We start from the raw sequence: 576,716 nt of genomic DNA, 5'->3' as shown, positions 1-576,716 counted from the left end.
TACTCCAGGAAATTGGGCCCGGGAACCTTACACAGGGCTTTACAATTGAGAAGGCACATAGGGCACTAGTCAGATGCCCACCGCCAGGAACGCCTCCAAGACTGATCATCGCTAATGTCCTGAATTATAAAGACAGGGAGAAAATACTTGCCTAGCCCGTGCAAGGTGGAGAGCTGAAGAGATCCTCCGCAGACCTGGCCTGGCAGTCTACCCTGATTATACGTTTCAAGTGCAGAGGAACAGGGCACAGTTTTCAGTGGCTAAGACTAGGCTCTGTGTAGCTGGACTGAAATGTATGCTGATCTACCCAGCAAGGCTTAAAATTATATACAAAAATAAGACCTGGTTCTTCGACCTTCCGGGGGAGGCGCTGACATGGCTGGACAGGGAGAGGATAGGATCCTGCGGAAAAGATTGGGAGGACAACCAAAGAAAACGTGAAGGAAGTTCTACCCAACCTGAGGCTAAGAATAATTGAGGTACTTTGAACTGCAGGCACTGTACAGCTGGGTGTTCGGACGGAACTGCAATTAAACAAACACTCTGTGACCAAGTGGGCCTTTGTAGGGGCACAGACCTCCCTGCCTCACAGATTATAGATGCTTGGAATTGTTTGTGTTTTTTCTTTTTCTCACATATGGCCGGTTTAAGCAATGGTTAATGCTTTACGACAAAGAAGAGAAAGTCGTGCCTATGGCTGCAAGCGCCACACCCTTCAAATCTTTTTTCTTAAGGGCACTTGTTTTTGTGCCCAACCGCTGTGCACTGGCCCCAGGCAGGACTGCTTGGGGCAAATGCAAGAAGCAGACAAGCCTGAGCAACGATAACAAGGCTGGGCAGTTGTTTCTAGTTGGGGAAGGTATGGATGTTCAGTAGGAGGGGGGTTGGCCTGTAAGTATGTGCGTAGGTTTGGTTTTGGACAAGCGCATATCAAGTGGGTCCAGTTAGTGTACACCAAACCGATGGCAAGGGTCAAGTGCGGTAGGTGCATTTCTGAAGCATGGGAATTGGGAAATGGTACTAGACAAGGATGACCATTGTCACCGCTGCTTTACATTCTTGCCATGGAACCGATTGCACAATACCTTAGAACGGAAAACATTGAAGCAGGTATAGAAATAGATGGAGTTAGACATTTGATATCCCTACACGCAGATGAAACACTCATACATTCAGAACCCCGAGGATAATCTAGAGCTGTTACTTGAAGCTATGGCGCTTTTTGCAAAACTGTCGGGGATCAGAATCAGTATGGATAAGTCTGTATAATTCCTGATAGCGGGACTGCGCAAGATAGAGCGAAATGCGTTGCCTGTGCTAGCTCTGCGGTGGTAAGTCGGCACGTTCAGTTTTTTTGGGGGTTAATGTGTACCATGCCTCAGCGGAGGAACACATACATAATATGCTGTGCGCCCTAGAGGGCATCAAGGGCTCTATGAAGTTCTGGATGAAATGACCTCTCTCAATGATGGGGAGGGCATCCTTGCTGAAGATGGTGGTATTGCTCAGGCTGCTACACTTCTTTGTGAACGTCCCCTTTTACATATCTAGGCCTTTCTTCAGGACCCTGCAGGGTATCTGTAGAGGCTCCTGTGGCTGTGTGGGCAGAATAGAATAGCGTTATCAACCCTACACAGGCCATACACTGAGGGGGGCATTAGGGTTCTACATTTTGAATTATATTACATAGCTGGGCAGCTACAATTTGTAGTAAATTGGCACACAGATGACCCTACCCCGGACACACTGATGTTGCAATCCACTGAGCAGCGCTATTATCTGTAGGAGTTATTGTGGTTCAGGAAGTCTCGCAGTGGACGATGATCGCACCTGGTGTCCCTGGGAATGAAGGTGTGGGACAGGGCCATGACAGCGATGGGGCTGACAGACCCAATTTTGACACAGATTCCTTTGGTCTCGTTAGTGTCATCCTCGGCTCAGGCAACGATGGGTATATGCACGTACTGGGAAGTCTGCATCGTGGCCGCCATAGGGGACTTATTGCAGGACACTGTTTACATGCCCTTCCCAGAGCTAGTAGGATGGATGGGCAGGCATCCACACGGCCAATATATGTTACATAGTACTATCAAGAGAGAGATCACACGCAGGTGGCCTGCATACAGTGAGCTAATGGAGAGACATTTGATAGTAGATGTCCTATTTGATGTGTCGGGGGGGGGGAACGCTATATCACAAATATACGACCTGCTACTGTCTAATGGGCCTGCCTCCCCTCTGGTGATAAGGAGTAAGTAGGAAGAAGATTTGGGGGCAGCCTTTACTTAAGCACCATGGGAGGGGATACTGCGATACGATACCACAAGAAAGTGTCATGAGATGCACGGTTGCAGCTAGTACAACTGCTATTGATGCGCAGGGCATATATGACGCCTCTGCAGATTTTGCAGTTTCCGGGTGCAGCGGTACAAGGCTGTCCCAGATGTAAGGCGATAGACGCTGGGATGCTACATATGTTCTGGACATGCCCAGTGGCTGGGTTATACTGGCAGGAGGTGGCGAAGAGACTACAAAAAGGGGGGGAGGGGTTGAATTGGATGTGCCTTCCCCAGGTACGTGCCTGCTTGGTCGTTTATCACATCCCAAAGGCCAGAACCATGTCACAAAAATGAAAGATCTGGCATGTAGCCTGGCCAAACATAGAATTGCTATGGCATGGAAATTGCCCAAAGGCCCGGGAGTGGAAGAGTGGTTGAGGGACCTGTACAAGTGGGGAGTGGCTGAAACAGCGGCATGGAAAGGGGCGTCGGGAGGGTCCATGAGGAGGCTTCAAAGGCAATTATGAAATGGGAAGTGTTGCTGCAAACCTTGTTTGCCACAGCAGTTGTGGAAGAGACGGAGGCATATTGACCTCAACGAGAATGTAAGGTGCTCCTAACTAAACAAAGTGAAGTGCGCTCAAAAACATAGTAGCGAAGCAGGCACGACCATGGGGTGAGATCTGGGAGGGTGGTGGAAACAGATGGGGAATGTTAGAATAGAGTTTGCGGTATGATACAATGTGAGACTGTTGATATTGCATATATTTTATATTGTGTAATGTTTTCACCTATGCATCTTTGGAAAAATCAATAAAACAAATTAAAAAAAATAAAAAATAAACAATGCCACTGTCTTTTCCCACAGCTCGCGAGTTTCAAGCTGCCATTTCTCCTAAATATCTTGAATATAAGCAATAGGGTCTTCATCTTCCTTCATTTTACGTGTCATTATTGCACCCATATCTGATGTGTCAGGATTCTATACCGAGAGCCCTCCAAACATCTGCCCTACAATTATTGAATGGTGCTCCACCATGCACTGTGTTTTGTGCAGTCACACTTGAATATCCCGCTCTTCTCCATATGTCATCAGCCCTCCCTCCAAGAATGGCTGCCAGGAGACCTTTTATGTCCCCTATGGCCAGCGTATTTCCTCCTGTCATTTTCTCTAATTCGTATATCCATTTCCCAGCCTCGAAGTCAAACTAGGGAGCTTACATTTTAAGTTATGCTTGTCCATCTGTGACCATGGGATATATTGCGGTCTTTTTCCCCCTTCTCTAACAAGGGAACTGCATGAACCCCATCCCATAGTTGGATCCCACTCTTAGTCTATCGATGGTAGGGATAATTGTCCCTGTCTGTCTTCTTGTTGGTAATTACATTAACCTGCTTACATATGGTGGAGACTCTCCCTTCTCACTACACAATCTTCCTCTGGGACACTAAGGATGTGCTATGGGATCTGGTGTTCTATTCTTAGGCTGTTCCAGATGTGACCATCTTACTTCCTTATCCATTTGCAGGCTTCCTACAGGGGCGCACACGCTCCCTTCTTCTGTCCTAAGACCAAACTCTCTTTCCTTGTCTGACATATTTAGGGCCCAACTAGTATGACTAACATCCTCCTCACCTTTGTCTAGGTTCAATCTACTCAAAGACAGTGCTCAATGTTCATCACTAAACAGGTTTTCTTCCTCACTCCATGATCGAGTTGCTGGGGATTGATCATCGTTCTCTCGAGTTCCATACTCGCTATCTCGTCTAATTGTTGATACTCCTTATCAATTCTTTCTTCAATGCTTCCCGCATCATCTCTGTCTTCGTTTAGCACTACTCTAGATGCTGCTGGTATTACTTCCTTTATTGGAAGAATCTCTTCCACTCTATCCCATCGTATTTCTGGGCTGGGTCTCATTTGTTCTTTATGAATAAGACTGGGATCCAAACCTCGCTGCCTCTTTTTTCACTCCATTTCTTCATCTACTTCCTTTCGCTTTCTCGCATCTCTTCGAACTCTTTCTTCCTCCTGCTTTCATTCTTCCCTCCTTACTTCTTCCCTTCTTCCTCTTCTTCCCTTCGTCTCTGTAATCTTTCGTCCCTTAATCTTTGTGCTTCTCCCTCCTCACTCTTTCCTTTGTGTACTCTTTTCTATCGTTCTTTGTCTATTGTAGTACTTTCTTTGTTCCTCTGCTTGTTTTTCCTTATGATATATCTGTTCTCACCACTCTCTGCCTTTCCTTCTTTGCTCATCTTCCTTTAAGCTTCTCTCTCGTTCCTTATCCTTCCTTTCTTGTTCGTCCTTATCTTCTCTTTGCCTAACTTCCTCGATACTTTTCCCATCTATCTTGAGTAATATCTGTCCTCCCATCCGTTCGTTTTGCACGAGTGCTACCTCGTCAGCCCTATCTTTTTCTTCTTTCCATCTCTTCATTTCTCTGCCTATATCTGTTGACTAATTCAACCGTTCACTTCTTTCTTGCTTGTCTTGAATGAATTTATAAAAATCCTTCTTTCTTTTATTCTCTTCCGGACTATCATCACTACTGTAAACGGGGGTTCATATATCGGATTACTATACCCCATTGCCGCTTTCAATTCCTTTAAAGGATATACTGCTATCTCTTCCAAAGCAACACTCTTTGCTTTAGGCACCGTAAGGGGAGCTGACGGCCCGACGCCTTCCCCCTCATGCTGATTAAGCATCCACTCCTCAGGTGGCGGGTCTTCTTTTTCCTCTTGGTACATCTTCCAAAGTTCTAAAATTGCTAATCTAATTTCTTCCCTGTGTACGCGGCGTGCAAAAATGTGGTCATGTGTTTCAATACCGCTCTTGACAATGATCCCCCATGTGGCTATGGCACGAACATTGTATCTGCTGTGCTCTTTACCCATTCTGCACTGTACTGTTTGAGCGTGGGCACGTGTTTTGGCAGTGTCTTGCATGGGTGCATGAGAGGAGTGTTTCCCATAATGAGAAGTCTCAATTGACTGTCAATACTTACCAGACCATTGAATAAACCTTTTATTTCAACTTAAATCACCACTTTTAATGTTTTAAAACAACAAATATGAGCACGCACCATCAATCACTGCTCAATCCTCTTATTTCAATGACCTACCTATTCTTTTGATTGGTGCCAATCGTTTCACTACACTTTTGTCTTTAATCGCTGTTTCTTCTTCACAATTCTATCACTCCTCAATACTTTATTCAACAAACAACATTTAGATTAGACAGACATTTACACATTTATAAAACACTGTGATCACCTTCCCACTTAGCCATGTCTCATTCATAAATATGGGGTACTTCTTCTCTCACCTTTACTTTACCCTGTACAGGGTTTGAGACATCACCTTACATGGTACGGACCTGTGCGTTTTTCTCTATCGCTACTCCCGTTGGAGTTTGAAATGTCTCCTTCTAATTCCCTTGAATTAGGACTCCTACACTGCATCTCTTACCTTCACAATATTTCCTGTTGCTCAAAATGATCACAATCTCGTCCCCGTATTTGCCATTCTGCTTTCTACTTAGCATTCGTTAATCGGCTCAAGGCTTTCGATATCGACTCCTCCAATCAGACCACTTTGCTTTCCGCTTACCAGCGGTGCCCTCCCCTATCATGTGTAGCTGACACCTGACAGCCGTGGGTATAGCAAAAGCCTTTGGCCATGGGCTGCCATGGGCAGCATAATTAGAATTTCAAGGCCCCATGGATTTGCATCTCCATTGTCAAACCTTGCTGGTGGCAGTGAATACTGAAGAATGTTAATTAGCAGGCCTCAGCGAAGGCTTGGGTGCAGGAAGTGACAATGCAGACCAGACCCCAACACCTCCTTGCAATGCAATGTGTCAACTTGGTACTAACACTCCTCCTTGGTACGAAAGGGCAGTGAATGTCCTGTCTGGAGCCACTTCTTTCAGAACAGAGAAGTATGTGAATTGTAGGAGACGAATGTCTGCCTGCAACCCCCTACTTCAAAGGAGGTTCATGTTGTGATCAAGCGCTGCACAGGGCTCTGTTAATTAGGGAGACACTTTGATGTACAGCAGACAGAAAGATGGGTGGGACTTAGAAGTATATGTTGTCATCATTCCCCTGTCTGTTGCTAAGCGCCCTGGTTCTGACATGAAGCATCACTGAAGATTGTTGGTGGAGACCCAGGATTGGCTCACTTATGTTAGGCTTGTCCTACACCAATCCCTGGGCCTTGTTGGGCTTTAAAAGAGGGCTGAGCCCCTCAATGATGAGATCATCTGAAGACTTTGCAAGGAGTAAGACGAAGGACTCATTTGGACCCAAGCTGAAGGTACAGTCTACCTTACATCTTCCGCCAGTGAAGGAAGGAAAGAGGGAAGCAATATCCCTTCCGTAAACATCTCCCAGGAAACAGAAGGAGATACCAGACGCATAGGGACCCGTCCAGCAGCTCCAGAACCAGTACCCAGCCAGCACACAGTGTATTCTGCTAGGTTCTGACAGCAAGCTTCCTAGGTGGGAAGTGCCGGAGAGTCTCTGGACAAAGGACAGGCCGTTGCCTGCTAACACCCTCCTGAGCTTTGGGCCATCCGTCTTGAAAAGACACGAGCCCTGCGAAGAAGCTAAGAGGAGTGCCAGACAAGTATCATCCAGCGTCCATCTTTTTAAGGACAATTTCGAGACAGTCGAGTCCTCAAACCACATCCAACTGCACCGCTGACTGTTGTCACGCCGCAGTTGCTAGAGCCGTCCAAGACGCCTCGACCAGCATTCCAGATCCGCCAACCAGCACAGAGACAATGGGCCTCATTATGAGGAAGGTGGCCATGGAATGAACGGTGCCGGTAAGGGACCGGCACTGTTTATTCCGGCCTGCCCTATTACAAGGTCTGCAGCGGGTCTTGCTCTGGATGTCTGGCCAGACCAGAGGTGCAGAGCGGGACCCGCTAGCAGTCCAGGATGCTAACAATGGGCCCGTCATTAACAGGCCCGTTGTTAGCATCCTCCTCATTCCCATTGAGCCCTATGGGGGCTCAAATGGGAATGGGGATGTACCGGGTCTGGGTCCTGCGAAAGGGAATTACGGGGCCATCCAAGGTCGTAATGGCCCGGTAAGTCCCCTTTTGCGGGACCTGGACCCGGTACCCGGGTAGCCATACTGCTAAAAAAGGCATGGCTATCTCCAAACTCGTAATGAGGCCCAATGATTCTTGGCACTGAGCCGCCACATCAGACTGCCTGCAGACGTCCATCCAGCCTCGCTTGCTGAACTGCCTACCACCTGGTCCCACAGCTGTCTCCCGCCACTAACTCTGTCTCAAGGGCTGCAAAGCACCCTGGAACTGCCTTGACACTGTCAAGCACCAGGAACTTCTTCAGCAGTAGGTACACTGCGGTTCTGCCCCCCTGGTCCTTCTCCGAAGGCCCATAGAGACAGTTACAACCCTTTGCCCCTTTGGTGCTGGAACCGAATAATCTTGAAATATAAGACTGATTACTTTACCAACTACCCTCCTGTCAGTATCCAGAGTAAATTGCTTTCCTTTGTGAAACTGTTTGTCCTCTATGATCCTTTACAGTGTGGGTTGTAATTGTAGTGTGCTAGAACTGTCAGTTGTAGTAATAATAAAGTAGATATTTTTATACAACCTTGACTGGACAGTGCCTTTTATCATTGCTATCGCAACCTTGGATTTTCAGTTCTTTAGCAGCACATACATGAAACTAAACTTAGGTCTTTGAATCCCATCAGACTACTCCCCGTTTTCCCAATTAGTCCATCATCTCTCATCATTCAGCCATAAGCCAAAGTCTTATGTCTGTAGTTGACCTTGTCGTTGCTCACTATCCAGGAACATTCAAAGGAGTGTGAGCACACCACTATCTTCATCTGAGGCTCTAATATATAGCCCTTGTCTTCGATTTCTGAGTCACATTTGAAGAGACCAAAAATGTGGCAATTTTAGCCTCTTATTTAGTGTTATTTTATTCAATTATGCAGGGTGCTGTTGCTCCTCTTGGCCTCCAGAGACTTGCTCACTCTACCTTGCATAGATTTCACACACTTTTAATTGTCCAATACTTTGGCCATTGCAGGTGTTTTCTTCTTCTTTATCTAGCTGATCCTCATTAACCCCCTTCTGCCTTGCAATTATTCCTTAAAATAACATCCTTGATCTTAGGCCAACATAGCCTTCCTGTTGTTCTGCACACAGAGCTTTCCAGCCTCTCCTGATTCTGCAACCTTGGTTTGTCTCTGAGGTAGCTTGGTTGAATTTGACGTGAGCCAGCGTCCATTTTCTTATCATGGCTGTCCTTGACACGTTATATATTCCTCTATACTATAGCAAACCTCTATATGTTTCCTTTCTACCTTGTGTTACTGCATATTTACAGTTATTGACCAGTAAGTTACTTCATCTTCTTTGTATTCACAATTGCTTTAGCCTTAGGTACATGTTTCTCTTGATGCTTCAGTTACATTGTTACTCTTAAGTATGTTCATATCGTTTCAATATAAGTTTAGATATCTTCTTCATCACATCACTCTGCCCCTGTCAGGTTTCATATTAACGTTCTATGATGTCCATTGGTGCGTTCTGACATCCTTCCTTGCGGTACCCTTCCGCAATTTTAGTGCAAGGGTACATTCTGTATGGCTGTCTGAGTGCACAACGTCTCTCATACACTCGATGCGGTGTAGGCATAACACATGGTGTCCCACATATAGCCCTTCATCTGCTGTCCCAGTATGGTGGCGGTGAGGGGGCAGGAGCTAGTGTGAAAGCGTCCACCTGCTCCTCTAAAGCAGGAAACCCTTAAGTCAAGCTTGAGAGTCGAGGAGTGCAGAGAGCGTCAGGTGCAGAAAACGATAAAATCAAAGCCTGAGATTCTAAGGGGGTCATTAAATAGTGCTGGCGACACATGAGCCTGATTTCTGACCTTAATAGAGACCTTGGGAACTGGCCACCAGGGGGCGCACAGATGAGGAACACCTCCATGTGAGCTCTCGTCCCACGGGCCCAAGAAGTGAGCTGAGCCCCCACTTCTGACCCCACCCCACACATATCAACTGATGGACCGCTGTAAGAAGGGACCCCCCCTTACTGAGCGAAAACTCGAGCAAAAACTGAGAAGTTTTCACTGTGAAAGGACTGCCTATCTGCTTCTCCCCCTCCGAGACGCACGCAGGAACGGGACACGAGCTGCACACCGAGTGAACACTGAGGAGCCTGGTTCCTGGCCACCAGCCTTCGCAATTTGTACTGGTTCCCCAGCAGCTCCGCAAGCGGGCTATCCGCCACGCCTCACCCTGCAGCCCCGACAAGAGAGGAGGACGGAGCATGCGGGAGGCCACCGGAAGTGAACAAGCCTGTGCAGACCGTGCAAAGGCAAAGGAACACTACGTGCCACAAACCCCCAAAAGCCACAAAAGGAAACAACATTATCCGGTGCCACCTACACACCAGGTACCTCTAATAAATTCGCCGACCCCCCCCCAGGCCTCGGCATAAAGTGCCAGCAGTGAATCGACACCCTCGCAATTTTTTAAGGGCACCAGAACACTCGAGCTCATAGAAACTCCCTCTCTACCCACCGGGGTGGATGCTTTGCCACCGGAACACTCCACAGCGATGTCAGTCCTCGGCTACCCAGCCTAAACACTACCACTGACAGCCCTGACCCCGGCACATACAGCCAGTGGACTACCAATACAGCCCCTCGCAAAGCATGCTACCGAGGCCCAAGGGGAACCAGGCAGAGATACCGGTATGGCACTGAAGGCAGTTTAGAGGGTTGGGCCCCCAAACACGGGGTTTGTGCTCTCCTCTGAATGAACGACAGTGTTGGGTTCCCCGTGGTAGAAAGGTAGTCCATTAACCCCCGGCTGGACCAGGACGGGCACCGGTGGCCGGCAGTAAAATAGAGCACTAGAGCAACCACGTGCCCCCCGCAAAATTGAGACTATGCTGTATGCCAAAAAAGGATATTGGTCACATGTGAACCCACCTGTGGCCCAGCACAGGACACTCCAAACATTGGTGCACTCCCAGAATCACACTGGACCCACCAACAGATGACTAATCAAACTGAGGGTAGGGCCCCTGGACCCAGGGCAAGTGCCTCCTCCTGTCCCATGGATGCAGCAAGCCCAGCGGGCTACGTTATGGATAACGGCCTGGAATCGTCCTAAAGACACCTTAGGGGCGTGTGCCTCCTCTGACACAGCAACCGCTCCATGAACACTAAAATCAGGCTAGCCAAATACGCATACACCTCACCCCCCTCGAGCTCCGACCTCAGAACCACGATGTCGACGGAAGACTTGGAGACGGGAGCGGCGGCTACCAAGGGCGACAACGCTGCCCTTCTGAGCGAAATTAAAAACATGGGCGCCAGCCTCGGTGGCAAAATTAATAAGATTACACTGAGAATGGACAACATCGTAGAGAGGCTAGAAGGGGTTGAGAACAACCAAGCCTCAATAGATACCCTTGAAACCCAAATGGACCTCAGGATACGTAATATAGAGAATAGGGAAGAAGAAATTCACCTGAAGATGGACACAGAAGAAAATCTCAAAACAAAATACACAACATCATCAAAATCTTGACAGTGGGCGAGGACATCTATGAGTCCAAAACCAAGAGAATACATAAAGCTGGAGGCCCACCAGGCGGCCTGAGGTCAGTCCTCGCAAGATTTCACCGATATCAGGACAGAACGAGGATACTTACGAAAGCTAGGTCCGGGGGCCCCCTCACACTGGGAAGGGCGCAGATCACCATATTCCAAGACCTATCTTCACTCACCCTAGCCCTGAGACGCCTCTGCAGTCCCTTAACGAAATGGCTCAAAGAGCAAGGCACGAGATACAGGTGGTGATACCCCTTCTCCCTCACTTTCAAGCACGGAAGAGCTGCGATCTGAGGAAGAGATCCGAGATTGTATTTCGGACCTTCTTGGGACAGGCCCAAAAGAAGGAGACCAAGAAGAACCTGAGCAGAATAGAACATGATGGGAGCTTCAGGGCCCGAGGAGGAAAGGAGTCAAGGGGTCATGGAAGTACAGGCGGCCCAACGACACACCAGACAGCGACAAAAGACAGCCCATCCCAGGGTCCCGCATGTTGAAAATGGCCATCGGGTCAACACTGCATGGTTACTTGTTAAGACCCCGGCGAAACACACACACCTCCGATACGTGACCCGACTCGTAGAAGGGCCTCCTCCTTGAGGGCGGGATGGACCAGTCGGCCGATGAAGAACCTTGGAACCGCATGTATTACTACATTTTTCACATATAACAGTTATTGTTGAGTATTAAAGTGTTTGGGGGGGGCGGGAAGGGGGCTCAATATGTTATATTGATAGTAGCTGCGACAAGGACCATGAGGTAATGGTCCCCATCGGTGGTCTGACATTGGACTGGCAGCATTCACTCAGTCCAATCCGGACGCCACCAAACCAAGATGCAGGCCCTCCTTGAAAAGGTGAAAGATGAAGAAAGTGAACAGAGGGCAAGGGGTATCACGTTGAATACCTCTAGGGAGAGGGAGGGGGGAGGGCAAACGAAAACAGCACATCTCCAGGCGGCCATGGGCACCTGTCAGCCCACTTCCACCACGGCGGCACCCGGTGATGGAAGACGGGACTCGATGCGCAAACCAAGAAGGCATACAAATGATCGACAGACATGATACAACAAGTGACAGGCTTGGCGCAATCTAAATTGGCATGTTAAACGTCAAGGGACTCAATTCCCCCACCAAAAGGTCACTGGTATCCAGAGAGTTTAAGAGAGCGAAGCTCCATATACTTTTCTTACAGGAAACCAGATACAGCAGTGGAGAAGAGAGGAAGGTCCTGTACGCTAAAACAGGTTCCGAACATTGGGGCTCTGGCCCACTCAAGAAGGCCGGCATTGGCATCTTAATCAGCAAAGAGCTCCAGTTTGAAATCTTGAAAACCTGTGCTGACGTAAGCGGCAGAGCACTCGTATTGGTCAGCAAAATACAGGGCACCACCATTATGCTTGCATCCATATATGCCCCCAACTCTGGACAGTCCAGGTTCTTACAACACACAGTCCCCAAAGTCATGACCGAAGCAGAAGGCAAAGTGATCTTGGGAGGGGACCATAACACGTAGATAAACCCAGAATGGGACAGACAAGCTGGCAACCCACTAGCGGCCACCCCACCGGAATCAGGACGCTCCCAGATTACAGACATGATGGACGCCTACAAACTCACAGACGCATGGCGACCCGTAAACCCACGGCAGACAGGCTACACGTTCTACTCTGTGCTGCACACCACATACACCAGAATAGACTATATATATCTCACCCCAGACCTCACTGAGGCAATGTCCACATCCAGTATATCCCAAGTGACATGGTCGGACCACGATATGGTCACGGCCTCCATCAATCGGATGGCGCTTCCCCACAGAACCTCGAAATGGCGTTGCAACAAGACACTCTGGAAGGATCCGATATTGCAAGACCAATTTAGGCAGGACATTGATCAGTACTTCGAACAGAACAATGTAGGCAAAACTCCAGTGAATACAGTATGGGAAGCGGGCAAAGCTACGTGGAGAGGGATACTCATCAAAGAAGGAGCAGCAAAGAAAAGAGAACGCCAACTCATAGAAAACAAGCTCTGAAACAAAATAACCCAACTAGATCTCAGTGCCCAATCAGGTGGCCCCGATAGAATTCAAAAAATTGAGGAAACCACCGACAAGAGGGAGGAACTGCGGCAATTAGAAACCGACTGCATCGTGAGCAAGCTTCAATACCTAAAACAGAAACAATATGAAAAAGGGAATAAGGCAGACAACCTACTCGTCGCGAGACTCCGAGGACAACCTAAGGAAAGATGGGTGTCAACAATACAAAGAGATGAAGTGTCCGACGGAGACCACCCTTCCAGTATCCCAGAGACCTTTGCCAGCTTCTACGAGAAACTATACACCTCAGATGCCACCCCACACTCAGAGGCGATTACAGAATATATGAACAAGGTATCCCTCCCAAGCTTACCCCCGGACATAGCACAAGCCATTGATGGCCCCATCACAGGTGAGGAGATAGAAGAAGCGATTAAAAGACTCTCAACAGGGAAAGCCTCTGGAAACGATGGCTATACAGCAGGGTTCTACCAGACCTTCAGGGACACCCTCCTTCCATTCTTGGTTGATCTCTTCAACAACATCCTTCAATCAGGCTCTGCCCCAGAATCCTTCTCCGAGGTGCTCATAATGGTTATCCCCAAGGAAGGCAAGGACTCCAATTTCTGTGCATCATATTGCCCGATTTCCCTTCTAAATACCGACACCAAAATCTACATAGGGGTCCTCACCGCGTGGCTGGAGTCACGCATGCCCGCCATAATCCAAAACGACCAGATGGGATTCATCCTCGGCAGACAAGGAGCGGACTCCACCCGGAAGACCCTTCACCTCATACATGAAGCCAAGAAAATGCCAAATACACCTGCACTATTTTCAATCGACGCAGAGAAGGCGTTCGATAGAGTCGAATGGCACTTCCTGGAAGCCACGTTACAGAAAATAGGCTTTGACCCTGCACTCCGACGAGGAATCAAGGATGTCTACACAGTGCCCCGAACATCTGTGGTAGTGAACTCCCAGTACTCACGCTGGTTCCCCTTGAGTAGAGGAACAAGACAGGGCTGCCCCCTCTCAGGCAAAACTATTTGCACTGTCGCTGGAACCGCTGGCACAAACACTTAGAACAAACAACGGTGTTGAGGGGATGCAGGTGAATGGCAGAGAATACAAGCTAGACTTATATGCAGACGACATCCTGCTCCACGTGCAGAATCCGATGACATCGATCCCCCAAGCGATCCGTCTCATCGAAGAATACGGCACACTGTCGGTCTTCAAAATGAACAAAACCAAATCCATCCTCTTCCCGCTCCACGAACCCACCCCGCACCAAAGAATAGAGCTCGAGCGCCTGGGACTCATCATCGGAGGCCCAACACTAAGATACCTAGGGGTCAACCTAACGAGGGATATCGCAGATCTGTACGAGGCAAACTTTCCCCAACTCCTCGCCGCCCTCAAAGCAGACCTCAAGAAATGGAGACCCCTAACGATCTCCTGGATGGGACGCCTGAACGCCATCAAGATGGTGAGCCTCCCACGCTTCCTATATCCCTTCAAAGTAATTCCTGTGACAATCCCAGAACACTTCTTGAAACAACGGAAAAGGGCAATAACCGAATTACTATGGGATGGAAAGAAATCAAGGATACCGTATGAAACTCTGATACTACCCAAAGAGCAAGGAGGGGTCGCCCCTCCCGACATTGAGCAATACCACCAGGCCGCCCAACTAAGAGTCCTCATTCCGCATCTACGAGACAGAAAGGACCTGCAATGGGTCCAATTGGACAACGACAATCTAACCCCCGCAACTCTTGCAGAATGGCTATAGGTCCAAAGACCAAAGCTTACAAGAAGACTACGCAATTACCCAATATTGGGAACAATATGGAACATATGGAAGGAAGGGAAGGGGATGACCGGCGCCACCACATGGCCTTCCCCCCTGAGCCATCTCTGGTCCCCCGGGATCAGAGAGGAAATCCCTGAACACTCCAGTTACCAAGCTTGGCTCAATGCCGTACTTGAAAGGGTCGGCCAACTGTCGAGAGAGGACAAATTCATATCAATTACGGAACTAGAAGAAGCCCTCCATCTGCATCCAATCCCGGTCTTCCTGTACTTACGACTGAAAGGCGTCCTATCCAAAAGGGAATGGAAAGACAAAACGCGAAGAGAACTCACGCCCTTTGAAAAAATCCTAGGCATGACCACCACAAAGGCCTGATAGCCCACATGTACAGTCCTTGATCTGTAAAGATCGAGTCCCAAGCCTCCGCCTCAAAGAAAAATGGGAAAAAGACTTCGCCAGAGAATTCGATGAGCAAATTGGACATCATTTGTGAAACACCATCCCGAATATCCATCGCAGCACATTATAAGATGCACGCAATAAAGCTACTTCACAGATGGCAGTACGACACATATAGACTTTCGAAAATGTATCAGACCAACAGCCTGAAATGCTGGCGACAATGTGGAATGGACGCCAACTATTGGCACATGTGGTGGGGCTGCCCCAAGGCCCGCATATATTGGAACGAAGTCCTGGGATGGATCAAACAGATAGACGGCATCGAGCGGGCGCCATCCCCCCTCCTGACTCTATTTGGCTTGGAAGAGGAAGATGAGGAGCTAATCAGGATAAAGGGACTGGCGTCCCCATCATTACTGGATGCGAGAGTGGGCCTGGTCATTAAATGGAAATCCCCATACCTCCCAGTTAAAAAGGAATGGATTAGGATTGCAACGAACATGTAAACAATAGAGAAAATTACGGCAGCACTCCACGACAAGGCCGCACGACACGAGGAAACTTGGTGTGACTTCGCTAATCAACATATCACACGCACAGAAGAGAACACTCCAACACGTCAAGGATCCTGGGAAGCTACACTCCCCGCAGGAAACAAACAACACTCGACACACTACGAGTTAACCAAGCCTGTCACAAACTCTGTCACACACTCTGAACCTAAAGAGACCAACTGTGATAAACGGCCCGTCTTGCGCTAAACACGAGCAGTACTTTTGCCACCGAACAGGAATAATCATATAAGCCGCCCTGGGGAGGGAGCGGGGAGGGAGAGGGAGAGAGATAAATTAACTCAATTGGAGGGACAAAAATAGACCTCATGAAAGTGCCCTTTTTCTAAAAAAAAAATATTATGTAACATTGATGTAACAATGTGAATAGAACATGCACGTATTAGTATGTACCACCCTCATGTTTAAAAACCAATAAAACTCGAATAAAAAAAAAATTAGAGACCTTGGGTGAGCGACAGGGTTTTAAGCCCAGTTTTCTTTGCGTATTAGTTTTTCCAATAGCCAAGCAGGAGTCAAAATCTTACGTTACCTAACAATCTTGCCAAATATTGCTTTCAGCCATCCAAGAATTACACTCCAATAACGAAGAATTCTGTAATTTGGGCCTGTGTTCTTGACCCGTGTCGCATTCGCAACAGCCCAAAATCCGTTTCTATAGGGGTGCTTTACCCTGCGCTGAACTCATTTTCTGCCTCCCGAATGGTCACATTCTTCTGGCTGGCGTCATTGGCATTTTCCCACTCAGAAACCTTCGTCCTCTGCGCGGGATAATTCTCTGCAAACATCTCAACATGCCTCTCAATAGGAAGCGAGGCACGGGGGTGTTTGGTGTCCATGTCCCACCCGCTCGGTGTTGCATCCTGCCCAGGGCTTTCCCTCATTTAATGTTGCCCCGACCACCGACCCACCGTGCTCCCTAACCATCCGAGCCGTCGGTGTCTTCCATTATGCATTTAAACGGAGAGGTTACGCTTCTGCTGCCATATTTCAGCTTTATTTATTTATTTGTTTGTTTGTTTGTTTGTTTATTTATTTATCTATTTATTTATTTATTTCATAAAATAACCACGTACACAAAACACAAGCATATTTAAAAAAAAAAAAACAGCATAATGCACTGCAGTGTCAAATGGCCGGTGAGAACTGGCAATCCTATGGTATAAATAAGGGCACGAATTCAGCAGACAGCAAGTAAACTTTACCCAGGATAAGTGGTCGAATTATTTTGGAGAAAGCACAGGTGACTAGGCTTAATCTGGAAAATATATACAGACGTTTGATTGCTACTTGCCCTGACATTTCTGAGGTTGGGACTCCTGTCCGGGTGGCTTAAGAACCTCACCGAAAACAGGTCTTTAGTAAAACCCTACTCTGGCAAAGCAGCAGGGTGGCAGAGTTAATGTGCCAACACCTGTGCTTAAAGTCACTGCCCCACCTAGCGATGCTGGCTTAAGATGGCGAGTGTAACAGAAGACCTCTACGCTTGCAGGGTGCCCTTTAGACGAAGAAATGGAAACGTTTGTCTCGGGGTATCCCAGGAAGTGCGGGTGGGTTGAATGGCAGCAGAGTACACAAACCAATGAAAACCATCACCTGTAACAAAAATCATGCAGATACATATGTGTGACTTCACGAAACAGGTAGGCAACCAAGCAATATATGGATCTTGTGATCCGTATTAAGTCCCACACGTAGGGCCATTGTCCATTGTCCATGTGGCCTCCCTAGCAAGCCTGTAAACTTTGAATCGCCAAATAATTCAAGTTGACCAGAAAGAAAGACTGATGTTCTTCAAAGTGCATCGCAACAGATGACTTCCATCTACATTACAACTGTGCACCAGTTTCCACAGATCCGTTCCGTAAGGGGGCGAATTGCACAGTCGATATAAATAAGTCGGCACTTGCATTGCAATGTATAAAACGATATAGGCCAAAGACCAGTTCATGAACTACCTTATGTCCGTGAGGGCCACTCACGAGTTACGTACTCATCTTTGGCCTGGGGCTAGCCTACCAGTCCCAGGTCCAGGCCCTGGAAGGACCCTTCTTCCTTACGAGTTTGATGAATTGGGCACTATTAAATTGAGTCAAAATAGCAGATGTTATTACAGCACTTAGAAGCGGGATGAGTCCAGCTTGAAGCACTATAAAAAACTGACACTATTAGTATAACTAACATGGACATTGAATGCAACCATTTAGCCTTGTCCATGGCAAAATGAAACAATTCTTCTTGACTGTACGCATGCCTAATACAAAGAAATTATCTGTAATAGTGTTTGCTGCACCAAGATTGATTAGATGTGAGCTAGTGGTGTGTGAATCCAGATTAGTCGCAATGGGCCTTGTTTACTGCTGAATGTATAGAAATCAACACCGTAAAGCAAATGTTGCGCCTGCTTTTAATTATCGTGAATCCTGTAGCCTTGCCATATCAAAATAATGTTTATTTTGCAGTTATTGTATTTTGTTGTTTAAAATGATGACCTAGCTAGAGAGCGGCAGGGCTCCATACAGCGTGTGGGTAGCCAGCATTTGGGCTGGCATCATTTACCAGGAGCGCAGTACTGTGAGGCCTGTGCATCATCATTTGCGTCCATTGGAATTAGTCCTTGGCCAGGGATTGTTAAAAAGAGCCATGTAAACAAATCTACGTAGAGCGCAAGCTTTGCGCTATGCCATCTCTACTATTGTATTCGTCACGCTCACTTTCGAACCAAACCTCCAAGTCATTTATATGAAAAGAAGCAAACTTGACACCGACTGCGTATCGCACTTCTGGCTGTGAAATCACCATTCTACAAGAACACATTGCACAATAGTGTGCCATCTTTTAGTCATTGGGAATCCTGTAGCCTGGGCTGATCAAACTAATGTCAACATATCTGTACGAGAGAGCAAGCCCTGGACTCTGTCGGTCTCGCCACACCTCTGCGTCATTTACATAAAGAGAAGCAAACTTGACACCCATTGCGTACCTCACTTCTGCATGTAAAAGGCACCAGCAAACAAGAACAGACTGAATGAGCTTGAGCAGAAGCATTTCTGTAAGTGTATAAGTGTATGATCAAGGAAGCTCCACTTTGTTTGTACCTTTTTAGGATTTCCTGTTTTAATATATACATGCTACTTCTAGTTGTTCTCTGTGCCATTATTTTTGGTCCTCTGTTTTTGATCACAAGTGCCCAGTTTGACTTTCTGACATTAGCAGTGGATTGATTTTTTTTGTCTATCTGCATAGTTTATGTTTTTGGAAACTGCAGTTCGTTCAACCAAGTATTTAAGCCTGTTTTTTTTTTATCTAGAAACGACTTAACAGGTTTTGCATTTCTATGATTCCTGAGTACTTTTTGTATGTTTACATAATAAAAAAGAAGAACAAAGTGTTTCATTTTGTGTTTATGTTTTGTATGTCTGCAGGTCCTGAATTACAAGGGTTGTAATTCCATATAGCACTGTTTCCCCATCCTACCTGTAGAACAATCTGACAGTCTAAACCCCCCTTTCCGAACCCGAATACCTTTTGGCCCCACGAAAGACAACAGACTCATAGAGCTGTTTACTTGGCATGTCCCGACACAAGGGCCAGGCACAGTCAGGCAATTAACCAGAATCACACAAACCTGACGTCTCTTTACTTTCCCCACAGAGATAAAAGGTGGCGCAAGAGAGCACTGTACCAGCAAGGCTGACCGCACAACGAGACAGCTAATCAAGCCCGGCAGTTCAGGAGAAAGGCAGCGAGAATCGAGAGAGTGCCAAGGAGAGAAACAACCTTGCCCTTCCCGACCCAAACCTGCAAAACCTTCAAGGAAAAACCAATAGCTCTACATTCTTGTAGCAGATGTCAACAGTACACAGGGCATGCCTACGTCGATAAGCCGGAGCGAGGGAGACTCCTGCTACTGTGGTACTGGCCTTGACTCCAGATAGAAGGAAAGCCAAGTGGTTCACCACAGCCGGTGAGTTGAAGGGAGAACCGATAAGAACCGGGCTGTGTAGAATGAAAGTCGCAAAGTGACATATTGAGAAAAGCTCATAGAACTGTAAAAATGTTAAAGGAAGACCAGCTGCAGAGGGGACCGGTACCACATGGGTGCTGTCTCGAGAAACCCTCGTTTATCCCATATTGATGAAACTACACATACCCGAAGGCCGTAGGAGAGGCGTCACACAGGTCAAAGTGGTCATACAGGAGGTCTAGCAAAATCGCCATACAGTCGAAAGCCTTTTACCTAAGAACTGTAGAGAAAGCAAGGGAAGTGAATCCTGCAGACATTGAAAGCAAATGTGACTGTGAAGTTGGCAAGAGTGAACCCGGTGGAGGGATGCTAACGAAAAGGGACGAAGTCAAAAAGTCCCATAGTGAATTGTGTGGTAAAGGTTGGCTAGAGTGAACTGGGCGGAGGGATGCTGACAAAAAGGGGGCAAAGTCTTAAGTCCCAAGAAACAGAGTGTTGACAAAGGTGAACCCGGCAGAGGGATGTCCACTGGAACTGTTTAAAAAGACATTGAGATTCGTGAACGAGAAAAGCCATAGTGAACCTGGTGGAGGGAGGCTGAGAATTGAGAGGGGTCTGCGCCCAGAAGAGGGGGACCCAGGTGTAAAACCTTCACACAAAGTAAAGAACCAACGGTCCTGATATTGCTAAGGACTTTTGCGGATCTAAGTCCAACAGAAGGGGGTACAAGGGTGGAAAGCCATTGCCCTAACGTGGTAGAGGAAAACCATAGTGAACCCGGCAGAAGGACGTTAAGATTCGAGACAGGTCAGCACCCAGAAGAGGGAGATACAGGGGTGAGGAACCCTCATCCTAAGTGTCATAAGAATACAAACTATTATTTGTTAAAGGAACTTTCATTTTGTTATTGTGAATACATTGGGTCCTTGAAGGCAAGAGACTTTCAGGAGAAATGAGACTTGGCCATTGACGGCCCTGATAGCTGAAAGCGGAACTGTCTTCTCGTGCTGGACAAGCTCAAGCGTGTACTGGGCACCAAGATCCCGCCTGCCCCGTGCTCAAACGTTGGGAAGGGAGACCCAGGTTACCACATCCTGACATATTATTTGTGAACACTTCTTTCTTTTCTTGAAAACTATCCCACACCCTTTATGTATTCATTGTAAATGATTGGCAATAGGTTTTTCTTAGTATAGGCCCTTTTATTTGACATGACACCACAAGGACTGCCTTATTTTTCATTTGATGGTCGACGCTTGCCCCCATCTTAGATTTAGGTTTAGATTTATTGTTTTTCCACCCTGCATTTACAGGTTTAAAAAACACCCTTGAACTGTGATCACTTGTGTCTGTCTTTACTTACTGTTGCCACCATGAGTTCCTTACACTGCGCAGTAGTTACTCCGTCACCTAATAGAGTACCATAATCAGTCTCATCAGACTCTTGTCATTTTATGACTCACTGTTGTTTAATGTTCGCCCCACCAGACGGGCATCTCCTCATTTGATATAACAAACCTGGAGCGTGGGGGGCAAAAAGCTCCTTCCTAGCAGCTGAAGAAGCTGATGAGCCCCTCCCATTGTCGAAGAAGAGCATCCTGCAGTCCAGTCACATGACAAAGGTGGCCTTGAGAGATGTTTTCAGCCAAGTCTGGTTATTAAGCTGAAATGTGTGAGGTCAGAAATGTACACTCTGAAAGGGGGGGAGTATCATACCCAAAGGGTGAGCCGGCCAGCCTCTTGAGCTAATGTATGCCAGCTTCCCGCAGCCATGTGGGGGCTAGGAGTGCATTCCACAATAACAGATCATTAAAGGGCCATGCATTTTTAAATGGACAGAACAAAATAAATGCAAGTGTGACAGAAGTAGTTTATACTGTTGCTGTTCTGCTGTTCCACTTTTCATTAAAAAAAGACACATTTAGAGGGTCAAGAATGAGTCTGCCGTGCAGGGCACATCCCCCGGTGCCTGTTTCAAGGAGTTGCAGGGGAATGTCTTTGTTTTCAGTGCATTTTAAAGCACATCCCATTTCTGGACGTGGCGTGCTTAAAGTGCGCGCCTTCAAATGCCCTTGGTGAATCAGGAGCATCTTTTTTTTGCTTTTGCGCATGCCATGCTATGCCATGCCATGCCATGCTCTAGCGCATCTCATTTGAGAATCTGTGTCAATGGGCCTCATCACAAGTTTGGCAGCGTGGTAAAGCAGTGGCAGTAATTCAATGGTTTGGATACTCATTGGCTACGCACAGGGCAGGATTTCTTTTGTGAATCGCGGGCGCGGCTTTTACAAGTGAATCTTTGAGACATTAGGCTGCGCCTGCCTGACTTTGCTCCCGAGGCCACTGACACTGCACACTTGTTTACTGGGATTTCACTGCGTGTGCTGCATGAAGGCCCAGACTCCTCCACCCCTTCCTGCGACACTTAATTAAGCCGCTTTGTTTTTCCTTGACGGGATGTGGTGGAAGCACGAGAGGAATGCGCCGACCCAGCCAACGCAGTTACACAAAAAATGACATTGTTGGCCTTTCAGTCCAGGAATGTATGCTCCAACCACAAAGATGTCAGACTATAGTGCGCTGATGAGCCCTAATAAGGGTGAAACCAGTATGCAGTTGCAGCCTGGAGACCTGCCTGACTTGGGGTGAAGTAGCTATGTATAAAATAGCCCTGCCCTGCAAGACAAACATCATTTTCAGGGGCTACATGCTTGCATTTGGGCTACTTTGGATACCCATAATGCTTTGCTCTTGCGGCTCTGAACTGCAGGTGAACTTCCAGTGACTGGTACTGGGTGGCGCTGTGACATGTGTGGCTTGGCTCCAATGGCTTATTCTACTTTCGCCTTCCAAATATGCCGAAGGCACTGAAAGCACGCCAGTTCAGATGCGCGTTGGTACGAACGCTCCGTCGCCGCGTTTGGTGCAATACTCCAATGAAAACAAGGTGCCGTGAAAGCGACTGCATGATGAAAACTGAACCCTGAGTTATCTACATTACGCTGAATAAATACAATTATATTTGTTTTCCTATTGTATAATGCAAGAGCTTTTATGTGAGCAGTGCAGGGCAACCCCCCCCCCTCTAAAACTAATATGGGGTCATTGTATAAGAACTGTAATTTGCATGCAGGGCACCGCCTGCGTTAGCACTTATGTGTTGTTGGGTCCTGTGCATGCAACTGTAAACATTTACAAAGCAAAGTTTAAAAACAGGCAACATCACCTTCATGCTTCAGTTTAACACTGTGTTTCTAAAAAGTCGAACAAAAAAATAGTTAAATGCTGCCTGCAAATTGCACCTTCCAGGCCCTCATTTTCAATTGATTTCTGTGGAATCTGTCTGTTTTTAGAGGTGCCAAATGGAGGTGGATTCCATAGGAGTCCATTTGTTTTGTGCCTGAATGGAAATGCCAAGCAAGCGTAAACCGACGTGCACTTAGACGATGGAGGAGCAAATCAGGGCAGAAACGATCTTTCAAGCTTCATGGCCCTATGTTGCCATTACAGGGAATGAACATTTGCAAGGGTGGTAAAACAAAGTGTAAACTCTTTGCGCCTTGATTTTACGTCTTTTTTCACTGCTCTGCCCAATATAAGATTTACTAACTGGGCCATTTATGAACAGGTGGAGCACAAAATGAACGTGTAAAGCTATGGGGAATGTTTTTATGCATTCATTGCCCCCCGCCTGACCACCCAGCTCATTTCCGTTCACTTGCAAGTCGTAGGAGGGCCAAAGTGGAACTTGCCTCTCCAATGTGCTTTCCACCTCCATCCTGGAAGAGCACCATATTTTGCACCTGCGTGCGATTGCGGGGGTAAAACACCTGGATTCCTATGGAATCCGCCTCAGATTAGCACCTGCTAATGAGCAGGCAGAGGGAGTCCTTAAGAATCTGTTAGTAAAAGCTGCCTACAAAGCGTAATTTGCAGGCGGAAGGCTATCGGAAGGCTGCTTTTTTTTACAAAGCGGAGAGTAAAATTGTAGAGTGAAGGGGATTTTGCCTGGTTATTACTCTTGGGTTTTACACTCTGCTTTGTAAATGTTTAAAATTGCATGCATTGGACCCAACAGAATGCAAGTGCTAATGTTGGAGGCCTGCTGCATACAATTAGCATGTTTTTTTTATAAAAAGGACCCCATGAGCGTTTGCACCTGGCAAAATGCAGTTTGCATGTTGGATGTCCAAGATGGAGGGCAAAACCTGCCCTTTCTATTTCTACAGGCAGAGCGGATTTAGGGGGGCAAGGAACAGGAAGTAATGGGAAAGTCATTCATACAGTTAAGGTATGGCATAAGAGGGGCTCCTGCCACCAAACCCGGTCAGAGCATAGACAAGTTAAACCAAAAAACACGTGGGGGCTCATTGTTTAACTCCCCAGAGCACAAAAGGTGGTGTCAAAGTGTTCTGACTGTTTCAAATTGTGTTATAGATACTATTTCGCGCCCACTAGGTTGCATAAGATGCTCCTGGGGTATTTACCCGATTGCTGGTGGGGTTGTGGTGAGACGGGAGATTATGATCACCTGTGGTGGTCCTGTCTGAGAATGCATCATTATTGGCAGGAGATATTAGAGACGTTGAAAGCTATAACGGGATTGAGTCTCCTGATGGGCCCATGTGTAGTATTACTTGGGGGGTGTGGGTGACTTGGTGTAGTACGGGGAGAATGGCTTGTCTGCTTACGCATTTGCTATTGGTGGCCAGGATCACAGTGGCAAAATGTTGGAAATCTAGGAAGGGCCGGTGCTTCCCATATGGTGCATTAAGGGATGAGAGGTGTTTGCGGCTGAAAAAATCATGGTTACATTGGAAGATCGCTTGGACGTATATCTTAAGGTTTGGCTGCCTTTGATAGAGTATTGCAATGATTACCCCCAGTGGTGTATAAACCAATTTGGCTGCATAATTTCACATTGACATAAGAGGGATTATACTTTTGGGGTTTACGGGTGGTGTTGCGGGATATCGTGCGGGTGGGGTTATGGAATGTGTTATTCTACTGCTAAATAATGTTGGACTGTCCGAGATGCTGTGTATCTTAGTACATGATTTTTTATTTGAATAATGCTGTGTACCACGACCACACATTTGTTGAAAATAAAATTGTTTTTATGTCTGTTTTAACAGGATTCAAGTGGACATTGGCCCTTCCCTTGATCTGAACTCTACTTAGTAAGTGTGATTAGCTGGATGGCCGCAAAGAGGATGACGCACAGGAACTCGGGCCAGGGTTCCAAAATAATATAATGACACAAACAGCGCTAGTCACTCTCAACCTGCGCCAACAGGATTAACAGACAGCGTCACATCTGTCGGCGTGTGATAGGATTTATTGCGCTGTATCGGCCTACACATGTTTCGACCCAATATGGTCCTTCCTCAGGACTTTCAAAGGTGGTTAACCATTCCAGATTCATGAAAAAAGGCATGCAGCATTGCCCAAGCATTGGATTTCTATCCTTAACGTTGTAATTAATTGCGAGATGCAGCACTTTGCCAAATGTCTATATCGCGGCCTCGTGTTGCGACTGCAGTGTCTCCTCTTGCAGCGTCTACTTGCCTCGTGATGCGACCACCTTGTGTCGCTTACAGACGCTGCAAGAAGACACACTGTAGTCGCTGCGCAATGCCATAATATAGACATTTATGCAAAATGCCACATCTCACAATTAAGGAACACCCCATTTGGTCGAAACTCGTGTAGGCTGATACTGCACAATAAATCCTAACACACACAATTAGATGTGACATTTTTTGCTGGGGAATCTAGGGCATGGAAAGTCTGTGTCCGCCTGCCCTCTTCGCTCTGCTTGCAAACACAAAATGTATTTATGCCAGCACCTAAATGGGTTGGTTTCCTATGAAATTCTTTTGGTTTTAGAACCTGCTAAAAGCAAGCGCATTCTGTAGGACTCCACTGTAAATGCCTCCCGCAAGCCTAAATTGGGGGGGTGCCTTTACCGTTTGTGCAAGACGAACTGCAAAATAAGCGCTAAGGCGATGTTGCTTGCTTTAACACTTATCTTTTTGCACTTTGTTGTGAAAATGACTGTTTTGCACTTTGCACTTTGTGGGAGCATCATAACCTGGACACCCAGCCCCTGAGTTTGGGAGACCTATTTTGCAGCACACCCTCAAACATCTTAGCTGAACCTTTTCCTTTGGGATCACCCTGTTCAGTCCACTGCTCTTTGCGATCACGCAGTCGCTGCACTCACGACACGGAATCTAAATGTGTGCGTGGAACTGCACGATGGTGCCCATTTAATGATGGGGGCCCTTAATCCATGCATGACCAGTCGAGCGGTGTGAAATTCGTCTGAGCAATATCAGGTTGGAATTTCAGTTCCAAAACATCATCCTGGCATCCCTGGCTTTTACTGGCAATGCCCTCCTTTGGACGATCAGATCATTAGTTCAGAATCACACGTAGCATTTCAAACCGGCTCTGCAGAAAAGTATTTTCTTTAGTGTAAGGTCACTGCAGCCAAAAGCGGCGACATAATAAAACTATATGGAAATAACCATACTTGTATTTAAATCTACACCACCTTGTAGCTGCAGGGGAGGGTGGCATGAGAAAGATTGTGCTGCCAAGGCATATGCACACAGCAGAACGTTGTGCTAAACTGGGCGTGTGCATTTTATGACATCAAGAGCAATCACCAAAATGCAATCCTTACACTCCGTGTGATTGCCAGCATGTGGACCAAAAGCAAAGAATGCAAATTAAACTATATCGGAGATTAGAACTGAGGTTTAATCCGCCTCACGTGTATTTCCGCCCTCTGTGAAGGAAGGGCGGGTGAAATGTGGTGGTGTGGCGTTGTTACATTACCTGCATGTTTCCCATGAGTTTTCTGCTAAAGCTTTTTCAACAAAAAACTCATCAAAAAACATAGGGAGGGAATACGGGGATATAAGGGATAGGGGTGGGGAATAGGGAATAAATAATAGTGGAGAGGGGGCATTGGGGAGAACTCCCATATTTAAAAAAAATGTCAATGAGATTTTTTCGGGAAAAGAAATTCGGCAAAAAACGAATCGAATAAAATGACTGGCGATGTAACAACATAGAACCACATATTGCAGCTCTGCAGTGTCCTGCGGTGCTGGCCTTGGTCCGACTGCTTGGGGCCCCGCTGAGATGTTGCAGTAACGTATTGCTATCCTGCCTAGATTGTTTATAGTAACAATGTATTGTTTGTGTATCACACTTCATGTCAGGCTACCTCAGCTTCTAAGCGCTGTAAAAACAGGTGTTGTGATTATGACCCCATTTTGTGTTATCTATCTATCTATCTATCTATCTATCTATCTATCTATCTATCTATCTATCTATCTATCTATCTATCTATCTATCTATCTATTTATCTGTCTATCTATCTATCTGTCTATCTGTCTATCTATCTATTTATCTGTCTATCTATCTATCTGTCTATCTGTCTATCTATCTATTTTTGCTTATAAAGCGCCAAAGCCCTCAGTTATCCAGGTGCTAAAACAGAAATACGGATGAAGACAAGAAACAAAACAGAAACTCCGAGATCCATCCTAAGCAAACAACCTGCTCTTCAGAGATTTCCTGAAAGTGGAGTGATTTTCTTCCTTCCGAAGTGATTCAGGAAGCTCGCTCCAAGCCTGCACCATCCGAACAGGAAAGGAATGACCATTACCCCAGACTCGTTTAAATCGACTGATCCTCAGAGTACAGGCCTTCACTGAACGTAGGCTCCTACTGGGGCTGTATAACCCAAGTTTCTCTTTTAGATATTGGGGTGCAGATCCAAAGAGACACTTATGACCCAACGTCAGCAACTTAAAAAGAATTCTAGCTGCCACCGGGAGCCAATGAAGCTCCGTGCGGGCCGCTGTTACTAGTTCTCTACGCACAATATGATAGACGATGCACACTACTTCATTTTGCACTTTCTACAATTTATGAATGCAGTCCTTACTGGCTCCCCCCAACAGTGAGTTACAGTAATGGAGCCGCGGTAAAATGATGGCTCGTACCAATTTAGCAGGATTTTCCTTCGTGACCATGGGACCAACCAATCTCAGAACTCTGAGATAGTAAATGGAGTTCCTAACTATACAGTCCACATGGGCATCCCCATTAAGCCCAGCCTCCACAAAGGTGCCAAGGGTTTTGACCTTCCCAGCTACCGGGAGAGGACCTCCATCAATGTGACAATTATAGAATTCCTGTCCTAAACTCTCGCTTGAGACTGCTTGGACCCATAAATCATAAGCTCGGCTTTCCCAGCATTAAGGCATAGCCAATTTGTGGACATCCAGTTTTTAATAACCATGTACATATTATTTAGCCTCTCCTGGTCATCCGAATGGTTTCCACTAAGTTTCATGCTCAGCTGGGAATCATCTGCATAGCCCACAAAGAACACCCCCAATCTCTCCAGTTCTAGGCACAATGGCTGGATATAGATATTGAAGAGAGAGGGGGACTGCATAGCCCACAAAGAACACCCCCAATCGCTCCAGTTCTAGGCACAATGGCTGGATATAGATATTGAAGAGAGAGGGGGACTGCATAGCCCACAAAGAACACCCCCAATCTCTCCAGTTCTAGGCACAATGGCTGGATATAGATATTGAAGAGAGAGGGGGACTGCATAGCCCACAAAGAACACCCCCAATCTCTCCAGTTCTAGGCACAATGGCTGGATATAGATATTGAAGAGAGAGGGGGACTGCATAGCCCACAAAGAACACCCCAATCTCTCCAGTTCTAGGCACAATGGCTGGATATAGATATTGAAGAGAGAGGGGGACTGCATAGCCCACAAAGAACAGAACACCCCCAATCTCTCCAGTTCTAGGCACAATGGCTGGATACAGATATTGAAGAGAGAGGGGGACTGCATAGCCCAAAAAGAACACCCCCAATCTCTCCAGTTCTAGGCACAATGGCTGGATATAGATATTGAAGAGAGAGGGGGACTGCATAGCCCACAAATAACACCCCCAATCTCTCCAGTTCTAGGCACAATGGCTGGATACAGATATTGAAGAGAGAGGGGGACTGCATAGCCCACAAAGAACACCCCCAATCTCTCCAGTTCTAGGCACAATGGCTGGAAATAGGGTATTGAAGAGAGAGGGGGACAAACAGGCCCCCTGCGGCACACCACAAATGATAGGTTCAGTGTCGGCATCTCCCCAATGGACCGTGGACCTGCGCCCCTCCAGAAAGGACTTCATCCATACAACAGCTTCCCTACAAAACAAACCTATAACAGCCAATCTCTCCAACTGATTTGTATGGTCTAGTAGATCGAAGGCTGCTGATAAGTCAGGCAGAATCAGCAGTCCCGATCCACTCTTATCCAATACTGTTAGAATCTGAGTTTGGAGATCGACCAGGGCACTTTCCGTGCTATGGGCACGACGAAAGCCAGACAGTTCCTTATACAACACACCTGTAACTTCCAGATGAGATTGTATTTGTGTGGTGGCCACCTTGTCAACTAACTTAAGGAAGGGGGCATTTGTTAGAGGCCTCAAGTTAGAAGCATCTTTAGGATCTAACTCCTGCTTCTTCAAGAGAGGCGTCACCCCAACAAGTATTACAGCCCTGCTGAGATGTCCTGCTAAAGTATTGTACTCATGCAGTGAACTAAGAGCTAGTCGAGGATTCAAGACCTTCTGGAAGTTGGCAATAAGGTATTGCACCCCTGCTGAACAGTCAGGAGCGGTGTTCCACTGCTTTTATTTTTTCCTGTTTACAATTCCTATACTTTTTACAACCATATTCACCATTCTATACAGAGGAATCGTCCATTCACATCTTTGTGCAAGTGTAAAGGTGTAATAGGAGCCTTAGTTACAAGTCACTTAGCTATTGCAATGCCCCGGCCGCAACACCTGGCCACATGTTGCACTAGGCTTCCACCTACCCTCTCCCCTGTCGAGACCACAGTTCCACTACTTTTTCCGGTACACTTCTACCACTGCTGAAATGTATCAGGGCCCATATGAGAATTGAGAGTAAAGTAGGGCAGCGCTGAAAAAAGTGTTGGTACAGTATTGAAGCCCTGCTGAGAAGTGCTGGTAACATATTGCCGTCCAGCTGAAATGTGCTTGGAAAGAACCTCTGCCTCCTGAAAAGAGCTGGTGAAGTAATATGGTTGTTAAGATGGATTTCTGAACTCTGGCCTTGTGGGCAAGGCCATCCTAGTTTCTTGGAACAGAGTAACCTTCTGGACAAGCCAGACCAATCAAGGTAGCATTGGCCGCGGTCAAGACTAGGTCTCAGGAGGGGTGAGGGTGACCGAAAGACCTCAATGAGCACACACAGCAAACAACACCACAAATTACTCTCAGTCAGGTTTATATATCAAAAATACATATACATTTCTTAAAGGCCTTTTAGCTCAAACACAAAATGAAACTCAGCAATATTAACAAAACTAACACAACACTTTACTGGGATATATATATATATATATATATATAGTAACTCTTAGTCTAAAGTAATATTCAACAAGTAGAGATCCACAACCTGCAACAGAAAAGAGTCATACAGTGCAAATATACTTTAGGCAGTCCTTCAACAACTCAAACCCTAACTAATAGGCAGTCCAGTCCCTACGAAGTGTGAAGCCTTGTGCTCAAAAGTACATTCAGTGCCGGAGCACTCGATTGTGCTGTTAAGTACAAAATGAGTCTCTTCAAGGGGCTGTAGTGGCTCTGGAAGGTGGGCGAGGTGATGAAGAATAAAGTTCCACTATTCAAGGAGGGTCTCCACAATAGGGCAGAGCAATTTCCAGGAATCGTGAATAGGATGGTAGCACACGCTGCCTTAACAAAGGAGAGTGGCCCTGTGGGACACTCGTGCGTAAAAGTCTATGGATGCACCAGGGGCCACCGGTAAGGGTTGCAAGTACTTACTGATCCTCGCCGCAGTCCAGACCAAACTTCTAGTCCAGTTCACTCGCAGGTTCGAATCCTGCAGTTGTTCGTCTCTCTGCGTTCCAGGCCCTCAGTCTGTGGTGGGACATTGGCGATTTTTCCGCTTCTGGTGAAGGGATCAGGCCAGTTCCACATCAGATCGTCTCAGGGCACAGGGGGCACAGCAACAAGGCACCCACGAAGTTCGTCACCACAGCGGGGCGACATGGGAACTGCATGGGCTTGGGTTCAGGCAGACTCTCCTAGTTCAAGACCTAGGAATGCTAGGTGTACGAAACTCAGCAGGAGTGTGCCTTTGACCAAGAGCTTACAGTTCCCAAAGGCTCAAGTCAAAACTCGAGAAGGCGGCGGTTCCAGGACAAAGGTCCCGTACGAGCTGGTCAGTTCACTGGACAGTCCAGGAACACTTCCGAAGGCGATCGTTTGCAGGTTAAGCAGGAGGTGCCGAGAGTAGTTAGTCCCACTACTCCAACGGGTCGAAGCGCCCTTGCAGGCCTTCGGAGATCTATGAGAAACAGGGCATCCAACAGGACAACCGCAGGGTCAGGGTGCCAATCCTTCCAGTGGGTCACCAGCGGTTACACAAATCTGCTTCTTTGGTTCAGGATACTTGACTCCTTTACTAAGTTCAGTGTGAACTCAGAAGATCGAACTGGAATAGGTTTAGAGTGCCTTCTCTTATCCCGAATCTCCTTCTCACCAAAACGCAGAGAAATAAATAGGCGATCTGCTCACATTCAACCATCCCAGACGTGGACCAATCATGGACCACAGTGGTCCCAGTCATCACCGCACATCAGACATCCTGGCATCCAGGATGTGTATTGGAATTAGACAGTTCCAGCCCACATCCTGGGCGGGCACACACAGGGCATGCAGAAACTCACGAAATAATTGGTTTGCGTGGGGGGTCTGCATGACCAAATAAGGAATTTCCCGGGTCTGCTCAACCTGGAGAAGGTCTGCTCAACCTGGGGAAGGCAAAGGGACAAAATGGCCAAAGGACAGAACAAAGGAACTTGTGGCATGGCCATTTTAGGCACTGGCCACAGTCCTGGGCCAAACGCGGTAAACACGGTTTGGACAAAAGAAAAGAGTCAAAAATGCTTTAAAAGTAACTGTTGCACAAGCTCTGTCGTGGACACACTTGTTCATTCATCAACAATCCTTTGAGGGTGTCTAGGGCCTTAAAAATGAAAAAGAGACCCCAGCGCACTGTACTAGAAGGTACATTGTGCACTGATAAAGTGTTGCTAAGAAATAGTAACAAAGTGAAAGACTAAGGGAAACAAAGCCTCCCAGTAATGATAGTCTGAAGGGCATGTCACTTTCCCCTTAACGAGCTACAGCCCAGCGGAGTACAGCAGAAGGCTGGGCTGCACTGGTATAAATCAGGCTAGGATGGTCAGACAAAAGCAAAAACTTGGGAGGTTCACAACTGAAGGGAAAGTTACCCATAAATGGACACATTTCCTAACAATGGCCAATCTGAGAATTTCCAGTAAAGTAGGGCAGTCCTGCAGAAAAGTGTTGGTACAGTATTGCAGCCCTCATGAGAAGTGTTGGTAACCTATTGCCGTCCAGCAGTAAAGTTTTTGGAAAGAGGTTCTGCCTCCTGAAAAGTGCTGGTGAAGTAATATGGCCCACCTGAGAATTTCAAGTCAAGTAGGGCAGTCATGCAGAAAAGTGTTTGCACAATATTGCAGCACTGCTGGGAAGTGCTGGTCTGCACTGTTGGAATCTTTATTCCAGCCAATTCACTTCACACTTGGGAAATGGCAAACTGAGCCCAGGATGTTACAGTGGACAAAAGAAAACATTAAAGGAACAGGAAGTGACAGGAAAGGGTGTGGCCACGAGAGCGGAAGTCAAGGTGTCTGTGTTGTCCTTCTACTGCATCGGGACTACTCTTAGATGTATTCATGCATATTCATTAGTTCTCAGTGTTAGCTGGTGTCTGAGTGCCTCATCATGTTAGCATTACATCTAGGGTTCTTTCCATTAAGTAAGGTGTGCGCTGTTGAACAGGTAGGCACCGAGTTACATCACCTTTTTTACTTTCCATGCCCTTCCTGTGACTCGCCGGTCGGCAGTATTTCATCGGAATCTTAGGGAAGACAAAAACTACACAGACACGACAGGAAGTGGCATCACATATCCTCTGACCCGGATGAAATCAAAGGAAATAGATTTTAAAGACCTACATTGAGCATCAAATTATAAACAACGGCAAAATAATACAGAAAACAGGGTTTTATGTGAGTTGCTAAGGGTATCATAGCAGCTGCAACCCCTCCAATCTCACTGATGGCTCCGCTGTTATCAGGTACTCGCCAAAGGTTCCTTGCTGATTCCTGCAGTGTGGCGCAGGGCGCGGGGAGGGTGACAGCATTCCGGCTGGCTATACTCACAGGATGTGTGCCACTGCACGCGTCTGTCTCTTCAATGCACTAGGGCCAGATATTTGATGATTTTATGACCACTCTGGCTACGGAGACCAGATTTTCAAAATAAAAAACCAGGGCAGGCCACTGACATAAAGGTAGGACTACCAGTTGAGAGTGGGTACCATGTCTACTGTACAGTAGTGCTAAAAGGTGTGTGCGGGGTGAGACTCCTGGCATCTCCTGGATAGATTTGGCTTTCACTATAAGCATGTTAAAAACAAAGGGGTTTTTGATCATCTGATTCCCGCCAGGGCCGGCGCTAGGTGTGTGCAGCTGCACTTGGCCCCGCGCAGAAGGTGCCGTTGACTCCTTCTTCTTGCAAGCGGCAGCGTGGGCCGTGTGCTCAGAGTCCCTATGCTTGCTGCAGGAGGCACATGCTGCAGCCTGCATGATGAAGGGGGAAACGTATCTTTTGTTGCGGGGCAACCTACTGCTGCGACGCTGGCGAGACTAATGCCCCCAACCCAGCGGCCCAATAGGCGCTGCAGCTCTCTTAAGCACTGCTGATCAATTTGGTTGCGATTTACTAGTGATAGCCTATTTAAGAGACCATTGTTGTGTTAAGAACTGCAAAGGGGCATTTTTTATTTTGAAAGCACATGCAAAGCAGCAGTTAGCTGCCTAAAATCTGTGTCTTCCTCCAGCACAATTAAACATATCACACAAAACCGTTTCTAGCGATTTGCCCAGCCCTATTTCCACATGTTTATACTTACCAAGCCAAAAAGCGTTTAAGTAGAATGTAATATTTTCTTCACATTATCTATAAAGCCTGCAAGTCAGCCATGAGAGGTTGTCATCCTGGAGATTGGAGGGGATATTTTCTCTGGTTCTGCCCCTGGACTGATTTTCAGGGCTCAAGTCGATACATATGGGTGAACTGTGTCCGCCCACTTTTTTCAACGGGTGGACGCTACACCGGTTCTATTTTTTTAGGCCAGCATTAAAAAAAAGTTTTGCTTGCTCAAGTGTTCAGCTACTAGAATTTCACACCAGGTGGTCTTGTCTCGATTGCAGACGCTTACCCACAAGAACACGTAAAGGTGCCATATAAGCGCATGTCTCATGCTTGGATTTTGTTTTCTTTGAAATATTTAATTGTTAGTTGTTGGGCTTAAAAGGTGGGCACCTTTTATGCTTTGCTAGTGTAGTAATTGAACTTTTCCTTACGGATTATTTATATATTTATTTGTTTTTTACCATGTTTTCGCTCCTACCTACATACGTAGTGGTCATTATCTTGTGATGTCACTTCCTGTGATGTTATAAAATGCAAATTAAGGGGCATGCATTTAATTTGCCGCATTTGGCCCCACAAATCCTAGGGCCGGCCCTGATTGCCATTAGAGACCTCGCTATGTAAACATGTTCTAAGCCGTCTCTATGGCCCAATCAGTAAACCCATGTGGCTGTTAACTGACAGGTTGGGGGGTCCCAGCCCGTCACAGGGATGTTAAGTGATCCTGTAAAATTAACAAGCTACTATGTTTAGTTGGTCTATAACTTATGTTGAATTGTTGCTAAACAAGGCCACGCCTGGGATCCTGCCAGAGGGCACTCTCTCTTTCCCCAAAACTTTGGCAAGCTTTTAAAAATTAAAACAAAACTCAGTTTGGAGACAAGAGGGCCCCATTCTGGCAAAACCTGGACCTCTAGTCAGCCTAACTCTTGTGCCCCATGGTGCCACCTGAAATTGCCTGACTTTATCACCGGCCCTCTCTGGAAGACAGCAGCTCAAAGCTGCAAGCCACAGCAGCACAGGGGTGAGAAGAGCACCCTTGCTACAGCAGCACAGGGTCAGAAGAGCACCCTTGCCACATCAGCAAAGGGGTCAACAGTGTATCCTTGCTACAGCAGCACAGTGGTCAAAAGGGCACCCTTGCCACCGCAGCAAAGGGGTCAGAAGAGCACCCTTGCCACAGTAGCACAGGGGTCAGAAGAGCACCCTTGCCACCTCAGCAGAAGGGTCAAAAGAGACCCCTTGGTACAGCAGCACAGGGGTCAAAAGAGAACCCTTGCCACATCAGCAAAGGGGTCAACAGTGTACAATTGCCACAGCAGCACAGTGGTCAAAAGGGCACCCTTGCCACCGCAGCAAAGGGGTCAGAAGAGCACCCTTGCCACAGTAGCACAGGGGTCAGAAGAGCACCCTTGCCACCTCAGCAGACGGGTCAAAAGAGACCCCTTGGAACAGCAGCACAGGGGTCAACGTTGTACCCTTGCCACAACAGCACAGGGGTCAAAAGGGCACCCTTGCCGCCACAGCAGCACAGGGGTCAGAAGAGCACCCTGTGTACTCGAGTGTGAGTGACCCCTGACCGGCCCACAGAGTAAGAGCTCGCTCTGTCGTACTTCTAAGACAAGATAGCTGCACCTTGAGGTGGAAGGGGTGCAGGATTTCTTACTCCAACACCAATCAATAAGGACAACTCAATGGTTTGGCAAAGGGGAGTCCGTTTAATGACAAGTACAAAAAAACGGGGAAACATGGAAATCAACAGTGATGCAATAGCCCGTCTGGCTTCAACTCCCAACAATCTTCATTCAAACAGTTATACCCAAAATTCGTAATCATTGACGTGTAACGCTCATAAATTTGTCATTTAATTCTATTGATTGGAAAAGGTAACTTAAGTATAGTTGTTATATCAGTATATGGTAACGGAGTGAGAGGATTGGTTAACCCTCATCAGGTGGGCGTCTACGTCCTTCCCCCTAACATTACTCATGTAGACGTCACTAAAAATACGACGTCCCATTGGTTCTACTATCTATAGGACCCTAGATTATTTGGCCCATTGTGATTGGGTTGGCTCCAACCCCAAGCATAAATCTCCACTTTAATTAGCAGCACGCAGAATGGTCAACCAGGTGCAGGATGTCCCAAGATTAACCCAGCCTCCCTTCCATCAATCAGTACTCGAATGCTATGTGTCAATTAGTTGGCTGTGGTCGGCCTCGAAACTGTAGCTTCTTGTCGGGAAAAGTTATGGTATCTCCTGTTTTGGGTGACATCAGACGTTGGTGCCTCTTCGCGCTTGGCTGGTCACGTGTTAGCACACCGTGAATCTGCTTCGTTTTCCTTCTATTTGTGCATTTAATTCTCATTTCGGCCTGCCACCTGCCTGGGCCTTCTTATCTCAACCTTCACGGGTCAAGCTGCTCTGCTCTTAAGTTTCGATTCTCTGAAGCTACTGTCCACCTCCCTCTCTTGGTTTGACCTCGATTTCCCAGGCACAGAATGCCCTTTATTGAGTTTCGATTCCGCCGTCTCTTCTTGTTCTAGCTGGAATACGAATCCTGTCCTGTTTGACCCCTAGTAACCTGGGTTAATTCTGCTTTTGTACAAAGTGGACTCGCACTTACATAGTGTGCTTCGTTGAGGTAGATATATAGTTGGCGCTTGCCGCTATATTCTTCTACTAAGCATAGCAAGCTGCACTGTTTTCTTAGCTTCTTGCGGTTACAAGCATATATACAGGTGCTAGCTGGTTGAATATCTTTATCCTGCTTTACAGTTTGAGTTTCTTCATTCAACATTGTCTCTCCTTCCAAGTTCATGATGTTCTTATTCATGACGTTTCGTCTTTGTGTGTCATGTTTTGGTTGTCCTTTCTTTCATCTGTGAGTGTCCGGGCCCTTGTGTTGTCACCATTCCTCTTCAATTAAGGCCTTTTGAGTTTCTTCTTGGACAGTGTTTAAACATTCTTCGTTTCGTGTCATTTGTTGGTAGGGTTGTCTCAATGGATACCTTACTGTCCATGGTTGTCTGGTTATTGGCACTTCAATAGGTATTGCTCTTCTGATGGGCACTGGGCAGAGCCCTAGCGCGGCTCTCTGATGGTTTATTTGCTCATCATACGTCACATATCTCGGTGTGAACGTTCCTGGTACTTCAAAATGGGTGGCTGGAGTGCAGGCTATATTTGGGACCTCCTCTACACCTTGCCACAGTAGCACAGGGGTCAGAAGAGCATCCTTGCCACAGTAGCACATGGGTCAGAAGATCACCCTTGCCACAGCAGCACATGGGTCAAAAGGGCACCCTTGCCACAGCAGCAAAGGGGTCAGAAGAGCACCCTTACCACAGCTGCACAGGGGTCAGGAGAGCACCCTTGGCACAGTAGCACAGGGTCAGAAGAGCACCCTCGGCACCGCAGCAGAGGGGTCAAGAGGGCACCATTGCCACAGTAGCAGAGGGGTCAAAAGATAACCCTTGGCACAGCAGCACAGGGGTCAGAAGAGCACCCTGGCCACAGTAGCACAGGCGTCAAAAGATCACCCCTGGTACATCAGCACAGGGGTCAAAAGAGCAGCCTTGCCACAGTAGCACAGGGGTCAGAAGATCACCCTTGCCACAACAGCACAGGGGTCAGAAAGAGCACCCTTGCCACAGCAGCATAGGGGTCAAAAGAACACCCATGGCACAGCAGCACAGAGGTCAGAAGAGCACCCTTGCCACAGTAGCACAGGGGTCAGAAGAGCACCCTTGCCACAGCAGCACAGGGGTCAGAAAGAGCACCCTTGCCACAGCAGCATAGGGGTCAAAAGAGCACCCATGGCACATAAGCACAGAGGTCAGAAGAGCACCCTTGCCACAGTAGCACAGGGGTCAAAAGAGCACCGTTGGCACAGCAGCACAAGGGGCAGACAAGCATCCTTGCCACAGTAGCACATGGGCAGAAGAAAACCCTTGGAAACAACAGCACAGGGATCAAAATAGCACCCTCGTGATTGGGGGTGTGGCCTGGAGCGCCGATGATGCGGACGCTCTTCTGATGGCCTTCGTGGGATGCCTGCTGCTTCCATGCTTAAATGCGGCTGTAACACACCGCTGCATGAAGAAAACCTCTACGAACACGCATGAAACCTGGGGGCATCTGCTGACCGACTTTCATGCGCCTCTGACCTGATTAGGGTGAAACTCAGGTGAGATTCTCCCGCAGCTCCTTCACCCGCCATCCCGAGGGTTCCAAGATGGCGAACGGGACTGCAGGGCTTGAGGACATCTGGAGGAGGAGTGAGGAGATGAGGGGTGTCTGCTTGCTCTGAGCCCTTCGGCGGCGCCCTACCATCAGGGGGCCCCCATATACGGCCGCGGACACCCCGCCTGGCAGACTGCCCCATATACTTACCTGGGAAAGAGCCGTGGAGCAGCTACTCTCCTCATCGGTTCCGCAGAGGAATTAACTGGCTTTCCCCTAAATCCACGAAAGTTCCGGCTGGCTCCTGCCGTGTCACCGTGGGGGATAAAGATGCCTCTTGCCATCTCTCTCCACGGCGGACCTGTGGGAACCGGTGCTGCCCTTGGACCTGATCCCACCGCTGGTGGCGCGGCCGGCCTCGTCCCTGCACCTCCATTTGGGGACCTCACAACACAAGGCCCGTGCTCTCAGCAACCGTGGTGGCCCGCGGAACCCCCTCTACAGCTGGGCCTGACGGGGGAGAACTGGGAGGCCGCACTGAAGGGAGAGCAAGGAAAGCCTTCCACCCATCCTTGATCATCGAACTTGGCATAAGCTCCGTTTCAGGTGACCGTGAGCTCCTCACTCCACAGAGGGACCCTGCCTGAACTCCATCAAGGGACCCTACACCCCACACTGGAACACCTAGCCTGTGACAAGAACGGGGCAAGCCCCATTTGACATTGATATCACTCCTTAGCTTTGCCTACACAGTCCCTCTGCCCCCCCACCCCTTCCTGAACGTTTCCTGGGGCACCCCGGCCCACATCTCGACCTCTTCCCCCCCCCCGTGGGCCAAACGGATCCTCCTGCCGTCGCCTACCTCCTGGGGGAACGGAGAACCCTCCCCCACAAGTAAGCTCAGCATCCACACCAGCAATACGCCTTTACCCATCGTGGCGCTAGTTCCACAAAAGTGCCCCCCCCTCAGTTAAATCTTGGCCCTCCCGTTGGAGGTCTGAGCAAATACTTCAGAGGCAGGTTAATGAGCGGCTACAGACCTTACGAAATGCCGTCTGATCCATCCACATCTCACTCACCCCTTCCGAACCCACCAGCCACCCCACATCCCATTCCTGAACCCCATACCTTGAGGTTTGTTTCCCTGACTATTGAAGGGCTAAGCTCTCCTGCCAAACACAAATTAATTCTGCAAAAACTCCAAGACGACAATGCAGCGGTGGCCATGCTTCAGGAAACACACCTTTTGCCAGCAGACTTTGGGCATCTACGCTCCCAGTACTTTCCAAAGCAACTCTTTGCCACGGGAAATGCCAAAAAAGGGGGCAAAGCAATCCTCTTCAGGAAAGGTTTAAACCCCCAGATATTGGAAACAAAACTTTGCCCGGATGGCCGATTTACAGTCGTAAAGTGTCTACTGCTGGGACAGCTATATTCCTTCGTTTCAGTATGCGCCCCAAATACAGGCCAAGCTGCCTTCTATGAGACTTTGAGCTCCACTCTCTCCCCCTTTCTAGAGGGCCAGATAGTAATCGGCGGCGACTTCAATGGAGTTCCGGACCCCACAAAGGATAAATCACATCCACCCTCCTCTGGAGACTTTGCCTCTGCACTGGCACTTTTACATCTATTCAGGACCCTAGAGGTGGTGGACTCATGGAGGATACTTCGTCCCTCGGAAAGAGATTTCTCTTTCTATTCCTACGTTCATAGGACATTTTCCAGAATAGACCTCCTCCTGGTATCCCCGCAAATACTCACATTCGCCAATGACGTAACCATAGGATCAAGGATCCTGTCTGATTATGCCCCGGTGACCCTGGAAATTCGAGTGCACGAGCCATCCCCCACCGTGCAAGGCAGATGGACGCTGTACGACCCAATACTTAACGAGATGCCGCTCAGAGTCTCACAGGGGTCAAAAGAGCACCCATGGCACAGCAGCACAGAGGTCAGAAGAGCACCCTTGCCACAGTAGCACAGGGGTCAAAAGTGCACTCTTACCACAGCAGCAAAGGGGTCAGACACGCACCCTTGGCAAACAGCACATGGATCAGAAGGGCACCCTTACCAGAGCAGCACAGGGGTCAAAAGAACACCCTTGCCACAGCAGCATAGGGGTCAAAAGAGCACCATTGCCACAGCAGCAAAGTGGTCAGAAGAGCACCCCTGGCACAGTAGCACAGGGGTCAGAAGATCAGCCTTGCCACAGCAGCACAGGGGTCAAAAGCACACCCTTGCCACAGCAGCACAGGGGTCAGAAGAGCACCCTTGCCACGGGAGCATAGGGGTCTGAAGAGCACCCTTGGCGCAGCAGCACAAGGGTCAGAAGGGCACCCTTGCCACAGGGGTCAAACGAGCATCCTTAGCACAGCAGCACAGGGGTCAGAAGAGCACCCTTGCCACAGCAGCACAGGGGTCAAACGAGCGCCCTGTCCACAGGAGCATATGGGTCAAAAGAGCACCCTTGGTCCTATAATTGATAAACCGAAATGACCTGCGCCTTTTCCAGCTTTCACCATTTCTGCTCTGCGCGTGGCTGGGTTCGCACCACATTCTTTTTGACCCGACTTCTTCAATTCCCACATTGCCACACGCTTGATCCAGGCGGAAGATAAGAAAGGGTGAATTTGGGGAACGCGCTGACCAATGGCCACCAAGCCCAAGATCTGCAAATACTTGTGGTGGGGGATCCCTCAAGGTCCGGGTGGGGGCAGAGTTTGAGGGGGCGGTGCCTTAGGAGGCGGGGTTGGGGGCAGAGCTGGCAGTTGACCTCCGAGGAAATGTCCAAAATAATAGTTTAAAACAGCGCAATTTCTTTATATATGAATTTCCACTTTAAACCACTTCTATGGCACTGGTGATGAGTTACTTCACTGTGCGGATAATAGTTTTGACTAGTGTTGCTGGGTAAATATGAGTTAAAATACACAATTTGCATCCTATTGTATTAAAAAAAAATCCCCCTTGGGTACTATTCAAAGCAACGTTTTCTTTTACTTGAACCGCATCTGCACAGCTCCTGCAGCTCCACTCAGAGCAGTTGGGTGGCTGCATCGTGTGTCATTGTTCCAATGGTAACAGGGCTATTTATTTATTCATGCAAGGTTTGTGGATTTCGACAATCATTACATAAATAAATAAATAAACCGGGTCGTGGCCGAGGACTGTAACTTCCACTGGTGACCCCTCGCACGAGGTCACCAGAGGAAGTTACAGTTTGCTTGTCCTGCTGCTGTGACCTGGATCAAAGTCATGTAGGGGGCGGAGCAGCTCAGCAACTCATTGCTACCATGAGCGCTCTGTAGTCGCAGGTGCGTTTATTTTTCTCCAATTTTTTTTTCTCCATGTAACCCAGCGCAGAGCATGGGTTTAGGGTTTGTGGTGGCTGACTCATGCCGGAGCCCAAGATCCGGCTACACATCTGGTGCCAGATCTCGGATCTGGCGAGAGCTGGCCCAATGACCAGCACTGCTTTTTTGCACATCTTTCGAACGGCGCAAAAGAATATTAAGGACACAAAATTTGCCTGGCCAGGCTTTAAGATCTTTAGACTGACATCTGTTATTGGCTGGTTTCAGGATGTGAGAACCGACCCTGCCCTGGAACACAGTGGAGCTGAGTGGTGTGCTTCTGAAGAGCCAGAGTGCCCACTGCCAAGGCAGCAGACTTGCAACATACAGGACTCTGGCCTTGCTCTCTTCACTGAACCTGAGCAAGGGCTGTTGATAGACTTCTTGGGAAGCAGGGCAGGCCTCCACTGTCCTTTGAACCCCTGAGCTGTCTGGGTATTCATTTACTTGAACGCGTTTCTGGAGAAACTGTATTGCATGTGCCAAAGTAGCATTTACATGCATAGGCCCAGTCAAAGGTCGCATGCAAGGTATCACTCTCCGCTCCTGACCCGTTACCGCTTCACGCAAAAGTGAAGTGCGATGGATGGAGTGCTTGATATGAATCATAACCACTGGCATTAGACAATCCTGCAAAACGTCATTTTTCATACCCTACTATGGTATGATAGGTTATTTATGACACGCTTAATACCCAGAAGTTTCTAGGCGCAGACCCAGGGATCGAACCTGCGTTGTTCCATGTTGTTTTGCTTCCCAGGCGAGCACGTTGCCCCTGAGCTATCCTCCGAATACAACAGGAGAAAGAACATATGTAAATCAGGCTTCGTTTCACTAAAAAAGTGTCAGTCCAGCCCAACATGCCATGTCACATCCCTTCTGCACGAGATCCCAAGCAACCCCAAACATGCTCCGCCTTCCTTACCTAGCACTGAGACGTAGTTCGGGTCTCTAGGCAGAGCAAGTTTGCTACCAATGTCTGGGCAAAGTCATAGGTCACATCCTTTCTGCAAGAGGCCAGATCCAACCCCAGACGTGTTTCATCCTCATTGGCTTCTTCAGTGAGGTGTTGCTTGGACCTCTAGACACTAGAAGCCCGGGACCCAAGCCAGTGTATATCCATCCAAATGAGGGTGACTTCCAACTAAAGGGTGATGGATGGAAGATTTTCAATTCATCATAACCACTGGCATTGCTCAGTGCAACACTCAATCCAGATCATGCATTGTAGTTCCATGATCGTTATGCATTGCTGTACTGTTAGAAAGGTGACAGTTCATTTAAGTGAAGGGTAGAATGTTTGTTTTCACATGAGGTATGTTGTAGTGTATGTAAAAAGTCATGGCATGTGAACCGTGGTATCCATCTATTTATTTATTTATTGTTCGCTTGTTAGGCGCTTATACAGCAAGTACATACTGTTTCAAAGTGCCCAAAGTGTGAGGGAGGGAGCCAAGGGAGTGATACATATTTCTACACAACAAAGGAGGGGAAAGGAAAAAGGATGAACCTACTGTGCCCTGTGAGTATTCAGAGCGTGCAAGTGCAGCAAGGAAAAGGGCAGATCGGGTAGGTGCTGGAGTGTCCGTGCTCGTGAGTGAGCAACAGATGAAGTGCAGGGTGAGGTTAAGTGCTACACGCCAGGAGCCATGTTGGGTGTAAGTGCGAGCCACCCGGGCAGAGGGAGTGCCAAAGCAAGTGCTGAGAGTAGACAGACGCTGGGGCGATTGGGTGTGGGAGGTCAGATGCCCGAGGATGCATAAGCGCCCAGGACACCAATCACAGCAACTGTGAGATTAGTAGAGGAGAGAAGATGGGAAGGAGGAGGTAAAGAGGAAGGTCTTGAGAAGCTATCAGAATTTAAGGAAGTCCTGCTCAAGGAGTAGGGGGAGGAGGAGGCTGTTGCACAGTAGGGAGCCAGCTGGCGAAATCGATCAACCTCCTGCCCCCTGTGTTTAGCAAAGCGCTTTTCACACAAAGAGTTGGTGCCAGAGGAACATAGAAGTCCCGAGGGGGAGTATTTAGTGAGATAAAGTTGAAGATAGTAAGGACCCTGGGCCCAGACAACCTTGTGAATGATGCAGAGGGATTTGAATTTAATCCATGCAGCAACCAGGAGCCAGTGAAGACTTTTTAGGGCAGGAGAGATGCGGTCGCTGGGCTTAAGGCCAAGGATAAGTCTTGCTGCCCTATTCTGGATTAGCTGGAGAGGTCACAGAGTGGAAGAAGGTAAATTTAGGAGGAGGCTATTACAATAGTGAAGTCTAGAGAAGACCAAGGCTCGAGTCACATTGAGCCTCTGGGGGAAAGGGAGAATTCCTTTGAGAAGGGATAGCTAAAAATGAGACTTCTTAGAAAAGTCCTGAGTGTGAGGGAGAAAGGAAAGAGAGGAGTCGAAGATGGGTCCAAGGTTTCTGGCTTCATAGGAAAGAGCAGGGGATAGCCCATGGAGGAAGGCCAGAGTGAAAGGAAGAAAGAGGGTGCAAGGGTCCCGATGGGAAGGATCTCAGTTTTACAGGTGTTGAGGCAGAGATTGTTGGAGGTGCACCAGGACTGGATGGCAGATAGACAGTCAGGGATGAGCAAGGGGGTAAGAGGGAAGTTTGAGAAAGAGTTATGTGTCATCTGCATAACACTGGAAGTTGGGGGAAACAAAGAGATGAGGCGTGCCAACAGAGCAAGGTAGATGTTAAAGAGTCAAGTGGAGAGGATAGGATCTTGGGGGACACAACAGGTGGGGGAGGAACTAGGAGAGGAAATTTAGTCCAGGATGACTTTGGATGAATAGTCAGTTAGGAAGGATGCTAGTCAGTCCAGTGCCCGATCCGAGCTACTCAGGATTTCGTGGAGTCTTTGTGTGAGGATGGAATGGTTGACCATGTCAAAAGCAGAGGAGAGATCGAGTAGGATGAAGATAGATGGGGAGTTGGAATCTAGAAATGCGAGCAGTTCTTCACAGGTGTTCAGAAGAGCAGTTTCCGTGCCTCTGGATGCTCGGAATCCAGATTGATGATCGTGGAGACCACCTACATGATCGATGTGTGAGTTGAGTTGGGGTAAATCCATCTTCTCCAGTAGTTTCCCCAGGAAGGGGGTGATGGAGATAGGGCAGTAGTTGGCAGGACAGATGCGGTCTGCTGAAGGTTTTTTCAGGAGGGGGAATACAAGGGAGTGCTTAAGGGAGGAGGGGAAAGATCCAGTGATGAAAGAGTGATTGGCTCCCAAATGTTGCTGGCAGATTTACTGTTACTGTATCCACTTGTTGTGCAGCACATCGTTACTTTACGGCTAAATTTGCGCTGTTTATAAACCAGCCCATAAAGAGGGTGTACGAGCTAGGGCGGGAAAGACTTCCACTCACTGCACCAAGGTACTGATTCAGGCTATTATTCGAGGGTACCAGTGAGTACTGTTTTCTCACTATCCAAATTCTTTGTATTCTCTCCTAACAGTTTTGGATGGTGATTGGTTCACATCACTGTTCCTAGCAATGAAGGCCACTGTTTCTAGCAATGAAGGCCACTGTTCCTAGCAATGTACAAACATTTCGCCAACAGGGGAGAAACATTGTAGGTGTCACTCAGGCCATAGTTTCATCTTCAAGGGTTTACAAGAACCTGTACAATCTTCCACCATATTTCTGTAAAAAGAGGACTATTTCCCCTCTCGGGAGGCCCGCTCAATGTTTTAACGACCTAATGTTTTCCATTTCTTATATTTCATTGGCCTTGGTAGCCCATTCCCTTTCAGTCGGTGGATAACCCCTTTTCCAGGTAGTTACTAAGCAAGCTCTGACGGCTAACAGCGTGAAATGGGCAATGTGCGGGAGAGACCCCCAACTGCCCTCGTCCTCTTCCAACCCAAGTAAGACCAGGATGTAGTGTCTTGCTTCCTGTCAATCCCTTCTATCCTCTAATCCATCCCAAGACTTCCTTCCAATAATTCTGTACCTTTCCCAAGCCCACCACATATGCCAGTACATAGCTCTTTGCCCACATTTCCTCCAACACTGCGGGCTCACTGCTAGGAACATGTTTAAAATTCTTACCGGGTTGTATTGTATATAAAAGCCTAATTATTATTATTATTGCCACCTGTGTAACAATTTGGCCCCATGCCACTTGTATTGGCACACTATTGATGTCTTACAAGCCCTCCTACACATTCTGGTCTACGAACGGAATGAGGTGTGCAGTGTCTTCTAAAGTGATTTTAAACACATTTGCAGATACTTTCAGTAGTTCTGTTAACGTGTCATTGAACTAGCAGCATTTCTATACGAGGCTCAAGTGCTGCGTTGTTAAGATGGTGTCATTGTCAGCACGTCTGACATATGATATGGCATTTATAACGCGCCTATACACAAGTGTTTCAAGGCGCGATGAGGCAAGGGAGGGGAACCAAGGGAGGACGGACAACGATCCTACTAGGCCAGGTGTCATTCAGATCGTGCAAGTGCATTGGAAGGGGGAAGGGGAAAAAGTGCAGGGGGGAAGGGGAGGGGACAGTGCAGTACATGGGATAATAGAATAAATAAACAATAAGTAAAAAGTGCGGCCAGCTGGTGGCAAGTACAAGGGTAAGTGCAGACATCAGGTGTTAATTGCTGGTAGTGGGGTAAGGTCTGATCCACTTCCCTACCCAGGTCCCTTTCCCATATGGTTTTTAAGTCCTCTGTGTCCTTCCCCCCTAAGGTGATATACAATCTCGATATCAGTCCCTTTGCTTCTGAGTATACGTCTAGCATTTTCTCCATTGGGTGAGATCCCGTTGGATCTCAGACTTCCATTTCTCTGCATCAGTATTCCCTTCAGCTGCAAGTAAGAGAGCACTGAAAGCTTGCCAATATGCAGTGAAGCTTCCAGGTCCTGTATAGATATATATTTTCCCTTCACCCATAACTGACAAGTTCTCTCCAGACCTGCCTCGAACGATTGTTGAAATCTCAAAGGATCTGGGAGTTCATCCTGCACTGGAGGGGCCCATGGCTGACTCAATGGGGACGGCCACATGGTGACTCCTTTCATCCCCGTTGCTTACTCCAAATGTCCAATATCAGCCCCAAAATGCCATGTTCCTTGACCCTCGTTGGGAGGTTTCTTTACAGAACCCAAAGCAATTCCCCCAAACCGTGACAGGTTGCAGCCGGAATTGCACCAAATACACCCATGGCTTGTAACGATCCATCTGGAAATGGGGAACCAATGCCCTCAACTGCGCTGCCTTATAAAGGCCCAGAAATCCTACCCCACCCTTTTTCCTTGGAAAGAGCCAGTGTATCATAAGGAATTCTCTGCTTCTTAGCCTGCCAGAGGAAACGCACCATCCGCCCTATCGCCTCCCGTGACATCAGCTCTGGTACTCTAATCGACAACATCTGGAACAACTAAAGGACCCTATGTAGGAGGTTCATTTTCCACACAGTAAACCATCCATCCATGAAAGAGCATGCCTACCACAGTAGTCCATATCCCTATACAGTTTCGCAAAGAAGCATAACTCTTCCAGTTACCTGGTCACCATCACACATAAATATTTAAGGTGATCCACGTGGACCTCCAGAGCGAAGAATTCTAAGGAGGCGACATCCCTCTCTGAATACCTATCAATGGGAAAAATAAACACCATATTCCTCTATGGTCTTGAACACTGCCGGGTTTGAAGTGTGGGGATTCCTTAAGAGGAGAAGGATATAATCCACAGACACCCCTGGTTGAAATTCCTACCTGCATACCCTCTATCTAGAGGGAGTTCCTTATCTTCTCCGCAAACAGTTCCAATGATAAGTCAAACAGCCAGGGGGACCAGTGGCAACCCCTCCCTGCAACCAAGACTGCTTCAAGATCTTCCCATTTACTGCCACTCTCGCCCTCGGTTCCGTGTATAGAGCTCTAATCCCATAGAGAACCATACTATCAAAACCAAATTTCCCAAGAACTGCATATAGAAACTCCCACTGCACCCTATCAAACTTCTTCTCTGCATCTAAACATTGTGTTCTCCCGTTCCTTGTCGCCAAGTCCATAAGATTCAATGTTTTCCTCAACGTGTCTGCTCCCTGCCTACTCGGGATAAACCCGACCTGATCCGAATGGATCAATAGAGGCATAATATATTCAAACCTGGCGGCAATCGTCCTAGTAAACATCTTTGTGTCCACATTAAGCAGTGAGATCTGCCTACAGGACATACAACATTTCCCTCCTTGTGAAAAAAAGAAATCTGAGCCTGACCGAACTTTCTGCGGGCCCTGTTATTTCCTTCACCCATCTCTCCAGCCCCAAATCCGCCTTATCCCCTTCTTCGTAAAATTTCAGTTTTAAAAACTGTCATTTCCTGACAACAGCTCCGGCCCCCAGCAGTTTAACCTCCTGTCTGTTTTCTTTAATTTGTACAAAAAAGACCTTCCTCTGCAGCCCTCGAGGCCTGAATCCTTACTGCCAACTCATTACTCTCCCTGCGCCACCTATCTCCCCTCAAGGGCTCTCCCTCTTCTTACTCGCCCCTTCTCTTTTGAAAATCCCCTCCAAGTTTCCTTTGCTGCCTCCCTCAGCGTGCAGAAATCCACTTCGGCCGGGTTTCATTGGTCTTCAAATAATATTCCTCAATTTCACGTTGCAGCTCATCCACAAACACGGCGTCGCTCCAGAGGGAACAATTCCATCTCCAGAGAGAGTCACGTGTATGTAGTCCACACAATATCACATCCATAGGGACCAAATCAAGATCTGACCATCAAATCAGGACCACCGCGCAGGAGTCCACCCTACCCATCATCTCCCAATTCAAGGGCAAGTAGTCAATCCTAGTGCATGTACCGTGTTTGTTTGTTTATTTATTTATTGTGCGCGCCGGACCCTGAGGTAGCAGGGTGCAGGTGAAAAGAGGGCTTGCGGCTTAGTTACAGGAGTTACAGGTTTACAAAGCAAAGGTAAAAACACATTTCTTAGGCTCAACAGGATGAGGGTAAGGCAGTAAAGTACATGTACAACGGTATGTAGACAACATGTCATCATAGAGCTGGCGTTTACATATTGGCAAATCTACATCAGGTACATTACATGCAGGTATACTAGGTTGGTACGTGGGGAGAATGCGGGTTACATATCATTCTCAGTGAGCCATTTTATTGTGTTCTTTCTGAATTTGTTGAACGTTTGGTCAGATCTCAGTGCGTGAGGTAGGCCTTTCCACAATTGAGCTGCCCTAACTCGGAAGCTGGACCCTCCAATAGTGGTCAGTTTAAATCTGGGCACTAGAAGGCAGTTGGGGCTGACTATTCTTGTTGGTCTAATGGAGTTTTTTCTGATGAATCGTTCTGTTAGATACCGAGGGGCTTTGTTGTTTAAGCATTTGTAGATGAGGGAGGCTGATTTGAGGTTGATTTTTTCCTGGGTGGAGAGCCGTTTGTGTTTCTGTCTTATTTCAGAAATATGTGCTCTTCTGGGAATGCTTAGGGCAGCCCTAAGCACATTATTTTGGAGCACTTGTATTCTATTGATGATTTGTTTGTTTGCCCCTATGTAGAGGGCATTACAATAATCGAGTTTTGATAGGATGAGGGCTCTAGAAAGGATTAAGCAACTGTCAGCTGATAGGAATTGTTTCCCGGCTCGTATTAATTTACATGTGTAGGCCGTAGATGAGGCCAGTGAGTTTACCTGTTTGGTAAGGGATAGTGATAGTGTTCCCATCAATAATAAATGCCGAGTAATTCGGGTTGAGTTTTGAGATGCGAGCTGCGGTGCCCAGGATGATGAGCTCCGTATTGTCATCGTTCAAACATAGGCCATGGTTGGCCATCCATGCCTGAACGACGCTATAGACTCTGTTCACAGAGCCAGATCTTCCCCATAATCCCCAGTAAGTGGTAGGAGAATCTGGGTATCGTCTGCGTAGTTGGTATAGGTGATACCCAGATTTTCAAGATCGTCAAAGAGTGGCTTGGTGAAGATATTGTAGAGTGTTGGCGAGACGCATGATCCCTGGGGCACACCACAAGTAATAGGTATCGGGTCTGCTTCCGCCGAGAGGGAGAACACCCTCATAGTCCTGTTACTAAGGAAGGACTGTATCCAGACTATAGCTTCCCTTGAGAAGTGGGCCGCAGAGTCCAAGTGATTACACAGGACTTTATGGTCCACCAGGTCAAAGGCGGCTGAGAGGTCTAGTAGGAGGAGTGCTAATTTTCCCTCGTGAATCTATTTGGGCCTTTAAATCGATAAGGGCAGTCTCTGTGCCACGTTGAGGTCGGAAACCAGATTGGCGAGCGCCAAGGAGATGGTTCACCTCAAGGAAGTTCTGAATTTGGGTTTATGCTACCTTATCTAGTATTTTTAGTAGGAATGGCACCGTGGTGATGGGCCTGTAATTTGTGGGAATGTTGGGGTCCAGTGTTTTTTCAGAAGGGGGAGTACCCAAGATTCCTTTAGGTTGCGCGGGATGGTGCCAGTAGTGAAGGAGGCATTGATAAGTTTGGTGATGAAGGGAGCTAGATCTCTAGCAGCGTCCTTGATCAGTTGTGCTGGGCATTGGTCGCCTTTGCAATTGGATGGTTTAAGCGCAAGAATAGTTTTCTCTACCTCGATCACTGAGACCTTAGAGAAGTTAAATTGGGTGAATTCTTTGGGTTTAGATGTTGGTGTTTTGTTCAGGGGAATTTGGGTTTGGGCTGATAGTGAAGCTTTCTTTAGAGCAATTTTAGTTTGGAGGTTGCCCACTTTGTTGGTTAGTGCCAACTAAATGTCAGTACACCAGGTTTTGTCTTTAATAGAGTCATCCTGTACTGCAATTGGCGTTTCCAATTCTTTTAGAATAGAGAAGAACTCCTTCATGCTGGAGTTGGCTTGTGTAATCCTGTTGTTATACGTTTCTTGTTTGGCCAGGATGATATCCTTTTTGTATTACGTTGAGATACTTATTAGATTGGTTTTATTTTCTGCGGTAGGATGTAGGTTCCATACCGTTTCGCATTTTCTTTTCTGTAATCTTAGGTTTTTTAGGTGGGGTGTAAACCAAGAGTTAAGATGCTTTTTCGGTTTACTGTTCCTAAGTTTAAGCGGAGCAATGCTGTCGAGAGCAGTGGTCAAAGCATTATAAAATTCCTCCACTAGAGAGCCTGGGTCAGTATGGTCTGGTAAAGAGTTAAGATTAGGTAGGATATGGGGCAAGATATTGTCCTCTGATATTTTTCTTGTTTCTAGTTAGTGTAGGTACGGCGAGAGGGGGTGTTGGTGCAGTAGGTCTTTTAGTATTGAGAGTAAAGGAGATTAGGTGGTGGTCAGACCATATTTGGGGGGAGATGGATGTAATGGAGAGGTTGCAGTTGTGACTGGCAATCCAATCTAGTGTTCTCCATTTGGTATGGGTGGATATAGTCTCTTTCTGCGTGAAACCTAATTCTGTCAGGATGTTGGCTACGGAGATAGCCTGGTGATCGTTGATATCATTGTACCCTAGGTTAAAATCTCCTATCACTAGGGTTTGTGAGGAGTTTGTTTAGCTTCTCTGAGATAACAGTGGTAATATCTTCATTGAAGGTGCTGATTGGGCCTGGGGGTCTGTAGAGGAGATGGATATTTAATGTTTGAGAGTTGGTGGTGGGTAGTTTAATGGAAAGTGACTCGCAGGGTTTAAGGTTAGGTGTTGAGGCGATTCTCATGGAGAGATTAGTTTTGGCGATGATCGCTATTCCTCCACCTCGTGCATCTAGTCTGTCAGCTCTAAGGATAGTGTAGTTGTCTGGGACTGCTAACGTTAGTGCTGGACCTGCTGCCTCATGGAGCCAGGATTCTGTCATGGTGATGAAGTCAAGGTCATTTTACAGGATAGTGTCTGCTATGTCTGTAGCATGAGCGACTAAAGATCTAGCATTGATTAATGCTGTGGGGGAGAAAAGAAGGTATAGCCTCTACCACTAGGGTACATCAGTATCCATACATCCATCAGCCCCTGCGAGTCCACAATGTCCTTAAAGCAGACCCTCCCGTGGGACAGCCCCCTGTGGTCCCCATCACAGCGGGTCAATCTGTCCAATTCTGGGTCGGCCCACATGTTAAAGTCCCCACCAATTATCAGAGGATCCTGCGCCTTCTTCAGTTGCAAATCCGGAGTACTTCTGCAGAAGGCCACCTGCCCCTGATTTGGGCAGTAGACTGTCACCACCTCCATTATGAATTCCCCTATCCTATAAAAACATTCACTATTAGGATGCATCCTTCCATTGCCCTCCTTACCTGGGGGTCACCCACAAACAACTTTTTATGGAACATGATACCTACTCCACCCTTTCTCAACTCCCCAGATACCCAATAAGCCTGCCCTATTTGCGCACACAGAATGCGCCATTCTTCCCCTGCTCTCAGGCTTGATTCCTGTAACATCACACTCGGATTCGAGTTACATTTATTCTGTTATTGCTTCTCTTTTGGGTTTTTGCTCCATTGTTAAAGATTCCTGAGTTTTGCCTTCAGGGTTCCACACAATTTGGGGTTTATTTTCAACGTTGTTTTCCAAATGAACAATGACTTTTTTATTCGCTTTTTTTGGATTTTACAACTAATTAAAATTATAGAGTGTTAAGCCTCGACTATAGCTAATCAGAGCTGGCTAGTAGACAGAGGTAACTCCTATTTGTTTAGGGGGAAGATTTCGGAGATCTGCTTTTTTAAAAAAATATTATATATATGTGAGCTCCGTTCCCCTATCGGTAAAAGTCAGAGATCCCTTCTTGGTGTTGGGAACAGAAGAGGAGATCTGATGTAGGGATCTTCCTGATCCGTGTTGGTCTACTCAGATCACACGAAAAGCCAGTCCACTCTGCTGCGTAAATCTGTTGATTTCCTGTAAAATGCCTTGGACATCTTCCTTGGTGGCCGGAGTCTTTAATTCACCACCCATGCCTTCCACCTATGACGTGTCCTTCCCACCACTTGCCATCACTTGATCCCACTTAAATGTCTTCAGGGCCGGGATACTCTGTGTGAACTTCTCTCCTCCATTGCAACAAGTCAACCACGCTGACTCCTCTACTCAATACCCTCTAGGGAAATCGTGGGACACAGCATCAGTGCCCCCCCTCTCTTGGGGCATGGCGCAGACCTACTTCAGTGCACACACCTTTGTGCACGTCACCACCACTGTGTGTTCCGCATCTCACACGTGCTGCGGGGACTCCAAAAGCACAGGCAACCTGGCCTCTCCTTACACCAATCTTGGTGTGAGCTTCCGCCCAAGGTCCTGTCACTGTCACTGTGCCTCGCCTTGCCTCATGCCGAATCAATGGGGCACCGCGCAGGGGGCCAAGGTGGCATCCATTCTGTTCCCTTCATGGGTCCAGCTCTTGTATGCGTCTTAGCCCTTCATCGACAACACAGGGAAACACTGCAGCAAGACCCTCAGTATCTGCCTCCGGGCCAGAACTCCACTCTCCTTCGAGGGCACAATGTACCAAATCAATCCTTATCCTTATAAATGCCATATCATATCCTTGATGCACTGTGAACAGGGCCATAGCGGCATGTGGCCCGCTCTACCTTGGAAGTCCCATTGCGGCCTCCACTCCGGTACTTCCAGGACAATTTTCCACTTCCCTTCCCTTTGTCCTCAGGCTCCATAAACACTCCTGTGCACCCGCAATCGTTTGGGGGTCTGGATGGAACAAATGGAGGTGATGGACGGGGGTCTGTGCCTTAAAATCAACTTGCCAGAGCTGGGGTTTTGCAGAGCTCAGCTACAAGCAGCCATTTAGGTCTGCACCCCCTAGCGGTCGTTTTGATTCTTTTTTGTTTTCCAAATATAGTTGATTGGTGAATTTGCAAGGTTACAACATGCTTGGGCAATATCCTGTTTACAATCATACATTCACCATATAGATTTTCTGTTCCCCCCACAACAACATTAAACTTAAAACTCCCCTCCCCTATCCACCCCCACCCCCCCGTTCTCTGCACCTTTTGCATATATGTCTTGTGTGGCTCCAGGATTACCACATCAGAGATACCTTCGGAACCTAGGTTCCAATTTTTTCAGAAGCTCACTTCTACCTCTGCCAAGTACTTCCCTACCATGTTCACCATTGGGGTCCACTTTTCTTCTTCAGGGTCTCAATTGGGGCACACCAGTTGCACTCATCCCCTCTTCCCCTGGAAACATACGTAGGTTGCTCGTCTGTGTCATTGCTTCCCCTGTTTGCAACTGGGATATTCTGGTAATTCTCTCCCCATTGTGCCCCCCCCAACCCCTGTGTCCTCCCTTCTTCCACCTGAGGCCTTTCCGGGTCATATTTTCCAAGGAAGGCCGCCCATTCAATAGCCCTTGTCGGGGTCTGATCGTGTATCTGTCTAGTTAATTCCTCCATTCTATATAGGTCCAACGATTTCGAGGCCCATTCTCTTTCATTGGGGAGCCCCTCTCTCTTCCATCCCGCAGCGAAACATGCCCGGGCTGCCAGTAGGAGATAGTGAGGCATATTTGGAAGTTTCACCCAGTCCCCCTCCACTATCTCCATACCAAACAACACCAATAGGGGGTCCAGATGTCGGTCTATTCCCTCCAGGCCCTTTATTCACCCCAGGATTTCCTTCCAGTACTTCTGCACCTTTTTCGCACCCCCACCACATGTGCCAATAGTCAGCCATTTGCCCGCATTGCCTCCAGCAGTGAGGATCTGTCCCCGGGAACATCTTCGATATCCTCTCTGGGTCCCACTGCCACCTGTATAGGAGCTTGATCCCGTGCAATTTATATTGACAGGCCACTGATGTAGGTAAGCAATCACACATAATCTCCTCCACTGTTCCATTTCCATCCCCATATCTCAATCCCACTTTTTTTTTAGTCTGTTAGTTTCTCCCCCTTGCGCCTCCAACAATGCCCGCTGCATTCTAGATATGGGGCCCCTCGTGCCCCTTTCTGTGTTCAGTAATCTCTCTCTGCGTGTTGATCCTTTTGAATGGTCTTGAGAAATGACGCTGGTATTTGTGTCCAACCGAAACTGTTTTGGGGGTTTCAGATGCGAAAGCCCCAACCAGCTCTTATTACTCAGATATTAAGGTTAATTTCGGGAGACTTGTTGCCATTCACAACTGACAAAGGATTTCCCCCTCAAATGTATGGAGGCATGCCAAGGGATTGTGAGGCCCGAATGCCAGGTGCTGAGGGAGTGGTTTTCTGGGCACATCTCCCTACTTGCCGTTTGCGAGGGACAGCAAGGCCCCTGAGGAGTCAGGCTCCGGGCAGCTACTCAGGCAGCCCATGCTGTGAGCTGTCCCTGAGGTCTTGGGGGGACGCCAGGATGCAGTAAACTAATTCTCAGGGGCCTGATCATCCTGGGGTGTTTGGGCTGAGCCAGCCAGGACAAGCCGGGGGGTGGGTGGGTGGATAGGGGCGTGGGGGGTACCTTCAGGAAACGATACTCAGTCTAGTGCATGAGTGGTCATAGACTCGTTCCCAGGTGCAGTAGGGTGCTTTTCACAGCAGGTCTTGGGAGGATAGCTCAGCGGCAACGTGCTCACCTTGGAAGCAAGACGACGTGGAGCAACACAGGTCGATTCCTGGATCCGCGCTTAGAAACCTCTGGGTATTGAGCGCGTTATAAATAACCTATCATATCATATCTACTTTGCTTTACAAATACATTAGGTTATAGATTTATTGAGCCTTTAATTTAACCCACTTATAAAAGTTTCACCAAATTATCTGTGCACCTGTATATGGCACAGACTCTTTGCTGAGATTGTGGGTATCACCCCTTTACTATGAAAAGAAAATGCTGAAAGGGCATTTACTGCACATTCGGCAGAAAAAAAAGACTGAATCCCATAATAGCGAACAAGGGGAGTGGGTGTTGCGGGGGTGCCCCCCACTCCCGTTGTATGGTACAATGAGTTCAGGGGCTGCAGGGGTGTCCCCCACATGTATTAGATGGATGCCGGCAAAAAGTTAAGTTTGGAAGAAAAAAAAGGAAAAAAGTACCCTGCAACGGAAGTCCCTACCCACTTTTGGGATAGGAAACTTCTGTCGCAGGACTGAAGGGCGAGTCGCGGCACCAGAGAGAAGGTAAGTAAGCAGACAAAAGGTAAGTATGGCTAGAAGAGCTGCGGGTACGGGGAATGCAGGAAAGTGTATCTCTGCGCCACTGTTTTCAGATTCGACAGGTAAGTATGGTTAGAAGGGTTGCGGGTAGGGGGACTGCGGGAAAGTGTATCTCTGCGCTGCCTTTTTCAGATTCGACAGGTAACTATGGTTAGAAGGGTTGCAGGTCGGGGGACTGCGGGAAAGTGTATCTCTGCGCTGCCTTTTTCAGATTCGACAGGTAAGTATGGTTAGAAGGGTTACGGGTAGGGGGACTGCGGGAAAGTGTATCTCTGCGTCGCCGTTTTCAGATTCAACAGGTAAGTATGGTTAGAAGAGTTACGGGTAAGGGGACTGCAGGAAAGTGTATCTCTGCGTCGCCGTTTTCAGATTCAACAGGTAAGTATGGTTAGAAGAGTTATGGGTAAGGGGACTGCAGGGAAAGTGTATCTCTGCGTCGCCGTTTTCAGATTCAACAGGTAAGTATGGTTAGAAGGGTTGCGGGTAGGGGGACTGCGGGAAAGTGTATCTCTGCGCTGCCTTTTTCAGATTCGACAGGTAACTATGGTTAGAAGGGTTGCAGGTCGGGGGACTGCGGGAAAGTGTATCTCTGCGCTGCCTTTTTCAGATTCGACAGGTAAGTATGGTTAGAAGGGTTACGGGTAGGGGGACTGCGGGAAAGTGTATCTCTGCGTCGCCGTTTTCAGATTCAACAGGTAAGTATGGTTAGAAGAGTTACGGGTAAGGGGACTGCAGGAAAGTGTATCTCTGCGTCGCCGTTTTCAGATTCAACAGGTAAGTATGGTTAGAAGAGTTATGGGTAAGGGGACTGCAGGAAAGTGTATCTCTGCGCCGCCGTTTTCAGATTCAACAGGGGACTGCAGGAAAGTGTATCTCTGCGCCGCCGTTTTCAGATTCAACAGGTAAGTATGGTGTGAAGGGTTACGGGTAGGGGGACTGCAGGAAAGTGTATCTCTGCGCCGCCGTTTTCAGATTCGACAGTTAAGTATGGTTAGAATGGTTACGGGTAGGGGGACTGCGGGAAAGTGTATCTCTGCGCCGCCGTTTTCAGATTCGACAGGTAAGTATGGTTAGAAGGGTTACGGGTCGGGGGACTGCGGGGAAAGTGTATCTCTGCGCCGCCGTTTTCAGATTCAACAGGTAAGTATAGTAAGAAGGGTTACTGGTAGGGGGACTGCGGGAAAGTGTATCTCTGCGCCACCGTTTTCCGATTCGACAGGTAAGTATGGTTAGAAGGGTTACGGGTAGGGGGACTGCGGGAAAGTGTATCTCTGCGCCGCCGTTTTCCGATTCGACAGGTAAGTATGGTTAGAAGGGTTACGGGTAGGCGGACTGCGGGAAAGTGAATCTCTGCGCCGCCGTTTTCAGATTCAACAGGTAAGTATGGTTAGAAGGGTTGCGGGTAGGCGGGCTGTGGGAAAGTGTATCTCTGTGGCACCATTCTCAGATTCAACATGTTCATTTTTGAAATTACGGGGCGCGCAGTGATCACATAGATCCCGATCGTGTTGCTCCCTCACCCGGATGGGATGTGCTCCACAGCTGAGAGGCCAAGAGTCGGACAGTCCCAGTTTCTGCCTGCTGGATCTCGCTGCCAACGACTGGTCTGTGGGCATTATAAAGGGCCAGTCAATTCCATCATACCAAGACAGATGCTTTTCCCACAATTTTTAGCACTACTGGCACCCATGGCTCTGGCTATGGGAGGAGCGGGAAACAACCGGATTAGCTGTCCCTAGTGGTTCAGCCAGTCATGCATCGAGCCCCTGGCGGAAGCCTACTAAAAATAATCTAGAGGTATCCAGAGCGAATGCCCTACCGTGGAAATAGAAAGCGATGGCCAAATATTTAAGAGTGTGTGCGTGCGCGCGGGCGGGCGGTAAGGTAGGAAATAGGCCGAAACAAAACGGATCAGTACACTGGCACAGTGTGTTTTACCGAGCGCTGTTCTGTCCCGCTGGCCAAACCGCCGGGGGTGGGCTAGCACGCCAGGCCCCAAGGGAGCCCTGCGCTCTCACGCATAAGCAAGCTTCAGAAGACTTGTGGGACTGAGGGCCTAATTCTCAGAAGCGTTTTATAATGGCAAAACCCCACTGTAAAACGCTCTGTGAGCCAGGCCTGACATTTTAACATAAGCGGTCAATGGCAAAACAGTGCAAACTTCACATATGGTGGACACAAGCTTAGACAGGCCGATAGGGCAATAGGCTCATGGCCGAACCAAAAACGCAAAATGCTTGTGTGGGCCCGTTTTTTGGGTTAAAGTGGGACACTTTTTTGGACAATGTGGGCTAGTTTGATGTGTTACTTCAATATGCGACTAATAGTTTTGACCAGTGTTGCTGAGTAAATATTCATTAAAATGCACAATTTGCATCACATTTTTATCAAATAACTCCCCCCTGGGGTACTACTCAAACAGTGTGACAAAAGGAATGAATTCCCATTTGCCACTGTGGCCCACTTTTTCACTGGTGCCAGAGACAATGTTATGCCCCAGTCGGACCCTGGGTGGACATGCTCCTCTCTTCTTGTTGAGGGTTCTTGGGGTGCCTATGTCACACATGGCGATTTGTGCCCCCTTAGATTGGCTCTTCAAACGGTTACGTATTCCTTGTGATTTACAGACATGTTTCTGTTAGGGTGAGTATTGAGACAAACGATAAGTGCAGAAACGTGCATTACTTGCTCAAAAGGAGTTCGTGCTAAATTAGTATCACAGACATATTTTAAATGCAAAATTTGGTCTTTTTTGTGTTCCCAGAATGCTCTTTGATTTTAAGCAAATCACCAGGATTGTGTTCCTTGAAGAGCCAGGGGTCTGCTTGACTTGCAGACCCACACAAATAATCCTCCCCCACCCCCTCTTTCTTGGTAGAGGTTCCCAGAGTACATGCTTTCCATTTCCAGCCCGGTATGCATGGTGGTGTGGGGGTGTGGGTGGGTGTGTGTGTGCGTGTGTGGGTGTGTGGGTGTGTGTGTGCGTGTGGGGGTGTGTGGTTCCCAGGGAACAGCTTTTAGCCCAGTGGGATATGCCACATCTCCAGAGTCTTTGGGCCCGATTGACAGAAAGGTTTCATAATGGTGCAACCCATTGGAAAACGCTCTGTGAATCCGGCCGACTGTCTCCTGGTTCTCACACCACTAAGGGTCCCCAGCCTGGCCCTAGGCCTGTCAGGACCACGTTAGGCATCGGTGAGTGCCAGCTCTCTTCCTGTACTCGCACGCTACGCCTCGCTTTGCGTGACGGTTGTGCGTCGCCAGCGCAGTTGCGCCTGGGGGGGGGTTTCTGCCTACGCCTCGTCAGCTGGGAATGCAATTCTCTCAGCATAAGTGCTGTTACCGAGACGTGCTGAGGTCCAGCTAATGGGGCATGCACTTTGCCTGTGGCTGTAAGGAAAGAATGTACATTTATCACAGGTCTTATAAAAACATGAAGAAATCCCAGTTGAGCTGAACTACTTGTTGTCGCAACGCTCTAACAGCGATGAGTGTGCCGGCTGGTTCCAAAACATCGATACTAAAAAGTGTGACAGCTCAAACCATTGAGCAGAAAATAAAATACGTCGAAATAAAGAGTGCAACATATCCAAGGAGCCATGATGAACACTCCAGAAATAATTGGATGCAAAAAATAAAGTATTGGGTGAGAGCTGGAGGGTCAGAGGCACCCTAGGTACATGGTGGGTAAGCGTGGTCTGCAACTTGGGACTCCCCAGACGTTTTGGACTACGGCTCCCATGATCCTTCATCACTGACTGTGCTGGTGAGGGCTGATTGGAGCTGTAGTCCAAAACATCTTGACAGCCAAAGATTGCAGACCCCTGTTCTGCTCTAATGCTGCACCAACTAACTTTATGAGGACAAAACATTGGATCAAAGTGAACACAATACGGTACATACAAAAGCCCATGCGTTGAATGGAGTGTTGAGATTCTTCAGTATTTTGATTAATATATGGTCGATACTATGGTAAACGTTATTTTACTCCACAAAACCCAAAACAGGTTCAGGTTTTGAATCTTGCAGAATGATCTCCCAAATCCAGCCTTGTCTATTGAACCTAAAATAATCAGCAAAATGGATGATCAAATATTGATGTAGTCGCAAATTCAGATAACTTGAATCCCAAAAGTCGCACCATGCTTGGTTTAGATTCCAAATTAGAATTTGGACAGCGGTTTCTGAGTGCTACAGGGCCAAAGTGAAAGGGTGATTGGTTAGTTAGAATCTTGACTAAACAATGGACTTGACAAACTCATTACTCCACAAGTCAGTAGCCATTCGGTATTGGCCAACCTGAATTGCGAGGCTTATTGGCTAGCATTGAAATGTAAGCCACCGTTCAGTCATAGACAGGAATTGAGAATCAAAATGCAGAGAGTATGTTATCGTCAGATATTGGCAAAGGCGGCCATATTATGCTAGTATCAGTGCCACACTTAAGCAATAGCCCGACATTGTGAGTATAGTTAATACGACTGATTACGGCTAAAGCAATGGTTGCAGGTCGTTATCTCTCAATAGTGCTCGAGGAGGGGGGGTATTACGGTTATTAGAAGGCCGGCAAACTGCCAAGATGCTAAGGGCATGTAAAACTAGAACACAGAGGCAAGCTTGTGGGCAGTGGAATCTGTGAATGAAATAAAAATAAACAAACCTGGCCTTCAAGCAGAGCCCCTCTTCCATTTCCATGGCCCTACGAAGAAGCTGCCGGAAGGCTGGGCGAGGCCAGAGTGGTGAGTGGAGACCTGAAGAGTGGCATCACTTGAGTAGTGACACACAAGGGGAGGGGATCAGTGGCAGCGGGAGGGAGAGGTTTGGGTGGGGAGGGTCGTCCAGGAAGAAGGCCACCGCACAGCGCCAACCCACAGCATGGAGCACGGGCTTAGATCTGTACATAAAGCCTGCAAATAAAGTCCACTGCACTATGCCCGTGGCACAGACCACTTAGAAACAGACTCCTCACAGTACCCGGATTCTTCTGCATTGCACGCACACTGCAACACAGAGCAAAACTGACATTCATTTCCCCTCCCCCCATTAATCTAACCCCAGCCCCTCTCTTTCAGAGCTGCCAGAGTACCCGGCACCCGGAGACCATGCAAATAACAGCAGTGCACAGTAAAAATCCCCGTAGCATAACTTTCCTCCGCAGCTGATTGGGTGCCCACCAATCCCCGGTGGCGGCACTTAGACTATTGTGTGGTACGCATCCTCGTTCCTGAAACCGAGGGAAAGGGCTGCTTTTTGAAGTGTAAAACACTGAGGCTTGCCTCTGTGAAATCCTGATAAAGGGTTGGAATCTTTGCATATTTCTTTCACATCAAATCTTTTTATTACTGGGCTGGGGAGACACAGGTGTGAAATGGAGAATCCTAATGGCCCCTTGCCCTGGCAATTCACTGCGAAGAAGCCATTAGCATTCCAAAGCCCCCCATTCTGTGTGTATGTGCCACAGTAAAGGCCTGCACCCCATAAGCCTGATGTGCTTCCAGCTAGTCTGTGATGTGTCTAAATTGACATGAAAGCAGCGAGGGAATAGTGCAGACACACGTGCACATTTCATTTACAAGATGCTTGTGTGAAACAATCCTGGGATGTGAAGGCAAGCAGGACAATACACCGATGTCTGGTTGTCTTGGGCAGGTTAGAAAGTTTCAAGCATCAGGGTGTTATCATTTGTGTATGTACTCCTTGATTTCAGGAATAAGGGGTGTTTAAAATTAATGGTGGAAAGGGGGTGTTTTAACGAAATGGAGAGGAGCGTGGGTACAACTTTAGACTGAGAGTGCCACCACCATGCACCTATCCCCGGGTGCTGCTAGGTGCATTTAAGGCTGTTCTCTCTCAGTATCGTATTGTGATGTACTGCCTCCTCCCCAATACAGGTCCATATCATTGTTTTTGCTCCTCATTTCATCTTTCCCAATTGAGTCCCGTTGATCGTCCGACTCGCATGATCGTAAATACGGGTCGACTCTAGAGCGAATATCTTTCTATGGATTGGAGTTGACTTGCTCCACACTGACAGCACCCCTTTTTTTTTTCAATTTTCAGGATATTTGCGTGAGTTGGAGTTGTGATTTGGCGTGTTGATTCGCGCCAGCGGTGGCTGAATTATTTCAGTGGCGGTTGTGAACTTTTCCAGTACACAAGCGGCTGAGGGCCTGATTCATGGAAGTGTTTTATAATGGCGCAATCCCATAGGAACACGTTCCATGAATCACGCCAAGAGTAGTGGGGTAGCCCCAACCAAACCAAGGAGACTCCAGGCAGAGTTCTGTCCCCAAGAAATGCTTTTAAAGAACGTTCTAAAATGGTGCATTTCAAATGTTTCTGTAAGGAATTGGGCAAAATGCCATACTATTTAAAAACATCTTTGTAGGGTAAACATGAACCAATCCAATAGATGCCAGGCTACCAAGAGTGCACATGGGCATTTTTAGCGAATTTCTATCATGCTTTTGGCCACAATATATGCCAGCATTCTGTCAGTGGAAAAACATTCTAATGCTGGCTGCGCCCCCCACTCATTATGCACTAGCCCCTCTCGAAGCTCACTTACAACATAATACATGACTGTTATGGCCCAGTCCCGTAGGGCAAAACAGGAAGAGCAGGGTTGGGGTCAAGGCAGCCCTACACCCCGCTGCTCGTAGTGATTTCACAATTGCTAAAAATGCCACGAAATCAGACGTTTTTATTAAAGAAAGCAAAATCATCCGTTTTTGCAAAAAACACAAAATTTGCATTTTTGAAAAAATAGTTACCATATGAGGAGGAAAAGAGAGAAGGACCAATGGGCCAGATGGGTGTGATGGGCAAGAGCACAGAGGGTAAGCAGTGGGCATGAAAACGGAGAGGGAGCAGTGGGCCAGAGGAGGGAGCGGTGGGATAGAGGAGGGAGCGGTGGAATAGAGGAGGGAGCGGTGGGCCAGAGGAGGGAGCGGTGGGATAGAGGAGGGAGCGGTGGGATAGAGGAGGGAGCGGTGGGCCAGAGGAGGGGGCGGTGGGATACAGGAGGGAGCGGTGGGATAGAGGAGGGAGCGGTGGGATAGAGGAGGGAGCGGTGGGATAGAGGAGGCAGCGGTGGGATAGAGGAGGCAGCGGTGGGATAGAGGAGGGAGCGGTGGGCCAGAGGAGGGGGCGATGGGATAGAGGAGGGGGCGATGGGATAGAGGAGGGAGCGGTGGGATAGAGGAGGGAGCGGTGGGACAGAGGAGGGAGCGGTGGGACAGAGGAGGGAGCGGTGGGATAGAGGAGGGCCAGAGGAGGGAGCGGTGGGCCAGAGGAGGGAGCGGTGGGATAGTGAAGGGAGCGGAGGGCCAGAGGAGGGAGCGGTGGGTCAGAGGAGGGAGCGGTGGGATAGAGGAGGGAGCGGTGGGATAGAGGAGGGAGCGGTGGGATAGTGGAGGGAGTGGAGGGCCAGAGGAGGGAGCGGTGGGATAGAGGAGGGAGCGGTGGGATAGAGGAGGGAGCGGTGGGCCAGAGGAGGGCGCGGTGGGCCAGAGGAGGGAGCGGTGGGACAGAGGAGGGAGCGGTGGGATAGAGGAGGGCCAGAGGAGGGAGCGGTGGGCCAGAGGAGGGAGCGGTGGGATAGTGGAGGGAGTGGAGGGCCAGAGGAGGGAGTGGTGGGATAGAGGAGGGAGCGGTGGGATATAGGAGGGAGCGGTGGGCCAGAGGAGGGAGCGGTGGGATAGAGGAGGGAGCGGTGGGATAGAGGAGAGAGCAGTGGGATAGAGGTGGGAGCGGTGGGCTAGAGAAGGGAGCGGTGGGATAGAGGAGGGAGTGGTGGGATAGAGGAGGGAGCGGTGGGTCGGAGGAGGGAGCGGTGGAATAGAGGAGGGAGCGGTGGAATAGAGGAGGGAGCGGTGGGCCAGAGGAGGGGACGGTGGGATAGAGGAGGCAGCGGTGGGATATAGGAGGGGGTGGTGGGCCAGAGGAGGGGGCGGTGGGATAGAGGAGGGAGCGGTGGGATAGAGGAGGGAGCGGTGGGCCAGAGGAGGGAGCGGTGGGATAGAGGAGGGAGCGGCGGGACAGAGGAGGGAGCGGTGGGATAGAGGAGGGCGTGGTGGGCCAGAGGAGGGAGCGGTGGGATAGTGGAGGGAGTGGAGGGCCAGAGGAGGGAGCGGTGGGCCAGAGGAGGGAGCGGTGGGATAGAGGAGGGAGTGGTGGGATAGAGGAGGGAGCGGTGGGCCAGAGGAGGGAGCGGTGGGATAGAGGAGGGAGCGGTGGGATAGAGGAGGGAGCGGTGGGCTAGAGGAGGGAGCGGTGGTATAGAGGAGGGAGCGGTGGGCCAGAGGAGGGAGCGGTGGGATAGAGGAGGGAGCGGTGGGAAAGAGGAGGGAGCGGTGGGCCTGAGGAGGGGGCGGTGGGATAGAGGAGGGAGCGGTGGGATAGAGGAGGGAGCGGTGGGATAGAGGAGGGCCAGAGGAGGGAGCAGTGGGCCAGAGGAGGGAGCGGTGGGATAGTGGAGGGAGTGGAGGGCCAGAGGAGGGAGCGGTGGGCCAGAGGAGGGAGCGGTGGGATAGAGGAGGGAGCGGTGGGATAGAGGAGGGAGTGGTGGGCCAGAGGAGGGAGCGGTGGGATAGAGGAGGGAGCAGTCGGGTAGAAGAGGGAGCGGTGGGCCAGAGGAGGGAGTGGTGGGCCAGAGGAGGGAGCGGTGGGCCAGAGGAGGGAGCGGTGGGATAGAGGAGGGAGCAGTGAGCCAGAGGAGGGAGCGGTGGGCCAGAGGAGGGAGCGGTGGGCTAGAGGAGGAAGCGGTGGGCCAGAGGAAGGAGTGGTAGGCTAGAGGAGGAAGTGGAGGGCCAAAGGAGGGAGCGGTAAGCGAGAAATAGATTGGTGGATCAGAAAGCAGAGAGGGAGTGGTGGGGCACAGAGAGATCAGTGGGCCAGAAAGCAGACAGGGTGCGGTCAAGCAGCGAGGGATCGTTGGGCCAGGAAACAGACACAGAGCAGTAGCCAGAATGCAGAGAGGGATTGGTGGGCCAGAAAGCAGAGAGGAAGCAGTGGGCTAGAAAGCAGCGATGGAGCAGTGGGCCAGAAAGCAGAGAAGGAGAATTAGGCCAGAAAGCAGAGAAGAATCAGTGGGCTAGAAAGCAGAGAAGAAGCAGTGGGCTAGAAAGCAGCAGAGGATTGGAGCAGAAAGCAGAGAAGGAGTGGTAGGCCAGAAAGCAGAGAAGAAGCAGTGGGCTAGAAAGCAGCGACGGAGCAGTGGCCCAGAAAGCAGAGAAGGAGCGGTAGGCTAGAAAGCAGAGAAGAATTGGTGGACTAGAAAGCAGCAGAGTATTGGGGCAGAAAGCAGAGAAGAGCTGTAGGCCAGAACGAGGGAGCAGGCTGCAGATTAGGAGAAAGAATGGGGGTAGAGCACTTAACACAGAAAGAAAAGATGCGACATGCAGAAGGAGTGAGAAAGATTGAAGGACTGTGGATTGCAGGAAGAACTGGGGAGCATACATTGCGAGTTGGGAGTGTGGCAGTGGCTTGGGAGTGTCAGTTGTGACTTGCAGGTGTGATAGAGGGAATGAGTATTCAAAAAGACTGTCATGGTGAGAGGTTTGGGAGTGCAAGTTGTGATGAAGAATTAGTGAGTTTAAGAGTTATTGGTGAGTGGGAGGGATGTTTTTTTTTAGAGCATTACAAAAGGGGAATATTTGCATCATTACAACTGATACTGATCAAGAAAATTAATTATATAAAATAGGCACACACGGCACACCCAACATGTAGATCAAAACATGCTGCGAGCCATGCTGAGGCCCCCCCCCCACAACTCAGCAACAAATCAAGGGTCGCGCCACACTCTGGGCCGGCCTAGATTATCACACTTGCGTAATACGCACGAACGTGCTGCTAAAGGGGTATGCCGCACACTGCACTAGGAGAAAGATATAAATATGTGTTTTAATATAATATACAGCACACTTTCTGAGCAAAATTGGCTAAAAAGCCAGAGTGTTTGCAATTGTTTTATAGGCTAACACCAATCCAATAGATGCAAGTCATCAACAATGCACACAAACATTAATGCTTTGCTATTAAAAATGCCATGCCACAACATGTCCAACTGGCTGCACAATGTAGACCAGTGTAGACACGTAATAACAATATAGTAAAGCTTGCCAGGTCACATTTAGACATATCTAGACTAGTTGCATCAAAATACCAGTCGAAGCAATAACACTCATCAAGAAGAGTACACACATTCAAGCCCGTGTCTCTGTGGCAACTAACAACACGGCCAAAGTCTTTAAAATCTGAAAAGAACTGGTAAATCCTGTTGCGGTCTTTACCTCTCCTGTTCCCTCCAAGGCCCTCTGCATGGCTCTGCCATCTCACTTCTTCGCTAAAACTCAGGACATCCTGTCCTCCATCTCCTCTTCTCCCCCTTCTTCCTCTCTCGGCCCCCCTTTGGCCATCTCTAGCTCTCTTCCTCCTTTCTCCTCTTTCTGTCTGACAACACCTGACGAGGTTTCTAGACAAGTCCGATCTATGAAAGTGTCTTCCAAACCGGTGCTCTCCTGCTGCACCAGAACCATCAAGAACCACAATGACACCCTCGCTCCATCCTTGACAGATTTCTGTAATCACTCTTTCGCCACTGGAACGTTCCCCTCTACCGTTAAGCCATCACTTATGCACCCACTCCTCAAGAAGCGGTCTGCCGATCCTGCCTGCCTGGCAAACTATCGCCCAATCTCCATCACCCCTCTCCTGGGCAAACTGTTGGAAAAGCTGGCCATCCCCCAGTTTACACTCCACACGGAATCGGTTGGTTGTCTCCATGACCATCAGTCTGGCTTCAGAGCTGCCAGAGGCACGGAAACTGCTGTCCTGAACACCTGTGAAGATTTGCTCTCTAACCTTGATTCCAGCATTCCTTATGTGCTAATCCTCCTTGATCTTTCCTCTGCTTTCGACACGGTCAACCATGCCATCCCGATCAATCGACTCCATGAGAACCCGGGCATCACAAATCAGGCCCTCGAGTGGCTGACCTCCTTCCTCTTGGACTGCCCCTCCCAGGTCCAACTTGGTCCCTTTCTCTCAGCTCCATCCTCTCACTCTGGTTTATCAACCTTTAAATGGCCCCTTTGGCCCACCTGATTTCTACATTCTCCTCTAACTTTCAGTGTTACTACAACAGCCTCTTTCTCAAACTGCCTTCCTCTACTCTCCAGACTCTGCAACTAATCCAGAACAGGACTGCGAGACTTATCCTTGGCCTCAAGCCCAGGGACCGTATTTCTCCAGCCCTGAAATCTCTCCACTGGCTCCCAGTTGATGCAAGTATCAAGTTCAAGACCCTTTGCATTGTGCACAAGGCTTTCTGGGCCCGGGGCTCGCACTACATCCAACGCTCTCTTCCAAAGTATCTTTCTTTTCAAGCCCTTCGCTCAGCTACCTACAACTCTCTAAGGGTTAGACGCTTCTACAGGCAGAGAGTGTGGGGTAGGTGGGGTAGGTGGGTAGATCTCTCCTCTGCGGGTGCCTCCCTCTGGAATAGTCTCCCTGCCCCCCTCAAACTTTAGCCGGACCACCTGAAGTCCCGGAAGCAGCTCAAAACCTTCCTCTTCTCCTCTGCTTTCTCACTCTCCCTCCCCTGCTGTCCTACCTGACCTACCTGTCTGCTGTACCGACTGGTTGCTTGGTTACCCTCCGAGTCTCACTGAGTCGAGACTCTTTCTTGATCAGTCACCCTTGCACTGCCTCTGGGCCTACCATGCACTCAGGGGCTGTAACTGTAACCCTACAGTCCCTTGTTCTCCTTGCACTACCCAGAGTCGCGCTGCCCTGGCTGCACTTACTCAGAGCATTGCTGCCCTGTTTTTCCCTTACCTCTCCCTTGCACTTCCCCCTCCCTTTCCCCTTGCACTTCTTGTTCTCGCACTTGTACGATCTGAATGACACAAGGCCTAGTAAGATCGTTTGTCTTGTCCTCCCTCTATCTTCCCTCCCTTGTTTTGTTGCGCCTAGAAACACTTGTGTGCAGGCGCGTTACAAATGACTTATATCATATAATTTGATCAGAGATGCCCAGAAAAATATACAATGCCGCGGTAAGAAACGGCTAGACTGGCAGCACCAAAATGGCAGTCTAGCCAGGTAATTCACTTAGCAGGACTGCTTTATCAGAAATGCTCAGTTAAAAAAAAGTCATACCAATCTGAGGAATTACTAGACTGGGTGCACCAAAATGCCTCTCTAGCCACTAACATCACATATCATGATTGCTTAGCCTGGACATGGACAGGTATTATGATTTGTCGTACAATCCTGCCCCCCCACACATCCCCTCTCCCTCCCACCCCAACCTCCAAAATCAGCTCCTTGGCCCAGAATTGCCTCTGCGTCCCTCTTCCTTGCCCCAGAGCTTACGGTTGAGGCACCTTGCCTCATAGGTAAGAACTGGGATGAGGAAGAGTGGGACTAGGAGTAATGCAGATTACAGGTAGCTAAGTCAGGTATTATCTCCATGTACCTCTACCTCATCCCAGTACTTGTGTATGAGGCAGAGTGCCTTATACACATGTACTGTCTCATGCACACTGGGACGAGGAAGAATAGGGCTAGGAGTAAAGAAGATTACCAATAAGTAATCCAGGCATTAAACATTAAGTAAGTTTACCGGCACTGTTGTTTCCGGGCCGGCATATTACAGCTCTGCGGCCGGTTGCCGTCCTGCCCGGCAGGTCACACCTGCCGGGGAGAACGGCACCCACCAGCATAGTTTTCACGGAAGCACTGGCACCGTTATTAACGGTGCCGGTACTTCTGTGGTCCCCATTCCCAAAGAGTCTGATAGGGCTTTATGGAAATGGGAACTTAGAATGTGCCGCCACCTGACTTCGCAGACCGCCAGGGTTGTTTCCCCCGGTGTTACCAGGAAGTCGGGTGCCAGTAAATCATTACGGGTCTGGCGGCAACCTGCTGATAGCACCGGCCGGTTACCGCCAAACCCGTAATGAGGCCCATCATTTCTTTTTGAAGTCACTCTGGCTTCATAAAGAAATTATTTCCGTTAAGGACCGAACCATAACAGAAATAATTTCTTTGTGAAGGCAGAGTGACTTCAAAAATAACTATTTCTTTTTGAAGTCATAGGGCTCCCCCACCCCATGACATGGAGGCCTTCAGCCTAGGGTCTTCCATGCCATAAGAAGGGCGCGGCCCTCAGACTTAAAAAAGAAAGTTTCTTTTTGTAGTCACTCTGCCTTCATAAAGAAATTATTTCTGTTACAGAAATTATTTCTTCATGAATGCAGAGTGAATTCAAAAAGAAAAAAAATATTTATTTTTTTCTACAGTGGGGGCCCCTCCCAGGACATGTGCTGGCGGGGCCCCCTGCAATTCGGGGGCTGTGGGGCCCCTGTTACACCAGTGTACATTTAGAACAAATAAAAGTAGCTGTTGAGAGGGCAGAGCCCTGTAACCAGCGTCTAGTTGTCCCAGGGATTTGCACGCTTTACAAATGACAAAATAAATAAATAAATAAACCTGCCTGGTTTCTATCATGAAGGAAGAGTATGCTGCAGTGAGTGCCCGTGAGACTGGTGATGAAGAGCAAAAGCCAAAGGTTAAAAAGGGAAGTGGCCGAGAGGTGCAGGCGTGTCAGTTGGAGGAGTGCTGGCTGAGGCGAGTCGAGGATGGGCCAGTGGGACTGTCTACCTCATGACTCCTGATTTCTTTTTTCTTGTATTTACCTGTAATTAAGAAGAAGACAGTAAGTCTTTCCTTTTGCAACATGGACTCTGGGAGTGTTCGTTCAAAATCTGCTTCACAGGGCAATGTTCTGGATGGTGGACGGGCCTTCAAATCCAAAGGTAGGGCTGGCCATTGCATCAGGCAACCCATGCTGTTGCCTGGGGCGGCCCTGCTAATGGGCATGTTGACCATGGGTAAATAGGGTCATGTTGGTAAACGGGGTCCGTTGAAACTATAGGCCAAGTAAGTTAAGTCCGAACTATAAGAGAAGCTGCACTCTGCTCTCAGCCTGGTGATAGTGGCGCAGGCCCAGTGCCTTGTTTCAGGTGTACTTGCTTTGCTGCTGCATGTGCTAACGCAGCATTTGGATACCAACAAGACAAGTCCATGGCAACGCTGGCAGCCATGCGGTAGAACATGGACATGCTCGGATGCAGATGTTTAGGAAAGCATTATACCTTTCAAAAGAATGTCTGTGTGTTTTATCTATGGAAAATATCTGCGTGCTTCGGTTAGATTCTTTGAGATGGGGTGTGTGGTGGGAGGGGCGCAGCATGTGCATGCCTTTCCAGTAGTACTGGATAAGCTGGGAGGTGCCTGCTCGGGGAGTCAGTGGAACCCTTTAGGATGCATCCCTTTTGGGGTTGGAGGGTGTTCCAACTAGCAACGCGCGTCTGTGTGTGTGTGTGTTAATGTTTATTTGTAAAGCACCTATACACAAGGCAAGTGTTTCAAAGCGCTCAAGGAGAGTGGGAACATGGGGGAAAAACAACAGTCGTTCAGAGCCCTTGAAATTCTGAGCGTTAGTAGTCTGCACAGGCAGAGTAAATGTAAATAATACGGTTAACAGTTGAGAACAGCAAATAGGTCTGACGACGATTCTGCAGTTTTTACAAGTGCAATTAGGAGTGAAGACAGGGGGAACAGACAGAACGATCTTCAGGCAAGATGCATTCTGATTGCGCAAGTGCACAGACGGTTACAGGGGAGGGGGGACAAGTCCTGGGGTGTCCAAGTGCACTGAGTCGTTGGAGACTGGGCTAAGTGCAGAGAGACCAACTCTCTTGGGTCTTTGCTCAGTGCAGTGCTGATGAGGCGGGTGCAGGGCCCGGAGGCAAGTGCGAGGGGACTGGCAGTGGTGCCAGGCACCTGTGAGACCCTGAGGTACACCAGGCAGCCAGTCAGTAAACTGTATGGAAAAGGAGGGAGAGAGGGAGAAGCAGAGAGATAGGTTAGCAGGATAGCGGGAGAGAGAGGGAAGAGGAGAAGAGGAAAGTCTGGAGGAGTTTCTGGAATTTAAGGAGATCAGGATAAAGACACAGGGCGGCAGGGAGGCTATTCCAGAGGGAAGTCCCTGTTGGGGATAAGGATCTCCCTCCAAATCTCTGCTTGGAGAACCGGCTCACTCGCAGAAGGTTGGAGTTAGATGAGCGAAGGGCTTGGGAGGGCCAGTATTTAGGTAGGCAACATTGCAGATAGGTAGGGATTATTTAGGTGTGTGCAGCGTTATATGTTCATAAATCCAACCTTTTGTTTGCAGACATTCAAGCCAATAGCACGTCTTGCATGAGTGTTTGTGCAATTCCTAACCATCGGTGCATGACTACATAGCTCTATGCTTTTGATGAGTCACCCACCATTGCAAAAGGTCATTCACACGCCAAGGCCCTTACCCGCCCATATGTTTCAATGGCCTCTCACCCACCAAAAACAAATTCATCTTTTTGCACCTGCCAAGGACTCAAAAGATAGAATGTATGTGATCACTGCACCGCCCCGTAATTCCGCCGACTCAAATGTCGACTCCAATTACGGCGCGGCGCAGTGATCAGATAGATCACTTTTGCCTGCATGCCCCGCAATCCTCCAACCCACACCCCCCCACTTACCTTTACTGCGGCGCACCTCTGTGCGTGCCGCCGACTGCCTTGTACCCCTGCGGCATCTGTTCCTCCCTCTTATGTGGGTGGTGCTGATGCCGCTGGGTCCTTTTTAGTTTTTATTTTTTTAATTTCCTATCCCCGCTTTCAGGTAATGGTAAGCGGGGGACACCCCTACAACTCCCGAGCCCCATTACACCGACTAAGGGGAGCAGGGGACACCCCCGCAATCCCAACTCACCTTAGTCAGTACAATGGGGGTCAGGATTTTTGTACTGCACTCAGGCGCAGTATTAGTAAGGTCGCCACAATCGTGGCGACATTTTGGTATGATTCCAAAAGATATGGGTTTGGGAGCATTTGCTGGTAAAACTGTACAGTTGTGCGTGTGTATATTTGATTGTGTGTATGTTCGTTACAGGGACTTCTCTAGGCGTAGGGCACATGTGAGCACATGTCAGATGGAGGTGGCCCATGCAGGGCCAGTCCTACTCTTTGTCCTATGCAGTTAACAAGAACTTGGTGGGACAGCGATACTTTGGACTGGCTAGCAAGGGGTGGAGTTTCTTGGGATTAACAGGCAGGATGTGGATTTTGGGAGCATTCTTGCTGTTTCTACCAAAATTGGCGGGAACAAGCGCAAGAGCGGAAGTGGAAAAAGAGGAAGCATCGTTGAGGGGGGCGTGTTTTGAAGATGAAGGACCCTAGGGATTGGTGGATTGGACAATCAAACACTTGAGATGTGTTTATGGGATTTGTAGTGTTGGAGAACAAGTTGACTTTTGTTTTTCTCTTCTTGCTGCTGTTGGACAATTAAAAGAATAGAGAAATGCGCAATATTCACCTGCATGCCGTTAATAGAATCCTAAAGTTCCGTGGTAAATTGAAACAGACATAGTGAACTGCATGCCTTCCCGCAGGTCAGTGGAGACGGGCTTGTGCCTTTCTAATAAAACATGTTCTAGGCCTGTTGTATACAGACAGCATCCCTGGACGCCTTTGGCCCCATCTACCAGACCCCATATTGGGCTCCGCTGTGTTTCAACCAGTCTAGAACATGTACATATACAAAGCGTGACAATAGTGCACTGCAAGGTTGTGCTGTTTGTGCGACTATACTTACTGCAGGGAAATTGTTGTGGTCAAAGGGATCACTCAACCTTTTTTGTTGCACAGTATGTTCACATAGATTAACCATTTTACTGTCTATGTATGTATATATATATATATATATATATATATTTCAGTTTTCTTGTACCTTGTTAGCCAGTGGGAATATAAATAGTGTTGCTCCGAAAAAGACAAGATGATACCTTAATTAGGCTAGCAAAATCATTTATTTGCAAGCTTTCGCAAATTTTCAAATTACTTCATCAGGGATAGGAATAGAATCTGAAAATGAGGTTGCCAGACTATAGTTAAGGTGAGCATCAAACTTCCATAGGAAACTCGAAATATGAATTGCAAATAACTTTTGATTCAAATGATGGATTTGGTTGAAATTGTGCAAACAAATTTGTACTTGGTGGCCCCCTCCAGACTGGAAATTTTGGGAAGATCCATTAAAAAAGGAAAGAAGTTATTAAGAAAACAATAAACTGCAGTTTCAGCCTAGTCCCCGCTCATTTTCCCATAGAGAAAAAGTCCAATGTTTGCTCAAGCACACCGTGAAAATTGCTGGATGGAATTGAGCCAGGTACGAAACAACTTGGGCATGAAGCAGTGACCCGATTTCTAGGGGGTGGTGGGATCTGGGGTTATTGCATCCAGTAGTTTACAAACTATTTTACGGGAAAGGGTCCCCCCTGCTACCAACATTATAAGGATATCTCCCATGGAGCATTGCAGCAGAGAGGCTGACAGGATTTTCAGAAATGAAAAAGCAGCAATTTTTCACAAAAATTCTATTGCTACTAACTTTTGACTTGCGTGATGGATTTGGATGACGTTTTCAAAATGAAATGTTTGTCAAGGGCCCGCCAAACTGCACATTTTGGGAACAATATGTTATGAAATAAAAAGGTTATTAAGAAAACAAAACGCTACAGTTTTCAGCCCATTCATTTCCATCTTGGCAGGCCTGGGGCTCCTCTCAGCCTGCCTTTCTTCTCCAGCTGATGGGACCTCGAGGCGGCAAGGTAAGTCCACTTATGCTCGTACTCCACTCGTGCAACCATGGGCACATCAATATGGCCGTCGCCTTTGTTGGAGGCAGTGAAGTACCTCATCTCTAAGCCCGGAGCCCACCTGCAGCCATGATTGGCTGTGTTTCACATCTTGAGGCTAATCAAGGGAGCTGGCGAGGCGAAGTCATCCCCCTACTCAATGCCCACACACGACCCCTATCTGGCCTGTCTGGCCGTGGCCCCCAAGCTGCGTGTCATTTTGCTGCTGTGCCTTGCTTTATTTTGGGCTGCCCTCAACTTCAATCTGAAGCTCATAACACTGAAGGTAAGTCTTCCCCCCCCCCCCGACCCCCCGTGCTTTGTGTATGATCCACCGCACGTTTGCAGCTCCAACCCTCTGTTGCAAGGTTTTTGTTGCGCTGTTGCGGATCCGCCTCTGATGTGCACATGAGTATCCACCAGTTCATCCACTAATCAACACATTCTAATCTGCTATTTCATCTACTGGCACTCCTCGTGCATGCGTTCTGCCTGGACCTGGTCCACTCCATTGCACTCTGGCCTGCGCTGATCCTCATCTGTACCAGACACTCGACTCTGATCTCCCTGCATTCTAAGACGAAGACTGAACTCCTCATTCTTCTCAATGTACCAGACTGTTCAGAATCCTGTTGCCCTTAACTAATTGTTGTCACTTTCCAGGTCTTCTAAAACTCCATGTTGGGTGCTCTAATTTCTGCTGCCGTGATTAATTGCTGCCATTTTTCCTTACTTATGAATTTCAAATCTGGGTTTTCTTACATCGAATGCTCTTGCTGTAATGTTACTATTTCCTGTACTTTTGAATTTAAAATGTGGCTCTCCTTACATTTGCTGCCCTTGCTGTATTGTTTAAATTTCTCTGTACATTTGAATTTCGAATCAGGGTGTTTTTACATCTGATACCCTTGCTGTATTGTTGATATTTCCTGTGCCTTTGAATTTCAAATCTGGGTTTTCTAACATCTGCTGCTCTTGCTGAATTGTTGATGTTTCCCTGTACATTTGAATTTTAAATCTGGGCATTTTTACATCTGCTGCCCTTGCTGAAATGTTAATATTTCCCTGTACTTTTGAATTTCAAATCTGGTGTTCTTAAATCTGCTGTCCTTGTTTAAACTCTGCTCAATTGACCTAATTTATCTGTGCCTGTTTGGCTGCTAGGCCGCCTGGTGAGTTCTTTCGTGCACAGTGCAGTTCTCTGCATCTCTTCCACCTGGGTATCCTACTTTACCCACCACCTATGGTGCTCTCCATCTCCCCATCTACTCTAATTGCTACTCTATTACATATCCTCCCTCTCTTTCGAAGCCTGGAAGGAAAATGTTTAAGAAGGGTCTCCTGGTCTCTAACCCGGGTCTGCCCATTGCTGACACCTATGTTAAAGCTTCCTCCAGGCAGACTATTGCTGATATTCTCTTTGTCGTTACCTGTCCAGACGTACCGACTCCCTATCTGGTCTATGTCCTCTCACCTTTCTCTTCTTCTCACATTAATGGTGGAACCAGATGGGAAGTGCTCTTGGCTCACTTCCCATCTTCCAGGTGCATTATTAACCTCTACTGGAATAGCACTATAATGGCACAGGGCTCTCAGCCCAACCTGCTCCTTCTTGACAGGCAGTCTTCTGTCTCTCGTTAACTTCCTCCCTTCTCCTCCGGATGCCACACCGCTGGCCTCCTTGCCCCCACTGATGGGAGTACCTTGCACCTGTACCCTGCCTTGGAAGACCTTTAAAAGTGGCAACCAGCTTCATCTAGCTACCCTCGATTCTCGCTCTGCTGTCAAACACTCTCATCTGTCACCTCCTTGAAGACTTTGACCTCGACTTCCTCGCTCTCACTGAGACATGGTGCAATGCCAGCTCTGTCACTGATTTTAAAACTCTCGTGACTGAGGGCTACAAGATTCTCTCCAAGCCCAGGTCTAACCGGTCTGGAGGAGGAGTGGCCCTTGTCTACCCTGAATGGGCCCCATCTTCCATCATACCCACTCAATCCTACTCCTCCTTTGAATGTCTTGTCTGCAAGCTTTGCATCTCTCCTACCCTCTCGCTCACCCTTACTACCATCTACAGGCCTCCTGGGCCAATCCCCTCCCTTCCTTTCGGAGTGGGCCGACCTTGCCTCCTCGCTGCTGACCTCTTCATCGAAGTTTCTCCTCATTGGAGACTTCCCGATGCAGCCATGCCACACTTTTGCAACCTCTGTGACTCTCTCTCATCATTCTTCCCTCCAGCCTCTAACCCTCTCACTACTCCTCTCTCCTGGTCTGACCATTCTCTCCTTTCCTCCTATCAGGAGCTCCTGAGCTCCCTGGCTAAGCCTCTTCCCGCACTGCCAGTCTCCTTCTCCGTCACTCGAATGATGAGTGAGGCACAGTACTTGCTTTTGCTGCCTCCTTCACTCCCCCACTCCTATTATTCACTCTCACACTGACTCAGCTCTTGCTAACCTTCACCTCTCCTTCTCCAACACTCTTGACATCATTGCCCCTGCCATGAGGATCCATATGAAGCCTGCTTCCAAGTACACCAGTTGGTATGATTCTGACTTAGCCTGCAAAGTTGCAGAAAGGAAGTGGCTGGCTTCTAGCACATCCCCTGACAAACTGGCCTGTTGCCTGCTTCAAACGAAATACAGACTTTGTATCGGCTCCAAGAGACAGGTCCATATCCAATCCTGCATCTTTAGGGCCACGAACAACACGGCTGACCTTTTGAAAATCTGCAAGGAACTTGCCAATCCTACTGCAGTCTCCACTTCCCCTCTTCCCTCTCAGGCCCTCTGCACAGCGCTGCCCACCCATTTCACAACCAAAACTCAGGTCGTCCTGTCCTCTCTCTCTCTCTATGCCCCTCTCTCCCCCATCTCCCCTCAGGTCTCCCCCTGCTCCCCCTCTCCCTCTCCTCTCTTCTATTCCTTCTTACCCATAGCACCGGATGAGATCACCAGGACAGTCTGCTCTATGAAAGACTCCTCCAAACAGGTGCTTCCCTGCTCCTCTAGAACTATCAAGGACAGCATTGCCTCTCGCTCCCTCCTTGACTGAGTTCTGTAACCATTCTTTTGCCATTGGCTCCTTCCCTTCACACATCAATCACTCCCTTGTTCACCCCCACCTAAAAAGCTGTCTGCAGACCCTTCCTGCCCAGCTAACTACCACTCTATCACCACTACCTCCTTCTTGGGCAAACTTCTGGTGGAGTTTTTTTTATTTAAGTAATCTCCCAACTAATCCATCATGAAGTACCTGTTGGTTCAGCAGTCTGCTTTAGAGTAGCCAGAGGCACAGAAACTGCTCTCCTGAATACCTATGAATACCTATGATGACGTGCTCTCAAATCTCAACTCCAACTCTTCTTCCGCCCTTATTCTCTTCGATCGGTACTCTGCCTTTGACATGATCAACCATTCCATTCTCATAAATCATCTCTGTGATACTCTGGGCATCACAGACCGGGCACTGAATCGGTTAACCGTTGTCCTCACAAACTGGCCTTCCCAAGTTCAACTGGGCCATTTTCTCAACTCTTCCTCACTCTTAACTTGCGGCGTCCCCCAGGGCTCTATCCTCTCGTTGGGGCTTTTCAACATTTACCTTGCCCCTCATGCCCACTTGATCTCCACCTTCTCTCATCATTTCCAGTGCTATGCTGTTGACACACAGCTCTCCATTAGCTTCCCTCCTCTTCCTTCTCTCCTTCCTCTCTGATTCCCGAGTGTCTGACTGCTATTCAGGCATGGTGTGCTGCTAATGATCTCTGCCTTAACACCAGTAAGACTGAGATCCTTCTCATTGGGACTCCTACTCCCTCCTTCCCTCCTACACTCTGGCTGCCCTTCTTGGGCCCCCTTCCCTCAGCCTTGTGTGAGGCTAAAAAGGTGGGTGTCATCTTCAACTCCTCTCTCCGTCTCACCTCATATTGCTGACCTTGCAAGAAGGCCTACATTCAGCTTCACCTTCTCAGCTCAGAGGCATTCTTCCTTTCCTCACCTTGCCCCAGAAACTCCAAGTCTCCAGAGGCGTGGTTCTTCCATGGCTTGATTACTGCAACAGCCTCTACCTTAGTATCTCTTTCCTCTCAGCCCTCTTCAACTAATCCAGAATAGGACTGCAAGATTTATCCTTGGCCTCAAATCCAGGGACCGCATCTCTCCAGCCCTAAAATCTCCCCACTCGCCCCCAGTGCAAGGATCAAATTCAAGACTGTCTGCATCATCCACAAGGTTTTCTGGGGCCTGGGTCCTCGCTACATTCAACTCTCTCTCCCTAAATACCTCCCGGCTAGAGTCCTTCGGTCCTCTAACTCCAACTCTCTGCAGATCAGACGTTTCTCCAAGCAGAGAGTGAGCGGTAGATCTCTCTCTTTGGCAGGAGCCTTCTTCTGGTATTGCCTCCCTGCGCCTCTCTGACTTGAGCCGGACTTCCTTAAGTTCTGGAAGCTTCCTTTTCTCCTTCTCCTCCTCCCCCCTCCCCTGCTAGTCTCCTCCTGCCACAATGACTGGATGCCTGTGTCCCTAAGGAGTCTCTCTGGATCAGACCCTCCTTCATCCAGTCTTCCCCTCTCACCCCTTCCTACCAACACTTGCCCTTGGGCACCCTTCCCGGGCTAGCCTTCCTATGCTCATCATTCCCCTCTCACCTTGACCCCTACCCCTTGCTCTCCCTGGCACTTGCCCTCCTGGGCACCCCCACTTAGCACTTGCTGTGCCCCTGGGGATACCTCCCTCCAGCACTTCTCCCTCCCTCACCATCTCCATATCCCATCCCTTGTCTTCTTCTGTCCCCCCCGCACTTCTTGATAATGCACATGCACGATCCGAATGTCACAAGGCCTAGTAGGACCGTTATTGTTGTTTCGCCTCTGCCCCCCCTGACTGGTTTGGGGTAAATCCATTTAGTAGTTTTAAAAATATTTGACAGAGAAGGGGGTGCCCCCTGCTCCTTAAAACCTTTGCAAAAGCCTTGGTGCTTTTTCTAGCAGAGAGGCTGAGCGAGGCTCATAACTTTCGACTTGCTGGATGGATTTGGATAACATATTCCAAACAGTTTATCAAGGGGCCAACAAAGTTTTGTGAACGATTCAATAAAAACATAAATACGCGGTTTTCAGCCTACTCGCATTATTTTTCCCATAGATGAAAGGGGCCGTTTGTGAACAGCTGTAATGTGAAAACTGCTTTGCAGATGTGGACCAAATAAGAAATAATTTGGGCTCAAAGCATTCACTTAATTTCCATGACTGGTTTGGGGTAAATTCATCCAGTAGTTTTTAAAATATTCCACAGAGAACAGGGTGCCCCATGCACCTTAAAACCTTTATATATTGTTTTTTTTTTGCAGCAGACAGGCTGAGAGAGGCGAATAGCTTTTGACTTTCTGGATGGATTTGAATAACATCTTCTAAACCAAGTGATTGTCAAGGGGTCCCCCAAACTAGAAATGGTGGGAACAATTCGTCAAGAAATGGTGGGAACAATTCGTCAAAAAATGAAAAAGTTATTAAGAATGGTGTGAATAGTGTATAGTGGCTACAGCATGTATAGGGGGAACATGTACAGTGGACACGGCCAAAGAAGTGGCCTGGTGGTGTTTTGAAATATACAGTGGGCGTGGCCAAAGGCCGTTCTCACGGCTAGTGGGCCTAAAGGATATGTATAGTGGCCACGGCTGAAGACCCTGGCCACCTAGTGGGTGTAAAAGAAACATATTAGGGGAACATATACAGTGGACACAGCCAAAGGCCGTGTCCACTGGCCATGGCCAAAGGCCATGACTCGTGGGCTGTAAAAAAACAATGGTATAACAAAACTCTTGATATTCACTTGAAAAACTTAAACTAAAGGGCAGCTAAGTTGATCAGATTTAACGCAAAACAAAACCCTAAAAATTCACTGGAAAAACTTTAGTTAAAGTACAGTTAGGTTGAGCAGATTTAACGCAACAAAACTCTTGAAATTCAGCGGATGTAGGAAGTCATGACCAGCGTAACTCGGCGCGCTGCTGTTGCAAAGCCCATGAGCACATACATATCATAAGAGAAGGGATTCACAATGACATACACAATGGCATTATGGGGGACATCAACAGGAGTGCGCCGAGTTAAGCTGGTCATGACTTCCCACAGACGCTGAATTTCAAGGGATTTGTTTAATTAAATCTGGTCAAATTACCTGCACTTTAACTGAAGTCTTTTCAGTGAATATAAATATATATATACATTCAAATTCCCATAGGCAATCAATAAAGTCCTGGCAGTGAAAGGGTTAGGGTAAAAAATATTGTGCAACATTTTCGCACATCCAATTATTACACTTTCTTAGTAAAAACAGTCCTTTAGTCTTCCTGATTTCCAGGGAGAGATATACCTGTTGGAAGCCTTAGATATTAGCAAGTACATGGTTATGCAAATGGTTCCCAATATAAGCATGTTGTGGAGTCAAAGAAGTGTGCCCTGTAGTGTCATTTTATGCATCCCACCCACCTTGTTGTTTCTCTTTTTCTCAGAAAATAATGGCAAAGGAGATGAGAAAGGAGCTTGGATACCCCTCTGTAATGTCCCATTTCTACTGTTATTATTATTGTGAGGAGTCAAGTCTCCTTTCTGTTGTTCTGTTCCAGTGGGCTGCGACCCACGTGTTACATGTGGGCGGGGCTACCGCCCGCGGTTTAGTTTGCGCCTAATTGAGTAAAGAGTTGCAAGCTACGAATACCGGCTCTGTGTCTCATTAAAAGTTTGATTTATTACAGTGTCCTTAACTGCATGCTTTTCATATTTAACAATGGCGACGAGGCTACTACCATAACAAACAATCTGCTGTGAACCTGCGTGCCGTTAATATGACTCCACCCGGAGCTGCAGCCTGGAGGCTCTTGCGGCTGGCAACCCAGACCGTCCCAAGGGCTAGGACAACACGCAGCTGCATGCTCCACACGCCACGGATGGTGAGCGTACCCGATCAACGTTGTACTGCCAAGACAGACAGCCCCAACGGCACAGGCTGCACGTGTCAACTGAAACTATCACTGATCGTGTATCTAGGTGCACCCTTCTATGTGCAGTGCACGACACGTGGCACTTCACAAGAGGGCCCCGGTCTCCTGCGTTCCAGTAAACCATCTCAGAAACGCTCCTAAACAGATCCCGGCCACAAGCGTGTACGTCGCATTGACCTGAAAGAGACGTTCATCAAAGAACTCGACACATTTCATTTGCAATTCCACTACCAGTACACCGTCACAACATACCTTCAATCTACATGCCCAAAGGAGACGCTCTCAAGCCCATTTCAGAGTTGCACTTCTTTACAGCAGCAGGGAGCACCGAGACCTTTGTTCACCCAAGCATTAAGGTGAGAACCTGCGCATTTCAAACCTGCCATCATGTCAACTAATGAAGCAGACAGCACTCTGCAGAGTCCCCAATCCAGCTCTACCCCTGCCACCCTGAGTACAGAGCAGAGAGTGGCACAGAGTCACTACAGCTTCAGGCCATGCCACAATTTGACATTTCAGACACTAGTACCTTGGCACCCAGATCGGCCAGATGGCTTAAAGAATTGCAGAGATATATTGACGCATCAGGGGTTCGCGAAGAACGCTGCCTAAGGGGAATCCTAATGCACTTGCTTGGCCCGGTGGTAAGAGACATTGTATTTGAGCTGCCAGAAAGCAACACAGACATGTTCCAAGGCGCCATAGACTACCTGAACAATCATTTTGCACCATTGAGAAATGTAGACTACGAAAGACATATTGTTCACACCACCACCCAAGAAAGAGGTGAAAACATGGACAACTTCGTAATGAGACTGAGAAAACGGGCAAAATATTGTGATTTCGATCGATACTCGACAGCTGAAGCGCTCAAATCACAGGCAATAGCTGGCTGCAAATCCCCTGAATTCCGCAAGAAACTTCTTCAGAAAAGCAGAACGCTAGAAGAAATCTTAGAGCTAGCAAGAGCTGATTCTGCCTTAGCTCTGCAAACAGAGTCGCTCTGCAACATTAAAATCACACAGTCCGCCTCAGCAGCAACGGTGTGCCCCATTTGCATGCCAGGAGACACAGCAGAACAGAAGAAATGCTATAGATGCGGATTCAAATTCCCTCATATTGGCAAAAGGTCATCACTGTGACAAATGCAGTGGCGAAAACCACTTCCAGTCTGTTTGCAGGAACATTAAATTCTTTCAACCAGCTGAAACCGGCAGAGACTCCAGGAGACAAGATGGCCACCACTCAAGGCGGGAAAGTCCACGACCCCACATGAGGCGATCACCGACTACCAGCAGGCGCCGCTCTCACAGCACATCACAGGAGCCATCACGCAATGACAGATGGCGAGAGGAAAAGAGAGACAGCTCCAGTCGCTATAGGAGCAGGCATGACTCCCAACGAAGGAAACCGAGAAGAAAATTAGATATCTGGAAGAATCGCCATGATGGAGACGTGACTCACATTCATCCTCATCCAGTGGGGACCGCAAGATAGGATACATCCATGCCATTGGCAACAGCATAGCCGCAGAATATAGTCCAGCATTACTGCTTCAATTAAATGGACAAAATCAAGAATTCTTAATCAACACCGGAGCCATGGTAAATGTAATTAATGATTACACCTACAAGTCTCTCACCACAAAAAAGAGTTACTTGAAGCAGACACCCTGATTTACCCCTACGGGTCAAACAAACCCCTCAATTGCTAAGGCATGTTCACGACCACATGCCATTACAAAGATAAAAGCCAAAGAGTCAAGATCTACGTTATAAAAGGGGAAGTACCAGGAGGAAGCATACTGAGCTTCATGTCAGCCATTCAAATGGGCCTCATTCACATTATGTATCAAATTATGTCTGCATGCACCACCAGTCCAAAGGATATGCTACAGAAAATGTTCCCGGCGCTTTTCAAGGGTCTGGGAAAGCTAAAGAACAAACAGATCAAGCTACAGATAAACTCGCACATTTCACTGAAGGCCCAACACTACAGGGGCATCCCTCTCAACATTCAGAGGCACGTTGAAGATGAAATTCAATCCCTGCTACAGCAAGTCATTATTGAACTGGCATCAGATCCCACACCCTGGGTATCCCCTATTGTAACCATGCCCAAAAAGGAGAACAGGACCAGAATCCACATTTGCGTAGACATGAGCGCCCCAAATGTAGCCATATAAAGAGAACGTCACCTCACCCCCTGGATGACAGACATGATGCATCTGCTTCATGGGGCAAAAGTATTCTCGAAATTGGATTTAAACAAGGGTTACCACCAGCTTGAACTGCATCCAGCATCGAGATACATCACCACATTCTCGACACACTTGGGATTATTTAGATACAAAAGGCTCCATTTTGGCCTGTCATCAGCGGCCTAAATCTTTCAACCAGCTGAAACTGAAATTCACCAAGTGATCAAGCACATCCCGAATTGCTTAAATTATAGTGATGACATTTTAATATGCGGCACCACCCAAGAAATACACAACGACACCCTTAGAAGAGTGTGCATGGCCCTTGAAAACGCCCATCTCACGCTCAACCCAGACAAGTGTGAAATCAGCAAATAAACATTAACATATTTTGGACACATATTTTTGAGCAATGGCCTACAACCTGACCCTGAAAAGGTGCAAGCACTGGTGGAGGCTCCCACACCCACTTCCGTGTCAGCAGTGCGCTCATTCCTGGGAAAGGTTTGTTACTGTATGCGCTACATTCAAGACTTTGTGTCAGTTAGCACGCCTCTCAGATTACTCACGGGGAAACATCAAGAATTCCACTGGTCAAGTGCTTGCCTGGAAGCCTTCCAGGAAATTAAGAAGTGCATTGCATCAGCCTCCTGCATGGCCTACTATGATCCTGACCTTGACACTGAACTCATAGTAGATGCCAGCCCAGTGGGGTTCGGAGCGATACTGGCGCAATCCAAGCCAGGAACATCACTAGACTCCCCGAGACGCATTGTAGTTTATGCAAGCCGCAGTCTTTCAGCAACTGAATGTGCATACTCACAACCCGAGAAGGAAAGCCTAGCGGTTTTATGGGCCTTTGAACACTACCACCTGTTCTTGTATGGACGCCCAGTCACAATCATCACTGACCACCAGGCCCTCACCACCATATATGGCAAACCAACCGCCAAGATGTTGCCACGCATCGCCATGTGGGAACTAAGGCTACAAGGGTACGCTTTCAAAATAATACATCACCCGGGAAAGGACAACAGCCCGGCGGGTTTCCTGTCCAGGTACCCGCTTCCAGCTCACGATGAACGTCAGTCTACCAAAGCGAATCAATACATCCATTATTTGATAAACAATGCTCTCCCCAGAGCCATCACGATGCTTCAACTAATAAAAGCCATACAGAAGGACCAACTACTCCAAACAATACAAGGGTGCCCGAGGTCTGGTCAGTGGCACAACAGACTCAACCACGGACGAATCCTATCGCCAAGTGAAGAAAGACATTTTCGCACATTCAAACTCATCAGACACATGCTATCAACATCGCCGGAAGGCCTTCTGTTAAAAGAAAACAGAATTGTCACCCAAGCTAGCCTGCAGGAACAAGTGCTAGCCTAGCAAACTCGGTACACAGAGGTATAGTGTCGACCAAACGGCAACTCAGAACCAAAGTGTGGTTTCCTCAGATGGCCGAGAAGGTGGAACTACTGGGTAAGTGCCTCGCATGTCAGGCAGTTGCCCCACGCACATTCCCAGAACCACTCAAAACATCATCAATGCCTCTGCAAGTATGGGACGAAGTGGCCATAGACATGTTTGGGCACCTGGCAAATGGCAAGTATGTGCTAGTGATCGTCAATGAAATTTCTTGATTCCCCGAAGTGCACCTCATCCACTCCACAAGCGTCCAAGCAGTAATACCAGCCCTAGACAAAACTTTTGCGGACTATGGGATCCCATCCATAGTAAAGTCAGACAACGGCCCACCATTCAGCGGACATGACTTTGCCATGTTTGCGGAACATCTTGGCTTCCAGTATCCCAAGATCACGCCACTTTGGCCACAAGCGAATGGAACGGTGGAGGAATTCATGAGCAACTTAAAACATGCGCTCCAAGTTTGTTCCATTACCAACGGATCGTTAATGCAGGCTGTCTGCACACTTCTACGAGAATACAGGAACGCACCTCACAGTTCAACAGGGGATTGTCCGTCCGCCCTGATGTTTGGACGAGTAGTAAGAACTATGCTACCACACAACCCCTGTGCCACTCTTCCCAACACCTATGTGGATGCTGCAAGAGCGAAAGACAAGGAAAGCAAAACAAAGATGAAAGAATATGCGGACCTCTGGAGACATGCAAGACCAAGCTCCATCCAAATAGGTGACCAGGTCCTGGTTTGACAAAATCAAAACGTCAAAGACACCCCAGCCTTCAAGCCAGAGCCAATGACATTGACTCCCATACACGGGTCAATGATAACCGCTGCAAGCCCACAAGGCACCATCACACAGAACTCCTCGTTCTACTGGACTTCTGAGGGCGACCGAGAACCAGCAAGTACCAAATTGACAAAGACAGACGAGTCATCAGACATAGACTCTGAATACAGAGAAGACAGAGACGCTGATGACAGTGACTGCATAAACACAAGTGAGCATCCACCTGCACGCAGCCAATCGCAGGGGACAATAAGCAAGCCAACAAGATGGATAGAGGAGATGAACTAACCACCCCATTTCATATGCTAAGGAAGGGGGAAATGTAGTCCCATTTCTACTGTTATTATTATTGTGAGGAGTCAAGTCTCCTTTCTGTTGTTCTGTTCCAGTGGGCTGCGACCCACAGGTTAGTTTGCGCCTAATTGAGTAAAGAGTTGCAAGCTACGAATACCGGCTCCACGTCTCATTTAAAGTATGATTTATTTCAGTGTCCTTAACTGTATGCATTTCACATTTAACACCCTCTATGTCTTAGTATGGATGTCGCGCTGCCTTGCCTTTTCCTGGTCCTATTTTGACGGGAGGTACTAGAGTTGCTTTGTTGTTTCCGAGCGTCAAGGAAGAAGAAGAACGACGATATACAAGGCTTATTTGTACTGGGACCTACTGCGATTGGTTCTTCTGGGGTCATGACTGTTGTGATCTACCTGAGCTTGGGTTTATGTAGAATGTTATGATGCAAGGCTCCTGGGGATTCGACCGGAGTCAGTTGGGATCTGGCGTTTGAGTAGAGAGGGATCAGTGGATGCTTCTCCCTATATAAGTACAAACTTGACCTAAATGTGCTGTACTTACTTCCTACTGTGCTTACCTGAATCTGTGAACCCAAGTAAAGTTGTTCCTGTCACTTGAGGCTCCAGAGTAATCTGTCTTACCCAAAAGGCCCATCTCAACACTGGCGACGAGGATCTTGAAAAGTGAAGGGACATTCAGGAAAAGAGGAAAAAGAAGTAAGCTTAGACCAAAAGGCAAGAGGTTGGAAAGCAAAAGGCCTGGAAGAGGACATCCACCGGAGAGGCGTGGAAACAGAGGCATCCACTGGTCCCTCCCCAGCTCTGAGGGGTCCTTCCCTAGCCCTAAGGTGAGCATGCCTCGTGCCCCGCATGACTGAGCTAGTAAGCAGGGACCTGAAGATTTTTGGGGGGCAGCGCTGCGCACCTTAATTAGCTGCCTGGATAAAGCAAGTGCCTTCTGCTTAGCGGGCCGTTATGGAAAAGGTCACTGAAGTATTAGAATGTTCCAGGTCAAAGTAATAATGTTTTGGAAAATCAGTGCATTTGGCAGTGAGGTCAAGAAAAGGTGTACACTGGGGCTGGGGAGCAGGCGAATGCATTTTGACTGTAAGCTGATCCAATTGCAGCAATAAGTTGTTTTATCGTATACCATTGAAATGCACCCTATTGAACTTTAACGCTGTTCAAGAGCCTTACCGTTGTGTGGGTCTTGGTATCAGTGAAGCGTGCTGATGGGGCAGCAGTTGATGACAGTACGGATCGCAGCTGGTGGTGGCCGGATGACGGTTGGTGCCGGGAGCTTTGTGCAGCTCAGGGCTCCATGCAGGAATGGTGACATCATTATGCTCCGTGGGGTATTGGTGATGGCTGCTGCGAACGAATGTTGATACCAATGTTTCCAAGGACTGTACTAGTCAGTGGTACGTCACGGCAAGGGATGAAAAGTTCAGAGTAAAGAACCGTCCAACGTGTTTCCAACGTGCTTACGCGATCTGGGACTATCGGAACTGCACATCTGCATACTACGAAGATTTCAAAGGAAAGTACATCAAGTTGTTTCCATTGTCAGCGTCGGGATTTCGTATCATCGGGTAGTGAGGATGTAACGTGTTAGTGCTTTCAGATCTTTGGGAAGTGGACTACGATGTGACCCGAATGACAAAAACAACTGACTTTCTTTGTTGGTAACGTTTGGTTTACGATCGGGTCACCGGTGTTTGGTGAGAAAAGCGGATCTGTGCACATGTTAAGCAATTTATTGAAACGACCCGCATTACTGCAATGCTTTTTTTTTGTTTTTGGTCTCACAAATTGTGCAGCTTTCATGTGGCTTCACTGAGGTCACCAGTAGACCTATATGGTTGGCCTTGTAACTACTGCTAATGGTTGTTTTGCAATGTTAGTTACTGTGACTTATGAGTGACTAGTAACAACAAAAGGGAGACTATGGGCTAGTTTAAAGACACAGAGGTTCAACCCTTTAGAACAACCCAATCAAAAACCAAGGAACCAATGCGTCAGTCTTCCTTAATCAAATTATTCCTCAATCTCCTCTCCTCACTCCCACTCAGCAAAACAAGAACACCCAGACCATGAACCAAATAGGCACTGGGTAACACGCAGGTAAAGTCTTAAAACACATGTTTTACTATAAATATATTTTTCACAATCATCCTAATTCACGTATAAAGTTCTAAAACACAATTATTAAACACAGCCTGGCAATTTAAAAACAATCATCAATAAACATAAAAAATCATCTTCATCGCTGTACTAAAGGTCTATATTTCACTTTGATTGATGTAACCTTAGTGGACAATTGTCCACTAATAGACCAAACGGCCTTAAAGTACAAAAGTGCAAAGCCTGCAAAAAGTGCAAAAAGTGCAAAAAAGTGCAAACTTTCCACATTGATAACTCAATTCAAAAACAATTTAAACAATAACAAATACAATTGTAGAATAAACACTGCGTTGGCTTTTTTATATACAATTTATTCTGATGTATAAAGGAACCCTTGACCAAAAGCAAACGACCTATTGAACCCTTGTGTTAGGATATTTTCATAAACTCCTTTCTTCCGAAAGGTATGTCGTATTTAATAACGCTTTTAGTTATAACACTGTTGTAAATTCACAGTGTAATGTGCCCAACATGTTTCGTCCTATGGGAGCAGTTATTAATGCTTACTAAAAGGACTTCTTCAGGGCAACCAACGTGATCAAACCACAAATTCTACAATATATAATCACAATGAATATTAGTGTGATAAAAACCAGAACCTTAGCCAAAAATGTATTCTGCCTCCTTCGATCCTGTTTACAAGTATCTTTCTTCCGTCAATTCACATTGGATCCTTGGGAGGAGGTATATGGCAACCGTCATGCTGAGAGGGAAAAATTGAGGAGAGGAGAGAGGGTAAAAAGAGAAAAGAAGAGAATAGTAGCAATTAACACTAAATGTTATAACTAGCAGCTACTAAAAAAGCTTCAAAAGCATGTCATTATGCTTTCTACACACTTACCAAGCGAAAATTAATTTAGTATTTCAGTGCTTGGGAATAAACAGGTGTCCACAACTTGGACTGCACCCTATGGACAACACCTAAAAAGAAAGAGAGACCCTATTAACACCACACCACGTCCAGCAACTAGCTGCTGAACACAGAATTCAGCGTATCTACATGCAGGGTTAATGTAGTAGCTTACTACACATGTTAACATCTTTACAAAACAGCATGAAAGAAGGCATTCATTGGTTGTAAGCTGTAGAGCCCAACGTCATAAGTCATATATTATTGGAACGTTGGATCAACATCCAAGGATAATATAATTACCTTGTGTCGAACAAATGTTGTCACCCAAAGGTGAGGAGGTATGGTCCTAATTTGATACTTGCGGCGCCCACCTCATCTGCGGCCATGTGAGGGTTAAAGCGTCCAATGCAGCTGAAAACGAACCGGAGCCTAGTTATATATAAATATATACAAGTATCTATAGCTATGGGCTCACATACTTCAAGTCTCTAGATAACAGGAACAATACGTCCCTACAGTGACAAACAGCCTTAACTAAATCGTTCCTAGATCGATCCACTCACTGCAGACATCTTCCTGGCAGTCACACTGCTACGAGTCGCGGAGCTGGTTCTTCCTATGTACTAGGTCGCGGTTAAATGGAGTATTTCTTGTATCACGTGATACGATGTTTCCTGTGACGCGAGTGTGACCTCCAGCGTCCACCCCCATGTAAACATCCAATCACATGCGGACGGTGACTCAACACGTTCACACCGCGTGAATGCGCTCACCGCAACCAACAGCCACTCGCCGTACCGAAAAACTAAACGAGCCGTGGATGAAGATAAGCGCTACCCGACTCTGTGCACTCCGTTCAGTAAGTCGTTCACACTCATTGGAAGAGCACCACATGTTTCACAAATATGTATGTTATTGGGTTTGTGTCAGGAACGTAAATGGCAACATCCATTGACTGCGTAAGGTAGCACTACCTGCCTTCTAATCACAGGCACACATTCTCCAAAACATATAAATGTGACCTCTACCAGGTGACTCAGAAAATATCACATGGTTAGTGCTATTACTGTGCCTACGCAAGACCCATAAGATAAGACCATACGACCTCAAATGGTATGTTGGTTTCATATTTGGTGTGTGTATTGCCATTGACAAATAATGCCAACACTCTAAGCGATGCAGTATATGCACATGGATAATAATCTACAGGTGTAACCCAGAGACAGACAAAGTAATACAACACCGAGTGTATCAAACATAAACTATTAACCGCATTTGGACCAATCAACCTGCTCATTGAGGCCTACCTCTGACGAATTGGTTAAAAAAATCAACCATTGTTCTTTCGTGAAAAGTTTCTTACTCGCTAAATGAGCAGAGGTGGTATTTTTCACTTGAATCAACACCGTCCAATGCAAAGTATCGTGCCCATGATCCTTTGAGATAAAATGTCCAACCATAGGTGCTGTGATCACCTTATTTTTGATATTGCTACAGTGTTCACTAATCCTAATCTTCACTTTGCGCTCTGCCATTCCTATAGAGATCTTAGAATAAGGACACCAAATAGCATATACTACGTGTGATGAATTACAATTAGTGAACTGTTTTTGTGACCATGGTTTGGCCAAACCAATATCTACCTCCTTGCTCCTACTCGTAAATCTGCAGCTCACACAACTCCCACAAGGTGAGTGTCCTTTGGTCTAGGCCCCAACTTTCCGTGATCTTTTGTTGCCTAGGTGGTTGTATAGAGATGTCATTTTCCATCATTAGTTCTCTCAAATTGGAGGTACGCTTGAAGCAACAAAGCAGTCTTTCAAGGGGACATTCTCCTCTTTGTAAGATGTGCCAATTTCTTTTGATGATTCCTGTTATTTTATTGGACTTAGGAGAAAAGTGCTCACAAAAACCAACTTAGAATTACTTGATTCTTTGTTAGTATATTCCAAAAGTCCTTCATGGTTGTTCAGTGCTCTCTTCACTATTTTTTTAGGGTATTTGCAGGCAAGCAGTTTGGTACGCAGTGTGTCAGCTTCAGACAAAAACGTGCTGGTCTCTGTACTATTACGTTTAAGGCGTAGAAATTGCCCAAATGGCAAATTTTCCCTCGTGTGACGGGGATGAAAACTATTGTAACATAACAAAGCATTTCTGTCTATGGGTTTATGGAAAGGCTGAACTTGAAGTACCTTCTTTTCTACATTCACACTGATGGTAATGTCCAAATAGTTAACCTCATTATTATCACAAGTGGACGTGAATTTCAAAAATGGATTCTGTATGTTGATCCACTCCATAAATGATGAAAATGAAGCCTTTGTTCCATCCCAAATTATTAGGATGTCGTCTATGAACCTTCTCCATAAGGAGATCTGGTCAAAAAAAGGATTGGTTCCCTGATAGATGATCTGGGTTTCGAAGTAGTCTACATATAGGTTAGCTGCAGTAGGCGCCACCGGTGAACCCATAGCTGCTCCATGGATTTGATGATACAGATCTTGATTGAACATGAAGTAATTCTCAGTCAACGCCATCTCTGCGCACCACAAAATAAAACTATTTGGAGTCGTACCTGTGTCGGAATTGAAACAATGTTATGCCTCCTATCGCAACAATTGTATGTGTATTGGCCTACACCAAGTTGTCTAAACATCACATGCGAACAAACTCCGCGGCAAGGTCTTGACCTTAGAGAAAGTAATGTAAGTCGCCATCTTGGATTAAGCCGCCATTTTAGGTTCTCTTGTTATATGGAAGTCACCCTGAACATCAAAATGGAGGCCGAATGACATTCTGAGTAAAATTCTGGCCGTTGTGACCTCCGTACACACGAATAATTAATATGCCTGCAGGCCACTTGTCGGGGTCGCGAACTGAGACCTTGTCCTACTGTTGACCTATGTGTAAATGTATAACTATATCAGCGAAACTAATCAAAATGCATATATTATAGGATTGACCTGGCAAGGAACCCATAGGCCCGACTCCTAGAAGGGTTAACCCGCGAGAGGGTTGGCCAAGGGCTGGATAAAGAGTATAAAAGACCCAAGTATTCCAATGTACGGTCTCTCTCACTAACGCATTGAACTCTCGTTGAAGTTCGTTATGTTACTCTGAGAGTCGAATAGCTATCCGTTTGTCAATTGACTTTGGTAACTGTTGTAGCTTTTAAATAAAGCACTTGTATGTTCTTTGTAACCTGTGTTGGTGTGTTTCTTTCTGGGCTTCCCGGCCTCATATTATTTTTATGTTTTCACACCTGTAGTCCTCTTAGTTAGTAATGTCTCTTCAAGTACAGCTAGCGTGTCTATTTGTGGTATACACATATACAAGGAGACAATATCGAGACTGATTAATAGCCGTTTATCTTTATCAAATGCGAGACCTTCTATCAGATTTATCACTTCTGTTGTGTCTTGAATATATGAAAACATTGTTGTCACAAAAGGTTTCAAGAATTTGTCTGCATATTTCGACAGTGGTTCTAATAAGGAACCACTACCTGAGACAATTGGGCGACCTGGAGGGTTGCTCAAAGATTTATGTATTTTAGGAAGGGTGTAAAATTTAGGTGTAACAGGCTTATCAACCCTCAAAAATTCATATTCTTTTCGGCAAATCCATTCTCTTTCTAATGCTTTCCTCAATTTGTCATTAATCAGACTCTGCAAACGCTCGGTCGGATTGACAGTGATCAACTGGTAGAAAGTTTTATCTCCTAGCTGCCTGGTACATTCTTCAACATAAGTAGTTCTATTTTGGATCACCACGGCTCCACCCTTGTCCGCTTTTCTTATGACAATGTTTGAATTCTGGGCAAGACTTGCCACTGCCTTCTTTTCTAGATTGCTAAAAATCTAAAAGGTGCCTATATTGCTTTCTTGCTCTAATCTATGGAGATCTTCCCATACGCGTCTCGCGAACACCGTAGCCTTGGGAGTGTGACTATTGGTAGGGGGTCAAATGTAGATTTCACCTTCAGACCACTTTCATTAATCTTTTCGTTAAAGGTTTTATCCTGAAAATATTGGCGTAAATGGATCTTCCTTAAGAATTGGCTAATTTCAATCCGAGTTTGAAATTTGTCATATTTGGTAGTAGGAACAAATCCCAATCCTTTATTGATCACACTCACTTCTTGTTCGTTGGGAGCATAATCAGAGAGATTCACTAATAGGGATGATTGCTCCTTGTTCTCCGTTGATCGTATTCCCACTCGTCCATATTGAGATGTTGGTCTAAAAAAGATGCCGATACAGCAGAAGGAACCGAAGGGGCAGAAGTCAATTGTCCTTGCTGTTGTTGTTGGGGTGGGCCATTGTAAAATTGACTCCGATTGCCCCCATTTCTTCTTTGTTGTCTATTCCTATTTCCACCTCTGTTGGATCTACCGCGGCCTCTATAGTGTCTCTGTCCTCTGTTGTTGTTATAGCTCCCACTACTGGAGCTTCCAGAGCTAAATGAGGTATTACTGAATCTTACTTCAGGTTGTTGATTCGGTATGAGAGTCTGCGCAAATGGAACATAACCATCCTTTGTATACTGGAACGCCCTTTCATGAGAAAATTCGACCAGATCTTTTTTCATTCGAGTAATACGATCTTTTGTGCAAAAAGTTTTGAACTCTGTTATTTCCAAGGTAATCTCGTCTAGTCGTTTTTTGAATGTCTCTAAAGGGACTAATTTCTTGATGTCTTCATCCATTTTGTCCAATTCAGTAGTAATATTGATTGACATCTTACGCGCGGTGTCAATTATAAGAATGACCCAATCGCATCCGCATTTATTTGCGATATAACGCCACTGGAGCACAAACTCTTTATCGTCTAGGAATAGCCTTGGTTCATTTCTTACTATAGGTCCTTGTGGCAAAGACCCTGAGTGTAGATATTCCATCATGATTACCCATGAAGCTCAGTACGTACTAGCCACTTTCTTCATTGTAATAACTCGTCCCAATTACTCAAATTGGTAATCAAAGGACCCTCTCCTTCATCTGTAAACAGAGAGGATTGGGCCAGCAACTCAGCTACATATTTATCATCATAGCTCTTAGTCCTCTCTATTGCCACGATGCTCTTCTGAATTCCTGCTAAATAGAGAATAAATCTATGCCATACACTATGGTGTGTGAAGTATAGGGTCTCTGTGTTGTCATAGAGGCCCTGCATTCTACTAAAATATTGTCTCGCGGGACGAACCTGTGCTAAATATCAACAACAACAAAAGGGAGACTATGGGCTAGTTTAAAGACACAGAGGTTCAACCCTTTAGAACAACCCAATCAAAAACCAAGGAACCAATGCGTCAGTCTTCCTTAATCAAATTATTCCTCAATCTCCTCTCCTCACTCCCACTCAGCAAAACAAGAACACCCAGCCCATGAACCAAATAGGCACTGGGTAACACACAGGTAAAGTCTTAAAACACATTTTTTATTATAAATATATTTTTCACAATCATCCTCATTCACGTATAAAGTTCTAAAACACAATTATTAAAGACAGCCTGGCAATTTAAGAACAATCATCAATAAACATAAAAATTCATCTTCATCGCTGTACTAAAGGTCTATATTTCACTTTGATTGATGTAACCTTAGTGGACAATTGTCCACTAATGGACCAAACCGCCTTAAAGTACAAAAGTGCAAAGCCTGCAAAAAGTGCAAAAAAGTGCAAACTTCCCACATTGATAATTCAAAAACAATTTAAACAACAACAAATACAATTGTAGTATAAACACTGCGTTGGCTTTTTTTATATACAATTTATTCTGATGTATAAAGGAACCCTTGACCAAAAGCAAAGGACCTATTGAACCCTTGTGTTAGGATATTTTCATAAACTCCTTTCTTCCGAAAGGTATGTCGTATTTAATAACGCTTTTAGTTATAACACTGTTGTAAATTCACAGTGTAATGTGCCCAACATGTTTCGTCCTATGGGAGCAGTTATTAATGCTTACTAAAAGGACTTCTTCAGGGGAACCAACGTGATCAAACCACAAATTCTACAATATATAATCACAATTAATATTAGTGTGATAAAAACCAGAACTCCAGCCAAAAATGTATTCTGCCTCCTTCGATCCTGTTTACAAGTATCTTTCTTCTGTCAATTCACATTGGATCCTTGGGAGGAGGTATATGGCAACCGTCATGCTGAGAGGGAAAAATTGAGGAGAGGAGAGAGGGAAAAAAGAGAAAAGAAGAGAATAGTAGCAATTAACACTAAATGTTATAACTAGCAGCTACTAAAAAAGCTTCAAAAGCATGTCATTATGCTTTCTACACACTTACCAAGCGAAATATTATTTAGTATTTCAGTGCTTGGGAATAAACAGGTGTCCACAACTTGGACTGCACCCTATGGACAACACCTAAAAAGAAAGAGAGACCCTATTAACACCACACCACGTCCAGCAACTAGCTGCTGAACACAGAATTCAGCGTATCTACATGCAGGGTTAATGTAGTAGCTTACTACACATGTTAACAGCTTTACAAAAGAGCATGAAAGAAGGCATTCATTAGTTGTAAGCTGTAGAGCCCAACGTCATAAATCATATATTATTTGGAAGGTTGGATCAACATCCAAGGATAATGTAATTACCTTGTGTCCAACAAATGTTGTCACCCAAAGGTGAGGAGGTATGGTCCTAATTTGATACTTGCGGAGCCCACCTCATCTGCGGCCATGTGAGGGTTAAAGCGTTCAATGCAGCTGAAAACGAACCGGAGCCTAGTTATATATAAATATATACAAGTATCTATAGCTACGGGCTCACATACTTCATGTCTCTAGATAACAGGAACAATACGTCCCTACAGTGACAAACATCCTTATCTAAATCGTTCCTAGATCGATCCACTCACTGCAGACATCTTCCTGGCAGTCACACTGCTACGAGTCGCGGAGCTGGTTCTTCCTATGTACTAGGTTGCGGTTAAATGGAGTATTTCCTGTATCACGTGATACGATGTTTCCTGTGACGCGAGCGTGACCTCCAGCGTCCACCCCCATGTAAACATCCAATCACACGCGGACAGTGACTCAACACTTTCACACCGTGCGAACGCGCTCACCGCAACCAACAGCCACTCGCCGTACCGAAAAACTAAACGAGCCGTGGATGAAGATAAGCGCTACCCGACTCTGTGCACTCCGTTCAGTAAGTGATGACTAGTGCCATCTGTTTTGTGGTGTGTTGTGAAAGCATGTTGGTTTCAATTTGGTATGCAGCTTATGGAGGTGCAGGTTATGATGTCCATATGGCATTCTAATGGCATCTTTTGTCGGGGATGTATTTCCCAGGGTTTTGTGGTGCCAAAAGAGGTGGCGTGTGTTTTGCAAAATTGGTGGCGTGTTGTCAGGCCAAATTTTTGTGGTGATGTGCGGTGCCAAAGGGTGAGCTAATGGTGTGTTCTGATGACTAGGTGAAGTGCTGAATTTCGAAGGTATTTGAGTTGTGTTTGTTTTGCACAGTTTATTAACAACATTTTCTTCCTCAGGATAATGCCTATAAAGGACTTTGCAAGCTTAAATGTTGGACTCAAGTGTGGTGTATAATCCTTGTTTACCATATTTTAATGCCCAATTTGCCTAGCTGGCGTGTGTGTGGGGGGAATGTGTGGTGGTGCAAGTGTGTGTGGGGCATGTGGTTGCCCAAGGTAGTGGCAATTGGTGTGCGGGTTGTGGATGCCAGGTTTTGTGGTGCCAATAGGTGAGGGGGTTGTGGATGCCCGGTTTTGTGGTGCCAATTGGTGAGCCGGTTGTGGATGCCTGGTTTTGTGGTGCCAATTGGTGAGTGGGTTGTGGATGCCCGGTTTTATGGTGCCAATTGGTGAGTGGGTTGTGGATGCCTGGTGATGTGGTGCCAATTGGTGAGCCAGTTGTGGATGCCCGGTTTTGTGGTGCCAATTGGTGAGTGGGTTGTGGATGCCCGGTTTTATCGTGCCAATTAGTGAGTGGGTTGTAGATGCCCGGTGTTGTGGTGCCAATTGGTGAGCCGGTTGTGGATGCCCGGTTTTGTAGTGCCAATTGGTGAGCGGGTTGTGGATGCCCAGTTTTTGTGGTGCCAATTGGTGAGCGGGTTGTGGATGCCCGGTGTTGTGGTGCCAATTGGTGAGCGGGTTGTGGATGCCCGGTTTTGTTGTGCCTATGGTGAGTTGGATGTGTAGGCCCGACTATTGTGGTACCAAATTGTGAGAGGGTTTTAGATGCCCAGATATTCTGGTGCCATGTGCTGAGCAGGATGCACATGCCCGCATTTGGGTGCCAATTGGTTAGCAGGGTGTAGATGCCCAGCGTTTTTGGTTGGTGCCAAATGTGGAGTGGAGCTGTGTGGTTTGCTTCAGGCTGTTAGTGGGGTTGGAACCCTGTTTTGTGTTGTGGCACAATTAGTTGATGGTGGACAGAGAACGATGGGTATAGGTGTGCGTTTGGTTTGTTTTGGGATTTGCGTTGGATTGCGGGCTGGTTCCCTTGTGCGAGTTCTATAGTAAGCCAGCTATAGGATTGTTGATTGTTCTGGTGGTGGCCTAGCTAAGTGGTTAGCTACTTTAAGGTTCTCTGGGGAGGGAGAGCTTTGTTGCTCGGAGTGGTTTGCTTGGTAGGTGGCTTTAGAAAGATAGTCAAATGTTTGTGGTTGTTACAAATTTCATTGGCGAATTTTCCTTCTGTTTCTTCCTCTGGGTGTGTATTGTTATATAGGGGGGGATGTGTTGTGATCTACCTGAGCTGGTGTAACCTGTGTGTGTCAGAGTATGGAGTGTTGGATTTATGTAGAATGTTATGATGCAAGGCTCCTGGGGATTCCACCAGAGTCAGTTGGGATCTGACGTTTGAGTAGAGAGGGATCAGTAGATGCTTCTCTCTATATACAAACTTGACCTAAATGTGCTGTACTTACTAACTACCGTACTCATCTGAATCTGTGAAGCAAGTAAAGTTGTTCCTGTCACTGGAGGCTCCAGAGTAATCTGTTTTACCCAAAAGGCCCATCTCAACATTGACCCCAGTTTATTACGAAGCAGCTTCATGTTTCTTTATGAAAACTTTTAATATTCTTTAACTTTTTTTTTTTAGTAGATTTGCTGCTGTGTGCAGTGATGAAGAAGAAATAGATACTAGGAAGCCTCCGTTCTTGGTCAGCTGTGCCGGGATTGCCTCTTGCCTACAGGCCGCGGTGTGGCAGTTAATCAGCAGCTTTTGAAACACCTGTTGAAAATACCAGCGCGCTTCCCTGGAGCGGTGGGTCACGTGACACGGGGGGGTCACAACGGCAGCCTCGTGCCCCGTTGCAACGGACTTTGATAGACAGTGGTTTGCTTGGGGGTGGGCCAGGGGCCGCGCGCCTCAGCCCCACTACAAACGCTTAACAGGCCCTGGCCCCATGCGGGCGCTTAATCTTGTGAGGCAAGGGCCGGCTCTGACCGCAGACGAGGCAGGAAGCTCCCACCGATGTGGGGGAACTGCCTGTGGGCCATTCTTTCTTTATAGGGTATGAAATGCTGACAAATAAATGACCCCGCGTCGCACAGGGAGCCATTGTGGCATGAAGCTATTATTGGCAAATTAGCTGTCGAGCAGGGCTCCACAGAAAAGCTTCGGGGATGTTCTTTCGGCGCTTTCTGCTGGGCCGCCATCAGAGACGGGTTCTCCATGGCAACCCCCTCGGAAATACAAACACACATGCGCCCGTCTTCTCACGGCCGCCAAGGGCCTTCAGATGTGGTGGTTTCAAGTTGGCTTGGTTTCAAAAAGTCTATACATTTTCTCTTTCCCCCCGAAACTAACTTCTGGGCCAAAAATTCCCCACGTCTGTTCTTTTCTAGGCGCCAGTTTCTGTACGCGGAGCCCTTCTTTTGTCACACACACATCACCTGTAAAGGTAGAAAGGGGACTCTTATCTCTGAGATGTAAAGCAAATACGTAAAAAGTACACAGCTGCATCAAACAGTGAACTTATATTCCCCGCTAGGAGTGACGAAATAACGACTTCTCTGCATGAGTATGGCATACATGCCAACACTCCCGATTTAGGCAGTAGACACACGATTTTTTTTTTTTAACAAAAACATAGATTTTTTTTTTTTTTTACATCCTCGCTCCTAAAATAATTCCAACCCCAATGTAACCCAATGGGAAAATGTAATTCTCCCGCTTTCCGCAGGCAGGTCGGACTGAGGCATAAAATTGTCTCGGGCAAAGTGGCCCACAGTTGCAAATGGCAATTCATTCCTTTTGTGACAGACTGTTTGAATAGGTGGATAAAACAAAAAATGTTTTGCAAATTATGCATTTTAAAGAATATGTATTCAGCAACACTGTTCAAAACTACTAGCCGCATGATGAAGTAACTCATCAAACTGGCCCACATTGGCCAAAAAAGTGGGCCACTTGTACTGAAAAATCTGGCCCACACTAGCATGGTTTGGTTTGGGCGTTGCCCTATAGGCCAGTCCGAGCCTGCTCCCAGTTGCTGAAAAATAGTGGCATGTATGATATAGAGACAGTGCTTTAAGTGGGCCGGGGAGAACCAGGGCCGAGCCCCGGCAATCTCCAAAAAGTGGGGCTGAGCCACATCATTTGCCAGATGCCATGATGAAGACAGTGTTGGGAAGGAGATGGTCCTATCCCACCCCCCTTGCCTTTCCCGCAGTAAATACATTACGTGTAGACAAAGGGGAGAGAGACACCCACCCCAAGGTACGTCCCTTTATGATACAACATACAGACTTATACAAATAATATATCTCCTACCCACAAGAACTGACACCATTTTGTGTTAGAGCAGACGTCATCTTTTTGCTAGGCCCAAAAAACCTTACCTCAGCAGCTCGCAGCCCTCGCCTCCCCAGTATGTCTCACAGAAGGCCCAAGCCATCGCCACCCCAGACCTGCTCAGCACAAGCCTTGTTCTCACGGAAGTCCAGTCATTTACTGTTGCAATTGTTTAGTATCCTTTTCACAGAATGTGCTCTCTGCAGAACGTGAGCCGAAGCAGGCCCCAGCACAAGTGCCCATACATCTCCACTAAACTGCCTGTGCCCTCTCAGCCCCACCCCACTAGGCCAGGGTCCTCCAGCCCGGACCCCCAATCACTTTCATGGCGATACACATCTGACCCCTTGCCTTGACCATTCCAGGACACCCACCACAACTCTAATCCCGTACAGCAGTATATTCTCACCAAAACCACAAACATCTGTTCTTATCATGAGGCACCAGGGAAAGTAAACTGTAGATCAAACCCCCAGGTCGAGACACCTGGGAGCGGGATCCCCCGGTATCAATGAAGCCCTGAATACAGAGGTCAGAATGCCAATATATTAGTCCATTTTCTCCAAGTACCCCCATCGATGCATGAATCTGATGTTCGCCATTATTCTTGTATTATCAGTTCCTGGTGTTTAGCTTAGATAGTTTGCTATGTATCGCCTGTTTCACCCTCACCGCAGAGAGGAGCCCAGATGACCCACGTGCACCAAGACCGACTGGGAAGCAGCAGCCTTTAAGCGCCTGACATCCCCTATAGAGCAGGCTGCGCCATACGGTCCCTCCAATACGCACTGTGATTTTTTACTCTATGTAAATGACGTCATTTATGACGAAATTGTTTCTTATAATGTGCTGCCCGTGTCATTTTTGGCAGAGCGCTCTCAGGCAGCAGAGTTCTTTGCTGGCATTTTTATTATATAAACTTGGTCATACTGGCAACTTGCAACTCATCTCTTGATCTCATTCCCTGACGGGGCGTATTATCTTTACTTTTGCATTTTATGAGGACACGTGTATGACTGGGTGCCTTCAAAAGGTATCTCTGACTGCCACACAGCGTACCTCAAGCAAACTGTAACTTCCTCTTGTGAGGAGTCACAAGAGGACATTACAGTCCCTGGCTGTTACGCTCACCTTATCTCTGCGGGGACGTCTGGAACTTCGGCACGGGTACTTGTTGAACATGCACTGGATGCCTGGTCTGCCCTTAGATCAGCACTCACTATGGGTCAATTCCTACAACTAGGGAATAGGGGTTAACGATTGTCCGCTTCCTCGTCCTCTCTATTCCCCCCAGTGTCTCTTGTCCCTTCTCCTCCCCCCACCCTTCTTGGATTCTGCTCACCTTGTGATATTTGCAGGCAAGCACTCCGTCCTGCTTCTTCTCAGCAGGGGCGCAATGTCTGTGTTCCTTCATTTGGTTGAACCAAGTTACGTCACTGGTTCATAAGATTTTGAAAGGCCAAGCCCAGTCCCGCTGCAGCGTTGGCTGTAGAAATGTCCCTCTTGCCTACCCCTTGTTTGGGTTTGGTAATCCCTCTTTGTGTTATTTCTGGCTTCTGCAGTGCCGGTGCCGACATAGCACAGTGTGGCAGATAATGTAGTGGCCGCCACTTTTGTCTGCCAGTCTTTCCCTCACTCTGATGCTGTCAGCTGACGTTTGTTATGCAGGCTGCTATTGTAACCTTGACTCGCGCTGCCTTTGATGCGCGGTACTTATATGTCCAATTTACGCACTAAGTATCTTGTTTCTGCAGGTCTCGATCGATTTATACACTGCAGTCCGGACGTGGCTGCCGCAAAGAGGAGGAGCTGACCATGTGCTGTGGATGACAAGGAGAATTCCGAGAATGCTCGAGCCGGGATGACAGAGAGGAATTTCAGGCAAGTGCAATGCTGATACATTGGAGTTGTTTGCGTTGATTCCGGATCTGACGGTTTCTTCTTCTTTGTATTTCAGGTCGCTGGAACACGGTGAGCATCACGCTGCATAAAGCAGAGCAACGCGAAGCGAATTTCAATGCAAGGGTGTGGCTTATATAGTCAGCCACACCCAAACACTGGAGCATGTGTGGAAAAAGACCATGGCCCATCACCCAGCCATGTTGAAGGAACAGGAAGTTACTAGTTCCTTTTGTCAGTGACCATGCACACTATGAGCTTGGTGCCAGAGGCGCAAGGACAGAGTCCAAGAGGCCTTTCTCTACATCCCACGGGGGTTGGCCGGGGTGGCGCCACAAGAATGCTTTCTGGGTGGCAGACCCACAGCATTATGGGAGCAGCAGGCCCGTGATTGAGTGTGTGTGGGTGAGACTGGACTGATGACACAGGCAGCCAGGCCAGCCCTGATAAAAAAAGTGCCTATTTTAGTCTGCCACCCACCAAGACGGAGAAGCCAATGTAAGACACTTGTGGAGGGCGGGTACCTTTGCATGCCCAAGCAAGCCCTGCCTGGGTTTTTCGCTGCACAAGTGGGCTTTAAAAAATCTCATTGTGAGGGGGTGAAAAAATGGGAGCGTGTCCCGAGATGGGGTTTTAATGAATATTGATTTGATTTGAATGAACACAAGTGGGGCAAGCAATTTTTGGATTAAGACCGAATTACTGTAATACGCATCCAAGTAAAAAATGGTAGCGTTGTGCTTTCAGTTATAATTGTTCCTTTATAATGCGCTTAATACCGGGGACCAGTTTTTAAGCACGATCCCGGTATTCAAAACTGTGTTGTTTCCAAGACAAACGCGTTGCCCCGGAGCTATCCTCCCAGCCTGTAATTCATTTGATGTTTAGTTCATCGAACTGTGCTGACAGAGAGCAACGATGCGAACCCGGATCATCTTGTTTTGAGGCCACACACTTCCTCACCAGATCCTCTTTGGCTCTCGAAACATTGTCTCCTGGCTTCAGCTCCTCTCTGTTTCAGGGCCCCTCCATGCAGTGACTTATAGAACTTTTCCGAATACTTCTGCCGAAGGGCGCAGAAATTGAGTGTGCACGCCACACTCTTTATTTATTTTATTTGTGTCAGAGTACTTTCTTATAAAATTGTACTTTTCAGAGGGCCTTTATGAAACAGAGTATTGTAGAAATCCAAAGAGTGAGGAAGGGAAAGGAGCGGGCAAGTCGGTCATGGTGAATCACCCGGTGGGATGTGGGTAGAGAGGTTGCTGGTCTGGAGCAGTTGTTTTCCTCGATTCAGGCCCTGTGTTGGGAGTTTTGTTTAATTTCAAAGCCCAATCCAACTGCACATGGTTTTGAAGAGTTACTAGTGTACCTCCCCTCCTAACCTCTTGCCAATGTCCTTAGTTAAAGGTCCAATAACTAATGCTTCGGAACTTAAATGTGTTGTACTTTAAGTGAGGCTATACTCAAGTAGGGATTTACCAATCGGTGTCGGGATATGTGCCTAGTTTATCTAAGCCAAACCACTCCTGAGCATTCAGGCCATGTTCTTTTTAGGCTATGCCTATCAATTGTTAAGCCCCTGCCCCTCAACTAAGACACGCCCCAAACGAGAGCCCCTCCTCAATTTAACACCCCACGTACAGCACTGTACAGGGCTGAGTATTGGCTAAACGGCCCACACAGCCCCACATTTCTACTAAATCAGCAGTGATCCCAATCTTAAAGGTAAAACATGCAGAGCTCAAAAGCTACATCTCCTTCACCTCTTTTAGTTATGCGGGCTTACGGTTATCTCTTCAGGAGGGGTGCGGGCTGACAACAGTTCAACCCAAACAACTTAAGTGCAATGGTTTCAAAATAAAAGAATGGCCAATCAAGGGTCTATAAAAAAATATAGACTTTTGATCAAACAATAAAATGCATTCGGTATGCAGTGTTAATAACGAGAAAAAAAAATAAACAAATTTTAAACGACACCTCAACAACGACAAAAAGTCCAATTCTTTAGTAAAAGTATGTATGGGGGGGTTAGGGAATAAAAGAGGTGGTGGTAGTTGGGGGAAGGGTAAAAAGTTTGTAGAAACAGGGAGCTTTTGGGGGACCCCCCAAATAAAAAAAAAAAGAAAGTGCAACTTTTTTCGGTATTCAGGTGTCGTTTAAAACGTATGTCGTTATTTAGGGTATCGTTATAAAGACATGGAACCAGTGCATTCAACTAACTATAGCAAATACATATGTGTTGCAGGAACAAGTTTGCTTGTCTGTGGATAATGTCACATATGTAGAAAGAGAGAGTATAGGCGAATATGAGATGACAGCCGGTCTTGATGCATTCAGACGACCTGTGCCTTCACTGGTTCTGTCTGAGTCTGATTGGTGCTATGAAGTTAGTGCACACAAACCTGCTCACCTAGCGCTACAGACCGAGGGACGGCTTTATAGTGGATGTAACTTGTACCATTGAGAGATAGTCTACCATTTCTTTTGTATGTTTGTGCATGGATGCTGACTTACTATTAGCCCTACCGCCAAACCGCCTGGCACTATTAGCGCCGGATCACAGGTTTGGAAGAACGGTAAGTCCCCATTCCCCATTGGGCCCATTCGGGAATTTCCCATTCCGCTGGTGGTAATAGCGCCAGAAATCATCAAAATCGCAGCAGAGTTGCCCCCAGCTCAGAGCTGGGGGAAAATCCGCCATGCCCATGATTTGGCGGACCCTTAAATGGAGCGGTAATAGCGTTACCACCTCATTTAAGGGTTGGCCGACAAACTCGCGATGAGGCCCTTAGTCTGTCATAGTGACCCAGCAGCAAGAAGTCTGGGTTGCCGGGTTGAGTTGCACGTGCAACCGAGGCTGGCCATGGGGAATACTTGAGCACGGTTATCCTGTACCATGTGGTTCTCTAAGAAATAGGGGACAGTGCAAGCAACTACGTCTATGGAAGGTGACGGGCTAGAAACTATGGACCAAGAGGCGCAAGGGCTTTTCTTATCGAAACTGCTGAACAAGAAGTGAGAGGAATGACTGTAAACTGCTGGCCTAAGGGATGACGGATGTTTTGGAGGATTACGCTGGATGATCATAGAAGGTTACGTTGAAAAATTGACCACAAAAGGTAGATAAATTACCCAGAAGTACATACTGTGCAGGGACATTTCTTGGGGCAGGCAACTACCCGGTGCGCAAGTCAATTAGGGTGCACAATCTGCTGTTCCCATCCTTACCAGAACTTACAAACCAGGGGCAAGCCACCCTAAACACTTGTTTGGGTGTTGAGGGGGCGCTTAATGGTAGTTTTGAAAGCTGGCAGTGAATGGGGCCCTTAAAACTATTGTGCTGTTGACACCCACTCCCCCGCCCATGAGGCTGTAAAAATATCACCTCTTCCTTTGACTCATTAATTGCATCTTTCACCCCAATGTACAGGCCATTTAGTCGAATAAAGCAGTGGTAATTATTGGAGGCCTGTGCCATCTAAAAGCTCGGCCCAGCACTAAAGCCTTTGGTGTTGTCATAGAGGGAAGGTCTATTGATATTGCCTGTGCAGGGTTTTGTTTAAAAGTAAGTAAATATACCGCTCTTTGTGGTGAGAGGTTTGAGAGCCTCTTCCTATCGCCGCCCAGGCTGAGATGCCTCGTGCCTGCCAGCCTTCACAAGCCCTAGGATGGAGCCATGCATGGAGCTTGCACAGACGAGCTCTGCTTCCGTTTTCCTTTCTTTCTTGCTTTGCATTTCGAGCACATAAAAACAGTGGCACAGGTCTCAGCCTGTAAAACATGTTTTAAGCATATACCTTTGTTATCAGCAGCACACTTCAAAAGGGAAGTGATTAGTGGTTGATGGCTGCAGGCATAGAAGTCAGTGGTAGATGGCAGCAGATCCAGCAGCGAGTGGGTCATTGGGAGTGCTTATCGGCTGTGACATCTTCCCAAAGAAGTGCTAATGGGTGATTAGAAAGGTGAGAGATACATACCATGTAGAACAATCAATGCAAGCATGAGATGCTTAACACGTGACCGTATCGTCCAGAGCTGGGATGATATGTAGTCAAGTACCTACATTGCAGACTGAGATCAAATCCTAGCTTCTTCAGTTAACCTAAGTGTGTGATCCTGGACAAACCATTTAATCTTCTTACAGTGCTTGCTCGGCACAACCTTGGAGTCCCTAGAAGTGATTCTGTTCACAGCATACACGATTGAACTAAAATCGCACCCATGGTTTACTAGACTAGCAAAGCCAGCCATTACCTATTACCTGTGTGTGAGGAATTAGACCATCCACAGGGTGGGCATGCCCTCGCCTGGGTTTTTTTGAAATTGTAAAAGAAATTGAATGATGGTAGATGGGCTAATTCACACACATTTTCCTATGCTCACCGCACGACATATACATAAGACCTGTGTACTCTGGGGGACACAGCCTATAGGCGCCTTCCCCCTGTCATATTTAGTTGGAATATGACAGCCAAGAGTACACTATGGCATCTCAGAAGGGGGAGGGCAAAACCTTCGACCTGCCATGGCCAGCTTAATTAACTTACGAAGGCTCCATGAATCCGCCCTATCCTTTGATGGCTCTGCAGATGGTGGCAACAATTAACATACCAATAGAGTATACCGCAAACAGGCCCATGTGGGGCCTGGCTGCAGGACTAACAAAAGAGACACGAAAACCCCAACAACCTTTTTTTGTTTTTTTAACAGTGTTTTAATTAATTTTCATTGGTAACAGTAACAACAAAGAAATTATGTAAGGAGAAAATGACCAACCTCGCCTCCCTCCCTCCTGCCGATCCAGAACTGGCCTCTGATCAAGTTTACCCTATTTTCATTATGCAAAGGCCATGCGGTCAGAGGCCCTTTCTGTAGTATTCATTCAAAAAAGCCATCAATTCCTCCCAGTCTGTCGCAAATTTCGTTTGATTTCCTTGTAATGTATAGGTCCATCCACTCAAGTGCTGTGAAATGCCAGATTTTCAGGAACCAGTCATGTGCCGTTGGTGGGTCTTTCGCCTTCCATTTCTGCGCTATGACTATGAGTGCCGGGAGTGACAGGATCACATATGATTTCTTGGTAAGCTTTGCCCATTCGTTCCACCCTGGTGCATGCAGGCCTAGGATCCCCTCCCTCGGCCCTCCATGGGGATCTGCTTGAAAGATCAAGTGCAGGTGTTGATCTATTTTATTCCAATAGTCTTGAAGTTTGCTGCACCCCAGCCATATGTGGAGCTAATCCCCTACCCTTCCGCAGTCCTGCCAGCACATCCCGTTACATCTTTTTCAGTTTTGCTGGGGTGTAGTGCCACTGTGTCATCAGCTTGTACCGATCTGTATTGCCTGGGTGAGTTTTGGGATGTCGTGCCAAAGTCCTTCACAGTCTTCCTCCGCCATGGGTTCCCTAAGGGTCTCCTCCCATGCCCTCATGTATTTGGTGCAGGTAGTGGTTGTAGTGCGTTTCGCATCAAGGCTTATTTTGTAGATGTTGGATACGAGGCGTTTGTCCCCATAGTCTGTTGTAAGACATTTTTCGAATGGGGTTAGGGATCTAGTTGCCCCCGCCCTTATCTGGGGATCCATTAGCCCGTGACGCAATTGAAGGTATTGCATTCTATCTCTTTCCGCTAAGCCCAGTTAACCTTTGCACTGAGGGAAAGATTTTATGTCAGGGCCTTGGAACATATCCCCGATTTTGGTAAAGTCTGCATCCTTGCATTTCCTAAAAGAACTTTCGGGAATCCCTGGAGATAACTGGCGGTTACCCCAAATCGGCATGCACGGGGAGGTGAAGGTGGTGAATTGTTTGCCCGTGCTAGCCAGTCCCAATGTTGCTGCGCTCATTTGGTGATGTCTGATTTGTGCATGTTGGGTGGGCAGAGGTCTTTATGTAGCCATAGGACTTCCTCCCCAGTGGGGCACCCACTACTACCTGATCCATCTGTCGCCAAATCTTCCCGGATTCCCTGGATAGCCAGTCTTTAATTACTCTAGTTTGAGCAGCCTTGTAGTATGGTCGAATATCTGGCATACCTAGCCCTCCATCCTTGGTCGCCAGCTGAAGTGTTTTCATTGGTACCCTGGGAGGCTTCTTCTTCCATATATATGCTCTGATATGTTTGTATATGGCGCGGAAAAACGATTCCGGCACCGCGATCGGAAGTGCTTGGAAGAGGTATAATAACTTAGGGAGTACTATCATTTTGATTACGTTGATTTTGCCTAGCCAGGAAGTGGACAGGGGCCCCCAAGAGTGGAATTGTTTTTTAAGTTGTTCTATCTGCGGGGGGGTAGTTGGCATTGTAGAGGCCCTAATAGATGGCGTCAGGTGAATTCCCAATATCTTGACTTGTGTGCACCCATCTAAATCCGTAGGATTGTTGGTCCTGCGCTAATTTATCCCCCTTCAGGGTCAGGTTCAAGATCTCTGATTTAGCCAGAAGTGAGGAGCATGTCATCGGCATGTGCCGAAACTTTGTACTCCGCCCTTCCGAATGGTATGCCCCTGATGTTGTTATTCTGGCGAATAGTAGCTAAGAATGGTTCCAGATATAGTGCAAAGAGAAGGAGCGACAGGGGCCACCCCTGTTTGGTGCCTTTTGCTAATTCTATCTGGGGTGATAGATCCCTGTTTACCAGCATACGAGCCGACGGATTGCTGTCATTCGCTCTGACCATGGCCATGAATTTCGGCCCCAGGTGCTGTTTTCGCATTGTGTTGAATAGAAAGGACCTCTCCATCCTGTCAAACACTTTTTCAGCATCCAAGGAGAGGAGGACCGTGGGGGTTGCCCTCTTCTGCATTTTTTCCAGGATGTGGCAGACGCTCCTGATATTGTTGTGCGTTTGTCTCTGTCTAATAAACCCGGATTGGTCTGGGTGGATTAGTTGTGGTAATAGACCCTCAAGTCTGCTCGCCAGGACTCTGGCATAGATTTTAGCATCAATGTTTATTAGTGCAATTGGGCCTGTATGAGCCACATTGGGTGGGGTATTTTTCTGGCTTGGGGAATAGGAGGATCTTAGCTTCTTCCATGGAGGGGGTAATTTTTCCTGCGGCAGCGAAAGTGTTAAATAGCGTCACCAGCCTGGGGGCAAGGATATGCTGGGAGGTTTTGTAAAACCCTGGGGTGTACCTGTCCGGTCGTGTGGCTCTTCCCGCGGGGAGGTGTTTAATCGCTCGGCAGACTTCCTCTAGAGTGATATCTGCCTCCAGGGCCGTGCTGTCTGCTCTCGGTATCTGGGGGAGGGTGATCGATCGGAGGTAGTCCTTTTGGTCTTTCTCGCCTGGATGGTCAGACCTATATAAGTTCTCATAGAAAGTGGCAAATTGGGCTGCTATTTTGAGGGTGGCGTGAACCTTCTCGCCTTGTGGAGTGGTAATCCGTTTAATCCTATGGGAAGTAGACTTCTGCTTAAGCTGCCTGGCCAACAGCCGATCCGCTTTATTGGCATGCACATAATATTTGTGTTTCAGTGCAAGCAGGCCCCATTCCGCTTTTTTAGGTTGGAGCATATTGAGTTGCCCACTGACATGCTGAAGTTCTCTTCGTAGAGCTCTAATGGGATTGCATGTCATCCTCTGCATAATGTCCTGTAGGGCTTGACCTAGTTGGGTTTCGACGTTGCACTTCTGATTCTGCCAGCAAGCAAGCTGGGCAATGAGTTCCCCTCTGAGAGTAGCCTTAAAGGCATCCCGGATTGTCACTTCTGCTACCCCAGTGTCCCCATTTAATTCAAAGTATTCCCTGATCTTTGCTTCTATGTCTGCTCGTAGAGCCACGTCAGACAGGGCTATTCTCGGGAACATCCATCGCCATAGGCCCTGCCGGTGAGACTGATTTTTGTATTGATACTATTAATGGAGCGTGATCTGATAGGGTGATGGGAAGCATGTGTATAGTTTGGGTCTTGCCTAATAAGGTGGTGGATCCCCAGATGTAATCGATTCGGGGAAAGAATTGGTGTACATGGGAGAAGAATGTGAACCCTGGGTCGGCCCCTTGCAGTGCAACCCATAGGTCCAGAAGTGCCAGGTGTTCAATCCTCTTCATGAGGGGCGGAGTCGGTATTGCTTGTGGGCACTGGGAGGTGGTGCTTCTATCCCTTTGGGGGTCCCACGCTAGATTAAATTCACCTGATAAAATAATCTCCCCTTGTGCAAAGCCCTCCATATCCGACAGGACAGTCCTTAGGAACCCGTCTTGGCCAGAGTTTGGGGCATAGACCATGGCCAGTGTTAGTGTCATGTTATCCACTACCAGTGTAACAAATGTGTATCTGCCTTTCCGGTCTGCTTTGGTGGCCACAATTTGGGCTGGGAGTCCGGTTTTGATTCCTATTAGCAACCCCCTACACCTGACTTTGGACTTTGTGTTCGCCTGGGCGATGATGCAGAACCTTCCTACTTTTAAGCGGTTTGCATCTGCTTTCCTGATGTGCGTTTCTTGCAGTGTGATGATGGCTGGTGTGTGTTGTGTAAGGAATCTTTCAAATGTTTCCGCTTTACCGGGGTGTTTAGCCCCCGTATGTTCATCAAGAGGACTTTAGTCATCTCTGCGGCTGGGTTCTTGTGTGTGTGTGCGGTGGTTTCCCTGGATCGACGTGCCCTCGGGCTCTACCCCAACTTGAGCCTTTATCCCCCCAACTGGTTCTAACTTCCCCTCCCCCTGACCCCTGGGCGTCGTCCTGGAGGTTTGTAAAATCTGGGGCCCTTGGAGGGGGCCTGGCATGGCCCAGAGATACCTGCAACCATTCCCAGGGTCTTGGGCATCGGGATCGCCTTGATGACCGCCCCTTTCTGTTGCACCCTCCTCTTCCTCCATGTTGAGAAGCCGTAGTTCTTCTTGCAGCAACATGACCCTGTGCCGTTTGCCCTCCCATTGGAATAGCAGCCGAAGGGGAAGGTCCAGTGATATCTTATTTGCTTTTCTTGTAGGACTCCGAGGATTGTCCTATTTCTTTCCTTTTGAGGATCGGGGCGTGGGCAAGGTCCTGGTACAAGTGAACTTCCGCCCCATTATAGTGAATTGGTTCCGCTGACCTGGCCGTCCTTAGGATTGAATCCTTCTGTGGGAATCTAGCCAATGCTGCTACTACATCCCACGGTCTTGCGCCTGGTTCTTGACGCTTTGGACTGATTATGTGGACCCTGTCAATAGGGATGTCGCCTGGGTGGTCGGATTCTAGGAGAGACTCGAATATCCGGGTTACCGTATTTCTCAGGTCCTGGTCTGATACCGACTCTGGCAGATTTCTTATTCTGAAGTTTGATCTGCGTGAGCGATTTTCCAGATCTTCACACTGTTGCTCAATGTTATGGGTGGCCCTCGCCAACTCTTCCAGGGCAATGTCCATTTGTTGGTTTTGGGGCTCTCTCCGTGGTGTCTGTGCGATCCCCCAGCTCTGTTATGTCCCGCCTCAGTTCTGTGAAGGACTGTTTCCTATCCCCCATGAAGGGTTGAATTGGGCTTGGGAAGCAAGGGCCATTTTGTTAGAGAATTCTTGAAAGCAGGCTTCCATGTCGTCTTTGGTGGCTGCGTTCGATGGGGGCGGGGGGCAGTGTGCTGGCCCTCCGCCCGTGATTGTGTTTGGTCCTGTGGGGTCGAGAGACGGTTCTCTTCTTCTGTTTCTCTGGACCAACATCGCTGCAGTGTACCCTTTTTGGGGTGTTGGCAGGAGGTTTTTTGTGTCCAGGCGTCTTGCCTCTGTTTCCTGACGTTATGGGCAGGTGCCCGCTCTTCCTGAGTCATAAGCCAGTATGGTTAGCCCTGTCACTCCCCCTTTCGCCGCCGCTTTGTTTTACGTCCTTCTGCCGTTACTGGGCTTTGGCATTGCCTGCCCGGGGCCTACCCCTTAATTGTAGAGAGTGTCCGGGTCCGTTGCTTGCTCCTAGGGATCCCGTTGCATAGTTGTCTGCTGCAGGTAGAATGTAGAGCCTGGCCTTAGTCCTGGAGGTGCGGGTCGTGTTTTTGGGGACCTGCCCTGCTGGTTCCTATGCCTCTGATGTTTGTCCGCCCCTAGTGGCCGTAGACTGCTGGCGCCTGGGGTAGGCCCCCTATGGGCGCCTGATGGGCTCTGAGGGTTCCACCTGCTGCCAAGTTGATATGCGGGGGGGGGCAGGGCAGGCCTCTCTGTGCTGTTGCGGGTGGTCTACTTTAGTGCAGTCCTGCTCCGTGTCTCTCAGGGTGAGTCGGGGCGGGGAGCACCCATGTTGTTGGCTGGCTGGAATGCTTGGACTGTGGCCGGTCTGTGGTCCGCCTCACCACCTGCAGGGGGGGGGGGGGTAGTAGCCTGCACCTCTGCAGGGGTTGTAGCCCTGTGTCACTTGCTGCTCCCCTCCTCCTTTCTGTTGCGTTAATATTCTGTCAGGCCCACTCTGGGAATGGGGACCCTGTCCACCCACACCGTAGGTCCACTGTCTCATGTGGGCACAGTTGCCTTATATGCCGTGGGGGCCTGTTTTGACTTCTCCATGGCACGATCGTCCACGATGTAATGTTCGTGTGCGGCCCCCAAACCCCTGGACTGCGGGCAGGCCGCTCCTCTGGGCCGCAAGTATCCCCACCAACTCGCTCCGGGCCATCACCCCGTCGCACCACTCCCCTTAGCTAGCCGGGGTGCAGGCTCTTGTGCGGGAGGATCTGCAACCCTTCTCCGGCTGCTGTTCCTGGTCTGTGGTGCTGGCCCACCACGTCCGTCCCCACTGTCCCACTCTCTGTGTGGGTGTGGGCGGGACGGGCCATCTGGTTCTCTGCTCCTCCTCTGCCGAGGTCTCAGAGCTGGCAAGTGTAACAGTCACACGCTGCTGTCTTCGTGGGGGGGGGCCTCAGGCAGGCTGGCCTACTCACTCCTGTCGCCTGGAGCCCCTCACCTGGCCGAGGCACCGCCATGGCTCTTCTGGATGCGGCTCCTGCTTTTCCTGGGATTCTTCGGGGTTGGAGATTTCCCTTGTAGTGAATGCCTCCCCGATATCCCGCAGAGGGTAGGCTGCTCTCTCCCCTGAGCGCAATGCGGGGCCCCTTCTTGGTCCGGTCCTGCTGCTGGTGCCAATGGCTGCTGCAGGGGGACGGAGCGCACCGTCACAGGTCTACCTCAGCACGCCGGCATCTTGGAATACACCGCAACAACCTTTGAAATGCATCTGTGTCTACCTGAAGCCAGCTCCTGCCCTTTAGTAACAAGGGAGGTCAACTATCATGTCTGGGACAGCTGTTTACAGTAGTCATTCCCGGAGGGGGACCCCATTCAGAAGGTACGAGTATGTGGATTGATGGAACCACAGAGAGATCCTTTAATCCACAAGAGACAGGAAGATGGGTGGGACTTAGTATTGCATGTTTTCACCCCTTTACCTTTTCTGTTGCAAAGCACTCTGGTTATGACCTTAGGCATACAGGAGATTGTTGGTGGGGACCCAGGATTGGTTCATTAAGATAGGATTAGCCTACACCAATCACTGTGTCTCATTTGGCTTTAAAAGAGGGGTGAGCCCCTCTTTTGGGCAGATCATTTGAAGACTGTGCAAGGAGTAACAACAAGAACTCATTTGGACACTGGCTGAAGGTACAGTCTGCCTTACAGCTTCCACCAGTGAAGAAAAGCCAGGATTTCCAAAGAGGCAAGCAAGATCACCACCCTTAAACATCTCCCAGGGAAACAGAGGGAGATACTGAATCCAGGTGACATTCCAGCAGCTCCAGAACCGGTACCCAGCCAGCACACACGGTACACTGCTAGGCTCTGTAAGCAAGCTTCCTAGGCGGGAAGTGCCAGAGAGTCTCTGAACCAAACCAAGGACAAGGCCGCTGCCTGCAACACTCTACTTAGCTTTGGGCCGTCCACCTTAAAAGGACAACACAGCCCAGTGAAGAAGCTAGGAGGAATGCACCCACAAGCATCAACCAGCATCCGCCCTAAAGGACATTTTCGAGCCAGTTGAGCGCCTCGAGCGGAAACTGACTGCACCAGTGTCACGCTGCAGTCGCTAACGACATCCGAGATGCCTAAACCAGTGCTTCAGACCCACCAACCAGCACCGAGACACGGATTCCTGGCCACGATCCGCCGTGTAGGCCAGCCTGCAGATGTCTGTCCAGCCTTGCTCGCCAAACAGCCTGCCGCCTGATACCCACAGCTGTCTCCCGCCTTGAACTCTGTCACAGGAGCTGCAAAGCGCCATGAAACCAACCCAACCCTGTCGAGCACCAACAACTTCTACAAGCACGAGGTACATTCTGGTTCAGTCACCCTGGACCTTCGCCCTGGGCCTTCTCCAAAGGTCCCTAGTGACATGTTACGGCCCATTGCTCCCTTTGTGTTGAAACCACATATCCTTTTACTATTGTAATGATTTACTTTACCGGCTACGCTCCTGTCAGTATCGAGAGTGCATCCCTTCTTGAAACGGTCTGTCCTCTGCATTCCTTTACATGGTGGGTTGTATTTTGTAGTGTGCTAGAACTGTCTGTTGTGATAATAAAGTAGATATTTTTATACAAACTTCATTGGACAGTCCCTTTTATCATTGGGTAATAATATTTTTGCTGTTTTGCAACTAACCAACGATCGACCACCTTGCAGAGATAAGCCTGCGGTTCCGTCCACGTTGCCAAAATTGAAGAAGGAGGTTTATAATTTACTTGTGTTTCCAATCTGTTTGCATCCCGTCTCGTGTACTAGAGGTGTGGGGCTGCTTGATGGTTTAGTAACCGATATTCATCCCTGGACCACTGGTGCCACGGAAGTTGATTCGGTTTACAAAGAAATTTTCCCAAAATGTGTAGGTCAACCGGATGATGTTGGGTACATTTCTAGTAGCTGTTAATTGTTCAGGGGCGCTTCCGTAAATTATACATGCGTGCATACATTATGGCTGATGAGCTTTGAATTGCGATCAAAAATGTTTGAGAAATGGTCCAATCCAAATGCAGTTAAGAAAAAGCTCCTACAACTTGGTTGGATTGAAACTGTAGAAAAAAAGAACAAAACATAAATGTATGTACAATTCGCCCGCTGAAGCCAAAGGTTTACATACTATCCCCAAATACATGTTCTTGTGTCCGTGTAAACGTCTGAGCAAGTTATATGTAAAATTCAGACTAAATCTCTTTGAAACCAAAGAAATCCTGAATCAGAGAAGAACGATATCTGATGGAAATACCAATTGCAGATTCTGCAATAACAAAAATGAAAATCTAAAACATCTGGTCATTTATTTCTCAGGGTCAAGCAATCAACAAACTTTCTACTTGGCAAAAGAGATGGACAAATACTCGATTTACAGCACAGAAGAATGGTGGTGCCAGTTGCATAACAGCAATAGTAAAAAGCTGACATTAGCATGAACGAGGTTCTTAGGAAAGCTCCAAATGAAGATGGAGACGGAGTATCTTAAATGAAATGAACTGGTTTGATAATTTTAATTAAGAACAGGATCAACAGTGCTTTAAGCAAATTGTTTGTCAGTGTATAGTTTTGTTTTTCGTTTTCCTGTCTGTGATTTTAGTTTACTTTGCTCTATTATCGTTTAAGGTATGTAAGATTTTTTTTTTTCTATTTCAAAAGTTTGTTCAGACTATATGAAATTAAAATAAAAAAAGAAACTAGATTATGCCGCAGCAACAAATGCTTTTGCGGCAGCAAAATCAAGGAGAGTGTGCTTCATTTAGATATTCAACATAAACATGAGACAATGAAAATTAAGACCTTTTTTACAATATTCTGGTCTACTTTGGTGTGTTTTCTTAATACTTTTTAAGTACTTTAAGTATAAATTAATAAAACCAATGCTGGTTTATTTTGCTATGATTTCATAATGTTTAGGTGTGTTTTGCAGTGTGGGGGGCGGCTTTACGGGGAGCTACATTGTCTAGGCACTACCATGGGCAGATCGTTATGGTCCACTTAGCCAACACCGAGTTGTGCCCAGCACTGAAGAAAGAGTGGAGGAAGTGTGTTTAGAAAAAGCACATTTTACCCGGCGATGGAAAGAGTGGTTACAGTTGGAGAAATAGTCTGTAGCGGAATGGGGATGACGAACATGGTGATGGCATGAACAGGGTTTTCATTTGCCGGGAAGGAGGAGTCGCAGCATGTGCGTCAATCAGTCAACTGAGAATGGGTCCTGAGAAACAGATCATGCTCGTGGGTTCAGGTTCCCCGGTCACTTTATCCCACTTGGGCTCGCGTGAGTTTTGTGTTGTGCAGTAAATAAATGGGGCAAATGAGAACTGCACCTTTTCCCTATTTGCCCCAACTTCCTTACTAAATTAAATCACCCCACTCCTACCACACAAAAGTCATTATGAGAGTAAAAGGCGGCTTTAGATTGGGATTTGAAAGCCTTACAGCCCTCTGCAGTAAGACAGAGTTCATACGGTGATCTGCCAATAGGAGATCCAGATTATGCTCCGATTTGATGACCTTGAGCAAAATGGTTGGGAGCATTCATGTTGCTGAAAAGGGGTGCCAGAAGTGCTATACAGACAGGAGTGGGAGTTGGGAAGTGTTGAATGCTGACGAAGAAATAACTCAAGGCAATGGGCATTATCACAAGTTGGGTGTTGAGGTAAAAAGTGGCGGTGATTCCGTCACTGCTATTTTGACTGCACCGCCGAATTCCAAGTTTTTTTTTAAAAACACTTTTTATTGGCATTTTTAAATTTCACCAACAGTCCAACAATAACAACAGCCCCTTCCCTCCCCAGTCCCACTTTACCCATAATTCTCCTTTGTGGTTGACCAAGTGTCTCTCTACCTATGTGCCTCCTCCTCCCCTCCCGTTCGCCTCTCCACCGTGCACCCCCCCATCCATCTTCCTCAATACTCACTAAGCAGATCGGCCATCCTTGACTCTCTGGAGCTCTCTCTGTTAACCTTTCCCGCCCCCTCTCCTCTCCCTTTACCCCTCCCCACCTTCCGCCTCCTCACTCCCCCCCACCAAATGTCTCATGGTGATTGCACATCTTCTGTTATGCACAGGTCATTTAACAGTTGACCCCAATCTGCTGTTACCTCGTCCTTATCCACCAAGTCCCCCTTAGCCACCAGTATCTCCAGGTCATCTCCGGGGATTCACCCGCCATAGCGTCACTGACGGGCCCTGTGGGTGTTTCAAGGCTATAGCCATTCAACGTTTAGCTAGGATCAGTAGGAATGTAACCAGTTTATTCCGTGACTTATATCTCTTCCACCACAATAGTATTCCCCACAAACATACCCTTGGGTCACACTCCAGCCACGTCCCTAGCAGTTCGTTTATCCCCTTAATGACAGTTTCCCAGTATCTCGCTATAATTCTGCGTTCACAGACCATGTGAAAGTGACCTGCCCGACCTATCCCGCACCTCGGACATTCATCACTGAGAGTCTTCTTCATCGCTCAGAGCCTAGTTGGGGTCACATACACTCTGTGCAACAGGTTAAACTGAATCAGTTGGAATCTAGCATTCCGTGACACCTTCCGGACCTGTTCCCAGATCCTAATCCATTCTTTTTCAGATATCTGAAACCCGCTATAGGCTTCCCATTTACCCTTCATCTCCTTCCGGGGTACCTCCTCCTGTAGTGCCCTATTAATGCGGGCGATTTTCGCCTTCCCCCCAGTCTGATCTAGTAGCAATTGCATTAATGGGCTGACAGTCGGTTTGTCAGGTATTCCCTCCCATATATCTGACAGTCTCTTATCTACCCCTCCGTATGACAGGAAGAAACCCTTGGGAAGTCTTTTCACAGAGCCTCTGTGCTCCAATCCTATTGATAGCCTGCCTTAACTTCGGGTCCGAACTCCAGGGTAGGTTCCGACTAATCATACCGTCGCCACTGGTACGCTCCATATTGCTTAAGGAGGCAGGGAGTCTGCAAAAGTGGGGCTACGACATTACCTGTTTTAGAGATCCAATTTTGATTCGAAAGAACCACGAGTTTCCTAGCACTGTGCCTTCGGGTGGTGGGTCTACCAACAGGGGGTGAAGGACAGCAATTGCACAGGGACGAGGTTACATCAGTAGAAGGCCTGAATCGGAGGTTGCTGGTGCTCTTGCTCAAAGATTCTATAGCTCAATTGAACACACTGAGCCAACCAATTTGGCTCCCAGGGGAACTTGAGTACGGTGTCATGGAACTGAAGGGGAAATTCACAACTAATCTCCAATGAACATTTTATTCAGGATTTACTGTTTTATGACTTGGTACTTTTGCAAGAGACTTGGGCATAGGGGAACCTCGTTTGGGATGGGTATGACGTCACCAGCCTGTTTGCGACGCAAGGTATGAAGGGACGCCCTAAGGGGCGCCTACTTACAGCTTATAAGCAGGGATGTAATATAAACAAGGTGCGCGATTGGCAAATTCAGGACACTTTCTTGCTTACTCCACTCTGTGTAGAGTCGTCTGAGGGTCTCATTGATCTGTTGATAATCAATGTCTATTGGAATGCTCTCGAGAGGCTACCCAGTTGGAAATTGCCTTAGATAACATGAGCACGGTGATTGATGAGTCCTTATATAGGGCTCAAGGTGGTGTCATCATATTAGCTGGTGATTTAAATGGCAACTGTAATATGGCTGTCATGGACATTGGGGAGCTACTCGCCCGCTTGGGAAAATACAATTCTCCGAACGGGAAGAAATCAGTTCGGGTGGTGTTATGGCTCATCTTTGCAGAATCATGGGGTCTGGAACTTGTTGCGATTGCTTCACCTACTTGCCAGGCTAGAGGGGCTTGTTCTTTAATAGACTATATATTTCTTTAGCCCCAGTTGATTGAGAGAATGATCAACTTTGAGCTTCGCTCCTTCTTACTTAGTGATCACTCAATGCTTTGCCTAAATCTGCAATGGCTACCCAGATCCTCTCATCGGGTATAACAACTGGGAAGTCAATGTGAGAGGGAACAGGTTAAAATGGTCCATGAGTAAGACTCATAAATTGATTAGTATTATGCTGCATGATTTTAACTCTATCACACTGGAAAAAAAGATAGTAAATTATTCAATCTGTAATTTTCCTGGGTATCTGGAGAACCGGATGACCGAGATTGCAAGGTCTCCCCTATTCCCAAAGGACCCATTAGTTAAACACAAGCATGCTCCAGATCCGATGGTGTATGAACATAAAGCCGCCTTACAAAAAAGTAAGATCAATCTTTAAAAAAGGAGGAGCAAAGCCGACTCTAAAAATCCAGATAAGGGAAATAAAGCAAACCTATAAGAATTGGCTGAAAGACCATAGGTCTAGGCTTTACTAAAGGGTCATAATACCCACAAATTCTGGTCATTGGTTAATAGTACAGAGGTTCAACAGGTACAGTTAGTGATTAATCCTACTGCGGAGTACATATGGATAGAACACTTCAAGGTCCTATATAGAGCATCTGAGCTGTTGATTGAAACACCTGCAATGGGGAGTTGTGAATGGACCTTCAATATCTCCATCGAAGATATATCGAGATTCATCATCAAATGTAAAGCCTCTACAGCAGCAGGTCCTAATAACCTGACCTCTACTATCCTGGAGCAGGATGGAGCCCTGTGCTCTAAACTGCTGAATATATTATTTCGGGGATAGGATTCTGAGAAGGATTGTACCTACATACATTCTTATATCTCTGCATCCATTGTATTAGAGTTGGTGCGACTGCAATAATATCCTAGACTACAGACAGATAGGCTTTAGAAGAAACGTGGATACGGATTGTGGGGGTCTTCTGCTAACATGTCTACAGAGGAACACTTGGTCCTGTAAGGGACCGCCTGTTTTTGTTGCATCCATGGATTTATCCATGTCCTTTGACACGGTCAATAGAGCTCTTCTGTGGCGAAGGCTAATGGATCTTGCTATCTCCAGGGGTTTGTCGAGTATACTTATTCATCTTCACGCGAATACCAAGATGAAGGTCAGACTGAATTCTGACGGAGTAATGTCAAAATGCATCCTTACACAGAATGGGCTTCGCCAGGGATACATCTAAGCACCCACATTGTTTAATTTGCATGTCACGGGGGCAGGCAAAGCCGAGGACTCCTGTGGACTAATCTCTCCCAAATTGGGCGCTCTGAGAATACAGTGGGTAGCTTATGCCGATGACTTTCTCTTGATGGAATGTACTCCAATTGGGCTGTAGAGATTGATAAACGCGTTTGGTACTTTTATGAAGGGGCTTGAGCTGAAGATCAGTCCATCCAAAACAGTTATCCTCCAGCTTGGTAAGGATATTAGGTGCCAATCCAAGTTTAGATGGAATTGGGAGAATAAGGTCCTTATTAGTAAAAGGAGCCCGCATTACCTTGGGTATTCAATTTCTGGCACACATTCTAAAATATTCTATAAGAACTGCTTGAAAGTAAAAGCTATCTCTGCCGCCAGACAGATGAGTATGATAGAATGGAAATTCAGCAAATTTACTATGATCCCATGTAGGGAGTTCGATCGTATGTATGAAAGTTGTACCAAGATTATGTTACGGTTTGGAATTGTATCCCCTTTGGATCCTCCCTCACTTGAAAGTTGTGGAAGGTCTTGTTTGGAGATGGGGCACTCTTTTACATACCTAAATGTGTTCTGTTTCAAGTCACACTGTACGAAATGGGATTCCAATCCTTAAGAAGCATTATGTAGTGTAAAAGGCTTTCGCTATTAAGGAAATGTGATATGTCTGCAAAGGAGAGTCTGTATAGTTTGTTAGGAGAAAATGATTCGGAGGCCTTCGTGAATGAACTCCGCAATGATGGGGCTGCTACTCTGCTTCAATTAGGATCTTCTATGCAGATGTTTTTGCAGAATCCCATCAAAATAAAGAAGTTCATTATAGCAAATGATTGGTTTGTAAATAATACTGAAATTATGGATTTCAAATTAAACTCACAGGTTGTTTCACCATTTAAATGGTATCTAGTGCTTGAGTTCTATCTGACAAAATACCCAAGCAGAATTCTGCGCAACAACATAATGGGCCGCATTATGATATTGGCAGTAGCCATGCCGGTAATACAGGCACGGCTGCCGCCGGCATCATTTTTTCCCAGCACCCAGGAATGGGCAATTACCAGGTCATTACGGCCTTGCCGGACCAAGTAATCAGCCATTCCCGGGAATCGGAAAATATTCTTCCCCATTCCCATTTGAGCTCCATGGGGCTCAATGAGAATGGGAAAGCCGGATGCACCGGCACCATACGTGAACGGTACCAGTGCATCCGACATGCTCTGCTCGCAGGTGCCGGTCAGCCCGCCATGTCAGACCTGGCGGGTGGGAAGGCACCCGCCAGCAGAACTCTTAGTTTGCCGGTCCGGGAACTACAGTACCGGCAAGCTTACCGGTACCGTAGTTCCCGGACCAGCAAATTTTTAATGACCCCCCAATGTTTTACTGCTTTAATGTCCTTAGTACCCAGGACATTTTGAATAATCGGCAGCATGGGGAAAGGGGTTGGAAATACTGTTGGTTTTGTTTGACTATTGGGGTGGATGAATCCCTATTCCATTTGTTACTTGTATGTCCTACTTTGGTTTCTGAAATGCTGCTTTACTTTGCATAATTTGTCCATAATGCACAAGTGGTCAGAGATCACCCTTGCCTGTCAATGTTGCACGGAGATTCAAATTGTACTAAAAGTAAGAGTGGATTTGTTTTAAAAAAAATGTATGTGATCTAAATTGATCGTGGGTAAAATAATTGATTGTTCTTTCCTCCCCAGTGCCAGGGACGAGAGATAGCTCGTCCTTGGCGCTTAAGGGGTTAATGAAGGAGAAAATGTTGGAAGGCTTTGCTTGGTGAAATACTGAAATCACCAAGAAATGCCTTGGCACTGAGGGGGAAAACCCATGGCAGTTAGGTTAATGTTAGGCCAGTGACATTTCATCTTTTTCACCTTATATCTTTTTGTATATTTTTTAGAGATGTATTTTGCTCATGTGGATTTTTTTTGTTATGAGTTCTAAGTTTGTGAAATTGTAAATTGTTTTACGATTTGTGTTTTATAGATGTGGTCAATGTGTAATGTGTGTAAATGTGTTTAAGGAAATGTTGTATGCTAGTAAAAATGTTTGTAAAGGTTAAACCAAAACAAATCATTTAAAAAAAGTTTTAAAAATTGCTATAAGTACCCCGGCATATTGTACCAGGGTACCGATAGGGTTTTTATCTCAATTTGAGAAAAGGGAGATAAAACTACAAATCAAGACGACCGCCATTGATCGGGCAGGAGTAAACTACATGTATTCCCTTCTCCCTTTCCATGGTGGCCATTGCCGTGATAGGGATGCACCAGGAAGAGTAGTATTCCAAGCGTTGGTGAGGGATCAGGCAGCGCAAGTAAGTGGGGCGGGGTGGGGAGGATTTCATATGCGGAAAAGGGGAGGGGGAAGGGAACACAAGGAGCGCACTTACCTCATTCCTGGTGAGGGAAGATGGCAGCCTCTCACTCTGAGGAGGCAGCAGAGTCTATAGTGTGTTGGTAAAGACCCTGTTCTGAGCCTCCTCATTGGCTACAGGACGCCACACACCCCCCCCTCCGGGGACTAGTGTAGTTTAAGGCATTAGGCTGCATATATATATATATATATAAAATCCTATAAGAAAGTACTAAAGTCCCAGCAGAGAAGGGGTTAAACAATATATATTTTGAGTGAAGTGCTGGATTGGTTGCACAGAATAGTAGCATAGTGAAAAGTGACGTAAATGCGTGTTTGGTCATTCCTGACATGTACAGGATTGAAACTGACATTCCCTTTATTTCTATCACATCACCTCAAAAGGATTTTGAAATGAAAACTGTGCATTCCAGTTACACTTTCTTTTCTCGAGTAACATTTTGAAGAAAATAAGACCAGTTATAAATAATCCCGAATACACACAATAAAAAACAATATTTACTTTGGAAGCAAGCAAACATATCCGAGAGCCTTTGTGGTGGTGCGTGTTTTTTTTTATCAACAATATTTACCAATAACACTGAAATCTGTTCATCGGACAATCTGTTTAGGTCAAAGAACCATCATTCTGACCACATGTGCTACATACAAATATTTACCTGCAAGCAGAGTACACATTATGTGAGATCCATTCATGCCATAAAGCACGGGTCTGCAACCTGTAGCTCTCCAGATGTTTTGAACTACGCTTCCCATAATCCCTAACCACTGAATATGCTGGTTAGGGCTGATGGGAGTTGTAGTGTAAACATCTGGGTTGCACACCTCCAGCCATAGAGACTATGGGCTGGCATTACGTTTTTGGGGGCCCTACAATGTGTCAAGTGGGCCATAGCAAGAGAACACCCGTTTCTCTTTTCATGTGATCAACACCTCAACAACCTGTGCCTAGACCCCAAACTAGACTCCCAAAAAGCAAGCCTACCTCGGTTTCTTCACACCTTTCCCATAGACCCCAAAGTACACTCCCCAAAAGCAAGCCTGTGTCTTTACACCTGTCCCAACCTTCTGGCAGCCTTTAACCAATCCTGCCATGAGCATTCATTGCGTGTCCAGATTTGCTCTGGCTGAAACGGGAATTTAAGCAACAATTGGGTCTGAGGCACGAGGTGTCTTCCATCCGCCCCCGTGGGTAGAGCCCAGGAACTCTGCTATCATCTACTGAGATTTCTGGGAGGTTGCCCGTTTGGGATTGCTGGGAGGTTGCCTGTGTGGGATTGCTGGGAGGTTGCCTGCTTGAGATTGCTGGGAGGTTGCCCGCTTGGGATTGCTGGGAGGTTGCCTGTGTGGGGGGGTTGCCCGTTTGGTAAATGATTCTCTGCTGTGGCTCCAATGTCCACAAATGATGGAGAATTTGGATCAGGTCTAGAGATTCGGAGCTTTCTTCTGTGGCTTTTATCTCATAAGAATAAAGAAAGGGTGGTAGGGAAAAGCTAGAAGCCACGTTTTCTCATCTAACTCTTATGTTCATGAGTTCTAGGGTTAATTCTAGAGAATTAGGCTGATCTAGACAAGAAAATCAGGACAGAACCCAAGAGGTCTCTTAGGAACTGGCCTTTTTGCACTATGCCATTTATTCTAGTGATTAGACCTTCTGTCCAGACATGTTCTTATATGTCATACCTAATCATTTGGAATAATGTTCTTCCGGAGTATTGAAATATTGCATATGTTATTTCGTGATGCGTCGGTATGTTTTACCATATTCTAGGTTCCAAAACATCTGGAGAGCCAGAGGTTGCCGACCCTTGTTCTAGAGGAAGAATACAAAGCCTGGTTATCGCTGGAAGCTGTCTGTAAGGGGTCGGGGCTCATACACATATGCCATCCTTTGCGGTTCAAATCGGGCCGGAAGGGCGGTTTAGCGTATGGGAGTGAACCGCATTGAGATCAGAAATTATCAGGAGCTTTAGGTGCACTGAGTGGTTAAGAGGGTGGGTGGGAAAGGATGCGAAGGCACTCGGTGGACTACCAGAATGGACAGTGGAGGTGGGTTCACAGGGGTCTTCCCCATTCTGGCTCCTCGCAGGGCTAATTGGACAAGGAACACAACGCGGGAAGGCTGTTCGCTCCCGGTGTTTCTACATGCAATGCCATGTCTGCAAACTTGCCGAAGGAATCCAATCACATTGCAAGCTCTTAGAGCCAGCGTTCAAGTGGTGGTGGGCGCATCTGTGTGCAATTAAGTCTTTGCTTGATAACTTTTCTTTGTGAGGGCTATGCCACCCCCACGGCAGACCAACAGTCATTTAATAACAGCCATGGAAGTTCGACTAGGTTTCCTGTGGTAAATTGTCAAATCATAGGTTTTGGCGATACATTGTTGCCTCTGGCGGTAGGAAAAGCTTGCGCTTGGTTCGCCGCCTGCTATTTGGACTCCGATGACCGACCTACTACATTGGATGCCAGCATTTGCCATCACTCGTTGCTACCGAAGTTTCCAAATATGCAAAACAGCTTGGTACAAGGTGTGCTGCGTGCACGTTTTTTGTGATGGAGTGCTCGCCAGTGGGTATCGGTGGCAAAAATCGCCATTATGCCAGTCCTAGTTTTTAGAAGCTAATCTTAGAATTCACCCCTTTTTTGTATTTGGGTGCTGTACATATTTATAGGCAAAAAAGGCTCAATTGTCTGGAACGTGGTATGTGGTTGGGCATGCTAGGTCACAAAGCATTCTCTGCAGGGGTAAAACAATGCCAGCCTCATGTTTGCAGCAGGAGTCACACATAATACAATAAGCAGAATACTGTACATTCATAATATAAATCATCGCTCAACTACGCCATTGTACTGTGAGCTGTGGTGGGAACACTACGTGCCGGGCAGGAGCCAATTCAAATCCATCACAGGGCCTCCTTCTCTTCGGGCGACAAGCGGAACGTTAAATGGACGATCCAATAAGGTACAACTCAGTCTGGGAGGCAGAACAGGAAACCAAACAGTTCAGTGTGTGTGTGTGTGTGTGAACGTACATCAAGCGTCAGTGAATAAAGCGTCTAGCATGTTAACTTTGCAAAGCATACATGTGTGAGGAACATGAGCAATAAACTGATTCCATACTCAGTCTGGGAGGCAGAACAGGAAACCAAACAGTTCAGTGTGTGTGTGTGTGTGTGTGTGTGTGTGTGAACGTACATCAAGCGTCAGTGAATAAAGCGTCTAGCATGTTAACTTTGCAAAGCATACATGTGTGAGGGTCATGAGCAATAAACTGATTCCATACTCAGTCTGGGAGGCAGAACAGGAAACCAAACAGTTCAGTGTGTGTGTGTGTGAACGTACATCAAGCGTCAGTGAATAAAGCGTCTAGCATGTTAACTTTGCAAAGCATACATGTGTGAGGAACATGAGCAATAAACTGATTCCATAAAAGTATAAGAAAACTAGAACGGTAATGGCCTCCCAGTTTCATAGGCACATGGTCGCCATCTTGGAATGGGTTATTTCCAGTGCCTGAAATGAGAATGTTACTGGAAAAACTGAGGTGATTCCATTGAACATATCCAATGATATCTACTAATTACCTAAATGTGTGTGTATTTTTCAATGTGTATTTTACAGCTGTGTGACACATAGTACGCTTGTTAAATACTTAAGGATCACACCTTCATTTTAACCACAGGTTTTCTTTGACCAGTATTATTTGCATATACTCTCCATGTTTTATGGCGAGGTCTCAGAGCACCCCCTAATTGCCAATGCTTCTGTGAATGCGCTCTAAATCATCTAGCAGTTCCCACATGCTGATAACAAAGGTGCTCAAAATATTAGGTGGCTTGATTGGCAGAGAATGCCCTCTTTCAATAATTGGCCATTCCGGTCAGTTAGCTGCCATTCGAATCCACATGACTACCACCACTAACTGGCTACCATTCGAGGAGAGGGAGGTTATAATATTTACCTGTTTGCGTGTGGGTGTGAATGTGCGCACCGCCGCCCGCGTGCGTGCTTGTGCTGGATATCCAAGAATCAAGTGAAACCCAAACCTTGCCTTGGTTTCCTAGCTTTGGGGTCCCTATCGATTTGCTAAGTTAGAAAAGCCTAGCCCGCATAGAACTGCATATGAACCACCCCCACAGCTTCATTGTACCTCTTTTCAAACTGGGTTGAACTGAATTGGGTAGCAAGCCTTCCCAGCACTACATGTCTTGGATCACGCCATCTCACAGCCTGAAGAAAAAGGACTCCAAACTTCGATCGATGCCCATCAGGTTTTCGGATTGCTGTTAGGAATACCAGGAATTTCTTTTTGCTCTACACCAAAGACCAACAGCAAGCACAACAGTCGTAGACTAATCCAGTCCTTGCACAATAAAAAAGGAAGATAATGGACAACTATTCTTTTTTCTTTAACTTTTGGCCAAGTTCTACAAGCTATCAGAATGCAATCCATTCTTCGGTTGGAGACAAGCCGGGGAAAGCTACTTCACGTCTACGGGCTGCGGCGGTGTAGTGAAAAGGTACAGAGAGATACTCTTGCTGGCCGAGGTGTTGGAGTTCCTCCAGTGCCTTTGAATGAAAAAAGTGAAAGCCTTCTTCCTAGGGCTGTGCTTTGGTGTCGGGCTCCTTGTCGTAGATGTAACTGCCGACTGCTCCAGTGTTTACTCCTAGTGGGAATACAGAAGAGAGTTACCAACCAAGATACACAACACCATCTATCCCACTTGCTGCACAGTTTTAAGTTATTAATCGGCAACATAGGAGCTCTGGCCAATGCGCAACAAGGTCCCAGGTTTGCAAAGGGCATTGTAACATTGGAATGTGGGTGGGCCTTTGTAGACGATGGGTAGGCAGAGGGCTTGTACCAGTTACAAAGGTTGATGTTTCTCTCCCCGCATGAAGGCTCACTGTCTGCTATAGTCAACCTTCCACCAGAGCAATGCTCACTGCAGCATTCCAAGCACCTCTTTATTTACTATATTATACTGGAATTACAACTCTTTTGCGGCAGGCCGTGACAGGTGTTAATGGCCTTTACCCTTGTTCTGCGCACTCTGCTTCGCCTCATGTCCATAACTCAGTTGTGGGCCTAAATTAAGTTACGAAGGTTTCATGCCGCACCAAATCACCACCATAGAGGTACCAGAGTGAACGGCGTGTCTGGGAAGCAAGAGTATAGTTTCCCCACCATGGATGAGCAAAAATTAGTCTAGAGAAGAGGTGTGGAGACAAGAAAAGGGGAGAGGAAAGCGACTACAGCTTTTGATAGACATTGGCTGGGATGATGTAGCAAGGAAGAGGTATGTTTGTGATAGTGTGGGTGCGTGTGGGCCAACAGGAGGGCTGCATGTCAACTCTTGAGGAGGGTAGTGTATATCACTTGTTACAGCCCTATACACCAGGGCTGTAAGACCTCAGACAGTGCTGTGTCTATTTGTTATGATTTCCTTCATTCCCTCCATCTCGCCCAATGGACTCTACCAACCACAACGCCATTTTGACACGTGACTGCTAGTATTTACATATATTACTGAGCAGCATAAACATAAAAATAAGTCGTGAACAGAAACGAACAAGTAGAACATTCAAGCTAAAATGAAGGTCGGTGACCACAAGTTCCAGGACAGCTTCAGTCTAAAATGAGCACCAACATAATTTCACTTGAAGGGGTGAATTTCAGTGTCAGTCTTTCACCTTCTTCCTTGTGAATTTCTTTCAGTTGAAATTTCACAAAAACTCAAATGTTATGTACTTTTGAAAATTCTTCGATCTTGGCGATCTTAAGTGATTCTACGTTTAGAATCCCAAAGACTAATACGCCAAGATCAGTAGGGAATCATTGGGGAGGGGAGGGCAAATATTTAAAGCTCAGCACAATAGCAAATAATGACAAGGTGGCCTCCCGCAAAGGGGACCACATGGAGAATTATGACTTCCACCAGGCAAGAATCTCAGAATGGCCGGCAGTAGATACGCACTGGCATTACCCGATGGCCGCAGATGCTGGATAGATCCCGGGATTCCCAGATGTTGCTTGGACAGCATGAGATACACGCTGGCCTTACCGGATGGCCACAGATGCAGATGCTGGATCGAACCCAGGATTCCCAGATGTTGCTTGGCCAGCAGCAGCTATGCTGGCCTTACCCGATGGTGACAGACGCGGATGCCCGTTCGATCCCGGGATTCCTAGATGTTGCTTGGCCGGCAGGAGCTACACGCTGGCCTTACTCGATGGCCACAGACGCAGATGCTGGTTCAATCCCGGGATTGAATCCACAGCAGGCACTGGCCTGTTCTCAAATCCCCAGATACTGCTTTAGGAGCCTCTTTGGGCCAGCCCCACCTCTGTATTAGCTTAAATCAAGGAACAATAGGTTTGGAAAGTAATGAAGAAAACAAGTTTACCTTTTGGTCCAAAGAGGATCCCATAGCAAGGCTTGTGGCAGTAGGGTTGTCCATCGTGCTGCAAGAGACAAAGAGGGGGAGAGAGAAGAAAATACCTAGTTTACAAAAAGATAGGACTCATCGTTTCAAAGAAATTACACCATTAAGTAGCTCTGGGGACACCAATGAAAAGAGCATTGCACTTATAGAGCTGAAAAAAACAGTCCATCGAGATTAATGTTCTACAAATTCCCAAATTATGGGAAATAATCTAGAGATTAAACATAGGTACACAAGGTGAAATCAATGCGATCAATGCAATATATACCAACCTTATTTCAAAACCAGCATTGGCAAAGCCAAGCGTTTTGGCTTTTTTTGTGGTCATGGAATAGGCATTTGCCACGGACTGCCTTAACAGCACTACAATGGCTATAAGATAGTAACAGCTGGAAAACAGTGCAATTACCTGAGCAAATGATATCAGTGTCTGGCAAAGCCTATACACAAGCCAGAACTGTTGGCTTTGTCGATACTTGTTTTTTTAAAAAAAGTACTTCAGTGAAAGAAACAAATATACATCAAGTGACTGAAGGCACACCTGCTTAAGACATTTTTATTACACCAGTAATTCAGTGATATTTTAGCCATTTACTTTCAGCACGCTAAACTGAAATAACACTGGTAGGGCAAGGTTTTATGTTACTGCTTGATAGATCTAGCTAAATTAGATCCAGGGAGCATGTGTTTTGGGTGGGGAGGGGCAGGTTTTGGGTGGGAATGGCTGCAGGAATAAGCAGTCTATGGGTGGGTACATAAACAACACCCAGAAGCTGTGTTCCCTCCTCACGTCATCTTCCTCCTAGATGTACTCCAATGCAATAGTACAGGCTCATAGTTTGTGCTTAAGAACCATGGAATAGCAAAAATGCAAAAGCAAACATATGCATAATCCCTAAATGACACCATCAGAAGAAGCCATTAACAGCCTTTCAAATGTGTTCTCATTTGTTCTCTGCAGCTAAACTTGTTTTCTGCTAAAAGGGCCCAATTGAGACAGACCTCATTACCCATTATGAAAAACATCTAATAAAAGAAGTGGCTTGCAGCCGAATTTCTGTGAGTCACTAGTATTTCTTTTCAAAATTGAAAACCTGATTCTAATAAAGTTACAAAATGACTCCATGTTACAGGGAGCACCAAGTTACAATCCCAGGATTTCATTGCTCAATTTATTGTATTCTAGGAGTTATAGTCTTGGATCACTCACAGTGAATAAAATGGACACAGATAAAACAAAAGCCCAGCCAGGACTGCAATAGGCTGTCCCTGGTGACATGCAGTCCCCTGGTAACCTTAATTCTAAATGGGCCCAGACCAGGGTTCGAAAATGAGGGGAGCTGGGAGCTATTTACCCTCTGCTTCTGGCCTAGGGGAGCCTGGTTAGCTTGAAACCAACTGCTACCAGGAGCTGCTTTTGGCCCCCCCAGGACAACTGATGCCGAGCAAACATAACTATGAAATAAAAGGAGTATTTGAGAATGTCAATAAAGAAACATTAGGACACATCTAGTACACATTTAAACATGAAGGATCATACAGAATGTGCAGAAAGTGGACGTTTGGCTCTTGCCGTGTGCGGTGTACCTGCTCCTCGTTCCCCAGCGGTGGCTCCTGCCTATGGGGTGATGCCCAACACCCAGGAACTGGTTTTAGTTCCTGCTCATTGAATCTCCATTTCAAACTCTGCCAGACTATGGCCTTGTGCACCCCATATGGAGACTTTGGCTACCTGCTACAATGCAGGATAATACTTCTGCGGCTTGAGAGGTTGCACTCAGGTCCACCTTCTCGCAGATCCATTTCCCGGTGTGCATTCTCTTTACCACCACATTACGCTCTGTAGCAGGATCACTCCATCTACTTTACCTGGGTGTTGCTGTGACCTAATTGCATCACAGTAAATCTACACACGCTGAATAATCCGCTCTTTTCTCACCGGTGTCCAGGCCCCTTTGGAATAGTTGTGTATCCTTTACTGCAAACCTTGTTTCTCACAACCATCTCTATATCATTTCTGGGTGTGTAAATATATTTCAAGCGCTGGGCAGGATACAGACTCTGGTAGTAGGCACTTCACTATGTACTGTGACAATCGTTATTATCTGGAGGAATTGTCAAGGTTTAGCTGGGACATGTTACACACCAAGGACATTTTATTAAGGCGAAAGGTCATTGTCGATTTTACAATCACAAAGCTGCATTGGAAACACTGGTTGATGTATTGTAATGCACCTTTACCACTTTATCTCTTATAATGTAAGAATGTGTTATCTAATACATTTTTTACTGATTGAGAATCCCTCTGGCAGAAATGCCTGAGGGGGGGGGGGGGGGGAGGTATCCCACCTCGGTGGGCGTGACAGGACCTTTGAGATGTTTAAAGTGAACAATTAATTGAATTACATTTTGGAGCGACTATTTTATAGCTACATAGTTATTTTGTTTAATGTTTAGATCGAATTTTAGGGATGGTTTTAAATTTTGGGGAATTGTGGTTTTAAATTGACTTATGTTTCAAGGTTTACGAATTGATAATGTGTATAAGTAATTATTGGGCTTTGTTATTTGTATGATGATTAACTACGATGGCAGTTGGTGAGCAGGTGCAAGTGGATCTAGATCACCTGGCCTAAGGCCCGCCCACCTGTCAATCACCTTAAACTGTTGGCGCCTTCCTGTTTTCTGACCATTTTTCCCTACTTAAGCAACCCTCCAGCCTCTTTCCTATGCAATTGGTGAGCAGATGCAAGTGGATCTAGGTCACCTGGCCTAAGCCCCATCACCTTCTTAGCCCTGCCTCTTCCTTTCTGCTCTCAACTCTTAGATCAAGGGTGTCTCTCCGGACATCCAAAGGGAAGGGCAGACTAAAAAAAAGGGCAATTCCTATTTGGACCTGTGCAAACAGGGAGTAACCAGGGCCCGAACCCCTGCTCAAACAGGTAAGCATGCGCCAACAGGTGTCTTCTCCCTCTGTCCCCACAGGCCATCCCCACCATCATCAGACAATGCCAACATCAACAACAACATCGACCCTCCTCTAAGGCATGGACTCCAGAGTGCAGCAACCTCACCCCAGCAGCCTCAAGCCCATAAACACCCCCTCACCGTCCACAACAGGGAAGTTGATGCTCGCCAACATCCAGTGAGCTATCACCCATGCAGGCCCTGTACTAGACTGGACGTCAACAACATTGGCTACTTCAAAGTCCTCTCCTACCACTTCCTGCTTCCCCCCACCCCCAACGGCCACAGTCACCTACCATCTCATCTACACACCACCCAAACCCAACACACCCTTTCATTTGAGACTTCACAGACCTGCTCACCACCATGTCCCAGACACAAGCAAACATCTTCTTAGGAGACTTCAACCTCTCAGGCAACAAGGGCACCACATCGATGAAGGAAGCTCCCCTCAGGCTTCTCGATGCCCTGAGCCTCACACAACACACGAAAAACCCAGCACACGAGAAAGGTAACATCCTCGACCTAATCATCATTGCACTGTCTTCCCTCCACTACATCTCTGCTCTCCCGCTTGACTGGTCTGACCACCTAGCCGTGCCTTTCAACATCCTGCACACCACCCCATCAAGCACACCCAGCAGGCAAAACCTTCAAGTCCTTCAAGAACTTCCCAGTGGAAGCCCTCACAGCAGACCACACTAGCCTACACCTTACACAGACTGGCCACCCCCAACCGAACTGCAACTCTCTAGTGGAAGCACTCAACGCCACCCTCTCAGCCTCCATTGACTAACACACACCTGTGAAACAACACACCTGAAAACCGAAACCGTCAGCACCCTGGTAGACGCAAGAATTAACCTCAGATTAACCTCAGCAAAAGAGCCATCAGGAAACAAGATAAATACCTGGCACCGCTCCAGGACGGATTCCGACCTGGTGCTCCTCACGGAACTCAGAGCAACCTGCTGACAACTAATCAACACAGCTAAGGCCTACTACTATCATAATGTCATAGCAGAAGCAGACAACAAAACCAGAGCCCAGCAGTCAATCAGTGCATCAATCCGCTACCCCAACCCTGCCACAACACACGCCATCGAAAAATCCACTGCCATCAACACCTTCTTCATCGACAAAATCAGCAAGATTCACGAGCACATAACACGCCAGCTCTGCCTCCACAGACCCACCTCACGTCCCTCCTCACAAAATCTCCACACCCTGGGCAACATTCAAGGCACTCTCGACAGAGGACCTGGTAGAAAACCTGGCCACCCTCATAGCCACATTGTATACAGATGACATCCTCCCTGCATCCAGCCTCAAGATCCTCCCCACAGAAGCTCTGCTTCCCTACCTGGAGATCATCAACAACTCCCTAATTCAAGGTACCTTCCCATCGACCCTAAAAACAGAACAAATCCTTCCTCTACTAAAGAAACATACTCTGGAGCCCAACATCATAAAAAACTACCGCCCCTTCACCCATCTTCCCTTCCTAGGTAAGATCATTGAGAAGAACAAGTTACTCTCTTACCTGGTAACGTTCTTTCGACGGGATGGTCCGACGACGTATTCCATATCTATGACAGTAATCAACGCAGCACAGCTGTGATGATTACTGTCATAGATATGGAATACGTCGGAGGACCCAATCCCCTCGAAATCAGCAGCCGCACAACTGCAGCAACACATTGACACCAACAATCTCCTCCAAACCTACCAATCCGGATTCAGAATCAGATGCAGCTCGAAGACAGCAACAATACAGGAGGGTCACAGACGCCCTCAACATCCTTGACGACGGCCACCCCTGCCTCCTGGTCCTACTCTACTTCTCTGCCGCTTTCGACACAGTAGACCACCAGACACCATACATCAGCACATGGGATCAGCAACCTTGTCCTATGCTGGTTCAAGTCCTTCCTCGCCAACAGCAAGCAGTTTGTTCAGATGGACTACTCTAGATCGACAAAGCTACTCATCACCTGTGGAGTCCCGCAGGGTTCCATCCTCTTCCCAATGATCTTCAATCTAATAATGGAGCTGCTGGGAGCCCTCCAGCCACACACACAACATCCACATTCACCAATACGCCAAGGACACACAAATATACCTCAAGATCGACTACATCAAGGACATCCATAGGCTCAAAACCTGCCTCTTGCTGATCTAGTCTTGGATGTCCAGTGCATCCTTGAAGCTCATACCCTCGAAGACTAAATTCCTACTCCTCACCAACAACACTGAACACCCAGACATACAAACCTGTCTATCAACCATGAACTCTGAGAGCTTCACACCCAAGCTCAACTTCTGCACCAAGTCCCTCGGGTTCCACAAACACCTCTCCTTCAAGACACACACATAGCTAAGAAAACTCATACAGCTTAGTATCAGCTCTCCCTCCTGTGAAAAAGTCAAGCCCTTCCTCCGTCTGGACAAATTAAGAGCCGCTGTTCAAGCACTGGTCCTGTCCAACCTGAATGGGGCAACGCACTCCTCAAAGGCCTCCCGTCATCCTCCCTTGTGCCCCTGAGAAGTGTCCTACACGCGGCTGCACGGCTCATCAAGGGTTTACGCAGATACAACCACATTACCCGGGCCCTCATCGAACTTCACTGGCTACCACTGCACGCAGGAATCACCTTCAAGTCCTGCTGCATCATCATCATCATCATCATCATCATCTTGCTCATGGAGTCCCACAAGGATCGGTTCTGGGACCTTTCCTATTTTCTCTCTATACTTCTCCTTTAGCTAAAGTAATTTCTTTCTATGGGCTATCACATCACTTCTATGCAGACAACACGCTACTCTTCCTTCTCAGCTGACATACATACTTAGCTGTCTTCATGCTTATTGGCCATAAAATCCAGGATCTCTTCCCACTATCTTACACTTGAAAACTGAAGTACTCTTTTCCCCTTCTATTACCATTACCCCCTCATCCATATAATCCCCCCCCCCCTTTCAGCTACCCATCACATCCACTGCCCGCAATCTGGGGTTTTACTTTGACTCCTCTCTATCCTTTAAACATCACATTTCAATCTCCTGTTGTGCCTGTCGCTATCATCTATTCAATATTCTGAAAGTTCGCGCTTTCCTGACTTTAGATGCAACCAAAGTATTCATATCTTCTTTAATTTTCTCATGCCTTTTCTATTGTTCCACTATGCATTACGGCCTCCCAACTTTTCGACTTGCTCCCTTGAAATCTGTTTTCAATGCCCCTATTCGTGTACTTCTCTGCTGGACTCCACGTGAGCATTTCCTCTGCTCGTCTCACTCTTGGCTGGCTTCCCTTCTAAGCTCAATTCAAATTCAACTTTGTATCCCTGGTCTTTAAATCACTCTATAGTCTTGCCCCGGATTACCTCTCCTCGCTGGTTTCATTCTATAACCCCTCCCGCTCTCTCCGCTCTTGCTCTCAATTTCACCTTGTAGTACCAGCTCTCCCCTGTGCCCAGTCATGTTTTTGCACATTCCCTCACCTTGCTCCCTTGCATTGGAGCGGTCTTCCTCTACGCTCTATCTCTGTCTATTCTTGGTTTCGTAAATCGCTGAAATCTCATCTGATCCAGCAGAGTTGATCCCAGGCTTTTCATGTCATTGTACCATTTTGATAATGTTATTACGTACAGTGTTTTGGATTAAGGCGCTATATAAAAGTCTCAAATAAATAAGGCATTCGCCCTCAAGTCACTGAGCTACCTCGCGTAGAAACTCTGCATCTCTGGCGGACAGCGCACCACCGGAAGCCAGGACATGTGCAGACTTGAATTCTGCTGCTGCAAAATGGAAAGGACCAGAAAAAAAAAATCCTTCTCTGCCTACACCCCAAGCCTATGGAACCTGCTCTCCGTCGGCATCAGCCTCGCCTCCACGCTCCTATAATTTAGAAAAGAACTCAAGAGCCACCTCTTCAAGGAGTCTCTCCTCAACACCTAGGCCATCACTTTGCACCTCAAGCCACCTGACTCGCTAGGTGGCACCCACCCCTCGCCTCCCCACCACCAGGTACAGCTGTAGCCCTCCTCTGTATCCTACCCCCTCTGTATATCTGTTGTGTTGTTACCACTGAAAAGTGCTCCGTTATGTATCTGTATTGGTGTATACCTCTGTAAAGTGCTCCGTTATGTATCTGTATTGGTGTATACCTCTGTAAAGTGCTCTGTTGCTTCTCGAAGCTAGGTCCACAAACAATAAATACCATAATAAAATGATGGCCACAACTTTTGTATAGTAAATTGTAAAGGTTTCCTTTTACCCATTTACAATAAAAATGTATAAAAATAAAATACTGTGAGAAGGACACATGCAAAACGCTGGAGAATAAGGACTAGGGTACCCTGGGAGCAGGTTACTGCTACCCGTTCTGTAATGCTGAAATCACAGGCTGCAAGGAACGCTCCAGGTTCCTCAACCCATCCCTAGCCTCAAATGTGAGGGGGCTCCTGCCATCTCCAAAACCCCACCATGGTCAGCCTATCAATAGCCTTCTACCTGTCCCCAAAACCTCCACTATGTCCAAGAAATGCAACCAAGTATTTGTCCAGCACAGCAAAATCTAATTGTTGCATAAGAATTTTAATTAAGGTTCTGGAATCCCAAGTTTAGAGAAACCCTGTCCGCCCCATTCACCGCAATCAATTGAGAGGCACTTCCGACCGCACAATAAAATTAACACGTATCCCCTGGTAGAAACAGGTTCACAGGTGCTTCGCACAGGAGCTGAAACAAACCAATCCCATTCGAGTCTGTGGGAAATTGTGGTCACGTGGGAGAAACTACGCTGTGGTGTTAACACCCCGTTCCAAGGGCTGGAACAAGGGCCGTTATCCACGCCTCCAGCCCTTGGAATGGGATGTTAACACCATTAGCACCCCGGTTACCGCTTTAGTAACCGAATGTGCTAAAAAGAAATTATATTTTAATTCATTGAAGAGGACACCCCAGATTGCAGTCTGTAATCTTTGCTATGGACCTCTTTCCAAATAGTGCGACTTAAGCAGCAGCCTTAAATCATTCCCTTTCCTTTTTAGTTGCTTAACTCCTTGTGCTAATGGCCTTTTAGACCTCAGGGAAGGTCAATGTTAGGTAGAAATTCCAGTGATAAAAGGGACTGTCCACTCAAGGTTGTATAACAATATCTACTTTATTATTATTATTCAACAGATAGTTCTAGCACACTACAAAATACAACCCACCCTGTAAAGGAATGCAGAGGACAGACAGTTTCACGAAAGAAAAGGGATGTACTCTGCATACCGACAGGAGGGTATTCGGTAAAGTAATTAATCACAATAGTTCAAGGATACCTAGTTTCAGCACAAAGGGAGCAATGTGTCAAAATGTCACTAGGGACCTTCGGAGAAGGACCCGGGGGACAGAAGCCCAATGCACCTTGAGCTTGTAAAAGTTCTTGGTGCTCAACAGTGTAGAGTCGGTGTCGGGGCACTTTTCAGCTTCTGAGAAAGAGTTCAAGACGGGAGACAGCTGCGGGTATCAGGCGGCAGGCAGTTCGGCGAGAGAGGCTCAACGGATGGCTGCAGGCTGGCCTCTACGGCGGCTCTGGGTCAGGAATCTTTGTCTCAGTGCTGGTTGGTGGGTCTGAAGCAGTGGTCGAGGCGTCTGGGACAACGTTAGCGACTGCCGCATGACAACAGGCAGTGGTGTAGTCGGTTGCGGTTCAAGGGGCTCGACTAGCTTGAAAATGTCCTTTAAGGCGGACGCTGGACTCCTCCTAGCTACTTCACTGGGCTTGTGTCGCCCTTTAAGGCGGACAGCCCAAAACTGAGGACAGTGTTGCAGGCACCAGCCTTGTCCTTGGTTTGGTTCAGAGATTCTCTGGCACTTACCACCAAGGAAGCTTGCTTGCAGAGCCTAGCAGGGCACGCTGTGTGCTGTCTGGGTACTGGTTCTGGAGCTGCTGGAGGGTCCTCTGGATTCAGTATCTTCCTCTGTTCCCTGAGAGATGTTTGAGAAAGGGATCTTGCTTCCCTGTTAGGAAATCCTGGCCTTGCCTCACTAAGCTATAAGGCAGACTGTACTTTCAGCCGGGGGCCAAAGTAGTAGTTCTTGTTAGTCCATGCAAAGTCTTCAGATGATCTGCCCAAAAGAGGGGCTCTGCCCTCTTTTAAAACCAAATGGGCCACAGTGATTGGTGTAGGTTACGCCTACCTTCATGAACCAATCCTGGGTCCCCACCAGCAATCTCCTGTATGCATGAGGACATTACCTTTTCTGTTGCAAAGCACTCTGGTTAAGGGGTAAAAACATGTAATACTAAGTCCCACCCATCTTCCTGCCTGTTATGGATCAAAGGGTCTCTGGTTAATTGAGCTCTCTGTTTCCAATTAAAGCAGCAGGTCTCCCTTGAAGCAACGCGAGGCCAGACTTTTGGTCTCTGCCAAACCACATACTCGTACCTTCTGAATGGGGTCCACCTGCAGGGATGACTACTGTAAATACATAGCTCTAGACATTACAGGTCTGACCTTGATAATAAGAGGTGGGAGCACAGGGCAGGTCAAGGTTGTTGGGGTTTTCCTGTCCTTTGTTAGTCCTGCGACCAGGCCACCCATGGGCCTGTTAGAATGAACTCTGATTAATATGCGTGGCTGCCACCAGCAGCTAACAAAGGAAAGGGCAGATCCATGGAGACTTTGTTAGTTAATTAGGCTGGCAATGGCAGGGGGAAGGTTTGCCTTCCCCCTTCTGAGATGCCTTGCTGTACTCTTGGCTCTCATATTCCAACTAAATCTGACAGGGCAGCCGGCGCCTTTAGGGTGTGTCCACCCAGAGTACACAGGTCTATGTGCATGTTGTGCGGTGAGCACAGGAAAAAGTGTGCATATTATACCCACACATTTTCTGGAGGTTGATCTACCATCATTCAATTTCATTTAAAATTTCAAAAAGCCCAGGCGAACCACACCCACTGTGCGCATGGTCGAATTCCTCACACTGACTTTGCAGCTGCGGTAAGGGGCGCAAGGGACACCATTTGCCTAAAATGGTGGCTGTAGTTTTCTAAGCCCTGTTCTTGATGACTTGGTCTTCCATGAGCCGTCTACCTGCCTAGGTGGGGGAGGTACTGATGGGTCATTTGTCTTTGCAGGTTTCCCCCTGGAAAGCCTGCCAAGGCACTATGAACACCTGAAAAGTCAGGAAGTGGGGGAGATGACCGAACCTCCCCTGGTCTTTGTCCTGCAGTGTGCCTGACTGGAACCAGTTTGTGCCAGGAGGCTGGCTGTCCCCATTGGACAGCCACCACCCAAGTTTGAATGAATGCATGTCTGGCGATTGGTGCACTCCGCCAGTTTTCCTGTATAAAAGACGATGTCCTGGAGCAGAAACTCAGAATCGACCACTGGAACTGAAGATCCAAAGAAGAATAAGAAGGATGTCCACAGCCACTTCCAGCGACGGCCAGACCAGTCTGCGTAACCGTAGCAGTCCCGACCTCAACTTGTGTGACAGGGAACCCACAAAGCAGACAACTTCCTCCCTTGGACAGGTGGGCCTAACCAGTCCCAAGACTAACTGCATTTTGCACCCTCCCTAGAAGGGCTGTGGCCCCCATGGCCCAGCAATTTACCAATGCACAGGGTCCTTTGACATTTTGCGGGGCAAGGTCTTCTGAAACTTTGCAGGCATCCTCATGGAACTCCAGAGGCTGGATCCCACTCCTGAAAGTCCCCTCAGTAGAGACGAGGACCGAGAAACAGAGCAAAGTCTACCACACAGTCCTTCAACCAAGCCTTTATTAAAGGCACCAATGAGCCAGTACTGTGAAGATCCTTTGCTGGGTTTACTCGAGAGCAATCTCCAGATCCATTGAGAGTTCTTTTCAGTCACCAAGGCCAAAAATCCTGAACCGGGGTGTGCTGTTGCCTCTCCTCGGGCACCATCCTGCTGCACCAGCTTCTTAGTTCATAAGGTACCGCTCAGCTCCCAATATTAACCTGGGGCCTGCTTTGTTCTCGTGCTGCGAAGGGTTGCAGTTAAGCGGTTACTTGTATCCCCACCCAGGCCTCCATTGAGCTACATTGGGGTGGACAACCCATTGTGCTCCTTAAAGAAATCTACTGATACTTATTAAACTTGATGGACTCTGCCTTATCTACTGCTTACCTGCCTTTCCTTCCTCAGCCCCTGGCTACTGGACCCCCAGTGCCCCCCTTGACTCTGTGAAACTCACTTAGAATAGGGTTCGACTACTTACGATTGGTTAAGCAGGGGTTAACTAAAGTTATCCAAGTTGGTTTAAAGTTTGCATACTTGTTTAAGAGGTTTCTGCTACTTTGTGTTACTGTACAACTGTTCTAAAGTATTTTTTATCCTTTGAATATTGCAACTATTCTGTGTTTAATGCTACTGTGCGATACTACTTACCTTACTTAAAAGTGAAGCTTTAGTGTATATAAAAGCTTATTTTTATATAACATCTAGTATGTAAGTGCGTACTTGAACGAAATGTATGATCTGAGTACTTTGTGCCTCACTACAGTCCTGATCCCTCCTAGGCTACGTCTGGCTGCTCAGACATTGCTACCAAAGCTTTGTGTAGTTCAGGCTAAGGTGGGTTTTCTAAAGTCTTGGCTCAGACAGGGCTGTACCAAAACCTACTAACAGTCATGATCATTTGGCATACAGAGCCTCCCCTAAGGGCTCGGCTTCTCGTCTGGAATGCTTGGTGGTCCCCCAAGTACTATCCTGCGATCCGAATTAAAATCCCACCATCGTAACATAACACTCAATTATGCCTTCTCCATCGTCACACTGAACAGGTCCAGCTATTTGCACAGTCAGCTTCAAGCCTCGGCCCAGGTCTTTCCGTGCCATTGCTTCTTGCGGCAGACCTTAGCATTAGCTGCCAGGCTGTCAGCGTCTGGTGAATGCTGAATAGGACAGCCTGTACTACCCAAATGTCAAATGCACTGCCTAATTCAAGACACGCCAACTCAACTTTAAAATTTCAATGATTCCCACTGAGAATAATAGCTACCCTGAGCCTTGTCATATGTGGTTTTCTCTCTACAGTAAGAAATAAAGCAAGCTGTGGCACCACTCTAGTAATGGAAGGTCACTCTCCCAGAGAGACGCCAACGCGCCCCCCCATGAGAGATTCCGGGGAATATAAAACATTTAATTAGCAAGAGAAAAAAAATGAATCGTTTTACAGAAACTGAGAAATAGTAAAAACACACCATGAAAAAAATGAGGAAAGCTACACAGATGGTGCGGGCACTTTTATAAGCTTAAGGTGAGCAGAGGGTGGCGGGAGGTATTTGATGGCGGCGTTCACACGAGTACGGGCGTGATGCTGTAAGGGAAGCAATTGTACTGAGAGATTAAGATGAAATCCATTTTGAGGTTAAGAAGGAATCCTGAACTAATTCCATCTACAGCAAAGATGGGCACTTGCATGAAGGTGAAGTCCAGGTGGTGCTGAGGCCCCAAGTCTTAGTGTGCGAAGGCCCCTTTAGCATGCTCAAGTCGAATAGTGTGGCCCCTTGAATCAAAAGGGGCCTGCTATAGTATGTAAAGGGGGAGCTATGTGAGCACTTAAAAGAAAATACTGATGCCCAAAATGCCGATTTCTTTTTTGTTTAAACCCATCTAGACCCCACAGAGCACCCCTCCATATCCCTCACACATATATGCAGCATTTTAAATTCGGTATTGTGAAAAACCAGAAGGTGTCTCACCCACTAGTCCCCAGGGATCTGTCATCCAGGTGGCCAGGACACAGCCATCGCTTTTGGATCCTGTTACTGAAGGTGGATCAGTGCGTGAGGATCACCTGGGAGAGGGGTTTTCAGGGAGTGGGACACCGGATGGCAAGATGCGGTATTCCCTTCCCTGTAACACCTTTACCCCATCCTACAAAGCAGGATACTTAGGAACTCAGCCCCCCCCTTAAAAACACAAACACTTTCTCACTGACAGCTCGCTATGAGAAAAAACAGACTAACACCCAAGCTGTGTACGTGAAATGTCCCAATACAATGGCTAGGCAGGGTCAGGCCATTACTAACCATCACACACACACACCTGACTTCCATTACAGTTCCCAACATGGATAAAAGGCAGAGCACAAGAGCACACTCGGAGCAAAGCGAAACACACGAGGAAGCAGCAGTTCCAAGATGGAAGTTTAACACGAGGAGAAAGACGGCAAAACAGAAGGGAATCGCAAGGAGGGAAGTGCCCCTGAACTTTTCAATGAGGAACCATTGCTTTCACGAACCCTTGAGAATAGAAAGCGTAACACCAGGAAACCAGGCTGAAGAATCCTGTATTGTGTGTCGGAGGTACCCGGGGCCCGCCCGCATTGATAATCAAGGTGGGGAGAATTGCCTGCCGCTGTGGTACGGTCCTTGGCTCTTACAACAAAGCAGTGCCAGTGATCTCAACACATCCAGTGAGTTGGGGAGACTCATACAAAAGCCAAGGTTGCAAGAAGCAACATTGTATGGTGAGCGCTGAAGCGAACCGTGTGTTCAAACTCATGTGATAACCAACGTGAGTGAAGTTGAAAAACAGATGAGTGATTGAACTTTGAAACCAAGATACGATACCTTTGACAGAGCCGTCGGGCACCGTGTGCATGCTCATTCGAAGGTCTCTGTAAGGTATCCAACTAAGAGTAGAGAAAGGTGAAAGAGTGGCAACGAACTGTGCATCAAAGTGGTCCTGCGACGGGTCAAGCAAAATCCTGTGTACAATCTAAAGTCTTGGATGTTGACACTACCGAACAGGTTGATGACAATAGAGTAAATTGGTCCGAGCCTGAACGAGGGAGATCAATTGAACAAGTTAATGACAAAGTGAATTAAATTGGTCCGAGCCCCACGGAGGGAGATTGATTTAACATTGTGCTAAATTGGATCTGAGCCCGGCTGAGGGGGATCCGAGGGGAAGAGTGAACCACCTGAGAAATTGAGTATGTGAGAAATTCAGAGAGTAAAAGAACATGTTTGTCGCATCAGGCCCTCTGAATGGAGAGACTTTGAAAGGCAAAGAGACTCGGGCACAGAAGATCTTGATGCTAAAGTTTGAACTGCACCATCGTGCCAGAGAAGCAAGAGACTGTGATAAGCTTGAATGTACCACCTTGTCCCGTGCTGAAAACGTGGGGAAGGGAAGCCAACAGCCTGAAAATCCTGACATATCATTTATTTATTTTATATAACATTGTTTCCCAAACCATTTGTATTCAGAGATAAGGATTGGCAATAGTTTTTTTTTTGCATAGGCCCTTTTATTTTTACATCACTAGGACATCGTTATTATTTGATGGTCGTAGCTTGCTCCCATCTGTATATTTAGGATTAGATCACAGTTTTTCAAACCCTTTTCGAGGTTCAAAAAACACCCTTGAACTGTGGTCACTTGTGTCTGTCTTAATGTTGATACCATGCCTTCCTTACAGTATTTTGGGCTTTGGCATTTTCAGCTGTGCAGTAATGGGGTGATATATGATATGATATATGATATGGCATTTATAACACGCCTATCCAGAAATGTTTCAAGGCGCAACGAGGCAAAGGGGGGGGGACAAGGGAGGACAGACAACGACCCTTCTATGCCAGGTGTCATTCAGATCGCGCAAGTGCATGGGAAGGGGGGAAAAGGAAAAGTGCACGAGGGGAAGGGAGAGGCGAATGTGCAGTACATAGGAAAGTGGAATAAATAAGATTAAAAACGACAAACAGCCAGTTAGTGGCAAGTGCAAGGAAGTGCAGACATAAGTGCTGGTAGGGGGACTGAAGGGATACAGAAAAACGGTCCCCAAGTGCAGGGGTTGCCAGGGAGGCAGTGCAGGTGGGCAATTGACGGGGCCAGAGCCAAAGATCAGAAAAGGGTGGCCAGGTAACTGGCGCAATTTCAGTCAGGAAATCAGCATGGGAGGGGAGGAGAGAAAGTAGAAGCAAAGAGGAAGGTTTTGAGGTGTTTCCGGAACCGGAGATGGTCCTCCTCGAGTTTCAGGGAGGCAGGAAGGCTGTTCCAGAGAGAGGCCCCTGCTGAAGAGAGTGATCTGCCACCAACTCGTTGCTTGGAGAAGCGACTGACCCTGAGGGAGTTGGAGGCAGATGAGCGAAGAGCTCGAGAAGGAAGATATTTAGGAAGAGAGAGTTGAAGGTATTGCGGCCCCAGACCCCAGAAGGCCTTGTGTACAATGCAGAGGGTTTTGAACTTAATCCTCACAGCCACTGGGAGCCAGTGCAGAGATGTCAGTCCTGGAGAGATACGATCCCTGGGCTTGAGGCCAAGGACAAGTCTCGCAGTCCTGTTCTGGATAAATTGCCGAGGGTGGAGAGTGGAGGCAGGAAGATTTAGATAGAGGCTGTTACAGTAGTCCAGCTTAGAGAGGACCAGGGTTCTGGAGACAGTGAGCTTCTGGGGGAAGGAGAGGAAAGGAAGAATACCTCTAAGGAGGTGCAGCTGGTAGTGGGACTTCTTAGAGACGTCAGAGATGTGAGGGGAGAAGGAGAGTGCAGAGTCGAAGATAACCCTGAGGTTTTTGGCCTTGCAGGTGGGAGTGGGAGGAGGGCCAAGAGAGGCCGGCCAGAGAGCTGCAGGGAAGGAGGGAGTGGGTGTGCCGATGAGTAGAATATCAGTCTTACTGGCATTAAGGCACAGGTTGTTGGCGGCACACCATTCATGGATGGCAGGCAGACAGTCAGAGATGAGGGAAGGAGAGGCCGAGGGTAGCCTGAAAATGAGCTGAGTATCATCCGCATAGCACTGAAAGTTGGGACAGAGAGCGGCGATGCGGTGGGCAAGGAGTGCCAGGTATTGGTTGAACAGCCAGGGAGAGAGGTTAGATCCCTGGGGGACACCACAGGTAGAGAAAAAGATGTCAGAGAGGAAGGACCCAAGTTGGACCTGGGATGGTCGGTCGGAGAGGAAAGAAGTCAGCCACGCCAGAGCCTGATCAGTGATGCCCAGGTTATCACGGAGATGGTTGAGCAGGATGGCATGGTTGACAGTGTCAAAGGCAGAAGAGAGATGAAGCAAGATAAGAACGCAGGGGGGTGTTAGAGTTGAGGTTGGTGAGCAGGTCTTCACGGATGTTCAGGAGAGCAGTTTCCGTGCTTCTGGCAGCTCTGAAGACAGACTGATTGTCATGAAGACAACCAACAGATTCAGTGTGGAGATTGAGCTGGGAGATGGCCAGTTTCTCCAGGAGCTTGCCCGGGAAGGGAGTGATGGAGATTGGGCGATAGTTAGCCTGCAAAGTGTAACCTTCAAAGTGTTCCCATGAAAGCTTTGAGGTGCTCCTAGAGGTGCAAGCTAGAGCATGGCAGGGTTCTAGTGAAAACAGGCCGCTGAAACAGACATAGGTCCGAATGAAGGCAAGACTCTGAAGTAGACATAGGCACAAGAAGCCACGCAGAGGAGCAGTGTAGCAGCTACTTTCGTGCCCACCAAACTCATAGCTACTCAATAGAAATACTCCCTAAAAGATAGGAAACAACAGACAGTGCCTGCCCCTACTTCCAACCACACAGCACGACTAATATGTTCGGATCAGCTGTACCAGCAGAGCAGTGGCACAGGAAGGAACTCTAACATTATCCCTTTCAGGTATAAAGAGGTAAAAGGGCAATACTTGATTTCATTTTCATGAATTACTAGGAGAAAATATGCATGCACTGTAGGTAGGCCCTGGAGAATGCGAAGGCTACAGTGAAGTGAGTATCTGAAGTAAATGTTCATCACGGTTAGCACGGCGACATCCAGGGGAAGGTGAGCACCGGCAGCACGGCGACATCCAGGGGAAGGTGAGCACCGGCAGCACGGCGACATCCAGGGGAAGGTGAGCACCGGCAGCACGGCGACATCCAGGGGAAGGTGAGCACCGGCAGCACGGCGACATCCAGGGGAAGGTGAGCACCGGCAGCACGGCGACATCCAGGGGAAGGTGAGCACCGGCAGCACGGCGACATCCAGGGGAAGGTGAGCACCGGCAGCACGGCGACATCCAGGGGAAGGTGAGCACCGGCAGCACGGCGACATCCAGGGGAAGGTGAGCACCGGCAGCACAGCGAAATCCAGGGGAAGGTGAGCACCGGCAGCACAGCGAAATCCAGGGGAAGGTGAGCACCGGCAGCACAGCGACATCCAGGGGAAGGTGAGCACCGGCAGCACAGCGACATCCAGGGGAAGGTGAGCACCGGCAGCACAGCGACATCCAGGGGAAGGTGAGCACCGGCAGCACAGCGACATCCAGGGGAAGGTGAGCACCGGCAGCACAGCGACATCCAGGGGAAGGTGAGCACCGGCAGCACAGCGACATCCAGGGGAAGGAGAGCACCAGCAGCACAGCGACATCCAGGGGAAGGTGAGCGTCAGTGGCACAGTGGACTCCTAATGGCATACAGCACTGGTAGCATGGTGATATCCAGGTGGAGAGGAGCACTGGCAGCATGGCGAGATCCAGGTGAAGGTGGGCACCAGTGGCACAGTGGGCTCAAAGTGCCAGAGAGCACTGGTAGCTTGGTGAGAGCCCTGTGAAGCTGAGCACTGGTAGCTTGGCGAGAGCCTTGTGAAGTTGAGCACTGGTACCTTGGCGAGAGCCTTGTGAATTTGAGCACTGGTAGCTTGGTGGGGGCCTTGTGATGTTGAGCACTGGTAGCTTGGCGAGAGCCTTGTGAAGTTGAGCACTGCTAGCATGGTGAAAGCCTTGTGAAGTTGAGCCTGCTAGCATGGTGAGAGTCTTGTGAAGTTGAGCACTGCTAGCATAGTGAGAGCCTTGTGAAGTTGAGCACTGGTAGCTTGGTGAAGGCTTTGTGAAGTTGAGCACTGGTAGCTTGGTGAGAGCCTTGTGAAGTTGAGCACTGGTAGCTTGGTGAAGGCCTTATGATGTTGAGCACTGGTAGCTTGGTGAGAGCCTTGTGATGTTGCGCACTGGTAGCTTGGTGAAGGCCTTGTGATGTTGAGCACTGGTAGCTTGGTGAGAGCCTTGTGAAGTTGGAGCACTGGTAGCTTGGTGAGAGCCTTGCCAAGTTGAGCACTGCTAGCTTGGTGGGGGCCTTGTGAAGATGGGCACTGGTAGCTTGGTGAGATCACGTGAAAGTTAATAGCAGTCGCATTGCTGTGGTATGTAAGGGTAGGTAAGAAGGCAGGGACATAAAGTGGGTCCAAGTGCCAGTGAAAGTTGTATTTACAAGGGAAGGCATGCAACAGCCATCTGCTGAGGAACTGGCAAAGGTGGACACACTAAAAAGACTGTGGTTCTATCATAAGTTGTAGCATACAATCTACACATGCACAAAGGAAAACGTTTTCACAAAATCTTAAACCTTCATCAAAATCATGCCAACGAACAGAACAGGGCTCGGCTTCCGTTCCAGTGCTACATTTGGAGTTACGCATATTTGTGTTTGTAATCATTTTTTTTTAAATCCACGTTTTTTGTGTTGCTTTGCACTTAATTGTCTGTGCAATAACGACATCCACCACGAGATGGGTCTAAGCTGCACCAATCATAGTTTTTTGCGTCTTGACTTGATAAACCAATACAAGAATGACTGGCAGCCTGCCAAGCCAGCCATTAGCTGACATCCCCTCAAGGAAGAGTGGCGTTCAAAGAAAGCGAGACAGGACTACAGTACTCTCACATATACAGCATGACATCACCAATTAAGGGGACATATCCCTTGATTATATGAACCATTACTGGGTCGCAGGGGTCAGCGGCAGCTCCATAAATCGATTAACGGAATGAAGAGGCATAAGAATTATGGACTCAAAATGGCGCCAGATCGTGTCCTGGCTCCATACTAACCGATGAGAGTGGGATCATCCACAGCTCTGTGGGGACTTGGAGTTCTGTGCCCAGAATTCTCTGGGATTTTTCATGAAAACACGTTTTTCAGTTTTAGCTTTTTGGAGTTTCAGCTTATTTGAAGATTAAAAAAAACAATTGCTATGTTAAGGCGAATAAAAGTGTAAGAAACAATGCCCCTTTCTATTCAGTAGAAAAACGTCATACGGCCTAATCACCGACAGCCTGGGCACGTGTAGCCCACCATTTTGTGGTATGATCTTAAAATCAAGATGAAAGCAGAATATGTCTCAGTATGTCATGTTGGTTGGCCAAAGACAGACATCTTTATGAAACGTTCAACCATGAGAGGCTTTTCTGTTCTGTTTGAGACTCAGAAGTGCGTTGTATTTAAGGCGCCTTACGTATTTTGTAAACGTGTGGTTTCAGACGTTCAAAGGCATCGAGGCTGAGACAGTTACACGCAAGAAGAGGATTGGAGACCCGCTGCGTGGTAAAGAGACTGAGAAAAGGGAGCGGCAGACACTAGTCTGCATCTCTGCTCTCACCCGGAAGTGCATTTCTTTTTGTAAACATAGCCCAAAAGCACAGGGAAAAAAAAAAAAGAACCAAAAGAGATCGACATTAAAAAAGAGCAGGTTAGGCAGAGAGACATCCGCCCCTACCAAGGATGCAGCATTAAGGGCCAAGGGCGAGGTAGCTCATCCTTGGGATTACCTCACTGTTGCCAAGGTCGAGATACCTCGTGCTTGGCACTTAAGGGGTTAATGATACAGAAAACGTTAGAAGGCATTGAATGGCGAAATACCAAAATCACCAACAAAGGCCTTGGCACGGGCGCGGGGGGGCGGGAGGGGGGTGGTGGGAGACCGATGGCAGTTAAAAGGTTAAGAATTTGCCTTTAGTATTCATCTGTGCAGAAATTACAGCATTCACACAAAAGGTCTTCATTTTTAAAACACATTTATTAATAATGTGTGTTAGTTATAAACAACAACTTTCCACACCCACAAAAACATTCTTATAGACCACACACATCCAAGGAAAAACAACTTTATTTAGCCTCAGCATAATTATTATGTTCAGTTAAAAATACATATACCACCTTACGCTAACAGGCGTGTTATAGTCTTCCAGGACTTCATTAATTCTATGATTAAGGTTTGTTGATTTCCTGCTGGCAGTGGCGTGCCCAGACTCTTGACTGGGGTGGCCCAAGTGGGGGCACTGACTGATGCCAGGGTGGCATGAAGTACGAGCGCACACTCATATAATAATCATACTCTAGTATAATGGGGTGGCACCGGGGGTGACCAATCAGATTCCAGGGGTAGCACGTGCCGCTCCCTGGACACGCTGCTGACTGCTGGACACCGCAGTGTTAATACATTTTACATATAGTTGTGCCTCCAGCATCTGTTTGCCTCCAGCATATTCGGCAACACCTGCCTTCGCATTCTGCTTTTAAGCGCGGACCCCATTATTGTCAAACTAGGTAATAATTAAAATCTTAAACGCATATAATTTCTCCTAATCAAAGTGCTGGGAAATTTTACAAATAAGGTTGCGGATGGTCTCTTCTATATGTAAGTTCAATGAATTCCTGCCTGCTTGCATTTCCTTTATGGAACATCTCCCAGTCTTTCGCTTGCGCAATACGTTGTTTCTTCAAGGTTGGGAAGTCCAGATCCCAATTGAGTTTCCATTCTATCTGCTGGGAAAATGTATCGAGTTGCCCTGTGCGCATTGCTAATGTTTGGCAACTTGGGTGAATCATTGCGCTTGTAATAATGTTAGGATATAATTTTCCTCGTCCTATTTCTGTTATTAGGCCGAGTGCCACGCGCAGCGTATATACCGGTGCGCGGTTAGGTAGGCCTAGAAGCGACCGCAGGATTTTTGCTTGTGGGCAGTCTAGCTATTTTGCTTTGCAATTGTTATACCAAGATGCAAGGAACCAGCGTCTGTTTGCAAACTAATAACCAGCCCTTTAGGTTGGCTACCTCAACAGATCGGCGTCTAAATGATTACCACACCCCGATTCCACACACCCACCTTGCACACCAGTCGAGTAGAACGCAGATGGTTGAAGATGAAAAGAGAGAGCGGACATTCCTCACGAGTTCAAGTGACCGGATGAAAAGGGGGACTATCCTGCAATACATGAATAGGCCCATGTTAGATGCTGTCCTACTGCCGGAGGACGGAATGGACGTTTATCAAAAGGACTAACTATAGTAACGCAATACATGCAAGCTTCTCGAGGGGCTCCAGGGGGGGTGATGACCATGATACACAAACGATTATTGTCTAAGCTTACAAAGGCTATGCAAGATAATGGAGGCAGATACGTCTTACTGACGGGAGAAGTGTGGGGGGGGAGATGATTGGCATTTTGAATGTGTACGTCCCACCTCCGCTGACCATGGAACTTCTGCAAGAAATCCAGATCATGTTAGTGCACAATCCAAACGATACGTGGATAATTGGGGTGACTTTAATGACGTGATGAATAGTTCCTTGGACCGTACACATCTCCGAGGCAGAAACCCGGATGCTCACACAAAATGATATACCTTCTGTGATGATTCACTACATCTCGTCACTTCTCCCGGAGGGGGAGCCCTTTCCCATGAGGCCAGGCGGCTGCAGGATACCCCCCCTGGGGTTGGTATAATGTGGGGGAATCTCATCGGACTCCCCTACGCCCCCCAGGAAGAAGGGTCACCATCTAGGGTACAGCCAGAACATCACACTCACATACTCTAGCCTCTCCTTCTGCTAACCTCTTCGTAGAAGGAAGACCTATGTACTGTTAGAAGGCAGACTACCTCAATGTTCTGGAAAGTATTGAGACGAGGAAGAACATCAGTAACATAGGTATTCCAAGTACTGGGATGAGTTGGCCCACGGAGTCAAGGAAGACAAAACATGTGAAAGAGACATAGGACTTCTACAATGGGCCCAGACACTGCTGGTCACATTGTATGAAAATTGGACTAAACACTGTTTCGGACAGCCATGGAAGACGGCAGGTGTGCTGCGCACCGAACGTGGGAGATACAAACCTGCATTGCTGATTCCGGAGAGGGAGAACTCCAAGGACGCTGGCAATCCACTGCATCTGATGATCAGGAGGTCTACAGGAGCAGACCAGCATCCAGCATCGTTCAGAGAAAAGGAAAGGAGAAGGTAGCCAGGAATGCAGTGTCACAGCTGGAGGGAAGGCAAGATGCCAAACGAAATGCCCGGCATCCCAGGAAGCCCTGGCAACATGTTGTAGCCCTCAACAAGGTAAAGGGCAGCATGGGAGACCCAGAGGTTACTCGGGGCAGCTTTCTAAGAGGGCGCATGCAGTTGTCCCTAGGCCCCTTTGCAACCATAATGATCGGGTTGCACGGCAGGGGCAGAATGTCCACAAACATTCTCCTCCTCATTGCAATCAGCAAACAAAGCCAGTTGATCACTAGGGAAAGGTCTAGGACCCAAACTAAAATAAAGTCTCTCACAACAGTGGAGGGTATAAACCCACTAACAGAGAAATCTGGTTCTGGGACCCAAACCAAAGAACAAGTTACTCTCTTACCTGGTAACGTTCTTTTGATGGGATGGTGCGACAACGTATTCCATATCTATGACAGTAATCACCACAGCTGTGCTGCTTCGGAAAATCTTTCGGCGTCTGCGCCCTGCGTCGATGACGTTGATACGCCGTCCTCGAGGACCTCCTCCGACGGCCGACGTCACCAGATGTTATAAGTAGAACGCACGACGCCCGTCGCCTCAGTTGTAGTTTTTCCCCAGAACATGTGGTACCAGTCTTCTGCCAGTCAGACAGACAAAGCCTTGCGGAAACATAAACTGCAATCGCACAAGAAATTCTGTAGCGGGGAAGGCAGGGAGGGAGCGATATGGAATACGTCGTCAGACTATCCCATCGAAAGAACGTTACCAGGTAAGAGAGTAACTTGTTCTTCGAGGGGATTGGGTCCTCCGACGTATTCCATATCTATGACAGACTCCCAAAGCAGTACCAATGCAAGGAAGTGGGAAAAGAATTTAGAAAACAGAAATTTAGAATGCCCAATCAAATTGCGGAGTAAAGGACTGCCTTGCCAAAGGCCAGATCCTGACCCCGGATGGAATCGAGGGAGTAGTGACGTACAAAAGTATGTACCGAAGCCCAGGTGGCTGCATCACAGATGTTACGAATAGGAACACCCCTCTGTAGGGCAGTAGAGGCAGCCATACCCCAGGTAGAATGGGCCCGTAAACCGACCGGTGGGTCCTTACCGGCCAAGCGGTAACACTCAGAGAGCCAAAATAATCCAGCGAGACAAAGTCTGTTTCGTCACAGCTTGTCCCAAACGCTTTCCAGCGTAACCAATAAAGAGTTGATCGTCCACTCTGACCCGGGACATGCGTGAAATATAAAAGCTTAACGCTCTCCAAGGATCAAGCCTATAGAGCCTCTCCTCTTCCTTACCAGGATGTGGAGGAGGATAAAACGCCGGAAGAACAACCCTCTGGCCTAAATGAAATTCCGACACCACCTTCGGAAGAAAAGAAGGACAAACTCTAAGGACAACCCTGTCCTTATGAAACAGTGATGGGTGGCTTAACTGAAAGTGCCTGTAACTCACTCACTCTGCGAGCGGAAGTGACCGCAACCAAAAACACAGTTTTAAGAGTTAACAGTCTGAAAGGGCATGAATGCAAAGGCTCAAACGGAGCACCCATCAGAAACTTGAGAACAAGGTTCAAATCCCAACCGGGCACCTGGAAAGGTGATGGAGGGAACACATTAGTGAGCCCTTTCAGAAACTGAGAAATTAAAGGAATTTTAAAATAGGAACACTCTTCAGACGAGCGCTTAAATATGGACAGCGCTGCCAGGTAACCTTTAACGGTACCCACTTGCAAGCCCCTCTGGGCCAAAGAAAGCAAAAAAGAAAACCATGGGAATGTCACATGCAAAAGGATCCACATTATGAACCTTGCACCAGTCGCAGAATTTACGGCAACGGTACAGGGACTTTGTTGCTGGCCGTCTGGCCGAGAGAAACCCCTCCATCACGTCTTCAGGGAGGTCCCAATCCTTATACCTCAACCTTTCAGAAACCAAGTGTGAAGGTTGAGGGATCTGACCTCTGGATGGAGAACCTGACCCCCCCCTCCCGTGAGAGCAGATCGTCTCGGTAAGGAAGACGACGTGGAGGGCAGATGGACAAGTCGAGAAGGTCCGGGTACCATGTCCTCCGGGCCCACGCTGGAGCAATTAGGATCATCCGGGAACCGAACCTCCGTAACCTCCGCAGTACTTGTGGGATGACGGGCACTGGAGGAAACGCGTACAGCAGTGGGAATGACCACTCCACCACAAACGCGTCTCCTAAGGCTCCTTTTGGAGGAAATTCCCGCAAGCAGAACCTCTAGCACTTCCGGTTAACACTGGAGGCGAAGAGATCCACTTGAGGGGTCCCCCAAAGGGCGAAGATCTCCAGGAGAATCTCCTGAGCCAACTCCCACTCGTGAGAGATCGCGCTATGCCTGCTCAGAGCGTCCGCCGTCTCGTTTTCGTCTCCGGCCAGATGAACTGCCGAGATCGAAACATCCTGCTGGATTGTCCAGAACCAGAGCTGCATCCCCTCCCTGCAGAGAGGAAGTGACCCTGCCCCCCCCCCTTTTTGTTGAGGTAGTGCATGGCCACCGTTTTGTCCATCAGGATCAGGACATTCTTTCCATGCACAGTCGGCAGAAAAGCCTTCAGGGCTAGCCTGACGGCCCTCAGCTCCAACAGATTGATATGGAGTCTGGACTCCAACGGAGACCAACGACCACTGACTGTGAACTTGTTGGCATGAGCTCCCCATCCTGTGAGGGATGCGTCCGTCACAATCGTCACCTCTTGCCAGGGTAGCCAAAATGGAGCCCCCCTCATCAGATTGCCTTCGTCGGCCCACCACAGAAGGTCCTGGGCAACCGAGGACGGCACCTGAACAGGGTCTAACATCCTGCCGGAGGATTGAGACCACTGGAGCTTGAGTGCCCATTGCAAAGATCTCATCCGCAACCTGGCCTCTGGCACCAGAAGAATGCAGGATGCCATGAGGCCGAGCAATCTCAAGAACACGAACGCTGGGAGACTCTGGTCAAGCTGAAACTTGTGCACCATCTGCTGAATGTGATAAGCCCTCACTTGGGGAGGAAAACACTGCCCCAGGGACGTGTCGAGCACTGCTCCGATGTACTGGAGCCTCTGAGTCGGTGTCAAATGGGACTTCTTTAAGTTGAGGGAGAAGCCCAGCTTGTGGAGGGAGTGGCAGGTGACGGACAGATGATCCAGGATTTGCTCGGGCGAGCGCGCTCTGATCAACCAATCGTCCAGGTAGGGGTAGACGTGAATCCCCCTTTCCTGAGGTGCGCTGCCACCACTACCATGAGCTTGGTGAAGACCCTCGGGGCAGAGGTCAATCCGAACGGCAGGACACGAAACTGAAAGTGCGAGTTGCCAACCGCGAAACCTCAGGTACTTCTTGTGCTTTGGATGTATCGGCACATGAAAATAAGCGTCCTTGAGGTCGAGAGACACCAACCAGTCCTGAAGTTGAAGGGCCTGGAGGACTTGAGAGAGAGTAACCATCTTGAACTTGTCCTTCATGAGGAGTTTTTTCAACCCGCGCAAGTCCATGATGGGTCTCAATCCCGCCGTCTTTCTTGGAAATCAAAAAATAAGGGGAATACCATCCCTTGGTCCTCTCTGCTACAGGCACCAGTTCTATGGCGCCTTTCTCCAGCAGGGATTGAATTTCCTGCGCAAGGAGCGGATCCTGACTCTTCAAAGAGATTCCCCGGTGGATTGTCTTGAGGCCTCTGCTGGAAAGGAAGACAGTAGCCGTGGGTTATGATCTCTAGAACCCACACATCTGAAGTAATGGCGCACCACTCTGCAAGATGCTGCGCCAGCCTTCCTCCATCCGGTGAACCATGGGACATGGCCTCATGACTGAGCTGAAGAGGCTGCGGCGTTGCCTGAGGGCAAAGAGGCAACTGCCCTAGCGGCCTTGGCACCTCGAGTACCTTGTTTTCCACCTCTGGCACTCCTACGTTGGCCCCTTTGACTGGCAGCTCCTCTCGCTTTACCAAAGGATGAGTAATAACGAAAGGAACCTCCCCTCCATTGCTGTCCCCTGGGACGAAAAGGCGGAGGTTGTCGAACTGCAGCGCCCAACGACTTCGCTGCAGCTTTTGAGGTCTGAAACCTCTCAAGGCTCTCGTCAGCCTTGCTGCCAAAAAGATGTTCCCCGTCAAAAGGCATTTTGAGGAGCCGGGCCTGCACATCAGGATCAAACCCAAACTTCCGCAACCACGCAAACCTGCGTATCACGGTGCTCGCCGCCATGGACCGGCTGACACAATCTGCCATGTCCAAACTCGACTGAACGGCCTCACACATGGCATCCTTGCCATCCTGAACCATGGCAAGGAAACCATCCTGTTCGTCCCCTTCGGGAATATGCTCAGCCGCTAAGGAAACAGTTCCACAGAGTGTGCATGAAACGTGACAAGGCACATAAGGAGTTGGCCGCCTGAAGCGCCATACCCCCTGAAGAAAACACTTTCTTCGCCCAGCCGTCAAAACGCTTGTCGTCCCCATCAGGAGGGCTGGTAGGATACGACGGCTGCTTTGCCGGGGCCGTAGCCACCTGCACCACCAAACTCTCCGGAGTGGGGTGCTTGGACAAGTAGCAGGGGTCGCTACTCGCTGGGCGGTATTTCCGCGGCAAAGACTTGTCCACTGCCGGGAGACTCTCCAGAGCAGTCCAAGCTGTCGCCACCCTCCTCTGTAGAGCCATATGAAACGGCAGTACCGGGTCAGTTGGTGGACCAAGGTCGAGGATATCCGTAAGGTCATCCTGAAGAAACTCCCCCGGGGGAGCAGACCATCCCAAGTACTCGGTGACCCTAGACATAAGGCGCCAGTACGAGGAGTCGGCATGAGTGCCAGGCTCAGGCCTACAAAACTCCACCTCCGGAGAGGTGTCCTGCCCACTCGCATCGTGCAGGGACTGCCTCAGGTCCTCAAATTGGCTATGGCCCGAGAGAATCTCGTCTGGCACCGTATTAGGAACCATGCCATCATCAGGGCCCTCATACACCTCTGAAATAAACTCAAGATGGCGGTAAGAAGGCACAGAATGTGAATCAAAGCCATGCTTGACCTTGGCCAGAGCATTTCTAGGGGGTTCCATCGAGCCTCAAGGTTCCCCCGTCGACACAGCCTCGAAAGGCGTCGAGTGAATTGGCGTTGAACGCAGCGCCGACAGCATCGATGGCGTCGACACAGGCCTTGAGGCCGGAGCCCCGAGCGTGTCCCTCGACAGCCTGGGCACCGATGGCACTGACGACTTCTTCGGAGGCGGGGCCTCGAAAGAGTCCGTCGGCGACCTCGGCCCCACAGGCGTCGATGTCTTCCTCGAAGACACCACAGGTTCACACGGTCTCGAGAGCGTCGAGGACTGGGACCTGGACCGGGCATGACAAGAATCGTGCCGACCACCCTAGCCCGAAGGCGTGCGAGCGGTGTCTCGACCGATCACGACCGACCCCACTCGGAGGCGCGGACAGACCGGTGCTCTGCGATTCGAGAATCGCTAACATTTTCTTCCCGAAGGAAGCCCCTCGAATCGTCCGTCGAAAGCCCCGCAGACCTCGACTTTCGTGGCTTGGACACCTTACCTACCGACAACTTCTTGCGCTCCTGCAAGGCTTTGGACGTGAGCGACTGGCAGTCGACACAGTCATCCGTGTCATGGGCCTCCCGAGGCACCAGAGGCAGGCGTCGTGCGAGTCCGTCACCGACATCTTGGACCCACAGTCCCCGCACTTCTTAAAGCCCGGACGCAGGGTGGAAAACGAGGTAGACATCCTTCACGAAGAAGAAACTTCACAAAACGAACAGGTTCGAAGAACCGAGAAACAGAAACTCCAAAGAGTCGAGGCGTGCCGAGATTCCCGAAGCGAACACGTTCGCGGAAAAAACGGAACAGATGCTACGGGCGTCGTGCGTCCTACTTATAACATCTGGTGACGTCGGCCGAGGTCCTCGAGGACGGCGTATCGACGTCATCGACGCAGAAAGATTTTCCGAAGCAGCACAGCTGTGGTGATTACGGTCAGAGATATGGAATACTTCGGAGGACCCAATCCCCTTGAAAGAGTGATACGAGTAGTCTTCCTTGTGGCAGGACTTGGCAGGGAAGTGAACAAGTGGGCCAAATCAAAGAAGAGAAATCAGGGTCTAGGACCCAAACCAAAAGATTGACACGAGTAGTCTTCCTCATGGCAGTACTTGGCAGGGAAGTGGCAGGGAAGTGAACCAAATCAAAGAAGAAGAGAAGGCAGGGTCGCTGACTCTCCTAACACTCAGAGTGGGGTGCTGCAGCTGTGAAACCTAATGAAGAGAAGAACAGAGGAAGGGAGTTATTGCCCCTGGTTGTAAGAGACCGTTTTAAGATTACCAGGAGAAGGGAGTCATTCCCTTGGTACCTCAGACCGAGAGGAAGGTCCAACAGGCCTGGGGAAGGGAGTCATTCCCCTGGGCTACTTGAGACTGAACGCCAGGAGAGGGAGGCATTCTCCTGGCCCACCAAGAAAGTATTGTTTAGAACTTTGTGGACTGGGGAAGGGAGTCATTCCCCAAAGGCTATCTGAGACTGGATACCATGAGAAGGGATGCATTCTCCTGGCCCACCAAGGAAGTATTGTGTAGAACGTTCACCATAACCCAGGAGATGGGAGGTATTCTCCTGGGACCAGACCAGTACTGCTTTATTCTTTAGTTTCTATTGTAAGGGACAGAAGTAAGATTTTCTTGACAAGGCACAGTGGACACTTTTACGTTGACAGACATCCTGACAGTCACCTTAGATCTTTAGTTGAGGCAGGGAAACCCCTCTTAGGAATTGTTTAATTGGTTAATAAAAGTCGTTAGCCCAAAACATGCCACCTTTGTGTCAAGAGTACACTTCGCTTCGGCAATGGGCATGGCTGATGTGCCACGAACAGTCTAGCAAATTCTCTTTTCATTCCACTATGCATGCATCCATGTCGTCTTTGTTCCACATAACGAGATACACAGATTAACTACGGCTATATGTTTATCAAGAGGCATCTCACCACTATTGATTAGGATACAGGGCGTCGTATCTAGATAAGTGAGAAATTGGCATCTGAACAGCTATCCCACACATTTGTTGACAATTTAGTAGCTCAAAAAGATGAAGTTTACAATTAATACGACATCAGTCGATAATCCAGCAATATTATGTGAGGGATATAAAACATTATTGCAGGGCGAGGAGCTCTCACTACTAACAGCTCAACACAAAAACTGGATGAGATTTATGGAAGAAATTTAGACTGACGTGATATGCCTGGAAGGCAAATTTAATTCCACAATCACTGGTGACAAACAGAGTGCTTCTCAAATGCGTGAGAAGTATCACAACCAGGCACTGGACACAGGGCAGCAAGCACACTGGGCCACAATGAGCCATATTTATGAGGTGGGGGACAAGGTTGGGAAGCTCCTGGCATGGCTGGAGAAGCGAGATGAAGAATTCAGATATGTTAGGGAACAGGAGGATGAAAGGGAGATAGTTTAATGAATGATAGGGAGATAGCCGATGGGTTTGCCTACTATTATGAGTCACTCTACCGGGTATCCGCCCTGGGAGTGTCTTGGTAACGAGACACTCCCAATATTCTTAATGATCTCATGCTACCTCAAATCATGGTACAGCAAAATATCGAAATGGACCGGGACATTGCAGAAGAGGAAATAGCTCAGGCAATTTCGGATCTTCAACCGGGTAAATCACTGGGACTGAATGGGTTCCCAGTAGATGTATGGAAGGAGCTTGGTAATAACATTTCAAAACCAATACTTGACCTTTTTAGAAAATGTTAGGAAATGGGTGAATAACACCCAGTCCTTGGACAAGCTACCATTGTGGTAATCGCCAAGAATTACAAACCCCCACTATGAAATGCTCCTCATACAGGCCCATCTCACTCAACGGAGAAGCCAAGATCCTGGCCAAGGTTTTGGCCAACTGACTTTTACAGGTTGTACCTTTGATAATTCACCCAACCAGTGTGGGTTGCTACCCAACAGATCTACCCAGATGGATATTAGGCGACTCCATGTGCCAGTGGATCAAGACCCTCTCATTCAGGACCCCCTCTCCATCCTATCAATCGATTGTTTGAAAAAGCGTTTAATTCAGTACTGTGGGCATTTCTCTGGGAAATGATGGAAAGCATGGGGTTTGGCACTGAAATCCTACAATGGGTTAAATTGCTGTATGAGAAACCGGTGGTGGAGGTGGGTGTGAATAGGCCATGCTCCAGAAAGTTCCCTTTGGAGCGAGGGACTAAACAGGGTGTCCCCTATCCCTGTTCACCCTCGCCATTGAACCTCTGGCAATCTGCCCTAGATCTGATCCAATGTGGACTGGTTTTGTATGGGCCACCGGAAAGTCTGGCAATATATGCGGATGGCCTCCTTATCTTCTTGGGAGACCCTGCTCACTTCTGTCCGAGGGTGACAGATATTTCAAAAATAGGGAATATACAATGGCCTTACGGTAAACGGGCATAAATCCATATTTTTTCCCCAATACAAGGGGGCGACTTAACGATACCCCCAGGACTGTGCATATCAGATAGCCCGATTACATACTAGGTGTTCGCGTGTGTGGGGATCAGAAACACTATTAAACATAACCTCAAACCAATAACTGCCCATTTCTTGCAAGATGTAAAACATTGGAAATAGCTTCCGATGACGCTGCTGGGAAGGGCAGAGTTGTACAAAATGACATGCTTCCCAGATATGTGCATGTCCTACAAAATACCACCATTACAATACCCAGATCAGAATTTGACAGAGTAATGTTATTTTGAGGGATCTTGTCGGGCAGAGCTCTGACCCCAGAATTGCCTTACTCACCCTACACAACTCAGTATGGAAGGGAGGGATAGGACTACCGAATCTCAGGGCATAATACTGGGTGGGCCAGTTGGCAACCACCAATGAGTCCATGGTGATCCACCATTTGCCCTATATAATGGCGGAATGTGCGAGGACGGCTTCGCTGCTACAAGTCCCATATGGAGGGAAAGGGAAATATACGCTTCCAGTGACTACGAGACAAGTTGTCAAGGTTAGTAGAGAAGTAATGGAACACATGGGGTGGGTGGGTAGAATCACTCTCTTAGCACAGATTTTGTTGAAATACAAAAGTGAGAAGCACCCAAGCTGTGGATCCAGACAATATTCTGGTTCTGAGGGATATTGTTTGGGAGGGAAACCTGCTCAAATCTAAATTCGACTTGCCTGTGTCCGAATTCTACCATTACATTCAACTCACTCATGCCCTACACTGCTATATACAGGACTTTCATGACAGCGTCCCTACTCCCCTTTAGAGATTAATCTCTAAAAATAGAGGCAAAAGCTACCGCCATGTTATATCAAGCTATAAATGCCATTTACCTCTCAAATGTTGCAGCATCTCAAGACTAAACGGGAGGCAGATATAGGAACCCTAGATGCGGAAGAACGGGCCGAGGCGCTCCTGTTCCTAAGTGAGGCAGCAATCGCATCCAAACTACACTTGGTCCAATCGGAGATTCGACATAGAATCGACTACGCACGAACAATGCTATATAGATGTGGCCAAGCTCACAATCAATACTGTGCAAGATGTAAATCTTCGATCTGTACCTTTTGTCATACTATTTGGCAGTCTCCTAAAACGAGGCGACATTGGTACAAATGTATTGGTAGAGTAGCAAGGGTAATGGGCGTTGAAGTGCCAGACTAACCCAAAACGGTTATTGGGAGTGTGGAGTAACTCCCCCTTTTATCGATAGGGTTTTTCTTGTGGCAAGTGAGTTCCCGTCATACTATCCCTATCATTATCCTACATGTACAGGGGCCATGATCCTTCATGTATGGACATCCTCAGATTGTTTGCTTTTCTGACATGACGTGTGCATGTACTGTGTCAGAGGAGCTTTGTTTCTTACTTTGCCTTCGCTCCCAAGTTGGGAGGCTGGACAGGTGCATGTGATTTTAAGCAGACACAAGCCACAGAAAGAGGATTACTGGGTAAGTAATGTTGGTCCTCTGAGGCTTGTGAATCTGCTAAAATTCACATGCTTTGCATAGACTAGCTAGCAGTACCTGAGGAAGGTTGTGAGTAAGTGGAAAAAACAGTTACGAAATAATGCTTTCTAATTTCTCGGCCCATCAAGGAATTAGCCCATGCTTGTGTGTCCACACAAGAATATTGAGTGCACGTGTGTACTGTATTCCACAGTGCTGCTTTACAGACTGCATCGAATGGTACATTTGCAATGAAAGCTAAGGTCACCCCAGTGCTGTATATGGAGCATGCTCTTGGGGTGAACAAAGTTGTTGTATACACTTCACAATCTACCTTGATATGGTGGCTTTTGTTACTGGATCACCTTCTCTTCCTGTTGCAAAGTAAACAAAAACATTGACTTGTTTTCCATAGCACTTTAGTTCTCCTAAGGTAGTACAGTACATTACAGCCCTTTGAACATTGTGTGCATAAAGTGCTTTCTACACCCGGCTTTGTGGGTTCGGAAAGAAAGCTGGTAATTTGAAGGACTGGTTTACATGGAATTTGGAAATGTACTTGGTGAAACCCGTGGCTGTGAACTAGAACCATTTTATGTTTATGAATAGCGGCAAAGGGTTCATTGACAGCGATGGCTTGAAGTTCACTTCTCCTCCTGATTGAGGTGATCCGGAAGGCCATTGTGTAAGTTTACTCTTTTAAAGGGGCTTTTTCATTGGTTTACAAGAGGGCCCAATTAACCTTTTTAGAAACCTATGAAGATCAGGAGGAGGGTGCACGACTGGTGGGTAAATGCCTTTTAGGACGACGGGCACTTCCCACAAAGACACCTTGTGCTGAGACGTGGTGTCTGCTGCTAGTGCTGCGAAGTCTAATCACAGGAGGATAGCTCAGGGGCTACGTGCTCGCCTTGGAAGCAAGGCGACATGCAGCCCCACAGGTTCAAATCCCAGGTCCGCGCTTAGACACTTCTGGGTATTAAGCGCGTTACAAATAACCTATCATATCAAGTGTACCTTGAGTGGATTGTAAACCGGACCTGAATCAAGGAGAAAAAGCAGGTATGTGACAATATTTGTTGATGAGCAGTCAATTGGCTCGATAGATTTCTCTGAACACTAAATGACAAAACCCTTCCACTCGTTAAAGTAGCAGTGTCTAAGGTTGTGTTTCCTTGCCTCACGAAAGGTTGCCATGCATCATGGCGGCAAGTGTTAATGGCCAAACTAAGATTTCAGGAGCCAGGCTGGCGAGTTATCTGCTGAGGTTGTTGTGTTAGTAGGCTGCAGATTAGGCAGAACTTTATTGGTGGATACACAGAGAAGTGCAGTCAATGAAGGAACCATGTTGGTCTTGCCCACTTTGGTGCAATGAGAATCAGGGTTAGAGGTTCGTGCAGTAACCATACATAAGATGATGTCAATTTGGACGATGGTGAAGAGAATTTTACACAATGACCCAGGCACAGCAGAGAGAATGTTGTTACATAAAGAATGATTTTCATGATAAAATGTCATATCACAGGGTTAAATGAAAACGTAGAATGGGTATAGATGGGGTACTGAAAAGGTTAGTCCATTTCCATGTAATAGGATTTTCTTGTGTTATCTGGGATACTTCTAAAATATGAGCACATTATGTGTAATATGCTTACCCCACAGGAGACCGGATATCTGATAGCTCACGTCAGGAGCTCAGATTGAAGAAATGTAATCAAGGAATAGTTCCCTCTTATGAACTGTGGTGTACAGAATAAGACTGTCCAGATAAGAATACATTTTCCTTACCATATAGTAAACCCCTCCCCCGCCCACCACAATAAAATACTGGTAGGCTATTCTATGGTGTAATGAGTGAATCTCACCCATGCTTAATTATTTGTTCATTTCTGTAGTCACTTGGTCACCAACTATTCGCCTGCCTTTGGGACAGTTCTGTCACCGCCAAAAAAAGAATGAAACATGTTAGGCTGGATCTTACAGCTGATGGAAGACCAATCCCTTCACACTATCACAGAGGGGATCAAGAATTGATTTAATGGGTGCACTGCACATCAAGCTAGTTACGGTTTGTGACGCACACCCCTCGGTTGGGCTATCAATTGTATATATTGGCAAATTAATTTTTGTACAGTGTAAAAAAGATATATATGTAAAAAAAATGATTTTGTAGGTTTTGTTCACTGATGATACATTTGATGTTTTTTTTTTTAACATGACGTACTACAGTTAATAAGATTTTCTTCCCACATCATTTTTCTAAAAACTTTCACTAAGTTTTCGAACGCCAAGTCTTCTCTACTGTGTATATATGGGTGTGGTAAGAATATATTCACAATGTATAGGAATGTGTAATCTGCATATGAAGGTGTCTTTGTAGTTCTATTATAGCCTTTCCTGGTATACCACCTCCACAGTACACTCCTATTTAGTAAGGAGTATCCAGGACGCCCCTAGAGTAGACACAGTGTTCTCTGGTGTTGCAAGGCGCCATACCGATAGGTGACCCCATGCTGAGAAAGTCCGAGTATACCTGTGCTACGTTCCCATTTATGCTTTTTCACAAGAACTATGCTTCTGTCTGCAAGACAGTTGTGCACTCCTGCCACATGCTGAGCCTGGATGAATAAGTTTTTCTTTATCCACCTGTGCCATGTGTGCTGTGTGAGAAGAGTCATAGGTCTTGAATGTGCGTCACCCTGTTTGTTTATGTAACTGTATAACTCTGTAACAAAGTATGTTCATTCTCTGTAACAAGTGCCACGATGCCCCAGGGCTGCTGCGCGCTATACAAATATGAATAAATAATAACACATGTCCGTGTCGACAAACACGGTTTTGTTTGGAAGAAGTATATAAAACGAGGCTATGTCCATCCATCTTGCATGGTGAGCCCTTAACAATGCCCCCCCACCCCCACTCCCCCAACCGGCCTGTCAGGTATCTATGGTAATAGGGATTTGAACTGGCGGTTTCATGAAAGGTCTGCCTGCCCTTCAGCGTATTTGACACACTCGACCACTGAAGAGCGTTTACCACCCTTTGCGACACCACAACTAGATTGTCCCCATTGGCTTGTGAGCCATTGCTGTAATGAGCGCATGTTGCGTCGTGCACGGAGATCAAGGATTATGAATGAAGCCATTATCCTTAGTTTCATGACCTTTGACTGCCATCGGAAGGCCCACTTGGTAACAAGGAATCTGGAGCAGCAATGCTAGCCTCCTCTCGAGAGGGATAAGCCGCCTCCTCTGTGTTTAAACATCACTCACGGAACTTGCTTACTTTGCAATGGAATGAAACTGATTTTTTTGATCGAAAATCTGAGATGGTGCAGATTAGCCATGCTCTTCTTTTTGTTCTGCAAGAACATTGCTTTGGTTTCTCCTGTTATTAGCCAATCGTCCAGCTAATGGTAAATGGGTATGTTTTGGCGGCGTATGTGTGCTGCCACCAGCGCTTAAACCTTCCGGTACACATGAGGTGCCAGTGAAATCCCAAAAAGAAGTGCAGACAATGATTAGTGTCTACCTTGATGCACGTTTTCTTATGGTGACCTGGGAAGATGCAAATGTGAAAATATGCATCTTTCATATCCAACGTTACCATATGTTCCCCCTTTTTTTTTTAGAAGTAGGATTACCTCCTGAAGGGTTCTCATCCAGAGCTTTTGAGGATTGGCGTACTTGTCTAATGGCCGTAGGTAAAGAACCAGCCTTTCTGTTTGGTCTATTTTGAGAACTAGGAAATAACACCAGGTACATACGTGCATTTACTCACTTTATCATGGGACTGGACAAATGGTGCTCTTTTGCAGTAGTGCCAGAACTTCCGTTTGATGTAGTTCCAGATGTTCCCACTGCATTTTCTTTGTTCCCTGTGGGAGGTTTGCGAGGTTCCCCCCTGAGCTCCACACCCTATCACTGCCTCGCCGTCCTTAGAACCCACCAGTTGCATATGATCCGTTCCCGTGCAAGGGAAAACAATGTTAATCTTCCTGTAGTGGGGAAACAAGATGGAAGATAGCATGCACTTTGTTGTCACTTCTTCGAGGCAGAAGCCGACTCTTGGGGTTTGTCCCCTACCTCTGTAGCGGCCTCAGCGCTTCTCATACAGTGCAGAGGAGTAGGGGAGGGGTTGAGAATGTGCTGCCGAGAACCACCCAATGCTAGATGGTTGACTGAACTGACCAGAAGCTTGTACGTAGGAATGGGTCCTAAAGCATCGACGGAGAGAGGGCGTGCCACTTTGTTGGAAAGTTTCCCTGAAGTTTCCCGAACATTTTTTAAGCCGTCGTGGTTTTTTTGGCCTTATCCAAGGCATCCTGTACTGCTTTCCCAAAGAACACAAAGTCCTCTACTGGCTAATCGAATAGATTGGCTTGTGTTTCTGCCTCGAAAGCCGTGCCTCTTAGCCAAGCATGATGCTTGATCACAATTTCCTCTGCTACTTGATGCTCCGGAGTCTTGTGTCAAGGGTGTTCTTAAGGACTCCATTATCAGCCTTCTTACCCTCCTGGAAGACAGGTTGTAATTGAACTGCTGTTTCCTTACCCAGGATCTCCAACTCATCCCAATGAGCTCCATTATATCTCACCATTAGTGCTGTGTGTTCTCTATGCGTACCCTATAAACTGCTGAGGTGGAAGTCTTTCGGCAAAAAGAATATACATACCCTGCTGCTTTCTCGATCCAGAGGGTGTTCGTATTAGAGAGTGGTGAATTGGTCCGCTTGCCAGCTGTGGTTACCACTGGTGAGTCTGGGGCTGGGTGGCTCTGGATGTACAAAGGATCACATGCAAATTACATATTTTTTTCATTCTTGGGACTACCCACCTGGGTTGTCAAAGGCTTGGGGAGAGAGGGTGCAATGTGTTTCTGTACCGGTTTTAGCAAAGGAATGCAATGGGAGACCTTCTCATTTTATTCTAGGACATTGTCAATAGAATCCATGCCTTATCAGAGTCCTGGGCCTTCATTCTGAAGGGCCTTGCAGCCCTTTTAAGCAAGGCTTCACACTGGATGTGGTCCCCTGTAGGCAGGGACGTTACATGCAAACCGTCTTCATCTCGTGACACCATCTGGTAGCTGCTGGGGTCCACAAACTCCTCCTCCTCCTCATCATCATCATCATCATCATCATCATCTGGAGCATTTTTGGCCTGCTCTATGTCATCCTCTCCAGTGTTTTGGTACGGCTCATCCGGATTCGGAGGAGCTCGATCTGCCAGGATCATAGCTCTTTGAGATTGCTGTGTATCTGCAGTCAATGTGTTTGAACATCTCTTCTGCAACCCACACTCATTTTGCTCCATAAACATTACAACCGTGGCCAAGAGGTCCTTAACATCCTTCATAATTCACACTTTGAGCTCGAGGCATCGGCTACGAAACGAGGGTTGTTTGAGTTGGAGGTTCAACCATGACGTCAACTCCTCAATCTTCCTCAGATTCCGACAATGCCATTTTTCAGCCTTACCATCAGAAGAGCAGGCCCCTCCCTCAGCATACACGTTCTCAAAGGGTTGTGTCTTTTCTATTTGTAATCATATAGGACTTTTGCCAAAGCGCCGTCCACATGGCTAGTCATTGCACAATCAAGCATTAATAACGAATCTAACAATCATGAGGAAGAAAATTCAGTTGGAAAAAGCTGAAAGAATATTAACTTTAAGACAGAAACAGAATAGATGAAGAGAAGGGGATGCACGGATATATAGCGGAAGAGAGTTCCAATGCTTAGGGGCCAGGAGCGAGAAAGAACAGAAGGTAGACGGGGCGCGAGGGGGTGTAGGAGTAGCAAGAGGTCATTGGGATTGCGAACGTATGGAGCCAGAGGAGGAGTGTAGGGAAATGAGAGCTGAAGGGCAACAAGACATGGATAAACTTGAAGACAATAGTAAGGGAGTGATAAAGAAGGGGAGAGTCAAAGGGAAGAAAAGAAATAGACAGCAAAGAAGAGCTACTTGGGGAACGAGATAAAAGGAGACTTATAACAGAGTTGTAGACAGAACGCACATCGGCGAGATAAGAAGCATGGAGGCCAATAAAGAGTGCAGAGCAATAGTCAATACAGGAAAGACAAGGGATGTACTAAGACGTTTAATAGCCTGGAAAGATAAAAGAGCGAGCGTGACAAATAATATAAAACTGAAAACAGCAGTAACGAGCAGTGTTCGAAATGTGTCTCGACAAAGAGCAATCAAACATAACACCAAGATTTCCCGTCGAGGACGAAAAGGGGAGGGAAGACGGGGGAATGAAAAGGAGAGAGGTGGGATGAGAGTCTTAGCAGGAAAGAAAAGCATTTTAGTTTTTAGAAGGGTTAAGATAATAAAGTGAGAAGCCATCCAACGTTGGGTTGCAGTGAGGCAGTTCAAGATAGTGTCGGTCAAGGAGAAGAACGAGAAAAAGATTGGAGAGTCGTCGGCATAGAAGGGACATGGTGGAATGTAGGAAGAAGTGAGACGGATAAAGGGATACTGTATAGAGAGAATAGCAGGGGACCAGGTGCGGAGCATTGGGGATCTTCTTGAAGAAGAGGGACGGGAGAGGAGATCCGACCAAACCAAGAAAGTGAGCAAGTATGATCTGACCAGTAGGACTGAAAGACGAGCATTAGCGGCACAAAGAAGTGCGGTCTCAGAGGAGTGAGAAGAATGAAAGCCAGATTGGAAAGGAGGAAAGAGTGAGTGGAGTTTTCTCATGAACCCCTCTTTCTTGATCCCCCTCGTTTCTTCCTGTAGCGGGAGGATGGTGTATTGTGTTTTTGGTTTTCGACGCCAGCGCCTGCCGCGCTCACTGCCTGGGTCCCGTCTGATTATTTGTGCCTCAGAGTTGACCCCGATTGCTCATCGCTGCGCATCCATTTGGGTTTTCCTTATGGGGAAACGCAGTCTCTCGGCTGCCACAGAACTTCTCCATAGTGTGATGCGATGTCGGTTCTGCCGAGCTGGGGACCGGCTGCACGGTCCACTCCGCTGGCAGTTCTACAGGTGGCTCCTCATGGTTGCCGCCGATCCCAGGGCCTGAAACCCAAATGTCGGGAGCCTCACCCGAAGCAGTGGTCTCGCTCTGGGGCTATTCAGTTTGCATGGTGAATGCCGTACAGAAGGGGCGTTGCTAGGGGGGGGCTAAGGGGGCTAAGTTGCTAGGTCTGGAAAAGACCCGGGGCTACGCTGATGTCGAGACTGGGGGCTAGCTAGTCTTTTGGCTGTAGCTCCTGAGATTCTATCCGGGGCTACAACCAAAAGATCAGGGGCTATAGCCCCCTTAGCCCCCCTCTAGCAACGCCCCTGGCCACCAGCAACCTTTGCGTGCAGAGGAGGGCATTTTGCAACTTGAGAGAAGCAGACCCCTTTCTGTGGTCAGAAAATGCTGGCATGCAAACAATGCTTTTGACAGCCTCCCTCGGACGGCCCGTTACGCGCTGGAGAATTGCACGTGGGGGAGGTTATGAGCAATAACACAGACAATTGCCCCGCTGTGCTTTCCTGCGAGGAATGTCGGCCACGAGCAGCTCATTTCCCTGATTTGCAGACAGCCTGTGAAGCCAGGTCCTCCCAGGCCACTGCCCCAAGTGTTCCCCCATCTGGAAGTCCACGATAAATGCTTGCATGGCTGCAGTCTTAGCTGCTGACTGGAGAACTCCCTCTTTCATTCACATTCCTGAAATATAGCAACACCCTCCCCCCCCCCAGTGATGGCCAGAAACCTGGCGGGTTTTTACGATATCCCTCATTAATATTCATGAGAAACAAATTGCATACATTTAGAATCAAGGTGTGAAATAGACACTGCATGCCACCCCTAGGAAAGGAAGCTGTGAAATAGACACTGCATGCCACCCCTAGGAAAGGAAGCTGTGAAATAGACACTGCATGCCACCCCTAGGAAAGGAAGCTGTGACATACACACTGCATGCCACCCCTAGGAAAGGAAGCTGTGACATACACACTGCATGCCACCCCTAGGATAGGAAGCTGTGAAATAGACACCGCATGCCACCCCTAGGAAAGGAAGCTGTGAAATAGACACCGCATGCCACCCCTAGGAAAGGAAGCAGTGAAATGGACACCGCATGCCACCCCTAGGAAAAGAAGCAGTGAAATGGACACTGCATGCCACCCCTAGGAAAGGAAGGTGTGACATACACACTGCATGTCACCCCTAGGAAACGAAGCTGTGACATACACACCGCATGCCACCCCTAGGAAAGGAAGCTGTGACATACACACTGCATGCCACCCCTAGGAAAGGAAGCTGTGACATACACACTGCATGCCACCCCTAGGAAAGGAAGCTGTGAAATAGACACCGCATGCCACCCCTAGGAAAGGAAGCTGTGAAATAGACACCGCATGCCACCCCTAGGAAAGGAAGCAGTGAAATGGACACCGCATGCCACCCCTAGGAAAAGAAGCAGTGAAATGGACACTGCATGCCACCCCTAGGAAAAGAAGCAATGAAATAGACACTGCATGCCACCCCTAGGAAAAGAAGCAGTGAAATGGACACTGCATGCCACCCCTAGGAAAAGAAGCTGTGAAATGGACACTGCATGCCACCCCTAGGAAAAGAAGCTGTGAAATAAAATTCTCTGAACAGAAACATGTTTTCAAATGTAGTCCTTTTAGGGAATGCTCCTTTGACTAGTTGCTCTATGAAGGGGTGAGTGCGCAAACGTGGTTACGTGCTGAAGGTGTACACAGCCCAGACTGCCTCGGCCGCTGCATGCGGCAGCGATGTCTGGCGAGCCATCAGGTGGCCCGCTTAACCAGAGTAGAACATACATTTTTACCAATACACGTTCTGTCCACCTCCCAGTTCTCCTCTGATCCCGTCATTTTTGGGAAACCAGGAATAATAACTCCTCCTAATCATGAAATTGCCTCATGCCCTGCTGCTCCACATCTATTCTGAACTAGCCCCACACAAGGAAGTGGCTTGGTACCTCATACGCTCAGAAGGGCGGGGGGGGTCAAGCCTGGGGGTGTTGTAAGCACGTGGCAAACATCTTAGAGGCCATTGGACAACATGGTTTCCTACAGGATGGGGAGACGGTTTTGAATAATGTTGTTAGAAGAGTCACGGTTAGACTAACACGATATTCTCTAGAAGAGCAGTTTGACAGCACGCGGTCTCTTACAAGATTGCCTGTCTAATCAGTCGGTACGATCATCTTGGGTGCAGAACCACCCAATCTGGATACCCCCCACCACCCTTCTTTAAGATTAGGGGCCTCATTACAACTGCGGCAGTAAGGGGTTAACGGCGCCAGTAAAGGTGCCTGCGCCGTTAACCCTGTACCGCCTCATTACGAAGTTCCCTTGCGGGACCCGCTCTGGACGTCGGGTCAGACCAGATGTCCTTTGCGGGTCCCACGACGGGACCAGCATGCTAACAACTGGCCTGTCATTAATGGGCCCGTTGTTAGCATGCTCCCCATTCCCATTGAGCCCTATGGGGGCTCGAATGGGGATGTACCAGGTCCCCTGAATGGGGAAATACCGAGCCCTCCAAAGTCGGAATGGCCCGGTATTTCCCCATTCAGGGAACCCGGACCAGAGTTTGAAGGCAGCCATGGCCTTATTAACAGTGGGGTAACTTGACTGAAAATGTTGGGGGGGGGGGCGGGGGAACATGACATCTGTAGAAAAGGTTGTCCCAGCCAAATGAATGGGGACAAAATGGTGAGCCATGAAAGTTGGGGGGGGGAGGGAGGACAGACATCCCTGTGCCCCCCCCCCCCGCTAAAATGACACCCATGCTTATTAAGGGCATGACTACCTCCAAACTCGTAATGAGGCCCAATTCTTGGTATATGAAATGTAGACCAAATATCTTCCCTGAGGTCCAGTTCACATGAGTGGATGAACAAAAAGCCCAGAAGAACGTGTCCCTTTGGTCTGTCTGTCTGTAACCGGAAGGGAGAGCCGCTTGCTCTGCATGCGTCCAGGACACAGCAAGGCCAGAACGACCGGCGGGTTCCCGCCAGGTCTGGAACAGAGGCCCGTGGGTGATGCCAGAGGAGACCTTCTCAGAAGGCACTTCCTGCCGTTTCTAGTTTCCTTAATAATGCCTTGCTCAGGGGGTGCAATAACCTGCAGAGTTCAATGTTCATGTGCTCCGTGTAGACGTGTAGATTAATCGGATTGTCCAATTGTTTTATTGTCTGTGCTTTTATGGGCGCTTACCCGAAATAAAGCTGGTTTTGGCTTTGACTTTGGAGAAACATTGCGCCAGGATAACAATACAAAGTCGTTTACCGGACGACGGCACTGCAGAGCTGGCGAGATAGCTCAGTGGGTTGAGCTCCAGCACAACGACATACAGGTGACAAGTTTGAAACCTGGCAGGTTTGACTCAGCCGTGTGTCTTTCTGCAGTTAATAGAATGTGAAGTGCCGACCTGGGAGTCATAAAACACTTTCATTTGAGCTTGTAACGCCTGTTTGTAGCATTTGTTCCAAAAACCATAATTATAAAAATTGATATGTTGGTATTAAACATGAGTTGGGAAATGTATTGCTGCCTATTATGCAAACAGTCCAGTTTGCTTTATTTAATGAGATGCGAGAAGTCTTTTTTTCTGTGTGCTTTTAAATATTGCTAGCTAATCAATAAAAACGCATATTTAGAAAAAAGGTAGATATTTTTGAATGCTTTGATGTGTGTAATCTTTATCACTAGTGGCAAACAATCACAATACATAGAATGTACTATTTTATTTACAGTTCGAGATACATTTTTATTTGCTTCCAGTACTACTATAATCTGGAGGTTATTTCTAGCTTTGAGCAGTCACTTGGCACCATCTGGTGGCCATATCCGGTACAGCCTCATTGTAACCTGACTGTACTTGAAGCATATGAAATGCTACCACCATTAGCAGGGATCGAAATAAGGATTTGTTGAGCAGCAGCTAAAAGCAGTAACCGGGTGTCAGACATTCCCAGTAACCGGGAGCCAGAGATGGGTAATCACACATCTAACCCGTGAGATGTGAACTATAACCTTTTTTGTCTATTACACATGACTCATTATTATGCTTTGTCTTGTACAAGGACCTAATTCACCTTCAGCAACATTCCGAAGCACAGAGTTAACGTCACATAGGTTTGTGGGTATGGCAGCATTTGGCAAGCAGAGTTATAAGTAGCTTCGGCTCTTGTAGGAGGCAGGAGCTAAATCGCTCTCAGCCCCTGGCAATTTCCAACCCTTCCCAGGAGCCAAATGACTACCAGCCTGGGGCAATTTCCAGCCCTGTATTACAGTATCTGTACCATAAGTGCACCAGGTGCAGGGCCATGGAATGAGCACACTATGCAACCCATGACTGATTCAAGGATGCACGCTGCTTCAGGCAAAGTGCCATGTTGGCACCAGCCTCCCCTTTAATGGAGCCAGATTTTAGGCACGTAGGACTAATTTACCACGTTGTGCCCCCTTGCTCATGGCACCGTAGGCAGCCTCAAGCCAATCAGTCTTTACAAAGGTTACCTTTAAAGAATGGCTACATTTCGCCAGGATGATCAACTTTTCATTGGGTATACCGGCCCCTAAATTGGGCCTGGCAGTCACCAAACAAACTATATCCAGGTGGATCATACTGGCAATTGGCGAATGTTATAGACATGCGGGTGAGGACCCGCCGGAACAGCTAAGAGCTCATTCCACAAGGGGCATGGCAACCTCTGCGGCTCTCCAAAGGCTTTCAACCCAAATCCCCCTGCCCATCTCAGTACAAGATAATTTTAACTCATTGGATACTGAGCCTGACGAAACAACTAAAGCCATGTCCTTTTCCAGCCAGATCCTGGCTTGGCCCAGAGACTTTGCTGGGGATGGTGGGGGTGGAAGAGGATGAGGTTGAGGGGGCTATAACCCTGGGTCTCTCGGTTGTAGCCCCGGATAGAAGGTCAAGGGCCCCAACCAAACGGCCACATAGCGTTGAGTCCCGACAGTCCCAACATTATCGTAGCCTTAGATCTTTTACAAACCTAGGAACACCCCTGGGTTGGCATCTGCTCTTTGCTTATCCTGGCATTCCTGGCATGATCTCGCCTGGACGAGGTGAAGGCGCTCCTCCTCCAAGCATTCGCAGGAGCGACGCAATCCCCGCAAAGGCATGGTAATTTGAATAGAGGTAAGCCCGTGGGCTCTGCATACCTCCCAATTCTCTAAATATACAAAATTGCCACCCTAGTATATTACAAGCAGCATATTCTACATGGCAGCTGCATTTGCTGTGTTTACCCCCTTCCCTGAGATCACCAGCGACTTGCTACATAACTTTCTGAACCACTAGGATTTGAAAATACATCATCTAAGATGGCTGCCGCCTCTTCACACCAGGTTGCGACTTCCTGATGTGGTCCGTGGCCCCATAGTTGATTGGGCCGCCTCCAGTGCCTTTTTTACCAATAACTGGCAACCTACAGGCACAGCCGACCTGCGCAGAAGGCTCTGCAAAAGGCTCCTGTCCTGAGCCTGAAGTGGCTGTACGGGGCCAGTAGGTCAGTCACGCTGCCCCTGGCTACTCGGCCCTACTGGTAAGACTGCTCCTCCTGCCTTGCCCTCACCGCACCGCCACCTTTATGCACTCCGTAGCCTCCGGCCTCATACCTCCCCATTACCTGTTCTCGCCTCCCATGCCCACCTAGTAACACGGGACTTGTCCGACCCTCAAGTGGCGCTGCATCTACTGCGCGTCACCCGTCCAACGTGACTGGTGGGTCTGCGGCAGCGTCAGTTTCCTTCCACAACCTTCATCGTGTCAGCTATGTATCACCATATTACATGCTATCCTGGTTTTTAAACGTCCTAACACCGATATCTAAGGTCTATGATTACACACTTTATTGCACGTATATCTATGCTTTACTGCTTCTGCTCTTTACATTTTTACCACAATGCATTTTAATGCGCCCTCTGGGGCCAACATACTGCAAAGCAATTCTTAGGAGTGTATGGTTAAACTTCGTCAGTGCAGACTTCCTAGGTATATATACACACCTTTCTGTTTTGTTCGCTAAAGTGTATTATGCTGCGCCATGCAAATGTATACTATATGGTACCACTATCTCAATGAGACGGTATAGCTGTAACAATCACACTCGCCCAACCTCAGGTACTCACTGCCTACTCGCTCTTACCACCAGTGGCCTACCACTCATACCTGCATTCTCAATAGCACCTTCCTCCCACTGCTCCTCACATCATGAAATAAAACGCTCCTCCCAGCAAACACACAATACTCGTGGCTCCTCTCCGATTGATTCTGGTGTGCCTTACATCTGCACAAATTATTCTCCAACTCTCCTATAACAACCACACCACCCCCACACATTCTCCTCTACTCGCTACTATGGAATCACAACGCACTTCCACACCCAACTCCCCCACCAGACTCCTCAGACTCTGAACATGCACTCAGCCTATGCTCATTCTCACCCGCCCCGCACACATCGCCTGCAGGAACTCCAGACTTGGTTCCCGTTCCACGGTCAGACACCTCTCACACTCCTCCAGCACATCCACACACAAAGTCAATTTCACACAGCACTGGCCATCCCCCTCTCGCACAAAGCTCCCTCGCCTGCACAAAGTGTGCAGCATCATGTTAGAGTCAGTTAAAAAAAAACTACAATCTTCCTTTCTTAAATGTGCTCTACTCAATGTTCGTTCACTTACTGCCCACGCACTAGAAATTAATGATCTTCTACTCAGTCAAGATTTAGACATCCTATGTACCACTGAAACGTGGTTACATGAGGCATCAGGCCCTGCCGTCACCCTAGACCTGCCACCTGGATACAGCATCCTCAGACAGGATAGGATTTCCAAAATAGGAGGGGGGGTAGCACTAATCTATAAAGTGGCAATTTCCATAAGGTCAACACCGCATTCTGTGGAAAACGACGTTGATATTTTATCGGCGAAACTAGCCCTCTCACCGACCAACACCATCAATGTTCATCTCCTTTACCGTCCACCAGGATCTCCGGCAGACTTCCAGGGACACTTTATCCACCAACTAAGCAGCAACCTGAAAAAACCCACCACTAAAACACTAAGCCTAGGCGACTTCAACCTAGGTCTCAATGACCCCAATGGCAACGCGGCTAGCTCACTCAATGACCTCTCAGATCTAGGCTTCACTCAAAAAAGCCTAAGCCCTACCCACACCAAAGGTCGCACCCTTGATTGGATGCAGACCATAACTAACTCCTCGCTCACGTCCAACAGTGCCCATCCCTGGACAGATCACCACTGCGTCCAATTCTCCAACCACATTACCTCCAGCCCCAAAGTCACCACGCCCGCACCCACCACACTAGCTAGAAGCTCCAAAAAACATACAGCAGATAACATCCGACCACACCTGAACACCCCTTGCCTAGCACCTCCCTTCTCACAAGATCCTAATATCCTAGCAGATATTCAAGGACACCCTCTCCAAGGCAATTAACATTGTAGCACCTCTAGAAAGAAAAAGAGAGAAAAGAAATCACTTCACGCCAACTCGTGGTTCACTGAGGATCTGCAAACTATGCGCTCTAATAAGCGACTTGCCCTTAAATTGTGGCAAAATAACCCCTGTGACTCCACTAGAAACAATTTTAAATTACTGGCGCGAGCCTATAAAGAAGCCATTTTCACCACAAAATCCAACTCCTTTAATCAACAAAATTTCCATTGCAAACTCGCAAACCAAAGAACTATTCACCATATTTAAGGAACTTACTACGCAGCCCACCAGCACAGATGAAATCATTAAGACGAAGCCTGGTGTGCCAGCATACAAGCTGCTATGCTAAATAAAATAGACCTCCTCCAAAAGAAAGTCCAGACCCATTATAAAGCATTCCTAAACCAAAACTTGCCTACGCAGGCCACGCTACCTGCCAGCACTTCCCACCTCCCTAAACTCGCCTTTAGGAACATCACAGAACTCGAAGTTATAGACCTCCTCAAACACCTCAAACCTTCACTATGCAAAGGTGACATCTGCACACCAAAGATTGTAAAAGATTGCGCCAAGGACCTTGCCGCCCCCCCTCCCCCTCCCTTCTCGCAGCCTTCATCAACTCTCCATTCAATACCGGCATTGTCCCCGCCAGCCTTAAAGAAGCTTGAGTGCGCCCTCTTCTGAAAAAACCTTCTCTAGATCCCACTCAGCCCAACAACTACAGGCCCATAACTACCGTACCGTTCCTTCATAAACGTCTGGATAAAGCTGCTCAAACGCAAATCCAACTGCACCTCGAGGCTAACTCTGTCCTAGGAAAAAGACAGTCGGGGTTTCGCAAAGGGCACGGCACCGAAACTGCCCTATTGGACTTAAAAAACCAAATCACCCAAATCCTAGACAAAGGTAAGCCGGCCCTCCTCCTCCTCCTCCTCCTCCTCCTAGACCTCTCGGCCGCTTTCAATTTGGTTGACCACAACACTCTCACCACTCACCTCAGTTAAGCAGCCCAATTCTCCAAACAAGCAACCTCTTGGATTACCTCCTTCCTAGAAGGAAGAGTAATGAAAGTTTTTTTCTGATACAGCAAATGCAGCACCCACTATAATTCATTGTGGAGTCCCCAAGGGCTCATGCACCGCACCTACGCTCTACAATCTTTTCATAAAGCCCCTTTTTGATAAGCTTGAGGCACTTGGGATCGCATATACCAACTACGCGGACGATACCCAAGTACTCCTACCGCTAACTGGCTCATACGACATTGATGCTGCTGCATTAAACCAAATCTACGCCACCATCCAGGCTTGGATGGCGGAAAATGGTCTCTGCCTCAATGGGGATAAGACCGAGATTCTCATCCTGGGCCAAAAGATGACACTAACAAACTTAGACTGCACCGATTCCAGTTTTGACATAGATAACACGATCATCCCCGTCCTCAAGTCGGTCAAGACTCTTGGGGTCCACATCGACGCCACACTATCCATGAATAAACAAGTCAACTCCATAGCCTCAGCCTCTGCCTTAAGCACCAAACTCATCAATGCATTCAAACCCTTCCTAACCAAGCCTAACTGCCTCTCTATCGCCAGAGCCACTGTAGGCGCGAAGTTAGACTACTGCAACTCACTCCTAGCAGGCACTTCCTGTACAAATCTAAACAAACCCCAGATCACACAAAACAATGCACTCAGGGCAGCACTAGGTATCCCGAGAAGAGACCACATCACAAGCGAGACAAGCAGCTCACTGGCTCCCAGTCCAAGACCGCATTACATTTAAAATTCTCACTACAGCCCACAAATGCATTAACCACACAGCAGCGGCCTATCTTCCAAAAACACTCTAGAAAGCCACCTCAGCAAGACCCATCAGAACACGCTATGCCAACCAACTCACCATTCCCCGCATCAACAAAGCTAAGGCGCGAGGGTTAGGCTTCCCGTGCATAGCCCCTAAGCTTTGGAACGCCCTTCCCACTTATCTCCGAGTAGAAACCTCCTTACTCGCCTTTCGAAAGAATCTGAAAACCTCTCTTCAACTAAACTCCCACCCCTCTTCTCACCTACAACTTGCCATTTATCCCTTCACACTCCCTCACTACATACAGATACATGTGTATTCTAGTAATGGTCAAACTGTAAAACTGCCGCTACTGTAACTAAGCAAAGCTCTACTCATGTAACAAGCTTTAGACTGTATGCCAATGATATGTAACTAAGCAAAGCTCTTTGCATGTAACAAGCTTTAGACTGTATACCAATGATATGTAACTAAGCAAAGCTCTTTGCATGTGACAAGCTTTAGACTGTATACCAATGATATGTAACTAAGCAAAGCTCTTTGCATGTAACAAGCTTTAGACTGTATACCAATGATATGTAACTAAGCAAAGCTCTTTGCATGTAACAAGCTTTAGACTGTATACCAATGATATGTAACTAAGCAAAGCTCTTCTCATGCAACAAGCTTTAGACTGTATACCAATGATATGTAACTAAGCAAAGCTCTTCTCATGTAACAAGCGCCATGTTGCCTAAGGGCTGTTGTGCGCTCTACAAATGGGAATAAATATATTTGTTGGTGTGTGAGGACTTCTCGAAAGGGCTTGATGCGCAGGTGTGGTTTTCTCCCAACACCTTTACTGTGGAGACCTTACTGGAGAGGATGGTCTTGTGGACATTTTTAATCTGGGGGCTTCCACCTGGTGTGGGTTTCTCACTCCCAGAGCACCGCTAGCATTTTAGAGACACCGCAGTGAACAGGTTAGCCAATGGCATGGACTCGGATACACCCGTGTCTTTTCTTATACGAAAAGAAGACTGGGAGTCTTTGAATCCGTAGTTTCAGGAAACTGAATATACGTTTACCTTACATAGGTGGGTGGACAGGACTACTTTAATATCCCACAATGCACCATGCATGGCCTGCGCATTTAAATCAGTCCCAGCGCTGCTCCTTAGCACCCGGAAAATACACACAATAGTCTAACTAGATCTCCGCGTTTCATGCGTCACTGAATTTACATAAAGGACTGATATTGCTCATCAGTTTTCTTTAAAAACAATGAAGAAACCACAAGCAGAATTGTTAAAAGCCAATAGACTACATGTAAATATGTAAATTAGTCCCCATTGAGGGCCCACATTGACTTCTATGGGAAGCCATTTTAGAATTGAACACTTTAAACTTGCAACAACTGCTACACAATAACAAGAATAGATGGTTTACTGGAAGCCTGGCATTGTTGTGCTGCGACTCCATCCTGGGCCACACTGCAGCACTGCACCGTACTGCAGACAATGTAACTGAACATGAACTGTCCATCTGTAGAGCGCCCTGACACAATGTAGCCCGGTGCAGGGCGCTGCAGCGGAACAATGGCAGACTTCCAGGAAGCTCGCCTGGTTACTTTCTAACAGCTGCTGCAAAGGGAAAGGGGCAAAGATTCAGTCTGCAATGGCTGCCACAGGAGGGCCCATTTAGCCTATTGCCAAGGCGCCGTTGATGATTACAGCAATACTCCAAAAGAAATATATACACATTAACACTGCTTTAATATTTGAAAAATACAATATCGGAGGTAATGATACAATTGGTTCATGAATAGGTCCACCAATGAAACATTTTTTAAAAATAAAATGTTACAAAGTTAGTATGTGTAAAAAGGAGACGCCCACAAACGCTAGGAGTGACAATATGAAGGTCCACCGAGTCCAAATGGAATGGCAGGGCACTGGGGCTTTCTAACACGCATTTTAATCTCTTATAAACAAATTCCAAAGAAAAACATGATTGCGCCTTCAACCATAAAGATGGGCAGTCCATTTTGCAACCTGGTCTGCCATATGTTGGCACCTCCCACCTCTTGTCCTCTTCTCTTGCTGCTGCTATGCCCTGCGAGCAGGTTGGGCATGATCGTCAACGCTGGCCCTTAATTCTCCAAGGTTCGAGCAAGGGCTCGACTAGCGAGAATGTCGGATACACCAGAGCGTCCTATTCAACGCGTTGCACCATCCATGGGTAGGGGGCTGCCGGGTGCTGCTACCAAGGTACTGGTGGTGGTGGGCCAGATTCGGAACAATATTTCTGTATTTTCCTTTAGTTCGGGGACACCCTGCGTCACGCACAGCATGAGTGTAGGAGAAGTATCCCCACACTAGAACCCACAATAGGGGTACTTTATAGCTTTCACTTCATGGCGGGGCTGGCATGGGCTTTAATGGCCGCCAGCCCGAGCTTTGGTAGACCCGAGCGAAGCGAGGGCTTCAGCTTGGGCTGTGGGACATTAAAGCCCATGTCTGCATGCATCCCCCACCGGGGCGAGAAAGCTATTTGCACAACAGGATTTTCCAGGGTGCGGATAGTTTTCTTTTTTTTTGTCCGCTCAGCGCAAGCCCATCTCCCATCGGAGAGAAAAAAAATGTTTAAATAATGGCTGCCCCCATTAAAATGGAAAAGGGGGTAGGTTCCTTTTCGGATGACAGTGGCCATAAAAACCTGTTCCAAAATGGCCACTGTCATCTGAAAACAGACATAGTCACTTGTCTATTTTAATGGTGGCAGAGCGGGCAGTGAAAGCACAATCGTGCTCTGGAAAGGCAGATTGTTATTGGCCAATCTGTATTTCCCGGGTGCGTATATAATTTCTCCGGAACAGTCTTAAGGTGAGTAGCAGAGTACGTAGCAGCAGGCAGAGGTTTCCACAGTAGAGGAGTTTCATGGCATTCGTGATGAGCTAGTTCCCCAGCACCATGTGTCTGAGGCTCCAACAGCCCTCGTAGATGCTTCCATTTCCGGTTCCTTCTGCAAGGCAATGGACCCCTTCTTAATGTCTTTTACCTCCGAAATTGGAAAAACAGTTTCCCAGGGGGCCTCTGAGGCTCACTTTCCTGTCATGGTAGCAATTACCTCCTTAGTAAAATGCCCTTTTTATGAACACCCTCCAAGGCCGGTTCAAACAAACGGGGCAAGAAGGGGAAACACCATGCAAGCACCAGGCACAAGAACAGTGTACTTACCTCGAGGTCCTTACACCCTGAGAGGGGCTCTAATCCAGCAAGGCACTGGGGCTGGGAGGAGATCACTATACCTGCTAACAGAGCAAGGACTCTCCAGCTCTTTACTAGATTGATTTTGACGGCTTCGCCGAAGACGAGTATCATAATAACAATGAGCCATTGTTGATATTGACGTCTCTAATGAGTTAGCATTAATTGCCCCTGACTAGCCAGTCCTTGACGTAGGTATTCGAGGATCGGTCAGGGAACTTTATTCTTGAATCGCCGGCTATCCTTCACCCTAATTGTAAGGAATGGACTCAGTGCCACAGATGGCTGGGTATATACATAGCCACACCATGGCTAGAATGGATTGTACAGCAAGGTGTAGAACGCACTTTGAATGTCAGACCGGTTTTGCCAAACAAATGTGCACTTGTAGAGGAGCAGGTGAACGCGTGATCCCTAGCTCCCGCCTCCTCATATCAATCATACTGGAATAGCAGGAGAAGAGCCCTATGTGGGACACCAGGTATCATCCCAGTACCACATCGAGTGTATGAGAGGCAATATGCATTCAGACAACCATATCGAATGTGCCCTCACACTGACCGGGTGGAAGGATGTCTGCACATACCATCGGACATCGAAGATCTATAAGTGAAATTGGAAGAGGGCAGTGTGACATAAGGGAAAGACACCAAGACACACTGAAACGATACGCAAATACTTAAAGAATGAAGATGTAACTGGACCAATAAGAGAAACATTTAATCGAAGATGAAGAAACCATATGCACCAGAGAAATTAGGGAGATTAAGTGAATGTATATACACAAACACAACGTAGTCGAGACATGTTGAAGCTTGCTGCAGAAGAAAACATAACGTGGATGAGGCGGCCATGATGGAAAGATGGACGCCAAGACTTTTGTTGAAATCAAGCTACCGCAAGAGAGACCAGGGCTGCAGGGTCAGGAGACGCTGAAAACCAGTTTTGAGTGAGGAACAAAGAGGAGTCTATTGGCCTGGTATCAAGGATGCCACTTCAAGGGATAATTGTAAGGCACAAAGGGAGTCAAGAGGATAGGCCATGTACATACGACATATTTCTCTTAGATTAAGCAAAGAAGAAATCATCTGCAAGAGCCAAGTAGTGGACAATCAAAGATGCGAAAAGCCTATGCATGGTAGAGTCAGAAAGTCTCCAGAGGCAGAGATGAGTAAATAACATCCAGCTTAATTAAATGCAATAGCAGTAAATAAAAAAGGTCAAAATGGACAAAATCGTGGACTCCTCACACGTGATTCAGAAGTAGAAACAAGGGCTATTCTGTAAGCCCCAGGAGAAGATAATGGTGTGCCTACACCCCCTTAAACGTCCCAGAACAGAGAACAGGCTGCACGTTCAAATATAAAGAAGCCTTGGCTTGGGGGCCTGACCAATGAGAGATGGACTCATTGAGCAAGTGGGTAGTAGCCGGACTTTGTTCTCTGCACCAGAGTTTCATTTTGCTTACGTGCTGCCAACGAGCCGACCAAGGTTGGGAGAAAATGCCAACCAATCAAGAGGGTCCATGTAGCAATACGCTATACAATGTTGCACAGGCCAACCCACTGCTGTTATTCTGCTACAACCTGTATTATACGTAGTTAGAGGTGGTTCAAGGCGTGCCTATCCGATCAGCGGCATCCAGTAATATTACTTATGATATATAGGCACATATGTTCCCTTAACCAATCCCTCCCTCCAATAGGTTTTACAGTTTGCCAGATAGGATGACGTAATAGATGACGCATATCGAGGTATAAAAGTCTTTGTGTAATCAAAATTGAAGTGTGAGTGCATGGACTATGGTTTGTTGTTCGCAAGATTGCCCTACTTTATTTTATGTTGATTATAAAGTAAGTAGTTTGCCATATTCTTTGAGCCTGTCCGGTTATTTGGGTCTGAGATCTTGCTTGGTCATTTTATCTAGCACATGAGGCGCTTCAAGGTGCTAGAGTACATACTCATGTAGAGTAACTCCTAAAATAAGTATTCAAGGCAAAATCTGGCAAAGACCCCAGTAAAGGTGGAGAGAGGGCATGGCTCACTTCCCAAGACCAGCTCCTTGATAGCCTGCGTCCATTATGACAGACACTGCCGAATAGTGGGGCTCCATCACTGCCCCCCCCCCCCCACCCCCGCCCCCACCCCCAGCTCCCACACCATGAGTAGCTGCACCAAGAGGCCGATACGTTTCTCTGGAAATGCAAATGCCAATGCCTCTATTCGTGTGGAAAGGTCAAACTGGGCTCCCTGCTGGTTGCTCAACCTCAAGAGTTGCAAGGGGTGCGTTCGGTTTGATATGTTCATGAGGTGGCAAAGTTATAATTTTCTTCTCAGGGTAAGGTGAAGCGCACTCTAAAGAAAACCTTTTATTCTGGAAGGGTTTTGTTCAGGCCCAGTATAGGTAGGAAGGAGCCTGTTGGCTCACCAATCCTATATGGCCTCAGGCTCCACAGGACCCTGCAGAAGCAGTGGTTAGTTATCGGTACCCGAACAGAAACCGGTCTCCTTTCACCAGCGGAGCGCATTCTACAGAGAGTGGTTCTCCAGATGGCAAAACAATTCAGGACGTTTCAATGGTGAGTTTCCGATCACTTTTCTTTCCGACGAAAGGTTAGGGGCAGCATTCGTCAATACCGGCCAGGGTGGTGAGAGCTCAAAGCGATCCTTGGGTATTACAGACCGTTCAAGGGATCCACATAAGAGTTCTCCTTCCCTTCTTTTGACGCAAGATATCCCAGGAGGATCCGATTTTCTCACTTAGGCCTTCCTAGGCCTTAGGTTAATTTCTTAAGAGTTACAAAATAGCTCCTCAGGGGTGCCGTAGAACCCACTCTGCTTCAGGTTTCTTAAGCAATTATTTCATAGTAAGAAAAAGACAAATTGTTTCACCCACACATAACACTTCAAGGTGGAAGCGATCCATCTACTACAAGATACCCTGCATCAGGGAACTGAATAGTCCACATGGATCTCACAGAAGCTTAACTTACAGTTCCTTCCGTTTGTGTGGGGACAAAAAAAAAGTGTTATAATTCACCAACCTTCCGTTCAGACTGTCATCCCCACCACGGTGCTTCACAAAGATTCTAAAAATCAGTTGCAGCAGCCCCGTGAAGCCAGGGGATTTGAATGCTGATCCGTTTGATGACATGCTAATTGCGTCAGCGTGCAGGGAATTGGCCCTTGCTTGTCTGAGGACAACGCAGAGTCTCCTACTGCAACTGGGGTTGTCGTATATAAAGGAAATGTCCGGGGTAGTGCCAGCTCACCAAATGACATGTCTGGGGTTTGCGAGTCAGTGCAACAAATGCCTCCCTTTGTTTGCCTCAGGGTGATAAAGAGCTACATTCCATCTTGAAGGTACGACGGTCATTCATCGCCAGGGATTTTTTTCGTTGAGTTTGCTGTAGGTTTTTGCCCAAAAAAAACTTGTCAGAAAATCTGATGAGGGGTGGGTAAAGGGATGTAAGGGGAAGAGGGTGGGGGAAATAGATAGTAAATAACTGGGAAGGGGAAGCCCCCCAAATAAAAAAAAATGCGACACAACTCCCTCATCTCATCAGCTGCAGGCCAGACCCAGATGCCGTGGCCACGGATGTATTCTGGCTTGCACTACACTTTACCTCCATTTTCCATGGTGCCAGGTTAACGTCTTCATCTCCACCAGCAATTGGCCTCCATTGTTCTTTGACAAACCAATCACGTTACCTTATTTTCCTAACTTCCCATCTGAACCAAAGAGAGAGTTATATCCTGTGGCACTGGACGGCTCTATGTCTGCCTGGAAGATTTCTGACCTTTCCGGAGGGGACAGGGCATTTCGTCAATGGCTGCTAACTTCCTACAGGAGTCCTGAGCCACAGGCACCAGATAATTGTATATTTTCAGCTATATTTTATAATTATAATTGTTTTTTTACAACGCGCTTAATACCAGCGAGTGGTTTCTAAGCATGGGATTGGGATTTGAACCCGTGTTGTCTTGCTTCCAAGTCAAACACATTGCCCCTGAGCTATCCAGATGATAAAAGAAAAGTAAACATGTATACCAGTGAGAAGAACCCATATATACAAAGCAGATAAGTAACCAGATGAGTGGTAAATGTATATAGGCAGAAATGCAAGGTAGATGAGCAACATAGAAGCTTGCTGCAGTAGAAAATATAACACAGGTAAAGCGGCCATGTTGAAAAGATGGACGCTGGCTCTGAATAAAAGTAAGTGAGAAGCTCGAAGGAAAGAGGCTAGGGCTGCAAAGCTGACAGACACTAGAAATACAAATTTGTGCATGAATAAAGAATAGCTGTTGGCCAGAGATCAGGGATGCCACAGCAAGAAGCAATTTCAGGGTATAAAGGGGGTCAATGAAGATAAGCACTGTACGCAGGACATATTTCTCTTAGATTAAGTAAATGAATGAACATTTATGAATGCCAAGTATTGAACGATTAAAGATGCAGAAAAACATGTGTGAGACGGAACCACCAAGTCCCCGGAGGCCGAAGAGAGTCATGACACCCAGGATCATCGAATTAAATAGCACTAAATAGAAAGGCGAGATGGACAACATGGTCTCTTCACACGTGGTGGAAGGCCAGAAAACAAGGCCTATTCAAAAGCTCCAGGCGAACATAACGATGTACCTTACCTCCCCTTAAAATTCCAGGGAAGAACATCCAGCAAGGTCAAGTACAAAGAAGCCTTGGCTGAAGGGAGATGGTAGACTAATTAGGTAGTAGTCTGACGTTTTCATCACCTGGGTTTTGTGTTTTTCTTACATGCAAATGAGCCGAATGTCTAAGGTTGGCAGAGAATGCCAACTGTAAGGAAGGCCTGACAACAACAGTAAAACAAGTGACCACAGTTCAAGGGTGTTTATTGAACTTCAAAACGGGTGCGATAAATGCCTATCTAAACCTAAAAATGGGAGCAAGCTACGACCATCAAATAATAATAACGCAGTTCTAGTGGTGTCTTGTCAAAATAAAAGAGCATATACTAAAAAAAACCTACTGCCAATCCTTACCTCGAAATACAAAAAGTGTGGGGAATAATTTTATGAAAAGGAAAGAAGTGTTCAAAATAATACATCAGGTATTCAGGCCGTTGCCCTCCACTACACATGTTTTCAGCATGGGATAAGGCGGTTCACTTGAGCGTAGCACAGTCTCTGGCTTCTTTATCGCGAGGTTACAGTTCACTCATCCGCACCAGTGCCTTCAGAGCATAAGTCTTCTTGCTTCTCAAAGTATCTTAACTCAAATGGGCCTGATGCAACCAAATAATAAACAAGTCCCCCCCCCCCCTCTAGATTTTCACAAGTAGTCTCATCGGGTGATTCACTATCCACCCCGGATCCCCCTCAGCCGGGCTCAGATCCTTTTAGTATAACGTTCTTTACAGGCTTCCCTCTGCCGGGCTCGAGCCTGTCTTTCACCTTCTCACAATGTCCATGAGTTGTATTTTGTCGGGAGACTCACGGTTCACCACGGATACCCCTCTGCTGCCTTCAACACAACTAGTCTCCCTCAGCCGGGTTCAGACCAATGTCAATTTTACATCAAGTATCGAAGACTTTCGAATGTGCACAGGGTTTGGCTTGACCTGTTGCAGGACCACTTCAATTTCACAATTCTCTCTTAACTTTCGCTCCATTTCGGTTGGATACCCAACAGATTTTCGAATTATCACCCACGTGATGCCGGACCTCTCTGTCCGGCATCTGTTCTTAGCTTCAAAGTTCATTCACTCATCTGCAGTATTAATAATCTTTATACAATGTTGCGGCTTGCAACCTTGGGTTTCACACAGACCGGTCTGGTATCAGTCTCCCCAACTCACCGGCTGTGCTGACTTCACTGGTGCTGCTTTGTTGTAGGAGCCAACGACAGTACAATGGCAGGAAACGCCTCTCACCCGCCTTGACTATCGATGCGGGAGAGCCCTGGGTACCGCCGACCCAATGCAGGATTCTTCAGCTTTAATTGCAGGTCTTACGTTTCCTATTCTCGAAGGCTCATGAAAGATGCAGTCTTTCGGTGAAAAGGTCAAACGTACTTCAATCCTTACAATCCTCCTCAGTCTTGGCGTCTTCCACCTTGTATTAAATTGCCACCTTGGAACTGCTGCTTCCTCCTGTGCGTTACCTTGCTCAGAGTGTGTTTTTATGCTCTGCCTTTTATCCGTGTGGGGCAGTGTGATGGAAGTCAGGTGTGTGTAATGATCAGTAATTGCCTAACCCTGCCTGACCATTGTAGTGGGACATGTCAGGTATACGGCTCGGGTGTTATTCAGTTTTTCCTCACAGTGAGTTGTCTGTGAGAAAGTGTTTGTTTCATAAAAGGGGGGTGAGAGGTTGAGTCCCTACATATCCTACCTGGGAGGATGGGGTAAAGGTGTTACAGAGAAGGGGATACCGTGTCTCGCCATCGAGTGTCCCAATTCCACTCCCCGAAGATCCCTCATCCAGGTAACCCTCCCGCACTGGTCCAACCGAGGAACTGGATCCAAAAGCGATGGCCGTGTCCTGGCCACCTGTATGACAGATCCTCGGGGACTAGCGGGTGAGACACCTTCCTTCAGGTTTCTCACACAACCAATCATGAGGGCCTATGCAAAGGTGAGCATAAAATGTTGCAGGGGCCAATCCGCTGTGGTTATGCTGCTATAATCTGTATTATACGTAGTTCGAGGGAAGTTCAAGGCATGCTTGCCAGAAGAGGAGTAGCCAATGATGGTACCAACACAGAGACTATAAGAATATATGTTCCCTTAACAAATCCTTCCATCCAATAGGTTTTATTATTTGCCAGGTAGGAGGACGTCATAGCTGACGCAAATCGGGTATAAAGCCTTTGTGTAACCGAAATGTAATCGAGAGTGCATGAGCTACGATTTGTTTGCCAGGTTTCACTACTTTATTGAGTTGATAATCGAGCAGTATTTTGCCATATTCTTTGGGTCTGTCCGGTTATTTGGGTCCGAGATAAATGATGGTAGCCCCATTCTGCGCATAACGAACGCCCAAAGGAGCTACTGCACACCTTTATAGGTTGAGCTACAGCTGTGCTCCCGTTGAAGCAGCATTTCTGTGACTTCACACACGCTGAACTTCCTAAGTTCATTGTTCGGTTCTTGGGGCCACAACAGCAATTCCCTCCCTTGCCGTCGTCTTATAGGAGCCACGAAACAAAGGCGCACAAGACCTCAAAGGCGGCAAGTCATAAGTAACTCCTCCCATATTTTCCTGCCTTTTTCTATGACAATGTTTGCAAGTTTCAGAACGTGATATGCTGCTCTTTGGGGTCCCCCCCCTTCCCAACCAGTTTGAGGTTTCCAGCTGCCGAGGACCCTGTTTTTTTCCTGGGATTGCAAGAATATTACAATGTTGACCAGCACTGCTACTCGAAAGGGCACATTATGAGCAATTGAACACTAAGCTTCCATAAACCATGAAAGCGCTTTCGCCTGGTGGATTGCCAGAAGCAGTGGGAAGCAGCTTTAGAAGGCCGGCGCTTTGGACTTGTGCTCCGCAAATGAAATACTGCAGAGCTTTCTTGGTCTCCAAGGAGAAAACCACCGGTGAGTTTCTTGCAGTAAAGGTGGTAAGTGACTTATCTCACAATGACGGTCTGTTGGTATGGTGGTCGTGTCCAGGCGCCCGTTTTGCTAATTACCGACTCCGAAGGAGGCACGGGAGAGAATCGCGGATGCACACCCAGAGACTTAGCAATGCTGTTAGGCGGTTCAGATCATCAGAAGCATAATAGAGCTCTTAGAGGGGGGCACATATGCAGAAGCCCATTGACATGTTCCTGGTCCACCTTTGTATCCCCTGCTTATATCCCTCTGTATCACACCGCTCCACATCGTTCCCACTGCATCCTTAATATCGGGTCCATCTAGTTGTATGCTTATTATTGTACACCATATATCATTGTTGTACAGTGCACTAAATAAAAACCCAATGCACTCAGACGCTTGCATTTGTTGGGTGACAGAGCAGGGCTTGGTGGAGCAGCAGTGAGAAAAATGGAACGCCGGATGTACAGAGGATAGAGAGCTACGCTCAGTTGAGTAGCGGGTGAACGCGACATGGGCCACGGGGCAGAAGCAAGAAAAGTGCTGCAAAGGAGGTAGATACAAGGATAGGGATCAAGATTTAGTGTTGGAGCAGAGAGTGAGCCGCAGAGCAGCCCTACAGATAAGGGGTGTATCGGCCACCTTTACTCCCTGAAAATAGTCAAATACCCCCCGAAAATAAAAGAAGCGAGTAAAAGTACCCTCAACAAAAAATAGGAAACAGACACATAGGACGGTGCGCCCCTGCTTTCACCCACATAGCGCCATGGATGTGTTTGGACCAGTAGTGCACCTACCACCACAGGAAGAAACTACTATTATTAGTGCCTGATTGGAAGAAGTAAACATGTATCTTTTAATGTGTATGAATAACTAGGTGCTAAGAAATTATTTTAAAAAACATCTGTTTTCCAGTTAAACATATTTTTACTCGCTTATAAAATACTCCCAATGTGAACTGGACTTCCGTTTTTACTCCCAAAAAATCATTTTACTACAACCTTTACAAAATTTGCAAGTAAAATACTCCACTCCTAAATGTTATCTGGAGCACTGACCTCAGAGAAGTAGCGGGACGAGGGTCACGGCCCCAAGGGAACAGGAGTCAGAGGGTTCACTGTCTGGGGGAGTAGGAGTGACACCGTGCATGAGAGGGGGAGCAGTGGGAAGAAGGATCAGGGAGAGAAGCAGGCGGAACGGTTTCCCTCTCCAGGGGTGCACTGCGTTGGCCTTACCGGAGGGAGCGTGTGGCTCGGAGGGGCAAGTTCTCCGGCCTGAGGTGAGTTTGCCTGGCTGGATTTAGGCCAAGCAGGTTTCTTCCGGTGCTGGACCCAACGGCAGCAGTCACTACTGATCCGTCGAGGATAAATGGATCGGGAGGAAGGGTAAAGGGCCAATTGGATCTTTCTTGTAGTGGGGAAACAAAACTGGCCATTCGGCATGCACAGTGGCATGCGTTTCAGCACAGTAGTTTTCTGAACAGCTGCGCCACAGACCTGTCCACACATCCATTGGGTTTACTGGAGGTACGTAACTCCTGATCCCTAAATTTGCTGCAACCTAGGCCATTTGGTGGTCAGGGAAGCACTGTATCAAGATGTGCAGTCCTCAAGATTGCCAATTGTAGCATTTCTGAATGCATATTACAATATGGTAAACTTTGGAACGTAAATTGCGTCTGTTAGGCTATGTGCGCGTTACTGTCTATAAAATTGGACTATAAGCGGGATGTGGTGGGCTTTGCAAAAGCCGGCTCATGCACTAAACTGTTGCAATCATAACACCCCTTTACCTTTGATTATGAACATCTTGCTGGTTCGAAAACTTGCCCCGCGTGTCAAAGGTTGGTGGGGTCTGTACGAAATGCATGAATTAATTCAAGAGCAATGCGTCTAAAAGTGGACCAACGGCTCCAAGTGCACGAAGACCACTGGATCCGTGATACAAGGAGTTAAGCTTCTTGTACAAGCGTATGGTCCCGGATGAACCGCCACTTGCCCCAAATAATTTGCCAGCTAATTACCCAAAGCCAGGCCGCCCCTTGTAAATTTGCACAGTAGGTTGTTTTGCAATCTATTTTTCATAAGGGCGCAGGCCGGCATCTGATAATAACCTCTCAGACCGCCAATGATATTCGACAGGGCAGGATAATTGCCACAGCAGCGTCCCAAGGGACGCGCATCTGGACTGCCGAGCTCGCCTGCAATTAGCAATTATGTTCTAGGCAACGCACCCAGATGTGCTGCCTTTGTGCCGTGATTGGAAGATCTTGAGCAGAGGTACCGCGCAGACAGCATCACCCACTCCTCTTCTTTCTAGATGAGGAAATTAATCAACCCTAGAATGCTACAAAACATTATTTCAGAATTTTCTTTCAAAAACCTCGGTGGGAAACCTTGTCTGAACCAGCCACCTGCTTCAGTCTGCAAATGCTGTAGTCATAGAAACAAGCCGGAGATTGCTGTCTGCTCCAGGCAGTAAAATGGGTCTTTAGAAACTGCGACACAACAGAAGCATCCAAGGGTGAGGAAGGACATCAAGTGCTGAGTATGTGGCAGTATGAGTCCAGTGGGTTGGGCCGTCTCCATTACCTCACATCATTTATTCATTCATTCTGCAATTTGTATAGCGCCTTTCACCATAATTATGGTCCCAATGCGCTGTCGGTTGAATGCCTTCGGAGGGATCAAAGTCCAGATATGGGAAAATTGGGAGGTGCTATTATGCGTGTGTGCACTGTGGCCATTCAGGTTATGAGAGGGTGGCCAGGACCCTGCTAGTCACCCATGTCGGAATGGCATGTGAATGGGCAGAAAGAAGGCATACTATGACCTCGGCAGGAGGGGGATAGAAAATTATGCGAGTAGCTACAGTTCGAAATATTTTGTTGTTAAAAAGTAGCTCCATACTTATGGCACAGGTGTTGTGCAATCGTGTTTGTGTTATATGTGCGTGTGGAGGTGAGGCCGTGCCTTACGAAGGTACAGGGTGGGGTCGCGAAAAAATGGGTTAGCTGCACAAACCACCATGTGTACCCCCTGTATTCAATCCAAGTGGAAAGAGCGGTGCTTAGTCTCACGTATGATCTAAGTGCAATAAGCAAGTAAACGAACCAGAAAACCGATGGACCATCACCCTCTGAGCGGATCTTGGAGTGATACGTGCCCGCCTATGTAGTGTCCTTCAAGTGCGACACCTTCCCGACGGCAGTGCCCGCCCTCATAGGCTTTAGAGTTGCATACATTGCCAACTACAAATGAAGATTCCTGACATCACCCAAACTCTCTTCATTCCTGAACAGCAATGGATACCAGCCTCAGGGTGAAGGACACCCGGTGGCTCAAAGCACTCACTGGACATCAGGGCCATAGTGTTAAGTGCACAGTGATGACCAAAAGCTTATAGGAACATTTTGAGCACAACGCTACTTTATGGCTGAGCTTCAGGACCCTTGTCATTGGTCGAATCATGGCCAGAGAAGCCATTTATTTTTAAGAATGTTCTCTTGTAAAGTTACAACTTTCACAGTTTTTACTTTTCTAACACTGATCATTTCTAATGTCACTGCCTGCGGTAACTTAATTACTGCTGGCCGGAATTCAATTGCCATTCCAGAAGATCACAAGACTGTCCACCAGTAAAACCCATTCCGCCGGATTACCGCGGGCGGTAAATACAACCAGGATAATTACCACTGGGGTAAAATACAGCCGGCAGAATTGCATTAACTCTTGCAATTCCCATAACAAAACACACTATAGAGCCAGGCTGTGCTTACATTTAATGCTCAAAATAGGACTAGCTTTCAGCTGCTCTTAATAGTCGAAGTGGGCGGGCGCGGTGCTCCTCTACTTTTTTTTAATTAAATTGTACTCTTCCTAAACTTTTATTTTAAAACAAAATCTTTTTTAAACAAAAGTGTAGGAAGAAGTTGAAACTTGCACTTCCGTGCACTGCACTGAACATTCCCCTAAACAGCAGGTGCGTTTGTTTGGGGGTTCGGATTGTGTGTGGGAGGAGGCGTGGCGATGGGGTTTGTGGGGAGCAGGGGCAGGCCAGCAGGGAACATAGTCCCACTACGTCTTTTCAATCACTTCGACCACAGTGTTCGCCCCCCATAATCAGCTGCTGTTGTATGAAGAATGCCTCAAGTGTGAACAGGGCACACAGGTGCTTATGTAGGAGTGAATTGGACATTAGGGGGCCACATGCGACCCCTGAAATGTCAATATCTGACCTGCTGTATTTTACACCCTCCTGTAAATACCTCACTAGTATTTGTGACGTTGCTGGATACACATCAAAACATCTGCTACACCAGGTGAAGCTTTACCACCAGTGCTATTTACCCCCAAGTGGTAGTGACACACTGCCCGGGGTAATACGTCATTTCAGTACTCGTAGGTCAGCAATACCAGCAGAGGTGGCATTTACTGTTGGTAGTATTTTTTATCTACCATGAGACTATGAGCCTTATAATTTTGCAAGAGTACAGTTTTGAATTCCAAAGGGGAGCGTCTAAAGCTGCTGACACCACTCCCCACGTCGAGCCGGTCCGATAGCCTGGTGAGTAGAGCGCTCCCTTTGACATCGGCGCAGAGCCTGCTGACGCAGGTTCGAATCCCGGCAAAGCCAAACTCATCCTTCCAAGGTCGATAAATGAGCACCACACACTGTGGGTGATATTAAGCAGCGCTCACATACCTGAGGGTTCCTAGCGCTGCTATATAAATGCTAAATTATTATCATTGTAGAAGACGCTGCGGCGCGTCGCCGCTCATGTACACCCCGTAGTAAGTTTCTACTTCCTGGGCGGGTGTCTGCTACTTACATTTCATACACATGCGGCTACATCTGGATAGATTGTCAGTGCTTCTAACACTCACAGCCCTGTAAAACAGGGACTATGGAGGCGAGGCAGATCCCCCCGCCCCCCCCCCGGCACCCCGTTATTTAAATCCCTTTAGCAGGTTGAGGGTGGGGGGGTTTCCAATGTAAAGACCCTGTGTAAAGACCCTGTGCAGCTGCAATACGCGTCTGCTTCCAAGAGAATTAAAATATATAAAAAAATAAATCTCCCTTGTAAAGTTTAGTTCACACTAATGGGGGGGGGGGGGGAGGATGGAGGTGGTTTTGTGGAGTTTACCTCCATGTACAACACAGATTAAATGTCAAATTAATTTAGACCAAAAGCAGCCTGCATTGGTCAACAGGCAAGCTCAGGTGAACTCACTCTGACCAATGCATTCAATAAAATACATTTTTGACCAGGTTTATTCAGACGCTTCCAAAAGGCGCATGCAGGCCTCTACAACATCCAGTTTGCGCTCTCAAAGATTGGCACGCTGCAGTGACGATTAATATTTTTTTTTTGTATCTGTGATCCTGGCTGTTCTCAGGCAACCTTACACGGTACTAAACTAACAGGCCTTACCATATATTTCCGTTCGTCCTCTTTCCATTCATCGTATTCAGCCATTCAGAAATACCACAAGCTAAAAAGGTCAGCTCATGGTCTCCATAAAATCATCTAGCTCATGCATGAATACACAATGTGCAATGAACATGCATTCAGCACCACGCAAAACGCCTAAACATACTGAAACAACGGCATGGCTAGTAGGGACTGGACTGGACTGAAGGATTTGCCGTCCCACTCTCCGCGTCTTCGAATTCTGAAGGCGAGGCATGCGCCTTGAAACCAATCTTTCATCATGAGGCGCTGCCATCTTGACTTGCTGCCCCTTGCTGTGATAAGGAGCGCGCCCCCCCCAACCCCCCGGGTGAGGTGGGCTATCCCCTCATCACATTCACGTGCACTGCTTCATCCCAGCACCGATGAGAAATGTATGCGAGAGGAAATTAGCAACAGGGAGTCGACTACCCCATTAAAAAAAAACATCCCAGAAGGATAAAAATGGGCCCCGAGTGGAACAGGTGATAAGGTGGGGCAGGTGATGGGGTGGAGGCTTAGGGGGCAGAACTTGGAGGTCTCCGGAGCGTCACCTGTGATTTTTAGAGCGACTGTTACAATTTATGCTTTTTAATGGTTTCAAATTTATTTTAGAGTGCAGTGCCTGATCACTTCGTCTCCTCAAGTCTCGCTGACGAGTCATGTGTGGTCAGCGCCGTCTGCCCATTAAAGTCTTAAAGTTAATAATATGTGCATGTGACAAAAACACTGGTCTGCTGGCCAAGAAGTTGAAAACTAGAAGATATGTATAAACGTCAACCAACCAACCATGACGTCAACTGGAGAAAGAACAAGCAAGTGACTGGGTTAGTAGTATAACATCAGGGGTGTTTCTAGAAATCATGTGTTGGGTGTCGCAAATAGAGCTAGGGCGCCCTGACACTAACAGTGTCATATATCGGGTCACTATTCTGTGTGCAGCGAACCACGGTGCACATGTGACACTGACATATGTCACGTCAAACACAATTGTGCTTGCAGTGTGAATTTTACACATGGTCAATATGGATTCCTATGGACAGTATGAGCATTCGTGAATTGCATTGTATGCCACAAGTGGCTTCATGGCGCTACACATGAAGCAAGGCTATGGCATGTTATACCATGCACGAGTGGGTATTTTTCTATAGTGTATTCTGGTCGGATACAACCAGATCCTAATTAAGGAAAATAGAGCACGGTGGGGTCAAGCAATTTGCCCAGGATCACACAATGTGTGGTCAAGCAATTTGCCCAGGATCACACAAAGTGGGGTAAAGCAATTTGCCCAGGATCACACAAAGTGGGGTTAAGCAATTTGCCACGGATCACACAAAGTGGGGTAAAGCAATTTGCCCAGGATCACACAAGGTGGTCAAGTGAGAAAAGCTGGGATTCAAGTCCTGGTTTCTGGTTCCCATCGTCGACAACTTAGGCAGCAGACATCTCACCTTCATAAGGAGCTCAAAAGCACAACCGACGATGCCTAACATCTGCACAATGATTAAAAGCTACAATGGATTCAAAATGCATCTGCACTGTTCTCCCCAGTACATGTCAAATGCAAGGACCGATCCCCTGGAGACCACAAACAGGCGTACAACTATGCTTAACAGTTTCACGGGTGGTTTTCCACTTGTTTTAGCACTCCAGGGCATTTGCACGTTTTTTGACGGTGAAACGGGGGCACAGAACAACATTTTCATCTCAGCCACCCTGATCCGCTCTGCCTGCCATACATGAATACATTTACACCGTCACGCGAGTTTCGGGCTGGCAAACACGCACCTGATTCCTATGGAAGCCGCCAGCTTTTAGCACCTCCTCAAGGCAGGTCAATTCCCCAGGACCCCATGTTACATTCCCCCGCCACGCGCACACGGTGGGAGTCATTTACACGTGGTTGCACTATAAAGTGCAAAATAATACACGTACACCTGTGTCAGTCCAGATTTCCATGCACCGTTTGCCATTCACAGTGCAAACAACGAGAAACGCACAGGGGGGCTGCAGTGCACAAGAGTGCATGTGAGCAACGTGCACAATGTAATAAATGACCCCTATATATGAAGTGTTCTCGCAGAGCGTTCTCTCGCGTCACCTGCTGGCAGGCCGCCATGTTCAGCCAGGCCTAGTCGCCGCTGGCCGGCAGCTTCACGGCTCTACTTTCCCGGCCGGAGCCGTGCAAAGAGGCGCGGAAGAAGTGGAGGTTGATACAGAGCCCCAGGGCCCAGCAGGATGTTGCAGCGCGAGGCCCGGTCCTATGGTGCCGACCTGGTTACTCTTTAAATCAGCACTGCTCTTATCGCCATAATTACAGTGAAGGAGAGGGCTGAATACACAAGGACTCCCTGCGATGACTCGAGTACAGAAGAACTTAAACAAAGATGAACACTAGAGGGCAGCATTGATCTGAAATATTCTCCCCAGCATTTCGCTCTCCAGTAAAGGCCAACAACAATGGCCTATGAAACCGAACGGGATGTCTGATGCGGAATAGGCAGTGCTTTAAGTGGGTTAAGAAATTGAGGGGCGCCCTCATTTGGGGGCGTGGCCTAAGAATGGATGGGCGTGGCCCAAAGACGAACATGTAAAACTAGTCTGCCCTACATTACTAAGTACATATCTATCGTGTAACAGACTGCTTGCTACATGCCTTAAAGCCTAACAAATCAAAGCTCAAGGTCATGATTTATTTGACCCTTAACTGGGCCGTTGACGAAAGGATAGGAAGCTGCAAAGTGAACTAAGTCATGGAAGTGGTCCACATGGGCAGAGCCAGCCTAAGGGGGGGGGGGCGAGCCGGGCGCCACGCCCCCCCCAGGGCGCCTTTTGCCCCTGCCACGCCAGCTCGGGGAGTCTTTCAAGGGCTCCCCGAGCTGGTGTTGTGGGACAAGGCGCAGCAGGCGGCCTTTTACTGTAAAAGGTGCCCGCGGCGGTGGGTGCATTTAAAGGCACCCCTCCGCCGTGGACACTTTGTCACAAGAAAAGACGCCATTAGCCCCTCACCACGCCAGCTCTGGGGAGTCTTTCAAGCGCTCCCCCGAGCTGGCGTGGTGGCAGAAGGTGTGGCAGGCGCCTCATTGTCATTGAATGCACCCGCGATGGCGGGCTCATTCAATGACAATGGGGTGCTAACGGCACCTATTTAACCTCCTCGCCACAGCGAGGAGGTTTTAAAAGAAAAAAAAAGAAAAAAAAAATAAAAATAAAAAAGTTGCCCATCCTGGCCCTGCCCCCTTCCGCCCCGTCACCTGTTAACCACGGGGGCGCGGTGGGCGAGGCGCAGTTCGCTGCTGCCCTGAAGGCCGGCCCTGCACATGGGCCTACAACAATGACTCCTCTGCCAACTGAGCCGGCCTTTCAGGCTTTCTGGCAAAGCAGTCACAAATATCCTGCTCACCATTGTTCATGCCTCTGAAATTAAAACAAAAACACGCTGCAGGATCCTTTCTAATGCCCCTTGCCAGTTATCTGAAAAACGTGCCTCTTCTAAGACATCCTGCAGCTTTTCATCTTCCCCGTACCAAATGTTCGGCTAGCCCTATTTTTTTTATTTAGCTTTGCATTCTGGTAATTGCAGTTTTGCTACGCACATTTTGAATGCCCAATTGCAAGTACCAAAACACAGTTGTGACTGAGCTAAAACAAAAAAATATATATATTATTTAAGCCGGGACCCCCTGCAGAGACGCTGGGCATCTTGTATTACTTAACACCATGTGTTTCACTCCAGTTTCCCCATTGAAGGTATGTAAAGTCACTCCCGCCCCTGGTACCTGTCCCTTTCCCCAAACTGCTTGACAATGTGCACATCCTGGGGGCTGCTTCTCCGCGGAGTTGATCTTCCTGGGGGGTGGAGGGCGTGGAGTGCTTGGGACAAAGGAAAGGCATGCAGATATCTCCAGCTATATCAGCTTCCCGCCGATCTCTTCCCACCCCCTACGGAGCATCGGCCTGATATGGTGCAGATCACCACCAGAGAGAGAATGCGGTGTAGCAACTGTCCCCTGCCTGTTAACGGGACGTCATGGGGCGTAGACAGCCTTAGCTTGGAAAGAGTGAATGAGCATGAGAGGAGTGATGGCACCCGGCACCGCCAGGATGGGACTGTCTAACTTCCTCTGGTGACCCTTGCGAGGGGTCACCAGAGGAAGTTAGAGTTCACAAAAGTGAAACACTTCTGGCAGCAGGCAGCTGTGACTGGCATAAGTGTCAGCCAGTCACAGCGTCGCTCAAACAGTTTGCGTGACACTGACTGGCTGGCAATTCTTTCAGCCACAGCTGTTGCCCGACTTTGTTTGCCACTGACTTGCCTGACTTAATCATGGGGGCCATCCGCCCATGATCAAGTCGGGCAAGTCAGTGGCAAACGGCCGCCGGGCTCATCTCCTGTTGTGGATGTGGCAGGGGATGACAACCCGCTGGTGCCGTGGTTTGATGGGTCTGGGTGGCCCCTGTGCAGCCTCACTTTTTGGAGCCCCGGCAGGCCACAGCTCACTTAAAGCACTGGGAATAGGACACGCTGTGGTCAGACCAGCATCTCCAGCCTGCTTGCAAAACGTCACAGTATTGGAATGGAATCCTTTGGTTAGGTGGTGCTATGAACCTGTGCCACCCACTGGCGACTGGAGTGAATATCTCATTTTAAAGTTTAGAAGGTGGTGTCGTCTTACCTCAGCATGGCCGCCAGGGGTCAGGGTCTTCTGGCAACGTTCACAGCGCAGGCAGGGCCGATGCCAGTCCTTCCCCAGGGAAGTCACCTTTTCAGCTTAGGAAAAGAAGAAAACACACAACGATCAAGCGTGAAACATGTGCCAATGAGCTGGACACAAACAGGGGCGGGGCTTCCAGAGTAGATGCACAGGAATAATGTATAAGGAATCTGGCATTAGTAAAAGGCCTGGTGACATCACTTGAGGGATAGTCAGGGGCATTGGGGGCAACCATGGTGTATAGAGCTGCCATGAATTCAAGACCAACTCTAGGATGGTCAACATAATGGTTTTGCAGGACACTTTACACAGAAACAGTCTGGGGTGTGCACGGACCCATACGGTGTCAAGTGCTCCTCTTTTCTATCCAGACCCGTTTACTTGGTAAGCCCCGCAAATACATGTCTCCCCTTTGTCAGTGGTGGGATTTGGGAGGCCCTGCACTGCACGAGATAAAAATGACCCCTAAATTGCATCTGTATTGGCATTATAAGAAGTCACGTTGTGCACAATTTCATGAAGATTTGGGATTCAAAAGACAAATAATACCTAGTCTAGCAGAGATGCGTTAAAAAAAAAAAACACACACACACACACACACACACACACACACACCGCCCAACCCCCGCTCCCCCCCCCACCCACCCCGGCGCCTCCCCCACTGAAAAAACCCTAGTTAAAGAGACGTTCAGGTGGAAATTGTATGCAATAAAAACCTTGAAATTCGACAGACAATTCAGGTAAAGCCACCTTAGGTACTCGCCCCCCTGTTGCACAGCGTGCGACTACAATGATGAAATCAGAGATTACATCACACATTACTTCATATATGACATCACATTGGCCTGAAACGTCTGCCACATTTCAAGGATTTTGTTGCGTAAAATGTTCACCTTAACAGCTCCTTTAAAAAAATGTTTTTAAAAGATTTAGTGTCTTATATTCTGAATAAATAGGCCTGAACACATTATACCACATAGATGCAATTCAATTGATACAATTTTGAAACAACATACAAGACAATGTACTTAAAAAACAAACACCATTTGCAATTCCAGTTTTCGTAAAAAGCAAAACAGCGCAATTAATAATGACATTGGACAGTAATCTGAGAAAAAACGCTCCCACAGGGAATCCCAAGGGTGTAGTCAGAGAGATCTTTCCTGAGAGAAGTCAGACCTGAATATTCACACACCAAGTGTTTTAACGACTCCCCGAGGACATACAACATCTAGGTGAAATCTCCTACACCTTCAGCCGCCCAGCGACATTTATTCTCCCTAATCGGCAACAAATTTAACCAGACACGTGGCAGGGTTCTAGCAAAGGCCCAGGGTGGGTATAATGGCAGGTAAGGGGCACAACATCTTAATTTCCGATCAACCCGGTTTAATTCAGTATAGCTCATATAGGTCTTTGAGTTTTCACAGGTGCAAATCCAGTCATGGCAAATCTTTTTCTTGGCCATCAATTTGTTACTTGCCGCCTCTTCCAAACTGGTAGATGCCATCTTGAGAAATGTACTGCATGACTGGATCAGAGCACTCTCGCGTGAAGCCTCGGTCCTGTCCATCTGCTCATCGATGGAATTAACAGGTGGATTGTAAACCGTTAAGCACAACTGGGTCTGTTTTCGGCCTATTTTTGAATGTATCGAATTCAGGCCCAATTCAGTTCGAATGACTGCCATTGTTACTGGTTTTGGAGGCCCAAGAGTGTTTTTCCAGATCAGCCCTTCCACATAGTCAAAATCCCACTCGGCCAACTGATAAACAGTCTCCAGCCCGTAACAGATGGTCGGAAACCCCATTTGATTAGTAAAACACAAGCAGTGGTTTTAAAGAGAAAATTAGCCAAATCGTCAATGTAATGACCTCATTTGACATTAGTCTTACCAATAACTTGTTCAGAGGTGTTTCACCTTTTGATCCATAGATGTTAAAGCCCAAGTATCTCAAGTTTGAGTTCTTCGATTTTATTAGAATTCAATCTCTACCTGTATGACAATTTTCTTTGGCCGGCATGAAAGGCAAATGTATTAGATGTCATGGTGTTGAAGATCAGAGCGTTTTTCATAGCCTAAAGGCCTAGACGAGGAGTCGCTGAAGCCAATCTTCGAATGATTCGAAAGGAGAATGACATCTGTGTAAGATACCCAAAATGTTTTGTGCCCCAACACAGAGGGGGAAACAAACACTGTATCCCCAAGTTCCACACCAATATCGGGTAGAAATAAGTTGAATAATAGTGTCGCCGGGACACAGCCCATTTGATGTTCGGATGGTTTGGGATGCGTTGCCCCCTTACTCAATCCCATGCTTAATGTCATGTCAGAGTGAAGATGGATCACGATGGACAGCAGATTAGCGATAATCCACTCTTTTAGTTTAATCCAGCGCCGGTTTCTTTGGCTTTTATGAAAAGCCATCGATGGACAGCATATATGTCAGAAAATGTCTTTTGCCATACCCTCTGCTGCAAGTAATTGATTATAAAACCCCGCCGTAGTAGTTCCCATCCTTTTACAAAAAAACTAGCTGGTTGGGCTTTAAAATACCGGAATTGACTTCCCACAACGAAAGGTCAGTTAGGACCAAGGAAGTGAAGATATTGGACTTAGCTAATGTCTCTTTAACTAAGGTTTTTTCACAGAATTTGAAAGGTTTTGTTGCAATGTATTGTTCATCTCAACTGCTGTCAAACAAAACGTTTTTGCACAGAATTTCAATGGCTTTGTTTATAGTATAGATTCTTTGGGACCGACTAGCCATGGCCTTTCCACCACGATCAGTGGCAATGCCCCTTCCGCTGTGGCTACTGCACATGTTGCACTGATAGGTTTCTTTGGTGCGCACTAGCCATGGCCTTTGTTCAAACAATCAGTTTTCCCCTGGGAGTGACTATATAAACGGAAGAGTTTTGAGTCTCTTTCTGAAATCAAGACAGTTTAGACTCTAAGGTCGTGGGGAGTTAATTCCAAAGTTTGATGGCATCTTTTTTCCTCCCCAAAATAGCGATTTGAGCTCTTTCAATTCTCCCAGTAATATCGCGGGAATCACTCGCACCAAGCAACCAAAAAAATGAAATGCCAGCTTTTAATTTCTGAAAATCCTCTGAGTCTCTGCTGCAAAGCACCAAGGCTGATATATGGAAATTTTAAGGTGCAGGGGGCACCTTCATGTCACTGTTGAATATTCTAAAAACGACTTGATGTATTTGCCACAAACTAGTCATGGAAATTAAGTCAATGCTTTGTGCCCAAATTGTTTCTGATTTGGTCCAAATCTGCCAAGCGATTTTCAAACAACAGCTGTTCAAAAAACGTACCTTTTCTCTATGGGAAAGTAAATGGAAGTAGGCTGAAAAGTGAGTTTTTATGTTTTCTTAACTTTAATTTTTTAATTAATTGACCCCAAAATGTCATGTTTGGAGGGGCCCTTGACAACCTTTTTGTTTGGAATGTTTCATCCAAATTCTTCCAGCAAGTCGAACGTTATTAGCCTTGCTCAGCCTCTCTGCTGCAAAGCACCAAACTTTGGCTGTTCACAAACTGCACTTTCTCCATCAGAAAATGAATGGGTTGAAAACTGATGTTTTGTTTTCTTAATAATTTCATTTTATAATGCCCTATTCCCAAAAGTTGCAGTTCAGGGGGACCCTTGACAAACATTTAGTTTGTAAAATGTAATTGAAATCCATCCAGAAAATCAAAAGTTATTAGCAAGTGAACTTTGGGAACAAATTGCAGATTTTTCATTTCTGATAAGCTCCTCAGCTGCAAAGCACCATGGGAGATATAGCTATATTTTTGGGAGCAGGGGCGAGGGCTCCCCCTTCACCATCAAATATTTTTAAAACTCCTGATTGGATTGAACCCAATCCTGTCCCGCAGGGGCGTAATATTAGGGTGGGGGACAAATGTGCCCCCCCAACTTTGGGGGAACACCCTTTTGACCCACTCATTTGGCAGGGGCCCCTTTCTTTTAGATGTCATGCTCCCACACCCCCAACATTTTCAGCAAAGTTACTCTAACGCTGTCTCAGAAATGGACTCAATGCTTCATTCCCAAGTTGTTTCTTATTTGGTCCAATTCCGTCCGTCCTGTGGTTTTTGGCCTGCACAGGAATTTGGACTTTTGCTTTTTGGGAAAATGATGGGAGTAGATAGAAAAGAGTGTTTTTAAATTTCATTTTAAAATGAATCTTTCCCAAAATGTCCAGTTTGGGGGAGGGGGGCCAGGACAAATGTTTTGGTTGCAAAATATTAGCCAAATCCATCCTGCAAGTGAAACTGTTAGCAATTCAATTTTCGGGTTTCCTATGGAACTAGGTACACACCTAGCACTAGAATACACATCGCGTTAGAAACCCATTAAGCAAAAAGAGTATGCTTATAGCTTCATAAATCAATCTTGAATGTACGAATAGTAGCAGTTTGTAAACTGACATGAGTCGAAAAACAAATCTCATTTGTGCTCTAAAACTCTATTATCAAGATTTAAAGGCTCACTTTGAAAGAAAATACTAAGAAGGGGACATTATTTGACACTGCATGAAGCCTGTGTAACCTTTCCACTTCTAATCACCCAATAGTTGCACCTCGTATAAGGCAACAGCCACGCACCATGGCCAACTCACTGCAGTGCGAGCAGGAATCCACCCCAATTGCTCCATTTTTGTTCTGCGAAAACAGAACAACGAGCTGAGAAGCTACATGACAGACCCCGGTGGGATCCCTGAGGAGCCCTGAAAAAGAGAAAACAAACCCTTCTAATCTGGCCTCCATGTTGGAAGAGCCCCAGACAGCCACCAGTCCCTAGAAACAGCTTGGTGGACAAGCAAAGACTGGACTTTTCTGCATCGAGGAGCGGTAGTGTGCCGGACATGGGACACAGGCCATGCAATCACTGCAGCCCTGTCAATTACAGGATGGTTGGTCCTCACTGTGTGGAGCATGGAGGCCAACTTGTGAGAATGCACTCTCCTAAGTCATGCGTATGACCGAGGCATGAGTCAACTACCCCCAAACCCTTGTGTGGATTTAGTGCTCGGAAATCAGAGTTCTGCACACTCCAACCCTCGACACACCACAACACCAATGCACCTTCGCCATGCTCTGGTATGTGAGTGTGTACGTCATTCTCGCTGCAGATCCAGATGTCAGTTGCTCTACGCACGGACACTGGTACCAGGTTGTGCTAATTGGTATGATGCTTTTTTAACTTACTTTGGCACCTACCACATATAACAAGTATTGCAAAAGTCAACAGTTTGGGCTTTTATATAGGCATTTACTATGCACTGGCAGGTCCACTCAGCCCCTCATTCTCCCAAGGTTGTTAAAATGAGTACCATAAAGTTGGGTAACAAACATCTGTTATCTGTCAATAGCACCAAGATACCCATCTGGGGTGAACGTGCCCTCTACAAATACACCTGTTATGTTATAATGGTACTACCTGGCCATAACATGGCAACAGCTGCAAAACGGAGTGGATACTTTGTCATTTGACAGCAGTACCTCATCTAATACCTCAAGGAAAAACTGTTGGCTTAGTCATGACTTGTTTTTAAGAGGGCTTTAGTGTATGAACATAATAACAATCAAATGTCTGAAAGCGTGCTTGGTTCAGACAGTTTTCTTACACCAGTAGCCATGTGCAGCTGTAATTATACCATTAACTCCCAGCAGACTGCACAGAAATAACAGTGTCGGGATAAAGTTTGATGTTATCTCTTGATATAACGGAGCTCCAAGAGATCCCAGGAGGATGTATTTTGGGCAGAGGGGCAGGCAGTGGGTGGCAATGGCCATATGGATTAGCATTGCCTGGGGCTGTCAATGGGTGGGTAAATAACTAAAAACACAGGCTTTGTGCCCCTCCTCACATGCCCTCTCCGTGCTACATGTACTCGAATGCAATAGTTTTGGCTTCTAGAAGGCGATTAAGCACCACAAAATAGCCCAAACAAAATGAAATGTACCACAGCTCTTTTCATGCAGCCCATCATACTGACACACCACATGAACATGCAGAGTGTAATTGACACACCACATGAACATGCAGAGTGTAATTGACACACCACATGAACATGCAGAGTGTAATTGACACACCACATGAACATGCAGAGTGTATGTGCAACTTTCTGTTCCTCCTAAACTACCTTCTGGCTTCTCTGTGAAACTGTACAGTGCCCCTAGGAGCTCTGAAGCAAAAACAAAGTAAATGCACAACTCAAAACATACATCTGCACTTGTATTGCCAAGTATCCTCCCCCATCTGCACTTCCATTTGCGTATGCTACCTTCGACCCTGCTCATGTGAACTCCAAACTCTTCCTTTCCACTGCCCTCCACATCTGCACTTCCACTCCAGCAGGTCAGCTTCCACTCTTCCCATCACTCCAGGACCATCTCTTCCCACTGCCCTCCACATCTGCACTTCCACTCCAGCAGGTCAGCTTCCACTCTTCCCATCACTCCAGGACCATCTCTTCCCACTGCCCTCCACATCTGCACTTCCACTCCAGCAGGTCAGCTTCCACTCTTCCCATCACTCCAGGACCATCTCTTCCCACTGCCCTCCACATCTGCATTTCCACTCCAGCAGGTCAGCTTCCACTCTTCCCATCACTCCAGGACCATCTCTTCCCACTGCCCTCCACATCTGCACTTCCACTCCAGCAGGTCAGCTTCCACTCTTCCCATCACTCCAGGACCATCTCTTCCCACTGCCCTTCCACTCCAGCAGGTCAGCTTCCACTCTTTCCATCACTCCAGGACCATCTCTTCCCACTGCCCTCCGCATCTGCACTTCCACTCCAGCAGGTCAGCTTCCACTCTTCCCATCACTCCAGGACCATCTCTTCCCACTGCCCTTCACATTTGCACTTCCACTCCAGCAGTTCAGCTTCCACTCTTCCCATCACTCCAGGACCATCTCTTCCCACTGCCCTTCACATCTGCACTTCCACTCCAGCAGTTCAGCTTCCACTCTTCCCATCACTCCAGGACCATCTCTTCCCACTGCCCTTCACATCTGCCCTTCCACTCCAGCAGGTCAGCTTCCACTCTTCCCATCACTCCAGGACCATCTCTTCCCACTGCCCTCCACATCTGCACTTCCACTCCAGCAGGTCAGCTTCCACTCTTCCCATCACTCCAGGACCATCTCTTCCCACTGCCCTCCACATCCTCAGTCTTATCCCCCACCAACTCTCATTTCTCCAGTTGTCCCTGAGGTCGCGTAGCACTCTGAAGTGGTCAAAACAGCGCATCATGTTGGCGCTATACACAATAAGATGGGACATAAATATCCAGTTTTCAAGGGACTGGGAAGCCAGGATTACTTCTGAGCCTGCACAGTGCAAGTAAAGCAAGCGCTCAAGTGATCTCACATCGCATACGAGTACCACGCCCAGGGTGTGTTATTTCTTTGTCTCCCGGTAAGTAAAAAACAAAACTACAACTGCTGTAATGCAGACAGAAATCAGGAACGAAGGAGCTGCTCACGTGTGACCAGGGCAAATTAAGATCTCAGTGTGCAGCGGGTGACGGGAGCCACAAACCCTAAATCCCAGCAGCTCGCCTCGTGCCTCGTGCAAGATCACACACGTGGATCAGTAGAACAGCAGGCTTGTGATTCAGGTCTGGGTGGCTGCCAGGCCAGGGCAAATCATGCGACATGAACCTACTACAATGCCCACCTGCAGCCAATGCAAACAGGGGCAGGAAGGTGGCTCTCCTTACCAAAGTACACCTTCTTGCCACAGCGCGGACACATGTTGGGCTCCCCGGTGAAGATGGTGACACCAGATGCTGAAAAACAGAAGAAGAGCTTCAGTCCCGGCGTGTACTGAAAATAACTAAAGCAAAAATGAAGAAAGAACAAAACATCCGAACCCGAATATTTAATGAAAAATAAAACCATAAAATAGATCAAAAAGTAAAGTCTGTCTGTGATCCGTGGGGTTCAGAGCAGGTTAGGAGGGCAGGGGAGGGTCAATGGTTCCTGGGGCTTTAGGGGATTTCCCCCCACTTTTGTAACACCTTCGAAGCTGAAAAAAGGTATTCCTTGGTACTGCTAAATCAACAAGGAATCAACAGCACATTTCTAAAACTAATATTTGCACATAATGTACTTTTTTTTCCATCAAAAGCAAAAATACATTGAGTTACTTTTACTTTCTACATTTAAAAAGTCTTTATTGTTACTGTTTACATTACTTGGAATGTCAAATTCATTTTCTGACCGCTTGGTTTTCAGCCGGGGCCATTATTGCCGGGATATTATAGCATGGAACCGCTTGGTGCCAGTAGCGAAACCATGGTTCCTGCTGCATAGGCCTCACCGCTGCACCCTTCTCGGGAGGTGGATATTAACCGTATTGTTCCCTGACCTGAGGTAAGATCCCAGAAAGGAGATCCTCCCCGGAAATCAAGGGTTAATGTCACTCGCTGGATCATACATGCGTCGATACCGGCGGGCACACGTGCTTTCTTACGTAGCATGTGCTCCCGCCGGGATGTGCAGCATGACGATTATCCCAAAACGCCAAGTCGGATTCATCGGTTCCACGTGATAATGTCGCCAAGAAAAAAAAGCAGAGGCCACTTTTTTCCCCCCTGAGCCCTAAAAATCTTTCCCCAAATAGTCCAGGAGGGGTATAATTCCATATTTTTTTTTATTTTAATTTTTTTTTATTGGTTTATAAAAAAAAAACCTTTAAAAGAAATAACATCACATTTGATTAATCATTTAAAAAGATATCATAATTGACCAATAAGCAAGTGAAAACAGAGAATGTCACAAAGTAAGGAATATAAACGATATAAACAATAAAAGTCGTAAAAGTAATAGAAAAGATAAACACTTAATTGGACAAAATGTATCACAGATCATTAGCTAATATTTGCATCCATTTTCATGTGATTTGGCTAGCTCATCTTCAATGTTTTTCAGGAGAAATGTCAAGGCATATGTTAGTTTATTATTAGCCTCTGTGAAACATTCCAACCACCATTCTTCCATGGTATGAAGAGGTTTATTTGCCACAATTGTATTAAACAGTGTCATTCTTCTCGTAGAGAAAGCTTCACAGGTTAAAACCAGATGTTTAATATTCTCTTCAAAATGGTCACAGAATCTGCAGTTCGGGTTCAGTTTCTCATATTTGGGCCATCGTCTAATTACCTCTTTTGTCTTGAATTGATTTAGCCTGAATTTCATAAGCAGGATTCTCTTCTGTTTGTCCGGAGATTTTTCAAGATATTTATAGATTGAATTGTAGGCTTTTCCTTCTGGGGGAACATTTTTCATAAGCGAATATTTAGCTCTGTCTGTGCAGGTGTTGATCCAATCAATTTCCCATAGTCTTTTTTTTACAGCATCTGGATTTTCCATCAAAGTGATTGCATCACTTTTTATATCCATTAGGATTTGATGACATTGATTTAACCATTCCATATTATTACCTTCAATCCTTGAATATGTGGGGAAATGGTTTGATTGTCTGGAGGGTGCATTTTTAAGGACATGGTGCCCCCTGGTGGCCATTTTCACTGGATACCGGATTCATCTGGGATCCTCCTTGAAGACAGGAAATACTAGGAATGTGTCTGGGAGGGATACTGCTGCTGCTGCAGGCCAGGAAGTCTCCCTTCCCCATCACAGGCTCCTCTCTGCATAAAGGCCGCTCTTCTGCAAGAGTCCCGAACCACAGCCTACCAACAGGCCCCTTGGCCACGCCTCCTGCCTGTGCAAATGACCGCTTGAGGGAACTTGGAGCAGTGGGGGAATCTGGGCAGCGCTAAATGGATCCTGTACATTTTCAGGTGTGTCTCTCACACTCGGGGAGGGTTGTGCCTACGCTAGTTATTTATTTATAGGGTTATATCGTTTACAGATCCGCCTGAGCGCCTGGCGACCGATTCCGTTGGTGACGGTGCGCGGTACAAATCCCTTTAACATTAACATTTATGCACCACCATACACGTCACTGTCACGTCACAGCACCAGAAAGAGAAGACCGACAGAAAGATTTTAAAAAAGCACTACGTGTTAATCTGTCCTGCAAAGCGGAGACAAACCTTAGCGTCCAACCTGATGAGGGGGGTCCCCTGTCGGCATTTTTTATTCGCGATGTTGTCTACATCACTTGATATCGTTCAAAGAGTTAATCGTCAGCAACTTTCTGAGTCTTAAGCGCTTAGAAGCTCCCTTAGCACCTGGGGGAGGGGTGTGTCCATCCAATCAGGCAGCCGGGAACGCAGTTGGAATACACCAGTAATCACGTGAATTCTCTTGGCCACCCATCTGTGCTCCCCTCCTCGCATAGGTGCCTTTTTTTGTTGTTGTTCTGGCCAGTGCCCTTTGCATACCCCCCCATCTCGGCAAACACTTCCCCCAGACCTGTGAATATCTCCCCCTGGTCCCCACGATCCACCTCCAACAACTTACCTTGCCGCCCTTTTGCCATCTCAACGCCGTTCCCCCGCCCGCTTCTGGCCGCAGTAGAAGGCTTTAACAGGACTCACACCCCCCCCCTCCTTTCTATCCCAAAAAACGATTATCAGCACTGCTGAAAACAATAGGGATAAGCCCTGCATTCCGGGGCAGACAAGGCTGTTAACGGCCCTGAGCCATAGCCACGCCCTCGTAGTGCTCCGGCCTACCTGCCTCGGGCTGGCGGGCCGTTATAGCTATAATGTAGATTGCACAGCCATTTTGCTATGTGCACGTGTAAAATGCAATTGCCAAGGGGGGGGGGGGTTAGTCACTATTCTACTGAGGTAACCTAACACACAGAAGGGCATTTATCTTAGCAATGCTCTAGTATCCCGCTGCAGGACACTCTGCCCATTGAGTTGGCATGCTTTACCCACTGTCACGCTTTTCCCCTAAACTTTGTACGTTTTATATTTCTACTATGAACGTCGATGGACATCAGGAGAACTCGATGGGTTGTGGTACTTGTGCCTGGCGTGTGGGCTTGTAGCCCTGGTAGTATTCGAAGCAGCCAGGAGGAACCTGTAGAAGGCCCAGTTGGGTGTGGTTCCCCCGTGATTGGGGGTTTGGGGGTAAGAGGGGGGTGGGGCAAAGAGCCGACTGGCTTATGATGGTCTGTCACGGAACTCTGCAAAAACAAAGGTGATGGCTGGAAGGTTTGGAATGAATTCTAACCTCTGGCATTGCTCTGGGCAACCCTCCAGACCATTGTTCTTCGCCTGCCAAGCCATTGCAGAAGGGGGAAAAAAACCATATGCAAATCAGGCTTGGCCCCACCCCAAAAGGGGCCGTCCAGCCCGAACTGCTAGGTCACATCCCTTCTGCAGGAGACCACAAGTATCCCCAAACATGTTTCGGCCTTGTTGGGCCTTATCAGCGAGGAGTAGCTTGGGTCTCTAGGCCCAACAGGCATGGAACCCAGATCTGGGCATACCCGTCCCACTCGGGGTGACAATGCAAAAACAAAGAGGTGATGGTTGGAAGGTTTAGAAGGAATCTTAACCACTGGCAATGCTGTGGGCCATAGGGAACCAAGCTGCACCTCACTGAGGAGGCCCAACAAGGCCGAAACATGTCTGGGGTTGCTTGTGTTTCCATGCAGAGGGGACCTGGCCTAGCAGTTTGGGCTGGGCTGCTATCATTGGTGGCAGTACCTGACTGATTTGCATATGGCTGCATCCCTTTTGCAATGGCATAGACGGGCTAAAAAATGGTGGTGTGGAAGGTTTCCCAGAGCAATGCCAGTGGTTAAGATTTATTCAAAACCTTCCACCCATCACTTTTTTGGTTGTCGTCTGTCACTGAACCCTGACAGAGAGCCTCGAAAAGACTAGCTGACAGCCATTTCTATGGAGATGGTCCGTGGCAGAGTTGTCTGGTCAGTGGCGTAGCAGTGCCCCCCGCGGTGCGGTAGGCCCCGCCCACCATGTCCTAGTGGGGGCTCCCCTCGAACTTCAAAAAGAAGGAATTTATTTTTGAAGTCACTAATTTCAGAAAGAAATGATTTAACATCAGTCCTCAGGGCTACTCCCCCAGGCCCCGAGATGCCTTGGGCTCCTCTGCTCTGTGCGTGACAGGTTGTTTTGGGAGCTTGCTAGTGAACCCCAAAAGCTGCAGAAGTACGGTCAACCGCCAGTTCAGGATAGAAGCTTGCTGGCGTTGGGGGTCAGTGGAGAAATAACCTGTTTAGGATGGAGGATCAGTGCACCCTGACAGAAAACCCCATGTTATTTGCTCTACTTAAACCGAACAGAGGTGGGTGTCGAGGGAGCGATGTACACTATTTGGACTTTACAGCAGCAATTCCTGAGCAGCAAACATGAAGGAGACCCCATAGGTTGCCAGTACTGTACGCTGATGGCGCTGTTCTGATCCGACGCCTGCAGAGGTGGCTCGTCCATAATGGGTGAGGGGGCGTCGACCCACTGTCCACCTCGTCCATTTTCCAGCAGAGGGAGTGCGCCTGGGCTGGCTTTGGCTGAACTGTCAAAAGGTAAACACGGTTCCCCCTTTGACAGTTCAGTTCCCCAGCAGCACCTGTTCAATGAGCCATGCAAGGCTGGGGACGTTTTTCTCCCCCAGTCTTGCATAGCTCATTGGAAATGCTGGTGGGGGAGCTACATGTCTGCATGTCCGAGGGGGCGATGCTGCGCCTCCCCGCACACAGACAGAGCAGGCTTGAGGGATCTATGTGATTACCATGACCCCCAAAAATTCTAATGCCCAAAAATGACGACTTTCTTTTCCAACCCCCTTTACACTATATACATATGTGAGGGGGACCCCCCCCCAGAACACCCCCCTACTACTATTATAGTCCATATTTCCCCACATATATATGTCAGAAAAAAAAGTCTGAATTTCGGGAGTTGGAATTCTGGAGGCAACATTTTGGTGCATTTCCGGCTGGAGCCGAGCGTGTCATTATCCACGCTCGGGCCTCTGCACGCATCTGCAGGAACCAGGAACCTCTTGCTTCCTGATTCCTGTTCATGCTGCAGGAGCTGGAGCACTTGGGAGGACATTTCAAAACCAGGCAGAAGGTAAGATATGTCAGTTTATTTATTATTTAAATATGTGTATGGATGTGTGTATGCCTGTATTATGAGTGAATGTATGGTGATGGGTGCTTGTGTGAATGATCGAGGGCTTGTTGTGTGAATATTTGTGTGGGTGTGTGTATAGCTGGGCTCTAGGGGACAGGCATGGTGTTTGTTTTTACTGGGCATCTATGATAGGTGTCCAGTAGAAAAATACCATGTCTGACCCCTGTGCCCCCCAGTGCCTCGCATACACACACAATCACATTCACTGTGTGCATCTAAGGCACTGGGGCACAGGAGGGGCAGATGTGGCATTTTTTACTGGCTAAACCCAGTAAAGAATGCAAGCCCAGTCTGCTGGGATTACTAGCGCCTTGCATGCAATGTCATGTCCGAACCCTAAGCCCTCCAGCGCCTGACATGCACATATCATTGATTATCTGTCCATGTGAGGTGCTGAAGAGACCAGGGGAAGGCATGCCATTTATTAATGAGCATCTATTATAGATGCTCAGTAAAAAAATGCCATGCCTGGACCCCAGTCACCCCAGCACCTTGCACGCATACAATTGATTGTGTGCCTTCGAGGTGTTTGGGGACCAAGTGGGCAGGCATGGCAGTTTTTACTGGGCATATATGATAAAGCAAGCATGATGTGTGTTAATATGTAGCTGGAATGGCATTTTAATGCAGCCAGTCTAGCCAATTCTTTTTGTAGTATGGCATTTTGTATTGGACAGCTTTATTTATTTATTTTATTTATTTCATTTGTTGATGGTGCCCAAACCCGGAAGAATCACAGCGCTAAATTACATTGGTTGGAAAAAGACAGTTGAGGTAGAACAGTTGCTGGGTTACATTATACTTGCTTTGATAAAGCAATCATCAGTGGTATTACGAAGCTAGACTGGCATTTCTATGTAACCAATCTAGCCAGTTTGTATTGGGCACCTTTGGTAAAGCAAGCAGGATACGTGTTATTACAAAGCAAGACTGGCATTTTTATGCAATCAGTCTAGCCATTTCTTACTGTGGCATGACAGTTTGTAATGGGCATCTTTGGTAAAGCAAGCTGATCAGTGGTATTATGTACCTGGACTGGCATTTGAATGCAGCCAGTTTAGCCATTTATTTTTGTAGTATGACATTTTCAATTATGCATCTTAATAAAGCAAGGATGATGATTGTTATTATGTAGCTAAACTGGCATTTTGGTGCAGCCAGTTTGGACATGTTTTCATACTGTGGCATGCCCTTTTAATGGTGAAGCAACTGAAATGGGGATACTGCAATATATTAGCAGGACATGTATGGACATGTTTTCTTATAGTAGCATTACTGGCATTATGTACAAAGCAAGCAGGAGTATGTTCTTATATGGGAATACTAGGGTATAATGGCGCAGTCAGCATGGAAATGTATGGACACAGCCAGTGTGAACATGTTTTATACTGGCACATATTGTGGGAAAAGGCATCAGGAAAATGTGTTGGAAAAATGCTCCTGTGCACTGTTGGTGACTTGCATCTACTGGATTTTTACTCACGAGTTGCCCTACAAACCTTATTGCAAACTGTAAGGCTTTTTACCCATTAAAAAAAAAAAAAAGGTTTGCTCTAAAAAGCACCATTTGAACCCATTATTTTAAAAAGTTTCACACGTGGGAGTATCCCCGCCCCCCACCTCCGAACCCTTGGGATTGGTTTGGGCTCCCTCGCTACACTCAGTCGCTATGGCGAATCAGGAAGAACGGTTTACGCTCCTCGACTTCAAACATGTGCAAGCCGCCAATGAACGGCTGGGTCCCTGAGGGCCCTTTCAAAGACTTGTGATGACGTCGCTCGCATGGGAGGAGCCGAGGCTGAACGCAGGGGGAGGAACACAAAAATAGGACCATGCCAATGTAACGACTATCCGAGCATGAGATTTTTGGTAAAACGGACTGGTCTCACAAAACGTAGAACACTTTCTGCATAAATGTACCAAGCCCATGGAGCAAATTGGGTCTGTGGGGTCAAACTACAGAGGTAACTCACACCGATTCTGCTAAAAATGTGTTCTGTAGAATCCATTGCTGTTGAATCCTACGGGGCTGGTGTGTGCAGGAGAGCCTCAGAAAGGAAGCTGCCAACAGTGGAACATAGAAGTTCCCGCGCAACCCCTCACACATAGCTCTCAACCATTTGTTTTGCAAAGGTGGGTGAAATCACCCGATTTTGTTTTTGGCGGGTGAGACGCCCATTGGAATGAATGGGCGTGCAGGAGACTTGGCGGGTGAGTCAGCCCTTTACAAGGCGGGTGACACCCGCCAAAAGCGTGTGAGTTGAGAGCTATGCCTCACATACATACACTCGACTGTGAATGGCGGGGGGGGGCTCACCTTTAATAACACGTGTACTATCAAGGACGCCCCTGGAGCTTTGGGACTCTGCTCAAATGCGCCCATGACCTTTATTAAAGGCATAACAATGGGTGCACATTCCAGTGAACCCAGTTCTCAGACCCCTCGATTATTTAACTTTAAGAAACAGTTCCGGACCTCGCTGCTTGCTTCCGGGTTCAATGGTTCGGCTTTGATCCCTTCTGACGCAAAAGCACGGCTGCCCAGGGAAAAGGCTGACACTCACTCACGAGGACACGTCAAGACACTGAAATGGCCAAGTCAGTCAGTGCACGGCTCCCGTTCTGACTCACTTTGGGTAATTCGCTTTATTTTTGCTGATCAACCACATTTGGACTTGGATTGCTCCCTCTGGGCACCCTTACGGGCAGGTGGGAGGGGCGTGAACTTCACGAGGGAGCGTTTGAGGGTAATGGGGCCGATTAAGACGGGTGCTCATATTATGGGTTGTTTGCCTTATTTCCCGTACGGACTGCAAGTCATAACGACCATTGTGTGTTTGCGGGAGTCAGTATTTTAACCTGTGTACGCGTGTCATGTCCAGCACTTAATTGACTGAAACATTCAATTATCTGGCATCCCCTATTGGCAGTAATAATAGAATTGGTATGGTAGAAAATAACACCAGATAACAGTTTCCATGCCGCATACTCGAATGTCTAGATAGTAGAGGGTCAGTAAACAGAGGGAAAAGCCCAAGAAGCGCTGCTACCCAGCCTATGTACTCTGGGCTGTCTGCTATCTGAATACCCGACATTTGGTCATCATCGGGCATATTTGCTCACCGATATCTGCGGCGTTCCAGCGATGTCGGATACCCAAGCTCAGAGCGCTAGAATAAGCTGATCGCGGAGGCGGCTCGTGCACTCCATGCTCGCCTTTGGCCTCGAAGGTAGCGAGATTTCCAAAGCAATGAGCGCTACGTAACATCCTCCTCACCTTTGAACCCTGGAAGGAAATGCCTCTTAAACCCAAAAGAGGTTTACAGTTTCCACATCTGTAAACAAAGCAACAGGAACACAGCCTAGAGACCTACAGGGGATATTTGTGATCCTGCCAGATAAAAAGGCAACTCTTAATTGTGTGGATGTTCCAGATTCTATGTGTAATTAGCCAAATAAGAGTGTGGTTAAGACAGGTTATATGGTTCATAACAAACAGCTGATGGTTCTACTTGATTAGTTAAAAAAAATACAAAAATTTTAATACATTCATCTATAAAATTAAATTCACGCACCTGGGGATTGTTGGGTACCCACCAAAGGAAGATTTAAAAGCGACATTGAATGCCACCAATAAAAACATGTGGACTGTAAGGGGGTTATTATATCACTCGCACTTCTGAATCCTTGGTTTTTAAAAAAAAAACCGATGTAGGTATTGGTAAACCTTCAAACTTCTAATATACATCCATTTCTTATATAGCGCTACACAATCTTGGGTCTCAGAGCACTGAAAATAACAGAGTGGTACTCCATGCATATACCTCGAAAGGATGAGTATGCGTTGCTGAGATTCGAACCTGCAACAGCTGGCTGCACACAGATATCAGGGGCGAGCGCTCAACTCGCTGTGCTATCTGACCAAACTATATAATGACAAGCAACGCATCCAGGGTACAGAGTGAGGGAATACCCGATATCTACGGTAGGGCGCACAATCCATATCCCCAGAGATGCGCGCGAGGAAGAATGTGCAATGTGTGTTATAATGAACTCTGGAACCCTGGCTCCATTTACTCTGCATCCACCAGGGGGCAGCAAGACACTTTACATTGAGCACTCGACATGCCCTAAATAAAAAAGGTACACACGAAGTCAAACGCACTTTTTAGAGCGGCGAGGCAGCAGGAATCAAGCGTGCAGACAATGTTGCACTGGAGCATTTTGGGTGCATTGTATCTAGAGTCAGATGGGTGCCAAATGTGGACTTTCTCTAGGAGGGCACGATTCTCCCCTTAACCACGAGAATATTTCCACAAGAAATTGGAAAACAAAAGCCATCGGATTTACAGGTGTTGGAGTACTTGGCATCTCAGCAGCAGCCACTCAGCCTGCCGAGCTACCTTTCCAGCTTTGTGTCTCAAGACTAACCATCAACTTTCTCAGGATTCAACATGGGCCGTGGATCCCGGGTCCCCGCCTGCCGTTCGTTGCAGCGAAAGGGCTCTAAAAACAGTACAGATGAAGGAGGATCGATTTCGCGAAGAAAACGTCCATTGTCATGTTCCAATATCGACCCTTATAGGGGCGTGCATTAAACAAATCAGTGCATTCGGGGAGCTGTACTCTTGTTTTGAGCCGGTACTAAAACACCGGTACAGATGACTTGTATCATCAGATGTGTAATACGAAACATTAGTACTCGGCACGCCGCGTCCACGGGAAGCACTAAACGTGGATTGGCTCGTTTCCAAGCCATACCACAGTGTAATCCGGTGGACGCACGAACGTTGTTCGCATGCTGGGTACACTTTTTCTCAAGGCAACCTTAGAAAGGGAGAAGGGACCACACGTAGCCCCTTCTCCCTTTTCCAAGGTGGCCTTTTTATTTTTATCCCATTCATTAGTACGGAGCAAGTTGACCCAAAATGGCGCCCTGTTGCTCCGTACTAATGAAGCAGTACACGCATTCTAGTGTTCCTAGAACCAACGTGTACTGCCACAAAACCTTTCCAAACGCCAAAAGAAATGCCGCTTGAAAAGGTTTCGTTAGCCATTAGGGTTCCGGGACTGCAAACTCGTCGAAAACTAGTATCCAGAGCCTGCAGACCCCGGAATACTAATGGCAATAACCACCTCGCCGGCGGGCCATTACCACCTTACGGTAATGCTGCCGGGGCCACTGTTAAGGCCCTTGCTACGCTCGGGCCTGTAACTTCAGGCTCCGGGGGCATTACCATAAGCGGTAATGGCTCGGCGGTTAATGCCACAGTAACTAGTATGAGTAATCATATACAAGAAAGAGACAGGACTATGCTTAGCTGGGGAAAAGACTGGGGCATGCCAGGTTCCTGGGGGCACTGCAACATTGGCATTGTATTTTTCTGATGCCAGTGACATGGCACAGCAATGCTCATAACTGGGGAAAAGTAACCCTGGCCTGGCATTGTGAAATGTGCAGGACCGTTTTCTACAGTCCATGTGAAATCGGCATGGAACAATTTATTGAGGGTCGTGTGACACAGACACAGTCATATCATAGCAATGATTTCTGACAGTTTGCAAGTCACGTGAATCTGGCATGGACCATTTCTCCGGGGACAGAGAAACTGGCATGGTGCAGGCATGGGTAGCATGTGAAACTTGCTGACAATGCAAATCTGGTATAGTATTTTTTTATGGCAATGGTGTGAAGTCAAATGTTTTTAATCGGGGCAATGTTAAACTGTAAAGGCACAGTTAAAATTGCTACACATTGAGCTGAACTTTGGGCCATTTGAGGGCGCCCTGGCATTTGTGAGTGGGACCCCATGTAGTGTACTGCAAATTGCGCATCCTTATATTAGCAGCACCCTTAGAATACGAGAACGTCCACATTTACAACAGCCAGTATTATTTTAGCAACACTCGGATATGATCTGGCATGCAATGGCGGCATGCTGGCATATGCTAGGAGTTCAGATTCTATTTTATGCTCTTGCTATTTTGATTTATTAGCATAGAAATATGATAAGTATTGTATATCCTGGCACAGCACAAAAGCCTGGCGTAATTATCAAACGAACCATCAGAGAACAAGAGAAGACTTGGCCAAAATCCTGCAGCCATCCGACCTCGTCCTGCTCAAGGAACTCCATGCGACATGGAGACGCCTGATCACCATTGCCAAGGCCAACTATTACCAAAACTAAAACCAAACTCATGGTGTACGGGTCCAAACATGCCTGTGATGGCCTGAGTCGGGAATATAAGAGTTTCTACATTGACGGAGGTTGTATCCCCGTGACCAGCACAATCAACACCCTTGGCATTTTCATGGAGGCATCGCTTAATGCGGATGCTCACGTTAATTATGTAGTCAATAACTCCAACTACTATTTAAGAGTCCCGAGACAGATCGGTCCTTTGGTCACACAGACAAACCGTGAGAAGTTGGTCCAAGCCATCATCCTACCTCGGCTTGATTATTGCAACTCACTGCTTGGTGGCGTAACCAAGGAATGCCTGAATAAGCTTCAAAATCATGCCGTACGTACTGTGTAGAATATTACACACAGAGACCCGGTATCTACGTCCCAGGGAGCTTCACTGGCTCCTTGTGGTACCCAGAGTGCAGTTTAAGATACTGACGCTAGGCCTTAAGTGTCTGTTCGGAACCGCACCGTGCTAGCTGAAGGAGAAACTAGAATTTTATGAGTCAATTAGAAACGTTAGGCCCTCTGTCACACATCGTTTTATCGTCCACAGTTTCAAGAGAACTCGGCGGAATGTGCTGCCTTTTCCTACTCTGATCGCACAGGCCTGGAATGAGCTCCGAGAGCATCTGTGAAAACAAAATAACCGTTTTATCTTTAGGAAATGTCTGAAAGCCAGACTATTTGCCTACATAGCCCCCCCCTTCCACTGTTTCTTTTTTCATCATGTTTTTTTCTCCATTTTGTTTTGTACAGTGTAGCGCCTGGATGCCCATGGGCTTTGGTGTTCTAGAAATGCACAGAAATAGAAATAGCCAAGGCCAACAAAGAAAGCAGAGCCCTCTTGAAAGTCATCAAGCACTGCATCGACTCGCTGCCCGACCCATCCATCGACAAATCTACCACCATCAACTCTTCAATTAGATCAGCATGAGCCACCAAGCTACGACTGACAGCACACTACACATCCCATCTCGCAAAACCAGAACCACCTGCACAACTTTCAAGACACTCACTATGGAAGACATCTCTGCCATTCTAGCATCCCTCAAGGCCACATCCTATGCGGACATCCTCTCTGCCTCCGTACTCAAGACACTGCCGACTGAAGCACTCCTCCCTTATTGGACAATCATTAACTGCTCCCTAACTCAAGGTACCTTCCCCTCGACCCTCAAGACTAGACAAATCCTCCCGCTTCTCAAGAAATCAACACCGAACCCCGAAGACCTCAGAAACTACTGCCTCAGCACTGATCTTCCTTTCCTAGGTACGATTCTTGAGAAAGCAGTAGCCACATACATCCTCCAAACACATTCAAGCCAACAACCTCCTTCAGTCCTACCAATCTGGCTTGAGAACCAGAAGCAGCGCAGAAATGGCTACCATCAGGTGATCGACGATTCCCTTAAAATGCTTGATGATAGCCATCCTGGCCTCCTGGTTCTCCTTGACCTCTCAGCAGCATTTAACACAGCAGACCACCAGACACTCACCGTCAATCTACATCTCTGCATGGGGATCAGCGAGATCATCCTCAGCTGGTTCAAATCCTACCTTGCTAATTGCCACCAGTTTGTACAAACGGATTCCTCAAGATCACCAATCTCCGGTGGTGTCCCGCAAGGAGCAGGACTCAAAGGGCGCTGCGGGATCGACCAAATCACCGACCCGCATTGAACTGCACTGACTTCCGCTGCTAGCCCGTATCGTCTTCAAATCCTGCTGCATCATCAACAATGCTGTCACTCTGAAGTCCCCAAACTACCTCGCTGAGAAACTCAGCATCTCCAGAGGACTGTGGTCCACCAGAAGGACATGTGCAGACTTGAAGTCCACCGATGCAGGAAGAAAAAAAAACAGAAGGCCGGCTTTCTCTGTCTATGCCCCCCAAGACTCTGGAACCACCTCCCTATCAACACCCCCTCGCTTCTACAGTTCAGGAAGGAGCTCAAGACCCTCCTCCCTAGCACCTCGGGCCTTACTCATATGTCCTTACACCATTCACTTCCCACCTTCACCGAGATTGTGCGATCTGATCCCCACTGTTTCCCCCCCACCCCCCATTACTTGTAATTCCATTGCTGACTATTGCCCCCCCTCCCCGGTTGTTAGATCCCCACGCCCTTGTTTCACTTCTCCTTAACCTTATTCTACGCCTCCCCACGCCACAAATGAACTGTAAAGCACCCCAGGCTCCCCAAAGCTAAGTCTACACTCAATAAATACCATCATCACAATAAATCACCTTGGACAATGTTTGAAACTGGCAGTTTTTGCTGGCATTTGATTGGCTTTGCCAGGGGTGTAGTAACACACAGTGTATCAAATAATTCTTCACTGATGTGACTCAAATGTGTGTATCTGTTAATGTGCAAGTGCACTCGCCAGCATCATCACTCAAACACAATATACAACACCACACACACACACCCATGCATCCTTTATAAGCACAATCGCAGCAGGGCGTAGAGGACCCCCATGACAACGCAGAGGGGGCAGGCACCTTTGCACCAACATTTGCACTATGCGCTGCTCACTCACCCAAGGGACACAAGGAAAACATGCAAAGAGGGTGAACCTCAAGTGAGGGAGCATGGTTTATGTTGGTGCAAACGCGTCTGTACCCTTGGTGATTTCCTGGTGCCCTTCCCACCCTGCTGCAGATGGGTTTGTTGCATCTCGCCCTTCAAGTGTGTGCGTGTGTTTGTGAAGATAGAAGGTATATCCTAAGCGGCCGGTGCATTAATGAATGCAATGCTGGGTGAGTGCCATGGGGAAATTTTCTGTACGAGTGTTGGTGCCGGGGAACTTGTGTGCACAGTGGGTGTTTCCTCTGGGAAACCTGTTGCTCTCCTCCTTATCCTCTAACTGTAGGTGAACAAAGTAATTGGAAACCAGCACCATAGACTCCTATTAAAAGTTGATGCCACTTTGCTGTAAAGTTAAACATGTGTCCCTTCCTTTGCAAACTCACCTTATCCCATTGGGCGTGCTGTCGTACCCGGGCAAATTTGGGACCGGTTTTTACACTGCACTTGCTCAAAACTCACAGGATGACCAGTGGAGTAACGTTGCTGAAAATATTGTGGGGGAAATGACATCCAAACGAAAGGGGGCCCCTGCCAAATAAGTGGGACTAAATGGTGAGCTTCAAAAGTGTGGGGGGTTTCGGGGCAAACACCCTTGTACCCCACTAACATGACAGCTATGTATGACACTGCAATCAATTCTTTTTTTTATTTCTTTTTTTAACACTGGGAAGTAGGGCGGGCTGACCAATCCCAATCCACACTCCTATGGAAATGGGGGTCTGGGGGGGGGGGGGGGAGAAGGGAGACTTCAGAGAACCCAATGTCCGATGAGGTTACTGGTTGCTTTAAAACGTTGTCCTCCCCAGGCCTTAAGGAGTCCGTGCAAAGATGGAGGAGGTAGAGCGGGACTTGCAGTAATACACTAAAGACCAGCAGTGGTTTCTCCCATCTCTAGTGGTTTCTCCCAAACATTTGCCTGTCTCTGGTGGTAGCTGTGTGGTCTCTTGCAGGCAAGCCGTTCCAGTTTCATACCGGTGTAGGTGATGCGCTCTACTAGAAGGAAGTCTCGCAACCTGTCGGGGAGGAAGCAGCGTCTGGACACCGCTCTGTGCAAAACACCAACAGGTCTAAAGACATGTTGGGAAATAATCCCAGTTCTATGTTCATTTATGAAGTCATTTCTTTGATTATTTTTTTTGGCGAATATTTCTCTCGAAATAAAACATCAAAAATAGTTTTCTTTTTAGGGAGTTCCACCCCCAAACCTCTCGTTCCCCCATTAATGTAACATTCCCGACCCCTCACCCCTTAGATACCCTTCCCCACATCTCCCTATGTTTTTCGATGTTTTTTTCCAAGAGAAACAATTTGGCAAAAAACCCTATCCAAAAAATGTCGATCAATTAACGTTGTACCATAATCCCAAGAAGCGGCGTCAGTTCTGCAAGAACTGGGAGTTCCTGAAAGCGCTGTTGTCAACACAAAGCAGACTGGCAGGAGACGTCCATTTCCCAGAGTGGTCTAGTGTACGGTTCTCATCACTGGAGGCGTCGCCTAGCCGAGTCACCCCGGACAACCGCGAGCAATGTGTTGCCCATAAAACGCTCGATAAATCTGTCCAGTCTTAAAATTCTTGTAGGTGCATCAGCTTGTTCTAGCTCTCCTTTGTTTGTCTCAATGTGTGTCTCTTGGCGGGCTCATGTTTGCCGACAAAGCCTGGGTGCTCTTTTCCTCCCCTGCCGCCACCATGGCTCTTCTCCGACACTACATGCCCACATGAAGGCTGAAGGCCATTTCTATCTTCCCCCTCTCTAACCCTGGATCTACTGTGCTACCTCACACCGGATGTCCTAGCGCTGCCTCTTCACTCCTCCCCAGCATTGGCTCACCTCGCCCCTCAGCCACGAGCTGTGATGCGGCGAGTGGCAGGCGCAGCCGCGCGCCACAAGTCCTCCCCATACGAGGCAAAGATCCGGCTCAGGCAGCCGCCTACAGATTCTAGAGAAGATTGAAGTGGAGTGCCAGGGCTGTAGAGGGAGATGGACTGCGCCAGGTCACTGGGCCAGGCAATGGATACATTAGAGTTCTGGAACGAGGAACTCCAATAAACCCCTCTGATGCACTGGGCAATCCAGTCTGATATGCCTTACCCCAGGCGTCTGCAACCTTTGATCCACCGGATATTTTGGGCCAGAACTGCCTTCAGCCCTAGCCAGCAGGCAACCTATTGATCATGGACGTCATAATCCAAAACTTCTGGAAAGTCGTAGGTTGCAGACCTCTGTTTTAGGCAGAGGTGAGGATGGAAAGTTAAGTTAGAATGAAGACAGCTTTGCTATGAATTTAGTTTGATGTCCCTCATTAAACAGCGCTTGGTAAACATCAGCAGAAAAGAGGGGAAATGGACAAAGGGAAACCGAAGATGGCAGAAAGTAAAGCAGGAACGGAAAAGGGGTGTGGGTTAGGGTGTGGGTGTGGGTGTGTCCCATACCCATTACAAAACAAGAGATGTCAGAAAGTGGTCAAACAGTTGTGTCTGTTAGAATGAGTAATTAAATAATAATACATGATTTCAAAGGTATTGCCAGGTGGTAAGGTAACAGCCCTATGCCCAAGTTACTGCTTTTAGAACATTACACCGAATGAGGGTAGAATGTTTTGATTAAAACAAGGAATGACAAAGGAGAAACACTGGAATGTTGGGACAGAAGACAAATAACAGGTATTGCTGCCCCCTTGCTCTGCATTGTCTTCAATGAACTGCCAGCACTCCAATGTTCTAGTTAAGCAATAAGTCCCGAGCAGGGGGGCATTACCACTTCAGCTAATGCCCCGGGGCCCATATTCAACAAAGGACCTGGGGCATTAACTGAAGTGGTAATGCCCTCCCCCTGCTCGGGGGGTATTGCTATTAGTACCCCGACCCGTATAACCGGGTACTAAAAGCGTTTTTGTTTCTGTTCCCAACAGAAACAAAAATGTTAAAAACAATGGCAGCCGGGGGAAGAGAAAAACTAAGTCCATTTTCCCTTTCCCTGGCACCCATTGAAAAAAGTGAACAAAAAAATGGCCGCCATGAAAAGGAGAGAAGGGACTACACGTAGTAATCCCTTCTTCCTTTCCATGACAGCCTGTCGCAGATCGCGAGCGGATGCGCTGGAGACAGAAGTGTTCACAGCGTGTCCGCTCTAGAAAGGGACTGAAAAGAAAGTGGGTGGGGGGCGAGGAGAGCATTCTGTGGATGGCGGAGGAGAGAGGGGAGAGAGGGAGGACCACACTTAACTCGTTCCCCAGCGGGGGAAGATGGCGGCCTCTGGCCGTGAGGCGGCAAGGAGCAGGGGGATTACCACTGGTTATCCCCCATTCCGAGCCTCCTCATTGGCTGAGAGGCTGCCACCCCCTCCACCACCCCACGCGGCTACTAATTAAGCTTTTTCATATCCAGACCTAGGGCTGTACCTGTCGTTACGGGCCCTGAAGTCAAGGCCAGAGCGCTTAACAAAGGTTAATAGCCCCATAACACCTTATATGGCATGAGGTTGGGGTTCACAAGGCTCTTATAACACACTTAGTATTTAAATTGACATGGGTATGAACAGGCCTGTGGCCAGCACATGAATCCACTTGGGAAGTGGGGAGTATTTGCTGTGGGTACGCTCCACATTGCCGCATGTAGACTTGGAACACAGTGTGCTGGACAAGCTGAAGGGGTGTCCAGTAATAAAGTCACCTGGGAAATGGCACTTCCAAACAAAATGCACCCCCAATGAGATCATACACTTTCCCCAAATAGTCTAGGATTGGAATTTGTAATATATAATTATACCGCTCCTACAATATGTGGGGAAAGTAGTTTAGGGGTCAGGATAACACCTACCTAGCGACTTTTTGCAGGTCTAATTATCACATGGAACCACTGGGGGCTACACGAATCTGCAGGCTATACCAGCTCGTGTAGCCCCCGCAGATGGTCCAATGGCAGGACTGCACAAAGGTTTTACCGGGCAGAATAGCTCAGTGGCAACGCTCTAGTCTTGGAAGCAAGACAACGCAGAGCAACAGGTTCGAATCCAGGGTCCGCACAGAAACCTCTTCGTTATTAAGTACGTTATAAAAAAAACGGTACAAATACTATAATTAAGGGTTATAATTTCTGGCTTGGAGCAGAAGTTGTAGATTTATCTTGAAAGGGTGGACACTGTGTGAATGGTGGATCGCGAAGCCCGGGAGGGAGGAGGGCGTTGCAGCTTTGCAGCCGACAGAGGACTAGCGATTCAGCCAATGACTGGATAGAGTGGACACTGAGGAAGGGTTTTGATATTGCAGATTTTGAGATGTGGTGGTGGGGAGAGGCGATAAAGGAGAATTAAAACTCCCAAAGTTCTGAGTCGACATATCATGAATAATGCAGGCAGGGAGGAAGGAGCTGCTGATGGAATGGGTTTGAGAGCAACGGATAAGGAGAAGGAGATAATCCCAGTCTTGGCAGGGTTGAGCTTTAAAGAGGGTAGCAAGGCAATCGGTCACATGACCATACAGTGGGGGGTTACATCAAACTGCCTCTGAGACATGTCGCCTCAGGAATGTCATAATGCCAGGGGTAGCGGAAGTGACATCACACAACCCTTCACCTCTGGTGACATCACAGGAAGTGATGTCATCTGACCCCACCCAAAAGTGCCATCACGGGGAGCGAGGGAACACGACCTTTCACCCATTGACAAAACAGTTAGTGGCATTACATAGCATTGTGTCCAAGTACACTATGAAAAATATGGTTACGGTATCACTGTCCATGGCCAAACCATAATGAGTGGTTAATATAGCACTTACGAGTAAACTCTGAATGTGTATAGAACAAATATACATACAATATCACCCAACCTGTGTTGGTACTCGCTTATCAACCGCAGCAGGAAGAACGGCTGAGTTTACCTTGCTGCGTGTCGAACCTGCAACATGCAGATCACACACACATGCAGCAGCGAGCGCTCTACCCACTGACCTATCTTACCGGCTATAGCTACCAGAAAACTAACCACTCCAGAAACAAAGCCACATGATGCTGGCCGCTGCCAAGGAATCTCAATGAAAAATAAAAAAAACTTTATTTTTTATTAGGGGAAGGAAGACCACATGGGTATCAAGGGAGACTTCAGGGGTCGCCGTTGCGACCTATGGTGACCCCTAAATACTGTCGCTGGTCTGCCTCCTACGGGTGAAGGCTGGAATCTTGCATTAGTCTGAGCTTTGGCCCTCTCCCAAGGAGATGCGGCCTTCAACATCAGGCATCTATGCTCAGCCAGTGGCCCTAGATTCTAATACAGGCTGCCCCGTTCGAATACAGGCTGCCCCATTCGAATACAGGCTGCCCCATTCGAATACAGGCTGCCCCATTCGAATACAGGCTGCCCCATTCGAATACAGGCTGCCCCATTCGAATACAGGCTGCCCCATTCGAATACAGGCTGCCCCATTCGAATACAGGCTGCCCCATTCTAATACAGGCTGCCCCATTCTAATACAGGCTTCCCCACTTGGCCAAACAGTGTGATCTTGAGCAATACACTTTTATCTTGCTGTGCCTTGGTTTCATTATCTGCCAAAATGGCTAGTGTCCAGAAGCCTGGGATATGCCACTATATACAATTCTGGCCATGCGTTTGGCATCGCCCTCTACCTGCACCGAGCATGGGCCATCTTGCACATTGCCACTCTGAGCACCTGCGTCTGCAAATCCGTCCCATCAGGAGCGTGAAACCCAGGACCCCGTTTGGCTTTACCGCTGTGTGGTAAAAGGAATTGCGGGCCCAGACCCACGGGTTCCCATTGTCGCACTGGCTTCGGCTTGCCGGGAGAAGGCCACTGGGCTCGCTTCCCAGCCGACCCTCGCTGAACCTCATCTGGCGGAAACAGCAGAGAAGAGATCAGATCGTCCTGTCCAGTAGTTTTGAGAGTGGGAACTGGCCGCTCCTCTGATACGGGCAGCGCTTGTAAACATCTGCAGGGGCCAGCTGTCACACCCAGTGGAGAGGCCCAGCTTGGAGGAAGCTCTGGCCCGCTTCCAGGGACACACGATCTGGGACTTCCGGCGCTTCTGTTTGGTGACGTTAATGTCATGGCCGACAGCCCGTTTCCTACCTACTAATCTGGGATGGTCGCATTTTTGTCAAGTGCTTCCATCTTTCCATGGTGCCTTCTGGCAGCACTAGTCACACACATTTTCTCTTGCTCCCAAAGTACAGTTTGGGCTTTAACCAGCCCATATTGATTGTGCAAAAAATCCAAACAAACTGTATAAGCAACAAGTCTTGCAACTAGAGGCTCCCCAGGTCTAAAAGGATGACTTTAGAGATAATCCTGGAGTCATCCGATGATCATCGAACTACATTAGAAGTCATTCCCACATCATCAGAAGTCATCAGGCTGTTAAAGTCATCAGCAAATGTCTCCAAATGGTGGGTGATGATTTGGAGATGAGCTTAGGATGACTTGCTGATGATGCCAAGATCATCCGTATTTTAGAAAACTTTGTTCCTGATGATTTTAGGATGACTTGCCGATTACTTCAAAAGCATCACCTTGTTTGCCTCTGATGATTTGGGGATGATTCTGGGATGACTTGCCGATTACTTCAAGAGCATCACCTTGTTTGCCCCTGATGATTTGGGGATGATTCTGGGATGACCTGCCGATTACTTCAAGAGCATCACCTTGTTTGTCCCTGTTGATTTGGGGATGATCCTGGGATGGCCTACTGATACTCCAAGAGCATCGCCATGAAACATGTTTGTTCTTGATGATTTGGGGATGGCTAACTGATTTCTTAAGAGCATCAGAGTTTGTAGGATGATTTGCGGACTAATACTGATTGTCAGTCAGCTTTTGCTTAGTTGCCCTTGTGCTGAATGATTTTCAAATGCTTTGCTAAGCACACCTATTTGACTATGTTGGGCGACAATTGGAAGCCACAGGCCTACACATAGCATGCACCCCCTGGGTGAGAGTCCTTTGCCATCCCAGTCAAAAGCAGGCCTCCAGCACCCTCAAAATCCCCAATGTGGCAAGGGTAAAGCTTGAGACTATGTTGGGCAAAAATGGAAGCCACAGGCCTTGACATACCATGCACCTCCTGGGTAAGAATCCTTTACCATCCCAGTCAGAACCAGGCACCCAGCACCCTCAAAATCCCCAATGTGGCAGGGGTAAAGCTTGTGACCAAGCCTCTCACCTGTCCCTGTCATATAATTCAATGGACTCTCACCCGTCCAAAACAAAATCATCTGCTTTCACCTGCCTTGGGGCTCTGAAAGGTTGAGAGGCATATGGCTTGGGTGGTGGAGTTGCTGTTGGCAAGGTGGGTGGTGTGGGTCGTTCAGAGCAATGCAAGGTGATGTTGGGAAGTACGGGTCGGTGAGTTACTGCAGACCTGCCTACATTTGAAACCTGCCTACATTTGAGACCTCAAGAAGTGCTTGAAAAACCAGAGGATGGGAGGGGGGAGGGGGCACCTGGAGGTCCTGGAGGTTAGGCAAATCTGATTTTACTGGGGTAGCTACTTGGGGCAATGGGGCAGCTGCTGTGGTGAGGTAGGGTGTTTGGGTTGCCTAAGTGAGCTGCTGTGGTGAGATTGGTGGTGGTGGCATAATATATGTATATAGAGAATTTTGCCTCTGAGCTATCCTCCCGGCCCATGAGGTTGTGTGGTGGGTCTGGGTGATCGATTTGCTTGTGTTAAATGCCAAGTGTGGTATATCAGGAGAGCCACTGGTGAAGCCCAGGAGGAGAGTAGTCTGAACCCAGAATTTTCACTTGTGTGGTTCCCTGCACTGGAAAGGGAGATATCAGGACCATATGGGAGGCAAGGAAACATTTGAGCAATACCATGATTGAGGCCTTTTTAGAATTGTGTTCCCTACAAAATAATTCACTCCCAGGTACCTCAAATTTTGTCAGCCTAGAAACAGCAAGATCTAAATGATTTTCCCATGATAAAACGTTTTAGGCAAGTGGCGAAATCAGGACTGGAGTCCAGTCTTGCAATTGAAGTACTTAACCACATATCTACCCATCTGCAGTTTGTGGACATGGTTGGGTTTTGATGGAGATGACTCAAAAAGTATGCAAATCACATGATAAAGCAAGCTGACAAACATAACCTTTGTGATATTTTTCCTCATATGTTGTCACTTGTGATTTGTGCGACTCCTGCACCAGATGTGATACTTTAGACTCTTAGTTATTTAAATCATGAATGGTTTTATTTTTCATGTATTATTTTCATACATTCCAGTCATCTAAGTTTACATGAAAACACTTTTATTCAGCCAACACGTGTTTCACCACAGCTTTTAGCCGTGGTTCCTCAGGAGAGATTCCTTTCTTTTTTTCTGAAAAATAGTCGTTTTTTGATTTCAAAACTTGAAAAGTGGGTTTCTTTTATGCCAAATTGATAAATCTTAATCTTCTTGTTATTTGCCAGGTCCGATTGCCTTAAGCATGCTCGCCGGGATCACCTTTGTGATAATAAGGTCACCTACTTTTAGTCATTGTTTGATGGAGGCATGCAGCTGGTTAATAAAGAGGATTTCATTTAACTGTGCTGCTCATAACAAAGCAAGTTTTTTTCTTCTCCCCTTAATTGCACTGGTAAAACTGCAGAATCGCCGTCAGGCCTATTTGCTGTGTCTGAACTGTTAAATGTATATTACACACTTACTTGTCTCAGAATTTCAAGGGCACTGAGCGACTTTTGTTTTTTCACCATGTTCCCACCCTCCTTGAGCACTTCCCGGTGTATAGGCGCTATATAAATAAACAATACAATACAATAGAAGGTCAGCCAGAGGGAGCTGAAACATTAAATCCCCACTGAAAAGCTACAATTCCTTCTTTTTATTGTAACATAGTGTGTGTGTGTGTGTTCTCTATGTTTATGATATTGTCTCTTTTGAGACGCACCCACACCGTTTATGTGTGCTTGCTTTTTTTGGATTATTTTGATGGGAGTCAGGGGCTTGTTTCAGAAAGAGATGCAGCTTGTTTTTTCCTTCTGACCGGAAACACGTATAAATAACACATCATTATCATTATCTGTGGGCACACGTCCTGATCTGCATGTAATGGCACTGCCTCTGTGAGCACCCAGGGCGCATCTGCGAGCACATACTAACGCTCTAACTGCTAACTTACTCCCAGACCCTACCTCTTTTGACCATCAAAACCCTTATTACTCTTCCGATCTCCCACTTCATCTTCGTCCTCTTGACCTCTCTAATTGCCCCTCTCTGTCCATTTGTACTCGAATCTAAAGCCTGCATATATATATATCCTGCATTACATCCTCCAGGGATTTCTTTGTGACGGCTCTATCAAGCAATAGCATCAAACTTCACACTGTAAACGCCTGCCAGTGCAATTTCTAAACAGTCTTCTGAGATGTAATGCCTTAATCAGAGTTGTAAAAGCTAATCTGGTTTAACAAAAATGTCTTAGCCAAGTGTGCCTTCAGCCACTTGATTTATAAGAAGCTTGCATGTTTGCGCTGAAGTCCTGTTAAAACGCGTATTGACAAAGACAAGAGTTTTTGGCTTTTTTATAGGCATTATATAGATAATTGTCTCACATTAATATCATATTTCCGTTTACTTACACTATATTGGATGAAATAGTTGCACGTTGTTAGGCAATGTAGCCACACTCTACAAAAAAGAAATCTACCTGGCTAAACGAACCTCCTTTGACTCTCGCATATCCCAAGCAAAATCAAACATGAAGGAACTCTTCTCCATCCTTAAAGAAGTTGAAACCCCTATAGTACCTCTCGACACTTGCACTAAAGATAAAAACTGGTGCTCTGAAATTCAAAGTGCCCTAGCCAACAAAATTGCGACCCTCCAAAGCAAAATAGCCTGCAAAAAAGTGTCCCTCAACGGCTCTCTTCCCTCCAAAACACCAGACACGCCCACACACACAGATCTCCCTCGCTTTAACTTCTCCAAAGTCACGATTCTCGAAGTAGAAAAAATCATCCTGTCTCTGAAACCGTCCAACTGTCAGGGAGACCCATGCCCAGCACAGCTCATTAAAGATGCTGCCCGTGACCTCTCTCCCTTCATCACAAAACTGATTAATGCCTCCTTCACCTCTGGCTCTATCCCCACTAACCTGAAACAATCCTGGGTACTTCCACTATTAAAAAAACCCACACTCGACCCAGCCGCGCCTACAAACTATAGACCCATAACGACTGTTCCCTTCCTACTAAAAATCCTGGACAAGGTTGCTTATGTACAAATTCAGAAGCACTTGGAAGAACACCGTCTACTGGGTTCCAGACAATCAGGGTTCCGCCCTCAACATGGAACTGAAACTGCCCTCATTGACTTGAAGGCTCAGATCGATACGCTCAGAGACAACGGCCAAGCCGCCCTACTTCTCCTCCTCGACCTGTCTGCAGCCTTCGATTTGGTTGATCACTCTGTCCTATGCACACACCTCCACACCTCAGCTCACTTCTCGGCCGAGGCTATCACCTGGATTACCTCTTTTCTTAATGATAGAACCATGAGGGTCTTCTCACCTACAGCGGCGGCAGACCCCATACCCATCACTTGTGGTGTCCCACAAGGTTCCTGTGTCTCCCCCACCTTATACAACATATTTACCAAGCCCCTTTTCGATGATCTGGATCATCTCGGTATCACCTACACTAACTACGCAGATGATACCCAGATCCTCCTTCCGCTTTCTGGAGATTATGGAAAGGATTTGGCCTTGCTAAATAGGGTGTACATCATCATCCAGGCATGGATGGCCCTACATGGACTATGCCTGAATGATGATAAAACTGAACTCATCATTCTAGGCACCACATCCAGTCTAAAGAAACTTGGCCCTACCTATAACTCTTTCATGATCGATGGGAACAACATTAAGGTTGGACATGAGGTCAAAACTCTGGGCTTTTACCTGGACTCTAACTTCTCCTTCAGAAGACAGGTGAGCTCCTTGGCCTCTTCCACGGCATATACATGTAAATTAATCCGCACAGCGAAACCATTTCTGTCTGACACTAACTGCCTTACCCTCGCTAGAGCCCTTATTCTATCCCGCCTTGACTATTGCAATGCCCTTTATCTCGGATCATCAAAGGCTACCACTAGCAAACTACAAACTCTCCAGAATAATGCCCACAGAGCGGCCTTGGGCATCTCCAGAAGAGAGCACATCTCAGGACTCAGCGAACAGAACAACTGGCTATCCATCAACGACAAAATTCTCTTAAAAACTGCATCACTCACCCACAAATCCTTAAATAATGCTGCCCCTACTTACCTTATAAATAGATTCCACAGACAACCTTCCCTGAGACCCACCAGAACTGCCTATAAAGACTGCCTCACAGTCCCCAACTTCAAACGAGCCACCATAGGGGGCAATAGCTTCCCAGTGAAAGCAGCCAAACTGTGGAACTCATTGCCACCAAATCTCAGAGTAGACCTACCCTACCAGAATTTCCGATCTAAGGTAGTTTCTTGGTTGAAAACGTAAGCTGTCTAAGATACTCATGCAACCCGCACAGACTGTAACCACGTGCATACTGGCCTATATGTATATTTCATTTATGTAAATCTTTGTTGACTTGTATTTAACTTTGGTGTGCCTTTCTGTACATTCTATGACTATTGTAACTAAGCTTCGCATATTCCTGAAAATGTTGCGCCCTGATACCCTCGGGTACGTTCGCGCATTACAAATAATAAACAAACAAACAAACAAACAATGTGGCACAACACAAGGCAAGACACCAACGGACCGCAAAAGCGCAAGCTATTTTGGTGAATGGTGAAATGATATGATTATACCAAGTGTCAGAAAAATAAAATGCATTTTATTAAGTCATTTTTTATTGTAATATGGTATGTCTATGTTTTCTATATGTTTATGAAAAATTGTGCTATGTTGCTTACTTTTGAAACCCATCCAAAGCGTTTCTGGTGCTTTCTTTTTCTGCTTTTTTGGATGGGAGTTAGTTTGTTTTGGGCTTTTTTCGGAAGGACATGCGGCTTGTTTTTCCATTCCGACTTCCGGCCTGGCAACAATTGCAGCAATGGCGAATGATGAGGAATCGAGCGTGGGCCGGCGCTTGAACATCACAAGCCTTAAGGTAAGGATCGGGGTGTTGAGCACCTTTCTAGGCTCGTTTATTTCATAGCTATTGCACGTGTCTCTCCGCACACGAGGCTAGCTTGATTTATGAGCTGGCCTTTTAATCCAGTCACCATGTGTGCCTTCTAGTTTACAAGCTGCACTCCCCTGGAGATCCCGTTCTCTCCAAAGTAGGCTATCCAGTTGCTCCTCCTCAGAGGCGTTCTTTCTTTTCCTGTTCCCTGCAGTTTCGCGTTGCAAGTACTCGCTTCCCAGCTCTCTGATTTAGACGCTGTTCCTCCTCAGAGGCGTTCTTCCTTTCTTTTCCAGTTCACTGTAGTCTCGCGTGAAGTGCTCGCTTCCCAGCTCTGATTTAGACGCGTTTTCCCTGCCTTCTCTCCTCTTCCGGCTGCCTTCAAATCAACAAATGAGCTCATAAAGTGCAGCTTGTAAACTAGAAGGGACGACTGGATTAACAGATGGCAAATACACGTTCCAGAACAGTAAAGAAAGCTGATAATGCATTGAAGATTTCAGCAGTATACCTTCAGCATGTAAACAAAGTACATTTTGATCCCCCTTGTATGGGAGACGAGTGGTTAAAAACATCAGGTTCAACTGAACTAACGCACGGACACTACAAACAGGAAACGAAACAGAATTAGCATTTACCAAAACGCGAGGAAAGTACATTTTCTCGCTGGTTTTGCTAGTTTTTAGCACGCTTCAATACGTCTAGCGGGTTACGGCTATAAGTTGAATAATAGGTGTTATAAAGCATTCTGAGCACTGTATCTTATTGAGCTCATTTGTTGTTTTGAAGGCCTCGGGAAGTGGAGAGAAGGCAGCGAACACGCGTCCAAACCAGAGCTGGGAAGCGAGCACTTGCAACGCGAAACTGCAGGGAAGAGTAAAAGAAAAGAAGAACGCCTCTGAGGAGGAGCAACTGGATTAGCCTACTTTGGAGAGAACGGGATCATCAGGGGAGTGAAGCCTGTAAACTAGAAGGCACACATGGTGACTGGATTAACAGATGGCAAATACACGTTCCAGAACAGCAAGGAAAGCTGATAATGCATTGAAGATTTCAGCAGTATACCTTCAGCCTGTAAACAAAGTACATTTTGATCCCCGTTGTATGGGAGACGAGTGGTTAAAAACATCAGGTTCGACAGAACAAACGCACGTACACTGTACAAACAGGAAACGCAACAGAATTAGCATTTACCAAAACGCGAGGAAAGTACATTTTCTAGCTGTTTTTGCTAGTTTTTAGCACGTTTCAATACGTCTAGCGGGTTACGGCTAGAAGTTGAATAATGGGTGTTATAAAGCATTCTGAGCACTGTGTATCTTTTGGAGCTCATTTGTTGTTTTGAAGGCAGCGGGAAGAGGAGAGAAGGCAGGGAACTCGGGTCTAAATTAGAGGTCCGAGACCAGAAAATCCAGAGTATTCGCTGCAGTGTGTAGGGCCAGAGTTGCAGATTTCGTTAGAGTCCAGGTCAGGAACCTGTAGGTTAATGGAAGAAGAAAGCCGAAGAAGGGAGAGACGTGCCAGCTCAAAGGTACCCTTTGTGTGCTCTAGCTCCCGGCAGGCGCCGTGGAATGGCTGGGCTTTCCTGGGGCGGGTAGGTAACGAAGCGTGCATGGAGCTGAAGAGTTGCTTGTGGATTTCTGTTTTGCTTTTTACATGCTATACCCATCTCCAGATGTAAAAAGCAAAACTGGAAATCACAGCAAACAAAGCGTCCTGGAATTCGCAGAAGGTAATTGTGTCAGCTGCCCGCAACACATTCAAACGCTCGTGCTGTATTGCCGAACCTAATGGTGGCAGTTCTGAACTCTATAGCAAGCAACCCTTCTGCTAGATAATCACGGGACAAAATTATGTTTATGATGTCTCAGTTATGATTGGTTACATCAGGTAATCTTTTTACATCAACGATATCCGACCAAATAAATGATAAGCACCCTTTCCTGTGTCTCCACCAAAGCACACATGTATTTTTAAGCGAGTTAGCCTCCTCCCTAGTTCACGAATTAAGTTTGGGCAAATAGGTCATTTAAACAGTTCTTCTCAATAAGGAATTTATTGATAATCCAATTATTTTGGTGGGGGCTTGTTTTGTTTGAATACATGCTCTCTAGATGTCTGGTTCATGTACCCTTGAAACAACTACTGCAACACCAGTGCCACTATCCACCCCTGCTTGGTATATTTTCCCGTGGGCACCTCGTTAGAAACTGTAAGAGATGAGTGATTGACCTGCTGACTAGACATTTTGGCAGTTGTACGACAGGCTTATATCTTTTGCCGAGATCAACAATACATGTGCAATTTGCTGGCACTTTATTTTGTACCTCCATATCATTAATCCTTCCCTGGATTGAACTAAAACCAAATTTCGGTTTATTCATTTTAATTGTTTGGCAACAAAAGCAAGGTCCCCCTTAGAGGTGAGATTGATTCTTGCAAGGCAACACAATTGGCACAAACCCTTTGTTCTAATACAGCTCACTCCCCGCCTAATTGTTCAGTTTGAGTGCCTGTCAACCGCAGTTGCCAGGTTTGTAGGCTGGACACTTCAGCACTGCACTATATAACCTGATATAAACAACTAAAGATGAAATGTCCCATTTCGGTACTGTAAGTCCAAGTCCTAGAGATAACATTTATATTGGTTCTTGGAGTTTAAAACATGCACACCTTTTAATGTTTTCAAAAACACTATTAGAAGAAAATATCCTGTCTTGGTTTTTTGTGTGTGTTGATTTTATGAAAGGCAAATGCCATTTGTCCTGTTCAATTTGGGTGGTTATACAAAGTCAATTTAATGAAATGTGCACTCTGTCCCTGCTTCTGGAGTGCCTCGAGCCTACCTCCTGCTAGCCTTGCCGTGTATCCTGCGCTCCCTCTCGCCTGTCTCTCTGATCTGTTTCTGTATATTGCCCTGCTGCCTGTCCATCTTGCTCCCTCTGGCACGCCGCTGCAGCCTCTCTTCTCATGAGGATCACCTTGCTCCGGGTGTCACTGTCAGCAGCTAGGGTGAGTTACTGCTTCTTCAGACACACCGGCCTCTTGCTTTTTCTTCCGGTTGTGTATCTCACACTCTCTCTTTTCTCCCATATTAGCTCTCTCTGCCTCCAGCTGTCTCCCTGCTGGCTCTCTTTCTGGCAATTGTCGGTCTCTCTCTCTTTCTCCTTCTTTCTCTTTCTGCTGTCTCTACAAGGTTTCTCGTGCAGCCCCTCTCTCCCTCAGTATCTATCCCTCTATGGCCTGCTGTCTCTTCTGCTCTCTCTCTGATACCTGCTGTTGCTTCTGCGCTGTCTCCCTGTGCTGTCTTGCCCCGTCTCTCCTGGTGGCTCCTGCTATCTCTTCTACTCTCCGTCTTCCTGTCTCTTCTGTATTGCTCTACCTCTCCTGGTAGCTTACCCTGTGAGTGATGCCTGCTGTCTCATTTAACTTTTCGTAAGTTGTATGCATACTATTTTTTCTGCCATCTGTCTCATCACACGACATTCCATCTTGAGTGTACCATTTTTTTTTAAACTATCATTACTGTGTGTGAGATGGCTATCTGCCAGAGTGATTCTGTACACGTCTTCGTGTAACTTGACTCAGATGCATCATATCATCATTATTTTGCATATTTCACCAGCTATGTGTTTTTTAAATCTTTTAATCCCGTTTTATCTTCATGTAATACCAGTTGAGTGATTGGATTGCAAAGTAACAGGCAGCACTAAAGGGTTCAGGATGTTTGCATGTATGAGGTAACGAGTGCCCAGATTACGGGATGTCATGTGAGTGCACTGCTTTCCCTATTTTGCCAACCACTGAAGCCTGAAAAGTAGCTCCACGCAGGCTTGACATGTGGCCAGCTTTGCACCACACCTGTAGATGACATGGCCTGCTGTTTAGCTGTTTAATCAGTTATCAGTTGAATGGTATCCACTACAGAGTGCAATTTGCTTTCTCACTTTGAGAACATTCAGACATATAATTACTAATTTTGCTACAGCCGGTAAGATAGCTCAGTGGGTTAAGCTCTCCTCCCTCTCCCCCGTCACACCTGATGAGGTCTCTAGACAAGTCCTGGTACCTGTCACCCACCCAAAACTGCCTGCGGGCCACCCCTTGCACTGGGGTACCATACAGTTGCCCCCCCCTCTTTTTCTTCATGCACTTATCAGGCATAACCTGTCTGCTCCCCTAACCCAGCACTTGCCTTAACCCAGCACTTGCCACTTGCTGGCTGCACTGCCACTGTTTGTTGCATAATGTATCTGTTTCTACTCTGCTCCACACTTCTCGCCCCCTCAATGCACTTTTCCCCTTTCCCTCTCCCATGCACTTGCGCGTTCTCAATGTCACTGGGCCTAGTAAGATTGTTGTTTTTGTTCCCCCCTTGCTCAAATAGCATGCATTACTAGTTGCTATTTTTCATAAAGTTTATATCAGCGAATAGTTGAAATTAAATATCTGTTTTCAAATTTAGAAAACTATTTTGTGCCTTGCATTGGGTATTTAACATTTGGGTGTCTTTCAGACCACCGATACCATTCAGTGCTTGGGAAGAGAGGATTTGCAGTTTATTACTGACGACTTGCGTGGCAATGATTCGTGCCTTTTTTGATACTGTAGAACTGGACCACGACGGAAAAGATGCGATTATGAAAAAGGATTACTCTGTAACAATTGTATTATCGGGTGGTAAGTTGTTGTGAGTCACTAGTTGATACTATGCCGGCCATCTGAATCTCTCGTAGCTTCTCAAGGTGTATTTCAATAATGCAAGGGGTATTTGTTAAGAATCATATAGGAATGTTTATGATGAGTTGATTTGTGTAGCGCACCACCACCACCACCATTATTACAGTCCCCCGGTGCTCACGTGCCCCAGGACATAGCCCATTGTGAAGAAGACATGAGCAGTGTCTTGAGGGGGGAGCAAGTACAATGGGAGTTTCTGGAGTTAAAGAGGATTTAAAGAGGATTTAAATGTTTGGGGAAATCCAGTAGCAATCCACTTTCAATCCAGATTTTTTTGGTAGGGTTATGTTTTCGATATTATCGGCAGAAGTGCTTTTTCCGAGGCTCGATCACCTTAAAAACGGACAGATGTCACGGTTCAGCGTACTTTACTCAGTACATACACAGCACCTATTTTGCGCTTAGTAAAGGTAAAATACAAAACACAAGGTGGGTGCACGCCTGGTGAGGGGGTTTTCTGGGCTGTGCAGAAGCCCCAGTGCTAGCCAGCAGCGCGGGTATACTAGGACAGATGCGGTGCTTCTGAAATTCAAAGGCTGCATTTCATTTGTGTCAGCCTGGACAGCGGGGATGGCTACTGTTAAACTCTTCAAATGTTAAAGAGCACGTGGACAGCTGCCCCTCTCAGGCTGCGGCTCTTAAGTGCCCCTGCAGTCAGGGGCAAGGTGCCTGCCTGCATGGTCCAGGGACGGCTCCAAACCAGGGAGACTTCTCATTATCATGCCCTCCTGACCACCAGACTCAGTGCCCCCTGCCGAGATACTCATCCTCGTGCCCACAATAACACAGCATTCTGTAGGATGTGTTCAACCTGGCAAGATGCCTCTATCAGGGTGTGTATTTTGCGGGCGGCAAGTGGTGCAGTGGCCAGTCTGCCAGCGTGCTGGCTCTGGACCAAGCAGACCGAGTCTAGTCCTAGCTTCTCCACTTCAACTCGGTGTGATCCTTGTCAAATCACTTTCAGATCCTTTTTCTGCCAACATTGGAACTAGTGCCTTGTTTCGAAAAGACCGTCTGTGCGCTATGCATGTTTGCTCAGGTTTGCCTTGTGATGTACAAAACAGGTAAAGCCGATCAAAATAATGGCGTGAGGTTGAATTGGAGGGGGCGAAGCTGGTTCTGCTGATATGTGCGCCCACTTGACCTGTTTTTCCTTCCCTCCCACAGCCCCTCCTGTGTTACAGAAGGACTGGACCACCCACCGAGGAGGGAGAGGAGCCATGAAGCTGCTACTGGGTGGTGAGAGCGCTTTCTATTTTAATTCTCCACCAGGGCAAGCATACCTACTATGCGCCCCCTCCCCCAGGGGACAGGAATAACGCACCCAGGGGCAAGGGGTGGGAGTTTCAGAGATGGGGGACGTGGTTACTTCCCTTTTGAACAAACACACACATGTTCGTGTCATGCCAGTGTATACATTTGCAAACCAGAAACTAGCCTGCTTCTCGGCGCTTAAGTGATTGGTGTCGCTGAGGGCGTCTCTAAACTCAATAACATTCACACCATCAACCTCAGAATAAGGAAATCCTAAAACGGAGCTCAAGCCAGTTGTTTGAACGTAAATCTCTTTTCACAGGTGCTCAAGCAACTGAGCTATTCACCGTGTCTGTCAAATCATGGAGTCTGCTGGCCAATAATACGCATTAGCCGAGTCAGGGCTTTGTTCCAGAGTGGAGCAAGCAACCTCATGCGGCGCCCGTGAACACCACATCAATTCTTGACATAGTGCTCGGCTTGACCTGAAGGGAACTTCAGGGGCGACGCAGCCCCCAAACTCATCCCGTTAAAAGCCCTGCCACTGTATCAGCAGCTGTGATTCTGTATGAGATAAATGAGCCAAACAAGAAAAATGGCTCACAAACAGCTAGACGTCTTTTCCTTTCCGCAGTTTAGGGTTCCTTTCATGGTGTAGTGGGTTAATGCACCTGCTGCAGGTATCCGTCAAACAGGTTGAGAGTCACATCTGCCTGCCTCTACTCTCCGCCCTCTGCAATTTATCCAGAAGGACTGCGAGACTTGTCCTTGGCCTCAAGCCCAGGGATCATATCTCTCCAGGACTGAAATCTCTGCACTGGCTCGAGGTGGCTGCAAGGATTAAGTTGAACACCCTCTGCATTGTCCACAAGGCCTTCTTGGGCCTGGGGCCGCAATACCTTCAACTTTCTCTTCCCAAAAATCTTCCTTCTCGAGCTCTTCGATCATCCGCCTCCAACTCCCTCAGGGTCTGTCGCTTCTCCAAGCAACGAGTTGGTGGTAGATCTCTCTCCTCGGCAGGGGCCTCCTTCTGAAACAGCCTTCCTGCTTCCCTGAAACTTGAGGAGAACCATCTCCAGTTCCGGAAGCACCTCAAAACCTCCCCCCCCATCCCCTGCTGAATTCCTGGCTGAAACTGCACTGGCTACCTGGCCACCCTTTGTGACCTTGGGCCTAGGCCCCGCCATTTACACACCTGCACTGGCAACCCCCGCACCTGGGAACTGTATTCTGTATCCCTACAGTCCCCCACCAGCACTTATGTCTGCTCTTACCCTGCACTTGCCATCATCCCGCCTTTATTTTTCTTATTTATTCTATTATCCCATGTACTGCACTTTTTCCCCCTCTCCCATGTACTGCACTTTTCCCCTCTCCCTTTCCCTCGCACTTTTCCCCTTCCCATGCACTTGTGCGATCTGAATGACACCTGGCCTAGTAAGATCGTTGTCTGTCTTCCCTCTGTTCCCCCTCCCCTGCCTCGTCGCATTTCGAACACTTGTGTATAGACGCGTTATAAATGCCATATATCATTTGCAAAGAAAGTAGGATGGATAAATAAAACAAGAGTGAACTCTTGGGAGGAAGTAGTCTGTTACTCCAATGCAAATATGCTACCTTTTTTAAGAAGAGTATCTCAAATTTGTATTTCTTTTAACATGTTTTTTTTTCTTGGTTTTTTTAATACTTTTTGGCCCCTTCAACTGCATAGAGGAAGTTATCGAGTAGCCGGGTGGGTGGCAGAGGTTGTGCAGATGGGAGTGCGAGTGTGGGTACAAGATATGTGCGCGTTGTTGGTAGATATGTATCGGGGTGTAAGAATGGTATGGGCAAAAGGGGAGGTAGTTAATTAGCAAAGGGTTTGAAAGACTATTTCCCCATTTTCACTCATGCCTTCTATTTCTAACTGATATAAATCAATATAGCTACACTAAAGACCATAAAATTCTGAATGCAGCCACAGAAAACCATAATTCATTTTCAGTTCAAATCTATCTTTAAGCCCGTTTCATCCTTTGTGTACAAATGCATTTAAATGTAGTGATGCATTTGTAAATTGACATTTTAACATTAATCTGGTATGTATTCTACAATAAGGAATTTAACAATGCCTATTCAGATGTCCATTTAGGTTCATATATCCTTTCTTTTTTTGTAGAATCTTTGAGATCTGTCTGCAAGGCTAACAGTTGGCCTACTATGGACGGCTGGGTGATAAGGAAGCTCGCCACCAAAATTTGCAATGCCAGAAGAGGCCTAAGGAAGACTCTGCGTTTTGAAATGCAGGATCGATGATATTTGTTGGTATTTTTTCAAACCTATTCATTCTTATGGAATACAGCTATGCTGTTAAACCGAATTTGTTGAATAAAAAAATGCTGAACACTTTCTGAGCCTATGTTTGATTGAAGATATCTTATAACAAGAGCAATACTATATTAAAATATCAACAATTTATAGCTGCTACAATCATAATATGAACTGGGTAATTGTTAGCTGCTCTTATTGATATTCGGTGAAGTGACTGGCGGCAGTCTGTCATGCGGGTAGACCTTTAACAGATTCTGTGTAGGCTGCTGGAAGAGTGTATTTTAGTGCAGTGCTTTGCAATTGTGGGAGTTTATTGGGGGTGAGGCCATGCTGGCTAGAGGTGAGAATTGAAATGAGGGAGCTTACAGGTTGGTTTGTGACCTGGGAAGTGGGGGTGTTTGTAGTTGTGTGCACTAAATCGAGGGAACTTAGTTAACGGGTGCTCTAGCAAAGATGAAGTGACACCTGCAAAATTCCATATAATTTTTTTTTCCCTGAAAACTATCTAGAAGTCTAACTAGAGTCATTGTAAAGTAATGCCACCAATGTTACTCAAAAGGGATACATCCTGGGGTAATCCAACCCCTTTTCCTAAATCTTTTGGAAGCATCTTGAAATCATTAAAACTCATCCTGGAGTAGTCTGCATTAATCATTTACAATTCAGAACCCATCCTAAAGTTATCATGGAACCATCCTGGAGTAATCCCCACCCATCCTAGAGTTGTCATGGAGCCATCCAAGCGTAATACGAAGTCATCCGGGAGTAATACAAACTCATCCTTAAGTTGTCGTGGAGTCATCCTGAAGTTGTCATGAAGTCATCCTGGAGTTGTCTTGGAGTATTCCGAAGTCATCCTCGAGTAATCCCAACTCATCCTGAAGTCATCCTGGAGTAATCCCAACTCATCCTGAAGTTGTCAGAGTCATCCTAGAGTAATCCCCCACTCATCCTGAAGTTGTCATGGAGTCATCCTGGAGTAATCCAAGATCATCACTGGAAGTAATCCGAACTCATCCTGGAGTAGTTTCTGTGATAACTCTAGTGTCCTCATCTCATTAAATATTTTGGCTTGTACGCAGACTTGGGATGATCTTCCTAAACTCTCCATGGATGACTCTAGAATGGAGTCATCGGATGACTCCAGAATGATTCCAGGATGATCTTCCTTTTTGACTAGGGTCAGCGCGTATTAACATATAAAAAGGGGTCTGCAACCTGCAGCTCGGACGTGTTGCACTACAACTCCCATGATTCCTCACCATTGACTATGCTGGCTGGTGCTGATGAGTGGTCCAAAAAATGTTGCAAACACTTGCTTTAAAAAATGCTTCCGGCAAAGGAAAAGGAGGGTTGCTGTGCATGCTTCTCTCTGCATCAGCCTTTTCAGCAAGATTTGCTCCCATCCAGACCATCCCTCATCATAGTTAAAAGCTTCTCTCCATTCCCTCCAAAAACTCTGCGCGCCTTCTCCAATAGTCTCCCCCTCTCTGCTCCAGGCAGTGAGCCCTCTGGGTTGCCTCCAGAGCCTCATTCCCTAATCTCTTAAATACTCGCCCACAGGTCCAGCACCACTGCCTTCCCGCTCCTCCCCCTTCAGTGCCCATTAATGGCCCCAGCTGTACATCCCACCATGAACCCCAGACCAAGTCGCCCCCCCCCCCCCCCCCAAGGCCCCTGCAATCCCCTTCATCATAGATGCCAAGGTGATGCATTCCCATCTGTAGAGGCGTATCCAGTCAAAGTTTTTTCTTTGCAATCTGGGGCTTCTAGTTCTCCCGCTCCCCCACCCCCCTGCATCCGCCCATGATAAAACTACAAGTCCCAGAATGCACACAAAAAAAAAAAAAACAGGACTGGATAAGCACCTATAGATTGGAATGGATCGTGTTGGCAACGATGCTTCATTCCTCCCCAGATGATCTGCAGCAACCTCAAGGTACCCTGTAGCATCCTTATTCTTACTTAGCAAGTACTGACTGAAAGGCGCAGGTGGGGGCTGGGGGGCAAAGACTCCGATTACAAAAAAAGGGAGCAGAAGCAGCATGGCATTTCTCCAGGTGAGAGCAGACACTGTGGGTCAAGTCATGATTTGAGGCTGAACTCGTCCTGCCGCATGTTAGAGCACGCAGGATGAATCTAGTGTGGTGGTGATATTAGAAGGGTGAAACTATAATTAATGCCACATGGCCGAGGGAACACACAACTACTGACAGCAGAATAGGCTTATAGGGTTTAGTAATCAAAAGTAAAGCATACGACTATTGCATGGAAATTGGTCCAGGGCGGCTGTAACAAAGATTTTGAGACGAGCAGTCCTAGCAATCAGGATTATAAACAAAGACAGCAAATAAAAAGGTCTTCAGAAAGTTCCAAACAGGATGGTCTCCTATTCAGGAGATAATCACTTCTTCTGAACACCGCAAGTCCTCTCTGCCTTTTCAGAATGTAACACTCCCTCCCTTTGCCACAGGTCCCAAAAGCCATCCCCTTCACTGGGGCTCCTCTTGTCTCCGTTACTTATTCCCCTCTTCTGGGCCAATTGACTCTTCGCCTCTATTCGTTTGCTCTGGGATATAGTGCCTTGCTCACTAAGCACCAATCCACCCGCAGGTATATAATGCCCTGCTCACTAATACACACTTAGCGACATAGTGCCCTGCTCACCAAGCCCACCCCAGGGATATAGTGCCCTGCTCACCAATCCACCCCAGGTTTATAGAGCCCTGCTCACCAATCCACCCCCAGGGTTATAGAGCCCTGCTCACCAAGCCACCACCCCCAGCGACATAGTGCCCTGCACACCAATCCACCCCAGGGATATAGTGCCCTGCTCACCAATACACCCCAGGGATATATAGTGCCCTGCTCACCAATCCACCCCCAGGGTTATAGAGCCCTGCTCACCAATCCACCGCCAGGGTTATAGAGCCCTGCTCACCAAGCCACCACCCCCAGCGACATAGTGCCCTGCACACCAATCCACCCCAGGGATATAGTGCCCTGCTCACCAATCCACCCCAGGGATATAGTGCCCTGCTCACCAATCCACCCCCAGGGTTATAGAGCCCTGCTCACCAATCCACCCCCAGGGTTATAGAGCCCTGCTCACCAAGCCACCACCCCCAGCGACATAGTGCCCTGCACACCAATCCACCCCAGGGATATAGTGCCCTGCTCACTAATCCTCACCGAGGGATACAGTGCCCTGCTCACTAACCGACACCCAGGGATATAGTGCCCTGCTCACTAATCCACACTCAGGGATATAGTGCCCTGCTCACTAAGCACCAATCCACCTGCAGGCATATAGTGCCCTGCTCACCAAGCTTCCCCCAGGGTTATAGTGCCCTGCTCACCAAGCCACCCCAAGAGATATAGTGCCCTGCTCACTAATCCACCCGCAGGGATACAGTGCCCTGCTCACTCATCCACCCCCTGGGATATAGTGACGTGCTCACTCATCCACCAGGAGGAATATAGTGCCCTGCTCACCAAGCCTCCCACCCCCAGGGATATAGTGCCCTGCTCACCAAGCCTCCCGCCCCCAGGGATATAGTGCCCTGCTCACCAAGCCTCCCGCCCCCAGGGATATAGTGCCCTGCTCACCAAGCCACCCACCCCCAGGGATATAGTGCCCTGCTCACCAAGCCTCCCGCCCCCAGGGATATAGTGCCCTGCTCACCAAGCCACCCACCCCCAGGGATATAGTGCCCTGCTCACCAAGCCACCCACTCGCAGGGATATAGTGCCCTGCTCACCAAGCCACCCACCCGCAGGGATATAGTGCCCTGCTCACCAATCCACCCACCCGCAGGGATATAGTGCCCTGCTCACCCATCCACCCGCAGGGATACAGTGCCCTGCTCACCAAGCCACCCCTAGAGATATAGTGCCCTGCTCACTAAGCACCAATCCACCTGCAGGCATATAGTGCCCTGCTCACCAAGCTTCCCCCAGGGTTATAGTGCCCTGCTCACCAAGCCACCCCTAGAGATATAGTGCCCTGCTCACTAATCCACCCGCAGGGATACAGTGCCCTGCTCACTCATCCACCCCCTGGGATATAGTGCCGTGCTCACTCATCCACCAGGAGGAATATAGTGCCCTGCTCACCAAGCCTCCCACCCCCAGGGATATAGTGCCCTGCTCACCAAGCCTCCCGCCCCCAGGGATATAGTGCCCTGCTCACCAAGCCACCCGCCCCCAGGGATATAGTGTCCTGCTCACCAAGCCACCCACCCCCAGGGATATAGTACCCTGCTCACCAAGCCTCCCGCCCCCAGGGATATAGTGCCCTGCTCACCAAGCCACCCACCCCCAGGGATATAGTGCCCTGCTCACCAAGCCACCCACTCGCAGGGATATAGTGCCCTGCTCACCAAGCCACCCACCCGCAGGGATATAGTGCCCTGCTCACCAATCCACCCACCCGCAGGGATATAGTGCCCTGCTCACCCATCCACCCGCAGGGATACAGTGCCCTGCTCACCAAGCCACCCAACCCCAGGGATATAGTGCCCTGCTCACCAAGCCACCCACTCGCAGGGATATAGTGCCCTGCTCACCAAGCCACCCACTCGCAGGGATATAGTGCCCTGCTCACCAAGCCACCCACCCGCAGGGATATAGTGCCCTGCTCACCAATCCACCTGCAGGGATATAGTGCCCTGCACACCAAGCCACACCCAGGGATATAGTGCCCTGCTCACCAATCCACACCCAGGGATATAGTGCCCTGCTCACCAATCCACCTGCAGGGATATAGTGCCCTGCACACCAAGCCACACCCAGGGATATAGTGCCCTGCTCACCAATCCACACCCAGGGATATAGTGCCTGCTAGCGCCCTGCTCACTCTCCATTTGACTGTAGCACACGCCTTTTCTGAATTCCCGCGTCTCTTCTCTTCTGTTGCACATCCACAGGTCTAGGGTAAAAGTCACACTCTCTCTTAGTGCTTTTCACCTCACATCTCTTAGGTCTCTTGCTTTTGGTCTCAAAGGGTCCTCTGCCTCCCACTGGAGAACACCTCTTCAGGGGTCTCAGGGACTCATTTCTTCCTTACAGGAGCAACCCCCTCTTAGTTCAAGTGGGTGGGGGGGAACTCTTCTCCCCCACATTCGAGAACGCTCTTCTTCTGGGGTTCAGGAGGCTCCTCTACCCCTCACAGGAGCAGACCCATCTTCTGTGGTTCAGGGGAGTCCTCTCTCCATCACTAAAGCACACATCCCACTTCGAGGATCATGAGGCTCTCCTTTGGTGCTCTCCCGCTTCTCAGCAAACTCCTCGACACAGCTCCCAACCCAAAATACACGGTCTGTGTTTCTTAGCCTCCGTTGTAAAGTCCTTATTGTTCTCCCGTTGACCGAAGAAAACATTTGTATTGATTGGTTAATTAGCTTCCTATTGCAAGGCAGGCAAAGAGGTCTTTAAGACGTGGCACCATGTTCGATTTCTTTCAGTTGGTTTCCAAGTGCAGGGGCCGGTGTTCTCCTCCTGCCTTGACTCCTGGCTGTCCCCCTGCACAAAAGTTTGTTTTTTGAGTTTCTGGTGGTTAAAAGGCCATCCAAAGGGACAGAAAAACCTCTAGTAAGCTCTGACCTTTGCAAAATGCCTGGGGGAAATGGGAAGGAAGTATTTCTCTTCTTAAATGCTGCAGCTGCAGGGGCTGGAGAAAACCATTCTCCTTTGCAAGCTCTTCTGCTTATGGTGGGGGGGGGGGGGGGGCGGGCGTTGGCATACGTTCGGTTTTTCCCTTAGAGGATCCACACCGGCTGATTAAGGGGTCTCTCTGGATGTGCTAGTGTTTCCCCCACAGGGTATCTTTCCCCGAATTCCTGAAAGACACTTCAGAATCAGCTGCGATGCATCTGGTACACACAGTCCCAAATACCGGTTTCTTTTGGGACCCGGGAGTTTCTACATAGTTGTTCCCAGGAGGTTTGGGACTAGTTCAGGGCTGGTTCACTCAGTCCAGCCATCAAGCAGAGTAGGACTGAATGCAATGGTGGCACTGTGACTGTTTTGTTTTGTGTTCTTGCTTAAAGAGACATAATGGCTATATGTTTATGCACGAAAATAAAAACGCTCAAGTCCCAGCATGCCGTTGTTTGCAGGCGCAACATAGTAAGTACACGAGGAAGCAAAGGTCATCTCAATCAGCATGCTGGGAGATGTAGTTTAACCGAAGGAAGACGCTGCCAACGAGAAAAGAGCTTCGACAAGAGACTCTGTACATGAAGGCATGGGGGCTACTGGCTTATCCCAGGTGTGGGTGCCGTACAGTAGATCACAATTACGAAGTGATAAGTGGGGCGACGTGGGACAAAGATGGGTCTCGCAGACGTACAATGAGTATAGATGTCTGTATACACACACAGGTTACAGATTACAAAATGTGAAAACAAGTACGCGTGGCGGCTCAGAGTGGGGGATCACCAAGGGAAAGGAGATGCTTATTCTGGGACGTCGTGAATCCTGAAAAAGCGGGGATGGACTCGATGTTAGGAGGTAGGGACCAAGGCCGGCCTTAAGGGCAGCAGCGCCCTGGTCAAATTGGCACCATCCACGCGGCCCTGGTGAACAGGCGCTGGGGCCACGATGGGCCTCTTATTTATTTATTTTTTTAACCCTCCTCGCTCCGGCGAGGAGGTAATGATAATAGGGTGCGTCAGCACCCCATTGTCATTGAATGAGCCCACCGCTGCGGGTGCATTTAATGACAATGAGGCGCCTGCCACGCCTTCTGCCACCACGCCAGCTCGGGGGAGCCTTTGAAAGACTCCCCAGAGCTGGCGTGGTGGGGGGCTAATGGAACCTTTTGTCATTAGGTGCACCCACGGCAGAGGGGCGCATTTTAAATACGCCTGCCACCACGTGCGCATTTGACGGCAAAAGTCTGCCTGCGACGCCGCCTTCCACTACGCCAGCTCGGGGGAGCTAGCGTGGCAGGGGCTAATGGCGCCCTAGGGGGCAGGGCGCCCCGGGCGGTCGCCAGGCTCGCCTCCCCCTAAGGCCAGCTCTGGTAGGGACCAAAGAGATGCAAAAGCTAGGAGTAGCAGAGGGCGGGAGGAGGACAAAACTGTAAAGTGGGGCTCGAGGTCCCAGAGTACAGGGGATGAATAGCGGGAGATGGAGTTAGCAAGGCAAGGTGGGGGGGGCCACTCAAAATCTGTAAATGCCCACTCAGCAGCGCTGTGTGGGCACTTACACATGTTAATGCCACTGCCGTGGGCCCAACTACATTGGCTTCAAATCCCACTTATCAGACAACCCTGGCTAGGCCTCCGATAACAGGCGGTCAAGGACAGACCCTTGAGGGACCCCTACTGGAAGAGTGGCAGAAGCAGTTTTTTAAATTCCCGGTACTATAGGAGGGGCAGGCAGCCGGTAGCAGGTAATTGGAGCAAAGGTTGTTTCCTGGCAGCCGAGATGGGAGTCGTGAGAAGAGGTACGTGGTTGGGGGTGCCAAAAGCAAAGAAGAGGTGAAGTACGACGGATATAGAGGGTAGGTGGGATTGACAAGCCCCTACGAGGCGTTGGGAGAAAAGTCACCGCCTCCGTGGAGTGAGAACTACAGGATGCAGAGGTCAGCGGGTCATACGGTCAAAGAATCTACAGGAAGATGTGATGCAGATGTACAATGCAGCCTCGAAGATGTTAGCGTAGTGGGAGAGAAGAGAGGCAGAGTAATAGTCGCTAAGGTTTGCGTTAGCTGAAGGCCAGAGGGGACAGCAGTGGCTGAAGGGAGGGAGAGGCAGGTGCAAGGGAGGGGGCGGCACATCCTTTTTGGTCTGGGGTGCAACTGGGTCTACCAAAGCACAGGATAGGTGGGCAGAATGAAGAATGGGTGCCTGTACACCAGAGAGGGGGGTGGAAAGTCAGAAAGGAGGGGGCGAGAATAGGGGTTGGCAGAGAGAAAGGAGGGAGTGTAAGGGAGAGAACCAAAGGTAGTTAGGGTAGTTGGAGAGTCACATATTTGTTATACTTTAATGGAGAAGGAGCCAGCAAAGCCACCCGCATAGAGAGGAGGCCATCCGCATAGAGAGGGGATGGAGAAGAGGGGAGGCCATCCGCATAGGGGAGGCCATCCGCATAGAGAGGGGATGGAGAAGAAGGGAGGCCATCCGCATAGAGAGGAGGCCATCCGCATAGAGAGGGGATGGAGAAGAGGGGAGGCCATCCGCATAGGGGAGGCCATCCGCATAGAGAGGGGATGGAGAAGAGGGGAGGCCATCCGCATAGAGAGGGGATGGAGAATAGGGGAGGCCATCCGCATAGAGAGGGGATGGAGAAGAGGGGAGGCCATCCGCATAGGGGAGGCCATCCGCATAGAGAGGGGATGGAGAAGAAGGGAGGCCATCCGCATAGAGGGGATGGAGAAGAGGGGAGGCCATCCGCATAGGGGAGGCCATCCGCATAGAGAGGGGATGGAGAAGAGGGGAGGCCATCCGCATAGAGAGGGGATGGAGAAGAAGGGAGGCCATCCGCATAGAGAGGGGATGGAGAAGAAGGGAGGCCATCCGCATAGAGAGGGGATGGAGAAGAGGGGAGGCCATCCGCATAGGGGAGGCCATCCGCATAGAGAGGGGATGGAGAAGAGGGGAGGCCATCCGCATAGGGGAGGCCATCCGCATAGAGAGGGGATGGAGAAGAGGGGAGGCCATCCGCATAGGGGAGGCCATCCGCATAGAGAGGGGATGGAGAAGAAGGGAGGCCATCCGCATAGAGAGGGGATGGAGAAGAGGGGAGGCCATCCGCATAGAGAGGGGATGGAGAAGAGGGGAGGCCATCCGCATAGGGGAGGCCATCCGCATAGAGAGGGGATGGAGAAGAGGGGAGGCCATCCGCATAGGGGAGGCCATCCGCATAGAGAGGGGATGGAGAAGAGGGGAGGCCATCCGCATAGAGAGGGGATGGAGAAGAGGGGAGGCCATCCGCATAGGGGAGGCCATCCGCATAGAGAGGGGATGGAGAAGAGGGGAGGCCATCCGCATAGGGGAGGCCATCCGCATAGAGAGGGGATGGAGAAGAAGGGATGCCATCCGCATAGAGAGGGGATGGAGAAGAGGGGAGGCCATCCGCATAGGGGAGGCCATCCGCATAGAGAGGGGATGGAGAAGAGGGGAGGCCATCCGCATAGGGGAGGCCATCCGCATAGAGAGGGGATGGAGAAGAGGGGAGGCCATCCGCATAGGGGAGGCCATCCGCATAGAGAGGGGATGGAGAAGAAGGGAGGCCATCCGCATAGAGAGGGGATGGAGAAGAGGGGAGGCCATCCGCATAGGGGAGGCCATCCGCATAGAGAGGGGATGGAGAAGAGGGGAGGCCATCCGCATAGGGGAGGCCATCCGCATAGAGAGGGGATGGAGAAGAGGGGAGGCCATCCGCATAGGGGAGGCCATCCGCATAGAGAGGGGATGGAGAAGAAGGGAGGCCATCCGCATAGAGAGGGGATGGAGAAGAAGGGAGGCCATCCGCATAGAGAGGGGATGGAGAAGAGGGGAGGCCATCCGCATAGGGGAGGCCATCCGCATAGAGAGGGGATGGAGAAGAGGGGAGGCCATCCGCATAGGGGAGGCCATCCGCATAGAGAGGGGATGGAGAAGAGGGGAGGCCATCCGCATAGAGAGGGGATGGAGAAGAGGGGAGGCCATCCGCATAGGGGAGGCCATCCGCATAGGGAGGGGATGGAGAAGAGGGGAGGCCATCCGCATAGGGGAGGCCATCTGCATAGAGAGGGGATGGAGAAGAAGGGAGGCCATCCGCATAGAGAGGGGATGGAGAAGAGGGGAGGCCATCCGCATAGGGGAGGCCATCCGCATAGAGAGGGGATGGAGAAGAGGGGAGGCCATCCGCATAGGGGAGGCCATCCGCATAGAGAGGGGATGGAGAAGAGGGGAGGCCATCCGCATAGGGGAGGCCATCCGCATAGAGAGGGGATGGAGAAGAAGGGAGGCCATCCGCATAGAGAGGAGGCCATCCGCATAGAGAGGGGATGGAGAAGAGGGGAGGCCATCCGCATAGAGAGGGGATGGAGGAGAGGGGAGGCCATCCGCATAGAGAGGGGATGGAGAAGAAGGGAGGCCATCCGCATAGAGAGGGGATGGAGAAGAGGGGAGGCCATCCGCATAGAGAGGGGATGGAGAAGAAGGGAGGCCATCCGCATAGAGAGGTGGCCATCCGCATAGAGAGGGGATGGAGGAGAGGGGAGGCCATCCGCATAGAGAGGGGATGGAGGAGAGGGGAGGCCATCCGCATTGAGGGGAGGCCATCCGCATAGAGAAGGGATGGAGAAGAGGGGAGGCCATCCGCATAGAGAGGGGATGGAGAAGAGGGGACGCAATCCGCATAGAGAGGAGGCCATCCGCATAGAGAGGGGATGGAGAAGAGGGGAGGCCATCCCCATAGAGACTGGCCCATCCGCATAGAGAGGGGATGGAGAAGAGGGGAGGCCATCCGCATAGAGAGGGGATGGAGAAGAGGGGAGGCCATCCGCATAGGGGAGGCCATCCGCATAGAGAGGGGATGGAGAAGAGGGGAGGCCATCCGCATAGAGAGGGGATGGAGAAGAAGGGAGGCCATCCGCATAGAGAGGGGATGGAGAAGAAGGGAGGCCATCCGCATAGAGAGGGGATGGAGAAGAGGGGAGGCCATCCGCATAGGGGAGGCCATCCGCATAGAGAGGAGGCCATCCGCATAGAGAGGGGATGGAGAAGAGGGGAGACCATCCGTATAGACATTAGATGGAGAAGAGGGGAGGCCATCCGCATAGAGAGGACGGGATGGAGAAGGATCATGCACTGGGGGGTGCTGCAACGTTTACTGAGACGCGAGCAGAGAGGAGCAATGAGGTTGGAGGAAAAGCACGACATGGAGAATGCAAGGGCAGACTAGAGAGCAGAGCAGTTCCACAAAGAGGGAAAACAGGAGGGGAGTGTCTTTAAAGCAAGTCTGCAGTAATGTCACGAAAGCACTTCAGTCCTACAACTTTTACGCTGTAAAGACTTCTCAGTCCGTCCCCATGTGGATGGGCCACATTGTCAACTGGTGAGCGGGATGTACGCCTTCATGGCACAACAGAAGGGTGTTGGCCGAGCTGCTGCTGTGGCATCAGTCAGCATGGAAGCTCAGTGGTCTCTTCTTCAGCCAGCCAAATGATTGCCCACACAGGCACATAGCATGGCCTGGTCATCTCCAGGGTCCCTCGGGCTCCTGCGCGTCTCAGTTGCCATGGCAGCAGGATTGCACCCTCCCTTGCACTGGAAACAGACACCCCCACCCGTAGAACGGAAGAAGAATTGAGTGCATTGTCCGATCACTCAAACATTACTGGATATGCTGCAATGCGGACAGTATTAGATTCAATTATGCAGCCTGCTAAGGGGCAGCTGAGTGACCATGTGATGACCAGAGCCTGAGATCTGGGTCAAGTGGCTTTCCCGGCAGCGTGCGCCGTGTATGGGGTGTGTGCGGTCTAGGAATGGGGAATAACCAGCGGCCATCTTATGAATGGAGAGTGGACCCCATGCTGAGCAGATCATACGGAGGCGGACCAGCTCCTCATGGACGGCTTAAGTGGTTACTGTTGGATAGGGACTGCCATAGCGGACAGAATGAACATATACAATTGCAGCACAATCGCAGAGATCATCCTTATGCAGGCTAAAACGGTCATCATATAGAAGTTATGTCAAGTTGACTTATAGCGCCCACCGGCACCATTTGCATGGTTTCCAGGCACTCACGTGGCTCTGTAAGAAAGTGGGTGAAGTAGGTTAGTGAGGGCAGAGGGATAGGATGGAGGAGGTGCTCTTCTGTTGATTTTTGCAGAACCAGGAGAAACTGGCATTCTGTGCGCATCGGCTTACTAAGTGGGCTTTCATTGCGTACACCGACCTGTTGTGACCAGAGGGGTGAGGTCCAGTGTCTGGGTTTTTCTGTTGTGGCGGATGTGTGTTGTGGCTGGCCCTATGGCGTGTGTGGTACTTGGGAGGTATGCTGAAAAGGAGCCGGTTTGGTTAGCGCAGTGGCAAACCGTGTCAGTGCTGCCGGACCCGTAAATATTTACTGGTGCCCGACTTCCCGGGTGCCACCGGGAGATTACAACCACCTATGGCCCGGAAAGTCATGCATCAGTAAAATGTAAGTCCCCGTTCCCATAGAGTCCCATAGGATTCTATGGGAGTGGGGAAACGGAAGCACCAGCACAATTGCCAACGGTGTCAGTGCTTCCGTGACTGGTCTGCCTACTGTGGCCGCTGTGCCCGGCAGGGCTAGACCTGTCGGGCACGGCGGCTCCGGCAGACAGACCCGTAATATGCTGGTCCGGAAATAAGGGTGTCAGTAGGCTTACTGGCACCCTTGTTCCCGAACCGGCAGAGTCATAATGGGACCCAAGCCCATCTTTACTTTGCTCTAATTGCTCCAATTGTGGCTGGAGACAATCTGTAGGGTGGGGTCGCCACGCCTTCTCTTTCCCACCCTCTGGCAAATGGCCTCTTCAGTGGAGTGCCAGTCTACGAGCCATACGTTAAGTATTTCCTGAGGGGCAAAACAAAATGGCAGTTCTGATCCTGTTCTGTTGTGAAAGGGTGCAGACAGACTTTACACCAATACTGGCTCCCGAAGGCAGTGCGGCTGAAGATGGAAGAAAGACTTCTTGTCTGGTAAAAAAATTAAAGGTGGAAGAAAGACTTCCGATCTGATGCCGAGATTGGGTAAAATAAACAAAATATCTGTCGTTCAACTCCCAGGTTTACGGGGTATTTCTGTCCCCAAGTATAAAACAAATCAAAGTTAAACACAATATTCAAATTGGCTCCATCGGTGTCATACAGGTAATATCTTTTATTCAGAAAAGCTGGCTTAATGCTCTTTCCTATCTTTGTGCACCTGCCCCATGCCCTTTCAGATGCCAAGCTAGAAAGGTCCCCCGGCTTGAGATGGAAGAAAGACTTGTGGTCTGGTTAAGGCAGTGGAAGAAAGACTCGTGGTGTGGTTAAGGCAGTGGAAGAAAGACTTCTGCTCTGGTTAAGGCGGGTGGACTGGTATGCTGGAGCAAGCAACGCAAACCATTAATCAATCACTTTCTCTAGATCCACCAGTGCGCTCACCTTTGCTGGGTGCCTTGGAGGGAGCACTGAATTTCCTTTCTTCCAATTTGGGGATAAAGTCAGTTGGTGGTGGAGAAATGGTCTGTTCTTCGCTTGGAGTCCTTTCGTAGACGTACGATCCGGCTCCTCCAATGTTAACACCTAAAAAGAAAAGTGAAGGTTATTAAAATCAGAGGTTGGAAGATGTCCAGGACCACCCCCATGACTTGATAAGCCCCATAAGGCGGACTGGAGATGAAATGTTAAGACAAGCCCAGGCTATGTATGGTCTTTAAACAAGGCAAGATGTGTCTCTTGCGCCCTGGTGCCTTTGCAGTAGCCCACCCTCAGAAGTATTTACAAGTTAAAGTACACCCTGTGAAGAAGAGTCCTGGCAATGCACGAAGGAAGTCAGCTGGGTTCATGGAGGCTGGCAACGTCCAACATGCAATATGTACACATTAAAATGTCTTGTGTGCCTCCCACTCAGTCAGGAGGAGACTGGTAAATACATGCACAACCACCACAAGACCGAGTGAACTGGCATGGCCGAGGCCTGACCCAATGGGACCCATGATCCAGCTTGAGGGCTCCTTTCTAGAATATGATAACAGACCAGTTTATAAAACAGACTTCTATAATTATAGAAAAGCTCAAATAAAGTAATTACAGGGCTACATATTCGGACCGCTCCAAACGTGCAGGAGGAAAATGCCTTCCCTCCCTCCCTACGCAAGTAAAGGAGAGCTGCAAAGCGGAGACAAAGGGCCCGGCTAGAAGAGAGCCAAGGGAAGAGACCAGGGAGCATTCACACCCAGAGTAGACGCCGCAGGAAGAAGAGTGAGCAAGCACCCTAACACCCCACAACAAAACCATGGCCAAGTCTGAAACTGGGCTCAAGTACTAAATAGACCCGCGAGAACTGAGCACAGAGCCCTGCAATGAACAGACCAGAAAGAACGGAGCACTGGCAATAAAACAGAACGGAAAGGACAGCGATTGTGCACCCGAAAAATAAACCAGCCCGAAGAGGACATTCAGCAGGGACCCCAGGAATTAACAAACGAGGGAGAACATGGGCGATGGAGATCAGAATATATAAGGCCAGGTAGAGATGAGAGCATGGACCTCGGAATAAATAGGGCAGGTAGACATGTGAGGAAGGACCAGAGAATATAAAGGCAAGGTAGAGTTCTGAGCAAGGACCTGAGTATATATAGGCCAGGTAGAGCGGTCAGCATGGACCTGGGAATATATAGGCCAGGTAGAGCGGTCAGCATGGACCTGGGAATATATAGGCCAGGTAGAGCTGTGAGCAAGGACCTGGGAATATATAGGCCAGGTAGAGATGTGAGCATGGACCTCACTCTACATAGACCAGGTAAAGGTGTGAGTATGCACTTCAGTATAAATAGAGCAGGTAGAATTGGCAGCATGGGCTGGAGAATAAATGGGCCAAGTAGAGGTTAACATGGAGCTCAGAGTAAATGGAACAGGTAGAGTTGTGAGCAAGGACCCCTGAACTCAGTCTTGGGGGACCCCTAAACTTAAGACTTGGGAGACCTACTAGCACAGATCCCCAGAATCAAAAGACCAGCGAGAACAGTGAGGCTGGAACTGGAAAATAACCAGACCAAAGAGAGGTGCGAGCGTGGGCTCCAGCATTACAGACCCAAGGGCCACAGCAGCAAAGGTACACAGAAATAAAAGAGAAGTTAGAACTGTGAGTATGTACCACTGGAATTACCATACCACAAAGAACCGTGAGCATCGGCCACATGAATAAATACATTGCAGGAGAATAGCCGAACATGAAACACCTTCATCAGACCATTAAGAACAGAGTGCATTCGCCTAGGGACTCAACAGGCTAGAGAGTGCAGTGCACCTGCACTTCAGGACCAAGCGGGCCACTGAGCAATGTGAACAGTGAACCTCAAAAAAAGCAGGACAAGGGGAGCTGGGACTGTCGGCATGGAACCAGAGATTAAAAAAACAGACCAATGGCAGCTATGCGCATAAACCACAAGGACAGACCGTCAAGGGAACGCTGCGAGCCGAGATCCCTGTAACAGAATCCAACAAGATGAAGAACATGGAACACATCAGGCAGAATACGCAACATGGACTCCAGGAATAACCAGAAGAGGGAGCAAAGTACACCTAGAACCCAAGAAAAAACAGACCAGAGCGAGAGCCATGAACAGAAACCACAAGGAGAGACCGGCAAGGGAACGCTGCGAGTGGAGATCCCCGTCATATAATCCAGCAAGATGGAGAGCATGGAACACATCAGGCAGAATACGCAACATGGACTCCAGGAATAACCAGAAGAGGGAGGAAAGTACACCTAGAACCCAAGAAAAAACAGACCAAAGCGAGAACCAGGGACAGAAACCACAGGAATAGACAGGTAAGGGAACACGGCGAGTGGAGATCCCTCTAACAGAATTCAGCAAGATGGAGAGCATGGAACACATCAGGCAGAATACTCAACAGCAGCAATAAATAAAACAGATAAGGGGAGTAAATCGAGAACGCAAGAAAAAAACAGACCGGGGAGAGATAGCGAGACATAAACCACAGGAATATACAACTGAGTATTGAGATCCCTGTAACAAAGGGTCGAGCAAGACCATGAGCGCTGAACATTTCAAGCAGAACACTCTACATGGACTCCAGCAATAAACAGAACCGGGAGTCAAGTGAACCTAGAACCCGTCAACAAACAAGGAAAGATCATTTATATGGGTGCAGTAATACATAGATCAGGGAGAACAGTTAACCTAGAACCCTAAAAGCACAGAACAGGGGTAAACGTGTACATGAGTTCAAAGATCAAAGATCAGGAACCCCGAGAATAAACAAAATGGGTTAGACTGAGGGCGTGGAACGCACAATGAAACAGATGAGAGCACACACCACAGGAATAAACAGACCAGGGACAACTGTGAGTTTAGATCCCTGTATTTATGAGTCCAGCAAGAAGGCACGCATGGAACATACGGGGAGGGGGGGGGGGGGGGGTGGAAAACATGGACTCCAGGAATAAAGAGTACAGGGAGAGGAGTCGGCATGGACTCAGGGAATACAGAGAGGGTAAAGAGGGTCTGCACGCAAAAAGGCAATGAACAGACAGTTGAGAACTGTGGGCAAGGACCCTTGGAATACACAGAGCGGTAAGGAACATCAGCATACATCACAGCAATGAATACACCGGGTAGAACAGTGAGCATGGGCCCTGGGAATGCAGAGAGTGGTAAGGACCCCCTGCATGCAACACAGCAAAAGACAGAAGAGTGGGCATGGAGCTTGCGTATACAGGAACCATTAAGGACCGCCTGCATACATCATGGAAATAAACAAGACCGTGACCTTGTGAATGTGGAGACCGGTAAGGACCACTGGATACATCATGGAAATAAACAAGACCGAAAACTGCAGTGAGCCTGAGGCCTGGGAATGCAGAGAGCGGTAAGGATCGCCTGCATGCAACATCAATAGATGGGGCAGAACAGTGGGAATCGACTTTGGGAATTAGAAGACTGGTAAGGACCGCCCACATGCATCACAGCAATAAATAGACTGGGAAGAAAAGTGAGCAAAGAGCCTAGGACAGCAGGAACCAGTGATGGCCGACTCCATGCAACAGCAATAGTTGGGAGGGGGGTGGGGGGAGGCAGAGGTTGGACAGGACTGTCCCCATGCATCACTGCAATAAATAGACCAGGGAGAACTGTGGGCAAGAACCATGGAATACAGAGGCCAGTAAGGAGCATCCGCATAGACAAGAGTACAGTGAGCCAAGAACCTGCTCTACCCAGAGTGGCCCAACAGTTCGCATGGGTCCAGCGACTAATGAACACTAGACTAGGACCTTCTGAGTAAAGTAGCAGCACTTTCCTGCAGATGACAGAGCTTTTAATGTGACCGTGCCAACACTTGCCAGCACGCGGACCTGCTTTTATCAAGCCACGGACTGCACTTCTCTGCAGATTGCAATGCTTCTAAATGGACAGTGGCAGGAGTTGCCTGCAGATTACAATGCTTTAGAAGAGGCAGCACTTTCCTTAGGATTGCTAGGTTTAGAATTAGACTGGAGCATCACTCCTCTGCGGACTGCAATGCTTCAACATGACGGTAATGGCACCTCTCTGCAGATTGCAATGTTTTAACATGACAGGAGTGGCAACTCTCTACAGACTGCAATGCTTCAAAATGACGGGAGTGGCACCTCTCTGCAGACTGCAATTCTTCAACATGACAGGAGTGGCACCTCTCTGCAGACTGCACTGCGTCAACATGACAGGAGTGGCACCTCTCTGCAGACTGCAATGCTTTAAAATGGACAGTGGCAGGACTTGCCTGCAGATTACAATACTTTAGAAGAGGCAGCACTTTCCTTAGGATTGCTAGGTTTAGAATTAGACTGGAGCATCACTCCTCTGCGGACTGCAATGCTTCAACATGACAGGAGTGGCACCTCTCTGCAGACTGCAATGCTTCAACATGACAGGAGTGGCACCTCTCTGCAGACTGCAATGCTTCAACATGACAGGAGTGGCACCTCTCTGCAGACTGCAATGCTTCAACATGACAGGAGTGGCACCTCTCTGCAGACTGCAATGCTTCAACATGACAGGAGTGGCACCTCTCTGCAGACTGCAATGCAACATGACAGGAGTGGCACCTCTCTGCAGATTGCAATGCAACATGACAGGAGTGCCACCTCTCTGCAGACTGCAATGATTTAACATGACAGGAGTGGCACCTCTATGCAGATTGCAATGCTTCAACATGACAGGAGTGGCACCTCTCTGCAGACTGCAATGCAACATGACAGGAGTGGCACCTCTCTGCAGACTGCAATGCAACATGACAGGAGTGGCACCTCTCTGCAGATTGCAATGCAACATGACAGGAGTGGCACCTCTCTGCAGACTGCAATGCAACATGACAGGAGTGGCACCTCTATGCAGATTGCAATGCTTCAACATGACAGGAGTGGCACCTCTCTGCAGACTGCAATGCAACATGACAGGAGTGGCACCTCTCTGCAGACTGCAATGCAACATGACAGGAGTGGCACCTCTCTGCAGACTGCAATGATTTAACATGACAGGAGTGGCACCTCTATGCAGATTGCAATGCTTCAACATGACAGGAGTGGCACCTCTCTGCAGACTGCAATGCTTCAACATGACAGGAGTGGCACCTCTCTGCAGACTGCAATGCAACATGACAGGAGTGGCACCTCTCTGCAGACTGCAATGCAACATGACAGGAGTGGCACCTCTCTGCAGACTGCAATGCAACATGACAGGAGTGGCACCTCTCTGCAGACTGCAATGCAACATGACAGGAGTGGCACCTCTCTGCAGATTGCAATGCAACATGACAGGAGTGGCACCTCTCTGCAGACTGCAATGATTTAACATGACAGGAGTGGCACCTCTATGCAGATTGCAATGCAACATGACAGGAGTGGCACCACTCTGCAGATTGCAATGTTTTAACATGACAGGAGTGGCACCTCTCTGCAGATTGCAATGCTTCAACATGACAGGAGTGGCACCTCTCTGCAGATTGCAATGCTTCAACTTGACAGGAGTGGCACCTCTCTGCAGATTGCAATGCTTTAACATGACAGGAGTGGCACCTCTCTGCAGACTGCAATGCTTCAACATGACAGGAGTGGTACCTCTCTGCAGACTGCAATGCTTCAACAGAACAGGAGTGGCACCTCTCTGCAGACTGCAATGCTTCAACATGACAGGAGTGGCACCTCTCTGCAGACTGCAATGCTTCAACATGACAGGAGTGGCACCTCTCTGCAGACTGCAATGCAACATGACAGGAGTGGCACCTCTCTGCAGACTGCAATGATTTAACATGACAGGAGTGGCACCTCTATGCAGATTGCAATGCAACATGACAGGAGTGGCACCTCTCTGCAGACTGCAATGCTTCAACATGACGGGAGTGGCACCTCTCTGCAGACTGCAATGCTTCAACATGACGGTAATGGCACCTCTCTGCAGATTGCAATGTTTTAACATGACAGGAGTGGTACCTCTCTACAGAGTGCAATGCTTCAAAATGACGGGAGTGGCACCTCTCTGCAGATTGCAATGCTTCAGCATGACAGGAGTGGCACCTCTCTGCAGACTGCAATGCTTCAGCATGACAGGAGTGGCACCTCTCTGCAGACTGCAATGCTTCAGCATGACAGGAGTGGCACCTCTCTGCAGATTGCAATGCTTCAGCATGACAGGAGTGGCACCTCTCTGCAGACTGCAATGCAACATGACAGGAGTGGCACCTCTCTGCAGTTTGCAATGCAACATGACAGGAGTGCCACCTCTCTGCAGATTGCAATGCAACATGACAGGAGTGCCACCTCTCTGCAGATTGCAATGCAACATGACAGGAGTGCCACCTCTCTGCAGATTGCAATGCAACATGACAGGAGTGCCACCTCTCTGCAGATTGCAATGCAACATGACAGGAGTGCCACCTCTCTGCAGATTGCAATGCAACATGACAGGAGTGCCACCTCTCTGCAGATTGCAATGCAACATGACAGGAGTGCCACCTCTCTGCAGATTGCAATGCAACATGACAGGAGTGCCACCTCTCTGCAGATTGCAATGTAACATGGCAGGAGTGGCACCTCTATGCAGATTGCAATGCAACATGGCAGGAGTGGCACCTCTATGCAGATTGCAATGCAACATGACAGGAGTGGCACCTCTCTGCAGATTGCAATGCAACATGACAGGAGTGGCACCTCTCTGCAGACTGCAATGCTTCAACATGGCAGGAGTGGCACCTCTCTGCAGATTGCAATGCTTCAACATGACAGGAGTGGCACCTCTCTGCAGACTGCAATGCTTCAGCATGACAGGAGTGGCACCTCTCTGCAGACTGCAATGCTTCAGCATGACAGGAGTGGCACCTCTCTGCAGATTGCAATGCTTCAGCATGACAGGAGTGGCACCTCTCTGCAGACTGCAATGCAACATGACAGGAGTGCCACCTCTCTGCAGTTTGCAATGCAACATGACAGGAGTGCCACCTCTCTGCAGATTGCAATGCAACATGACAGGAGTGCCACCTCTCTGCAGATTGCAATGCAACATGACAGGAGTGCCACCTCTCTGCAGATTGCAATGCAACATGACAGGAGTGGCACCTCTCTGCAGATTGCAATGCAACATGACAGGAGTGCCACCTCTCTGCAGATTGCAATGTAACATGGCAGGAGTGGCACCTCTATGCAGATTGCAATGCAACATGGCAGGAGTGGCACCTCTATGCAGATTGCAATGCAACATGACAGGAGTGGCACCTCTCTGCAGATTGCAATGCAACATGACAGGAGTGGCACCTCTCTGCAGACTGCAATGCTTCAACATGGCAGGAGTGGCACCTCTCTGCAGATTGCAATGCTTCAACATGACAGGAGTGGCACCTCTCTGCAGACTGCAATGCTTCAGCATGACAGGAGTGGCACCTCTCTGCAGACTGCAATGCTTCAGCATGACAGGAGTGGCACCTCTCTGCAGATTGCAATGCTTCAGCATGACAGGAGTGGCACCTCTCTGCAGACTGCAATGCAACATGACAGGAGTGCCACCTCTCTGCAGTTTGCAATGCAACATGACAGGAGTGCCACCTCTCTGCAGATTGCAATGCAACATGACAGGAGTGCCACCTCTCTGCAGATTGCAATGCAACATGACAGGAGTGCCACCTCTCTGCAGATTGCAATGTAACATGGCAGGAGTGGCACCTCTATGGAGATTGCAATGCAACATGGCAGGAGTGGCACCTCTATGCAGATTGCAATGCAACATGACAGGAGTGGCACCTCTCTGCAGATTGCAATGCAACATGACAGGAGTGGCACCTCTCTGCAGACTGCAATGCTTCAACATGGCAGGAGTGGCACCTCTCTGCAGATTGCAATGCTTCAACATGACAGGAGTGGCACCTCTCTGCAGACTGCAATGCTTCAGCATGACAGGAGTGGCACCTCTCTGCAGACTGCAATGCTTCAGCATGACAGGAGTGGCACCTCTCTGCAGATTGCAATGCTTCAGCATGACAGGAGTGGCACCTCTCTGCAGACTGCAATGCAACATGACAGGAGTGGCACCTCTCTGCAGTTTGCAATGCAACATGACAGGAGTGCCACCTCTCTGCAGATTGCAATGCAACATGACAGGAGTGCCACCTCTCTGCAGATTGCAATGCAACATGACAGGAGTGCCACTTCTCTGCAGATTGCAATGCAACATGACAGGAGTGCCACCTCTCTGCAGACTGCAATGCTTCAACATGACGGGAGTGGCACCTCTCTGCAGACTGCAATGCTTCAACATGACGGTAATGGCACCTCTCTGCAGATTGCAATGCTTCAACATGACAGGAGTGGTGCCTCTCTGCAGACTGCAATGCTTTAAATGTGACATTAGCAACACGGTCAGCACACTACAATGCTTTTAACTGGGTGGGGGAAGCACCTACAATACCTTTAATGGGGCAGGAACAGCACTTAAGTAAAATCATTGTAATGGCACAGAGCAGCACTTGTGTGCCGAGTACAGTGCTTTTGCCGAGATAGGAACATCACGTCCATGCAGAGTAAAATGTTTTTAACACAGGAGTAGCACTTCTCTGCAGATTTCAAGGAGACAGGGGCAGCACTGCTCTGTAGATCACACTGCTTTTAAGGAAACAGGGACAGCACTGCTCTGTAGATCACAATGCTTTTAAGGAGACAGGAGCAGCACTGCTCTGTAGATCACACTGCTTTTAAGGAAACAGGGACAGCACTGCTCTGTAGACCACAATGCTTTTAAGGAGACAGGGGCAGCACCGCTCTGTAGATCACAATGAATTTAAGGAGACAGGAGCAGCACTGCTCTGTAGATCACACTGCTTTTAAGGAGAACAGGGCAGCACTGCTCTGTAGATCACACTGCTTTTAAGGAAACAGGGACAGCACTGCTCTGTAGACCACAATGCTTTTAAGCACACCGGGGCAGCACTGCTCTGTAGATCACAATGCTTTTAAGGAGACAGGAGCAGCACTGCTCTGTAGACCACAATGCTTTTAAGGAGACAGGGGCAGCACTGCTCTGTAGATCACAATGCTTTTAAGCACACCGGGGCAGCACTGCTCTGTAGATCACAATGCGTTTAAGGAGACAGGGGCAGCACTACTCTGTAGACCACAATGCTTTTAAGGAGACAGGGGCAGCACCGCTCTGTAGATCACAATGATTTTAAGGAGACAGGAGCAGCACTGCTCTGTAGATCACACTGCTTTTAAGGAGAACAGGGCAGCACTGCTCTGTAGATCACACTGCTTTTAAGGAAACAGGGACAGCACTGCTCTGTAGACCACAATGCTTTTAAGCACACCGGGGCAGCACTGCTCTGTAGATCACAATGCTTTTAAGGAGACAGGAGCAGCACTGCTCCGTAGACCACAATGCTTTTAAGGAGACAGGGGCAGCACTGCTCTGTAGATCACAATGCTTTTAAGCACACCGGGGCAGCACTGCTCTGTAGATCACAATGCTTTTAAGGAGACAGGGGCAGCACTACTCTGTAGATCACAGTGCTTTTAAGCACACCGGGGCAGCACTGCTCTGTAGATCACAGTGCTTTTAAGGAAACAGGGACAGCACTGCTCTGTAGACCACAATGCTTTTAAGCACACCGGGGCAGCACTGCTCTGTAGATCACAATGCTTTTAAGGAGACAGGAGCAGCACTGCTCTGTAGACCACAATGCTGTTAAGGAGACAGGGGCAGCACTGCTCTGTAGATCACACTGCTTTTAAGCACACCGGGGCAGCACTGCTCTGTAGACCACAATGCTTTTAAGGAGACAGGGGCAGCACTGCTCTGTAGATCACACTGCTTTTAAGGAGACCGGGGCAGCACTGCTCTGCAGATCACACTGCTTTTAAGGGGACAGTGGCGACACTTGCAATGCTTTTAAGAGAGTGGCAGCACTTCTCTACAGATGTCTAAGCTTTTACGGAGAAAGAAGCAGTTCTCTGTAGCTTACATTCCTTTTAATGGCACAGGAGCAACACTTCTCTGGCGACTGCAATGCTTTTAACATGGCATTAGCAACACTGTCCGCACACTACAATGCTTTTAACACAGTAGGGGCAGCACGTGCAATGCCTTTAATGGGACAGGAGCATCTGTCATTCCTTATACTGGGGTATGGTGGGGAGGGGACGAGGTTGAATACTAGCACTTCCATGCAGGCATTCATTACATTTAGTGTAGGAGTACCGGCACCTGCCATCACACAGAACAATAAAAAGGCTGCTTCAAGGTAAAAATGTAAAAAGCAGTGCATGCGACTGTACCTTTGGGTCCAAACAGGGTGGCGTAGCAGGGCTTGTGACAGTACGGCTTCCCGTCATGCTGCAAATGCACAAATACAAAATATGAGCCTGTTATAAAAAGCACAAAAAGGCATATGCAAGTATTGGGCATGACACTGACAGGCTATCAAGGATTTCCAGGCATATGCAAGTCTTGGGCATGACACTGACAGGCTATCAAGGATTTCCAGGCATATGCAAGTCCTGGGCATGACACTGACAGGCTATCAAGGATTTCCAGGCATATGCAAATCTTACAGGCAATCAAGGATTTCCAGGCATATGCAAGTCTTGGGCCTGACACTGACAGGCTATCAATGATTTCCAGGCATATGCAAGTCTTGGGCATGACACTGACAGGCTATCAAGGATTTCCAGGCATATGCAAGTCTTGGGCCTGACACTGACCAGCTATCAATGATTTCCAGGCATATGCAAGTCTTGGGCATGACACTGACAGGCTATCAAGGATTTCCAGGCATATGCAAGTCTTGGGCATGACACTGACAGGCTATCAATGATTTCCAGGCATATGCAAGTCTTGGGCATGACACTGACAGGCTATCAAGGATTTCCAGGCATATGCAAGTCTTGGGCATGACACTGACAGGCTAGGGCATGACACTGACAGGCTATCAAGGATTTCCAGGCATATGCAAGTCCTGGGCATGACACTGTCAGGCCATCAAGGATTTCCAGGCATATGCAAGTCCTGGGCATGACACTGACAGGTTATCAAGGATTTGCAGGCATATGCAAGTCTTGGGCATGACACTGACAGGCTATCAAGGATTTCCAGGCATATACAACTCTTGGGCATGACACTGACAGGCTATCAAGGATTTCCAGGCATATGCAGGCCTTGGGCATGACACCGACAGGCCATTAAGGATTTCCAGGCATATGCAGGCCTTGGGCATGGCACTGACAGGCTATCAATGATTTCCAGGCATATGAAAGTCTTGGGCCTGACACTGACAGGCTATCAATGATTTCCAGGCATATGCAAGTCCTGGGCATGACACTGACAGGCTATCAAGGATTTGCAGGCATATTCCAGCCCACCCTTTGAATCACACCGCTAGCATCATTCGAAGGCCAGTCTGGGGTCATGCTCGATATGGGGTCGCTTTACAGAAACTGTGCATTGGTGCAAGTGTACGCGGTCAAAAATGGCAATTGTGCAGAAAACATGTTCTTTCAATTAAGTGTTTGCTCGGCATCACCCCATAATTTTGCGGCAAACAATGCCTGACAGGGGAGTAGCTAGGTCTGGAAAAGACCCGGGGCTAAGCTGATGTCGGAGCTGTTGGGACTGGGGGCCAAACTCTGTCAGCTTTTAAAGGATCGGGGTACATCACTTCCGTTATTAAGTACACGTCAATCATTTTAGTCAGAAACAAATGCCAGAGTAAGTTTTGGGCAAAATGGTGAGAACACCAATCCGTTTCTGACAGATAGAGGAGGGAGGCAGGGCTGTTTTCTGTTTTCAATATATATTCATCAAGCATCTGCCATCCAAACCCTCGCCTGTGATGCACCAGTTATAAATGGAGTCCAAATTCCCATATTGTTATATGGGGGCGACATGGCTCTTATTTCAAAACACCCTCGGCATAAAAAAGCAGATTCGGGCATTACCGCATTTTAGTAGCAGCTTTAAGTTTAGAATTAACCTGCAACAAAAATGGCAATGGTATGCCAACATCCCAAAGCTAAGAAAGTGAAACCAATGTTTACCTTGAATGGCAAGACTATAGGCCTTCCAACTATTTGGGGATTCATTTATCGAAGAGTGGGAAGATCACATGAAGTCTATAGTGAAAGCACGCCACGACAAAAAGCAGGGATGACCCTGCAACTGTGAGTACACATGGTGGGTTGCCATTCTAGCAGAAGTGGAGGGATGCAAGGCTGCATCACGCTACAGCAACACATGGCACAGAAGTGTGGCATTATACTGCACCCGGAAGGTTGGGACTAGCAGAAAGAAAATGTATTAAGAAACTCGTAGCAATCCAGACATCCACTCCCTCAATCCCTGCCTATTCCGTTAGCAATCCAGACATCCACTCCCCCAATCCCTGCCTATTCCGTTAGCAATCCAGACATCCACTCCCTCAATCCATGCCCATTCCGTTAGCAATCCAGACATCCACTCCCCCAATCCCTGCCTATTCCGTTAGCAATCCAGACATCCACTCCCTCAATCCCTGCCTATTCCGTTAGCAATCCAGACATCCACTCCCCCAATCCCTGCCTATTCAGTTAGCAATCCAGACATCCACTCCCTCAATCCCTGCCTATTCCGTTAGCAATCCAGACATCCACTCCCCCAATCCCTGCCTATTCCGTTAGCAATCCAGACATCCACTCCCTCAATCCATGCCCATTCCGTTAGCAATCCAGACATCCACTCCCTCAATCCCTGCCTATTCCGTTAGCAATCCAGACATCCAGTCCCCCGATCCCCGCCTATTCCGTTCACAATCCAAACATCCACTCCCTCAATCCCTGCCTATTCCGTTAGCAATCCAGACATCCAGTCCCCCAATCCCCGCCTATTCCGTTCACAATCCAAACATCCACTCCCTCAATCCCTGCCTATTCCGTTAGCAATCCAGACATCCACTCCCTCAATCCCTGCCTATTCCGTTAGCAATCCAGACATGCACTCCCTCAATCCCTGCCTATTCCGTTAGCAATCCAGACATCCACTCCCTCAATCCCTGCCTATTCCGTTAGCAATCCAGACATCCACTCCCCCAAACCCTGCCTATTCCGTTAGCAATCCAGACATCCACTCCCTCAATCCATGCCTATTCCGTTAGCAATCCAGACATCCTCTCCCTCAATCCCTGCCTATTCCGTTAGCAATCCAGACATCCACTCCCTCAATCCCTTCCTATTCCGTTAGCAATCGAGACATCCACTCCCTCAATCCCTGCCTATTCCGTTAGCAATCCAGACATGCACTCCCTCAATCCCTGCCTATTCCGTTAGCAATCCAGACATCCAGTCCCCCGATCCCCGCCTATTCCGTTCACAATCCAAACATCCACTCCCTCAATCCCTGCCTATTCCGTTAGCAATCCAGACATCCAGTCCCCCAATCCCCGCCTATTCCGTTCACAATCCAAACATCCACTCCCTCAATCCCTGCCTATTCCGTTAGCAATCCAGACATCCACTCCCTCAATCCCTGCCTATTCCGTTAGCAATCCAGACATGCACTCCCTCAATCCCTGCCTATTCCGTTAGCAATCCAGACATCCACTCCCTCAATCCCTGCCTATTCCGTTAGCAATCCAGACATCCACTCCCCCAAACCCTGCCTATTCCGTTAGCAATCCAGACATCCACTCCCTCAATCCATGCCTATTCCGTTAGCAATCCAGACATCCACTCCCCCAAACCCTGCCTATTCCGTTAGCAATCGAGACATCCACTCCCTCAATCCCTGCCTATTCCGTTAGCAATCCAGACATGCACTCCCTCAATCCCTGCCTATTCCGTTAGCAATCCAGACATGCACTCCCTCAATCCCTGCCTATTCCGTTAGCAATCCAGACATGCACTCCCTCAATCCCTGCCTATTCCGTTAGCAATCCAGACATCCACTCCCTGCCTATTCCGTTAGCAATCCAGACATCCACTCCCTCAATCCCTTCCTATTCAGTTAGCAATCCAGACATGCACTCCCTCAATCCCTGCCTATTCCGTTAGCAATCCAGACATGCACTCCCTCAATCCCTGCCTATTGCGTTAGCAATCCAGACATCCACTCCCTCAATCCCTGCCTATTCCGTTAGCAATCCAGACATCCACTCCCCTAATCCCTGCCTATTCCGTTAGCAATCCAGACATCCACTCCCTCAATCCCTTCCTATTCAGTTAGCAATCGAGACATCCACTCCCTCAATCCCTGCCTATTCCGTTAGCAATCCAGACATCCACTCCCTCAATCCCTGCCTATTCCGTTAGCAATCCAGACATCCACTCCCTCAATCCCTTCCTATTCAGTTAGCAATCCAGACATGCACTCCCTCAATCCCTGCCTATTCCGTTAGCAATCCAGACATGCACTCCCTCAATCCCTGCCTATTGCGTTAGCAATCCAGACATGCACTCCCTCAATCCCTGCCTATTCCGTTAGCAATCCAGACATGCACTCCCTCAATCCCTGCCTATTGCGTTAGCAATCCAGACATCCACTCCCTCAATCCCTGCCTATTCCGTTAGCAATCCAGACATCTACTCCCTCAATCCCTGCCTATTCCGTTAGCAATCCAGACATCCACTCCCTCAATCCCTGCCTGTTCCGTTAGCAATCCAGACATGCACTCCCTCAATCCCTGCCTGTTCCGTTAGCAATCCAGACATCCACTCCCTCAATCCCTGCCTGTTCCGTTAGCAATCCAGACATCCACTCCCTCAATCCCTGCCTATTCCGTTAGCAATCGAGACATCCACTCCCTCAATCCCTGCCTATTCAGTTAGCAATCCAGACATGCACTCCCTCAATCCCTGCCTATTCCGTTAGCAATCCAGACATCCACTCCCTCAATCCCTGCCTATTCCGTTAGCAATCCAGACATGCACTCCCTCAATCCCTGCCTATTCCGTTAGCAATCCAGACATCCACTCCCTCAATCCCTTCCTATTCCGTTAGCAATCGAGACATCCACTCCCTCAATCCCTGCCTATTTCGAAGTGACTATCTGGTGATATTTTATGAGGTAATTATAAAACCCCTCCTTTTTGGATCCTTCTGAACACAAGTGTTGAATTGTCTTTAGAAAAAAAAAATATTTTGGTCAATAGCCTACGATTTATTAGGGAGTAATTGGAAATTGGTGACATTTATTCCACATCGCTTAACAGATCTAGAGGTCCTTCATTTGTGAAATGAGGCCGACACCGTTGCAGGTAAAACCAAAGAAACTGTTCAGCAATTGGGCACGTAGCCATTTCCTAAACCCCGGGGATCCAGATGTCCGGGCGCTACGGCATACTTCTGTTGGGGGTCCTTACGCGTGAATGGGACCATGAGAATTCAGAGTGCTGCCCAAAATAGAAGCACATTGTTGAAACAGTTGGCCGTTTTATGTTGCTATACCCTCTACATTCTTCTGTAAAGGAAGAACACATTAAACAGTATATAAGGGCAGATGGGTTCAGGAAGATGGAGGATGCATTGAGTTTTTAAAAGCATTTAATTCAAAAGAAACATTGTCTCAGTTAATGATTTGCATACTGCATTTTTACTAAGAAATTTGGTTTTAATTCAATAATGCCGAGGCGGTCTTTTAATGTTTTTATAATAGGATATATACTCGGGAAAGTATGTCTGCAACCTTGCTGCATTATATACAAGTAGGAAAATCCATTTGAGCCCCTAGTGGCCATCGCTGGAAGTCCACCTTCAGTTCTGAGCTACTCGCACCATATAGCCCAATTTGGGAGTGAATGTTTACATCCTCTGACCTCAGAAATTAAAATAAAAGGTTCTAGAAAGACATTTGGATAGGAGTTTCCATTCATGGGGCTAATCATCACTAGGAATTCATTTTGCTAAACATTTTGGGGGTGCTTCTGAAAAATGATGGCATAATGAGCATCACTCCAGGTCGGCTGGTCTGGTAAAAAAGTGCTGGTATTCATGTAGAAAGGTTCGAAAGTGGCCTAGAAGTGGGTGATACAGCAAGTGAGGAACAGGTGCAGCAGCTCCCGCACACCTATCCAGCCTACAATGACGCACAGATGCCCAGCTCGCGTGCCCAACATCTCCTATGGATGGCGAGGGGGCTAGGAGTTCCAACCCCACAGCCCTGCCCTGTCAGCATACAGCTTCTCCTTATCAATTGGGATAGGCTGGCTCGAATACACAGACTACTGGATAGCCTGGCATTACTTAGGCCTATTTACGAGGTGAGGTGCCATGTCTGCACCAGCGTGGATGGCATTATCTCTGTCCTCATGCCTGCTGCTACAATACTGCTGAGCTAGAAAAACAAGCGCAGGGCACAAACCGCAGTGCAGCTGCTGCCACCTCTGCACCCAAGCCCCAGAATTTAGCTTGTACATTCCCTAATATGATTGGGCACCCCAACACCCTCCTTACACAAAAAGTACACTTTCAGGCCAAAATATATGCAAATATACACTGAAATACATTACATGTTCATTGTGGATATTTCGAAACTCTGACTGGACTGTGGTTTTTCAATGTGTTGATGAGCCCAGCCCTACCGATGGATATTTTCCCCCCCATCTCTAGAAGCCACTGGCCCTGCGTCATTGCAGTACAATGGCTTCTGGGAAAATCTGAACCAATTGATGGATCATGGTTCATCCTCTTATTGTTTAGAAAAGGCACTGGGCTCAGCTGGCGGCACCTTTAGCGATGGCTGCCCAGCGGAACAAATAATGCCGTCAGGCGAGATAACCGCCAATAGTGAAAATAGAGAATGGGATGGGCACGCAATAAGTGTGCTTTTCTTACTTTATTAAAACATTTTTTTTTAAAGCCCATGGAAAAGGCTGAGACACATGAAAGTCCTTATATACTAAAGGTGTTAACACCCCGTTTGAAGGGCGTGAATGGTCGCTAGGGCCTTGGAACAGGAAATGAACGCCATTAGCACCCCGGTTTAACAAAACGGCAAGCTGCAAGCTGGGGTGCTAAGAAAAAAAAAGTAATCAAATAAAAAAAATAATTAAAAATAAAGGTTTTTCATTGTGAACAGGACCCCGCGCGCGTCCTGTTCAATGAGTTAAAATCCTTTGCCAAGATGCCCTCCATGGAAACAGAAGGCGGGGCTCCGTATGGAGACCTGCCTTTCCATGGTGGCCAGCCGGGTCGCAGAGGATGGCAGGGCAGCAGTGGCACTGACCGCCGCCGATGCAAAAAGGTTAATAGGTGACGAGGGGAGTTGGGATTTGGTGAAAAAAAGAAAAATATATTTTTTTAAAAAGGTAAGGGATGGGAAAAGATGGAAGGCCCGCGGCAGGGGAGGCAGCCTGCGGTTCAGTGGAACACGGGCTGAGATTGGAGATTTGAGCCCGCGTTCTGCAGAACCTGACTGGCTGCGCCCCCCGCCTTGAGTGCTAATATTATTAATGACCTTTGTTGTGAAAGGAAAGAAAGTTCGTGAATAAAGACTGATATGTCTGAAACCGGTTGGTCATGGTGGAATAACGAGTTTGTCGAGTTGGAGACACCAATAGTACATTATTTCCGTTTTAAGAATAGTTGTGCATGAACTACTATATTAACGAAGTAAAGAAGGAAGCTATCACACCATTTTTTAAATGGTTTACTCTTTTCCACCTTGTTTATATGCTTTTGTTACCGATCTTTTCCTAGTGTTAACAGAAAATCTCTGGGATCATATATTTATGCTGAACTATTTTGACTGTTTGCTTATAGAAGAATAAAAGCAAGAGGCACAGCTCCACCTCACTGATGAGGCCCAACAAGGCCGAAACACGTGTCTGGGGTTGCTGTGGGTACTCTTGTTCAGTGGAGAATTGCCTTGCATTTCGGTGCTGGCCTGCCCCTGGGCAGGACAAAGACTGATATGTGGGGATATTTCTTTTCTGTGAAAGGGACAGTGAGCGAAAGACTTGGTTGAGACTGTCCCGGGGGCCACCCACCCAAGAACAGGTCAATGGTCTGTGTTCGTGCTGGTAGAGAGACTCCCAGAACCCCCTCTGTTTTATATACTGTAACTAGGCATACCTTAGTGTTTAATGTCCCTCTTCGATACATAGTGAAGCGCAACCCAAGCACGTATTTCGTAAGTCGCCTGCACTTACTCACTAAAAAACAAACTGATTGGAAAAGTCTAGGCGACGTAAGACCAGCCCCGATCCCGTACTCTGCAGATTGGCAGTTATTGCCGCTCACTCACCCAAGCCTTCCTTTTTCTGGCCTGTCAAAGCAGATAAGGAAAGCTGGGGCTGATCTTGGCCCATGGTGTCATCCCTTTATCAGCTACTGTGCGTGATTAGAGTTGTCACAGAATACAAGACCCAGGTGGCCACCATGGGCAGTGATGACGTAGGCATATATTGGTTTAATCGGCCTTCTCCATAGACGGTCCCAATGATCACAAGCCAAAGATAACACTTATCCACAAGCTTCCTGTGCCTTAGAGCTGTGCCGCTCCTGCACTTATGTACGTTCTGTCCCACAGCCATCATCCAAAATGTCTTCCCTATTGGCAATGGCCGCACCGAGGTCATCGACTGAACAAGCACACAGCCTCGCCCGCTAGAGAAGATTCGATGCAACCGACTCTGATTACAGGGTATCAATGCCTTCTTCGTGACCCCATTTAAACGCCACACGCCTCCTCAAACTACAATGGACCCAGCCTCTTAGTAAACGCATATTGTCTCTCAGAAATGATTTACCCCCCAATTGGACAGTCCTCTTTGGAAAAGACCAGCCTCCTAAAAAGATGGGTCTACAAGGACTTAAATAGGTTCACCTGATCAGGACGCCTTCATCTCTCTTCTGGGACTGGTTATGTCCACTGACTTCATAAGAGACCTAGATTCACTCTACTGGGATGGCTGCCTTAAAGATCCACCTTCGCCGGCGAGTCAGGAGGGGGAGAAGTAGCATGTGGTCAAAGTAAAGGACCCTCGCCGCTGTGAGGAACCTCGGGGTCCAGTGCTCCCATTGTGGCACCTTTTGCGAGAATCAGACCCCACTTAAACCTCGTTGTGTGCCTGGCTGTGATTCACTTGTGAACAGCCACAGAATCAAGGATCCGATTCGCGGGATTGAGATCATATCGATGCCAAGTGTGGTGTCCCGCAACACGTTGCAATGAAAGCAACACTGCATGCGAGGGGCGATGGAGGTTTGGCGTGCAAAGCAGTTTGAGCAGCGACAGCCCTCCAGTTCCCCGCCACTTGCGGACCCCCACTTGGCTTACATTAACGAGTCATGTAAATAGTTCAGGTGTGTATTCCTGAAATAAAGTGATGTTTACCTTCATTCAGTTTCTGGGATATCTGTGTTGGGATCCGTCTAAGATACAACACTCGGCCCCCCTCATAAACTAGGGTGATGCAGGAAATGCAAGGTGCGTGCTGCAAACCACCAGGAGCTGGCATAACAAGACGAGACATCACAAATGCACTGCTAGGGGCCACAGATACTTTATGGTGGAAGGGGCACAGGTTGATAGGGCACTCCGTCCTCAAGTGAATCAGAGTGGCATGCTGGCAAGTAGCTTGGAAATGGTTGTCTTCCACAAACAAATTAAGAGGATGAAGGCCATTTTTTTTTAAAGGGACCATGTCCCACAAAACTAATCCAAAGTGAAAGGGGTCGTCCTCAAGTAATCCTGATGCAGCATGGCCGCTTAGGAAAGGGTCATGCCCTGTGCACCTATTGGGTGGAAGAAGGGGCGTGAAGACCGGCCCATAGGGAAGGACCGTTTTCCTCCACCGCCCAGGCATAGAGAAGGGGGATCTGCTGACTTCTCTATGCTGGCTTGTTGCTCGAGTGGCAGAAAATAAATTCTGCGGGTGATGGGTCATGACTAAGGTCGTCAGACGTCAAGGTACCCTGCCTAGAGGAATCCCTGGTCATGGACGGGCATCTTCCTTGGTGCGCCCGCCTCCTGAGCTTTCATCTAATGCTGCACCGTGAATCTTGCTCAAACCTGGGCTTTTGGTGGACAGAAAGCTCAACCTTCTTGGATGCTCCACTTTTCATGTGAGGTGAAGATCTGCAAAGTCTGTCTGCCGGTGTGTGGGGTGAGGCATATGTGGGAAGCAAGAGGGCTAGTTTGCCCTGGTAGCACCCCGTGGCCATGGTAATGGCATAATTCCATGTAACTGAAAGACTGCTTTTGCAACCCAGGGCTCTCACTTAGCAAACGTGTGCCTGGGCAGAGATGTAGTCTTGCTTAAGCTGAACTGAACAATAACTAACACACTTGATAGCGATCATTTTTAACCGGAAAGCCAAAGACTGGAATATAGGTTCCTCCTGTTGTCATGAGGTCATCTGATCACCCTACCCCAGCCTCCCTGGACCATGGTGGGGAGTTGGATTCCTCAGCTAGAGTGGCAGTGCCCAGCCAAGAATAGGCAAAGTGACTTCAGGCTTCTTTGTGGGGGCACTATGGGAACCCTACAGGTGGTGCCTTAGACAGATGCCTACTCTCCTCAACCTGTCTTTCCATCGATGCCAAGAACATTCAGGACAACAGGTGGGGCAAAGCCCCTGGCACCCACTTAAAACCGATCGACTGCAAGGATATCTTGGCGGGAGTGAGCCAGTCAGGCTAGTTTTGCAGGTCATGCAATTGTCTCTATACCACAAGCATACTGGCCTCTCAGAAGCCACAGCGCACTGCTTAATGTGTGAGGGTGTTTGCAGGGCTCGGCCCCGGCACTTATTTCTGAGTCCCAGCACTTATTGTCTCAGGCTCAAGATTGATTATGAAGTAATGATCGCCAGAGCATCCATCAACCCCAAGGAGCAGGCGCGAGCTGTAGTCTTACCCCAAATGTGTCGACACTGTGTGGAGTGGCATCAATGGTGGGGAACTGCCCGCCCGCAGTGTCACAAGCGTGCTAGAACATATTTGGGCCCTGGCACTTATCTTCTTACAAATTAAGCACTGCAACAGTGTAAACCTTTCCCAATGTGCCAATCCCAGGCCCCTTCTCCCCTCTGCCCAGAAACTTCTGAAATGCAGAATCCGAGTGAGAAATACTGCATTCACTTGAGGGCTATGCAAGCCAAGGCAGGCGCCACACCCTGCAATACACGAATAAACACTCTATTGGCAAGCCCATCGTTACTCAAGGCTTGCCAACAAGTGATACTTTAATAGAAATAGGCTGATCCTGTCCAAGAAACTGTGCTGCTCAAAGTATAAACTGTGCACATATTTCCCAATTTAGCAAAGTAGCTTTTCTTGTCAACACCCCATACTCAAATGGCAAAGCAACCCCAATTAAGTCCCGGTCTGGCCACAACGTATGTTGCACCGCAGTCCTATTTGTCAAACACGAGGGAAGAGGGAGCCAGCTGTGTTACAGACAATACATGCAACTGTAAATAACTCATTTGCAAAGGAAAAGTGCACCAATGAAACGGAAAATAAAGGCATTTGGCGATTCTATGCAGCATGCAATATAATGAGACTATCATATGAACAGTTTCTTTGAGCAACATAGATTCTTCTATCACAGGCCAGCAGTGGACAGACACTGGTACGCCCGTCAGCAGGACATGGTGTGTGGTGGGCTGCAAAGTGGCAAAACATGGCAGCCATATTGAACCTGAACATTGTCAGCAAGTCCAATTGCTCTGTTTCTAAAGGAGAGCTCCCCTGTAAGCACTTTGCACTTTGGGCCATAGTTTCTCTACTGGTCTAGATCCAACATGTGTCCCCACCGGCTATTTAAAATCCACAAGGGGAGTGTCTGATCCCGTCTTGCACTTACCGTGCGTGTCAGGAGGGCCACTGACAAAGCCTCCCTGTTCACTGAAGAGGGGATCTAGTGCCTTCCATACCTACGAGTCCGCACCTCTATATTGGCAATGAGGATGGGTTGAGTGGTGTCTCACCTGGAAGTGTGGTTGTTGTTTGGTCCGTAGTTTCCTTTTGTAAAATTGTGTTGATGTTATAAAGGAGGGAGAGGTGTAGTAATCCGCATTAGCACCCAGCACGGGACAATCCGTTTGCAACAAGCGATAGGATTGGCCCTTGCCGGGTCGTTACCAGCCCGACAAAGCCTTTGTCGCTCCAGTGGCAGCCGCGTCCCTTTCCAGACTGGCCGCCATGGAAAGGGAGAAGGGACTACGTGTAGTCCCTTCACCACATTCCATGGCGGTTATCTTTTTTTTCCTTCTTTTTTTCAGTTGCTATACGCCAAAGTAGTTTTGCAACCAAATAAAAGACACTAGGAGTACCCCAGTCTAATGGGCCAAGGTACTAATAGCAATAAGACCATTACCACTTCAGGTATTGGCCCCCCTGCTTGGGCCTTATGCTTAAGTACAATGTATCTGCACTGCCAATGACTATGATGTCAGTGTGTTAGTGTGCGTTGTGTGTGTTAGTAGTGTGTGCGCGTGCGTGTGTGTGTGTGTGTGTGTGTGTGTGTGTGTGTGTGTGTGTGTGTGTGTGTGTGTGTGTGTGTGTGTGTGTGTGCGTGTGTGTGTTGTGCGTGTGTGTGTGTGTTAGTGTGTGTGTGTGTGTGTGTGTTAGTGTGTGTGGCCAGTGGTCTGTTACATGTTACCTGGAGCAACCGACCGTCTTAACCTACCTTCGACTTGCCTTGTGTGCCAGGAATTCCAGTAGCAATAAAGCCTTCCTGTACACCGAAGAGGGGTTCTAGTACCTTCCATACCTACACATCTTCACAGCGGCCCAATAGCAGGCTCGGTTAACGCCTAATCTGAATATCCGAAGAGGAGGAAGTCGGATTGTCTTGACGTGAAACCATCTCTCCTGGTGTTTATGTGTCTATTTCCCTGGTTTGTAATGCAGCAAGAGGGCCCATGGCGTGTCCTCTGCTGTCCTGATTGCCATGTGTGCACGTTCATGTAGCCCCCGCCCCTGCCCCTCCTGTCGCCGCCTTCTTCCTTCCGCATGTGGCACTTCCTTTCTCAGTCCCCCGGGAAACGACATGCAGCCTAGTGGTTCCTAAATATTTCTGGGTTTTAGATAAAATAGAAGAGCGAGTAAAGAGAACCATACCAATAACATCCATTGTCTTTCTTCCAGCAGTCTGAGGATATTGGATGTTTCTTTTTCGCCGTGACCTCTCGGATTAAGAATATCGAGGGGCATTTGTTCACCTCCTTCACGGGTGTGGTGCTTTCCCTCAAGTATCCAGATGGAAAATCGCCACCATCAGAACCACCACTCACAGACAATGTGGGTGCGTCACACCTTCTGAAGTCTGAGCGGTTCCTAGTGACCTTTACATAGTTGTCAGCATTTATCTTTAATCCTTGAATGGTGTCTACTGCTAGTGGCAGAGTTTCAATGTTCGGGACTAGATTTCCGATGCCCATGTTTCTTGACTAATGCAGTATCACCATGGGAGACAAGAGATATGAGCTGGTCTGGCGCGTCTTTGGCGATCTGCATAACGCGCCATTGTTTCTTCGGTGCGACTGCCGCACCTTTTGACGCTATCAAGATTTGGCAGAGGAGGCACTTGCTGTAACCTTGGCCTTGGCTTGCGCCCCAGTGTGAGATCATCTGGACAGAATCAAGAAGACACATACAATAATGTGCAAGAGTCTCAGAGTTTGATGCACAGGGCCTGGGCTAGTGGCATTCCACTTGTTCCAATCGGTTAGACAGCCCCGTAAGAGTTCCCAAAAATCATTCAGGCATCCCATTGGCTGCAGCGAGACAGGAGTGAAATTTTTGTGCGACACGCATGTGGAGCAAGAACCGTAACAATTGAGAACCATTAAATGGAGAACCATTGTCGGTTTTCATTGTAATGGGAGTGCCGCATTTACAGAATTACTCATCCAGGACCGGAAAAAAAGCGGATGGAGCTGTATAAACATTATGTTTTACCATTGCATACCTGGAGTACACATCCATAAGAACGAAGGTGGTCCTTTGGAGGCTCAGAGAAATCAGTAGCATCTACTGCCACAGCACCTCTGGGAGTGCAGACATCTTAAAGGCTCCAACCTGACCAGTTTGTGGGGGCAATGACATGAATGATATATGGTCTGCTCGGCCCCGGCATTCCGTGTGAAGCAGAATCCTGTCCGCAGATTCAGAACGGTCCCCCGAAGCACGTTTGAACGCTTGATGGTGTGGTGCTTCAGTGTCGTCACTTCCTGGTGAGTAGCGTCCCTGGCCCGGCGGCAAGCCCATGTGCTAGGAAGTGAGTGCATGCTTGCGCAGGTGAGGGATGTGAAACGCGTTGTTCTACTGGAGGCTGAGAGATGCAATCCAAGGGATTATGCCGCTTCCCGGTTTGTGGATGATTTTGAAGTTATATCCGAGATGTCTCCGGCCTTCCGTTTAATCCTAAATGGCATTTTGAGTTCTGGGATTTCTGTATATGGTGAGAGCTGTTTGACCGTCAGTCCCTACTGTGAATTTTTTTCACCTATAGGAACATATGAACGTGTTTGCATGCCCACACACCTGCTAAACGTCTGTGGCCCGGCTGGGAGTATAGAATTTCTACGTCAATCAGCTTCTTGCTGGAATATGAGACAACCTTCTCCTTTGATTCACAACCTGGCTTGTGCTGAGCTCAACAACCTCCCAACACTAAGCACAGCGAGAGGGGGCTGGAGCCGTCACAACAGCCTGAAGCTGGTCAGGATCAGGGTCAATGCCTTAGATAGAGAACGTGTTCCAAAGTATTTGAGATCCCTCGTGTTGAATTCCTGCTCTTCTTAATTGAGTGCCAGACCTGGTTGTTGGAGAACCCATCATACTTGGTCCAAAACCTTGTCCTGTTGATCTTGTGTGCAGCCAAAAACTAAGATGCTGTCGCCGTAATCAAAACATCCTTCGATATGTCGAAACATGACTTTTCCCAGTTCCGTTATACTTTGATGCCATTTTAATCTGCAGACCTGGGAAAAAAAGACTAAACTTCTTATATGTGCTACACTGATGACTTCTTGCCGCGCATTTGTCAATGTGTGGCCGTGCGGCTGGACGCTGCTTTGCTGGGTTCCATATTGTTTTATCAAAGTGAATTACTTTGAGGTAATTCACTTCAACAAAATAACTGTTTTCATTTAACGTGGGGCCTCCCCCATACCTCACCCATTCACCTGTGCGCCCCTGACCCCTTCTCACCCCCTACCCCCAATACACACATTTATTCCCCACAAAGTTCTTTTGTCGAACTGAATTACCACAATGTAATTCACTTTGATAAAACAACGGTCTACGCTTGCCCTTCTATATGCGTTTTCTGCTTAAGGTTCCGATCTTGCTACGGTTAAAAACAGTAAGAGAATCTCTGCGATTGAGACAGGTTCCTTCAACAGATTTGTGAGCAGACTTGTAGACCAGCACCCTTCAGTGATTCTCAGCCCGATTGCTTGCTCATTGTCATGGTTGTGCAAGTCAGAATGCACCACTTAGAAGCAAGAAACCACAGGTTTGAATCCCAGACTCATAATTAAAAACTGGTCCCCGGTATTAAGAGCGTAATAAAAGAACAATTATTATTATTAACCATGTCAAATGGCGGGGGCCACCTGAAAGCAGATGTGCCGTTCCGCACCTCCTGTGGCTCATCGTCGTCCCCCAACGACAGCCCCTCGGCGAGTCGTTCACTTGAAGGAGTGGTGAAATATCACATGCAGTTTAAATTCACGCCCTAAGGTTTGGGGCCCAGTCGCAGTGCAGTGATCAAGTAGAGAGATGGGGACAGAGCAGCAAATCGCTTCCTCACTGGCCAGCGGAAGGATGCCGATAGTGTGGGAGCATCCGGCACTCAAGAGTGCTTCAATGGGTCACCTGCAGGATAGCAGCAGAAATTTCAATGCAGGAGGTATGGGCCAGACCTTGCGCTCCCCAAAGAATCAGTGGATGCCTGGGAGATGGCAGATGCCCGAGTACTTGCCCGATGAGCGATTGTCTTGGTGTGCCAATGTTACTAATAGCAGTGGCTCTCTTCATGATGCTCAGTGACTGTTTTTCTGTGGTCTGTAAGACAGCAATAGGACACAGAGCTTCTCCCCTGCTGCCCTCATTCCTCTCAGCTCGCGCTCATGAGGCACCGCCCCTTCCGGTCACTTCCCTCCTCCTTCCGCACTTCGTGTTCCCGTCCCAAGACTCCCTGGGGAAATGACACGCTGCACGCTGGTTCCCACAGAGGAGCCCTCCGCAGACAATCGCTCGACTATCACAGCATTCCTGCAACCTTTGAAAAAGACACTAAAACACCAACGTCACTTCCGGTTCAGCGCCAGTCTTCGTCCTAGGCTGGACTCTAACACCCGAAAACCTGAGGCCGACGACGTCGTAGCTCTCAACCATTTGTTTTGCAAAGGCGGGTGAAATCACCCGATTTTGTTTTTGGCGGGTGAGACGCCCATTGGAATGAATGGGCGTGCAGGAGGCTTGGCCGGCGAGTCAACCCTTTGCAAGGCGGGTGACACCCGCCAAAAGCGTGTAAGTTGAGAGCTACATGTGTATAGAAAAGAACTCGTTTTTCAAGAAAAATGAACCTAGTTTAATTTGTGTAGATGAGATATTTAATAAAAAAACATTGATCACAATCCAAATATTTACAAAAGGAAAATCTCAGCCCCTCATTAAAGTATGGGTTGATTTTTAATGGGTAAAAAGGTATCATCAGCGGCAATTACTGCCACTGCCGGAGGTATTTGCAAACATCTGGCCAGTTACAGGATTAATGCTCGCCCAGTGGTACGAATAGTGGTATCATGTAACGTCACCAGGGTCAGACTGGGGCATAACATTTAGCCGGGCATCAATAAAAAGTGGCCAACAGTTGCAAATGGCAATTCATTCCTTTTGTGACACGGTTTGAATAGTGACCGAGGGGGAGGGTGAAGTAACTCAAACTGCCCCAAAAAGTGGCCCACTTTGACCCCAAAAAAAACCTCCCACACCAGCATTTTGTGTTTTTGGTTCGGCCTTGGGCCCAATGCCCTATGAGCCCCTAAAGTTCTGAGCCTGAATGTCACTAGCAGTAATATCCCGGAATAGCACTGGTTGGAGCTTTAGGGTTTGTTCTATCCATTTCTGCCTTCATTTTGTCGGTGGTGATGGATAGGGTGTACCAGTGGTGGTTAATACCATTGCACATTCGTTTTCAATGCACATTAAGGTGTCAATTCGAACCTTTTTGCGCATTACATATGAAAGGCGATAAACGGGTGAGCGGCAGATAAGCCCGCTTTCTCACCACCTTCCAATGGTCCCTGAGAGCAAGGGCTTCCTTTCAGTACAATACAAAAAAGACTGTAAAACAATTCTGCGAGCAATTTAAAAATTCGTACCTCAATTTCTAGGTTAGAAGTAAAAAGTAGCAGGTTTTTAGGGTGAAAATGCGACCTGTATTCTGGAGGTATTTAAATCCATCCCAAATTGATGTGGTAAAATGGGTGGTATTTAGCAATGTTAACCATTACCTTCATCACCAATGACCTCTTAAGCTTTAGACTTTGAGACTCGGGTTTCTGTTCCGTGTCAAATACCTGCCTTGACTGAGTCCTCAAAGCACAGACACAGCACGCCCGCCAGGACCCTCCCACCCCATCCCAGCCTCGTGTTGCTCTCCTGTGCTACCAAAACCAAGGCCTCAGAAAGAAATCCACGGGTTCTAGGGAAGAGGCGATGCCCCATTGGGGGCTTGACCACCGCAATGAAGACATTTATTTACAAGTGGCAACTGATGCGTAAGCCTTCTACGAGCACCTCTTAGTATACATGCAAGATGCAGGGCCCGACTCTGCAATACCTCTGCCGAGGGCGCCCTCACGCTTCCCCCTGTTCTAGCTCCTCCGTCAGAGGCTTGGCCCCTCCGGAGGGTTATATTCCAGTGACCCCTTTACATTTACAATTATTAGACGTTTGAGCCGCAGCCACCATTTGCCAACTTGTGTCACGTGCGTGTGAGAGGGCCGAGGAGACCGACTGGAGTAAGACTATTTTCCAAACAATCCGGCATGTAATCGAAATATTCTTTCCTAACGCTTCATGCCAGGCTCTACCAGCATCTAAGCTCTGTAAAACAAGATTACCAAATGTATTGGTACTCAATGTATCAACCTCACCTAGATGGTGGCCCGAGTCTACTCTACCACCAGAAAAACAATGTCCAAAGTGCAGGCTGGCCCCATGTGAGAGGCGAGCACTAAACTCGTAAGCTATTCACCCGGGCATCACGCGCCTATCCTTCGGCTGGCTGCAGAGTAGCGCGCTGGCAAAGTGTGTGCCTAGCACGGAAATCTGCGGGCTCTAAAACCGGGCTCGCGATGTGTTGCACCTGCGAGTAAAAGATCATTTTTTCAGTTCACGATGAACAGGCAATATGTTGTGGGCACCTGGGCATATTAAGGTAATTGCTTGAAATGGTGACTGTCTGGGCCACATGCCTTTTCTCCAGCTCAAACTATTGGCTTTGTCAATGTTTGTTTCATGCGTTTATTGACTCTGTATGTTAAGGTGCCTCTGTTCCTTATTCTTTGAGTGTAAATGATTGAGTTCAGCCCCGAAAGTGCTTTTTTTTTTTTATCTGGTGCTTTGGTGCAGCGCCACTTTCCCTTATTAGCTCTAGCTATTGGGTGGTGCCAGCTAGAAGCCGAAACTATTGCATTAGAGTACACATAGCGAGCAATGACATATGAGGGACACAAAGCTTGTAGGCATGGTTTGGTTATTCGCCCACCCATTGTCTGCCCATGGCCATGCAAATCCCTATGGCCATTCCAACCCACTTCCTGCCCCTTAAAACCCAAAACAAAACTCTGATCTCTTTGAACTAAGTTTATCAAGCCATACCATCAAACATGCTCGAAGTGCCTGCCAGTGTATTTTTCCACAGAAGTCTTCTGAGAGTTAAAGGAATGGTTCGCTCAAAATTTTTTATTGCCCAAAAAGATGGGCAATAATAAAACAAATATACTCGCACTTTTTTTGGTAAGTTCCTATGTCAAATTTTGAGCAATTCAAGCTCAAAAACTGGAAAAGCAAGCACATGGGTGCATCCATTTTGTGAAATGGATGCCCGCCTGTGCTGGCTTTTGCGGCACTAATGAAGGAAAAGCCAGCCAGCTGTAGTAAACAAAAGCTACCACTGGGTGGCTTTTCCTTCATTGGTGCCGGGACTCGGAGGATGCGGACCGGAGACTACAAGCAGAAAAGCTGCAGCTGAATCTCGGTAAGTGCTAGGAGCCCGGAAAACTTAGAAATAAAACTGCAGCTTTAAAAACGTATTTATGTTTGCGGTAGCTTTTGCTGTCGCTTTTGAAGCTACCGCAAACATAAATACAACGTTATTGTGTTTGAAAACGCTGCGGTTTTTCTTTCTAAGTTTCTCAGGCTCCTCCAACAATAACATTGGGGAGCCCTAGAGCCCCAAATGGGAAAGCAGATTTAGGCAGAAACACTGCAGCATTTAGCATTGCAGAAAACAACTGCGTTGTGTTTCTGCCTAAATCTGCTTTCCCATTTGGAGCCCCACGGGAGCCCGAGAGCCCCAAATGGGAAATCAGCTGTAGGAAGAAACAGCACGGCATGTAAACACAACCGTGTTGTGTTTCTGCCTGCCTTGGCTTTCACTTTCAAGTGATAGCCACGACAGGCAGAAACACAACGCGGTTGTGTTTGAAAACGCTGCGGTTTTTCTTTCTAAGTTTCTCAGGGTCCTCCGGCTCGGAGGAGCCTGAGAAACTTAGAAATAAAAACCGCAGCGTTTTCAAACACATTAACTTTGTATTTATGTTTGCGGTTGCTTCAAAAGCTACCGCAAACATAAATGCAACGTTTTTAAGGCTGCGGTTTTATTTCTAAGTTTTCCGGGCTCCTCCAGCCCAGAAAACATAGAAAAAAAACGCAGATAAGTCTTATTTAAAAAAAAAAAAATAGCACTTACCGAGATGCAGCTGCAGCTTTTCTGCCTGTAGTCTCCGGTCCGCGTCCTCCGAGTCCCGGCACCAATGAAGGAAAAGCCACCCAGTGGTAGCTTTTGTTTACTACAGCTGGCTGGCTTTTCCTTCATTAGTGCCGCAAAAGCAAAAGCCAGCACAGGTGGGCATCCATTTCACAAAATGGATGCGCCCATGTGCTTGCTTTTTCAATTTTTGAGCTTGAATTGCTCAAAATTTTACATAGGAACTTAAAAAAAAAAAGTGCGAGTATATTTGTTTTATTATTGTCCATCTTTTTGGGCAATAAAAATGTTTGGGCGAACCATTCCTTTAATGACTAAATTGGAGCTGTAAACGTGCCACTGCTGTATGTCTTAACCAGGTCTGCCTTGAGCCACTCGATTTACAAGCACTATGCTTGTCCTTCACCGAAGTCCTGTTACAAAGAAGCATTGGCAAAGCCAACAGTTTTTGCTTGTGTACAAGTATTAGGCATTTGCAAGGCACTGCTATTTGATGCCCAGGTACTCAGCATTTTGCAGCGGCTACCATCAATGGTCAGTTAATATCACTACAGCAGTGCTTGGCAAGTGCCTTTCCCCGTGCCTACACAAAAGCCCAAACCTTTGGCATTGCCAATGCTTGTTCAGTCATTCTGAGCTACTCCTTCACCATCAGAAAGTGCCACTCCCGTGCTCCTCCACCCTCAAAGGCAATGGCCTTCATTTATTTTTTTTAGCAGCGAGGGGGGGGAGGGACTGAAGAATACAACCTGTAATGGGTCGACTAGCCCTTTCGCCTCCCTCCCTCCCTCATCACATTCCCACAGAATAAGGATTTGCCAAAACATACTAAGTGTTGCAACAACGCGTGTCCCTCTAGGAACGAACACAAGGAGAGAACTACATGCACACTCTGGGTTTATTCTAAATAAATAAGCAATTACATGTCGGTGATGTCAACAGACAGGAACCCAGCGTACTCAGTCTATTGACAAATCCTGGCCAAGTCAACTTGAAATAGAAATGCGCAGGAGGGCCGCGCCCCAGCATGGCAGTCATCCACCATAGCAACGCTCAAGGCTTCAGCCCAAGAGGCAGCCACTGCTCTAGTCAATATACCCTAGATCAGGGGTTTTCAACCTGCAGCTTTCCACATGTTTTGGACTACAGTTCCCATCACCCCACACCACTCTTTATGCTGGATAGGGCTGATGAGAGTTTAATCTAAAACACCTGAATAGACAAAGGTTGCAGAGCCCTGCCTAGATGCTGGGTGAAAGAACAAACCCAACCAAGTGATGGGCCTTAAAACGGCTTATCAGGGACCAGTGACTCAAGGGGGCCACAGAAGGCTTAGTGCCTTTCCCGCCCTATCCCATAGGTAACAAAGTCATTATCGGTCCACTCAATGTCTCTTTAAATCCAAGTGATGCCCCCAAGGGTTTAGATTTTCCTATCGCCCCGATTCAACACCAGTACCGCCACTTGATTGAGACCAAAGGAGGAGCAAATCTGACATAGGTAACCCTGGGCCTCAGGAAGGACCCTGAAATAAGGAGCGCTACCGACTAAAGCCCCAAGAGAAGATAGCTCAGGGGCAACGTGCTAGCCTTGGAAGCAAGACAACGCAGAGCAACACAGGTTCAATCCCCAGGTCCGCGCTCAGAAAACTCTGGGTATTAAGCGCGTTATAAATAACCAATTATAATCAAGATAACTCAGTCTGTGGACGGACATCACCACAACCAGGAATAGCCTCTTGTTGGACACCGTCTCCATATCCCCAAGGGTGGCCCTTGCAGCGTCCATCCTCTGCACTAGATGGAGGTCCCAATGAGTAAGACACGCCTTCTTAAGAGGGTCAATGGGGGATACACCTCTTGAGCAGCTTGGTAAACTATTGCATCCAACATGGACAGTTTCCCCAGGAGCATCACGAGACTTGACTGCCGCCCATCTAGCCCTTATTGCTGCTACGGCCAATCCCCAATGAAATCCAGACTCGGGAGAATTACACAGCGAGGAATGATCCACTTGTCGGCAGGGATGAATGAGGACCAACGGGTACTCTATCAATATGGGTGTTTCATACCCCTAACCCTCTCCTCGAAGCGAGCCGCTCACTCCGTACCCCCTCCAGAACACCCCACACTGACTGACCACACCGTATCCTAGTGCCCAATATCCTGGAACTACTCCAGCACAAAAGACATGATGGGGCAACTCTCTATTTTTCAAGGCTACCTCAGAGAGTGCCACATTTGAGGGCCCAGCAACATGTTCCCAGATTCGACGAATTGCATCTCCTGCCACATGTTATGTCGAAGCACTTTGCCTGTCAGCGAGGCAAAGGCGGCGTATGATAGAACAAGCAGGAGTGGAAGGGAGGAGCAAAGTCAGGTAAGAATGCGTAATACAAGTGTAAGCTAGCCCTCACATTACCGGTTAGTTATTAGTCATGTATGTGTTTGCTTTGCGCTAAACATGCAGCGCAGGTTTCATCATAAGCCTCATTTTGAGCAGGTCGCGTGTGGTAGAAGGCCCAAAATATCGACTCTACGGAGCGTCTTTTATTAGGTCATCATCTGTCTGCATCCAACCCAATGAGCTGTGCTGCGGTGAATGACTGAGGTAGTGTTGGGATCTATGCTGGCCAATGGTGTTCAATCGATCTTGTGGACACAGTTTCACGGCCCTAATCTCCTTTCTGCCCTTAGATGGGTGGTCACAAACTTCAAGAGTTCATCAGTGGTACTCAACTGATTTATATGGTGGTGCCCCAAAAGAGGTCTACTTGACCCAGCAGACACATTCTCTTATTTTTTTGTGCATTTTATTTGTATTTAAAGATAATGGCAGCAAGAGGTGGAGCGCAAAGCGAGAAAAGGAGGTGTCCAAGTACAGAGCCTTGGGGACCCTGTGAGAGAGGGGGAAAGAATAAGATACATTGCCGCCCAGGAAACCGAATAGGTGCGATAAACCAGATAGTATGCGAACCAGGCTAGTACAGGATCAGAAAGGCCCAACGAGGACAGAAGAAGAGAGTGATCAACAGTGTTAAAGGCTGCTGATAGATCAAGAATTGGAAGAGAAGGAGGTTTGGCATAGTGGGCAGAAAGAAGAGAATTAGATAGAGAAGAGCAGTCTCAGTGGAGTGATGAGGGTGAAAGCCAGATTGAAAATAGGGAAGTAATTATAATTAGTTATTTATAACGTGCTTAATACCAAAGAGGTTTCCAAGCATGTGCCCGGGATTCAAAACTGTGTTGCTCTGCGTCATCTTGCTTGCAAGACGAGAGCGTTGCCACTGAGCTATACTACTCGTGTTAGTGAAGTAGCGAGTTAGAGAAGTTAAAAGATGAGATTTGAGAGTATTTTGTGCGCTTATGAAGCTAAGAAAGATAGAAAAGGAGATAAATAGGGCAAAGCTAGAGGGAAGAGAAGGGTTCAAGTAGGATTTCTTAAGAATGGGAAGTATAGTGGCATGCTTAAAAGGAGAAGGGGAACGCAGCATTCAGAAAAGAGGTATTAAGGAACAAGTTACTTACCTGTAACTGTTGTTCTCCAGCATGGGGTCTGGCATGGATTCACATACTCATGAATATTCCCCGTCAGGCTGGGAATCCTCAGTAAAGAAAAAATCAGTATCAGTTTCGTTTCTGATCTGTCTTTCTTAGTAGTAACCAATCACTGATCTCTGGGTCATACTGCTCCCAGCCAATGACTGCCCTCTCCCTAAGCCCCGCCTCTGGCAGCCATCCTCAGATTTGGTAGCACGCCAAGTGGCAGTATGACCAAGTGAAGAGCCGCAGAGGGGCAGGTGGAGGGTTCGCATGTGAATCCATGCCAGACCCATGCTGGAGAACAACAGTTACAGGTAAGTAACTTGTTCCTTCTCCAGCATGGGGTCTGGCATGGATTTACATGCTCATGAATAAAAAAATACATAGCACTATACACATGCACAACCACGGGAGGTGGCAACAGGCTCAACATTAAGCAATACAGCAACTCAACAATAAGCATCTCTTACCTCCTCACCAGGCGCACCTTAAGCGAACAGGTTGCGCAGCACTGCTTGGCCGACCCTGGACTCCTCCCTGGAGTCTCGATCGACGCAGTAGAATCTTGTGAAGGTGTGCGTCGACCTCCACGTAGCAGCCCTGCAGATGTCCTGCAGGGGCACACCAGACAGGAACGCCGTGGTAGCAGCGATCGCTCTGGTCGAATGGGCTCTCGGACGGCCGGGCAGCGGTCGGTTTGCCAACCGGTGACAATGCATGATGCAGCCGGAGAGCCATCTGGAAATGGAAGTCTTCGAGAGAGCCTTCCCTTGATTCACAGACCCAAAGTTCACAAACGTCTTCCGAAAACTCTTCGTGCGTTCCACGTAGAACTTCAGCGCTCTAGCTACATCCAGCGAGTGCAAAGTCCTCTCGGCCGGCGTCAAAGGCGACGGGAAGAAAACTGGTAACACCAAGGGCTCGTTGAGGTGGAAGTCAGACGGCACCTTGGGCATGAAGGATAGGTACGTCTTCAGCACTACCCTCGTGTCATGAAAAGTCAAGTATGGAGGCTTGCAAGATAGGGCCTGAATCTCTCCCACTCGTCGTGCAGAGGTGATGGCCACGAGGAACGCTGTCTTCCATGACAGGAACTTCAAAGGCACCGAATGCATAGGCTCGTATGGGGCTCCCATGAGCCTGGTCAGCACCACATTAAGCTCCCACGCCGGGGCAGGGGCCTTCACCGGCGGGAATGATCGGAATAGTCCCTTCATAAATTCCTTTACCAGGCGATGAGACCACAAGGACGCCCGTCCCGTAGTCCTGGTATATCGGGAGATGGCAGCCAGATGTATTTTTATTGAGGCGTGAGCCAGTCCAGATTAGGCCAGCGACAGTAGGTGCGGCAGCACTTGAGGGGCCGTAATCCGCAGAGGGTTAATCTTCTGTGCACGGCACCAGACAGAGAACCACTTCCATTTATGACCGTAACACTTGAGAGTTGAGGACGCCCTGGCCTTTGCAAGAACCTCTGCAATCAGCCGGGATATCGTACCCTCCAAACTCTAGTGCTGCAGGAGCCAGGCCTGCAAGTTCAGTGACTGTGGGTCGTGATGGAGAATGGCACCTCCTTCTCTGGAGAGAAGATCCGCGTCCGCCGGCAGCTTTACTGGTGGGGACGTTGACAAGTCCAGAAGTTCCGGGAACCAGATCTGCCTCGGCCACACCGGTGCAACGAGGATCATCCTGCACCTGGACTTCTTGAGCTGGTTGATGAGGCAGAACAGCAACGGCAACGGAGGGAACGCGTATAGAAACAGGCCGTCCCAAGGGAACGAGAAAGCATCGCCCATGCTCCTCGGCTGTGGGAACCTGCTGGCGAACCTCTGGCACTTGGAGTTCGTCGCCGTCGCGGACAGGTCGATCTGGGGTTTGCACCATCGTTGGAAGAGTCGATCCACTTGGTCCTGGCGCAGTTTCCACTTGTGGCACGAGCGCAGCTCCCTGCTGAGTGAGTCCGCGATGGTGTTTTTTATTCCTGGTGGAAGGGAACCAGAAACATCCCCTGGGCGACGGCCCAGTGCCACAGATCCTGGGCCTCCTTGGATAGGGCTGGGGATCTGGTGCCTCCTTATATAGAACATCGTGGTGGTGTTGCCGCTGAAGATCCTCACCACTTTGCCCTTGAGGGACGGAAGGAACGACTTGAGAGCCCAGAACACTGCTCGGAGCTCCAGAATGTTGATGTGGAGAGACCTCTCCTCCGGGAGCCAAAGGCCTCTTGCGTGGAGGTCTCCGGTGTGGGCCCCCCAACCATCCAGAGAGGCGTCTGTAGTCACCGTCTCCTGAAACGCCGGGATTTGAAATTCCGTGCCTGTCGTGAGGTGAGCACGGATGCCCCACCATAAGATCGCCCGACGGAACTCCTCATCGAGAGGGATCCTGTCCTCGAAACAGCCCCTCGCCTGAAGCCAGCGGGTGTCGAGGAACTCCTGTAGCGGACCCATCCGAAGTCTGCAAAGGGGTACAAGATAGATGCATGAAGACATCATCACGAGGAGGAACTTTACGGACCTCACCCTGGCCACGTCCGTGGCTAGCAGGCGCCGCACCTTGCTGAGGATGGTCTTGGTCCTCTCCTCTGAAGAAGAGGCCAATTGCCCCACTGTATCGAGCTTCGCTCCCAGAAACAGTGCCATCTGCGATGGAACCAGGTGGGATTTGGGGTAGTTGATGGCGAACCCCAGCTCCGTGAGCAACCGGACGGTCCTCGCCGTGTGTTCGACGGCAAGTTCCCTTGTCCTTGCCCGGATTAGCCAGTCGTCCAGGTAGGGGTAAACGTGGATCCCATGCAGACGCAGCCGCGCCGCCACTGGTGCCAGGCACTTGGTGAAAACCCTGGGTGCCGACTTTAATCCGAACGGTAGGGCCCTGAAATGGTAGTGGCGTCCCTGAACCACGAACCTGAGGAACTTCCTGTGCCTTTTTAGAATAGGGATGTGGAAGTAAGCATCCTCCAGGTCCAAAGACGATAGGAAGTCGCCTTCCTCCAGCTGTCCCAGCACGTGCTGGAGGGGGGACCATCCAGAATTTCTGCGCCTTGATGTACTTGTTTAAGCGACGCAGGTCTAGGATGGGGCGCCAACCGCCTGTCTTCTTCTTGACGAGGAAGTACCTTGAGTACACTCCGGAGCCCCTCTGGGGACGAGCTCGATGGCACCTTTCTTGAGCATCGCCTTTACCTCCGACAGTAGTTGAGGGACGTGATTCTCCTTCCTGGCCACGGGAGGAATGCGAGGGCACTTCCTTTGGAATTCCAGCGAGTGCCCGTTGGCCAGGGTGTCCAACACCAAACGGTCGGTGGAGATGGACTCCCACACGCTGACGAACTTCGTCAGCCGGCCTCCCACTGGGGTGCTTTGGTGGGGGACTGACAACCCGGCCGGGTCAGTCTTGCTTGGAGGCGGCCTTGCCACCTTGGCGACGGCGGCGGGAACCCCCTTGCTTGCCGCGACCTCTGTAGGCCTCCTGGGAAGAGGAGCGGGCCGCTTGGCGGTAAGTGGAGGAGCCACCGCTGGATCCTTTGGAGGCACCCTGTCTGCCTCCGGAGCTCCGAAAGGGCGGTCGCTGTTGAAGCACCCCCAGGGCCCGGGCCATCTCCGAGTCCGTCTTGATGGCCTGTAGGGACTCATCCACCGCCTTACCAAGAAGGTTGTTGCCGTCAAACGGCATGTCCAACACCCTGGTCTGTACGTCCTGGCGAAAGTCTGTCGCCTTGAGCCATCCTCGGAGGCAAACTCCATTGCCCAGTTGGCGAAATCCGGTATCGGCAATGTCCGTGGCCACCGTTATGGCGTGATCCGACGCCACCTCGCCTTCCTGCAGAATTTCTAGGGCCTCCGCCTTTTTGTCATCAGGCAGGAAGTCTAGCAGGGGAGCTATCTTGAACCAGAGCTCCCCGTCGTAGCGGGCCACGATCGTTAAGGCATTGGCCGCCTTAATCGTCGTCGCCGCCGACGAGATGACTCATCGTCCCATAGAGTCCAACTTCTTGCCCTCGCTGTCCGGCGGGTAAGTGCAAGTTGAAGCTGCCGCACCCGCTGCCTTCTTCTTAGCCGCTGCCGAGACGACAGAGTCCGGCGTGGACTTGGCCCTGAGGCACAAGGGGGCGGCATTGGGGACTCGGTACTTCTTGTCGTACCTGTCCCTCTTGGCTGGTGTCGTGGAAGGGTTCTTGAGGACAGCAAGCCCCTCGTCCCAGATGACGTAGAGTAAAGGCACCGCGAGGACGGTCTTCCTCTTGGCCTCTCGTCGTTGGTACAGAAACTCCTCCTTTTTCTTTTCTTCAGGGCAGAGCTGGAAGAGCTCGGATGCCCTGGTGATCATGGCGTGGAAAGAGCCAATTTCGTTGGCTGGAGACGCCCGCGGGGGGTGACGACGGGATGTCCGCTGTGTCATCGCCGCCGTCATCGTCCGTCCCCGTCGCTGTATCCGTTGCCATATCCTCTCTAGGGTCCGGCGAGGGGGATGAGGGGGCCACCGGTCTCGCACGCACGAAGGGCGGAGCGGGATGGACTCTCCTCTGCTTGTTCGGAGGGCTTCCTCATCTCGGAGGGCTTTCCTCATCTCGGTGCATAAGGATTGGATTGCCAACAAAATGGCCGCCGAGCTATCCTGGAGCTCGGGCAATGGCTGCGACGGACGGGATGGCCGCTCCACTGGGCCCTGTTCGTCGTCGCTATCTTGAGGCCTATGAACCTCTCGTTGAGGCCTAAGGACCTCTCGTTGAGGCCCATGGACCTTTCGTTGAGGCCCTCCTCAGTTTCCACCAGTTCCTCCTCAGAGGCTGATTCCGAGTCTGTAATGGCCACTGGCCCCCCCCCCCCCCTATTTTTCCGCCGGGGGTTTTAGCGATGGGCTGGAAAGAGGATTCCCTCCGCGGTGGCAGGGATACTCTGGGCCCAGAGGGCGTTTCCACAGGCGTAGTCTCAGCCGGCTTTGCTAGGGTCGCAGCGACCACTTCGGTAGAGGCCTTTGCCGGGTGGATCAACGCCCTCACCACCTTAGGTGCGTCCTGGGCCTTCGCTTTGGGGGGAGGGTCAGCGCCTCGCTCCCCCTTCGAGATCGACCGGGTCCGCTCCAGCGGCCTACCTGGGTTCTCGGACTTCCTCTTCCCCGAACCAGAGCGCTGGCTCGTGGTCGAACGTGCCGGGGAAGTAGCGCCCTGCTTGGCAACCGAAGAGCCCGACCTTTCGGCGATCCCGGTGTCCGCGGACTCGCAGTGCTTCGCCTTCTGTTGGGCCCTCGTCGCCGGGGCGCCCTCACAGGATTTAGAAGCCCGCTCAGACCTCTTCTTCGCCTGCTCACCTGCTGTGCCCTTCTCCAGAAAGGCGGCGAGGCGGGAACGACGATCTTGTTTGGTCCGTTCCGAAAGGTTCTTGCAGAACGCACAGTCTTTCTCCACGTGCGTCTTGTCCTCATGAAGGCAGTAGAGACATCGCGAATGCTCGTCCTCCTTGAAAACATTCTGTAATCCGCATCCAGGGCAGCACCTGAACAGCTTGGATCCAGGCGTCGAGCTTCCCTTGTCCTGGGCCATGTCCGTTGAGGTAGGCCGCAGATCTTCTGGAATCCTCCAAGAAGTGTAAACTCGACGAAAACTTCACCCTTGAGGGGCGTAGAAGAATTCCGAAACGGGTCCCCATTATCGGAAGTAGAAACGGTGGAGCTTGAGGCTCGATTAAACCGAAAAAATGAGAAAATCTCCTGAAAAAGCGTGAAAATGCAGCAAAAAACTTGAGAGCTAAACACGAGGACTCCCAACACTTGAGCGTGCGGTAAAAATCTGAGGATGGCTGCCAGAGGCAGGGCTTAGGGAGAGGGCAGTCATTGTCTGGGGGCAGTATCACCCAGAGATCAGTGATTGGTTACTACTAAGAAAGACAGATCAGAAACAAAACTGATACTGATTTTCTCTTTACCGAGGATTCCCAGCCTGCCGACGGGGAATATTCATGAGCATGTGAATCCATGCCAGACCCCATGCTGGAGAAACAGCAGTACGAAAGGGCAGAAGGAGATGATAAACTTTGAGAAGAGTAGATGGAAGAGGGTCAAGAGGAGCCTAGGCAGGGTGTGCCTTGGCCAACAGGGTGACTGTGTCAGAGTCAGAAAGAGATCTGACGGTGGGCAGACAGTACACAGGCAAAGTCAATGAAGACGAAGGGCAAGAAGAGGACAAGATATTGTTACGGAGGAGTGACCTTAGAAGAGAAGTACTAGACCAGATAAAGAGCAGAGAGGGAAGAAGAAAGAGCGGGAGAAGGCGGGCAAAGAATGTGAGCTAGTGTTTGGAAGAGACCCCAAGGATGTGAAGAGTAGGAATGGAGAAGGTCAGAATAGTAAGCATTTTTTACAGAAAGAAGAGCAAGTCAAAGGCAGAGTGCAGAGAGGAAAGGATAGCAGAATCCACACTAGAATTGCACCGACGTCGTTCGGCACGATGGAGACCACGCTGCTGGGAGCCAAGGTTGAGGAGGCTTCTGGGTAGGACGGAACAAAGTAACAGGGTATCGAGAATCAAGAGACGTGGATAGCGAGAAAATAGCAGATTCAGCAAAAAGAGGTGATTTCAGTTAAGTAGGGCAAGAAAGATGTACAGGTGAAGATAAACACACAAGAATCAAAAGGCACGAAGATCGCGCCGGTAAGACTTAGTGGAGGTGGAAAGAAGATGGTGGTCAGAGGAATAAATAGAAAGAGCCGCAACAGAGGTAATCGAGAGTGGGGATGAAAATATTAGTTTGAATGAAGTCAGATATGGGAAGAGGGGTGGACAGATGACAAATTGATAGGAGTCATGAATAGAGATAAGAGGAACAGAGGAATGAAAGGAGAGTCAAAATCCTCGGAAAAGGAGGAGAAGATCGTGCCAGGAGAGCGATATAGCAGAAGGAAGGCCATGGAAAAGGGACCTTTGAAGAGCAAGTACTGATCCTGGAAAGAAGAGAATACAGGTAAGTTAGGAGGGGAGTCAGTAAGGGAGAAAGAGGAGCGATGAAGGATACCAACCTCATCCTCTCGGCCAGCGGGGCGAGGGATAGGTTTAAAGGCAGTAGTAGAAGTGATGACAGCAGCATGTGTAGCAGTGTTAGACGGTGGGATCTAGATCTCAGTGAAGCACAAAAAGTGTAGGTTGAGTCGAAAAAACATATCAAGAACCGAGTGGGTTTTGTGGGGCCGGGTGTGAATTCCAGTGGGCTGAGTTGACGGGAGAAGGATGACGCAAACATGGAGGGTAAGAATGGATGGATACATTGAGAAAAATCAATGCAGGGGAAAAGGGTGAGCCGAGTAGTACGAGGGAAATGGAAAGCCCATGAGAGTCTGAACGGGGAGCCCGAAGATGAGAGCATGGAAAAAACGGGAACGCAATGAAAAAGCAAGCGCCACAATGGAAACGTGGAATTAACCACTCCAGGTAGGTGGTGCACGCGCCAATGTGAGTGGAAGTCCACGGATAGCGTGTGAAAGAATCGGAGCAGATCTGCCTGATGTTAAAGGTGCAGCACATAGAACACCATGGTATGCTGGGCACGGCCTATCTCGTCGGACCGATTGTTCGGTGGTTGGGTGAATACTGCAGGGTAAAAACGCCAATGGCAACATTCACTGTCGCCACCCCTGCACAGGGAGGTAAGGTGTAGGGGGTCAAGATGGTGAGAGCGGTAGGGGGCACAGAGGTGTGCCCCCCCCCCAACCTCCCCACTCTCCCAGTATAAAAAAGGGAATGGACATATCACAGATGCCAGAATATCGAGGGGGGACACAATGGTAAAAGGCGCGCAAACTTACTTTTACACAGTTCCATGGCGTTAAGGTTTTTTTATTTTGTAAACTTTTACATGTAAATGTGCTATATTTTTTGTACACAAGTTGGAGAAGGAAGCAGCGGGGAAAGGGTGACTGTTATTCATGTAGAAACGGGCATACGTGGCATTTTACTACCATCTCTTCAGTAAGGACATGAAACCCCCTTTGAAGCCTGGTCCGTCGCTCTAGGTCACAAGAGAAGCCCGGCAGCATGCCTCTTGTCCCCTCTCCCTTTGAGTGCACACAGCCGTGCTCTCCTGGGAGCCAAGGGCGCGCGGTTTTGAGCATAATGTGCGCTGGTCTGCGGGAGATAACCTTACTCGTTTCTATAGCAACGTGGCCTAAGACCGAGCAGGCCACACTGGCGCCATGGCGCAGCTGTAATTTAGCTGTTTCGCAAGGGCATTAAGGAATATTGGAAATGAAGTATAGGGGCTGCCCTCCTCGCGTTGCGTTGGAGGAAGGCTGATCACATTTCTATTTTGAGGATTAAAAGGGCTCTTAAAATCAAGACTATTTTCGATATTCTGTGCGACATACCCAGCGGCTTGGAAGTCACCAGCATTTCAGGTTCCAGGTGGCTAGTTTTTTATAACTCCTTAAGACAGACGGGGCTATAGAGGAATTGGAAAAGAATCCGGCCAGGCAGGTATCAAGCTGTACCAAAAATAAATAAATAAAATAAAAAGGGGGTCGGACATACGCAATGTGAAGTGACGTCACAGGAAGAGAACATATACTAAAGTGAAACAAACACTTTTCATTCAATTTGGTTTTCCCAAATCAAGAACGTTAACATAACAAAAAAAGCATTTGTCAAGTGAACAGATTCTCCTATCATATTGCTGGTTAAGTATAAAAGCTAATCACCTTTTGGGTCCAGGAATCGGTAACAAAACATGTCCTATAAAGCCAACTGACAATAGGAAATGTTTCACAGATCAATGGTCTTGTGGCTAAGTGACTGGCCTCACATCAACATCGACCTGATCGATTGTATTTGGATCCTACTTCCTCGAACATATTTGTCTGTCATTTATGAACCAGCCAATAAAGGTCTGAACACATCTACCGCTAACCTTAATAGGTGGATAAAGGATACCATTGTTTCGGCTTACGAGCAGCGACATATTCATACTCTATTTGAATGCGCTCCACCAGGGGCATGGCCGCCTCATGGCCTGAAGTTAAAGGGGTTTCTTTAATGGGGACAGTCTCCCCGGATTGCTCCTACTTTTATTCGACATTATGTAGAATGTTGACACTAAATAGTTTTGGATCTTCATTTCTTCAAGCTGCAGATTCCTGAAGAGTTTTACATGTTTTTTTCCTATTAATTCAAGTCTGGTTCAGCAGCATGGGATTGACCTTTATTGTTTTATCTTTGTTATCAAAGCCTGGGCCCCGGTTATATTTTATTTATTTGTTTTAACGCACAGAACTAGCTCGAGAGCAGCGAAGCACTGTACAGAGTGTGGTAGGCAGTGTATAGGCTGGCATCTTTTAACAGAAGCACAGTGCTGTGAGAGGAGGTCTGTGTGTCCAGTGGCATTAGTCCTTGGTAAGGTGTTGTTGAAAAGGCCATGTTTAGAGGGATTTGAGAAATTGGAGAATTGTGGGGGCGTTCCTTACAGATACCGGGACTGACTTCCAGAGAGTGGGTGTGTGACAAAAAAAAAAAATAAATAAAAAATAAAAGGATTTTTTATGGGTACTCTTTACGAACGAAATGCGATTCAAGCCGGTTGGGCAAATTGCTGTGCAAAGAGCGTGTGCCACTAGATATGTGGAGCTTAGCCGCCAGGTACGCTGGTGTGCTACTCAAGACGGTTTTGTAGATGATACATGCAGTCTTGAACAGTATCCTTGCCTGGGGAGGAAGCCAACGTAGTTCTCGTAGGATCGCAGTGATTCGGTCAAATTTCCATGCACCCGTAATAAGACGTGCTGTAGCGGGATTGACTGCTTTTAGGAGAGCCAAGAGAGCAGCTGGAAGCCCAGTCAGGAGGGCATTCCCCCCCAATCGATGTGCGAGACCACGAGGGGCTGCACTATGGTCCGGAAGTCATGGGGTGGGATGAAGGGTTTGATTTTACGGAGGGTGGAAATTTGAAGCCAGGCTGTTGGGCCTTCTTGGCTCGATGTTTCTGGAAGGACAGGCTTTGGTCAATGGTGAAGCCTAAGAAGTTGCTGAATCCGAGAGTTGGGGAGCAAACACTTATGTGCATATCATTGAGCCCTTGTTAGCCAAGTTGTTGATTAGTGGATGGACAGATGGACACATTTAAACTTGGATGATTAAATTTGAGGTAGGCAGTCAACATCCACGACATAGTTAAACCTCAGTCACAAAGACATCTTAGATGAGTCTTGTCAAACAAGCGCCTCCTATTAAACTTCATTCACACAAAGGCACTTTCCATGGACCCCACTGACACACACACACACCATGAAGTCCATATTCAGACAAAGAAATATTTCATACGCATTAAAGATACCCCCAATGAACCTAGTGAAATACAGCACCAATCACACTAACAGTAAGCCACACCACCAGCCATTATTATAGTCAGACAACCTCCCATGAACGCTACCGTCAAACATACATAGATAACTCTAATGAACAGTATGTTTAAATTCTTATGAAAAAGACATTTCAAGTGCCATACAGTCGCATGACACCTCCAATTAAAACATGAGTCACACAAAAGCCCCTTCCATGAACAATAGGCGCATCACACCAACACCAGTGAACAGCACATTCAGGCAAATCCTACATGTATAATTTGCAAGGATGTCTGTGCATTGGGTACTCGGCATGCTCAGATTGGGACCAGCCCCTCCGCTAAAATTCTCCAGACACAAGATAAGCCTAGGACCCAAATGGAGTGACACATGTCACAGCCATTACATACTCACATCCAAATAAGTATATAGGTTCCATGGTTGCAATCATTTTAACATAAAAGTGAGCATTATGAAAAATGAAATGAGCACCAAACCAAGTGCAAATGATGTATTTAGTCATTCATTCAAGCATAAAACCTTTTAATCAAAGACATGTTTGATTTGACAAAAATATTGATCTGTGGTAATTTTTTATTCTCAAAATGATCTGATTTCATGCAAAGCAGCCAGGAACCCTAAATGGTGCTATTTGTCCAATCTCTTTTCTCATAGGGCTATTTTTGAAAGTGAACCATAGGAATGTATGAGGCTGTCCATTCTTGGGATGACAACCTTTGATCAGAAAAAAATATATTTGGTCAATCTAGGTTTTCAAAACGTGCTTTGTTCAGTAAGACATGTGTTACATTCTTATTATAACTGCAATCTACGCTGGAAGTGATTGTAAGCAATTCATACTGTGTAGCTGTAAAAAGACCCACTTTACAAAGCTGATCCAATTAAAACACGTCATTTTTAATACACACACACACACACACACACACACACACACACACACACACACACACACACACACACACACACACACACACACACACACACACACACCCCCCCCCCCCCCCCCCCCCCTTGTGGGGACCTGCCTTGTGGGGACTATCCTTTCCCAATGTTTTAGAAATTGGCTAATAGCAGAACTAGGTTCAGAAAAAATTCACAATAAAGGATCCAACTTCATATTTGCAAAAATGCTTATTTTTACTCGCGTGTCCGGTACCATCTTTGCGGGGACTTGGACGCGTGTTACCATCCTTGTGGGGACTTACTTTATTATTCTTATTTGGGATGGATTGCCCCATAAGCAGATGGAAAAATGCTTACTTTATAATACTCAATATACATTATACAATTGTATTCATACATGTGAGTACCTGCCTGAATTATGGCTATCACAACAGGTGCATTTTGATGGTTTGGCATTTCCCACAAGATGTTTAATTTGCATTAAACCTTAAAAAAGGCACCTAGTTTCTGGCATTAAACACTTTTATAAACACTTAAAATGTTCCAGAAAAGATAACTGCGACATAGGAGATGACTCAATTGACCCAGGCTGGCACACTGTGGCCAAAAAGGAATAATTAATTCAAATTCAGCTTTCATTCTTTCACAGGCATCACCTCCCTGCTAACTCATATCTCCTCTTTAGAAATGGTGTAATGGAAATGATGTTGCTTTCTTCTTTTGGAATGTGTATAATAATAGTGGAGTTAACTTTCCTATAGGGGTCATGTTTGATTATGGAAAAGTTACATTTTCCACAGAGATTGTGTGTGATAATCATGAAACGCTCCCCACAGAGACATTGTGTACTTGCAATCATGTTGAGGTCCCCACAGCGATGGTGTGTGATTACAGTGATGGTAAGATCCCCATAGAGATGGTGTGTGTGATTAGGACTGTGCCTTGCCCTGTTCAGTCAGTGTGTAATTATGTGGCCGTTAGCGCTTGGGCATTCATTTTCAAATGTAGATATGGTTGTTTTAAAACATAAACTAATTACAGAATTGTATTTTCAAATATAAGTAATTTAAGGAATCTAAGACGATTTACAGTGAATATATTTTAATATTTTTCATTTTTATATTTTTCATTTTGGTCCAAGTCCCATTTGCATGTTCACTTAAATACACTTAATTTGACCAGTGTGTAATTATGGTGATATTATACGATATGGCATTTATAACACGCCTTTACACAAGTGTTTCAAGGCGGTGCTGTTAAGCGCTTGGGCATTATCCACTATATAAATCTAAATATAATACAAAAAATACAAATACAAAATATGGTCCCCACAGGTATGGCAAATGATGATGATAACACTAAAGTCCCCACAGAGATGGTGTGTGATTACAATGATAAGGTCCCCATAGAGATGGTGTGTGATTAGGACTATACTTAAGTCCCCACAGAGACAGTGTGTAATTATGGTGCTGTTAATCGCTTGGGCATTAGCCGCTATATAAATCTAAATGCAATACAAAAAATACAAATATGAAATATGGTCCTCACAGATATGGCAAGTGATTATGATAACACTAAAGTCCCCACAGAGATGGTATGTGATTACAATGATAAGGTCCCCACAGAGATGGTGTGTGATTACAATGATGATAAGGTCCCCATAGAGATGGTGTGTGATTACAATGACAATAAGGTATCATTTTAATATTTTTAATTTCGGTCCAAGTCCCATTTGCATGTTCACTTAAATACACTTAATTTGACCAGTAGCCACATTCCATTTGCTTCAGGGTTTTAAATGTTTGATTGTGATTCCCACTATGTCATACAGAGAGGAATCTGTGATTGAGATGTAGGCTTCCTGGGTTCACAGTCATAAATGTAACCTTTACAATAGGCCCTACCACAAGAATGGCATGATATAATGGTGTTACTATCTGCTCTCTGATTTAGGATGGTGTATTTTGCTGATCTATTTTGACCATGAGATGAATGCCTCCTCAGGGATGTTGTTGATGAGTGTGGTTTTAAGGTCCTCATAGTGCTGGTGTGTGATGATGGTGGCACTAAAAGTACCCACAGTGATGGTGTGTGATAATCATGGCATTAAAGTCCCTACAGAGATGGCGTGTGAATATAGTGGTTTTAAAGTCCCCACATGGATGTTGTGTGATGAGAGTGAAGCATGGCATTAAGGACCAACAGAGATGTGTAAGTAATAAAGACATTGTGTAGGATATTAGAAATGTTTAGGTCTCAGTGGGATTGAGAGAGGAGGGGTATGGTAAAGTCCTCACAGAGATGGTGTGTGACGATTGTGCTACGGAAGTCCCCAGAGAGATGGTGTGTTATGACTGTGAGATTTTGAGTGTACACACATAAAGTATATGTTGTTTGGGATTTTAACAGATTTTATGTGTGATGAGCTGAGTTTTATTGTCCTTGTAGGGGTTTTGTGTGATGATCATGCCATTGAAGTCCCCACAAAGATGTTGTGTGAACATTGTGGTGTTAAAGTTCACACCTGGATGTTGTGTGATGTGAATGAGGATGACATTAAGGTTTAAAAGATGCTTTTTAGTGACCACAGACAATATGTGTGATGTCACAAATGTTTAAGTCCCAAAAGAGGGGGTGAATGAAGAAGGACATGGTACAGTCCTCACAGAGATGTTGTGTGATGATTAAGCTATTGAAGTCCTCACAGAGATGGTGTGTGATGACTGAGTTGCCACAGATATGGTGTGTTTTGTTGGGGATATTTAAGTCACCACAGAGATTTGCGTAATGGGTGGGTGTTATATTCATTAGATAAGAGGTATGTGATGATCGTGGCATTGAAGTACCTACATCGATGGCGTGTGATGTCGGATATTGGAGTTGCATCATGGATGGTATGATGTCCGTGAAATTTAAGTCCTTACAGAGGTGTGTGATGAGGACAATTTAATGTCTTAACAAGGGACAATACAATGATGATAACTTCCCCCTATTTCTGTGATGATGATGATGATGAGGTTTAAGTAACTGTAAGAATGGTGTGCGATTGTAGTAATGATACATTCCCACAGGGATGGTGTGCAAAGATTCTTTCAGGTCTTGACAGAGGTACATAACTTGTTCCTGATCCTGTTCCACATCCTAGAGACATACAACCGATGGATGGTAATGTTGCACTTCCTGTAAGATATTCACTTAACAGAACTTCATTCGGGCATTAAACCCTATTACAACACCCCAAATAACGATGAGGTGAATAATAAAGCATCACATACTGTGGTCCAGTGGGCAGCAGGGATTTGGATTGCTACAAGGTCACATACTTGCCCACTGAACCACATCGCCTCTCTCGGATTGGTGTGATGATAGAGATGTTACTGTCCTCTTTGGGACAAAAGTGGCATTTCCAAAAAGGGATGGTACGTGATTATGGTAAAGTAAACGTCCACACAAAGATTGTTTTAATAGTAATATCTGCAGGCTCCAGAGAGATGGTGTGTGATTACAATGATGCTAAAGTCCTCACAGAGGGGGTGTGGACTATTAGTGACATTGAGGTTCCACTGAGAGATAATAGGTGATATAAATTGTATTAAGGTCCCCATAGAGATGGTATGTGATGAGGATAAAGTCCTCACATAGATGATGTGTGAAAATGGTGTTAAAGATCCCACAGAGATGTTGTATCATAATGCTAATGTTTAAGTCCCTACATTGAGGGTGTGTGATTATCATGATGTTAATGTCCCCGTATAAATGGTGTGCAATGTTGGCGATGTTGAGGACCCTGTAGAGATTGTGTTGTGTGATACTGATGTTCAGGTCCACACAGAGATGGTGTGTGATAATAATGATATCCAAGTTCCCACAGAGATGATGTGTAATTATAATGATGATAAAGTCCTCAGAGAGATGGTGTGTGATAACAATGATGTCAAAGAACCACAGTGACATTTTATCTTAACACACATTTTAAAATCTGATTAGAATGGTGTTATAATCCTCGCAAAGATGGTTTGGGCTAACAATGATGTTAAAGTCCCCCTCAGAGGTAGAAAGTAGTTAAAATAGTGTTAATGTCCTACGGTTATGGTGTGTGATTTATAATGATGTTAATGTCCCCAGAGAGATGGTGCATGATACTTATGAGAGATTTTGTATCATAACACTAGTGCTCAAGTTCCTACAGAGATAGCACGCGATTATAATGATATTAACGTCCTTACAGAGATGGTGAGGGCTTTCATTGATGTTAAAGTCCCTCCCAGAGATAGTGTGTGATACATATTATGTTTAAGTCCCCATGGAGATGGTGATGATGAACACGTCACAGCAGATATAGTGTGTGATATTAATGATGTTAAAGACTGCACATAAATATAATTAACTCCCTCACCCCCAAAAAGAGAAAGGATGTGTTTCTTCCTCAGATGGCCAACCCCCAAGCCCATAAATACAGATCACCTCAGTAAGTCACAACTCTAGTAAAAACAAGGCATTTGTCAAGAATTGAATAAGCAAACAAACTGCTTCTCTATGCCTTATTGAAGCATTACAGTAAACCCTACCCAAGCATGTTTAGGGCAGAACATTTAAATTAGCTAAAAAACAGTCAGTGAACATTTTCTAAGTGAATTACTCGGTGCTTAGAGAAGAAATTAACCACTTGTACAAGAAAAGTGCTTATAACTGCTTGGGAACTATAATTTACACTTTCCAATCCCTTGATAACTGTTGAGGTAAAACAAAATAATAACGGATTGATTGGCTGATAAGAAAAGTGGAACACATAGTTACTGTGTGGTAGAAAAATATTCACTCATAACATAACATTACCTGCATCAAACAATCGGTGTCTGTCTTTTTTCCAGTCATTTTATGACAGAATCAAAGAACCCCCTGACCCTGGCCAATTCTGTGTAAAAGATCCCACTTTTAGAGTATTGAGAGAGAACTGTATATATATATAGCGGCCAGACATTTCTCGGGCTAATCAGGTCCATGTAATGCTCAAGCCCCAAATCAGGTTTATACAATAAATAATACAAAACGGTATTTAGGGCGGTGCAGTCCTCTTCTAACCTGCAATGGGAGAGGGTACCACCTGCACATTTGATCTGTCGCTTCAGTTCTCCAGTACTGGTCCAGATTCAGTTTAGATAATTCTGTTTTCACTTATCTGAACCATGGGAGGAACTTGGACCCCACTAGAGACAAAATATGCACCAAGGCATCTTTATATACGGCCAAATCTGGTGAGGTCCAAATCCTCATCCAATACAAAAGGGGTTTCAACCTTGCTTGATCGTCGACCGGTTGAAGGTTGCATTCCATAAATATACTAGTGCTAGGCGAAGAACTTGGTAACATGAATAGCATTTTTAAAAATGTCCTTTCAATAATGGCCAGAGATTTCGAAACCCATGTGTCCCCATATCTCAGCCCCATATAGTGACAAGGAAATGGCCTGCATCCGGTGTAATAGCAGGACTGGGCTAATGGCATCGCTGTGATGCTGTGATGCATTCGGTAAAAATGCCCTATGCCGCCACAATACATTTTACGTTAGTTACCTACTGCAACCAGAAACCGTTGTCCATGAACCTGACTCCAAGGTAGTCATAGGATAGGACATGTTCTAGATTTGTTCCATCCACCTTAATGTCAAGCTCAAGGATTGTGCCAGGCGAGGTCTGATGACAAGTGTCTTTGTTTTCTCTTTATTGAGCTCCAGACCCAATTCATTGCATTTGTCAATGAACTTTGCCAGAGTGGTTTTAAGACACATGGGGGATGTGGCCAGCCACACTGCATCATCCGCAAATAACAGTGCAGGGAGCCTGCTGCTGCCCAATCTAGGTCGTTCAATAACCTCATTGATATAAATGTTAAGAGGAGTGGGGCTAGCATGCAGCCTGGTCGGACACCTCTCTGAAAAGCAATTGGGTCTGTCAACTCGCCCCTCAAACCTCAGCATACAAACAATGTGTTATCAGTATACAGCTTTTGGATTTTGATCAAGAAGTTCTGGGGGATACCTTTGTTTCTTAGCACTTGCCACAGGGAATTTCTGGGAACACAGTCAAAAGTGTCCTTTAGATCTACTAAGACCGCATATATCCTGACACGACTAAGGGCTGACTATTTATCCAGGATTAGATGGAATTGGAAGCTCTGATCTATTGTGCTGTACCCTTTCCGAAAACCAACTTGTAGGTGGCTAATGAACCCTCTTGATTCTTCCCAGTTCTGTAATCGCTCCAGGATAGCTTTGGCAAACATTTTCCCAGCCTCAGCTACCTTTGTAAAACTATTTTTTAAGGAACCTGGGATTGGTAACCCTAGGTCTCCTGGGGGCAACCAGACGTGGTCTCCCTCTCACTGTGCTTAGAGAGGCATCAGCTTCACCTCACTGATGATCCCCAACAAGGGTGAAACACGTGTATGGGGTTGCTGGCGGTACTCTCGTTCAGATTGGAATTGCCATTGTATTTCGGTGCTGGACTGCCCCTGGGCAGGACAAAGACTGATATGCAAATGGATATTACCCATCTGTGAAAGGCACAGTGAGTAAAAGCAGTGGCTGCGAACTCTCAAGTGGTTAATAACCACTGAACAGGTTATCATGTCTGTTCTTGCGAGAGAGGGGCGCCCGCTACCTTTGTAAAACTATTTTTTAAGGAACCTGGGATTGGTAACCCTAGGTCTCCTGGGGGCAACCAGACGTGGTCTCCCTCTCACTGTGCTTAGAGAGGCATCAGCTTCACCTCACTGATGATCCCCAACAAGGGTGAAACACGTGTATGGGGTTGCTGGCGGTACTCTCGTTCAGATTGGAATTGCCATTGTATTTCGGTGCTGGACTGCCCCTGGGCAGGACAAAGACTGATATGCAAATGGATATTACCCATCTGTGAAAGGCACAGTGAGTAAAAGCAGTGGCTGCGAACTCTCAAGTGGTTAATAACCACTGAACAGGTTATCATGTCTGTTCTTGCGAGAGAGGGGCGCCCGCTACCTTTGTAAAACTATTTTTTAAGGAACCTGGGATTGGTAACCCTAGGTCTCCTGGGGGCAACCAGACGTGGTCTCCCTCTCACTGTGCTTAGAGAGGCATCAGCTTCACCTCACTGATGATCCCCAACAAGGGTGAAACACGTGTATGGGGTTGCTGGCGGAACTCTCGTTCAGATTGGAATTGCCATTGTATTTCGGTGCTGGACTGCCCCTGGGCAGGACAAAGACTGATATGCAAATGGATATTACCCATCTGTGAAAGGCACAGTGAGTAAAAGCAGTGGCTGCGAACTCTCAAGTGGTTAATAACCACTGAACAGGTTATCATGTCTGTTCTTGCGAGAGAGGGGCGCCCGCTACCTTTGTAAAACTCATCTAGAAGTGAAATGGGGCGGTAATTCCCAGGTTGTTCCCTGTCCCCTTCTTGAAGATCAGAACTTTTTCTGCATTCCTCCATGACCTTGGTGTTGCCCTGTTTTCCATTGCTACATTAAAGGCGCAGCACCATAAGGGAGCCAATATTGAGGGTTCATCTTTGTATAGATTACCCTTAGCTTGTGCTTGTATAGCTCTTTCTACCTGCCTCTCTGTAAGGACCAGGGCATTTGCAAATGGGGGGGAGCATATTCTCTGATTTTAAGCGTTCCTCCAGCTGGTCTGCCCTAACTTGGCACAGCTTCCCAGAGTGCTTGCACCATGAAGGAGGTATGATGCACTGGAGGGCATTGGGAGCATTACGATCTTAAAGTGCAACCATTTTCCAGAACTGATGGGAGTTGCCATTTACACATGCAGAGTGCAACTAGTCCCATCTATTCTGGTTAAAGCCTGCCTTTTTCTTCAGAATCAAAGATTTGTATGCAGACCTGGGATTTTGCAGACTTACCAGTGTGCCCTCACTGAGACAGCATATTAAATCACACTTGGCAGCTCTGCATTCCTCGTCGAACCACCCGTCCTTTGCTTACTCCTTATGCTTGGTTTGTCTGACCGGCCTGGTGAATGCATCCTGAAGACTTTGTGTCATAACTTTATAATAATCCAAAATGGTTATAGAACCAAATGGAAGGGTGCTAATTGCTTCTATTTCATGTATGATGGTCTGATAAACTTTGGGTTTGAGATTTTTTCACCAACACGTCTCCCCATTTTACCCTTCTTGTTGCATTCCACACTGTCTATCCCTACAGATCTGGACGCATTGAATTGGTGTGCTATAACGCAGGTGACTAAACAGATGGAACTCGTGAGCGGCTTGCCGTCACTCTCATTGCGATTTAGTATAAGGACATTTACCATCAAAGGCCAATCTTCAGTGTTAATCCAAATAAGGTCAATTCTCTGGCAGCCATTCAGCCCAGAGAAAGTATGCCCCGCATAATTGCTAATAGACCCGCAAGATTACACCCAGCCGCTTCAGAGATTGATAGAAGATTGTATAATGCTGGACTGAGACTTTCCATTGGCCGGTTTGCTACTGACCAACCAGCTGGGTATACTTTTATCTGCCCAGAAGGTCACTCTAGAATAGATTGTGCCCTAGTGTCAGAATCAGACTGGCAGATAATAGAAGGGTTTCAGGGTGCTTAGAGAGCGATCATATGCTGATACTTCTCCAATTAAAGACCTTTCACCTGAGCCAGACCTGACAGTGGATGGGGCAGTGTCCATGATGGTTCATGGTAAAGCCAGGCGCTCTGTGAAATGGGTGGGCCTGAACCTGGTTGATCTTGCTCCAGTTTGATACAGTAAATTTATAGTGCTGCACAAGTGCATTTGTGAGGCAAGTACCTCTCTTGAAAGTAAACGTGCAAGTTATCTCACTTTAATTGAGTAGCTAGGAGAATCCCTGACCATGCCGGAAAGGTGACCACGACAGGAGGGTAAAAAATCGAACTTCTGGTTCGACAAGGTGTGCAGGGAAGCAAAGCAGGCCCTGGTCACATGCCTGAGGGGCACTGGCCAGGTAGATGGAGCTCATGTACAATGGTTACAGAGTGTATATAAGAAGATCACAGCCAGTAAGAAATCTCAGTACCTACAAGGTAGGTGGCCTACCCTGATCAAATGTGTGCAGAGTGGGGACCAAGTTGGGTTCTGGCATCTTATTACGGATATGGATATAAAGGGTGATGCAATCGACCCTGAAGATATAAGCCCGACCAGATGGTATGCCCACTTTGAAGATTTGTACTCATTTCAATCTAGGGGGAAGGGAGCATGTATCAGTCCCATATTGGAGGGGGACTGGACCTGTGCATGATGGACTTGGCAACTTAACATTCATACTCGCAGAAGTGGAGAGGGCTATAAGAGTACAGAAGTCAGGTAAAGCGCCGGGACCCGATGGGGTGCTGGTGGGTCTCTATAAAAGCATGCTTGCAATTTGGGCCCTAGTATTAACCATGGCATTTAACACTGTAATGCAGAGTGACTGGGTGACTAATACCTAGACATCAGCAGTAATAGTCTGCATGTACAAAAAGGGTGACCGGGCAGACCAGGGAAATTATAGACTCATTACCTTACTGGATGCCACAGGAAAGACATTTGCTAAGGTCCTGCTGCGGCACCTAGTGGCATGGGTGGATGATACCAAGCAATTGAGTCATCTTCAGGCCTGGTTCTAGGCAGGAAAACACATGATACATAAGTGCTTCCGGTTCTACTTAGTGGTCCAAAAACAACTGAGAATCGCAAACACCAATTTATATGGTGTATACGTGGATCTCAAGGCAGCATTTGACAGCGTCCCTAGAGAAACCCTGCGGGCAATATTGCATGCCAAAAGTATCCCCAGTGAACTTTTGCGAGCGATCCAACTCTTGTATAATGACAATACAGCAACTGTCTGCTGTGGGAGAGGAGGCAAACGCACAGAATTTTTCAGAGTGGACCGAGGGGTCCAACATGGTTGGGTCCTTGCTCCGGTATTATTCTGTTTGTATATTAAGTCTATTATCGAGTGACTATTGGCAGTGAGCATGGATCTGCCAAGATTGTGATGGAACCACATCCCAGTTTTGTTTTTCGCTGACAACGCAGTCCTATTGTTCACCACCCCTATGGGACTGTGCCTTGCCCTGTCCACTCTAGCAGATGAATGTGGTAAATTTGGGCTGGAGGTAAATGCCTCAAAGACTAAGGCTATGGTCTTTACATCAAAATCATTTGGAATCAAACCATTGAAATTCGAGGTGGGGGGTACAATTCTAGAAGAAGTGGGTTGGTATGATTTTCTGGGAACTCGGTTCTCAAGTGGGGGTCATTGGGTTGGTCAGGTTGCCAAAGCCAACACTCTATTACAAACAAAACACTGGGGCCCTGAAAGCCTTACATGCTAGGCACGGAAGGGGTGCAATATGCCCGGCCCTAAAGCTATACGTACCGCAGGCTAAGGCAGCAGCATTATATGGCGCTGAAGTCTGGGGCTACGCTGATGCCACCCCCTAACAATTAGAGAGAACACATTTCTGAAAGTGATATTGTTGCTTCCCAAAACCACCCCCACTAGTACAGTTTGTATGAAGTGTGGTCTCTCTCCCACTGATGAATAAATGAGCATTAGACCGGTTTATTACTGGCTCTGAGTTTGGGGAAACCAGGAGCTAGTAAAATGCCGGAAGCATTAGAGCATGTATTGACATTCGGGGGATGGCACATGATTCAATGGTTGGCCCACATAAAAAAAAATGGCTTGCCCCCTTGTGTTTATCTCCATATTGGCAAAACCCACAGACTTTGGGAGATAACGTGAAAGGGAGAGTCAAGGTGACTTTTCATAGATATAAACTAATAAGGGCACAGGAAATCTCATTAGCCTTGGCAACTGGTTCAAACAACTTGGAGCTTAAAGCTACGCAGGGCATGGAGCTATACCTGAATACAGTGGAGCCAGCTAGTGCCCGCTCCTTATACATTAGGCTACCCCTAGGTTGCTTGCCGGTGCAGGAAAATATGAGTAAAGGGGATGGAATGGGTAGCTCGGAGTGCCCAATTAAAGAAGCCCTCTGCCGATCCTTCCTCTCCGGCTAACTATCACCCGATCTCTATCACTCCTTTCCTTGGCAAACTCTTGGAAAAGCCGGCCATCTCCCAGATTAACCTTCATACTGAATCTGTTGGTTGTTTCCATGACCATCAGTCTGGCTTCAGAGCGACTAAAAGCACGGAAACTGCTTTCCTGAACATCTGTGAAGACCTGCTCTCGAACCTTGATTCTAACCTTCCTTCTGTTCTCATTCCCCTCAATCTTTCTTCTGCTTTCGACACAGTCAACCATGCCATCCTGCTTAAGCGCCTCTGTGATAACCTGGGTATCACTGATCTGGCCCTGGCCTAGCTGACCTCTTTTCTCACTGACCGACCCTCGCAGGTCCAACTGGGGTCCTTCCTCTCTTCCATCTCTCTCTACCTGTGGTGTTCCCCATGGGTATAACAACTCTCCCTGGCCGTTCAACCAATACTTGGCACCTCTTGCCCACCGCATCGCTGCTCTCTGTTCCAATTTTAAGTGTTATGCCAATGACACCCAACTCTCCTTCACGCTACCCTCGGCCACCTCTACTCCTTCCCTCATTCCTACCTGTCTGTCTGCAAATCAGGAATGGCGTGCCACCAATGATCTCTGCCTTAATGCCAGTAAGATGGAGATCCTCCTCATCAGAAAACCAGCTCCCTCTTTTCCTCTCTCTGTCTGGCGGCCCACTCTGGGTCCTCTTCCTGCTCCTACCTGTGAGGCTAAGAACCTTGGGGTCATCTTCTACTCCAGCCTCTTCTTCTCTCCTCACATCTCCGACATCTCTAAGAAGTCAAACTATCAGCTGCACCTCCTCAGAGGTATTCTTCCTTTCCTTACTTTCCCCCAGAAGCTCACTGTCTCCAGAGCTCTGGGCCTCTCCAGGCTGGACTACTGCAACAGCATCTTTCTAAACATTCATGCCTCTACTCTCCGTCATCAACAATTTATCTAGAACAGGGCTGCAAGACTTTTGTTTGCCCTCAAGCACAGGGATCGTATCTCTCCAGATCTGAAATCTCTTCATTGGCTCTCAGTGGTGGCAAGTATCAAGTTCAAGACCCTCTGCATTGTCCACAAAGCTTTCTGGGGCCTGGGACCGCACTACCACCTACTCTCTTTTCCTACGTATCTCCCATCTCAAGCTCTCCGCTTAGCCACCTCCAACTCTCTGGTGGTCAGTCGCTTTTCCAAGCGGAGAGTTGTGGGTAGATCTCTTTCTTTGGCTGGAGCTAAACTCTGGAACAGCCTCCCTGCCTCTCTCAAACTTGAGCAGAACCATCTCTGGTTCCGGAAGCAACTCCAGATCTTCCTCTTCACCTCCGCTTTCTCTCTTCCTCTCCCCTGCTGATCACCCATATGTTCCACGCACTGGTCACATGGGTACCCTCTGAACTTGGACCCAGGTCCCTGCCTATCCTGTTGCACCTCGCAATGCCTCTTGGCTCCCCCAGCACTTGTGGTCTGTATCTGTAACCCTACAGTCCCCTCTCTCTGCACTTATTTATTTTACTTTTATTTTGGGATTTGTAGAGCGCACTACAGCCCACAGGCATCAAGCCGCTACTACAGGTGAGAGTAGGTAGGCTTAATTCAGGGTTACAGGAATGCAGCCCAACAGCAAGTTTACCTGCTACATGTTACTTGGTTACATTTACACAGATACATAGAGGTAGTTATGAGGGTAACAATAACAGCATGTTTGATACAGAGCAGAAGAAGCAAAGGGGAGGGTACAGGTGCAGTGTCATACAAATAGCCTGGTTTTGATGGCTTTCCGGAAAGCTGTGTGAGAGGCAATTAGCCTGATATGAGAGGGGAGGGAGTTCCAGTAAGTGGCTGCCATGGTTGGGAAACTGGTACCGCCCGCCGAACTCTGCGGGTCTTGGGTACAGAGATCCTGTTGGTGTATGCCGTGCTTGTAGGCCTAGCTGGGGTAGGTTTGGTAATCCTTTGGACCAGGTAGAGGGGTTCCAAGTCATGGACACACTTATGCGTCAGGGCGGGGGTTTTAAAAACAATCCTTTCCTTAACAAGAAGCCAGTGGACGAGCCTCCTAACCTCCGAGATGCGGTTCCTGTTGTACTAGTTGTAATTTAGTAATGTTCTTGCAGGAGGTCCCTATGAAGAGGACATTACAGTAGTCCAGTCTTGACCCAATTATTGCCCTAGCAATGTTGAGGCAATTCTGTTGGGATAAGAATGGTCTAGCTGCATTAAGCAATTTGGAGTGGTAAACTGAGGAGGAGGCAATGGCATTGACCTGCCTATTCATCGTCAGGTTAGAGTCAAAGTAGACGCCCAGGGTGTTAACAGATTGGGAGACAGAGATGGGGATATTATCAGCGGTGAAGGAGCTGTATTGCTTGTCCAGTTTACCCAAGGTGGCCGGCGATCCAATTAACAGATGTTCGGTTATGCCGCTGTTGAGGCATAACCAGTTTTTTACCATCCAGGATTGGATCGTTGAGTAAATGGAGTTGAGGGTGTTCAGGTCAGACAGATAATCACCCGAGAGGGGAATGAGCACCTGGGTGTCATTAGAATAGTTTGTGTATGAGATGCCCAGTGTGTCCAGAATGTTGAACAGAGGCCTCGTTAAAAGGTTGTACAGGGTGGGGGCAATGCACAAGCCCTGTGGGACCCCGCATTTGATGAGACTTGGATTGGCACATGACGATTCGGAGAAGACCTTCATAGCTCTTTCCTGAAGAAGAACAAGTTACTTACCAACTGGTAACGTTCTTTTGATTTGATGTTCCTCCGACGTATTCCTCATCTTAGATGTATTCCATCAAGCTTTAGCTGCTTCGGAAAAGAATTTCTGCAGAGAGAACCGTGCGTCGATGTCGTTGAGTCGATGGTCCCTCGAAGGCCTCCGTCGAAGGTGACGTCATCGGGTGTACAAGTAGCACGCGCGGCGCCCGTTGGCCTCAGTTCTGTTTTTCCACCTCAATTTTGTTCTACTGTGTAGATTGTGCCGGTAATCAGGTATCAGCCTTGCGAGAGTTGAAGTGGCAATAAACCGGAAAAATCTACAGAGGGGTAGGCTGGGGGGGGGGGGGGTGATGAGGAATACGTTGGAGGAACATCCAATTAAAAAAACGTTACCAGTTGGTAAGTAACTTGTCTTCGAGTGGATTGTGTCCTCCAAAGTATTCCTCATCTTAGATAGACTCCCAAAGCATTATGGACAATTCTCTGGAGGAGGGAGTAGATTTTTTGATACCCTCAAATGGCTGAATATAGTACTGCTTTACCAAAATTCAGCTCCTTAGACTGGGAAGCATCCAGATTATAGAATTTTGAAAAAGTATGCAGCGACAACCGGTTTGCTGCTTCACAAATGGATTTTATGGGAACACCTCTTTGAAGGGCTGTCGAAGAGGCGATGCCTCTGGTATAATGGGCCCTAAAGCCCTCTGGTGGGTCTTTCCCTGCTAATCTGTAGCATTCCGAAATGCAAAGCACTCCAACGTGATATGGTTTGCTTTGACACCGATTGACCCTGAAGGTCTTACAGGCTCTACAGCCTTCACTTCTTGTCGAGTTGGTTGAACTGGAGCCTTTGGAACCTTTGGCGCCGAGGGCTTCGGGGTCGACATCGACAAGGGCGTTGATGGCGCTGACGGAATAGTGGTCGTCGACGGTGCTCTTCGAGGTGTTTTGGGTTTTGGATGGCGTTGGTGACCTCGAGCGGTCGACTCGACTCGCGCTGTCTTTTTCACTTGTCGTCCTGGAAGGTTCTCAATCCTTCCTTCTTCGTTCACCCGGGCTCGAGGGCACGCGAGTGTCGGAGCGATGACGCTCCCGGCCGGCTTTTAATTCTGAATGCTTCCCACTCTCGGAGGAAGAATGTTTTGTGGGGCATTTCATTCTTTTCGGAGATTCGTCCGAGGACGAGGTGGAGGGGGACCTGTGGCGTCTTTTCTTTGATTTCTTTGTCGAAGATGACGAGCAATGGGAATCGCTTCGGGACCTGGACCGATGCCTTTCGCGTTGAGGAGATTTCTCCTCACAGGACCTCGACTCGACGCTAGAGGCTTTTCGGTCAGATTTACGACCTACCTTTAGTTTTCCCTTCCTCAATCGCAAGGCCTTCCCCGTCATTGCCTGACACTTCGTACAGGCCTCCGTGTCGTGGCCTTCCCCGAGACACCACAGACATTCTCGATGCGGGTCCATGATAGACATTTTTGAACCGCAAGATTTACATTTTTTCAAACCCGATCGCGGGGTTGTAGTCGGTATCAATGATGAGGACATATCGATATTTCTCTAATAATATTCACTGCGTCACAGAACTCAAGGCATGCCGAATCTCCGAAGCAACATGTACCACGGAAAAATGGAACTGAGGCCAACGGGCGCAGCGCGTCCTACTTGTACACCCAATGACGTCACCCTCGACGGAGGCCTTCGAGGGACCATCGACTCAACGACATCCGCGCCCTCTGCCAAACATTGTTTCCAAAGCAGCTAAAGCTGGATGGAATACATCTAAGATGAGGAATACGTTGGAGGACACAATCCACTCGAAACAATGTTATCCAGCCACAAGCCTTCAGGGAGAAGTTGGCCGCAGTAGAAAGGTGATGGCAGAGGGTCTTGTGATCCACCAGATCAAAGGCAGCGGATAAATCATGGAGCAGAAGGAGTGCAGGTTTGCCTGCGTATCTGAGGTCATCCATTTGATTTTTAAGGTTTAGCAGGGCCGTTTCGGTGCCATGTCATGGACGGAACCTGACTGCCGAAGACCAAGAAGGTGGTTATCTTCAAGGGATTTTTAGATTTGCAGGTAGGCTACTTTGTCCAGGATTTCTAGCAGAAAAGGGACAGTGGTAAAGGGTCTATAGTTCCCTGGCACCAATGGGTTGAGGGAGGGTTTTTTAAGGAGCGGTCAAACCCAGGCTTCCTTAAGTCCAGTTGGGACATGGCCAGGCTGGGAGGAGGCATTTTATGAATGCAGTGATGAATGGGGCAAGGTAAGGGGCACAGTCTTTGATGTCCTGGGCTGGGCAGGCATCCCCTTTAAAGTTGGAAGGTTTAATAGATTTGAGGAGGGCAATGACTTCCGGTTCACTCATATCCTTAAATTCAAACATTGGGGAATGCTTAGAGTTGGTTACTGGGGACGGGTTACTGTGACTGTTGGCTATAACGTTGGTAAGTGCCTGTTGGTGGGCTAAGATTTTGGTGTGCAGGGTGTGCAATTTATCAAGCATGGAAAATTGAATTTTGTTACACCAGAGTTCATCCTTCATGAGAGAGGTGGCGTGGTGGAGGGAGTTTCCAACTCTCTAATGATGGCAAAGATTTTTTTTGTCCCAGATTTTGCATTAGCTATCCTAGTGTTGAAGGTTGCAGCTTTAGCCTTGATGATGAAAGTTTTATAGTCTTTGGAGATAACTTTGAAGTCTACTTTCGAAGCGTCATTGGGGTTATTTTTCCAGGTGGCGAGCGCTGCCCTTTTTTTTTTGGAGCGTAGCTCCAGAAGCTCCTGGGCGAACCAGGCATTAGAATGCTTTGTTCTCTTAGCTTTCTTTAGGGTGAGTGGGGCAACGTTATCAACAGCTTGGGTGATGACCATTTTGAATTTACTAGCAAGAATCTCAGGGTCCTTGGAGAAAGGGGGCAAGAGGGCAGGAACCGTGAGGTAGGGGGTGATATTCTCCATGGTGAGCTGATGGGAGCTCCTCGAGTGTGCTGCAGGGAGAGGGATCATTGGCTTAGGGGGCCCTTTGGAGGCAATGAGGTCAAATTTAATGCAACGGTGGTCAGACCATGGAATGGGATTAATATCGGTGACGAAGAGGGAGCAGTTATGGTGAGACGCCCAATCGAGCGTGCAACCTTTAATGTGGTTAGGCTTAGAGGTGGCTTGGGTAAACCCTAGGGTAGATAAGACTTTATTCAGGGCAGTGGCGTGGGCATCGTTAGGGTCATTAGGCCCTAGATTGGGATCACCCAGGAGTATGACTTTAAATGAGTTTATTAGGTTGTCGGAGAGCGCGTGGATTAGTGCTTCACAAAAATCAGTGATAGGGCCAGGTGGGTGGTAAAAGACATGAAGCGAGATGGTACAGTTGGGGGAGAGCCTCATTTTGAGCTGAAGGTAGTCTGAATTCTGCACAAGTTCCCCTTCAATCCTTCTGATAGAGTCTCCTTAGCAATGACAGCTACCCCACCGGCCCTATGACAGGAGCGGTCCTGCCTGAAAAAAGGTGTAGCCGCTCGCGAGGGCCAGGGCCAGGGCGGGGCCAGAGGTTTCATTCAGCCAGGTCTCACTTAGTATCAGTAAGTCAATGTTGTCCCTAATGATAAGGTCTTGCACATCTAAGGTGTGTGCTGGTAGGGAGCGTGAATTGACCAGGGCACACCTCAGTGGGGCAGCAGGTGAGGGACACTGGGAGGCGGTAGGGGGGATATGGATCGCTAGACCCGAAGCAACTGGTGTTTTCTGCCAATCATAGGCGGTGGGCGGGTGGGAGGCGGGAGGGAGAGGGGAAACCAGGAAGAGACGCCGGGGATCGAGGGGGTGCAGGCACACAGGGCCTAGAATTACTTTTACACAACACAATGGGCAAAATGGAGCAACAAGGAAGGCTGCACTCACCTGCTTCTTTGGAAGGAAAATACAGCAAATTAATTCTGTTTCAAAGCGCCAACAGGGCAATGGGGAGGGAGGGTCAAAGGTGTCTCAGAGGTTGCACCTCCTCACCTCCTTCCTCTCCAGTTTCTACGACATGGCCATGGAACCATAACTCATAAGTTAAATACACAATTTCCGACTTGGAAATACGGTGCAAACTCTGCCATTTATTTTTGTTTATTTCACTGTACCCCAGTTTCCTTATCAATAACTTTAGAATAGCAGGTGAATAGCAGAATCAATATTCTCTGCGCAGCTGACAATTAGACATTTATACCATTTATTGTCTAGCATTTTACTTATTGAAAGGTTGAATGGTTGACAGTGCTGTATTGGGCAATGGTGGGTTAAAATGCACACCAATGAGAGCTTTCAAGTTTCTCAGTTCAGTATCATACAACTGCTATAAGTTTAAAAAAAGACAGAACTGGATGGTTTACACACACATGGAGCTGAGAAACCTGAAAGCTCTGGTCAAAATATATTTTAGCTTTTAGTAAGGTTTGCAAAGATTAATTGTGAACAACGTATTGCAGAAAGTTCACAACATTGATGCATCCCAAATGGAAAATGTTTGAAATAACGGTTTGAAAGATGATAGGATATGATATGATATGGCATTTATAACGCGCCTATACACAAGTGTTTCATGATAACTATGTATAATAAACGAGCAGAGAGCCATTGAACACTGTAGAATGTCAGTAACTTTGTTCATTTGATCCTTCTATCAGCCAGCATTAAATCTTATCGTTTCATGCAAATATTCAATTGTGTGAAAAATAAAAAGTCATTTTGTCACAATCAAAAAAATGTTTGTCATTTTTAGCATTGTAGCATTTATGATTATATTGCATTTTGGTAACCATCGTTACAGTTATTTTTAAAATTGGAGTTATGTCTGCAATTCATGTATTATATGCCTTTCATTCATGCGCAGTACATCATTACAGAACGTTGGCCATGCAGATAGAAATGGCATGCCTCTGTGAAAACATATAGAAAAGGGCTGGGGCTGCTAATACTGTTTAAAAATACCCATACTATGAGAGTCCTGCTATCCTCGGCTGCCCCATATTAGATAAAATCAAAAACACGGGTGCCCGCCAAAAGTGCCTTCTTTACTGAAACCTTTCAGAACAGGCAAGTTTGCAAATGTTTGTTCTACGGCAATGGCTGCAGCAACCATCCCCCCTCCTCCACAGCACTAAGGAATGCAAAGCCACGGGTGTTGTAATTAGGTGCTAAATTCGCCTGAGCCCAGGAGCATCTGCATTACAATAGCCCTTCCCAGGCTGGAAGTGACCTCTCCCTAGATAACACTGGCATCACTACAGCCAAGGGGAAAACAAAACATGCAGTTGCAAGTGAAACCTCGCATTCAGCTTGTTCTAAAATGAGCAAAACAAACGTGTTGGTGTTTAATTTAGAAAATAAACGTTGTTAAAAAGCTGCACAGTATTTTGATAGCCTTAAATTGGATAATGCTTTTTTTATTTTTAAAGTTAAGCAACACTTAAGTAATGGTGTCACTTTTAATCTTTGTCATTGTATTGTGGTCATTTTTCCTACAGAAACGGGTTGTTTTGCAAATGGAAAAGGCAGATATTCGCATTTTGATTGCAGTGTACTAACGCTTTTACTATGGTTAGACAATTTTATACATTTTGCGCACCAATGCATTGCAAATGGTATATACGGAAATTCTGATTTCACTGCACTTATTTAATGGCACACCATTTTAGTGCATAGCTTTGGATGTGGGGCATTGGGATAAACCCTATGTATTGGGTCTCATTACAAGTTCAGCAGTGCAGGGAACAAATTGTGGTTATTCTGTTACAGCCATTGGGCCTCATTCCGAGGTTGGTGCTAGTCATGGTCCTATTAGCGCCATGACTAGCACCATTACTGGTACCGTGTCCGCCCTGGTTCAATGGGGACTTACCAGTCTAGTCCGACCTTTGCGGGACCGGTAAGTCCCCATTGAAAATGTCAATCCCCATTCCCATTTGAGCCCCCATAGGGCTCAATGAGAAGGGGGAAGGCGGCAATAACGGTACCGTAAATTACGGTACCGTTATTGATCCCGGTATCCCTTTGCGGGTCCCGTCCTTAACGCCTGCTAAAACCAGGCATTAAGGGAAGGACCCGCAAAGGGACCTCGGAATAGGGCGCAAAGGGATTACCGGCACCGGTGTCGTTACCGGTGCCCGGTATCCCTTTGCGCCCAGGTCGTAATGACCCCCACTATGATTGTCAGTAACGAAATTACCACAGTTTTTCTCGCACAGCCAAATTATAACTTTGGAGGCAAAGTGGACAATTTCCCTACAGCAACAAGCTGGAGGTAAAACAGTCACTTAACCTTTGCAAAATGGCATATTTAACACTGCCCTGAATTAAGTCGCAGTGTGTGATTGTGGAGAATTGTGAGTGGAGGGTAGAGTAATAAGGAGGGCTGCATCTGGACATGAAAACACTTATGTGAAGACAAACATTTACCCATATAACATCCACCAAATTCCTAGTTTTTTTGCACTGTGCATTATGGCATATACTGTTACCATGTGTTAATACCACATTTCCACAGTGGAATGTAATGGCACTCCAAAATGTGGGAATACCTACTGAATTATGCATATCCCTCCCGTTACTGCATGCTTACCATGTAGCATTGGTGATTGACATGGCCAATATTTCCAAAGGAATAATAATGTAGGCTTTCTCCGTAAAAATAAAGTCCTTCAAAATGATCTGAAAATGCATTATGCTCTATCAACTGCACTGATTTTTCTTCAGGATGTGATGGAGCACTTTACTATCATATGATATGATATACGATATGGTTTGATATAAGTCATTTATAACGCACCTGTACACAAGTGTTTCTAGGCACAACAAGACAAGTAAGGGAGGACAGAAGGACGACAAAACAACAATCTTACTAGGCCTTCTGTCATTCAGATCGCTCAAGTGCGTGGGGTGGAGGAGAGAAGTGCCGTAGGGGAGGGGAGAGTGCAAGTAGCTAGTAAGTGTAGGCGGCAGGTGGCTCATAAGTGTAGAGAGTCAGGGGACTGTACGGTTGCAGACAGTCCCTTAAGTGGTTGCGGGGCCCAAAGGCAGTGCAAGGGCAACCAGTCATGCAGGAGCCTGGTCCTTTAAGTTCAGTGGGTGGCCAGGTAACCAGTATGTGCAGCAGACATGGACATCAGCACAGGAGAAGGAGAGAGAAAGCGGAATCAAAAAGGAAGGTCTTGAGTTGCTTCCGGGACCTTAGGTGGTCCTGCTCAAGATTGAGAGAGGCAGGGAGGCTGTTCCAGAGGGAGCTCCCAGCTGAGGACAGAGATCTACCCCCCACTCTCTGCCTGGAGAAGCGTCTGACCCTAAGAGTTGGAGGTGGATGAACGGAGGGCTTGAAAAGGAAGATGCTTAGGAAGACAACATTGGATATAGGGCCTCATTACACGTTATGCGGTAAACCATGGTGCTATTGGCACCATGGTTGCCGCCGGTACCATACCGGTACCACCAAGGAGAAAAGGGGAATTACCACCCCATTGCAAGGTTGGCGGGGCAGTAATTCCCCCTTTCTCCATGGCCCTTGCCCATTCCCATTTTTGCCCCATAGGGCTCAATGGGAATGGGGAAGGCGGTAAATACGGTACTGCAAATTGCGGTACCGTAATTAGCACCAAGGTCCCTATGCGGGTCCAATCTTTAACGGCTGGTAAAACCAGCGTTAAGGTGGGAACCCGCAAAGGGACCTCAGAATAGGGTGGTAAGGGTTTACCGGTACCGGTGCCCTTACCACCTACCGTGTAATGAGGCCCATAGTGTCGTCCTCGGCACCAGGTAGCCTTGTGGACGATGCAGAGGATCTTGAACTTGATCCTTGCAGCCACAGGGAGCCAGTGAAGAGATTTCAGGGCTGGAGAGATACAATCCCTGGGCTTGAGTCCATGGACAAGTCTCGCTGTCCTGTTCTGGATAATTTGTAGAGGGCGAAGAGTAGAGGCAAGCACATTTAGATGGAGGCTGTTGCAGTAGTACAGCCTAGAGAGGACCAGAGCTCTGGAGACAGTGAGCTTCTGGGGGAAAGAGAGAAAAGGAAGAATACCCATGAGGAGGTACAGCTGATAGTGTGACTTCTTAGAGACGTCAGAGATGTGAGGAGGGAGGGAGAGGGTGGAGTCGAAGATGACCCCAAGGTTCTTAGCCTCCCTGGAAGGAGCAGGTTGAGGAGCCAGCGTGGGCGGCCAGAGTGCGGGAAGGCTGGAGCAAGAGTCCCAATGAGGAGGCTCTCAGTCTTACTGGCATTAAGGCAGAGATCGTTGGTGGCACACCATTCCTGAATAGTGGACAGACAGTCTGGTATCAGAGAAGGAGCAGTGGAAGCTGGGGGGAGCCTGAAGGAGAACTGGCTGTCATCCGCATAACACTGAAAGTTAGGGCAGAAAGTAGAGATGCAGTTGGCCCGAGGCGACAGGTAGTGGTTAAATAGCCAGGGAGAGAGGTTAAAGCCCTGGGGAACACCACAAGTAGAGAGAGATAGATGAGAGGAAAGACCCAAGTTGGATCTTGGAGGGTCGATCAGTGAGAAAGAAGGTCAACCAGGCAAGGGCCTGACCAAAGATACCCAGGTTGTTTCAGAGACAATTGAGCAGGATGGCGTGGTTAACCGTTTCAAAAGCAGAGAATAGATCAAGGAGAATGAGGACAGAATGTAGGTTAGAGTAAAGGTTGGAGAGCAAGTCTTCATGGGTGTTCAGGAGAGCAGTTTCCATGCTCCTGGCTGCTCTGAAGCCAGACTGGTGGTCATGGAGACAGCCAACAGATTCAGTATGTAGATTAAGCTGGGAGAAGGCCAGCTTTTCCAGGAGTTTGCCCAGGATGAGAGATTGGCCGATAGTTTGCTGGAGAGGAAAGATAGGCAGAAGGCTTCTTAAGAAGGGGGTTGCAAGGGAGTGCTTAAGGGGCGACGGGAAGGTTCCAGTGGCAAAAGAGTGATTGCAGACATCGGCCAGGGCTGGGGCAAGGGTGTCAATGTGGTCCTTGATGGTTCTGAAGGAGCAGGGGAGCACCTGCTTTGACAAGACTTTCATAGATCAGACTTGTCTAGAAACACTGTGGGGAGTGAACCAGTGGAAGGAGGAGAGCCAGCCAGAGAGGGCCTAGAAATGTAAAGGGAGAGAAAGAGGAGGCAGAGGAAGAGAGAGTGGACATGATGTCCTGAGTTTTAGTGGTGAAATGAGATGCTAAGGATGTGCAAAGGGCCTTGGAGGGAACAGGAGAGGTAGAGACTGAAGCAGGTTTGGCCAGCTCCTTGCAGATTTTGAAAGGTACGGCCGAGTTCTAAGAGGCTGCCAAGATGCGGGCGTGGCTGTAGGGGGAAGAAAATGGTGAGGGAAGCAGGACAATGAGGGAAAGGGCAGCTAATAGGGGAGGGACAGTATACGCTATTTAGCAGCAAGGGATCTACAACAACCGGGGAGGAAACATTGGGGGACAGTTCACCTAGTCTCTGAAAGGGTGTGAAGTGGTTCATGTGTGGACCTAGGTGTTAAGGGGAAAAATTCCCTGAAGAGAAGGATCTTCTCCCTGAACTTTAGAAGTGATAGCCCAACTCTAATGATGATGGGAGGAGATTCCAGAGTCGTGGGCTGTAGACACAGAAGACCTGTCTTCTGGTTCTCGCCTTCCTGCACCTCCGGAGTTCAAGTCTGCATGTATCATTGCTTCTTGTGTATTGTAGGCCTCAGGAGATACAGAGTTTCTCAGTGAGGAAGTTTGGGGATTTCAGGGTAGCAGCCTAGTAGGATGAGTGTCGGGGTGATGTGGTCGAATGTGCAGAGTCATTTGAGATAAGACGAGCTGCAGCATGCAGGACACCTCTCAGGGGTGCTATGGTAGTCACTGGGAGGCCTTCCAAAAGGACATTGCCATCATCTAGGTGTGAGAGGTCCAAGAGAGCGAGTTGTTACTAAGCTGTTTGTGTCCTCCTTGGTATGTTGGGTTTGAAGGAGAGGTGTCTGCCAGTGTCATACCTAAGAGATTTGGCGCAGGTGGGCAGCTGGGGTTTGAATTCTTGAGAAGCATAGCATAGAGCAAGTTATGGATGTCAGGGTGTTAAGAGTTGTTAGTCAGCAGTAGGAATTCAGTCTTGAAGGGGTTCAGCTTCTGGTCAGCACTAGACATCCGTGAAAGGATCAATGTGAGGCTGGCCTTAAGCCTGTGGATTCCTTTGAGGGTGGAACTCTTGAGGAAGATCTGCATGCCATCTGCGTATTGGTGGGTGTGGATGTTGTGTTAAGCGAGGAGAGTTCCAAGTGGTTCCATCTAAAGATCGAAGATCACGGGGGAAAGGACAAATCCTTGCGGGACTCCCCAGGTGGTTGGTAGGGTTGGTGATCTAGAGGAATCCATTTGTATGAACTGGCGGCATTTAGCAAGGTAGTATTTGAAGCAGCTGAGGATGAACTCAAATATCCCCATGTGGAGATGTAGATTTTTGGTGAGTGTTTGTTGATTACTGTTTTGAATGCTGCTGAGATATCAAGGAGAGCAAGGATGGCCATCATTAAATGTTTTACAGGAATCATTGATCACCTTGATGATAGCTTAGCTGTTTCTGTGCTGCATCTTGTTCTGAAGCCAGATTTGTAGGACTGAAGGAGATTGTTAACCTCGACGTGTTGGAGGATTTGAGTGGCTACTGCTTTCTCAAGGATCTTACCTATGAAGGGAAGATGGGTGATGGGGCGGTAGTTTCTGATGTCGTCAGGATCCAATGTTGGTTTCTTGAGAAGTGGGAGGATTTGTCTAGTCTCAAGGGACTAGGGGAGGATGCCTTGGGTAAGGGAGCTGTTTATGATTGTTAGGTCTCGGGGAGTGCTTCAGCCAGAAGGATCTTGCGTACAGAAAAAGAGGATTACGTCCATGTGCAATGTTGACTTGAGGGATGCTAAGGTGCCAGTGAGATCTTCAATAGTGAGTTTCTTGAAAGGTGTCCAGGTAGTTTTGGTTTTTCAGAGATGGGATGTGTAGTGTGTTGTCAGTTGTGGCGTTAGCGTCTATGTGTTGGCAGGTCATACTGACCTTGATGAAGGAGAAAGACTTGATTGCACTGGATTTTTCTATGGATTATTGTACAAGTAGGTCAGGCAGAATGTTGATGGAGTTCTTGATAGCTTTGAAGAGGGCTCTGCTATCCTTGTTGGCCTTGGCAATGGTCTTTTGGTCATAATTGGCCTTGGCAGTGGTGATCAGTTGTATGCGTGTAGCACAGTGTTTCTTAAGCAGAAACTGGATAGACCAACGATATAAAAGCAGGACTAACCCACGACAGTGACTGACAGCTGTGATTACACTTTAGTAGTAGGGAAAACAGAGTGGTCGGGTGGGAGTGGTGTGATTCTAGGCATTTACTCTGGGCTTATACTGTGATATACCTGTGACTTTAAGGACACTAAATACAAAGGTGCTTTTGCTCAGATTGATATTGTAGTCCTGTCTGGAAAGCAGTTTATCCGAGCAGTGTCTGTGGTACAATTGGTTAGTACTATGGGGTGCTAACTGATAGGATGGTGATTCAAGTCCACACAAGGGCGGTTGGCTTCAGGCATTACAATTAAATCACCAATTATGTTTATTTAATGTATAGCAAATAAATGAAGAGGTCTGTTTGTAAAAAGGAGGTTGAAACTCATTTTTTCCAGGATGGGGTTTTTAAATCAAAAACTCTGAGGTCAGGGGGACAGATTTCTGAACTTTGGGACAGTCCTGGCAAAACTGGTCACCCTACAGACATATCATTGATAAATGAAGAATTCACCTGAATGCTTTAATTGTTAGGCTTTGCAGGAACTCTGAAGAAGTTTGTTTGTTTGTTTGTTTTATTTCTATAGCGCACTGAACCTGGAGGTATCGGGGCGCTTTGGAACCGTTACAAGTGTTACAGATAGCCATGATCACAGAATACAGAAAAATACAATAAAACAATGAGTAGGACAGTTGGTTACAGGTGATGTCCAGTCATGGGAACAATAGCAGTGCAGAGATAAATAATGTACAGAATGTGCCCTTGGCGGTGCTGAAAACCTATTCTTGGCATAGGTACATCTTAGTTAGCCATAAGATAGATTTTCTTCTGAAGTCAGAGAAAGACTCGGTCATCTTCAGGGAGGGTGGGAGTGAGTTCCATAGCTGGGCTGCCATAACTGGGAAACTGTTTCCTCCTGCTTTTTTAGTTTGTACCTGGGACTACCAGACAGGAGGTATTTGATGACCTGGTGACCCATACTGAAGATCTGATGTTGAATTTTTCAGTTAAGAATGGAGGGGCTACATGGTTCAGGGATTTATACATGAGACATGGTTTTGAGTTGGATCTTATCCTTGATCGACAGCCATTTATGCTGTCTTCTTGTTTGGGAGACATGTTCTCTCCTTGATATAATCAAAGCAGTCCTAAGTGCATTATTTTGCAGTATTTGTAATTTATTGATAACGTACTTACTTGCACCTAAGTAGAGTCCCTTACAATAATCCAATTTGGACAGGAAGAGGGCTCTGGCAAGTGTAAGGTAACACTCCTTAGAGAGCAGAGGTTTGCAAGCCCTTATCAATTTACCAGTATAGGCAGTAGCCGAAGCTGTGGCGTTAACTTGTTTTTGTAAATTGAGTGTGGAATCTAGAGAAAAACCTAATGTTTTTAGCTCTTTAGCCACTAGGATATTGTTCCCATTGATATTGAAGGAGGCATAATCTGTGTTGAGTTTATTCAGGTTAGCTGGGGATCCTATGATCAGAAGCTCGGTTTTATTGTCATTCATGCAGAGGCCATGGGTGGCCATCCATGCCTGAAAGATTAGATACATTGTGTTCACTAGTGTACATCAGTGTCATAAGTACCCGTTAATGGGAGGAGGATCTGGGTGTCCTCTGTATAGTTAGTGTAGGTGATACGCAGATGGTCCAGGTCATCGAATAGGGGCCTCGTGAAAATGTTGTACATAGTCGGTGATATGCAGAAGCCTTGGGGGACTCCACATGTAATGGGAATGGGGCCAGCTGCTGCTGATCATTAAAAGACTCTCATTGTCTTGTTATTTAGAAAGGATTGGATCCATGTAATAGCGTTCTGAGAAACGTGAGCTGCTGAAGTGAGGTGATTGCATAGTACTCTATGGTCGACCAGATCAAACACAGCCAATAAATCCAACAGAAGTAACAATGTGATTTTCCCATTGTCTTTGAGTTCGGCAATCTGGGTTTTTAAATCAATCAACGCTGTTTCATTACCATATTGAGGTCTAAACCCAGATTGCCAAGTCCGTAGGAGATGGTTAGTCTCTAAGTCTTCATGGATCTACAGTTATGCTACCCTATCCAGTATCTTCAGTAAGGACTGGACCATAGTGATTGGCCTGCAATTTGTCGGAATTGTAGGGTCCAGTGATTGTTTTTTAAGGAGGGGTAGAACCCACGACTCTTAAGTTGATGAGTGCAATACGAGAAGTAAATGAATCATTAATTAGTTTGGATATGAATGGTGCCATGTCTCTAGTGGCATCTTTCATTATTTGAGCCGGGCAACTATCTCCTTGGCACCTTGATGGTTAAAAGGGATGCAATAATTGTTTTTACCTCCGGGACGGAGACTTGGGAGAATTAAAAGCATTGGGATGGTTTAATAGATGGCTTTTGGGTGTGGTGTGGAGTATCTGAGTTTTGTAAGTTTAGGCATTTGTCAGCAATTTTACTTTGCAGTGTGCCTATTTTATTGGTGAGAGCATTCTGAATGTTTGTGCACCAGAGTTTGTCCTTTAGGCACGGATCTGTAGGGGTAATGGGTGTCTCCATCACTCTACGGATAACAAAGAGCTCTTTAGTGCTGGAGCTAGTTTGATTAATTCTATTGTTGTACGACTCGCGTTTAGTATGAAGTATCTCTTCCTTGTATTTAGCAGATAAATTAATCAGATTGGTTTTATTCTCTGCGGAAGGGAGGTGTTTCCATAGAGTTTCCATAGAGTTTCCAATTTTCTTTTTTCAGCCCGTAAAGATTTTAACTGCGGAGTGAACCAGGGGTTCAGGTAAACTCTTGGTTTGCCTTTGCACATTTTGAGAGGGGTGATAATGTTCAATGCCTTGGTCATAGTGGAACAGTAGATCTCTACTAACTTGTTGGGATCAGTGGTGCCCTCTAGGGAATTCAGAGTAGGGATCACTTGTGGCAGGATAGCATCCGTTGTAATGTTCCGTTTGTTCCTTGTAGGACATGGAGGCGCTATCAGGTTAGTTGTATTTGTATTTTGTTTATTTATAACGCGCAAACCAGCAGGCCCGGGGGCATCAGGGCGCAATTTGTACAAAGTTGCAGAAAAAGAAATACAGACAATAAATTACATTACAAAATTTACAGTAACAGCATATTAACCATCTTTCTAATTACATATATAACAAAGATTACAGTGCCACTAGGAATAACAGAGGATATACCCTGGGGTGTACAGTAACAGTACAGCGGTAGCAGGCCAATAATAGTATCAGAGGAAGCAGACCGGAGTATGTGAGACAGACGCAGAGCATGTCTTATTGCTGATCAAAGAGCCACAATTTGGTTTTGGTCTTAAAGGTGTTGAAAGAATCTTCAGCTCTGATAGTGGCAGGGAGGGTGTTCCATAGTTTAGAGGCTAGGACCCAGATAGTCAAGCACATCAAAGAGTGGTTTCGTAAAGATGTTGTAAAGTGTAGGTGACACGCAAGAACCCTGAGGTACGCCGCAGTGTATAGGGGAGGGGTCCGCGGCTGCGGATGGTGCAAAGACCCTCATGGATCTGTTGCTCAGAAAGGATTTGATCCAGGCCGCAGTGGAGGAGGAGAAGTTGGCAGCAGAGTGGAGGTGCCTGCAAAGGATCTGGTGGTTGACCAAATCAAATGCGGCAGAGAGGTCGAGGAGTAATAGCATTGCTAATTTGCCTTTGTCCTTCAATACTTCGATCTGGGGTTTTAGGTCTATTAGAGCAGTTTCAGTCCCATGTCTGGGCCGAAATCCGGATTGTCGTAGACCTAGCAGATTGTTGGATTCCAAGTAGTTTTGGATCTGAATGTAAGCTGCGCGGTCCAGTATCTTAAGCAAAAACGGTACTGTAGTGATCGGTCGGAAGTTCGTAGGTATACTTGGGTCAAGGGAAGGTTTTTTGGGTAACAGGATCACCCACGCGTCCTTAAGGTTGTCCGGGACAATACCTGTTTTAAAGGAGGAGTTGATGAAGGTCGTAATGAATGGAGCTAGATCATGGGCAGAGTCCTTAATGATGGGAGCTGGGCAAGGGTCACCTTGGCAGTTGGATGGTTTAATTCTCAGGATGATATTTTCTACCTCAGTAACAGTGAGCGGTGAGAAGGTGAAAGGTATGGTGTTAGCATTGTCTGACGGGAGGGACCTAGCTGGGGAGAGTGCGCGGTTTGGCTGTCCTGCTTGTCTTTAATTTTGGATTGAAGCATGGACATTTTATTTAGGAAGGCTGCTTGAATGCTAGCACACCAATTACTATCTTTCGTGCATGTGTCAGGAGGGGAGATTGGGGTTTCGAGCTCTTTTAGGATTCTAAAGAGTTCCTTGGAGTTAGAATCGGCTTGCAAAATACGATTGTTAAGCAACTCTTTTTTAGCAGTGATGATGGCATCTTTGTAGGTAAGGGAGGCAAGAAGGAAGCCATCTTTATGCTCATCAGACGGGTGGCTTTTCCAGCGATTTTCCGCACAGCGTTTAGCTTTGCAGAGGATTCTTAGCTGTGGAGTGAACCATGAGTTAAGATGTGCTTGTGGTTTGGCCTTCCTAGGTTTGATGGGTGCTATAGAGTCTATAGCCGTAAGCATAGTTTGGTTATAGGTGTCTGCTAGGGAGGTGGGATCAGAACATGAGTTGGTAGCCGCGTTGAGGGAAGGAAGTAGCAGTGGGAGGAGTTGTTCCTTAGTTATGTTTTTTTTACTACGAGTGGGGAGTGCTGGGGCTATCTGTGTCGGAGCCCGCGGGGTAGCTTCAGTGTTCAAAGTTATGATGTGATGGTCAGACCATAAGCAAGGGGAGTTGTTGAGGACCTGAATTTTCAGAGTATTAGCTGAGAGAGTAAATGACAATAGATAATGATATGTCCAAGATTGGGGTCTAATAGATGTAATTATAGTATCACAGTTAAGGTTGGCTACCCAATCTAGGGTCCTTCCTTTGTCATGGGGTAACTAATATACAATTTCCTTTTTAAATAAATACTGTGTTGAAGGCTGTCTCGAAATGATACTTTTATTACTCTCAGCTGGTAATGTTTTGATTATGGCAAAAACCTTTTTCAGTATATTCGCCAATTCATTTCCGTTTTACTTGTAAATTCGAATTTCTAGCATACAACCCCTCCCAAATGTTGTTGGGGACCTAAGGAAGTAAGCACATGGGATTTGCCATCTGTGTTTTCAGGGACATGGCATAATAATGCTCATGCTCCCCATGCAGTGAGTGCATTCCAGAGATACACCACCTTGTGCATTGGACACCTGCTCTCCTGCTGTCTCTTCTCTTGGTGCTGAGCCTGATAGAATACAGTTGAGTCCCACAATGTATTCAATACAATTGTAAACATAGCTCCTCTACCCTTTCCTACTCATGACTTCCTGTGCATCATATCTATCCCTCACCTTCATCCAACTATCTACCCAACTTTACTTCTCCCTGCCACTACTGAATGTTCTATAATACTCCTCCTTTGCCTATCTGATAGCACCTTTGTTTCTCCCAAACAGCATTGCTAGTTCCCAGATGAAACTTCATCCATTCCAATTTGGACTGCCATGTCATATTGCAGAAAGCTATGGTTTCTGAAGGGATCCCCAGTGACTCAGAGGTTAGACCATGTGTTTACAAACTGCAGGTTCAAGTCCCCTCATTGGCCTGAAAATAGTCAAATTGGTAGGTTCAGCTGTGCATTGGGTGGACATAGGTAATATTTCTGTGTGTAATGCTTTTTTACTGTTATACAAATATTGTTTTTTATCTTTATTTCCATTTCAAATGGCTCAGACCAGCACCTTTGTTTATCCCAACCGGCATTGCTAGTTCCCAGGTGCATCTTCATCCATTACACCTTTGACTGCCATGTCATAATGCACAACAATATGCTCTCTGGAGCAAGATCCAGTGACTCAGACGTTAGAGCATGCAGGCTCGGACTGGCCTATAGGGCTTTGCCCGAAAGCGCCAGCCAATGATTCTATAATGGGCCAGGTATTTGTTTACAGCATGGACCACTTTTGGACAGAGTAGGCCGGTTTCATTTGTTTCCACACTAGTTTTAACCAATTTTACTACGCCTTGGATAGTACTCAAACAGTCTGTTCTGCATAGTAATCAATAGTAATGTGTGATTGTGGGCCACTTTTTCATTGGTGCCTGTACTAATTTCATGCCCCAGTCTGACCCTGCCTTGGTGCACCTCGTTGGGAAGTGGACGTGGGATCAAAATGCACAGGTTACACTGGGTATGCCTTTTAGCACACAAAACGTAAAGGCAGACAGCAAAATGCTGGTGTATGGTTTGTTTAGTTGATCTTAAGATTTTTCCCTTCTCCCAGTACACCAGTAGATTTTTATATTTTTATATGAAAAGGGGTAATCACACAATACCATTTACATTATTAACCTTCCTAAGCAGCTGAATGACTAAAAACAGCTGAGAAAAGGGTTATTTTAAAATATAAACAGTTCTTCCAAAATATAAAAGTCTGTGTTGTGATGGTTCTATGGCAGGTATGGCAGCAGCATGTGGGGTGAGTCCCCAATATTTTTGGGGATGGGCAGTTTATGCTAGGGGCAGTCCAGCATTGATGGCAGCCTGGGAGCAGGGTCCAAACCAATGCTCCACCCACGCTGCACCTGGCAGATGCAGCCCTGGGAATCTCGGAGGCCTTTCTTGGCGGGGGCCAGGCTTTAAATCATTACACAGCGCTCCCCTCTCTATACCAGAGAGCGCTGAGCCTGACAGAGCGAGAGAGGGGGCAATGACTGGGGGCGCTTACCGCTCACGGAGCACTGTGGAGCCAGGCCACGGAAGTGACAGGACTGCCAGGAGGCGGTGGTGGGTTCTAGCACACCCCTACCTGTCAGGGTCAGCTTGGGTCCGCAGAGGTGAAAAAGAACCAGCAAAGGTACGGGTGGAGCACTGTTCCACCCTCCTCAGTGAAGGTTGAGACCAACTGTCCCCAAGGAGCTCTGCTCGCGCCACAAACGTTTTCCTTTTTTTAATGAATCTCTGTGCTGCATCATACACGGGTGCCTTTCACTCTACTTGTTGCATGCTTCCCCCCCCATTTAAATATCACAAACCTTGAGGATAGCCTTGGCCTGATTTATAAATCTATCCAGCTAACACCTAGCTCCACACACTTTCCACTCTGCATCCAACCTGAGACTGGGTGATCTGCTCCTCACTGTTTCCACCCTCCCCTGATTGCTTGGAGATCCCTTTCCCGCCTTCCCCTTCCAAATACACTAATAATAATAATAATAATAATAATAATAAAATAATTGAGCCATGATGTCTAGCTAGAGGCCACCTGCCACAGTACCCTATAATTCCTAGGTTCATGTCCTCTTCTCTCACTGCTAGTGTCAGCTCAAACTCAACCTGGACTGGGAGCGGTTGGTTCCGTTGTAATGTCTTGATGTTCCTTGGCTGTACTCCTTGTAGACAGGTAACTCTCCTAATTGTTGCTCAATGATGAATGGTGGAACCTCCCACTTGTCTCCCAGCTTGTTCTGTCCACTCTTTCCCAGGCTATGGATCAACACACAATCGCCAGGTGGAAGAGCGTGAAACTTAACCTTGGTGTTTTAGCAGCGTTTGTTTCCCTCTGTTGCCTTCTCCACAGCAACTTGGGCAAGCTGATGACCTTGCTCTAGTTGATGTTTCAGCTGCTTCACATAGCTGGCATAGTTCTTGTCACATGTTCCATCTGTGGATACTGCAAAATACAAGTTTACAGGCAGTTGGGCATCTCTTCCCAACGTCAAGTAGTATGGTGTAAACCTGGTGGCTTCATTCTTGGAACAATTATAACGATGGGTCAAATTAGCCACATGCTGACACCGCCTGTTCTTATCAACTGGCATTAGGGTGACCAGCGTCGGCGAGAGGGTTTGATTGAACCTCTCTATTTTGGCATTCCCCTAAGATTGGTATGGAGGCATACTGGTCTTCTTGATGGCAACCAGCTCCAGTATCTGCTTTACAAGTGTCGACTCAAAATCCGGTCCCTGGTTGGAATGAATCCTTACTGTCCAACCATAGTGCACAAATGATTTCTCCCACAGCACCCTGGTAACGGTGGTGGCACACTCATTAGGAAGGAACACCTGCGTGTTCAGAGTAAAGTGGTCTGTCACCAGCAGGAAGTTCTGCACACCTTGCCTGTCCATCTCCAACATGATAAAGTCGATGTAGTTGAGGTCCATGCGAACCCTGCAGGTGATGAAAATAAGCAGCATGATGAGTTGCAGTCTTCTTGGTGACATACCTGGAACTGTGCTGACAATAATACTGCATATCTGCTGCTAGTATAGGCCAGAAAACCCTCGAGTGGACCAAACAAAAGATCAGTCACTGCCAAGATGTCCATGCTGGTCGAGAAATGCATACACTACTGCTCAATAGATCCTCTGTGGTAAAACCAGGCAATGCAATAGCCAAATTCCAACTTTACTTACCTTATTTAGGATTCCTCCCATCTGCACAAGTGTCTTCCACTCCTTCAGCATTGCAGTCTGTTCTGGGTCATGATAGCCATCGATGTCTGGAAGCATCCAGCTTAACTGACTTCAACACATACATCAGGGGGTTGTTGTCTCTCTCTCTGGTCTCTGAAAGTCGCACCATAGAGGTAATCCTGGAACTTGTCTGTGAAAGCCCACCTCAATACCAGAAATACCAACTTGACTGGGCAGTTCCTCTGCTATGCATGCAGACCTCACCAATCTCTTCTCATCATTGTTCTCCTGGCAAAGGACAGCTCCCAATCCCTGCAGACTTGCATCAATGTGTGTGCAAGATGGAAGGCAACTGAGGATCCGTGTAGGCCAGGACTGGAGGGAGGATTCAAGGAGCTCAAGTGGTGAGGGTCTGCTTGAGCTCCTCGAATGCCTCCTGGTATTGGTTGGTCCACCTATCATCAAAGGGCTCATGTGGATGGTATAAATGGTCCACAGAGTTGATGGTAATCAATGATAGTAGAAGTGTAGGGGTTCTTGGACTCTTGGATGATCCCTGCCTCCAGAAGATCCTCCGGGTAGTGGTGTAAATCCTCTACATCTCCTGGGTCTAGGCATCATAATCACTCCCTGAAGGGCATCTCGTCACTCACACAAATCCAGTATTGCACTGTTTGGGCCTTGCCGATGTCCCAGGGGCTGGTGGGAAAAGCCTTGGCGCACATGGCGACCTGTTCTCTCAGGTGGTCCGGGTCCTTTTCTGACATCAGTAGCTAAAGTCCAAGGTCTTCAATTCCAGTACCTGTCATGATGCATGTCCCCAGTCTTCAGGGCCAGCCTTTCCAAGTTACAGGCTTCCAATGGGGCTTTAAAGGCCACAAATTGTTATCAGAGGCTCTCCTGGAGCCAACCCTGGCACCTTTGGCACCAGGTTCATGCTATTTGACCACATGGAATAAGGTTCCAGTGAACATGGAGCCACACATAGCCCAGTCCTGAAGAACTGAGCTATGCAGTCTAGTTTCTAGGGTGTGGCTGGTCCTGGAACTACTTTAGCTGGGACTACTTTACCTGTGCTATATAAACCACACCCAAAGAGCAGAACACACTTCGCGTTATTCTGCACTCCTGCAGCATAACGCTCACCGTGCCAGCTCTGCTCCTGCTTACCTGGACTTCAGCCACACCCTGTTAACTTCATCTGGAACCACGGACCATCAGCACCTGCCGAACAAGGGAAAACCAAGAAGAAGAACATTAGTTAAGTTCTTACCTGAGAGAAGCAGTCTTTCCAATTCCATCCGCCGCTCCTGAGGACCACTGCACCTGCAGAAAGGAGACAAGAAGAGAGAACGAAACTTACCCGGAGGCATCAGTCATCTCAGGATTCCATCGAAGCAGTCCACGCGGTCGCTACTCTGGAGCATCACCACACCTGCAGAGGAAGGAAAGAGAGACACCAGGTTAGCCGTGCAATAGAAAAATACTTATTTTAAAGTACATTATTTTAAAGTACATTTCGAAGGCGCGCTCACGCGCTAGCACTCACCTGCATAAATACTGCTCGACGCCGTATTCAGGAGTCCGTTGCCTAATCTGGCATCTCCAAGACAGCTTCTGCAAAATAATAAGGACAATAGTGAAACATTGGCAACAAGAAGAAACACTTAAGCAAAAACAGTTACCAAGAACCAATTGGTACCAAGACTTACTTACGGAGTCACAGCTGGTCTGGATTCCACCACAGGCCGTAGGATCAGGGAAGGAACTAGATCCAGTGAAGGTGCCTAAGAACATTAAAGCGCCCCTGCATTCAGATGCAGGACGGAGAGCCCAACGTTAAGATACCTAAGGTGAGACATAAGCACAGAGGGAAGCAGTTGGAGGTTTGAGGGAGGTGGGAGTCTTGCCCACCCTAAGCAGCAAGTTAACTTCCCCGTTCATCACTTTAGGGTAGCGCCCAAGCGTGAGTGAAGCAGTGGGACAGGAAGAGACGCGCGCAGACGTTCACCGTTCAGCTTCGTGCAACGCCCCTGTGGAGATCAGGTGAGCGTAACAGTACCTTCTCTGATTGGCTGGTAGCAACACCTGCTAGGGCTACAGGAGGGGTCAGGTGTGACTGGATGATGATGATGATGCATTATGGTAAACATATGGTCCTATTGGCCACATTAATGACCAATACCTTGATGGTCTTGAGGCACATGCTATCCATTGTCACCATGGTCTCTTGTACTAATAAACCCCTTGGGATCTCCCCTAATTCTGATGACTCCATCACCAGACATCTTGGGTGTTGCTCCCCACTGAGTCACACTCTGGCAGGAACCCTCACTGTGGCATGTGCCAGGACTGTGATCTGGTCCAACCAGTTGTTGTGGACATCTACAACGGGTCCATCAGGTAAATCTCTGGACCGAATATCTATCTGCAAGCATGCCTACTGGCACATAGGGTGCATGGATACTGTGCTGACATATCGTGGTTCAGCCATCTCCCAACATAGTGCAGCCAATGCATTGAACATTGAGGAATTGGTTCTAATCACCACCAGTGAGTGGGTTCCTCACTCCGGTTGCTGCACAACAAAGCCATGGAGACGATGGAGGTGCTGGCTCCAGCTATATTGCATGGAAATTGCAGCCTGCATCAGATGTACGCCAGATATTTGTAGGGGGGATCTCTCTTGCAGAGGAGGATCAGTCCAGTCAAGGGATCCAATGGGATATCAGTTAAGGGTTTTCTATAGAACCATTCATACACAATGTTCATCTGTGAGCTGTTTTGCAGTAGCATTTGTACCTGCTATCCATCAATGGTAACTGTCACAGTGGCTGGTGGTCATGGGAGCCCTTTAGGTACAAAGTGTTCCAGTGCTTCTCTTGATGGCAGTTAGATTACAGGTGATCTACCTCACAGGTGGGCTAGCCAGTTTGGGTGGATGCTGGTTCTCAGATGACTTTCCCACAAGAGATGCCACTGCAGCTTTGGACCTGTCTGGTGGCACAGACTTGCAGTTCTCTGTCTTTACACTGTCGGTGCATAATAATTGTGAGGATTCAGTTGCTCCTCCGTCTGGTCCTCACTGGCGTTTCCCACCATTGCGCATGTTGGAATGTTCAAGGCCTGGAACTTCTCTGCAACTCGGATGTAATCTGGTGGGCTTGTGCACATACAGAAAGTGCTGCTCTGCTGTCCACAGCTTTGGCAGAATTGCCCGGACTGCAGCGGTGCTGTTCACCATTGGTATACTTTGGGCAGCCGTGGTTCTTGAGCTCGAAGAGCTGGCATTTCCTCTCCTGGGCGGAGAGTGTAGAGTCTCTTCCAAGCTCTGGTAGCATGGGTGACCCTAAAGGCAGTGTCCTGGCTGGCGCCCTCTGCAGCTGCATCACCAAGCTGGTCTGATTCAATTTCACCACTTGATGTCTCCGGTCATATCCTGGGGCTGTGTAAGGAGACACCAGTTGACTAGGTAGACTATACACTGTGTCCTTCATCTCTCCTTCCGGGCCAGTTCATCAAAGAAAGGTGGTTTCGGGATCCGTTCTCAGAGTCGTAGCTGCAGAAGCATCAGCAGCACTGATCTTGCTACACACATTATGTGTTGCTGCCTGACCAGTTTCAGGTTGTTTGGCTCAACCTCCTTCTGCTTGTAAGGCAGCTGCAGAATCAGTTCAGTTCTGGCCATATATTCTGAGAGACTTTCACTGTGTTGGAGGTGGTTGGCATAATACTTAAATGTCAGCTCTAGATCTGACTCAGTGGCTCCAAAGACTCCATTCAGCATGAATAATGTCCTTTGATGTGGGGTTTGGGTGTGTGGCAAGACATCAGAGACTCTCAAGAGCACAGCGCCTTGTCTCCCTGTCAGGAGCTCTCAAGTCGTGGATTATCTGGTTGGTCTGGTCCACCCTTAACCAATATTCCTCTTCACATCTCGGGGTCGGTTTCTCAACTGAGAAGGGTCTCAGGCAGATATAAGGTCCATGTTCTGCTAGTGTCATGATACCCTGCATTCAACATATGCTTGACACCATTCGCCATGAGGAAGCGTTCAGTATGGTGCCTCTATCCTCTGGTGTAGAACTGGTGCGTGCTACACCCAGGTGAACTAGGGTTGCTTGTGGGTGCAGCTATGATGGCACCTACAGTGGTCACTGCAGGGTGAATGTGTGCAGTGTTGGTCAAGGCAGGGCAGGGCTTGAGCTAGGCATAGGTGGTGTGGATGGTAGGCTAGCCTATAACACTGGCCAGATGTTGAATGCCCAAAGAGGATAGGACACTATTGAGTCACACATGTGGATGGTAAGGGGCAATGTCTCAGGGTCGACTTTCTTAGGGCCATGGCAGACCAGGATGCTGGTCTCTGCTAGGCCAAGGTCTTTACCCAAGCACTTGACCTAGCCTGTGAGGGACTCGACGGACATGGTCATTTTGAGCACGTGTTGTAGGGGTGTGCTCCATGGGACATTGCCTATAATGAATTAATGGTCAGTCTTAATCCCCTCACGCTCAGTCCAGCTGGCTACCAGAACCCAATTCATGAAGCTGGTGCCTGCCTATTTGCTGTGGTGGCAAATCACAATTAATTCAAGAATATAAACAAATCCCTATCCACAAATGTGCACAAAAAAAACTATTTACACGATAGAAAAATGGAAACTTACACTAGAAATATGTACACTAACCCTGAGATGAGAAAGGGTAGGTATGCCTAGGTCAAGGTAGGGTAGGATGGGATGGGATAGGTATAGCACTCCAGAGGTGAGCTCAGCAGTGCCTCCAAGAAATGTAAGGGGGTGGTCTTGCCACTCTCCAACCATGTATCCCAATAAGGTTTGGTGGTGAAGGTCATGATGGCTAGCTTCCAAACCACATTTTCCCCCTTTTGTCTCCTGACAGGGGAGCAAGGGGCTGGATGCACAATATATCAACTACGGGCATCCTTGCCCTGAAAGCACGAAATGCATCCTGTAGCTTGGCCAAGTTATCTTTTGAATTTTTGGCTGTGGTCCCTGAAGCAACAACAAATCTCCTAAATGGAGAGTTGAGGGACAGCTTCAACATGCCTGTAAAGAAGGACAGTCATGAATTTCATGCTAAATAAATGGGCACAAGAAGTAGGTGAAATGTGGCAGAAGACCTCACAGTTGCACAGAAGAGAAACTAAAGATATTTGGACTCATTACGAGTTGGGCAGTGCAGTAAAAATGCAGCAGTAATAGCATTCACGCCACATTACCACACCACCCAACTATGAGTTTGGCAGAAATGTAAAAGATTCACCTCCAGCAATGAGCTGGAGGTAAATCTGCTGACTTTCTACCCATTTTCAGCGAAATTACTGGGGTGGAATTACTGCTGCAGTAATTCTGCCAAAATGCCCCATAGAGTCCAATGGAGTCTGAAAAAATGGGAACATACTCCGCCGCCACCACATGTGATCCAGCGGTAAATCTGCCAGACCAAGTGTTTATAACGGTAAGACCAGTGGATTTACAGACAGAATACCGCCCAACTCGTAATGACCTCCATTGTCAGGTGAGATTTCATTCAATTTCTGATTTGGCCATGTACTAAGCAGGGGTTGATGTAACATTGCCATTACATGAGTTCAAGTTAACATAAAACACACTCAGGCCTATACATACTTTCTTAAATTATTTCAACATCTTCACCAACCCTCTCTTCTACTTCCTTGAAGCAGTATATATCTGTAAGGCATTTAATATCAAAGAGCCCACATACAAAAAGTTTAATATCATAATACATCTTCATTAAGGAGACTTCAACATCATCACATACTATCCATTGTTAGGCAGAAACCTGTGCAGTTCCCTCTGGGACCACTGCAAAAAGTTTAAGACTACAGGTGTTGGCAGTAAACCCAATTGGTAGCAGTCTGTACCACCCAGAGTTACCTGGTAGCTGTGGCTGAGCAGTCAGACTTCTCTCAAGAAGAGTTAGGCAGTATATAGAGCATACACAGTAGGGCGGATAACACAGTAGAATAAGCAAACACTGACCAGAGCTTTGGTATTAAAAAGTATAGATTTATTTATTTAAAACACACTTTGTAAAAATACACTAACACTAATGAGGCAAGCAATTTCAAACACAGTCACTGTAAGTATATATAACCCCCTTATAAATATTCGACAAGTCTAGGTTCAAGACACCACTTATTTTCAGACAGAGGTGAGCGCATAACCTAGATGGCACTCTAATATTTGTTAAAAAGGGAGGGAAAAAGGCAGGGTATGAAACCAACTCAGTACCAACACTTTTAAGAGACAAATGCAAGTCAGGCAGGCAAAATCTACTGTATAGCACACAAAGTCAAGGGCCAGGCCCACTCTTGGAGAGAGCAAGGCTGAATGTCTCAAACAGCACAGTGGAAAAGCACTTCCAGTCTTTGTAGAAAAATGTCACAGAACGGTTGGACCAGTTTCGAAAAGAAAGTTTAAGAAGGTCTGGAGGACGACCCAGTGGAAAGGTGAGGATTTACGGGACACCCCACTCTAACCGTTACAAGGAAAGTCAGGCGGACACAGTACCTTTAAAGTGGGGAGACAGCTCCAGCGGGGGCAGTTGTTCCTGGCAGCGGATGCAAGTCAGGGCTTTGCCTGGAGGAAGAAAAGATCTCGACGTGGAGGAAAGCTGAAGATCGTTGCACTGCCAGGGAAGAAACCAGCCGCGGAGTTCTCGGTCACAAGGCACCACCTTTTGTTCGCGGTCCCGTGGTAAGTGTGGCTATTCGGTTGCCGGGGTGCTTGGCACGGGCAATTCGACCACACGACGTTGGGGGTGACGAAAAGAAAGGCAAAACTGGTTGTTCCCACCAGTCAAGGGAAGAAGACTCTCCAGCAGGGAGATCTCCTCTGTCGTTGGGAAGTGGTGAGTCGGTTCATCAGGGCTCCACCGGTGGTGGTGTCGTTGCAGGTCGGCTCAGCTTCTCCCTCTTCGGATTCTTAGGTCCTGTGGCGACTTCTGAAGTTCCAGTCCCCAAAGGCCCTGCTTTTATGCACCAAAACCCCCATTCACACAGCCTAGCTGTCAATCAAACATGCTAAGTGGTGAGCACACAAGAGTGCGACTTGAGTTGTCGAGGCAACTCAGTCCAGGGTGCCTAAACCCCCTCCCACACCCCCAGACAGAGTGGCACCACTTTGGAGGGCTTCTGTGCAGAAGCCCGCCAAAAGTGAAACAAAGGGCTCAACCTTGGGTTAGAATTACAGAGGCGAACACCATCGCCATTCTAGAACCGAGTTCTGGCAGAAAATACCAACCAGTGAATTAATATTAATTTAATAAACCGGCGGTATGTCTGAGGCTATGTTGAAAAAGTATTAGCCTCGAACAATGGGAAAATCCCATAGGAATATATTTGCGGTCGAATATAAAAAGTAGTATCCACTGCCACCAGCCAAAACTCGCTCAGGGGGGACGGGACAGTGCCCCCTCGAACAACAGACACAGGGGCAATCGAATTGCCCCTACCAGTACGTCCACAATAGGATGGTTTGTACTGGTTCTGTTAATAATTTGGGACTAGTAAAGCCAATGGTGACTTTACATGCCCTGGGAGACAGTAGTCAGTCCCAGGGTATGGAGTCTATGTTTGGGAGCCACCATGACATCCCTGTGTTACTGCACGGAGGGTGCTTTGTAACACACATAGAAAAAAAAACATGAAACCCTATGGGGTGAAAGACCCCCATAGCCCATCAAACACATAGATAGTCAAAGGAACACCTCAAATCATGTCCAAGAGTGTGAGGAAAAGAGTCTCACTCTTGGTAGGAGAAAAAAATAAACCCCAAAAATCCAGCAAAGCTGCTGGGGGACTCACTAGGTTCGGGAAATTAGCCTCTACAGAGAATTCTCCCTAGCATCCATGTAAGGACTTCAATATCATCACATATCATCCATGTGGGGACCTCAACATCAGCACACACCATCCATGTGAGGACTTCAATATCATCACACATCATCCCTGTGGGGACCTCACCATCAGCACACACCATCCATGTGAGGACTTAAATATCATCACACATCAACCCTGTGGGGACCTCACCATCAGCACACACCATCCATGTGAGGACTTAAATATCCTCACATATCAACCCTGTGGGGGGGGGACCTCACCATCAGGACACACCATCCATGTGAGGACTTAAATATCATCACATATCAACCCTGTGGGGACCTCACCATCAGCACACACCATCCATGTGGGGACTTAAATATCCTCACATATCAACCCTGTGGGGGGGGGGGACCTCACCATCAGGACACACCATCCATGTGAGGACTTAAATATCATCACATATCAACCCTGTGGGGACCTCAACATCAGCACACACCATCCAGTTGGAGGATTCAATATCATTGCATTCCATCTCTACTGCGACATTGAGCATAATTACAAACTATTCTTATGGGGCCTAATATGCCATGACACACCATCCCTGTGAGGACCTCTTTGTCATCAAACAACATCCCAGTGGGGATCTGAACATGACCACACACCATCCTTTTGGTGGACTCAGTACCATCATATCAGCTCTATTGGGACTTCAGCATCATTACATACTATTTGTATTCACATACCCTTGTATGGCCAATTGGGTGCATCTGTGGCTTCATTTGCATCACCTGAATGCATTTTCCTTCGCCTTTTGGGTATTTTTGGTTAAAATCGGCCACTATTTTTGGCTGTGTTTCGTTCAGTATTTTAACCTGAAGGTAGGATGGAATAAGCATTTTTATTTCCAGCTCTAATTCCACTGGAGGATGTATCCCGGGGGGAATTATCACTGGTTTTCATTGCTTATTCCTCCAGTGCTAATTTCTTCAGGGTTAATTTCACCAGAGGAATTAGTGTCCATTTTCAATAACCTGTATATCAGCAGACTGAATAAAGTGGCGGCAATTCCAGTACTGCCACTTTGACCCTTAGAGATGAACTTGTAATGAAACAAAATTAGTATCAATTAAACATTAACCCTGTGAATATGTTTGTGTAATCAGACAAAATGTGATGCCAACATTCAATTAATTCACATATCAGACTATAGACAAGATGACATCAGTGCACATAATGTGTTGTCTTCACAGTGTGGACAAGATGACATCAGTGCACATAATGTGTTGTCTTCACAGTGTGGAATTCAATATCATCACACGCCACCCATATGGGGACTTCAACAAAATCACAGAAAAATAAGGAAGTAAAGTAAGTCACATTGTGATTGGTTTGTTACAAAGTAGCCAATGCTTAAAATGAATCTGGAAGTGTGTTGTGCAATGAGGGAAGACTTATGTTGCGTATCAATTATATTCAATTGTGTAAACATACAAAATACACAAAAAACAGCTTAATTTCATTCTTTTACATTTAAACGCAGAGTTCAGGCCATTTAAAATACAATTGAATTTGTGTATAAATGGTTCCCATGAATCTGCTGTCTGTTGCCTAAGCATGTAGGGCATCTGATTTATCAAGTGTGTTTAAATTCCTGTCCGTGTGTTGATGACTGCAATACCACACCCAGCCTGCGGGGGCAGAGCTGAGTAAAAAATCAACACACCAAAATAAACACAGGTCCCCACAAAGCCATTTTTTAAAAGTTCTAAAAATTGACACAGATGTCTTTTAAGTTGTTTTAATTCATTTGGAAGGCATTACCATGTGGGGACTTGGGTTTAGGTCCCCACAGCGTGTGCATGTTTACACACCCAAGTCCCCACAAGGATAGTCTCACACACACACACACCTACCTACCTACCAACGCCACCTTCCACAAATGCTGTAGCCAGATAAAGACACCTTCAGTAAAGGCTGCAGTCACACAAACACACCTTTTATGAACACTGCAGTTAAAGATATTGCCAAGGACAACAACAGTCAGACAATAACAGCTCAAAAGAACACTACTGTGTGAGGCCCTGAAAATGGGATTGTCCCACTTGTATTGGATACCAGATGCAAAGAGATCATTGGTATTTCCCTGGCAGAGAGGAAGAGAGAGAGGATTAGAGTGTGTCTTACTACCAAGGATTGAGCAGGGCATAGATGAGGTCTATATAAAAGAGGCAGAAGGGCTATTGACCGAATGTGCACCTTTGCATGCATGCCAAAAAGACTGAATTATATAGACTGCTTCCATTGCCTATCCCCTGCAATGTGAGAGAGAGTCGGGCAGAACCAGGGAGTGGCCACAGTGAGGATCAGGCTTGGTGGCGATAGGTGTTAGGGGGCAAGAGGAGGGGGCAGAAGGGCAGAAGAGTTTGTGGGAGGATGAGCAGGGGTCAGGGCCAGGCCATCACAGGGGCTGGGGGGGCGGGGGTGGATAGACGGGATTTGTTTGTATGCCGCCGACATCGGGGCGGAGGACATGGATAGCACTTTACAGTAGTTGAGGGTTTGAAGGATGAACCCTCCCCCCCCCCCCCGATTTTGACCTGTTGAAGGACCCACCAAAATGGCAAATAATAAAAAGCAGTCTTTTCTTAGTGCAGCCTTCAGCGGGTTGGTTTCTGAAATAGATTTATGAAAGACCAGTTCCATTTCAAAACGTTTCCAATAAAACCCTCACAGCAAGTTTCTACTATGTTCATGTTGTTCTAGTTTCCCCTTTGTTCTGTACTGTGCATTTGCCCTACACCTCCCCTGTGGTCCACCCCAACACCCAACCATTTCCTTGAACCTTTTAAGCGTTCCCCTTTCTTCGATATGTTATTATTAGGTCGAACTTTTTGAAGTGGATGTTATTGATGAAGATGTTATTCAGAAAAGGTTTTCATACGTTACCCAGAGATCGAACGTCTGCTGGCAAGGACTCCGTCAGGGTTTCCATGTTAACCCATGGGTCAGAGCTCAATGGTTGGAAGATGTAGAGTCTTCCACAGCCATAAAGCCAAGCGCTCCAACTAAGGGAAGGATCTAGGGATGTTACATGGAAAGACAACCCATAGCAGGAGTCTATTCAGAATAAACACGTATGTCCCACAGAAAAAGACTGAATGAGGCATGCATATTCCAGATATGGAGCATACACATGTTCTGATCTTTCGGAAGGTTTTCCCAAAAAGTAATGATCCATTTGATCATGTAGTGTCTTTGTCTCCTGTACTCCCGCGTGGGTCTCAAGTGGAATGTTGAGTGTGTGAGGGGTGAAATGTATGGTGGGTGTGAATGTTGGTGCGCTGCAAGAAAGGCAGTTGGAGTGGATGTTGGAGGGAGCACAAGGTTGTTTGGTCTCTTTAATAAATGAACTTAACTTACCCGTTCAGTGGGTCCGGAGTCAATATTTACAGTTACAACACTTGGCGAGGAGCTTACCAACAAAAGACCCACGCAGTGTGTAGGCTGGGAAATGGCATCCGGCAGCAGCTCCCTCCTAGGTGATCCCCATTTTATTGGCATGCATCAGATTTCCTCTTGCAGGTGGGCAAGGCGCAGTGAAAGTTTGCAAAAGTAAACTCGGTCTCCGCGTTTTACAAAAGGAAATTTTTTGAAGTGCACTCGCAAGCACCAACGGCAGTAGCAATGACAATGGGGCTAGAGTAAAGCACCCTAGAATGTCACACAAGGTGCCACCATTTTGGACGGGCAGGCCAAGGCGGTAATCTGCACTACTCGCGGCGCTCTTAGTCGCATTGCAAAAAAACACAACAAAAAAAATAAAAAACTATCCCGCATCGATTCCTGCTTTGCTTGTGGTACTTTGTATATTCACTATCCAAGATCAGTACCGAGTACAATTTTTGTGTTTTAATGCTCATTTGTTTTCTCCTTTTCATGTGCACCAAGTGAATTGAGAGACAACAAAAATTGACATGAACATGCAAGGTATCACGGTACATCCACCAGAGAGTTTTCTGCCAAATGCTGGCCGCCTGACTATATTAAAACCAACTATAATTAAAAAGCAATTATAATTATTGTGGCCAGAATGGAAGGAATATTGGAAAAATGACATTAACTCCACAGAAAAGGAAATTGGCCCAACGCAAATAAAGAGAATTACCAGAATTGTCTGGTCATCTTGATGAACATGAACAGGCTTTGAGACAGTTAAATAAGTATTAAGCCCCAGAAATTAATGTCAGCATCAACAAATATAATTTCTATACTAGGTCTCAGAGAGAGGATGAAACTGTGGAGGAGTATGTTTCGGCTAGCAAGAAGCTGGCTTACATGTGTCGATTTGGTGCAGGTAGCATATTGGAAGAGCTGACCAGGGATCAAATTATCATCCACCCCAATGGCCCTATGGTTCAGGATCGGTTGTGGATGGTAGGCACTATCTGAAGCTATGGTCATAGCTAAAAGAGTCGAACATGCCCATCTTTGTTCGAACAAGATCAAGAACAAGAAAATGGAGGTTCTTCAAGCACAAACAGGAAGTCAAATGGAGAAAGTCTGGAGAGTAACCTCTTGTAAGTGTGGTCAGGAGCAAGAGAAATAACGTGCAACATGATGAAGCTGTGTCAAATGATAAACACACAAAATCAAAAGATCAAGATCACAAGGAATTCCAGAGAGGGATAAAGAAAGGGATGAAGAAAGCTATGTTCAAGAATGAAGGCAAGGATAAAGATAGATGCCAATTGGAAAAACTGTCCTGCCATTAACCAGACATAGGCAATATGCAGAATGAAGGGACATTTTTCCATGGTAGTTGCCTTGGTACAAGATGACAAAGACTCAGAAGAGGACTACGTGGTGGTGGTGGTGCGTGAACTAGCCAATGGAGAATTAAAAGGCCCCAGATGTGACATAATGATCGAGAATTGGAAGTTGTCAGCGATGGTGTATAGCTGCTCTCCATACACTATTATAACAGCTGGGACATTGGAAAAAACATAAATACCAAGGATTGAGAGCCAAAGTTAATCGACCCGACATAATGCAGGAGGGTTCAAAGGTTCAAAGATTCACATCACAGGTTGGATCAAGAGCATAGTGCAATTTAAAGACCGTCAAGCAGAAATAAAAGTTTACATAGCAAAGAAAGGTGTGAATGTCCTGGGCTGGAAAGATCAGGCGACGTTAAAGATTAGATGAGATCTTTGTGCGGATGAGCTAGTGTTAGGGGTGAGGAGCAGCAAACCAAGTGTGGAGAAGCATGCTGGTGATGAATTTCATCAAGAGTGAGGACTACTAAAGAATTATGCTCATAGAATCATTAAAATCTGGAGCAGTTCAAATTGTGCATGCCAAGGCAAGGCCGATTCCTTATGCATTAGTGGGATGCGTGGAGCAAGAGCTGAATACATTGGAGAACAAAGGGATCCTTTAAACAACTGAGTCGTTCCAATGGGTTAGCCGTATTGTTGTCGCAGTCAAAAAGAATGGAAAGTTAAGGATCTGCATGGATCTCAGAGACTGAAACAAGAATAATTTATTAGACAAATCTCCAATGCTCATAATATCGGCAATGTTGAACTACATTGAGGGGGCAGATCTCTTCACTACGTTAGACTTTTCCAACGCATAACATCAAATCAACCTCACGGAGGAGTGCAAAAAATGTAACAGCCTTTATCATGCCTTTCGGCATGTACCGCTATAGAAGGATGCCATTTGGACTACCAGCTGCAGTGTTTCAGAGAGCAATGGCCCAAGTACTGAAGGGTCGAAAGGGGACCTTGGTTTACCAGGACCACATCACCGTATTTGGAAAAGGGGAATGTGAGCATGATGGAAGGCTGCATGATGTGTTGTGTGGGTTGAGTGAGAACTTTAAAGTTGAATAGATTAAATGCAGGTTTAAGGAACCTGAGGTGGACTATTTAGGACATGTAGTGAGTGAGTGGAGACGGTTATAAACCCAAGATTGACGCCATGAAGGCCATCAAGAGTGTACCACAACATGAGAACAAGGAAGCGCTCAGGTCATTCTTAGGGCTATGCGAATATTATGACTAGTATGTACGAAATGTAGCTAGCTTGACAAAGCCCTAGAGAAGATTACTCAAGGAGGTAAAATTTGATAGGAATGCCGAATGTGAGAAATCTGCTGAGTGCATAAAGAACCGTTTTTTTTTAAATCTTCAAACCTTGAAAGATTTGTGAGTGGTAGGAAAACCAAGCTCACTGTAGATGCAAGTTGTATCGGGTTGGGGACAGTGTCGTTGCAAGTGATGGAAGACGGACATGAGAGGATCTTCTGCCATTCATCCAAGGCTGAAACAGAGGTGGAGAGTAGGTATTTGTTAATCGAAAGGCAGTTGTTCGCTTGTGGCCGGGCGGTAAACTACTTCAGGAAGAATTTGTGGGGCAATACATTAACCATATGAACCGATTACCCATTTCTGGTAGAGCTCTCGGTGTGAGGAATGTGCAAGGCAACACCTAGGCTTGCAAGGTTAAGCTTGAGGTTACAGGACTACCATTTTGCATTGTTATTCCTAAATAGTCTTCTGAAGATAATTAGTTAACTGCAGCTCTGTATCGGCTACAGGTGTAATGAAGATGTCATAACTAAGTGGGACTTCAGTGTCTCTATTTATAAGAATGTGTGTCATCACATCTGTCACTTGCAATTAATTATTGTTAAAAACAAGCACAGCAAGGCAGATACATTTAGCTCTGGTATAAGCATTATCTATGCATTTGCCGGTCACTGCCAAAATATGGCCAGGTACTACTTGCCAGCTGTTACCATTTTACGGCCAGATAGACCATACTGGCAGCGCCTGGAAAATGACAATCCAGTGTAAAAGCCAAAACCGATGGGTTTGCCAATGCTCCTCTGTCATGGAAGTAATTTAGTACTAAAAAGTGAAAATGGAATACCTTTCTTATTTTTAGCCAAAGGAATGTATGACTGCTTTCCAAAGTGTTACCTGAAGCTCTAGTTTGCTAATCGTGGCCCAAGAGTTTCAGGCATCTAGTTCAATGAAAGCCACATTCACGTGATACGAGACCACGGTAAGGATTCACTCTCGGCCCGAAAGCGGGACAATAGAAGAGGCCAGGCATTATTTCAGTCTTACCTCTGCATGTCCCCCAGAAGTTAAAGTCTTGTTACAACGTTCACACTTCAGGCAGAACTTATGCCAATCCTTCCCCAGTGATGTCACTTTTTCCGCTGCAAAGAAGAAAGAGAAGATAGACTAAATACCAGCACACATGATGCTCCGAGCATCAGGAGCAGATCTATACCCAAGTCAATCACAATGTGTGGAGCACTTCCTAATTACAAGTCAGGGTACACAATATGGGTCTCAAAGGAATTGTGGGGTGAACACATTTGTTAGGCTATCTTATCTCATCTTGTTTTTGTATAGCGCTGAAACCCAAAAGTATCAGATCACTCTTGTACATCAAAATAGTATTCAGTTACCAGTATTAAAGATTGAAGTAAATGTTTAGTCCTTTCATGAATAGGGCCTTATTATATTGAAATCATAGGTAGTCAGGTAAATCATTCCACATCCGATTGCATAGAAAAACTGTCCGCCAACAGAAGCCAAGTTAAACGCAGGTACAACAAGACACAGTCTATTGGCAGAGTGGAGAGCCCAGGTCAGAGTTTAATTCGGTTTTTTCAATATTGAGAGGCCTTTCGATAGATACATTTATGAGTCAGAGTGGTCAGTTTGATCCCAATTCTGGCCATGGCAGGGAGCCAATGAGTTGGCAGAGAATTGGGGGTATGTGGAATATAATAGGAACAGTCTTAAAAATCCACGGGTGTGTTGTTATTTTGCAAAGGTCAGGATTTTTGACAGACATTTCGGTAGACCTCTAGCAATTATATTTTGGTGATCATCATCTATATAGGACTGCATTTGTCTGAATAGGTACCAGTAGTAGGAAGTGCTACTAACAATCCCATTTGGTTTGCAAAATCATGTAGAGGGGCAAAATACACCCCCAACATTTTGACTCTATTTAACATTGCTAGAGAATGAGGTTCCAACAGGAAGCCTGATGGCCAAAAAGTGGGTGTAGCTTTATAAGGATGGACCATCATAATACAGTTTGAGGTGTTCAGCAAAGCCAATTATTTTACATCCAGTCTTTGATTTGGTCAAAATCATTTCCCAATATATTATTGTCATGGGAAACAGTGCCCGTAAGTTTAAAAAGTCATTGTGGGTCATCAGAATTGCAATGATACCCAATCTGAAGGTCGTCAAGCAAATTGTGAAATCTTTTAACATTGATATTAAGCAATATGGGAGAAAGCGGGGCCCTGAGGGAAACCATGCTTCGTTGTCATCAAACGTTGTGTAAAGTAGATTTAGAAACATACAATACTGACAGCCAGAAAGAAAATAAATTGAACCATCGCAATGCAGATTTTCGACACCCTTGCAACAGAACTCAATCTTTGGATTAAAATACTGTGGAAAGCTTCTCAAAAGTATCAGTGTGAGGTGTGTGTCTCCCGATTCCATATTAATTCCTCTCTGACCTCCAAGGCCGCCTCAGTTCCATGGGCCAGTCTGAATCCCAGTTGATACTCATCCAGCAGTTTAGGGGTTTCCGTGTATTCTCATAACTATATGGGGACTACTTTTCAGAAGAAAGGGAATATTGGCTACTGGTCTATAATTATCAGGTAACTTTAGATCCAAAGTTTTTTTTTCCTCCAATAATGGTCTGCTCTAGAAATGCTTAGAATAGTGGGAATGATGGCTGCAGTGAGCGATTGAATGATAGCACGGGATCAATACATTCCTGTATGATCTGTGCTGGCAAGGGTTAACTGGGCAAAAGGCGGGTCTAAAGGAAATAACTTGTTTTCATAGATGTTCCTGAGAACTGTGATTGAAATTAAAATTGTGCAAAGTAGCATTGGGAGTGGCTGTTGCATTAGACATAGACAAGCCTCATTGAGAGGCTTGAATTGAGTTTCTAATGAGGTAAATCTTGGTTTCCATTGCCGATTGAATATCTTGTAGCCAGCCAATCGTAATGGGTTGATTTGAGGATGGTAACTCCTTGTTTTGTAGAAGATGCAAAGTTTGGAAAATGGCTTTGTGTTTTTTATACATCTAGTATAGATGCAGCATACATGCTCTTCTCAGCAATATTTTCAATTTAATATTTATGCTTAGCTACTTTTAGTAGCAAAAGATTCACTTTGGGTGTGTTTTCAGATCATTTACGGAACAGCTTCATAATTTCCTGCCAACGGGTCCGAAGAGAAGGAGTGTACTGAAATAAGGATTAAGAGTGATCATTTCTAACGGCGGTTCGTAATTTCAGCTAAAATCTTATCATAATATTCAGCCTAAGTCTAGTATCACGTCAAAGAATTGCGGGGCAAACTTTGTTCAGCTGCGTTTGGGAAACATGAATACTTGGTGGACGGCTGCTTGTGTAGGTGCCTATAGGTGAAACCTGAAACAATGTGGCACCTCAGACCAAGCGCTAGTCCCTGAATGCTAGCGGCTCATTAGATACAAGTTAGATTTCAGTAGCGATGTGGTTCAGCTGTCTTGGTAGTTGCATTTCCTCTCATAAATGAGGATGGGTTGCAATTTAAATTTTTTAAAGCCGTTTATGTCATATTCCAAAATAGACCCATGTGTGGGTTATCAAATTACATATGTCCAATAGATCTCCCAGAACATTGGTTTGTGTCGGTGGAGAGGGGGGGACCCAATCCAGGGCCCAGCCCAGCCAAGCTATGAACATCACAAATTCTGGATGATTTTCTGTAGGATTGTTCGCAAATGCACGGTTTATCACTGTCTTGACTTTTGGCGGTGCCGCGCTGTATGAGGCAAATCTGGACACAATTTCCTATGCTCACACCAGGACACATGCATAAACCTGTTAACTCTGGGTGGACCCGGCCCACAGGCACAATCCACCCGGTCTTATTTTGTTGGAATGTGACAGCTAAGAGTACACCATGTCCTCTCAGGAAGGGAAGGACCAAGCCTCCCACTGCTATGGCCAGTTTGTTTAACTAACAAATGCTCCATGGATCCGCCCTGCTCTTTTGTTGGGCCCTGCAGCGGCTGGCACGAATAACATACTAATATAGTGTACTTCAAACAGGCTCACATGGGACCTTGCTGCAGAAGTTAATAAAGGAGACAGGAAAGGAGAAGCACCCTTTCATATGCAACGATCTCAACCTGAATCCAGCTCCCACCCTCAGTTATCATTGACATTGAGCTGTCATGTCTGGGACTGTGTGTTTACAGAAGTCCACCCTGCAGGGGGACCCGATTCATAAGGTCGAGAATGTGGTTGGCAGGAGCCAGAGAGTCTGGTCTCGGCACAGCTTCAAGTGAGACCTGCTGCTTTAATCAGGAACCACAGAGAGATCCATTAACCAGAGAGACTCTTTGATCAACAACAGATAGGAGGATGGGTGGGACCCCCTTACCTTTCCTGTTGCAAAGCACTTTGGTTATGCCCTCATGCATACAGGAGATTTTTGAATGGACCCCAGGATTGGTTAGTTAAGGTAGGCTTAGCCTACACCAACCACTGTGGCCCATTTGGCTTTAAGAGAGGGCCGAGACCCTCTTTTGGCAGATCTGAAGATTTTGTAAGGATTAGCAAGAAGAACTCATCATTGGACCCTGGCTGAAGGTATAGTCTGCCTTACATTTTCCGCCAGTGAAGGAAGGCCAGGACCTCCAAAGACCGAAGCAAGATCCCTGCCCTAAACATCTCCCAGGGAACAGAGAGAGACTCTGAATGAAGAGGACCCTCTAGATGCTCCAGAACTGGTACTGGGAGGATTGTTGCAGGAGGATAGCTCAGGGGCAATACGCTCGCCTGGGAAGCAAGATGGCGCGGAGCAACACAGGTTTGATCCCCGGGTCTAAGCTTAGACACATCTGGGAATTAAGCGCATTATAAATAACCAATTACAATTACCCAGCCAGCAGACAGTGTGGCCTGCTAGGCTCTGCAGGAAGCTTTCTGGGTAGGAAGTGCCAGAAGGTTTCTGAACCCGAAACCAAGGACAAGGCAGCAGCCTGCAACACTCCTGAGCCTTCAGGTATCCGCCTTAAAGGATAACACAAGCCCATTGAAGAAGCTGGGAGAAGTGCCTCGACAAGCATCTACCGACATTCGCCTTAAAGGACATTTTTGAGCCAGTCAAGTTCCACGAGCTGCAACCGACTGCAATGCTGACCGTTGTCAAGCCGCAGTTGCTTAAAGACCTCAGAGAAGTCTCAACCAATGCTTCAGAACCGCAGAATAGCACTGAGATAGCAATTACTGACCCCAAGCAACAATGTAGACCAGCCTGCTGCCGTTCTGCCAGCTTCGCTCGCCGAACAGTCTTCTTGCTGGATACCGAAGCGAACTCCCGTCTTGAACTCTGTCACAGAAGCCTGCAAAGCGCCTTGAAGCTGACTCGACCCTGTCAAACACCAAGAACAAATACAGCACAAGATACCTTGGGGTTCTATCCCCATGATCCTTCCCAGAAGACCCCTAGAGACACATCAAGACACATTGCTCTCTTTGTGCTGAGGCTACGTAACCTTAACCTGTTGTGGTTATTAACCATACTGACTACACTCCTGTCAGTATCAAGAGTGCATCCCTTTTCCTTCTTTGAAACTGTCCTTTGCATTCCTTTACAGGGAGGGTTGTATTTCGTAGTGTTGCTAGAACGGTTTGTTGTGATATATATAAAGTAGATATTTTGTATACAACCTTGACAGGACAGTCCCTTTCAACATTGGGTAATAATTGTATTTTTGTTGTGTTGGAACTAACCAACGATCCACGACCTTTCAAGGATAAGCCTGCCGTTCCATCCACGTTACCAAAATTGGACAAGGAGGGTTATAATGTGCTTGTTATTCCAATCTGTTAAGATCCCATCTGGTGTACTAGAGGTGGTATCCAGTGATTATAACAAAAACATTTACAGAGAGGTAGGTTATAACGAAACTATAACAATGAAAAAAAAACAATGTTAAATATAGGGGGTGGGGTAAGGGGTTTAAAACTGGTGGGGAGGGGTTTGGGGTAGGGTTAGAATGGTAGGGAAACAGTGGGCTTAGGGGACCGCACAAATTAAACAAAAAAACCGATGTTTTTTCGTTATTATAGTTTCGTTATAACCTACCTCTCTGTAAATGATTTGGTTGATATCACACAGAACCATTAGGTGTGGCGTTGATTGATGGTTTAGGAGCCGATATTCACCCCTGGACCACTGGTTCCCCGGAAGTTGATACATGTCCTGCACAGATGGATTTTGATCATAGGGAGCAATTATTCATGGTCTCTTTCGTTCCGCCCAACACTCCCAGGTGACTTTTTAGACCGAGTTGCTTACGCAGAGTATCTGCTTTTGCACAGTCTTGAATTCTATTGGTTTCTTGCTCGATTGGCCGCTCCCCTGGAACGCCGTCAGGACAATACTGGGCCGCCTTCTTGTTGTTTCATCCTGGATTACAGCTTGGAGTCAATTAGGAGAGGGGTGTTCTCAAGCCATGAGACATGATTTATTCATTTTTGTGACATGGTTGGTAGCCAGTCAGATAAAGGGCCACTGTGGGCCTTTGTGGACTGTACAAAAGGCAAAGGAGGGCTGCTACCACCCCTTAAATGACAGCCATATAATGAGTTTTAATATTTAAAAGCCCAGCCATTGCATTATCACAAAAGGGGCATCGTGTTGACCTTGGTGAACCAGAATGCATTATATCACAAGGCAAAGCGAGAACGCCCATTCATACCCACAGCGGGGTGTCCTGAACCCGATAACAGCTGAAAACTCTTCTAGTTTCCCCAACTGCAACCTTGCGCTCTCTCTTAGCGCCTAGATGCCGCCAGGTCTTTGTTGCGCTCTACAAATCCTCATACAATAGCTCAGTGGGTGCCTTACTCAACTGAGTTAAATGACGCCTCTCTCTGCTTGTGACTGGCATCGCCATAGTATCACATAGGTAACCCGTAAGTGGGGCGATATCACCTGCAATGTAGCACCTAGAAACCTAGTCTGAGGTGCTAGAGAAAAATACAATTGTTATTACTTTTATTAATTATTAATGGCCTTGGTTTACTCGTAATATTAACCCTGCGTTTCCACAGGGTAGCTCACTGGGTGGAGTGACTGCTGAACATAGGAAGCAGCCAGAGCTGACTCAGCCTTTCATCCTTGCAAGATCAATAGAAAGAGTGTCGCTGGGTTTGGAAAGAGGAGACATGCCAAGCACGTGCCCAGAGACAGCCTCGTTAGAGCCATGTAATGTATAATGTCATAATCAATGGTTGGATCATGTGGACTTCTGACGGGGGGCAGGGCACAGGCAACCCAAGCACGAGATTGCCTCTCCCTGCCGGAAGAAGGTGGAAGCGGGTGAAATGTGGAAACATCCAGTGCTGCTCTGAACAGCACCCAGAAAGTTTGAAAACATTATGATTTGGATGCAAAGGTTGAAATGACCGATCAGAAGATCTATGGTCTACAGAACAGCACTGCACTTTGCAATGAAATTCTGCATTCTAATTTACCCGATCCAAAACCTGAATTGCGGTCAGCCAGCTTCACAGTTTACAGGGCAGGACTGGCAGCATTGGGCAGGGGTGGCAAGTGTACTTTTCTGGCCCGTGGTGCATTGGCCAAAGCCCACGGTGCAGCTGCCCCAACTTGCAGCACAAGCAATCTCTATACCAACCGGTCCCCCTCCCACACATTCAAGCATATATTGTGTGTCTTTCTTAATATTTCATATCTAGGCGTGTTCTCCATCCCGCTGCCCCCCCCCACCCTCAACTTGACAAGCTTTCCTTTTATGCAACATATTTTTTCCAGTTATGCTTGTGGTTACCAAACATAGTAAAGTTATTTCACTAGGATAATATAATAGGTGAAATAGGAAAGATGGGATTCCAGCCCAATTTTAAATGTGTTACAATTTGTAATTTGACAGCAGGCTACATCTCCTCCCATCCCATCTGTACTTATAGAACAATGTAAAGAGGTAGTGAAGATAGAGAACTCATTGGCAGAGCAGGGCCATTGGTGTGCCAGGGGGTTTGGGTTAGCTGTCAGATTCAAACATGAGCTGGCATGGCCACATACCCATACCTGGTTTCCTACCTTCCCAGCCCACAATACAAAAGCCATAGCTGCGCCCTGTATATCCATCCTCCACAGCACGAGACTCACGTGGCATCCTGCCACCTCACCAGTATGCTCAACATACATTGTTCAAATGATGTATAGAGTGTAAACCCATATGAGTGAGGCTTTCTCTACAGATAGATCAGGAAAATAAGGCACATAGATGAACAGTGATTTGCCAGGGTCACATAATGTATGGAGTGTGGCAGGTGGGGATTTTAGGCCAGACTTCCTGGCTCCACAGATTCCAATTCAGAAAGCAGGGGAGTCGTCATCATCTCCTATTCCACCATCAATATTAGAAACAAAAACAATGTTTTCTGCAAAGTTGTTACTCCAAGGCTAAACTAGTATACGGTTAAAAATAAATCTGGCTTTCAAAGCACCAATGTATCTAGAAGGGAGAGGCCTATTAATTGTCTGTATCCTGAGGCAAATCCATCCGAGAAGACCAAGCTTATAATTATAATGAAAGCTTCCTATAATTGTAATGTTAGTCTGTACAGGTGTGTGTACTTTCCCAGTAGCAAGGCACATGATAAAGCAACCTGAAATAATAAAAGCGAAGTAGTAATTGAAACTTCTGTTCATAAAGCAAGTATGCATCACTTAGACAAAAGAAGTGGGTCAAGCCAGTCCCACAAATGGGTGCAATGGCATGCAGGTCAGACAGATATCAGCAACAGTCAGCCTGCTAACCCGTCATTCCAGATGTGTACCTCTGTCGTATTTACCTTATTTTCCTTACCCATCATCCTCCAGTGGCCTTCTCGTCTGCCATATTTTCAATGCCCCCTCTTTATTACGATTAACTTTCAGACCTCTGTTCCCCTTTTTCTCCATCTTTAACTATTAATTAAATCCACTTACCTTACACGCCCCTCCTTACTTCCCTTGCCCACATTGCTCAGTGACTAATTCCTTTACACAATCTTCAATTGGCCATCACACAAAGCCCATTCCTTACCCCTCACCACCCCCATTGCCATGTCTGACAGTTAGGCAAATCAAGGTAGTATTACTGTCTGTCAGCCTTTCCTAGACACAACAAGAAGCAGTGACCCGGGTCTTGCTGGTAACTGTGGCTATGGAGTCTCCACTTGGATAATGCAGAGTCAAAGATAGCAAGGGACCGTAGCTTTTTATTTATTTATGTGTGTTTTCAAGTAAGGTGGAGTGTGTGGGTGTGTTTCAGTGAGTGGGTTCATGTGTTTGAGTCCATTTGTGACAGTGTAAAGTGTAGGCGCAGGATGCATCTGTGGTCATATGACTTTGTATGTATATATCTGAATCTGGCATTGATTTACATGTGTGTCTTTTGTTGGTCACATTAAAATAAGATTGTTCTGGACAAGACAATGATAAACAATGAGGGTCATTCAGAGTTGGGTGGTAACAGCAACATCGTCAGTATTTGGCATATACTTAGTCTTCACCGCCCACCCAGTAAACTGCTATTTCATGGGAATACCAACAGTGGTATTTTCGGAGGACTTTTCAAAACATACACCTCTTTTTAACTCCACCTTGAAGGTGGAGGTAAAAACAATTGCAACCTGACCCCACATTTTTTAACTTTCATTTACTGTGCAAAACGGGTGCTTCCCTTCAACAGAGTGAACATAGTTTTTACAAATCCCCATGATGGTAAAAAGGTGGGCATCTTTGATTGCCTTCTCTCACCACTTTACCCACACAATGCATAAAAGGCCAGAATTTACCGTTTTGTGCATAGAGAAAATAAACAGTAGTGATAAACCACTAATGTACATAATCAATTTCTGGTGATGCTGAAAAAATGTTAATAAACTATTTACATTACCGTCGTCCAAGGTGGTTTTCTGAAAACTGGAGGTGTTCCAGAAATGCCACCTCTACTGGCGGTAAACATTTGAGTAGGGCGGATTCCAGAAATACCACATTGGGAACTGGTACTTCAGCAGTATTAAAAAAAATCCATCCAACTCTGACTGACACCCTTAGTTTGTAGTCTCCGAATAATTGATACCTGAATATTACATCTTTCTATGTGTGTTCTTCGACGGTGTCCAAAAGTATCACCAGAACACATGGGAAGTATTCATTCTGGATCAGGCGGAGGACAAACTCCAATAAGATATGTACCCTTCCTTCCTTGGCAAGTAGGAGTCGTGACAAGCTGCTGTGGACTGTAAGAGACCGATGCTGTATGGGGAGCAGTGGTGCCAACATAAATAAAAACAGATTGTGTGACCCTGGATGTTATAGTGCATAGATTGCATTGGGAGTCATGAACAGGTCTCTGCAGCCTGGACTCCCCTCCCTCTCGGTCACCGTGGAGGCCCATGCGTTGGAGCCACCCAGGCACATCTGCAATATTGCTGAAATCAAAACAAATGCCTCGCCCCATTTCCACAGACTTCGCAGCACTCGATTCCTTTGGGGCAGGCTAGATTCTGAAGGATTGTCTTTTTTCAATTATTTCCTTTGCATTTTGGAGCTCTGGCGCATAGAGCAACGGCCCAGGACAATTGCCCCTTTTCCCCCTTGCCAACCCACCCCCGGCAGTATGGCCAATGCAATATCTACAGAACTGAAGTGAGAATCCAGCCTTCTGGCTCTGCCCAAGTTCATTCCACCAGGACTCAAACAGTGGCATCGCCACTCGCCCCTTGCAAGTGAGATTCGCTCTTGGCGAGTTAGAAATAGGGTGACGTGAGAACGAGCATTGATGCCAAGGGACGAGTTATGCTATGGAATTGATATTTATACCATGCACCGCTGGCATTTGCATAGTCTCCAGGCGCTCAGGGGGATCTGAAAAGGAGGCAGGGTTGGGGATGGTGCAAGAGAGCTTTTGCTGTGCTGGTGGCTTCAGTTAATTTTCACCCTTGGTGGTGGAGCCAGCCAATCAGGTGGCTATATACGCTGGCTGACACTACCTGTGAAAGCCTGCATTCTATTCCGCCCGATGGCCGGCTCCCCCTCCCCCAACCGCCATCGTCCCCTCAAAAAACCCTGCTTTAAAAAAAAAATAAAAAATAAATCCCTGCTCCCAGTCCCACTTACCCATTTGCCTCATGCAGCAGCGAGTCCCACCGACGCAGCTGCTGCTGCTGCTGCTCTCATCCCCACTCTGGTCGCCATGGAAATGGAGCCCCGAGTTCCTAATTCATGGCGGCCATGTTGGTAGAGTATTGAGACGCTGCGAGGTGTCCCGTGCACGGAAAGAAAATACTTTCCGTTTAAAAAAAAAAAAAAAAAAAAAAAAGGAGAAGAACTAGCACTCGGGTAGCATGCTACACGGGTGCTAATGGCAATATGCCCCTCGGTGGCAGACCCATCCTTTGGGTAACAGCTCGCTTCGCTCAGGCCCTTAACTTGGGTGGCGGGCCCACCACCTCCGGGCATATTACCTCAGAAGAATCAGTCCCCGTTTGCTAGATTTGCTTATAGAGGGTATGGGGCTGGTGTTCTTTTGATGTGTGGGTCTGTATGGGATTGCTTTGTGTATCTGGTGTAGTCCTGGAGATTTACTGTATTGAGTGGAGCGAGATTCCGGAGGGGGTGTGACGTTTGCTATGGGATTTCGGGTTTGTGCTGTGCGACGGGTAGGTGTGTGATGTGGTGGTTGGGCAGCGAGATTGTAGGAAAGTTGACATTTTTATAAGGGTTCGTTTTAAGGAGGTCTGTGCGTTATTGTAGGCTGCACTGTTTTGATTAGGCTGAATTTCTCAAAGGGCTGTTGGCGATATTATGGTTTCCTGTCGTTAGGACAGCCCCGTTTGTTTGGTTTTATTTTACAGTGGTTTTTGGTGCCTCTTCTTGTATCGAGGTCTGTAGGTTCTCATCCGAAGTGCTACCTGTTTAGTGACTTATGCATAGCAAGCAACTTGGCATTTCACCCCAATTCCCCCATCCACAGGGATGCATTCTAATCCGGCTGACGTCACTTGCAAAAGAGCAGGAACCGCAGAAATTAGAAACAAGGTTATGCCTTCAGGCTGAATTCCAGAAGACAGGCGATCGCAGTGCGCAGCAACATGGAAACGTTATGGAAGCTGAGCTCTTCCGGGTCAGATGGCATTAGGATCTTAAGCCATTTAATGGAAGGACTGGCACCTGTTGGATTTAAATTTCTAGATTCGGAAGCAGACACTCTGGAAGTGGAATTTCCTTTCTTTGAGCTACTTTGAAAGAAGATGCTACTCAAAGAGGGAAACCCGGTGCTCTAGGGCAGAGTCTGCAACCTTTGGCTCTCAACAGGTTTCGGACTATGGATCCCATGACACGTCACCATAGATTATGCTTGCACGGGCTGATGGGATTTGTAGTCCAAATGATGCAACCCATGGCTCAGGATGAAGAGCATGTGGTGAAGCAAGGAAGTGGCATACGCTCACATTATAAACCGTGGGACAAATGTGCCACAAGAGAAGTATCACCTTTGTAAAGATCCCTCGTGTTCAACTAAAAACCTCGACTGCCTGCTTCTATAATATGACCTTCCAAACTTCAGCCTTCCTATGTTATGTACCTTCAGCACTATGCTTCGGAGGCCGCTTACCATAGCACCCAACGAGCAATATTTCAATATCTTTATTCATGGATACCCAGGAAATATCACCTGGTCGTCTGTCATTTTCTGGAACAAATGAATGTTCTTAAAAAGGGATTTACCCTGAAATAGTAAACAATGATGATTTACTGGAAGCAAAATATAGGGCGCATAGAATTAGATAGCAAATCATTATGTATAATATAGTATATAGAGGTGAAGGTGAAATGGGTTTAAAGATCCTGTTCTTCTAAATTTGAGAACTATGGTGCAAGGAATGAGTGGCAGCCGTTGTAGAGTTACGCCATCTTCCAGCTTGATCTCTGTGGCACCATGTAGAGTTATGCCCATCACCACAGGCCATTCATTTCTCCACAACCAACTCAAAATCACATCTCAAAGTGCAGAGGAACGCATGTAAGTCTTACCAACTGGCACAGGACCGAAGGGGACTGCAGACCAGGGACTGCAAAGAGTGCCTGGGGTTGTGTTTTAGAAGGTGCCCAAGGCAGTGGTCGAAGTAGTGGAACTATGTTCCCTGCTGGCCGGTCCCACTCCCCACAAACCCCATCGCCAATTCCCCTTCCACACGCATTCCAAAGTCCCAAACCAACATGCCTGCTGTTTAAGGGAATGTCTAGTGGAGTGCAAGTTTCAACTTCTTCCTACACTTCAAAACAATACCGGAACGCTTATTTTTTAAAATAAAGGTATAGGAATGGTAAAAGGGAATTTTCAAAAAGTAGAGGAGCACCGCTCCCAACGGCTTCGACCACTAGGCCCAGGTGGTAGGTGTAAAGGAGTTCAGGGAATGGGGGAGATTCTGGGGGCAGAGATATATACTATAGGGCGGCGGTCGCCACCCTATAGTTAAGGTAAGACGGACCTGTATAGGATATCTGGAAAAAATGAATTGTTAACATTTGGCTCGTGCGACGGACTTAGCCAAAATTCTGAAGACAATAAGATATGCCCAGGAGCCCCCAAAATTGCACATTTTGGGGAAGATTCGTCAAAAAACAAAAAAAAAAAAAGTTAAGAAAACTAAACAAAAAATTAAAAAACACTGTTTCAGCCTACTCCCCAATCATTTTCCCAAATACAATAAAGGTCAATTTTTCCCAGACGCACACCCCAAACCACTGGACGGATTTGGACTAGGTCAGAATCAACTTGGGCACAAAACATTGATCCTTTTCTGGTTTGGGGTTATTCGGTCCAGTACTTTTCCAAATATTTGACAGAGAAGATGGTGCAATATCTCAGGTAAATTGAGAATAAACTGCGTGTTTATAAACAAGACAGCCCCCTCAAAGTGAGAGATGGCCGCGGTTATAACCCAGGTTAAAGGTATCGGAAAACAAAAAAAAACAACAAAAACACCACAGAAAAAAAAATAATTTTGTATGTCACAAAACAAGCAAATGCCATCAGGCTAGAGGGGTGGAGGGCAAGAGGACACTAAGTGAAATTTGGGAGTTGTAGGGGAGCTAAGGAGCAGGTTTGCAAAGCGAGATTCAAGCATTTTTCCCTTGCCTATGTAACCGGAGGTATAGTCGTGAATAGCCGACATTTCAACACAAACTGCATCATAAAAACACAAGAGTCCTGTGGCGGGGGGGGGGGGAGGGATCGGAGAGGGCAGTGGAGGAGAGGAAGCCTTCAGGGAAGTTGGGGGGGGGTGGTGTTTCTGATGTTTTTCCAATATTCACAGCTATAAAACCACACATACCCGCGCTATCTGTAGCCCATACAAAAATAGGCATCCAGGACTCCAATCCACGCAGTAACCGGGACGGACCCTACTTCGCTTCAAAGCAAGGAAGAGGCCTGCCCTGTCAGGCCATGTTGCCTAATAAATTAGCACAAGTTACAAGACCACTTAGAGCAACATGGCCCGAAGGGGCCCCTTCCTCGTTTTGAAGCTAAGCAGGATCGGCCCAGATTATTGCACGGATGGGAGACAGTCCACAGTCCCACCGTCCTGTATGCTGTGTGTTTTCTAAGTTCGAAATATCTCATAACAGTGCGAAAACACACGGCATCCACCTTTTTTAAACTGTACGGTCAGTCCTTGAAAGTATTGTACTGTAAAATGTCAAGCTGCCATGAGGCACACATGAAAAGCGCAGCCATCTATGGGTAAGAAGCTGTTAATACATGGAGAACTGTAAATCCAGCTTGCACATGCAAGGCAAAGTATAAACCCTATTTAAGTAGGAAAGTCCATTTGTGCCAAGTCACACATTCCACAACACCACCTAGTGGCCATCGCAGGAAGTTCACCTCCAGACTTGCCGCAAATGGACTTTCCTACTATCACATTTCAGGTGAACTTTTTTTTTTAACCCCACCATAACTTTGAGGGGTATATATTACCCCATATGGTTTAAAGATCTAATATGTTCCCATTGCGCTCTGAGAGACTATTTGTTTTGCCTTTTGCTGAATTGCATTCTGCTATTTGTAGACTCGCAGTCAAGATATGCCGGAGGAGGGGGGTATTGCCACAGTTGTACACTTTTTGCCTAACATAGTTCTGTAAGGATTTATATATTTGAGTGACACTATGGTATGTGTACCTTTCAAGTTATCTTTATAAAGCAGAGTATTGTTGAGAGCCAGGCATGAAGGGAAATGTTGAGTGGGCAAGTAAGTCGTGAGTATTTGCCCAGGATGTGGCAAGAGAGGTTGCAATTCTGGACAATTGTGCAGTTATTTTCCCTGTATTGTGGCGGCTTTTCAGGGCACAACTAAACGACACAAGTGGGTGGACAGCGTGACCTTTTTTCAGAGGGCGGATGCATCGCCTTGGGTTTTTTGAGGTTGACAAGCTTGCTGAAGTATTTGGCTACCAGGATTTTACTCAGGTGTTCATGTTCCCAGTGAAGATGCTTACCCACAAGACCACAAGCACTGGTCTCGTATTGGGATTTTGTTTTCCAGTGAATATTTCACTGCAGATTGCTAGGTTTAAAAGGTGAGCACTTTTTATACTTTGCCAGCATATTTATTGGAGCATTTCCTCAGGTTATTATTATTTTTTTTTTAAAGTCCAATGCTATTTTGTCTTGCGCACTTTCTTCTAAGGGGAAGCTCAATTGAATTACATTTGTATATTTCACTTTAAGATAGATGTTCACATACTGTGCATATATTGATTGCTACCAGCTTTTGATTTTCGCTATGGGGGGGTGGAGGGTGGGGGGTACCTGGGCATATGTTTTTCTTGCAGCCGCTGCTTTTGTTCCCTTTTCCGTGCTGCTTAAATGCGGTTAGTTGGGGTTGTGCAATGTATCACAACAGTCACCAGGAGACCGGCCATAAAACAAGTGGGTTGTAGCACACACTGCCTAGCCAAAGTGTGTGATCCTTGGCAAATAATATTATCTCACTGGGCATTGCCTGAAAAGAATTGTGAGTTGTCAAAGGGTTAAATGTAGAACACAACAAATGGTTATAAAGATTTCTTTTTACTATCTATCTATGTGTGTCGTGTAAAATGCATTTACGTGTTGTGCGTTTGTCTCTTCTAACCTGGTTTTAGGGTTTTGAATTTTTTATATATAAAGAAAAGAAAAAGGTGTATGACGTTGTGTAACTTTAAAATGAAAATAAAAGTATGAATATTTGGTATCCAGTATGTCTTGTTTTTGGGTTCATTAACATTTCGTGTTTTGACACCATCATGTGCAATGTATAAACAAGAATAATAAGAGTCCGATTTCCTTATATGAATATATTGAGTTGTCAAGGCCTGCCAACTTTTATACATAATACCACTGCGAAAGCAGGTCAAAATCAGTCTGATTCATAAACGTCTTTGAGCGAGGATTGCACTTGGATGGATTTCAAGGTTAACCTCTCAAACCTGGGCATGTGTTATTCTTGCAACCGGTCACGACAGATATTTGTGTTTATACTAGAAAAAGAAAAAAAAACAGTTATACGTGATGGTTTGAAGGGGGCAAAAAAATTGGAACACTCAAAAAACACCCCTAGAAGTAAAAACATTAAAAAAAAAAAAAGAAAAAACCACTGACAACAGGAAACCCTCATTATAAATATACTCACGGGTTATGGCAAAAAAGTAATTTAAAAATATGTTTGGTAATTTTAACAGATGGTGAGGTTGGGGGTGAAAAATAATCACTGGCTAGTGGTCTGGTAGTGTTCTCAAGTAGAGGGAGCACGGCGAAAGCCAGGGCCACTAGCCAGGCCGAAGGCCACGTCCAGTGGTGTGGGAAACATCTATGGAAAGAACAAAAACGTTGAAATTCTATGAAAAAAAACTTTTGTTAATGATTATTTAAGGCAAGAAAATTATCACAACAAAACCCCTGAAATGTAATGCATTGGGAAATTCAGGACCGGCTTGCCTTGGCACGTTCCTGTTGCAAAGCCCAAGAGGACACATTTATTAGAAAAGAAGGGGTTCACAATGCCGCAGGAAATTGCAGTATGGGGCATAGGCATATAGAGGAGATCAACGGGAACGCGTCTAGTCAAGACTGTTCCGAGTTCCCCCAATACATTGAATTTCAAGTGTTTTGTTGCAATAAGTTTCTTACCTTAACTGATCATTAATTAACGTTTGTTCATTGAATATATATTTTCCACATGATACTCAGGGATTACCGATTATAGACGTGGGAAGAGTTTCAGAAAAGGTTCAGTGAAGAACATTCCCCCTTTCCTGTGATGTGTGCGTCTGTGATAAACTGTGTGACTTACGTAATTTTATGTAAAGTGGCCTTGTATAGTGCCACTCTGCTGTTTTGCCGGTTTCGTTGCACATGGCTCTGCAAAAAAGGGGGCCGGGGTTGATTGTTAGTGGGATATAGGGGATGGTAGATGCGAATCCTGAGGTGTTGATGCTTGCAAGCCAATGAACCCGAATCACATGTGCCGGAAGCGCTCAGTGTTTGGTGGCACTGGAGTCTACGTTGCCAGTTTATGCAGTTCTGAAGCTGGACCTGTGAGTGACAGTCAAGCTAAAAGCACGAGAGCAATGGTTGAAATGCTGAGAACCACGGACCGCAATGATAGGGCGCCTGCCGCAAAACTGACTCCCGATAGAGGGGTTAGTCTGCAAAGCTTGAACAGATGACTTTCATGGCAACGATGAGAAGAGTCCAACCCCCGGCTAACAGTCTTTTGGGGGCTGTTGCTCAGGAGCCCCCCCCCCTCTTACATTGGGGCAGGCAGCTCAAATTATTTTCTGGCTCAATAGACCCAAATGCATTGGTCTGTGTTTCCTGTTGAATGCCAGCTAGTGGGTGCCAATTTTCCCCAATAGGGAGTGCCTGAGACCACAGAGGCATCTGGGCACATAAATACTTAGTGGCAGGGTAAACTTGACTACCACATTCAAAGCACTTAAAGTGCTCAGCACAGAAGCACAACTAGTGGACAGGTAGGCGGCAAATACATTTGATTCCCATGGAATGAGTTGGATTCATCAGGAATCTCTCTCTCTCCCTCTCCCTCTCCCTCTAGCGAGGCAGGGTAACTGCTGTTACCATCGGCAGCTGGGAGAGGGGCAGCCCCAACCTCCCCGTGCCTGCTCCTCTCCCCAGCTACGGAGCCACGCAGTCTCGGCAGCACAAAAGCCACAGAAGGTGGCTATGCACCATAAGGAAAACAACCGTCAGGCAAGGCCCAGGTTCAAAAGATCTGCCCCCAGCAGGGGGGGTCATACAGTCGGCTATCCGGCCGGGGGCTGCAACAACAGCAGCCCCCACCACATACACAACAAAGACCCAGGGCCTCCCTGGGTCCTATAAATGAGAGCAGCATGCTCAGAGTAAACACAATCTGTTTGTGGACCCTGAACGAGGACCCAATCAAACAGGAGGTTCACGGTTTACTCAGCGTCTTCCAAATCTTCTTGCTTCTTTACCACAGAACCCACCCACCCTACAAAAAGGGGAGAAGAACAAAAAAGAAGTACAAGGCACTGTACGGTGCCCACAACAAGTTGTGGGACACAAGAAGGCGGCACAGGTCCAAGGGGGTAACCTCAGGACCCGGTGCCCAAAAGAATGATACCATCATGATATGTGATATTGTTATTGCCATAACTCATATCTGTACAATAAAATCCTACGGCCTATTATTGCCAACACTTGATACAGGTTGTGAGCCTATCATTACAGGAGAGGTTTGGGGTTCAGCCAATACTAATGCATGCATATGGGTTCAGCAGTTATATATGTCGGAGCTAAACAGATGAACTTTAAGACGGGAGCTCAAAAGATGGAGGACGCCAAACAAGGGGACGGGAATTCCAGCGCTTAGGGGTCAATAAGAAGGAAGAACAAACACGCGATTGGGCACAGGGAGGCTTCAGGACAGGCAGTAGGAACTGATCTAGCAGAACAAAGAGAATTCTGGCAAATATTGGTTGAACAATGTTAAATTGCATAGGCGAGTATTGCTCCTGGTGCAGGTAAATTGCGCCAGCGACGTGCGTTTTTTTTAAACTTGTGACCCAGCTCCTAGACTTGCAGGCTACTTCTAGTAGCCAGCAATACCTCCTTCCAGTCGCTGCACTATTCACAGGCGCGTTGCCGCTGGTTTATGTTTCCACTTTCCCTCCATGATCTGGTCTACAAGTCACTCTCACCCCATTGTCAAGGACCCATGCCCTCCGCTCTGTAATCAATGGTACATTTTGTGGTGCCCAGTTGTCTGGGAAATGGCCGCCAGAGGGCAACATTTCCCAAAAAATGTACCTGCAAAAAATCAAACATTTTCCGCAAATATTCGCGGATTGAAGTTTATAATGCAAAATTATACCCCTCCTACAATATTTGGGGAAAGTATTTTAGGGATCAGAAAAAAAAAAAAACAGACTGGTGACTTTTGCCAGGCGACATTATCACATGGAGCCAATTTTGTGCTTGTAGCAATAATGCATTGCTTTCCTGGGATTTCTGTAAATAAAAATAAAAAGGTGTTGGCCTAAACGTGCCTTGGGCGGGGCGATAGCAGATGGGAGCAGCCTCCAAGCTTCCTCCTGGGGAAGGGCATGTAAGCAGCTTCCCATCATGCCTCGCGCGCTCTTCCCAATGACCCATTGTTTACTCGGGCTGGGGAGGATGCCTGCGTCAGACACTCGCCCGGTTCAGTGGGATTAGCCGGTGTGCGTTTAGATTTCTCCCCATTTTTTTACAGCTTCCGGATTCACTGTCAGGCTTAAAAAAGCTCTAGTGGAATAAATGACCACATTTCCTGCCCTGCCTATAAATAGAGCAACTTTGGGTGGCTGGGCCTTCGTAAGGGCAGGTCTGGAAGTAGTTTCTTTTTTCCAGCATTCATGTGTGAGAATCTTGCTTCAGGGGTCAGGGATGGGCAGCGGCGGATGCCAAGAAGCCGCTCCAGCAATTCAAGCCGCTCCAGCAATTCAAGCCGCTCCAGCAATTCAGTATAAAGTTCCAACCAGGGTCAGACTGGGGCATGCAACTGTCTCGGACACCAATGAAAAAGTGGCCCACCGTTGCAAATGGCAATTCGCTCCTTTTGTGACAGACTGTTTGAGTGGTACCCAAGGGGTGAGGTTTTTGATAAAAACGTGATGCAAATTGAAGATTATTTATTAAGTAACACTGTCCAAATCTACTAGCTGCATGGTGAAGTAACTTATCAAACTGGCCCAAAAAAGTGGGCCACTTTAACCAAAAAATAAAAATAAAAAAATAAACAAAAAACGGACCCACACTAGCATTTTTGGTTCGGGCATTGTCCTATAGACCAGTCCCAGCCTCGTTCCAACATCTAGTAGGTTGGATAGCCCAGTGGATTCAGCAACTACTGTAAACATTGAGAGCCAGGGAGTGTCTAATTTCCATCCTTCCAAAGTCGGTGAAATTAATTCAGTGGAGCGCCAAAAGCAACAGCTTGGATGCCAAGAGCCAAGTGAATCTGCAGTGTTCATGCGATGGATTATAAATCCATATGCAGGGTTTCGCCCTGTGGAACATTAATGACACGTCCAGTGGAACAGAGCTCTGACCTGCATGGTGGGCTTCTTGGGACCCACACACAATCAATACACTTTTTTAAATTGGGAAGAACAGGATAGGCTGCATCCATGCTTATTGTTGACCCTTAAAATGAATTACAATTATCCTACTACACTATGTACGCGTGTCTGTACTGAACAGGACCAACACTTTTTAAAAACACTCCCCACTAACATGCCCAATCTTTTCCCTTCTCCAACCCCCAGTCCTTCCTCTCCCTCTATATCTCCTCTTTCTTTGGCGGGGGACAAGCCAGGGCGCGCTAAGACCCCTACAGTGGTGATTTGGTGCAGTATTCATAATAATTTGGTGATTTATATAGCACTACATACCGGATTCTTCCAGCTTCAAAGCACTGCACTAATCAATGCCACCATTACTACCACTCACGGTATCCAAGTTGTCAACTTTGGGGTGCAGAAAAGCTGAGGCAGCTATATCGGGGTGTAAAACCTGCGTTGCACAACATCACACTGTTCCCAAGACACATCACACTGTTCCCAAGGCACACACGTGTGGCGACTGAGCAGATGTACATTTACTAGTGCACGCTCACGCTGGCTATCCTGAAAAGCTGGTCTCTTGAAGTCCTTGGAGAGCCTCATGTCCCAGATGAAGCCAGTAGACATCAGACTTACTGAACGCTGACTGCTTCTGCCATGCAATGTTTTTTTTTACATAATTAGCATTAATGGCTTCCGTGGGGGCTACTTCCAGACTTGGCACAGGTGCTGCCTAACTCGAAAAGGTTTGAAGCAAAGTCCTAGTTCTTTGGTTCCTTGTGAAGCAAATGTTTTCACTTTTCAAATTGAATGCCAGGCTGAGGGGAAAACCTAGCTCTCAGTCAAGAGCATCTTTTAGGAGCATCCCCCCACACCATTTTCAAGACTTCAAGAACACACACACACTCTTACTTGACCGAAATTGTTCCCTGAAGCCAACTCATAAAAGAATCTATTGAGAGCCATGCCAAGTTCTCCTCTTGAAAGATTGAGCCACTGTCTTCATATTGTTGCCCCTTGACTCATCTGGGCCTGAAGCCAACGCTAAAGTGTCTGGGTACATACCCTGCCCCCGGCATCGATGCACAAACGTCGCATCAAGGCAGAAGGACAAGTTGCATCATCGCAACGCCATTAAATGTACGACAGTCCCAGCGTGCTCATCAACGAAACCCCATGAATGCCTTAAGACTTCCAGTATCTGATCTGCAATTCTCCCCGGGTCTGAAGCAAAGATCCGAGCCATGACCACTTTCAGAATTCCAACAAGTCCATTCTGGATGGCCAACATTCCGAATCTATAACCACGTTTGGGCGCAAAATGTCTACAAGACAAATCTGCGCTTAAAATTCTTTGAATTCTGCCTTTGGAATGCAGGAATGGCAAACTTGGAATTTGACGTCCGAATGGTTATCCATCATTTCGGTCTCCAAATGGATCCATGCACAAGTCAACATTCAGCCCCGTCGGAGATTAGCATTGGTTATCAGACCGCCCTTAGCAAAGCCTTGCTCCATACCTTTCTGCTCAGTATTGTCCACTTCGATAGTGCTGGAATTGCTCCGGGCTGTCAGATTCACCCAATCAGGGAGCATGCGTTGGGAGCATGCTTTTGTTATGTGCCATACAGTGACCACATAAGGGGAAAACGTACGCAATATTACATGGTCAAGTGGGTGGGCATTACCAGGGCAGGTAATACCCCGGAGCCATAGTGCAAGCCTGAGCAAAGCAAGGGCCTTAACGTAGCCTTGGGGCATTACCAGGCCTGATATTGCCCCCCTGGCCATGTAACATTGCTATTAGTACCCCGGCACGTTGTACTGGGGTACTAATAGTATTTGTTCTCGAGTTGGGAAAACAGTGTGAAAACCATTTTGCCACTCAAGAAAAAAAAATGCGTGCCATGGATCGGACATATCGCTTGTGTTATCCTGAAAATCATCGTTATAGTATACCCCTTCTCCACATTCTTCACCCTGGCATACACCTTGTACTTGTGTCGTTTGTTGTGGCTGATACAGTAGATTGGGGGGAGGCGGGGCCGGCCAGGGAACATCCCCTCTTGCTTGTCCGTCAAAGGCATTGGGTTGAGGGGGTTTAAACATTCTATTGTCTTGGTTGCCGTACCCACCAGTCCTATTTCCTGGGGCAAATGTTGTCTGTGAAGGGGGCCGTACGCCCCTTCCTCTCCCACCACTCTGGGGACACTGGGATTTCCAGTGTCCGGGTCTCTTGCAGAAGGCACATACATCTTGGGGTAGCCCATCCCTCCTCCCATATAGCGCACCTTCTTGCACTGTACCTCTTCCTGTCCCTTGGCCCCCTATCATGTTGCTACTATAGCCCTGTGACGGGCCGTTATAATTGTGGTTATACCTGCCTTGGGGCCCTTGATGCAACTGTTGCATCAACACTTTGGTTTTTAAATCCTTCTCTTGTCGTGCCTTTTGTTGTCCCTTCACTCTTTCCCCTCTTTCGTAATACCTAGCCATTTCGAGGAGATCCCGGGGGTTCCTAGTCATCCATGTACTTTCTGCCCTCCTAATGTTCTCCTGAATTGGCCCGTGGAGCCCCTCTACAAAGTTTGTGGCAAAGTACCGTTGGCCCGTTTCAGACCCTATCTCTAGCCCACTGTGCGCTTTGAATGCTGCTTCATAACGCAGAAAGTACTGTGCTACCTCCTCACTTGCACCCTGTATCACAGCGGACAGTTTCTCCACATTCACATCAAATGGGGGTAACACCTTTTCTAGAGCCCTCAGGACTGCCATGCCATGCCCCCTTAGGGGTTCAGGATATTCCTCATGCAGTTTTCTATTTTTGCTCGCATCCATTACATCTTTCCATTTTATTGTTTCATTGTCTTTGGCACGAAAGGGGGTCCATATTTCTTCTGGGACAATGGCTAACAATATGTTATCTACATCCTCTACGGTAAATAACCCTGGTCTGAATAACTTTCCTACTTCCTTGTAGAATCCTGCCGGGTCTATACGGGGGTCGGGGATGGACTTGGTGATATGCATTAATTCAATTCGGGATAAAGGGACATACACATAGGTGCGCATCATGTTACCAGTGGCTGCCTCTATGGTGGGTTGGCACTCTCTCATTGGCATTAATAGTAACTTTTCCATGTCTGTTTGTTCACTTACAAGGGCCTGCGCTGGTGGCGAAACAGAGGATTGATGACTAAGAGCTTTCTCTTTTATTTTTTTATAATCTTTTAATAGTTTCTCCACCTTAGCCATCCTCCATTCTTCCGCCCCTGAATCATCCACTCTTATATTAGATAGCAGTTTCTTATCCAATTCCGTCCTAATCCTATTCCACTGGGACACATATCTAGGCTCCTTTTCCTCTTCTATATCATCCACCCTAATAAGAAGATATTTAATTACGTTTACTTGTATAGGCCAGCCAAGGCCCTCCATCAGACTCACCAGGGTGGACATGGACTGCGAGTGTATGGATGCTATCATACGATTAGCTACGTTTTGGCCCGCCTGGTCTGCATCTTTGAGTTTAGCCTCTCTTTCCCTCACCTCTCTTTCCCATGCCCTCTTTTCCTTCTCCCATTCAACACCGCCCCTTATGACTTCCGCTATTATGTCGGACATACATCCCCATAACTGAACACTGGACGCAGTCACTGGTAGTAACGCGACAGCGTCCTGATATGCTGAGGGCAGATCCGCAGTACTCTGTCCTCTCAATTTACAGTTACCCTCATAAAAGGTATATAGTTTAGTGGCCACTGTCCTAAATTCCAAAGGTGTCAAACGCCCCAATTGGTCCCGTAGGCTGTCATTGAGGGGTGTGCCATACAGCCCGGTCATAAGGATTTGCAAGTCTCCATCTCTATCCTTTTCTACAGTAGTCGTTCTCCTATGGTCTATCAACCTATCTGGGTCTCCATACTTCATTGGGAATTCCACCCTTTCACCCTCACTGTCTGCCGGTGGAGCTGTAGCTCCTGGAAACAATAATTCAGTCGTTGTTTGTTCTGCTTCTAGCCCTATCACATCTTCATATCGAGGCACCGGCACGGCAGGATACATACCCCCACTGTTCTTAATCATCATATGTCTATCCAACTGATCTAGCCTCTCACCCTTCTCTTTTATCTCTAGATCATGTAATTTTTGATTTACCGTTCTCTTCTGCTCCTTTGCTTTTTGTTTATTCTGAGCATTGCGCCTGCGCATTGCTTCTACCCTCCATAGTCGTATAGCCTCAAACTGTGCGGGTCTAACCCGTCTTTTTACTAATTCTATTTCTACTTTGGATATGCGGTCCACATCAAAGGACCCGGTGTCTGGCCATTTATGCTCAATCAAATCTTTTGTGTATTCGGACCATTCTTTTAAGAACAATGTTGAATTCAATCCATGTTTAATCAACATATCAAATGCAGGGGTTCCTTCAAGAGGGGCATAGTGTCTCTTGCCTATACCACTCTTGCTGGAAGCCGCTTGACCCATTTTGTTGGTATACCACAATTGCCTAAAACACTCACATTTCCCAAATATGCACCTATTCGCTAACAATAATAATACATCCTCCTGGCGTATCTAACATATCATATCATCATTTCAACATTACTTCTTCATAGACGGACTTACCACCGTCCTCTTCACAAACCCTGAATCATTATTTCCTTATTCCATCATGCATCCGTCCATACCACTTATCTTAAGGGTCCCGCCAGAGTGTTCCGGACCCGAAGGGCGACAGCCTGCTGTTCCACCGCCAACGGAGCCGGAAAAACAAGGATGACGCGTTGGTTGCAATCAAAGGTGCGGATTCAGTTGTTGGGGCCCCGTGATCAATTCCTTCTCCGGTTCCGCCGCGGCGTTCCTCACCCAGTGACGGACTGTCGCTCCTTCGCGTCCCACTTCTGACACCAAAATTGTGGGTGCGATTTCTCGCCGTCGCCAAAACCAGTACAAAAGGGACCCTATAAAAACTCAAACAGAAAAGAGTTGAGTAAACATTGCTTTATTAACACACAAGCATTCGCGAATGGGCCACAAGTTCAACCGTCTCGCAAAGCAAGTCGTCAAAGTGCCGCCCTTTGCCCTGCACATCGTGGTCCTTTTATACCCATCTGTTTTACATTGTCATACATTGCTGCACATAGATTATGTCCACCACAAGGCGGTTCCTCCCAGTCATGACTTTGCATCAACGGTCAACAGTTCAACATCTGCTATTGTGGTTTCCTGTTATCTGTTATTCGCTCTCTCTCGTGCCCTTCTGTGTCCTTATCTCTGTGCACGAGGCTGTGCTTACTCATTCCTTCCCCACCCGTAATCTGCAGATAGTTTTAGCGGGCTCAACATGCTTCGACATACAGTGACCAAACACAATTCTTCTGTTAAAACAAGTTCTTGCCAGGTCAGCAGGTCTTAAATGTCGCTGTATAAAGAGAAGGCCTCTTCTTTTAACAAAGGGTACATTCTTTTAACACATATGGTGATTAGTACAAACTCCAAGTGTGAGCACAACATTACATATGTATGCGTACTTTCACTTTCCATCGCAGCCATGAAAAATACAGTAAAAAAAAAAAGTAAACAATGAAAATGGCCACCTAGGAACAGAGTGAAGAGAATCCACGCAGTCCATTCTGCCTTTCCATGGCAGCCAGTAGGCCAACCGTAAGGAACTGCGTAGGACGCAGCAAGCATCAGGAGCAGGTAAGTCTTTGTGCATCAGGTAAGGCGAGGGCCAATCAGATTGTAATAATCAATCAATCTGATTAATCTTTGCCAGGTATTAATTACGTTTTTTAGATGTATTAATTTCAGTGGTCATCGATAGTCATCCTGCCCTTGAATGGACCAGTTGGGTCAATATTCCTCCACGTGCCACCCTACCTTCCTAGCTGTGGTCGTACAGGCCTTGCAACAGACTTATTTCCGGTGCTCATCTGACAGAAATAAAAGGGAAATGAGTACAACATTAAAAGCTTTAATACAAGCAACCCATACTTTTGTAAATTGGACTTTTTTTGGATCTGCAGTATGAATATTATCGTACAAAAAAACCCCCACCAACTGCTCCACCCAACGCCCCAAGCGTCTGGACTCACCATTACAGGGAAGCAGGAAGACCTGGACACAATACACTAACACAGTGCAATCAATTGCCCCGTGTACTTGCCACTAGCCATTGGTGAGTGATAAATGACTCTTGGCGATTAAGAAATGGTGTGCTGTGGAGAATTAAAGGGGCGAGTGACTATTCATGCCTGGCTAGAAGCCTGCAAGTTGCCATTCTTACCCCAGCATTCGAGAGTATCCAACCCGGGACGGAATTCATGATGTGTCCGTACAGCAATGACGTCACCACCTGGGTATGATATGGCATTTATAACGCGCCTATACAAAAGTGTTTAAATCTGGAGACAATCTGGTTAAAACGAGCTGAAAATAAGGATTTTAGGTGTCGAGGAGAGCCTTAGGGTGGGTCAGAGAGAGCGAGTTGCCAATAATTCATGCCATTGTTCGTCTTTCCAGTTACGCAAGTGTGCCATTTCTGCAGCCTGTATGGACGGTAGCCGACATGTGTGCCCAAGTTTCTGCAGGGCTCGATTCCAGTTTTTTTGGTCTCCGGGTGCTCGCCTTGAACCCTCTGTGCCACTCAGGCGCCCCAAATGCTGATGTGTTCGAGGCATAGCTCCATTCCTAGGTGAAAGCCTAAGGGTGAGCGAGTGATGCCTGCATGGAACGTGGGAGATAGGAGTGTTCCACTAGCGGAAGCTGACAGCAGAGGTGTCTCAGGGTCCGCAACCTGTAGCTCTCCTGGTGTTATGGACTCCAACTCCCATGCCTCCCCTCTATTGAGCAAGCTGGCTAGGGCTGAATGGAGCTGTAGTCCAAACCATCTGGAGAGCCAAAGATTGCAGACCCCATAGTGAGGAGGCAGTTTGTTCTTCTTGATTGGCTTACTTTATAACCTGGACTGTAAATGCAAGTAAGTAGAACAAAAAGGCTCTTACATTTTCTAACCTTATTTACCATTCACCTTTACACCAGCTATTTTCCAGGTCAGTTCTTAGCAGATTCCCGCAATACGCCCAAGCTGATGGGAGACCCAGCAAACGTGCAGGGTATGCTAAAAACAGGTGGCAGACATCCTGAGCTGGGAACCAGGCAGGTTCTGCCTAGCTAGGACCAATGCTGAGCCACCAGACCTCCCCCCTAGGGCCCTTTAAGCCCATGCATGTAATGATCCTGGAACATACCCATTTGAACATAGGTTTGACATCTTCCGCACTGCCTCAAACATATCCATTGTTTTTATAATCAGTTATGCCATATGCTCCCAAAGCTGTATCGTCAATGCTGGCACTCAGCAGGTCATGTATCCCTTCAAGTATGTTGCGGACATTACGAGGAAGCTATACACATGCAACCCTTGAACCTGGAATGGTCCGATATATCGTGGCCTATAGATCCTCATGAAATCAAAGGGCAAACCCTCCAGTCTTGATCCGATCAGGAGCAAGTCGCTGAAGCGGACGGGCGGGCGCGCTTAAGTGCTTCTTGCGATCCTGGAATGGTCCGATATATCGTGGCCTATAGATCCTCATGAAATCAAAGGGCAAACCCTCCAGTCTTGATCCGATCAGGAGCAAGTCGCTGAAGCGGACGGGCGGGCGCGCTTAAGTGCTTCTTGCGATCATCAGCAACCTAATTATGGATTGACATTTTCCAGGGTACTTAAACTTTGGGCCACTTGAAAGTGTTGATGAGAGCCTTCACATTTCATGAGCAAAACATTATCAGTGCAATTAGACAACACTCGTAGAAGGGTCATGGGCGTTAACAAACTTGGGACTTGCAAGCAAATGTGTAGAGGACGATCAACATCGTTGGGTACAAGGATGCATTGATCCCCATTTTCCAATTTCCAACAGCGTACCTTCTGCACAACAAAAGCCTTACCATGTTCATTCTGAATCAACTGGCCCACAGGGAAGAAACAGAAAAAAAGTGCTTCTCTCGCTACACCCTTCCCCCCCTCACCCCATCTACTGTAACATCTTGGTGGCATTACAGACCACAACAACAAACTCAAGACCTTACGCTTCAATCAATACCCAAGTGCCACCTAGGCCTCTTGCCTCACTGCATCACATCCCACCACAATGGCTGGAACATCCCATGCCACAGCTTGCAACACCTCCCCCATTACCTCATACGTTACCCTCAGCACATGCGCATCATTGCTGACTAGCTAGGCGTGTGCTGTACCTCAAATACAACATACATCTAGCCAACCCAGCATCCACATTGTACAAAATACTCAAAGAAGGACCACAAGGGAAAGGAAAAATGAATTCGGTGGCATTGTAAAAACAGTAAAGAAGTAATCAACGGTTGCATCTGGAGCAGAAAAAGAGCGAAACCATTCAGCAGACAGAAGATACAGGGAAGGGATATGGATGCCTATCTCTAAGACGGGTACTATATAATCGGACGTACGGCACAGCATGAACTAAAAGAGTATCAATACCCTAAAGCTTTGTGGATAGCTAGAGAGGATATCCTGATTGGCTTTAATAAAGAAGGTTGAATACGCATACGTCGTAACGAAAGATCGGAACAATTATGTGGTTGAATTGGGACTCCTGATACGTGTTCAACATGAACCAAAACCTCTGATACTTTAGTAATTGAAAATTAAGTTATGCTAATTCCTGGGTAGGATGCACAGGAAAACTATGGTGTGTGCCAATGTGTCCAACAAGAGAGTGTCAGATGTGTAGAGGGGATTAATTTCAATTTGCTATTTGTCCATGGTCAGGATCACATTCAGTAAAGTAAGAATCAGTCAGAAATGTCTCAGGATCATCTAAGTCCGTGAACAATCTGGAACTAATCTTTTGTCCTGGTGGGTTGCTCATGTGTAAAGAGCCTTTCCCTGAGATGAGTAAAGCGTTCTCTTTGCAAGTTTGAATCGCACGGCAGGGCCAGAAAAGCCTTTTATCCTTCAGAGGTAGATTAACCGAGTACCACAAAGTGGTGGGAGTAATACCGGTTATGGCAGCACTTAGAAGCTGACGACAAATGGTATGAAGCCAGGCCGAAACCCGTGTCTGGGGTTGTTGTTGGTACTCTTGTTCAGGAGGGAATTGCTTAGCATTTCCGGTGCTGGACTGCCCTTGGGCAGGGCAAAGGCTGATATGCAAATGGCATTTCTCTTCTGTGAAAGGGATAGTGAGCTAAAAAAATCTGGTTGAGACTCCTCCGCAACTGAGGCCGGTAGAGAGACTGCCAGGACCCAACAACCCCCTGTTTGCATGAAGCGCTACATAAAACACATTATTATTATGTTCATGCCTTTCTGGGGTAGGAGAACCTATTCCTTGATAACGAGGGAATCAGTCATGGCCCCTGACAGAGACCTGATGAACTCCGAATGGCATCTTAAAGGATAGTAGGGCATCTGAGACACAAAGCATTTATGGTAATTCCCAAGGTCTCCACCCTCCACTACAATTATAGATGGGGAATGTATTTTCAGATGGCCTCATTCCCGAGCAGTGGCGGCTGGTGAATTGTGTCATTTGGAGGGGCGTCAATATTTCCCACAAATATGCCAGAGCGACCAAAGGTGCTTTCCAAGTTGTAAACTGTCCTCCAAACCCCTTGTTGGCCATCCCCAACAAGTGAGCTGGGTGTTCCGTGTCATTGGTTCTTTACTACCCACTGGAGGTCTGGTGGACTGAGCTTTCTGCTGCATTATCACAAAACAAAGATAGTTGACCTCAGGAAAAACCAGTGCCCATCGGTCATATTGCAAACAGCTTGAATCCTAGAGGATAAAAAGGGCTGGCTCACTCTTATTGGTCAGAAATGATCAAAGATGACGGTTGCTGTTCAGTTGCTCCTGGAATGGTGCACTACCTGAGGCTACGATAGAATATTATTGGGTCTAAAGCAAGGGGGGAGTTTTGGAGGGGGGGTTCAGGAAACATCTGACTGGAAGGGGTAGAGAATTTGCCCACCTGGCTTTCAGGTAGTTTGCCATGAAGTTAGTTCCAGGCCTCCATACATCCTTATGAGAAACATTTGTGTGTGGGGGCGGGGAGGGGCATTGCCAGTTAAGAGGCTGTTTACAAACGCATGGCGGCATTGTCCAGGACCACTAAGACAAATGTCACCCTCTCCGGATCCAAGTCTTTACAGCTGTGCAATTACATCTTTCTGCTTCTGGATCTACTAAAATTGCCCCTTTAAAGAAATACAGGCAAAGCCCTACACAACCTCTCCCTTTTTATTTTTTGTATATCACCTACCCTTTTTTTACATGGTTTGCAATTTTTCCTGAAAAATAAGTAAACACGATGTAATTGCAGAGCTGCACATGCAATAGTTGCAAATGCACAAATATGTGGATGCATAGAAGTAAAGATACCCAACCATTCTCTCCCTCGGAGAAAGGGGCAAACAGTATCTTCAACTTGAATAATCCTCTTGATAAATCACAGAAGATATTTCAATTTATTAGAAAAATGAATTCAAAAATAATCTCCAACCGAGGTGGAAAAAGACAAATCCTAAAACAAAAAAACAAACCATCATTTCTTTCCATTTTTGCAGTTGTAAACTAATGAGTTATTGGAAGAGTATGAGTTTAGGGCAATGTCCTTCTGGCGGAATAGATCACGTTAGTGGGATTGCCAAACAAGGAAAAAGCAAATCCATCAATCTCTTATATATGTGACAACTTTCCCTTCTACTAAAATGTGCCTGAATAAATGAGCTATAACACAAACAGAAGGGAGACCCGATTCTGCACTTCTCTGGGCATAGTCAGTGTGTCATACATTTCTTTTTCAGCTGTCACTCTCGCAATCAGAGACGGAGCTCGGCCCCTAGGAATGTGCACATGGTGTGCCGCCTAGCTATACAGACGCCATGTGCAGCCCTACAGATAAGGGGTGCATCGGCCACTTGTGGTAATCCTAAAGTGATCAGCAGCCTTTAACAGAAGGTTATTGAACATCATCTGGTCGTCAATAGGCGAGGAGTCCCTGTATTGGGTGACAGGAGTGTCTATAAACGTTTTTCCTTGGTCATGGGGGTGAGGATCTGCAGGGATCCAGTACAGGTCCCGATAAGTAGGATCTTGGCCACCCTGGCTTCAGTCCTGGACATAGAACACATCTGGGTCATCCAGAAAGACATCTACCTGGGGGTCCTGATGGGATTCCTCCAGGGATGACCATTGAGCACCTGGTGAGTGGAGCCTCTGATTTTAGGAGGAACAGAACACAACATGCCCATGTCCCTTTAAAATGGTATCAGGTTATATTTTCACCAGCAAAAATATCGCCGAACATATGGTCGTCGGGAACGGCCATAGGCGATATTTTTGGTGGTGAAAATATTAGGTGTGGGGATTGCGGGGGTGTCCCCCGCACATAAAATAATGATGCGGGGGTGTCCCCCGCAGGGTCCATGTGTTATTTTCGCCACAAAAATATGGCGATATTTTTGCGGCGAAAATATCACATGGAACCTTTAAAATGTCACACTGCCCTGACAAAATGAATGAACTCGGCCATCTTGTTCATACAAGCTTCACATTTCTCCTTGGTCCATTCAGAGGTGTCCGAGGGATCGGGAGGGGGAAAAGGGAGTGGATATGTAGCTGGGTCCTGGTGCAGGGGCTTCGAAGGAAAATAAGCCAGAGAATATTTCTCAGGCAAATTGGAGGCCTTCTTGGGGTCCAAAACATGCAAACTAGTTTTGGAAAGCTTCTCCAGAAGCTTCGGAAGTGTTCGACAAGTGGACCCGTCTCGGAACATCTTTCGATCCTACAGCGTCTTTTGCGACTACTGCGTTGGAGGCCATAGATTTAGTGGAGGCGCCTGCTAAAGAGGAAGTTTTAGTGCCATGCATAGGCCGCAGAGGGGCGGGTGCACAGAAGGTGCCGAACAATGAGGTTCAGAAGGCCCTCCGAAGACCGACGGGCCTGAGGGCGGAGAAACTTTTCCCAACGGATCCACCGGGGAAGCAGGTGGTGTGTTTCCCGGTCGCCGGGATGTGACTTCCCCATAGCAGTGCCGGTAGCATGCTTGTTGGGGATGGGGATAGACACGTGGGAGTGCAAAGGCTTCTGTTAGGTCAACTGCCTCCAAATCGGAGCTGCGGCTGCTGACAGACTCCTCGTCTAAGGCGCTGACAGGGGAGTGACTCTCGGCCTGCATTACGTAGGCCGCCCATCGTTTTGTAGGCCTGTCTTTCAAAGTCTTAGGCCGAAAGAGTTTGTAGGCTCTACGGTAACGCTCGTCGTGATCACGAGGGGGACACGGATTGCATCAGCGCTGGGTTTCGTTCAAAGGGAATTTGCTGGTGCAAGATGGGCAGAATTTAAAAGGCATCCTCTCCATAGCAGAGGGAAACGGCAGCCAGACCAATGGAAAGGGAAGAGAAGGGGGGAAAAAGAAAAAAGGCATTCTCAAGTGAAGTCAGTACAAACAGGGCCCAAACTCTCCCTACTGTAAAGGCCAGGCCGGGGGGGCGGTAGCCACGTGGAAAACAGTTGCTTAGCAGCTAAGAATGGATCGTAGGCATACAGGATCAGGCGTCGAGCAGCCGTCGAGTAGTGTAAGGCAAGCGAACCGCTGAAGAACAGGATCAGCATTATAAAACTCTTACGAGCTCCGAATTACAAGGCATAAATTAGTTTTCAAAAATTGATTAGCAGAGTTTGCTAATTAAATTTTTCTTGATTAGCAAACAAACCCATTTGATTAGCAATTTTGTATTAATGTTTTTAATGCCACTAGAAGATACTTGTACCCAAGATATAAAATGGGCAACAATACGCAGTTTTGTAAACCGTTGAAGTAAGACATTAGTGAGAAGTCAGGCCTTGCAAATTCTTTCTGAAAAATGGTGCATGTCACCACAGACCCACTTTAGTTTGGCACATTGCTGCCACCCAGAGGCCAGCCATGCACAGTGAAACTTTTATCTGACATTTACTGCAAACAAAGTAAAGTTTAAATAAAGGTTTCCAACATCTCCTGCAAATGGTACTGGCCCTTCTTAAAATCTACGCGTGGGTGAAAATCCTTTGTGAGCCCTGGATGAGTGTCTGTAAAAAGGTTAGCTGCATGAATGGACACAAATAAATAGATATTATAAAAAGGATTATAAACAAGTTTGGCCAGCTCTCTCTACTGCAGGTACAAACATATAATGCAATCATAATCATAGAGCAAAGTTAGCTCTGGAGGCCAACTACAGTGTACAGTTTTGCAGTAGGTCTGTAGATGTACAGACTGGATGAAACTATTGATCGCTACTTTACGTAAATATCAAGTTAGCTTTGTGTATTAATTACATAAAAGACTAAGCAGAGTGGATGGCGTAGCAGGCATAGAACTGGGTAAACTAGGAAGAATATTGTAGTTTGCAGCCATCTCACTTTCAGGGTAGCGGGTATAAGCCAACATGGCAAGATAGAATGTCAATGAGTATGATAACCACTCATTGGTTGAGCACCAGTCGCAAGCTGTATGTGACTAGCAGGCGACAGGGCTAGGTTTGCCATCAAAGCATTTGGCCATGTGGTCATGTACATTTTCAAAAGGGTTCACTCGTCAATATGATACATCTTCCCCAACAAAATTAAATCTAGTTGGCATTGAGATGTACATACACTTCACTGTAAAGCATGGATACAATGCAGTGTTTTACAGTAACAATACTGTAATTATGCATTATGTAACCTATTAGATTTTTAGAAAAAAGGAATTGAAAGCCTTTTAAAAAAAAAATAACTAACACATAATGGTCTTTGGCAGACAGGATACAGTTAGCTTAATAGTATTATCCCCGTTATTTCTGGTTTGCAATGATTTGAAAATTAAAATATGCATAGCACTGCCACACAGGCCTTTTGGCAAATGAGTGAAGGGGATGATTACTGCTGCACTCTTTCTGCATTCGCCCCTTTGAACTTCCAGTGAACAAAGAAAAGAGGGTGGAGAGAGCTCTGAAGGCAAGAGAGGAATGCAGGGTGAGCTGTGCTTTCATTGAACAGGGTAACAAATAGCCAAATTTGCTACACAAATACCAATTTAATTAGCAAACCTACAGAATTGCATAGCAAATTGCTCTGCAACACTGCTTATTTTATGCCTTGCATTATGTGCAACCGACTAGTTAGGTGGAAAAAACTATTTGGTGGGACCTCGACGTGTGAAGGATTTTGGCTCCACTACACGTCACGTTAGTGATCGTGTTACAGTCACGCCTATTTCAACGTCCCTCTTCAAAAGAAGATGCAATGCTCTACGATTACCACTAGATGTTGGACTATATACACAGCATGTGATACTAAGCAGATTCACAAGCATCAGAATCATTATTACAATTTCAATTTTCCAGTTAAAACATTTTTTACTCACTTATGAAATACTCCCATTGGGAATTGGACTTATGTTTTTACTCCTTACATAATCATTTTACTCCCAACTTTAAAAAAATGGGGAGCAAAATACTCCCACTGACAAATCTTATCGGGAGCACTGTCTACGTGTATGTGTATGTCCAGTGCCCAACTCTTACACATTATTCAGCAACAGGCCAATTTAGCTAGCATTCTTATTTAAACAAGTCATGCATCTGGAGTCCCATAGCAATATTTTCAACCAACTGTAAACGACTATTAAAACATAAGGCTACCCAGGATTCTAGAGGTCTACCCATGTATGTATACACCCTCACCCTTAGCCCTATAGTAGCGGTTTTAAAAAAAAGACATGCCAAGACCCAATTATACAAGAGTACCCCTCAGCACATGTAATGGCTTCTCCTGCATCTATAGCTACTGGTTTCAGCCACATCAATACTTTAAAGCAGTGATCTTCAAACTGTGGGGGTGGCCCCCATAGGGGGGCCCTGGGATGGCCAGGGCGGACACAATGCTCTTAAAAAAAGGGAGTACATAGAGTGCTTTCAATAAATACAATCAAGCAGACATGGCATCTGGGGGTGAACCGACACAATTTTTACTCAAGGTGTGGCTGGACAACAATGTTTGTACTTGGCGGGGATGCCACTATTCCACAGGCTTTTTCGGGGTGAATCTATCATGTATGATATGATAGAAACCAATAAAGCGCGTTATAAATAATCTAAGAGCGGACCCGGGGATTGAACCTGTGATGCTCTGTGTCGTCTTGCTTCCCAGGCGAGCACGTTGCCCCTGAGCTATCCTCCCGAAATATAAAGTAAACACAGTCGTTCACAGACTAACAGTGACTCTGAATTCTCACTCCCCCCACCCCCCAAAAATAGTGGCACTTGTGTGCGCGACACCCCAAAGTCATGGTAATATAGTGGGTTCCCGTGATCATAGGGTTCTAGATTTCCTATCCACTGGCTTTTCATGATCACCACACCAGTACATAATACATTAGCCCCAGTAATGTTTAGCACATGATAAACACGGAAACCAGAAAGAATGCGCTCATTTGTTGTCACTTTACAAAATGAATGCTGCAACCGGCGGTAGAATGCGATCTGCTCGGGTAGGAAATCCTGACTTTTTTTTTACTTTTGTAACACAAAATGATGCTGTTAACTCTGTCTTAGGAAGTGAGCTCTGCTAATCAGGCCTCACTTGCCTAATGCTCCGTGAGAAGTACAGCACGCGTGCAGTCTCTTGGCTGGACCCGGTCTACTGACATTCCAGGAGCTGCTCTGTAGTTTGGCAACACTGGCAGCAAGAGAGCAACATGTACATTCCTGACAACCAGCCTGCTGGAAGCTAAACTCATTCCAGCCGGGGGCCGGCATTAACAGTGGGCTCCAATGATCAAAATGACATGCAACAGGTACCCCCAAGGCATGGTGGCAGATGTGTTCAAAATAAAATATATACCCATCTCCCAATATGGCCAATGTATCAAACCAGATATAATTGCCAAAAACTCATCTTGTGTCATTCTATTGTCAAACTGGTTTTTAGTGACTCATATCCGTCAGAGTGTTTGCGTATCACTGTCTGGCGCCGAGTTTCACCCAAAACAAACTGTTCAGTCCAGCCCTAGAAGTTCCATTTGTACTCGGATGGGAAGACTGGACACTTCACCAAGAGGAGAGGATTTACCCTCAGAGGGTCAGGAGGGGAAAGAGTGCTTTAAAAGAAACCCCACCAGCACACTGGGGGGAAAAAAGAAAATCACACCTGGGAGGTAACGGATGGAGTCTCTTGGATTTAGGGCGACAGGGAAAGCTTTAGCGTAGCCCATGAGAGAAGTGACTCACAGAAGAGGGACTCCTAGGCCACACACACTACATGTGTCCTCTCCCCACCCCCACTTCCTGCAGACAAGGCACTCTGGGAGCGGATAGCAGAAGGCCAAACTCAACGCCATTGCAATGGGCCAACTGGTTGTGGCAAAAGGAGTAAATGTAGGGGTGAGGGCCCCCCCACCCTTAGTGAATCATATTTGCACTCAAGATGAAGGTTTTCCCTGGATCTTTATTGAGGTACAATCTAGCCAAGGTCCACAGCCATTGAAGTGAACGGAACACATTTTAAGGAAGGCTCAAAACCATCCGTCCAGCCACTTCAGAATAACAATTGAAGTGACTTGCTGATGGACCAGGCCTGTGCCATACCTAGTCACTGGTACCCAGGACTGACTACTTGAAGTGACTAACCCCTAAGAAATGTGCCAAGATGCCCCCGGGCCAGGCGTGCTATATGAATAAAGAAAATACAAATACCCCTTCAAGTGCTCTTGGGCAACCTTCCTGGCTGCGAAGGGCCAAAGGAGGACACCCCTTATCCTCTTAGTCCCTGGACAGTGTTCCACAACAACCCAGGATCAAAGGAACAGTTTTGGGCTCTCCTTCCCGCCTCAAACCGCCTTCAAGCCCACTTGACCGCTTTCAAGCCATCTCCAGCCGCTGCTGGACCGATGTAGCTGCCTTTGACATTCTATACTTTTCGACCCACTTCAATACTTTGAGCCACTAACCACCTTGCATGTCTGTTCCTCCGCACCGTCGAACCGACCACCTCTGTTGAAACGTACCACATCATTGGAGCCCAGCACACAAATCAATGATGAGCCGTGTGTTTCCCACTTTCAGGCACACAGCTTGACCGATTGGTAAGCAGCTAACTCCGACCATCCCAACTCGGACTCAACCCACTGAGAAGCACCCGACGCACTCCTCTCGACTTTGACTCAACCCTCTGAAAAATGCCTAGAAGTCCAGCTAAACACTGTCAGGCCTATAGAACAAGACTGAAAGGCCTGTAGTGGTTCTCTCCCTATGGCCTGGATTCAAAGTCCATAGTGGCATTTAAGACCAACACTTTTTTTTAAATACTTACTTGAACTTGAGCATTGATGCAAGAAACAATTGCCTGCATACCCGTTTTAAGCCCAGAGTGCCTCCTTTCATCCAAAATGCATTTGCTGTGTATTTACTTCAGGGATGAGTTGCTAGTGTTTTTAATAATGTGCTTGTAATTTTAGTGCAATTAAAGACCATCATTCTTTATAGAACCTTGATTGAACATTTATTTTATGGGTCTTCCTGTACTATGGTTGTCTGCATGCTTTCTTGCTGGCTCACGCCCCTCTTGAACAGTAAAGCCTGGCCTTGGCCCACGCTACCTTAAAGAGGCAAATGAGGGGGGGAATCTATGTTGCTTCCCCGCAGGCCGATGTCATCGCATCCCATTGGCTCGGGACGGATGTCGGCGCTGCGGGGAACCATCTTGTCATTTCCGCACCCCCTTCCCTCTCCATTTCAAAAGCGGGGGACACCCCTGCAACCCCCGTTCCCTCCACCAGGCCCAGTCGTCGTCTCTGCCCCGCGCCACCTCATTCCCGCCCTCATTTTTCCGACATACAGAGGCCCGAGATTCAGACCCTTCCTTACCTCATTTTCGGCTGCCTCGGAGTTCCACCCCTCTTCCTCATTGCGCACTGTGCAGCGAAAGCATGCGCATTTTCGCACAGCCTCCCTTTCGATTAAAGTGGTCTGTCAGTGAATTCTTTTCGCAGATTTCGGCCAGTTCGGAGGGGGGTGTACCGTTCAGGTTGTGCCGGTTTCACCTCTATGAATGAGATCACTGCTGGTTTAGTAGTAGTGTGTGAGGAAGGGGAGGGGGGCGTGAGTAGGAGTTTAGAAACCAGTACCGATCCCTGTACTCTGCAGAGAAGGTCACACTGTGTGCCCCGTTAACTGGGATTTACAACTGCACAGACATCCTATGCATGCAATCGCTTATGTCCAGCCCCACGTTTAGACCATTTGCTTCGATTCGAGGCAAACTATTTGCTCCGTCCCACTAAAAAGCACATAAAGTCACTGAACAATATACTTCGACTCGAGCATGGCATTCCCTAGCTATTTGAAATCCTGTGCTCAGTCTGAGAGTTCTGCTACATTAGGCAGATTACATGGAAGATTGCAAGTCCTTCCATTCTAATTAGCAGCGAGCACATTAACAGCACGCTCAGCTAGAAGCCAGTGGCTAACTCGACTGAATGTCCAAACACAAAATAACAAACGACTCCATTATGTATGGTTGGCATGGAAGCCAGCAGAGCACTGAAACAAATTGCCCTGTACAGGTCTTTGTACCTGAGAGGGTCTTGTTTAGGACGTCCCCAGTCATGTTAAATGTAAATCGTCTCTAGGCGTTGTTGTGATTAGAAGTTAGTGGCATAGAGGCCTGGAAGCGAACCTTCTCCCTTATACACAGATCAGAGCTGCCAATGCCTTCTCCATTCGAGTATGCTCCTAGACAGTGCTGGAAATGGAAAATATTTACTGGGGGAACTCTCCCTCCCTCCCCGTTGCTGGTTAATGGGTGGTGCGGGGGGAATTTAAGAGGGGGTGGATTGTCAGTGGTGTGGGTGGGACTAGGGGCAGAGCCACGTTTCAAATGATGTGCATGCCCTGAATATAGGATGCTGGCTGTTTTGCATAAAAACAAAGTGCATTTGGGAACATCCGAAGGGCCACCAATTTATCAAACAGATCTGTGCTAGTAATTCCAACTTTCGCTCCATCTGGGCATGCAATGAGCACTTGGTATGGTGCTCACGTCCTCTGTCAGAATAGTCACCCTGACAGTAAAATGTGTGCAAAGCATGAGACATATCTACATATTTGGACAGTTTAATTGTTTGAGTTTGGGCTGTTGCACAACGGACAACTTTCAGATGCAGCCTGTGAAGTGGTTGCATATCGCGCTCGGCTGCGTGCATAGAAATACTGCCTGGCACTGTCTCTCTATGTGTACAACTGAGTGGTAACCACCACACCCGCAGTTGAGGAAGCCCTCTGTCAAACAGGCTGCAGGGACATCATAAAGCATGGAAGGAGTTTTAATGAGATGGAAGAGATAGGATCCAATCTCTTCTTCAGCTCTAAGGTTCCCTCACTCACTTCTCTTGGTCCTGGTTCCGAAACATGGCATACAAGATCCTGTATCTGGTTCATAAGACCCTGAACATGCAATGGCACATACTATTGAGGATCAAACTGTGCAAATACATTCCTCCTCAAACACTATGCTCCACTGGTTGTTTCACTTTAAAATTCCCAACTGGATACTTGCCACCATTGCTGGCTGGGGTTTTTCCCATTCAATCAGCCAAATTCAAACAGCCCAGTGCCGGAAATAGACCCGAACGAAAGCCCTTTCATTTCCCCCCCCCTTTATATCTCTGCTCTCTTCTGAATGCCATGATGCCTTAAAATTGATAGTGAACTACAGCCCCGACAGCACAAATTCATTCATTTAATTAAAAAAAATGCATGCTAAAGAGATGCCAGAATAAACTATTGCACAGATTTAACACAACAAGACCATTGAAATTCAGTGGATGAGGAAGTCATGGCCAGCTTAGCTCGGCGCGCTCTCCTCAATGTCCCCCATGATGCCATATCCCCCGTAATGCCATTTTCTAGGTCATTGTGAATCCCTTCTCTTACAATATGTATGTGCTCATGGGCTTTGCAACAGGAGCGCACCGGGTTAAGCTGGTCATGACTTCCAACATCAGCAGAATGTCAAGGGTTATGTTGCGTTAAATCTGTGCAATTTACCTGCACCTTAACTAAGGTTTTTTCAGTGAATTTCAAATGTTTTGTTATACCACAGTTTATTCAAAGCTACTAGCCATGGCCTTTAGCAGTGGCCAGTGTGCATGTTCCACCAAGAGGATTTCTTTAGGGCCCACCAGCCATGGCCACTGTACATGTTCTACCTTTAGGTTTCCTTGGGGCCCACTTCCTTCAGCCACGGCCACTGTGCAAGATGCACAAATCGGTTTCTTTACGGCCCTCTAGCCATGGCCTCTCTGGGTCATGACAACATTTTTGTTTGGAAAATATCAGCCAAATCTGTCACGCAAGTCAAAAGTTATTAGCAATTCAATTACCGGGTTTCCTATGGAACTTGATACTATGGTGCGGCGACCGACGTAATAAATACACACACACAAATACCCAAGCCTCGAGAGAAAGAGTCCTATGGCACGAAATGTGGGTCAGGTAATTTTGCTAAAAATGAATAATCCGAGCACAAATTAGCCTTTTCAAATGCGCTTTGAGCGATTGGAATTTTAGCAAAAGAACATGCACAAAATTCAATATAGAGGCACAATATTCAATATAGAGTGCAGAGACAGCGCTTCGGTTTTTAATTGGGGTTTATAAAACAGATTGTACACTTTATAAATTCTAAAGAATTGCTTCGACCTACCAGGGGAACCTGCATGGCCAATTATTAAGGATTCATAATTCTCTAAAGAGCTTGTGTTGATAAACTGATTTGCGTACTTGTATATTTGTTTAAAATGTTGTGCTGTGCTGTGCTGTAGGCAACACGGTGCCAGATTGGGGTTGGGTCTGGTTCCCTGAATGCAGCGGCCAATTGAATATTGAAGCATCTGTACAGGGGCCCTCCCCCCCTATTCAAGGGGATACATCTGATTGAGTATGAATGGTTGGGGAAGGAGGAGACATGGGACATTGTCCGATTTTTAAAAAAATGGTAATGCCCCATTTTTGTGGAGGCATTACAACACTGACATATTCACCCGCAGAACTGTAGCCATTTCATTGTGAATCTTCAAGTTCCTTCAGCTTTGTGGGAAATCAGGAAGAACCTGGAGATCTAACGGTAGACAGATCAACAAATCAGGTCCTTATTTAGAGTTTGGCTGCATTTCTTTTAGAAATACTACCAAACTCAAGTCTTGTTACCGCATGCGGTAACGGGGGGGGGGGTTCGCTGTATTTACTCATGCAGACCTTCAGATATTCCCTGTTTTGGAGTGTTTTTCTCCACACAAAACCAGGAGCTCTTTAGCGGGTTTCAATTTGAAACCATACATTTGGTGGTGCTATAAATGTGGCGGTAAACCAGTTACCACCACTGTTTTTAATCACACTGCCAGATTCTAGACAGGGTCCTAATAAGTCAAATACAAAAAAGGTGTACCCCCTAGCAAACAGCCACATAAATACATTGGTCGCTCTACCGTTAAGATAGCAAAGGCACCCCTTTCTGCTCACTTGTATTTTGTGGTACAGACACCAAACGATTTGAACCAGGAAGAACATTTTCTCCAGGGTGATTCCCAAGTCAACTTGCAATGATATGATAGATTTATAATGCACTTAATACCCAGAGGTTTCTAAGCGCGGACCTGGGGATCGAACCTGTCGGATTGCTTCCAAGGCGACCGCGTTGCCGCTGAGCTACCCTGCCGAGACAATGTAACCGGGTACACACTCAGACTCCTGCCTATAGTCCTTCAGAGAAAGTGAACTAGATTCAGAAGCAAACATGCAGTGACTTTAAAAAGGCTCCATTTATACTATTAGAGACCCATGTCAGTTTCAGGTATCTCTTAAAAGAAGACGGCAAGAAGTTACCCCAAGTGTCTGCGGTAATTAGGAACAAGGAGCAAGAACTAAACATACTAGAATATTGGGTACCAGCAAGGACCTCCCTAGCTCCCAGCTGGGAAAGTGGGAAATAGGGTAGTATGTGGGGCTGCCACACCTAAAAGAACAGATGGTGGTCATTCCTTTGACATGGAACATTGGGAATGTAGCCCACAAGTAAGACACCCACATAATCCAGTCATCCAGATAAGGGGCAAAGAACAAAAACATGGCCCTTGAACAAACACCAACATCATCGCGGCGATGGAATAATTACATTCTGGAAGTCCACCATAACATGTGTATTTGTAAAGCTCACGCTCACCCCCGAAGGTGTGTATTGGCGCTAGTAACAGATGTTTATTGTTACCCAACTTAATGGTACTCATTTCATCGACCTCGGAAGGATGAAGGGCTAAGTAGACCTGCCAGGATTCGAACCGGTGACCATGAGGTCAAATGCAGGCCCCTGCAGTGGATGCATTGGTCCAATGAGACACGGACCCGGCTGTGGGACCGACCAGACCATCAGGGCGAGGAGGGGGGGCACCCGCAGCAGATGATTATCAAAATATTCTGCATCCCAGTAACAGCCACAGAAGCCTTTTATGAAGGCCATTTAAAGTAAAATGGATCTGAGCGGTCATGTGTGTTTCCCAGGACGAGCACCCACGCTACGCCTGAAGGACTCATGGGGGCGGCGGGCAGGGGTGTTAAGTGCATGCATGCATGCATGCATGCATGCAGAGCAGTTCCTGTTAGGAGAACTGTTGCATGCAGGCGGGACTAACTTCTGCATGCCAAGGGCTGCTCTCCATGTATCGGGTTCTCTTAACCCAAGATCATGGAGCTTAGTTAAGCAACACACGTCATGCCACACCACCTGGCCAGCCTGCACTGCAGCCTCAACATTACATCCAAGAGAAGGATTACAGTGGTTGGAGCTTTGCCAATCATGTCTCAGAAATACCACATCCCTTCCTTCGGGGGGTTTGAGGAGACCTAGGAAAATAAACAAACAATTACCTCCCAGTCCAAATATTAATCCGCCACACCCTCAAGCCCAAAGCAAGGGTGTGTGACAGGACCACATTAGTGTGAGAAAACATGCGTAGGGCTGATTAGCACAGAAAGGTCGCCTCTTCCTCATTGGCCACAAGTCTCCAGTAGGAATGCAGAGAGCAGTGGCATACTTCACCAAGATGGCGGCCCAGGCCATCTGCTGTGACAAAACGAAGAGCCAGCACAGCAGCCACCTAAGGGCCATTTCTTGGCACCTTCTGGAAGCACCTCCACCATTTCATCTTGGGCAACTTTCTCTCTAGGAGAGGAATTCAAAGTAGAGTGTACAGTTTCCATGGCCACACTAGAAAGCTACACAATCTGTATCCTGGCACTGAAGGAAGGGGCCGTGCCCTCATACCGAGGAACAAAAGAGCCTTTTGAAGGTGCAGGCATTTCAGTTCCGGATCAGATGTTGGCAAAACATTTCAGTCCTTGCGCAAGACATCTATGTTCGGCATGTAGGACGCATGTTCAAATCCCTGCATCCTTCGGGGCTTGAAAATCTGATACCATTGAATTGTCTCTCTCTCTCTCTCTCTCTCTCTCTCTCTCTCTCTCTCTCTCTCTCTCTCTCTCTCTCTCCTCTCTCTCTCTTCTCTCTCTCTCTCTCTCTCTCTCTCTCTCTCTCTCTCTCTCTCTCTCTCTCTCTCTCTCTCTCTCTCTCTCTCTCTCTCTCTCTCTCTCTCTCTCTCTCTCTCTCTCTCTCTCTCTCTCTCTCTCTCTCTCTCTCTCTCTCTCTCTCTCTCTCTCTCTCTCTCTCTCTCTCTCTCTCTCTCTCTCTCTCTCTCTCTCTCTCTCTCTCTCTCTCTCTCTCTCTCTCCTCTCTCTCTCTCTCTCTCTCTCTCTCTCCTCTCTCTCTCTCTCTCTCTCTCTCTCTCTCTCTCTCTCTCTCTCTCTCTCTCTCTCTCTCTCTCTCTCTCTCTCTCTCTCTCTCTCTCTCTCTCTCTCTCTCTCTCTCTCTCTCTCTCTCTCTCTCTCTCTCTCTCTCTCTCTCTCTCTCTCTCTCTCTCTCTCTCTCTCTCTCTCTCTCTCTCTCTCTCTCTCCATTAGGCCCGTTTTCTCAAACATACAAATCCTTTCATAATAGGAGAGTGTAACTCGCCACCTCAACTTGAAGGTTAAGCAAGTCAGCATGGAGAGCACAGATATGCTATCTTGTGTTTGTATAGTGCCTTCTGTCATTTGTTATGCCGTCAAAGACGGGAGATGAGGGTCCTTTTTGAAGGCTACACAGCTATCTCTACAATGCTGGGATAAACCGCGGTGTGGATCCGGCGCCATAAGAATGCATCCTGCGGAAGAACATAGACAATGGGAACAGTGGGAACAAAGACCGACATTCCATCGCATACAGCTTTTCTTTAAGAGCTACAGTTCTGAGTTAATGTGCAATAATACGATATAAAGTTAATAATATACATTTTAAATCACGTTGCTACTCAGTGCCTGCCATTAGAGTATGATTTCTGGAGGAACTGGAGAGGTTGTGCAAGAAGTGTTCTCGCCATCTATCTCACTCTGTGCCTCGCTCCGCCCCCCTCTCCCTCTCCTCCTGCCCCCATTTTGTAAGCTTTTATCAAGACACACAGACACAGAATTGAAGAGCTGCTTCTGCCAAATAATCCAGGTCACACACAGGGAACTATAAATAACCCAGGGGAACCATAGGCTGCGGGATCATTCGGCGAGGTTGGTCGGACGGACGTGCAGTGATGCACTTTGTAGAGCGCACAGTGACAGTCTCATGCCCTTTGCTTCTAATCCAGATGGAGCCAGATGTTTTCCCTGTGCCACAAGCCTGTTAGTATGTGTTGCTAGTAGAAACATTGGAGGACATGGGTCGGAAAAGACACCACTGTGCGGACTTGATCTAGAACATAAGACGGCAGCCATTGGCTACCCAGATGTTTTAGACAACTCCAGGTACGTGGCAGGTTCCATGCCCGAAAAGGTGCATCTGAAAAAAACAAGCACTGGCAAAGCCAACAATGTGACTTTCTGCAAGCCTGGGATAAAGCTTTGCTAGGCACTGCCATAATAGTCCTAGATGGACATAAAATGCAACGGCTGTAACACGGTCAAGACAACGCAGAGTGCCATGGGTTTGAATCCCAGTCCCGTGCTTAGAGGCTGGTCTCCAGCTTAAAGCACGATGCAAAAGCTCAATTCAATCGTTTTTTTTGGAGTCTATGTAACATTTTTAGAAATCTTTCTGTATTCTTTAAGGTGCCACCGGGTAACTTCAATGTTTTAAAATAAAATGATTCATGACAGTGCCACGTTTAACAAACATTGCATTATTCCCACCTCCGTCTAGTCACCCACGGATGCCCGGAAAAAGCAAGTGGAACATCCCCAGAACCCCACATCTGCAGACTCCCTGGCACCATGGCAGACTAACACAGAAGAGAGGGTGGGGGGCAGGGCAGACATGCCAACCCTCCCAATTCAGGGCAGAGAGGGTGGGGGAGAAGACTTCTGATGTTTCATATTGCTATTTCCCACGTACTCCCACCTAAAATAATTTTGGCCCCAATGCATTCCTATTGGAAAATGTATGTCTCCAATTTCTGTGACGAAATCTCCCACCCAGATGCGTCAGAATGTTGGCTTGGCGTATGGCGACCTGCTCCAACACATACAAGTACAACCAACAAAAGCTACAGCAACCAAGGGAAAGCTCCACAGAGACAATTTGGGCCCTTAAAAAGTCAGACAAACTTCGACAAAAGAGCCATGGCCGGGTCCGTGGCAGTCCATCATGCGTGCACACGTAGCCACCCAGACCACAAGCCAATTCAATGCGCAGCTCCCCACTGCTACAAACTGCTGGACTGTGCGGCCTTCTTGACAATGCACATTGTACTCCTGAGCGCAGGGATTCTTCCTTAAAAATATCGAAGCGCGCCCGCGCGGAAGGATACCCGCACCGAAGCGAGGAAGCACGTGCATCCTGGCGGGTTTCCGACGCCGATTACGCGGAAGTGTGAGCTCACCAGCAGGTGCCCCCCTGACCTCGCTCTCATTTGCTCCAGGAAGCGGCGTCGCTCTTCATTCGCGCTCCTGCATTCTTTTCCTGCCCACCAAATCACCCGCGGAATGACAAGTATTTTCGATTTCTTCAACAAATGTTAAGCATAGCCGCGTCATTTTTTTCCCCCCAGTTTACCGTCCACTCCTCTACCCAGAGTCTCCTAGCACTCTGAAGAGCCTGGAAGGCCTCATGTGGGCGCAGTACAAAATATGCACCATAAATGGAAGATTGGTGGGATTGGTGGTGGCTCTTAGAAGACCCCCGACTGGGGCTGTGTGGTGGGTTGAGGGCTCTGGCCTGTAAGGGCCACATTATTGCTATCGGAGCGGGCCAAGGCTCTGCATTGCTTGTTGCTACACTGCAGGTCTTTGCAGCACAAGCATGTAAATCATTATTGCGAGGGTGATTCTTTGCGATGTGGCATGACACGGCTGCTCAGTCTACAATTTGGTTTCTCACCCAAGGACACCAAGTGGTAGTCGTGAGGTCAGACTCATACTGGGAATTTAATGCAACCTGGTTGGGTTGGTTCCCCATCCTGTGCCAAGCAAGACAGCTGTTGACATGTGATTGGAAGGTGCAAACAGAGCTTGGGAGAAGGCCAGTGGGGGGATATTGATACGATAGGTTATTTAGAACGTGCTTAATACCCAGAGGTTTCTAAGCACGGGCCCGGGGACCGAACCTGTGTTGCTCCGTGTTGTCTTGCTTCCAAGGCGAGCACGTTGCCCCCGAGCTATCCTCCCGAGACAAGAGGGAGAAACAAAAGAACCCATGTTCGAGAGTGGAGGGGAGGTCACGAGAGCAGGCTTGATATTGCATGGTGACAGGCCTGTGCCGTGCTGGTGTCTGGGATGGCTTCACTGGAAATGCAGCCACAGGAATTCATCTGAGGTTCTGTGGAAAACCTGGCATGCAAGCCACACGCGCACCAGTCTAACAGATCCATGACACTGGACAAGAGATGGGTAGTTCTGGCCATGCTATTGATGGGATTATCAAAACACATTTTTGGGAATGGTTGATATAGGCTTGCTGTCAGATTCTCGTAAAGAATTTTGAGAATTCACATTTACTGATCCCACTGTGATGGCTTTTCATACTGACAATACATACAAGTCTTCGAAAGGCAAAGGTCAAACATTTTGCTAATTTTTCAGGAACACGATAAAAGGCCAATCTGTACTTCTGACATGAAACCATTCAGCCGGTCAGATAGCACAGCGAGTAGAGCGCTCGCTTTGACATCTGTGTAGATGCAGGTTCGAATCCCGGCAAAGCCAAACTCATCCTTCCAAGGTCAATAAATGAGCACCACACACTGTGTTCAGCACTCAGATCCCTGAGGGGCCCTGTGTTCAGCACTCAGATCCCTGAGGGTTCATAGCGCTGTTATTATTCTTTATGCTGGGGCTCGTTGAGATTTTCTTGGGACCAAGGGAGTTGCTAGGTCTGGAAAAGACCCGGGGCTACGCTGATGTCTGAACTGTCGGGACTGGGGGCCAGCTAGCCTTTTGGCTGTAGCTCCTGAGATTCTATCCGGGGCTACAACCAAAAGATCAGGGGCTATAGCCCCCTTAGCCCCCCCCCCCCCAGCAACGCCCCTGCTTGGGACGGAATGGGTTGATCGAACTTGGAGATTTACAGCTGGGATTGGCCCACAGGTTAACGCGACTGGCTGCTAAATTGAAGGGATGGGTGCAGAGGTTGATGGAACGTACAATCCCATTGACAGCATTGGGGAAAAGGAAACCTTCCCACATCTTGTGCTGTTATGACCGTGCATGTTGGGATTTACTTCCGGTTCTCGTGAATGCAGACCATCCTTGCTTTGCTGGACGATGGCAGAATTGCACAGTATGCTTGGTCATAGAATCATTCTTGCAATGTGCATCGAGAAAGAACATACAAGCATTGTGAGCTTCGTGCCCCAAATGCATTTACACTACACCCTTCCTCCCCTCACCTCTTCAAATCCAGTTTAAAAACCCACCTTTTGTCTCATTGAAATGTTTTTTTTCTGTTTTATCTGTTCACGAGCTGTGTACCGGTGGTTACTATGTTTAGTGCTTAGGGTAACTGTTCTCATACATTTTCTGCCATCTATTATTGTGCATTTAGCCATATTGCTGTACAAGATGGGCTGTTTTTAGGATCCGTTTCTCTTGTTTATGGCTTTGCAAGTACATTTATGGGATTATTTTTATCGCGAACAAAAGAATTTACTCACTGGCAAAAACATTGGCAGGGTTGGAAAATATATTGATGGAATTGACAAAAAGATTGGTGAATTGTGAGCAGAATGGTGGCACTGGCGATCAGTTTGAGGGGACCGCATGAAGAATGCAGTAAAGTGCCCCTTATTTGTAAGCATCAAGATTGGCCAATCATGCTTTCAAATCACAGGGATTTGGCGGACATCGGAAAATGAGAGGTGAAAAGGGTGCTGCTGCCCAGAAGACCACCGAGCTCCAGGCCTCCAAGCAGTTGCCATTCACAGCTTTTCATAATGAAAAGCTATATGGCTGGCCGGTCGAGTAGCTCAGGGAGTTGGGTATATACTGCAGACATATTTTTCTGCAGATCTGCATGGGACTTTCTCCCGGTTAGTTCGATAAACTGAGTATTATACGATTGACTAATAGTACAGTAACAGCGGTTAGTGCAGCGCTATGAAAGAGCAAACAGCGTTAACAAGTGCTACTTAAAAAGCTTGCCAGCTCAGCTGCAGGATTCGCCGTGAAGAAATGAATGTGAATTGGGCAGTGGTTGAGAAGGCTAGGGCTGGGAATTACGCAACGACGATGTGGGATTCTATGTATAAAGTAGCCCAGGGGAGCGGGGGCACTACGTCACTACTTCATGTTCTGCTCAGAGGTTTAGCTGGCATTCAGGCCGCAATGGCACAGTGGCAGCCTGCCATGAGACCACGGCGGGGGAAAGAGCAACAAACTTGCCTCCCAAAGAGTGTTTTCATAAGCTAATTTTACCTTCTGGGATTTGGAATTAGGTTTGTTTTTATATCTTGTGTCAGGTACATAAGACTGGCCCAACCAGTGAGACAGGCTACAGAAGTGAGTTAAGATAAATCAATATGCTATGCTTCTGACATGCTTGCCAAGTGGCTTGGATTTCAATCTGCGTTCGCAGCCATTTCTTAATGTGGGCATTCGGCAATGACATAACATTTGGGCCCCGCCCACCCCTTCGAGCCATGCTGACCCCAAGCTCCTGAAGAAAGCACGGGCACCCACCCTGAACATTCACACAATCAAATGCATACCTATTCACGCACCAGTGACTAAGCCATTCACCTCCTAGCACATTCACTCATGCTGCATTCTCCACACAGGCACTCACCCAGAACACACACAATCATGTTCATACCCATTCAGCCACCAGTCACTCACTGATACACAGTCTCTCTCTCACACTGCATTCGGCACCCACCCAAAACAGTCACGCACAGAGCATCCAGAACCATTCACCCACCAGCCACTCACCCATACACCTGCTCTCCCACTGCACTCTCCACACAGAAATACACCCGCCCAGAACATACGTATGCGCGCGCACACACACACATATATATATAAAAACAAAAGTCTTACCCGTTTCCCTCTGCAACTTCGGTCCACCTGTCGGTGTCACTCCAGGCCTCCAGCCACCACCCCTCTCCATGCAGGCAGGAAGCAGGCCACAGGGAGAACTTCGTGGTTCCTTTATGACGTTGTGCACAGGTGAGCCGGAGGGCTGGACTAGGGCCAATTGCAGCTGGTGTTCAGGGTGAGGGCTGCCCTCCCCTCCGGACCCTGCTATGCCAGTGCTCTCGTGGTCGCACTCATTTCCTACTGTAGTCCCCTTCATGGAGCGATTCCTAAAACTCAGCACCTATTCAGAGACGTGTGCAAAATGATTCATTTATCCATACGGACCACCACAGCCACTTGCTTAAAGAATATTTAAAAGTCAATGTAATTCCTTCGGGACTTAGGATTCGGGACTTGGGATTCAACAGCTTCAGTCCTTTCCCGGAGGACAAGGAATATGAAGTAGGTTTTGGCGGATTGCGACAAAGTGCAGTCGCAATCTAATTCTTCACACGATCAACACTTCCATTAGACTCGCAGACCAGATCAAAGTAGAGCTGGCAGTACATGATCAATCCTTTTTGACAAATATGGCCATTGCTGATGCCACCACCAAACCTGCATCTATAAATAAAGAGGTTGAGGACTTCAGGACATTTAAGGTGCATAACATGTTTTAATAAACTTAAGTATATCACCTATTAAGAACAAACATATCCGTACATAAGATCAGACTATAGGCCTACACCGTATAACACTTTAGATGTAAATGGGTGTTGTTTTCAAACACCTCAAGCTCTTCCAACGAAGATGTTACAAATCCAAATGGCTCCGATCAGCAGGTCCCGTCTACCAAGTCTTTTTTTGGACAGGGTTCAGCCTCAGGGCACCAAACGTCTATATGAGACAGGGCAGAACCAGACCGAAGAGGATGGATCGAACGAACAGAACCAGGCGGATTCTGCCACTCTAGATACGCGATGATGGAATTACCCCCTTTAGGTTGTCTGCCTATATTTAATCTCTTCACATCAGCTCACCCCTTCACACACAGACTAGTGTGCTGGCACGAGGTTGAGTTTTGTCTCCACACAATATACCAACATTGATTGGGTAGAATTGGAGCCAAGAAGATTAGATTAGCTGCATTTTTCAAAGATAGGACTGAGCCACTAGACACTTTTTACCCTGTTTCGTCCACTCTCGGAATTTACACCTTTTGATAAAGAATCCCATCCTGAGATTCTCTCCTTTGAAAGTACGGTTTGTCCAGCACTATCCATTCGGTTCTGCTCACCATCTTAACTATTTAGGTCCAGGAGAAATATGGGCTCTTTAACAACTTCAAGAGTGTCAGGAATTGATGATTAAACCCACTGACAAAGGTGGGGCCATCGTGCTTATGGAAACCTCCAACATGGTCAATGTTTTATTGAAAAACTCTTCTCATTATACCCCCGTCAGAATGGATCACAGTTTGCATCATGCTTAGATTGCAAGAATTGTGCACGACAGACATGGAAGCTTGTTTCTGATCACACCAGGAAGCAATGTTCTGAACTCCGAGGGATATGCGCACACTGGTCCTGTATGCACTCCCCAAAATTCACAAAGACCAGGTGAACCCTCCAGGATCATATGATATGATAGATTATTTATAACATGCTTAATACCAAGAGGTTTCTAAGCACAGACCCGGGGATCGAACCTGTGGTGCTCTGTGACGTCTTGCTTCCAAGGCGAGCACGTTTCCCCTGAGCTATCCTCCCAAGACAGTCCCATTGTATCCTTATGTGGGCCAGTCCTTGAGCTTGGTGGCAAATCTCGGGATTTTTGCCTACAACCTATGGTCACAGGGATGCGGTCTCACTAGGACACCACAGCTACCATCAGATGGCTGGAGGGACATCCATTTGACAGCTTTACGAACCTTCTGGTCACTTGTGACATAACATTGTATACCAACATTCCCCAAGAGTACGGCCTGGATGTGGTTGAATGCTCTTTGAATCAGCGTCCACAACCTCATGAGGTCCCTACCTCCTTTTTGATGGAGGTGCTTCACATAGCTCTCTGCAACACATTTGTTGCCTTTGGCAAGGATTTGTTCTTGCAGATAAAAGGCACGGCAATGGGGGCGGCATTCGCTCCTAATCTAGCGAACATCTACATAGCGGATTTTGAAAACAAATACATCTTCAATAACAATCCCTTTGAAACACACAGTCGACTGGAAGCGCTATATTGACAATATTCTGTTCATTTGGTAAGGGGATTTAGCTACCCTATTAGAGTTAATCGATTGGCTGAATACTTGTAATTCCAAATTCCACTTTACCCACCATTAGAGTTACAATCAGGTTCCTTTTTTAGACCTATTGGTGAAGCATGACCATGGCTGCCTATATTCAGTCCTTTGTCATTAAAAAAACAGACAGAAATACTTGCCTCCTCTTTAGTAGCCAACATCTTCAAACCCTTTGGGAAAACGTACCATACAGTCAACTCCTTAGGATAAGATGCAATTACACCTTCAAAGAGGGCTTCACTGCAAAAGCCAATTTCCTCATATCCACACTTGAGAACAGGGGTTACCCGTTCAAATTATTTTAAAAAGTCTGTGAAACAAAATGCTTTTACGCACCGCAAGATTTTGCTTTTGAAAAGGGAAAAACACTCCAGTGCTGATCGATAAACATGTATCACAATGTTTTCACCCGACACAGCTAGGCTTAAGAACTTGATTAAAAAAAACACTGTAATTTGGTGTGCAGCACTGGCTGCACTTCTAAACCACCCTGGTTTGTCTTGAAGCGGGGTCGTAACCAGGGACTAGTTGGTACATTCTCGACTAACATCAGATTCACTGCAAACAAATACTTTGAATGACTGTTGGAATGTGTCACGTCAACCAATCACAGGCCACTTTCCATGCAGGTCTTGTGCCGCATGCGACACATGCTTGACAAGCCAAGTATTTTGCTTTAAACATGTGACCTGGGCATTAAAATCACACACAAACTGTAACACCGCCAATGTGGTATAGATCATGAAAATGTCCTTGCCCCAAAATAAAATATATGTAGGCAGGACAACCAGGCGAGTGTCTACGAGAATTGGGGGAACACCGATCCCAAATTCGAATGGGCGCAACAGCTCCATTAGTCCAGCATTACAAGTCTTTGAACCACACGGAGCATGAATTACAATGGATGGTCATCGACAGGGTTCTTCCTGACGCTCTCGGTTTCAGTACATCCAATAGGCAGACTGGAGCAAAAATGTATTTTTCGGCTCAAATTGCATGAAGATGGGCTCAATGAGATTGTGTGGAGTGCTGTCATGTAAGCCACAGACTTGCAGCAGGTAAATTAACACCACATCAGTGTTTTTTTGTAAATTGCAGGTCTATCCAGCATGGATCAGTCAGGGGTTTGGCTCACCTCTGACTGTCGCCATTTTGGATAGTGCCTTTACATTGAAGGTTGGTGTGTTCCCCTAGAGGTTTTACCTCATTTTTTCGGCCCTATGCAATAAAAAGTGTGCACCACTCAAGACTGGCTTGTTTTAAACAAAATAACCGTAGTCACTGTTGTTCTTCTTTACACAGCAGGATTCAGCAATTGTATTTATCTTTGTTCATATCAGAAATCCTTGGTTGGCTTCTTTGATTATGGACGGCATCATCTTTTTATCAGCACTGCACCATCTGACGCTGATGTGTTTCCAGTCAGAAGCCGCTGGCGGGCGTGCACACCACTCCATTCTGCCACAGCCAACATCATTTCAAGTGTTCATGACAAAGCTAAGGAGAGGTCGGGAGGGACGTCCGCATGGGTGTGTGGTTGTACACCGTCCCCATCACGCTCTAGGCACGGATAAAGCTTGTTACTGCAGTGTCAATTAGACACACTCGTTGTGACTTGCCTACGCCCTGATTTTCACACGGCTTCTTTACTTTTTACAGAGTGTCATATTTAAGGAACTCATGGTGGCAACATTAAAGACAGACAAGTGATCACAGTTCAAGGGTGTTTATTAAACTGTATAAATCTAAGATGGGAGCAAGCTACGACCATCAAGTAAGGCACTCTTTTATTTTAATAATTTTTATTAAGGTATGTAGTATACAATCATAAAGTCATAACTTCATAAACATAATGCAGTGAAACTTTTACATGAGAACAGATTAAACAATGGTAAAATGGAAGTGTTCCAATAGAGCAATTAATTGATTACACTGTGTACAATGTGAAGTTGAGCATATAAGGAACAAATTGTCAATATAATTGAAAACTTACGCAAAAGAACTATAGCACAGTGTTGTGCACAACTTAGTATGGAACAAATTCTGCATTATGATGTCTAAGTGGGGGGGGAGGACAAACATAAGACTGACATTTGACAAACACGACATATGGGGGGAGAGGGGAGAAAGGGAGGTGGTAGGTATTGATGAAGAGAGGCACATTGGCATATAATACAGTAAATATTCAGTTAAGTGTCCGGATTAGTATTCGCATATAATGATCTTGGGAGCAAAGGAGTGTGAGAGATTTGGAGAAGTCACATTCCATGCGTGGTTACATCAAAATGGTTCAGAAATCGAGTGAAAAATGACCACTTAGCATTAAACTTAGGTATAGAGTTAAGATTGTTTGCCATACACATTTCCATCTTTTGCGTGAGACATATGTTATTCCACCAGCTTTTTATACATAAGGAATGAGAGTCTTTCCAATTGGCAGTTATACTCTTCATAGCCAAACAAATAAAGAGATCATAGAGCCTGGAAGCATCATATGGCAAGTGGGTGGTAACTGCCAGGCTACCTAAAACAATATTCATAAAGGAAAGTGGTATATCGGTGAAGAAAATAGAGTTAAGGTATTTCCATACTTGTTGCCAAAACTTAAGGGTTTAGGGACATGAGAAGAACATGTGCTCATACGATGCAGGGGTAGCTCCACAAGTCCAACAATTGTCATTGTCATTAATATTGGATAGAAATAATTTGGCTGGTGTAATGAAAGCTCTATGTATAAAGAAGAAAAAATGTTGGGAGTTATTTGCTGATGTTAAAATATATTTGATTCTAGAGAAGAGCTTAGACCATGTGTAATCGTCTAAAACATAGCCAAAGTCATCTTCCCATTTGTGGCGTATCGAGCACAACTTCAGGGATATTAGAATGTTGTAGAATTTTGAAGCCTTTGTGTCAGTGGGCATAGTAAGATGTAGCAGTCTTAAGGCATCAGGAGTCAGAATAAGGAGCTGTGTAGAGCGTCAAAGCAAAAATTAACTAATTCGTTGTAGAAGTTGTATTCTGTATTGGGGATTGAGAATTGACTTTTAAGCTGCTGAAAGGAAAGGATAGATTATTTTTTTATGATTTGTTGTATAAATCTAATACCCTTTTTCTTCCAGGATTTTCTGTTTAGGGTTTTATTCTTAATCAGTATCTTATTGTTATGCCATAGATAAGGAGAAAGGCATTTTTTTGGGGAGTCTGTCTGTGTGAATAAAAAGAGTTGGAGGGCTGATACTGTGGCTCTAATGGGATCTGATATTGCTAGCGAGGAGTGCTTAAATACATAAATGAGGTCGGTAATTTCAGTGGGATACATTAACTGCTTCTCTAACGTACACCATGTTGCAATATCTGACGTTATGGGGCAGGCAAACCAGTATCTAGCTTGCTTCAAAAGAAAGGCAGTAAGTAAGGCACTCCTAGTGGCGTCTTGTCAAATAAAATGGCCTATAATAAAAAACCTGTTGCCAATCCTTACCGCTAAGTTACAAAATAGTGTGGGATAATGTTCATCAGAAAAAAAGAGATGTGATCACCTTGATGGGAGGGTGGGGCCATACTCGGAAGGGGTGTTGGAAGTGCAACGACGCATTGATAAAGGATGAGGTGATTGCGAAAACGGTGCTAGATAGCATTGTGGAATATTTTGATCTGAATGATAACAGGGAGGTAAGCCCACACACCCTATTGGACGCATTCAAGGCAACCATATGGGGAGTCTTGATTAAAATAGGAGCCCAAAGAAAAAGAGGGAGGCCCAGGAGAAAACCCTCAGAGAAATAAATAGCAAAACTTCAACCAGGTGGGTCCCCGGATAGGCCTATAAACTCGGACCGTATAGCTGCCCTGGAGGAACATAGGCTCCAGTTGAAGGAACTCCTCCTAACCAAAACGGAGAGAAGTCTCCAACTGCGTAAACAAAAATATTATGAAAAGGGGGACAGGGCAGATAGAATACTGGCATGGAAACTGAGGGAGGTCCAGAAGAATAGGATGGTGAAATCGATAAAAACTGAGACGGGATCACTCGGATACGACACCGAGAGCATGGCGGCGGTCCTTTCCCCAGTACTATGAAAAACTATACAAATCAGAGTATGGGGATGGGGGGGGGGGGCAAACGCCCAAATCGAAGACTTTCTAAAATCCATCCTGGTACTGGCCCTAGCGAATGAAGTGGCTGATGACACAGAGGCCCCTATATCGGATGAAGAGATAGTGAAAGTAATCAAGGGGATGAAGGGAGGAACGTCATCAGGGGAGGATGGGTTTACAGTGAGATTTTACAAGATCTTCCGCTCCACTTTGGCCCCTGGCAAAGGTGTTTAATGCGGTTCTTGAGTGGGATATTCTGCCTGAAACTATGACGGGTGAAATTATAGTTTTACCCAAACAGGGAAAAAACCTGATGGAATTCTCCTCCTACAGACCGATATCGCTGCTTAATATGGATGTCAAGATCCTGGCTAAGGTAATTGGCAAGAGGATGGAGGGGATTATACCAACGCTAGTTCACAGGGCCCAGGTGGGTTTCAGAGGGGGATGCCAGGGCTCCGAAAACAATAGACCTGATCCATTATGCGCAAGACCTTGACGCAAGCTTTATTTTGATAGACTATGAAAAAGCTTTCGATAGGGTCGAGTGGAGGTATATGACACGACTCTTCCAAAGAATGGGGTTTGGGGAACGACTTAGAAAATGTGTAGCCGCATTGTATAGGGCCCCAACAGCAAGGGTCCAGGTGAATGGAGAGCTAACGGCCTCATTCTCCCTCACGCGTGGTACAAGACAGGGGTGTCCTCTCTTCCCCCTAATATATGCCCTTACAATGGAACCTCTCGCCATAGCATGGAGGACCCACCCGGATATCAAGGGAATTAGAAGGAGTGAAGTGGAATTCAAACTCACTGTTTGCAGATTATATTTTGGCATATTTGGAGGAACCCCGCCTCTCGCTCCCCCCACTCCTGTCCTTAATAGGCTCCTTTGGGCAATTCTCGGGGGTTGAAAATAAATAAATCGAAATCTATGTTACACCCTATCCGGGCGCAGGACCCACTGCTGGACCCTTCAGGCAGGTTCATGGGGATTAGTGTTGAGAAAAAATCCATTCGATATCTGGGAATCCGCCTCATCAGCGACTTATCACAACTGGACCCAGCCAACTACGATCCTATAATGTCGGACATCAAGAAGGACGCGAGACGGTCAGGTAATATGATCCTATCATGGTACGGACGTATGACAGCGGTGAAAATGAACGTTTTACCAAGAGTACGCTATCTCTTCACGGCCCTTCCCACGTGTGTCCCCGATCAGACTTTTAAAGATCTCCAGAAATCGGTTCAAACATTCATCTGGCAGGGTAAGACCCCGAGGTCTAGGAGGACCATTCTAACCCTTCTGAGGGAAGAAGGGGGCTTTGGTCTGCCGAACTTCCACCTTTACTATTGTGCAGAGCAGTTAAGGGTACTTCTAGAACACATTAAAGAGGGCAAAGGTACTTATTGGACCTACCTGGAGGACATGGATGCTCATCCACTTAAGTTCCGGGACCACCTGCGGGCTCTGTGAAAGTCAATTCCGAACAGGTTAAAGAATCACCCAACACTAGGGGTTCTCTGGTCGATCTGGAAGGAGGGGGCACAAACCAGCCACCCGACAACGTGGCCCTCCCCTTTAACCTACTTGTGGGGTCCCATATTCAGGTTGGGAAGCAGGGGATTTAAGAAAGTGCAGGCCTTGTTCGACAATGGTATGGAAAGGGCGGGCCAATTTTTCAGAGAGGGAGACTTTATGTCATATGAGGAAATCGAAAAGGAGCTAGGCCAGGGGACGAACTCTATTTTCGAATACCTCAGACTGAAGGGAATCCTAGGTGAACAGACTTGGAGGCAAAAACTCAGAAGATCGCCGACTCCCTTTGAGAAAATGTTACTCGGCTAACTCAAGGAAGGGGATAGTGTCTAAAATATACAAGATATTGAATGCCAATAATCTAACTGAGAGGAGAGGGTTCCGGGGCTACTGGAATGGCCTGGCGGGGGAGGTCCTCTCAGATGAGGCGTGGGACAAGGTTTTCAAAATAGCCTTCCATGGGAACATGGAGCACAACTTTACAGTAGGCATGATCACAGCTTTAAAGTCATACAGGGATGGCACAGGGACACACTAAAGCCATCAAAGATGTTCTTGGGGGTCTCGCTGAAATGTCCGAGAGGATGTGGCCAGGTGGGAACGAGCGAACACATGTGGTGGCACTGTCCGCAGGTTCAAATGCACTGGGAGGATATGAGGGGTTGGATTGCAGAGGTCACAGGGTATGTGCTCCCACAAGACCCATTAACGATATTATTGGGCCTGCCCCCGAGGGACTCAGACATGTACAGATACCCCAGAATGTGGGAAACGATGCTGAGGGCGGGGAGGGTGGCCCTGGCCTAGAAATTGAAGAGCCCAGTGGCCCTGTCTAAAGAGGACTGGCAACGAAAGCTGAACAACATGTTCCTCATGGACAAATTGACTGCGATGGTCAACGATGACTCGGGCACCTTTCAGTCAAATTGGGACGGGGTGAGACAGTCATGGGGATGGGAAGTACATTGAGATATTGATACTGTGACGGATCTGAAGCGGGGAAGGGGGACATCGAGAATGGGAGGGGAGAGAAGAGTCAGGTGGGGAGGAATGAGGAGAGATCCAATATCAGCACAAAACTGAGAAAATATAGAACACAATGAGTCATCGCTGGGCAAGATCTCGAGCACCGGTGAAGAAGTTCAATTTGCATGTCTTAGCGGTATAATACAATGCCTACTGTCAAGTTCCAACTGTTCAAGTAAACCCCAGTTGGGGGTTGGGGGGGGCTGGGTTAGGGGATGGGGAGGGACATGCTCAATGGTTATTTGAAAATGCATGAAGTGAAACGGAGCTGTTCCGGAAGTCACTGTTATTGTTTTACATAAATGCTAATAAAACCAAAGTAAAAAAATAAATAGATGCGTTCTCAAAATGATAAGTCAAGATGGTATGGCTGGGGTCTCCCTTCCCCACGTTTTTAGCACGGGACAAGGTGGGAATCCTGAACGCAGCACACTCCTGGGCCTCACCAGCACAAGGTTAGAGTTAGTTTCCAAAATATCAGGTCCTTCTGTGACCAAGTCTCTTTCACACAAGGTCTTTTGCCGCCTCAGGGGACCTGATGTGTTACAATCAGCAGAGAAAAATGTTCCTTCAATAAATCTTCATGGGGCGATAACTCTTCGCCTTAGGATCCCCCTCTGTTGGGCTTTGATCCCTCGTACAACAAGGGCCTCCCTCCGTCGGGTTCACTACAGCCTTTCATTCACAATCTAACATTCAAGAGTTTCAATATCTTTTTAAACAACCATTCACTGTAGCCAATCCTCAGCCGGGTTCACTCTTGTCGACACAATGTTCACGGGTGTATTACTGTTCACCACAATTAGTTGGCATCCCTCAGCCGGGTTCACATTTGCCAAATGCACAGTTCACTTTTCTGTACCACAATGCAGGATTCACCCTCGTTTGCTTTTTCCTTGGCATCCCTCCGTCGGGTTCACATAGCCCTTCTAATACAGTTCATGATTTGCTCAGCTCATCAGAAAGTGGTGTTCCCTTCCCCTAGCTTTCTCTTGGGATCCCTCCATCTGGTTCACACGTGCCTTAGTTCACAAGATATTTCCTTTAGACCCCTTCGGTTCTTCCTTTTACCCAAGTCTGCATCTCAGCCCCCAGCCAGGCTTTCCTTTACTTTTGTTCTTGTCCATGCGTCAGAGACTTTCGATTATACAAGGAGTTTGTCTCGACCCTTCTATGAACCCCCCTGACTCTTCACGTCGGCCTCGTATCGGGCCTCCTGGTACTTGTAGTTTCAACAAAGGGAGACCATCCAGAGCCTTCGAATGAGCACCCGCGTGGCGCCCGACCACTCTGCAGCTGGTCATTCAGTGGACTTTCTTTCAAGCTTTCACATACAAGTTCTTTGTTCAAAAGTTCATACAATGTTGCCGTTAACAACCTTCGGCTCAACACAGTCTGGTTTTCTATCAGCTCTCTCTGACTAACCGTCTCTGCTGAACCCGTCAGCGTTTCTTGCCTCTGGAGTCAAGGATGGTACCACGGTAGCAAGCGTGTCTCCCTGCCTTGGTTATTAGTGCGAGAGAGCGATGGGCACCATTGCCATCTGATACACCACATGCCAGCGGGAATTCCCGGTCTTAGGATTTCTTTTTCTGAGGTTTTGCGGGTGCGAGTGGAAAGGGCAAGGGCAATTCCCTCCCCGTCCTTTCAGGTCTCGCTACCTTTCTCCTCCGTTTGAACTGCAGGTCCAAATGGCTGCTTCCTCATGCATTTGGTCTTGCTCGAAGTGCGCTTTCGTGCTCAGCCTTTTATCCCCGTCGGAAAGAAAAAGGGCTGTCAGGTGTGCGTAGTTATCATCAATTGCCTGACTACCTGACCCTGGTGTTGGGACATGTCGGGTAAACGACTCATGTGTAAACCCATTGTCTGTCACAGTGTGAGAAAGTGTTTGTGTTGGAAAAGGGTGAGGGGAGAGGTAGAAATTTTGAATATCCTATGGGGTAGGATGGGGAAAGGGGTTATGGAGAAGGGGGTACCACGTCTCACCCTTAGGCGCCCCACCTCCACCCCACCCCCCCAAAGACTCCCTCATCTAGGTGACCCTCCCCCACTGGTCCACCCCAGGAACTGGCTCCCATAGCGATGGCCGTGTCCTGGTCACCTGATGACAGATCCCTGGGGACTAGTAAGTGAGACACCTTCAGGTTCCTCCTCACACAGAGTACTTATGTACGTACAAACCGGAAAGTATATATCAGCTACATTGTGAACATTCAAGTGGGACTTCATGGCTCTGCCGTGGGATCAGTCTGGATGTTTTTTTAGACCGGATTAGATGTCAAGTGTCTAATTCAGGTAACATATTGATGTCATTATTGGCTGCCCCTGGAGCCTTTATGGGATGCTTTTTTGTGCTGGTTGTCTGTTCTGGCCATTTGGAAGTTTGGCTTTGGCTAAATTGGGAATCTTTTCTTTTATTTTCATCTCATTGTATTCAGACTATCCATGAATTGAACTGGGGCCCTGCCTTGCTCGAGAAGCATCGTTGTTACACATACTTGTGTATTTTTTTGAGGAAAGCGAAGAGATCTCAAGAATACATCATCTAATTAAGTTGGACTCGTTTTGCATTTTATGTATTCATGTTGGTCATTTGTTCATTCCAATCATTGTGTATGATTTTGTATCTTCAACAAGAGTTCAACACCCGTCTAAGTGTGTTTTAAACCCCTTTTTTGCCCAGAGGAAGGCTCGGCCTTTGGAAATAAGTCTGGTCGGTCAAGCGAGACTCGGGTTGGCACTTTTTTAAAAGCAAACTTTTTTAGATCATGGGTTAAAGTTGATGTTGTATTTTAGACACTTTTTTTACTTTTATTTTTTTAGGTGCTGGGTCAACACATAAAAGTGGCCGAAGGTATATTTTCTGTTAGGGTTTGTTGATTGGTTTCATTTCTTGCACATCATTTATTGGCTCTGTACGCAGGCATCTGTTGGCACTTTGGTGGTGGAGATCCTTCCTTTTCTCTGCTTGCTTTGGTTCTTTTGGGTTGGGTTTTGTCTATCGGTATTTCGTACCAGGGGGTGATTTTTTTTTACATTGGAGATAAAAGTCCATGTCTAATATTTAATACGCTTTCTTTAAAAACAATTCTTGGCATTTAATTTGGCTAAAAAATAAAAAACATTGATTTAAAAAAATCTTCCCCTAGTTTTGATGCCACTTTTTGTCAGGTCAATGTTAAAATCAGTTGTGGTTCAGCCTCCCCTTCGTTTTGTGTGCAAAATTATCCATGGCACAAATCGAAAGTTCATGCCAAGTGCCCATCGCTTCAAGCCCCATGCTCAAAGGACGGACATGACCAATCATGGCTTTGAGACCACTGGTAACCGTTCACTGCCTTCATCCCAGACAGAGTTGGGCGGGTGGGAAATGGCCACTTGCGTATACCCTTGAATATGGGTCTTAACGCCATACTGTTTAAACTGTTTGAGGACCCTTCACTGGTCGCATGTCCAGCTTCTGTGGGAGAGGCCAGGGCCTAGGTCCTTTAGGCATTATCGCATGCATGGCTATACAATGCAAATAAAACCAGCCCAACAGAGGAACAGCAGCAGAGGAACACAAAGAAAAATAGAAAGGCAGAGTTCCCACAGTTAGTTTTGAGTCTGGATGCAACCAATATATCAGCATTCCATGCAAAAGCTGCACCACTGGTGGCTTTAGATAAACAAATTAATGGCCGAAATGTTTGTCTGACTGGAAAATTACAGATCACCCAGAAATGTAGATGATTCAAGTGCGTTATGAAACATTACCTACGTCAGAATCTGTGCTACACTATGCATGCATTTTTAGCAGGTTCAAAATGGTGGTCATTTCACATACTTATGGTCTTTTTAGCTCTGTCCTCTATGCATCCTGCCTGAGGGTTCAACCGACAAATTAGAGAATCAAAGTAAACAGGGCGAAGGTTCCAAAATGCAGAGCTGTTCATTTGTCACCAAGGTCACAGGAAGTGCCAAGAGAGCAGTCAAGATCTTTGGCGTGGAAGATTGGTGAAGCTCTGTACAAGCTGTGCCAAGACACCACTGAGTGGATTTAACCACTCGGCACTGTAGAACTAACGTGTCCTCTCTGTATGAGGAGTCCCATATCCATTGATCAACCTTCAATGCCGGAAAATAGATGATCCTTTCTCTCAGGTATGGGAGGGCGGAACTAGAGATAGGGGCTGGGGTCATTTTATAAAGGGTGGAGTGCAAAACAAAAGTGTAAAAGCAAGCAGCAAGATGTTTTTTGCCTTACTTTTACACCCCAGGGGTTTTTCAATACACTGCAAAGTGGAGAAGGGGCAAGAAACGGATGTAGCATTTCTTTCGTGTAATCCTCCTCCTCCTCCTCCTCCTCCTCCTCCCTCCCGGTTTTACACCTGCACGGGATTTTCAACTAGGGTTAAAACTAATGGATTCCTATGGAATCAGCCTACTTTCAGCTATTGCTTGTAAATGCCATCTGAAAAGTGTAGTTTGCAGGCGGCATTTACATGTTCATAAAGCAGAGAATCAAATGAAAGGGTGAATGCGATTTCTCCTGTTTTTACTCCCTCATATTCCACTCTGCTTTGAAAAGTTGAAAAATGCATGCAGAGGACCCAGACAGCACATAAATGCATACGTGGGTGTTCCCCTTTTTTTTAAAACAAAATTACACCCAAACTGTGACAGCAATGTGGCATTCACTCGGCTGGTGGGGAGACGCGCACACACACACACACACACACACACACACACACGCACGCACGCACGCACACACACATGCTCACCGACGCAGTCTGCCGCTCCTAAATCATGCCAATCTTATTTTTCAAGGGCAGGTAGGAAAATAACTAACTTTTCACTGTCAGTTCAATGAAGGATTTCTTTCTGAGCTGTGGCTATGTTCAATCTTTGTATTACATGCTGTGACACTGGTCATTTTCCAAGTCAGTGCGTAAACATAAGGCACAAAACCAAGACACAAGGTACTCCCTACTTTTTTTTTTTACACTGCCGGGTAAAGAAGCGGAAATTTGTTTTCTCCATGCATTAAATCTCGACCTTCAAACACCGCTTGGTTTTTATCCAAACATGACATTTTCACGCCAGTTACAGGAATGATTCCTATGGAACACAAATGTAGCTGCTGGTAGCTGTTGATGCCAAGCTAACAAGGCTCTTCTAGGCCTCTCCAGAAGCTAAATAGCTCGCAGTGCCCTCACTGTCAAACGTTGTGCAACATGAACAGCACCAAAGGAAAGCATTCGTTCTTATAAATCATGCTCAAAGGCTTCCACCATGATTTAGGAAGCCCCATGAATCGCAGAGTGAACCCCCCTGGCTAACTGTAGCAGGTGGGGGGCAGGAAATATGGTAAGAGCATAATAAACCAATGTCACCATCAGCCACGGCGTCATTGTGATGAAATTGAAAAATACAGCCAATCAGGCTGTTAGGGTGCGGTTTTTATCTTGGCAGGATCCCAAACTGTTCGAGGCCCGAGGGCATTTGTTATAGTGGTTAGGCGTTAGCTCAGTTAGTAAAGGCAGCGGGTGTAGCGGCGCTGTAACCTCAGGGCACCAATTTGGATCCCTATAATTCAGTCATCGAAGCTTCCAGGGATGGTAGCAGCAATGTTTATTAAAACGCTATAGATATGAGCAAGTATACATCTACATCAATATGCTTATTATTTCTAACAAAAAGGATGGATTAAAAAATATATATCATCTATGAAAATGAACATTCCAAACACAGAGGGGAAGAGAAAGTGAATCTGCAACCAGGTTAAGCAACTGGAGACAAGATTCCGATCCTACTGGACTGCAAGATGCTGCGCGACTGCAAATTCCCACACACAGACTGAAATCCCACACACAGACTGAAATCCCACACACAGACTGAAATCCCACACACTGACTGTAGATGTTAGAAACTTCACAATTGTAAGGGGCTACACGTTTGCAAGATCCCACACATCAACTGAGATCCAACACATCAAGTGGGAGATTCCACATGACTGTGGGATCTTGCAGTTGATTTGTGGGATCTCAGTAGTTTGGTATGATCTCACAATCATGTGGGATCCCATAAATCAACGGTGAAGTCTCACATGATTTAAAGATCATTCCTTACTTCAAGATCCAACATGACGGCGATCCCACATGATTGCGAGATCCTGCATGACTGATCCCAAATGATTGTCAGATCCCACACGACAGATATCCCACGCATTGACAGTGAGCACCCACACAACTGTTAAATGCCATACAACGACTGTGGGAGCCCTCATAGCTGCAAGATCCCAAACAAATGCACGATCCCAAACAACAGAGACCCGCCATATCAACTGTGAGAACCCACACATCAACAGCAATAGCCCACGCATCTACTGTGCGATTCCTCATTACTAAGATCCCACCCGGATGCAAAATCCCACATGACTGTCAGATCCCATATATGGACTGCAAGATGTTAGGGGCTAGCCACACTGCACAGACTCACCGAGCACTAATTTAATACTCGCCCCCTACCATCTCTGAGACTCTGGAAACAACATCAGAGGGAACACCCTTGCACATAGTCCATAATTCCATTGACACTACACAAACGCACACCAACACAATACATTCAAACACCTAACAGTCAGCCGCGACTCTGGACCATTATGCATACAAATAACCATTGCGCACGACCGCAAACCACACCCCAACATCAACATCAAATGACACACCCCTAGCACACATCCGAGGCACTGATCCTACCCATAAGGTTACAACACAAAGGGCCTCTCGAACGAATTTGCACACGCAAGACAATGCACACAGACACCGGTTCTGAACCGGTCTCATCATCCTATCCCTAATAACTCACCCAGTCCTCTCTTTCAGAGCCACGTGAGCACCTGGAAACTGCCCTTGGGTGGTAGCGTTGCGCGCTATAAATAAACAGAACATGCCACACAGACTGTGCGATGCCACACATCAACGACACACTCTTTTACACACACCACTCCACCTAGTGCTGCCTGTTCCTCCTTTTTGCTCTCGCCGCGTCCCAATTATATTTTCTCAATCTCCTACAAGGCACCAGGCGAACATTGCCGTGGTAATAGGCTGAGCCGGGAGGATAGCTCTGGGGCAATGCTCACAGAGCAACACAGGTTTGAATCCCGGTCAAGCGCTTAGAGAATGTCTCCGGCATTGAGCGAGTTATATAAAAAAAAGACTCATTATAAAATGACTTGATCTACTTTCTATAGAACATTAAGCAAATGTAATTGCCCCTTTGTTTTGATTTTACATAGATGATGCAAGTCTGAGCAGTCCCTGGCAGGATTCAAAACTGCAACCTAAAGGAGGAAGAAAAATCTTCTGCAAGGGGCACGCAACCTACTGAGCTAACTTATCTGCCTACCCATGCAACATAGGATTTGCATTGCGAGATCCCAACTTCACAGGTATGTATAATAGCAGGGGTCAGGGCCTTCAGGCTCTGTGGTGGATGCTGGGGGCGGGGAGTCCATTCCAGCGACCCCTGCTTCCTGGAGCGCCGCCACAGGAGGGCCTGGCTCTGCCCAGGACGATGGGAAAGTGTGTCCGATTCCTGGGCTCTGTCCCAGGCCGTGAATCGGCCATCGTTTACCTCCCAGGCGGGGTCCCAGGAACGCACTTGGATAATTCCCGGAGTGGCCCAGAAGCCCGCATTAACACGCCTGCATCCTCCGCAGCCTGTCTGCTGCGCTACTGTGGGCGAATAAAAGAGCCCGTGAGGGCGAGGAGGCAAACTAGCCATGAATCAGTGCCCGCCAAACGACTGCCCACAATGGGAAGGAAAAGATTACTCGCCAGTCCTGATCTGAAAGGTCAGCCTGGGAAAGAAAGGAAGAAAGAAAACGAGGATTCGAGCTAAATTTACAATGCAGACTTCTGTGTTAGCGCATCTCACGTGAGCAGAGGGCATCTTTGCACTGGGCTGTGTGTGTGTGGGGGGGGTGAAATAGACTGACATTCAGCAAGTTAACTCGTGAAATAATGAAAAAAAAAACGTAGCACACGCACCTCTCTCGAAAGAACATGGCATGATAACCTGTTCTGTGGTACCCACGGTGAGAGTCCGCAGCCATCGCTTTTAGCTCACTGCACCCTTCACAAAGGAGGAATACCCATTTGCATATCAGTCTTTGTCCCGCCCACAAGCGCCATTAAGCACCAAAATGCCAGGCAAACCTTTCTGCCTTGTTGGGCCTCACCAGTGAGGTGGAGCTGTGCCTCTCCGAGCACAGTGAGCAGGGAGACCACGTCTGGTTCACCCCAGGTAACTCAGGGTGACCAACCCCATGTTCCTTGCAAAAATGCAACAAAAGGTAACAGGCGCCCCTCTCTAGAAAGAACATGGCATGATAACCTGTTCTGTGGTACCCACGGTGAGAGTCCGCAGCCATCGCTTTTAGCTCACTGTACTTTTCACAAAGGAGGCATAACCATTTGCATATCAGTCTTTGTCCCGCCCACAAGCGCCATTAAGCACCAAAATGCCAGGCAAACCTTTCTGCCTTGTTGGGCCTCACCAGTGAGGTGGAGCTGTGCCTCTCCGAGCACAGTGAGCAGGGAGACCACGTCTGGTTGACCCCAGGTAACTCAGGGTGACCAACCCCATGTTCCTTGCAAAAATGCAACAAAAAGGTAACAGGCGCCCCTCTCTAGAAAGAACATGGCATGATAACCTGTTCTGTGGTACCCAGGGTGAGAGTCCGCAGCCATCGCTTTTAGCTCACTGTACTTTTCACAAAGGAGGCATAACCATTTGCATATCAGTCTTTGTCCCGCCCTCGTGAAATGACTAGTTACTCGTGATTTCTACTGGATCCATGTGCGACCTACAGACTTTAAGACACTGGATCTCCCGTGGATTCATGGAAACGCGTCGTACTGGTTAAAGGAAAAATACCAAATTAAATTGTTGGAGCCTATTGGATAAACCTATAGCCAGTTCACCATGCAATGTTAGTGGGGTATTTATTCAGCACGGACCTAGCTTTGGGATGCATTGGGTTGGACTGACATGTTTCTGCATTGCGGTCTTCAGTGAATGGCCAGAAACCAGAACCAACACACAACATGTCTAACTGGTCATCAAAAAATTCCAAAGAGCTGGGAGGAGAGCAACTGCAGCACGGAACAGTATCACAAGCATCCAGGTCTGACTTCCGGGAGGTTTTTATAATGCTTTGCAGCTAAAGGGGGAGCCCCACTTACTCTGTGCGTGCAGCCTGCTCTGCCTATGCAGTAGGTCCCAATGGGGCTGGACTATACATTGCGTGTTTGGCCTCAGTGTGGTTGGCGTGGAGGCTTCTCTTGTGTGTGTTATGATATACACCCAACATCACCACCGTGCACGCAGACCGCAATAGCCTGTGCTTACGTGAGCACCATGTGCACTAACAATGGAGGCAACTTCTGTTGGTCAACTTTGCTTGTTGGGTTCCATAGGCAAGGCCGGGCCTAGGATTTGCGCTGAACTGTGTGGCAAAAGTAGGGTCACCCCGGTTTTATTTTGAAAATCTGGAGAGGCAACAACATAAAAGAAGGACCACCCCGCCCCTAACCCGACCTCCCCCAGGCCCCATTCCCACAGTATATGCATACAAATTGTGCGGCTTTTAGTGTCAATCAAAGCACATAAATACCAAGCATGATACTGACTGAATTATGCATTTTAACGTTATATTAGTACAAGGAACTTGACTGTTACTGGTATTTAGTGTCAACATTTTGAGCATCTCAACTAGAATACACAAAAAACATGTAAATATTAATAAAACGGTGCTTTGGCTCTGTTTGACATCATGTCTTGCTATGCACTTTCCTCTCAGCCCGTCTGTGGTGCAAGCAGTTAATGCATATGGCTTGTACCTGGAACGTTGGGGGTTCCAACCCATCCTAAAATGGCAACATTCTTAACATCTAATAGTGTTTACATAGTTGATAATTGTTTGTGATAAAAAAATAAACCCGTACTGTCACTCTCCCCTTGCCCAAAACTGGGACAGAGTTTTTAAAACATAAAAACTCTTGGGACAGAGGTCCCAATCCCAGGACAGTCCCGGCACAACCGGAACATCTGTTCACCCTAGGCAAAAGATGTGCAGGCCCTCTAATCTGCACATTTGTCGACAGCACTGGAAATTACATTGTAGGAAGTAGAGTTACGTCCAGGAACAGCGTGGGGGCCTTCCAATTGTTTCAATAGAAATGGGCCTCAAGACCAAGGGGGCTCAGTGCAGCGACACCAATGTTGCCCATTTTATGACCAAACCAAAAAACATCTTTGATTCAGGACATTTTTGTAGGCTGCTTATGTTGGTGCCTTGAGGCTGTCACCTCCTTTGGGTCCCTTGCAGTGTCCAGCTACATTCTTATCACCTTCTTGCTTTTTTACTCTAGCTTCGGCTACATTGACAACTTGCTGACAAAGAGCTTTGTTTTCCAGCTTCCCTGTCTCTACTGCCATGTTTCGGAACCCCCTCCCCTTACCCCCCCAATCCCCCCCCCCTGTTGGCATGGAGATCTGAGCTCTCCTACTCCTTGGTCCGGAAATGACGAAAAAAAAAAGAAAAAGATATCACTCGTTTCATGAACAGCCTGACTGACTAGTTGGGTTAAGTATGCTCCTACAAACGTATAAATAAATAAATAAATAAATAAATACATTTTCAGGTTCAGCTCCCCTCTGGCTGCTAGTCCCATGATAATCTGCAGCTATGAATCCCCCACACTACCTTCCTTTAGGTTTCCTTTATAATGTAGCCCCCCCCCCCCCAGGTAGCTCACTGTTTTTTTTAGCTGTAGGCAAGTGGGCTCCCAAACATGTTGAAAGGGGCCCGTCAACCCCTGACATCTTCAGCCAGGACTGGTTGCCTTGAACCCGAAGGCCATCAAGGGAGTGAACATTATAAGAAGTCACGAGCAAACCATGTGCAATATAGGATTAGTAACTGAGTGTTGTATAGGGAGCCACACTACAGTCCATTTACCCACGATTGATTAATTTGTTTAATAGTGTACACGAAGGGAAAAAAAATTAACTGTGGTCCACTTTATAGTGGCAGATAAAACAAAGTGAGGTAGAATGATTTGTCCAAGATAACACATAGTTAAATAGTGAAGCCAGTGTGTGAACCCTGCCTGCAACTTTGAGACACTGCCATGATTTGATTCGGAAAAATATATGTTTTAATGTTTTACTTTCAAGAACTGAAACAATACTGTTTGAGTGTGATGGTGTAAAAAGTACATAAGTCACACACTAAACCAAACAGACAAGCCACAAATCTTTTTTCAGTTGGTACGGGGAAAGTAAAGCTAGCCTTAAGTCTCCTCTGGGATTTACACATTTGATTTGAAAACATAAAAGCCCCACCTCACACTGATCCAGTTGTGGATGTCCAGTGCTTACATAAACGTCAACCCCTCCAAGACTGAATTCCTGCTACTGGCCAACAACACCGAACACCCTGACATCCATGTCTGTCTCTCTGCTATGAAACTCAAAAAGCAATTCGTTTGTGAGGCCGCGCTATTGTTCCCTTTTACAGAATCACAGGTATTAGGCCCTTTTATTGGACCACGTAATGCATGCAGAGTTAAGATTTCTCTACACATGCAACTTTTTTCTGACAATTTATAAGGTCCATCATCATGATTGGGGATGCACTCTATTAAGAGTGGATGGGACGCTATTATAAGAATACCATACAAAGCCTTTTCTTGCCAGGAGAGCGACTTAGCAATCTTGCTGGGGACTTACCCTAGGATTCGGCCTTGAGGACGACCGAATGGTCGAAACACGGGTCGGCTGTGAGAAGAATAAATCACTGATTTATTAATTGGATGACCGCTTTTGCTTTTTGAACATATCTAGGGAGTTGTAATAATTCCAGAGAATGGAATACTAGAACATCGGGTCTATTTGCGCTGTATAGCTACACAACCCGCTTTATTTTACTAGCGATTGATTGAGGGACCTAGGGGAACCTCGCGTGTAGTTTCTGCTGCATCTGACAATTATTGACTAGAGCAAGTTGAGCGCACCATAACTTGTTACTCCCCAATTCTTTTGTTTTTTCTGTTAAAAACAAGCTTTGCCAAAGCTTACACTTTTGGCTTTTGTTCCATTATTAGGCATTTGCCAGCACTGCTATTATATGTCCAAGTACTTGAACCATGTTGCACTTGCTACCATCATTGGGCAGTTAATACCACTATGACAGTGCCTGGCAAGGGCCTTTGCCATGCCCACACAAAAGCCCAAACGGTTGGCTTTGCCAATGCTGGTTTGCCCATGAGTTGCATCACCGACTCCAATCTATGGGAGTGTGCAAAGCGGATTAGATGTGTTCACACAGAAGGCGGGAAAGCACACGCTCGACATATGCCAAATGGGAGCACTCCCTACAACCGCACCCAGCAGGCGCCCTAGCCTGGGAGACGGTTCCTTCCAAGCCGCTAAGTGCAGGGCGGGGAAGTCAGTCTGCAGACAAACAAGGAACGGGCGCCAAAAAGTCATTTCTGGTCAAACGTTTAGTCAAAATCTCCGGGGGCTGACAAAGAAGCATTTGTGTTGCCTGCTGGCCGGGGCACGGTGCTGCTGGAGTCACCTTCCCCCCCCAACCACCCTACCCCACCCCCCCAACCCCCTCTCCTCTCCTCGGCTGCCACTTCCGGATGCTCCTTAACACCTAGCTGTTAACTCCCCTGCTTCTGTTTCCAGGGGCGGCCCTCACCCCCGCCCCGCCCCTGGGCCCAGCAAATGTACTCATGAATGCAGCCCCTGTGGGAGTTCCACGCTCTTCCTCGCGCAGTCTCAATAGATGCGCCTATTTTTTGTATTATTTGGGCGCCGTCACGTGGGGAGCTCGGCTTTCACTGGCGCGCAGTTTCCCCAACAAGAGACTCACTGTCAAACCAGGGATCCCACCCCCACAATGGAGCAGCCGCGTGCACACCGAAGCTACCCACCCTCAATGGCGGCCTCTGTCCCCAGCTCACCCTGTAGCCTGCTGGCCTAGCTGCCCACTCGCCAGGGGCTAGTCTGGACTAAAACACGGAAAACAGCTGTGATTGACTTGGCAATAACAACGCTGATGTAGAGATTATCTCGCAATTGCCCAGCTATACATTGACCAATAAGGACTTAAAACTACGGGTTATAGCTTAGTGGGGGCGAGCTCCTGCTGCTGGGACCTGTGGGCTATTTGCAGTTTTGAAACGGTGCATTCAAGACTCAGCCTTTCACTCTTTGGAGGTTGATAAAACAAGCACCATTGTGTTGGACAATATAATACATCATTTCGAAGCACCAAGTGACGACACAGATTGTGTCTGACAGAACATTTTATTTTTGTACCGTTTAACTTGTTCACCTGCATCCGCACATACTTTGTCAAACAAATTTACAAACACGTGAGAGCCTCTCAACTGACACACAGCCCAATAGCGTGTTCTTTGTGAATGTTTCTACTCAGAGGGGTCTGCAACCACATTTCAGCTCACTGCACCTTTCACAGAGGAAAAAGACCATTTGCATAGCGGGGCTAACCCTACTCCTTGGCCCCTATTGGTAACATACATAACATCTCCCGCTTGCTTGCCCCAATGATAGAGTGAGCGATATTCTGAAAGTTGGAAACATATATAACATTTTATTGGAAAAACATACGGTCGCATAATTTGGAGTCATCTTATGAGGGCGTCCCCCACCCCCCCATCCCTGCTCAGGTCTTATGCCTGCCTGGCACCAACCATGGTCCTTAGCCGGGTGGTTCCGCCAATCCCGCCTTACAAAAGTCCCATGTCCAAAAGCCTGTAAGCCATCTCACACCATTCCGTTCTTGCGAGAGCGGCCCGCCCTGGATTCCACTGCCAGTTCAGTCATTCCTCCAGAGAGTATGGAGCGAATAGGGCCACTGCATCGGTTGTTGAGAAGTCCCAACCATCCCTAGTGGAATCAGCGCCCGCGTCACCCCATCCTGCCTGAAGCAGGCAGTGGTAGTAGCTCACGGACCAGACCGCAGCGGGCCTCCTACTCTAGGACCGCTGCTGCCAGGGCTGGATGAGAGGGCTTGCTCTCAGCCCTGGCTATTTAAGCCCCTGGGGGTGCAGGCCATTTACGGCCGGACCCCCGAGGGCACCCTGACTGCGTCCTCCCTAGAGGAGGCAAGTCCACGCAGGGGCCACCCCTCTGGCCGGCCCGCTATGTGAGCTGCGCCTCTAGCGCCCCCTGCGTGGGCTGGCGCATCTGCTGATCAGTCAGGTCCCAAGGCCAAGGAGTCCAGCCCTGGCATGACAGTCAATTCACCTCCAAGCAAAAGTAGCAGCCAGAGCAAGACATGCCGCCGCAATTTCTCACTGAAACAGTGTAGCATCCCTGCACCAAAGCTTACTGTTTGCAAACTTTTAGATGCATAGTGCGAGGAAACGACCTAATGCGCAGGTGGGTGTAGCTGGAGGCCCATCCATCCCACCCCTACCCTAACGTTTAATGGAATAATCGCCACAGGAATCCAGGTAAGGTGGAAAAAGATTAGGCCGTAAGCTTCATTACACAAACCATAAACCACAATACATATCAAAACAAACAGAACGTTTTGGGGGATGGGGGGGTGGGGTGGGGATAAGGTTAGCTGCTCTGTCGCAGGGCCAACTCAAGGTTGATCCCTTCCACCCCTTCAGTAGCTTACGACGAGCCATGCCCAGCGTTCCTGCTGTGATGTTCCCATTTACTGTGCCCAGCGTTCCTGCTGTGCGGCTCATATTTACTGTGCCCAGCGTTCCTGCTGTGCTGTTCCCATTTACTGTGCCCAGCGTTCCTGCTGTGCTTTAATCATATATCTTTAAGTGTTGGTTTTATCTGTTAGTGTGCCCAGTGTTCAGCCGAGCTCCATCCTTTACTCATCCTTTTATGATTGGGTATTTCACTCCTAGCTGGTTGCCCTCGGGTGGGAGGGTGGTTTTTCTTCTGTGCCCAAGGAGTGTGGCTTGTCTCACTGCTCCTTCTCACCCTTATGGGCTAAAACCCGGCCCGAGGGCAACTTCGCGCCTCCTTGCATTTTCTTGGCACGCCATAACGCCGGGCCCCAGGGGAACACCCTGCAGGCATTTGGCACCTGCTTAGCAGTCTGGTTACTCCATTGTCGTGGGCCAGGCCCTCTCCCTGCACACCCTGGTGTGAAGGGGAGATGGGCCTTATGCTGAGGATCCTTCCACCCTCCCCCCCTATTTATCCTGTGGGGGGGAGAGGTGGGGGGAATTCCCAACCACATGGTCACCTCCCTGCTTATGTTCCTGGGCCTTCCACCTCCGGGCCCCGGGTAAGGATATCAGTTCCTGGCTTTTTTCTGCAGTGGAGTTGGACCCATTCGCTCAATTCCCTGCTTTGCTGCTGATAGGAGGAAGTCCAAGGACGAAGCAGTACAATAAACAGACGGTTTTCCCGCATTCTCGTTCATGGATTGCACACACGAGGAATACCTCTACTGCCCTGGCGTATTGAAAGGAGGTAGCCAAGCTGCACACACACACCTTGGATCAGTGGCGTAACACAAAATGTGGGGGCCCCCCTGCGAGCCATGCTGAGGGGGCCCCCCAACTCGGCAACAAATCACAGGTTGTGCCACACTCTGGGCCGGCCTAGACTGTCACGCTTGCACAATACGCATGAACGTGCTGCTGAAGGGGTATGTGTAATAACGCAAGAATCAGGTAAGTGATAAGTTACTTTATTCTTCAACCTTTACGTGACCATCAATCTCCTCCCAGCTCCCTGCTCCTTCCTCTCCAACTGTCACCCCTTACCTGATTCTTGCGTTATTACAGTATGCCGCACACTGCACTAGGAAAAAGATATAAATATGTGTTTTAATGCAATATACAGCACACTTTCTGAGATAAATTGGCTATAAGGCCAGAGTGTTTGCAATTGTTTTGTAGGGTAACACAATCCAACACATGCAAGTCACCAACAGTGCACAGGAACATTAATGCTTCCAACTGGCTGCACAATGTAGACCAGTGTAAACACGTAATAACATTATAGTACAGAATGCCAGGCCACATTTAGACATACCTAGACTGTTTTCAGCAAAATGCCAGTCAAAGCAATAACACTCATCAAGAAGAGCACACAATAAAGCATGCGTCTCCATGGCCTCGAACAACACGGCCAAACTCTTTAAAATCTGCAAGGAACTGGTCAATCCTGTTGTGGTCTATACCTCTTCTGTTCCCTCCCATGCCCTCTGTACAGCTCTGGCCTCTCATTTCTCTGCTAAATCTCAGGACATCCTGTCCTCTATGTCCTCTTCCTCTCTCGGCCCATTTTGGCCATCTCTTCTCTCCTCCTCATTTTTCCTCTTTCTCTCTGACAACACCTGACGAGGTTTCTAGACAAGTCCGATCTATGAAAGTGTCGTCCAAACAGGTGCTCCGCTGCTCCTCCCTCCAGAACCATCAAAGCCCATATTGACACCCTCGCTCCAGCCTTGGCCGATTTCTGTAATCACTCTTTCGCCACTGCAATGTTCCCCTCTCCCTTTGAGCACTCCCTTGTGCACCCACTCCTCAAGAAGCAGTCTGCTGATCCTACCTGCCCGGAAAACTATCGCTCAATCTCCACCTTTCCTGAGAAAACTCTTGGAAAAGCTTGCTATCTCCCAGCTTACTCTCCACACTGAATCTGTTGGTTGTCTCCATGACCATCAGTCTGGCTTCAGAGCTGCCAGAGGCATGGAAACTGCTCTCCTTAACACCTGTGCTGCTCTCTAACCTTGATTCCAGCATTCCTTCTATTCTCATCCTTCATCTTTCCTCTGCTTTCGACAGGGTCAATATCGCCATCCTGATCAATCGACTCTGTGAGAACCTGGGCATCACAGATCAGACCCTAGAGTGACTGACCTACTTCCACTTGGACCGCCACTCCGCTCCCAGGTCGATCGTGGTCCCATTCCCTCCCCCACCTCTCTCTACCTGTGGCATTCCCCAGGGCTCTATCCTCTCACGCTGGTTTTTCAACCTCTACTTGGCCACTTTGGCCTCCCTGATCTCTACCTTATCCTCTAACTTTCAGTGTTGTGCGGATGACTCGGCTTTCCTTCAGGCTCCCCTCATCCTCCTCTCCTCTCTTGCTCATTCCTGACTGTCTATCCACGATTCAGGATTGGTGCGCCTCCAATGATCTCTGCCTTAATGCCAGTAAGACAGAGATTCTTCTCATTGGGACCCTTGCCACTGTGTTTCCTCTCTCACTATAGCAGACCACCTTGGGCCCTCTTCCTTTGCCTTCCTGCGAGGCAAAAAACCTTGGTGTCATCTTCAACGCCACACTCTTTCTCTCCTAACATCTCGGACATCACCAAGAAGTCCCACTACCAGCTGCTCCTCCTCAAAGGGACTCTTCCCTTTCTCACTCTCCACCAGAAGCTCACTGTCTCTAGGCTGGACTACTGCAACAGCCACTTTCTCAATCTGTCTTCCTCTAGTCTCCGTCATCTGCAAATAATCCAGAACAGGACTGCAAGACTTAGCCTTGGCCTCAAGCCCTGGGATTGTATTTCTCCAGCCCTGAAATCTCTCCACTGGCTGCAAGGATCAAGTTCAAGAACCTTTGCATTGCCCACAAGGCTTTCTGAGGCCAGTGCCAACACTAAATCCAATGCTCTCTTCCAAAATACCTTCTTTCTCTAACCCTTCACTCAGCTACCGCCAACTCTCTAAGGCTTAGCCATTTCTCCAGGCAGAGAGTGGGGGTAGACCTCTCTCCTCTGCTGGTGCCTCCAACTGGAATGGCCTCCCTGCCCCTCTCAAACTTGAGGCGGACAACCTGAAGTTTCGGAAGCAGCTAAAAGCTTTCCTGTTCTCTGCTGCTTTCGCACTCTCTCCCCCCCTGCTGACCTACCTGACTACCTGTCTGCTGTACTGACTGGCTGCTTGGCTACCATCAGAGTCTCTCTGAGTTCAGGCTCTTTCTTGATTGGTCACCCTTGCACTGCCTCCGGGCCTACCATGCACTTAGGGGCTGTAACTGTAACCCTGCAGTCCATTGTTCTCCTTGCACAACCAATAGCTGCTCTGCCCTGGCTGCACTTACTGAGAGCATTGCTGCCCTGTTTTCCCCTCTCCTCTCACTTGCACTTCCCTGCTCCCTTTTCCCTTGCACTTCTCATTCTCGCAATGACACAAGGCCTAGTGAGATAGTTTGTCTTGTCCTCCCTCTATCATCCCTCCCTTGTGTACACTTGTGTACAGGCGCGTTATAAATGACTTGAATTACATCATATCATTTTATCACAGATGCCCAGAAAAATATACAATGCCGCAGTAAGAAATGGCTAGACTGGCATCACCCAAATGCCAATCTAGCCAGGTAATTAAAGTTAGCAGGACTACTTTATCAGAAATGTCCAGTTAAAAGAAAGTCATACCAAACTGAGGAATGACTAGACTGGCTGCATCAAAATGCCTCTCTAGCCACTAATACCACATATCATGCCTGCTTAGCCTGGACATGGACAACCATTATGATTTATCACACAATCCTGCCCCCCCACACATCCACTCTCCCTCCCACCCACTACCCCAACCTCCACAATCAGCTCCTTGGCCCAGAATTACCTCTGCGTCCCTCTTCCTTGTCCCAGAGCTTACGTATGAGGCTCCTTGCCTCATAGGTAAGTACTGGGATGAGGAACAGTGGGACTAGGAGTGATGAAGATTACAGGTAGCTAAATCAGGCATTACCTCCATGTACCTCTACCTCTTCCCAGTACTTTTGTATGAGGCAGAGTGCCTCAAACACACATACTGCCTCGTATATAAGTACTGGGACGAGGAAGAATAGGGCTAGGAGTAAGCAAGGCATTAAACACAAGTAGTAGCGCAACACCATTGAGTTAACTGGGCTTCAGCACTACCCCCCCTGACATTTTGGGCTATATTGACTCAACTTGGCTAACCTTTAGAGCAGTTGCCAGACCGAACAGGACACAGATTTTAAACGGCACCTGGTTTTTGCTGTTAACAAGAACCCAGCAATTACCAACGTAAAGCATTTCACTGTTAGTAGCTGCATTCAAATGCCACATTGTTTAGGCAATTGAAATCGTGATGTGGGTTTAGTACTTGCATGCCAGGGGAGTGATTGGAAGGGTAGAGAGGGAACAGGAGACTTATAGGAGAGAGTTAACTGCTTGTAACATTGAATCTGCACTAGAATAGTCTCATTAAAATGCGTAAATAATTTGGATGCGCCCACACAAATAAGTTTCCCCCTCCCCACCGCATGTGAAGTTAGCGCCTCTCCCAACATTTGAAGAGTTAGCCCCCCCGAAATGAAGGTTTTCTTGTGCCCCTGTACACAAGCACACACACCATTCACCTTATACACACCCAGTCATCCACACATTTAAGTGTGCACCCTTTCACCATACACTCACACAGGTAGCCACCTATACATTTAAGTGTACACCCTTTCACCATGCAGGCACACCCACACAGCCACCCATACATTTAAGTGTGCACCCTTTCACCATACACACACAGGCAGCCAGCTATACATTTGAGTGTGCACCCTTTCACCATAGACTAATACACGCACACCTCATGGAGTTGAGGGGGGCCCTATTACTTAAAAAAAGAAATTGGGGCTCATTACGGGTCCAGCGGTAACCGTGCCGGTGCTACCGGCGGGTTGCCGCCGGACCCATAAAAAATTACTATGGCCTGACTTCCCGGTGCCACCGTGCTATTTCAAGTCCGGCGGCTGGGAAATCAGGTGCCGGTAATTTCGTTAAACCCCAGACTCCACAGGAATGGGGACACAGAAGCACCTGCACCATTGTTAACGGTGCCGGTGCTTCCGTGACAGGTCTGCCTACCGTGGCTGCTGTGCCTGGCTGGCAGGGTCAGAACTGTCGGGCACGGCAGCCCCACAAGGCAGACCTGTAATATGCCGGTCCGGAAACAATAGTGCCTGTAAGCTTACCAGCACCGTTGTTTCCGGACCGGCAAGGTCAGAATGAGCCCTATTGTTTCTTTTTTAAGTCACTATAACTTCATTAAGAAATTATTTCAGTTAAGGACCGAACCATAATCAAAATAATTTCTTTATGATGGCTGAGTGGCTTCAAAAACAAACAATTTCTTTTTGAAGGCATAGGGCTCCTCCCCCACCCCATGACATGGAAGTTTCTTTTTGTAGTCACTCTGCCTTCATAAAGAAATTATTTCTGTTACAGAAATGTTCTTTATGAATGCAGAGTGAATTTCAAAAGAAACGTTTTTTTTTTTTTAGAAAAAAAAATATATATTTTTTTTTTACTGGGGCCCCCTCCCAGCCATGTGCTGGTGGGGCCCCCCACACCGTGGGCCCCCCCACACCGCGGGGGCTGCGGGGGCCCCTGTTACGCCAGTGCCTTGGATTAAACTGCCAAGGAGAGCCAGGTCGCAAAGAGGGGTATTTTCGCATTTCAGATTTAGCGCCGTCAGTGGAACCAGGCTCATGCTCAACAGCAAAGACCCAGGCTGGTGAATTGCCTACAGTTGAACTCGAACACACCGGAAACAAAACCATTCCCTTTACTCGAGACTGACAAGGTCACAACTTTATATGGCGCTGCAAAGTGGACTGCTGCTTCTAAGCGCTATAACGGGTAGCACTCGATGTAATCAGCGCTGGTCATTGGGCAGGCTCTGAGATCCAGTACCAGGTGTGTAGCCAGATCTCAGGATCCAGCCAGAGTCAGCGATGCAAAACCCAAATTATTTTGGGGGGGAAAAAAAAAAATACATTCTGAAAAAAAAAAATATTAAATAATAAAGTGCCCACAACCGCACGGAGTAGGCGGGGTGGAGCAGCTCATTGACGCCATGAGCGCTTTGCTGGTTCCGCCCCCATGCATGTACACAGCAGGGCTTTTCTGCAGGAAAAGCAAACTAACTTCCTCTGGTGACCCCGTGCAAGGGGTCACCAGAGGAAGTTACAGTTCTCAGCCAGGACCCGGTTTATATATTTATTTATGCAATGTTTGTTGGATACATGGACCCCCGATAATTTATTTATGCAATGTTGGTCGGATATCTTTATCCAACAAATATTGCATGAAGAAATAAATACCCCTTTTAACATTGACACGATCACACGATGCAGCCATCCTACTGCTTTCAGAGGGGAGGTGCAGGAGCGGTTCCGGGTGCGGTTCAAGTAAAAGAAAACGTTGCTTATGGGGAACAGAAATCACCCTGTTAATAGTACCCAACGGGAAGTAAAAAAAAAAAAAAAAAAAAGATAAAAATTGTGCATTTTAAAGAATATTTACTCAGCAACACTGGTCAAAACTATTATCTGCATAGTGAAGTAACTCGTCACCAGTGCCATGGAAGTGGTTTAAAGTGGAATTGATATATAGTTTGGAAAAGAAACCACATGAAAGAAAAAGCGCTGATTAAACTATTATTTTTGCCATTTGCTTTGATCGGAGGTCAACTGTCAGCTCTGCCCCCTAAATTCCGCCTCCTCTGGCACACCCCACCCTCCAAACTCTGCCCCGCCCACGTGGTATCCCCTACCAATTCCCCCCTCCCCCCCCCCATTTCCACCACTGGATGTAATGGTACTCAGTGCACCGACCCTCAGAGTGAAGGGCTGATTCCGCCCCTCCTTGAAATACGATATGCAATTAGATATATGGATAGGTAGGTGGCAAAAAGTGTGTATATATACACACACACACACACACACACACACACACACACACACACACACACACACACACACACACACACACACACACACGTTTTGCATATGTAATGGGATGCTTATAAAGCGCTTAATACCCAGAGGTTTCTAAGCGCGGACCAGGGATCGAACCTATGTTGATGAGGGTCGTCATGCTTCCAAGACGAGCGCGTTGCCCTTGAGCTATCCTCCTGAGACGATATATATGATATGCTTTTGAGATGATGAGGCTAATATGCAAACATCAACGAATTATATTGTGATAACATTTTGTCAAAAGGTTTCACCACTGTGTTTTCTTCACCATTTTTAGCATTCTGCCTGTACAATTTATGCAGCAGTCATAGTGATAGTCTTCCCATCACACTCTATTGTGTTCAATAAGGGCATAACTAATATATGTTTATTCTTTTCACAATACAACCTTTCCCAATCCGAGCGATGCACACACACACACCACCCCTACCCCTACCCCCACCCCTACCCCCACGTATATTTAGATGGACATTTGTAAACATAATAACAAACACAGACTAGTGCATGCTTAAGTCTGCATATAGGTTTTCAATACTATATGCATTCTAGTGCATGGAAACCATCCCTTTAATTGAATTATTTTTGTAACACCACATAGAGCAGTTATTTTAAAGCCCACAATGAATGCAATAAATATCCTTCTCCACACAACACACCCATAATATATTTGCTGTTTTTTTATTCATAACTGCCAACTGAGCAGCGGAAACCTTGATCAGGTGTGCCTATAGCAGGAATGTAGTGCCGCGCTGAAACATCCCTGCGCCGGATTCATCGCGCCGAAATGGGGTGTACCGCTAACAGCAACCCCCGACCACTTGTTTCACCCTTCCTGGGACTCATGCCTGTACCTCTAGGGACAGTGAGGTTGGACATCATTCTACTCCGGCCTACATACAGTCCAGCACCGAAACGCCGCTATAAACGTAAAAATACAAATAAAATAGCCAATTCTCGGTGTCAATAAGAAAGGACAGCAGAGCCCAAAATGTAGTCTATGGCCAGCCTTCAGCTGTCTGAACTCCCAGAGAAAGAGCTGATCTCTGAATTCCAGGGCCTCGGCGACACACTGCATACTTACCCGTTACCTATCTGGATACCGCCAAAGGCACACGACAGCGTGGCATAACATACTAGGGATTCTGGACAAGTATGCTCTTCCCAGGCTTGTGCATGTGTCACACAAGACCAAGACATGGGTGGCGGCTTCTCAGAAGTACTGCTGGAGGGCAGGCAGTGGCATGAAATCTCCAAAATGGGAGGGGTAGCCGAAGGGAGGTCGAAAGTGATGTCATGCGACTGTGGATCCCGAGCAGTTCATAGGATGTGACGTCACTGAATACATTGCGACACGCTATGAAAAGATAAGCAGCATTACGCCGTATTAAATTAACTGTAAGAAAAGGTTAATACTACATGTTCATATTTTGCACCTGGCTGCCGCTAAGATAGCTCTGAGTTGTACATGCCAACTCTTGTGGAGTTCCTCAAACCCTGTGCCACCACCTTCTATTAATAGCACATCACAGTCAAACATACCAGAAAAGGGGAGGTCGCAAAGGATGGGTTTTATAAGTTGAAGGATGAACCCACCCTAGAAACATGGACGTGAAAGAGCGGCCGCAAACCGAATGCTCCAAACAGGGAAGTCCTGCATCCAGGCTTTTGTCGTCTCCAGAGGCATTTCTAGTGGTGGGGGGCTGAGGGGACCATAGCCCCAGGTCTTTTGGTTGTAGCCCCAGATAGAAGCTCGGGGGCTACAATCAAAAGGCTATAGCTAGCCCAGAGTCCCGCTAATCCTGATATTAGCTTAGCCCCAGATCTTTTCCAGACCTAACAACACCCCTGGTCCTCCCCTAATGCCCCGCTTCCTCCCCGATCATTATTACGATTTCCTCAACGCCCCATTACCTCTACATATTGTCAATCCATATACTGCGAAGATGACCACATTGAACCCCCCCGTACCATCTCCAGCACAATAAAAGACCCCCCCCTACATTGTCCTCACCCAGAACTACACATGGATAACCACCCTGAACAATGGCAAGCTTCTTACATTGATGGAGTATGTGCTGGGATTCACAAATATCCATCAAAATGAATGTTCACTGGTCCAACACACACACACACACACACCTTTAGCTCCAAAGACTGATACAGGCCCTTGCAGGCGTATGGTTAATACATTGAAAGTTGCTCTCTAAATTAGGTCTCTGAACTCTAATCTTCTTATAAACCGGGCACCTTGCAAGCCTGGTGGCATAGCTACTAAACGAGCCAAGTCCTGTCACTCTCTCTCTTTTCCTGCTCCAGTCTTCCCGCTTGATATGTATTCTTGGCTTGTATTTGTACTTTATGAATTTGCGGAACTTGATAGGACTATCGGAGGAAATGCAATGTGCTCAATATGGCTTTACTCTAAACGTGCACTAATGCCGGCCAGTCTTACAAGCTACCCTTAGGGAACATCATTGACTTTGCAGTAAGGGTAAGGATTAGAGTTAATGTAAGAGCAAGGGTAAGGGATATTGTTAGGGTAAGGGTGTAAGTAAGGACAGAGGTTTATAGTAAGGGTAGGGGTTATAGTTACAGTAAGGCTAAGGGTTAGGGCAAGGGTTATAGTTAGGGTTAAGTATTTGGGATGTAAAACACTTAATGTTGTAGCCTTTTGACCCCGAATGTTTTACTCCATTATGTTTGAAAGGACACGTTACAGAGCCGTTGATAGCGTGCCAAGTGTTCGCCTTGATAGACAGAAGGTGGTAGCAGGGCACACTTTTACAGAGATTACAGGTTAGCAGGTCTCTGCATTGATCGTGAAGCGAGTTCCGTGCAAGCAGAAGGCCACACTCCCACGAAGACAAGTCCTTCAACCTGCAGACTGATAAATCAGCCGCGAGCTGGGCACAGCGCCTTCACATGCAAGTCACGGGAGAATTTCCACCAAAGGCCTCTAGCCGCTGCACACCCCCTTTGTGACTCGAGGCTGAGCACCTCCTAAAAAAACAAAGTGTGGAATTGCGTGCATGCCATGCTCGCACACGTGGGCGACTGCTCACACACTTCTGCAATGCACGTTCACTGGTTTTGATACACCTCGGCGCACAGTGACACGTGTGCACACGCCTCTGCCAGCACACGCATCGCCCGAGGCAATTCATTTGCGGCTATATGCTCTGCTGTGTAGTGCAGTGATACACTGTGGCCTTTGTTTGCTTTCAGGCAGGATGTAACCTCACGTCATGCTTCCAGCCATTAAGCATATTAACATGCCCTGCGGGTGCTGCTGGGGTGCAATGGAACGCTGTGGATGCAGCTCCTGGTTAACCCCCTTTAGTGGAGGGCAGACGCGCAACCCAAAAGCCGGCTCCGGCCCACGCCCAAACAACGGTGTTGTGAGCGGAGCGGGCATGAAAGATCGCAGACTGTGTCTCAATAAATCATCACGAGCCGGCGTATGCAATAAAACAGGAGCGGAGACAAGGCACGTCTGAATAGCTTTCTTTATTTCCACGAACTGCCCTCCCGAGGCGGTAACCCCGCCTCTCACCCCGTGGGACGCAGCCCACCTTCTACCGTCATAGATAGAGGACTAAACATGCAATGGCAATGGAGATAGGACATTACATCTTCCACTTCCTTAAATAAACACTTCACAGGTGTTCAGTTGGATTCTTCAATCCATCTGATGGGTCTGCGAATGACCCTCTTGGATGGGCTACGTACCGGTGGGGCTAATTTTGCCGGTGTGCTATCGCTTTCACTGCCACTGTCATCCGCGTCCCTTTCCTCTTCATGATAGTTAGAGTCTGTGTCCGAAGAGTCACTTCTCGATGTTGTTGACGTGTTGACGGTGGTGTCAGTGCTGTTGAAGGTCTTGAAGAAGGATGAATTTCTGGTGATTGTGCCATTGGGGCTAGCGGCGGTTATCATCGACCCTTGAATGTGGGTCACTTTCATGGGATCTGGCTTGAAAGCAGGCATGTCCTTCGTGACTTGCTTTTGTCGTACTAGTACTTGGTCGCCAATGCAGATGGTGTTGGGTCGGGCACGTCTTCGGGCGTCTGTGTACGTCTTCATCTTGTCCTTGCTTTCTTGATCTTTGCTTCTGGCCTTCTTTGTGTGTGAGGATTCATCCCTCTTTTGCACATGGTGGGGAAGTCGTGTCTTGATGACACGTCCGAACATCAGCATTGATGGGCATTCACCAGTTGAGCTGTGCGGTGTGTTCCGATATTCTCGTAGTAAGGTGCAGATGGCTTGCATAAACAATCCATTTGTAATGGAGCAGATTTGTAGAGTGCGTTTAAGGTTTCCCATGAAACGTTCTACCATTCCATTCGCCTGGGGCCACAGTGGTGTGACTTTGTGGTGTTAAAAACCTAGATGTTCTGCGAACATGGCAAAGTCATGGCTCGTGAAAGGAGGCCCATTGTCCGATTTGACTCTGGATGGTATGCCATAGTCAGCAAATGTTTTGTCCAGCGCCGGTATGATGGACTGTGCACTGGTCGAATGAACCAGATGTACTTCTGGGAACCGGGACATTTCATCGATGATCACTAGCACGTATTTGCCGTTTGCCAGCGGGCCGAACATATCTACGGCTACCTCATCCCACACTTGCAGTGGCATCTCCGAAGTTTTGAGTGGCTCTGGAAACGTGCGCGGTGCCACCGCCTGACATGCTAAGCATTTCCGTAGTAGCTGTTCTACTCGCTCGTCTATGGATGGGAACCATACCTTGGTTCTCAGTTGTCTCTTGGTCGACACTATTCCTCTGTGTCCGGCATGGGCGATGCCTAGTACCTGATCTTGTAGGGTTTTTGGGATACCTATTCTGTTTTCTTTTAATAGTAGTCCTTCCGGTGATGTGGATAGCGTGTGACGGACTAGTTTGAATGTGCGGAAGTGTTGTTCCTCTTCCGTGGACAAGGAAGGTGCTCCTTTTGTTTTGACCTGCCATCGGTTCGATTTGAGGCAAGTTTGTACCATCTGGAGTAGTCCATCCTTTTGGGTCTCTTCAAGTAGTTGTGCCGTGGTGATGTATTTAGGTAGCGCACTGCTGATCAGGTATCTTAGATATTGATTTGCTTTGTGTGATTGGCGCTCATCATGAGCTGGGAGCAGGTAACGTGATAGGAAGTCGGCGGGGTTGTTGTCTTTGCCTGGTCGATGTATTATCTTAAATGAATATTCCTGTAGCCTTAGACCCCATCTGGCGATTCGTGGTGGCATTCTCGCAGTCGGTTTCCCATAGATGGTGGTGAGGGCCTGGTGATCTGTAATTATGGTGAATGGTCGTCCATATAGAAATAGGTGATAGTGCTCGCATGCCCACACTACCGCTAAGCTCTCCTTTTTGGGTTGGGAGTATGCGCATTCTGTCTTGGAGAGGCTGCGGCTGGCATAGGCTACAATTCTTCTTGGTGAGTCAGGGGGTGCACCACGCCTGGATTGTGCCAGGATTGCTCCTAGTCCGACTGGGCTCGCATCTACTGTGAGTTCCGTGTCGAAGTCAGGGTCGTAATAGGCCATGCAGGAGGCCGTTGCGATTCTTTTCTTGATCTCTTGAAATGCTTCTTCGCAGGCATTCGACCACTGAAATTCCTGATGTTTCCCGGTTAGGAGTCGAAGAGGCGTGCTTACTGAGGCAAAGTCTTGTATGTATCGGGTGCAGTAGCTCGCCATTCCCAGGAAGGAGCGTACTGCTGAAGCTGACGTGGGTGTGGGCGTCTCAACAAGTGCCTGCACCTTTTCCGGGTCTGGTTTTAGGCCATCTTTTGAGAAAATGTGTCCAAAGAATTTGAGAGTAGATTTGCTGATTTCACATTTGTCCGGGTTGAGTGTGAGGTGGGCATTCTCCAGCGCCATGCATACTCTCCTCAGAGTGTCATTATGGCTCTCTTGTGTGATGCCGAAGATTAAGATATCGTCCGAGTAATTTAGACAGTTGGGAATGTGTTTTATCACTTGATGTATTTCGTTTTGGAATATTTCGGCGGCCGACGATACTCCAAAGCTGAGTCTTTTGTATCTGAACAGACCTACGTGCGTTGAAAAGGTGGTGATGTACCTCGAGGTAGGGTGTAATTCTAACTGATGGTATCCCTTATTCAGGTCTAGCTTAGAGAACACTTTGGATCCATGCAGTAAATGCATCAGATCAGTCATTCTTGGGGCCAAATGTCGTTCCCGCTCTATGGCTACGTTGGGGGCCCTCATGTCCACGCAGATACGAATGCTGTCCTTGTGGTCTTTCTTCGGCACGGGTACGATGGGAGATACCCAGGGGGTTGGTCCCGATGATGTCCTGCTGCAATAATGACTGAATCTCGTCCTCCACATGTCTTTGTATGTTTAGTGGTATGCCTCTGTAGTGCTGTGCTGTGCTGTCGGGGTTATTTGGGGATTTATATGTAGCTTTACTTGTTTGTCTTTTAATTTGCCTAACCCTTTGAACAGAGAGGGAAACATTTGTTTTATCATGTCTTTGGGGCTGGTAGTGTAGGCCGACATTATTTGATACATGATTTGGATGAGTCCCATTTGAATCGCAGATTTGAAGCTCAAGATGCTGCCACCTGGTACGTCTCCTTTTATGACGTATATTTTGATCTTCTGACTCTTGTCTTTGTACTGACAGTGTGCCATGAACATCCCTTGACAGTTGAGAGGCGTGTTTGAGCCATAGGAGTATATTAATGTGTCTGATTCCTTCAGTGACTTCTTGTGGTTGAGTCTTTTGTAGGTCTCATCATTTATGACATTAACTGTTGCCCCTGTGTCAATCAGGAATTCTCTGTTTTGTCCGTTTAATTGTAATAGCAACGTGGGGCTGTATTCTGTGGCTATGCTGTTTCCCATTGCATGCACGTATCCCCTTTTCCTGTCCCCACTGGATGAGGATGAGTGGGAGTCTCGCCCTCTGAGAGGCGAACTTTCTAGATGTCTGATCTTCTGTCTGGAGTGTCTCTTTCTTCCCGCCTTCTCCCCTCCCGTGGCATGTCACGGGATGAGCTTTGAGATTGGTGTCTGGATACTGTGGGTGACTGTCTCCTGCGAGATCTCGGGCTTTCCCTTGCTGAAAATCGGTCTGACCTCCTCGTGTCCCGGTGCACTTCAGTTGATGGAAAGAAATTTATGTTTCTGCATACCGATTGGAAGTGGTTTTCACCTCCGCACTTGTCACAGTTGTGTCCTATGGCAGGACATGGACCGACGTGAGGATATTTGAAACCGCACCTATAGCATTTCTTTTGTTCAGTGGAACGTGGTGCTTCTTTGGATGTTCTGATGGGGCATACTGATGCCGTGGGGGCAGACTGGGTGATTTTGATGTTATCCAGTGATTCAGTCTGTTGCACGAGAGCAGCGTCTGCTCGAGCGAGTTGTAGTATCTCTTCTAGTGTCCTGCTCTTTTGCAATAATTTCTTCCTGAATTCTTGAGACGCACAGCCGGCAATGGTTTGGGATTTTATTGCTTCTTCCGTTGAATATCTATCAAAATCACAATATTTCGCTCTTTTTCTAAGACGCATTACAAAACTGTCCATGTTTTCACTGCTGTCCTGTGTGGAGGTGTGGAAAATATGACGTTCATAGTCGACATTTCGCAAAGGTGCGAAATAAGCATTCAAAGCATCAATAATACCTTGGAAGGTGTCTGTGGTGGATTCAGGCATTTCAAAGACAATGTCTCGTACCACTGGTCCTAGAGAGTGGAGTAGGATTCCTCTAAGTCGGCGCTCCTCCCTTACCCCTGATGCATCTATGTAGACATGCAGTTCTTTGAGCCATCTAGCCCATCTGGGGGCAAGACTACTTGTGTCTGTCATGTCAAATGGCGGCACAGCCAGTAGTTGTAGCGATTCTGAGCTACAGTCATCTTTGTGGGTGGCTTGACGGGGCGTGGAGCTGGAGGAGGGGCTCAGGATACCACTGTCCGGGTTGTCTTCAGACATGTTTACTTCCTATATATTGGCAGCAGTGCCTTGTCTTTTTGATGTGAGCGTGCTCAAAATGATGTCAGGTACGGTTGCGCAAATGCGTTTGAGCCTTGCCGTGTTGTTTCCGGCACCCGCGTGCTATGGGATGATTGCACGCGTGGTTGGCCTTTGATGCTGGTGGTGTTACGTAATAATGAGGAGCGCGGTGAAGCTTCGCGCGTGCTGGGCCTGAACGTAGGCCTGAGGCGGACTGGCAGTAGAGCGCGTACGCGTTCTCTTTCAGCCGAGCACCGCGTGTGATACACGGCGCGCGTAACACGTGGGTCGGTAGCTTCGTGCCTGCATGAATGGTCGTCTATGAGTCAGGGTCTCTTACTTGACGTCAATGTTGTGCCGCGTGCTTCGTGACCGATTCCGGAGCAGTAGAGTAGGCGGCTGAAATTCCGGGGTCTCGAGCCGACGGCTGACAGGGCTGTCATGCGTGCTCCGGCACCAAATTACAGAAACCTCGTCGCCATTGTTGTGAGCGGAGCGGGCATGAAAGATCGCAGACTGTGTCTCAATAAATCATCACGAGCCGGCGTATGCAATAAAACAGGAGCGGAGACAAGGCACGTCTGAATAGCTTTCTTTATTTCCACGAACTGCCCTCCCGAGGCGGTAACCCCGCCTCTCACCACGTGGGACGCAGCCCACCTTCTACCGTCATAGATAGAGGACTAAACATGCGATGGCAATGGAGATAGGACATTACAAACGGCTTACCCACAAGAGTGCCCTTTCAGACCATTGCACAAGCCACTCCAGCGGAGTCACAAGAGGCAATGCAGCTGAGCGCCCAGAAGCCGGGCTGCTGCTACATTAAACTGTGACCGAGGGGCACGCAGTTACTATTTAGAGGCGTCATCCAACATTGCGGTTCATTCTTTTTTTTATTTATTTTTTAGAACTGTTCGGAATGTATTACATACACTTTTGATTTTGTTTATGGATATATCGCAAGTTTTTCCCCACCCCAATATAGTCACCTTATATAATGACGGTTCAGTGAACCGATTTGTACCTAAACCTTCATGTTATTTATGGTCGACCTGATGTATTAGAACTTTCATGCGTTAGAAAATGAGCAGCAGTCTCGGGGCAGCAGGCTTCTTAGCTGCAGGCCAGGCTGCCTGCTGTGCCTCTGCAGAAAGCCAGGTAGGCTGCCTGCATGGCCCAGTTGTCAGGGTTGCAGGCGCAGATTCAGGCCAGAGCTTCTCCAGCTGTGCACTATGCACCGGTCCATGGAGTGCCCCCTTGAAGCTTTCTGGGTGCAATGAATCACAGCAAGTGGCCTCTACCCTGCGCAGGACTGCCGGAGGGTGTGCAACGTGATGCCGGGCATGCCTAAGGGTCTGCAGATTGTGGCTACACACACACTATGCAGTCTGCATACCAGCCGGAATGTCCTTCACACCCAGGGCCACTCAGGACATCCCTTCCTGGTGCGCTGTTCGGGCACATCTGCTGGCCTGTAGAGTCCGAGTGAGGGCATGAAGAGTAACTGCTAAGGATGTGCAGCGTGCAGCGGCTGCCTCAGGCCTAATTGTTCAGTACCATAATCACGTGAGCTCTTTAAAGCGGATGCAGCCTCCAGCGCCTGTGCGAGGAGCCCCGTGACCCGCCACCTGCAGAATGATCTTTATTTCCAACACTGCATTTCAGTGCTCCCGCTCGGAATGTGTCCGACAGGCACGATTCTGGGTGCAGCTTCCAAACCAGGAAGACGATCAAGACCTAATTCGTCTAACCCTTGCTCACTGGCTTCTTCCTTCGCAGGTTTACACCAGGTCGGAAAATAACTACACTACCCTGCCAGATCGGACCAGAAGCGGGAAACGGAGACATGAGACGGGGCAAGGGAGGACAGAGGCGGCGAGAGACTGACAGCGAGAACCCAAAGACCCTCCAGGTGACGCGCTCACGAGGGCCAGTTCCTGCCATGACTGGGGCTCCGAAGCAACGAGAAGCTCATGGATGCCATCCTGTGCTCAGTAGGCCTCCAGGGAGGGTGCCAGCACTCCAGTGCACTCACAGCGCAATGAGCATGCCTTGGCAGGCCACTGCCAAGGCAGTTGCAGTCAGACTCCACCTATACTCACTTGCAGTAGAGTGGGGGACGCGCACCCTTGGATTCTGCCAATCTCGGTGTGTGTCATCCGTAGCCAGCCCTGGGGGAGAGCAGGGGTGGTGTGCCACTCTCCGGCTAATTTCAGCAGGAGATGGGCATGGATCCCATGCTCTCCCTCTGCATGGCATCATGAGGCCCGCATGCGTGCCATGTCCTTCCAAGTGTACCCCCAATAGTCTATCCTTATCATTGTAGCCATATTAATGTACCCTATTACTGCATCCTCTTGTTGTGTAGCGCTCTGTTGCAGGAAAGCGCCTAGAAACACTTGTTTAGGGGCGCGTTCTAAATGCCATATCATTTGTGTTTTATAAAACCCAGCACATACTTACATACACACATGCAAGCATGCAGTCGCAGCATGCTGCGTGCAACCTCTGGCATTGCACTACTTTGCCTGCAGAAGGCTACACACTGTGGACTGTTTGGGGTGCAGTAATTAGTCCAGTCATTCTGCTCAGCCCTCTGCCATGTACCTGATAAGAGTTGGCAAACCGCGGGGACAAAGTAATCGGCCAAATCTGAAATGCAAAGACCAACATCTTGAGAGCACAGGAAACCTCCCCGTGGGGCATCATGGGGCTGGCTACCTGCGCTATGGCTTGCCATCTCTCCCGCACCCTATCCGTGGGTAGCAATGCTGTTGCACCAATTCAGACCATGGGCCAACACTTTGAGGACTACAGAACCAGAGAAATATAGCTCTGTATTTGTGTACAACCTTTTAATCTTCACAAAGGCTGAAGAGCGCAGGGGAGCCTTTGGGCAGCAGAGCGCAAAATGAAAACTGCATAAACAGGAGCTAAAGGCAAGTCTTGGGTTTCGGTTATTCACCAGTGACCAGGCGCTACTGGCGGGGAACGAGGAGCTAGTGCACAGCGTTGCACGAAGCCAACTTCCACATAAGATGCAAACATAACTTTGTGTCCATTATTTATGACCCCCTTATGTTTCAAGTGTTTTATATAGGAGGTGTACTAATGTACACCTATAAATGGTGCCAAACACAATTACATTCCGTCATGTGGGTTGAAATATAGCTCCTGAATGCCAGAAATAAAGAAGCCAGAGTAATTTGAGAGCACCAGGGGACCACTCCGGTGGTGATAATGTTAAAGGATATTTGTAGCGTGCACTAACATTTGTAAATGTCCATTGAAGTATAGAAATGGGGATGTCAGACATTGGGCCTGTTCAACCAAAAAGAGGCCTAAATCTCAAAGGAAAGAAAGGGGGCTTAAATCTCAAAAGTGCAAAGATATGCTCAATGCATTTCAGCAAGGAAAAGAAAGACATGTGGCTGATGATGCTGTTTTACTAAACCCACAGAGAGCAGCACTTTTACTTAAGAGACAGACGGCAGCGTGTACAATAGATTTATGCAACAGGATACTGATCCTGAAATCGTAATTGAAAGCAAGCTTCTTGCATTCACAAGAAATAAAAGAATTTCCTTTTTTGTTTTTCTTCATCCAAATGACAGTATGCAGAGAGAAGTGCTCACTAGACTTTCAAAGTTTGAACATGGTTTTCTCATAACTGCCCCATACGTATGGACATTCCAGAGGTGATATTCATGTATTTTCCAAATGTGAGATGAAAGAAGTACATTACACCTGGATATAAGGCCCAAGTGCCTTATAAAATATCATGTAAAATGCATGGTGTGAGTTTAAAAGCCATTGCTTGCAGAATTTTTACATGCAGTCGGTCATTTCTCCTAAAGTTGAAACTTGACCTCCAAGTCCTGGAGAGAGCGGTCTGGTTGTCAACCATCAGGGCCATTAATTAAAAATATAGAAGGAAATACACTGCTTAGTTTTTAAAAACCACAGTGGAAACAGGTAAAACCATGCATGTTCTTTCAGCACAAGTGACCTTGATGTCACAATTCCCATAAAATGTCCATTAGAGTTGCAATCAGGGCCATCACAGGCCTTGAAGGGGGAGGCAAACATAAACATGAGCCAGTCGCTCATTGGTGACGTGCTTACGGGAAACTGAAATTGAAAGCAAATAAAGAAAAAAGAAATTGCAGTTTAGTTAATAGAAAAATACATAATATTGCATCGAAATGGCTGCATATATGCCACAACGGTCATTATAGACTTATTAACCATGACCGTAACCCCTTTTGAACCATGCTAAAAGGATTTCTGTGTGATAAACAATCTGATTTGGGCCTTCCCTTAATTCCAAGAGATTTGAAAGTTGATGTGAGGGTAAAGGAAATAATTAACATGGGAACTATGAAGTGGCATATTTTTTACCGATACGACTCCTGAGTAAAATGAAGGAAAACCGTATCTCTGCACAGGAAGGGCGTACCGACTTCAGATTAGCATCAACTGATTTGCCTTAAAATGCACTTCTTAAAAATATATTCATACATGTAAAGATTTGAAAAATTAGGGTACTTGCCATGTTGATAGATGTTTAGAGTTTTGAACATACCGAGCTCACGTCAGTCTGAGATGACAAAGCTTTCTCTTCTCATAGCAGTCCTAACTCACACCCCTCATCTCCTTGTCCTATTAGCACACAGGTGAGTAGAGAAAACCAACCAATCCCTTTCGGGGGAATCATGACAAGTTTGTGATGTCAGTTGCCCTAAAAGTAGACCAGTTTACATTAGAACCGGGCCTTTTCACTTATTCTGGGAGGCAACCTGCTGCTGAACTCGAGTGAAACATCCAAGCAGAGGGGCCCCAAATCTTGCATTGGGGACAGGAACCAGGCGACACAGAAGCGGACTGGGACCCCTTGCAGGAGCCAGGGGAGACTAAACTTGACTGACACCCTTGCTGTCCCAGAGGTGCCCTGCCGTTGCCTGATGGCCATTCCAAGGCCTCTCCTGCAAGTTAAACTTTGCCAAAGCCATAGATTGTTTAGGCCCTGCATTTTCCAGTATTGTTGTAGTTATTTCCCCATAGCAAAATATCCTGTTTGTGTAAATCCTTTATAGACTTAAAGTAAATCAATTCCTTCGCCTATGGAAAAATCACAGGAAGTGTTTTGTTGGCATTCGAAACCAACACGCTCTTGCCAGTGTGTTTTGAGCCGGTATAGACCCGATTTGCCAAAAGAATGAATCCCAAAACACTGTTTCCACGTGAGTGTGCAGGGTGCAAAACGAAATTCCCCATTGATCCTTCATTTTAAGTCAGAAGTATGAAGTCTGGTATTTCCTTTGCATGTGAGGTAAACAAAACTGCCCCTTTGTTCCCATTGTGCTCTGACCAAAACCACAAAGCCCTGCCTGTTCTTTTTAGGTGTGGCAAAATTTATTTTCCCATGCTTTTCTCTCCCTCCTATTGCATCTGTGGTAACAAGTAGAAAGACGATTTTTTCCCTTGAATCCTTTTTCCAAAGATTGCATTTTATCAGAATCCCAAAACGATATTCCCATTGTGTTCCCCACTCTCTGCCACTGGCCTTCAATTCAGGAGGGGTCAAGTGCAATTGATGTTTGGAGGGTGGGGGTTGCTGGGAGAAAGAAATTTATAACCAAATCAGCAATCACTGTGTCTTGAATTGTTATTTTTCTGTATTGGTGGGCGATTCGACAAGAAAGCTGTGGGAAATTGTGACTGCATATCTCAGTATCATCTCTGAGTTGGTGCCTTTACATGTCATTTTTGTTCATGTTGCCACAGCATTGGTGGCTGATGTTAGTCTGTCAAATTCGGTTTAAATAAATTAACAAATATATATATTCCTAATACATGCCGGCCTGGTTCCTAGTCCATTTTTGCACCAGGTATTTTTTTGGGGTTGGGTACGAGACGGGTTGGAGGCCTTACCCAATAGGACCTGAATCAAAATCATAATGATTTGTTGTGTGCCGCATTCATTGGGGGAAAGGAACTCCCGGAGTGGAGTGTGACCGCGTAATAAACCGCGACAGGCATCAGTTGACCCTGGGTGCCAAATGCAACTCCTGGTTGCTGTCAAGCTAACCAGGCTATTGTAGGCTTCAAGCAGAAGGTAAATGGTTCCCAGTTCCCCTAAATTTCGAACCTTGCAGCTATTATAGGGGTGAGGGTAGGGTTAGAACATGAAAGCAAACAACATAAAATACATGAATACTTTGGTAGAAGTGGACCTGCAAACATCTACAATAGGTAAAAAGCAGGGGCTGCCATACAAAGACGCAAAGCGTTTTTATGTATCCTTCTAACAGACTCAATGCCCTGGGAGAAATGGCTAATTCCGAGGCAAAAAAGGAAAGTACAAAATGGTATAAAGAAGGTGGCAAAATTGTATTAGAACGACATCTACAAGTTAAAGCAACACAAATGGGCGAGTACAAAAAATGTTGAAAAGGATTTAACCAAAAAAGTACTGATATTTCAAAAAAGGTAGCATGCGCTCCTCTCCAGAAAGAACATGGCATGATAACCTGTTCTGAGATGAGAGTTTGCAGCACACGCTTTTTGCTCACTGTACCTTTCACAGATGGGAAATATCCATTTGCATATCAGTCTTTGTCCCGCCCATATGGAAAAATACTGATTCTTGATTGGAAGGCAGACCGGAGAAAGCCGGGTAATCTACCTTCACTTGCGCTATACAATGCCATGTGGCGGTCTCAATAAACTCCCCTGATTGCAGGAGATTCATCTTGATGACCAGATTCAACATGCTACCCCCAAATGCCCGCAGACAATGGGCGGGGGGAAGCTGCGTCTCCGAGGTACCACCGTGAAATAGGATTGGGGTCACTTTCTATTAATTTTTAAAAAAGTTACATTCATGTAAGAAGGAAGCCCTTGTTTAATGAAATTTGATATGAGATTTGGCTGTGAAGCACGGTTTTCAATAATTATTTGTAATATAAATGTTATTTTTAGTCTCTTTCAATATGTACGTGAGGCTCCGATTCAGATGTTCAAATTATATTGAATTATGCCCTTTCAAGGGTAAGAGCAAAGGCAATTAGCATTGACTACACACTCCTGTGTGCATTTGAATTTTTTACTTTATGTCTAATGATTATCGGCATGTATTATCTTATCGGGAAGGGTTTATGTGTTCATATTATTTGTATAGTAATATATTAATCGAGTTAATCTTTAATAAATCAGATTTCTCCATTACAACCAAGTACAAACATTTCATGTTAGCAAGAGGGTTAAACACCTAGGACAGTCATAGCTTACAGTGCAGGCCCTTATAAAGTGGGGGTAGGATGACACCTGTTCAATGTGAGAAGATATCTGTGTGCACGTCAGGTGTACCCTAAGGAAGTGGTCTGCAACCTTTGACTCTCCTATCGCCGCAAGCCATCATAGTCAATGATGGGAGATCACGGGAGTTGTAGTCCCTTGCAAACCAATTTCACCTTAGACATGTTCCATCTTTTAACATTCTAGATGGACACATGCTACATTTGGACGGGTCAATGACGCAAACGTCTGCTCATCTCTCTTTTCCCTTGCTATTTCCGGTGCCGCTCTGTGCTAGCTCTAATCCGGTCTCTCACCCCTACTCTGTATCTTGGGCTGGTCATTTCTTCCCTCAACCCAAATCTCTACTGTGGTGTTCCCCAAAGCTCCGTCCTTGGATCCCTACTGTTCTTAGTTTACACTTTGCTCAATGGCTGCATCTTTTGGCATGAATTGTCAGGTCTACGCGGCCGACCCTCAGATCTCTCCCTTTCTTTTCCTTCACCAATCACTCGCACACTCTCGTATCCGCCTGCTTGTCTGCCGTCAAACACTGGATGCTTACACTCTCCTCATCTGATTTCAGCAAAAACAGAAATTGTCTTGTGACCTCTTGCCCTCCCCCCCTATTTATTATCATCCACGTTCCACAAACCCCCAACCATGGGTCCCTTACTCTCTTTCTCACATGTTTCCACTCTTGCTCAAACCGGTTTCGAACTTTAACGTGTATAAATCTGTCGTTCCTAGCTTCCCAAATCACCCACATTGTTTTCCTGGCGGCCTTCATCCCTTTTCTTGAATGGTGTCTCTTCTTAATCTTTGGACTCCCCGCGAGTGCTCTCTCATCTCTTCAATCTGTCGCCAACTCTGCGTTTCCAGATCTCACAATGCTCTGATACTTGCCTCGCTCTGTCGGGTTCCCTTCCCGTCTAGGCTTCAATTCTGCTACATTTGTGTCGTCTTTAAACACAACCAGGATAAGCTCCTGCTTGCCTTACTCTCGCCTCTTACTCCTCTGCGTGGTCTCATCCCTGTTCCTCATCTACCCGTACTTCCCCGTTCCCACTCCTTACTTCAAGCAAAGCTGTGCAAACCCCTTCCCCTCGCTATGCCCCGTCACATACATCCTTGCAGGTCCTTCAATGCCATCGACTTTCTTCTCACCAGTTTCAGCTATTTCATCATTTTCTAGCAATAACTAGAATTATAAAGTCATCTTCTTCATAGAGTTTGCACACTTAAAATTTTGTTCAGAATTTGTGAAAGCACTATACAAATAAATTGAAGAAGTAAATTAATCAATATCAAAATTGAACAACTTTCAAGGTGAGGGTTCGCTGGCCTAGCCCAGGCAATGGTCCCCCACGAGTTTATTTTCTGAAAGAAACTGTTCCTTGCAGTATGCAGTTTTCAGTTCTTTTGGACAGAAATTTTAAGTCAGTAATGGAGGTATGGCCGGTGGAGTCAGATAGGAATGCTGTGGAGCATTCACAGGAGAGGCATTGGTACGGGTAGTATAGCTCAGTGGCAATGCACTCTGCTTTGAAACAAGTCGATGTAGAGCAACACAGGTTCGAATCCCGGATCTGCGCTTAGAAACCTCTTCATAATCAATCATTACTTGACCTACTCTCAGAGTGCACAAGCATTAACCCTTTCTTTCAGCAAGATGTGGAGCCAATATGCCTCAAGGATGTTGAGTGCAGACTTAATCATAGGTGATTGTATATGGTCTTGGAGGTTTAAGTGAGGAGATGTTTTTAGTTTTAGCAATCAGGTTTCAGCACCACCTGTAAACCAAACCAATCACATTGGAGTAAAGATAGGCGGGAGATTGGGGGGGGGGGGGGGGCACGCAGCCCTTTGGTTATATATCCACCCATCCCCCCCCCCCCCACGGCCACGCTAATCCCTATGGCAAATCCAATCCCATTACCTGCCTCTCTCAAGCCAAAACGCATCCTCCTGGGATCTCTGAGACAATTCTTTCACCCAGTAAAAGCAAAATTTGTACTGCAAAGTGCTGCTAGTGACATTTCTAAGCAGCCTTCTGAGAGGTAATGGCTTAATTTCAGCAGTAAAAAAAAGTTTTAAGCAAGTGTCGTTTCAGCCACTTCCTTTCTAAGCAATATGTGTGTCCTCACATCGGTTCCTTATACTTAAGTCCTGTTAAAAACAAGCACTGACCTAGAGATGTGGTTTCTGTGTAGGTATTAGACATTTGTCAAGCGCCGATAGCAAAATATTTTCCAGCTGTTGCCATCTGGTTACAATTATGGCAGTACCTGGCAAATGCCTATGCCATTAAAACACAAAGCGACTTTGCCAATACTTGTTTGCATATAGAGGAGTTGAATTTAACATGTTCAATGCAAAAATTAATCCAATGGCGACTGGTGTATAATCTTCAACTCACTCATGTTGACAGCAGATTAAACCTTCATGTTGGCCCACTCCGCCCAGAGTACGATCTGAACCAATGAGCTACAAGCAAAAGAGTATTCAACTCTGTGCCTAGTTGAAACACTGGTGCACATGGCCGGCCTTAGGACAGGGCCGCCTGGGCCACTGCCTGGGGCGCCATTAGCCCCACGCCAGCTTGGCAGAGTCTTTCAAGGCCCACCCCCCCCCTACCCGAGCTGGCATGGTGTGAGAAGGCACCCGACTGAAATTAAATGCACTCCTGTCTCGCGAGTGGTGCGCATTTACTAGCAATAGGGCGCTGATGCTTTTGCATCAGCGCCTACTGAAAAATGTGCCCCACTAAGTCCCCCATCCCACCATGAATAGTTGGGCACTGGGAGATGGGAGAGAAGGAACACCAAATGTTTGTTTTTCTGCCAGGGGCCGGCCCTGCCACACATTTTCTGCAGGGAACCCATTGCAAGCTACTGTTCAGCGCTGAACCCCGCTCTATGCACCTTGCTCTCCCCAGTATCTCTTAGGATCCTGGAAGTATATACTGCCCGAGCAGAGGAGCAGATGCAATGCATCTCGGGACAGCACTCTCCCCACCGCACCGCCGCATACTGTGCCATGCACCATGCCACTCTCCCAAGACAATTAGCTGTTTGGAGGAAAAAAAATCTCATTTCCTAATTAGGTCATTTCCTGAGCTCTGGCAATCTTATCAGGTTATTGGCAGAAGGAGAACATTTTTGTTGGACAGCAGTCATTGATTTATGGAAGGGAATGTTTGAAGAGGCAACCTCTTCCGCAGCACCAGTGCAGGGCTTACAAGTCAGCAGCAACTCTGGAGATTTACACTGGTTATCGCCTTCAGCATTCACTTTTTATTCATTTTTCATGATAAGCAAATCAATATTGGCAATTATAACGGTGATGGTAGCTGCATGCCAAAGTAGCTGCAAACTGAAACAACCTTTAAATCCAATGTATTGTGTACTCATAAGAGCCAGTCCCGAATAGGAAAGGATGGCCTAGGAGCAGCTGCGATGCCCACTAGAGACGCATCTGAGGCATGCGTGCACAGAGGAGGCATTTAGCAACTGGATTTCCATACGAGTATCTTAAAATGCACATACACGGATTGCAACTTTGCACATTTGAGTAACAGGGGTATTGTGAACCCGTGCATGGTCATTTCAATGGTAGAACATCCCTATTAATAGGACCTATGCACACGCATTACTCCCCCAGAGGTACACATTTAGAGGCCCCTTCTCCAACTGCACACAATTGTGCAAAGCTGGTGGCGTGCAAGGATGCATTGCTGCGGGTTTTAAAGTGCATCTCGGGGAGAAGTTAAGCACCACCCGGAACGGATTGGAACTTGTATAGGGGGGTGCACAGTGAAGAAGGGGGTCATTTCTGACCCTTTCATTTTTTTTTAAATAGTAGGACAGCAACGGTATGAGTCACTGCGGTCTGGGCTTGTATGTCTAGCCCAGAAACAGGACTTAGTTTTAATTGTCAAAAATGAAAACCAGTTCTGACAGGATGCTCCAGCACTCGTGTGGGGTCCGAGGGCCAGGCATGCATTAGTGCTGGGAGTGGGTTCTCACATGTGTGCGCGGGGACCGGCCAGTGGCCCACAGCCCTTTCTGAGCACCGCAGTCACCGGTAGGTATGGGGCGATCTGGACAGTTCTAGAAAGTGGATTCTCCGAGCGATTTATTGAGAATCCTTTGAGATTCGGGACCCGAGAGTCTGGAGAAGCTGCCATTGGCCGGTTATATTAAGGCATGTCACTAGTGAAGAGGATGGTCCGCTGGTCCCCTCCTAAGGAACATCATGAAGAACCCTGTGTCTGGTAGGCGGTAGAGCCTGGCTTTGGACTACACCGTCTACCAGCCCCAGCCTGAATAATCAACGAGAGCACTCATGGGAGCCATAGACCAAAAGGTCTGGAGAGCTGTGGCTTGGGGACCCGTAGAATGCCACATGGCTACTCCCATCTTCCGGGCTACCGCCTGGTCTATGCTCGACTCCCTGCTAAAGTGTTGCTTTTGCTTTGCACACTTGCATGACGTAGTGCCACACACAGCACTGGTGGCTAGAGTGCTGCTAAGGCATTGCAGGTGCTTCCTTCAGCGTCAGAGGTGATTGGGCCAAGCTGGGAGAGGCACATAAGGGACAAAACACCGAGAAATAGTTCCCTCCTCACAACAAAGGCATAAGTAGTGTTAGCCACTCCCGACGATAGCATAAGGCACAGTGCATCCACTGCCAACAATGGCATAAGGCACAGTGCATCCACTGCCAACAATGGCACAAGGCACAGTGCATCCACTGCCAACAATGGCATAAGGCACAGTGCATCCACTGCCAACAATGGCACAAGGCACAGTGCATCCACTGCCAACAATGGCACAAGGCACAGTGCATCCACTGCCAACAATGGCACAAGGCACAGCGCATCCACTGCCAACAATGGCATAAAGCACAGTGCATCCACTGCCAACAATGGCACAAGGCACAGTGCATCCACTGCCAACAATGGCACAAGGCACAGCGCATCCACTGCCAACAATGGCACAAGGTACAGCGCATCCACTGCCAACATTGGCATAAAGCACAGTGCATCTTCTCCCAACAATGGCATAAGGCACAGCGCATCCACTGCCAACAATGGCATAACGCACAGTGCATCTTCTCCCAACAATGGCATAAAGCACAGTGCATCTTCTCCCAACAATGGCATAAGGCACAGCGCATCCACTGCCAACAATGGCACACGGTACAGCGCATCCACTGCCAACAATGGCACAAGGTACAGCGCATCCACTGCCAACAATGGCACACGGTACAGCGCATCCACTGCCAACAATGGCATAAAGCACAGTGCATCTTCTCCCAACAATGGCATAAGGCACAGTGCATCCACTGCCAACAATGGCACACGGTACAGCGCATCCACTGCCAACAATGGCACACGGTACAGCGCATCCACTGCCAACAATGGCATAAAGCACAGTGCATCTTCTCCCAACAATGGCATAAGGCACAGTGCATCTTCTCCCAACAATGGCATAAGGCAGAGTGCATCCACTGCCAACAATGGCACACGGTACAGCGCATCCACTGCCAACAATGGCATAAGGCACAGTGCATCTGAAAAAGAAGTGGGAGGAAGAAAGTGGGTCCAAAGGATGTTCAGTTGGGAGGCCGATGCAGTGAAGGGGCTGAAAGGCGAGCCGCCTGGGCCTGGAAGTGAACGCGCCTTCTGAATAACATCTTTTGCAATAAGATCGACCCAAAACACGGAGCTCAGGAGAAGGGTTACAAATGAGCAACACAATTAGAGAAAGCGGCAGGTAAAATGAAGGGCAGAGAAAAGTTGGGGACGTGAAAGAGGTAATCACCTGCAAAAAATGTTTTTTTCAAAATAAATTAAAAAAAACCGACCTTATTGGGTCGACCTTATTGCCGGATAGAGTTGTTCAGGATGCTGTTTTTGCGTGGAGCTATGACGTGATACGCAGATGTATCGATACATGGATGGATAAATAGATAGATACGAAGACACCTAGAACAGACTCCTAGCTGGATTTCAGTACATGTTTTAAACTGCTAAAACGCAGGTCTTGGAATGATGTGCCCTGTTCAATAGAATTCGTATCATAATTACTTACAAAACTGTACACCACTTTAGAATTCTATGATTATTTTCTGCCAATAGTGTCAAGGGGGGTGCTGCGTCAAGTCAGTATGAATATCGCTTGGGGTAGCAACGACATTCTTGGGAGCTAGTGGTCTCAGCGCTAGAAAGTAGAAGGTACCGAGTGTGGGGGAGGGCGCATATCCTATCCTTGTACGTAGGAGATCAATTCGGTAGACCCCCCCCCCCCCTCCCCACCCCCACGACCTCCCATGCAAAAGCAAACATTTCAAGCGGTATCGAAAAAAGTGAGTGGCAGCGTTAGATGTGATATGATTTATAACGCGCTTAATACCCAGACGTTTCTAAGCGCGGACCCGGGGATCGAACCTGTGGTGCTTCCTGTCGTCTTGCTTCCAAGGCGAGCACGTTGCTCCTGAGATATAAATGAAGGGAATCCGATTGGCGTAGTTGTACAACAGGATGCCGAGATCTGCAGATCAAAATGTTGCACGAATGTCCACAGCCTGCGCTCTGAGCTCTCCGATAGGCAAAGCGGCTCGTACCAGTTGCTAGCTAGGCGAGAACAGCCAGGGTGGCAGGCTGTAATGGTCTGACAGCCTAAGTCAACAGTTCTAGGCAAAGCAAGTGCCTTTAACGAGGGCCATGGCTAATTCATTTAATTTCATTCATTCATTTTTGTAATTTGTATAGCGCCTTTCACCATAATTATGACCCCAATGCACTGTTGGTTGAACGCCCTGAGAGGGACCAAAGTCCAAAACATGAGAGAATTGGGAGGTGTTGTTATGCGCGTGTGCATTCAGGTTATGAGAGGGTGGCCAGGACTCTGCTAGTCACCCATGTCGGAATGGCATGTGAATGGGCAGAAAGAAGGCATACTATGACCTCGGCAGGAGGGGTTGTGTTTAAGGGGATGGAAAATGATGCGAGTAGCTACAGTTCACATTTCGTCTCGTGAAAGGTAGCTGCATTCTTATGGCAGAGGTGTTATGCAATAGTGTTTGTGTTCTATGCGAGTGCAGGGTTGTGTGCGGGAGTGAGGCTGTGCCTTCGGCTAGGTTACGAAGGCGCAGAGTGCAAAAGGAGAAAATGGGTTAGCTGCACAAACAACCACGTGTACCCCATGGATTCAATCCATGTGCAAAGAGCAGCGCTTAGTCCGACATGCGATCTAAGTGAAATACATAGATCAATGAATAATTAAATAAATAGATGCACACACCATCTGAGTGGATCTTATAGTGGTACATTGCCCTCCCCGGGTCCTTACTGGTCTAGTTGCAGCGACAATGCCCACCCTCATATGCATTAAGGTTACATACAGTGCAGATTACAAATGAAGATTCAAATGTAACTAATTAGCCTTCTCCAAATTGATACAATTGCTTGATCTAAGGTGCGTTTAAGTGCCATGCGATGCACTACCCGCCCTCAGAGCCCCTCCGAGTTCAATACCCGACCCACTTATGTGCAATTTACTGGTTACCTTCTGGAGTTAAAAGCTGCAAACCTTTTCCTCTGCACGAAATACACAGACCTGTGTACTCTGGGTGGACACAGTTTACAGGTGCAGTTCCCCCCCCCCCCCCCGTCATATTTCGTGTGGATATGACAGCCAGGAGTACACAATTTCATCTCAGAAGGGGGAGGGCCAAACCTTCCCCCTACCATGCCCACCCCAATTAACAAGGGCTCCATGGGGGCTCCATGGATACTCCATCCTTTTGTTCATCCCTGTAGCTGGTGGCAGTATTCACATACTAATCAGAGTTTAATTCAAACAGGCCCACATGGGGCCTGGCTAAAGAGGTTAACAAAGGAGACAGGAAACCCAAACACATATAGCACTATTTGAAGAAATGTTCGTGCTTGACAATGTGAATCCCTTTCTACACTCAATCTCTAAATACTGCAGGTATATTGATGGACTTGTACAGCGGAGTAACTATGTGAATTTGTTGCCTGGATTAACAATCTAGATCCCGATTTGCATTTCACTTGTGAGCTCTCAACTTCCAATGTTGCTTTCTTGGATTTGAAAATATTTTAACACAATGGGACCCTTGAAACTGAATTGCTTTGCAAAAGTAGTGAATGAAATGCCACAATACACTTTGAGCCAACATCCTCAAAGTTTGCTTAACAATATTCCATATGGGATGCTTTTGCACCTTCATTGCAACTGCAACTCACTGTTTAATTTCAATAAGCATACAGATATTTTGCAGAAAAGGTTGACGTAAAGGAAATGGTACACCACTTCCTCAAGAGAGGCAGAACTACTGATCGACAAGCCTTGCTAATATCTACAGTGAAAGATAGAAATGCAGACAAATTAATTTGTGCCACCACCTATTGCCTACATAGCACTGCCATTCAAGGTTCCATACTGAAAAAACAGAGCGTCCTGTCCTCTATGGATTCAAAAATTGGAAAAACCACTGTTTGCTTTTAAGAAAGAGCGCAGCTTGAAACAGAGCTTGACCAGGGCAAGCAAAAAAAGATCATAGACCCATACTAAGAATTAGGCAGGTTTTCCAACAACCTGTGATAGGCCATTACCCTTGCACCCTGTGCATGGCATGGAAACCCTCTTTGAAAATCCAATCTTCTGAATATGGGGAAAAAACTTGGGAACTGCAGATGTTCACCATATGCAAAACCAAAAATGTGGTGTATGGGATTTTTTTGCCCATGGGAAAAACATCACGAGATGTGCAACGTTAGAATAAATGAGCACTGTTCCAAGATCTGCAAAAAAAGTCACTATCTTTCACAGAGAAGAAATATCCCAAACATATCAGTCTTTGTCCTGCCCTTGTTAATTAGCATATTTAAGTAACTTTGGGTCTCACCCTAAGTTACTAGGGGAATCCAGACGTGGACCCCTTGCTCACTATTCTTAGAGAGGCACAGCTCCTCCCTACTGATGAGGTCCAACCAGACCGAAACACGTGTCTGGGGATGCTGTTGGTACTCTTGTTCAGAGGAGAATTGCCTAGCATTTCGGTAATGGACTGTCCCAGGGCAGGACAAAGACTGATATGTTTGGGATATTTCTTCTCTGTGAAAGATAGTGAGCTAAAGAATCTGGGTAAGTCTCTCATTACCAGGACTAATGTCTGGCAGAGAGACTCCAAGGACCCCGCTTGTTAATTATCAAAGTAAGACAGACATAAGTGATCACAGTTCAAGGGTGTTTATTAAACTGTAAAAATGGATGAGATAAACGCCTAAGCTAAACATAAATCTACGATGGGAGCAAGCGACGATCAAACAATAATAATAATAATAATAATAATAATAATAAGGAAGTCCTAGTGGAGTCTAGGACTGTATTGTTAAATAAATAAAAAGTGCCTATACTAAAGAAAACTATTGCCTATCCTTACCACTATGCTACAAAACAGTGGTCCACCCCCACAAACTGGATCCAATAGCAATGGCTGTGTCCTGGCCACCTGGATGACACCTTCAGGTTTCTCAGACCCACCTGTGTGGAATACAATTGTTGCAATTTGTTCTTTTTAAAAAAAAAAATAATAATTGGCTAGTGCTTGTTGCCCAGGGATTGTCGTACAACCTCCAACCCCACGGTTTAGAACAGTAGCGTTGCTAGTGGGGATGAGGGGGCATATAGCCCTGGGTCTTTTGGCTGTAGCCCCGGATAGAAGCTCCGGTGCTACAACCAAAATGCTAGCTAGCCCCCAGTCCCGCCAGTCCCGACATTAGCTTAGCCCTTGATCTTTTCCAGACATCGCAACACCCCTGCCTGCCGCCTACCCCAAACGCAATATTGTCTCTTTATCTGCTCCAAAAAGAGGGCTCATGTCCAAGCCCGCATCTTTAGAGCCACCAATAGTACGGCTGCACTCTAAAATCTGCAATGAATTTGCCAATCCTACCGCAGTCTATCTCCTCCTGCCAACATTTCCTCTTAAACTCTGGGCATTCTGTCCTCGGTCATCTGCTTCTCCCCCTTCTCTCGCCTCCCTTCCCCACCCCTCTTCCCCCGATACACTCTTCTTTCTCTCCCATTGCACCAGATGAGATCTCTAGAGTTGTCCACTCTATCAAAGTCTCTTCTAAACAGGTGCTGCCCAGCTCTTGTAGAACCATCAAGGACAACATCGCCTCTCGCTCCAGCCTTGGCTGACCTCTGCAACCACTCATTTGACACTGGCTCCCTTCCCTCAACCAGCATCTTGTGCACCCTCTCCTAAAAAAAACTGCCTGCTGACCCTTCATACCCAGCTAATTATCGCCCTCCCTCTATCACCCTTTTATTGGGCAAACTCATAAAGTAGCTGGTCATACCCCCCAACAGACCCTCCACACCAGAAGCACAGCAACCACTCTCCTGGATACCCATGAACAACTACTCTCTAATCTGGACTAACACTCCCTCTGTTCTGATACTCATCGATCTTTCTTCTGCTTTTGACACAGTCAACCACTCCACCCTCATAAATCGTCTTGACGATACCCTGGGCATCATGGACAGGGCACTGGCGGGCTTACCTCATTCCTTTCAAAAGGACCTTCCCAAGTGCAAATTGGTCCTTCACTCTTCTCACTCTCACTCTCACTCTCTCCACCTGTGGCATCCCTCAGGGCCCCATCCTATCAAGTAGTGGCAGGGTATCCTATCACCATGGTTCTTCAACATCTCTCTACCTGGCCCACCTGATCTCCACTTTCTCCCCTCATTTCCGGTGTTACGCAGGGGACACACGGCTCTTTGAAGCTTCCATTCTCTACCTCCTCCCTCATATCCAACTGCCTATGGTGCTCTGCCAATGGTCTCTGCCTTAATGCCAGTAAGGCAGATCCTTCTCATTGGGACGACTGTTCCGTGTCCCCCACCAGCCCCCCAGCCCCCCCTCCCCCTCCTCCGACGCCCTCCCACTCTCTGGCCAGACTCCTTGGGTCCCCTCCCCTCACCCACTTGTGAGGCAAACAACCAATGGATCATCTTTGGCTCCTCTCACCCTTTCCCTCCACGCATCATGGACCTTGCCAAGAAGGCCCACTACCACCTGCACCTACTCAAAGACTTTCTCCCTTTCTTCACCTTCCCCAGACGCTCAACGTCTCCAGATCTCTGGTTCTCTCTAGGCTAGGCTAGACTAGACTACTGCAACAGCCTCTTCCTCAACCTGCGTCTTTCCTCCCTTCAACTAATCCAGTTGAAGGGGGCGAAGCCCAGGGACCGCATCTCTCCAGCCCAGGGACCGCATCTCTCCAGCCCTGAAATCTCTCCACTGGCTCCCGTGACCGCAAGGTCACGGGAGCCAGTCGCGCTCTGAAACACTGTGTATGAGCGCAATATAAATAAAATATCATATCATAAGGATAAAATTAAAAAACCTTTGCTTCTTCCAGAAGACTGTCTGGGGCCTTGTGAACTCTTGACATCTAGCTTTCCCTCCCTCAATACCTCCCGGACAGAGTCCTTCGGTCCTCTGGCTCCAACTCTCTGCAGGTCAAACGTTTCTCCAAACAGAGTGGGAGGTAGATACCTTTCCTCAGCTGGCTCCTCCCTCTGGAATGCCCCGCCACCCCTCCCCCTCAGACTTGAACCAGATCTTCTTAAGTTCTGTAGACATCTCAATTTCCTTTTCTCTCCTCTTCCTTTCCTCTCTCCCTCCCATGCTAACTTTCCTTCTGCCGCTGCGACTGGGGCCTGGTCCCTTCAGAGTGATACAGGGGCCAGTCGAACCCCTACTAGTCCCCACAGCATCTTTTGCCAGCACTTGCCCTCGGGTTCCCTTTCCCAGACTAGCCCAACTTGGTCCTCCCTGTCCACTGCAATCATCCTCCCTTCTCCCTCCCCCTGGCACTTGCTGCCTTGGCACACCCAGCACTTGCCCACCCCCACCCTTGGGAGCACCCCATTCCTGCACATCCCCCTATACCCCCTTGTACTTGCACAGTAGGATTGTCACAAGGCCAATATAACAGTTTTTGTTGTTCTACATTTGTGATTCCCATGTCCCCCACCACCCACTCCATCTTGTGGCACCTGGAAACACGTGTGTATAGGCACCACACACACATGTCCAATAAATAAAATAACTGCCTCACTTGTCCTTTTGAAGACGTACACATTTGAATATATAATAGTTGCTGCCATCGTCACTCTACATTTCTTATCCCTTGTTTCCCCTTGTTTGCCCAGGTTAGAATTATGACCATGGGTATTCTTTATATCTCCCGTTTTTTTCTGGCTAGCCATGGACCGTGTGATTTCATATGTGTCAATGCCGCCATTCTGGCTTTGCAAGTTTGCACACTTCGAGGTTGCTATATACTTTAACAATGGTGATACTTTGCAATTTTGCAATTTTCGATTCTGTCATTTTGGCCCGGCATATTTGCACACTATTATGCTGCTATGCACTTGCACTTTATTCCAGCTTTTACTGGGGCCAGAATGTTGTTTCCTGCATGTTTATATCGCAACCTTGTCCTTGTACATCTGCGCCTTATTATGCTGCTACAATTGCTTGCACTTGCACTTTATTCCATTTGTCAGAATGTCGCAGTCTGCATTTTTACATATGTTGATATTGTCACCTTGGCCTTGCATTTTTGCACATCATTTTGCTGTTACAATTGTTTGCACTTGCACTTTATTTTCATCTCATTGGTATTAGAAAGCCATACCTATGTCTATTCATGATCTACATATTTGTGATATGTTCCTCTTTCAATATGGGGTTGTGACATGGTGTATTTATATCTCATAGATGAGTTTCTTTCAGTTTTGCTAATTGTGGGCGGCAATACCATTCATTCTACTGTGTACATATTATGATTTACAATTTTTATCAATATTGTAAATTATATTGGTGGAACTATGGAACCATGGGTTTGCCTGGCATGGATTGCGTGGTTCAGATTACACGTCATGTACACTTTGACATGACGTGCGTCCAGTGCATTAATCACTGTTGTGCCTCCTGGCTCACATTGCCGATTATCTGTGCCTTTCTATTTCCATCATGGCCACAGCTTATTCCATTTTTCCAGGCACCCATTGAGCTCCATTGAAATAGCAAAAGGACTACACTTGACAAACTACTAATGTGCTCTGGTCCTCTGTCTCTTCACATGATCAAGCACTCAGTTGAGTGTGAAACGCGTTGTGTGTGGGTCGCGCTCACGGGCGTCCTGCCTCCGTTTTTGCTACTGCCTTCCAGCCGTATTCTTTACATGTTTTTTTTATTTTGACATATTACATTTTTCAGACCTATACTTTATTGTGAGCTGTGCCCTTTGTCTTCCATTGACTATGGCCTTTTAATCGGCCGCGGAGAGTGCGGTTAACTTTTTCCTCTTTTTTTCTGCAATATATATATATATTATCTTACTAAGACTAAATCAATGACCATGCTCGTCGGTACTGCAAACATGACTGGGGATACCAAGGGAACAACGGATATGTCATATTTGTTAAAAAAGAAGGGACAATGGAAACAGTAAGGCAACTACTCGTGCATTGGAACTAATTTGCGGAAATGCCTTGTAACACGTTTGTGTACAAGTATGACACTATTTTAAGAGGAGAGTGCTCATTCGCTGGCTGGAAACCAAATCTCATTAATTATGGCTGTGGTAAAGATGTGGAGAATAGTTAAGAATAAGCTCCATGAAATAGAGTAAGATTCTAGATCATTTTAGATTCTAGATGAATCGTTTTATATGGACTGTATAAATGATGGTTTGATTTTTTTTCTTTTAGAAAATTGTGCTTGCACGTGTGTAAAGTTAAGCTTAAATATTAACTATATCACACTAAATTAAAAAAACCATTTAGTAGGGCATCAACCTAGAATGTATGCCTTATAATTATCCACATAGCAAGCAATTGTGGGTCAGTCCCCTTCAGTGCCCCCAAGCCGACTACTGCAGCCGCCTCTTTCTAAATCTTCCTGCTTCTACTCTCCGTCCTCTTTAATTTATCCAGAACAGGACTGCAAGACTTGCCATTGGCCTCAAGCCCAGGGATCATCTCTCCAGGGCTGAAATCTCTGCACTGGGTCCAAGTATCAATTAAAGACCCTCTGCATTGTCCACAATCCTTTCTGGGGCTTGGGACCGCAATACCTCCAACTCTCTCTACCAAAATATCTCCCTACTGAAGCTCATCGCTCCTCCAAATCCTTGAGGGTCAGTCACTTCTCCAAGCAACGAGTTGGGGCAGATCTCCTTCGGCTGGGGCCTCCCTCTGGAACAGCCTCCCTGCCTCTCTGAAACTTTAGCAGAACCATATTCGGTTCCGGAAGCACGTCAAGACCTTCCCCTTTGCTTCTGCCTTCCCTCTTCCTCTCCTCTGCTCTGCTGATCTCCTGTCTGATACACGCACTTGTCACCTGGAAACCCTCTGAATTCGGGCCCACGGCCCTACCTGTCCAGCTGCAAACCTGCACTGCCTCTTTGCACCCCCTTGCACTAGTGGTCTATCTGTAACCATTCAGCCCCCCCGCCCTCCTGCACTTATTAGACACTTGTTGTGTGCACTTGTAACACCCACACTTGCCACCCGTTGGCTGCACTACTTGTTTCCAGATTCCTTGTCCTGCACTTTTCCATCCTCCCCCCAGCCCACAGCACTTCTCCCCTGCACTTGCGCGATCTGAATGTCACTAGGCCTAGTAAAATTGTTGTTTTTGTCCTCCCTCGTTTCCGCACCTTATCGCGCCTTGAAACACTTGTGTTTAGGCGCATTATAAATGCGATATCATATCCCACTAGTAATGATGTGAAGGCACGTCTGCTTCACATCAGGTCCCTGCAGGGGATGCCAGTGACGGTTGCTCAGTGGAAGCAGACTGCAGAGAAGCACCCTTTCTGCTGAGCACCAGACAGGATTCATTTATTTTTGTTGCAGTGTGACATTCATCCCTTCCCATGCAGGGACAAGTAACTCGCATTCGGCGAGTGGCCGACTACACATTTGGCAGCTTTGTTTCCCTGCTTGCCTAATCTGACCACGGACGTGCTGGTGAGGGTGGTACAGAGCAAAGAAAGGGAAGGTGCAGGAAGGCAAGGGAAACCTGTCCTGCGATGGTGCATCCCCGCGTGCGCGTCCAGGGTAAAGCGGCATGGGAGAGTGACGCATAACAGAATGGAGTATTTGCAAATTGCTCTGAAGTCCCTTCTAGGAAGGAGTTAGCTAGTTGACCAACTAAGGTCTGGTTGACAAAACAGAAGCAAATATTCCTCAGTGAAATGTCATTGTATGCACTATTCTCCCACATAAATTTGGGATAGCCTAAAATTTTGAAGAGTTAAATATTCATTGTTCCAACACGCCCAGCCCTAATATTAAGGAGTGATAGACACCTTTTAAAATTTACAATCTTCAATTTTCCTGCGATTGATTTTGATCCTCTTGAAAACCCATTGCATTTTTAAATCGGGAGCTTAAACCCGTTCTCTGTCTGGCCGAAGGGTCTCTTCACTCAGGGTATAGTGCAACACATGCATTTGATGGGCTATATGTACCAAGCTACGTATGATCTTGTGTTGGGGGATTTTACGCACGTGTGTAGTGGCATGTCCGTTTCTATAGTTTTGCTTGGGTGCAGTGGTATGAGGTTGTACCCGTGTACTTGGGCATATTACTTTGTGTACTGAGGTTATGTTATTTGATATTTGTACAGCACCTTGCTGCCGGTGGTATGGTTTGGAAGCCTTGTGGGGTGAGTAACCCTTCTGCAGAGATAAAGTTACAAGAGCATTACATTGCATGCTAATAGTAGTTATAACAACAAGCAACTGTACAATTATTAGTATTAGCACATATGACTAGTATAGTGACATTATAATAGCAGTTGTCGGATTGCAATGCAAGTAACCATGCGATAGCTGGACCAAATTGTTTGTGGCACTGAGACGTATTCTAGGGGGTCCATCGCTAACGGTTAGGGGGGGGGGTAGGGCTAGTAAAAATCAGTTAATTAACCCTAAAGGCAACTGTCTACAGTTGAGGGCTCTGCTATAGTTTTCATTCAGAACACATGCACCATGGATGCCATGAATTCAAAGGCACATTTGTCAGCTATGTCATTTATGTATTCAATCATTAAATGCATGGAGCACTTGTCAGGCTGACGCGTAGTCTCCAAGTTAGTATGAAACCATTGGATGACCCAAGAGACACGGTAACAGTCTACACATGGCAGATAATGCGTTTCCTGAAAAGAATTGGCAAAATCATTTGCATCAACACTTTCTCTAAACCAAATCACTGGGCTGTGTTAGACTGTCTCCCCAAAATGAAAAGGTCTAATCACTTAAGTTAAATAGTTTGGCATTTAGCATTACCCGTTATCCTAACAACTTTTCTTCCCAAGCATGCTTAAACTGTTTCCTACATGAAGCACAACCAGATTTATAACCATGTAAGTCATAATGTGTATGTATATTTTCATGAAACTATGGAATTCTTCCCTTCAGAGGGTGGGGGAGGCACCCCCTTTGATAGTAGGAGGCGAGCCTGCTACACAAAACACTCCCTATGGGTTTGGGCAAGCGGGATCTCACTGGCGATGACCCCCCCACTCAGGGCAGAAGGACTCCCCAGTGAGTCAACAACGAGATCTCCCTTAAAAGCATTGTCCCAAGAGGGATCTGCATACATGGGCACTGATAACATTGTGGCTGAAAAGTGGTTGCTGACCCTCTCCTTGAAACTGGAATCCCAGGACCAATGGAATGTGTAGCTAATTGCAGGGAGAGACATAAGGGACAAGACCTTTACCTGGTGTCGAGAAGCCAATGCAGAATGAGTCGACTGCTGGGAACGGGCTTGCCAGAGAGGCTGCACAGAGTGGAAGCTGCCGCTGCAGCGCAGAGCCGACATACCCTGGGAGCAGGAGCATGCTATAAACGTGGCGGGTGGAGAGCCCACGGAAGGCTGCAGAGCCCAGGAGCGTTGGAAGCCCAAAGCGGAAAGGTCTCTGAAGAAGAGGGAACAACCCACAACCAATAGGGAAGATGGTCATGCCCGAAATGCAGTGTCTGGTGGAAGGAGAACAGACAGAACCAACAACCCATGTAGCCTGTTTCTACTGCCAAAGGCGCAATGCCTCCCCCAACAAAGGTCACTGTGGAAAAGCAGGTACACAGTTGTCGGCAAGGTGAGGGACGAGGGTGGTTAAGCTATGCGGCGATCCAAAAGAGGCCGAACACTTAGCAAGCGATCAAGCAACCCAGTGGCCCGGTGGGTCTATAGAAAAGCAGAGACTCAAGATACCCAAAGAAGGGGAAAGAGGAGCAATACCCAAAAGGGGGCTCGCAGAAACTAGAAAATAAGCGAGCTACCCAAAAGTGAGTATACCAAAATCCAATACCCTAGGAGGGGTTATTGCAAGCAAGAAAGTAACCGAAGCGCCCAGTAGGGGGGGGGTTGAAGGAAGGAAGTCCTGGCCGAGAGGCAAGAGCCCAGTCCGGGCTATGAACCAAAGTTACTAACAAAGGGTGGAGAAGCACAACCACCTATCTGAAGGAAAGACCACAGAGCCCAGCGGGACCAGAACTATTTGGCGTCTGTCTGAAACTGAACGGCACTGGGAGGGGAGAGGGGGGGGGGGTGAGCCAGATACCGTAGCTGAACAGCTAAAAGACTTACAAATCCAATTTGTACATGTAAGGGATGAGCTTTTTACTGTAACCAAATCTTGGTGGAGTCACCAGAGTTCACCCTTTGTGTTTTTGTTGAACCCCAAGGAACTTATTGTTTTGAACAGTACGAGAAGAACGGGTATTCAAAATGAACATTTCTAGAGGCATTGTTGGGAGGGGGTCATGCACCAGCCAGCATAAGCCAAGCAAGGGGGAAGTAAGATCACTTGTCTGGGCTTAGTTTGGTTTACCTTTATTAGGGGTCGGGTTAGTTGGAGAGATGGCATAGTTTCAGACACTGAGCAGTTTTAAGTTGTGTATGACATCCTGACGAGCACCTGGTGTTATTTTTTTTTTTTAGAACAGGGAGCTTTCACTAAGCAATAGCGTTATGTGAGGATTTTGCTTTTATTTGTAATAAATCTGAGAAAATGTAACCGAAGTACAGTTGTAGGCGTCCTAACTCTATCCTACCACAACATTTACCGGTGTATGCGTGCGCAGTGGGTACATTTATTCACGTGCATGTGTAAATAAAAGCGTGTGTGACTGAACCTTAACGTGGGTGGGTATGACGTTCATTCATTGCCCGTTTATTTTTGTGGCAATTTTTGCCAAAATTCTTGCCGGAAAAATAATTTGATGATTTATTTGGACAAAAAAAAATTATCAGCAAAAAGTGCTGCAGTAAAAAAAAAAATATTCCGTGGAATTAACATAGAACCTTGACGTGACAGTGTGGCTCTGTGCCGTAGCCTGTATGGTTATCTGAAAGCAGTTACATGAATAGACGTAAACCTTCCGGCTCGTTTGGAAGTACCCAATAGAGGGTATCTGATATTGAAGTCCATCCCTCCACCCCCGCCTCAGTCGTATCACGCTGAAATCGACAGACAACATGGAAACCAGAGGCAGCGTTCCAGGCACACATACAAGCAGTGTATCCATTGGCCTGCCAAGAAAGCCAAGCACTTCGCTTCTCACGTCCTCACGTCTTTTTTTTAACTTTTCTGAGTACACCCAGATGCAAGATTATGAAGCGTTGCCAATTATGTATGATTTAATGAGGTACTTTAAGTCGCCTGGAAAAAGTCGTCGGCCTGCACCTTGCTCCATCAAAAATAATATTGTCCCAGAGCAAACAGTCAATGTTCTGCTTTTTCGCCCTAAACTGCGAATTATCGTTTTTATTTGACGGTTGGCCCATCCACTTCGCGATAGTTCTCCTTGCCCGTCATGGCCTACCAATTCACAAGTTGCCTGAATTAGATTTACCTCTAAACTGGTAGAAGCAATTCCATTTCTATCACACCAGCACCAAGAACCTTCCAACGGTTTCCTTCGTGACCAAGAAGCTGCTACATGGATTCGGTGTCTAAACACGGCTTACAAAAGACCGACTTTTCAGAAGGCAACTGTGAAGACCGTCTCCCCCCCCCTCCCACAACGCCCCCTCCCCCATGGTCTTTTGCCCACCCAGCCCCGCCTTAGACCAGCACTTCGCTCCAGCGCACTCTTCCGGCCTCCTTCCAGGCTTTGCCCCCTGCAGACCTACCTATGGGAGGCAGGCTTTTGTACATGCAGCCTTCCGTAAGTAGAGCTTTGAGGGCGTGGCCTAGACACCATGATTTACTACATGTTGCTGGTGAACCATCATGGGTGGGCCTGCTTACCTCGAAGGTGGGCTTGCAAATATAAATCTGTGGTGTGCCTCACTGAGCATATTTTTGTCCCTACACTTGTCCGTGCTAAACTTGGGAGGACTTCAGCACTCCGGGACACTCTTGGAACTAGTTTCAATGTGACAGACAGATCCTCTCGAGCACTTCTGCATATTTGTTTATTTATGTTTCATTTGATTAATTTGAGTTCAACTAAAAGTGGGACCGCATGAAAACCCCCAAGAGGGGCAGAAGAATTGTAAATTCAAACCGAAAGAGGAGCTCATGGTAAGCTTAAGTGGAGCGCATCAATCCCACCGGCAACGTTCGGCCGGAGTGTCGGTGTGGCCCTTGACGCATTTCACCTGTAACGTTCTTCACCTAAAAGCTCACCAGAGTGCTCCTTCTCATTCTGTAATATGTATCGATCACTCAAAGCTTTGGTGCTGGTAAGTTTCAGAATAACCGTCGTCAACATTCACAGTAAATTCCTGTTGACACATCAGTTTAGCCCACTGCAGGTTACACAGGTCCTGCATCGTCCATCCAAACTTTTCTAATGGAGAACGATTCCATTCAGGATATCCTTTGACAAACACTCACCTGGCCTCGAGAGACTTCAAGCAGAATTGGACTACTTCAAGCACTTCACAAATACACTTCATTTGTTCATAAGCCCATCCAGAAGCCATTCAATAGGTCTTCCATCTTGTTATTCCTGTGCTACATGCGGTTTCCTGTGATCAATGGGGATTTATTATTGGTTAGCACTTCGGAAGGTTTAGGCGATTTCATCGAGGAAAAATCATTGAATTTGAATCCATCAGGGGAAAAAAAAATGTTTTAAAAATAATTATTCCATTTGCCCGCAAACATACGTAGGGGAGACCCAACCTCCACCCCAGTCACCCCCTCTCCGACTCCCCGCAGCCCTCCTTCACATTAATCATTACCCTTACCCACTCCCCCATATATATATTTGCGGACAAATTATTTAAAAAAAGAAAATTGGTGCATTCGAATTCGACAAATTCTCCTGTCAGAAAATCTACGTACCCGCTGTGGAATGCCAGGTGTAACACTGCATTGCAGTGGCAAGCGGCGTATAACGTTGGCATATGTCCTCGCTGCCAAAACTCCACAGTTTGCACTTGCGAATGAGAGAATTCTACCCTTGATCACATGGCTCTTCAGCGAGGGCTATACAGGCCATTATATTCCATCCTCTTAGTAGCTGCTCCGGCATGTTCTTGGCACAAACGGACATACAAACTGGGGCTCTAGCCATGAACTACAGCCTATAATGCTACAAAATAGAAAAGGATTAATGAAGACATATCATCGTCATAACTTGGCCATTTGGGGGTAAAATCTGGAATTTCTTTCCAAAACAGGTTTTAGTGAGGATTAGGAGTCAATTTTAGGCTTAGATTTATTTGGACATGTAATGGTTGCAAACAAATAATAAAGAATTTAAAAAAAAAAAAAAAAAAAAAAAAAAACGCGAAGTCCATTTTGCGCTACTAGTAAAGGTGTCTTGATTTGAATTGATCCTGAATAAAGAGACCATTACTGTTGGGGGCAGAGCGCTGCATCACTCAGCAAAACCACTGCTTTTCGTGTTTCAATGAATGTGATGTTAGACTAATGCTGCAGGGGCAGCAACACAGACGTAAGATCAGAGACAGGACCTTGGGAAATGTCCCTTCTGCCTGACAGCTCTGGGGTGCTGTGTGATTACAGAGAAGACATAACAAAGCTTTTTCAGAGAACAGTGAAAAATGTCCCCCCCAAAACCCCTGTTTCTCCATGTGTTCAAGCCAACCCCAATCTCACCTGTTCTACCCCCTTACCCCACACCCATATCCATTTTTTTTTTAAATGTTGATAGTTTTTCTCTGTAACTGTATTCTCCATCATCACTGGATGCCAGCTCTGGCTACTGACCAATGCTTCCCTGGTCTTCAATAACAGGAGGCACGTGACAGCCTGCAACCATGTCTTGCTCATCATTGTACTGTAAAGGAGGTTCCATGTCATTCCATTGCCTGCAATTTCAACCCCGGACATTTTAACGTGTACATTCTAATGAAAACGCTCGTCTTTTTGGAGGGGTTACCCCCACCCCAACCTCCCCATCCCCCCCACTTATTTTAGCTATCCCTCCCAATCCCTCATCTGCCCTTTCCCCTCAGCCCCCCTAAAAAAAATTTGCATATTCGTTGTAATACACATGTTAAAATGTCAGGGATGAAATTGCAGGCGATAAAAGGACGTCTTACCATAATGGAGAAGGCTCTCCCTACACATTCTACCACAGGACTAGTTATACAGCACTTTAATTAAGGTCTTACATGCTGGACAAAGATGCTACTTATCGAACTTATCTAACGCACACTAATTAGAAAAGGCCCAAAACATAGATGCATTTATTTATGTATCCCATGTATAAAGCACACTAAACCCGGAGGCATTGAGGTGCTGTTCCATGTACAATGACAGGTAAAAACAGATGCTCACCATAGTCTTAAATGCGTGAGCAGCCCGATGAGGCGTGCTTGGGAGCAGAGACCAGACCATTCTTCAGAGCCGATCATCCCCAACCTAGTTAATATAGATTTATAGACCTGCAGCGAGGGCCGTGCCGGGCGTTATGGGCCCTGAAGACCGAGTTAATGGCCCAAGCCAAGCGAGGGCCTTTAACGAGGTAGGAGGGACCATAACGCCCGGTACGGCCCTTGCTGCAGGTCTATAAAGCTACTAGAACACCCTCAGAGGCCGATTCTGAACTTGGCGCAGTGAATGTGCAAAAAAGCAGGATTCACTGCACCAAATCAGTACGTCCAGGCTCCACCAGTTTTTCAAGTGGGCCTGGGAGTGCTCGTAGTGCACGACAGTGCACCTTCAGGATTGCGCCTGCTGCCATAACCGGCACAATCCTGAAATCTCAGCAGCATTTTTGTAAAATAACGGCATATTCGTTATTTTACAAAAATGCTGCTGAGGACATGGGTGTATATGAACACCTTCATATACACCAAAGCGAACAGCTTCCACGTTGCAGGATACAACGCTGAAGCTGCTTGCTTTGCAAACACCCGATTTGCAGGCTGTAATCAATCTGCGGGCTATATCAGTGCGTATATCTCGCAGGTTGACCAATCAGCTTCCCAGAAACACCACTAGGGTGTTCTAATACTCCTTGTACATTGCAAATAGGTTCTGACCAATTGTGTGAACTTTAGTAACACCCACCCCAGAGCCCAATGCACCTTATTCATTTACAAGGATTCCAATCAAAGGGCCTATTACGGCAGCTTTTCTCTGTTCGACAGAATGAAGCGCTGCAGAGAAAGGCTTATTTTTGTCCTGTATCACTTAACCTTTTGAGCAGCGAATCAAGATGCGAATATTCATACCTTAATTACAGTGGCAGTTGGCAACTCAGTGTACATGGCGTTGATTATTAGAATCCATTAAACCTCTGTAGTCCGTCAGTCGCGCGGATACTGATTCCGAGTGGGGCAGGACCACTATAATATGGTCATAGCTAAATGTACCTCTTATTGGTTAATGTCATGTGAAATAACCCATGGTACATTGAGCAATTATGATACCTTCGTTTATCTGTTATATTTTAATGCACATTAAAATCACCGGCCTGTAGATTTTTCCGAGAGGAAAATAAGTAAATATCGCCAATATGCAATTAGTGGACTGTTCATTAATAGAATGGAAGGGAGAACCCGCTCACCGAGCGCTGTCCTACAGTGTCCCGTTTAGTACCATGCACTTGCTCTCCTTATCCCCAGTTGGAAGAGAATACTGTGTTCTATAGACTATCATTGCCACCCAGGCGACATTTGTGCAGCCTTGTCATTGGACCTACTGCGGGCTATACAAGCTTGTACAGCCCACACACTAAGATAATCTGCACGCTGTCGAGTGCGCAACGTTACAAACTCACTGGCGGCAATTCAGCACATATCCCCAACCAATGGCTTGCAACCGCATATGCAGATTCGCTTACTATTCCCAGGCCAGTGCACACCCGTGTCGATTTTAATGCCACAAGCGGCGTTTATAATAGCTTTAGAGAGCCAGAGCTCGTGCCATGCCAGTCGTTAGGAGCCATTAAGCCTTATCAGGTCTTTAACTCAGTCTTCAGGGCCCATAACAGCTGGTATGTATGGCTCTCAGTCAGGGTCTATAAAGCTTAATCTGCCCCCCCCGACCCCCTGGTGGGTGCACGCAACCAAGAAGATTGCTCCAACATGCGCTGTATCTGCCACATTTGGGCCCAAACTGAAGGCTACTCCCCTGCGCCCATCCCGCCCACCTCCTTGCAGAGCACCCAGTGCTCCTCAACCCCCTCCATGTAAATAATGAAAAAGTAAGACAAATGAATGGGCTTTCCTGCTCACTGTGGCCCATAGTAGCGCACCTTTGCCTCTGCCTTCCTGCTCCCGCACATGGTGCAATGGCAATGAAGGAAGAGGGGATGCAGCTGCAGCCGCAGCCCCTGTTGCCATGGCGGCCATTTTGAATGCATTCACCCCGCCCTTGGCAGGACTTTCCCACTCCCTGCTATTGCCCCTTCTTACGTTCCGCCGCCGCCACCTCCAGGTCCACTTCGTTGCCTCATCCCATCCACTCACCAGCCGCACAAATACATAAAGGGCCTGTTTTTAGAGGAAGGTGGCACACGCGCGACGCTCAGATAATAATATCGGTCTGGGGTGCTAATGGCCTTAACTACCATGGTCTTGGGCAGGTCTCTGTGGTAACGCAACACCAAGACAATCTCTCCGGATATAGATTCTTTTAGTTCTGTAGCACCCCAGCTAGTTGCAGTAAAGTGCTGAATTCATCCTAATTCGCCGAGTACATTATTTAAAAGGTACACGGCAGATATATATCTTTCACTTTATATTGAATTGTTTGACATGGATACATAACATTTTCGAGCCTTATATTGTAATAGCACTACCATCACATATTGAAAATGCTGGCATTGACTGTCGGTCACATTGTAAGGAAAGAATCTATGGTTTGTACCATGTGAAGAACTAATTGCTGATTAGTTGTGAACTGTGAATGCACTTTATAAGTTGCTTACTTGTCAAGATTATTAATTTTAAACATGCTGTTTTAGTTTTTGAGTGGAATTTTCTAAGAAAAAAAAATTTGGTTTTTGTTCTTTTCTCTTTCGTACTTATTGACCTTATTGATCAAAATTGTCAATGGAATCACAAACTACGGCAAGTGTCCTCTCCCAGTGCCACCGCCGCCATTTCAGGTCCCAGACCAGTTGCCTCCCGTCTCATTGCTTCCTCACCCTCGTCATCGTCCCCTCTGCACCCCATTCACACTCTCTCTCTAAACCCCCGTGCTCGCCTCTTCTTCCACGGATTGGTCCGTGACCGTAGTCACGACACCGGAACACCGCAGCAGGGCAGGCAAGCCCATCTCCTTCGGCTGAAGTTTTTCGGAACCCATTTATCACACCAACTGTGCAGAGTGTGACCCGCCTGGTAAGTATCCTCGGCCACCACCTCCATGTCGAGTCATTGACCCATTGCCCCAGCTTCCTTCCCTCTAATCCCCTCCTCATCCATTCCCTCCCAGATCCTCCCTCTCCACACCCCCTGCTCACCTCTTCTTCCACGATTGGTCCGTTAGCATAGTCACATGACTGGACACACCACCTTTTCATGTGGCTGCCCAGGGAAGCTTTGCCCGGCTATCCGGCAAAGGGCAGCTCCCATGCCATTTTCTGGGTTCACCCGGGGCGCCCCAGCCAATGCCCCAGAGCTGCCTGCAGCAACCTACCTAGCCGAAGTTAGAGGTTTTGAAGCCCGGTGCGCGTTAAAGTATACCCACTGTATTGAGGTTCGGTGCACATCTAGAGGATAGTCACCATTCTGTACTTAAGCACACCTCTAGTCCATAGCCACTGATTGAATTCAGTGTATACTATACTTAGAGCATAGCTACCATTCTTGCCGTGCTCCAAGCTGGCCAATGTAATGCACGCAGAAGAATTTGAGGGTACTCAATGTATTGCATTTTGATGAACTCATGCGGGTAGACAATGTATTGCTATTAGAAGAAATGAGGGAAGCAAATGTGATGCATTTAGACAAATTCATGAGGCTAGACAGTGTATGACTGATGAATCAACCTCCGGGGCACCAGTTGTCCAGGGAGGAATATCGGTTTCTAAACCATCAATCAGCCCCACACCTCTAGTACACCCGAAGAGATCCGAACAGATTGGAATACAATTAAGTTATAAGACCTCCTTGTCCAATGTTGGTAACATGGACGGAACGGCAGGCTTATCTCTGCAAGGTTGGGGATCATTAGTTGCAACACAGAGAAAATAAAATCATTATCCTTTCCCGTCAAGGTTGGAAAATAAATATCTACTTTATTATTTTCACAACAGACAGTTCTAGCACCCTACAAAATACAACCTGCCCTGTAAAGGAATTCAGAGGACAGACAATTTCAGAGAAGGAAAGGGGATGCACTCTGGATGCCTCCAATTAATCGCAATAGTTCAAGGATACTTGGTTTCAACACAAAGGGAGCAATGGATCATAAAATGTCACTAGGGGCCTTTGGAGAAGGACCAAAGGGACAGAACCACAATGTACCTTGTGCTGTAGATGTTCTCGGTGCTCAACAGGGTTGAGTCAGTTTCAGGGCGCCTTGCAGCTTCTGTGACAGAGTTCAAGATGGGAGACAGCTGCGGGTATCAGGCGGCAGTCAGTTCGGCAAGCAAGGTTGGATGGACATCTGCAGGCTGGCCTACATGGCGGCTCAGAAATCGTCATCACATTGCTGGTCGGTGGGTCTGATGCACTGGCCAAGTTGTCTCAGACAGCGTGAGAGTGTTGCAGGCAGCTGCCTGGTCCTTTGTTTGGTTCAGGGACTCTATGGCACTTCCCACCTAGGAAGCTTGCTGCAGAGCCCAGCTGGGCATGCCCTGTGCTGGCTGGGTACTGGTTCCGGAGCTGCTGGGGGGTCCTCTGGATTCAGTATCTCCCTCGGTTTCCTGAGAGATATTTAGGGGGGAAGGATCTTGCTTCCCTCTTGGATGTCCTGGCCTTCCTTCACTGGTGGAAGATGTAAGGCAGACTGTGCCTTCAGCCAGGGTCCAAGGTTGAGCTACTCCTTGCAACGACTTCAAATGATCTGCCCAAAAGAGGGGCTTGTCCCTCTTTTAAAGCCAAATGGACCACAGGGATTGGTGTAGGCTAAGCCTACCTTAATGAACCAATCCTGGGTCCCCACCAACCTCCTCCTTTATGCATGAGGTCATAACCAGATTGCTTTTCAACAGAAAAGGTAAAGGGGTGAAAACGGTTATAGGTGAAAGTATCTAAAACAAAAGAATCAAATGCCTTCCCCCCTAGCCCCCACACCAAAAGTGGCAGAAAAAAAAAAGTTTCAATGCTTTTTTTATTTTATATTTTTTTAATGAGGGGGTTCCCCCCCAACCCCGTTTTCCTTTGTAAAAAAACTTTTTTTGCACACTAAACTAAAAAAATATATAAATAAATATAAAAGCATTTGAAATTTATTTTTTCTTCGATCCTTGGACCAGACACCAGTGAAAACATGTAATACTAAGTCCCACCCATCTTCCTGTCTGTTGTGGATCAAAGGGTCTCTAGTTAATGGAGCTCGCTGTGGTTCCGGATTAAAGCAGCACGTCACCATTGAAGCTGCGGCGGGACCAGATCTTCTGTCTCCGTCAAATCACATACTCTAACCTTATGAATGGGGTCTTCCTACTGTAGCCCACGCCTTCCCAGACATGACATTTCACTGTCCATTGATACTAAGGGCAGGAGCTGGCTTCAGGTTGACACAGTGCATATCAAAAGGTTGTTGGGGTTTCCTGCCTCCTTCGTTAACATCTGCAGCAAGGCCCCATGTGGGCCTGTTTGAAGCACTCTATTTTTATGTTAATTATGTAAATTGCTGCAACCATTTGCAATGCTTACATAAACGGACAGGGAGGAACCATGGAGCCTTTGATAGTTAATTAGGCTGGCCGTGGCAGGAGGAAGGTTTTGCCCTCCACTTCTGAGATGACATGGTGTACTCTTGGCTGTCATATCCCAACTAAATAGGACAGGGGGGCGGCGACCTGTAGGTTGTGTCCAGCCAGAAGACGCAGGTCTATGAGTATGCTGTACAGTGAGCATAGGAAAATGTGTGCGGATTAGCCCCACACATTTTCCGGAGGTTGATCTACCATCATTCAATTTCATTTAAAATTTCCGAAAAGCCCAGGTGAGCGCAGATGCACCATGTGGATGGTTGAATTCCTCACAATTGCTATTCGAGGAATTCGAGGATAGCCAATGTACTAACCACCCCTGCTCCCCTCCCAAGTACCACACATGCCCTATGGGCCAGCCAAAACACACATGAAACACCCAAAACATCCAACATCTGCATACAAACAATTCCAGACACTGGGCCTTACCCCACCCCCCCACCCCAAGATACAACAAGCCAGTGCACACAATCAAAGCCCACTTAGTAAGCTGAGACACACACACACACACACACACCTCCTTATTCTACAATCAACAAAAGATCACAACATCCATCCTATCCCTCTTCGCTCACTAAACCATCCCGCCCTCTTATTTTAGAGAGCCAAGTGAGCGCCTGGAAAGCATGATAATGGTGTACGGTATAAATCAACTTAACATAACGAGTTGATGTTTACTATACATAAGAGATTCTTCAAAAAGGGAGTAGATTTGGCATCTAGAGGGGCCCGGCAACACTCTTTACTCAGGTGGTCTCAGCATGAAAACCGTTTGCATAGCACAGACGTAAAGTGAGTACCGCAACTTGTCACATCTGTCATTAAACTTGCCTATCAGAAAGTGCACAAACCACTCGTATCGAATAGCTGCATTGCATTACATGGCCACTTACGCTGCCTTTACCGCTCCGGGGGATTGTGTGTTGCGTCATCAGCTGATCCCCGCCCTCTCAGTCAATTGTCAGGATTTCCAAGATTGCGCCGCTTGCCGTATAAAGTGTGTGATGTACCGCAAATGCACCAAGCATGGCATCCCCAGTCATACGATGAAATAGGTTTCCCAACATGTATGGCACGTAGGCTGGCATAGTAGGCAGGGCTACCACTGCCTTTTTGCCTGGCATGTCACCACAGGAGAGCGGCCTTGGTCGGGAGTGAGATAGGATGAGCGTCATCGTCAGATTTTACGTGGTTGACCAATGAGAGCCATGGCCACGCCGCTTCCTCAAACATAATCTTTACCCAACTGTCCCACTGCAGGGTACATGATTTTAATTTCGATAAGTCAGTTGACATCTGTGCCACGTAACATAGGTCTATGGTAATCCAAGACAAAACGTTCCCTCGGTTTGTAAGGCGCAGAATCACCATCCTAGTAGCGCCAAGTGCCAATGCCTGTCTGCAGAGTGGCGTATTGTGCCCCCACCTGGAGAAACCAGACTTTAGTCACCTGGGTGGTGGTGGGAGGTAGAGTAGTGAAAACGGCAGGAAAACAAGTTACAAGCTGTACCAAGGTAGAATGATTAGGTTTAAAACAAATGGCTGAGAGTTAATCCGAGATAAAAACTAAATTTAACTGCGAGCTGCCAAAAGCTGCGTGATTTCCAGGCAGTTTGGAGTAGGTTATGATCAAATGTTGTACTGTGCAGAGCAGGAGGGGCTCGTCCTGGTAAATATGTAGGCTGAATTGCCTGGACGATTAGTAAACAATCGCAGATAAATTCCCAACTTTCTTTCTGGGACTGACAAGCCGGAGCCAGGGGTGATTTACTCCAAGAGAACATGTAAAAAGGGAATGTTATGTTACTGGAAAGATAAGGAAGGGACGGAAATGACATAGATTTGGTACTCACTGGGCTCGGAATTGCCTGGTACCCATGTCATGAGTGTCACCGTCTTCCTGGCCTAGGTTTTTAGCAAAACCACACTTAGCATTTTGGGACTTGTAGTCCCATACTGGTCCTGAAAAAAGCAGAGCCACAAGTCCCAGCGTGCACATTGCAGTGTTCTAAAAAGCCTGGGCTGGAAAGGTTTGACGCTAACGATATGGGGCCTGTTGGCAATTGAGCCAATGAATGCAAGTGTGTCTCGTGCCCTCGTTTTCTGTAAGTTACCCATTGCTCCTCAGCGACTGCACACACAAAAAAATAATAGAGATCATATTCATGGATCCAGTATCCCAAAATTTTGCCCAGCATCACAAATAGTGCTCAGCCTTTTCCTGTTTTTTGAAGGATAACGGGTGAGTTATGTCTTGGTTTGTGTCCACTTTCTGACACGTGTTTGGTTTAACCCGCGATAAAGTGCTGGAACAAACAAAACACTCTTTTTGCTGGCAAATGCATTGACTGCTGATACAAAGGCCAGAGAGCGTGCATTTCCTCTCCGCCATCTGAAGTCATTCAGATTTCAGCTGAGCCAATGGCTGTAGCATTTCCGGCCTCTGTCGCTTCCGTGTGGCCCCCTTATCGGCTTCTGCACACCCTGTGGGTGGGTGGAGAGGCACTCTGTTAATCCTGGACGCTTCCATGATTTAGCGAGAAATGGACCCGGTTTATTAACAGCTGTAAAGGCCGCCGGTGGTTTCCGCCAGCTCACGATGCGACAGTCGGAGCCTTTATTTTGCATGTGTGCAATATGGCAAGCAGCTCCTGCCTGCCTGGACCTTCTGTTACCTTCTGGCCTTATTCATGTTGCAAGGGATGTATAGGTTATCCCTTCTTTAGGTTTATTGTCAAACTCAGATATGCTGTGCGTTTCAAAAGGGAATAATGTTAATTTCCTCTCTTATCACGTTCTAGTGGCAAGGGTAGTATAGCTCAGTGACGATGCAGAGCAACACAGGTTCGAATCCCGGGTCCGCACTTAGAAACCTCTTCAGTATTCAGCGTGTTATAAATAACCAATTATAATTAATAATATAATTATAGTGCTGGATCATATGATGAAAGCCCCCAGGTGAGCTCTGCATGCAATCTGTTTAGAACAGATAGGACTTGGCGTTTCATCCTTCAGAGTTGGATAACATGAGTACCATTGAGTTGTGTAAAAGAAATCCATACCAATTACTTTGCTATGACCTACTCAAATCTGTGGTAACAAGTGTTCTATTTAAGCACCTTGTTTTATTTTCGCTTATTTGCTTTTTGAAGCCGTTGGAGCTAGCTGCTTCCAAGTGCTGTGAGCAGGGGCGCCCGCCGGAGAGAAGAGACGCAGTATGGATGGCACTTTGTTCCATCCATGCTGTGTCTCTCTCTGGCGGCCTGGGTAAAAGCCGGGGAAAACGAGGTTTAGAAATTGTGGGACAGATGCAAAGCAAGAGGCTCTTGCTTTGCATCCGTCACTCAATTTCTAAAAATCGTTTTGGGTTGGGTGTACTTCTACATCTGCGCACCGGGGTGCGCAGATGTAGAGGTACACCCAACCCAGAAGGATTTTTAGAAATTGAGGTACAGATGCAAAGCGAGGGAGGGGGCTGGGAGAGGGCAAATGAGACTGTTTGCATGTCTCTGAGTATGCACGTGGTGAGGGTGAATGCTATGGGCGGGGAGCGGAGGCGTATGAGCCAGCACCTTCTAATAGAGCTACCATATTTGAAATGGGGCAATGCTGGCACTCCTCAGTTAGCTTGCTATACTCTTGATGGGATAGTACTGCTGTAACAGGGCTTCTATAATTGTTTAATCTACTCAGCGATAGTACTATGCTTTTGTTGAGGCAATGCTAGTTCATCGTAGTGGGGCTGCTATACCTTTGATGGGACAACATCAGCACTTCTCAGTTGAGCTGCTACACTCTTATTGACAAGGCCCCACCTTCTCAACAGATGTATTTTTTATTTTAATTGGTTATTTATAATGCGTTTACTACCCAGAGGTTTCTAAGCGCGGACTGAGGGAGCGAACCTGCGTTGCGCAGACCGAGGAAGCGAACCTGTGTCGCTCCGTGTCGTCTTGCTTCCAAGGCGAGCACGTTGCCCCTGAGCTATCCTTCCGATACTCTAAATATCTGAAGTACATTTAATGATCCGGAACTATTGAGCAAGTCTGTCATCATCAGAATAACTCAACACTGTCGTGGTTATACAAGAGCTCATATATTTAAAGGGATGGAATTACTCAGAATGTAGCAGCACTATTTAATAACCCAAAGTTCTTAAGCATAGTTAATGTGAAAATACTACACTTCTCACCGTTGGGACAGTACTGCCACTTCACAGAGGCTTCTACACCTTTTATGGGGCAGCACTGATCCAGCCTACTGCTCACATGCTCAGAATTGTCATTTCTCAGCAGGACTGCAACACTATACCATTGTGTTCTGTATGTTGAGTGCTTCTTCACCACCAATATGGATTGATGACTCTCTCCCAGTGTCTAAATAGTAGATCTGTCTACATTCAATTGGCAACAGGCATGCCCGGAGCTGCCTGCTGTCCATAAACTGCCGCTCAGGATGTTGGGAGCCGTGATGGGGCAAGGGATAGAAGGCTTGAGTCTGTCCGATAGCAGAATCAGCAGGGTCTTTAAACCTGCTCACTCCTTCTGGAGGGGCCATGGGGAAAAATGAGCCTGATCCGACATACAGGGGGTTGTTACCCCTTTATCTCTCCTGAATGAAAGAATGAGCTCTCTCAGACACAAGTTATCACCCCTGCACACACATTGAATGAATATGGTATGGATCTATAGATCGAGAAAACTGGAGTGACAATTCATAGTGTTTTAACTGAAATAGTCTTCCCAGATGGGAGACAGATTCCATTACATGGGGTCACTGAGATGACCAAGAGTGAAACTGTACATTCAGTTGTGAGATTACCAGCAACAGGTGATACCATGCTCCAAGGAGTGAGGTGCCCACTCAATATATCACACTGTTGATAGGTGTGAGACCCATCCTGAATGCTTGCCCAAAGAGCCTTGGCCAGAATTTCACACTGAAGAAGTGAGCATGTGATCCGGGGTCTGCAGCCCACAACACGCAGGGGATTCCCATGCTCCCACTTGCAATATTTGCACCAAATTAGTGAGATTGTGCTCCAAGGTAGGAGGCACAGTCTTTGCCCTGACGTTTGACACACTCACAGGATGGGACAGCATTTCGTTCTCCCATCCTAATCGTGTTGCTCTGCCTTTTGAGGGCTACTACAACCTAGATGATTATAGAGGGGTGGAGTACGGGCAGTGATGGCCTACTGGAATGCAACTCGAAGGCTTACATCCCCTGCTTACTTGACTTTAGTATATGCAGTACATGCTAGCCAATGTTTGCATTGTTCGGCGCTGCACGTGCCTCTACCCCGCCCCCGTGTGCCATTTCACCAAGTTGGCGACTACATGCAAATTTGCGGTCCGTTAACTGGCTGTGATGTCACTTCCTGTATTTGCTCCCCCCCCCACACCCCTGGGAAATTCATAAGTTGGCTCCCCTGGCTGTGAGTGCAGACCGCAGTTGGAAATTTCAGCCTCTCAAATTAGGTGCCACTATGGCCAATCTGAGAATCTCAGGAGGGGCAAACATCAAAATTCCTCACCATGGGAAGAATGGCGAATGGGGCAGATTATGCACCCAATGGCAATTTCAATCTCCAGTACTGAAATCCAGAATATAGCCCGCCTCTTCAGACATGTTACGGTCCACTCTGGGGTCTCTACGTAGCAGCAGTACGGAATGCTAAACGGCAAGAGGAAGGAAGTGTAATGGGCAAGCCTTATAGAAGGAGACCCTGGGACATATGCAAATACATATTGCACGGACATAAGCACCATTGAGGGCCCCCCCCCCCCTCATCCTCATCATCATCATCATCATCATTATTATCATTGATCCACAATAGTCCACCATATCTGCTATTAACATTGAACCGGCTCCACCTGCATTCCACCTTCAAACTATTGCTAACAAGGACCTTCAATCTACAACCAGTTCAGTGCCGCCTTATTTACCCTGCTTTTGTTAACAGTCTCTCGATGGGCTCTGTACCCGACCACCACCTCTCTACATCCTGGCCAACTCTGCTCAGGAACAAGCTTAACTCCACCCGGATATACCCACCAAATAGCCAATGCGCCCTTTTTTGATGAAAGAACGTTGCTGAATTACATGGTCTCCTTGGCCGTAGAAAGTCAGGTTTCTGACCCTACTGTGTTAGTGCTCCTGGACATGGCTCAAAATCCTCTCTGGAAAGGCCAACCATGAGAATACCACACTGATGTCGCTAGATTCACCAACACCTCAGACCACCAAATCATCCTTGCTAGACTCTTCAGTGGCCTGGATGCCTGCTGCAGCCCTGCAAAGGCGGGCCTCCTTTTTGACCAATAGATCCATCTGTAGTATTGTAGTATGATTCTGTCACTCCCAAACGTCATGCTCCTTGTGGGGTGCCTCAGGGAGCTACACTGCCCCCACTTCTCCTTAACATCTACATTAAGTCCCTTTGTGGCACAGATCGAAAAATGTAATTGCCCATTCGCATTGGCGAACAGATTTTATGAAGGGTGGGTACCATTTATATGGAGCTCGCCCTAGCTGGCGAGAATGGAGAGATTTGAAATTTATATGAAGGGGAAAAAACATTGGTTTCACTGTGCAGGGCTGGCCTTTGGGTGGCAGAATTGCACCAAATATGAAGTGTGCTTATGGTGATATGACCATTTTACAGAAAGCCCTGGTAAATGTTTCCCCCCCACCCTTTACCATGGAGCAAGTGCATTTCTCCTAGGTCGAGTGTCTAAACGAAGGAACTCGCCCTTTGGGTCTAGTGGGATATTTAACAATTTGCAAGACCTACTTCATGGCTTCGACATTCCTTAACTGCTATTTTTATTTAACTGCTATGTTAACAATACACAATTGTTTGGGAAACCCTCAGGAAAATTTGCGGGATAATTTCACATTTTCCAAAGTCTTAGATGCTATTAAGCTGTGGAAGGATCACAAATGTTTGCGTCTTAATGCAACAAAAACCAAAATGACCATCTCAGGCCCCCTTACCAACCTAAATACAAGTCTAAATCCTAACTTCAAAATACAACAGTGCTGATCCTCACTTCACTTTCAACCCTTTTTCCCTCCCGATCCTAGCTAGGATTAAAATTTTGGGAATATTTTCTGACCCCTTTATGCTAATGTCAGTCCAATAATCAACTTTTATTACCCCCTCTCCCCTCCCCCCCCCCCCCCAGTTTACAAAAATCTACCCCTTCTTCTCGCAGCATCCTCTGAGGCATATTGCTAGATGTCACAATTACATTAATGCAGATCCCCTCCCTCAGGCTGCGCCAATCACCAGCTTTCCAGATTCCTCGCCCGACAGAGCCACATCTCATACTGCTGGAAACACTTCCCCCTTTTGCTAATTTTACGCCCATTTTGCTCAGGCTCTCCAGACTTCCATTACAAGTCAGAATAAATGTGGACATCTCGTCTATAACTCATGAATGCCTATTTGGTACTCATATTTTTAAGCTTGGCACTTACAGCCTCCTGCCCCGCTGGAACAGCCGGTTCATGAGTTCTCCTCTGCTGGTTGACATCTCCCCCCCCCCCCGCCCCCCCCCCCCCCCAAGACTCCCACTTAAGTCAGTGGGTCGCAGATCACTTGCGGCTCCCAGGGCTGGAATCTTGACAGGCCTTCTTCCTTCCATTTTAGGATCTGAACCAATTGTACAGCAGTTGAAAAGCGGCAAAAGAAAGCTATTATTTTTACAAAGATATTTCTACTCATAGGGCTTCATTACAGATGTATATGTTTTGGCAGGGTCCGCTTTTAATTTTTTGGTCCCCCGCCTCAAGACCTCCGGAAGCGGTGGGACACCCTGCTGCTCCCAAAGGCAATCACTACCAACCATGGGGAGCAGGGAGACACCCCCGCTCCCCATGTTTGGTAGTGAGTGCTGCCAGGATGTCTAGTGTGCACAAGAGCACAAGCGCCATAGTGGTCCCTTATTGGACCACTGCTGGCGTGCATGAGTGTGGCAGATCTCATTGGCCAGCAGGGTGCGAGCACCCACCAGACTTGTGGTTATGAGGAGGGATCCAGAGCGCAGGCCCGCAGATCAGCAACAGGTCCTAATCAACCTGTAGATGGAGCCAAGTGTCCCGAAGAGCCCAGCAGATCCAAGGACTATCCAGAACCACGCAGAAGAAGGTTGGGACCCTGAGCCCGCTGTTGTCGGTAGAGCCCCGCTTTGCGCTTGCTCTCCGAAGACCTGTGAAGGTGCTTCAACCCGCTGGAGTGGTTCGGAAGTGTCCCTGGGCCATCCAGTTGACTGTCCAGCTTGAACCTTGCCACCACATACAAGAACATCGTTGCATCAAGTTTTGCCTAAAACCTTTGGGAATCCTAAATTGCACTGCAAAGCACCTTTTCACCAAATGTAGTCATCCCAGCTACTTTGGGCTGCAAGAGAGAAGTGTGCATCCAACAGTCGCTGAAGGCAGTTTTCCTGCATTCCTCCTTGTGCCCTGAAACCAGCTGCATTGGTGCTTCCTATGGTCTTCAACCGAGAGGAGATACACAGCTCCTGGTGTAAACAGGACCCGCATCTGCACCAGCAGCACTTCGATGCCAAATCAAGGGCGGCAAATCGGTATAGTGTTTATAATGAAAATAAATAACGTTAGCTTTTTCAGTGAAAAATAAATAAAGAAAAAAAAATGTTGAATTTTTGGTAAAGTATATATGGGGCTGGCGGGGGTAAAGGATTAAAAATGGTGGGGTGGCTTATGGGACCCCCTCAAATAAAATACAAAATATTAGTTTTTTTTCCCCCTTCACTGAATTTTTTCTCATTATTCTTGTATTCATTATAAAGACAGGGGACCAGGAAATCATACCTCTGGCGACCCCCTCCAGACCTGCCAAGTTTGAACCTGGACTAAGCTATGGGCGGTAAGTACGGAATCCACTTACCGGTGACCCCCTAGTTCATCCATTGTATTTTTACACACAAAAGATCCCTTGTGGTCCCTTAACATGAGTGGCCTCTGCTTCCTAAAGTCTTCCAGAATTTGGGAATTGGTTTGTTCATCGCAGCAGATCCTCCCCAGACTCTAGGAACCTGTTTTCAACCTTCAGAATCCTGTCTCTAACCTTGCCAGCTGCTTAGAAATTGTACTTTATGACTTTACGCATGGCGAGCACTTTTTACATGTGCACCAAGCACAAGGCTCCATTCATCGTAGGGATGGACTTATAAAGTTAGGGTTAACCATCTCTAAAGATTGTATATGCTATAAAGTTGACCTGCCCTTTTCCCTCACAGGTGCTGGCGGGATTCCGCACCTTACCGGATTGACATAAGTGGCTGTATATATTTTACAAAGTGTGGTGTTTAAGTGGCGTTTTTACTGTGCATTTTATTATTCACTTTTGTTTCTTCTGGGGCCTAATAATTTGTATATTTTTCACATACTACTGTCTAAGGGTAATTCTTGGTTTCTTACTGTGTGTGCTCATCAAAGACCTCAGATCACCCCAAACTCCTCCTGTAATTTAGCCTTGCCTGTCCTCCGAGCTACCGTGAATTGGTCTGGACATCTTCCCAGAAGTGTTCCCGGTTTCACTAACAAGGGTGGCCTCCTAAACACCAGAGCAGAGTTTAGAAATCCATTCTAACACAGGGGCCTAGAACATCCACCGATTTGTAGAATTAATTGTCCACAATTGTATAGCATATCAATCCATAATTGGCATGGAAGAGTTACTTCAAACTCAAGGAGTAAAAAAAATATGTTTGTAAAGAAAGAGAATACTAATCAAAGTTATTTTAGAAGACGAGATATAGACGTAATCGCCTATTTTTCTCTTTTCTCCAAATATTATGGTGTAATAAATGCAGTCACACTCCAATATATTGAATACAACATAGAATACGCAATGGTCTAATGGTACTGCATAGTATCAGAGATACAATTAGTGAGTTGCAAAGGATATAGGCAAAATCCTCGAATCCAAAATGAAATAACAGGAAAAGCTCTATAAGCCCGGTTACCAGAAAGTTCTATTAATCAGTAGCTCTAATTGCTGGCACTAGAATAGTTTCTGTAAACATTTTTAAAAAGCCTGATAGAGTTTTTAAGCCAGAGTGCCAGGTAAACAGAAAAAGGTCAACATGCTTTATTAACTGGCCTTTTAAACTGTATTAACTGGCTTTTTGCCGCCTGGATAACCAATATTCGCCTATCTGGAATATTTGCCTAGCCAGCAACCTTGGGTGCATCACGATGCCAGATAATCGAGCTTTTACTGTACTTAAAACATTCTTCTTTTTTTTTTTTTAAACACTATCAACACGTAGCGACTTTCTGATCATGTAAGCCTGTGAGAGTGCTAGAGAGGCAAGCAGACGGAAGATAGTCAGTGAGCGAGAACAGTCGGGAGCGGCGTTCCACTACTTATTTTTACTGTTAACAGTTCCACTACTTTTTGCAACCATTTTCACCATTCCGGAACAGTTCTTTGTAAAGTTAAAGCACACTTCTCGATTTTACCACTGGGTATCAGTTACAACTAAACTGAAATTGGTTTCAACTCAATTGGCTGTCAACCAGCATAGCTGCACCCCCTGAAAAAGGTGTTGCACGTTGCTCACTTCCTTCCTACACTGTCCCCCGCCGTGATCACAAAGAAAAAAAAGCATAATCCCAGAAGGACCATACCGCTGGTTGCCCATGGCATCAAGTGGCCTGTCCATCAACCAAGTATTGCCCTGCTCCAAAGGCCCACATAGGAAGAAGGGCTTGTGCAATGAAATCTACAACAAAAATGTCTAGACTGTGCCCAGCCGCAGAGTGATCCCTGGGGTGCCTGGTTGTAAACACTGGAGGTGTGCCAGCATAGCACATGCACGCTTTTTAATCAGACAAGATGTAATCAGCGCAAGAGATCTCCCAGAGTTCCTGACGCACGCCAAGAGCAAATGAGACGGTGCGAAAACCGCCAAAGCAGGGCTGTTTTGCACCAGTATCCATGGCTGCGTTCCCGCTCTATCCATGTGTTGTTTCAGTGACTGAGGGCACCAATGGCCAATCAGAGGGAGGCAGAGAAAGAGGCGCTTTTTTTGTTTTGGTGATTTCCATCACACCCTTCTTTGCAACAGCGCGCGTGTAATGCTGAACATTGCAAAAAGCCAGCCAGATAGTAGGTTTTTCCATGAAAAGATGGGTTCTTTTTTGTTAGTGGCGATTACTGCAAGGACGACATTTAGGGGTCGCCAGGGGTCCCCCTTCCTAACCCTAACTTTTATTTTAGTTATTAAAATGGAAGCTCCTGGGCTGGGGTCATCACAATGCATTTCAGGAGGGCCTGTCTTTCTGGCTCCACGAGTGAAACCACTTTGAGCTTGACACTAAATAAGAAGGAATAGGAACAACAAATTCAGGGGGCGAGTCACTGATTTAGTCTGAAAAACAGATGTCCATAACAGGCCGAGGTCAATTTAAATTAATGTTATGGCCGAACAGTCCAAAGGAACTGCAAAGACTGGATAAAGACCCGATTCTCCATGCCTCTCACAGAAGACGCTGCGATTGGTGTATGCGATGGCCGCGTAGTAGGTGAGAAGGGATGGATTTCATCTAAGGTATGATATGATATATATTTATAACGCGCTTAATACCCAAAGGTTTCGAAGCGCGGACCCGGGATTCGAACCTGTGCTGCTCCGAGTCATCTTGCTGCCAAGACGAGCACATTGCCCCTGATCTATCCTCCAGGGTTAGCGCATAAAGCATGGCTCGAAGACACAAGGACAGTGACTGTGCAGTGGAGTTTAAGGTCGCCGACTAAGGGGCGCTATAGTAAGGTGGTCAGGAAGACAAGAAATGAGGGAGGAGAGCAGGGGAGGGGCATTCTGGGTACGACGATAGACGTCTTCAGTCTTGGAGGAGTTGAGCGTGAGACAGCATGGATTTATTTAGTGAGGGGTTCGTCGGGAAGGGGGGGGGGGGGGTCTGAATGTCAGTTGGATATTTGTATTCACATCAGAATTGTAGCATGGTATGAAACCTCAGAATTAAAGATGCTGGGGAAGGAAACATCAGCTGAGGGCTAAATGCCGCGATGGATGTGGAGTCAGGCGTTAGTGCTCATTGGACGGTCTCGGTCACTAGCTGTGTTCGTGTAATTCAAATCTACCCCGAAATTAGCCATCACATTGCACTTCTCCATCCAAGTCCAAAAACCCTGGCCCCAATCAATTATAAGGCCTGCTGGGAATGCCTATCCCAAATTATAAATGCCTTCTTCGAAATCCGCTTTCTACATGGTGTTTGACAACATTCCATTTTGATTAATCCTCATCTTGGAAATGGTTACTGGCGTCAGTAAAAGTACCCGCCTTGTTTTTCTGATGGACAATCTGGACTTCCTGCTTCCTGTCATAGCGGTGCATCAAGCAATTTGAAAGTAGCCAGTGGACACTGCCTGCGGAGAAGGATGGCGCTGCAGCTCCGCCCCTTCCCCCCCCCGCCCCTTCCCCCACCCTCCTCGGCCTGTGCATTGGGGACGCAGCAAAACAAAGCTCCTGTCAGATATTTCCGCTGGAGTAGTGCGCGTGCAAAAATCAGGCGGGTGTTCACCTATTGACAGAAGTTATACCTCACTTGTGAAAAGAAATCGCATTTTCGAAAGTGTTCCATGCCCCCCCCCCCTTTCTGCTGGTCGATGATGGCCAGTATTTTACTAGGCGCTCACTGCCGGTAGCAAATCAAAACCACAAGGATCAATGCTGAAAATGGGAAAAATGTAATGGGGGGGGGGCAAATTCCATTATGGGAACATCAGTATGTCCAGAATTGTACATTTGAAACATGTCTTATTGTGATTCTGTAAGAAATCCATTGGAGCGTACAATGCACGGGTGGACTGGCCTATAAGCAACTCGGTAGGCTTCTGCACCCTGGGCCTCTTGTACCTAGTTTATTTCAAAATGTTCTCATATGATAATATATATGATAAGTGATTTATAACACGCCTGTATACAAGACTGTCAGAACAACCACATACCTGGTTTCAACCTTATTAGGGATCATCAGTGCAGTATAGTCCCGACAGCCTGGTGGTTGCAGCATTTGGACATGCTTTCACAACACCAAGAAAGTTATGGTGGGATTAAAAAGGTTTGAAAAAAAAAGAAAAAAGTCCACCTGAAATGTGAAAGTAGGAAACTCCATTTGAGCCATAACTTTCTTGGTGTTGCAAAAACACGGACAAATGCTGCAACCACCAGCTGTCAGGACTATACTGCACTGATGATCTCTAATAAGGGTGAAGCCAGGTATGTGGTTCTGGCAGCCTTGCAAATGTCCGTTTTGGGTTGATTACGCTATGTATAAAGTAGCACTGGCCTCTTGGACAAAGACAAATTCCTGGACAAAAAGGTTTGCATTTGAGCTAATTTGCATACCCACAATGCCTTGCTGTTGTGGCTCAGAACTGGAGGTGAACTTCCAGCAATGGCTACTAGTTGGCGTTGTGGCATGTGCAACTTGGCTCTTATGTTTCAATCCACACACACACACACACACACACACACACACTTCCTTCTCCCCCCCCACTTCTCTAATAATGCACTTCTTCTTGAACCTTGGCGACAAAGGGTGCAAACCTCCACGTTCCCATCCATGAGGGAGGAGGCTGGACAGGATGTGGAAGGGCAATCTGCCCAGGAAATGTGGCTTGGATGTTTGGCTGCAATCGCTGAGTGCAGCAGCTGAAATACTTTACTTCTGTTAAACGGCGCAAGCCAAGACGCGACTTGAGAAAAAGGGTGCCGCTGTCAAACACAAGAAGTTATTCTGCTCAGGGAGCACCTTCTTCACAGCCCATAAGATACACCTCCTAGCGTACCCAGCTTGGTAAACCACGTGACGACCACCATTTACAGCCCACACCCATGACCACTAACCCTCCCCTCCCGCAATCTCAGAATTACTTGTTCCCTACTAAGTGTAAATGTTAATTGTTCCCTGCTACCCCAAATCTTATGCTGGGAATCAGTGCTGGAAATGGAAATAATGTACTGGGGAAACTGTCACCTCTTTGGAGGGGCGGAGATGTGGGAAGGATGGTGCGGGCCAAGAGGTGTGGCCCCAGCCAGATTGATCAACCCAGTGTCCATCTCTTCATAGAGCTCAATCCTGGCAATTTGCACAAAAGCAAAGAGCATTATGGGAACATCATTATATATATCCTGCCATTTACAGACATCACTTCGCACAGCTGTGACACTGTGTTACAGCTGTGCAAAGCGATGAAGTGCTGTATGTGAGGCTAGGCAGTCTGTGTGCAGTGCCCAGTACTGAGTCTTCTGAAAGCTTGTTGAAGAGCAGGTTACTTGTGCGTGCTGTAAGTGCTATAAGGCATCTTGGTTGATTTCTGTGCGAGCCCGTGCACACTGTGGCACGTGTGAGCAACCTGTGCTTCGACAAGCAGACTTCTTTCTGAAAGCGGTCTGCTCATTGAGGCGCAGGATCTGGGACACTCGTGTACTAGCCTCTGTGTCTGGGGGACAGAGCAGCGCTCTGGCAAGATGCTGTTTGCTGGAGCACTGCTCTTTCTTGTTCCGGGCCATCCCATACACTGCTGGTAATGCAAGCTGTTGTAGGCGGTGATCAATCTGTAACCATCCTGTACGCCCTAAATAGTAAATAAATAAAAGAGTGCAAAAAAAAAAAAAAAAAAAAGAATCTGAAACATGGAAACAGGCACAAAGAAATGTAGGGTTTTGGTTACTAAGACCCCCTTCCATGTTGCGGGTGCATGTTGTACAGAGTGGCAGGCAGCACAGGAGGGAGTCTTGTGGTATGGGGTGCCACGAAGCACCTAGAAACTGTACAATGAGGAGCTTCATAATGTGCTTGCGAGAAAGGATGTCAAGAAGGAACCACTGTAAAGAGAACAGTTTTAAACATGCATGCATGCACGGACATACCATATGTTTGCGGTACATGGGGCATGTACAACTCTGCATGCCATGTGCTCGTTCATCATTTGGCCAGGCCCTGCTGCCAGGGTTTGCAAGGTGAACCGTGCGACTGGGAAAACTGGTTTTGCAAGGTTGGAGGCCAAGGAAAGGCAATGAGTAACTGCAACATTATCTTATGGTCAGTTACAACCAGGCTGGGTTTTTATGACGTGGCGTTATTGTGGAAAGGAGATGCAATCTTTATAAGTTAATGGGAGCTTGTTATTTATTGTCCAGAGGAACCTGGGAATCTGTTGGAGGCGGAGTAATAAACCTGGGGAGAAGAGACACCCAAGGGCAGAGGTGGCCGATAGGTTATGGGTTTCTATTATATTCTCCGATTGTGTCCGGAGGCCATGCGTGTTGAAATGGTAGTCGTTTAGATTGGAGTGTTCCAAGGATGCCAGCAAGTCGGGGCGGGTGAGACAGCCATCACTAGTTCAAGGGAACCGGTTTATTTTTCCCATCCTCATTGTTTGAAGTGTCCTTGCAGACGATGTGCATTATGTCTGGGGTTAGACAGTCCCAGGCCAGCTGGAACTTGTAATGAATTAGGTTTGTGTTTAAATGTGCAACTATGTGATGTCATGACCTACCATGGACAAATCCCCAAAAAGGGTGCGCTGTAAATGTGAGCTGATGGTAGAATAAATGTGACCAATGAGAATGTGGGAATTAGAGAAGATTGGATTTCTTTTGTACAGGTTTGACCAATCATGTGTGGGGGGGGGATGAGTTGTAATAAAATATGTGGGATCGTTTTAACTGTTGCAAAATGTATTTAATGTGAAGTTAAATACATCTACTCGCTTTTTAAGTGGTGGTTCCATTTTGGGTTAAGGCGATTAGTGGTCCATCGGCACAACATTAACAGAGCACTAGATGGTACATGGGCAAGCCTTAGGGCAGATGGCGGCATTTGATGAACACAACACAACATATATACAGTCGACGAAGAGAGGAATTATATAAGTGGATGACAGTAAGTTAAATGATGGTAGAGAGTGGGTTCAGAAGAGGGCTACTACTGATTGAGAGGGTGGGTACCCCCTCTACGTGAAGTAAGTGGATATTCAGAACTGACTAAAATGCATGAATGTTGGCATTTGCTTTTTAACTTAGTGAGTTCCAGGGAAGGGGAGCAAGGAGGGGAAGCTGGAAGGTCAACAAGGCAAGGTAGGGACAAATAGATTGAGGATTAGTGTTACAACCAAGGTTATGGAGGCCGGCATAGCAGGAGATGCAGTTAGCCAAGTGGGTGGAGGGGGAAAGCCCATGAAGTATTGGAGTACAAGGAGGAAACATTTATAGAGGAACTGGCTGTGCACGGATAGCCACCTGGCATGCAGTCGGTGGGGAGATTGTACACGGTGCAGGTGTACACGGTGCAGGTGGTGAAGTTGTGAGTTATGGTTAAGGAGAGTAATGGAGTAGTGGGGGCAGGTATAAGAGGCTTGAACAGCAGTTAATGTGACTAACGTGGAGTTTTTGTAGAGCGGTAGGTGAGGCGGGGAGTGATCTTGAAAATGTTGAGGAGATTGAAAGGGGGGAGGTAATGGTTGTAGACGTTATGAAGTTTCATAGGCTTCAATCGCCATCTAAAAGAACCCAAAGGTTACAAGCTTCTGGGGAGGAGTGAGGGGTTAAGGGGGGAGAGAAATTGGAGAGGGGAGTGGTGGAGGGCATTGAGGGAAGAAGACAACAGTTTAAACAGAGTTGAGCATACAGCAGCGCAGTGCCATACAGTAATGAGCGACACACAGGGGTTCCATGTAATGAAGTCGCTGCGAAAATGGCAGAACGGCCGGTGCTCTAGGTGGGTAGAATTTCAGGGGTCACTCACTAGGTTTTGCCAGGGATGGTCTTTTGGAGTTGTGCTTCTGCATGCTAAAGCTTTGAAGAGCTGAAGAGACAAACAAAGCGAGCATGACACAGGACCAAGACTAGATCGGGGGGCACTTCCCAGGGGGATGTGGTGCTGTACCCAGTCCATAGCTCCTTAGGGTCAATGGTATGACATGTTGAACCTGGCCGATGACCAGAGGTAAGCTGCAAGAGCGATAAGGAGTCCAATGGTTATTTTCAGACATTTTGCACAGGCATAGATCTTCCTGTTGGGGTGCCCATCACAGTCAGATTCGACCAGGATCTCCGTTTTTGCTGAATTGACCCCCTTACTTCCTTGTGGTTCAGATTTCATAGTGGTAGAGCACATACCCCGAAATTTGAGAGAGAGGGTTGTTAAGGAAGCTTTTAACAGTGAGGGGATTTGAGTTGCTTGTCTGGATCCCAGCTATCTGAGGCAGGGCACAAGTCGTGGATACACATGGGTAGACGTGATCCACCGCCAGCCCAGGATTTCCCCCCCCCCCCCCTTTGCTCCCCCCTTGGGCGTTTTAGGCCAGGAGTAAACATTTTTAGAGTGCTCATGTGAATTGAATGGGTTAGTGCATGACAGGAGAAGTACTAGGGTTCAAACGCAAGTCGTAAAGTTCCCTGGCTAGGATGTTGCTGGCTAGACCAGATAAAAATGTGATTGAAACAATTGCGATATCTTATTGGGATGTTCTTATGAAGGGACCATTTAAAAACAGATTGGATTTAAATGGCAAGCGTCTTTCATAATTTGCCGGCTAAATTACAAGAAAAACTCCTCTCAGGGTATTTTTCAAGTGTTGATTCATTTCTGAAAGGCAAATACTCATTTGTCTTTTCCTCTTTATTCCAATAGAAAGGCCAATTGAATGAACTTTGCTTATTTAACTTTAAGATATGTTCAATTCCTGTGACGTCACTTTCCATTTCTTATGTTGACAAATCCACCCACTTTTTTAGTTTGGTCTATTGGATGGTGCTTGCGACACCTATAAGCCAAAACTATTGCACAAGAGCACAGATAGGGGGGAATGGTATATGAGGGGGGACACAGCCTGTAGGTGTGTGGTTATGTGCCCACCCATTGACTGCCTATGACCATGCCAATCCCTATGGCCATTCCCACCCAGTTCCTGTTCCTCCACGCCCAAAACACCTCCTCATGAGAACTCTTTGAGCTCACTTTAATCAAGTCTTATCATAAAACCTTGCACTCAAAGTGCTTGTGTTTTTCAAAGCAGTCTTGTGAGAGTCAGTGACTTAATTGGAGTTGTAAACCGGCTACTGGTGTAATAAAAATGTCATACCAGCTCTGTTTTCAGCCACTCAACTTTGCGTGTCCTTCACTGAAGTCCTGTTAAAAATAAGCATTGGCATATCCAACAATTTTGGATTGTGTAAAAGTATTAGGCATTTGCCAGGCACTGCTGTTAGATGCTGTGAGGAGTCAGGAGTGAAACTCTGGCACAAGTTAACCATGATTTTGGTAAAGGACTTTTATTGAAAATAAAAGGGGTGGGAAAATGCCTCTCTGACCCTGCTCCAAGAGGAATTTCCCTACCTAAACCAAAAACTAACGTTCTATCCAAAACAAAACTGTCCAGTGTCTAAAGTTCTAGTCTGACCCTCACACTATAAACTAAAAATTCTAAGGTGAACAATGGAAAGGTCTTTAACTTTGGGTGATTTAGAAAAGTGTTAATAAAGGAAGAATAAATGACTCCAACACTAAATATCTTCAAGGATAAATGTCCTTGCTCCAGAGGGTGGTTCCCTTCCTGTGGATTCCTCTTTACTCTCTGATGTTGTCACAAACAATTCCTTGAGTCTTTCTTGGTCCACAATAACAATGAGAAAAAAACTGACTTTGTAATTCTGCCTCTTTCAGGATTCCTGGTATACTTTTGTGAAAGGGTTTTGCTCCTCTTCTCGTCAACACAGTCCTGCTATTTCTTATCAAGAATTCTTGTATTGACACACTTGCAATTGCCTGGTATACTCTCCTGCCAGGACTTCTGTTCATACAGGGTCTCTGCCCGCTCCACAAGTTGTACAATTTCTTGGTTGGGTAATATATCCTCTTGATGAATTATTCTGTTCGGGTTTCCCCATGTACATGCACTGCATGCATTCACTTATCTGCAAGGGTCTTGTTTGTAATTCAATTTCCCCCCCTTTTACAATAATCCCTTTAGCCTGTTCTCTCGCTGTTGCTTTCTTTATAATTAGTTGCACTTGACGCAGTCGCCGATATGCCCCACTGTCTCTTGGTGGAATCATTAGCTCTTGTTGGCCTTCCTGGGCTCTCCTGCGGTCAGCCAGTGAAGGTACTCTGCCTGCTTCCTTCTCGCAATCGCTTTCCAATCTCTCACAAGTTACACAGTTGACACGTCTACTTCTCTCCAGGCTCCAGTAATTGAAGTGCTGCTTTCCGTCACCTGCCCAGGAGTCTCTTGCCGGCTCCCAACGTTCACGCAGTGTGATCCTGCTTGTGCAGCAGCTTCTTTCTTCTTAGTCGGTGAATGGCTCCACTACGTCCAAGCTTTTCGGTTCCTCTGAGGGGCGCAGCTTTCTCTCATCAACAGGATCAGCCATCAACTCTCTGCTTCTGCTCTTTACATTTCCCGGGCACAGGTGTATGCGAGCAACAATTCAGGATTCTATTGCTCTCAACAACATCTACGAAACCATCGAGGGCTGGATGTCTAAGAATTGGCAATGGCAGCAAAACTGAGCTGCTCATCTTTGGCTCTCCCCAGGCTTGCTCTAAACTTGGCCCTTCCTATGACAACTAGATAACAGAATTGTCACCCACAAGAAAGTAAAAACTTCGGGGTTTTTTTTCTCCAGTGGCCTCCCTTAACTCAGATGCCCATGTACACCATCTTCGCCGGAACTGCAATTACTACCTAAGGCTTCTCCGGTGTATTCGCCCCTATCTCTGCGAAAGGAATTCTGTGACAATAGCTCGGACAACTATTCTAACCAGACTGGACTATTGTAACGTCCTGTTATGTGGGGCTTAAAAGTCCAGCACCCAGGCGTGTCAAAGTTATTCAGCATGACGCAGTTCACGTGGTCATGACTGTTCCTAGAAGATGCCATATTTCCATATTCAGGAGGGACCTTCATTGGCTCCCCGTGCAGGAGCGCATTCATTTCAAAATGGGCAACCTGGTGCACCACTGCCTTTATGGCAAATCACTGGCATATCTTAAAGCCTTGGTACCTTCTTATCAACCTACAAATATCTACGCTCCTCCACCCTTGTCCAGCTGCAAGGACCTAAATTCGTACAATCTGGGGGAGGGAAGGTGGGTCTAGGTAGATCTTTCCCTGTCATTGCGACATCCTTCTGGAACGCTTTGCCTCCCACTATTAGATTAATGCTTAACCTGAAACTTTTCAGGAAAACCTTGAAAACGCATCTCTTCAGGTAATTTCCTGGACATTCATACGCCACGCTGTCTCATTTGACTCATTCAGTTTTGCCCATTGTCTCGTCCTTTTGTGGTCCTCTCGTGTTCTTGTTGCACCCCGATGCCTGCTGGCTCCTTATAACCATATAAATAAGAGCGCTCACTGGGCTTGTGGCACCTCTGCTCTGCATTGCTCGACCCCTCTTCCCCCAGCCCAGTATTTTTGTAATTCTGAGAAAATAAGTCCATTGTTGATAATTAGTTTGAAAAACTTGTATAAGCAGTTTTAATGGCAAATCAGCCTGGATGATTGATAAGAGGAACTGCAGTTGGTGGTTTTCATAAGGCACAAGGTAGAAAGTTGGAGGGTTGGTCTACAGTGCTGGGGAAAAGGTTTTCCCCTATTTCTCACAGGAGGACGAGTAGAGGTACGACAGTAGGTCATAAGGGTCCCTCCTTCATATAGCCACCCTCAGGGTCAGGATCAGGTAGGGGCTGCCGTCCCCTGGCCAGGTGGGGGAGGTTGCTGCCGGGAAAGGAGTGATGATTCCATCAGATTCTTCACAAGGCACAGGTACTCGCATCATTTTGCAACTGCTACCATCAATGGCCAGTTAACACCACTATGGTAGTGCCTGGCAAGTGCCTTTCCCATGCCTAAAGAAAAGACTGTTGGTATTGCCAATGCTTGCATAGGCCGATGCCCTGGTGTGGATAGGAATAGCGTCTAGTTAACCTGCAGCCTGGTTGAGATAGGGCTGGAGCTGTTTGGGGACTCAGCTCAGGACCTGAGAAAGTGGGGTTGAAGCACTGGGGCAGGAGATGTAGGTCTGACCGCTCCTGTGTGAGTATATTTTCCCTATGCAAGAAGCGGGGGCTGTGTCCTCAGAGACCTCCATGATTTATGACATATCCCACAAGTTTGGAAACGGATCATCGGTTTTTGGACAATGTGAAGCAATGCAAGGATGGAACACACTGCTGCTGTGCTCTGGACCATGAAGGCGCGGCACCGTTGTAATGGCCATGCAGAATGTGAAGGAAAGAGACCACCCAATAACGCATCTGCCTCTCATCCATTCCTCCACAAAGCGGAGAAAGACCAGAGATTCCGTGCAATGAAAGTAGTGCAGCTCAGGATCAACCTTGGTTGACATACCTTTCGATGCTGGCGTGTGGTGAATGCAGGATGGCGACCGCCATAACAAACAGGACAGCCGTTATTAGATCATTCATTTCCAATACTTGTGGAAATTAGCTTCAAGAACACCTGCAGAAAAATTCCTTACTTACCAATTCTCCAATTAAAAGCCGTCGCCAATATGTCATAGGATGCTTTACAGTGGTTTTCTTAATGCTTAACCGACCGAACAGCCTTTGTCAGACTCAATCTAACTGAATCTAAAACTTGTAAACCAGACTGTGGAGTGCCACAAGAAGCGCCTTTATCCCTCCCCCTTTTTACCATCTACTTAAAGCCACTACCTCACTAGCTTCAAGAGTAGGATATCACGTTTCAGAACTATCCAGATGGCAACTCATCTTCAGAATTTCCCCCCAAAACAATGATCAGAATTCACCAAATTTGAATTCCAGTGAAACCAAATGCCTTAGTGCATTGGCATCTGCCAAGTCTAAATACCCCAACAGGCAAGTTCTCCTCGACACACCCCAACAGGCAAGTTCTCCTCTACATACCCCAACAGGCAAGTTCTCCTCTACATACCCCAACAGGCAAGTTCCCCTCGACATACCCCAACAGGCAAGTTCTCCTCGACACACCCCAACAGGCAAGTTCTCCTCTACATACCCCAACAGGCAAGTTCTCCTCGACATACCCCAACAGGCAAGTTCTCCTCAACATACCCCAACAGGCAAGTTCTCCTCAACATACCCCAACAGGCAAGTTCTCCTCGACACACCCCAACAGGCAAGTTCTCCTCTACATACCCCAACAGGCAAGTTCTCCTCGACATACCCCAACAGGCAAGTTCTCCTCGACATACCCCAACAGGCAAGTTCTCCTCAACATACCCCAACAGGCAAGTTCTCCTCGACACACCCCAACAGGCAAGTTCTCCTTGACACACCCCAACAGGCAAGTTCTCCTTGACACACCCCAACAGGCAAGTTCTCCTCTACATACCCCAACAGGCAAGTTCTCCTCTACATACCCCAACAGGCAAGTTCTCCTCTACATACCCCAACAGGCAAGTTCTCCTCTACATACCCCAACAGGCAAGTTCTCCTCTACATACCCCAACAGGCAAGTTCTCCTTGACACACCCCAACAGGCAAGTTCTCCTTGACATACCCCAACAGGCAAGTTCTCCTCGACAAAGCAAATGTTAAACTATCCCCATTTGTGAAAAACCTGGGTGGGCATGTTGATAAAAATGCCTCTGCGATGCAACACGTAAATAGAGTCATCAGTTTCCATATTATGTTAAATTAGAGCGTGTATCTCGGAAGAGCGCGCTGCAGATACTGCACCATCGACCAATCTTTATTGCATTCAGATTACTCCATAAACCCTAAAAAGCACAGAAAAGACAATAGATAAAACCACAAAACCATATAAAATTACACACTATACAAAAGCAGCGGCCCACCTTGAAAGACCTAGCGATATACAAATGCATGTGAACTGTACAGAAAAGGAGTGTAATTGCAGTTCCCTATTCAAAAAAGTGCATCACAATAAAGCCGGATATTATATTTCCTAAAGAAAGGGTTTAGGAATTCTTTACTTAATCAGAGTAGCTTGTACAAAGCAGTAGGAAATGGCTGCTATCCTTAACCGCTCCAGTATCACAGAACATTATTACCTACCACGGATTTGTCCAAAACTCTTCCATCTTTTAAAGGGAGCAAGTTCAGCCTGGTCATTAGTACCAATCTCCTACCTTCTGCAGATTTAATAGAACATATTGCACCACCATGTGTCGTGCTGCGCGTAGGCCCGCATAAAGTTCAAGCGAGGTGAGAGTGCCCACGATGTGTAAACTCAACTCTGGATCTCTCCTTAATACTCTGTTTCGCAATTTTATTCAAGTGGGACAGAGGAATGCGAAGAGAGATACAGGTTTAGTATTTCCCAACTAACCAATTAAAAAAATATATTGCACAAGCCGTTATCAGTTCGCGGTTAGATTACGGCAACTCACTGCTGCTAGGTGCCCCCAAATATGTGGTAGACAAACTACAGTTAATCCAGAACACTGTGGCACGTGCTGTTCTGGGACTATCCCACATCCTGCCCGCTCTCAAAAATCTTCACCGGTTGCCTGTTGCAAACAGAATTAGATTCAAGTCCCTCGCTCTCGTTTTTAATGCTCTGCATAATCTATGCACTGGTTATTTTATCGAGCACATTTCAGAAGTCCTCAAGTCTGTGATCTACGTTCATCACATGCCTCTCCGTTAGTGGCTCAACGTTTCCAACGGTCCAGAGCCATGGGTAGATCGTTCCCGTCCTGGCGGCCAAGCACTGGAATGCCCTTCCTACTAGTTTGCTAAGTAGTCTCGACTTTATCTCCTTCAGGAAGCAATCTATAAAAGCTTTTTATATAAGCATTATCTGTTTTTGCTAGCGATTTCCGACACTAGTGAGTATGAGCTTTGATGCCTCGGCCGATAGCTCTTTAGAAAAAGCGATTGCAAATTAAGACACGGAGGATGGGAATAATGTGACCTCCAGCAGCATGTAGAACCAGCACCTTAAGTGGCATGCAAACAAAAACCACGCCGGGGCTCTTATGGGGGCGTGGGCTAAAAGGGTGTGGCCTAACCGCGGCATTCAGGCGAGGAACGTTTTTTCCCCTCTCTGAATTGACCCGCCATAAGGCACCCATTTGCATCAATCATCATCCTCTCACCTGCGGTGGGAGGGGGGGGGGGTGTTCCCTGCATCTCCTGGCAGGAGTCTGCAACACAATTAATGAAGAAAGGGTCTTTTTTTCTAAAGACGGAAGCACTCGATGTGCTAGAGCGTCAGGCTTTAGAAAACAAAAGGCAGTGCAGGCCTGGCAAATTCTTAAAAATCCAGGGCGAGTTCTTTAGTTTGCATACTCAACTGAAGAGAAATACACTGGTGACAAAACATAAAATATTGCTCTTTCTAAAATGGTGCCCGTCACCATAAGCACACTTCATATTTGCAGCAATGCTGTCAAGCATGCACTGGAAAACCTGTATTTGCCATTTACTGCAAACAAGGTGAGTTTGCAGTAAATAGAAACTTCTTTTTATCATCATCCCCATACTCGCCAGCAAGGTAGAGTATCATGCGAATGGTACTCACCCTGCTCAAAGACTACCTTTCAATGCCAGTGGGCTAGTAGATTATCCGACCCCAGCAATGGCTGCTAGCGGCCATATGGGCTGGGGTTTCCAGGGGACTTTGTGGAGCCCGAGCAGTGCCCAGTCCTAGACAGGATTTTCACGGACTGCTGGGGCTCTGCCCCAGCTCACTTAAAGCCCTGTACAGAGCATATGCTGTCACCCGCCGGAGGGTTCCCGCACAGAGTTCAAATGTCACGGATATCCGAATAAGCAGACATGGGGGAACCCACCCGCAAATGCCTTGTGCGGGTTTCCTCTGCATCTCTTGTTATAAGAACGAGGCTGTTTGTATGCGTGTTGTATGGATGCAGGGAGAAAAGGAACATTTGCGGCACACGCACACACCCTTTTCATTGGAAGAGAAGAAATGAAGTGACAAGCAAGTCGCTGCATTGTAAACAAGCTCGCATAGCAAAGTGAAGGATTATTGCTGTGAGGAAATAGTAGACGTGATTACATTTTACTGTGAAAAGGCATGCAGTTTTTTTAGGCCTTAGAACTCCCAGCAAGCATGTTTTAGGGGGTATGTGGCGCCAAGCAGCATTGCTGCAGCAAGCGCACTCAGAACAGGTGTTTTTGCATGTACTGACGATCCTTGGAAAGCTGCTGTTGACAGCATAACGGTTCCCAAGCACCACCCATGCGCTAGCGACCCTTATTAATGCAATCTTTCAAATCTCAGCTCTCTCGTGTATCATTTGATTATGAGCCCCTAGACAGAGCAATCCAGTTCTGGTTGCCACTGACAACTGTCTACCAAATTGGTCCAAGGAAACATTGTCTCACTGCATTTCATGACTTAGTGACGTCAGCCACCGGCTTCCTTTAAGTCAAGCTAAGAATAAAGGGCTGGTTGGATGTTTTCTCCACATTTTATAAAAGCTACCTGCAGCGAAGGATGGGAAAAGATAATTTCCAGGACCTGTGACCGCACCCACAACAGAGGGCGTCAACCCACGGTGAACACAGGGCCTCTGTTGGCACCCTTATCAGACACAGAACCAATGCCGCTACTATTAAAAGAACACCCTTCTGCAAGCAGCGTCCAGGCGCAGGAAGATCTCAGAAAGAGCCAGGACCATGGAATGATAACAGTGAACTGTGTCTCGGGAGGATAGCTCAGGGGCAAAGTGCTCGCGTTGGAAGCAAGCTATGACCAACACAGGTTCGATCCCCGGGTCCATGCTTAGAAACCTCTGGGTATTAAGCGTGTTATATATAACCGTTTACAAAAATCCCCTGTGCAGGATTGATTTGTATCACGCAGAATGAACTGCATCTAGGCGCACGTGGGTACCAGAAGTATCACAATGAACACATAATCCCTTTTATATTTGTTACTTAAAGAGGATGATGTTCAAAGATTTACAAAATTGAATAAAAAGGTCCTTGCTCTTAGGATATTCCGGCCCCCGGTTTGTTCCAAAGTTTGGGTCTATAAACCGCAAACAGTTGGTCTCCCCGAGAGATGCATCTGGATGGAGGGACCACCAATAGTAATTTGTCTGCAGAGCACAATGTTCGAGCTGGTTAGTATTGCAGTCGTTTTTCAGTCAAATATACCAGAGCCAGGTCATTCAAACATTTGTAAATCAAGCACAAGAGTTTGAAATCAATTTGGTCGCCTACCGTCAGCCAGTGCAAAGAACGACGCAGTGCAGAGATTGGCGAGGATTTAGGAACTTCGTAAATCAACCACCTTGTTTTGTGCCCTCTGCAGCCGGTTTAAGTGCCTCTGTGCATACCAGCTAGCATTCCGTTACCGTAGACCAATTGTGAGTTCACCAATACACAAACCACGGCCGTGTGGTCCTCAACTGAGACATTTGGGAAGGCAAAATGCAGCAAGCGCAAGGCATAAAAGACCAATTGGATTTTACTCCTACCCATTTGCCACAACCAAGATCATTTTGCCATACACAGCCCAGAATTTTATTTTTGAGGCAAAAAACTGGAGCCCAAAAAGCGGCGTGTGGGAGGACACGTAACCATGTCATGCATCAAGTTGGGGACCAAACAAAGCCACCTCCTTTTTTCAGATTGAGTGGGATCCAATTCCGGAACATCCAGGTTCCAACTTCTTCGAAACATTGTCCAATTTTGATGAGTCCTTAAAATTGGCCACCTTCACAAAAACCTGGGTATCATCGGCATATCCAACCTCATGCTTCCTCAAAGTATCCATAAGGGGTTGCATGTATAAATTAAATAGAAGCAGGGAAAGTGACGACCCCAGAGGTACGCCACAACTCTGTGGTATAGAGTCCGATTGGCAAACCCCAATTTCAGCTGTTGCTAGCATTCTAACAGGAAAGAGCCAGACCAGATAATCACGTGGTCCAAGACCATCCTAGCATTCCTCAAGAGGAAGGATAGCTCAGGGGCAACGCGTTTGTCTTGGAAGCAAGACAGAGCGGCGCAACACAGGTTCGAATACCGCGCTTAAAAAAAACCACTCGCTGGTATTAAGCGCGTTATAAATGAGCAATAAAATAAATAAAAATAAACCTTTCCAACAGCATACCATGGTCAATGGCGTTGAACGCCGCAGATAAATCAAGCATCACCAGCACAGACATCTCCCCCCCATATCAGAGAGCTGAAGGAGTTCATCCCAGGCCGCCATCAAGGCTATTTCAGCACTGAATCCTGGCCTAAACCCTGATTGATGGCAGGGGTGGACTGGGAACCAAAAGAAGCCCTGGAAATAAATGTTCAAAGTGGTCCCATATTAAACATTTTCAGCAAGCCCAGGCATTTTCCTATGGGAACATTTGGAAATACCACACAAAAGAGGCCCAAGGTGCAGAGGCCTTCCCGGGAAATCTCCAGAATTGCCTATAGGCCAGTCCACCCCTGATTGATTGGCGTCTAAAAGGCCAAATGTGTCCACATGGTCCTTGGATTGTGACTACTTTTTCCAGAATGCATTGCTGGCCACGAAAGACCAGCCACTGGACAGTGATTTGGAAGTTCACTCTGAACTAAATTGGACTTCTTCAGGAGTGGCGAAACTGTAGAATTGGTTTGCCTTGATGGCACCAGGCCTTGGGAGAGAGAGCAATGTGTTAAATGCCAAAAAATGAGTGACTTCCACCCGCTGGGCGTTGCACAGAGCAAAGTGGAAGCGCTAATAGTCAGTCATTAGTAGGCTAACATTTTTCCATCAGGCTCTGAATGAGTTCCCCCGAGACTACTTTAAAAGTAAAGGACAGTTCATAACATTGGTGTGTGTCAGCTTCACCTGCATGAGGCAACATGTATGTGTGAATGTAAATTTGAAGGAGGGTATTTTTCTTGAAGTTGGAAGTAAAATGATCTTTCAGAAAGTAAAAAAAAGATACCAATGGGAGTATAAGGATACAAAATATATATTTTCAATTTAAAACGAATACCTTTTGTAATCCACACTTCTTTGCACCTAGTAATTAAAGCAAATGGAAAGCTGCCCATTACCGTCCTATTGTGCAATAATAACAGTAGAGAGCCATCCTGAGACACTGTTCTGCTGTTACCACTGATCCGAACCTAGCTGGTAGCGCTGTAACCAAGGCAACAACCTGCTTCCTTCTATATTCGGTGAATTCATAAAGATGATAAGAGCGCAGAGGAGTATTGTGCCTCTGTTTCTCTCAACTCTGGAGAGCTGTGTGGGTAGAAGCAGAGAGGCACGATTTAGGCGTTTGTTGGGAGTATTTTTCCTGTTTCGTTTGTTGTGTGAAATTGCCATTTTTAAGGGGAGTGAAAGTGGCTGGTACATCACTTATCTGTGGGGCTGGTTGCCAGAAGAAACACCGGATGGCAGGGGATTTAAGAGACCAGGTGGCCCAAGTAATAACTGCACCAACTTACTCTGAGGGTGAACGGGGAGCTACACAAAAACAATGTGCCCCCATCCTCCTCAGGCCGCTCGTCCAGTCCCGGTGATTAATCAGTGGGAAGGCCACAGTCCATGGTCGCTTCCCACAGTCCCTGCTTCTAGCGATACATTTTAGACATTTTTCACCCATTACTGGTTAATGGCATGGGAATCTGGACCAGTCCTCGGCTTCCCATGGCATTATCTGCCCTGAGCGGAAAATTCTCTCGGAACCCCACCACGTGCACACCGGTGCTCAATGATGGCAAGTCCCTAAGGATTTTGCATGCTATTTTGGGGTGCAAAAAAGCAGAGGGTATCCATAGGGATCCCAGTGCCTCTGCCCGCATCAGTATGTGATGCAGGCTTAGCGCCTGGTGGATTCCCTGTATCGAGTGGGCCATCAGAGAGTAGATTTCCCACACTGTGTCCCTCTCCGTCTAGGGAATCGGGATCCAAATGACCCAGTGGTGCAATGCGTCCGAGCCATTTTGTGGCCACATGCTTGAGAGTCTTGTAGACCTCCGGCTGGAGTAGTTCCTTTGGGCCAAGGCTGCTGTATGCACACATGCAGGAGTGGAGTCGCGCCCCGTCTCACTTCCACCCCGTGCAATGGCCGATTGCTGCACCTTCTGAGATCATGCAAGGATCACCAAGTGAGGCACAAATATAAAAACTATCTCCACCTCAGAGCTGGAGTTCCTCTTCCACTGCTGCATTTAAAACTCACGCATGGCATACTGCGTAACCCTCATGGATGTTTAAAGTAACTATGAACAGCAACCCTCCATTCTCCGTACAGAGTAGACAGGGAGGGCACTCTGGCCCTGGTCTCCTTGAGGGAGACAGAGCACCACACAGGCCCAGGTTGCAGCTGGATTGCAGTCAGTGTAGAAGTGCACTGGTCTTCAGTGTTGGCGCTCGGGATTCTGGCCAAACAGGCTGCCTAATCCTCATTCAAAGCCACCCCGGAGAGCTGTCCGGAGCCAGTGCACGAGTCAGTTTCCTCCTAGAAGCCGAGAATATGTGTGCAACTCCCTGGGAGGGGTTTCCACCACGACCAAGGCCACGCAGGCCTGAACTACCCAGTAACTAATCAACCAACTACTTCAACAGATCCCATGGAATCTAACGGGCGCCTTCTGCCAGTGGGTCACTGTGCAGCTTATTCACCCAGCGTCCAGCTTTGTGGTATGTTCTGCTTGTGGTCAGTGGTCACGGTGCATGAAAAGAAGTAGTGGAATTAAGTTCCCTGCTGGCCTGCACCTGCTCCCCATAAACCCCCACACGCAGTCCAAATCCTCAAACAAACACCTGCTGCTTAAGGGAATGTTCAGTGCAGTGCAAGTCAACCATTCCAGAAAGGTTTATTTTTTTTAAATAAAAGTATAGGAACAATAAAACGTTACAAAAAATAATAATAAATAAATATATTTTTTTTTAAAAAAAGATAGAGGCTACCGCTCCCGCCCACTGCTTGTGGTAGTGATCCAACTTGTTAAGCATCCCATCAGGGTTCTTGCTCTAGACCCGGGGCAATGACTGTGAATGGTCTCCCTGAACTGCACAGCATCACAGCTCTCAGCTGCCTTCTTCTGGATTTCCAACTCCCACCCTCTGCCTCATTATCCTGGGGGTAATGGGTAATGGTGTGATCATAGCGCGATGGATAGGATGTGACCATAGCAGGGGGGATAGGGTGTGACCACAGCAGGGAGGGATAGGGTGCGACCACAGCAGGGTGGGATAGGGTGTGATCAAGGGAGAGCTACGGTGTGACCATAGCAGGGAGGGATAGGGAGTGATCAAGAGAGAGCTACGGTGTGACCATAGCAGGGAGGGATAGGGTGTGACCATAGCAGGGAGGGATAGGGTGTGTGATCTTAGCAGGCAGACCACAGATCTCTGTGATGTTTTCTTAAATAAATTTGCACTGGGGTGGAATGTGAGCCAGCGGCTCTTCCTTAGGATATGAAACTCCCACACAGAGGCCAGCAAATTACTCGCACAATAAATAAACATTACTAGAGACGGAAATGAGGACATCTACCACACACAAGCCGTGCAGAGAACCGGCAGCGCCAGCGCCAGCCTCCCCTGGCCCAGAGAGAAGGGACAATCGGAGGAAAGCTGGCAAGCACTAATTTTTGGCAGATCTAGAAAAGGATACACAATCTGCAGAGAAAAATAGCTTTAAGTAAACTGTGTAATGATGATTAAGTACCCACAGGCGGACTTGTATCCTCAAGCGAGAGATCACTGTAAATAGAAGGAAAGGCATGTGGGAGCGGGCCTGGGGATATTTTCTTCAAATGATATGCTTGTCATGGATGTCATTCCAGGGTCACCTGCAACTCCTAGGCTTCCGTAACTCAACATGAAAAGTCACCCGAATGTCTACCCCCCCCCCCTGGCAGTTATTATTCAGAGCCAAGATAGAGGTGTAACAAAAAGGCAGTGGCACTTTTGGGGTGAGTGGGGGAGGAATCATGAAGAAATGCAATGTGTTTAGTAGGGGTCTGCAATGGTTCCATGTGTTAAAATCGCGACAAAAATGGCTGTGGTTACAAAATATTGCGGCAAAAATGCTGTGGTTTTGCCACCGCAATCCATGTAAAGGATGCAGGGGGCGGGGGGACACCCCCACAACCCCTGCTCCCTTTAAATGGTATAACAGGGTTCACCTTTACCGGGTCAAACCACTGCATTTTTGATGCAATTTTTTGCATGGGCGACATTTTTGACGCTATTTTAGCACTGCATACCTCTGCAACTATTGGCTCCCCACATGTTTTGGACTACAACACCCATCACTAAGAATTATAGCATGTACTTATAATTCAATGAATATATGCTTCTCCACTTGTACAGCATTCTTCTCAAATCGTGCCTCTTAAAGCAGAGCAAGCACTTTCTGCAATCGCCCCCACAGAGTAGCAAGAAAGCTGCACTTTGCAAGGATGGTAGAGGAACTCAGTTCCAGTTAGTTCCCAATGACTTCGACCACTTGCTGGGATGCTTTTGTACACTGCCTACTCTCATAGGAGCCTGTAAGAAATGAAAGGTTAGACATTATGTAGCATGATTACGAGTGGCGAGGGAATGGAGGGCACACATTACTGGGTCCCTAGGATCCGCAGTTGTGAGCTATGCGAAACCCTTATGCATGGCTTTGATCTGATTCTGTAGGAATTGTTTGTTATTTCAGTCTTCTACTTAGTTTATTATATTTGTATATGAATCTAATGATTTCTTCAGAGTCAAAGGTGGAGTAATGTCCAGTCTCTAGAATTCATTGTGGGCTAAGCTCGTGTGATGTCAGAGGGGAAATCAAACGTTGTCCGATGTTATATTTGCTAAAATGATGCGAGTTTACATAGCATTTATCCCCTTTTTAGTTTGGGCTATTGGGTGGCACTAAAAGTGCTGCCTATATGCCAAAACTATTGTTATGGGAAGTGAAAGCATGCAAGAGGTTACGTGTTAATGAGGGACGCACAGCCTGTGGGTGGTGTTTCGTAATTTACCAACCCATTGACCATGCTATTATCCATGGCCATTCCCACCGATCACCTTTCCCTACCCACTGTTAAGCTGATCGGCCCGAGAGGACCGCGTACCTGTAATCTTGGTGGTTGGTCTTGCTGAGGTCGCCAGTCTGGAGTCCAGGAACTGATGAATTAGCGGCACGAGGAATCAGCCCCTCCGCCACCCAAAAGAGGAACTGGGTGAAGGGTGGACCGACCCCCAATGTCACGATAAGTACTGTCCAGATGAGCGTGACTCGAGGATTGATGGCTCAGGTTGGTGACACTGTAGTTTAGGTAGAGCCGATTGTAGATATCATGAATCTTCCGGAACCAATGTAACAGTGAGGAATTACAGCTGATAGAAAGTCCGGTTGGTGCTGATAGTTCCAGAGGTTTGCAGGATTAGGTTCGGAGGTAGGCAAAACAGGAAGAGAGAGAACAGCTGGAGACTAGCTGGTACTGGGCAAGTCCCGGGTAAGTCTGAAGATGGGCAGACCCAGTGCCGACAACAAGTCAGGGCTGGAGGCAGGCAGGCTCAGGACAGGCCCCAGGTAAGGCTGGAGGTAGGTTGGCTCAGGACTGGCCACAGGTAAGGCTGGAGGCAGGCTGGCTCAAGACAAGCCACAGGTATGGGCTGGAGACTGGCTGACCCAGGACAGGCCACAGGTAAGGCTGGAGGCAGGCTGGCTCAAGACAAGCCACAGGTATGGGCTGGAGACTGGCTGACCCAGGACAGGCCACAGGTAAGGCTGGAGGCAGGCTGGCTCAAGACAAGCCACAGGTATGGGCTGGAGACTGGCTGACCCAGGACAGGCCACAGGTAAGGGCAGGAGGTAGGCTGACCCAGGACAGGCCACAGGTAAGGGCAGGAGGTAGGCTGACCCAGGACAGGCCACAGGTAAGGCTGGAAGAGAGCTGGTCCAGGACAGGCCACAGGTAAGTGCAGGAGGCAAGCTGGCCCAGAACAGGCCACAGGTAAGTGCAGGAGGCAAGCTGGCCCAGAACAGGCCACAGGTAAGTGCAGGGGGCAAGCTGGCCCAGAACAGGCCACAGGTAAGTGCAGGAGGCAAGCTGGCCCAGGACAGGCCGCTGGTAAGTGAGAGGCAGGAACAACGAGGCAAGCGAAGCGAACCGCGTTGAGACGCGACTCGCTGAGAATTGCGGCCTCTTTTATGGGCCGCCGGCGCCCGAAAGGCCTGGGACGCAAGCCGTTCCGTTTCCGGACGCCGGCGGACCCATAACGAGGCTTGAGAAGCAAGCCCCGCTAGGGAGATGAGTTCGGCCCACGGCGCATGCGCGGAGCCGAGAGAGAGGCCTTCCGCGCATGCGCCGAAGGCCGCCAGCCCTGTAGCCCGCCACTCCCCTCCCGGCGAGCCCCTGGAAGCAGATGCGCGGGTAGACTCGCCAGGAGGGGAAGAGAGCGGCAGACCCCCGTTTCCCGTGTGACATAACACCCACCCAAAACATACACCCCAGTTAGCTCTATCCAGCAGTAACATCAAAGGTTTTGTGATAGGGATGCATGGGTTAGTTCAAAGGAGTCTTCTGAGAGCTTAACTGCAGCTGTAAATGCGCTATGGGTGTAATAAAAATGTCAGAACCAAGTGTGCCTCCAGCCACATGATGTATAAGCAGTATGTGTCCTTGCTTCTGGAGTCCTGTTAACAAGCTTTGGCATCTACCACGCCATTTCCCAGCTGTTGCCTTCTAATGGCAAGGTAGTACCCTTATGGCAGTGCCTGGCGCATGCCTATCCCATGAATGTGCAAGAGCCAACACTGTTGGTTTTGTCAATGTTTGTTAAGATGCTGCATCACTTAGCATGTGTAAAGCTCTGTCAGTTACATGACCTCATGGTGTGGCTAATTAAGAAGAAATTGAGGACAAGAGCGGAGTGGGGTGTGGAATGAAACCAGGAAGAAAGACATCCAGGAGCAAGACCATAGAGAGATTTAAAACCGGACACAAAAGGTTAAAATTAAGGCGTAACTGGAAAGAGAGTCAGCCAAGATTAGAAAGGGTAAAAGAAATAGAATCACGAGAAGCTAATAGAAAAAATAAAATAGAAGCATTAAATACACATTTCAAGGGGGCGAGAGGAGTGAGAGGAAGATGAAAGAGCACAGAAGAACAGCAGAAAAGATTAACGAATATATCAAAAGTTTAGTGACCTCCAAAGTCAGGAAAGGATGAGCTTTGCGAATGGTATGCAAGTGAAAATGACAGGCACGTGAAGATAAAGAAATGTGGTTTAAGAGTAGTTCAGAGTCTAAATAAAGTCCCAAATTGCAGGCTGTGAAAGAAATTGACAGCTGAGAAGGAGGAAATTAAATAAGAGAAGGACGGAGGAGATGGAATAGTATTAGCAGGAAAGAAAAGTACCTCGGTATTTGGCTGCATTGAGTACCAGAAAGTGAGCTGACATCCAAGGTTTAATTGCAAGGAGACAAGTAGAAAGTTTGTTGTGGATGTCAGGAGAAAAAGACGAAAAAGACAGGAAAAGCTGAGTGTTGTCAGCATAAAAGTGATGGGATAGACCGAAAGAAGAAATTATTTCAGCCAGTGGTAAAGTATAAAGAGAAAAGGACCAAGAACTGAGCCTTGAGGAACGTCGTAGGCAAACAGGAGTGCATCAGTGGAAACCCCCACCCAGTAGACCAAGAATGTCCTCTGGGACAGGTATGATCTAAACCAAGAAAGGACTGATCGAGTAAAGCCAAAAGAGGAAAGAGAACCCAGCAGGAGAGAGTGATCGAGAGGGTCAAAAGCTGCAGATAGGTCCAGTAAGATAAGGAGAGACGAATGTTTAGAATAGCGTGCAGCTAGTACGGAGCGTAGTACACAAAGAGCAGTCCTAGTAGAATGAAAAGGGAGAACCCCTTATTGGAAACGGAGAATAACAGAGTTAAGCGAAACAAAAGTAGAGACTTGAGAGTAGACAATGCATTCAAGTATTTTAGAAAGATAAGGCAATAATGAAATAGGACGGAAGTTGGAAACTAGTGAAGGATCAGCCGAAGGTTTCTTTAAGAGAAGAAGAATTGAAGCATGCTTAAAACGGAGAGGGAAATGCTGAAGTCGAGAGACATATTGAACAAGGACGTGAGACAGGAAACAAGAGAAGGATAGACTTTAGCAGTAACTGCCGAAGATATAGGATCAGATGGAGAAGTGGTCGAGTGAGCCAGAGCCAGCAAAAGTGTTCATTGCTAATAGGAGGGGAAACAGGAAATTGTCTCTTTCAGAGACAGAACAGGGGACATAGTAGCCGATTGCAAAGTGGAGGACTCGATAGCAGAGCGAAGAGAAATCACCTCGGAGGAAAATATGAGGCAAAGTCAGAGGCTAACAGAAAAATTAATAGAGGAATCAGGAGTAAGGCAAGAGAAGGTGCGAAAGAGTTTGAAAGAGACTCTTAGGATGAGTAAGAGATAAGAGAAGTAGGATCGTTTAGCTGAGAGAAAAGACCGTCATCATAGAGAGCATGGTAAAAAGAGTAAGAGCTCTTATCAATCCTGTCCCTTGATGGCAGGCACGTGTCTAGGCTGGCTATGCAATCCCCATCTCCTCGTAGGTGTGTGAGGTGGGGCTCGGTGGTCTAAGATGCAGGGTTATGGAATATGGAGAATTCAGAATGTGGAGGCGTGCGTGAGTGTGCCAGTGAGGTCGGATATATTTTTGGTGGCGGGATATGTAGCGCCGCACAATTTATACTTGTCGTATTGTAAGTCTCAGGGTGCGGGGGGGGGGGGGAATAATCACATGAAATTCGTGTGCATTGATAGTTTGTTGACTATTTTTTTTAAGAAGCTAGAGAAAATGTAAGCAATTATTCCAAAAGTGGATACCCATGCTGAGTAAAAAAGGATGCCAGTAGACGTTTTTGTGGGGGGCGAATAAATAGGCAGTGCAATTCGTGCCATAGCACAGCGGCTCGCAGCCTAGAACATCTGGCTTGCTGGACACCATCAGCTAACAGAAGCTACTTTTGACTTCCCAGGCCAACTGGTGCCATTTAACTTTAAGTGTTTGGAATTGTGTGTAATGAAGCACCATTTACACCACAATCGGTCATGCACGACGATTGACCATTGGTGTATAGTTTGTTTCGCATGTGGAAGTGAGATTTGAAGCATGCTGTGCTCTTGCTCCCGGTTGCCCAGTGGAAACTCCTGCTATAAAAAATAAAAATCTTGTTGCTGCCTACCCAAAGAAAAAAGCCGGCCATAGCTGCCAACATGATCCATTCCAATCTGTAGGTGCTTATCTAGTCCTGTTTTTTTTTTTACTTTGAATTCTGGGACTTGTAGTCTGCGTTTTATAAGGGGAAAACAAAATTGCAATTCACCGAGTGCAAAAGAAAAAAACAGGACTGGATAAGCACCTACAGATTGGAGTGGATCACGATGGCAACTATGAAGCCCCTTTCTTAAGAGCTGCTTTTAATGCTAACTTCCTGCTCCTAAACAGGAGGCAGACCCCAAGGCAGAGTAAGGGAAGCTAGGCTGAAGTCCAGTTTGGGCAACCTTTCAACCACACCGGGTTAATAACCCGGGTGCCGTCTGCACGCCTGGTGTAAGCACACACAAAAATCAATGGTTCACTCCTTTTTGAGAAAACAATTCAAAATCTCCTACTCCAGACAGCATGAAGCCCTGCGGTGCATATTAACACGCAGCTTCTTCCGCGTGCCAGCCAAAAATGTGCATACATTTGGCATCATTACCTAATGCACAGGGTACACCATTATGCCCAGGGCGTTTCCATGGCACTGATGCCCGAGTTTGGCTCCGACTGCTGGTGGAAGCCTTTACAGTGCCCCGATTTCTTTGTCTGTTCTATCAAAATTATGTAAATGAACAATGCCATTATTTTTAGATTTTTCATTTTAAACAAAATACTGAATGACGTGTGGGGCGGGTGCGAGGGCGCACCGCTGCCGATATCTGAAATGATGGGCACCGTCCACAAACACGGACCCACCCATGCGGTCAGCATCTGTCTCCTCGGCAGCCGCGTGCAGGGGTGAAGTCTGAGCACCGACAACGCGGGCAGCAAAGCAACAGCGGCCTTGCATGTCCAGATGCAACACACCCGATCCGCGGGAATACATCCAGTGCATGCTACGGGGGGATGCAAAAGCAAAATCTGCAGCCACTGCAGGGAGACACCGGGGCAGGTGCACGTCAGGCGGGAGGCACACATGCACGATAAGCACATGGAAGAAGTAGGGCAGCATTGAGCCGGACACAGAACATCAAGTGCACTCACCAAAATAGACGGTCTTGTCGCATTTGGGGCACTTGGATGCCATGGTGGGGTGATCTCGGCTGCTGTGTGCACCTCTGACTGTGCCACTGTCTGCTGCTCTCGCGTGCTGCTCACTGATTCCGAGCCCGGGAAGCAAGCCCTGCTGTGTACCTTCAGGCCACGCCCTCCGCCGCCTCTGATTGGAGGCGGCGGGCGAGGCTGGGCGTGGCTCGCGTCGCGGCCATCTGTGCCCGGCTCTGCAATGTTTGGGAAATTCCTCGCTCGCGCCCAGCCCCGCGTGCCATCGGAGGCGGTTAATGTCCGAAGCAGAGGTGGCGGCTGGGAGGGGAGGACGCGGCTGCTCTCCGTGACGTCATTGCTGTTTTTTCACACGTTGTAGTAAACTCTCGTTGGTTTTGTAGAATGTCTAATTTTTTGCCACATTTTATTAAAGTAATAGTGTCATTTTGACCCCTCTTCTCCCCCCTACAAGAGCATTTGTGCCTGAATATATTTGGCCCTTTTCCTCGGTGTTCTGTTAGTTTCTGAGGTGGGGTACCGAGATGATGGCTGGTTGCTAGTGTTTGTGCGCCAGCTCTTTTATCAGGGTGTCCTCTCCCTGCCCCCTACACCCACACACACTCCCTCGCTTTGGGGGCAGAACCAGAGAATCTTCTGGAAGGGCATATACGAGGTTCAGGATTAGTTTTGGTGTGTGGTTTAAAATGTGGGTTGTCAAGGTAGGTGCGTAACTTCAGAGTGGTATGAAATGTGTCATATTTTATGCATCCTTTATAAAGAAATATTTGATGATGCTAGTCGGGTATATTTGGAGGAACGTTGGAGACGTTTATTCGCCACTAGAATCCACATAGAAAGCCATCATGCAACCTCTGACGCTCAGGATTTTCCTCATTTCTGTTTTCATTGTTGACCACGGAAGAGGCTCACTTGCAGTGTACAGGAGTCCCTGTCGTGGCTGCATGAGGCACAGCCCAGTCTGTCTTGCAAGGTTACCAGGTGACTCAATTTCAATGGGGATACCCCAGTCCGTGACCTGACTTTCTCTTGATTTTTACATAAGTCCATGTTAGCCAATTGACCTCACACGAGGCTACAACTCCCAGAATTCAACTGATTGAGTAATGAAAGCCCGGGACGGGTCATGGGATTCCCCAATGGCATGGAGTCATCTGGTAACCTTATTTTCTTGCTTTTGGGTGGTGCAGTATTATGGCAGTGCTTTCCTGTAAGGAACAGGTGCCAATACAGTGGTGGGTATGGCAAAATACCTACTTTAGTTTCCTCCCCGTACCACCTGGAATATTTTTGCCACCTGGCATTCCCAGTCTGTGTCCAGGGATGAATGACATCATCAGTTTAATCATCTGCGTAATCATCTGCATAAGTTAGCCTAATTTTGCATTTGTGCTTATTTTTGCATTCAGCATAATTGTGTTTGTCGGTCCAATATTACTTTTAGCCTGACTGCCTAAGTTAGCCCAATTTTGCATTTGGTCTTATTGTGAAGGTTGGCCAAATATTGCATTTAGCCTGATTGCATAGTTTACCTGATACTGGTGTTAGTCTAATATTGTCTTTTTGCCGGATTGTGTAAATTAGCCTAATATTGCCTTTAGACTGATTGCGAGTTTGTATTTGTATTTGTATTTTATTATTTATATAGCGCTTTACACCAAAGCGCTTTACAGCATAACAACCAAAATACATTAAACATGGAACACACAAGCAATAAAATAAACATGATTCAAACCAGAAAAACAGCATGTAGAACAATTTGCATTTGGGAAGGAAGAAAGGGAAAGGGGAGAGGGAGTAGACGGGAGGGTGGAAGTCAAGGGGGAAGAGACAGGAAGAGGTAATGGAACAGGAAGGTGGAGGGGAAAGAAGAGGAGGAAGGGGAGAAGAGTCAGGGAGGGGGGTGCAGAAGGAGTGTTTTTAAGGAGGAACGGAAGGAGAAATAGGTGGGGATGGAGCGGATAGAGAAAGGGAGCAAGTTCCAATGTAAGGGGGCAAGGAGTTGGAAAGAGCGGAAACGAGAGGAGGCACAGGGAGGGGGAACAGAGAGTAAAAAGTGATCAGAGGAGCGTAGAGAGCGAGAGGGGTCATAGAACGAGAGAGGAGAGGTAAGGAGGGGCAAGGTCATGAAGAGATTTAATAACAAGACAAAGGAAGTAGTATTGAAGTTGGGAGTGGAAGGGAAGCCAGCCTAGGTTGGCAAGTGAATAGGAGATGGAGTCATAGGGAGAGAGAAGACCGAGAGTGCGGACGGCGGAGTGGTAAAGGGATTTAAGAGGGACGAGATGGGAGGAGGGGAGACCGAAAAAGATAGAAGAACAGTAGAAGAGGTGAGAAAAGATGAGGGAAGAGATTAAGAGTTTAGTAGTATGGAAAGTGAGAGAAGAACGGACTTTACGGATATTAAAGAGATGAAAGCGACAAAAGCGAGTGGTGAGGGAAATGTGGTAAGTGAAGGACAGGGAAGAGTCAAAGTAGATTCCTGGATTCCTTGCATGGGTGGAAATAGGAAGATCGGCAGGGGGGAAAATAATGGAAGGAGGGGGGAAGGAGGAGGAAGTGTGTTGGAAGGGAAGAAAAGGACTTCAGTTTTGTCCGTATTTAGAGAGAGAAAATGCAATGACATCCAGTTTTTAACGACAGAGAGACAGGAGGAGAGTTTAAGATGAAAATCTGGGGTGAAGGAAGAGAAGGAGAGGAACAGTTGAGTGTCATCAGCATAGAAATGGTGAGAGATTCCAAAAGAGGAGAAGAGAGGAGCGAGAAGAGAAGTATAGAGAGAGAATGAGAAGGGTCCGAGGACGGAACCTTGAGGAACACCATGGTGTAGAGGGAAGGTGGAGGAGGTATGACCACCCCAAGAAACGACAAATGAGCAGTTGGAGAGGTAAGAGGAGACCCAGTTGAGAACTGAGTCTTTGAAGCCAAAGGAGGCAAGAGTGTTGAGAAGTAGGGGGTGATCAACAGTGTCAAAAGCAGCAGAGAGGTCGAGGAGGACAAGGATTGAGGACTGCTTAGCATAGCGAGCGGTGAGGAGAGAGTTCAGGACATAGGTGAGGGCAGATTCAGTGGAGTGTTTGGGACAGAAGCCAGATTGAGAGGGGGGAAGGAGTCAGCCTTATATTGCCTTTAGCCTGTTTGTGAAAGTTAGCCTGATATTGCCTTTAGCCGGAATGTCTAAGTTAGCCTGGTATTGCGTTTAGCCTGATTGTGAAAGTTAACCTAATATTGCATTTAGCTGGATTGTGTAAATTAGCCTGTTATTGTGTTTAGTCTGAACGCATGAGTTAGCCTAATACTACGTTTAGCCTGATTGTGTAAGCTAGCCTAATTATTGCATTCAACCTAATTGAGTAGGTGCAGCGCGCCAACAGTAAATGTTTAAAATCTAGGTGCTTTTCGCCCACAGTGTCTGTTTGAAAGTAGGCACTGTCCCTCACAGTATGTGGTTTAAATCTAGGTGCAGGCCACCGCAGTGTTTGTTTGAATCTAGGTGCATTTCACCAGCATTGTCTATTTGCATGTAGGTGCATTTCAGCCGCAGCATGTGCTTTAATGTGGGTGCATTTCATTCACAGTGTTTGTTGAAATTAGGTGCTTTTCTATCACAGTATGTGGATTGAGTCAAAGTAAATTTTAAAACACTGCACGCTCTTAATCTAGATGATCCTGTCCCGAACAAAGTGTGTTGCATCTAGGTGCTTCACCATGCACCACCCTGCCCAGATCCGAACTGCACCTTTGCACCCCAATAACTTAGCCAACAACACATCTCTCCACTGACTCCCCCTCTCCACAATTCAATGTCATCAGCCTCCTCTCCTCCCACTCCCTTCCTTTTCCAGCTATATCCACTTAGAATCTACCCAGTAACTCAAATTGTGAATCATAACTAGTAAATATCTGCCTTCTCCCCTCCCTCCTTCCCAGCTTCCTACTCATCTATAGGCCACCAGGCTATAAGAAGTACTTCACCAACTTTCCTGGTGACTCCCTATCAGCCACCTTAATCCTACATCCATCCCTTACTATATTAGGAGATTTCAACATTTGGTTTGATATCCCAACCAACCCACGACTTCTTCGCTAACGGACATCCCGGAAGCTCTCAGCTTGACTCAGCTAATCTCCCTGCCTACTCACATTGGGCTAACATAGGCAGTCAGGCTAAAAGTAATATTCGGCCAACTTACACCATTATGCTAAATACAAAAATGAGTGCAAATGCACAATTAGTCTAACTTACGCAGATGATTAAACTGATGATGTCATTCATCCATGTACACAGACTGAGAATGCCAGGTGCCAAAAATATTCCAGATGGTACGGGAAGGAATCTAAAGTAGGGATTTTGCCCTACACAGCACTGTCTGGACACCTATTCCTTACAAGAAACTGCTGCCATACTACTACACCACTCAAAAGCAAGAAAGTTAGGTTAGCAGATGACTCCATGCCATTGGGGGCCCCATGCACCCATCCCAGGCTTTCAATTCTCAATCAGTTGCATTCTGGGAGTTGTAGCCTCATGTGAGGTCAATTGACTAAAATTGACTTAGGTAAAAAGCAAGAGAAACAAAAAACAAGATAAGTTCCCTAATCGGGAACTCACGTCCCCTGCACACTTTCACTGACTGGAAAACCAGACCAACAATTAGTTGCGTTTAAATTATAAATTTAGTAGTTACAAATGCTTTAGAAATGCAATATCTTAAAGAAATGTTCATTAACACAAACTCAGGTCACAAGAAACCATCTTCTTTTTATTCATTTTCATGATGTGGTAGTCAAAAGGGGCCCAACGCGTTTCGAGCATTACACACTCTTCATCAGGGGCAATAAGCGATTTCTAAGAAAAAATATATATTTACATCCATATTAGTGGCGGGTCAACCTTAGTGTAAACAAAATACATTACTGACTGTCATTTCATGATTACATCCTTTTTCCTAATAGTAGACATTGTCTTTAAATAGAAGCATTTTAGCATAAGCTTAATTGTGAAGTCCTGATCCACATTTCTATACATATGGGTTTCAATAAATTTGAACCAATCTTTTTATGAATCAGTGAGCAACAGAAAACTTTCTGTATACGAATCCTGGTGTGCAGTAAATAGTACTAAAGAGAAAGAGAGAAACAAAGAATACTAACCTTGTGATTATTTTTGTCCTTACAAAAATATTATGGAGCTTGAAAGAAGTTGTCAAAGTGGAAAAGTCCAGTTTACAAACTCATTTGAATCATACCCCTGGTGAAAGCTTGGCTTCTGCTTCTAAAATCTCGAGGAACCCGCCACCTGCAAGTGAGGCCAAGGTTATAACTCTAAACGAGAGAGGGGTCCACTAAATTGAGTAAGCCAAAGAATTTGTACTTACTTAGAAGCACTGAGGATATTTCTCTGTGGGAAAGTCCAGCAGGTGCCTTATCTCTAAGATTCGAGGTCCCAAAGCGCAGACACCACGGTGTCAACACAAATTCTAAGGGATAAAAAGTAAAAAAATGAGCGCTCGGGCTTTTGAAGATGATACTTCACACGCACATGCGCGTGATGACGTCATCAGTATGCACCCCTTAAAAGATGCCGGAGACCAATTTGTAAGAGAATGGGAAGGGACCCTGCAATACCTCCAGTCAGACTTTATGGAGCAATGGTGCCCCCATAACATAAAAATATCAGACATATTTAACGCTTAACAGGATCCCTGGACAAAATGACTCCATCCATCCCGTGGGGAGGGAGGGGGGAGGGGGGGAAGGGAATGTTATAAGATTCAATGTTAACTTCTTCATGTAATATTTATGTAAAACTAATAAAAAATAAGTTTAAAAAAAAAAAAAAAGATGCCACAAAGATTAGCACAGGTACTGTCATGCGTGATGGTTCCCGTTTTCCTTTGGACTGGAGTACATGCTACAGGTGAGACCAAACTGCCTATAGAGAAAGGTTAGCATAGTTATAAAACCCTTCCTATTAAAGAACTCCATTAGACTAACTTTAGTTTTATCCCCCCTTTTTTTACTTTTTATCCCTTAGAATTCGTGTTGACACCGTGGTGGCTGCGCGTTGGGACCTCGAATCTTAGAGATAAGGCACCTGCTGGACTTTCCCACAGAGAAATATCCTCAGTGCTTCTAAGTAAGTACAAATTCTTTGGCTTACTCAATTTAGTGGACCCCTCTCTCGTTTAGAGTTATAACCTTGGCCTCACTTGCAGGTAGCGGGTTCCTCGAGATTTTAGAAGCAGAAGCCAAGCTTTCACCAGGAGTATGATTCAGATGAGTTTGTAAACTGGACTTTTCCACTTTGACAACTTCTTTCAAGCTCCATAATATTTTCGTAAGGACAAAAATAATCACAAGGTTAGTATTCTTTGTTTCTCTCTTTCTCTTTAGTACTATTTACTGCACACCAGGATTCGTAGACAGAAAGTTTTCTGTTGCTCATTGATTCATAAAAAGATTGGTTCAAATTTATTGAAACCCATATGTATAGAAATGTGGATCAGGACTTCACAATTAAGCTTATGCTAAAATGCTTCTATTTAAAGACAATGTCTACTATTAGGAAAAAGGATGTAATCATGAAATGATAGTCAGTAATGTATTTTGTTTACACTAAGGTTGACCGCCACTAATATGGATGTAAATATATATTTTTTCTTAGAAATCGCTTATTGCCTCTGATGAAGAGTGTGAAACACTCGAAACGCGTTGGGCCCCTTTTGACTACCACATCATGAAAATGAATAAAAAGAAGATGGTTTCTTGTGACCCGAGTTTGTGTTAATGAACATTTCTTTAAGATATTGCATTTCTAAAGCATTTGTAACTACTAAATTTATAATTTAAACGCAACTAATTGTTGGTCTGGTTTTCCAGTCAGTGAAAGTGTGCAGGGGACATGAGTTCCCGACTAGGAAACTTATCTTGTTTTTTGTGGCACTTAACGCAACCTAGGTGTCAAGGTTGCATCCTTCTCCCCTGCACCTTAGATACATTCTTAATACCATTAAGGCTTTCCTTTTTTATCAACATATCTAAACATCAAATAAGGGTGTGCTTCTGGTGTCTGCTGTTCTCTCTCACAAAAAGCAAGAGAAAGCCAGGTCACGGACTGGGGTATCCCCATTGAAATTGAGTCACCTGGTAACCTTGTAAAATAGACTGGGCTGTGCCTCATTCAGCCACAACAGTGACTCATGTACACTGCAAGTGAGCCTCTTCCACGTGGTCAAAAATGAAAACAGAAATGAAGAAAATCCGGGGTGTCAGAGGCTCCCTGATTGCTTTCTATGTGGATTCCCAGAGTCGAAGAAACAAAGATACTTCTCCAACTACAGGGCACACCCTCAATGCTGTCTTCAAGACGGCACCCCTCCACCCACTCTCCCTCGCACTTCTTGTTACTGCAATTACACAATCCTAATGTCACCCCTTTTTTCTTTCTCTACCTCAGTTTACTTAGGGCACTCAGCCGCTCTCACAACCTCTCATGCCGGATCATTTTCAAGATACCTAAAACACCAACATCCTCCCAACCGGACCTCTCCTCCTGCCTCTCTGCAATCGATCACTGGATGACGGCCAACCACCTTCTCCTCAACCCTGGCAAAACTGAGCTACTACTAGCAGCAATACCACCTCATCCCCCAACCAATACCATGGCCACACGCCCTAGGAGCCCCACCAGCAGTTTCTGACCTCTCTAAAAATTCTGAGATGCACAATGGATTCAGAATTATCCCTCTCCCAACACATCAACTTTGTGTCCAGAACATGCAACTTCTACTTACGCATACTAATGCGAATCTTCCCTTCCCTAGCCTACGCTCGTAGACTCTCTGCAATACTTGCCATTATTCTCTCCCGCCTGGACTCGGCCAAATCCTCTATCTTGACGTCCCAGCACATCAGCTCAGGAACCTCCAACAAATCCAAAACTCTGTGGCCAGACTCCTCCTTGCAATCTCATCTAGAGAACATATTACCCCTCCCTCGGAACACTGCACTGGCTCTGTATCAGCCATCGGGCTATGTTTAAAGCCATATGCATCACTCACCGCGCCCTTCACCACACTGGACCAGTTTTCCTCCAGAACAAGATCATCCTCAACCATTTGACCGGATTTCTCTGATCAGGCTCGGCATGCCTTCGTGTAATCCCCCAGCACAATTCTACCAGATATGAGGTTCCGCCTTCTCTACCCACCTGGAACTCCCTTCCACTGCTCCAAGCAACTCCTCTTCTTCAGAAAGGACCTAAAACATGGCTTTTTCCAGTGGCATCCTGAAGTGTGTAGTGGAGGGGAGAGGCTCCCATCCATCTCCACCATGACATCATCACTCTTCCGCCACGGCCGCATCCCTATCCAAAAACGTCTGCTCTGCAAGGTATAGCATAACATGGATCAGCATTCCCCAAGCAACGACTGTGCAAAAACCCTCAGGGACATGACCTGACATCCAAGTTGGCACCGGACATTGTCACAGCGGCACGCCTCGCAAACTGGTGACCCCAGGCAGTGCCGGATGTTATTGCGGCGGCCCACCTCTGAAACTGGCAACCACTATTCACACAACTCTATCTCCCACTGACTACGGACACGCTAGGCTTTGGCTAATTGTTGCTAATACTTAACTGCTAGGGGTATGAAATGCATCAGCTGGATTTCTGGGGGTAGAGAAATGTATTGCACCTAGAAGCGCTGTGAGGGATAGGAAACGTGTTGAACTTAAATGAACTGTTGCGGGTAGCAAAAATGTTACACCTAGATGTGTTGCGAGGGATGGGAAATGTGTTACACCTAGATAAATTGCTGGGGGTAGAACATGTGTCCCACTCTGATGGATTGCTGGGAGTAGAAATGTAGTGCACTTAAATGGTTTGTGAGAGATAGGAAATGTGGTAGACTTTGACGGATTGTTGAGGGAAGGAAACGTGTTACACTTAGATGGATTGCTCGGGGTAGGAAATGCGTAATTCAGATGGATTGTTGGGGGTAGGAAATATACCTCACTTAGATGATTTGGGATGGATAGTAAATGTGTTAAACGTAGATGGACTGTTGGGGATAGGAAATGTGTTAAACTTAGATGGATTGTTTGGGTAGGAAACATCTCACCCCCAGCTGTATTTTGGGGGCTAGAAATGTGTTACACTGCGGTGGATTTCCGGGGGTAGGAAATGTACTACACAAATGTTAGCCTGCCTTTATGCTGAAGATCTATGTTAGAAGAGGGACTAGGACATCCTGTGTATTTCTGTTAGAAGAGGTGAGGGTAGTCCCTCCTTAGCGCCTAGATGACTCTATGTAGGTAGCCAGCCTTTTGTCCCCACAGAAGATCTGATGACACAGAGACATCAAAGATAAGCTTAAGCTGAGCTCCAGGTAAGTATAAACGCATCACCTCGGTGGACATCTTCCGCAGGCACTGCTTTCCAGCCACGCACATTAGAATCCAGCTACGACCTTTGACAAAATTCTGTCTAGCTGGACACTTAACATTTTTAAGTCTACTTACTCACTCTCGACTTACCTCAACACCTCTGCCATTGGAATACAGCGACAACCTATGCCAAGATTTTAGTTTAACTGGAAACATAACAAGTCTCTTGCACTCGCCCATACTCGTGACCCACCTCAGCACCCACGCACATGGCTGATCTCTTGGATTGCTTAAAGGAGCCTAGCCAGCCCAGCAAATCCTAATCTTGGCTATACACACAAACGCATTCTAAACCTCTCTGACAATTTCTCATACTCTGGACTGCGGTCCCTGAGGGCGTTCCCACCACAAGCGTGTTGAGACTATAGTAATCGTAAAAGGCGCTACATAATGGATTGGATAATCACAATTACAATGACGGGCAGTGGGACATACTGTCATGATCACTGCTTCCAAGGAGCCAGGATCAGTCCAACGTCCTTGGAAGCAGGCCCCTAACCCTGATCCTAGGCACCAGCCGGTCCCCACAGGGACCTTTTGGACCTTGTCCTGGCGCCGGTGGCACCAGGCTCATCAGAAGCCTTGGTCCCGGCACTGGAAGCGCCGGGCTCATCATAGGTGTGAAGATGCTTGGGTGGACTTACCTGCGGCAGACCATGCTGCTGACTTGCCAGACTCTTAAAAGTCCTTGGTGAACTGGGACTACTTTTCTTACCTGGGTGGGGCAGCTCCACTACACTGGAACTCTTCTGGAAGCAGGAACTCTTTTCTTACCTAGGCGGGGCCGTGGAAGGAGACGCCTCATCACTCCAAGGCTATTTAAACCACACCCGATTGATGAAACGTGCGTCGCGTTATTCTGCATCTGCAGCAGAACGCTCACCGAGTCTGCTCCAGCTTTTCTTCTTTGGATCCTGAACCTGCAAGAATTATACTCACCATTCCGGTACCTGAGCAACATCAGCACCTGCAAAAGATCAGAAACAACAGGTTAGCAGAACGAACTTTCACACGCAGTGTTTGCTTACCTGATCCATCGGCAGCGGCCGTGCCTCACGCTGCACCTTCGCCTGCAAAGACAAACAGCATTATTTTACTTACCGGCACGCCGTGCATTCCGGATTCTTCACGCTGCATCTGCACAAAGATAAACAGCATTATTCTACTTACCGGCACGCTGTGCATTTCGGATTCTTCACGCTGCATCTGCACAAAGATAAACAGCATTATTCTACTTACCGGCACGCTGTGCATTTCGGATTCTTCACGCTGCATCTTCACCTGCATAGACAACAGCAGGGTTACACTCACCGGCACGTGGCGATTTCCGGATTTCTTCTTTCTGCATCGTCGCCTGCAAAGACAAAGAAAGAGACAGTAAGAGCGCTTGCCATACTTACAGACTAAAGGTGTCTAGAAACTTACCGGTCGTGCAGACAACGACGGTACTCATCCTCTGAAGTCAAGAGGCTAACGTTTCACCAGTGAAGGAACTGGCAACGGCACCCTGCACTAGACGCAGATGGAGAGCCCAGCATTCACCTATCTAAGGTGAGCAAGTTGACCTGGGAGGGGGGTTCAACAGACAAGCTGGGAGGAGAGAGATAGGGACATTCAACAACCCAGACCTTTAATCCCCATATTATTTCACCTGCAGAAACCTCACCCTTCGGGTTCGACACACAGTGCGGAGAGGTTCGACCCCAGAAGCCAACTGAATCCTGCACATCACGTTTCGTGTTACGGACACCTTCCTGCCAAGACCCGCGCCTCCGTGGGAATCAGGTGAGCGTTACAGAACGCGAAGCCCACCACTAAACTCCTACCCAGGCGCAATGGAAACTTCAGATACCGATCAACTAGCCCAGTTGCTTGGGGAATTAAGAGCAGAAGTACATGCAGCTCGCCAGGAAACAAGCTCCCTAAGAAGAGAACTGATAATTTCTAAGGAGCGAACAGAGGACCTTGCTAGGCAGTTGTTACAAACTCAGGCAGGACAGACACCTTTGCCCGTTCCAGGAGGGAGTTATCCTTCTGCATCAGCTTCAAACCCAGTGCAAATCAATCTGCCCGGTAATGTGCCCTTGGCTCCGCCCGAACGTTTTGCTGGTGATCCAAAGAAATTCGCAGTGTTCATCAACCAGTGCCGCCTGCATTTCTTGTGTCGACCAGCTGCATTCCCAACGGACCAGGCCAAGGTAGCTTTTGTGCTTTCTTATCTCAGTGGCAGTGCTGCAGATTGGTCGATCCCTTTAGTCACCCAGGATGATCCGGTTTTACACGATTTTCAAGCCTTCCAGTCCAGCATGGAGAAACTGTTCGCAAGACATGCACAAGGGCAGGCCTTGGACAATGAACTTCTCTCATTACGACAGGGTAACCAAGACCTCTTCGCTTATATAGCCTCTTTCAATAGACTCATTGTGGAAACACAATGGCCCGAGGACAAGAGAATAACGCTTTTTTACAGAGGCCTGCGTGGAGAGCTCAAGGATGTGCTAGCGCAGGTTGTGAATCCTCCACAAGAATGTTCAGACTATATTGACTTGGTTGTCCAACTAGACCATAGACTACAGAACAGGAAGGCAGATCGTTCCAGATTTGATACCCGAGTGTTTTCCAAACCACAGACCTCGAATAAGGGAGCTGACACTGTGGAACCCATGCAAATAGGGGGCATGAGAGGACCTTTAACCCAGAAAGAGCGGGAAAGAAGAAGGCAGCTGCAATTATGCCTCTATTGCGGTAATTCAGGACACTTTCTTCGGGACTGTCCCGTGAAACCAGCTAAGAAGACTGTAGGAGCCGCTGATACCTGTACCACAAGTTCTGAGCAGGGAAACGACCTCGCCCGACAAGAGTAGAGGTCCTCTTGCCGAGCGTTAAGATCTGTCCCGTGACCTCGCATTTCGTGATACCCATGGTCCTCATTAGTTCTGAACGTCCGGATCGTTTGCATGCAATTGAAGCTTACATTGACAGCGGAGCAATCGGTAACTATGTGGACCGTGAAATGGTATCAAGGATGAATCTACCCCTTGTCCCTAAGGCAGTAAAAGACGTCATCACTACTGTGGATGGCACGGAGATAGCCTCCGGACCAGTAACGCATGCCACCCAAGAAGTGACGCTGTTGAGTCATAATGGACACCGGGAGAGAATAGTGTTCGATGTAATCAAGGCCCCTCAGTTCCAGATCATTCTGGGAATCCCTTGGTTAGAGAAGCACAACCCTCAGATTGATTGGCGAGCAAAGACGGTTCAGTTTCCAGAGTGTTCTACCACTTGTTATCCTCGACCTGATGTTTCACTGGCGACGATCTCTTCTGAGGAGATTCTCAAATTGCCTCCCGAATACCAGGAGTTCCAAGACGTCTTCCAGAAGGATCAAGCTAACACCCTACCTCCTCATAGGTCTTACGACTGTCAAATAGATCTGATACCTGGAACAACCCCTCCTTGCAGCAGGATCTATGCCCTCACCGAGCCAGAGAACATTCACCTCAGACATTACCTGGACCAATACCTAGCTAACGGGTTTATCCGCCCTTCAAAATCTCCAGCTTCATCGGCTTTGTTCTTCGTTCCGAAAAAGGAAGGAGACCTTAGGACTTGCATAGATTACCGCTCCCTGAATCAGATCACTGTTAAAAACAGATACCCGTTACCTTTGATCCCTGAACTCCTGGACCAAGTCAAAGATGCCTGTATATACACAAAGCTGGATCTCAGAGGAGCCTACCACTTGGTACGGATCAAAGAGGGCGATGAATGGAAAACGGCCTTCCGCACCAAGTACGGGCTATTCGAATATCAAGTGATGCCCTTTGGACTGTGTAATGCTCCTGCTGCTTTCCAATATTTTATGAACGATGTCCTCAGAGAACTCATTGACGTATGTGTAGTTGTCTACATTGACGACATCCTCGTCTATTCATCATCTGAAGAAGAACATCAGAGACATGTTAAAAAGGTTCTCGAGAGATTGCGTCAACATAGTCTTTTTGCTAAGCTTGAGAAATGCGTCTTCAACGCAACGGAAGTCGAGTTCCTGGGATTCATACTGTCACCTAATGGAGTCCATATGGATTCAAAGAAAGTTGATGCAATTATCAAGTGGCCATCACCAACCTCTGTAAAAGGAGTTCAAAGCATGTTAGGATTCGCTAACTTTTACCGCAGATTCATTCCTGAATTTTCCCGGATAGTCCAGCCCATCACCGCTCTGTTGAAAAAGAACAAACGTTTTGAGTGGTCTTCTGAAGCGGAACAAGCTTTTCAAGACTTAAAAGCTAAATTCATTTCTGCACCTGTTTTAAAACACCCTCGCCCAGAACTACCTTACATCATGGAAACGGATGCTTCTAGTCTTGCTATGGGTGCAGTGTTATCACAAAGAGATTCGGTCACAAACCAACTACATCCGGTTGCCTTTTGGTCCCGCAAGTTTTCGCCTCCTGAGATCAACTATTCAATTACAGACAAGGAACTTTTGGCCATCAGATCGGCCTTTAAAGCCTGGCGGCATTATCTTCTAGGAGCCAGACACACAGTCACCGTAATGACTGACCACCGCAATTTACAATACCTAAAGACAGCCAAAGCTCAGTCTTCCAGACAACTTCGTTGGGCTCTGTTTCTAGCAGAATTTGACTTTATAATTACTTATCGACCAGGCAGTAAGAACGGAAAAGCGGATGCCCTCTCCCGGATGGGAGTAGATGAACATTTGATCAATCCAGATCCAATACCCATAATCCCAGAACAAAGGATTTTGGGTTTGGTCAGCACTCAATCTTTTGAAGACATCAAGACCACGGTGAAATCGCTCCTAACTCCGACCGATTTGCAGGACTGGCAATTAAAGGGAAAAGATTTCTCAGTAGATCAAGACCTACCATATTTCCGAGGACGATTGCACTTGCCCTGTGAGAAACTACAAAAACAAGTAATCTCCGGTTATCATGATTCTCTAATGGAGGGGCACCCTGGCATTACCAAAACCATGGAAAAGATTAAAAGACATTTCTGGTGGCCATCGTGGAAAAGGGATATTAGAGACTTTGTAATCTCCTGCGGTGTGTGTGCCCAGAATAAAAGTCAAAAGCAAAGACCAGCCGGCCTATTACAGCCACTTGACATCCCTCCATGTCCATGGCATACCCTGTCCATGGATTTTATCACGGACTTACCTCCATGCTTGGGATATACTACCATCTTAGTAGTCGTGGATCTATTCTCGAAAATGGCTCACTTCATACCCTTGAAGGGTCTGCCTTCAGCCTCAGTATTGGCCCGGGAATTCTTGGCAAACATCGTTCGCTTACACGGTTTTCCTTCGGTTTTAGTCTCCGATAGGGGAAGTCAATTCATCTCCCACTTCTGGCGCAGTTGCTGTCGTCTAGCCCAAGTTGATGTAAGACTTTCGACCAGTCACCATCCCCAAACTGACGGACAAACCGAAAGGACAAACCAGACACTAGAACAATATCTACGCTGCATGCTCCAACAAACAGAAAACCCCTGGAAGGGCATTCTTTGGATCGCTGAATACGCGTATAACAATTCGACTCATTCTGGAACCGGGAAGACTCCTTTTTTCTTGTTATATGGACACCATCCTAGAACCTCCAACCTGGATCCTCCCCAAGAAATTGAAGCACCTGCTGTGGATCACTTGCATTCGGAGATCACCTGTGCTTTTAAGGAAGCCACTGCCCACCTGCAAAGAGCTAAAGCTCAATTCAAAAAGGCAGCCGATCGACAACGTAAAGAGGCCCCTCACTACGCTGTAGGAGATCAAGTCTGGTTATCTACTAAGCACCTGCCTTTAAAAGGACCCCGCACTTTCATCCCGAGATACCTGGGGCCCTACCTCATATCTGCCATAATTAATCCGGTGGCTGCCAAATTGGAATTACCTACGCATATGAAAATACATCCAGTATTCCATGTCTCCTTATTAAAACCAGTGCAACCAGAAACCCGATTGACTGAACTCCCGGAACCCGTTTTGGTAGACGGAGAACTCGAATTTGAAGTGAAGAACATCCTAGACTCCAAAATTTCCAGGTCTAAATTATACTATTTGGTTGATTGGAAAGGATACGGTCCCCAGGAAAGGTCTTGGGAACCCTCAGAACACGTCCACGCACCTCGTCTGGTCAAGAGATTCCATCTGAATCACCCCGACAAGCCAAAGCCTCCGGAGAAGACACACTTAGGAGGGGCCTTGAGGGGGGATACTGTCATGATCACTGCTTCCAAGGAGCCAGGATCAGTCCAACGTCCTTGGAAGCAGGCCCCTAACCCTGATCCTAGGCACCAGCCGGTCCCCACAGGGACCTTTTGGACCTTGTCCTGGCGCCGGTGGCACCAGGCTCATCAGAAGCCTTGGTCCCGGCACTGGAAGCGCCGGGCTCATCATAGGTGTGAAGATGCTTGGGTGGACATACCTGCGGCAGACCATGCTGCTGACTTGCCAGACTCTTAAAAGTCCTTGGTGAACTGGGACTACTTTTCTTACCTGGGTGGGGCAGCTCCACTACACTGGAACTCTTCTGGAAGCAGGAACTCTTTTCTTACCTAGGCGGGGCCGTGGAAGGAGACGCCTCATCACTCCAAGGCTATTTAAACCACACCCGATTGATGAAACGTGCTTCGCGTTATTCTGCATCTGCAGCAGAACGCTCACCGAGTCTGCTCCAGCTTTTCTTCTTTGGATCCTGAACCTGCAAGAATTATACTCACCATTCCGGTACCTGAGCAACATCAGCACCTGCAAAAGATCAGAAACAACAGGTTAGCAGAACGAACTTTCACACGCAGTGTTTGCTTACCTGATCCATCGGCAGCGGCCGTGCCTCACGCTGCACCTTCGCCTGCAAAGACAAACAGCATTATTTTACTTACCGGCACGCCGTACATTCCGGATTCTTCACGCTGCATCTGCACAAAGATAAACAGCATTATTCTACTTACCGGCACGCTGTGCATTTCGGATTCTTCACGCTGCATCTGCACAAAGATAAACAGCATTATTCTACTTACCGGCACGCTGTGCATTTTGGATTCTTCACGCTGCATCTTCACCTGCATAGACAACAGCAGGGTTACACTCACCGGCACGTGGCGATTTCCGGATTTCTTCTTTCTGCATCGTCGCCTGCAAAGACAAAGAAAGAGACAGTAAGAGCGCTTGCCATACTTACAGACTAAAGGTGTCTAGAAACTTACCGGTCGTGCAGACAACGACGGTACTCATCCTCTGAAGTCAAGAGGCTAACGTTTCACCAGTGAAGGAACTGGCAACGGCACCCTGCACTAGACGCAGATGGAGAGCCCAGCATTCACCTATCTAAGGTGAGCAAGTTGACCTGGGAGGGGGGTTCAACAGACAAGCTGGGAGGAGAGAGATAGGGACATTCAACAACCCAGACCTTTAATCCCCATATTATTTCACCTGCAGAAACCTCACCCTTCGGGTTCGACACACAGTGCGGAGAGGTTCGACCCCAGAAGCCAACCGAATCCTGCACATCACGTTTCGTGTTACGGACACCTTCCTGCCAAGACCCGCGCCTCCGTGGGAATCAGGTGAGCGTTACACATACGATGTGGTGTGTGTACCAGGTCACTGCCATCTCTTCCTTTTGGAATCACTCACTGTTCCTTCCCTGTGACCCCCCTTCTCCACCCTGCCAAAATTCATGAAAGACTATCCTGATTTCTCTTTGGACTGCCCTTTGGACTGGGAGCAGACTAAGGAGGGCAGCTCAATTATGCAGGTCTGAATAAAGGCTTTACATGTATGCACCCTGTTGATTTGCACGCTTTCCCTCTCCTGGTCGGCAAGAGTTTTGGAATTTACAATTGCAAAAAACACTGCCATGCCTGATATGGGTGGCACAATTCACCAAGAAACCCACCCCCCTGGCATAACCCAGATAAACTGGGGTTCATCACACATTTTAGTTTCTTCCTTGACTGGAGTAATCCTTTTCTTCAAGAAAGCAATGGCAAGAATGCATTGTTTCCCCAGCAGGAGAATGCTTTGGACAATACCTTTGTTTCCGGTAGCTGCAGCCAATAAGTGAACCTCTAGAGAGAGTTTGCCTTGCTACTGGTGGCATCAGCACATTCAAGAGGTACAGAAAGCGCCATTCCGCTTCCCAATGGGCATAGTAGTGTTTCAGCAGTAGTCCCAGACACACACTACTTTTAGACACAAGTAAAACAAATATGTTTTATTTTAAAATATTGTTGATTATTTGCATCTTGATGGATATCCCACTGTGAACCTTTTTTGGCCCCATGGATATCTCTCTTATAACGATTAAGGTTCTCCAATCCTCTTCTAAGTCCCCCATCTTTTTCACCTCTTTGGGCACATTCTTCATTCCTTTGGTCACCATCTTCACCTCTTTGGACACCTCCCAAAGTTAGGGTCGTAGTCTTCACCATCTCTCCCACCACCCGAGCATTCCTTTCCACAACATTGCAATTTTGCCTCATCCTGCCTTCTCAGCCAATCTTCTCCTAATGTACATGGTCGTTCTCTCCCAAGTCCTCTGGGACTTCTCCCTTCCCAGCCCTCTGGGTCAATGCCCGCCCAATTCCTTGCTCTTTCTTTCTCCCCACAGCCATCCAGGTCTCAGCTAGAGCCATTTCTACCTATAGGGTCTATCCTACCCTAGCCCCTCTTGTAGCCTCTTGTTGTCTCCGACCTTTGGACCCTTTTTTCCAGCCTCAAGTCTTCTACTCTGCCCAGGATCAAGAGACTGTCCTCCCATCTCAACTTATTTTCCTTCTCCAGCTCCTTCTGTTGACCTCTCTAGTTGGCTCATAATTAGTTCTTCTTCCTACCTCTGGATTCTGTAGGGGTCAATCCCCGCTTTCCAGCCTGTCTCTGGGATAAGTAAATTCAGGGGTGCAAGCTTGGTATAGGGAACTTGGGCGTCGTAGTTCACTCTGGAGGGTCTCCAGCGTCTGCTATACCACAGCTTCAAGAAGCCTGCACACCATCTTGGAGTTCCTGGCTGGCAGGTTGATCTCACCTCTTAATATGGCTTCCATTTCATAGCTGTGACTTTGGGCTATATTGCCCCTCCCATAACACAGTCCTCTCTCTGGTTGTCACACTTCGGCCCTGTCGTTAGAGTGAACTCCCTTAGTATATCCGTTCTTAACTTTGAGAGTGGAGGCCTTGTTTGAGGACTGGCTGCCTACCTTTCAGTTTCCCTGAAAGGGTCAGGAGCATTTGCGGTTGAACTGTGACAAGCCCCTGCCTCTGGCATTGCGTGGTGGTGTAGTCTGGGGATCCTTCCCATGAGCCCCCGCAGGCCCAGCATCATGTCGCTTGTGGTGGTACTCTTCCCCTTTGGTGAGCACACCATCCAACGAAGCCAGACAGGAGGGTTTGTCGCAGGACTCTGTTCCCTGCCAAGTGTAGTAACAAGGTACACGCGTGCACAAACAGCAGTCAAAATGCTGTAACACAGGACCTAATGCAACTCTTCCATGCCTTCCCCACAGGTGATAACTAAAGTCATGGCGGATGACAGCTTTCTTCAAACCCATAAACAGCGCAGATGCATCGCTCAAAAAGAATAAATGGTGCACTCATACAATACCCCAGGTGTCTGCACGAAGCACTCTACAGAAACCAAGAGCCTTTGCTGAAGGATGGGGAGCACCTGTAGATATATCTGAAATATGAAACTTCATATGCAAAAGTCTAAACATCTTTTCAGTTCACTGAAGACAGCCTTAATATCTCATTCGGACATCATAGCTCCATATCGGTATTTCCTCGCCAAACAAATCAGCTCCTCATTGTTAGACTAAACCCTCATACAAATCACTCACCAAAAGCCCAACTGGCCATGGTCCTGCCCATAGCGTCAATGTGAGGAAATATTCCATAGGCCACTCCGAAAAAGGGTCAGCAATCCTGGCCTCAGATTCTTCTTCGGCTGTTTTCCTCATGATCACCTCAGGATATTCCATTGCCGACCTCAAATTCACAGCCTGCCTTCTAATCCGTAGCCCCACAACTGCTACATAGATGCGTAAGTCTAAAGAACTGACCTGTACACATGTCCGTTTTAAAGGTCCAGCAAGCCATTTGTTGTTGAACCTTGCACCATCCCCCGCTTCTCTCTTGTTGGGGAAGCAAAGAAATCACCGGACAGTAGCAGATATCCACTAGACGTGTGCATATCCATTGCCATCCTAGTCAATAACCTCCAGTGAAGCCAGAAATCTATAACTAGCTTCAACCTCAGTATTGGCCCATCTTCCCACAACCTGACTCTGGACTCTTCATGGTACTGGAGCCAAACCAACCCCCCAATATTGGCCTCCCCGCCTTCTGTATGACCGTGCTCGCCTGCCACCTTGTATCTTTCAGCTGGTGTTTGCTGCATTAACCACCAGACACTTGGGTAGTCTACCTCCAAGGGCACAGCCAGCGCCCTATTATCAGTGTTATGCCCATTCCCCAATCCATCCCATGCCCACTGCTGGCCTGGAAAACACACATCACCACCATGCACAAAGGTCGCTCCACGGCTGCAAAGTGCCCAGAGCACCAAACCATAGCGGGATATAGCCATTATCCGTGGTGGACCCTTTGCTTGAGGTTCTTCTGGCGCTCCCAGATTAGTGCGGCCCTTCTTACTAGGTCCAAGCCCATTGCTGATCCCATCCCGGCACTGCCATGGGGTGATGAGCAGGCCAACTGCTCCCGGTAGTCCACCAACGCGCCGGAAGATCATCAGTAGGGCCTGCATCAAGTAACTCTATGGTGCATTCTCAGCTATTGCTCAGGCACACTGCCACTCCCCCAGCCACATGCTTCTACACACATGTAACTACTGAACAAAGAATGCCAAGTGGTTGTATTTGCGGCCGCCATCCCTGCTACTTGGCTAATTGGGCCATGGGAAGTGCACATCCATACCTATGCCTGCACTGTCCTGCGCAAACATCCTGCCTGCACTCTACAAGTGCTTTTGCCCACTGCATCCACACTTTAGTGTTTCTGACACTCCACACCAACTAGAAACTTGCCCACTTGACCACGCCATCTAGGATCTGCCACTATAGCCTTCTGCGACCGCACTGATGCAGAGTCCTGGACCTCTTTAACGACAGACCCAACACCCTTTGCCTCACGCAGTAATGCGCAAAGCCCTAGCTTTTCGCGGACAAAAAACTGCACCAGCTTTGGTGCACATCACCTAACTGCTACAAACCTATCATGCGGTGGTATATAGGCTATAAAAAACACGTAAATAAAACAAAGTTGAAAAAATTACCAGTGAAAGGACATTCCGGAAAGATCCCCACTAGGAACTCCCATGCCCACCAATGGGCAATCAGGAAACCCTGCGTCGCTGAAGGCTGCAACTATTCGCTGAAACACAAAGGGGATGATGTGGAGAAAATTTGATGCCCCTCCCACCCATCCGACCCATGTCATCTATCACCTGGCAGACCCTTAAATCAAAGCTGATTTGCAGTTCACCCTTACCAGAACAAATGTCATACACAGCCTTGTGGTCTCAGACATTTCTTGTATTCTATGCAGAATAGATAAGAAGATCACTCATTCTACGGTGTTATGTATAATACGTATTGGCATTTCTGTCTCTACATAGTTATTTGTCTACTTTTTTATCTGAGAAACACCATTGTTGTTTCAGGAGTAATTGGATTTGAAAATACACTCAATTTAGAGTTTCTTTTCCGAAACCCTTCATGTGTGGAGGCAATTCCCTTCACACACTTGCGATGATGTGGCATTTCCGCCGGAAGTGCTACAGGGCTAAACTTCAGGAAGAGTATGAAGACTCTACTCGTCAAAGAACACCTCCCCAAAACCGAGGCACCTCTCGACCCACCCCCTGAAGTTTCCTCCTTTCTCTGCGCCCCCTGATGACCTAGCTTGTCTAGGACCCCTGCATCCTACTTGGAACTCGTGGGAGTGTCCCCATTGTACAGCATTCCATGCTTCCCATCTAGGACTGCACTTTATAAATCCTTGACATAAATATAAAATATCAAAAATAAAGATTATTAAAAAAAAACTATCCAATTGAAAAAGCCAATTATCATGACAATCTTTTAAAAGTAAAAATGAATGTAATAATTACATGTCATAGTTTAAAACAAGATTAGCAAGATGCAAGCCAACTGTATGTTTGCCTGCCACCCCTCACCCCCACTAACAAGCAGGAAATGGCTGACCCCGAGGTCACTCACTATCAATTTTTGTTCGTACGCAAACACAGAGTGCTGTTGTGTTAAGAGACTTTGATTTGGCAGATATGGAAAACAGGAAGAGGCGCTGACCCTCGGATAACAATGGCGAGAAATGCTACGTGAGAGCAGGCTCTAATGAGCCTTCAATGTGTCCTACTTATTCCTGCTCCCTGGTTCCTTATTCACACTGCTTCTTTATCTTGAAGTAGGCCTTGTTTGAGTGAACATCCATATTGCTATCTTCTAAAACCTATCCAACTCTTAAAAATGTACATCTGCTTAATTCCCTTAATTCAATTATTTTGCTGCTCCTCTTGTAATGGTAAATGCTAATATGTAAAAATCAAGACTTGTAGCGCTTTCAATTTTCTATCATACTTAGAACCAGTTCGGCCTCTGTTGACCGCAAACAAATGTCCAATGTTGTGGAAGCCAGCCGTAGAGGCTATCCCTGGCAATGTTGGTCTTGTGACTACCCCTCTCTCTAGCCAATTTGAGGGGGGCAACCCCACCTGGAGCGCGGGCCTGCTGCCCCACTCTCCCACCACTTACCTGTACAGGACCACGACTGCCTCCTCCAGCGCTTCGCCAGAAGCCCAAAGCAATGTGCGGTGTTGTGGAGCAGGAAACAGTTAAGTCCCTTTAAGGGAAAGCCACGTAACCACGGGAAGGCACGGGGGGAAGAGGAGGGAACAACAGAAGGAGATGTTTAGTTTGGTGTAAAGGAGAATAAACGAAAGTAGCACACGCTTCTGGCTCTGTGTGGTTCATGGACTCAGGGCTGACCCCCATAACAACTGGTGATGAGGGGAACAAGAGCCCACGCACCCACACAGCCTGGAGCAGCTGGTGAGAGGAGCTTCCAGCATTTTCTCGACCCGAGGAGAGGGACCCGTGGAAGCCGCCGTGGAGAAACGGCCCAGTGAAGTGGCGTAGCGCACGCCGGTGAGAAAAGGGATCCAGAGCACGGCAGCGCCGCCAGCGAATGCGCAGCGGTAGAAAAGGCAGAAAGGAACAACCGCACACATGCGCAGTGTGTGAAGGACCTAGGAAATGCAGCACAGTTAAACATTCCATCGGAAGGAAGGTAAGAACATCTACTTGCACGTGTGGCGCACAGACAACAGGCTGTGGAATACGCCGGAAGCAGCCACCGGAGGGCAGGCATACCGCGAGGAGGGCAGAAGAAGCACATCAAAGGGAGGTTATCAAACACATTAGAAAGGACAGCAATAAGAAGAAGGCAGCACTACGAAGGAGACAACAGACATCCATAGAGGGAAAGCAGTGGGTGAAAAGAGCGCAAACTATACAACAAACCCCTGCAGGAGAACAAAGATAAATGTCCACCGTGCATCACGTCCTGTAACCAAAACACTACCAACTGGGGACAAACACCAGAACAACCAGGTAGAAATATTAAGAGACCATGGTGGACAACCCACAGATGCCCGCAGGAGCAGAGGCCAGAGCACCAGTAAACTCCTTGGCGGGAACCACATCAACGGCTGCATTTCTCTGACAGACCAGCCCTTTCGTGTTACAACCACGCTATGATCAGGGACAAAGATGAGAAGAGTGGAGGAAGAATTCGAAGACTTCATGAGGGCCATAGGAGATCAGGACTCACCCAACACAGCGGACACTGCCAACCTGGCTGGAAAAGAAATCAAAGGCATCCTAAAAACCATCCTGATACAAGATAAGTCCACAAATGCTCTGATTCTAGCATCTGTTAACAGCAAGTTAATTATCCTACCCAATAGGGACTACGAAAGATACTCTTTTAATCAATGTGCACAACTCCCCCATGAAACCATTGGGGCATTTGTCATACGACTACAAAGAAAATTAACCCACTGTGATTTTGCGAATTTCTCTGATGAAGAGGCAATTGGACTAAGGATAATAGAAGGGTGCACATCTTCAACCTTCAGGAAACACCTTCTGAAAAAAACTCTGTCGCTACCAGAGATCATAGATTTAGCCAGAGTTTACGAGAGAGTAGACGTGCAAGCGGCACCATTGAAAACCACCAGAAAGGTGACCGCGTTGCAGCGATACAGACTATGTCAACCACAGGTGCCAGCACCCAAGGCCCACCATTCAGACCTGGGCCGGGAAACACACACCAAAGACCCCAAGGGACAAGACAGTGATACTGGTGTGGGTTTGAATACACTCACAGGGGGCAATGCCCAGCCATAGGACAGATGTGCATTAGGTGCGGCCAGGAAAACCATTTCCAAGCGATGTGCTGAGAGAAGAACCACGCACTCCCGAACTACAGGCCACATAACTCCCAGGGCAAGGAGACGGCAAGAACAAACCCAAGGACTCAGCTACAAGACACGCCGAGATCAATATACTCAGAGGATAAACCCAAGACGAAGCACAGCAACATTCCTACACCAGACTGGAATGGTAAGAGCGATGGAAGACTTAGTGCTACATACTACCGCCGCAATACTGAGAAGATTACGATTACCCACTTAGCCCAGCAGGACACTACACCCGCCAACCTGGAACCCATACGGTACGGACCCAATCCACAATCCAGCCATGTGCAGGATCCGTATGAAAACCCACCTGTAAATCGGCAAGACGAGAGACAAGACCAGAGAAGGTACAGACCACAAGACAGATATAGCAGAGAGTATGAGATATTGATCAGTGAGGCAACAGATGACAGCGCAGCCCTGAAGGTCACTGTCCAGATCGGAGCACTGTACCATCAGTTCATCGTAGACGCAGGAGCAACCGTGAGCGTTATAAATGAGACCCTATACCATGCAATAAAAGACGCCTACCCACTGCACCCGTCCCAAGCTCAAATATTCCTATGAGGCGCAGCACACCTGCTTCAGTCCACAGGACAGTTTCAATGCGACCTGTATCACAAAGGCCACAGGGCACTTACAAGCATCCACGTCATACAAAACCCCTCGACAGGGTGATTCCTACTAAGTTACTGCACAGCACAAGCACTCGCTCTAATAGACATTCATTATGATCAGTCGGATGTTGTCCAAGGTCTCCCAATGTGGGCGCACAAATTGAACACGATGTCGCACCAAAAGATTTCTCTCAACACAATCAACACCTCATTCCCAGTGCTATTTGATGGGGTAGATATTGTAAGGAAGTCATGGTGTCATGGGCGTATTATAAGGAGGCATGGGGGGGCAAGTCCCCCTCTACTTTTGTAGCATGCCTTTTTGTCCCCCCCATCTTTTGGTGGGGGCCGGGAGGCTGCATTGTGGCCACTGCATTCATTGATCATGTAATTGGACAGTGTGATCCTGGATGAGGTACCCAGCCAGGCTGGCGCTGTCTCATTACATAATGCAGAGCTGAGCTCAGCTGCGTGTATGTTCGCTGGAGGGCTGGGCTGCGGACTGACCCTAGTGAAGGGTCACATTTGCACAATCACATTTGGTGTCAGGGGTGTAGTTAGCATTGCAAGAGTAGGGGACGAGGTGTGCCACGAAATGCAGTGCGTGTAATAGTCTCATCCACACCCCCAAACCGCCCACCGCTGACCCAATGTACTTTTTTGCTAACATTAGTGGCAGATGGCATTTTTAGACATACAATGCAGATGCAGGAAACCCATCTATTAGAGCTCTGTCCAGGCCCTCTGGGGCAAAATATATGGAAACCTCCTAATTTGCATATGGATTGCACCAACAGAGGTGACTTCACTGAAAAGGACATTGGAAGGAGCATCATCAGTCTTTGATACGTAGAGGCACCATGGTAGTGACTTTAGAATGAGTTGCCATAAGTAAGCCAAGTGGCAAACAAGTTTGCGGTGCACAATACCTAAAATGCACTATTGTTATATCTGGAGCAACTCTATAGTCATCAGGCTTTTTTATTATAATATACGCTTTGAAGTGAATCAGAATCATGTACAGAGCTTCAGATAAGACACAATGGGATTAAATGAATTGCCCAGGATCTCACACTTTGGTTAAATGGTGAAACTGGGATGTGGACAATTTAAGCAACTGTGCACGTCTTCCCAGGTTTAGTTGATATAGATATTTATTAAGGTTTTGCTTTACATTTCATGTGCTTAAATAATTATTAATAGTAGTGCCTTGGAAGCAAACCACATTACATAATAAATTAGCCTTTCATAGTAGACTAACTGTACACTATATACATTGTCAGAGAAATATGTTGAGGAATAAGAGTATAGCTTTAGTTTTATTCTCCCCATCCTGCATGCAAAGTCACAAACGTATCATGCAAATTAACGTGAGCCTAACAATGATACCCCTTGGGTTTTAAAGCCATGGTCATTATTTCATAAAGAATGCAACATTATGCACCCTTCTCACTTCTGATAACTCCCTCCCATACACATTTCTAAAGGGACAAACGTTCCTGCTAATAGTCGCCTCCTCCCTCCAATCAGTGCCTAATGGCTCAAGGTCTAATGCTCTGTTGACACAGAGCAATGCAAGGAACCTCTGCTTCTCGAAGCTCCTTGGAAAATTGTCCTGGCTGCGGGACACCTCTACCATTCCGACAGTGTAAGGTGTCCTGCTGCCAGGACAATAAGCGTGCTCAGCAGGAATTGCTCCGCACACATTGTCCTGCTAGTGGGACACTTTTCCCGTTGGGCACCCTCTATGAGGTGCCGAACGGGAGTGCCGTCCCACTGCCAAATGTCCCGGTCTTGCCTCTCGCTCTGTATGTGAGTGCTTGGGGTCATTTGAAAAAGAAAAACATACCTTAAATTTAATGAGTCAGAATGTTGGAAGTAATTAATTAAATCATAATAAGCAACCTAATGTGCTTTTTTAAAATCTTGCAGGCATTCATTTTGTATGATGTCAATATGCTTGTTTGAGTCTGTGCCCTGGTAGCAATAATCAAACACCAGCTCCCTTCAGCCTGGTTGCAGGCCCTCTCTAGATAGAGGGGGCAGACTTTTTTACTGTTGTCAATGCAGTGAATTCTAAAGACCAACTGCTGTGTTATACGTTTCAGAAGACTGGCGTGTCTTTAGAATTGAATTTTCAAGATACGCCACCAGTCTTAAAGTTATAACAGAGTGTTGACAATGGACTCTTGTGGTGGGGATGCAGTCTTTCCATCGAAAGATTTTCCATCTAGACATTTTCTATCGATTATATTCCATAGAAAAAATGACAATTGAATGCATATTTGTGTGGGGTAAAGGGTTAATTTTGTTTGCGGTTGATTTTTAAGGGTTAAAAAAAGGGGGACCGGGGGAACCCCCACCAAAATAAATGCATTCGATGGACATTTCTTTCGATGGGAAAAATTCAATGGAAATATGAGTAGATGAAAAATGTTCGATGGAAAGACATGTAACCCTTGTGGTGTAGTATAGTGTTATCCCTCAGTAGACCGTCTGCCCTTCCTCCACCCTGCCTCTTTCTATCAGTTTTTATGTCCCCCCCAACATTCTCAGCAAAGTTACTCCACTGCATGGTGGCAACAGTAAAGGCAGACACAAGTGATCACAATTCAAGGGTGTTTATTAAACTGTATGTGCAGGTTGGACACAAGCCTAATCTAAACCTAAATCTAAGATGGGAGCAAGCTACGACCATCAAATAATAATAAGGCAGTCCTAGTGGTTTCTTGGTAAATAAAAAGGCCTATACTAAAAAAACCTATTGCCAATCCTCACAACTAAATACCAAAAGAGTGTGGGATAAGATTCACAAGAAAGAAAGAAGTGTTCACAAATGATAAATCAGGATGTGGTAGCCTGTGCTCTCCCTTCCCCACGTTTTGAGCACAGGACAAGGTGGGACTTCTGAGCACAACACACACTCAAGCTTTCCCAGCACGAGACGACAGTTACGTTTTCTTTTTTTTTTTAACTTTCTTTATTGGTTTTCAAACAACAAACAGACAACTAGAACAGGTTACCTTCAGCCGTAGATCTTCCCATCCCACGCCCCCTAACTCCCGACACACAGCATTACAGCCAAGCACATACCTACATCATCAGGTTGCCGAAACTGCACATACGAAAGAAATAATGTTTGCACCAGTTCGCCTCCAGGTTCACTGAGAGGGAGTCTAGGCAGCCACAGGCATGTGCTACTGTTCAGGGTCCAGGGGTCTGCACCGTTGAGGCTATATCAGCCACATATTGTCTCAAAGGGGGCCAATAGTCGAGAGGGTGGCTGGTGGCTAGAATTGTGGAAGCGTATCCAGTCTCCCTTCGCTCGGATGAGTTCATGAATTTCCAGCCATTAAGAAAAAGTGGGCGGATTGGGTCTCCCCCAATTTCTGGCTACAAGGTACCTAGCCAACACAGAGGCCATACTTAATAGTTTCTTTTCTGCGTGGGTGTCACCCTCTATCAGAGTCAGCAACCACAACTCCGGGGAATAAGTTTGTGGTGAGGGTAGCATCACAGTCATTGCCGCCTCTATGCTGGACCAGAAGGGCTTAATGCCGGGGCAAGACCAAGCAACGGGATAGAAGTCTGCGTCTATCTCACTGCACCTTTTACATGCAGAAGATCTCCCAGGAAGGAACTTGCTAAGAATGAAGGGGGAGTAATAGCCTGATGAATGAATTTGATTTGAATCAGTCTGTATCGGCAATTTAAGGATATATATCAGGTTTGCATGCCAACTGCCCTCCATTGGTTCTCACTCAAAGGCTCTCTAAAAGCGGTTCCCCATGAGTGTTTATACCTTTGATTCCCATACTTTCTCCCGCGTCTGATCAGTTTACAGATAGTGGACACAAGTTTCCCAATAGACTGTGGCTGTATAATATGGTTCGGAGCTGGGTGCGGAGAGGGAGCTCGAGGAAATTACAGCCATACATCTTTAAGTGCACCCCTGAGCCTGTTGTAGTGAAGCAAAGACACTGCGTTGTGCACACCTCTGGTTTTGAGCTCCTCCCAGGACACCATCTGATCATTATACACTATATCACAGAGAGCCTGTACCTCCAATTTCTGAAAGAGTTCCTTATAGGATTTTCCATGTGTGAGTGGGATCCCTACTATGTTGTAAATCGGGAAGCAGGGTAGGTAACGGGAAGTGGACTCGAGCAACTGACAGATCTTATCCCAGGCTTTACATGTCACTGCTAGTGGTTGGACTTCCCACTTCGGGGTGGGCTCCCTGTAGCCCCATAATAGAACCACGAGCGCGTTGAGAGAGGTGATTGTTGTTGCAAGCTGAGTGTGGGGTGTGTCAGGACTGGGAGAGCTCCAACCGGCAATGTATTGTGTCTGAGCTGCGAGGTAGTATAAAAACATATCAGGATATTCCAGGCCGCCCTGTTCATATGGCCGGGTGAGGGTTTCGTACGCTACCCTAGGCTGTTTACCAGCCCAGAGTAGTTTCGTCATCATTTTCCTGACTCAAGACCAAAGTGGGACGTTGTTAAAAATATATAAACGTTTAGGGAGGATGACCATCTTGGCCAATGCAATACGGGCTGCCTGAGACATAGGGAGCAGTATCCACGCCTCAACCTTCTGCTCCAGTACCTCCAGGGTTTTTATATAATTATCCCTATATAGGGCATCCGGTGTGGTGGAGACCCTGAACCCTAGGTAGCATATCCCCTGCAGGCACCAACAAAACCCATCTCCCACGTCCAGCTGTTGCACAGAGGGAGTCAAGGGGAGGACCTCCGATTTGGTCCAGTTAATTCTTAGACCGGATAGTTCACCGAACCTAGCCACCTCTTTGAGTTAGTGGCTGTAAATTATGCCGTGAGTGTTTGACAAACAAGAGGATATCGTCAGCGTATAAGGATATCACGGCACGGTGTGTGCGCACCAGTATGCCCCTGTGCGCATGCAGTTCCCGGATGTGACACTCCAGAGGCTTCATTGTGAGAGCAAATAGGGCAGGTGAGAAAGGACACCCCTGGCGGATACCACGCGTAGGGTAGATGTACTCCGAGATTGTACCATTAGTGTATATTGCCGCCCTAGGGGCAGTGTACGATATTTTAACCCATTTTATGCATGTTAATCCAAACCCAGATCAGCGAAGCACTTCCAAGAGGAAGGGCCACTCGACGGAATCGAAGGCCTTCTCTGCGTCGAGCGCCGCGTCGAGCGCCGCTATGGCTATTGGAACCTCTGGGTTAACGTTGTGCCTTAAGGTGAACAGGCGTCTCAGGTTAAACTGGGTAGAGCGGCCGGGAATAAATCCAGCTTGGTCCGGTAGGACCAGGGCTGGCATGTGGGGGAGGAAACGGTCGGTGAGTATTTTTGCTAGGATTTTATTCTCGGTGTTGATGAGTGACAATGGTCGGTATGAAGACAGTTGTCGGGGGTCTCTCCCGGGCTTTAGATGAACAGTCACCAGGGCTGATCTAGTGGATTCCAGGAGAGAGCCTCCAGAAAAAGTGCTGTCGTACATACTCAGTAGATGGGGGAGTACTAAATCTACATACGCTTTATAAAATTCTGCTGTTATCCCATCCGGTCCTGGAGCCTTACCTTTGGGAAGTGACTTTATTGCCTTACGAATTTCCTCCTCTGTGATAGGGTCGTTATGCGAAGTGCCCTGCTCCCGATCCAGCCAGCCCGTTGCTACCTCATCCAGATACCGGGTCAGCACATCTTGCCCCGGGTGTGGGCACGATGGGTTGCCAGTCAAAGGATCTAATCTAAAGGGTCGACAGGTAAAAGGATCGACACCAAAGGGTCGACAGGTCAAATGATCGAATTTTTTTTTTTTTTCACAAATTTTCTTTTTGGGGGGGTCCTAGATCTCCTAATGGCTTTAAGTACCCCACCCTCCTTTGAGATGCAGCAACCTTGCAAGTAGACCTTAAAAGCTTCCCTAATGATGCCTTGGTCCGGGGCTGACTCTACATTGGACTGGAAGAATGTTTGAATATCCTGTCCTATCTCAGACTGGAAGCCTACATCCTCCAGAGCGCGAGCCCTGAATCTCCACCGAAGATGGCCCAGGGGATCTGTAAGGGCAGTAATGCAAACCAGTACGGGAGTGTGGTCAGATAGAGTTCGGGGGAGGATAGAAGCCTCAGTGGTTTTCCTAAGGAGCTAGGGGTGACCATTACATAGTCAATTCTAGAGCAACTACCATGCACTCCCAAGAAGAATGTATACTCTCTGGTGTCAGGGTGTAGGGATCGCCATGCATAGTGCAGTTCATGATACTGGGAGATGGCAGCCCAAGCAGTAGCCGCCAGGGGGAGGGATGTTTGACTAGTCACAGATCTATCCATTTCTAGTGTGAGGGCTAAATTAAAGTAACTGGTCCAAATAATCTTGCTGCCAGGGAATTTGTGTATATGTGCCGCACACTGATGAAAGAACTTCGGGGAGTCTGTATTCGGGGCATACACGTTAATGAGCAGAAGTTTGATACCATGTAGCTTCTCTGCCAAAATCACAAATCTACCTTCGCCGTCCCTGAGTTGCTCGTGCAATCTATATTGTAAGGAGCCGTGGATGTAAGTGGCCACTCCTCTGGAGTGAGATGTGTGGGATGATTCGTACCTGTGGATAGCCCACCCTGCGAGTTTAGGAAGGGGGACCTCCTTGGCAAGGTGTGTTTCTTGGAGGCAAAGTATGTTAATCCCATGATTTCTGCAGTAATTCGCGATTAGTCGTGTCTTCTTGGGATTAGTAAAACCCCTTATATTCCATGACAGAACTGAGAGAGCCTTTGGCCTGCCCCCTCCCATAATGTATGTGACCATATCAATCAAGGGGACGCTATGATGAGGAGAATGGGTCGAACAATGAGGATGAACATCAGCTCATTAAGCGCTGAGGTAACCATGAACAAGAAACAACCCAGCCAGAACTGTGGCTCTCCCTCCCCCCAATCCCTCCCATGCCAGAAACTGTAACCTACCGGCATCACTACCCCACCTCAATCTTAAACAAAACCCATAATTAACAATCGAACCGCAGTGCCTGCTGGTGGTGGTGCGCTGTAAGCGGCCAGCGCACTCCAGCAGGCCTCGGCCATTAGGAGCTATCTCTAGGACCAGTCCTCAAGGGTCAGCAATCGCCATTACATCTTATCTAGTTGGAGCCGTTGGAGGAGTGCGGGGGGGAGAGTCCTGAGGAACCCCCAGAATCTGGGAGGTTTGAGGCGAAGCGCTCAGCTGCCTCAGGGGAGGTGAAAAAAACTGCGGACCCGTTATGTTGAACACAAAACTTAGCTGGGTACAGCATTGCATATTTGATCACTTTTCTTCTGAGAACATTTTGACTGATTGAAATGTTTTACATTGATCCTGGACCGCAGGACTGAAGTCCGAAAGCAATTGGATCACGGAGGAGCCCCATCGCAGCTCCCCCTTCTCCCTGGCAGAGCGCAGGATGATATCGCGATCTCCATAGCTAAACCTTCTATCTATGATCGGGCACTCCGGGGCGCCGGGGGGGTTGCTTCCCCGCTAACGAGCGGTGTGCTCGCTCCACCAAGAACATCGATGTGAGTGGAGGGCGGTCTAGTATTTCAGTGATGAGTGTTTCAATGAATCTTTCCATATTGTCGATGGCTGTAGATTCTGTCACCCCAAGTATGCGTATATTGTTCCGACTGGAGCGCCCTTCCAGGTCTTCATTCTTGGCCATGATTTTCTTTACAGCTTGCTGCAGGTCTGCCACCTCGCACTGCAGAGTGGAGACTTTATCCTCGCCTTCTCCTATTCGCTGCTCTACCTCGGTCATGCGCCCGCACAGTTTGTCAATCTGTATAGCCAAGATGTCAACTTTACAGGTTAAGGAGCCTCATTACGGCTTTGGCGGTAGCCATGCCGCTATTGGCGGTATGGCTGCCACCAAAACCGGGTCCGGGTCAGAGTTCCCTGAATGGGGAATTACCGGGCCATTCCGAGTTTGGAGGGCCGGTAATTCCTCCCTCAGGGAACCCGGGCCCGGACCTTCTGCATTCCCATAGGGCTCAATGGGAATGGGTGCAGGGAGCTAACAGCGGGCTGATTACGACCGGCCCGTTGTTAGCTCCCTGGTCCCCTCGCGGGACCCGGTAACGACGCCTGGTTTTACCAGGCGTCCTTACCAGGTCCTGCGAGGGGACCTCATAATCTTGCGGAATGGGTTTAACGGGTCCGCATCCATTAGCGGCACCCGTTAACCCATTCCGCCAAGATTGTAATGAGGCCCAAGGAGTCTATTTTTGCACCCAGGTTATCGGTACAGCTCTTTAAAGCCAGTACAGTTTGATTCAGTGCAGCGACATCAACTTGAGATGGTGGTTGACTCGAGGAGGGAGATGGCGGCCTAGAAGGCTGGTCAGTGCGAGCAAATTGGTCCATTTTGGCCTGCTTCTTGTGGTTTCCCATAACGGTCTGATCAGGTATAGGAGGGACTCGGTGCAGGTGGCAGGCCAAGAGCGCTGAGAAGCTTTATTCCACAGAAGTCTGTATAGTTGTATAATGTGGGTTTGGTCCCGTGGGCCCTACGGGTCAGGAGCCTGTGTTACCTTCCTATGTGGCCCAGGTGACCAGGGTCTCATATAGTAATCCCCCTGCGGGCAGATCCAAAGGTGCCAGCATTAAGCCGATGGGTTGAGTGCTAGTCCACCGGGGGGAGGCAATTACAGGGGTGCGTGACCCTGGACTGATTAGTGTAGGCTGTTGTTGTTGTCAAAGACAATGGGCAGATAGGGAGTCCCCTCTTTTACTCTCCCCCTCAGGATTAATCAGCATTCGAAGGATACACCGCCGTGAAGCCAGGGGCCGGTGGGGCCTCAGGGTATAAGTGTACGTCGCTGTAGTACTAGCGCATAAGTGCGGTTGAGCATCATCCTCGATGGTATTAGGGGCCAGTTGGAGGGTTACCACTCCACAGCATAGCAGTTTCCCGCATCACCCGGTTTAGAGAGCAGTGCATTGGTCCCTCATCGGGAATAGCCTGGAGCTGGGGGTGTCCAGCTTACTAGGGCGATGTGGAGGGGAGGGCAGACAGCAGGGTAGGTCCAATCCCAGGTGGTGTGCAGGCCAATGCCCTCGAGGCACAACCACTTCACTGTAGTGAGCATGCCATCACAGGGGCGGGGGCCCTTCCCCAAGGGTAGATCCAGGCAGTTGGCAAATGTATTATGCGCATGCACTTACTTTAAATGGTACTGTGTCCTTAGGAGGAATACCCACAACTCAGTGTTATCGCCATCAATCGTGCCTCAGAGTCCTCAGTGCGTGAGCTGTAAGAGCGTACCACGTATGCTCATGCAGCCTGGGCTCACGAACGGGAGTCAAGTGGCGATCCACAAATCAGCGGGGAACGGACCCTTTAATAGTGATGGGCAAGAGCGCAGCTTGCTTCATCCGATCCACCATGTCAATATAGCAGAGCGTGCCTCACCTTGTCGTCCGGGGCCCAGCCAGCAATGCCCGACATTGGAATCCACGTAGTACCAGGCAGCCCTCACCGACAGTTCAGAGTTGGGCTTCACAGGAGTCCGTCCCCGCCGGCGTATCATGCAGGAGCAGCTTTGAAGAGAATAGTCATAGGTGCCACCCCGCAGAGAGAGCCACACGTCCACCGCCCGCGGCAGCAACAGGGCGTGTGAGGTGGCTAAAGGCAGACGGCCAGCGGTGCCATACACCATGCCAGACTCCGCAGCCACAGATCCGGGAGAGAGTCGAGGATTGACTGTGTGCTCCAGGCACCGCTCTCTGTCCCAGCCCAAAGGTGGGACCCCCCGCAGGTCCGGGTGTCACGTCTGACAGATGACAGACTCTCATAGGCAGCTGGAATCAGGCAGATCCGAAGGGCCAGTGGTGTAGACGGAGCCGACAAGCAGTGGATTCGAGGGATTTGTACTGCGCCTGTGCCAGTAAGGGCCACGACGGCTGCGGCGCAGTGCCGATGGGTCGGGTGTAGGATCCCGGCAAAGTGTCTTGATCAGCCCCACCGGCAACTCTGGTGGCCTCAGGCAGCTCCGAGTCCCACAGTCACGGGCTGCGAGGGGAGAAGGGGGACGGCAAAGTGCAGCTCAATGTGAGCCGCGAGAGGGCCACTCCTCCCCCACACACAGCTCCAGTAATGGCAGCAAGGCCGCGGCCGGTCCCCCACCCCGTCCACAATGCTCGATCAGTCCGCAGGAAGAGTATTAAATCCAAAGGGTGCCACACGAGTTCAGCAAGTATCCAGCAATCAGTCAAAAGAGAACGGGTCAGAGAAGTAGAGGATTTCGTACAGGATATTAAGGCCTCGGCTGGAGCCTCTCAGGAGACAGCCATCTCAGTCAGCCGCGCAACAGCGCCCCACCCCCCCCGACAGTTACATTTTCAACTATCAGACCCTTCCGTGGTTAAGTCTCTTTTCTACAAAACATCTCTTGCCTCAGGGGACCTGATGTGTTCAAAATAACAAACAAAAAGTTCCTTTCCAAATGTACGTTGGTTGATGACATTTCATCCAGGATCCCCCTCTTCTGTGCTCTAAATCAAAACAAAAGTTCCTAGGCGCAGCAAAAGTCATGTTGGCATTATTTGATTGACATGTTTGTAAAATTCCCTCATAGACAGGTCTACTCTGCATAAAGTAACTAGGAGCAGAAAGAGGGGGTCCAGAGGATGGGAGTGTTGTGGTCCTAACAGTGTGTGTGGATGTGGTTTTGGGGGAAAAGTGACAATTGTCATATCACGTTCTCCCTCAGTAGTCTTCATCTCTCCCACAGAGCGGATCCTCCGGCTGAATACCAACCCCAGGGGGACTATCGGGTAGTGCCCTCACCTCTCTGGACCCATGGGAAGGGTCCTGTTCGAGGGGAGAAGTGATGATACCCAGGGATTTGTCACACATTAGAATACAGTGATGACCTATGACAACCTTCGGTCCAGCTGGACACATAAATATTCTCTTGCACTCACACACTCTCCTAACCTACCTCTGCACCCGCCCACATGCCTGATCTCTTGGGTTGCTTCCCTGAGCTCGGCCAGCCGACCTAATTCCTAATCTTGGCCAAAATGCACACACACATATGCTAAAGCCTTTATGAGAACTTTCCCATACTCTGCACTGTGTTCCCTGAGGCCTTAATAATAGGAAAAGGCGCTATATTAATGACAACTACAATAAAGGGAGTGCGGGGAGGCGAGAGCAAGGAGGAGGGACAAGACCTTGTTGAGAGAGATTATCCATGATTTGTTTGAATCATAAATGTCAGAGGGAGAAAAAAACGAAAGTCATTAAAATGAAAATGACTTTCGTTTTTTTTCTCCCACAAACATTTATGGCAACCCGCACCCCTCTACTTAGCTTTTGGCAGCCAACTTCGCTGTGTGCCTCCGACTCCTCCATTCCTCTGCGACCCCATATCCCTTCACTTACGTGCAAAGGAACCTGCGCTGCAGGGACTTTTTTCTTTTTAAACCTTCATTGTTTAGGTCGCAGGGGACACCCCTGCAGCCCCAGTTGCGATTATAGTGAACATGGGTATAGGGAAAAAAAAACCTGCAACACCTGCGCCCCTTGTTCACTATAATCAAACCGAATGGGATATTTATTCGACATTTTCGGTTGTTCGTAATTTTAATTCAGCCGAAATTCCAATACATATCCCATTCGTTTTTTTCCCCGGTAATTTCTACGGATTATGTTGAGAGAAGGGTGCATGGAGCTATGTTTGAATCTTCTTGTGGTAATTGCAGGAGAAGGTGAAGGTGAGGGGGAAAGAGCAACAGAGATGGTGAAGTGGATGGATGGGCAAGTGGTGAGAGGGAGAGGGGCTGATCGCGAGCGACAGTGTTAAGAATGGAGACTAGAACCATGAGATCATGGCTTCACAAGGGTATGAGTTGGAAGGTTATAATGATAATCGCAGGGATATATGTATGAATGTAGACAAGTTTGTGGGCAATTAAAGGTGTCGGAATTGATGTTCTTCACAATTTACTGTGACTGTATCATTTACTGTTAACTAAGGTTTTAACAAATGGGCGACTCCAACAAAAGAGACTGTTCCGCAGAACCAAAAGGAGGCCAAGCCCAGTGTTTGGCGATTGCACAGAGTAGATGTGGATAAATATTTCCAAATTTGATGAAACTTGAAGGTGTCGAAAGTCAAGATTTTCACAGCTTAATATGATCATAGTATTTGCAATTTATCCGTTGATTTAAAAAAAAAAAATATTCAAGAAATGAAAAGAGGTTGTGTGAATTAGTACTAGGACCTTGGAATAAGTAACCAACAACAGAGACATGCCCCTTGCCTGTTGCTCTCAGGTGCTGCTACTGGCGCTAATGCTTTATTAATGAATCAACACCTGCCTACATTTAGTAGCCCTGAAAATGCGCCTTTAGATATTGGGTAGGTCTTACTTGTATACATTCATTCTACCACAATCCGGGGTTTGGGGCAAGGAATATTAGTGTTACTGCAATGCTCCTCGGAGTATCCCTTTTATAGTGACTCATAAGTGGAGAGATCAAGGAGGGGCTCTGCAATGCTAGTACACAGAGCTCTGCAATGGCGACCTGTATTAATTCCGTGTCCCTCTGATCAAGCACTGCCGATTTCTCTTACCCCAGGGAAATGTGCTGATTACAAGCTGATTTCTATTAATGTGCCTACACCCAAAAGAGAATCCTATAAACTTTTTTGCAACCAATGGTTGGCTGGCAAATTTGAGCTCTTCCACGCGTGATGTTACTATTATTATGGGGGATTTTAATGCCATACTGGGAAGAAATATGGATAGGAAACATTTGGAAGTGGCTTGTGATATCCCAAAGAGGAACCAGGGCTTTTTATTCGCTAGAGGACGCTCACAGGTACATGCTCAATTCCTTTTTGCAACACTTTTCCCTCATTGAATTGAATGGTGAATGGAAGGTGTGCTGGGGATGTCCCCACGAGGCAACATTCAAGTCTGGTATCAGAGCCTCCTTAATAGATAATTGTTTGATGGACTTCTTTTCGTGTGCACTGGTGAGTGACTTTGTGGTGTACGAGCGACCGAAAGTGACCATAAGCATGTAGTTCTCTAATGGAAATTGGAGCTATTTAACTCCAATATAGCGGCACAGAAAGAAGAGCTTTCTTTTTTACCCCGCTCCATGAGACGCCGCCCTGGAGGAGGCAGAGGTCCATAGATGGGGCTCATTCATTCGGCTTTGCCAGGAGAGTTGGTTGAAACAATTGCAGCCTACAAGGAGTTTAAAAAAAAATCTCCAGCATTCATGGCAAGTGGTCCAGCTGTGACTCTGGTCTTTGGGCTAAAAATCACCAAGATGCTCCCTGGTTTGATGGCGAATGCTGTGGGGCTAAACGTGAACTGTGTCATTTCTAAAAATAAGAGTACAACTACAGGTCATTTGCATAATCTAAAAAATGATATAAAAAACATCTAAAGTGGAAGAAAACGACGTATATTGAGTTGCAATGAGACGTGCTGTACAATATGATTAGAGAAAATAATGCAAAAGGGTTTTGGGGCCTTTTGGGGGGCGAGGGGTTCAAGACAGGGAAACTGCTGACGGAAATCTGATCTCGCCAACTGAGTGGGTATCCAAATAAACAGATGTTGTTTAATGCAGATGCAGAGGCTATTTTGCGTGTTTGGAAGTTAATGCTGTCCCGCAGGAGAGTCACCTTTACATTGCATGAGGTTATGATGGTAATTAATGGTAGTAAAGCAGGCAAATCCCCTGGCCTGGACGGTATAAGGCCAGACATTTACAAATGGTTTCCAGGGTACTGGGCCGCAATTTCTTTGAAACTCTTTATTGTGATTGACTGGACCCAGGTTCTTCCGCTCTCATGTAATAAGAGTATACTTATACCTGTTTTTAAGAAGGGGTCTTCCACTGTTATCGTCCTATATCACTGCTAGATAGTGCCTCTAGGATTTCCACCTGCTGTCTGGCTGGGACACTAGTGGAGTGGCCAGAAGACATTGCCTATCTACCAAGCTGGCTTTTGGAACAGTTTTAAGATGATTGAACAGTCCTTAAAACAGTAATTGAAAAGTATGTTTTAATCAGACTGGTCTGGGTTTTTGCTGCTTTCTTTAGATTTGATGAAAGCCTTTGATTCTCTGGATCGGGCTTTGCTGTGGAGCAAACCTTATAAAGTGGGGGTCCCCGTAGGCCTCCCGCAGCTGATGAATTTACTCCAACACCGCGGCCTCTCTTCGCAGTCAGGGCTATCAAGGAACAGCCATGGACTTTGGCTCCAACAAGAGCGTCGGGCAGGGCTGCCCGCTGGCTCCTCTGCTTTTTATGATTTTTCGTTTTGATTTTAAGCCTTGTTCTCAAAAGGCAGCAATAATTCTGCCGGCTTTTACCGGAGTCAGATATTACACTCTCCAATACACTGATGACACTATTCTGTTAGACCTCACCCCGAAGGGACTAGGATGTTAATGTTCAAGGATATGTATACTGTGCACCATCACCAGGCGCTCTGGCGGCTCATAAACATATAGAGGGTAGAGTGTGTTAGTGGGGCATAGTGGGCAAAGTTATAACGAGAAAGATTATGATGTGCCGTTGGCAGCTTCAGTTTGGTTAGCACCATTCGCTGAGCATAGGTGCGGTTTACGGATTGGTAGACTCCCATGTGTTGTTGTGCGAGACCATGGGCCTCATTACGAGTCCGGCAGTAACCGTGCTGGAAATTCCGGCAGGTTACCGCCGGACTCGTATTGCCATTCTGCCTCCGTGATTGCCAGAATCACCGGGGCATTACAACCCCGGTGACCCGGTAATTCCAGAGGCGGAATTCTGTTAATCCCCATTCCCATGGAGTCCCATAGGTAATGGTGCCGGTGTTTCCATGTCCGCCTGCAGGCGGGTGGTGTTAAACCCGCCAGGTCAGACCTGGCGGGAGTGACACCTCCCGCCTGCAGAACTCTTAATCAGCCGGTCCGGAAAGAACGGTGGTGGCGGATTTACCACCACCGTTCTTTCCGGCCCGGCAGGGTTGTAATGAGGCCCCATGTGTTGCTTGTTTTGTTGTTGTAGTGAAGTGAGTGTGGATTGCTGCTCAAGGGCGTGGTTGTGTTTGTTTAGCGTTTGTGAGGTGTATGCAGAGAGGAGGATTGAGATGTAGCAATTGGGTTAGTAGGGTTTGTTTTTCCTTCTCTTCTGCGTACCTTGTTGTTTTTGGATATTCGACACTCTACGAGTCCCTTGCTGCATTCTGTACCAATGGTGTCGTTTATTTGTGAGTGTTTGGCGGTCTGAGGGTGGGAAGGTGTTATAGGCCTCCCCCCTCCTGCATCTAGTGGTGTATGGTACCAGGATCGATTGTGGGTCGCCATGGGGTTTGGCTGGCGTTGCCTTGCTGGGTTTTTAGGGCGGTTTATCTCCCTCTGACTGTATGTGCTCTGTGTCTCGCTGGATTCCGTTTATTGCTTGATGCTCCCTCGTCTGCAGCAACGGTCCCCTACCTTTAGGTGAAGTCGAGAGTCGGATGATGGTTTGGGAGTGGCCATTTGCATGGTTCTCTCCGTCCCCTGCTTCTACCTTCCATTCACGTTGTGGTCCTTTCTGATTTCCCGGGTTTAGTCGAACTCTAAGCAGCTATGCAGCCAGCTAAGTCAAATAGGATGAGCCTAAACCTTTCTAAATCAAAAATAATCCATTTTGGTAGTAATAGTCCCAAATATACATGGTCAATTAACAACGCTATTTTTGAGGTAGAGTGAGCCTATTGCTACCTGGGGACTTATTAGTTTTCAAGTATCTGCTCTTGTGCCGTGCACTTTAACATTATAGAAAAAAGGTTACGGGCTGGCTTGGGTGGCCAGCGAGGTTCTATTAAAGGCTTGGTGGATGCCAGCTGGATACATGTATTCAGGTGCTGGAGGCCAAAGTCTGTTCGGCAGTTCTGTATAGTTGCGAAATATGGGAAAACATGAATATTTTTTTTTATTTATTTATAGAAAAACTACAGTTTGAACAAAGAAAAATATATCAAACTTTTGTTTCTAAAAACATGAATTGCGCTGCCCTACATCACATCCAGAATGGTTTAGTGAGGACGTTACTGGATCTTGGCCTGGGTGCGCAACAGGAAGCTTTACACCTGGAAGTGATTATTCCAAGTATCAGGCTACGAGTGGAACAAAGATTTCAGGAACGCTTCTGGAAATTATCTGTAAAGACCCTAGAAAACCCCAATATTATGCATGCTATGGGGAAAATGGAGTCCCATGTTCCCCAAGTAATTTACCCATGGTTTAGGAAGTGTGCAGCCTTGTGTAAGAGTTGGGTAGTACTGCATGTGTGTCTGCCATGCTGCCACTGCCAGCACAGCACAACACCGGTAGGCCCTCACCTGCACGTACACATGGGCACCCACCAATTGGTGAGTGCATGTCCCTTACATGACCCTGCCAGCCCTACCATGAAAACCCCACACATATCCTGGCCATGCAACCAGGTCGCACATCGACTCCAGGCACGCACCCCCAAAACAACCCCTGCAACACATCCCAAATACCTGCACACTGGCAGACCCGCATGGCACTACCCACAGCCCAATGTGGGTGTATATGTCAGCCTACCCAGCACAGCTGTGTCACATGTGTCGTCTGCACCGTACCTGCAGCTGGGTCTATGCAACACATGCATGAGTTAGACATACCATGCAGCAGTGCATGCCCCCACAATGTAATATTTCATGATAACCCCATGATGCATGTAAATGTACAATTGTCAGCCAGGCAGTTCCCTAACATCATGCCTTTCATTCACCCACAGGAACATCATCTGACACGGACGGCGGCCAAACACACATCAAGGGCCATTGGACGTGCAAGGGGCACATTACAACATCCATCAACCACCCGTGCAAGCACATCTGGCATTGTGGGAGTGACAACTGCCACCGTACACCAGGCAGAGCCCGCAGATACCTGAGATGCCCCTGGCACCCAGGCAGCCCCTCTGCTTGCTCCACCAGCTGCCCCTGACGCCCAGGCAGCGCCTCTGCTTGCTCCACCAGCTGCCCCTGACGCCCAGGCAGCCCTTCTGCTTGCTCCACCAGCTGCCCCTGATACCCAGGCAGCCCCAAGTGGAAATCCACAGGGACGTGCACCACCCCCACCCCAGCAGCCCGACTGATATGCTTTAGAAAGCAGTGATGGGGATGGAGCTGTCGAGGCAGGCCTTAACATGGGCGAGGACACAGACCACACCCCGCATGTTTTGGCCACATTCAGCCCCATGAGCCCAAGAAGTCCCCACAGCTCGCCCTACCCCTCATTACGGGAGATGAATGCGTGTCTCCAATGCATGGATGAGCAACAGGACACACTAACGCCCTGGTGCAGCAGCACTTAGAAAAGGCCCATCTGATGTGGGAGAACAAATCAGGCAATCGGACGGCGGGTTGCTCGTGTCATTGGGTGGTCAGCTTGGGCCACCATCTTTTTGTCTAGGAGAGTCAGGGAGGGCAATAGTGTACAATCAAATATTGCGGAGACAATGGCACTGGCCCTACAGAAAATCACATCCCGACTCCCGCGTGCCCTCCGCCAGTTCCACACCTGCAAGCTCCCGGGCAGCCAGCCCCAGGAGGAGATCCATGTGCCTGTCTGGCTCCTCTCACCAGGACACACATGCCACCAAGCGTGGCCGAAAGTAGTGCAGAAACATGGACACTTGCTCCACGTGTGACTAGTTGGGGTGTGGGGGGTGGGAAAGTATGTTTGGGAGGGGGGTCCATAGTTGGGATAGATAGTTGGGGAGTGGGAGGTGGGAGGGTACGTTTGGGAGTGGGAGGGAGGTCCATAGTTGGGATAGATAGTTAGGATTGGGAGGGTACATTTGCGAGTGGGAGGAGGCTCCATAGTTGGGATAGATAGTTGGGGAGAGGGAGGTGGGAGGGTACATTTTGGGAGTGGGAGGGAAGTCCATAGTTTGGATAGATAGTTGGGGAGTGGGAGGGTACATTTGGGCGGGTATTGCTGTTTCACCTGTTTTCGATTGTCTTCATTATAATACACTGGGTTGTGCATATCAATCACGACTGGACATTATTTTTCTGCGTGAGTATTAATTATTTAATAGAAGTGTTTTTAATTATGTGCAAAAAATTGTGCACCATCTGCATGTGAGGATTGTTAAAAAATAATTGTGTATCGGTGCATTCAGTGCATGTTGACCATCCATGGCATCCCACCGGGGTCGCACTGCCATCCCGTCGTCGTCTTCATCCCCATCCTCCTCCTCCTCCTCCTCTGCAGGGTCTATGTCCGCGGGCAGTGCAATGTTGCATTGAATACACATATTGTGCAACATCGCACATGCCAGGACAATCTTGCCAACCTTGATGGGGCTATACATTAGTGCACCGTCGGATCTGCTGAAGCAGTGGAACTTAGCTTTGAGCAGTCCAAATGTCCATTCTATGGTGCCCCGTGAACAGATATGTGCCCGGTTGTAAGCCTCCTCATGCATGTTCTGTGTGCGTCTAACAGGTGTCATCAGCCATGGCGTGAGGGGATATCCAGCATCACCTGTATGGGAGTGACAGAATGGTGATTTAATGTTTGTGGTGTCAATCCCGTGTCAGTGATGTGAGCGTGTACACATTTCTAAGATTCAATTAGTACACAGCGTAGCACATGCCACAGATGACCCTATTGAGTTATTCAATGTTACATGTAATGCCATTACCATATTCAAATGTTAGGTCACTCATTCGATCTGAGACTGTTTGGCCTACTCACTGTCTGCAGTCATGATATGCCCTTCGATGCTACTACATTTCTTCTTTCTTTGAATGGAAACACGGGTGCGTGTCTGCCTACTAGGAGCCTCCCATCTTGTACAGTGCTAACAATCTGCCTTCTGCATCCACAGCACCCAAGAGGCCAGACACTGCTGTGCGCAGCGGGCCCAGTAGGCAGTGTGCTCAGGGGAGCATGAGATACTTACTCACCAGTGACAATACTCCCATGTACATATCAGCATTGCGTACTGTGGCACTCCATGGTTAGGGGGACCTTCAATTTACCGGCACCTCGATTCCTGTGACACAGTCACCTCTAATGGGCCTCAGGCAGCGGTAAGCCAGGTGATTGTAAGGTGTGTAGTGTCCGGCACAACCCCAGCAGGGGATAGCTCGAGCTTCATACAGGCCTACGGATGTTGGCTATTTGTGTGTTGGCTTTGATCTCTCTCACATATTGATGCACTATCCCACTGAATTGTTCTGTCGTGTTGTGTGTTCTGCCTGCTTCAATATGCTACTCAACATCTTCGGAGTGCTCATAGGTCATATTGAGGTGGGTGTATAGCCTGTAATGAGTACTTGCTGGTTGCTGACCACTTGTGTAGGCATGTGTACTGGATACATGTTGTGGGGTTCAATGATGATCGTATATTATCGGGTTGCATGCTTTTGACGTGTCTGTGAAGCAGGCAGTGGGGGATGTGCACAGTCTTTTAGCAGGCACACGTGTGGATTTTATTGATGCATTCAGGTACATGTGCTAGTTTTGTGTTGCCTCATTTGTTTTATCATGGTTATGTATTGGATGTGATCCATATGCCGTTTGGTACATGCGCTCCATGAATTTTAAATACGGGATGCAATGTATTAGTGTTGAGTTGCATTTGCTACATGCTCTGCTGACTGTACCTTTACCCCCCCCCCCCCACACACACACACAGAGGTCATGCATTGGTAATTCTACTCACCCAACAGCAAGGTGCACTCTGGTGAGTGCCTATTTACCCTCCCCCACTACACAGTGGTCAAGCATTGGTCATTCTACTCACCCAACATCAAGGTGCACTCTGGTGAGTGACTATTTGCCCCCACCCACCCACTACACAGAAGTCATGCATTTGTCACTCTACTCGACCAACAGCAAGGTGCACTCTGGTGAATGCCTATTTGCCCCCCCCCACTACACAGAGGTCATGTATTACTCATTCCACTCACCCAACAGCAAGGTGCACCCTGGTGAGTGCCTACCCCCCCCCCCACTACAAAGAGGTCATGCATTGGTAATTCTACTCACCCAACAGCAAGGTGCACACTGGTGAGTGCCTATTTACCCCCCACTACACAGAGGTCATGCATTGGTTATTCTACTCACCCAACATCCAGGTGCGCTCTCTGATGTGCCGTGCCATGTACCCTGGCAATGTGGAGTTACACAAGGCCATTGAGTCGTGTGTGGATCCTGGAAACTGTGCACAGCATTGGGTGATGAGGTGCTCAGCATCACACACCATCTGCACGTTGAGTGAGTAGAATTGTTTGCTGTTTCTATACACTGCCTCAATGGCATGTCTGGCCACCAACTCCATGTGGGTGCAATCTAACGCACCAATGCAATTGGGCATGTCTGCAAGGGCATGGAAGGTCACTTTGGTGGCATTAACATGGGCAGGGGTTTGTGGTAGGGCAATGTGGTCTGCCACATGGCGCAGCAGTGCATCCAGTACCTTGAAAAAGACACTTGAAAAAATGGGTTGTGACAACCCTTGCAGCTCACCCACGGTGTGCTGGTATGTGCCGGTTGCAAGGAAGTGCAGTACGGACACTACCTCCAGCAAGGGGGGAATTGCAGTCCGTATGTTTATCATACTTCTGATGTCAACATTAATGAGGGTGACTATTGATATTATGGTCTCCCTGTCAGGCCGGTACAAGGTATGGATGTGGATTTGGGTCAGGTTCCAGGCCGAGGCCCTGATGCAGGATAATGGTGGCTCCCTGCGGGGTGCTACCTGCTGGACATTGATGTTAGGAATGGCCAACTAGTTCCTCATTCACTTCCTGCACCTATACCACCTCCTCTGCCTCTCAGCTGCTTCATACTCAATATCTCCTTGCAGGTTCCCCAGTCCAGTTGCTGCTACAGCGACTGCCAGCATGGTTGTGGTGGTAGATAGGTTGGGTGTGGGTGTGCTCCTTTTGTACATTACCAGTGGTCAATGGTGTGCGTCTGGACTAATTGTGTTCACCTCTGTCCTGTTTGCCAGCAAGGTTGTGTTGGGAGGTGGGGTGGGTTGGGTGTGGTCCTTTTCTGCATTCCCAGTGGTGAATGGTGTGCAGCTGTGTTGTTGGTTTGGTATACCTGGGGCCTGTTGCTGCTCACCTGGCAATGTTTAACGCCTGGTCCGCTGTGCTGGTATTACAGGCGTGGTGATCACGGTGCCACTGTCACTTTTATGGCAGTGTTTCCGTGTAGGCGGAACTCTAAATGTGCCTGTACTACCACTGTGCCGGTAATTCAGGGATGTCCGGCGACTCTTTCCGCTGTTTATGGTCACGGTACTACCAGGTGCAGTAGCACCGTGGCTGTCACGGTGACAGTGTTTCCGCACTTGTGACTCTGAATGTGACGGTCCAGAAAACGGTGCTGGTACGGTGCTACCGGCACCACTATTTCCGGGACGGCATACTCGGAATGAACCCCTGTCTGATCAGGATTACCTGGCCACACCTCATACACCCATATCAACATTTGCTCCCTTATTGGCTCTGCTCACACCTCCAGAAACCTCATGATGCACTCTCCACCTTCCCCATGACCCAACACCTCACCCAGAACACAGTTGTGAGCAATATCTAAACAACCAACTCAAGGCAACTTACCCTCCCACCACACTGTGTTGAAACATGATCATGCACCCAGTCTAGCACACATTCAGGAGTTACTGTGCTCTTCACCCATTACTCACACACCTGACTAACAACCACTTGTCACACGAGAGAGACACGCCCAACGCTTCTCTCTGTGCTCAAACACACCAGACATGAGCCCTGTGCATCACTCAAACCCAATAGAACACACACAATACCCCACCCATTGCCTGCTCTTACATTGTTCCTGGGAACCCATCCACATTGCATGTGTTCAATGGCATTCATGGCGCACATCTTGCTATTTGCCGTCCATATGACAACTGTAACCGTATGTTTTCAGTCGGCACAAATGACACACAACTGACAGACACACACACGCACCCACACACATACACGCTGGAGCAGTTCCACTGCAGAGAATCTCAACCCCCTTCTGTAACGAAATGCACAACAGTCAGATTCATTCTTGGGAGAGTCTTGCAGGACCCAATACATATGGAAACTTGCAGTAGGCAGATGACATTTTGGACCCACCGATTTTATGTGCCAGCACAAGTCAGGTGGACTCGATAGGGATCCATTGTAAACAATGTCTACCACGTGTGCATGGCAGGCAGTGTTTACTAATTGCATAGTGGATTGAAAATGTGCATGGTGTGAGAAACCTGAAGGTGTCTCACTGTTGGAACCCTGGGGATCTCTTTCTCAGGTGGTCAGGGCACGGCTATCACCCTTGTATCCAGACCCTGGGGGGTGGACAAGCGCGGGAGGATCACCTGGGAGAGGGGTCCTTGAGGATTGGGGGTGAGACATCTGATGGCGAGACACTGTGTTTCCCTCCTTTTGGCACTTTCTCAACCTTTATAGGTTATTCTAAATCCTGTCCTGGTACCTCCCCTAATTCCAATAAGTACAAACTCAGAAAGGAGGTGTGGGAGAACTAGGTGAAATAAATTGCATTTACCATCTCGTGTATTACAACTGCAGGGCTATCCCCCTGTCTCAGCTATGCCCCTACCCGACATTATAATATTGTCAAACCAGTTCCATTATGCCCCCATACCTTTCTGTAAAACCACACCAACACATTTATTTACCGTCACACACTCACTTGTTTATTTGGACGAAACCCTACACAGTTTTTCCCTAATTAATCAGAAAAACAACTCCCACAATCCCTCCACACTGGCTTTCTCTACAAACACTGAGACGAGGAAGAGGGGAGCTGAAAGAATGAAGATCTCTAACAACACCACTGAGAGAGAGAAGAAAGACTATGCCATACTAAGACTGGACTGTCCCGCTAATGAGGCCAGTCAAGGTCAGGCCTCCTTTTCTAACTACTCACACCTGGCTCCACTTGAGACTCCCAGGAAGTATGAAAGGCTGAGCTGGAAAGCACACTTTGAGTGAGCCGGGGATGGAAGGGGTTGAGATGGCAGAGGAAGATCAGCTAAGCTGCATAGACCCTGGGAGTCCTGGAGGAGGGAACCACCACACTGGACCTTTGAATGCAGGAGAGGCTGCAATGAAGGGAAAGACCTGTACCTCCAGGAGGCAAAACAAGGGGCAGCTGGGATCTCCTGGTGGTACCACACCAGCGCTCCTCCCCTGGGTCCAGCAGGCAAGCCCAGGTCTGTGAGAGGCAGGCGATGAGGCCCTGACCTCAGGACACATTGCCATTGAGACTCATGCAGCTCTCAAAGCCCAGGGCTGCCGTTTTGGGGAGTTTTGAAGTAGGAGCAAAATACACTGCAATGCACTCTGGGATTGGAAGTCCAAAACTGTTTTTGTTGTTGTTAAAACTGAAGAAGGGTCGGTGCCTGACAGAAGGAGACCCTTAAATCTAGGTGAGAAGGTCTGGGCCCGTAAGAGGGGGAACTGGGGATCTGCGCCCAGTAGAGGGAGACCCTGAGAGCAATAAGGTCTGAGCCCAGAAGAGGGGGACCTGAACTGTAAGAAAACCCAGTGAAGGACCAGCAGCAGAGTGGTCTGGCACCACATGGCCGCTCATTTGAAGAACTCTGGTTGGTCCCCTTTGTTGAAACTGCAAGTATCAAGAGGCCTTAGAAGAGGCCGGCGTAAGAAGTCCAAGTGGTCCTACAAGGGTCGAGCAAAACCCCTTGTATAGTCAAAAGTCTTTGACACGCTTAGGAAACAAAGTGAATTGCGTTGCTGGAGGCAAATGTGAACCCGACTGAGGCATGCCTACGAATTAGGGTGACCAGTTATAATCCTGAAAACATTGCGTTAAAAGAACTGTGTGAAGCCTGGCTGGGGGCTTTAAGGAAAGCCTGACTGGGGGCTGAGCCCCAAACTTGTGTAAGAAGTGAACCTAGGGGGTCTAGAGGGATTTTCGTATGAACTGTGGCAAGTGTGAACCCGAAAGAAGGATTCTGAAAGAAAGCTAGGGGAAGGGAACACCACTTTTACGATGTGGTGATAGAACTGTGAACTGTGTTAGAAAGGCTATGTGAACCCGATGGAGGGATGCCATGAAAAGAGCTAAGGGAAATGAATCCTGCATTGTGATAAAGCAAAGTGAACTGTGCATCTGTCAAATGTGAACCCGGCTGAGGGATGCCTGCAAGTTGGGGTGAAGCATAATAACCCTGTGAACATTGTGACGACAAATGTAAACCCGGCTGAGTGATGTCCACAATGAATCATTGTTTAAAAAGACATTGAGACTCTTGAATGGTACAAGTTGCTGATATTTTGAATGAAGGGCCGTAGTGAACCCGAGTGAGGGATGCCCACGTTGCAAGAAGGATCGGAGCCCGGTTGAGGGGGATCCAAGGGTGAAGGGAAATCACCCGACGTGAAGATTACTGAAAATAACTTTTGTTTCTGTTGGTTATGGCAAATCAGGTCCTCTGAGGCAAGAGACTTTGTATGAAAGAGACTTAGCCACAGAAAGCCCTGATATTTTGGAAAGTAAATGTAAGCTTGTGCTGGAGAAGCCCAGGAGTGTGCTGCGCTTAAGTCTCACCTTGTCCCGTGCTAGAAAACGTGGAGAAGGGAGACCCGAGCTAAACCATCCTGACTTAATATTTGTGAACACTTCTTTCTTCTCTGGTGAACATTATCCCACACTATTTTGTAACTTAGCGGTAAGGATTGGCAATAGCTTTTTTTTAGTATAGGCTCTTTTTATGTGACAAGGCGCCACTAAGACTGCCTTATTGTTATTTGGTGGCCGTAGCGTGCTCCCATCTTAGATTTAAGTTTAGATTAGGTGTTTATCTCACCCACTTTACTGTTTAATAAACACCCTTGAACTGTGATCACGTGTCTGTTTTACTGTTGCCACCATGAGTTCCTTACAAGGGCAAAAGGCAGCATACACATGTGTACGCCGCCTTATGCCCTGCACTTTTGCCTTCTGCGGTGCAAATGACCAAAATCTGGCAGTGGGGAGCATATAATGTATCTGTGTCGCCAAATTATGAAATGGATCAAAATGAGCTTCTATGAGTTAAGTTGTTTTCAGATGCGCCACAAGGTCGTAGCAGTTCGAACATTTGGTAGAAAGGGCTACTAACCGTGTACTGGAGTCCACTTAAGGGTTACAACTCTCTCCAGAGGAGTGTTCATTACTTTATTCATTTGTGATTTATGAAGCGCTGCAAAGCAATCATCAAGCTCATATATCCTGCAATCTCATGTTATGAGAATTACGAGCTGAATCTAAGACAAGGTTAAACAAACTTTTAAAATGGTGCACTTCCCCCATGGACACCATAGCCACTGTGCCAAGTTTGAGAAATGCTGCCTTCTTTTGTAAGAGGAGGTTGCAGTAAAGGGCACTGGGTTGTCTGGCCGCAGCCCAATGTGCCTCTCAGAAAGTGGAAGGACTGGGATTCCCTGAGCTCTCCCTCCCATTAGAGATACGGAGTTACCTTCACTCAAATGGAATCATCTTTATCTGAACAGATTTGGAACTTCAAGTTTCAGAATGCCTCAAAGGAAGCACGCTGTAACATTAGGGAGCTTGGCAATTGTAAATGTTTCTCAAAGTTTAACATGAAACCACCAAGTAAAACCCATCATATTGCAAGAGATCTGATGAAGTGAAATGTGATAGTAGCACCTTAACAAACTTGGATAACGAAGACGTGGCAAACTGCAAGAGTTTGTGGAATGCTAAACGTGGACCGAAACTGTTCCACGAGGAATCCAAACAAGCACTGTACCTTCGGAGCGAGCGTCAGAGTGTGCGAGCGTCAGAGTGCTCGCTGTCAGGTGCAACAGCCGGCCCTGCTTGCTGCAAGTGCACTGAATGCTTTGGAATACCAAAGGGACATGTAAACGCCCCATTGCAGATCCAAAAAGTGCTGAGGGCCGAACCGTACTTTAAGGGCTCGCCACCGGCTGTCAAACAATTTAGTTACCAACTAAGACCTGACCAGTGCCAAACTTCAAGTAATAATAAATCCAAAATTTAAATGAAGCATTATGAGGGAACAAACCAATCAGAACCTCTAAAACAAGCCACGCCATGTGAGAGCTAATCTTGGGCCGGTTTAGGAAATCAGCCACATGCCCAACCTATCATAGAGCATGGAGTAAGTCATTGAAGGGCGAATACTGGGAGGAAGCCGACTTGTTTTCACTCCTCCCTGGATACCAGGGAGGCTGCTGCCTGGGAAGTGCATTTACTATCAGCTCTGTCACAGTTGCTTTGGCCAGGTTATTCCAGGGGTTCTACCAGAAGAGTTGGTGCTGTATTGAAGAGAGGACCCAGGCACAGGCACTGGATACTAAACTGGATTCCAGAGGGAAGGACTGAATGTGGGGCACTGCTCTCATGAAGCCCGAGAAGAGGAATCCCTGGCAGGATGGTGAGAATATAATTTGCCTGAAAAGGATCCTGAATGAAGGAGGGAGAAATACCTAATCCCAATAGAAGCCTAAGTAAATCCCAAATTGCGGAGACCTGGGTGAATCTAGGGCTTTTGTGGGATGTGAGAGAAGTCTGAGTGAATCCAAAGGTTTAGGGGTGGGGGTGGCCTGAGAAGGCTGATGTGTTAAAGGAACTAGAGGCAGTGGAAAAGACACATGAATCTGTGGTGACCAGAGATCCTGCAGAAGGCAGAACCTTGGTAACCCCACGAGGGGAATCCCTGGGAAAGCATCCGCATATGTTTGTTTTCTAGAATAGGGATGGGCTTTAAAAAGATAAGTTTATGAGCATCTCAATGGCCTAATTTGGAGAACTCTTGTGTTGTAGCTTGGCGTAGCGTAGAGTTAACCTGAAAGCTAAAGGATAGGGTTGAACTTTCTGTTGGCCATCACCTTTGCACTTTAGTTGTTAGAATAGGACATCTCTCGAGGGGCAGAGACTTACAACAATAGGTTTAAGACTGTTTATGTTAACCTGGTGACCATGAGCAGCAGGGATCACCTAAAGCACACTGCTTGGATGTATCCCAGACTTGAAGCTAGCTTATTAGGGATTTCCTTTACACATATCAGTGTTCATCCAATCCAAAACCTTATACTGTGAATCACAACAAAGCCATGTTAAACTAAGCTTGTGCTGTGTGTTGAGTCATTTCTCAAAATCCCTACACCACTGCCACAGGGTAGAATGGAGGAAGAGTGTAGTGTGAAGAATCCTATGGATCCCTCACTAAACGCCTTCCTAAAGTCTCCTCCGAGGTGGCCAGAGGAAGGCAGACGCTTTCTGATACTGACCTTTGGGGTGGTGTACTGCGGGAGGTTAACCTGGGAGGAGACAAGGCCCAGGGTGGTGAGGAGATCATGTGGGGTGAGAGACAGTATTTGTCCTTTAAAAGGGAGAACCTTTTAAAGTTGCCAGAACAGGTCATGGCCTATTGTCATTATGATGTATCCGAACCACATATAGGATCTGTGGCTCTAAATGCAAGTACCTTTAAACCTGAACAGACCTTAATAACAGAAATATCATGTAAGGTCATTCGGGATAAAAATCCTCCCTGCACCCAAAGGTATAATGGAAAGGAAATCAGAACTATTGCCTTAAGTAAATTGTCTTCCTCTGTAACAACGAATTCTAATGGTTCACCCTTCATTGACTCTAAGGGAAATAAATCTACCCTTAAAACTGAGAAGTTATCCAAAAAAAATCGAACTTTGTGGATAGGGACCCCAAGTCCCATAATCCTATAAGTACTGGGACAAGGAAGAGGGCTGGAGAGGCACATTGTAGTAGTAGTCAGGCAATTAAGCCTAACAGCTCACATCTGAAGGAACCTGAGAGGCAAAAAAGCCCCCTCAGGTGCAGGCAATAGAGAGAAGGACCTGGGACTGTGGCTGGAGTTCGTGCAGTAGTAGCAGAGGAAGAAAGAAGACACAGTGCGGGCAGACCTGGCAGAAATGGGGAACCGAAGGGACGCTGGAACTCTAATGCAGCAGATTACACCTGCTTGTTCTGTGAGGGTCCTGCTCCCCAAACTCTGATATGCAGAAGCTGCTCAGCCGAAGGCATACATGTGAGCCTAATTGCGGAGATTGCCGTGGCGGAAATGTGTCAGAGACCACGTGGAGGAGCTGTTTTAACACTGTGGGTCTCAGGAGCGAGAGGGGCGCCTCAATCAAGTGGCCAGACCAAAGACACCTTCAACAAGGGAGGGTGTGGGTCCCAAGTGAAGCCAGAAGCAGTAGAAGTTGTGCCCGAAGCAATAGAAGTCGTGCAACACGTGGAACAAGGATTACAGAAGCCAGTGAGTCAAACCTGGCGTTCTGATTCCTTGCACGAGTACTGCCGGCAACAGTATCTAGCTTATTAGTCACTCGCATATCAGCAGAAGTGAGCAGAAGTTGTTTGATGAGTTCTTAAGCATGGGACAATGGAAAAGTAGCATTCATGTGTGATCGGATAATATCTCTTTCACTTGCGTGAAGAGCAAACGCTGCAGGAAACCACTGCTAAACCCTTAAATCTTGTAAACCTTATGAAGAAGTGGTCACATGTGCCTAATTTCGCTTTTCAAGGGAAGAGTGAACTTAACATCCTTATTCACGCTAACAATAATTGCTCATAAAATAAGTCAAGTGTTTAAATGTTGTATCTGCATTTGGAGATAGAACATGCATTACCCAAGCCAAGAGTATTCCCCTATTAAGAATGAAAGCAGCCTTTTCTAAACAATACTGTGAGCCCAATAGAAGTTCAATCTTGCTTACATGACAAGTGTGCAAGTACCACCTGAAGCCAAGAGAGTGGCACGAAGGCTGCTCGGTAATTATTTTGGCTAGTTGGCAGAGAGATGAACGCAGAGTTGGGGAAGGGAAACTTGCTGCTCATAAATATTATTTGAAGTTGACACAACTTATATTGCCAAAGACTGTAAGTGACGGAGAGTTGTGGGTCATAAAGGTAACTTAGGTTGTTGTTGTGGCAGACAGACAGGAGAGGCAAAGAGCCCACTGCTTTTTGAAGAGAGGTATTCAGAGGAAGCGTGCATTACCTACTTCAAGATATTGAAGTGCCTTAGAGTAAATCTGGTCAGAGCCAAAACCTGTTTGAGTCACAAAGTACTGAAGCTGTGGTGGTATATCTGGTTGTCAGTAGATGCAAGATTTCATTAGCACAAGTGGAGTGGAATGCTGTGAGGCAAAGGAGAATGGGCCTCATTACGCAGTAGGTGGTAAGGGATTACCAGCACCGGTAAGGGCACCGGTGCTGGTAATCCCTTACCACCCTACTGCGAGGTCCCTTAGCGTGTCCCTTCCCTAATGCCTGGTTTCACCAGGCATTATGGAAGGGACCCGTTGAGGGACTTCAGAGCTAATAATGGGCCCGCTAACACCGGGTCCGTTATTAGCTCCATCCCCATACCCATTGAGCCCTATGGGGGCTCAAATGGGAATGGGGAATGGTTCCCGGAATGGGGACTTATCAGGTCCTCCGAGGTCGGAATGACACGGTAAGTCCCTATTCCGGGAACACGGACCCGGAATGCGGTAAGGGGGTAGCCATGGCGCTAATAGCGCCATGGCTACCGCCTACCGCGTAATGAGGCCCAATGTCCTCATCGAAAAATGTGGTACAAGTGAAGTTGCTGAATTAGAAGCAGCAGCCATGTGAGCTCATCCTGACAAAGATATCTATTGTGAATCCTAATCCTTTAAAGAGAGACAATATAAATGTTAACCAGGAGCTGTGTTTCGCTAACATTTGCAGAAGCTGTATATCCTTTGAATTCTGGTAATTCTTATTGAACACCTAGAAGTTGTGGAAAAGCATCATGGCTGGGAATAACATTGATGCTATTGTGGTGAAGTGGAAAGTCTTATCACCAAGAGCAGAAGCTTTGGTGTTGTTGGAACTTTGGTTAACAAAACTTTACCTTGACATTGAAACATCAAGAACTGAACTGAGACTGTTCTATCTGCATGGATTTCCTTATTTCTTTTGGTTGAACATTGGAGCTGAATTTACCTTGAATCCTGGGGAGGGAAGTTCATCCAGGTTACTAAGAGGTTATCAAGGAACCGTACAAACAATTGTTGATGTTATTTAAAATGCCATATGTTTTCTTTGTATTTGCGGTTTAGGTGTGAGGGCCAGACATCCTGTGTTATAGTCCTTCCACCTAGTTTTGTTAGGAAGGGAAATCCTTGTCAGAGTAGGGATAGTGAGGCGTTAAAAGAATATTTATAATTTTATAAAATGGCAAATGTTGAACAACCATACAAAAGTTGTGAACCTCGCATTGCTGACCCCTCACAGTAGGACATGCTACTCCTCAAACTTCAGAGTAAATATGATCGCTCATTTTCTTAGGCAGTTCCATAATGGAAACAGATGGAGCCACTTATCAGAAAGACATACTGTTCTGGTCAGGAGCCCTGCATGCTGAAGAGGTAGATTTAGCAGTGCTGAATCACAGGCCCAGCTCTTTTCCATCTGTAGCCTTCTCCCAGCTCTTCTCAGGGTTGTTAGCCTTAGCTGATTGGTGGAGCAGCCACTACTTGCCAACTGTTGTCATATGCAAGGCAATGGGCTACAGGGATCAGCTGGATTGAGTACTATGCTTCTTACAAGGATATGCACAGTACAGAACGCTGTGGAGAGTGTATGCTTCCTGTGGTAGGGGGCACACAAAGAAACCACTATACCCATTACCGGCTGGACGCAGTGGGAGAGAAAGGCACAACATCCACGTGCAACCCCTTTACTCAGTGCTTAATTTGTATAAAATAACTGCCTCTGCCCAAATACGTTCTAGCCCTCCTGTGACACTGCGAGTGGGCAGTTCCCCACCACCCATAGTAGCTCCCCACAGTGTCGACATATCGGGGGTTACACTACAGCTTGCACCTTCTCATTGTGGTTGGTGGATGCACTGACTATCACCACTTCACAATTCAAGTCAGTCTGAGACAATAAGCGCCTGGGCTGAAAAATAAGTGCCAGGGCTCAGCCCTGGCAAACACCCTCACAAATGAAGCATTGCCTTTCCTGGACTCATTGTGGCGCATGCTTGTTCTGGTGGAGCGCACAAAGCATGTGTAAAATGCATGCATAAAACCTTTATGCATGCGTTTTATGACACACCATAGTTTCATTCAATTATAGGGTGGAGAAGGGGCACAAAACAATCTTGCTATTTCTGTCACACCCAACCGCTCCGCCATTGAAATGCGTAAGCATTTACGCCAGTGTAATATTTTTAAGCTGGTGCCAATAGTTTGGGTTTGTATGGAATCCGTCTGCTTTTTACATCCGCAGAAAGCAAAAAGATTCCATAAGAATCCATTGTAAGTGCCCGCTACCAACGATTAATAGGCTGACAGCATTTACACAATTTGCGCTTCGAAGTGCAAAAACAAAGGCATACAGGTGATTTACTCCTGTTTCATTTGCACTTCCTATTGCAAATGACTAAAGTTGAATGGGGGGGGACCTGTTTATACATAGGTGCAAATATAACACGTCCCCTCTGTGGAATTTACACTTTTAAATAAAATTGCCCCCCTTCTTTTGTTTACAGTTTATGTTTAAGGTGCTGGCCCTCAATCCCTTCAACCTGTCCCCTACTGTGGACTTGGTGATTGGCACTGATGGGCCTTGGGTCACCAGCCCAACCAGCGGTGCCAACTCCTCCATGACTCCCCGATTGAGACTTCCGCAAGAGAGATGGTGACCAAGGAATGAAATCAACCATTGGGGTGTACCTCCTGTATCCTGCCCCCTTGTGCCAGCTACTTGTGCTTCCACACCCACTTGGTGTAACAGGGGGAGAGGGGCCGCTGCAGTCGCGACTGGAGCCCTTGCATTTCCCACCGCGTACTCCAGCATCCCCCGCTGCATGTAAATGATCAGCAGTTTCAGAACTCTAGCCTTCTCCCTCTCTTCTCATTAACCCAACCCACCCAGCACCACTTCAGATTGGCCAGAGCACCTGGATACCTTGCCAATAGCACCAGTGCATAGTATAGTATAAATCCAGTAACACACCCTACCATAACCTAACTTCATGGCCTAGTGCCTTCAGCCATATCTAATCACACTCCTACTCGGGCAGGATGGGGATGGAAACATGGGTCACCCATTAAAACCACATGGCACAATAATCCATAGCCACTCTTCTATGGGAAGCACATGGTGTTCTTTATTTATTTTTTAACAGGACCATATATTTGTTTTTGACGTCAAGTTGAATGTGTGGTTTGGCACAAACAGTTCCATCCTTCTGTTTCTCTGCCTTGTTTTCTCTGTATGGACTTTCTCTATGCTCTCTCCATCACAAGCAGGTAGCCTTTTCTCAGCACACACGTGATTTAGCCTCTCCATGCATCCTAGGTCTGCGTGTCTGGTGACCACTGTTACAATCTAGAACAGTGCTCCAGGGTTGCAACAGCAACGTTTCTTTGAAGGCTCTTGACACGTGCCTCGCCCCCTTCTCCAGAAGAAGATGCACCTTAAGACGGGGTGCAGGGTCCATACTCAAACTATGGCACACAATCCTTTCCTGAATGGCATGCGGGTCGCCTGGAGACCTAGCCAAGCACTGCCCTATCTAAAGTCATAGAATTACTCTGTGTCCCATGGCAGACCAGTTTCTGTCCTAAGTCTCCTCTTTGTCTGCATTTCAATGTTAGTCTGCTAACTGTCCCTCTCTTGCTGGAGTCTGGCTAGAGTACTGGAGTCATGCCTGGCAGATAAGATGCATGGGTGGGAAGGCCCAATTGCCTGAGTGTGGGGAGTCATTGTCAAGAGATCCCAAATATGAGATCCCTGCTATAATGAGGACTTCAGGCAATCCTTGTCCCAAAATCATTCCGTATTGGTCACAAGTGCTGCATTCTACCGTCCAGTCCTTTGCTCCACCTTTGCTTCAGTCTTGATAAGCTTATCACTGCCACCTAGCAGCGCACCAGTCCTACTGAGCTCCTGCACCTTTCAACGCCCCTCCTTTTTAAAGAGTAGAGTAAGCAGCGTGTATTCACTTGGGCTGGTTGCATCGGATACCCACAACAGCTCCGGAAAGATGTCTCACCTAGGTTAGGCATCTGTTACCCTAGGTTAGGCATATGCTGCCATAGGTTAGGCATCTGTCACCCTAGGTTAGGCATATGTTGCCTTAGGTGAGGCATATCTTGCCCTAGGTTAGGCATATATTGCCTTAGGTTAGGCATATATTGCTCTAGGTTAGGTATATGTCACCCTAGGTTAGGCATATGTTGCCTTAGGTCAGGCATATCTTGCCGTAGGTCAGGCATAGTCCCCTAGGTTAGGCATATGTTGCCCTAGGTTAGGCATATGTTACCATAGGTTAGGCATATGCTGCCATAGGTTAGGCATATATTACCCTAGGTTAGGCATATGTTGCCCTAGGTTAGGCATATATTGCCCTAGATTAGGCATATGTTGCCCTAGGTTAGGTTAGGCATATGTCGCCCTAGGTTAGGCATATGTCACCCTAGGTTAGGCATATGTTGCCTTAGGTCAGGCATATCTTGCCATAGGTCAGGCATAGTCCCTAGGTTAGGCATATGCTGCCATAGGTTAGGCATATGTTACCATAGGTTAGGCATATGCTGCCATAGGTTAGGCATATGTTACCCTAGGTTAGGCATATGTTGCCCTAGGTTAGGCATATATTGCACTAGATTAGGCATATGTTGCCCTTGGTTAGGTTAGGCATATGTTGCCCTAGGTTAGACATATCTTGCCATAGATCAGGCATATGTCGCCCTAGGTTAGGCATATGTCACCCTAGGTTAGGCATATGTTGCCCTAGGTTAGGGATATATTGCCCTAGGTTAGGCATATGTTGCCCTAGGTTAGGCATATGTTGCCCTTTTCACTCAAGCCAGAGCCTTGTTTCCTGTCAAGAAAACAACCATTACCTTTACCAAACAACATTTCTAGCCAGGCACAAGAAAGCATGTCCGTAGCGCATATATAACACAGTCAGGGCCCTTTCATAACTCATCTGATGAACCCTTCTGTCACTGCCTTTTGCGTCCCATTGACATGGGTATAAACTCCACACAAAACCCTGGAGACACGATTTCCCGTTCTTCAAATTCCTTTCTGCCGAACACAAAAAAACACGGTTGTTGCACACGCTCGCCCCATGCCTGCCTCAGGTGTATTATTGTGCGCCTTCAGCCTTGCCTGCTTCCATAGCCTCTGTGCTGTGAAACTGTAGAAGTGGGTTGGTCAGAGGCATGGGCGTAATTTTAGGGGGGGACAGGGGTGTTTGTCTCCCCCAACTTTCATGGCACACCATTTTATCCCCGTTCATTTGGCTGGGGCACCTTTTCTTCAGATGTCATGTCCCCCCCAACATTTTCAGCAAAGTTACTCCACTGGTCAGAGGGTTTTTCCCTGCGCTCCCTACAGTGGCAAGTCCAGACTCTTTTTGACTGAGCTGGCCCAAGTGGGGCCCTGACATATGTAGTGGGGACATGAAGTACGAGCGCGAACAAACACACCTCAGAATAGCAATTATGTACTATTTGTCTCCACTACCCATATCTACTTGAATTACTAACATTAGTGTCTTACATTCCTGTGTTTAATGTTCTGATGATCATAGTTTAGGATAAAGGGGTGGTACCTGGAGTGGCCAATCCGTTTCCAGGAGGAGCACATGCCACCCCAGGCCACTCCCTGGACACTCCTATTGCTCCCCTGCCCAGCCCACTTTCACAGTTTCACGTCAACATTCCCAAACTCTTGAAGCAGCAGGTCCAAGGATGTGGGAGGGTCAGGATGGTGGGGGAACATTGCTCACCTCTCCCGCACCTGTCTTTTCTATGATCATGGTGCGTGAGAGAAGTGTACAACATTGCTACACTTTTCGCGTGAATGGGCCGCCACCCCTGCACGTCTGCCTGGGGCTCGGGAGGCAGCCAGTGTTGGATTCTGTGGCAATGGGATAGGTATCTTGACAACTGGTGTCAACGCCAGGCCATGATGTGATTATCTGGGAATGTGGTGAACATCACTGGCAATGGTATAAATATGCATACAATATCAAGGACTGCCAATGGTGTGAGTGCCGGAACCTTTGATGGCAATAACTGGCATATGATAGCAATCACTGTCAATGGGATATGGTTTTAGGCATTTGACATTAATCCCGGGTAATGGGGGTTATAGTTGTGTATGTGTACCTGTGCATTGGATAGCCCTGGCAATGGAGGTACCTGGCCATTACATTTTGAATGGTGCAAATGCTTTGAGGACTTAGATATATGATGGCAATCCCAAACAATGGTGTAAGTACTTTGTTGCGTGATTGCAATCGCAGAAACATGATGTCAGTGTCTGAACATTTGGTTGAAATCCCTGGCAATGGTGTGAGTATTTGGGAATGTGATGGCAATCGTTCACAATGGTATACTTCTTGACAATTTGGTGGCAAACAAAGGCAATGTTTTGGGTACCAATATGTTGGTAATCCCTTGTAATGGTGCAAATACCTGGATGTTCAATTACAATAACTGGTAATGATGTGACTGTCATCACTTTTATAGACAATAGTTGACAGTGTTGTGTGTGTGTGTCTGGGCTTGTGATGGCAATTACTGGCAATAGTGTGAACGTTTGGTCATTTGATGTCAATACCTAGAACTTGTGTGAGTGCCCGGATTTTAATGACAATAACTAGCAATTGTGTGAATTGCCAGGTTTTTTATAGCAACGTCTGCCAATGGAGTGTGCACCTGCCCATTTGGTAGCAGTTCCTAGACAATGATGAGCCGTACCTGTACATTTGAAGACATTTACAGACAATGGTGTTAGTACCTGGCCATTTCATATCAATCTCTTGCATCAGGGTAAATTCAGGGAATGGTGGCGGTCCATGGCACTGTTGTGCTCATATTGGCACAAACTGTCCAAACCTGGCAAAGAAGGGAGCAGCTCCGCTTTTGATGGCTATATCTGGTGGATGACAGTGATGCCCACCATATGACATGAGTGCCACAGCGTATCATTGCCATGCCTGGCTAATAATGGGAATACTTGAACAAATTACAGATTGTTTACATAAAAGCAAGACCAAGGTTTGTTTTGAATGCAGATAAAAATATGTGTATATCAAATCCCAGGTTCAAAACACTGCATTTGCTTTGTCAGTCCAAGAGTTGAGGGCTATGGTGATGCAGGTCTCTTTAGAAAAAAAACACATGGCACCCAGTCCTCAGTGGAACTGTGCTAGATGGCCTATGCAGGGGGTAGTCAGACCCACTGCACCCCTAGGGACTGAAGATCACTTTTATGAATGGATGGGTGAGGCCCCAGTGGTGCCCAGGAGGAGTATAATGCTTCAACATCTACCTCTCAGTGCCAATAAAGCCACTCTGTTTGGGGGCGTTCCTGCTCACCCTCAGCAGCATGGCTTCAAGTAGATCTGCCGCTGTAACTTTCATATTATTTGAATTTCCAGTGGTAAGGAGTCCCATTTGTGTCAAATTAAATAATTAAAGAAATTAAAGATGTGTTCCATTTGGTGGGCTGCATAACATTCTAAACAATTTATATTAAAATATGTCTTTTTTGTTTGTCATAATGCGGTTGATTATATTTTATACATTTCTGGTTTTTGTGTAATATGTGTTGAAAAGTTTTGTTATGAACTAATTTACACAATAAAAAATAAATTAAAATATGTGTGTGGCATTTCTGATTGTTGTAAACGTGACAGCTATAATCGAATATTCCTTGTGATGTTTCAATGAAAAATATTGATATTTCTTAAACTTTTGTTCACTTTGTCTTAAAATATAAGCCATTAGAGATGATGTTGATGGATAAATAACATACCCGGTCTTCTTGATTCTAAATCTCCTCTTGCGCATTCCCAAATGTGGACTCCGATGTGTATTTCTGCCAACCCTAGTTATAGTGGCATTTGTTAATTTCAATCTTTTTATTGCATTTGTAATAAACAATTATCCTCCATGTCACTCAGATATAGAATATCTGATTTAAGCTTTCCAAGTATTTTCATGTATATTTATTGAGGGACATGGTGTTTCGACCAGTGACACTAACAAAAAGAAAAGAGCCGTCAGCAGGGCAATCGTGAGACAGGTGCCGTACATAAGTGGAAAAGGTAGTGATCATGGGCCTTATGGATGGTGCGGGATACATGCTCCGGAGCCCGGGGACAGGAGCGGGCAGACCTATTACGTTGGTCCAAACAGACAGAATATGTACAGACGAGAATGTACGGTGGAGAAAATATCCCACTTAGAAATACACCAACCATGAGCATTTATAGAACACCTGTGAAAGATTAAGCACCACAGCCTCCTCAACAGCAAACATGAAAGCCGGCCCTTATCCAGAGCAAGCCCAGATTCCTGCAGTGGTCCTAGCCACCCAATGGAGCAGGTATCGAACCGAATCACCGCCCTCGCAGTCAATCTGTGGCCGCTTCCACCTTTGTGAATGAATCCACTTTTCCTCGGTGTACCCCCTTCAGTTTCACAGGGTACCAAATAGACCAGGGTGGACTGGCCATGAACTTTACAGGGTAATTGCCCAGTGGACTAGCTGAACAAATGCCGCCAGGGTTGCCCCCCCTGGAGGTTTAGAGCTGCATCACTGCTATCCTGTGTACCTATCTGCCCTCACACAGCCCAGAGGCTACCTAAACAGAGAAACTCTGGGTCTATGTTCCCTCAATTCCTGCAATGCTCTCTGCTTCCACATTCTTCCCAAACAGATGTCTGGGAATAACATGATCCAAGACATGTCATGTCTCCACTCCCCCCTTTTGGGACCAGCAAAAGGATCATCACTTCACTATGGCTAAAACTGTCAGGAGAGCTTTGGGGGACAAGCCCCTTCACTCTAACCGCAGAGTTAGTACATGTCTCTATCTGCCATTGCGGTTCTTTGCGCTTCACAGAAGTTAAATCCAAGATTTATTTTGGCACCAGGCAGTGATAGGATACTTACATTGCAGAGTTTGAAAGCCCCTGCAGTGCTTCAGTCGGGTGACGGGAAGCCCTTGCCAGAGCAAGCCATGATACACTGCTTCATCTTAAAGTTTACCTTTCTATTCTTTTTTTTGTTATTGTGTTATGTCTTCGCAATGAAATCGCGTACAAAATGAAAATGTAAAAACATAGAAAACACAAAAAAAGAAATTAAATATTGCTTATACATGTCTATATACATATAAAAATTAACATGGTGATTCAATTCTTTAGATTTTTTTCAAAGACATTTGTTATAAAATGCAAAGCAGCAATAGTGGGTGAAATATGATTTCCCATAAGCATCCTCTTCCAAAAGCTGGTCATCATAGGAGTGGACTCATCATCATGCACAGAAAGTACAAAGTGGTCCTCGCTCAGGAGCGGAAATTTACAGCAATTCATAAAGCAGTGCTCTAGAGTTGTGGCCGTATTGGGTTGGTCACAGAATCTACACAGCCAAAGCTCCATAGGGATGTTTCTTCTTGCACCCATTACTTAATTAGTCAAACAAAGATTGACTCAAAGACACATTAAATTCATTCTCTGGGTCCTGTGGGGAAATTTGACCAGGTATTTGGAAATATAATTTTGGATTTTTTCACAATGCGTATAATAGGAATACAATTTATATACAATTATCTTTTGTGCAAATCCAGTCAGCTGTCTCTAATTTATTTTTAACTAAGCTGGGATGAGGAGTTAGCACAACCGGCAAAGGTTAAATAGGTCTGTGAGCTCTTCACATTGATCAACCCAGCTTCTGAAAGATTCACACACATGATTATATCTTAAACAATGTGAATAGTGAATTGGGAGGAGGGGTTAGAATCTTCCCAACACTGCAATCTTCTCTATTCAGCTTGAGCTTGTAAAGAGTTAAGACCCAGCTCATAGCAAGGTACAGTGCCAGGAACATCAGTACGTAGATTTAGGGAGCGCCACTACAATTTCCCTTATCATCATCTTCAACTGTATTTTGGTCAATAGGCCATAAAAGTATATATACAAGTTAAATACAAGTGGCATAAAAGGAGAAAGCTCATTAACACACGCCAATATAAACATTTGCCTTCTGAACAATATTTCCCTTCTATGACGCCCCATTCTATCCAGTAACTGTTAAACTCAGCACCATACAAAAGACATGGAATTATTTTAGGATTGTAATTCTTTATCACGGAAACATGGAGTATCTACCATTGTCCGATCGATTTTCTTCAATTGGCAGAGTACGACACAATGGATAAATGTAGGTGCCTATAAAAATCGGGGGGTATTAATCTTAGATTTGAAGCTAGTCCCTAAATACTTCCAATTGTCAACCAGCTGCAAGCGATTGTTATCTATGTACCAATTAAAGTTAATTACTTTAGAATTGGGTGGGCAAACAATCACTATTTTAGGTTTAGATGGATTAATCTCCATGTCCCTTCAAAAAAGTGACCAAGGAGTTTATTGATCGCTGGAGGCCAATGGGGGTCCTATCCATCAAAACAATATCATCAGCATAGAGTAATTGTCAAATAGGAAATTAAACCAACCGAGGCAGGAAGGTATTAGTCTGCATCAAGAATTTTCCTAAATCTGCAATATACAAATGAAAGAGGGCAGGAGCCAGCACACAAACCCCGTCAGAATCCACAAAAGATGTGTACCAGTTCTGTTAGAGAGTTCTCTCTGTCTACTCTAACCTGCATTAATGTCTCAGTATGAGGATGTCTAAGGACAATGGTGAGTGCAAGAGGACAGCCCTAAGTGTTTATTTTCCCCCATAGCAGCATATCCTGATAACCTTTATCAAAAGCCATGACCACATCATTAAAAGCAAAGAATAAAGAATGATGTTGAACAACGGCTTGTTTCTGCAACAGATGCAATATTAATCCATTCATGGAAGTGCCAATTTTCCTCCTTAAGCCAGCTTGGTTCACATCGATAATCCCTGTTTACACGGACCAGCTTTCCATTTACGAGACGCATTTAAAAGAATGATGAGCCTATAATGAATCTTGTTCTGCCTGTCGCCCTTCTTATGTATGGGGACAATGTTGGAATATTTCCATGTTGCCGGGGTCATTTGTGTGCTGAGAATATTGTTGAATAGTTTAGTTAAGAGAGAAGCCCATAGATCGGGATTACGCTTTAATGTGGCATAGCAAACATAGAAAAGATAGACCATCCAGACCCGACGCTCTGGAAGCTTTAGCTTTCTTGATTAAACGAAATATATCTTCAATCAAATTCTAGATGCCATTGTGAGGTCGCTAGACTTTCCCTGGACCACCCAGCAGGCAAGGACAACTGTTCATGTTTACAAAATGATCCTTCCAAACTGACAGAGGGGCCACATTGGTTTGCACAAATACCTGGTGACTGCTGACGCTATTTATCAGATGCCAGAAGCCACTAAAATTCTTCGAGCCCACTGCCAGGTGCATACGTTTGGTGTCATGCTGCAATAATGTAGCTTTATGCAATCTAAGGCAATTTCTATAGGTCTGCTTGGGTTTTATCTTTATGGCGATGGCCACCAAATCATATTTAGGATGCAAGTGTCGTAAGGTACGCCTTAGCACCTTCTTCTTTAAATGGCTGTCACCATCAAAAAACTGTAAGCCTGTTACTTTTTGGGGAAATTGCCTAATGGGAACATCCTTTAACATGCAAATCATAAGTTTATTAAGGAACTCAGGAAATCGAACAAACTCCCTTAGGTTCTCTAAATCCGCCTCCACACTACTATTAAAAAGACCTACTGTCCTCTGTTACCAGATGAGTCTCGAAGCTCTAAGATTGGAAGTGAGAGGAATAGAGCGCAACATCAAACTGTTCTTCGGGATGTGTAGATCTAACGTTGGATGCAAGGCTGAGTGATCGCCAGCAGGAGAATCAATGATATTTAGGGACATACAACTTTAAAATAATGTTCATGTAGTGTAGATGTAATCCAAGGTGGATGAAGATTAACCCTTCAGCCACATGCGTAAGGCAGGAATATTGTTATGAATGTTACCATTAATCCTAGTATGACCCCCACAAGTTCATAAGCCTCACAATACATCTATCTCGTACAATTAAATTTACTAGTATCCTGTCGAGGACAGCCACCTTACAATGTCTGAACATGTGGAATTAAAATCACTGGCCAAAATTAATTAGCCAGAATACTCCGGGAACCATTTTTCGAGTATATTTGATAAGGTTTCAATAGAAACAACCCGGCTCACTGTCAACGGGTTCCAATAAAGTTTCAGTAGGAGGCATTGGCATGTACTGTGCATCATCAGAGATTTCCATGATATTTTAAAAGCAACATCATCCAATTCTGTGTGCCGCTTGTGCTGATATAGTATCCCATTTAGATCTAAATGCAATCAATAACCCACCAAGAGAATGACCTTTTCCTTCTGAGCCGGCCTTATGATACACACTGTAACCGTCGAATACTGGTTTATCTTTTAGCCACGTTTCTCGCAAGAAAATAATGTCAAAGTCATTTAAGTTGTGTTTACATTAACCGGATTTGAAAAGGTGTGTGTCCCCTCTGGTGTTCCATGAAAGCATCTGCAGAAGGTGAGGATCGGGTGCTCGTTGTGAGCTGTTATTTGTAGAAACAGAATGATGCAAAGCAGAAGAAACACTCAACCATTCAGGCTCTAATAATGGCCCACTTGTGTCATACAATGGCCCTTCAAAACTGTCCTAGAACAATGGGCTTTGCCACTGCAATGAATCTTTAAATTCAGTTCCCTTAAAGGGATACAAAAAATTGTCGAGGGCTGACAACAGCCCCCAATCTTAATTTCTGAATGGGGTTGATTCATCTATCTACAAATGTCATAACCAAGAGATAAAAATGACGATGCCACCTCAAGAAGTCAATTTACTGCCAATCTTGAATTTGGATGAATACAGACTAGATCATTTCTGGTCTCTGAGACACATTTTGTGTGGTCAATATCGCCTGAAGCCAGGGTTCTTAGGCTAGGAATGTCTTGAAATAGATGAAGAATTGTCTGCCTGCCTATTCAGTATAAGTTTCTCACCAGATTCGAAGAGCTGTTCTAGATATACGTTGCGTTGAATTAAAGGTCTTTCAAAATGGGGTAAAGACTTTTGTGGGCCAACTAAATCCGTAGTCTCCAAGCCTGGTTGGTTTAGAACTGCTAGCCTCTTGGCCTCCAATGTAAGGCATTGAAGAATGGGTAAAGGGACTGTCCCTAGGCCAGCAGACAGATTGGTCAACTGTGATGCAGAAGGAAAGTCATCTTCTGTCTCCTCTTCGGGATATATTGGCAAATTACAGGGATTGTTTTCGTTCTCTTCCTGTTCGATGCTTTCCACAATTGGATCCAGGTACTGAGTGATGGTGCCTTTTGAAGATCGCTTGGGGGCCGAATCAAGGGATTTTTGCAATGTTTGCTTAGAGGCCTAGCCTTCTTTGTATTAGGTATTGACTTTACAGATGAGGCAGCGTGTGTAAAAACAGTTGAATCGGTAGAGTATGAAGGCTGCAATTGATTAGTATCAAACTAGGAGTTCTTTAATCTACATCTACTTAAATGTCTTGGCCCTGTATTTTTGTTGGAGACCACGTTTTCACGTTCTTCATCAAGTTGTTACACTTTGAACGGTTTTTCAATTTAGGTGAAACTCGGGGAGGTTACGAGGGTAGGCAGATTCTATAGTTACCACAGAAGAGGGGACTTGGGCTTGTACAGACTCCACTTCCACAAAGATGATCAAACTCTGTGGTTGTGCTCGTGAATAAGAAGACTCGGTAGTAAACAAACCTTTAGTGACTTTTTCAGAAATTGTTTGAGAAGAAATGTAAGCCTCCAAAATAAAATCTTAGAATATATGTTGTTATGACGGGCCTTATGATTTTTAAGTTCATAGTTGATGTTTTTGTACAATTTGACTAGAGAGTTGAGAAAAAGGTACAATGCAAACAATGAATGGAGTTGCAGGCAGTGTGCCTGTTTAGATGAATCCAGTAACTGAGGTGAGCTCAATGGCACTGAAGAGGCTTTATGTGGGAACAACAAAGGATCGCAACCTTTATAAGTATCTGTCTTGAATAAATTAGGAGTTAACAGAAGAGGATCACTCTTTTCAGGAATCAGCTGAGTGGACCCCTGCATAAGGAATAGGTGCATCTAATGACTCCTCTGCGACCTCGCCTGCATCCTTATCCGTTGGTAGGGGTTTGTGAATCTATACATTTCAATTGAGTCCTGGTTGAAGTGAAACTCATTGTCCCGAACTGGATGGGTCAGGCAGTCGGCCTCTTCTGTTGCAAACAGAATGGAGCTATCACCCAGGTAGGAGAGAAAGCCTGTGATTTTACCGTAGATCAATTTCAGGAGTTTTAGATCCTGCAGAGGTGGATGATAGGACTCCCACGACAGATTTATTAGGGTGCTGATCGCCGAGAGGCTCACTTTCAGACTCATTAGACATATGTAATGTGGTTGTCCCCATCTTTTTACTCTGCAGGGCACACATACAATGCACTTGGCACTAGACAAGATAGACTAGTGTTGAAGGAAACGTGGCTACAATAAAATTATATTACTGTCCAACCGCATTGCATAGAAGCCATAAGAATAGTGCTAAAGTACTCTTACCAGTTTGTCTTCCAGTAGGTTCTGCACATTGCACTGCCTGCAACTGCCGTAGACTACCAGAGACTGCACTCTGCAAGACACTCCCCCGGGGTGCTGCGCACCCATAAGTGGTTTTTATATGCTGGTGTAGGGAATAGAAGGCCCTGTGTAAAAACACACTCCGCAATCAATCCACTCGTATCAGCAACTGCCAGAGACTGCACTCTGCGAGACACTCCGCACCTCTGAGTGGATTTTATATGCTGTTGTAGTAAATAAGAGGCTGTGTGTAGAAGCACACTCCGCAGTCATTCCACTCGTTCCAGGAACTGCCAGAGACTGCAGTCTGCGAGACACTCCGCACCTCTGAGTGGATTTTATATGCTGTAGTAGTAAATAAGAGGCTGTGTGTAGAAGCACACTCCGCAGTCATTCCACTCGTTCCAGGAACTGCCAGAGACTGCACTCTGCAAGACACTCTGCACCTCTGAGTGGATTTTATATGCTGTAGTAGTAAATAAGAGGCTGTGTGTAGAAGCACACTCCGCAGTCATTCTAATCGTTCCAGGAACTGTCAGAGACTGCACTCTGAGAGGTACTCCAGGGGGTGCTCTGCACCTGGAAGTGGATGTTTTATACTGGTGTAGCAAATAGAAGGATCCGTGTAGAAACACCCTCCATAGTCAATCTACTCTTTCCAGTAACTGCCAGAGATGGCAGTCTGCGAGACACTCTGCGCAGCAATCCACGCATAGGAGTGGATTTTATATGTTGGTGTAGCAAACAGAAGACCTCGTGTAGAAACACACTCTGTAGTCAATCCACTTGTTCTAGGAACTGCCAGCGACTGCACTCTGTGAGGCACTCCACAGGGTGCTCTGCACGTGGAAGTGGATTTTATATACTGGTGTAGCGAATAGAAGGATTCGTGTAGAGAAACACTTTATAGTCAATCCACTTGTTTCAGGGACTGCCAGAGACTGTACTCTGCGAGATACGCTGTGTGGCGCTTTGCGCCCCGGAGTGGATTTTATATACTGGTGTAGCAAATAGAAGGCTCTGTGCAGAAACACACTCTGCAGTCAATCCACTTGTTCCAGGAACTGCCACAGACTGGACTCTGCGAGACACTCTTTTCTTAAGCATACACTGTAGCTTTGAAGAAGGACTGTAACGAAGAAGGATTGTGACGGAGGACTGCGGTGAAGAAGAATGAGCGCGATGAAGGGGGAATGTGCTAAAGGGAAACGATTGTGATGAAAAAGGATAATGACAAAGGATAAGGAAGGTGACTGACAAAGGGGGAAGACTATGATGAAAAAGGACTATGATGAAACAGAAGGACTGTGATGAAAGTCAGTGACAAAGGAGAACGACTATGTGGAAGGTCTTTGACAAAGGAGAAGGACTGTGAGGAGGGAGACTATGACAAAGGAGCAAGACCATGTTGAATAAGACGGACTATGATGAAGCAGAAGCACTAGGATGAAGGTCTGTGCAAAGAAGGACTGTGATGAAAGAAAAGGACTGTGAAAAAGGAGGTTGACTGTGATGAAGAAGGAATGTGATGGAGAAGGAGGGACAAAAGAGGACTGTGATGCAGCAGAAGGAATGATGAAGGGCAAAGACTGTGACAAAGAAGGACTGTGAGTAAGGAGAAGGACTATCACAAAGGACTTTTACAAAAGGAAAAGCCTGCCATGTAGGAGGAGGAGGACTGTGACAAAGGAGAAGAACTATGATGATGGACTGTGGCAAAGGAGAAGAACTATGATGATGGACTGTGGCAAAGGAGAAGAACTATGATGATGGACTGTGGCAAAGGAGAAGAACTATGATGATGGACTGTGGCAAAGGAGAAGAACTATGATGATGGACTGTGGCAAAGGATTGGGTGATTTACCTTGTCAGAATTACCGCTTACAGTAGACCTGAAAAATTTGCCATGGAGTGGTCTCCAAAAATGCGATTAACAACAATTTACCCCCAATCCTGTGGTAAATCAGCAGGAGTGAGTGGTGGTAACAGCAAATGAGTTTGGAAGCAGTTCCACAGAAATACGGCAAATACTTCCATTTAGCAGATTTTCTTCCGATATTCACATTTTTCAGTCACGCAAAGGGAAATCTGCCATATTCTCCAAATCAGCTCCGAGGCTCTGACAACCTCAACAAAGAAAGGGTGCACAGCACGACTGAGATGTGCACCGAAAACCGCTGTGCACAGCATCTTACATCAAAACAACGCCTCTAGGCTTTCTTCATGCACTGAGCAGTAGGTCTGTTTAGAGACTCCTCCACATCCCCCACCCGTCACTGCCCCCCCTCCCTGCTCCCGTCTGAGTTACAACTGTCTCCATGGTAACCGTTCTCAAGGTCATCAATCAAGTGCATACCCCCTACTTGCCGGGTTTTCAGGCTGATCAACAAATGTGTGATTTTTTTTCCCCCTCGTATACCTGGTGGATATTCTGAAAACCAGACTGGAGTTTGTTATTCAGGGGGTCGATAAATTCAGATTTAAAAAAACAACAAACTGCGTTCACTTTCTTTAGGTAGATGTTTTAAAAGTTATTTTAAAAGTGGCAGTATTTCAGTGGTTGAGCTGCATACATCTTCTAGTTAGGATGTGCCTAAACACGAGTTTGGCCGTAAATCGCCGGTTAATCTGCCGATTTACCATCAAAATAATTTACTGTTACAGTCACTCGGTCCGTGCCATTATCTATTTATTTAAATTTTTGTAAAGCTCTGCACGTCCATGAGCCTCAGAGAACACATAAAAGGCAGACGGGAACAAGCAGGAGTCAGGGGCCAGGCAACGGAGTCAGGGGGGACTA

The 576,716-nt window shown here is 47.2% G+C and overlaps 1 protein-coding gene and 1 long non-coding RNA gene across 3 annotated transcripts; one reads left to right on the top strand and one right to left on the bottom strand.

Moving 5' to 3' along the window:
• Positions 1 to 121,516: 121,516 nt before the first annotated feature.
• Positions 121,517 to 505,685, bottom strand: CRIP2 (cysteine rich protein 2). Its single transcript, XM_069638742.1, has 8 exons — positions 505,543 to 505,685; positions 345,438 to 345,532; positions 262,543 to 262,600; positions 252,165 to 252,305; positions 204,467 to 204,535; positions 196,678 to 196,772; positions 127,445 to 127,502; positions 121,517 to 125,703 (listed from the first exon to the last, which is right to left on the bottom strand). The coding sequence occupies exons 1-8, from the start codon at positions 505,583 to 505,585 to the stop codon at positions 125,636 to 125,638; spliced, it is 627 nt and encodes a 208-aa protein (XP_069494843.1). The 5' UTR covers positions 505,586 to 505,685; the 3' UTR covers positions 121,517 to 125,635.
• On the top strand, positions 230,436 to 239,124 carry LOC138527500 (uncharacterized). 2 transcript variants are annotated; one of them, XR_011283941.1, is made up of 5 exons: positions 230,436 to 230,727; positions 233,702 to 233,754; positions 235,259 to 235,422; positions 236,650 to 236,721; positions 238,895 to 239,124. It is a non-coding gene; the product is annotated as an uncharacterized lncRNA (long non-coding RNA). The 2 variants fall into 2 exon arrangements; XR_011283942.1 differs by lacking the exon at positions 233,702 to 233,754 and having other exon boundaries at positions 230,466 to 230,727.
• Positions 505,686 to 576,716: the final 71,031 nt, after the last annotated feature.

This window comes from Ambystoma mexicanum, chromosome 14 (genome assembly GCF_040938575.1).
Source record: "Ambystoma mexicanum isolate Mex_15411 chromosome 14, UKY_AmexF1_1, whole genome shotgun sequence".
Lineage (NCBI taxonomy): Eukaryota > Metazoa > Chordata > Amphibia > Caudata > Ambystomatidae > Ambystoma > Ambystoma mexicanum.
The sequence above is the reverse complement of the archived record's forward strand: the minus strand, read 5'-3'. Positions and strand labels throughout refer to the sequence as shown.

What these genes read in the sequence shown, in the direction of transcription:
- CRIP2 (XM_069638742.1), bottom strand. Translation starts at nt 505,585, where the DNA reads ATGGCATCCAAGTGCCCCAAATGCGACAAGACCGTCTATTTTG. An exon ending in CTCCAAGGCACCCAGCAAAG is followed by an intron (nt 204,536 to 252,164) that starts GTGAGCGCACTG and finishes TCTGTTTTTCAG; the next exon opens with CATCTGGTGTCACCATCTTC. An exon ending in GATCCTCTTTGGACCAAAAG is followed by an intron (nt 125,704 to 127,444) that starts GTAAACTTGTTT and finishes TATTCCCACTAG; the next exon opens with GAGTAAACACTGGAGCAGTC.